The sequence below is a fragment of the Thunnus maccoyii genome, chromosome 21, assembly GCF_910596095.1.
Source record: "Thunnus maccoyii chromosome 21, fThuMac1.1, whole genome shotgun sequence".
Taxonomy (NCBI): Eukaryota; Metazoa; Chordata; class Actinopteri; order Scombriformes; family Scombridae; genus Thunnus; species Thunnus maccoyii.
In genome coordinates this window covers 6364552-6925644 of record NC_056553.1, presented here as the reverse complement: position 1 = coordinate 6925644, position 561093 = coordinate 6364552, and the positions used below count along the sequence as shown (strand labels likewise).

The following is a 561093-nucleotide window of genomic DNA, read 5'->3' as shown; positions in this document are numbered from 1 at the left end:
CCCTCGTGTTAACCAACCCGACAGGTTTACTTTACAGGCTTGTTGAAGGGGAAGTGAATTCAAGGAAACACTAATGACAGTGTTCTTTCCTGCAGCTTGAAATAGTCCTCAATGCTCAATGAGAGCATTATTGAATATTAACCACACCGGCTGGGAAATAACCTTCAGTGTGCATTCTTTCAATTCCTAAATCACCTTCACCCGTGTGTGTGTACGTGTTGTTGCACCACTGGATGTTTGTGATTATTAGACATTAATGGCAGACCATGTCTTTTGCAGAAAAGTGGTCTCACACCAGGAATTCAGTTAAACAATCCTTTATTCAACATACAAGGAAATTTTTGCTGCAGTTCGTAACAAAGAACGGCTCAAAATATTAGGAAAATTCAAACAAAATGAAATCGTTTGACCTGTACTTTAGCAATGAGCAACAGAAGTAGCAGGAGAAGGTGTCAGGGCAGGACACCCACAGGACCGCACCACCATACCTGCAGCCATGGCCCTCAACATCCACACTCGGACTCTGGATTTTCCGGTTTGACAAAAAAAGCACAAAAAACATTGTCATGGGAAGTCCCCCAGCAGTCTAGGCCTATAACTAGCATAACTAGGGGCTCGTTCAGGCAAGCCTGGTCGGCCTTTACTATAAGCTCCATCAAAAAGGAAAGTTTATGTATGGTAATCATATTCAAACACTGTATTTGCACTTTTTCCACGAACAAAGCCCACACCATTGGGATGCTTAATGTTTGGTTTATTAAAAATAAGGAACAGGGAAAAGCTTGCAAAACCCAGGGAGTTGAGACTCAGGGTGCAGGGTGAGGGTGCTGTCTCACTGCAGGGAGTCATCAGGGTAAATTGAATGCCTCTGTGGTTCTTGTGCTGAAAGAGAGAGTGGGAGTGAGAGAGGGAGAAAGGATTAGACACACCTGTATAGGTATGGATGGGAAATTGCCTTGGGAGATGAGGTGTGGACTTTGTTCCCCAACTTAAGTTATGCAACTTCATTAATTGTGATCATCAACAGCTTTTGCTGCAGATGTTTGAGAAAGTACAGTATGACAAGTGGCATCAGTTATTGATGTGATATGAATTCGTATAAAGTTGTGTCATGTTCTTGGCTGTCTTTTAGATATGTAATGAGTGTATACATGTGCAATAAGTATAAAGTGTTCCCTAATAAGTTATCCTTTTAACCACTATGGGATATGTATGTGGGTGGACAAAACTGAGTCGTTGTGTGTGGGAAGTAAATTCACGTCACTCTGCAGGCACATTTTGAGGCAGACTAGTTTGTCAAGACCAAAAAGGGCAAGACCAGACTGAAAGCAGATGATATTCCCACCGTCTTCTCCATCATCTCCTCCACCTGCCAGCACCCAGCCAACGTCACTATTCCTCCAACCGCCAGCACCCAGCCAACGTCACTGCTCCTCCACCTGCCAGCACCCAGCCAACGTCACTATTCCTCCAACCGCCAGCACCCAGCCAACATCCCTGCTCCTCCACCTGCCAGCACCCAGCCAACATCCCTGCTCCTCCACCTGCCAGCACCCAGCCAACATCCCTGCTCTTCCACCTGCCAGCGCCCAGCCAACATCCCTGCTCCTCCACCTGCCAGCACCCAGCCAACATCCCTGCTCCTCCACCTGCCAACACCCAGCCAACGTCACTACTCCTCCACCTGCCTCACCCAGCCAACACATCCCTGCTCCTCCACCTGCCAGCACCCAGCCAACACCCCTGCTCCTCCACCTGCCAGCACCCAGCCAACACCCCTGCTCCTCCACCTGCAAGCACCCAGCCAACACCCCTGCTCCTCCACCTGCCAGCACCCAGCCAACGTCACTGCTCCTCCACCTGCCAGCACCCAGCCAACATCCCTGCTCCTCCACCTGCCAGCACCCAGCCAACACCCCTGCTCCTCCACCTGCCAGCACCCAGCCAACACTCCTGCTCCTCCACCTGCCAGCACCCAGCCAACACCCCTGCTCCTCCACCTGCCAGCACCCAGCCAACACATCCCTGCTCCTCCACCTGCCAGCACCCAGCCAACGTCACTGCTCCTCCACCTGCCAGCACCCAGCCAACATCCCTGCTCCTCCACCTGCCAGCACCCAGCCAACATCACTGCTCCTCCACCTGCCAGCACCCAGCCAACATCCCTGCTCCTCCACCTGCCAGCACCCAGCCAACGTCACTACTCCTCCACCTGCCTCACCCAGCCAACACATCCCTGCTCCTCCACCTGCCAGCACCCAGCCAACACCCCTGCTCCTCCACCTGCCAGCACCCAGCCAACACCCCTGCTCCTCCACCTGCCAGCACCCAGCCAACACCCCTGCTCCTACACCTGCCAGCACCCAGCCAACGTCACTGCTCCTCCACCTGCCAGCACCCAGCCAACGTCACTGCTCCTCCACCTGCCAGCACCCAGCCAACACATCCCTGCTCCTCTACCTGCCAGCACCCAGCCAACATCCCTGCTCCTCTTGACCTTGACCTCATTGGTCCTCACCCTGCAGCACTCCTGTCATGCAGCATCACTGCAGTATGATTCCTTAAAATGATTACTTGTAATATATATCACATGTTCGGTATGATTATTTATATAATTAATATAAAGTGTTTAGTACAACTCCTTATATAATATGGCAGTATAATACACATTTAGTATGATTCCTTATTGCTGGCTTATTTGAAACATACTTTGTTGGGTTCAACCTCACCATGGTCCACTCTGCACTCCTGACCTGCAGCATCACTGATGCTCCATCACATATATATATAATACAGTTGTATAATACTTTTATTATTTAGTATGATTCCCCATTTAGCCATGAAATGGGTCAAAGTCAGCTGAACTGCAACATAATGTAGACAGGTAATAGTCAACAGAATCACAAAGCCTAAAAAAACACTCAACCCATGAGTTATGTTTTTGTTTACTGTTTATAAGTCTCAAATATGCACTCTAAATCCATATAAATGGCGATGTATCACACAAATAGCTCTCTTCGGTATAACATTAACTTTATTATAGTAGCTCCTAAGTTACCCCAAAATGGATGACCTTATTTCACCACCTCCACCCACCACTCTACAATCACCTTCCCCAGTGTTATATTTAAATAATATTTAACTCCCCCCCCCCCACCAAGCAAAATATCACATTTAGAAATCTTTTTCTCTAATTCCACAACGTTGGATGAAATGGCATTAAGAGAACAGAATTTTTTTCTCATTAAGAGAACTGTTTGTGGTTAACATTATGTCTTGCTAACTTTATCCTAGCCTGATCTGTTATTTGTTAACGTTCCCTAAATCTATTGATTTAGTGAGTGATAATCCACTAATATGCTTTAATGCACATGTTAATTTGATTCAGATGTGCTGACATTACATAATCTAATTCTTTACAGTCTATCCTGCCGTGACACTACTGCGCTGCTAGTATTAGCTGCTAACTTCTGGGATGTCTGGTCCACACACACTTGGCACTTGGTTTCCACCTTAGTAACGTTGACAAGAAACAGAGAAAACCAGACGTTGACAACCTCATCCACAAAGTATGATATTGATGTTACCAGGAGAGAAGGATATGACACTGTTGGATGGGAGTGGTAAGAGTGATTAACACCTGGAAAAATATAATAGCAAGCTTCATTGGAAATGAAGGAAATGAATTAACCTCAGTGCCCGTCATATCAGTCTGGAAACAGTATGACGATAAAGTGTAAAAAAGATAAGAAAATGGGAAATTCGACATAATGAACTAGGGACTGGGTCATTATGAAAGGAAGTTCAACTTGAGCTTAGTCATCCTGTGTATGACATAGACAAAGAAAAGAACAAAGCTGGAAACATAATCCAGAAAAGTAACCCGATGTTCAAATCAATCCATCTTTTGGTGGGCAACTCCCACTTCTTACGAAAACATTTTGAAGGCTTCTGGCTCACCTTTGGTGTGTTTACGTTGGCAACAGAATTGTTTTATGGTCTGCTCTTGACCCTTTGTGTGTTTTGGTTAGACATCCTAACAAGTTGTTTGTTGGCTGCTGATATCAATCGGTCAATCAGAAAAATAATATCAGTACACCACTAACCACCTTACACAAGTTAAGTACTGTGTGACCTCTAGTAATATATTTTACAGTCGCAAAGCCTGTCAAGCTCAGTTTTCTCTGTAAAATGCAAGTCTCTAAAACATGCACTGAGAATCCAGCACATAAAGCGTGTGTTGGATCAATTAGTGAACCCAGACCTCACCTGAACAATTAAACAATTAAAACAAGGTGATATTCATATAAAATGAGAGATGAGTCTGCTTGTGCATGGCCTATTTGTCATGGAAACTGATTTTTATGAAAATATAGAAAGTTGATGTTTCCAGAAGAGCTGCTGTATTTTAAACTTGCACTAATTCACTAATTGAATTTCAAGCCACCTGGAGACACCGCAACAACATACGCATAACACTGGTATATATAAAGCTGATACGGCAAAGATGTTAACCCTAACAGTTGCTTATTTACACATCCAACAGAGCAACATTAGCATTTGGAGTCGTGTTTCTGTCCACCTGATTGTCCAATAGTTATTCAGCTGCCAAATGTTCTACTATGTTCACCGGCTAGTAGTTAGCATTTCCTGTCAGCAGTTCGGTGCGGGGGAAGTAGCGTACACTGGGTTTATTAGAGTTAGTTTGCTGAAAGCAGCTGAAAACAATTTGCAGGCCAGAAAACCAAAACAAGAAGTTTAAAAACCCCTAAAAACTCTACAGAGGATTACTGAAAAGTTGAGCAGGAATTCTCTGTGGGTTTGTCACTTGAGCAACTACTTTCACTTTGCACATAGTTATTTAACCCATGTAAAGGTAAAAACAACATTTGTCCAGTCAAGGGTAGAAAGGGGATGATGAATCATTCTAATCATCCGTTTCACAGTTAAAATGACGTCCAAAGCAAATAGCTATTGAGCCAGTCAGGCAGTTGGTGGAGAAATTGGGGGTTTTTGGTTAATTGTGTGGATGAGCAACCCTGTTAAAGCTTTTTTGTCTCTTTTAGACAAAGATATATTTGTAAGACAACAAAAAAAGCAGGTAGTTCGGCTAGGTATTGTGTTCATAATAAAGAATAATGAATCAGGTATGTATTTTACAATACAGTTGTGTTTCTCTTATTTTTCTAGCCAAGACAAGTCATCTGTAATCATTTTAAACTTTATCATTCTGCAAACAATGACTTACCTGCTGCCTGACCCACAGTATGTATGCCTGAACCCATGACAGCCAGTCAAAGAAGAGCAAATGTTAGAAATAGAAGGCCTCATTTGACCAGAGACAAAAAGCTGTTGATTTTGCTCAAGGAGAACAGGAAATAGCAACAGGATTCAATGCTAGGAAGAGGGATCTTTGAGGGGAGGGCTAACCGGTACCTCTTGAATGTGAGTGTGTCTGTGTTTATTATTCAGTTAGCTTACAACAGCTGCTTTCTGCAAATTTGACAGCATTGTTCTAACAGCACAGAAATATTGACTTTTTTTGTGTTTGTGTGGATCAAACAGGTCGATTTTTTTCGATCGCTGACAATTTGTTGCCAAATAAACCCTGACAAACATTACCCTGAAGAATGCATTTTATCTTGTTTGTCATTTGACTTATTTCCCTGTCTGCCAAGAAAAGATGATTGGGATCAAAGATCATTTTTCCAGCTTTGAAACTTGTTGTGCTTCAAAGCTACTGTAAGTAAACTTGTAACTGTTGATTATAGCTCTTACGTCAAAGTGTCCCCTTATCAGTGTTAAACTGCAGTAGACGCTGAGATCAAAATGAGATATCTGATTTCTTGATGCAATCTTGTACTTGACTCTAACTTCAACCCTAGCTCTTTATTTCTGTTTGCATTCAGTGAAAAACTTTGGGTATCTTCACTAATATATCATGCAAATCCTCAGTTTGTAATAACTCATCCCGCTGGCAGGTAGGTGAAGTTTGAAGTTGTATCAGCAAAAAAATAGCTTATTAACACATCTAGCATACAGAAAACAACATAAGCATTGATTTGGAGTCGTATTTTGTGACCAACATTTCCTGTTAACCCTCTTTTGGTCTCTACCGACTCTCGAGAAAAATATTTTTTCTTTAGCCGCTAAATGCTCCCCTACATTCATCAGCTAGTTGCTAACTTGATGAGTGAGTGAGTTTATCAGAGCTTTATCACTGCTGCTAAATGATCCATAACGTTTTTTGTTTTTTTTTTAGTATAGTGTTATGTGTAACATGACCCATGGGACCAGCACACAATGACGAACTTACCTGGCTGATAAACCTGATTACAATTACAAAGGCCATTGGACTTATCAACACAAGATAAAGTAACTACCTGTGTCCAATGAAAGCCTGGAGAGTGTGACCTTGTTTTCAGAAGGAAGTTTATTTAATTTACTAAGATAAAAAACCCATAGAAGAATATGTGTACCTTCATATTATATAAAATCTTAAGCAAACCTGAATCCTGCAGTAAGTCAACTGAAAGCATGTTAGTCACCTGCTGCATTACATTATGTTTATTCCTGTTTTTTTTTTGTTTTTTTTCTGCTGTTGCGTCACCGGGTCATCAACAAGGAAGTGGCAGCTCACACCCTGCCCATTGTAAACACATACCTGGACAATCCAACTTTGATAACCTGTTGCTATTTTAAGCACCTTTGCTATTTTTAGCTCATCAAGGCCTACAAATAGATTTCAGTCTGAGTTTTAATCTTATACAAGATAAGTTACAGAGAGGTAGATCAGATCAGAGTGTTCCCAGGATTTTTTTTCACATTGTTTCACGTGAATTCTGCATCAATCTGATTGTATCAGTTGTGGGAAGGAATGACATGATGCCTGTAGTTCAATGGAAACATTTAAACATATCAGATTCATTTATGGGAATTCAGTTATTATAAGGAATTGATACTTAGGGAATAGAATGAAAAGAATGGTACAGAGACTTTGGCTCACACAAAGCACAAACTGTTTGCGAATGTGATATCTCAGGAACGCCTTAAGGGAATTTCATGAAATTTAGCACAAACGTCTATTTGGACTCAAGGATTAACAATTTAGATTTTGGTGGTGAAAAGTCATTGTGACCTCACAAACCATAACTTAAGATTTCATGCGCTCATTATGACAAAGTTTCACAAAAATGTCTAATAGGATAAAATGATGAAGTGTTGACATTTTATATCCAAAAAGTTCAAACGTCACTGTGACATCATAATGTTCTGCAAAAACACTTTTCTGGCCATTATTCAACGCCATAAGGGGAGATTGTGAACATATTTCACGTTTGGTCAGATATTGAACCAGTGACACTAATCTTGGTTCCCACCTTGAAACTGTGGTGATTGTTTGGATCTTCTGTGCCGCCGGGTTGAAGATACATGTGAAGCGTCCACCTTTTTAGAATTTGTAGCTTCTTTGCATTTTGCTTTCTCAAGGTGATTGTATGAATCCACCCTCTTCACTTCTTCTCCCTGGATGAAAAACCAAGACAGGGGGCCTCCTGTTCCTCTTGTAGTCCACCACAAGCTCATTGGTTTTGCTGATACTGAGTTTCAGGTGATTATCGTTGCACCATGTGATGAAGCTTTCTATCAGTCCTCTGTAAAAATAGTCTCTAAGTGAAGACAGCACTGGGATCATCTTTTATTAATTCCTTTAAAGTCTTCACTACAAATATTATGAGTCTGGGCAGACATGGATATAAACTGCAGCTTGACTGGTTGGTGGAAGCATACAACCACGAGGCGGCATTTTTAGTTTTATACTGAACTGATAACATCCAATGACTTTAATGGTTGGGTAATTCCAGTTCAGACCCGTAAAACACAGTTTGGCCTAGATGAAGCCATAAACTATTACAGAGTCTTTTAATGGGTTATACTAATTCAGATAGTATAGTATAAGCTTTTTTGCATGTGTGTGCATTTGTATATGCACTGTGTGTTTGCATGCATCTACAGTAACTATATGTACATGCAAGATAATTTATATATGCATGTACATTTACATTATTATTATTACTCATTGACATTCGCCTCCCATCACAAATCCAGCCTTGTTCACTTAGTGAGTTGATTCTAATTGAACTTAAAAAACTGCAAAATATCCAGACTCACAATTGCCCAACCACTTTGAAGTAGATCAAGAGATTGCTCAATCAATCAGGAAGCAGTTGTGTTTATATCCTTGTTATAACATACTGTATGGGTGTGTGCACAAACACTTAGAGAGGTGAATAGAAAGAGTGATTCATAAAAAGCTGTGTTGTTGTAATTAGTGTAAGAGTTGTTCTTAAGCTTACCATATTTCCATGTAACTACTTATTATTATTATAACAGTGCACGCATTTAGTCATGGTGTGAGTACATTTTGCCCTGACAATTCTGGTTTGGCTAGAGATGCCGGAGAATAAGCTAAACCTAAAACCTTACATGAGGAGAGAGACTTTGATGCATGAGAATAATTTAGTTTACATTCATGGCTTTCTGTTTCCCTGACAACTCTATACTGGCTTCCTATTTGACCCATAAACTGCATTCCAAGCATCAAACGGCACTCGAAGAAACGTGAGTCAGTCCAGCTGTTGTCGATACGATCTGCAGATAAGCTCCTTCATTTGTTATTTTATTATTTAGGACTTACTACATCTTATTCACAGTCCACCTGCAGTAAAACTCTGAAAGTGCTGTTACATTTAATATTTCACTACTTCACAATGGTTTTACTAGTCGCCGTTACTATGCAATCGCTCTTTGACTGAAAAACAAACAATGAGAGTACGTCCGCTCTTTAGTAATATGATTATGACGACCAAGCTGATTTCACAACAGGGTGAAACTGGGTAAGTATCCAATAAACATGTATTTATTGTGGGAATCAAAGACAGGCAAATTTTTACTGTTGGTCCCTACTGGCCCCCTCTCTGTTTACTGTATACGTGTCCACACAAGTTGAAAAATGTTCATATATCCCTTTCATGAATCTGATCCAATACATACAGAGACAAGAAGAAAAAGGGGAGAGACTGGAAGAAAATAACAGAAAGACCTTGAGTTTCTGGTGAGTTCAGTCAGAGGCCGAGCCGCCACACAAACACACACATAGCCCATGTATCCTTTGCTAGCTAGCTTAGCTTACAGCTAACATCTGCACGGTCGGTATATTGGCTGTTTGGGGCCAATTAACACGGCGTGCACAAAATGTCCAGAGGTAAAATACACGTGAGTGATGCAAGACTATGGATTGCAGCAATCCCCTCCACCTGATGCATGTGACCTGGGCTGATGTGTGAGGTGTGAAGTTTGAGTTGCCCCAAGGAGTGGTCCAAGTAATCGAGAGTGTGCCATGACTCAGTGATGAAAGGTACAGTAAAGATAAAAAAAGGAACAGGTCTTAAATGGTTAGAACATCTTTCTGAGTGTCACAAATGACTCATTTTATTATCTGAATTTGATCCTTTTGGTCCAATAGCATTTAGAAACTCTGAAAGAACCATTTGATTAAGTCGGAAGTCTTAGATGCACATTCTCTGAACCATCACAGCTGGAGTCTCTGATGTGCACGCTCCATGGGCCCAAAAATGCGGAAGAGTGAGGATGCCCGCAGAAATACAGTGGACTATTTTTTGGCTTCACACACCACTGAGCAACTGTCATAGAAAAGAATGGGGGCTATCTTTGAACGCAGTACAAGGTGTAATGGTGATAAGGTTATCATAATTTACTGAGTGGGCTACTTTGGAGACAAAGTTATGGTGTCTTGAGTGGAAATGCTGAAAATTAAAAAAAAAAAAAAAAATCACAAAATATCACAAAACTGGCTTACTTGGCTGAGATGGAAGAGTTGGGAAAAAAGAAAAAAAAAGTGAAACAATGGACAAAAGATTAGACTGACAGACATAACTGACATATTTCCACCATGAATGGCAACACTTAACTTCACACGAACTCCCAAAGTAGCGAGCGGCATGACACACACAAAGCACACACAAAAAGAAAGCGATGATGGAGGGAGATAGATTAACTACTCGGTGGATTAATGTAGCTGATGTGGTGTGCTGGGGACTTTCTGCTGCGCTCAACTGGAACTTTTAATCTCTACTCGGGGAGTAGAGTTTTATCTAAGATAAACAAACAAACTCTCTCACTTGTTAAACAATCACAACTTTTCTCATGCTCTTCACTCATGGAGAGGTAGTTTTTGCAGTATTGATTTTTTTTTTTGCTGCTCTTGGTATCATAATACACATTTCCCAATAGAAAGTCATTGCTGTCATGCTGAGATTATTTGACCGCAGATATCATTTTGTCTCTTTTGGACGGTTCACACCTTGAAAAATAATTTGTACATGCCAACCCGCCTACTACCTGTCACACAGACACACAGGCACAAAATGATGAAATGACACATGCTTCGCTGCAAGGGAAGTGCGTAGAGGTAAAAAAAAAAATCCCCTTTCAACTGCATGAAAAAACTCAAGAACACACCTTTGATTACTTCTTGGGATCATTTCATCATCATTCAAATCCTTGCAATGATATTCGGTCTTGAGAAAATGTAAAATATACACTTTTTAAATGTTAAATAAACCCCTTTAAAGCTGCATTAAGTGAATTTTGGCAGCAATAAAACATGAACACAAGCTGTTTGGTGTTTGTGTGTTTAGTTCCACTTGATGGATGGGAGTGGGTTTATCAGAGTTTTTTTTGGGCTTGGAGTGGTTTACGGTCAATGAGAATGGTAAGTGTGTGGGCTCTGAAAGCAAAACATTGAACTAAAAAAACTAAAAGAGATGCATAGTTTGGCGATTACACTGCAACTATAGTGGCCTGTTTCACATTACAGAGGCATTATAGATTCTTAACAGCTATTTTTATTGGGTCGGAGCAAGTTTAAGTTAAGAAGTTGTGTCAAAGGATGTCTGAGACGAGTCATATGACTCAGGTCATGTAATATGGATCATTGAAATGACAAAATTCGAATGAAAATGAAATCTTTTACTTTAAATGCTTAGGTCAAATAAAGGTCAAGTCCTCATATTCATGACTTATATCTGACTCATGCCTCAAGTACCAAGTGTAAAGCTCTTATTATAAACTTTACACCGTTTATTTTCTAATACTCACCCCACCTGGAGGGGGGTGTGGTCTGTTTTTGTTTTTACACACACAGCATCCGGGAAAATTCCAGAGCCTGCCACATAAAAGAGCAGGTACATCGCTTTCTCTGTCACACTCTCACTGAAAGCCTTCAGGCACTTCAAACCACTCGAGCTACAACAACCTCACATCGACGCAAACCGGCACAGCAAGGGCACCGACTGCGGAACAATGGCAAGCGGCAAAACGTATCTCGTGGCAGCTCTCTGCTCCTTCATCATCATCAGCAGCACCTTCGTCGGCAGCACGCAGTCAGGTCAGTGATTTGAAAACTACCGCTCATACATGAGCAATACCCTGATTTTATATAATAGTGAAGGATTTCTATCGTACCTGTCAAATGTTTAATACTGTTAGGAAAGGAAATCTTTCACCTTCTTCTTCTTCTTTTTTTTTTACTGTCTTATATCTGCAAATTTTTAAAGCTCTAACAAACTGGCTATAGATTCACATAGTGAAGTTAGAGAGCATGGAAACAAACTTTTAATGTTTAAAAAATGTGGACTATCTTGTGTAGATGTTGTGTTTTCAGCATCAAAATGAAAAAAAAAAAAGTTGTTCATACTGGGGTTTTTTGTGTTTTTATAGCAAGCTGCTGTCTGAGGTACTACAGACGCCCGTTGCCATGCAAACGGCTGTTGGGCTACACTATCCAGACCATCAACACATCCTGCGACATCAACGCTATTATGTGAGTTAACGGTCCGATCTCATGTCAGTGTATAAATGCTGCGAGTCAGGATAGAAATAATGATACAAATCCAGTTGTTACACAGGGAACAGGTAGATCAGGTTGAACCAAAACATCACATTGAAAACCTGTTAGCTGTCTGATATGTTTACGTTAGTGTCAAATAGATGTTTCAATAAAGTTATACACTATAGAGGATGTAGGGAAGTTGTGCATTAAATAAAATGTTGACTTTAAGTTATAGTAATATAGAAAATAAATCTCAGTCCTAATTCTGTGAGGCCAAACATTATTAAAAAAGGCACTAGATATGACTTGTCATGAGTGTATGAATGAGTTCAAGTTTTTGCTAAAACCAGTGACATGCTTCAGGACGTTTTTTAAGAGCAGGTACTTTGGACAGGGTGTGTGTGTGTCTGGTAAATATTATTAGAGACACTCTGAAGTTAATACAAAAGCCGACACACTGCTATGAGACCGCAGGGGAGGAAAACTGTTCCTGCAGTGTAATTAATGTATAATCTTTTTCCTTTCTTGGATTCCACAGCTTTCACCTTCCCGGCAAGTTCGTGTGTGCCGATCCTTCCATGACCTGGACCCAGATGAGGATGAAGTGTGTGGAGTGAGTAGAACCCATGTCCCTCTTTATCGAGTTATTTCAGTGTGTGTTAATGGCTTATTGAACCAAACTAATGTTTTGCTTTTATTTTTCTTTGTAGTGAAAAGAGGAAGACGACCACTCAGGTCATCAGAGAGAAAACTACTACCAGAACCCCATCAGCATAAACTCTATAGTGTCATATCTGCAGAATATAACTCTTGTTTTTATGCCTTCCTGCACCCAAAACCCTTATTTCACAGTGGAAAAATTTGTGATTCACTTTAAACTACACTTACATTTACACTTACATTTTCTTATTATAATTGTTCTGTTTTATAAACAGGGAAGAGTAGTATTCTAAATACATAGTATACTGTAAACTATAGCGGCAGTGTCATCAACAAAAAAGTATTGCAATTTTTTATTTATATTTGTTTTAAAAAATTTTTTATATATAGTGTTCCCAAAAGAGGAACATTGATATTGTAATTGATCATTGTTCAAAGAATTTATTAAAAACAAAGACATTTAATAATACATGTGTCTGTCAGTATGGTTTTCACTACATTCAGAGTGTCCACACAAGTAATTTCATACCTTCAATACAGATTTTTCTTCACAAAGATATATACAATATATACTAATTTCATCATATTCTATAGACTAGACTAAACTGTGGAAGCTAACCGGCTAACGTGGGGCCACAGAAAGTGCTGCAGCTACTTGCTAACAAAAATATACAGTAGAAATGTTTTTCAGCTTTCAGCTCAGTAGCTTATCGGTTATTAAATTGATCATTTTCTACTGCTGCTGTATCACACTGTACATATTCTACATCAGCTTGTTCCAGCTCTTCATTAAAGCTATATGATGTACTCTGAGTGAAATAAGGCTCCATGTTGTTAAAGCCTATTTTTTATCTTTGGGATTGCTGTCAGAAATCAATAAATCAATGTCAAATAAATCACAACGCTTGTTATTTCATCTTTTGGGATTAAATATTTTTTTAAGAAAATCATGTAAATCCAGTGGTTACGCAATAATACAGTACAATAATGTCTGTTTTTTCCCTGTAAATAATGTTGAGCATTTCAAAATATAGAGTAAGTTCTTAAATTGGTTAGTTAGGAGTTGTTTGAGTACACAGTCCTATAGACAGGCTTCTGAGCCTTAAACTGCACAAACTTCAAGAGTAATGGATGAAAAACCTTTAATATTCCTATGAGGCAATTACCTCTCTGTTACCTAAAAGTGCATAATTAGCTATTAGCATCTAGCAATCAGATCAGGGTCAGAACGCTGGATATTAATAAGGTGGTGGAGAGGAAATGCCAGTTTTAAGGTATGACACCTGACACTGTTACTGTGTGTTTATGGCTGTTTGATGGAAACCTTTCAGGCTCTGTGATCAATGATTCTTTGATGTGTGATTTGGTGACAGCTGATGGAGGTGGACTGATGCTTTGGATGGAAAATGTACTTCTCACTAATGACTTTGTAGAGGCTTGTTTCCCCCCTGTTGCGTTTGCATCCTCTATTGTTTGTAATTGGAAAACTAATCTACAGGAGTGTCTATGTCTATGAATCTATCAATTTATAGTTGACTGTTTGAAAAAAAAAACAATTCTGAAAGTCATCTATGACTTTTGTCAAATCTATCTAGGTAAGTTGTGAGATCTGTCAAAAACAGGGTGAGGCAAAGTATTTCATAATGACACCAATTTGTTGTCAGTCATTCTTTTTCCACACAGCATTGTTTTTTACTTTATTTTGTCCAGGAACTAGTCATCATCTGTCACCTTTTTATTATCCGTCCAACTGACTTCATTAAATTAATTACACACAAAAGGAAAAGTCAAAGGAAGAGGTCACGTGTTGTCTTGGCTTTTGAAATGGAAAAACAAATAATTATTTTTCCTAATTGCTCATAACTTGGTCTTCCGGTTTGCTTGTATGGAAACTGTTCACCTTGTGGCTCCTGGTTTTCCATTTCAGTTGACTAGTGACGGAGCACCAAAAATGTCTTAACCTGTTTTGACGTTTGGAATCAAAAAAGCACCGACATTACATATATATACAACCAAACAATTAAAAAAAACAACAACAAACATCCAACTGAAGAACTCTCCTGGCCGTATACCTCCTCATTTCTTTTCATCAAAACCTGTTCACCACTCTGAGGAGGAACCTGTCCTCACCAGGATCTTCACTGGTCTCCAGAGCCCGGCGGACTTTCTCCCAGAACACTGCGGTGTGATCCTTGGCTTGGGGCCAGCTCAGGTAGGTCCGCTTCTTCAGCAGTTTCCTCATGCGGTAGTAGGGAGAGAGATGAGAGGCGGGAATCTCCTCCAGAAACACCAGGATCAGCACATCCTTCTTCTCTTCGAACAGACGGTAGCTAAACAGAGGAGGAGGTGAAGATGGATGAGGACAAAACGTCATCGCCCTTTAACTCAACTACGTACTGTATATTATTGGTTAATCTGTTATTGTTTTTGATTAAACATTATGTCTACAAAATATCAGAAAACAATGAAAAATGCCCATCAGATGTTCTTAGATCCTAAGGTGACGCCATGCTTTGTAGTTTGACCAACAGTCCAAAACCCAAAGATATGCAATTTACACTGATTAAATAAAACACAAAAAACCCAGTAAATAAAATTCACCAGTTGTGAATTGTTTCAGCACTAAATTAATTAAAGGATATATCTTTTTAATGTCAACAAATGTCATGCAGAGCCAAACCAACCATCACTAAGTGACATGTTCCTTCACCATGAAGATTATAGTCACGTCAGTTTAATCAGAAAGACATCGATCAGCGACCACATTTTGAGTGTCCGGTGAGTAGTTCTGTATAAGGCAGATGCTGCTGTTGTTGTGCTATGTATCACAACCTCTTGACTTTGTACTACATTGTAAATTAACTAAATAATTTTAGTACAAAGTCAAGAGGTTGTGGTTTATGATTTAGCATAAAAACAAGCTAGCGCATGCACAATGGTGTCTGCCTTACACACAACTACTCTAAAGACTGAAAACGTGATCGCTGTTAGTTTTTGAAACTGTTTCTAAACAAACTAACGTATCCAAAACTCTTTGTGGCGAAGGAACATGTCACCCAGAGCAGCAGTGTGGCTCACTGATGTATTTTTAATAGTTTTTGGACAACAACAGACGTCTACGGCACAGATGAATATGATATATCAGGCTTTGAATACACACACAATACTTTTAAGTAGATCAATTCATTGATGATAATTAAAAAGACAATTACATCTGATTGACAAGAGCCGTGACACTGTTTACATAAAAGTTGGTAAACTCTTCAAGTAAAGGCGTGGACTGCCCGTCCACCTCAAGGTGCAATTATCAGTCTTTACAGCTTGAGCACCTGGTGTGGAAGTTAGTATGCACACAGACTATCTCAGTGGGCTTTTCAGTGCAGTACAGTGCATGTGTCAACCTGTCCTTTTATTTCATGACGCAATATACCAAAATAATAAAGGAAAAGGAGGGAATGACACCACACGAGCACTTTGAATATAAAGGGAGGAAGAGGACTAAGTGCTGAGTGTAAGGGATTGATGGATCCTCCCAATGGAGTCGGCCTCGGATCTGGACATGGCCTTGTCGCACTTTGTCCGGGTTTTTATGCCTTGGCGTGATTTTGGAGATATTTCTAAGCTGACAGAAATATAAGTGTATAGTTGTTCTTGGCATGAAAACACCTTACTCACTTTAATTTTGGTTTAGTTTCTGCAGACTGGCTCTGACTGGCTTCACTGGTCTCTTATAATACAGACCATATAAGAGCAGTAAGCAGTACTCATTTCCTGCTTAGGGCACAAGGCAACTTTGTTCACAGGTATCTTGTCTTTCTCAGCACATTAAAGTGTAAAAAAATACTCATTTCCTACTTCCGTGTTCAAAAAACTGGAATAGACTTTGTCCTATTGTTTTCAGGAATTTTGGCAACAAAGCAGTATTGATTTTATCACATCATAAGTTAATGTGAATAGCATACTGTTACTATGAGTGTGGTGAATATATGAGCACAGCCAGTGATGGATTGTATCAATGCATCAATGAGAGATGCCTCTTACAAGCTTAGTGAGGTGTTTTACTGATATGCATCTCAGCTCAGACACATTTATAGTGAGCTGACACTTTACCTGGCTGTCTGGATCTCTCTGGAGCACCACTCACTCTCAAGGTATCTCTGACTGATCACACAGATAGTCTTTCTGCATGCATAGATGGCATCTGCGATGTTTTCTATAATGGGCTTCCCTGAGAAAGACAAAAGGAAAAGGTAAAAGAACAAAGCTGATGAACTGTGTTCTTCTCTGTAGTCCCTCTGGTAGTGCAAAAAAAAGTACTGTGGTGACACCCTCTGGAGTACAAATGAAACTACAAAATGAGAACATCAACTGTGATGAGTAAAAAGCATCTGTGTATATTTATTACCAGACTAAATGTGCATGTCTAGGGCACACACTGAAATCAGATGGCTTCTGTGAAAACCCACTGGAGAGAAATGCCATTTTTTTTCCTACTGCCAATGGACTCAAGTGAACATGAGAGAAAATTGTGAAAATGTATTTAACACATTTGTTGGACTGCATTTTGAACTCAGACTTAAATTTTTTTCCCTTTAAAGCTCAGCTGGAGCACAGAACAGTGTTCTTTTAATGCCAGGTGTAAAAAGCATCCTACCTGGCTGGAAGTCTCGATGGTGCAGACACAGTCTCCAGCCCTGCTCTCCCTCCAGTTTTGGCAACATCTCTTTGATGACCCAGGGCTCATCATTGACGTTGTAGGAGATGAAGGCGTCGTACTGATATGGAGTGTTCTTGCTCTTTTGTTTTGAGTCAAAGAGCAAAGCCAAGAAGAGGTAGTAGGCGTAAACCACCTGCCATCTCAGAAAATGGTAAATGAAGGACGCCAGCATAAACAGGAGGATTGTACATGTGGTGGAGATAAAGTAGAAGAAGCCAATGTCCACTGAGCAGGATCGGATGTCGAGGTCTTTCAGTTTCATACCTTTAAAATTTGGAGGATAGTTGCACAAAAAATCGTAAGCGCCAAAAACTTGCGTTTGGTTGTTGTTTTCCGCCCACTGGAGGAACCAGGCATTGTCGCAGTCACAGGTGAAACCGTTGAATTCGAGATCCAAATATCGGAGAGCTGGTACAGACTTCATTATATCTTCACGGATAACTGAGAATCCATTCTTTCTTGCCTGTAGGAACTCTAGCTTGGTAAGGTTGGCTTTTATCAGAAAATCTAGAGACAGAAGATTTGTTTGAGATATGTACAGGCTTTTCAGGTTTCGAATTGGGGAAAATAATTCAGGGGAGACATCTATAAAGTCGTTTGCAGTGATGTCAAGTTGTTCCAGTTTAGGCGTGTGCTTAAACATGTCTACATGCAAGGATAGAAGTTGACTGTTTCTGGTATTGAAAACCAATAAATTGGTCAAACCTTCCAAGATATTGGAAGGCAGCCCCCTAGACTTGCCCCTGTGGTGTTGTGAAAGAAGAAACAATGTCTCCAGACGAGAGAGCTGAGAAAATGGTGGATAAGGCAAAGCTGTGGTGAATTTATATTGAATGTGATTGTTCCTCAAATCTAATCTCCTTAGATTGATCAGGTGATTGAAACTATCTTTGAATAAATCATTTTGTGTAATCTCATTATTTTGTAGTTGAATATCAGTAAGATATGTTAATCCAATAAAACTATTATTGTGAAGCATTTTTATTTTATTATCATGTAATGTCAAGTTCTGGAGGGATGGCAAGCCTTTAAATTGCCCATATTTAATGTCAGTAAGTTTATTTCCATTCAAACGCAATTGTTTCAGATTTGGTAAGTAAGTTTTATTGAAAGCCTGGCCTAGTTTAGTAATTTGGTTTGTCTGTAGCTTTAAGACCTCCAATCTTATTAAATCCTTGAAAACACAGTCTTTTAGAGCTGAGATTGAGTTCTGATGAAGGCTGAGCTCCCAGAGCTTTGTAAGATTGGCAAAATCCTCACAACGAAGTGAGCTGATTTTGTTAGTACTGAGATCCAGTTCTGCAAGAGTTGGTATATTCCTTATGACAGATGGAACAGATGACAGCATGTTGCGGCTCAGACTCAAGATCCTCAGACCTCGAAGAGTTTTGAAGGAGGTGGTGGAGACGTTTTCTATCCGATTCAGTGCTAAGTCTAACTCGGTTACACTGACGCACGCCTGAAACAAATCCGTAGACTTGATGTTGTTGTGTTGGAGTGTCAGTGTGGACAATGTTGGGATGGTACAGGAAATATTGATTAGTGATGCAAGGTTACGTTTCATTGTATTCATCCTCAGAATAGTCAGTGAGGAGTTGAAGCTCTCAAAGAATGATTTCATGTCATTTAAAGCCAAATGAAGCCCACCAATATCAAGAGTTTTTACTTGGCTGAGAAAAGTTTTGTTACGCACGTCCCATATTATAGGTTTCTTTCCATTAGTGGCGCCAATGTTAAACCAGTTGAGATTAGGAAAAACATCTGCGTGGATCCTAAAGACTGAAATTTGATTTTGAGACAAATCGAGGGAAGCAAGTTTTATTGGGGTGTTTGTCAGCTCCCATGACAGAAAAGTTTTTAAACCGATTTTTCTCATTACTAGTTCTCGTAGACTTGGCAGCTGCTGTATTATAGAATTAACTTTTTTTAATTCTTTCAGGTTGTTGAAAGAAATGTCCAAAAACCTCAAGTTTGTCAAAGGCTTAAAGGTGGTGGATGCCACAGTTTCGATGCGATTGCTAACCATTCTTAGCTCTGTGAGATTGCTTAAACCATCAAAAATATTCTCTCCTAGGTTACCAAATCTATTATTATTTAGACTTAACTTCATGAGGGAGTGCAGATTGGCAAAGGCACCTTTAGCTATCTGCGTTATTTTGTTACGTTTTAGGTCTAACTCTATCAAATTTGGTACATTTTTGAAATCTAATTCTTTTATTTTTAAAATTTTATTTTCAGCCAAGTCAAAAACTTTAACTGTTGATGGAATATCTTGAGGGACAGCGCTGAGATTACACCTGGCACAAATGGCAGCATCTCTACTGACCCGACATGTATTCTTCAGTGAAAATCCTGTGACTGGGACCACAAAACTGCTGATACTCAGAAAGAGGAAAATAATGCTTAATTTAAACCATTTGGATCCTCCTTTTGGCATTGTACCATCTTCTTTCACTCCAGCAGCCATTTTTAAAATCTTCCTTACAAAAGAAGAAGTGAAGTCCACCCAACAAGGGAATTTGTCAGATTTCTCAAGATATAGTCCACCTTGTGAATAAAACTATGAAACTGCAGAATGTTATCCTGGAAATACAATAAAACAGAAAAATATAGACCATCATCAGGAGTGACAAATACTCAAAATTAGAAAATATCAATCATAAATTGTGCAATGTGCCATTATGGAAAGTGAAAAAGCATAACATCTGAGTTTAGGCACCACACTAAAAATCACTGTGTTAAAGTTTTACCCAGTTTGGACAAATATAACACAAATATATCACTAAGTTAACTTTACCCAGTAGAAATCTGTTAATTTGACCCAATGTTACACAAGGTTTAGCTTAAAAACTGTCACAAATGTATTGTTTCTTGTACAAAATGATATGCAAATGATATTCCAAAGATACACAAATAAATTGTTAACAATCAATAACAAACTGTGACATGTAAGTTTAAAAAGAGTAGATTATAACAAGCTTAAATTTGGGTAAAAACCCTCCAGTAAAATAAAAATAACACTAAAATTAGGTCAAAACAATCCCTTGTCTTGAGTGGCTTTCTGGGTGACATTAACCCAGTATTGTGTTGGTGCTATATTGACACCAATTAGGTAAATTGGTGTCAATATTAGGTATTAGGTACACCAATTAGGTAAATTGGTGTCAATATAGCCCAGTAATTTTTAATGTGCAGTTTCTTTAACCTTATTAGAAAAGGTTGAAGCTATAAATAATAACAACAACAACAACAACAACGATAATAATAATAATCATAATCATAATCATAATCATAATCATAATAAGTCATCAATACTATATTAACATGTGACAAATGCTGGTGTCTGTTACTCACTGTGTCACGCATGAAGAGCTGATTAATCACTGATCTGGTGAAAGCTTGCACTTGCTTTATTTGCTTGACTCATGGCGGACTTCACCATTAGGAAAGGTAAGCCACTGCATGAGGCCCCTAACTGCTATAGATTTATTAAGATGTTTAGATATGAAACATATAAAATGGTTTTACTATTCTAACTCATTATACCCTGAAATTAATTACAAAAAGTCCCCAAAGCACATTTTACAAAATTGTTGTCAATGTGCGACCCTCTGCGCTACAGATTAATGGACTATCCCATCAACTCTCCACTCACATGCTGCTGAGCGGAAACTCCTCAAGTCCACGTGCAAATCAAAAGTTATAACAGAGTGCATATTTAAAGGAAAAGGAAGTAAAAGTGAAGCTGCTCCCCATTAAACAACTAGCAGGATCACAGTTACTAGTGTGTTCTTGTTGCAATGACTCACTTGCAGTGGTGGAAGAAGTACTCAGATCTTTTACTTAAGTAAAAGTACCAGTACAGCAATGTTAAAATACTCCATTACAAGTAAAAGTCCTGCATGAAAAATTAATTACATCAAGTGACTTATTTACTTGAAGTCTTGCAGTGAAAGCAGTGGTTTGTTTTCAGTTTTTGGATTTTTTATTTATTTTTATTTATTGAAATGAAACCATGTGAGAAGTTTAGAGGGAAAATCACTCTTTGATGGAGCTGTTAACAACTCATAGACATCTGAAATGTGACCCCGACTACACACTGCTTTTTGTAAGAAGTCAAAAGCCAAAAGGGTTGGAAACCACTGGTTTCATCTTTGTGTTGTACTTTAAAAGCTTGTTATATTATCCATTGTGTCAAATCTTCATCTGAAAAGTAACTAAAGCTGTCGAAGAAATGTAGTGGAGTAGAAAGTACAATAATTCCCACTGAAATGTAGTGTAAGAGTGGAAGTATAAAGCAGCATAAAACAGAAATACTCAAGTAAAGTACAAGTACCTCAAAACTGTTCTTAAGTACAGTACTTGAGTGAATGTACAAGGTAGAGATGTGCAGACAATGTGCAGCAACATGCTGCTCCCAGTGACGGAAGAAGTATTCATGTCCTTAAAGTAACAGTACTGCAGTATAGAAATATTCCATTACAAGTCAAAGTCCTGCATTTAAAGTTGTACTTGTGTTATATTATATTACATGTTACTTGTGTTATTATTATTATCGATGCATTACCTTATATGCAACATTTGAATGTTAATTTTAACAGAATGTTCACTACCTTATATACTGCTGGGTAGTTTATTATATAATGATACGTCATATTTTATCAGTTCATATATTTTGTATCAAATTCTTAACCTGAAAATGTAGTGGAGTAGAAATATTAAGTAGCATAAAGTGAAAATAATCAAGTACAGTACAGCTGTCTCACTTGAGAAAATAAATTTTGTTTATTTCACTGGCTGCTTCAGTGAGCAGTTTGTATCAGATAAGAACAGGAAACACCTGGTAAATGACCACAGTTATGGAAATCATCAACCTCCTTAATACAATATATACTGAAAAGTAGGGGTGCAACGGATCATAAAAGTCACGGTTCGGATCGTATCACGGATTTGAGTCACGGATTGGATCATTTTTTGGACACTTACAGCATGGAACTTTTGCTCATGGTCTTAAATGAAATCATTGAAGATGTCCAATAGTTAAATAAAACCTTAAAATATATAAAATATTCAAAGCTCAATTGTTAAATTAAATTGCAATATGATGCATGATACCTTCCTCCTTTAAACATGGTAGTGAATGAAACAACAGCCTGTGTCCACATCATCAAAACTTGATGATAACTTACAAACATAAACACACATCTTGTCCTGCAGCTTAGTTTGTTGAATGGGCCACCAAACAAACATTCACTGGGGAAAAGTGCACCGCTAAAGTCGGTTAGCAGCTATGTAGCTAATTAGCTGCTCAGCTGCAGCACATTAAACAGCAGGTAAACATACCTGCAGATGTCACCACGGACCCGTTAGATGCTGGTTTGGTCGTTGCTCTTCAAAATCCCTGTTAGCGATGCGCTGTCTGTCCATGAATTGTATTTACAGCTGTTTGTTTATTTTGTCTTAAATGAGACATTAAATTTTGCAATTAATCTGCAGCTCACATGCGTGCTGAACCCTGGGGGGCGATCTGTATGGATCACGGATTAACTATGATCCGTTGCACCACTACTGAAAAGCAACCAAGTACATTTATTCAAGTATTATGCTTACAGTTATGAGTACATTAATATTTCCCTTTTTTTGCAACTGTATACTTCTACTTCACTTCTACTGGGAGGGATTCACTTCCGTCTATATCAGGGGGAACACTGTAGTTGTTCTACTACATTTATCTGACAGTTTGTTACTGGTTACTTTACAGATTAAGATTTTACACACAAAATATATGATCAACAAATAAAACATGATGCATTATTATAGATTAAAACTATCCAGCAGTATGTAAAGCAGCTAAAATGAGCTCTGCCTAAGTACATTGTGCTAATAATACAAATGAGTAGTATTATTAAATTAAATACATTTTTTTATGCAGGACTTTTAGTTTTGACAGATTATGTTTAGTGTGGTATTAATAATTTAAAGTTTCGAGTACTTCTTCTACCACTGTCAATACCAACATACCCAATCAGACAAAGGGTGAAAACAAGACACGAAGAAGGCCCCGTGACCGAGTTTGCCTACAGCCCTTCAAACCATTAAATCTGTCCCTGGTTGGGACAAAATGTTCTTCTTAGTTCAAAAAAGTGTTTGTCTTGATGTATGGCTAAACACCTTTACTCTGTCCATCGGGTGCCATGCCATTGGTCCGACGGCCCATTATTACGAAACCCCAATAGTTCGTTAAACTTCCCACTGGACTGAAAGCCCATTAGTCCAATGGCCTGTTGTCCCGAAAACAAAAGCCCACTGCTCTGAAGGCCGAGTGCTCCAAAAATACACACGTTCCCTTGACCCCTAACCCTAATCCTAACCATAACCCTAACTCCCTAACCCTAACCCTAACCATAACCCTAATCATTTTAACCAAAATGATGATCTTTCCTTAAACCTAACCAAGTGGTTTCTGTGCCTAAACCTAACCAGACCTTAACCACAGCATTGTCACACCATAAAACATATTATCTTTTAACAAGTATGTCAAAATACACTAAGATATTAAGGGCAAAAGATGACAGAGGTAGCCTAATCGGAATGCCTAACCATAAATAATGGCAGTGCGTCACTATTGATTACCTGATTAAACAGACTTTCTATATAGTATTGAGGTCTTCTGCTAAATTTGGCATTATGTTTCACTCAGTAGAACTCTGACTTAATAAATCAGTAGTTATAAAAATGTGTAAACTTTGTCGTTAAGGCAGACGTGTATTATCTGGGAAACATCAAGTTTATTCACTTTATGGAGCTACAATGAATACCAAGTTATATCAAATGTTTGCTGAATGAGTTATTGTCTGTTTATGTGTCGAAAGAAACCATAAATTATCTTTTAGGAGTAGATGTTTACCGGTAAGCTCAGCTACGTTAAATTTACCAATATGTTAAAGGAGGTTTTCCTCCGACAGTAGGAAACAGTTAAAGACTTTATTTGCCTCGTTGTCAATCATTTAAAATGTAAATTAACTTATCAAACAGACTTTTCACAATTAACTCAGTTCTTCTGATAAATTCAGCGTCATGTTTCACAAAGCAGAACTCAAACATTAACGTTACACATCTTTAACTTAGTTCACAGAAGAGCTGTTATCAGCCGAAATGAAAAGTCTTTCTTTAGGAGTCATACAAAAGTCATATGCTATGATTTATTTTTATGATTTATACGTTATCTGTTAAATTAAGCAATATGTTAACTGAGTCTGTAAAGTAGTGAGGCTGGCAGTCACTGAACTCCGACTCCAGAGTGTGTATTTTCAGAGCAATGGTCCTTTGGAGCAGTTAACTTTTGTTTTTGGGATAACAATGGGCTTTCAGTCCAATGTGACATTTTTAGAACTATTTGGGTTTCAGAATGATGGGAGCCTCCGTCTTTTGTCTCTGTTCTCTTTTTCGCGGAGCAAGGAAGTGAGAGTAACTGGCAGGTTCGTTTTTTTTTGTCAGTAGCTGTAACTTAGCTGTAAAATGTATGATTTACTCAAGCTTCTCAGTGTTCAAGGAAATAATAATTCAAGGAAATGTTCTCCACTTCAAATAATTCAGATTCAATGCTGTTTTTGTGTTTACATACATTAAAATATATCTGAGAAAATTACAAGTAGTAGTACAGTGTGGTCTAGAAGATTCTCTTTATGCAAATATGTTGTCTAACTTTGACACGCTTCTTTTTTTATCAAGTCATAGACTACAATTGGTGGCGGTCTAGCTCACTTCCTCTTAAAAAGTCGAAGTATGCGTAGTGCATATTAAGCCAACTGTCTGACAACACTTCCTCTTCTCTGCTGGTTGAGACAGTACTTTCAACTGGAAGACTGAGAACGAGAAAATAAGGGTTGTTAAGGGAGTGCACTTCACAAATTCACTGAAGCAACATGAAACAGATACATGGCGAATTAATAAACACATTCAGAAGGAGTCATATAGATATACATATATACATACATGCACATACATTTGGGCATGCTGGTTAGGGTAATATACTGTGTATAACTCTCTGATTTCAATCTTTTTTTGCTAAATTGCCCTCCTCGTATCACTTAAAACTGATCTTATGCATACTCATGCTCAGAGAGTACATTTACTCAGGTGCTGTACTTTCGGAGGTACTAGTACTTCTTTTCATTTTCAGCTACTTAAGGTAAATATTGAACTTTTTACTCCACTAAATCTAATCGACAGCAATAGTTTTCTAGTTACTTTGCAGACTGAGAACAAAAATACTGTATGACGGCTTCCTAAAATATGGTGCATTGGTACCAATCAAACAATCAAATTTTGATCAGATTTTGTTAGTTCTTTTGTATTTAAACAGTATGAGCTGGAAAAACTTTTAAAAACACTGACTAGCATTTGAAGTCTTTGCTGATTTCCCATTCATTTACAGTAATATATAAGTACAGTATTTCAAAATTATATAATAATGTATGATCATATTCATAAATCGTGTTCTACAGTTACATGTGTAGTAATATAAGGCTCTTTTGTAAAGACAAGCCATCAGTTCAGGCAGATCGCTAAGTGATGGACAAAAGACACGTTAGTGTGATTTACTCAGACAACTAAACCGCCCACTTCCCCATCACAGCGGATATCTACTTTGTCTAGGTGTGAGAAAATGCTTTATGAAAGCTCATATTTTCTCAGAACCTTTTTTTCACTTCCTATTTATATTAATCATAAGTTCCTCCGTTGAGTAGAATATTAAGCTGTTTGATATCATTGTTGTCCATTCATGAACAGTGAAAACATGTCTTGACCCACAGCAGTTTCAAAGACCGGTTAAAGATTGTGAACAATGAGAGTAAACAGAACAGAAGAGCTAGTTCTCATGAAATACAAAATTATTTTGTGAAGTTTAGGAGCAAGTTTTTTAATATGAGTCTTCAAACTACCATAAGCAAACTTAAAGAGCTCCATCTGGCCAAATTAGTTGCCTCAAACGGCATCAAAAATCATTCATCAATCTTAATCTTAAAAATCATGTCCCAAATTGTCAACGAAGTAGAACAGAGGTTGAGGTGATTTCATCACATTGTCTTCCCCTGTATTTCACAAGTCCAGTATAGATTGATGAGGATATGCTGTAATGTAGGTGATGAAATCTGGATTTTTGCATTTGATTCACTCACTCTCTCTTCGGTGTGTTCTTCATGCTAAGCTATGCTAACTAGCTGCTGACTATAGCCTCATATTTAACGAACAGATATGGAAGTGACATCAATGATCTCATCTAACTCTTGGAAGACAGTCAATCAGCATATCGATGGCTGACGAACAAAACCTCCCATCTGAAAAATCCACTTTTTTGAGAAAACTAAAAAAAAACTTGTTTTTTGCAGAATGCTATTTGTTTAGGATACCCAATACATATTACACTGTTTTTGGACTATATTATTATATTATGCGTTAACAATACCGACTAGATATTAATGCCTCGCAAAGTGCAGATAGGAGCTTTTGCACTTGGTGCAAGTTGGAAGAGATTCTACAGAACGATGCTCTGAATTAAGTTAAATATTAAAATTAAATTAAAAGTATTGTATTATATTATAAAATTAAGTTTGTTTTCAGGTAAAAAGATGTAGTAAATGTAATAGTTACTACTTCATAGTATACTAGGGTCAGAATTACTTAAGGGGGAAATTCCTTAATTTCAGTGTATTTGCCTCTTTGTCCACTGGAAATGACTGTTCAGGGATTGCGTAACTCACGACTTTTCTGTGACAACGAAGGGCGGGATTATCTTGCAGACAGACTGAATATGAGCAGCTTTCCTTTTCTCATCATCCAAAGTGAAATCCGCCAATCAGAAAATTCTGCAGACAGGAGGTTTTGCGCTTTGGCCATCGATATATCCCAATCCTTATCCCCATGACTAAGCACTCAATCTCAGTGTAATCACAGAGCGAAAACTTTATAGCCACATTAAAGCAATAAAAAAGTTTGCATATGCCACTCATCTTTACAAGGAGAGTCTACAGCCATGCTCATTGACCAGATGATGGTGCTATAAAAAATTAAGGGATCACTGTTATGGAATTTTCCATCTTTAGGGGTTACAAATTGGGTTCCACTGGGTCAAGTCTGGGCCTTGAGGTCACAGAGTAAGTCTTGCAGAGCAAGACACTGCCTCTGCTTGGATTTACAGCTGTCTGTGATGTTTGGGGAAACAGAAGCCTCTCTGATAAAGGGTAAATCAGTATTGCCATGGTTACCAAGGTTCCTAGACAACACAGATTGGTGAATGATTCTATTGACATGATCAGATATTCAAACCAGAATGTGCTCATGGTGATCTGAAGTTCCATGCAACGTGACCTGAACTGACACAAGTAAAATTAAGTTCCTTGTTTAGAAACTAGTGAACCTATTAGACTAATTTTTTCATATTGTAGGCTGATCTGCTGAGGTTAAAGACTAAGAGTCAGACCTTCAGTGGGCAGAACGGAAAGAGACAGCATGGGAGCAGAACGCTCTGGTGTTTACTGTGGTTTCCAAGGTTACCAAGTGCTTTCAATAAACAGTCTCAGCATTAAGACATCAAAGACTCATGTGCAATTTCTCCACTGAGGTGCTGACCATCCCTTAATATTCTCCACAGCAACCACCAAAGTTATTATTATTGATCCTACGCAAGACATGAATGTCTGTACCAAATTTAATGATAAATAGCTGTTGAGACATGTCACTGAAAACCACAACCTCATGGAGGCGCTAGAGGAAAAGTCAAGGGATCAACAAAGTCATTGGGATCCATGAATATCTGTACAGAATTGACCACAAATTGATTTTGTCAATATTGAGATATTTCAGTTGATAAGTAAAAATTTTGACCTGTTGGTGGCCCTTGAGGAAAAAGTGATTGGGATTCATCTACTAGGGACCAGCTGCTAGCATAGCCACAAATATACAGTATAAAGAATCAAAGTAAAAGGCTAAATATGACTTAAAAACACTGATCCATGCAAGTTAGACTCATGTTTTTTCTCAGGTCTCGCCCCAAAACCTCTGAGGTAACATCAAAGATAACTGAACACATCACACATATTCACTTGTCTTTGCACTGCCCTCCAGTGTGTCATACAATAGAGCCAAGTCCTGCTGCTGTATCTCACCATATGACCAACATCAACACTTGTCACCAGCAGAGGTCTCAGTTGGAAAAGGAAACTCTTACTGTCCTTGCTCTGTTCTCTGGATTACTGCCTCTCCTCTATAGTGTATGTGTATACATCTACAGAGCAGATGACGCAGCAATGAATTGAATCAAAGGAATATAAATCTGATTTGATCTTCATTACATGTTCTTCCCTCCTTCATTAAAACTAAACTATATGTGCAATTTACTTGCTTACCTGCGTCCCTGTGTGTATGTATGGTATGTGTGCGTGTGTGAAATGTTTTAAAGGTGAGTAGTTTAGTTCAACATCCCACTGGTAAGCGTGAGACTGAATGAAATGCTTTAAACACCCAAACAGGAAACATATACAGTGTACAATACCGCAGCACCGGACATACAGCAAAGATGCAAAGGAGAATACGCTACCACATGTTAGTTTAAGGGAGAATCCTTATAAATTCACCTCACGAGAGTGGACAGTGACTGAATTTTAGACAAAGGAAGTGAGATTAAATTGAGGAAGGAGTCAGTAGGAACCTTTTTTTCCCCATTTAAAAAGACCTTAAAGGATCAATTTAACAGAATGACAAAAAAACAGACTTACCTTCAGTAGAATAGCCACACAGATAGTTTGTTAGTTTTATTTATTTATGCTCAGGTGTTGGGGTCTGAAAATTTTTTTGTTGCCACCCCAACATAATGACACCATTCTTGGAAAAAAAATGTTACTGTTACATAATTACATCCATTGTATTGCTGGAAGCAGGAATCTCACATGAGGGTTTCTCAAAACTTGACTTGGATAAATAAAACCAAGATGGAAACCACACACATAATAATAGAGGTTCATAGATGGTTCTTCAAAAGGCTTTGTAGTTCTACAAAGAACCAAATAAAGAACCTCTTTATTCAGTGGATGGTTCTTCAGGTGTTTTATATGGTTCTTTGCAGTATGAGGAGGTTTTTTATTCTTGTTTGAGTCATTTGTTGGTGGGTGATTTCATGAAAAAAGTCAATTTTAGCTACTGACTGACTTTGGAATAGTTAATTAGCCAATGCTCAGGCAATTACAGAAATAACAAAACAAACATTGCATTACATTGATGATTTCAAAGAAGTCCTTTGTCAAAAATAATACATCAATCACAATTATAGTTTTAATTTCTGATTAAATATTCAAAATAAGAATGTTTTTTGGTAAATTGGGTGCATTGATGCTTTGACACTGTATATTTCCCACGACAGCCATATTTCCTTATCCAAATAGTAGCCTAACAGAGCTCCATCCTCTCCTGCACATAGTTTTGGATTTGATTAATTGCACTTCCACTTCCTTTGGAGTTGCATTGTAGATTATATAACACAGATCTTGTAGCTCTTTACTGTCAGATTTCTCTAAACTGTGTCTTGCATCACGAAGGAGCTCTGTTTCACATACATAACACATAACAAAAAAATAAATAAAAAAGATTAAAGAAAGCAACACGTCATTACAAGAAAAAACTGCTCGAGTATATTTAGGGTAAAAATATTTAAAATTATGATAAAAATGTAAATATATGGGGTCATCCCGGTGGTCTAGTGATCTAAGATGCATGTGACCTTAACATCCCAGATTTGAATTTGGCCCAACTTGCCCCCAAAAATACTCTAAAATGTCAACTCGTATCAAGGTATAACAGTAAAAAGTAGACTTTATGGGAATTAACTGCCTTGCATGCTGTCTGACTCAGTGACTTGCTCAAGGGCACTTAACCATGGGTAGATGTTTTCTTGTGTTGTATTGGATTATACCTCAAAATTTGTATGTCATTTTGGACCAAAACATATTTTAAATGAATACATGTCAATTTAAAACAGATACGCCATCATATCTAAATGAATTTTGGCACAACTGTTAATGGACCAAATTAGGGTATTACAGCATGAAAGAAAAGAAAGAAAGAAAGAAAAGCAATAGCTTGAGGGTACAGAGAAATGATCTGAGGTTGGCTGAGGATTCATTAAGTGTCCTCACGGAGACAGCTGAAGCAGGAAGTGTGTAGGTACCCCATGTTGTCTGTCCCCAGAGGTTCTCTCTCTCTCACACACGTACACACACACACACATACACACACACACACACACACACACATATACACACACACACACACACTTATACACACACACACACACACACACACATACACATGTATGGCCTGATTAAATATCTTAGGAGAATATCTTTCCTCCATCATATCTGCATCATTCTATTGCTCGCAAAGGAAAATACAGTGATAGGTGCGCGTGGAGCCACCCACGGGGCGCGTGCACAGTTTAATCATATCTGGGGAGAGAGAGAGAGAGAGAGAGAGAGAGAGAGAGAGAGAGAGAGAGAGAGAGAGAGAGAGAGAGAGAGAGAGAGAGAGAGAGAGTCCGGTGTGACTTATCTATCCTACACTGCTGCTGTCGGTAACGGAGCGGCTGCGCACACACCTACACACACTCCTCTCTATCACCCTTTGTCGCGCGCACACACACACACACACACACACACACATACGCGCGCGCGCGCGCGCGGAGACACGCACACACCAGGAGTGCAGGACCGGGCTGGCTCACTGGGAAGAAGGGAGGGAAGACAGAGATAGAGACTGGCGACACATGTCAGACCGGATCGAGCAGGGGAATGTACCGGATTCCGCTGCACACACGCCCGGGCTGTCCCGCACTGAGGGCTGCGCTGCGTTAACGGGACGCGACACCGGGCTCCAGGGGCAGGCGGACAGGACCGAGAGAGTGTGAAGGAGTCACCTGGCTGCGGAGGGAGGGAGCAAGGGAGGGAGGAGGGCGGGAGGGTCGGGGGGGAGGTGTGCCGGCTGACAGAGCTTTGTTTTGGGTTAACACCGCTTGCGCGCAACGGAGAGTCAGCGCAAAGTTTCCTCGATGGCGCTGGTGATGGAGCCGGTGAGCAAATGGAGCACGAGCCAGGTGGTGGACTGGATGAAAGGTAGGTTACGCACAAATACACACACACACACACACACACACACACACACACACACACACACACACACACACACACACACACACAGATACTGCGTGATCATGACTGATGCATATTAATGCAGGGGAGACAGAGGCTGGCAAAATGTGATGTTGCGTGGGAGGTGTGTACTGTTTGTGTGTGTGTGTGTGTGTGTGTGTGTGTGTATGTGTGTGAGTCCATGCATCATCCTGGCACCTGATGATCAGTGGGTGATGATGTAATGTGTGCCAGCCAAACTTCACGGCTGAGAGAAGAGAGTTTTAACAGAGAAGGATTGATGGGCTCAGCTGACAGTAGTCCTAAAGATATAAATTCACAACATCTATACTGCTGTCAAACTGTAAAAAAAAAAAAAAAAAACTAAAAATGTAATTGAGTTTTGTTTATATGAGCGCTTGCAGTGATCAGACCACAGATTATAGTCATGCATAATTCAGCAGCCAGGCTGATTAGGTCTGTACCCAGAGGCCTGTGAACATTGTAAAACTCTTTTACACATTAAAAAAAGAAATAGCTATTGCTGCTGATACATTGTGCTTTCCAGCTTCCACACTGCTGTTCGGCAGAGCATTTATTACTGTGGAGAGAACGGGGCTAATGTAGACAATGTGACATATTCTGCATTTTCTCTGCAGGCACGCTGGAGTTTGATATCAGAGAATGGTAAACATCTGGTCTTGGTGACAGAAACAAATATCCTCTTGGACTCCGGGTTTTATATCAGTTATAGTTACTTATTTTCATTAAAACACATTAAGTACAAGTTCTTAATAACATTGCCATAATATATGTTGGTGATAGTGCATATTGGCTCATATATACAGTATAAACAGTTGGTGCCAGTCCCCTCCATAACCCAGGCCTCCCCAAAACCATATAAAAAACAGTGACTTGCCTCAGTAAAGTACAATACACTGGTCAGATTTATCATCATTATATAGCCCTTATTTCTATTGTTAGATACCCTTCATTATAAGCCCCTTTGAACAAAAAAGTATGTTACAACCAGGTTGTAGTCCTTATTTATTTTTACAGAAGTAATACATATCCAGTTTGGCAAAAAATAACAATGTGAAGGTCATTCAGAACTTTCTTAATGAATCTATTGAGTTAATAAAAACAAAACTGATATCCTGAATTTTCCTCCAGATGCCAGATCAACACAGTTTGCAGTTGAGTTGGGGGCAAATTTATAGGATCTGGGGTTGTTATTGGGTGATAAAACGACACTGGGGATTGTATTTTTAAAGTTATACTCCACCCAAACTCTATATTTTTAGTATCATTCCCTACGAGTCGAAAAGGTTGCTGTAAAATGTTTGTCTCTTGCTCCTCTGAGGATGGAGGTTGTGGTCAGTTTGGATTCACAACAAATACAATAGACTCCAGTGATGACAAGGGAGCATATTCCCTTATTCCCAAGGCTGTAACTCAGTCAAATCTAAATGCACAGAAGTCATAACAATAGTAAAAAAAAAAAAAAGATGCTCCTTATAACTAGAGATCTTTGCTTGCGTGGTTACAGTGCAAACAGAAACTGCTAGTAGCTAATGCAGCACAATTTTTTTATGGTGCAGTTTCAGCACATTGTAAATCAGTATAGGCTAAAAACCAAGGCGTGGGTGTAAAACGGAGCTAACTCACTGACTGCATGGTAGCACTAAGCTATAGCTCCTGCTAGCACCCCCTAAAGCATGATGAGACTGTAATGAGAGTTCGCCCTAGGGCATCCGAACCTCCAGACCACCACTGGTCTAATTTAACACCACATTTCTAGCCTGTGCTGTACTTTAAAGGTTACCGCAAATTATTATCAATGTGGAAAAGAGTATTGAAATAGTATATATAAAAAAAAAAACTTCAAGAGAAAATGTCACTTTTGAAAATATGTATATTTCATAATGAGATAGAATGAAAGTTATTTGAACTGATAAAAGTGATTCTGCACTTGAAATATTAATATGGCATAAAAAGAAGGATAATTAAGTACAAGTTGCAGCAAAATCTGGCCGTTCATATGAAAGCTTAAGGACGGGTTCACAATTTTTCAAGTCTGTCTTGAAACAGTAGTCAGGTGCCTAAATGAACATTGATGCATGTTTTTCTCGTCTCAATCATTCCTCCTGTTCATACCGATCATACTGACAAGATCCCTTCATGATGCACTTACAATGTCGGTGATGGGGTCCTTCTGTGCAAAAATATATTAAAAAGTTTATGTGAAGCTAATATGAAACTTCAGCCATCTGAAAGAGTCAAATCAAGTAGATATTTTTCAAAGTTACAGTCTTTTTAATGCCAAAGTCCCAAAGCTCAACAGGGAAACTCTGCCCAAGGAAACACAAAGAGAGAATTTGAAGGGTGATGATTTAATAGCCGGTATGAACAGGAGGAATGATCACAGTGAGGAAAACCTCTTTCACTGCTCATATCGACATCTGACTGTTGTTTTAAGTCAGACTTGGAAAAACTGTGAACCTGCCCTTTAAGGCATTTTAAAAAGTTCAACCCGCCACCTACCGTTTGATCAATTTTTCACCTTAAAATGTGACCTTTTAGCCTTTATTAACACCCTCTTTAGGTCAATCACTGCCACTTTTCTCTCGCTGGAAGGCGACGCCAAGATTCATCATCGCACCATGTCTCATCAGGCTCTGATCACAAACACAGCTTGATCCAAAGTCCCACCCTCCACATGAACTGAGAAAAATGACTAATATCGACTAATGTTAGCAATAATTGTTATTCATCATGTCTGTTGCATAAAAAGCGGGTCAGGGAATCTATTGACACACAGGCTTCAATAAAAATGAAAATGGAAATCGTGACAAAAGATTTATTTACATGATGTACTGTTTCTCGGAGCCTCATCGTGGATGGGTTATCGGTTGGTCGTGTGCATATGGCATGTGTTTATATGTGCCTCTGTATGTGTGTGTATGTGCGTGTGCGTGTGTGTGTGTGTGTGCAGTCAGTGTGTGGGTGGATAGTGAGCTGTTCATCTCAGACCGTCTGTGCAGAACAGCTGACAGACACACACACAGGCTCTGAACAGAAGGCTCCACCCGGGTCCTCGGACATTTGCGCACATACACACACACACACACACACACACACACACACACACACACACACACGTGGCATGCCTTAGTGTGGTATTCGGTTCATGCTGGGTCTCTTGGGTGTGTCTATGGCGACAGAGGGAAACATGATATACTGTATTTGTGTGTGTGTGTACAATAACATGTACAGATCACATATGCCACAAGCGTTTGGGGCCAAAAGGTCTGAGCGCTGTTCACTTGGCACGGCTGTGGCTAAAACAGTATGGGAGTGGTACAGTTCAATGGTAATATGAGAACTGACATTGCTGAGAATGCTGGGAGTTTTTGTCCCATGTTCACCGTCCTGTTATCATCTGTTCACACAGGATGCCGGGCTGAATTTCTCCTCATTTCCCTCGCACATATATATTGAACGCTGGACAAACACATTTGATGACACCACTGTCATAAGAAAAGGCTGCCAGAATGATAACCACAGCCTTTGATCTTTTTTAGACTTAAAGTGAGACATGATTAGACATATGAGGATGTAGATTACCTAAAAATGTTCTTCAGTTTGCATCAGAAAAGCCAGTTCCTGCGTTTGTTGTGTGCACTGAGCAAACATGTGATGCACGGGGGAATTTTGGTTTCAAGTGTTTCGGTCACTGAGAGGCCAGAGTCACTCCAGTATGACGCTGCTCTGGCATGTTGCATTACTGTTGCAGGCTCAGTGATCAAGCTCAGTTGTTTTGTTGAGTTAAATAATTTTCATATTTTAAACATTTAAAATACAGCATGTTAAAGGTACATTTTTAAAAAGTCCTAATCGAGAGAAATCTAAGCAGATTGATAAAAATGCACTTTTAAGATGAATCGACAATTCAAACAAGAGCATGAAAGTTCCTTCTTTATTAAGTTTGACAAACTTAATCTAAACATTCACTCTCTAGCTTTCTGACTCTTTCAACACATCTCACTGACTTAATCAGCAAATGGAAATGGCACAGCTTTGAGCACACAACATTGATATACTATCACCTTATAAAGTTGATACAAGTAATGCGTTGGCAAATAGTTGCCTATTTACACATCCAGCAGATCCGGTGCAATAATCCCATTTATCAACAGTCATGCTTCTGGCTACCTGTTGAATGTAAGTCCAAAATTCATTCTCTTATTGACATCCTGTTAGCTCTGTTTTGGTCTGTACCAATTCCTGAGGGAAATATTTGTCTCTTTAGATGCTAAATGCTCCACTATGTTCACCAGCTAGCTGCTAACTTTGTCTGTCTGTTGTTTGGTGCTGGGTTGGGTAGTGTACAGTGGGTTTATCAGAGCTTTTTCCACTGAAAACAGCTGCAAGTGGAAACAAGGTGGATTTGATCGGTGAGAGTGAACTAAAACAGTAAAGTTGTGAGTCACAAAATCAAAACAATGAGCTGAAAGATGCTAAAACGCTGTAGAAAACTGCTACATACATTTTTTTGTCACTATGAGTCATTTGACCCACTATTTGAGGTCAGTAAAGAAAGAAAAATCAGTGTTTGTTTTATTGCCCAATGGAACTAACATACAGTTTCGACATTGCTGAGCTAAAAATCATGCTATAGCAATCTGTTTTGTGCAGTTTTAAAATTAATTGCTCCATTATTATAAACACTATATACATAATATTTTAAAAATCAACATATTTTACCATCATAAGTTGTTTTTTTCTCATGACTTTAATTACTGAACATTTTTCCAGCTGTAAATACCTGATTGGAACAAAACATTTACTGTCACTTGTATAGTATATGTGTTCTGTTTATTGAGAAATGCAAATTTCCAAGTAGAAAATGTCTAACTCAAGTGAGCATTTCTTTGCTGTAGCGTTGCCTTGAGCAAAGTTGCATTTTCCTTGCTTCGGTGGCCTCTTTCCACTGACTTTTCATTCATGCATGAGGCCTGTGCTTTTTTAAGCCTTCCTAATTGTATTGGCACAAGACTGATGTGATAGTGAGAGGAAAGTAATACAGACAGTCTTTCAGTTGAGCCAGAAAAGTCTACAAACAACAAAGGGAAGAGCTGCAAAAAAAAAAAAAAAAATACACACAAAAGGCACAAAAAAAACAGTAACTAATGCAGTAATAGAGTTTGCCTGGTTTATATCCCCGATGCAAGATCATCTCAGACGACGTTGGGATTCAAACTGGCAACTTTCCGGTCGTAAACTCACTTCTAATAACTGCAGGGCTTCCAACATCCTGCATTTACGAATCCCAGGGACGACGTGAACGCTCGTCTAACTTTTATTGTTACCGAAGCTTCAGAGTGCTTGGAACAGATGACACACAGCCCGACTGGGAGGGCCAGATCTTTTATAGGCCTCTCAAACATCCTAGAAGTCACCGCAAAATCTAGTTTTATTAGACGTGTGTGTGTGTGTGTGTGTGTGTGTGACAGAGAGATAGAGGGGTGTTTGTAGGAGTTTGGCTCGCCTGCTGTTGTGAAAAGTGTGCCTCTGTGGGAGTTTAAGGGTGTGAGTCAGCTATGAATCACACTTTTTCTGTACCAGTCGAACACATGCGCACACATGAACGCGATTGTACACCTAAATTGTACATGCAGACACATGAGTGCACGGTTGCATAGATTAGACACCATTATACAACAAACCCACATACACTCAGCTGGTCACTGTCACTTTATAGAACGTGAGAGGGAGATTTAAGTGTTTTTCATTTGATATACAGTACAATAATTATCCTATACAGCAGCCATACATGTTGAACTGTATGCATATGTTACCTGTATAACACTGTTTAGTTTCTGTTTCATTCTGTGTGGGTGTGTGTGGGTGTGTGGGTGTGCGCAGTCGCTGCTGATGTCACTCATAATTTAACTCATTAGCATTCAGGGCACTCACGCTCTCCCTCTCTGCCAGCGATAAGCGATGCTGATTATCAATGAACTTTTGCTACACAGTGTATCTCTCCCCTTCTGCTTCTCAGCGGTAGTAACACTTTGCCTGCGAGAGCCAACATTGTTTTAATCAGCTTCACGTCTATTAGGGACCGTGCGCTATTAACACTCATTAAAACACAAGTCTCGCAGTCGAGTGGAGAAAGTGCTAGGATGACTTGAGTAAAAAAAATAACATTACCACAATTCAAAAGTATGCAACTCGGCCGAAAGTATGTGGACACCCAGACTTAACACCTCTGTGATTGCTGGGTATATTATTCTGAAACTAAAATTTGCTCCCATTCAGCCACAAAAGTGTGAGGTCGGCCAGTGATGATGATGATGATAATGATGGCGATAAGGTCTGGCTCACAGGCAGGCCAGTCAACTTCTGAAAGAAGCTTTAAAGCTTTTGTGAGGGGAATTGCAGAGTCAGTATGGAATATTATATCTTTCAGAAAGCTGTGCTTGGAAACAGGGTTTTGTATCTGTAACTGTAGTTTTGTCAACTTTTATGTGTATGTGCTGCAAGCTTGCACATACTTGAACATTTGGGTGTCTGCCTGCAAACTCTGTTTTGCAAGTTTGTGCATTTAGTTACAGGCCTTTGACATGGTGGCCAAAGTGTGGACTTACAACTTCAGGGTCCGCTTTGGGCCCTTAAAGCATTTTTCCCACACCCAGTGATGGGAAAAGGAGCGGCTGTAACATTGGATAAATTCTTTTGAGTGTTACAAACCCCCGCAACATGACTCATTTCAGAATTTGATCCATTCAGTCTGATAACATTTGGGATGTCTAGAGGACAATTTAATTATTTTATCTCCTTTCAAGTTAGCAGAAGGCTAACTATAAGTTAGAAGTCTCTGGTGCGCACGATGTATGGGCCCAACAATCAAGAAGCGTCAGCAACATCCAGGTAATTTGTTTACAGCTGACAGTGGCTTTTTTGTCTTCATTCGCCACTGACTTTGGCTTTTTACATGACTGACCAATTGGATTCGCTGTAGCGGGACCAACAAAGCTGATTGGTCAAAAGTTGAAGGTCCTTCTTGCAAAGCTCAGTGTACAGAACTGCAACACGTGCAACACGCAGTAAACAAAGTCTGTGCACAAGTGAACAGCATCTCCTGCATCTTGGTCCACTTTTTGTCATCTATTTATCTAACCATCTACCCAACCCGCCTCCTGCTAATATAGAAATTTGCCACCTTATATAGACGTCATCGGTCTCATGGCATCTATTTCAGACGTCGTTGGAGGCCTTATTTTTTTTTCCATCCTACTTTGCCTCTGATTGGCTAGTACCGGTTGCCTTCGATGGTTATGTTGGTTAGGTTTAGTCATGAGGAGTAAGGTTTAGGTTGAGAATATCAGGGTCAGAGCCAATCAGCGGCAGAGTACGGGCAGGTCTTCGTAGAATGCGGGTGGGGGAAAAAAAAACACTTCAAAAATTATGCTAAAGGGTTACCCAGTGTGATAAAAAGTGACGCCAAGGGCTCCTGATCAAGCGTCCGTATGTGACGAGTTGGGAGTGAGAGCGTTGGGAGCGTGTGTGAAATACATGCAATTTAATTTAAAGATTTTTCTCTTTTCCTCTCCTCCTCCTTCCTTTTTTTTTGCTGCTTCTCTTCCTCCGCTCTCTTCCCACCCTGTTTTTTTTTTTCCTTCCGTCTTTGTTAGCGTGGTTATGATAGATGAGTGTATTATAAAGCGGGGACCATACTGTATTATAAAGCGGGGGGAAATCAATGCTCATTCCTCAGAGGTGTGTGTATGTGTGTACTACTGTGTGTTTGCCAGTTGGCTGTTTGTTAAGAGGTTAGAAGCTGGATACATTCATTGTTTTGGGAGCCAGGGGCTGCCGCTGAGCCGCTCTGTCTTGATCTGCTTTCCTTTGACTCAGCAAACCCGCTCTGGCCAGCTGATACACACACACACACACACACACACACACACACACACACACACACACACACACACATACACATACGCACACACATGAACAATGCTCACACCCACTTGCTCACTCGCAGATCTAAAGAGAATGTCCCACACGTACTCACAACACAGACGTTACACAATCCAACAGAGAATAAAGCCTTACCTGGATGACTGCCTAATTGCCCATCCATTACCTCTTCTGTTCCAGTCTCTCGACTCTTGTTTCAGGTATAGAGTTTGTTTTAGGTCCTTCGGAGACTCTTAGCTGGACACGAACTCACAGATAGTGCTGATCTGAGGCCCTTTTGTTTCTGAAATCAATAAAACTTCATATGACTCCTCTGTCTCTGCTGTAGTTTCAGCTCTACAAGTGTACAAAAAGTGCTCGTTTTTGGCACAGGAGGATGCAAAAGCAGTTATTTTTTTAAGATGTACTTACTGTACATCCATAAATTACTGGATAACACTTACAAACCATGCTGCTGTGTGGAAGTAGTGCGATGTTATTAGTGCTGCAAAACAGATAAACAGATTGTAAAATTGATAAATGGACCAGGCCAATATGTCAGCTGATATTAGCTCATTGCAGATGCTGTATATTGATATTGGCGTATATGTCAGCCAATGCGAAAGATTTGTTTTAAAACAGTATCACCTCTCTAAAGTTCAATAAGGAGAGATCAATCCTTGGTGCTTAATTATTGAGGATAGCAACGGAGAAAGATATTTGGCAATTTGACTCCATTGATGTGAAGCATCTTCATTAAGGGCCGGATGAAGATAGGAGACAAGACAGGATCCCCCCGGAGACTAGACGCTGGTGGTGGTGGTGGTGAAGTGGAGCCAGCAGGTGGTTGATGGAAATCTTTGGATGAGTCTCCTTGGATATGAAGGAGGGTCATGGTGCTGATGGGGAGGAGGTGGTTTGCGCAATGGCAGGTCTGAAAGAAAGAATAGCAGATGATCATTAAAGAACAGCATGTAGGGATGGATTGGCTCGAGGAACGAGGTAGAAATATCATTAAGATCCTTATCAGTTATGGTGATGTTAGAATTGTGAATAGAGGGATTTTGACTTGATTAAACTTTCATTAAAGCTTCATTTAGTGGTATAGAATCATATAGTTTGTCCACCAGAGTAGTGACAATTGTATTTTCCAACTGTCCAGTACAATTATTGGAAAAACAAATCTAAGGGAGCCATATAAAAATGTTTATTTGTGTCAGGGTTGTGTGTCATTCTCAGGTTTTTAAAAAAAAATGGTATCAGCCTCAAAAATCCTGCATTGGTCAGACTGTAATACTGTCACCTCCCATAGTGAATGTAACATGTCTGTGAGTAAAAACACAAGCAGTGGTGCAAATGTCCAAGTTGAATTTGAGTCAGAATATCAAAAAAAACAAAAAAAAACCGCACACAAAATTGTCCAGCTAAAGGGAAACTCCATCAACCGTTCAAAGATCTTACTTGCTGCTGTGCAAATTAAACCGAGGCTACATGTGTTCTCCATGGATCCACTTTTGTGACCTGCAATTATCTCTGAATCAGTCCCAGAGCTGTCCTTACACCTTTCATGTAACATGACCAGCACCTGTATTTAAATCAGCTCAGGATAAATCTTAACCTGTGAAGCATGATGCATTGGGAAAAACAGTCAGAAAAAAATCCTAAGTGAACATGATTTGACGTTTATGAGATAAGATTTTCAAAATAACTGTTACGGTCCTTTGAAGCGATGTTCAGCTTTGGTAGAATTGGGAGAATAGAAGTCTAAATCCTGTTGATTATCTGTATCAGTCCGTTCTGCGCTGTGGGAGATGGAAGAAAAGGGAGTCTCTTTATTTCTCTTCTCTCTCCATTTATTCTCCTTTTAATGGAGAAACAGGCCTCAGTCACACATTTAGCTCGTAAATGGACAGGAACTAAATGTTTTCTCCCTTTTGAATAAAAAAAAAGACAGAAAAATAAACAAACTAAGACCTAAAACGCCTCCTGTCGCTCTCAGCTGTCTCTGAAAACATACTGTATTTTATACTTTTACTTCATGCTATTCTGGCTATGAAATAGTGTCGGGCTGAAATCTACAAAAGTGCAAACAAGCTAAAATGTCTCAAAAACATGACACAGCAGCTGTTGTATTATCTGAAACAAACTGCTACAAGCAGAAGCAAAAATCTGTCTTGCATTTTCTTGCGCAGACTTTAAGAAATCTGTCCTCTCTGTAGGCAGACTTTGAAGGAGGAAAGCCATCGGTGAAAAGTGTTGTAATGAAAGCTGATTAGTGCTTCTGGAGTGCAGCCTGAAGCCTATAATTTCAACTAGTGTCTGATTATCGATCAGGGAATGAATGTGTGGAAGAGTGTCTGAGCAGTGAGCAGGTCATGAAGAGTGATGGTGTTGTGGGGATGAGCCTTGGGCCCATTTTTCCCCAGTAATCTCATTAATTGCCATAAATACGTATGTGATTACAGGAAGTTTAGTCGCTATAAGCACCTTCAACCAGCAATCGATCTTCATTTGACCTTACTTGCTTATTGTTCTTCTCTCTTATTTGTCACTTTACTTTTTTTTAAAGTAAACTTAAACAGTAAAAGTTAACTTTCTGTAATTGAATGCTTAAAGTCTTTCTTTCTAAAAATGTGCAAGTGCGGTAAGATTATTTCAACCCTGTTCCGACACAAATCAGTTGTTTTCATCTTTTTTGTCTGATAATGACAATAATTTCTAGAAATGTCTTGAAACAAGTTGACTTCTGTTTGAAACAATTTAAAATATTCTTACTTTTGTTTTATAACAAGGCTAATAAGTCAACAGCCACATTAGGCTACTTTGGAACAGAGCTAACATCGGCATGCTAACATGCTAACAATGACAATGCTAACATGCTAATACTAAACCGTACTAAACAGGTATGATGTTTACCTGTTTACATCTTTAAGGTTGATGGGAATATCATTAGTTTTGCAGGTATTTGGTTATAAACTTATTGCAGCAACTTATTGCTGCCTTAAGACAAAAAAACATATTTGCTCAGTATTACATTATAACAAAAAGGTTTTCTTATGAAAGAGTTATAATGATTATTTTTTCTATTTTTCTCACAATAAAAACAACTCAATAAAACAAGATGTTTATTCACATTAAAACAAGTGCATTTTCTTGTTATAATAAAATATAAATACTTGCTATAACAAGAAATATTAGAGTGTATCTGTATCTCATAAAAACAGCAGTGTTGCTGCTGTTGAAATGGAAGCGTAAATTGATAAAGTCTTACCTTCTTTTCGGGTCAACACATAATGAAATTCTTCTCTTACTTGCCAACCTAGATGGGGTTGTTATCAGCATGCGGACACTGTTCGTCTCATATTGGACAAAAAAGCCAAAGTGACATTGTAGATGGGTTTGTGAAAGCACCTTGGATGTGTTTGTCACAACAAAAGCAAATACTATTATGAGAAAACTTTATCATTATAATGAAAAAAAAGGTATTTTGGAATAATGAAATACATTTTCTTGCTATGTGAGGCATATGCATTACTAAGGCAGTTCTGCACTGCTGTATAAACAAAAGTCTCAACAAATTAAAAATTTGACCTGATGACAGCGCTAGATGAAATGTTAAGGGATCGCCAAGGTTATTACAATTCATCCTGAAGGGGATATGAGTGTGTGAACCACATTTAATGTCAATCCATCAAATAGTTGTTGAGAAATTTGACTTAAAGGTGCAGTGTGTAGAATTTAGTTGTATCTACTGGAATAAACTTGGCAGAAATGGAATATAATATACATAAGTATGTTTTAATTAATGTATAATCACCTGAAAATAAGGAACATTGTGTTTTCGTTTCCTTAGAATGAGCCCTTTATATCTACATAGGGAGCGAGTCCTTTTCCATGGAGCCCACCATGTTGCACCGCCATGTTGCTACAGTAGCCCAGAACAGACAAACCAAACACTGGCTCTAGAGAGGGCCTTTCGTGTTTTTCACGAGTTTTACAGCCACTGCAGGTTCATCTGGTTGCAATCTTAAACCTCACCTCTAGATGCCACTAAATCCTACACACTGGTCCTTTAAAATCTCAAACGTGAACCTGCTGGCATCAGAGGAAAAGTCAGAGGGTCACCAAAGTCATTAGATTTCATCCTTTGGGGATCATTAATATCTGTACAAAATTTCATAGCAATTTCTTGTGTAGATGTTGAGATATTGTTGTTTGGACCAACGTGCTGCTAGCTTAGCTAAAAATATGAATTTGTTTCAGATATAGACAGAAATGTCTTGATAAGTTGTTGCTTTTTCATTGTGAATTCATTATAGAGACACTGTGGTGAAATATAGACACTATCTCAAACCTGGTTATTTACAGCTTATTGTTCATTGGAGTTTGATAGAAGAAACATTTTCATCAACAACAAATACTGTCACGAATCTGGTTTTGTTCCCACTCACTCAGAAGAAGAAGAAGAAAAAGATTGATTTTTTTTTTGTTCTTGTGGTTGTGATCTCATTTTGGAACAAATACGAGTGTACGGTTTGTAACCTTAATACTATGTGTGTTTGTTATAGGTCTGGACGACTGCTTGCAGCAGTATGTGTGTGTGTTTGAGCGTGGAGGTGTTTGCGGGGAGCGGCTGCTGAGGATTAGCCACGCCGAGCTGGAGGAGCTGGGAGTTTCTCGCATCGGACACCAGGAGCTCATTCTGGAGGCAGTCGACTTGCTCTGTGCTCTGGTGAGTTTCTGTATTTATGTTGTACTTCAAATGCAGTGCTGGATTCTCATTAGCATCTTTACAGCTGCTGCTGTAGTGTTTGCCGTTCTGCTTGAGTGCACATCGCGATGGACTGCAGGGAGTAAATTGTGAATGTCGAGTGTTAAACCCTTGCATCTCCCAAATGACACAAACTAAGAAACAGACTCATTGAGTTTTGGGTTATGAAATAGATCCCATTTAAACTATAGAGTGAGCAGTGTGAAATGTGACATTTGTATTGAAAAAGTTACACATAAATTCCTGAAGCTTACCTTTGAGGTTAAAATGAATCATATGGCATTTGGGGAGAGATAATAAAAACACTAAACCCGGTGGGATAATGCATAATTATTGGTTTAATTTGTTTGTTTCTTAATATATTCCGCCAAAAATGTGACAGCATTAATTGGTTGAAACTGATCATTGAGCAGAAGTTGGAAGATCAGTTTATACAAAAGTAATTTAACGAGTGTGTCATTGTGTATCTAATTTAAATAGGGGTTGGAAATAGGAGTGGAAAAATTACTTATAGCATGAAAACAGAAATCACAGACAAGCTAGTTGTAACTTTAGGATCATCAATACCAGACGAGCAACTGGAAGATATAAAGGTCTGGATGGGTAAAAGTGCCATGTTTTGTTCATGTAACTGGAAAAGTAACATTTAAGCAGTTTAACAAGTAAACAAGTTGGTTTTGTTACATTCTGATAACAGGAAAGCGAAATGTAAACTAGGTGTTTCGTTTTTTTACTGTATTTGTTGTTTGCAGCAGGTTCCAGGTGGTCTTGAATATATCCGGCTCAAAATCTCAAGATTCCTTCATACTTCAAACTTGAACATAAATAATAATAAATGTGTTGCACTTCAAAGGAAAACAAATCTGAAGCACCAACTGTTACTCGGTGGCTAAAAACTGACGTATGTATGCTGCAAAAGGCCAATGACAAACATTTCAAACTCTGGAGTCCAAGTTACCCCACCGGCTTTGTATTTTCTGATGAAGTGATGAACTAATTAACTATATATATGTACAATTTTCCTGTTTCCTGTCTGTTTGTTTGTTTTTCTTAATGTTCTTTGTTCTGTTTTAATTTCAATGTCCTTACTTTATGTGATAAAAATGTGAAAATCAGTAAATAGTTTCAAGCAAAAACATAAATAAGCAAGAGTTTTGATATTTTTTGAATCTATTGAGTGTCTTTCTGTTGGAGTCAGTATGATTATTTTCTCTCTACTGAAAATGTCATAAAATCATTAATATGCAGCAGACTCCTTAAGAAAAGCTGGTAAACATGTTGACAAATGAGATTCTAATTTGTATTCATGATGGTTCATTGTCTGATGGTCCAGCTAATCTGTATGTGTGTATGTGTGTGTGTGTGTGTGTGTGTGTGTGTGTGTGTGTGTGTGTGTGTGTGTGTGTAGAACTCAGGTCTGGAGACGGAGAGTGTGAGGACTCTGGCTCACAAACTCGGCGCCTCGGCCAAAAACCTGCAGAACTTCATTTCCGGCCGCCGCCGCAGCAGCCAATCAGAGAGCAGAAGCTCGCGGCGGCTCCCCAACGATCTGCTTACTTCCGTGGTCGACCTCATCACCGCCGCCAAGAGCCTGCTAGCCTGGCTGGACAGGTAAGGCCCCTTCATCACTGTGTTTGTCCTGTACACAGATTCAGTGTGTTTATCCAAAGACGGTAACAGAGATTAGAGTTTGTGTTATAATTTTTTTTTCTAAACTCAATGTCTACACCTGTTAAAGACTCCTGTGTATACACTTATTCAAATGTTCATGTCTCTGGACGACTCAAGACAGTTGTAGGATTGCAGAGTCAGCTTTTTGTGATTTTCTGTCATTTATATAAGGTGATAATATTGGATGTCTACATTAAAAATGGTCAAAATTCCAAAATTTGAGGTGAATATATGTAATAATGCCACCTTCAAGTCAAAAACCAGGGCTTCAGACTGCTCTGAATGCAATATTACCTCTACTTCCTCATCGAACCGACGTCAGATTGTTTGCACATGCCCGCCAACAGCTGTCCGTTTCATAGTCTTTGTTGCTAAGGTTACTGCTAAGGTTGTTCCATGTGTTGTTTGCGTTATCCGATCGGATTCCGGCTCGAACACGTACAGATGTAACTGAGAAGTTTCCATTTCAAGTAAAGAACAAGAAAAACAAGTGAAATCCTACTACCACTGTATGTTTGTGTGGCCTCTGAAGCCGACCAATCAGAACAGAGTGGGCTCATCGGGGAGGGGGGTCTTAAAGCGACAGGCGCTAAAACAGCCTGTTTCAGACGGAGGCTGAACCGAGGGGCTGCATAAAGAGCCAGTATAAGATGAATAAGGAGTGTTTTAAGCTGTATATCATGCAAAGATGTTCCAGTAGAGCCCCAGAATATAAATATAGACCTGGAAATGTGCATGATATGTCCCCTTTAAAATTACTGTGCATTAATAATATAGCACCACATCCATTCAATTTGGGTTTAATTACCTTGACGTTTCCCAGTCGTAATTATGACTTGGATGGTGACTTGAACCAGTATTTACCAGTCAGAAACTGATAATTACAGTAACTCCCATATGACACGAACATGAAATCACGCTGTATCCTCTCTCCTCTTGCTCTTTGAGAGAGTGATAGATGGTGAGAGGGGTTATATCAGGTGCTGGACGAGGTCCATTAGTTTAATGTCTTTCATCTGGGGCATGAGAGAGAGGCCGCAGTAGTTTTGTTTGGCAGCAGGGCACTTAGATTTGGAACATATTTTTATGTTAGGACATTAGCAACAGAATGATTAATTTATATTTGTCCTTTTGTTAACTGCAATGAATCCTAAGTTCATAATTTTCCAAGTCAATCAATCAGTTAGTCTTCTTTTAGTGTCCCCGAGGGGAAAATACATCGCAGCCAGGTGACATCAGTCATTTATCAGTTAAAAAACGGTACCAAGAGATTAGCTGAACCTCCAGACAGTGAACCACTATGAATACAGATTATGAGTTCCATTTATTGCCAAAACCATCCTTTAGCAAAAATAAAAAAGGATAAAAGAAGAATCCCGCAGTAGATCCAACTTACACAGATTCTGTGACATCTAAACTCTAAAGCTCTAAAACCTTCACCTGCTATCAACTAGCAAAACTATTATTATTATTTTTTACACTAAAGAAACTTTGTATAACTAAAGCTGTGAAAAAACCAAACAGACCCAATTGAAAGTTCCCAATAAATTGAATAAAGAAACATTTTAATCTCACAGAGATTGTCATTAAATAGATTCAGTAGAATCTACTGTACATGATATCTTTAGGGGAATGTCCATAGTTAAAAGATTATAATATTCAATATAGAAACTAGAATTATAAATCTTCCCTCCATTCAAGTCTTTTACCCAGCACCTATAAAAGTATTTTTTATTCTCTGTTTTTCTTTTTGTAATACAAAGGCTTTAATCTGCAAAACAAAAGACTCTCCTGCACGTTTTTCCTGCAGATGTCGGTTGTTGACATCTTTTGAGAACTCTGTTTTTTCTCAAGAAATAATGTCAGACCTCTTTCTCGCCATGTTTCTATGTCTCTCCCTCGCTCTCTTCTTCTCTCTGTCACTTCATTTATTCATGACTCGACACGATCTCCTGAACACAGCACACACACACGCATGCGCACGCTCGCACACACACACACACACACACACATCAGATACAGAACTAAAGGTCTTTGACATCGGTTCTTGAAATGCCAGGCACCCACATCTGTCCTTGGGCCATCTAGACACACATAGAGAGCCACGTCCACAAAACGCGCACAGACCCCCGTAGAAACACCCACACAGGCTCGCAGACAAACACACCCACACCCGCGCTACACTGACACACGCTTATGCAAGCGCGCGCACGAACGCCCACGCACGTGATGCAACTGTAAATGGCAAAAGCGACATAGAGAAAGGGATAGACTCAGCAGAGCCGGCACTTGATGCTCTCTATTCATCATTCCTGAGACATATCTATGTGTTTGACTGCTTTTATGTTTTTATCCTCTACGCTATACTTACCGAACGTGACTAAAAGACCGATTTCCAGCTGTGCGAGGGCACGCCGATATATTTAAAACACATAAACGTTTGTTTCAATAAAATCTCATCTTCTGAAATTGATTTCGGCTGCCTTGAAATAACAAATGAGCGAGTAAAACCAGCGGATTTTTTTAAAAATTGAAATAAGAGCTGCATGTTGAACTAAGGATTTCCACACATCGTTACGCTTTCCCCGCTAGGATCTGCCTCGCGTTAAAACCCGCAATACGACTCCTTTCTTAAAATGTTTACGACAGATGCAAATGAGCATGAAGCGTAACAGTATAGACGCTGAACTTTCATCTCTCTCTGATTGCTATTTATTAGAGCTCTCAGGGACGGAGGAGAAGTGCAACAGCAGGTCGGCGCCCAGCCAGCGAATCTACAGCCTTTTCTTGTTTCTCTCTAATTGACTTGAGAGGGCATTTTACAACCTTTTCATGTTTAAAGTAACACTTGTCTGCACAGTACACATCTTTTTCCTTCTGCCTCTGATACCCTGATCTCTCCTTATATATATATATATATATATACAGTATACGCTCATCTCTCTTCCTCTGTGGAAACGAATATGATTTCCATCTCCGTTCCTCTACGCAGACATCAAATCAACAACCTTCCTCTTTAGATCTGCCAGGGAGAAAAGTGAATTCATCTTTCCACGATGACTGAAATTTGCAGATGCGTTTCTGTCTCTTTGAACTCCTCATTTCCTTTTTATATGCACATTTGAAAGCACCCACCTACCGTATGAATTAATAACACAGCCACAGAGACTACAGGTTATGTGTGATGTATTTTGCTGATAACTTGGAAATACAGTAGTTTAAGGAGCGTTCTGGGTCTAATTGGTACTTCTATTTTTAACCAGTATTGTGAATGAGCACTTTAACCTTTATTCATTCAGGGGAATTTCACTTTTCCAGGAAAGCCTCGATCACATTCACACAGTTAGCTGCCCAGTATAACCACAGCCTGCCACTTAGCAGCTCTGCTGGAGCAGTCGGGGTTAAGGGTCTCGCTCAAGGGCACCTCAGTGGTGGTAATGAAGGAGGGGCAAGTGCTGCTTCTTCACTCTTCCCACCCAGATTTATCCTGCTGGTCTGGGGGGTTGAACCAGCATTCCTCCGGTAACAAGCTTGCTTCTCTAACCTTTAGGCCACGACTGCCCTAAATGTGAAATTCTGATCAAGATATAGCAAAAAAATCAATTTATTGTAATGTAGCCTTTTAAGACCAGATAAGATAACGTTTAATGTATCTCATCATGTCAAGATACAGCGATATGTTGCCAAGATTTAGTGCAAGAATTTGAAAATTTAGAAGAACAAAAGAATGATGGTGGAAATAGGAAATCTAATGTGATTTTGTCTGAGACAAAAGTTGACAATCATAAGAGAAACGTGGTGAAATCCTCGGTTGTCAATCCAAAATAGTGTCCTAGATCTCACTGTGAGACTCGTCCACCAATGACTGATTTGTGACCAAAGACTAATATATTGTTATGTTTAACTAGGGTTTAAGTTGCATGATTTGAATCCCCATAAATGTGATGTACTTATTATGAAATGCCAAAAAAAAAAACAGGGTAGTATAGTAAAATTAACAGATTTTTTTTAAAATGTAATGCTTTCAAACAAACACTAAAACATTTTCAAGTTAACTGATCACAATAACTTATCATTTCTATGCTGAATGTTTTGCATGTTGTCATATTTTTGAGTCTTTACATCTGAATGTGATCATTCAGGGTATCATCTGTTGTCTGCTGGTCTGCACTGAAATGTCAAATGCACCTTCCTCTCCTGCTCGCTCCTGCTGTGATTGGCTGCTGTCTGATTCATTCAAAGTCTATCTGTTGTCAGGAAACAGAGTTGATTCACCGCACACTTTTTTTCTACAACTCAGGAAGGATATTAAGTCAAATGGAGTCCGAGTGAAGTCAGGAGTCATTTGTGTTCAGGTCAAAGTTGAGTTTTTGCTTTTGATTTAAAGTCTAAAGTAATCAAATTAATGACTCGAGTCCACATCCCTGAGCCTTGAAGCCTCTCTGAAAGTTTTCTGTTTAAAGTAGATGAGAGTTGATGCCAGAAAAACTGAGCATCATATTGTGGAAAAAGACAAATAGCTTGAATACTGAATTAAAAAAAACAAACAGATCATTGACTTTATGTTTAATGTGTCATAAAAACCAATTAGAAACCAGTATTCTCTGTGGTCTTGGTATAATGAAGAACAAAAGCCCTCGGTACTGTAGAAATATTAATGATATCAAAAATAACCAAAAAAGAAATGGAAAACTTCAAAACTAGAACTACAACAAGTGTGAAACGGACACAAACGGAGTCTTTCTCTGCCGGCTGTTTAACGTCATCCGAGCTGGAAAACAAAATGTTGTTCGAGCGTTGTTCGAGGGTCGGTGCATGATGGTTTGCAAACAGTCTGTGTAGCCTTAGGTCCTGCATATATATAGCACACAGCCTCAATACTGATGACCCAAATCACACACACACACCACAGATACACCATACACTAGAGGCTGTGGCCGAATTTTAATCTGGGTCTTTAGAACAAATGAAGTAAAGTAATGTGTTTCTGTTGTATATATATATATATGTATATGTTCTGTATATCAGTAATACTGTTGGGTTTTGATGTCATTGTGTCTGAATGCAGTCATTAGCACCCCATTAGCTGCAGTACATTCCTTATCATTAACACCATGTTCACACCTGAATAGTGTGTTATGTCCAAATCAGCCGGGGCCTCATTTATAAACATTGTGTTTGCACAAAAACGGCTCTAAAGACACCTCTTCTCGCAGGAAAATTGGTTTTTATAAAAGCAGACATGACAACACTTCGGTGGAAACTCTGAGCGTGCATACAAACATTTAGGAGACATTGGGAATTCGATGGTGCCAATGGCAAAGCGAAGCATAATAAATCCACAAAGGCCTAATAACTCCATTCAGACTAGTCTATTTCACACAAGAACATCCAGGTCTTAACAGTGCATTTGTTTGTTTCTAAAGGATTGAAATGACACGTAATCAATGTGAGGCGTGTAAATAGGTGCGCTTTTGTGATAAATAACCGAATGTCTTGTTTACCTGCTTCATTAGAGGCTTCATCATTCAGCCTGAGCCGTTGTCCTCCGTCTCTCGGTGGAGGAATATAACTGTCAAGGCAGACTCCACTTAAAGGATAATTCTGTTAAATTACAACTCGATCATCTGAATGGTCTTTTAAAGAAGTCTGCTGTCAGAGAGCAGAGATGCTGTGCTGTTCCCTGAACCCTTAAATTAGATAAATTATACGTTTTCTTTAATTGGTCACACCAGAGCTATGACACTGAGCAGTGTGGGTCAACCTTTGACCTCTCTGGGGTTTTTTACATACTACTGAATGACAAGCGTTATTTGCATTGATTTACATTGTATGCATTTATTCACAATGGACATTTTGATTAATGGTAGTGTATAATGGCACACAGTATGAGGCTTGTGCATAAGTTCATTGAAGGAAAAATGTACAAATTGTACAAACATCATGGCGGCACAGCTAAAACCTGAAATCCAAGATTTACACTAAACATAAAGTTAGGTTGCATTTATGACTTTATTCTCAAGCTGTTTATAGTTTTCTGAACGGTGTTTAAATAGTTGATCCTCAGCAAATTACAACAATTAATCCATTATCCATTAATCAGTTGAGTCATTTGTTCAGCACAGATGCCAACCATTCTCTTTTTCCAGCTTCTCAGATGATTTTTTTAAAAGCTTTTCTTTATTTTACATCACTGTAAATTGAATATCTTTGTTTTTGACTGTTTGTCAGAAAAACAATAGTATAAAAATTCAATGAATCTAAAAAAATAATCAATATATTAAGTGATAATGAAAGTAAACACAGTTACATGTATTTCTATATAACATATTTCAAAGGAGAAACATCAAACTCTTCATTAGAAATTTACATTCAGAAAGAAAATCAGTTCTGATATTTTTTTGAGTTTTACATCATTTCATGAGGTCACCTGTTCACAGTATGATAATCTCTTATATTGATATGTAAGAAATAATATATCTTCCAAAATGATTTTAAAATGTTTTTGCAACCAATAAAAAACAACAAACAAAACATACAAAAAAAATTCAAGTGAAATGTCCGTCACACTACATATGCAACTTTATATTTCTTGATTTATGATGCAGGTTGAGTGTCACAGATTCACTCAAGAATGAATCACTCGCTGAATTTCTATGTATGTGTCCACACGATGCCTGTCGCGTGTCACCTCCCCCTCACCCCTCCACCCTCACCCCTCCACCCCCCTCTTCCTCCTTTAATAATGGCCCTGTCCATCTCTTTACATTATCGAATGCAGCAGAAACATTATAAGACATACTGGTGTGTTATCTGTTCCTCCCAGGTCTCCTTTTGCTGCAGTGGCAGACTACTCAGTAACCCGAAATAATGTCATTCAGCTCTGCCTGGAGCTCACCACCATTGTACAGCAGGTGTGTGGAATTGTTTGTGTGTGTGTGTGTGTGTGTTTTGAAGGCTGATAGCTCTTATTCTCCTCCACTTGAAGTGTGAGGCAGAGGGGAGCTGCCGTGGGTTGTCATATCCCCCGAAGAACGGTGTGTGTGTGGGTGTGATGCAGCAGTCTAAGACTCTGCTCTTTGCATCTCTGAGCGAGACTTGATTCTTTTTTGCTATTTACGTCTTAACAGTCTGTCTTTTTTGTATGACTGATGTGTGTATAAATAAAAGATAAATGTGTCTGTTTGTGTGGGCGTATTTTTATCCGCGAGGGCATAGAGTGTGCAGGTGTAGGGTTCAGTAATGTGAGGCCCAGACAGTATACAGTGTGAGCGGTGAGATGGTTTGTTTTTGAGTGTTTTTTTTTGTTTTTTTTGAGCGAGACAGGATGTTCTGCTCGCGCCACATTAAATTTTGCTTGTCCCCCAGGACTGTACGGTGTTTGAGACGGAGAACAAAATCCTTCATGTGGTGAGTTTCCCTTCCTCAGCCAGCTGTCGCTTATTTACTCTGTGTTGATGGGTAGCGTTCTGTTTTTGTAAGACCTCACATTCCCTCGTATCCATTCAGATATTGAAGTGTCTAAATAAATCTCAGCGACGCCTCCTGTAGAAGTTTGACATTTCAGAAAAAAAATGTACTTTCTAGCCTGTGCGTTAAAGGATAGGTTCAGGTTTTTTCAAGTCTGTCTTAATACAATACCAACGTGCCAATACGTACATAGAAATGGGTCTTAGAAGCTGTAAAAAATGACTACTCTCCGTATTGACCTTGAAGTTATTCCCCCGTAACGAGACAACGCTGTAAGAGATGAGCTCCACAGCTCTCGCTCTGAGCAAATATGCATTGCAAAGTTCAGCTGAAGTTAATGTGATGCTTCAGGAGTCTCGGTTATCTAAATTGAGTCGGTATCTGCTGAAGTTACAGTCTTTTTGTTTCGTTCCTTGCCGAGCTGCGGCGGAGGGGTACGTGCTAGTAGTCGCATGTAGATCCTCGCCAGAACCGGCAGGGTGAACGGACCACATGCTACGTCTTTGTTTCCTCTTACCCCCCTCGTCAGCTGTCGTCAGCTTAGGCGGTATGATGTGACCGTGTTCTTCAGATGTTTTCTCACAGCTCTTCTTCTACTGAGCCCTACAAACGATGTCTTTATGTCCATTTTGACAGCTTTTAGCCACAAGTCCTCTGGAATACGTTTCTCTCATTATTTGTTTCTTTCAGACCACAACAGATAAACACAGTAACATATTCCGTGTCTTATTAAGCACAGAGGCAGGAGCGAGTGGAGGTCTGAAAGACGAGGATGACAGCTGGAGACCTGCTCTGAGATGTCACACACGCACCGCAACACTCAAAATTCAAAAATATTCCAGCTGTCAAATCTGCAAAGAAAAAAAAAAAACACTCAAGTTTTTTCTCTGAGCACGTCTTGAGTAGAAAAAGCTGCATAACATACTTACTACCAGACTACCAGAATGTTCTGTATCCCTCTGCCACAGCTCAGACTGGAACATCATTCCATGGAAAAGAGGGAATTTCGTACAGTGCAGACTGTAACTTTGGAAGATACTGACTTGTGTTAGCTGACTCAGACTGCTGAAGCCTCATTTTAGCGTCAGCTGAATGTATTTTTGCACAGAATGAGGGCTGTGGCTTTTGGCTCCCATTTCTTTCAGTAGTACAATACAAAAAGTACAAAGTAGTAGTGATAAAGTAAAGAACAGTAGTAGTAATTTGTACCAAATTGCACCACTCTCTCTGTAAAACCTCCTAAAAATTAACCATTGCATACCTGCAAATTACACCTAAAAACTTCCAGGATATCAGTATAAAGCTAAAGCACCTGTAAAATAAAGTATTAGCAAACGAGAGCACTCTGATGCTAGCAAGACTCAGAGGATTTACTCAGCAAAATGACATTTTAAAGTACAAGATAGTACGTCGAGCAAAAAAATCTAAAATATGAAGAAGCTTATCATACTCCTTAGCTTATCGAGCTGCCAGTACAGCTTTCAAAAAGAAGAAGCATGACAGAAAAAAAAGTTTTGGGAGCCACTGCTGTGGATTATCCAGAAAATACGCCGTCAACACTTTTCATTCGAACTAAATTTCTGCCAGGGAAATGATCCCTAAATCAGTCGTCAGCATGTTCTGTGGATTATCCAGAGTCTTCAGTTGTTTCTGGAGAGAAATATATTGCTGATGAATTTTTCAATACAGTGAGTCTCACAAATGAAAACTTTATTCATCTCCGTTGTTTTAGGGGGGGGAAAAAAAAACAAGGCAAATAAACTGACGCTAAGTGAGAAAATTGGTTGAAATGATGCTTTAAAATGCTACAGGAAGCAGCAGAGAACAATAATAAACCATAGCGATGTTAAGACTGGGAGCTTAGATTTAGATTTGAACTGAAATCTGGAGCAAGAGACGCTGCTTCATTAGACAAAAGGCCAAATATGTTTACTGTCCTCTGCAAACACAAAGCCAGAACCTTTGGTTAAGAAGCTGAAACTTTCTCTGAGGGGAAACACAAGGATTTATCAGAGCTAGAGTCATAATTTTGATAAATGCGAGGTGAAGGTTGTTCCTTTTTTTTGCTCTTATTTTCATCTCTGTCTTCTTAATGAAGCACAGCCGGTGAACCTGTTTGTTATAAAAGCTCCGTGTGCTGCTACTTGTCATCTCTTCTTCTCTCCTCTGTAGTGTAAGACTCTGTCGGAGGTGTGCGAGCACATTGTGTGTGTGTCATCGGACCCGCTGGTTTCTCAGTCGGCCCACCTCGAGCTGGTTCACCTCACTAACATCAAAACCTCTGAAGGACTGGTAATGACTGTGTGCATGTGTGTGTGTGTGTGTGTGTTGAAGGGGATTGTTTCATTCGGTGGCTGAGAGCTCAATGAAATCCGAGCAAATTCAGAAACACTTCAAGTTGCACTAAACAACACAATATATGTTTCTGTGGGAAAACTAATAAAAACACTAGTGATTAGTAAAAGGTTGTGTATAGTCAATATCACCAATGATCATTCAGGAAAACAATAGTGAGCCTGTTTACAAGTATCATCGAGTGGTTGACGTATTCATTAGTGTTTGTTTTGTTGTGTGGGCGGTGTATGCAAATTGGCAGATGTGTTCATTAATTTGCTTGTGTTTTCTTTTTTATTCATGTGCATGTGTATGTGAAAAACTATAACTAATACTTCACCTGCAGCTACACAATCTCCTCTTTTCTTTTTATTTCCTTCCGTCTGTCAGGGGATGTACATTAAGTCGACCTACGACGGCCTCCACGTGATCACAGGAACTACTGAAGGGGTAAGAGTCTCACAATCCCCATGTTTTACACAAGCACTTAGCTTTATCTGAGACATAAATAAACCCCAATGTAGCTTATTTCCCTCCACGAGCCCAGAGGTCGAAGGGTATCGAAAACCAATCCTTACTCAGAATATCTGCAAAACTGACAACATTTGGATCCATAACAGCGTATCAGATTCCATAGAGATTCCTCCGCAAGGCTTTTCTCTCTTATAGATATTTAAATACAGTTTGTTAGGAAACTTCCACTCTACTATGCAGGGATCAATAAGCTCAGATCAATTCATAGTCGTCTGTCTTCTCTGGCTTTGTAGTCTCCAGCTGACCGCTGTAAGAAGATCCATGCGGGAGATGAAGTCATTCAAGTCAATCATCAGACTGTGGTGGGTTTCCTACTGTGTGTGTGTGTGTGTGTGTGTGTGTGTGCCTATATTTTCTAAACATACACAAAAATATATATTCATAAGTCTTGTGTGCATGTGTGTGAATGTAGGTATTACATCTTCCTGAAATGAACAAAAAATATACAAAAAAATATCTTTACTAGATAGGAAAAAATGCATGTTTTTCAATCATTTACCGTAAATCTATATATATTTACTTTTCAGTCAGCCAACTCACACAGGGTAGATTATTATCTACATACAGTAATAGTGTTTGGCGTCTAGGCTCTGACCTAGTTGCTCCCCACAAGGAAACATTGATCAGACACAGCACGGAGTGGGGAGCGACGATACTGATTTCCCCTCCCAGGGGAAGACAGACTCAGAGCCTACAGGTGGATGCTGAGATGGAGATGGTGGTTTTGAAACGCTGTATGAAAGGCAGCGGCAGCGAGCAGGCATGGCTCATGTGAGCAGTGTGGCAGCAGGCATGCAGCAGAGTGTGGGCAGAGCACTCAAGACTTAAGTACGCCGCCATGATAATAAGGGTGCGTTGGATATATGTTACAGCGAGGAGAGTGTTGCAGTATATGAGCGCGTTGGGCTGCCTGAACTAGATCACAGGTGTTGCTTCATGATTTGAGCAATTTGTATGTTTCTCAACTGATCATAATTGACAATATAGGCCTGTTTTCTTAAAGGTAACAATCCTTAAAGTCCTCGTCCACTCAAAAATCTGTTTTTTTTCTTGTTCTTCCAGTTAGATGTTTGAGCTTCACTGAGCAGAATAATATATGTGCAGAGTTTGTTTTCACTTTCATCTGCTGATACCTACGAGCATGATTTGTGACATCACAACTGGTTTGGAAGCCAATCGTGGTCCAGTATGCATGTGGAAACTTGAAGCCTCCAGTGCACAAACACTGAGAACAGACTTTTCAGACATCTTGTGTCCAGCCGTTAAACCTTTGAAATGAAAAATATTTGCATATTCATAGATTCTGGGGTTTTCAGTGAGGGAGACGGAGGAGATTTTAAGGATTTTTAACAGGGTGTTTGAACTTTTTTTTGTGGGAAAACCAAGTCAGACACAATTTATTATCACTGACTTTGATCTCACTTATTTTATGTCTTAAAACATGACTGGATGGGATCTTTAACATCATCAGAAAAGATTCCTATAAACAGTAACTCCTACAGTAATATTTAAGCAGTATGAATTAGTCAGTAGTTAGTGTTATATAGTCATTGTGTTATAAAACCTGTCAATCAAATTGGGAGTTAAAGCCAACTTCTGTTTACGTCTATAGTGCAGATTGTAGTTTTACAAGCTGCAAATGCACACAGCAAGTATTGCAATGAGTGTAATCAGATCTTCGACACCTTCTCTGCACCTCCTCTTACATTATAATCAGATCTCAGGTCATTTCAGTAAATACAATTAAGATGCCTTTATGAGAGAGAATCTCCCCAAACGGAGCAGACGACTAAAAAGTCAGATAGTAGACATTTTTACTTTTTGTTTACAGTAGGTTTTTCTGCACAAACAAAGAGTATTGGCATGGATTTGTGACTGAATATGAAAGATGTATGATGAGATACATTTGTTTTCACATTGAGGGCAGGTTACATCACATGAAAGCTCTATAGATAGACTTCCCACCTCCACACTCACTTGCCTTGCACAGAAGGCTCAACAAGCAAGATCCAATCACGACGTGGATGGAATTCAAACTACGGGGCTGCAGCGTATACAGTAAATGCTAGATACGAATCAGGTCGTGTTTGTACTGTTCATTATCCAGATGATGATAGCTTGCCAGCAGGTCAGCATGTACTTTGACCCGCTGTCCTCTCATGTCTACAGGTGGGCTGGCAGTTACGTAACCTGGTCGGCTCGCTGAGGGCCGATAAAGGCGTCGTGTCCCTGACCCTGAAGAAGCGTCCGCAGAGCACGCTCAGCTCCGCCCCTGCGCTGCTGAAGAACATGCGCTGGAAACCCCTGGCTCTGCAGGTGGGACCAGCTCTACCTTTTATAGACTTTATTAAAGCACTGCACTGGCCCACATAATTCCCCACAGTATTCCCTTTCCCAGTACGGCTTCAGCTAAAGCGTGTAATTAGGTCAGGGTACTGTGGCTCAGCATGGTTTTGTTTGCAGGCTGAAACACACTGGGATGAGTTTGAAGGGAAAACTGATGGCACCCTCCACCCACATTCCCAGAGCTGCTGCGAATTATGAAATGTATATCCCCAATTAGCGCTAATTATCTACACAATCAGGAGGAAACACAAAGGAAAACAGCAGTACTCTTCTACCCTGCATCACTGTTTCTGTGTGATTGCATTAGCTGAGTCTCAAAGAGGGTAATTCGGGTTTATTACGGCTTGGTGTTTATTTTTTTTTGTAGTTTTGGCCATCATTTTTGTTGGTTACTGTAAGATAAGGTCTGAAGTCACCAAAGTAATTACTGAGATGATGGGAACAGAGCGATATCAATATCATAAGAGCAGTCAGACAGTTAGATGGGTTGTAAAAACGCTTGCCAGATTGCGACTGTGTGCAGCTACGACTCTCAGTACTGTAGGCCAAAGCAGTATAACGTAAATTCATGGGCCACCCTGCAGCCAATCTTGGATGGGTCCCCTCTGCACCAACACTCGACTTCTGCATCCAGAAATCAATGAAGTTCATCTGTAAATTCTGCTGATCTTACTTTATCGTATTGTTTCGGGACATCACTCTAGTATTTTTGTTTCACCTTAGTCGTCTTTGCCGTTAAAAGTTTAAAACCTGTCTGATCATCTGACTGTTTCTTGCTATGTCCCTTTTTTTTTTGGTGTTAGCGACATCGCCAGTGTTCCAAAGCAATTAACTTGTTGACTACAGTGTTATTACTACCCATAAAAATGATGGCCATAACCCAATAAACCCAAATTATCTTTTAAAGCCTCTAAAAACTAGGTTCCAGAGTTTAAGTATTTCTCTATAACGTTAAATAAAGTTAAAGTTCATAAAAAAAAGACATTAATATTGAGTTAAAGACTTCAATTTTTCCAATTTCAGTGACAGTGGCCCGGCAACAGAAGTAAACAACCCAACAACCGTCATCAGATTTTGATTCCAATGTCGCTGAATGTTAATAAGTGCACTGACGAATGTGATGTCACCTTTTTCACCCAATTCAAACTATACACAGATAAAAACACAAATACAGACAACTAAAACTGTTTTAACCTTGGCAGGCACGTGTGTGTGTTCATGTAGCGCCCGTTTTAAAGAGGCTGATTGAGAAAATATGTTTTAGCAGCCTTTAAGCTACTAATCAATGCAAGATGTTCAAGATTCTAGAAACCTGAAAAAGAAAGATCAATTGTCACTTTCGCCTCCTGCAGCCAACCAGAAGCCCAGGCAGCAGTTCGGCCACACCCTCAGGCACACCCACCAAGAGCTCCGCCCTCCAGGATCTTTACATCCCGCCTCCGCCCGCTGAGCCATACACACCCAGGTAGCGTGTTTTTGTGTGTGTGTGAACTTTTCACTCTTAAGGAAAACGTTTTAACAAAATGGAATAGGAGCTTTGACTTTGATGTACGCTTGTTTGCCGGTAAATCTGCCTCTGCTGTTGCCATAGAGATGAGACAGGAGCCTTGTCTGGGGATGAGGCATCCCGTAACCATGGTGGCGTCAGTGTTGCTAAGCGCTCTGAGTCACCGAATTCCTTCCTGGATCAAGAGTCTCGCCGGCGAGATGAGGAGGAGCCTGTTTACTGCACCACGCCTACATATGGTACGCTCTTATGATGAGAGTGTGGTGTGTGTGTGAGAGAGAGAGAGGGAGAAAAAGAGGAGAGGGGGGGGATTGAGTTCGATCTCATTCTGCTGAATTGAGCCACTTGAGCCAAAAAACCAATCATGAGCCTGTGAATCCACCTGCCAGCCCAAGGTGGTTAATAATAAGTTTTAAAAGTGTTGGAGCTCTGAGAATAAAACTTTAAAAAGCCTGAAATCTTTGCAAGAATTTTAAATATCACACATCAGCATATAAAAAGGGAGAGTCAGGATGATAAGTTTTGTAATTGTGTGTGTGTGTGTGTGTGTGTGTGTGTACTTGTAGGCAGGCTGAGGCCCATCTCCATGCCTGTGGAGTGTAACTGGGTGGGCGACTATGAAGACCCAGCCAAGCTCAACAGAGAAAGCCGCAGAGGTGAGTGCCAGCGTGTGGAGTGCATATGCATGTGTGCGCACCTCCTCGGGAGCCTGTTAGATTCTGTTAAACGTCCCCGACTCTCCGTATTATGAAGAGATCAGTGTGCGGAGATCAATGCGCCTCCATCCTTTTCTCTAATTCTCTCTGTGATTAGCATCACAGAGAAACGAAATAAGAGGGGATGAGAAGGGGGAGGGAGAGGGGGGGAAAAAGGTAGACAGTCGGCACAAAGGCAGAGAAAATGAAAGGCAGTAAGAATAAAAGAGATACAAAGAGAGGAAAAGAGACGGGAGGGGAGGAGGGGGGGAGAAAAAGGAGGAGGCAGAAAAGGAGGGATGAGAGGAGGCAGCAACAGAAAAAAAAAAAAAGACGATTCTCCCTGACCTCCACCTGAATCACTCACACAGTTGCCATGGTGACGCTGACAGCAGCTCTTCTCGGTGTCTCATTTTCCACTGGCCGCTGCCTAGCAACCAGGGGAGGACCGGGTGGGAATCGTGGAGAGAGGTAGTGAAACCTGAGTTTCCTCCCCTGTGGCGCGGTGAAGTTTGGTTCGAAAAAGATGGAAGAGTGTGTCTTCTGAACAAAATATATCAATAAACACAAACACAGATCAGCTCATACATGCATGGACATGTTCTCCCTTTCACACACGCTCACTAAAAAAAACAGTATTATTGTGCACTATAGAATATGATGGAGGACATGGATCCAATAGTGTCTCAGAAACTACAAAAACTAGTGGTTTTATTTTAGGAAGTGACTACTGGTACGGATTCCTTCGTGTCAATAGTCAGTTTCTTGTTGGAATTATTATGCGTGCACATTGGTATTGATTTTGCAAGATCACATGATCAAATGCAGGTGATACGCCAATACGTCCCATGATTTGGGTTAGAATGGTTAAGTTTACGCCAAAAAAACACTTGGTTAGGGTTAGAGAAAGATCATGGTTTGGGTTAAAACAGTGTGTATGTGGTAATGTGGTAAAAATGTCCCATTTAATGGCACTAAAATGCCTGATGTAATGGTAAAAAATGTCTGGTTAGTGGTCTACAAGAGGTCGGCCAATAAATTTTGGAAAACCACTCCATTCCATGCAGCAGTTCTGTAGCCAGTGCTGTAAAAATAACAGAAAATCACAAAAATCATGATATGTCCCTTTTAAAACAACATATTATTATGCTGTTCTGAGAAGAACGGCTGTTCTCCCTTAGAGCGAAGGCAAAAATGGTGTTCAGACTTGATGTGAAGCAAATGTTTAGTATGAACACACCTTTAATGTTACCTTGCGAGGCACCTGGATTTACGAGATCACAACATCGCAAAGTCACGCACGAATCCATCTCGTCAGTCTTCAAGTTATTCGCTTGTGTCCGAACAATCAGCGTCCTACGAGGATTCTCACTCGAATCCAGCTGCCTCACGAGGTAAGACGGTGATAGACAGATGGTTCATCCAATCACCTGTCAAGCATTTTTTGAAAGTCCGTGCTCTTTCTTTTCCAAATAGTTTCCAAGCACGACTTCTCAGATGGTTCAGTGTAACAAACCGTCGTCAGGTTACCTTTAACGAGGTGGAAAAGTTGGGTTTGTGAAGTGTTTGACTTTGACGCTGGTTATTCTCATTTCTTTTCATTTAACTGTTACTATGATCTTTTCTTAATGATCATGGCAATAGTTCAAGTACTTACAGAGGACGGACGGCTTGACGGAGAGATAGAAACCAGAGCCCATTATTCTCAAAATAAATGATCAGCCTAATAATGATGCTATGATTAAAGGTCAAAATCTGAAACTCAAATGTATTATTTATTATACTCAAACATCACACGTTTCTAATTTTGATGGAACTTTTTTTTTTTTTTTAGATTTAATCTTTAATTAACCCCCAAAAAACTTAATTGGGATTAAAAAATCTCTTGATAGGCAGCGATGTCACTGCAGAAAAACATGCATATGACACTGAAAATGAACATTTTGAAGAAAAAACATCCAGAAGATACTGCAAACCTGACACCTCAGACTATCCTTGATGCAATTTGCATCAAGGATATTTGTGACATAACTTGACACATTTTTTAAAATGTATTTGATATAAAGATATTTTACTTAAATGTGTTCTGTGTTTGGTTCATTTCACAGAAGCGTCACTCATGCGTTATGTGGGACTGAGCGGCGGGGAGGAGAGGACCAGCTCTGAGGATTACTCCTCCCACACAGCTCGTCCGGGCAAACGGTCCAATGACACGGCCAAACGTGCCAAAAGGCGGAGCCACCACAGCCAAAGCCCCTCCCACTATGTCCTCCAGGCAAATCAGAGAGATTCTCCACCGAGAGACCCAGCCTCCATTTATCACGTGAGTCGCTTATTTTGTTTTTTTTTTCATATTTATTATAGTTTTACATCAGCAAGTCCAAAGACTGTTTTTACTAAGAAACAACATTTATGATGTAAATATTTTAAAAATCTTTCACCCCTTCAGTTGATGCCTTCTTGAACTTCCCTAAAATTATTCAGTTTTTTTTAAAGAGGTCCAGTTTTTGTATGGATTAAATAAACAGCATGTACAAGTGTTGATTAGTGAACTTTAGAGGTGATGGTAGGAGGGTTTTGTTTCCTTTAGATGGAGCCACGCTAGCTGTTTCCCCGTTTCCAGTCTTTATGTTAAGCTAAACTAAGCTAAGCTAAGCTAAGCTAAATGTTTGCATATTTACAGTACAGATGTGAAAGTCTTGTTGATCTTCTCATCTCAACTCTTGACAAGAAAATATATTTGCATATTTATCAAAATGTTGAACCACTCTTTTAACAGAAAGCCTGATGAAAAAACATCACAGTAGCAGCCAAATTTAGTGATTGACAGCACAACAATGCCACTGTTGTCAAATTCTTTCAATGGAAAGGAGCTAAAGCCTGCTTGAAAAGTTGCTCAATGTCACCAGATGATGTCATGTACTAATTAGCATATTTGTGATGTCATTGTGTCTTATTTGCATTCTGCCTAGTGTGAGATGGTGTCAACCCTTTACATCTGGTTGCTTCTCTCCTACTCTCATTTACACATTTTTCTATTTCAGACAACGGGACGAGTATGAAATAGTGACTGAAACGCGGCCCGTTAATACTACATGTTTACCAGCAGTCACTTCCAAACCATTTCCAAGCTGCTGCTCTGCTAAAATTCAGATTTTATAACCAAAATGTCATCTGACAAAATCACAACTACACATAATTTAAAGACAACAGCTGTGCTGTGATATCGGCTATATTTACATGTAAAATAATCACTCAGAGAGAAAGTTAGAAGCAACAAAATATCTTTCTTATCTTTTCTCTCACACAGAGCACAGCCTCCTGATATGAAACCAGGAAGTTCAGAAACAGGAATGAACTGTGTGATAGTGAGTGATAAGACAGTGATAAAGGTCAAAACCATCACATTAAATTGTTTAAAGTGAAACAAAGGAGGAGTAAACAATACAGATTAGTGATTAGTCCTTGGCAACACTTTGCACATGTGCATCTCATTCACGTCGATGTCAGCTGCTGTGAGGACTGAGTGTGCTGCTCCGCCTCTCTGCCACTCACTGAACAGAGTAGACGCAGAGAGAGGTGTGCCTCTCACTGGCGGGGCAATACTGGAAAGTAGTTAAGGTTTGTCCAAAAACACTGCTCTTAGCAATAAAGACGTTTCTATCTGCAACTTCTACCTCAAGTTGCAGGCAGTAGCTTTCAGATTGCACTATGTTTACACTGTAGATACAAAACTAGACATACAAACAAGGTTATGTAATTCCTCTGACTTTCCCCTCAGTCGCATCCTCACAGTTAAAGTCTTGTAAAAAGTTTGATAATGCATACCGGATGTAACAGGCGGAGAAAAGACGAAAACATTTGAGCTTTTTCCCCTGATGAAAAGGTGCAAAAGTGAAGTGTGATCCGAGCGAATGCTGACTCGTTATTACCCCCTGTCACTTCCATGACATCTGTCCGCCCTGCCTGTCCGTCTGAGCGCGACGCTCTTCAGTCCAGACAGTCACATTGACCGGCGGTGACCTTATATATCTTGACAGTATCTCTTTGGAAATTAATAGTGTTTGCGTTTCTGTGTTTGAGCGTGTGTGTGTGTGTGTGTGTGTTTACAGTGTGCGCGGATGCTGCGATGGCAGATGGCGTGTCAGTGGGTGTGGGCGGGCCCATGTCATCTGTCCTGCTGAGCGTGGGGCCGCGAATGGCCGAGCTCCAGCCTCTTGACGCGTAGTATCGTGACATCAGAGCTGTTCTGTTGCCCCATCTGACCTGTCGAAAGAGGTCAAATCACAAAAACGCGCTGGCGAGAGCTGAACGTTGTCCCTCATGTTTTGCTTACTGAGGTTTTTATTTAATCCCAGAGGCCCCTGACCTCTGTGTTCTCACATTTCCTCCAACTCCTGGACGTCCTATTGTGCCACCGTTCCTCCCTTCCTCTCCCTGTTCTATGTTTAGAAGGTGTGAGAGCCGCTAAAGTCCTCCATGAGGTTGACTTTTCCATCCGTACCCCACGTTTGTGTGTGTGTGTGTGTGTGTGTGTGTGTGTGAGAAAGAGAGAGATAATGAGAGAAAGAGTTTCCCTTTATGTCAGTTTGTCTTCTGCCTCCTCTCCCCGTCTCCTCGGCTCCCTAAGATCTGTCATCTTTTATATCCCAGGATTCTTTGCAGTAAAGAAAGGCCACTGATTCATCCTGACAACCTGCTCTCCCTTCCTTCCTCCCTCTCTTCTTTCTTCTTTCCAAACTCTCTCAGACATACCAACAGTCCTCCTCTCTGCAGTCAAAGAACAGGAAGAAGAATAAAGGTAAGCGGTGAAAGCCACCTGTTCGGTTTCCCTTTTTTTTTTTTTTCCCACCACAGTGCGAGCAGGAATTTCTCCCCTCACAGCCCAACATTCACCAGTTGCGGTCACTCACTCATTTGCTCGCTCGCTAATGGATGTTGTGCAAAAAAAATAAGAAAGCAGCTGCTGCTTTAGTCGAACCAATTCTCTTAGGAACATTTTATTTTATGGGTCTGTAATTTTCTAAGGATTTCCTAGAACGTTTCATGGAAATAACATATTTTGGTACTAATTATAGGGAAAATAGAGACAAAACTCTGGTGTTGAACTGTGTGCTGACCTGTAGACAGATTTAACATACAGTGTTTGCATATTCAGTTGACCTGCTGTGCACTGATTATAAAACTCTCTTAAGCTAGGAACTAATTGTAAATAATTACTTTGAAGTGTACCGGGGCCAATGCCAGTTTGTCTTTTGTGGATATTTTCATTTTTATCACTAAACACAGACATGCTTTACAAACATCACCCTCCTCATATAACCTCCTTTTGTCAGAGCCCTCAAAATATTAAATTTACAATCATATAAAACAGAGAAATGCCTTAAATCATCACATTTGACAGCTGGAACCAGCAAGTATTTGCTTGATAAATTACATAAATGATTAATAAATTATCAAAATTGTTTTTTTATCCATTTTCTTTTTATCACCTAATTGATTAATCGGCTGATTATTTCAATAATCCTCAGTATCAAAGTCATTTTAATGCTGTTTGCACATTTATTTGCTCATATGCTGCGTTTATTTTTATACATATGTGAAAGGACACTTCTCATTTCTCCATTTTAATAGAGATTAGGCAATCAGAATTCCATTATGTCATGTGGTGAAATAAAAATAAAACCTAAACTGACAGCAGCCAATCAGGAATTGATTATTGTCCGCATTTTCCACCATTAAATCATTTTACAGTCAGGAAATACCCTTTTCTCACATTTTGACAGATTTCGACAGACTTGACTGCAGGAGAAGCAGCTTTTTGTCTGTACATTTCCTGTAGTCCACATGAACAATCACGTATGACAATCCAGTGATTCAGCATTTCTTTACACTGTGAAGACAGAAACTACCAGTGAAATTTCTATGTATAGCAATGAAGTGTAATACGCAGCATTTTTAGACTTTTTTTTATCATTTCTGTTTCGTTTCCTCAAACCAGTGACAATAACTAAATTGAGATAAAAGCAACATCCGAACCAGATGGTTTCACTTCCTCCTATTAAGTCGATTTCGCTTAACTGTCCGTTCTTTAACTTCCTGATATCCGTTTCTTTGCCTCTTTGACCAAAGCGTTTTTTTTTCCGTTCACCACCCTGACAAGGATAAACATGTTGGAAGAGATGTTTTTTTTTTTTTTCCACAGGCCTTTCCCTTGTTTCACCATCTGCCATTGTGAGAAACTCAAAAAGCTTAGCTCCATCTGTACATTTCGGCAATGGATTTGTTTGTTTACAGCAATTAAACCAAAGTTTTGAAATGACTATGATGATGGCTTATTGATGCTTAAAGCGGCTATAATCAATATTTTGTATGGTAACAATGTGTCAAATGATGATGTCAGAGGCGTGGCTCGTAGTGATGAACCTACAGAGAATCATCAGCGACTCTGCTGCTTTATAGCGAGTTTCAGCTCATTGTTCAGCTGTCTGGCTGCAGCTTTACTGTTCTGGTTCACTCTCAGTGCTTTCACAGTGTTGTTTTCAGCTGCTGTTTTCAGAGAAGAAGCTCTAAAAAGCCACTGTGCACTACCTGTTCAGCACCAAATGGCAAACTGACACAGTTAGCTGTAGAGCAGCTGGTGAACATAGCGGAGCATTTAGCAGCTAAAGAGCCAGATATTTCCCTCAGGAGATGGTAGAGAGCAAAAACAGAGCTAAAAGAGAGTGAATATTGGACTTACATTCACCAGGTAGAAAGAAACACAACTCCAGATGAGTAGTAGCAAGCCTATCAAACAGGTAATGAAATATTACTCATTGCTTTGATCCTGGCTGAGCTAATCTTCATTTTTTGGAAAAGTGAATATGTCACTTCAAAAGCAAGAAAACTCAAATTGGTGATGGTATCAGTCTTCATCTGGAGCTGCTGCAAAGAAAATGACTTCTGAGGCCACTTTTGTACACGTTCTGGTTCAGGGTGTATAGTTTCCTCTATATATCAGACTATACAACCTTTTAATTATCCGCAAAGCAACTCCAGACTAAAATGCGTTTCACGTTGCATGTTTGAACCTTAATTTCTTGTGTCTAGCACTGAGGGAGAAAAAAAAAAAGTTGTTTCTTTTTGAGATAAAGTTCACTATACGCTGAACTTTCCGTCGCCACAGAAATAAATGGATATTGAGTTGCGTTCCCTCTTGTAAAGCCGTGAGACTTTTGATAAAGCACAATAAAAGTTTCTTCGTTGTCCCCGACTGGCAGCCAAGTTTCCCCGGTAATCTCTAATGAGGAGCCTGCTATGAAAAATGTTACAGGGCTTTTATGCCAGGCAATTTTTTTTTTTTTTTTTTACTGCAGTGCAGCAGTGTTCTGTCAAACCCAGAGACTGAACTCCTGCCAAGAATTATTACAACATTAGAATATGGCATTTTCTGAAAGCTTTTATTCACACTACAATGAAAGACTGAGAGAGTGAGCACTTACAAGCAGCATTAGTACAGCGCTCTGCCTTTTAAATGACAAATTGTCTTTCTTGCAACTCATGCTTTATTATTTAGTCTCTGTGTTTGTCACCTTTATGTTTTCCCAACCCGTGTTTTTCTAGGACGAAGTTTGGCCTCCCTGAGTCGGAGGCGTGTTTCCTGCAAAGCGCTGGGCAGAGGAGACTGCGAGGGCTGGTTGTGGAGAAAGAGAGATGCCAAGGGTTACTTTTCTCAGAAGTGGAAGAAGTACTGGTTTGTTCTGAAGGACAATTGCCTCTACTGGTACATCAATGAGGAGGTAAGTCTACGCTTTTATCTCTGTCCTCTCATTTCCAGGCTGTCTGAATTTTTAGTTTTGGTTGTAAAACATTTAAAATTACAAGTGTCAGTTTTCCAAATGTAGCAAAATATAACATGTTACACAGTGTTAAGGAAGCAGTGATGACATTTCTTACAAAATCTGTGCTTGCTGTAACTTAGTAGGAGCTGTGCAAGTTATTGAAACAGAGAAAATATTGCATACAAGTTACCCTGAAGTCACAACTTATGTTCAAATATAACAATTTCAGGATGAGCCCTGAAAACTTTGCAGCAGGTTTTGAACAATGAAGTAAAAAAAAGGATTCAGTCAGGATAACTTTTAATGAAGTATTTGACCTATTTAAAACTGCTAGGAGCACTTCATGGTCTTTAAAGAGGACGTAGAATGCTTTTTGTGATTTTCTGTTATTTTTTATGCTGTTATAATTATGTATGTTAAACATGGTCAGTGTTCCAAAACTTGAATGTACTATATGTTAATGTTTATGTTAAAATGCTCTCTGCAAGTCTAAAGCCCAGGGCGTCAGCCTGCTCTGAATGCTACATTTGCAATGTTACCTCTACTTCCTTCTCATGATGTTTGTGCATTCCCACATGCAGCCGTCCGTTCTGTAGCTTTTGTCGCTAAGGTTGTTCCGTGGTTTGGTCATGTCCGTTCGCATATTTCGGATTGGATTCGGGCTCAAACATGCACAAATATACTTGAGAAGTTTCCTTTTTGTAGCTTTAAAAACCGCTAACCAATCAGACCAGAGTGGGCTCATCAGAAGCCTGAAACGACCATGACCAGAAGTTTCCATTTCAAGTAAAGAACGAGAAAAACAAGTGAAATCCTACTACTACTGTATGTTTGCGTGGCCTCTGAAACCGACCAATCAGAACAGAGTGGGCTCTTAAAGCGACAGGAGCTAAAACAGTCTGTTTCAGACAGAGGCTGAACTGAGGAGCTGCATAAAGGGCCAGTATAAGATAAATAAGGAGTTTTTTTAACTGTAAATCACGCAAAGATATTCCATTAGAACCCAAGAATATAAATATAGACCTGGAAATGTGCATGATATGTCGCCTTTAAACTCTTCTACTAATCACTTTGTCATTGTCACTTCCCATAATCTCATTATTTATCCTTTTCTTGCTGTTTTTCATCTCTTTTTCTGTTCAGGATGAGAAGGCAGAGGGTTTTGTCAGTCTTCCAGAGTTTAAGATCGACCGGGCCAGCGAATGTCGCAAGAAGTAGTAAGTGCATGATGAAAACAGGCCTATTGCATATTTATGCGTATGTACCTTCGCCTGAGACTGTGTGTGTAAATGCGTGCCAGCAAAAAATAAACTCCCTCTGTTTCCCCATGTCTCTCTAGTGCTTTCAAAGCATGTCACCCCAAGGTCAAGAGTTTCTACTTTGCAGCAGATGGAGTGGATGACATGAACAGGTAAATGCAGATGAAGGTTATGCGGTAGGGAGCGAACTTCCTGCTGGGTGGCAAGAGTGCAGCTTCCTATTTACTGTCCCCAAAACACTAAACAAATATGTTTTTTGTGCGGTACTAAAAAAGAGGCCTGTCATGTTGGGAAGTGAGCCGCACAGTGTACAGAACATTATTTGCAAGATATTTACATGGCGGTTTTCAGTTTCAACCTGGGCAAAGACTCTTCCTACTGCTTTTTTAATTTGCATAATCGTTTACAAAAAAATATGTTATAAGTTATTTCTCTCAACAGCAACACAGTGAAACACACAACCGTCTTCTTTTCAGAAAGATGTAACGAAAATGCAGAAATAAATTGATTTTTAGTGGAAGCCTACAGTTACTTCGCTCCACTTTATTGCTTTTTTTATTATTTTGTGAGAAAAAAATTATATTTTGTGATACAAATGTGCTTCACCAGAGCTAAAAACATAATAAACTTCCATTGCGTCTACTTTTTTCTCCATTTAAGTGATGTATACTTGCTATTTGCTTCCACTAAGCTATCATTATTTAAAAATATTATATTTTCACCTCTTGGTTGTATACAGCGTTGTGTGGTTTCAGTCTCCAGTTCCCTTTGGTCTTTATATTTAGAGGGTGAAACAACATCTTTTATATGCTCTTTGTGGTTTATATAGTGTGTGATACTTCCAATTATGCGTGTGGCTATTCTCTTTATGATCTGTTAGATGGCTGAGTCGTCTCAACATGGCAGCTGTGGGCTACGCCGAGCGAGAGAGGATACGCCAGGAGCAGGGTGAGGGTTCACTCAGTAATGATGGATAGATAGATAAGAGATGCTGCAGTATCTAACGGTATCTAACAGTACGCGTGTGTGTGGGTTTCCTGCAGATTACTGGAGTGAGAGTGAACACGAGGATGACGCCACCTCCAGCCCCAAACAGGACAGTCCCCCACCTCCATATGATACCTACCCACGGCCTCCATCAGTGAGTCACACACACATGACTGTATTACATACACACTGACACACACACTTACTTACCCGCTCGTATAAAGACCGTACTGCACTCAAAAAAGGCAAAAATCATGCTCGGTGCTCCTCCGCAGTCCATTTGAACACTTAAAGTTATTGCCAATTTAGCCTGCAGGGAGTGGCAGGGCTAAATTTGGCATAATTGGTGCTATATATGGCCCTGGAACTGGTTGCTCTACATTAAGCATCTTTGTCTTTGGGCTTGTATTTTTTTTTTAGCCTAGAATAAAATGAAAGGCAAATACAGCAACAGTTATTACAGCACCTTTTTAGTCCAAAGCTGCAGCCTGCCAAGGGATACGTATCTTAGATTTGTTTTTTTTGAGGAATAAAATAATCAGGGTCAGCAAAAGACAGGCAGGTTTTCAAAGTAATAATATTTGAAAATCCTTATCATAGTGTCTTTGCCTTTTCTACACACATAGGGGCACACACATATACTCAAGTCCACTCGTGTCCAAACACTCCCAGCTGTGTCTTCCTGTCTCTTACTTTCATTCTCATTCAGTTCAGTCATCACCCTCCGCCTTTGGCAGTCGTCCGGCTCCCTCGCTGGATTGATTCCATTTCTGAAGTGTTTCATTACAACTGAAATGAGAAAAGGCCAGCAATTGACATCTGCCACTCTCTCTTCCTCTCTGTAAGATGAGTGCCTACTTGGAAGGCCGGACCACTCGACTGTCTTCCACGGAGACATCTCGTTCCCGCTCCTCCCAGGAGGACTTCCTCTGCGGCGAGCCTCCCGCGGCGGCCGCCGAGCCGCAGTACCACCCCGGTCCTCTAGGGGGAGGGACCACACACAGCGGCAGGAAGCCCGGGGGCAGCAACAGCAGCGATGTGCAGTATCGATGTGATCCTGTAGAGGTGTGTATGATGATGTTCAAACATAAATTAATAAAAATTTACCCAATAAGTTATGAGAATAAGACGATACATGTAATGAGCAGCTCCAAAGCTAATTGGTAAGTAATGATTGTGTAAGAAATATGGTTCATTGGTCCATATATCTGTGCACAAGTCTTTCAGTCTTTCACAGAGTAAGATACCTCAACTACATGAAATTATCAGTCAGTGTTTTTCATCCCCACACAATAAATCTCGATGTCTTTCCTGTGGCGCCACCATCAGGACAATTTAACAGCCGTTGACATGAAATATCAAAACCCAATGGGCTGCTTGCCACGTTCTTGTTCTCCAGCTTTCCATTTTGTACATTCGGTGGCTTTTGCTCCTGGGATGCCTTCAGGCTAAAATGTCAAATTTGCACACAATATAATGGCAAAATATAACTGGCACAAAATGTGCTGATTATACCAATTCCGCTGGTGGGATGATTACATTCATACATAAACTAACCGGTAGGGACTCTTTTGATTTTAATTACCTTAGAAACTATTTTTCCAGCAGGACCCTCAGGAGAAAATTAAAATTCTTAGACCCACTGCTGGTAAGTCTCTGGCAAAGTAGCAAATTGGCAATGTTGTCAGTATGCTTCTCCAATACTTGTATTGTGGTGTGTAATGAACAATTCAGCCTCTAGGGGCAACTTGCATTTTTCAAACTCTGGGACTTTAGTGAAGGAGCTTGAAAAACACACATGAATAAAACAAAAATACACTCTTTACTGCTAAAAGGCTCTTAACTTTACCTGTTTTATATGGAAACTGTAGTAAATCTAATTAAAATGTTGCTAATTAGATTAAAAAAAGTTTAAAATAATAAACCTTTCTGCATCCATCTCCATGTGGAAATCACTGATCTTTGAGGTCGTGACTTGTGAAAAATTAGGACATTATATCGATGGAAGGACTCATCTTTTTCTGCAGAAATGGAGGAAACTGTTGGAATCTCTGGGAGTTCAATATAATTTGTATTTAAGTGGACAACAGCTGTGGACAAGTGACTGAACTGGGAACACTGGGCATGAATTGAATCCATGTAGCAATAAATATAATTTAAATTCACCATATTGTTTCTCTTGCTATGTAAATACTGTGCATATTCTTTTTTCTCTTATGGACCAGTCCTGCAACATTAAGTTTTGTATGTTTGCTTTTTGAGAAAAATTTAATAAACCCTCCCAGCAACAGAATTTTATGTTAAAATAAATGTTTATTTTGAATTTTCGTATTTAATCAAACTACAAACAAGCTTTTTTTCCCTAACATATCAGACCTCTTTGGATAATGCTACTTTCACTCAACATCTTGAATGTTTGAGAAACAGCTTAGATCACAAGAGGTGTTTAAATTCTCTCCACTCGTCAAGCAGTCAACTCATTCACAGTGATTGATAATATTGCTGAAGAACATTAAAGTCACACGGTTCGTCTTTTTCCGTTCCCTGTAGTACCGTTCCAGTCCGGCGGGGGGCAGCAGTGAGACAGGGTCTCCGGGCCGCTCTTCCTCGTCTCAGAGACGTTCCTGGCAGGACCTGATCGAGACTCCGCTGACTGAGGCTGGACTGCACTACCTACAAACAGGACCACTAGGTAACACATAGATGAAACGGAGACTTCATGAATCCACGGTTTTCTCGTGACCGTCTCACTTTTGTGTTTAATACTTAAATTCAGATATCTGTGGAATATGATGATATTTTACACTGACCAGTCTGTACAGATTTGTTGTCAGACTTCAATTCTAGAGGTTAATTGTTTTTTTTCCCCCTCTTTTGGTGAGATGCCTTTATAAGCCCCTTTGTCTTTACAATCATTTTTTCACTCCTTTCATGCATTATTGGATTTTTTAGTGTCGTGTTATTCATGCAAATAAATTCAAACTAAACTAAAAGACTTGCTGCAGTACTTTTGCAGACTCTTGCAAAGTTGTCGTTTTTCTTTCTTCTTTGGGGGGACATCACTCTACTGTATGGATAGTTTAAGTGGCATACTGTAAGATAAAGTATGTTAAATGTTGATGAATACAAACTTACCAAATATATCCACAAACTTATGTTTTTGAGAGGTTTAGCTTGAATATAAAGTAGAATAGTCTTTATTTTTTATGTTTAATTTATAAACCCTGGCAGAATAAGTTTGTTTGTACATACTGTATGTTGCATGTTTGTACAGTACTTTATGCTCTGTAAGAAAATGAGTGATAATTAGAGTCAACAGCTGATTATTTTGACAGAGTATGGCGAAGAAAATATAAGTCTTATATCATTGTTTACATTACAGAGGACGCCGTCTTTGCCGAGCCCGGCCCGGGTGGTGGGACTATGATGGCCGGAGCTGTTTACACTCTTCCTGCACAGAGGAATGTCCCGTTGCCCGTGGCGATGCAGAGGCTCATTCCTATGGCAACCCAGGGAGGGAAACCCCGCAGCTTCACACTGCCACGAGACAGCAACCTACACACACTCCTCACGCCCCCTGCAAAAGAAGAACAGCAAACACACAACGGTGAGTTTAGTCCATGTATGTGACAGAGAGAGAAAGAGAGAGAGAGAGAGAGAGAGTCAAGGACATGCATGTAAATGTAGCGTGAAACACACAGACGCATAAAAAGAGTAGAGAGAAAAGAGCACCGAGCTAATACATGTGCATTTTTTTTTTTTCATGTGTGGGTGGATGGATGTCAGGTGAAAGCAGAAAAGAAAAAAAAAAATCTGTCTCTGACTGAATGACAACCAGCAGAGACGGGGGAAAAAAAAAAAGAGCTGAGATTTTTTAAGGTGAAGATGTGACGTCAGTACATGTGCCAGAAATAAAATCGCTCTCAGGCAGACACATTTCCATTTAAATCATCATCAGTATCTAGTAGGGTAACAGCCACTCCAGTCATGTACTGATCTAATGAGGCTAATGAGACAATGGTGGACTGGTTGCCAAGGTGAAGCCAGCGGCGTACAGGAAAGAAAGTGCCAGACTATAATAGTAAACAAGAATGATTTATGTAATCAGAGGATTTTCTAGGGTGATGATAGATTTGCTTGAGAATAAGAAATTAAATGTTTAGCAAAGACTCTCTAAATACAGTGAAATATATGTGAATTCTCGTGCGGTTAGTGAAGAACAGGAAACAAAACTGCCAGAATGGAGAGGACATTACTCAGAGATTTTTCAATGACTAATACGAGTCATTATACTGTATAATACAAGTGATGTGTGCTGCTGTCCTCCAGTGGTTGATCTGAGATATAACCCAACCAAATCAGACTTTCAACAGTTCTTTCTCCTGTAACTTCCTATCTCGTGACACCTGTGAATAGTGGAAGATTATTACATAAACATCGTTAAACGTGTGTGTCTCTGTCTTTCTCTCTGTCTGCGTGAAGGCGGCAGCGAGGGGGCGTCCCTGGGCGACCTGTTTCGTGCGTGCGAGCAGGGCGGAGTGTGCCCTCTAGGCCGCGGGTCGGAGGCCAGGGGTCAGTCGGAGTTCAGGCAGTCCTTCCTCAGACGGGCCGCTGACCCTCAGCTCAACGAACGTCTGCACCGCCTCCGCATACTGAGCTCCACGCTGAAGGTTTGTTTATACGCTCACACACACACACACACACACAAATGTGCAGGAAATATATAAATGTGCACATGAATATCATTTAGACAAAAGCACGTATACCACGGTGAGATTTAAATGTTTTTTAAAGATATTTCAAGACGTTTCAGTTCTTTATTGAGGCAACTGACCATTCACTAAACCCCTCCCCCCAAACTAGAACTGTCCAATCATAGCTTAGCAACCGTAACTAGGCACAAAAGGCCTGTAAAGCTTTGGATTTCTCCACATTGAAAAGGATTTTGCATTGAGCTCATACCGAGTATATGAAAACGTCTTTATTTTAGCCTTTCAGAGACCAAAAACTCAAGAGCAGATATGAAGGATTAATCAGTGTGTTTGACTGTTCTACATAAACTGTGATTACAGCAGAAACTGAGCTCTACTTCCAAGGACTATTTCATTAGCTACATTTGGAAATTATGTTAAAAAAAACCTTCATGACTTAGCAGGAATAGCATTTTCCTTATTATACTAGTTATACTGAGAGTAAATAGCTCTAAACCGTAGCGAAAGGCAAACACTGTTCATCTACAGGGATCATCAGCTGTTGAGGGTGATGACTTTTATGTATGCAGCTTTTCTAATACAGCTTTAGCCTCAGTGTTTTAGCACAATATCATGTCTGTCGCCATCATTATCGTTTAAAAACACCAGAAACATGAACAAGTCAGCTGGAGACGGTGTTTTCCACCCACTCACGGTGCTAATATTTGATTAATTAGCTGCAGATGATGTCATGTTAGCCAGTAAAATGGATGCTCATCAGCTAGAAGCCCGCTCTGTGCAAAGTCTGGGATCCATTGATTAATAAGATTACTCAGAATTACAACATACGTCATCAGTGTAAACTGCATATGTGATGTGGGAGAACAGGAAGAATGACGGACATAGTAACGGTATCTAAAGGGGCCGGGCTTTGTGAATGGTCAGGTTGTTTTTTTTTTAAACTATATTGCACATTTGTTTTTTCATTAAGTTGCCACATATCATATCTCACTGATCTGCACAATGTTCACAAAGAAGACTGCAATTTTTCACTTATATTTCACTCACATGCCCATCGTTCACCTTTTAATTTATGAAGTTTTTTTAAGAATTAAGAATGCATTGATTTAGCAGTTTGTATTTTCTGGCATTTTCTGATACAACTTGCTTCATGGTTTTAATATTTCCTACTTCGTAAAAATGATATCTTGTTTTTTTCTGTTCAAAATCTACTTTTTTGTCTTATCCAGAGTGTACTGAAAAAAAAAGAGTACTTTAAGATATAAATCCACCTCAGCAGCATATGCACATGCGTTTCTAATTTTAATTTCTTGCCGTGACATACACATAAACACATATGCACACATGTACACACACACACACACATGCTGTAAAATGTCTCTGTCTTGTTAGTTTTGGTGCAGTCATCTGTCCCAGTCTGTCTCCTCGGTTTGGTTTCTATCAAGCTTTGTAAAGCAGCCATCTGTGGCTTCATTCTATATGAGCAGTGGTTATGTTACTGGGCTGGTTGCCTGTGAATGGCTCTTCTGCTGTGGCTGTTTTGTTGTTGTTGTTTTATTTTTTATTTTTTGTGTCTCTAGAGTTTTGTATCTTTGTTGCTTCCTCTGTGTACATTGGGCGGGGATGGTTGGCGAGGGCGTTGAGGGGGCTTTGTCGCTTGTGCGTGTAGCTGCAGTAGCTTTTGTGAGGATCTGTGGCTTTGGCTGCCCCTGTGTGCTGGTACAGGTCGGGCGGAGGAGCTTACATGTTTATTCCCTGTCTGGCGTCTATAATACACCAAGTTTGGGGAGTTTGGATGATTAATTTCTCTCTGTCAAATAATGAAAGCGTACAGTAGACATCAAAGTCATCCCTGGTGGAGCTTTTTCTCCATGACAACAGGCAAATCTTCAAACGAAAAATGCCTCAAATCTGCCTCGGATGGACTGTTCACATTGTTATTTACAAGTGATCAGGTCCTATTTGTGTGTTGAGGCAGCATCAGCTTATCTGCATTGGTTGCTGTGGAAACAACAAAGGCATGCATATTTTATATCTATCTTTTTTCAAAATTGATACAAAGCCGCACAAGTTCACAAGTGCACAACCTGATAAAGGAGGTTCATATATACTTTGTCTAACGTTGCCATCACAGCTGGCTAACGGTGCTCTGGATGTGACGTCAACAATACTGTATTGTAAAGGATAGTTTGCAGTTTTATTTTAGCAGAAAGATTAAGACACATCTCTAGAAATCTGTGATTTTGCTTCAGTCTGAATCGCAAATATCAGCTGTGCTTTGTGTTGTCCTCGTTGGATGAAAACAATCATAATATGGATGTACAGTATGTCAAAATTCTGTTTCTGTTGAGTCTGAACATGCTGAGTTATAGCAACTTACGTCAATTTACAATGTAGGAAAAAACTTACCTTTTACTAACCCAAGGTCATTGGTTCTTTCACAGATTTAAAAATTGAAATTATAATATGGTTAATCCACCTTTTTATTGTTATTCATTTGTATCAGATATGGTAGTTTTTAGCTCTACACAATCACCAACATTCGCTCCTTATGCAAACAAGAAAAGTAGCACTTGGTACAGTAGTTACTATTTTCACTATTTCATCTCAACTTCCTTATAACTCACCCTTTACAGAGGGTATATAAGTAATAACTAGTAATTAATTATGAACAATTATTTAGTCACTTACTACTGGTTTATACTGTGTGTCAGTTACAGGCCCTCAATGGGAACACTTAAGGCCATAAAGTCTGCAGTTAAATGTTACTAAGTCTTTTGTAATAGGTCTATACTTTCTAATATGTCATCAAGCTTGCAGCTATAAATATTAGCAAGTTGTCAATAAAGAGTCATGAGTTTCTTACTCTCTCTAATAAAGCATTGATTCTGCTGTTAAAAATGTTGATCTGTGATCAGTCATCAGTCAATAATTAAGGGTAAAAGTCTCTTTCAAATGAACCAAAAGCAAAACCAGTCATCTATAATTAAAAATGTAAATAAAGCATTGATAAAAGATTATAACGATATTCTATCACATCTGCAGTTATAGATGTTAATATGTGCTGGACGGGGTTAAGGGGTAAGTTCTTAGTAACTACTAGGTAGTTTCAAACCAGTGATTTACTAAATCAAGTTGCACCATTAACACTTAAGAAATGCCTTATTTAGTGAAGAACACTTTAATTGGTTGCTAGGAAACATCTGTGTCACCGTCCAATAAGAAGCACCCAATTATGTAAACAAGAAGTCAGTGTAGCATCAGAAACTGTAACATAACTTCCAAAAATAAAAGTTTAAGGGGGCCAAAAAAATCCTTAGTGAATGTAGGTACGACCTTGTGTTATTTATATCTGCGTACCTGGAGAGATATGTGTGTTTTAGAATCAGTAGCACTCATGCAGTTTGATTATGGTAAACTAACCATATGAAGTTATTTGGTCATTAATTAGTCTAATGTTATTGACATAATGTTTTGTAATTTGAGGTATATTGTTTTTTTGTGAAATATAAAGTGTGAGGTCAGATATGTCGACCACATTCCTCATCACTCTTCAGTGTAAACCAGTCAGATATTAGCAAGCTAACGTTAGCTTTGTCAGTTGGTTAACTCAGCTTGCTTATGCAACAGTTGCACCTGGCAGTTAGTGTGATGTCTAGGGAGTCTAGGGCCATCTTCCTGACCTTGGTTACCAGGACAACGCCAGTTAAGTCTTTATCAGAATGGCTCCAGTTTTCCCAAAGACCCGGATAGCTGCATATCCAAGGAGAGGCAACGTCTCTCTCTGTAAGACTTGATGTTGCTTACTCTGTGACCCCGAGGCCCATGCTTGACCTAGTGTAACACCTAAAGATGGAAAACTCCATAACAGTTAGTATATGTAAATATTTACTAATGACTAAACTCTATGTAAAACTAGTATGTGTGGTGCAACCGGTTTTGAATTTAGTGACGTGTGAATTTCCACTCAGTAAACACTTGAGTTATAACTAGGCTAAGTTTGAGTTTATGAACAGCTGGTGCAACCGGCTCCAGATGCTCTGTCACTTTTTTCCAGATTGTAACTGATCTAACAGTTCATTAATCATATTCCTGATGAATTAACAAGCTAAAAAGACAAAATAAGCATTATGCTGGAGAAGTTTAAACACCAGGCAACCAAAAGTTGTTCTTATAACCTTTAATTGACCCATTAGTCGCTACTTACAAACCCTATATAAAGGGTGTCTTATTAGAAAATGATATCTTACTTATCATATGGCATTAGAGCAGCTACAAGTTCAAATTTTATAACTTTTCACATGATATCTTAAGTCAATTTTATTTCGACATTTGCCTCAGGGGGCTTTACAATCTGTACAGCAATACCTCCCTATCAGGACAAATCATCTACACATTTCAAATCTCCCAAAAACTTTGTGTATCCCCTTAAGTGTGTGTCTTGCTTTTCGTTTGTCTCCGTTTTAAGGCATAGAAGTTTAAAAAAAGAAAAAAAAAAAAAGAAAAGTGACCCGCCCTCCTGTGTTTCTGCATCCTCATAGGACAGGGAGGGGGAGCTAGCGCTGATTGACAGGCTGTTGGCCAATCCCCAGCTGTCGTCGGCAGAGTTCCAGGAGTGGAAGAGAGCCTATCAGGAGCTGTTCTCTCAGGAGCCAAACGCGACCGCCGCCGCCGAATCCGACCCCGGCCCGCCCCTGACCCCCTCGCTCTCTCACACTCACTCCTACATCGAGACCCATGTCTGACGTGCACATACACGCACACGCATACTCTTAAAACACACTCCTCACGCACACACACACACACACACACACACACACACACACCTACGCCTCTTCTCCTGATCCTAGAGAGAGTTGAACAAACCGCAGGTGACGTTTGGATGCATCCCCGGGAGGGGGGGAGGGGGGGGGGGGGGGGGGGGGGGGGGTTTGCGAGAGTGAAAGTTTCGCATCGGTGCAGATAGTGATGGACTGTGTCGAGAGAGGAGAGTAGAAACAACTCGACTTCACATCCTGAATCCGCTTTCAGCTGCCACAGTGTACACGTGCTAACATGACAGCTTTCTAAGGAGACGCAGACGCTTCTGGGTTTATCCGGGGCCCTCATGACACATCAATCTACGAGCTTATTGGTTATGCCACTCCAGCTGGCTCGGGGGCGGACGATAAACTGTTAAGTATTACGTGTAATCTTTTGTGCTCTATACCTTAAATACTCTCCAAGGAAACACCTTATAAGGAATCAACGAGACTTTTCTTTTGGACATTTTTCATCACGTCAACACTTCTTCTCTCATCCGTTGGAATTATACAATAATATCTGTATGAGCTGCCATTCATCCCGCTTCTTGTGCCATGTTTATACTGACTGCACAGTGTCTCATAGACAGTCTCATAGCCACTGAGTGACACACATTGTATTCTATCAAGCCTTATACTTGATGTCTATGATGATATTTACTGTACAGTGAGTGTTACAGCAGAGAACAATAAGCACAGGTCTTTTTTTTTTTTTTTTTAAATGAAGTAGTCTCAGTTTCTATCTAGTTTTAGAGACTTTTGTTTTGTGCTGGTTTTGGTAGGATTATGTACTGTGCTGGGCTGGACCTGAAGCATGCACATTCCTTCTGGAATTAAAGGAAAAGTTCACCTTTAAAAATACTTTTACACTGTTTTCAAACAGCTGGTTACAGCGTGTCTTGCATTTAGGAGCCTATGTTGTGCTTTTTTTTTTGTTACTCTTGCATATAACTGATATGATGCAAGTTTCTGTAGTTATAGTAGAGCCGAGAGAGCAATACACCTGCAAGACATGTTGCTTTTTGAGTCATGGATCAACTGGGAAAACCGTCTCACTGATCCGACTGCCACTTTTACTCTAACATTATTCCACCTACAGCAGTGCTGAACTGAAATATATTTAACTGTACATTCCCTTGATGGTAACACTAAAATTATTTTGTCAAATATTATAACACACTACATGTCCTCATTGTTTTTTTATGTTTTATTTTACTCTTACATAAAAGTTTTTAGTACATCTCCCTGAAAGCAAAGCCTTGAAAAGACCTGCAGTAAGACATTGTAATAACTTAAAAAAGATCCTGCAATGCCATGTTTTTTTTTTCCCGCTCAGACTCTGCTGATCTAAAATAAACCAAATATTGCAGAATAAGAGATAAGAATAGAAAATAAAGATAAGAATCATGGATTTTTGACTATAGACTCAAACCCTTTACAGAGATCCAGTCTACCTTCCTTTTGGCTCATAACTAAGATATGAATAAATGTTAAAAATAAACAAAGTTCATGAGATATCATTACTTTTTGTTAAAAAGCAGATCATAAATATATTAGATACCTTTAAATAGGAGACTGGATTCTTGTTGTTTTCTTTTTTTTTCTTTGATTTTTCAACCCCGTCCTCATTATAACACCTGAGATATGGTCACCGTGGTGACTACAAGTATGAGTCAACAAGCATTAGGAAACATTAAAAAAACAACCTCAAATTATAAGTATAAAGCAAGGTTAAGGGAAGGTTTGTACACAAGAAAACAAGATCCTTTATCAGAAAATAAATATATATGATATTTCTGAACATCACAGCTTGAAAATACTTTACTTAACTAACAGGGTAGAAGTTTTTAATGGTGGATTTTTCCTCGGAGAGCTTTTGGCTTCTCCGCATCCTGCATGCCACATAGAGAATATGAGGAAACATCTGCATAGGAACTATGGATCTAATAAAAATATACTAGTTTTGTTATTCGTACGCTGCTGCCAAATGACTTAATACTCAGAGACACTGCACAAAGCTATGAAAGCAATCATACACACATGCACAAAGACATGAACAGGCACACACACACACACACACACACACACACACACACCAATAAGCACACAGAGACACACTCAGTTTGAATGCTCTTTCTATGCTGCTGCCCGTGGCTGGTCGTAGTAGCATGTCTTTGTTGTAGATAAACACAATATTCCTTTTCTGTTTTTGTGTTTTAAATCTCTAGATACAGCAGATCTCTGCAAACTAAGTGTCTTGGATGATGTTCTCTAATTCTATCAGTTTCTTTTCGGACCGACTGTCGTTGAGTAAAGATTGTTTAATGTTTAAGCTATAAATTATGGTAAAAAAAAACAAACAGTATTTATATACGTGATCATTCTATATGTTCTGTCGGAAGAAGAGTGGGGATCAATAAAGTTTGGTTCGTTTGGATGAAGATGTATTTGTGGTTTTGTTTTGATTTGGCAGCCGGGAGGAGACGGTGTGAGAAGGATGTGGGAAAAGATGACGAGCGCTGGCGACAGCTGCTGTACCGTCTCTGTCAGCAAGCGAGAAAGAGAGAGAGAGAGAGAGAGAGAGAGAGAGAGAGAGTCCATGTCAAAGCAACAGAGATGCTCTGTTTTAGAAACTCAGCTCTGCTCCTCCTCCTCCTGCCGCTTTACTTACAGTTTAACTGACATTTTTACATCCACTGTTTTGTCCGAGAGGGTCCAACTGTGGACTCCAGATCACATCTGAGCAAATGGGAAGCGAGTAGGGTCACTTCCTTTTCTGCCACAAAAGTATATAAGCAAGTAGTCTTCTTCTTTTGCAGTGAATTTAATCCCTTTTCACTCAGAATGAGTCGCACAGAGAGTGAAATGTTCAGGTATTACTGGGCGGATAGAAATGTATCTTAACATAAATTTGACAATTAAATTAGAAGAAGTTACCAAATGATGAGAAAAAGGCAAGAACATATATTAATATATAAATATAATTTTATATATAAATAGCTTGCCTCTACTTTTTTTTGGCAACAACAACAACATAATATCTCCCCATGCACACAGCGAGGCCCATAAAGAAATGGTTTTCCATGTTTGGTGTGGAAGAACTTTATGGGATGAACTGGAACGCCGACTGGGAGCCAGGCCTACTGACCCAATATCAACGGCTGACCTCTCTAATACAGCAGTGGATGAATGGGAACAAATCCCTGCAGCCACGCTCCAAACTTGTGGCCTTTCATTTTGCAATAAGATGTCAAACAATCACATGAATGTAATGCGTCTACATTCTTTATCGTGTCTACATGCTTTGGCCGTGTAGCGAGCATGTACAGCTAACAATAGTGACACGTTCGACACCGATCATATGAACTTCACGGTTATTGTACGTCCCTTTTAAACGGAAAAGGATTAAAAGAAATATGGAGAGACCGCAGAACTCGATGTCAGCTGAGATTGACATGTCGAAACAAAACACATATTTACGTAAGTCATCAAATAAATATTTAGAGGATTTAAATTCACGGCAGTGTGCTTCAGGGTAGCTAAGCTTAGATGGTAGATTTAGCAACAGCTGTCCTCTCCCTGGTTTTAAACCGACCTGTAAAAGGAAAGACGAGTTATTTAGGGAGAAAATCTTTGCTTAGATATAAAGATAAGATGCTACTTTGTTAGTAAACAGACACACCAGATCCAGTCATTTGCAATCCAGTTTTATTGGTTCTTAATAGTAATTGAATGACTGTAAAATTTATTCAGATTTTTTTTTTTTTCCAGTTGTTTACAGTCATATCCTGCAGGTCTGATCACTCTGAGTTTATCTTTCGAATTAATATCACATAATCATTACTTCATGATAATTACCAATTGGAATGTGTACAAAAATCTGCATTAAATACAAACATTTTGACAATAATAGGCAATGAAAAATTCTGCACACTGTGAGTTGTGTATAAAACATCATAAGGTGCCTGTATTTTGAAGCTTTAGTACCTGAGTTGAGCACATATTCTCACTGACAATGAATCGCTCCAGGATATGAAGACACCCAATTAATTTTGAATCCAGTATTACCTGCAAACATTATTAAATATGTTAAATAAGTAATGTTTATGCAGACGGCATATGTGTGTATTCAGGATTAATTGGAAGTAGACACAAGCACAAAAGTCCATGAATAATGAACTCCAGCTATTAGAAACAAATCATGCATATGATATGATGCTTTTCCTACTCTGCAGCTTTTAACCTACTTTGTCTAATTTGGTTGTCAGTGCAGACGGAGTAAAGCTCGATATCCTCGGTTTGCTTCCATTCCTATATCTAACTTATAGAAAACTTAAATTATTCATCGCTAGTAAATAAATAGGAATGTCACATGCATCTACAACCTCTATAAAATATTCAGCTTAGCTTTGCTGTTGTTTTTATTTTCAAGATGTCCTCCCCCACTTTCATAACCTCCATAACTGTAACCTGTTCTGACTTTCTTTCTTTTTCCCCGTGTCACCTGCTGTGCGATATCCTCCTCTGCAGCTGGGCTCAGGCTCCTTCCTGAAAACTCATCTATACACGAATTGCCAACTTCCCACTAAATCTCTCCTCCATTTGTTCTCAAAAATCCCCCCCCCCTCCCCCCTCCCCTTATCTCTCTACTTAGCTCCTGTTTTTATTTCTCTTCTGAGAGCATTGTCACATTGCCAAAACACCATGTATCTTATTTCTTGCTATTTGGTTGCTTGTCATTTTTGATCCAGGGGTTTAAGCCTATTCTGCTGTCACAGTCATAGTCATTTTCTCTTTCAATAACATTATCAGCTAAATGTTTGAAAGTACAGAGACAGCCGCAGAGTGGAGTTGCATCCTTTTCCTTTCGTCTTCAATTTCATTCGACATTCAGTCAGCTCAGCCTCAGTGACCTGACATTTACACGCAAAAAAATAAAAGACAAATAAAGTAAAACGTCCCCTTTAGCCTGTTTGATTTTATTAGATTTTATTAGCTTATTTGCTTTTTTGCCAAGGGTTAGATGAGAAGATATCTGTCTGTTAAACATGAAGCTACAGTCAGGAGATGGTTAGCTTAGCTTAGCATAAAGACTGGGAGTAGGGGGAGACTCACTTACTCACAAATTAAATTTAATTTGTTTAATCTGTTTGAAAAACACAGTGTAAAAACAACAATTTGTGGTTTTATGAGAGTTTATGTGCTTTATGCTAAGCTAGGCTAAACATCTCCTGGAATATTTAACAGACATGTGAAAGTGGTATCGATCTTATTTAACTCTTGGCAAGAAAGCAGATGAGCAAATTTCCCAAAATGTCAAACTACTCCTTTAAGAAGTAGTACAATAAATTGTAAAGAAAGTTTTACTTGATTAACATTTACTTGTTTGAAATATTTTCTGAAATTTGCTAGGATCATTTGTACTCCACTATGACAGAAGACAGTACAGGAAACAGCTTACTTATTATTAATAGTGAGGTGGAAAGTGAAGCCATAGAGGCCAAAGTGGTGGTAAACATTTTATCTCTGACAACCCGGTTTCATTTCCCACCGCAGACCACAAAGCTTTCTGCTGTGAGCGATAGGTTTTACTTTGTGGTTTTTTTTTTCTTAAACCCACTAGTTTTACTTCCCCAAACCTAACTGTTTGATAACCTTTTCATTTGACAAACACATCAAAATTGAGAGTCCAATTTATGATATTGTCACATAACCATCTCAAGCAATTCTGCTCAGCATTTTGAGGCCATGTTGCTCCTACTTAAAAGTGAAATCGTCTCACTTTCTTGTCAAAAAGTTTCTCACTATGTGTGCAATTCATTCTGGCAGGGCCAGTAATGTGCACTCAGTGCCAGTGAGAGGTCTGGGAAGCTGACAGATCTCCCTCCAGCGATCTTTCTTAGTATCATATTCCAGCACACTTTTCACTATCACCTCCTGTCCTTCCCTCCATCTTCTCCCTCCGAATACCAGAAGGCTTCCAGAGGGCATTGACACCATACCGTAGCTGAAGGAGCCGGTGAGAAGTGGTTTGAGCCGTGTCCAGTGATCTGATTGTGAATCATAACGTTCGATATCGCAGAAGGGCTCATACATCCCTAACAGGGCGTAGATGTAGCCGTGTGCCGTTGCCAGGCGGTGACCGAACCTGGCGATGGACATGGACGCACGCTTCTCCCAGACTTTACCTTTGAGGTCCCAGGACAGGACTTCTTTGCTGCTTTCTCTGTTTGCATCCTGGTTATCACCTTGGTTACTGCTACGGATGCTGCCACGGTTGCCAGGGGCACCACCTGACACATAGATGCTGTTGTCAAGCACAGCGCAAGCGTGGCCGTGAAGAGGTTGAGCCATCGGCGCTCCTTTCCTCCACGCTCCTGTGGCCATGTCATAAAACTCAACAGAAGCCACAGAGTTGTATATGTCAGTGTCTGCTTGTGTGCGTCGTCCCCCGATGGCGTAAATAACATCCTCCACCACGCAGCAGGTGAACTGCGCCCGCTTCTCCAGCATGGACTTCACCTGCTGCCAGCAGTCGAAGCGAGGATCGTACCTCCACACCTGGTTGGATGTTTCCACGAAGACAGACTTCTTCCCATCCTCATCTCCCTCTTTCACCTCATCTCCTCCAATCACGAAGAGGAAGCCTCCCACCGAGCACACGCAGTGATTTCTCAGTCGCAGCGGGATGGTGGAACTCAGAGATGAAAATTTTCGACTTCTAAGGTCAAACATCAGCATCTGCTGCTCTGGCCTATCCAGACTGGACTCTCCGCCCACAAGCAGCACACAGCTGGGCGACGCTCTGAGTGTGGATTGTCTGCTTTGTCTGATTGGCTGAGTTGAGCCCATTTTGTGGTACTCCAACGCTCGATTCAGCTGGCATCTTATCAGAGGTGTGGCCATGGCTCTGTGGGCGTGGCTGAGGCTGTTGAGGTCAGATGGGGCGACCAATCCAAAGCGCAGATGACTTAGTAGAAGGTTTGATTTCAACAGTGGGATGGGGCCGTTCTCCTCCAGCCAATCCAGAGCCAGCTTTATGAGCTCCACCTCCTTGACGCCAGGTATTTCGTCGGCATCGAGCACCGCCATCAGTGACTGGATGTTCAGCCCGAGAAGATCGTCCCTGCTTTCCTGCAGCAATGTCCCCATTTCCATGGTGATGGTATGATTGGCAGAGTCAAGTGCATCTAAAAGTGCATGGCGCTCAGCCAGGTTAGCATAGCAGCAGCAATTCTCAGCACATAACCCATCAGTAATGAAGCGCTCACATATTGACACAGCTTTCTCCACTTGCAAGTACCTGGCGGCCTCCAAGGCGTCAGGAAGCGTGGCCGGTGATACGCTGAGCCAGCCGGAATACAGGAAGTCCAGAATGACGTCTAAACCCTCAGGTGTTAACGCCGGGAGGCTAATGGAGCCCGCTAATCTCTCCGCTGTAGTATCTCCAAACAGAGCCCAGAAATACTCGCTGGAGCTGGCCAAAAGGGCGCGATGACAGGGGAAAGACACGCCATCGGTCTCCAGGACGACATCACACATCTTCCTGTCAGAGCGCAGGCGCTGGAAGCCCGAGAGAAGCCCCGTTCTGTGGGAGGAACTGTAGAGGAGGGAGTAGCTATCCATCCAAAATATAGGAGACAAAAAGAGAAAGAAGGAAGGAAGGAGGGAAGGAGAAGAGGTGGGAAGATGAGAGCTTATTAGAAAGAGGCAAAAAGAGGATGAGTTAAAGAATAAGTTTAGTTAGAAAAGGAGCAGGGAAGAAGCAGTGAGAGGGAAATGACATGGAGGAAGTAAGTAGAAAGCACAGGAAAAGCTGGGATTGTAGTGAAAAACGATGTAGCCGACAAGCTACACAAAAGAGAGCTTGGCATAAAGAGAATCAGACGTTAGTAGGAGAGCGTGATAATGGGCTGCTGAAAGCAAGAAGCAGGAAACGAGTGCAAAAAGTAAAGAGAGCTGGGAGGAAAAAAGAGGAGAGTGCTTCTCCTTAGTCGAGGTCTCTCCATCTGTGTTTTTGTCCTGCTCTGTCTGCAGCGGTGGGCATATGACACCGTGATAGGAAGGTTAACCAACTGCCCCCTACACACACACACACACACACACACAAACACACACTTTGTACCGCCCCCTGGCCCTTAAAAGTGGACCATCTCAAAGCCTCCTGTCTGTCTGTGTCCGGCTCTGTTGGCTTTGTGTTTGTCCACTGCCCTTTTCTCTGCGCCCGGGAGGGAGTATCACCCAAATACATGAATACACACAAGCAGATGCATGTATACATACACACACACACACACACACAGAGACACACACACACACACAGACAGAGGCAGCCTGGCAGGGGTTTAGTGTCTATCCCAGAAAGATGAACTCATTGGTAAATACAGCTGCTCGTAGCACTAAGATTCCAGGGCACGGTTGCCACGGCACCTATCAGTGCCCTCATCGCCATGGCGACAGGAATAGAAACACAGACACAGCTTGGCGGATTCAGCGCGAGGTACATATCAAACCCGCGGAAGTTTTGCCAAGCTCTCAAAGATTTTACAAGTATCGCATAGCTTTTGTATTTGGGTAAGCTGTGACCTTTGGGGAAGCATTTAACCTTATTATGACCTACACTGTGTCAAAACCACACAGATAGATGTCATCCTATTATTTTTATGCAGAGACAGGAGGGTAAGAGTGTGAGGGAAGAAGGAGGGGGACATCATGAAGGAAGGAGTAGATGTACTTGCAGTATCAGGCTTCAAGTTGTAAAGTGTGTTTACAGTCGTCTGATTAATGTTGAGCTGCTGTGTGTGCTACTGCTATGTCTGATGCACTCACGCTTACACAAAAACACACGCGCATCAGTATGCAAACGCATTGTTTTACCGTGCACTTAAAAGTTGTTGCAGTATTCTCTGCAGCGTACATTTCGCAGTGAGTTATGATCATCGTCTCTGAATAGATGCTGGCTCACACTCAGAGAGATGAGTGTGTAGTTGTGTGTGTGCGAGTGTTTGGTTTATGGAAAGGTTACACTAGTTCAAAATCCAGCGTGCAGGCTACTCGCAAAAAGAAAAAAAACAAACTCACACCTTTTTGAAACTGCAGAGTGTTTTTAATCTTTCCCACACAATGTCAAATCCTCCCATATGGTTTGTTAAAACACCAGCAGCGAATATTCCACCATGACCTGATGGAGGCTAAACTTAGCTACAGCTGCTCCGTGTGTGTGTGTGTGTGTGTTTGTCTGTGTGCATGAGGACATGTGATGTGTTGATGGATACGTGCTGTAATGGGGTCGGGATGTGGGGGGTATCAGGGCTTATGGTGTGTATCATGGCATGTGTGTAATGTTGCATTCCTTCCTGAAACAGATGGATTTGGAGGTTTAGGTCGGGATCAAAGTGATTCCATGCACACAGACACCCCTGACTCCTAACTAAAACCCTATAACATATGGCATATAATACAAGAATATTACACTTACAGATATCAGGGCTCTTTCTTTGCTCTTCAGGGTTTACCAGTAATATGAAAATGAACTCCAAGCTCTATTATCCATCACAGTGAATATGAAGTTGTAATTTGTTTTTGTCAGAGTTTCAGGTTATTTAATTTTCCCTGAATGGAGTCATTCTCATGTATTACAGCACATTCTGTTTACTGTCAGTCTCCTGACACCCACAGGAAAAGAATATAATCCCCTTTAAACATGTCACTTTAAAAAATGTGTGCTGTCTCATCCTGTCTTCTTATGTGGGGTCTTTGTTATCTCATACACCCCGATGATGATGTTTCCTTTCTTTCAAAATGACAAAAACCAGGAAATCTTATTACATAAAGCAAGTGTTCTAAAATTGAGCAGGACAAATACAAAAAAAGCAAAGATATTCAGTGTTTGTCGACCAAAAGACCAAAACCAACAATGCGTTGGTCCATCTCTTTGTACTTTCTGACTTCCATATTCTGTCTGTGGCTGTCAGCTCCAAGCCCATTCACTGCTGCAGTCTTACAAATACAGTATATACTTTCTTAAAATAAAAGCTCAGTAATTTCCTAAAACAACTTGTCACTGTAGTTTTTAGCAAACATTACTAAAACAGAAGTAAGTAGGGCTTTCGTTGGGGACTATTTTCAGCTCTAGTGAGTATTTCTGGCAGCAGGGTGGTTGATGCAGGATCGAGTCAAAATAGACTTCAGTGCCAGTGTTTATTGTAATGAAAGAACATGTCACTCAGTGCAACAGTGACTCATTGATGTATTTTTGATTGGACAACAAGTTTCAACCACCACAGACGGCTGCTAGAAGCTGGCTCCAAACGACCTCTGGCTCCAGTAGACTCCTGTTCAAAAATCAACTTTTCGCTAGAAATACTAAGTCAATCATTTTTTTCAACGAGTCATTATTAGCTTTGATGTCTGCCGCGTTGGCGTTGATTGACATCTTTGATTGACAGTTGCCTCATCTGCTGCTCTCCCCGGCTATGGGACTCGCACTGAGTCGGACTATTGTCACAATATTTTGGTAAGTTTAATGTTACTTGATAACGATACCTTACCTGTTAGCACAATTTAACTAAAGTGGCTGACGTTAGCCCAAGTGTGCGCCGCTTGGTTGGTTTGCCAACTTCCTGAAATGGAAATACAGAACGGCGGTGGGGGGTGGGGGTGCGAGTATATGACGTTAGACTGAGGAGCTCCAACCACTGTGGACCTTTAACAGATATTTGATTACTGAATAATGCTCATTTTGTCCCAAATGATGGGTCTTGCACCTGCATTACCCTTCAATAGTGTTATATCTTCAGATATAACATAAAAATGCCCACATACTTGGTTGTGAGAAGTCCTATCCATATCATACACAATCACTGCAATGGCTTCAACCACTTACCACAACAATTCTGGCTCTACAATGAGTAGTCACATTAGCGAACAATAGGCAAATGAAATGACAGCCCTGCACCTCAAACAATTATCAATTATTTTTAGATACTCAACACATCATATGCAATTGGCCACATATTTAACTATGGGATTCATAGGTTCACACTCCAAATAATTTCTGTATTGCAATCATCTATGCAAATATTTATTCAGATCTACTTATCCCAGCAGAGACATACTATAGAATTACAGAGTATGCTGACACTTTTACAAACGAAACTCATACTTACCTTGTCTAATTTCCAAAATAGTCCCCACAACGGCCATGTCCTCCTGGCTATCCTCCCTCATGTTTTACTCCGTTTGTCTATGACGGTTCTGTCCTTTGGCACTCCAGCGATTAGCCTGCAACTGGTTATTCTCTGCTTGAAGTACCACCCTAACGTTAGCTTGTTTAATGTCATTTTCACCACCTTGTTGGTTTTCTGGAGGTTTAAATTTGAAATTTACCATAACATACTCAACTTTACCGAGCAGTTAACTGGGTGAGTGATGTGTTTACTATGCTCTTGCCATCATCAGGGAAATGGGACGCCATATTGGTTTGACGCAAACGACACCAATTGGCTGAGCATGTTCCTTAACCAGACTCCTACCAATGATGTAGTGACGTTGCCTTCTGAGAATTATGGGAAGTAGCCGAAAGTAGAAAGTAAAAATGGCTTCATTCGTGTAAATGAGAGAGAGCGCACATGTTTCCATCGACCTGCACTAAACTAATTCTCAGAAATATGGAATAAAGCACGTCCCGCATCAGTTCAATATGGAACACGTCTTTTAGATTCCAAATACGGGACAATTCCGTATTTAACGGTGTTCCCAGTAAGCTAGCGTTCACTTCTGCACTCCTTATCTGGCTCCAAATGGAAAAAAATCTCTGAGCTTCAAACAAGCTCCAATGCAAACCAAAGGGTGACGTCACACCAACTATGTCCATCTTTTTATACAGTCACTGTTGGACAACAATGGGACCTCTATTGGACAGACAATAACGGACAATAAATTATATCAGGATCAGTGTTGGTTTTGGTCTTTTTATGGGATTTGTTGATAATAGCGAAAAATATAGAATATCATCAGACTTATCCTTTAACTCTAAAAGACATCGCTGTTCTCCTTTACTTTAATAGCAGATGCAACCAGTAATAAATTGAAGAGTTTGGTGATTATTTGAACCATCTTGATTTATTGCAGTATTTTCCTGAAGATAGCAGTTTCTGGGAATCATAACAATGAAACAACAAAAATATTATAATTTCAAAACCAAAAAAGAAGTACAGTTGAACTTATATCCTGTCACCTGTTGTGAACAACATTTAGAAATGAATAATTTAATAGAAAGCATCAGTATAAATCAGTGCTGAATAGTTTGAAAGTACGGAAAAGAAGTGTCTTCATGTTGTTCATCACAGAGTTAGAAGGGGAATCACAGTTTTTGCTTTTGTCAAGGTGGATTCCTTGAATTCATGTCGATTGTCAACAAATGTCCATCGGATTTAAGATATTGCTTTTGTTAAAACAACCTCTAAAGCAAAAGTAGCAAAGAATATCCCTTTATTGCAATCCAACTTGCTTACTTCTAAAAGTCCAAGTAAAGTGGAGGCTCACCTGCAGTAGGAAGAAGTCAGATTATCTTGCTTTATCTCTACAGTACTTTTTATTTAAATTATGATTTAAATTTGGATTTAGAGACAAAACAACATCAACTGACATGGTAAGATAAACTGTATTTAGTGTTTCAACCTGTTAGAGTACTGATTGAAAGAGAGTTTGTGGATGTCTGCTTCCCGGTAGTTTTATAGGCTGAATCTTGAACACTTCCTGCAGACGTTGGCTTCACAGAGAGCTGTTGCCGAACATGTTGGGATTGGACTGTAGTTTGCTATTCTTCGGTGGCAGTGGGCAAGTCTGTGTCTATGAAGATTATCTGCCTTCCTCTCTCCGCCTGGCTGGGGCTCCTAGAAGAAAAAAAGACAGACAAAGACACTGTGAGGGCTTTTCACCATCTGTGTTCAGCTTTTTTGGACCCGAGAGACACAGCAGGACTGGGACAAGGAGAGGGCCGGGTCACTGATGCAGACCTTCTGTTAAGAAATATAAGATCTGGTTCTCTCTGTTCTTATCTCTCTCTTGACCCTTTTCCTCCCCCTCTGTCTGCCACGTTTTCTGTTTATTTCTATCTCAAAGACTCAAGTTTTAGTCATACAAACACTTGTGCGAGGCATGCCTCCAGGCTTCAAGTTAAACATCAGTGCATGAGGCCAGCTATTGATATTACACTGAAGCCCAGTGGAAAAGACAAGAGGTTAACAGAGAAGCTAATAAAATGAGGCATAGGGTGCTCATTGGTTGCTGAGAAATCAATCATATTCCCATGCTAAATGATGTGTTAGTTAACTTAGCTGACCCTCCTAATTTGAAGCAGTTAAGCTAGCCTGCAGCTAAGTAGGTCCTCTGTATAATCAATATATATGGATTACATTGCCCTTTGTCTTAAATATTTCAGTTTTTTAGCTAATGATGGTTCAAAAATCTGCTTTTTAGCTCAAACATTAGCTTTGTACTACTGTATACTACCAGTATAATACTAATTTTCATGGTAAACTCTTGTTGCAGTTAGTGTACTTTTTTGTTTTGTACTAACAGGAAGTGATACTCTATGATCAAAAGCATGTGGACACCCTTGCTCACATACTTTTGTGTACTTTTGGTTTGGGGTTGGGTTTTCAGTTAAGGGAGAATTTTAATACTACGGTATAAAAACAAAATTTTAGACAGTGATGTGCCTCCAACTTTGTGGCAACAGTTTGAAGAAGGCTCTTTCCTGTTTCAACGTGACAAAGCCAGGTCCATAAAGAAAAAAAATTTCCCAATTTGGTGAGGAAGAACTTTACTGGCCTGTACAGAACAACACCGACTGCGAGCCAGGCCCTCAACAACAGTTCCCAGAGTGCAGATCCCTGCAACCAGGTTCCATAGTCTTATGGAAAGCCCCCACAGAGGAGTGATCGGGGCTCTTGATTAATGCTTATGGTTTTGGAATATGTTCAACAACAACATATGGGTGTATTAATGTAGTGTCTGCATAGTTTTGGCTATGTAGTGAAGAAAATAAGAGCTGATGGACAGAATAGCTATGCCAGTTAAACTCCCCTAAAAGAAAACAAAATGTTTTTCCAATTTTTAATGTTTTCTAAGATCTTCCTCAAGCTTTTTTTATTGTATTTTTTACAGCTGCTGCTTTTCCTTTGTGCACTGGATTGTGGGAAAAGCAGTATCCATTAAAAGCACACTCAAAAATCCAGCGCTTTAGTCTTCATACTCATTTTTTGTATTAAATTTCTAATTTTGTCACTTGTCTGGTGTGAACACACTCTTAACCTGCTTAAAATGAGTATGAACAGTTGTGTTATTTCTCTTTCCAGAGCAGCTCAGCCTGAGAGAAATGTGTCCATAACTAAAACTTCAATCATCAGCGTCTTCTTTTCTTTTTCCATCTCTGTCTCTCTCTCATTTATCTCCTACACAGCACTCCCACGTGGTTTGAGCAGGGCAGAACAACCACAGTGTTTGGATATTGTGGTTTTCGTGTCCCGCTGAGAAAGTCACAGCACAGACCTGCCCTTCAATGCACACACACACACACACACGTTTTTACTAAAACACACACACTCCTATAAAGTATAAATAGAGCCTGACTCAACCCCCTCCTGCCCACACACAGCGGCATCAACACACTCTGCTTGACCTAAACAAAGAAGCGCAGCCCACACTGACTCCCTGTGGCGAACTCCGACCACTGCATGTTATTATTGTAGAGATGAGACACTGATACCATCCAGTATCTGAAAGCATCATACTGCAACACAGATATAATGACACCGACATTGGCGTCTCATGGTTTGGTGTCTTTTATCTCATAAAATTTCAAACAGCTGTAATTCACCTAATATGCAGAGTTAAAAACATTTCTCTTTTTCATAAGTATCCCATCCCAAAGACATATAACTACAGATTTTAGTCAAGACAATAGGATTGGTGAAAGTGAACAAATATATGTCTCTTTTCACTCACTCACTGTGAACTTTGACCCTATGAAAAGTGTTAACACGGCTTAATTAGTAACAGCTCCTATTTAAATGGTTTATAACACACTATAATGTAGTTGTGAACAGATGTAAGTATTTAATAATGTATTTTACAACAACTCCTCCTGTGGGCACCCATAAGTGGAGGCTGGTGTTTAAACAGATGACTAATGACAATATAGTAAAACACAGTTGTAATGATATAAAACATATCTTCATTGGAGAAGTTCTAAGTGCAGACAAATACTGTACATTACTAAACACTTTCACAACTGTTTATAGTGTCTTATAAATCATTTATGAAATATTTGTATAATGCATATGAATGTTAAATAGGAAAATGACTTATGGCTTATTTTGGCCCCGTACTGTGAGTACAGTAGGTCCCGGCTTTAAACATGACCTGGACAGCTGGGGTTTTTCTAGTTTGCATGTCGTCCCAATGTCTGAGTGGTTTCCTCCCACAATCTAATGACATGCAGGTTGGGTGGATTTGAAACTCTGAAATGCTTGTAGACAACTTCATCTCCTAGAAGTTACATTTATACGCTACTAATTTGCAACAAATTAGCATATTTTAAAAGAAAACACATAATACCGCCCAGATGTGTGTTTACAACCTTTCTATTCTTAACTTTTATCAGTAACTCTGAACAAAAGCTACTCTCTGTGTACTGTGTACATGTGGACCCGTGTTTGTAGAGTACTGTTTTAATATACATGGATTTGCATCATTCACAAAGAACCAGTGACTCAAATTGTAAACTGAGCTCTGTGCCTCTGTAGTTTGGTTCTGATTTGCATTTTTCTCTTTGGACTCTTTAAGCCCGAGGTGTCAGCACTGGACAACACTCAACAGAGTCGTGGCTCAAAATTCCAATTAAGCTGTTATCATCGATGGATCAGCGGTGTGTCCAGATACCGACGATGATAAATACACAAATTACCTTAGGATTAGTTTGCACCTGTACAATCTAATGCAATCCAAACAGTGGTGGAAAAAATCCTACCTTTGTAAAGGTTATGATGTTCACTTTTCTAACAAGTTAAATGTGTCAATTTTTTTTAAAAAAAGGACAAACAAAAGATCATCAAACTCTTTGCAGTTTGTTTTTCCTGAATGGATCCTCATTAAAACCACAAAAAATACTTTTTTAATTGTTTTATCACCTTGATTCTTCTTGACTTTGCCTAATTTTTATGAGAATTGCTTATAAACATGATCAAAACAATGCATTTCTTCTGTTTAGGGACTCCATTGTGGTTAAATACAATGGATTTTCACATTATGTAAAGTATGTGATTGGTGTTGACAGAACTTTCTATGCAGGAATCCCAATTCCCAAATAAGTCTATTTGAAATTCTGTTATTAGAGCTTTATAACAGCTGTCGATAACTCATTGACCCCCAAAGAAAAAAAAAAACCCAAATGATGTGGAAAACGAGATTCATGACCACCGACCTGTTAATCCTTGGTGACCCATCGTAGTTCGCTCTTGACGTTCTGCAGCTCTGATAGGTTAACGGCAGGCCCAGGCAGTTTCACCGCACCCGGCAACGCCTTCTTTTCCTCCGGCGTCTGGGGAGCATCCCTCTGCTGCTCTGGCGAATGAGCCTGAGGAAAAAATAAATAAAATAAAATCAGAATACAAATAGAGGTAGATACTGTCATGGAGCTGCATGTGTCACCAAATATGTCTTTAGAATACAATGTGTACAATGTGCATCATGGTTCTTTAAATTATCTCTCTACACTAAATATTATACATCGAGGAGGGTATTTAGTGTATGTGTGTGTGCTTTTTAGCTGCTTGAAAACATTACTTGCAATTACAAGTTACTCCATTAAAACTTATGAATATTAACAAAGTAAAATAGTGCAAAGTAAATGAGTTTGCATACAAATAATGTATATTTTATAAATCTATAGAAACTGTATAAGTGTGTGTGTCTGCTGTGTTTTCTCACCTCCTCTGTGTCTACTGTCTCCTCTCTCCTCTTGACAGGATGTCCCGCCCCTGGACGCAGAGCTCCCATCGGGATGTTCAAATTAGCCTGACGGACAGCAAGACTAGCCAATGAGATACTTTCAACACTTACACAAATAAAGTTTCCTGTCTCTGCGTCTGTGCATGTGCGTGTGTCTGTGCGTGTGTATACTCATGCTATTTCTTAAAAACCTCTTGTTTTGATTATCACCATTACTTCCCGGTATCATCGTATCCCTAAAAGGGACTTGTGTCTTTATGAAAATAGGGACACACACACACACACCCACACACCCACACACACACACACACACACACACACACGCAAATAAATACACTCACAGAGCTCAGAGATCTGCCTGCTAACTTGATGTTCTAATGCTGCCTGCCCTGAAGCCCTGTCACTTGGATTTGATTTGTGTTTTGTATTGTACTGTACTGTAATGTATTGTATATATGCTCATATTGTACAGCTGTACAGAGAGGGAGTGTGGTGTGTGTGTTACTGAGGATTCTGGCTGTTGTTTCATGAGAGAGTTTTATTTTTTTTTCCCCCAGAAGATTAAAGTTAGAAGGTTAGAAGGAAAGTTCTGGAAAAAAAAAAAAAATCACCTCATTCACAGCATGTTTGCTAAGATTTGTATCACTGTAACGTTGCTTTGGCTGGGATTGTTTACTGTCTTACGCTTAGTGTGCTCACACTCATCCTCTGACATTTCAACAGGCGCAACCAAAGATTATTGTAAAGGAATATTTCATCCTAAATTGAAAATTCAATCATTATACTCACCCGTATGTCTGTTCAAATCCAATTAACACACCAAAAAAAGCCCCTGAACTCTTAAGTCCATCTCAGTCTCCCCCCACATTATTAAAGGGTTATTACAACTTGTGTTGCCATTGGTTTTACTGGTTATCACAAGCAGTCAGAAAGCCACAAAGGTTAATCAAATTTATTTCCATAAGGATAATCAAATGTATTTCCATAAGAAAATTAAAAAGATGTAATTAAAACTATCGTAAACATTCAGGTCAACTGACAGCCCAACCTCTCAACTCCTGGGTTTATTAGGAGCATTGTGGCTGCACTCACTTGTAGTTTTATCTCCAAATAAAGTGGTTTAGATGATCTGAATAAACTGGTCACTGGTTTACAACCTGTGTCATCTTCTGACCGCTTGTGTTTGTTGCCCCGTTTGACAGATTTTTAGCAGCGTTGCCACAATCTCAGCAGTTACTTTGGTGATTTTATAAACAGTTGAACTGATTGCCAGAGCTACAAAAATGAGGCTCAAGTTGTAATAAGCATTCCTTCAAAGGATCATGCCAGTGTATTTGCGAGTTTTAGTTCTTTAAAGGGGCATTCCAGCGATTTAGTAGTGCACTTACACACCATAAAGTTAGGAGACTCACAAGAGAGAGGGGGTTAAAGCTTCCCTAACCCTACATTTCCCATAATGCAAGTGGATTTTCAAGATTCTGATATGACTGAAAAGCAATAGATGCCTGGCTGAAACAATAAAAGATGTACATTCAAATTCCTCACATCACCATGGTTTAGCTGCTATGTAAAGTATATGTGATTTGCATTCTTCTAAAAAATATTTCCAAACAGCGCACAGTGTTTTATAGCCAAACAAACTGCATCGAGGGCCTAAATATCTGGTATTATTTATCATATTCATCTTCACTCCTCTCACCAGTAATGCACACGCCCGGTTAGACTCTCTTGTTGTGTGTATATTTTACTGCCAGAGCAATGTCAGTGAAAAGTAGGTGTTAGAGTGGTAAATATTGGACTTTGGCACCCGTACTGGAAACACTGGTTACAAAATGTCTCAGTGGTGCTTCTCAAACTGTTTGGATGAATTGAATGGGCTCTTTATGCTTGCTTTTTGGGGGCTATAAAAAGATGACTATTAATCTGGTGGAGGCTGAGATGGAACAGAAGAGTCTAACTGGTCAGCCAGTCCTACCAGAGGTTTTGAGTGACATGAGGGTTGAGAAAAAAAAAGTTTATTTGGAAGGTGAACTAATCCTTTAAGCTCGCCTCTTGAGTAAACTTGCTTTAAGTGTTGTGTGAACATGTGGGGAAAGGCTAGATAAGGGGGGGAGGCTCCAGACATTTAGGAGCAACAGGGCGTGAAAAAAAAACAACCAAACCTTTCAATCAGGCTTTTATCCAAGATTCAAGTGTTGAAAAGCGTTTCCTCTGCCGCAGTGTCCTTGAGCAAGACACTTAATCCCTACGTGTATTTAGTTAAGCAAGCAGATGATTTATTCTGCTTACTCGTTGGCCTAGATGTGATATTACCAACTCATGGCCAAACAGCTTTAATGTACTTGTGCAGTACATTTGCCAATTCTAACAGCCACTCTGGCTGCGACTCAACAATGTCAGTCTGGCACCTGTTTCCTATTTTATAGCGATGTCTAATTTAAAAGGGGATCTATAGGAGCCATAAGCCTCTGTGGCCAACAGTGGAATCAATTTTTTTTGTTCTGCACAGGCCAACGATAGAGGACCATACTGGTGTTTGTGCAAGTTTTAGTCCAAATTAGATATATTTGTTTTGGCTAATTTCCTGCTTTCCAGCCAACAATTGCACTAGTTTCCATTTATTTAAGTAAACTATGAGAAGCAAACTGCAAAGACGTAATTCTAAATCAGAAAAGGTAATGCACTAATGCACTTTTGTTGCTTCTTTAAGGGTCTTAGTTGTACTATCGCTGCATGTCAGTGTGATCATAATGAAAATCCTCACTCATGGTGTGTTCAAGAAGGCTCCAACACCCAATAATTGAGAATTGGCTGCCAAATCTTTAAATTAATCCTTATGTTTGTGCTACTGTATGTTGTAAGAAAATCAAACCCATGATACAAACAATAAGGAAACACGGACATTGTGAATTGTATCATGTAAATTCGGTCAATTTTCGGCTGAAATTCAGCAGCCGACTCTCTAGTTTTGGGATTTTCCGGGCTGTTGTAAATACAACACTGACAAAAAAAAGATCCCGTTTGAAACTGCATTACCACACTACAATAACATACTGATTTTCATGGTGTAGTGATTAAAAGAAAACTAATACCTGTCTGGAAAAACAATCCCTTCTTAAAAAGATATGGTACATTTTTAAAAATGTTAAAGGATAGAAGTCATTTTTTAATTATTGTAATAATAGTTTGTAATGACATTCGATGTGCAAAGCCACTGGCATGGTGATTTAAAGAAAGCTTTTTTTTTTTCTTTTTGTTGAAAATGTTTTTACTGTGAAGCTGTTCTGCTGGTCTTTGCGATTAACTTAAATGTACGACAGAGTGCCGAGACTGATTCTTTGACTATCTGCCGCAAGTGTCGGAACTAAAAAACCTCATGTTTGTTTTGTACCGGTAATTTCAAAATCCGCTGTCCTGATGCCTAACTCATGGTTAGACAAGAAAATGAGCACAAGGTGAAGAGAGACGACGGACAAAACCCTCTCTGACATGCACACGCAAAGCCATTAACACACACACACACACACACACACACGACACACACACATTTACAAATACAGACGGCTCCTGCATCCTTTGCCTCGCTAAAAACTCTGCACTAATAAAGCCTTGATACTGTATATGCACAGTCTGAACTGTAAAGTAAAGAACTGTATTTGCCTTTGCCAATAAATACTTAAATGTGCCATGTGGAGTCTTTATTTTAAAGAGGAGGGAAGGTTGTTATGCCGTTTATAAGATGCTTTTATCCGATTTTATCCATGCAGAGAAGAAATCAAACCCATGCAGTGTTATTGCCTAGTTGTGCCCACAGCAAGATCATGGACAAGATGTTTTGAAAGTAGTAAAGGGTTTTACAGAATTCTGCCTTCAACAAAGTTACACACACACACATTCACACTCTGCACAACTACACCCACCAATGCAAACACTTTATTGTGCACACACAGAGGAAATTCTTTTACCTGAAGGGCCTTAACGTTGGACGATGGTTTGGACATAATCGCCCCGGTAAGTCCACTGACCTGGAGGAAGCACAGATCACAGACATTCAGCTGTGTGTGTGAGAGAGAGTGTGTGTGTGTGTGTGTGTGTATGTGTGCACGTTGGGGGACACTGCCACTCTGTTTCTGTGGGTTTTCAAGGCCCGGGATAGCATTTCAGTTGCTTAGCGACTCTTACAGAGAGAGGCAGGTAGAGGAACTGTTCTCTGAATCATTCATGAGAGGGACACAGAGGGACAGCAGGGAAATGACAAAATAAAAGTGTAACAGCAATTGTGTGTGTGTGTGTGTGCGAGAGAGAGAAAACACTTGAATTAAATATGGTGATGTATAGGTGTACGGCAGGATAAGTGGGAAATGTGACTCTAAATGCTTTCCACCTTCCTTTATTGACATTCGTTCCCTCTGAGCAGGAACAGCAGCAACAGGATCTAAATTGGCTTATCGATCACACCGACTGGCCTCAGTTCAAATCTCGACAAATGAGCTTGTCCTTCCAAAAAAAACATCACTGCAGGTCATAAATTCAGCTGCCAAAAACGACCTATAGTTACGGCTAGATAGTTGGTTAGATGGAAAAAAGTAGCAAAAGCTGCAGGAAACCGCTGTTCATTTCCTGTTTTCAACCGTGAGTGTCAGTTATTTTTTAACAGTGACTTGTAATGATTTTGGAAAGCGGCGTATTACGCTCAAATGGATCATTCTGGAGTGCAGGTACAAACGATTTATGTGCTGGTTTAATTTGGAGGACTTGTTGGAACAAATCCTCCAAAAATCTGCTATTATAAGATCATTTCAAGTTAAACATTGTTAGACAGAGCAAAAATTTACAGTTATTTATCATTATAAATACTGTATTTAGTGCTATATTTTTATGATTTATGATGTCAACAAATCCAATGAAGACCAAAACCGACAATGTGTTAGTCCATCTCTTCCCTAACTTGTCTGCAGCATCCATTCATGAAGCCAACTCATTCCTACTGAATATGTAAATCTTTAAAAATGGGTCACAAATATATAGTTTCATCTCTATAAAAGGCTCACTAATTTGCTTAACCAGCTAGCTTTTAGCAAATGTTAAAGGTATACTATGCAGGATTTGTCAGTCGGTGTTTGTAAACATGCAGCATTCAAAGTTGGCCCCTCCTCCCTGGCTCAACTAGCAAAAGAGAGAGAGCAGTGTGGGTCGAGTGAGCTAGAGAGTGACTGAAGAGAGGGAGTGGCAGTAACAAGAACAAAGCCGTGAATCAGATAAATAAAACGTTATTTTCTGATTGTTGCACAAATAAACACGCCCACACCTCTGCACAACCCTGCAGGACGGTGTCGCATTGCTGGATTTTGTGTGAATGAAGCTTCATCCTGTCCGCTGCGGCCTCTCTGCTCTGCATGTGTGTAACTCAGCCCCGCCCTCGGTCAACAGACACACAGACCTGCAGCTCCTTATATATCCATGACACAGAGAGCAAAGACGGAGACAGCGATGTAATCTGGTCGCTACACTACCAGTCCTGACCTCACACCCTGCACGTTGTTATTGGCTGCTGGCTACATGCCCAGAAGCTTCCTGAACACAGCAAAATAATAAGAAAATACAGGCAGAGGGCAGAGTCTGCAGATAAATACACCAGCACACACTTCTAGTGGGTCATAAGTGATGATTGAGAGGCATCACTTTTGTAATTTTGTTGTGAATCTATTCCTTGTTTTTTTTAGGAAAATCTTGCATAGTATACCTTTAACCAAACAGGAGTAAATAATGCCTTTTTCTGTGGCATTATACCATGTGCTAGTGATAAAATTTGGTTTTGGTCAAGTCATGGGATTTGTTTACAATAAGAAAGATATACTCATGTCTGAAATCACTTCCTCGTTCACTAATGCTCGTTATATCATTTACAATCAATGGTTTACTGTATAATGAGCAGCTGTAATTTAACAGGTGAGGACACTAACTTTTTAGCACAATATGTAGCCATCAGCTGCTATTAAGCTAACGGTATTCGGTGCTACCGTTAGCTTAATATTGGCTAGTTAGCCACAGTTGATAAAATCTTAAAGCAACAGTTGTCATTTCAGCTGGTTAGAAATGTGAAGCCTGTTTTTGTTTTTGAAATCAAGAACCCATTCTTTCAAAAAAAATTTTAAAATGTTTAGTGGTAAATGTTAAATCTGCCACCATTATCATTGTAAACGACATACTGTTGCACAAAAATGGAAATCTAAACAGCTGTGGTTAAGGGAACAATCAATTGAGAAGGTTTCTGATAAAATAAAATAAAAGATTTCCTAATTTCCTGTAAATCCCTCACTGTGTGCCCACCCTTCCTCATTTCCTCTCTGTCTCTTTTCAGTTATTCTCTACTCTATCTTCTGCCACTTCACAGATCAACACTGACCCAAGTGGCTTCTAATCGTAGAAGTTTCCATGGCCTATTTAGCTTATCTACCACTCGCTCAGAGCGAGTGAGTGGAGGACCAGAGAAACAGAGTGTGCCTCCCTAAGGCTCTGCGGCTGCTGCATTCAGTGGCAGCGCTTAGATACTGTTTCCAAGGTGCTGTTTGTGCAACAACATACAGTAAGGGCTTTGCTGTCCTTGACATGAAAGCAAAAGCCTGGACACCACACTGCACAACCACAGACATGCACACACAGGCTCATGCATACGCACAACGTGATGATATTTATGTTGGCCATGAGTAGCAGCTGCCCCCCCCCTGACGCCACACTGCAAAGCCTGACAAGCCCTTTCACTTTCACACACACACACACTCTGTCACACACACACAAACACACACACACACAGACGCTACGGAAGCCAAGAACGGCCGTGCTTGCATTTTTTTTTTTTTTAATATCAATATCTGTCACGAGATCAAAAGTTAATTATTTCGTTATCTCGAGAAAACGAGCTTTGTTATCGCGAGATAGCAAGATAATCAACACCTTATCATGAGAAAACAAAAGGTCGTTTCCTCTTATTACTTATAATGTTTATCAGAGATCAGGAGCGCCATGCCAGCGTGTGTAGATGGCATCTTGACAACAGTAGCAACCAATTTAAGCTGAAAATGTCAGATCATTACGTACCCATTGTTATTGACACCACTTTTATCATCTGTGTCATGGCTAAAAGGCAGGTTGATTATAATATGATGGGATGTTTCGAGCAGGAGAAGTAGCAAACAAAACCTTTCAAGCATTTTCATTCTATCAGACTTAATAAGAGAAAGGAAAGTGGGTTGGCGATAGGGAATAAGAACAAACATTATTTGAACCCATGTCATTAAGAGCCACCTGTAGGTTTCTTGAGCTTTATCTAAATAGTTGAGCTCTCCATGTGCGGGAGCTCCACCCGTGATAAATCTTGTGATGAATTATCTCGAGAAATCCGCCTTTTGTTTTCTCAAGATAACGAGATCATCAACCCATTATCACCAGAAAACAAAAGGTCATTTCCTCTTATTACTTATAATGTTTATCAGAGATCAGGAGTGCTATGCCAGCATGCAAAGATGGCGTCTTGACAACAGTAGCAACTGATTTAAACAGAAAATGTCAGATCATTAAAAGCCACCTGTAACATTCACGTGCTTGTTCTAAATAGTAGAGCTATCCATGTGAGGGAAACAACTCGAGATAATGAGATAAACTAACTTGTGATCTCAAGATAACGACATTCAAAACAACAATTGCAAGCATGGCCGTTCTCGGCTTCCGTACAAACACAACTATTCCACTTATTCCACTATACTTTCAACTATTCAAATTTCCAAATGTTGAAACCTTTTAAATCTCTGTGCAGATGACCTTACAAAAATGCTCTTTGACGTGCATTGTGTCTGTGGGTGTGTGAACGAGTGTGTGCAGGCATCAGTGCGTGAAGTTATTACTGTACTTCAGGAACATCAACAAGAGGACATGTTTAGAGAGCTGAAGCTGCATGTACAGTATGGAAAAAAATGCATGAGTAAAAAAAAAAGATATTTGCTCCTTTGTTGATCAATTAGCTTAAAGGATAATAAGATTGGGAATATTTTATATTCTTTTTAGCAAATCAGCAAATCTCAATCACACTAACACGTACTTTCTATTATGCTAAAGTCTGATATAGCCTAGCTTATTTCTCTGTGCCATCGACCTCCATTGTCGTCCATTGTTGTCAACTGTTCCACTGTTCAGTTATTACCATTAACATGACACAACACAGCACAACAAAACTCTATGATTGTCGACCTCTTTTTAAAGCAATATTCTGATGTTTAGGGGAGAATGTTTATCCACTTTGTTGCCAAGAGAAACTAGAGCCAGCAGCCGATTAGCTTAGCTTAGCATAAAGACTGGAAACAAAGATAAACAGCTAGCCTAGCTCTGTACAAAGGTTAAAATAAATTTTAAAAAACAGCACCGCTAAAGTTCACCATGTTATATTTTGGTTGTTTAATTTGTGCAAAAACTTAAATTTAAAAATAAGACGTTATGGTTTTAAAGGGGATCATGTGCAGAAATATAGCTAGTTTTTATGCTAAGCTAAGCTAACTGTTTCCTGGATTTGGCTTTATGTTCAGTGTACAAGTCAATCTTCTCATCTAAGAAAGGGAATAAGCACACAGGGAAGCTTTAAAATACTGCTGAGATGGGCTGACACATTTTTGATTTGTTGACAAACAGTAAAAATTACAGAATAATGCCAACTTCACAAGTTATTATATTATATATTATATTATTATATTTGTTGAAAAAGGACTAAATCGGTGTTTTATGGTATAAATTTGTAAAAATATGGACACAAATAGTTTTCAGCTAAACATTGCATGGTCCTGCAATTTATCTTATATTTAACTTCCACACTGCTCCATTAAAAAACTACAAAATGCTGAATGGATATTACATTAAAGGTCTAAATCTACCTGCCAATCAAACACACAGCACCTTGAAAACACATAAGCAAAGCAAATGTAACTTACCTGTTGATGGCACAGTACTGTATCGTCTAATGGTCGATTCTATACTCTTGGACCTCTCTGGTTTGTTCACTTAAACTTTCGATCTATCTCTCATACATTCGTTTCCTCTCGACTCTCCATCTCTTTCTTTTTTCTTTCTCTTTTCTTCTTCTCCCCACCCTCTCTCTCTCTCTCTTTCTCCCTGCCTCTAAGTGGTAGAAGGATTCCTCTCATATCTGGGATTTGTTCTCACTATATATAGAAGAGTGATACACAGAAGGGACCTGCTTTCTATCCACACACACGCACACACACACACACACACACACACATACACACACTTTCAGGCACACATGGACACACACAGAGACGGACCAAAACATAGCCAAACAGGAGCACAGGGCACTTGAATCTCCCTAACTTCAACATCTTTTTTAAGGTTTTTGAGCTATAATTAACGTAAAAATGTTCTGATGACTGAAATAATTTAACAATAAAACCAAACTTCATTCAAAAAAATGGAAAAGTTATGTAAGTAAACTCTTAGCTAAAGATACTTACAAATGTTAGTGATATTCACATGCACATATCTGACATATATAGTAATTTTTTTGCTTGCAGTCCTGAAAAAAACCCTTCCTAATTTAAGTGACTAAAATGGCACTGCCCTATTTCTGATCTGACACTCATTCAAACATGCTCACACGCTCATACGCAGTGAAGTAGTTATGCTGGTATATCTACATTTATACGCAGATGCACAAGCACAAGCCCAGACGGGAACTGTGATCTCACAGAGTTAAAGGTGTGTGTGTGTGTGTGTGTGTGAATGTGTGTGTGTGTGTGTGTGTGTGTCTGCTCTCTTACCTCCTGGCGTGTGTGTCTGCTCTGCCCTGCCTGCGCTCTCTCTGAGGTCCTCTTCAGCTACCTGACCTGTTTCCGCTCGTCCTGATTGGCTCGGAGAGACACGAAACTCCCTGAGTGGAACCCGACCCAGCGTTAAAAAAGTAGAATGAGTTTTAAGCCTATGTGTGTGTGTGTGTGTGTGTGTGTGTGTGTGTGTGTACCTTTCTACGCATGTGTTCATCTGTTCATCATCTCATCTGTTTTTATATATTTGAAGTCCTTCAGGAGTGTGTGTGTGTGTGTGTGTGTGTAGATTCCACCTACCTTTCTCTCAGGATTTTACTGAACTTTTCCTCAAATTAAGCTTTCCACCTTCATTGCATCCAAACACAGTGAACCCTTTTCTGTCTCTACTTCTAGTTGACTGTGTGCCCAGGTAGTAAAATAAAGCAACTCAGACTGTAGGCTTGTTATATATTTCAGACTATGCAAATACAACCCACGCATACACTGGTCTTACCTGTTGGCGAGGACAACCCTGGCCTATTACAGATAAACACCTTCATCTCTGAATGTGTTTATTGTATTTCTTTTACATCATGTACCTGTATGTCATGGAACAGTTTCTTCAATGGGTAGTTGAAGTTTTGTAATAAGCCTGGTCCGGAAATAACAACATGTGAAGGTTGAAACTGCACTACTGTGTAGCTGCTCTGCAGGTCTGTGGGTGTTCTAGCATGAGATAATATGCCTGATTGTTTTGCACACTTCCTCAGGATATGCAGATGTGGATGAAGTTTTGACATCTCTTGGCTCTATGGGCATGGCTGGATTACCAATCTGGGAAAGGAGCGACTGCCTCTTGGCCCCAAATCCCCAGCAGCCCTAAAGGTCCCAGGATGGCTGTGTAACATTTAGTGTGTGGACATTTGAGTAAATGCAAATTTCTTTGGTAATACACACCACTAAAGCCAAAATATGTACTAAAATGTCAAAGGGCTTGAGGTGGCTTGTGCATTTTTACCAAATTTTGGGGCGCTGTGTTGAAAACTTAAAAAAACTATATTATTTCAGTTAACGTTGTGCTTAAGTGGTGCAAATTTACGTTTAATTAAATCACCACAAATCACCTGATCCACAGCAAACCTGCAGTTTGTGTAATCTGCTGTGTACACTGTACCGTACATGATGAGCATTTAAAGATTGTTGGATACACACACACTATATGCTGAGACTGGGAAGGGGCCCACTGCTGCGGGCCCCCCCAGATGGATTTACCCGGCCCTGCCATAGGAAAAGACAGACTTATGACCTCAGTGAGGACAATGAGACCATTTTAGCCTGATTGCACTTCTTCAAAGAGCTTTTTAGGACTAGAAGTTTAAGTTTGGGACAGCTCAGGTAGGTGTGCGTTAGCCGTAGGTTTGGGGCAAGGACCGAGATAGTAATTTAAATGAGGTAATAATGACTAATGCATGATGAGGCTAGTCAAATGAGTGATGAGTCCACCCTCTGATGTTTTCATCAGAGGTCAGATAATAGTTTTCACTGTCTGACAGTTTGTCTCTCTTGTCCGCAGGCAGCTGTTGAGTTGGCAGGAAATGAGAGGTTGGAGGCCACACGTACGCGAGGGCATCTGTCCTCTGTTTGTCTGTGCAGGCTGCTCGTGTTGTTACACCACCTCGGCGGATAGCTGACATTTTTCACTTTTATTGTGGACATTTGCCCAACTGACTGTGAGCAAACAGATCAGGTTTTTGGTGTCTCCTCGCCGTATTTACAGCATACGAGGCTCTTGACGATCATGTTTGTCGCACAGAATGACTGATTAAATTCAAATTTCTGTCACCAGCGCTGACTGTCCACAGCAATATTGTGAATAAATAAAGAAGCAGATCAAAAGAAAAGAAAGAAAGAAGTGAGTTCCAGATATTTGTAACATGAGTCATCACATTTCTTCTATAAAACATTTATATGCTGGCAGGCTTGAGGCTCTGTGGACGGTGAATTGTGTCGATATTCATTTGCATAAACACACAAGGCTTTATTCACAAGCAGTTTTATGTTCCCTTGGCCACATTTATGGCCAAATGAGTCAGACTAGGTGCTTGTCTCCCTGTTGTCTCTGAATCAGGGCCATCAACATTTATTGGAGTCCTTTTGACCTCCTGGCCTTTTGGCAGGATGAAATCCAATATCCAGACACTCACTTTCATTTATATTGCTGCAGCTCGGCCAAAGTATCTCTCCAAACCCTGTGATCCTGATCGATCATTCTGTGCTCCATTTAAGGGCTGGTGCTGCCTTAAGGTGCTTTTGGTAAACTCATGCTTCAAACATATGGAGTTTTATTTCTTTTTAAATATATTTTTCCCCCTTTGAAGTCATTAAAAATGAAAAGTGAAAAGTAGCAAATGTGCATCACTTATCCACTATATAAATGTATTGTACAATACAATTGATTTAATGTATAGGAAACAGTAACATGATAATAGAACACATAATCTACCACTACCAGTTAAAGTGTACACAGCTTGCAGGTTGAAGCATATTGAAAAACAATCTGATGCACATATTCACAACTTCACACAATGACTTATTTTAATGTTGACAGACAAAAGTGCCTTTCAAATGAATGTAAACTGATCGCAGTCACAACCAGGATGATTTCTCTCTGCACAAGGACACAACGGTTGTCTCGCCTCCCTGGGTTTAATATTGGAATTACACGTTGACAGTTATAAATCACATTAAACGCATCACTGAAAACATAATAATGCAATAACTTTGAATTTGCTTGATTTACCACCTTGATAAGTCATTTATGAGCATTCAAATGAGCTATCAAATGAGAAGTGCAAAGTCCAAGTGCAAACTGTGATAGATAGATAGATAGAGAGATAGAGAGATAGATAGATAGATAGATAGATAGATAGATAGATAGATGGATAGATGGATAGATAGATAGATAGATGGATAGATGGATAGATAGATAGATAGATGGATGGATGGATAGATAGATAGATAGATAGATAGATAGATAGATAGATAGATAGATAGATAGATAGATAGATAGATTAAAGGAAAAATTATATACAAGAACTTTATAGACTCATTTAAAATAGAATAAATACAATTAGAATAGAGACTTGAATGTACTATTTGCAGAAAATACACCCTTTGATGATATAAATGTATGATAATACACTGTACATTTAGAATAAAATATTTATACAATATTTGTGTAATCTAATGCAACAGCTCTTCCATAAATTCTACTTTTATGAAGCTTATACATTTTCAGTTTTTGTTGTCAGAAAGGTGATAATTCTAGTTTGTTATTGAGGTCGTAGTGGCAGGTGGTTGTGGTTTACTGGAGTGAATTATATTGAAAAGTGTTCCTAATATTTTGCTACCCTCGTGTATCTTAGTGTGGTGGACAAAATATTAGGAACATCTTTCAGTATAATGCACTCCAGTTCACCACCACAACTCACTATGACCTCAATAACAAAGGTAAAGTAGAATTATCACTTTTCTGACAACTTAAACAAAAACTGAAAAACGTATAATTGCTTCATTAACCTAGAATGTATAGCAGAGCTGTTGAATTGTATTAATGTTCCTAATAAAGTGCTTGTTGTGAGTGTATGGGGATTATACTAGTAACAAATTATTAACTGACTGAACAAACAGGTTTTAAAATCTTCTAAAAGAGCTCAGAAGATGCAATTTTCACAAATATTTTCCTTTTCTTTAAAGGGAATGAACAACAAGGAATGTTCTGTTGTTCAACACTTGGTGGCGTTAGTGCTCCTTTTGGCTGCACTTTGTCATAAGAACACAAAGAAGTATAAGACGAGCCACCAGAAATGGGTGGAGGAAAACAATCAAAATAATGCATTAATTACTTCTGATAGTTTGTCAGCACTCACAAGCATCAGGCTCAGGAAATCATGCAGATAAGATATTCTGTTTGAAGTACATCATATAATACACTGATTACACAATAAGGGTTTGACAGTTTGCTTCATTTGGGATCCTTTAGGTGTGGAAGGAAACGAGGGTGTGGATATAATGGCTAAACAATCACTTAAATTACAGTCAGTCAGTATGAAGGTTCCTTTGAGTAAAACTGAGGTCAAAACTATCATTAAGAGTCAAATGCAAAAGGTGTGGCAAGAATACTGGGACATCAATGACACAAGAAAACATCTCTATAATATACAGAAACATGTTGGTACTGGGAGGAAGCTGGGCAGGAACCAAAGTGAAGACACAATTGTTTCCGATCTAAGGATAGGGCACACAGGACTTAATCAGACACTTCATAAAATAGGTAGATACCCAACTGGATCATGCACGCATTGTAATCAGCCTGAATCTGTTCAACATGTGGAGGAAAGAAAGTATCAGCATTAAAAGAAGCAAAGCATAACATCACATTAGAATCAGAAGAATCAGATTTGATATCGCCAAGAACAAGGAATTCAATGTGGTTCAGATGTCAACAGAAAAAGCAATAAACATCAATATTAAACAGTAAACATAAACACAAACATAACAGTGTAAGAAAGGGGACAGTAATCTACATTTCTGTGCAAGTGTACTTTTGTGCTTGCATATTGACATGATAAAAACTAGGTGTGTGCAAAAAAGGAGAATATAAATAGAAGTATGGATACAGATGTAGATATAAATATAAAATTGAGTGTAAATATATTAAAGTCCCCCTTCAATCAAAAATGTGTTTTTCTTCTTGTTCCTACAGATGGATGTTTGAGCTTCTCTGTGCAGAATGATGTACAATATGTGCAGAGTTTGACACTAGAAAGCTGTTTTCACATTTGTCTGCTGAAGAGGGAAAGTTTTTCTGTGCTCACTGAAAATCTGACTTTAAGAGGCGGGCCTACAAGCATGATTTGTGACATCACAACTAGTTTGGTAGCCAATACTGGTCCAATATTCAACTTACACAAGTGTGACATGGAAACTTGAAGCCTCCAGTGCACAAACACTGAGAATGCATTTTACAGTTAAGTATTAGAAATCTTGTATCCAGCAGTTAAACTTCTAAAATAAAATATAGAGTCTAGATTAAGGATTTTAACATGGTAATTATACTTTTTTTTAATGGAAAAACAATATCAGACACACATTATTGTTCCAATAAGAATATTTTTTAGATGTCTTAATACATGTCTGGAGGGGATCTGTAAGGAAACAGGTGTAATAGAGAGAATTTAATCTTGTTTTATTTGTTTGTTGTTGTTGTCTGCCAGTCTGTTGTTCCAGCCAGTCCAGCAGGTGGCGGTAATGCGCCTTTAAACTCGTAGAAGAAGAAGAACAACCAGGAAGTGTGTGTACTGACAACGCTAACGGGTCTTTCCATCTTCCATTCACGGCATCTCTGTAAACAAACCCTGTATCTTATTACCTCACATTTAGTGTAAAACAATATTTACACTGTAATGAAGTGTTAAACATGTGTACCGGCGGTTAACTGCGGGACAAACAGCGGGCGGACGGGGCGATGGAGACGGCGCAGTTTTGGTTTCATCGTCTCCGCGGAGTGACTGTTGATGCACCATGATCCCTGTGCCTCTGCTGGTGTGTGTGGTGGCAGCCTGGTGTGCAGTGTATCTCGCCGACACACTGCTGAGGGTGAATACATGTTTATGGTCTTAAATAAGCTGCAAGCAGCCCTACATGGGGGGAGTGTAACTTTAAAGAGATACAGAGGCTGCCTCAAGTAGCCCTAGCTAACGCAGTGATGCAACAAGATGTGCTACGTTGTCATAGGGGGATGTAACAGGTTTAATCACCTGTATATATAAATTAGTACAATTTTGAAGGTAATTGAATATTTATGCTACTTTATACTTCCACTCCACTTCATTTCAGAGGGAAATATTGTACTTTCTACTCCACCACATTTATTTGACAGCTTTAGTTACTTCTCAGATGAAGATTTGACACAATGGATAATATAACAAGCTTTTAAAATACAACACATTGTTAAAGATGAAACCAGTGGTATCCTACCTTTTTGGCTTTTGACGTCTTACAAAAAGCAGTGTGTAGTCGGGGTCACATTTCAGATGTTTATGAGTTGTTAACAGCTCCACCAAATAGTGATTTTTCCTTCTCATCTCACATGCTTTCATTTCAATAAATGTTCAAATGATCCAATATTTCACCAGAAATCAAACATTAGAGAAAAAGTCCAAAAACTGAAAACAGATTTATGTATCAGAACTTTGTTTTTTTCTTCTTTTCTCTCCCATTAATCATCTCACGACCCCTCAGATTTATCTGCTGACCCTTTGGAGGGGCCCGACCCCTAGGTTGGGAACCACTGGCCTAAACTAGCTAACTGTATATAAAGTAGTTGAAACTAGCTCCACCTCCAGCAGCTACAACAGTAACATGCTGCTCTAACACTGATGCTTCACTATTAATAATCTAATGATGTCATATATAATAATATATCAATCAGAGGGACCAAACCACTACTTTTATTTTTACATTGCTTTATTGGTTCTTTTACTTAAGTAAAGCATAAAAGGCATTAAAACAGAATATAAAAGCAACGCAAGTAAAAAGACATTTAAAAAAAAATTAAAAAGTGTTTAATTTGGAAATAAAAAAGAAGCTAAAAAGGGAATAAGACAGATAAAAATTTTTTTAGGGAGACCCGTGAAGACAGCGTTACAGTAGTCAAGTCTACTGAAGATAAACTCATGGACAAGTTTTTCCAAATCCTGCTGAGAAATAAGTCCTTTAATTCTTGATATATTCTTCAGGTGATAGCAGGCTGACTTTGTAATTGTCTTAATGTTGAAATTCAGGTCTGAGTCCATGACTACACCAAGATTTCTGGCTCGGTTTGTGGTTTTTAACATCACTGATTGAAGCTGACTTTTAAACATTCTTCCTTGGCTCCAAAAAACAATTACTTCAGTTTTGTCTTTGTTTAACCGAAGAAAATTCTGGCACATCCAATCATTGATATGTTCAATGCGCTTACTCAGCGCTTGTATTGGACCATAGTCCCCTGGTGATACGGTCATGTAAATTTGTGTGTCATCTGCATAACTGTGGTAACATATTTTATTGTTTCCCGTAATCTGAGCTAGTGGGAGCATGTAGATGTTGAACAGAAAACCAACAGTCCACAACCCAAAAAATACCCAGTCAACTATCATAGAGGACTAAATAAACCAGGAAATAGACCAGAATATTAATTGATTTTCAAAATAGTTGATGATTAATTTAAACAGTCAGTTTTTACATCTTTAAATTTCTTATTTTGTCCAAACAACAGTCCAAAACCCAAATATATTATGTTTACTATCATGTATGACAAAGAAAAGCATAAGATTATCACATTTTAGAAGCCAAAACCAGCACATTTCTTAGCATATTTGCTTCAAAAATCATCAGTATTGCAGATTAATTTTCTGTCTATTGACTAATTGATTAATAGACCAATTGTTACCGCTCTAATAAAAAATACGTTCTAGTTTTATGTGTATATGTTAAAAAAAAGAACATCAGCTATACATTATTAACAGGAATTTTAAACTCTTAAATAGAAATCCAGTATTGATGGGGCTTTAATCACAACACTGACCTCCAGGAATGCATTGACTCAGAGAGTGTGCTTTTCGATAACATTTTCCACTTTTCCATTGACTCCCGCAGTCGTCATCGACACACCGGATCAGCTACGAGTCATGGCTGGCGAGTCGAGGGCTGATGCTGTCCCCTTTCCACGTGAGATGGCAGACCACCATGTTCAACCGGCTGTTCGCGTACTGCGCACGCATCAACCCCCGAGCCCTCTACCTGTGGTGAGGATCGCTCTGTAACGACTCCTTAACTCCCAACTGTTTTTGCTTTTTTACTGCACCTTCACTGAGGTTTTTATGCTCCTTTAGAGAGAAGTTTTAGATATTTTTAACCCTTTTTCACAGCAGACATTTCGACTTATCCTACACAGGAGATGCGGCAGTATAACCAGAACGTTGTAAGGATTGAACCCATTCAACTTTTATATTGTCATCTATTTTTATGTTGTATTTATTGCTGGTTTACATGTCTGTATTTATTTACTGAGTGTTGGTAATCAGCAGCGGTTGATAAGGACATGGAGGCGCTGTTACTTCCATCCTTTTATGGTTGAATAAATTGAACCTTTGAACCTTTGTAATAATCGACAAGACTGCCCTGAAGATGGCAAATTTAAAAAGATTCAAGATTTTATCAGAAAGCAAAACAACATGTCAAGTGTAAGAATGACAGATTTCTGACAGGAAAGACAATAGTTAGACTGTATTAGAATAAAAAGTTATTGAAACATTATCATTGAGGAATCAGTCGTCAAAGTGCCGAGTATGGAAAACATTTTAAATGGTAGCCAGTCCAGTATAAAAGTCAAAACTGCCAAGTATCACACAGAGTTGCTTCCAATTTAGTCGTAGAGCTGCTGGAAACTTTTCTCACCTATGAAGTAACTCTAACGGCCGACTTATCTTCTCCAGACCCCTCTTCCTTTAATATCTCACCACTATTTGATTGTCTTTTATTGTAGAGTTTTATGGAAAAAAAAGCCTTTATAACCTTTGTGTTGTGGATTCCATGTCTGCGTCTTTTCCGCACTTGCACTTAATTTTGTTTTTCAGATGATTATATCACATTTATAGCCTAATAAAGTTCTGCTAGATTACACCTCTCAGGATAATTGCTCTGTTACATCAATTCTATCTCTCCTCCAGGTTCAGCAGCGGTCTGGTGTTCGGTATAGTTGCCATGCTGGGGTCAGTGGTGCTGCTGATAAAGACGCTGCAGCAGACGCTGGCTCAGATGACCACAGACAACCCTCGCATGGGAGGTCAGCAGACCCTGCAGGTGGTGGTACGTACACACGGTTACGCGCATTTGTGAGCATATTTTAAGTGTGTAGATTTACATGAAACATCCAACAAATCGAGCAAATATTCAGTTAAAATGGTATTATAAGGGTTTTGCGGTTGTTTTCAGTGCGTAGGGTCAGAGACTAACAGCAGCTCAGAGCAGAAATGCCTTTCAAAGTTCAAACCTATTCAATTCAAACAAGGGGGGGGGGGGGGCGAAAAATGCCCCCAGTTATGAGTAGGGCTCTTATTTAGCATTTCCCTCCTGTTCACTTTTTATTCATTGAGGTGTCAAATAGCCGCACATTAACATGAGCACTATCCCCATCGGACCACTGCAGGTGATTCATGGGAAGCTATTACGAGGCCATTTATAACTAAGTATTCATCCTGCAGCACACAGCCAGCAGCGGAGGAAAAACCACACAGAAACCACAGCTTCAGCAAAACATGAAACAATTAATATGGAAGAGGAGACAAAAAAAAGGGTGGAAAGGAAAGATTTAGATACAGATTAGTCATACAAACGGAGTGTTTATTTGCCAAATCTGCAGGGCAGATAAATTACGTCATAGTATGATAAAAGGAAAAGATAAAATCACATCAAGAAGGTTAAAAAAAATCTCTGAAATAAGCAAAAATGTCCTCTTGAAGACGGTGATGAAGGATGTTTGTCTTGTCGTCTCGATGTTTCTCCTCTTTAGGTCCCAGGTGTCAATCTGCCAACCAGTCAGCTGGCCTACTTCTTCATCGCCCTGCTGCTCAGCGGAGTTATACATGAGCTGGGCCACGCGGTGGCAGCATTGAGGTAAAACACACACACACACACACACACACGTCATAACACAATCTGTTGCCTTGTCAACAAGCAGGGTGAAGAGCCTCCACCGTCCATTAAGACAGAAAAATAGGACAGAGGTGACCGATGCCAGTGCATGTAAATAAAGAAGGGGATTAAAGGGTTTTAGCTATTTTGTGAGCTTTTTTAGGTGACTATCGGGAGCAGCTACAGCAGGGAACAACTCTAAAGCTGATCTCATCCCTCATAGCTCTGTGTGTTTATTTCTCAAAACAGTCTAATTAATTAAAACACTATGACTACTACTAGTGCACAACTGCTACTAATATTGCAAAAATGTCATGAAATGTAATTAAAAATAGCAGCTACAGCACAAACACTCTGTAGTTTATGTGTTTATTGCTTTTGTAGTCAGACAGAACATAACTGTGGGATCTGGGAAGTAGTAAATTTCATTTTTCACTGTTTTCTGACATTGTTAGTCATGAGTTGCGTGACCAGCAGCTTTTATGTGTTTTCTCTCCATTTTTCTTTTCATTATTATATATTATTATATCCTGTCATCACACAGGAGCTTCTTAACTTTGAACTGTAGTGATCAGTGTCCACTTATAGCAGGAAACATAACAACTGAAAACAAGTCTTAAAAGAGATGTTCCTTGCCTTTTCTTTTAATAATAATATAGATAGGTAATTAGTCTGTTCAGGCTGACAGCTCCCATCCTCTACATATACATCCAGAGTTTCAGATCTTACCTTCTGCTTCTCTTTTTAGAGTCTAATTAGCAAAAACTAACAGAAACTAAAACTCTTTCATCCTCTCGGCCGTCTCTCAGCTCTGTGAGGAGAAGAAACCTCCTCAGGACCCAAATCTTTTGTTATTATGTCTATATTTATATTGTTTTAATGTGTTTTAATGTGTGTACTCTGCTTTCTTTTGTATTCCGATATTTTTATATTCATATGTTGAGTTAATGTGCTTTGTCTTGTTATCTTGTGTTACACTGTCGCACGACCGATTGCCCCTCAGGGACAAATAAAGTGATTAATTGATTGATTAAAAGCAGTAAAATATAATTACACTAAAAGCTGTACTAGCACTGATTTGTCATTTGGTTCATTTAAACTGGGAACAAGGCTCATTAGCTGCACACTCAAGTGTTTTGCAGATGTGTCACTGGTGTGTAAATAATAGTGCTGTCAAAATTAACGCGTTCATTTTGGAAATATTTAACACGTAAAAAAAAATAAATGCGATTAACACATTACTGCTTTTCAAAGGCTGTAGCGGGCTCATTTATATTAGCGCATGTAAGAAATTATTGCCTTGTAAGCTAATATCTAATTTTTAATGGCCTTGATGGTTTTGAAATTCAGAAATTAAGAAGAAAAAACGTAATTAATCGCTATTAATCACAGCAAATTGTGCGATGAATCAGTTTTTTTAGTAAATAAACACATCCTCATCCTTTACACTTGTGCTTAACGTCCTCTCATGTTCCTCCAGGGAGCAGGTGCGTGTGAATGGCTTCGGGATGTTTGTGTTCGTGGTGTATCCCGGTGCGTTCGTGGACCTCTTCACCACACATCTCAACCTTATATCACCCACTCAGCAGCTGCGCATCTTCTGTGCCGGTGAGTTGTTTCTATGCAGATCCCTCCTGATAACTCCTCACAGCACAGACCATAATCCTGATTGTTTCGCAAGCAAATGTGATCACAACTATTAATCACAATTATTATGAGCATTTTGTTAAATACTTACTGTTTTGCCCGTGAAGGTCACTCCAAGGTCTTTTATTTCTGACAGCTGCTTCACATCAAATCATTTCAGTCTGCAATTAAGAAAATTTGATTTTGATGAATTGATCGGTAGAGATGGCAGTTATTCATGCATGAATGTGACTTATGTCCCCTACAGGCCAACGTAGGTAACTGGCCAGTAATGGTTGATTACTTCCAGTGGTGTCTGTAAAAGAAAACTGCTGCAGTTTTTCATCAGAAAGCTTTCAAGTAGGCAGCTTGAAGAAGCAGCAGGAAAAAAATCACATCATATAAACATCCTTGAGGACCAGTATTGTTAAAACTCAGCAGTCAATTTAGTGAAAGATCAAAGAGGAAAACACCAGTACTGTCTTCTTGTGACAGTTTCCAGAAGTGGAAAAGAAATTAAAAACCTTAGTGCTGCAAACTGAGTGTTGATTTGTCAATATTGAGTTAAAAGTTGAGTAAAATCACCTGAAAAGTGAGAAAAAGCTGCCTGAAAGAGGCAAAAAGTACCCTCTGTGAAAAGTGAATTTCTTACCATTGATGGTAAACAGTTTGCTCGTTATGTGTTATGCATATTGTGGACATGTGTTCTGTTAACTGTCAACACATTTTTGTATTTTTTTTTCTCCCTCATTAAAAATTCCATAATCTATAAATGCACAAATATTTTTCATTTCAAAAGTTTAACCGCTGGATACAACATGTCTCTCTACTGAACTGGAAAGTTCATTCTCAGTGTTTGTTTACTGGAAGCTTCAAGTTTCCACATCACACTCATGTAAGTCGAACGTCGGACCAGAATCAAACGAGCTGTGATGTCACCAATCACGCTCGTAGGCGCCTTAAACGCCTCAAACTCAGATTTTCAGTGAACACAGAGAAACTTTCCAGTTTCAACAGATAAATGTGAAAACAAACATCCAACTGAAGTAACAATAAGCAAAAAACACATTTTTGAGTGGAGAGAGACTTTAAAGGTGCAGTGTGTAGAATTTAGTGGCATCTAGTGGAACGGACTCGGCAGAAATGGAATATAATATTCATAAGTGTGTTTTAATTAGTGTATAATCACCTGAAAATAACAATCATTATGTTTTCGTTACCTTAGAATGATCTCTTTGTATCACTGCCATGTTTCTACAGTAGCCCAGAATGGACAAACCAGCTCTAGAGAGGGTCTTTTGCGTGTTTTGTGAGTTTCATAGCCACTGTAGGTTCTTCTACCCACTTTGAAGGGGAGGGAGGTGGGGATATTTAGTTGGTTGCAATCTATAACCTCACTGCTAGATGCCATAAATCTTACACACTGCACCTATAATTAAAAAGCAATACAATTGAAGTTCCCCTTTGCGGTCAGAAGCCTTCAGAGGGCAGTGAAGGGCTGCTGTGAAAAGCATCTGTATCTTTAGTCAGAGACTTTACTTTCCTCCAGGCTTTTCCTTTCCTTAATACAACAAGAAAATAACTCTGCTGGTGACTGCAGGCATAAAACCGAGACGTCCTATCAAGTCATATGACAAACGAGAGAGAGACAGATAGAGAGAGAGAAAGAGAGAGAGAGAGAGAGATGCTGTTCCCATGGGGGAGTGGTGACATAACAGCATGCTGTGTTTATTTATCAGTCTCTGTCTCCGTCCTCCTCTCTCCACAGCGGAGATCGTGCCATACGCAGGGGGGTTCTCTCACATAACATGTTTATTATTTCTTCTGGTAGAGACGGATGACGCAACTTTTAATAGTTTTGTTTACCTTATAAAGTAAATATCACACATACACATTATGTTTTATGCTGCCCTTTATGCCCTAAAATTAAAAAAACCTTTAAATCATTCTTTTTTTTTTTTCCACTGTAATTTGTATGTAGTAACCAGCAGACTGAAAAAAGTACAGTCTTTCCCAAGAGGAAAGAGTTTCCTCAAGATATCTTCAACTATTCATTTTCTTCTTACCAGATATTCTCGTCCAGCCCGGCGCCCGATGCTGCTGTCACCGTGTTTGTATGGCGGATTTGCACCAAATCCTGTAGAAATAAGAACTAAAAGTTGTGCCTTGACTTCAGCAGGCAATTAGATTTTCCCCCTCATGGTTTTTTGGAGAGCGACTGTGTCGTCCTGTATAATTGAGATGGTATATACAGTTATTTTTAGTGAGCAGTGAGCAGTTTTTTCCATAACATCCTACTGTCCAGATATGTGGAGAACACACATAATGGTTGTTACAACAGTATTCATGGACTCTATCATACAATCCTGGTGTGTTTGGCTTTTGAAGTGGTAACTTTACAGGTTATAATTCTTAACAGATGTTTTAAAAGGTCAGAAATGTCAACCCAATCAAAGAATTTAATTAAACTTAAAGCAAAAATGTGAAGATTTTACAGAAGTTTTCTTTCCTCTCTCTCTCTGCAGGAGTGTGGCACAACTTCGTTCTGTGTGTGGCAGCGTTAGCCGTCCTCTTCCTGTTGCCTCTCTTTCTGTTCCCCATGTACTCCACCGGTGCCGGGGCGCTGGTCACTGAAGTTGTGCAGGTCAGTGTAACTGTTTTTTTCTTATTGTCACGTGCAGAGTCAAACCAACAATGAATACTTACAAGTATTGTGTGTGTGTGTGTGTGCATATCTAAAGCCCGATCCTCTGTGCTGTAGACCTCCGTCGTTGTTCAAAAAGTATTAAAAACACATCAACGAGCCACACGGTTACACTGGTTAACATGTTCCTTCACCTCAAAAGGCTTTTGGGGACGCTAGTTTGTTTAGAAACGGCTCCAAAGATAAATACCGGTAATCACATCTTCAGTCCTTGTAAGGCAGACGCCGGTGAACATGTGCTGGAATGCGGTTCAGTTTACAGAGCTTCATTAGCTTGTCGCGCTACTTATTGCAACCTCTCGACTTTGTACTGAAGTTCTTTGAGAAATGTAGCACAAAAACAAATATTTAGATAATTGTCGGTTTTGCTCTGCACATGAGATTTGTTGACAATAAGAAAAATATAGAAAACCACCATCCTTTAACCCAGTGAGTCACACTGTGAGGAACATTTTATTTTCAGGTTGACATTGTGTCAAAATGTCATTTTCAGCTCCTGTGTGAGTATTACATTCCACTGCTTCACTGTTTTCTCATGTTTTTTTTTTCCTCCCAGTGTTGCAGTGATATATTATTTATTTTCTAACCTTGATCCTGGCTAGGTTTAGCAGGCACGAATGCGCATTTTCATCTTTGCACAAGCATGCACTCAGTAATTCACACAGCCACACAGAAGTAGTCCGATGTTGCTCAAGGACTCTTTGGCAGCAGTTGGCGAGGGGGAAAAGCGTGTTTGTCAGTTCCCCGTCTACAACAGAATTTTTTTCCCCAGCGTTGCAAGATTGCAGGATTCAAACCATAAAAACAATGCTTTTTTTTTTTTTGTGACCTTTTTTGACATTTTTCTGTTCGTGTGGGTCGGACCAGGGCTCTGCGGCTGACGGTCCCAGGGGCCTATCAGTCGGGGACATAGTGACGGGGCTGGAGGACTGTCCGGTCAAAGGAGTGGAGGACTGGAGCAGTTGCCTGTCTCACCTCTCCCACACCCCGCAGACCGGATACTGTGTCCCCGTCGCCAGCCTGCAGCCCAGCTGGGCTCACGGACGAGGTGGGTGTACTGTTTGTACAGCACAAAGGTCTGGAGTGTATATATAGACTATGCAGAGACTATGTAAACCTTAATAAAAATGAAAACATCTGCATATTAATAGTATACAATCAGCAAAGTCAGTTTGTGTGACTTCCTGTAACGCCTGAGGTCATATCAGAAGTCAGCAGAATAATCTGAGTAATGTCATAACGTGTGTGATTCTCTGTTCTTCTCTAATCATCAGCTGCGACTATATTTACCTAAAAAAAGAAAGAAACATCATCAGTGACATTTATCTTTTCGTGTCTGATATTTGTTTTCCAGCCCGACACACAAATCTAATCAATCCGCTACCCTCTCTCTCTCTCTCCTCCATCCATCTTTTTTTTTTTTTTCTCTTGCTCTCTTTCTCTCTGTAGCTTTCAAGCGATTGGATGGAACGATGGACTGCTGCAGCAACAACAGCCTGACAGACCTCTGCTTCTCTTACATCAAACCACAGAGCAGGAACAACAGAGAGAGAGAGGTGACACACACACAAACACACACACACACACACAGACTGACTGGGGCTTTTTTTGTGACTGACTTATCATATGAGCAGGTTTCCAACCCCGTTTAGACAAAAGTATATTTATATTACTTCCTTTATTCAGTGCACTTTGTGCCACTTTGTATGCAACTATGTGGATTTAATGCACAGAAAAAAAACAATTACGAACACAGACAAAATCAAATTTCAACAACACAAAGTCTTAATACTAGAAGAAAGTAAAACAAATGTCCTTCCATTGACTTTGATTTATTTATGCTTTCCTGTATGTTGGCTGCAAAATATCCCACATGTTTGTGTGACAGTGTTGCAAATGTGCTTTAAAAACATGTCAGGGTCATTGAAAAAGATAACCACAGTCATAGTCATGAAAACATAAATTAGTGTGACATTAAAACAATGGACTATTATGGATGTAGATAATGTAAAAAAAAGAAAACAAGATAGCAAACATCATGAGACACAAGTACAAGAAACCAGAAAACAAGAAAGTTAACAACAGGAACAATAATTTAAAATAATAGCTTTTTTATACAAAGTGCTTTACATACAATTTAACAAAAGACAATAAGCAAACCAAATCCAAATCAATAAAAAGCAATTATAAAATAGTGGGGTTTTAACGTTAAAATGACTTAAAAGAGGACCATGTTTTAGCTTCCCTCCACAGCTGAGGCCGAACAGAAAAGGCCCGGTCACCTGTAGTTTTAAGGTTTGACTGACCAGGATCGACCTACCAGAGGATCTCAGATTGCATTGAGGCCAGTAGGGGGTCAGGTCAGCTATACATTCTGGAGCTGACCCCCCCATGAGCCTTTAACGCTATCATTAAAAATTTAAAATCCATTCTAAAACTGACTGGGAGCCAATGAAGTGATTCTAAAACCAGCGTGATGTGTCCCCCCCTGTTAGACCTGGTTATGAGTCTGGCTGCTACATTTTGAATTTATTGAGTTTATTGAGGTTTTGTTGTCTGAGGCATGAGAAGAGTGCATTTCAGTTATCTAACTGGGATGAAATGAATGCATGAGTTACTGTTTCTAAGTTCTGCAGATAAAATAACCTGATTTCTATCCATTTTTTTTTTAGTTGGGGGGGAAAAAACATTATTGGACAACTGAATTTATATGTTGGTTATCAAAGTCTCCCACTGAACTGATTGGTTCAATTTACCTTCTTTCTGTAATCCTGTGGCTGCAGTACGCCTGTATGCCGGTGCGTAAGATGGTGACGGGGACGCGAGTGTGCCGTACCGACAGCGAGTGCGCCGCACACTCCCACGCCGCCAGCGTTTGCGTCACCCCCTCTCTGGAGAACCAGACTCGCTTCATCCGTGTCACACACCTCCCCAACACACAAATGCTGTTTGTGGGGTATCCGCCGCACCTTCAGTACGCAGGTAAGTGTATATATGTGGTAAGAAATGATTGTTATCGTTATATTGGAATCACAAAATAAGATCTAAAACACACCGATCAGCCACAACATGAAAACCTCCTGCCTGATATTGTGTTGGTCCCCCTTGTGCTGCTAAAACAGCTCAGACCTGTTGAGGCATGGACTCTGAAGGTGTCCTCTGGTATCTGGCACCGACATTAGCAACAGATCCTTTAAGTCCTGTAGGTTGCCAGGAGGGGCCTCTGTGGATTGGACTTGTTTTTCCAGCACATCCCACAGATCTGAGGAATTTAGAGGCCAAGGCAACACCTTGAACTCTTTGTCATGATTCTCAAACCATTTCTAAACAATTTTTGCAGTGTGGCAGGGCGCATTATCCTGCTGAAAGAAGCCGCTGCTATCAGGGAATACCGTTGCCATGACAGGGTGTACTTGGTCTTCTGTTTAGGTAAGGTGGTACGTGTCAAAGTAACATCCACATGGATGCCAGGACACAAGGTTTCCCAGCAGAACATCACCCAGAGCATCACACCGCCTCTGCTGGCCTGCGTTATTCATCAGAACAGGCCACCTTCTTCCATCGCTCCATGGTCTCCAGTTATGATGCTCATGGGCTCATTCTAGGTGCTTTTGGCATCCCCCCCAAGAAAAAAAAATACACACCACCCAGCCTCTTGGATTAAGTCAAGAAACAGCCACCTGCATTAGTCTAGATTAGTTAGATTGAAAACCAAGAATTCATCAAGAACAGTGTATAATTGGGTGGATCAGGACAGGAAATGATTATTAGAAGAATGACTGTTTCATATTTGAAATTATATTCATAAAAACATTATGTAGCCTAAAATGTTAGTAGGTTGCAGGCTCTTTAAGGTTAAACGAGGACAAACAATCTATATAAATGACATATTTGTGTAATTAAACCTGGTTAAACAATGTTAAACCTGAGGGCTGCTATTCTCAATATTGCTACTACTACTCAATACAATAAGTCAACAAACAAACACTCTGGATGAATGAAATGGCCCCACAACAACTATCTAATAACAAACTAACTATCTAATTCTAATCCCACACACTGGTTCTACTGGGAGCTATTAGCACCACCAGCTGATGTAGCTGTAATGTTATACAGGAATGAATAATCATAACTTTTAACCTACATTTTCTCAAATCAAGGACTATTTTAATGCACAACTCAGAAGGTGATTTTTGCTCCTTAAGACTTAAAGTGGCTGTTTTAGTTGAGGACTGGACCTTACTTCTCCTCAGAGTAAACTTGTATGAGGAAGTCAGAGAATAATCATAATGAAAGCACAGCAGCCAGATGACAGATCATTACACGAAGTGATGCATCATCATATTTAAAAATAATTCCACCCTAAATCTGACTTAAACTGAAACTAACGCCGAGTATTCTGCAGAAGTCTAAACGAGTTACTTTCCACCGCTGAGCATTTAACTGTTTGTTAATTCCGACAGTTTGGCGCTGTGAGGAAAAGCTGTGCTCTCTCTCTCTCTCACGACGGTTTGGACTGAACCAACTCAAAGGCTGGTCTGAAAACATCAGATTACTGAAAATAGTAAAATGATCATTGATATAGGCCGCTTAAATACAATCACCTGATCGCGGTGGACTGTATGATGAGAAGTTTATTCTTAAAAAGACAAAAAGTGAGCAAAACCATAACTTTGCTCCCCCTCGTTGAATCATGCGGATGCATTTGCTCCACTTGCTTCATCGCTCAGGCGCCTCTGCATCATTGTACCAGAGGCAGTGCAACCTTGTGGGCTTCTTTTTTTTTTACATTGCACATCAAAATAAATCAATCAAATCAACATGTATCATGATCCTGTAGTTAAAACGATCTAGTTCATTCATTCAGTACCATTTCATATAGCCTACACTTCCAAACCCTGCAAAACTAAATGCATCATCACTTGGCTAAACTCAATGGCTGGTACGCAACCGCACGCTACAAAGACCCCGCTCTGCCCCATCCTACATGACACATGGTGTCCGTGCCTGCTGTGTTTCGGCTGTTAGGCTTACGCTTTTTTCAGTGTTGTGGCTGATAGGTGTATGATTAAGTATCTGAGGTCTGAATTTTTTTTGGGGAGCTAAAAATAAAATAAAACAGCTTTTATTTTCAGCGTCAAAGTTGCAACTAGATGCTTTTTTTTCTGACAGTCCCACCCTTGAAGGAGGCACGAGCATGTACATGTGTAATATTCATGTAATTACTGTTTACAGTGTAGCTGTTGAGCTGACTCACCGTTCATGAACAGTGAGCGAGCAGGAAGAGGCTTGTTGTCTTGTTTGCCGACAGTCTCATGAACTGATGAACGGATTAAAACGCTGTTTATATAAACTCCTCCTCTGTTTTTTTTCGTTCCCAGTGAGTCTGACAAACTTCGTCCCCCGCTTCGGTTTCCTCCACCTGGATCTGCCCGTCTTCTTGGAGACCTTCTGCAAGTATCCTTTCATGTTTAAAGGATTTGGCCTCGGTCGTAATCAGATGATGGACGATGACGAGGTGGTTTTTCGAAAAAGCGAACACGACTCTTCAAAGTCACTCACCCAAAATTTAAACAAATGATGTTACTTTTTAAAGGAGAGAAGGATAATATAATCTATGTCCTTGGCTACTGTCTGTTGAATGCAAACGGCTTACTTCAAAAATGGATACATTTGTTGAATACATAATTTTGAAGGGCCTTTGAACATTATTATTTTTGAATGTCAGGCTCCTGTTTCCCATCTAATCATCTTGCTTCAGTCGAGGAACCAGATGTACTTCAAGGCTGATGATGGCTCATCAGAGCCTGAATGGCTGGATGTAACCCTTAATTGCTAGCTGTGGACATTTCTGATTGCAGCCGTGCTGCAGCACTTAAAACACTTTTTTGAACCATTTTTCTGTGTCAGTTACTACAGTTACTGTTTAGATATGTTTTGCACTTCTTCTCCTTTATGCACCTAATAGGGTACACACATTCACACATGTGTCCTGTGAGCTGCTGGCTGGAGCTCACTGTTAAGGTTATATTTAGTTTGATGGCAAGATTTTTGTGAGTTAAGGTGATGAGTTCAGTTTAAACATGTTAGAAAGATGTGTTGTATAAATACAAGTCACTGTGAGGTGAATGTTAAGTTTATAGAAAGGGTTGTAATATGGCAGAAACAAAGGCATGGGTTATATAAAGAATATTCTGTGTCAGCATGATTAGCAATTATAATGAGAGACAAAATATAAAGGGAGACGATGCAGTACCGCAGGTTTGTATAATCTCATGTAGAGTCTGTAGCATAAATACATCAAGACTTTAGAGGAATACATACATGTAACAAGTACGACTCCCAGTATAGAGGCCTAATCTTTCTCCCAGTTCACTGATGATGTCATGAAAGGCACTGCAGTTTAGAGCTGACTTTGTAATCAGTGCATAAGCATGGTGACTTCATGGTGACTCTGGTTTAAAATATGTTGAGTGATGAATGACGAGCAACCACTCCTACATCTGCTGATCTGATGTTAAGTTGTACACAATCTCTCAATTCACAACCAAACTCACTGTCTATGTAAAGAGCATGTAAGACCTTGTTCTTCTAAATAGGCTGGTTTTTATTGTTTGTTTTTGTTAGTTTTACTAATTAGCACAAAACTAATCAAATTATCTATGCTAGTTGCCTCCTGTGACTCAGCAAAGTGTATTCAGAGGTCAGTAAGAGGTCAAACTCCTAAGATGTGAATAATGAATAATCCGTCCTTATTGTCCTTAGCCCTGCTGTCTCTCAGATACGTGGTTTCCCTCTCCGGCGCTCTAGCCGTAGTCAACTCCGTACCGTGCTTCGCCCTCGACGGTCAGTGGATGCTCAACGCCTTGCTGGAGGCCACGCTGGTTACTGTGGTAACGGACCGTCAAAAGCGGGAGCTGATTGGTTTCTTCCTGCTGCTGGCGGGCAGCGCCCTGCTGGCAGCCAACGTGGCACTGGGCCTGTGGATGGTCACGGCACGGTAGCCGCAGCGGTTAGCTAAAGTAAATGAATGGAAAAAAAAAAAAAAACCCCATGTGGACCGACAGTTGTTCTCTCAGGATGTGTCTGAGACGTGCGGACCATTAAACTGTGAACATACAGCGAGCAGACTGCGTTACCCAAAAGTGCTGCCCAATTTCCGGGGACTGTTGAGCAGAACATTAATCTGCCTTTAAGCCGTTAACTGGACCACAAGGAAAACAATAAACAACTTTTTTTTCTTCTTCTTCTTCTTAATACCGCCATATACACACAAAAGCACATATAGAAATAAAAATGCACTTGCTGTTAAGCCCTGTCACATGTGACTGTTTACAAAGACTGCACAATCTTTCCAAAATTTGAACAGTATAATGTGTTTGAAGTTTGAAGGGGGAAAAAAAAAAAATGTTCCAAAACGCCATATTGTCTGGCTCCAGTGTGTTGAAGAGAAGTTAGGCTATTCTGAACTCAAGAGAATAATCCGAGACATCTGTGGAAACTGGGGGTGGGGCGGGGGAGGGATGGGGAGTTTTTAAAAAAAAGCCCTTCATTTTATTGGCGAACGCATGGCAATACCTCACTCTTTTTACTCCATATCACTGTTGAAAGAACACCGCTACCTAATATTCATGTCTCAAAAGAACTGCCTCCTCCAAAGTAAATATGTTAATTAGTCAATTAAACAGACTCCTGTTCATTTCAACTTTTTTTAAACGGTCGGCATCCTATTTAGAAAACAGATGTATTCAAGTCAAGTGTCTTTCTCTTCCTCGGGCATTACAGTGGGGAAATTTACTTTCTCTGTGCTCATGTTGTAAAAGTTGATTTGTCTAACTTGTTGAATAAAAGACTGATTTTATTTAAGTGCTGTCTTTCAAGCAGTTTAATAAGTTTCCTGTTTCATTGGATCAGAAGGTCCTATTGTGTGGTGTTAAAATAATTTGCTTATTGTAGGAAATGAAAGGTCACTATCCCATCTATCGATCCATTTTTCTATCTGCTGTTCTGCCTGTGGTCACAGTAGGTTGGAGTCGATCCCAGAATGCATTGGGCAAGAGGCTGAGTGTTCACCCCGAATGGGTCACCAGACTGAAGAGGTCACTATATTGACACATAACGATCAAAAGTTGCACTTTACCATCCCTTTAAATGAGGAAGTGTGTCCAAACTTTTGACTGCTGCTGAAGACAAATGAACAAAAACATTCACATCTGCAGGACATTTGCTGAGGAGTTCCAGTTGTCTTTGGCCTTTATTAGGTAGTTTTTTGTTCAAATCCTCAGTAGGTCACATTGACACTCTGTGAGGAAAGTTGATGTGCTGTTTTTTTTTTTCTGTAGATTTTGGATTACATTCAGTTTTATTGTCATTGTTCCTTCGTCAGAGTAAGCAGCAGTAAAAATGCATCCGACAAGAAAGTGAAAACATTAGCAAAGTGCGTGTAGATAAGTTATAAATGGACAGAGTGATTATAATGATATGTATTATATAAATGATGAGCTATTATGTTAGTGTAAAAGAAGCCTTTGTGCACAGTTAAATACAGATCAGAGGTAAATACAATATTTCTTTTGGTCACCATGCAATTAAAGCCCACTCACTGACACAGAGGAGGGTTAGTAGAACAAAACCATATGTTCCTCCTTCCTTTCCTGGTAATTTTTCTAATATCGCACACTCCCATTTTCTAGTATTTAGCCTTGAAGACTGTGAAACTCTGTGAAACATCCTGGTACCCTGACGTTCCTCTGGGGAAACTCGCAGAGCAGAGCACCTTTCTAATTTTATACCCGGCGCACCGGCACATCGTCTTCCTCAAGACTACACTTTTAGTAACAGCTCCAGACCACAGTGTTACTTTAGTGTTTTCAATGAGTTGTGCACTGATTACGCTTCCTGAGTGTGTGAGCGAGAGAAACGACACGTTGTAATTTGGAAGGGTGTTTCCCACAGACGTATAAATATTGAATGGCCTTAAGCTCAGCCGCAGAGGTGTGTATGTGTGTGTGTTTACCATCAGAGATGAGTAGACACCTCTGTCAGCAGGTTCAAAATTGTTGCCGTTTCGGAGACTTCGTCATCGAGTAAGTATGCACGGGGGGTCGAACCCTGCTGCGTTCAGGCGTTGGCCTCTTTTGACGTGTGTGGTTTCGCTCATGCATCCTTGCATGTTGTGTGTTTCGGTTGCTTATCTTGCACTAATGACAGCCTGGAGGCATGTTTGTGTAAACAGACATGGGAGGATGATGAAGAGGAGGAGGAGAGGGCATGTCATGACTGTTTCCTACTGAGATATGGGCCCAAAATCAAATGAATCAACTCCCCCCTCTGTGTGAGGAATTAGAGTCTAAAAGAGGAGCGGAGACGGTTAAAACTTGAGCAAAGTGTCCCAGTTAAGATTTAAAAGAATAAAAATAACGACAGGACACGAGTGATTGTGAGTCAAAAACGGTGAACAATAGCATCGTGGTTGACGTGTCTGAGTGATGAATGGGTGTTTTAAGCAGCACAGGAAGTCAGGTCTATATAAGGACTTTGTGGCTGACGCCCCAAACCCTAATGAGCACCTGCAGAAAGAGTTTTCACCACAGTAGGGGGGAGGTTGAAGACCAATCAGGAGCCTCGGTGTCATTTTCATCACCACCTCTGTCTCCAGTTCTCCTCAAAGAAACTATTGATGCATTCTGACAAAAAACACTGATGTGTTTTTACAGGCAGGCGACATCATCATCATCATCATCAGATTAATCGATTGTAATCAGTGTCCTGTGTGTGTGTGTGTGAGTCTAATTTTGTTCTGGTCTACTGACTGTCTGATCTGATAAATGTTTCGAGCAGAGCACCCTGCTGTTTTGTACATGAGATTACACACACACACACATTTCACATGTATGCCACTAACAAGGTCCGCAGGCTTTAATGTCACACGGATCAGGTTCTGGTTTTAGTCAATGATTTTAATAAATGATCTCTGTTTGGGTCATCACCGGGACGCCTGGTCCCTTCTTTCCTAATGGTGGAGAGGAGAGGAGAGAGGAGAGGAGAGGAGGAGTGTTGGAGCAGAGGAGGAGTGATGAGGGAGGGAGGAAGGGAGGGAGGAACAGTTTGAAGAGTCAGGGTGAAGTTAGAGTAGCTACAGACAGACAGATAGCAGCAGAGAAAGATAGATTAGGAAAGAAGTTTGTGCTGTTAAATTGGGAAAGAAGCAGAGGATAGAGTGGCAGTGCGTAAAAGAGGAAGTAGAGCTTTTTTTTTTTAATTTCAGGGAGATGTTACTGTAACTTTTTGGATTACATTTTGTAATCCACAATGATTTTTTGTTAGAATTCTTCTACTGTAGATATTTGTGTTTTGCTCGGTGTGTTTAACCCACCTGAGAGTTAGACTTTAGATTGTGTGATTGAGTGTGTGTGTGTGTTGTAATAAGTCATGGAACTGGAGCGTTTAGGTGGCAGCGGGGTTAAACCTGAGCGGGGCAACAGTCGTCTCTACAGGATAGCGCTGGCCATGTGTGTGTGTGTCTGTGCCGCTCTGCTGCTCGCACTCATACTGGGTAAGTCCACACACACACACACACACACACACACACACACACACAGACATTCACAGAGATCCACACTTTTCTCCTTCAGTCATGCTGCATTATAATTTGTAAGGAATTCTGTGGAAACGTATCACACAGTACGCACACTGCCTCAGATTATAGTACACGCAGACTGTAAATAACACACAGAAGCGTGCTGGTGGGAGCAAAGGTCTTTGTGGAGGACTCACGGGTAACTTGTGTCAAACTATTTTTGGTTCATATAAGGTTTCATACACACCCACGTGCACATGCATAGTATTTGCTCTCCATAGCTCCATAGTGCACTGCGGGTGTCAAATTGAACTCTAGGAAAATAGGAAAGAATGTTTGTGTTGTCACTTTTGTGGGCTCATGTCCTGCAGGATGTGAAATTAATTAGCAGTGAATTGTGTGGCAGAGTCATGGGGTGAATAATAATTAACAGTGACATTAAAAAAAAAAAAAAAAAAAAAATAGATGTGCCAGGGTAAAATAAACCAGTAATTTGCATTCATAATCTGAACAATAAACAACAACAAAAATATGTAAAACAGAGATAGATATTACACATTTAATGATAAAAGAGTGAAAATGAAAGTTTTACAATGCTATGTCCTGGTGTACTGAATTAAAAAATGTTGAAAGAATCAAATTTTACAGGTTTTAACCATATATTATACAGTTTTATAGTGCGTGCTGTGTCCAATGTGTAATATTTGAAATGCTGTCAAAAAGAAGGATGATTGTTTAATCCTACTGTGTCTGATTGGAACAATGCAGTCACTTCTGGTAACTTTCTTATTTTTTCCTGGAATTACTGTCCATGAGCTTCAACAGACTGGTGTCAGAAAGGAGGAGAAAAATCAGATAAGAGACACAAGTATATACAAATGCTTGTGTAAACAGACAGATGGCGTAGCCTAGCATACAGACTGGAAAGAGCTAGCTTAATTCTGTCCAAAGGTTAAAAAAGAATCTGCATATGAGCGGCTCAAAAGGTCGCTGATTAACACATTATATCTTTTGTTTGTTTAATCCATACAAAAACCAAAGTGTTACAGTAACAAGGTGTGGTTTGTGCTGATTTTTCTTGGCTGGGCGCAGTAACTTCCTCGATAATTAACACGTACAACTGTGCTGTTGGATTAACCAGGCTAGCTGTTTCCCCGTGCTAGCTAACCATCTCCTGGCTCTAGCTTCATATTTAACAGACAGATATGAGAGTGGCATCAATTTTCCCCATCTAACTCTTTGTAAGGTGTGAATATATGCATTTCCCAAAATGTTGAACTATTCCTTTAAAAGTCCTTTTTGCAGACAGTTTTAATGATTCAGTAGTTTCAGTTGTGCATGATTGTGAGGACGGTCATGGCCGGGAGGGCTGTATGTGTGCCTCGAGTGGGATAAGTATTGTTGTTTTGTTATTGAGGGAAGGCAGCATTCTTGTGGTGGCATTGAAGTGTAATTATGTTATGTGCCTATGTATGCATTACATTTCACCCACACACCCACTCTAATGGAAACTCTCTAGTCTCTAGCCATGTGAATGACCAGACATAGGAATGTCAAGTGGTTGCTTTGATTTTTTTTGACTTTTTCATGAGCTGAGAGAGTTCTTAAATGTTTTTTAAATGTGTGTCTGTGTACATGAATGTTTATATCAGTGGCCTGTTTGGTATCTCAGTAATGAACGTGATATCTGTATTAGCAGTGACACTTGAACCTCAAACATCAGTGTGTGTTAAACTCTTGTTTATGTGTTTCTGAAGGAGCAGTCGGGGTGGGGTTGATGAGGTTGTTCCAGGCCAAGTAGGTCGTGCAGGGTTGAAATTGTGAGTGTGTGCATTTCTACTAAAAGTGGACACAACATTAAGCAACCCTGACAAGCTGCTCTAACTAGACAACAAGACCAGTCAACCTCAGAGGTCAGACATTGCGGCGCAACTCCGTAACGCTCCAATCACCCGTGCACAATAGGGATTTGGTTTCTAAATCTGTCAGCTCACTTCATGGGCTTCTGTTCTCCACAGAGCCACATAACTGTGGTTTCTGCCATGAAGTTAGAGAAGCAGGCTTGTAAACCGGACTTTCGTTCACCTTCTAGGAACGGAAGTGAACGGGTAAACCTGTGGTCGCACTGAGTAAACAGTGGGTCGCTCTATTCTATCATCTTGTCACGTTCTGGTCGCCTCTTTCAGAAGTGTGTACTCAAGTAATTACAGCAGAAGTTAAAGTCAAAAATCTGATGAGGTTTGCTTGTGATTCAATAAATTATTGCTCTCAAGTGGTATCACAAAGCTGTGGGGCAATAGTAGGCGGTGACAATGTGAGTTTCCTCAGTGCAGGCAGTCATATGGTTAAAAAATGAAACCACTTACTGTTTGCTCTGTATGAGTGCTCTCCAGCTGTATCAACTGCACTTTGATCTGTACTTGTCCCATTTTGATAGCTAGTAGATTGTGAGAACGTACCTTATTACACCTCCGTTTGATAACCAGTATAACCTGAAGCCTGATGGAAATATGATTGCCATGACACTTTCAGTTGTCTGATCTCTGCTTATTGATTGTGTGTATTTTAAACAATTAATAGAGAATTACTCGTGTTGCAGCCTCAGGGTCACAATGTAAAAATACAGTTTTCTAAAAGCAAGACTGGTGACTAAATGGATTGTTGCGGATTTAAGATGTCAGTTAGGTCTTCTAGGCATGGTAGTTCCTTGTACATTGTAAATAGTTGCACCAATTTGGGTAGCGGTCATAGTTAGTAGGAGTGAGAAGCCCTTTTTCTCCTGTTTTTCTTGATTAGGAGTTAGGTTATACTGTGTCTTTTGTTTCTATTTTATTTTTCGTTAGGGAAGTTTAGGATGGGGGTTTAGTTTACTTTTGTTTGTTGTTTTGGGCATTGCTCAACCGCGAAGTCTGTAAAATAAATTGCTACAGTGAACTTTGATGGTTGTTGGGCTGACCATTGGAAGAGTGGACTGGGGACGTAACAGTACTCGTAAACATGTTCCTGTCTTTTGATCTCCCTCCAGAAAATTAAGTTTATGTCCATTCTGCACTTTTCACTTTTCGTGTTTTGTGACAAAATATTCTCAATTTGAGGTCCACTTACTAGCCTTTCCTTGACCTTTTTAGGCTGTATTTCATAGTCTTCAGTACTGGATGCTCAGCTTGTAAATGAGATCACTTTGCTGGGAAATAAGAAGCAAGACAATCTGACTACCTTTAGGTGGATCACCTTATTTCACCAATGTTTCTTGGGCGGTTTGTTGGTCTACTGTACACATCAAGTTTCACTTTCACACAAGAATGGCGGCAGCACCGACAACTGTTTACTGTCTCAAAGCACCTTTAATGTGCTACAAAGAATAAAAAAACGGCCGTTTCAGTCAAACTGTAATGTTGCATCATCAGCTCTTTTCATCTTCTTCAGTTGCTCAAAGAACCAAGCAGGAGGAGTTCTGCCTGACCCCAGAATGCATTGAAGCAGGTGAGGGCAACTTTTCCATTCAACTGTAGGTTTATGCATTGTAGCTCTGAGCTTCCACTATTGTTTGCACGGTAGCTGGTTTGAGATATTTCTATTGTAACTTGATATTTCAGTTGTAAAAATACGTGTTGCTCAACAGTTATTATTTGGACTCACTGTTTTTATTTGTTCTGTCTCTTTCTCCTGACTGTAGCGGGGTCTATTCTGAGTAAAATTGACCGGTCCGTTAACCCCTGCGAGGACTTTTATAGTTTCTCCTGTGGGGGTTGGCTAAAGGAGAACCCGATCCCTGAGGATTCCTCCTCATATGGCATCTACCCCTGGCTGCGACAGCATGTTGACATCAGACTCAAAGGTATGTTTGCCCTTAAATTTCCCATCAGCACCTGACTTACTATCAACATTGATGAGGGCTGAGGTAACTCAAAGTACATTTATAAAGACTCTAAAAAGAGCCCTACTTTGATAGCCACAAGAAAGAGCTAAGGCCTGAGTTATTTTGCAATTGAATTTTCAATAGAGGCTATAAACGACAAGGTCGAAGGCATTTTTTATTTTCAAACTCAAGTGGTTTGGTTTATTGAACACTTTGACTGTAGCTTGGTAGAATATTATTACTGTATGTCAGTGCTACTGAAGCAAAAAGTAATATCACATATTTTTGTCTTAACAAAAGATGTGTGCAGATCAATTTCAATGTGAGGACACAAATGTTTTTTTCTCCTTTAGAGTTACTCGAAGCTCCTTCAGACCCTGATGAACTGACGGCAGTGTCCAAGGCTAAGATCCTCTACCGCTCCTGTTTGAATGAGAGTAAGTCTGACACACAGGCACACACATTTGGTTTTGTCACTAGGAGGACATTGCATTGACAAACCTTGACCATAGCAACTACGTGCTTAACCTTAACCCCAGCTGTAGCCCTAACCCCAACTCTTACTCTAACCTGAACCCTAAAGCAAAATCTTGACCCTCAAACAATCCTTTGAGTGCCACCAACCAAAATGTCCCCACAATCCAAAAATGTCCTCACTCTGCAGGTCTAAAAATTAGTCCTCACAAGGACAGATGTGCAAGAGCACACACACACACACACACACACACACACAATGATAGGATAAACAGGACATGATGAGATTTTATTGATCCCTATGACAGATTTAGGCCATTGCAGAAGCCGAAGCTAAAAAAAAGGAAAAAGGTATCTAATCACAAAGGTAGAGGAAATAAAACAAAAAAAGAAAAATAATACTATTCTTAATTGTTGCATGTCTATTTAAATAGGCACACTGGAGCGGTTGGACTCCAAACCGATGCTGAAAACACTTAAACAGCCGGAGTTTCGGTGGCCCGTTGTGGGGGAAGGGCTCGGCGGGGAGTACGAGTGGTCTGAGGGTCAATGGAACCTGCTGAAGACGGTGGCAGAGATGAGGAACCAGCACAGTAAGAGCGTCCTGATTCGCCTGTACGTCTCCCCAGATGACAAAAACTCCTCCCACTACATCATCAAGGTCAGACTTCCAAAATTATTGACAATTATTGTTGTTTCATGGAATACTTTGCATTACTGCCGATCAACGTCGTAAACTGTTCATCGCAGAATTTTTTTATTTGATTTTCTACCTTCCAGGCATTGGTTTTAGTTGATGCCTGTACAGTACAAAAACTTTCAGAGACCTGACACATTGTGAACTATAGTATGTAATCCATCACAGTAGTCATCTGCTGTAGTCACCTTTTATTTTTGTTAGTTACACTGTCATTAGTTCCTAGCGGGGGCGGGAACCTTTTCCTGTCGGTGTTTTCAAGATAGCTGCAACATTTTGAAACTCGGAATATCTTAGTGTACTTGAACTTATCATCAAGGACACTTCTCAGAATGGTCCTCACGAAAATAAAATTATCCTTGACTCAACATAAAAATAATGTAATGAGTCACATCAGTTTGATTAATCTAACTGAAACATTTATTTTAAGACAAACCATTTTAATAGAATTGGGTAAATTACTAATTTAAAATGTAAAAGGTCATCTCTTTATTTTAGACCACGTACCACCAACTGTTTGATGGATGGCCTATATACTCTTGACCCTGAATTACTCTACTACATGCACTCACATTCAGCGTTTGTGAATATTTGTGTTGCAACCACATTTACTCTCAACAACTACAACAACATTGCAATTGTGGAAATCGTGGAAACATTATAGAGCACAATGTAGAACACAATCACTCCAGGGACAACACAGCAACACACGTAAAATTTGATTTATGTTCATGAGTCTGTTGCCCTGGTGCATGATGGGAGGTTTCCTCGGGATGCTATACAATATACTGCACACGTTAACTCATACAGAGTATTAATTTGAGGTTGACTCCAATAAAGCAATACTACCAGTATCCACTATCACTACTGGCCAGTTATAGAAAGTATTGTTCATTCTCCACAAGAAGAGTTGGACTTACAAATGACCAACAGTATTGTTTTTCACCGCCGATTACCTACTTTAAACTCCCAATCCTGTATTAGTGTTTGGTGCCATTTCTGGCCACCATTGGTCCACATGGTCCACATTCTGATTTTGGTTCATGTAGTTGAGGTTACGCAACCAGTATTCAACTGGGAACTGACCACGTGGGCTCATACACATGAGCCGAAATGGCAACTGACAAATCTGGGTTGTTAGAGCCTCATTTGACACACAAGGAAAAGGTTTTCAAAACAAGTTTTTGTCTTTGCATGTTGATTTTTATCTGCAGTGAAAAGAATAGAAGGCAGGAAACCAATTCACAAAACTTCCATGTTTGGAAAATTAGGTGCTAACGGGGGCTAAAAGATGCAAAACCACTGGTATGGACAGATTCAGTGGCTCGGTCATTTTTCAAATTTTTATAGCTGCAGCAAAAGTAACAAGATTAACAAGCATAAAAAGCAGCAGACACTAACCTATACTCTCTTTGTGTCCATGTAGCTGGATCAGGCATCCTTGTCTCTGCCCTCCAGGGAGGACTACATCACCAACACTTCCTCTGCCCAGGCGGTGAGTCTCTGCTTCATCTTTCACCTCTCTTACCTGTCATCTAAAAAGTCCTCTTCCTACAGCAGCAGCTGTTTCCTTCCTGTTTGAGTGATAAATTATAGTAAAAAAAAATGTGGCCACTTGACATATTAACAGTAATTTTCATTTTTTTGTATCAACATCTTAGAATCAGAACAAGAGCTTCCCTCCAGACTGAAAAAGCACAAATACTCAACAATCATAATGCAAACATTAATTTAATAGGAGGCAGCAGACATCGATCGCTCCGCTAATAGCTGCCTCATTAGACCAGCGAGAAAAAAGTGCAGTGAGTTTGCAGTGACTATTTTTTCTCAGCTGGAGAAACTATTGTCTCACTGTTGATGCAATATGAATAGCAGTTGTGGGGGAGACAGATATGCCTAATCAGTTATGTTAGTAACTGTGCAAAAATAACATTTATGTCAGCAAGAGACAGTTCCCAAAGGAATTTGGGAGGGGATGATCAGTAATGTCACAATTTTGATTTTCTGTGTGCAATAAGTGAAGGTCGCTAGGCCATGTGTGTTGTGAGAAATGTGGAAATTTGCCAGGTACAATTGATACATGTTAGAGAAGTTTGAGACACCATTTTTTTCTGAGATGAGTCATGTCTGGATTATTAGTGTCAAGGTCAAGCAAGGTGGCGTTCAGAAAATAAGCTCCACATTAGGAGAGGTTATGAGAGGTATATAATTTAATGTTTTATGATTTTTCATTAGGTTATTTGTCCCGGGTCAAAGCCTCGGTTTGCTCTGTATTTCACTTTAATGCACAGTAAACCAATTCACTTTGAACCCTTTCAGCTTCCAGTGTATCCTTTCAAGTCTTTTTCAACACAGTGTTGCTCCCTTCACCCTAAAGAGAATACTGTATCTAAAGCCCAAATATAAAAGGGCTTACATTTAGTTCTTTGGAAAATGTACACCATCTTAGTTTAGTGTGTTAGCATGCTAACATTTGTTAATTAGCATTGAACACAAAGTACGGCTGATGTTTTTTTTTTAATGTATTTGGTCAATAAAGCATTGGACAAACTGACATTTTTACCTGATAAAGAGTTAAGGGAAATTTATTGCGATTCATCCTAAAAGGAGTATAAATGTCTATACCTTCATGGAACACCTCCCAATAGTAGTCAAGATATTTCACTTAAAACCAAGTGACCAATCACCAAAATCAGTAGGAGTCGTCCTCTGGGGACCATGAATCCGTACAAACTATCATAGCGATCCATTCAATAGTTGCTGAAATATTTTAGTCTGGACCAAAGTGGTGGACAGACTGACTTGATTATGATGCCTAGATCCATGCTGCTAGCATGGCTAAAACATATATTAACATATAAACACATTAACATATAGTAACTGTATCTGTAAACCTGTTTTATGCTTTAGTTTTACATGTATTTTTCTATTGGATTTACCTTTGTGTATCTTCATTTTGACACAAGCATTTGACCAAAGGTTAGGCTAGAAAATATTAAATAAATATTATTTGCTGTGTATCTGTCCTATACAAATTATATTCCAATAAAATCATACATATAATACATAAATAACTCATACTGATATAACTGTACAAGAGTGTCTGTGTGTGGATCTAAGTCCTTGTATAATGCCTGCTGATGTTTGGTAGTGATAGTCGACAGTAGCTTAAAGCAATGAAAGAGTAAGTGACATTGGTCTTTTTCTGCCTCTCTCTCTCTCTCTCTCTCTCTCTCAAATTCAAAGCTCATAAGCTGAAAATGATGAGTAATGAATGTATAATTATCAACAATCATATTAAACACAATCAGGCATTTTTTTAACAGATGTAATCACTCAGAAACATTTACTACAGAGCTTGTTTCTCTTAGTGTATGACAACATTTCACATATTTTGCAGCTATTAGCACACTCTGACTTTTCTCCCCACATTGATACAACAGTTTCTGAGGATCAAGGAGATGAATAAACCCAGCATATATATTTATTTTTTCAAAAAAAATCTCTCTTAAATCCTTATATTTCTCACAGTATAATAGGAAGTGAGATTCTGTCTCAACCTCTCTTTTATGACAAAATGAACACACCCCGGCCTCTCTGGGTCGCCTGTTCCGCCTGTGACGACCTGTTTCTGTGGCCAGGCTGTGTGTCCACTCAGTCTCTACAATGTCAACGTTTTCCTTAGTTTTCTATCAGTCACGGTGGTCAGGTACTCTGCAGCCATGTACTCTCTGTTTAGGGTCAAACAGAATTCTAATTTACTTTGTGATTTGGTGGTTTTGTTCCAATATTTGATATAATTTTCTCTTTCTCTCTCTCTCTCTGTCTCTCTCTCTCCAGTATCGTGCAGCCTTGCTGAGTTTGATGGTGGATACAGCCGTCATGCTGGGCGCTCCAGAGAAAGCAGCACTGACCCAGATGGAAAAGGCTCTTGCCTTCGAGACCAAACTGGCTCATGTAAAGATGTCATGTCAGATAAATATAATCCCACTCAATGTATGGAAACGGCTTCACAGGCCTCCGTGTTTCTGGAGCTAATTACAACAAGGGATTATTATCAACCATGAAATATGAAATTAATTAGTCAACTTCACCAACAGTTGAAATGGAAACATTGCTTTCTCATCGTGCCTGCAGATCCTGATTCCCTATGAAAACCGCACCAGTGAAAACATGTACAACAAATACACACTCTCCCGCCTGCAGCGCCACATACCACAGGTACTTCAAACAGGAACTGTAAAGAAAAATCATATTACTAAAAAAATGTATAGACAATCACCTTGTTCTTGCCCCTTCTTTTCAGAAGTCTTAACATGTGTCAGTCCAGTTATGGGTGTGTACACGTTTAAAGCAAAAAAATACCACAAAACGGAGACATTAGTTCCAAAAAACAATCTGAGGAAGTGACATTCACACTCATTAAATGACTGACAGTACAGAAATGAAAGCAAATTATATACTAGGCTGATTTGGGCATTTAATTACAAAGAATATTTATGATTGATTTGATTGTTATGATGCTGTCTGTTAGATTTAATAGACAATTTTGCTGCCACATGCTTTGAATATGATTTCAGATGCTTCTCTACCCTGAGAACGAGATGATAAAGGAGGCGACTTGTGTCATTCTTGTATTTTTTTGGCAGCAGAATGATCAAACTTAGATGACGAGAGCCCAAAATGTATAAAAATAGTTGGAGATTTAAATCCCTTCAAAAAAAACATGTGGATTCTGTTGAAAGAAATTGCAAACTAATGATTATAATCTTTATTTATTGAGCAGTTTTCAAAAGTTCCTCCCAAGGGCAGCAAAATAAAATCATAAAATCATTAGATATTAAAAAACAAATAAATCCAATTGAGTGTAAGATATAATAAGAGAGAATTTAAAAGAATAAAACAGATAAAAACAGAAGGCAATAGGGGTTTGATTTAAGAAGAGATTATAGAGAGGTCACTGACTTCTGAAAATGTTTTATATGTTAAACCTTCACATGTCTCTTCCTCCATCTGTCTGTAGTTTGACTGGTTGGGTTTTGTGAGGACTGTGGTGGAGTCTAAAGGCGACCCGGCTCGGTCCATCTCCTCCTCCGAGCCCATCATCGTCCGAGCTCCGCAGTACTTCAAGGAACTTTTCAAACTCATTAATGCCACAGAGCCCAGGTACACACACATACACACACATACACACACATGCACACACACATGCACACACACATGCACACACATGCACACACACATGCACGGCCAGAAAGAGAACACACACAGACAGATGAGCGCACACTGGGGCTTGAGGGCTTCTGTCTCTCATTATAAGTATATTATAGTGTATAATGAGATTACATGTAGGCATTTAATTAATGTTCCTCCTCTCTCTCTCTCTCTTTATCTTTATCCAGGACTGTTGCTAACTACGTACAATGGAGGACAGTTTTCTCCAGGATCACCACTCTGAGCCGCCGTTTCCTCTACAGATACCTCGACTACGCTCGGGTCGGTACAGAAAGCATCTTGCAAAATCTATGTCCATAATTGGTGATTTTTTAATGTTTTTGGATGAACTGAAGGATTAAAAACTCCTTTATGGGGTTGAGAATTCTCCTATTTCATGTAAAGATGACATTTTGTTCCACTATAACTTTCTTTCTGTCATTTCTTAAATTCTTCAATGAGCTGTTTCCTAAATCCATAATTCACTCTACAGTATGCAGTACTGTATGTACACTAATTTACTACCGCTGAGGACGCAGAGGCCATGTCCTCTGTGCTGCTTTTAAGAATTTGTGGTTTAACAATGTGAGGGAGTTTAGTGGATATTTTATAGGCTGATGATATTTTAGACTCAGTATAATTAAATTTGATTACTTTTAGGGCCAACAGATAAATAAATCAATGAAGAATTTAGTACTTTCCCACCAGATTCCTTTTCATTCCTGGCATCTACTATTCAGGCCTCAGTGCTGGTATAAAATGTATATACATTTGAATAAATAATAGAGTATTAAAATCCAAATAGTAATTTAAAAAATGTGTTTTTTATTCTGTAGGTGGGGAAAGTGAGGGAGGATTCTTGGATATATGACCTCAGTTGTTTGACAATCTTGGCTACAGCACTGCTTGTACTGTTTTATACAACTAGAAAATAATACAAGAGTGATGCTGCCAATTTAATGTCACAAAGAGAAACCAAAATGTTTTGTTTTTTTCCCAGAGATATAATATTTAAGCTTTTAATTTTCTGGGACTGCTCCGGAGCTTTTGTCAGTTTTGTAGTCATAATTATCTTTGTGTATTTCAAGGTCCTTCATCCACACACTCAAGAATCTAACAGACTTAGTATGCATATATATATTCTTACTGTTCCTGTTTGAACATATTTTGAATTAGTATTAGTAGACACAGCTTGAGCCTCATACATACATAGATACATACTTTTTTTTATCTGAGCCCTAATCCACATTGTAAATGAGGTTAAAGGTTAAAAGTTCTCAAAATGTAACAGTGACACACTCTCAAATCCTGTTTATATGTCCCAAAACTCTCATTACAGTAATAAGAAAGCAGGAAAAATTAGGTTATTTTGAATACTATGGCATCCTATTTTTAAAACCATCAGATGAGCTTCAGATAAATTATACAGTATACCTTAGATACAAATAATGATTTCAAACAATTTGTTATAATTTAAAATATGTCAAATATCAGTATAACAGTCTCAATATCTCCCTTCACAAGTGACCCTTAGAGGCATCTTGACCATACGGTTTAGAACCTGGCGCTCTGTGGAGGAAGACACAATGTCACCTTGCATCTCCGTCTCTCACACCCCCACCAGGTAACCACGGGAACCACCTCTCTGACCCCGCGCTGGGATAAGTGTGTTAATTATGTCGAGAACTCGCTGGTTTATGCCACCGGGCGCCTTTTTGTCAACACACACTTCCAGGAGGACAAGAAACATATGGTGCGTGTGTTTTGATGTGTGTGTGTTCTAGAAATGATATCAAGCAGTAAATCTGAAATAAAATTAAAAGTGTTTAATTAATGATTTTGGTATATATTTAGTTGTATTTTTTAATATTTCCTCCTGAAGTCACATTTAACTCTCTGACGGTTTCTGTGTCTTTCGTTTGTTTGTGACTCAGATGGAGGAGCTGATTCAGGGCGTTCGCTGGGCGTTCATCGACATGCTGAAGAAAGAGAACGACTGGATGGATGAACCAACGAAGAAGAGAGCCATAGAAAAGGCAAGAACGGCTGACTGCTTCGTCACCACTCATCAGTTCCTCTGTCCCATCTCACTCTGGACAATAACTCTGCTCTGCTGCTGTGACAATCTCCAAAACTACTTTCTTCCCTCGTCTTTACTCTCAGCTCTACAATCAACACATTTTGCTTTAAACTTAAAGCTGCATTCATGTTTTTTTCTTTTGGCCACTTGGGGGCAGCACTGTTTTGGTTTTCACCACCTGAGGGAAAATATCTTTCTTTAGCTGCTTGACTAGATGTTCGACTTTCTTCACCAGCTAGCTGCTAACTGTATTTGTCTGCCATTAGGTGTTAGGCAGGCTGAAACCAAAACAATGAACTTAATGAGGCTAAAAAGCTCAGTAGAGATGTTGAGTTAGATGACAAATCACCTAAAAGTGTCATTAATTTATTCTTAAAAGAAAACTATTGATTATTGCAGCTTTAAACCAGAATATTGACCAGTTTGTAAGTAAAATATGCTTTTGATATCTTTGGGATTCTGATTGATCCTATTTTATCATGTGGGCTCACACATTTGTACCTTTTTTCTGTCTTCAGTACAGCAATGCCACGCTGTCCTTCACTTCACTGTTTTTGTAACCGGAGAACCATTGATCTTTAAAATGTTCCTCATCATCATCATCTCTCACAGAGTAGTTTTCTCCTTGAACCAAACTATTCCTCATTGGGCAGCCTTCCAATAACGACAATCACATTTAGATGCTAACTCTTTATTGTCCCCAGTGTCTCTTTATTTCTTATGTAACATTTCAGTCCCATTTTAAGGACTTGGGAGCATTTTTTTTTTTTTTTGTCAGAGTACTGTAGCTGTGACTCTCACGGCCCTCGCTCCTTATTGCTTATATTATATTCTATCTTGGATGGCTGATAAATATATTTATGATTATGTAAAAGTCTGTTTAAACTCTCTTTAACACTCACTCTGTCGTCTCTCCAGGCTCACGCAGTGCTGGCTAAGGTCGGCTACCCTGAGTTTATTCTGAATGACACCTACCTCAATGAAGATTTAAAGCAGGTTAGTGCAACAGCGAACCGCTGTAGGCTAGTTCTATAGCATCACTTGGGTAAAACAGAGGTTAATGGGGGAAAATAACTTTAAAACAAACAAAAAAAGAGAATAAACGAGCAAAAAAACATCTCTGCTGGTTTATTTATTCATGTGACTGTCTAACACATTGTCCTCTGTGAACCACTCTGCATTTAACTGCACATACTGTATGAGCATGTGACAAATGAAACATATCTATCTTGAATCTGTAAGTAATTTATAGGCCCAAAGCATCGAAAGAACCTCACCATCAAAACTGACAGTCAGCCACCGCATACCAGCATAATGAAGCAGAGCAGTACGTTCAGTGGCAGGTCGCTGTCACACAGCCATTAGGCTCTTTAACTCTTCCCTACGGGGGCGGGCAGGGCGGGGGCGCTGGCGGGGGCGAGGGGGGGGGGAGTTGAGAGTTGAGTGCTAGGCCCGATGCTCTGCTCTGCTCCTCTGCTTACTATGATAGTCACTTTAATTACCGTCATAGTCTCTTCATGCACTGTCGGACACTTTATCACTTTATTTGCTGTCAGTCACTCTGTTTACGGTTTAGGCTTACTCTGAGAAGTACTTTTAAATAAGAGCGTGTGTGTGTGTATTTGTGTGTGTGTGTGTGTTACAGCTAGAGTTCAGTGAGACAGACTACTACGGGAATGTGATGCAGACGTTGAAGTTTATCGCCCAATCTGACATCGGCTGGCTCCGAAAGAGCGTCCCACGCACGGAGTGAGTGGTCGGACCGATCTGTACCGCGTTTTACTTCCTGTGATTCCTCGTTGTCACGCCAACAATGTGTGTGTGTGTGTGTGTTTGTTCCAGGTGGTTCACAAACCCCACGACGGTGAACGCCTTCTACAGTTCCTCCACCAATCAAATCAGTAAGATTGATCTCTGAGACGGATTCATTACATGAGTTGATTTTTTTTTTTATCATCCGGGTATTAATGACTTATAAAGTTATGTCCAGAGAGGATGAAGCTCCACTGCACTTCAGTGATTTCAATTAAGGATCTGCCTGGGATACATTTTTTTTGGGATTATTGCTCCCCTTAAAATCGCTGAGTAGGCATTTCAGTTTCAAAAGTAATTGGAAATTTGCATGAAACACGAGCTAAAACTGCTAGCGGAGGATGGAGGAGTTCTTTTTTTTTTTTTTTTTAAATAGGTCAAATGTGATCTGTTTCTACTTCCCTAAGAAAACACACTTTTTAATCACAAATATCTTTGCCTCACACAGGAAATAGAAAAACCTTCTGCAGTAAATGAATTCTGTCTGGACAGAGCTGTAGACACGCAAACAAAACAACAAAAAAAAAACTATTTCATTCTTCTCATTCAGGATTCCCTGCCGGTGAGCTTCAGAAACCTTTCTTTTGGGGGAAGGAGTATCCGAGGTGAGATTAAAGAAATGTGACATGCTCTACTAACAGACCATGAAAATGCCACCTCACGCTTTGCTCAGCAGAACTGTGAAGCTCTGAAATAATTACAGGATTTTTCTGACATGAACCTCTGGATAGAAAAGCACAGAGAGGAGTCTAGTGGTAAGGCCTGTGGAAAAACGGCGTGATTTAATACCTCACGCTCCACAGATCATGAAATTACAAGAGGTCATTAGTGATACGTTTTTTGAATAATAAGTTTCGTTGGCTTCATTTCATCAATTTTACAATAAAGTCCATAGTTTATGTTGTAAAACCTTCACAACTGTAGAAATAATCCTCAGTTTTTTAATACATAATGAAAGATATGTCTTCGAGTTTGATTGATTTGTAAAGTACAAACATTTTGCCAAACAAATAATAAAATTATTCACCATCGTTGAAGTAATTTCTAAAATTGTTTCTTTTAAATGGAGGTTCAAGCAAATCCCTTACTGGCACCATACTGTGCTTTTATTAATACAATAAATTTAAATGACATTCCTAAATAATAGAGCTTAGATTTGAAAGAAGCTGCCTTTTCTATCAGTCACATGACCAAACCTCATTCCCTCGTTTCCAGGTCTTTGAGTTACGGCGCCATCGGGGTGATAGTCGGACACGAGTTGACACACGGCTTCGACAATAATGGTAAATACTGACCTCAGAAAACGGCCACGATGATGAGGTGAGAGATTTCTATTTTTTCATGTGTGTGTGCGTTCTGTTTTTTTTCTGCACAGGTCGAAAGTACGACAAGAACGGCAACCTTGACCAGTGGTGGAGCAACTCGTCCGTAACAGCCTTCAATGAGAAGACTCAGTGTATGATCGACCAGTATAATGGCTACCACTGGGAGGAGGCGAGGTTGAACGTAAGACCTAGAGTTTGAATCCACAGATTGATCCACAGCATCAAAACTGCCCATTCAGATAATGATCAAGTCAAAAATAGTCTATAGTAATATTGTATATATTGCTTGTATGTATTCTAAATGTGTTTCAATAGTAAGGGGTACATGTTTTAGAACCAGGGTGGCCTGATTTAGAATTACCTGGCATCATATGAACCTTTGTGAAAGAAGAAGAGATGAGGATATATGTGAATTGTAATTGTTTTCTCTCTTGTAGGTGCGGGGTAAGAGGACGCTGGCAGAGAACATAGCAGACAACGGAGGAATAAGAGAAGCTTTTAGGGTACGATGTCTCTCTCACTCTGTGTCTACTACATCTTTTGGCAAAAAAAAGGCCTTTCTCGTGGCAGAAAAATACAGATGTGACTAATAACATCAATGACGGTTATATTGCATTTAGGTGTGCCTGAAAACCACTGCAGTGAGCCAGCGTGAACAATACCAGCGCCCCCGGCACTGTTTATTATTAGTTACACCTGCGTCTCACATCTCAAAATGTACTCAGTGAGAAAAGTTTACTTTCAAAACTTTCAAGATGTTGTGTTAAGAAGTCTGTTTCTGTGCAGGCGTACAGGCGGTGGATAGATGAGACCAGAGGAGGCGTGGAGGAGCCTCTGCTGCCTGGAGTCGGACTGAACAACAATCAACTGTTCTTCCTCAGCTACGCACATGTAAGGACAAAGGTGGCAGCTGTTTCTGCTGCGCTGCTGATGTTTTTCTTTAGATAATTAGAGCTTTTAAGGCTTCATGTGGTTATAGGTTTAAGTAAGAACAGGTACAAACGTCTAGACTGAGGTGTTATTAATTATAATGCTTATTAGGAGTTTCATGTTTTGTTTTATGATGCAAAACTTTGCATCTCACCTGTAAACTACAGTAAAAATCTAACGCAGTATGACATTAGATTTGTCCTTAATTGTCTTTTGAGTTAAATGTAGCTGAACTTATTTTAGGATTTAGTACAAAAATTGGAAATGTTCTGTGGGAGCCAGTGGCGAAATAAACCATAATGTAGCCATTATCACTGCTGCAATCTATTACCTAACTAATTGTACTCCATTTGGGTCTTGAACTGTTAATGAAGAAAATGCTGCAGGGTAGTTTAAGCAGATCTGCTTCTTGGTACTGCAGCACAGTTTTGGTTACACATTTATAAAAGTCTTTCTTACTAGACAGTATATACTTATATATACATACTGCATTTATATATTTACCATTCTGCTGATGCTGAGCACCACTACCCTCCAGTAATATGAGTGTTGTATTGCTTGGTAAGGCGGCGAAGGGTAAAAACACACATGTACACATATTTTTATGACACTCACTGTAAAAGCATCTGTTTAATGGGCTTGTAATGTGCTGATCTGCAGGTGAGATGTAACTCATACAGACCAGAGGCAGCCAGGGACCAGATACAGAGTGGAGCCCACAGTCCACCAAAATACAGGTGAGCACATACACACACACACACACACACACTCACACACACACACACACACACACAACCCTTACAACCTGACCTTGACCATCACTGTTTTCTCCCGCAGAGTCATCGGAGCGATGAGTAACTTCGAAGAGTTCCGCAAAACGTTCAGCTGTTCCGAGTCGTCGGTCATGAACAGAGGCGCACACTCCTGCCGGGTGTGGTGACCTTTGACCTCAGCTTGACTCTGAACCAGGCCGGAGCTGTCGGCAGGGCGTCTGTCGAAAAAAAGGCTGATAGCGCTCGACTTAGCCGACACAGTTTACATGATACGGGAGCAAACGAAGCAAACGAGTTGTGCTCACAGAAATATAAACCCTAACATATAGACATGTTAGAGTAAGAGTGGAAACATTTAGAGACTGAACCCATTTTTAATGGGTTATTGTATATTGTTTCAACAAATTAGTGACTTTTTTTTACTGGTACATTTACTGCAGATATTGCAGCTAATGCGTAAATTATGACTGAAGCCATTTGTGAAGGACCAGAGGTTATGGATGATGGAAATATTGGGAAAAAAAGTATTTGTTACAAGCTGTTTTTGTAAAAACTGACCCTTTTTACAACAACACACCAGTATGTACTATAAGTGTCACTAGAGAAAGCTAAAGCCTTTCTTATGGGAATAAAGAGTTTTTATATCACAGTAAAGCTGCAAAGACCAGAACTTTTTTTCTTTTTTTTTTTAAGAGGAACATATATTCCAGATGTTACGGTAACTGTGGGAAGCACAAAATATCACAGGATAAGATCCACATATATTCATTAGCATCTTTGTTGATGAATTTCCAACACCGTAAACCAAAGATGAATTCATATTTGTGCATAAATATGACCAAAAAAAAAGCAAAATAGAATACAAACAATAAAGTTAGATATTTACCTTCAAATTCTATCTGATAATAAGTCTCGAATCCTTATTTTCCTTGAGATAATTGTGAAAGTCAGTCTTGTATCTTGTACTGCAGTTCAACAAGTAAAATGATATCAATTTGGCTCCTCTACTACTTGTTAAGATGTGTATGTTTCGTACTGTGTGTGTGTGTTTGTGTGTGTGTGGAGGCTCTCCTTCCATAAGTCTGGGTCCTGTCTTAGTTCCTGTCCCACTTTGTTTCAATCTGGTTTTCGTGTCAGACATTTATATTCATTCTGCCTCGGTTCAGCCCGAGGCAAATAAGCTCACGGAATTACAAGCACTCAAACTACAAGATGCACTCTGTCCATTTGTCTTTCTGTCTGTGTTACTCGGCCGCGCTGCCCAGATGCACTCACGCATCAGTCCGTGGTAGTATTTGAGATCGCTGCGGGATAAAAGGGAGTATTATACAAGGCAGGATTAACAAGTAAAAGTGTGAACAGCTTTAGGGAACATCCGCCGACATGTTGTTTATTGTTGTACAGTTATCGTGGTGAAAGACATATCTGAATCATGAACCTAAATCCGATATTCAGGTTGTGTTTTATAGGTTTTAAATGAAATTTCATCACCCTTTTTACACATTTAACTTTTTTTTATTGTGCTTTTTGAAATACCCTGATAGTTTTGACACGTACTGTATAAAAGCAATCTGCAATCTGAAGATCCACCAAAGCACATAAATGTCAAAACTAGCATTATAGCATCATTTTAAAACCATCTTTGGATTATTATTTACTGGTTCCAAGTTATATTTCATGTTTTATTTACAAGATATCAACCCTTCCTCATCCCCAAAGTTAATTTTTAAAAGCCGAATAATAAATATACAGAGTATAAAACCTTCAAGGTGCAAATGATTAAACTGATTTTATTTTATTATTTGCAAATGTTTTCGCTTGATATACATTTTTAACTTAATGAGATGATTTATCATTTTTACATGCTGTGATGGTGTTTCACTGTGTCACTGTTGTTTTGGCTGTGCTTCTCTCTGTCCAATTCTAATAAAACTATGAGGCTGTTCCTCCCCCCCCCCCCCCCGTGTAACTTTGCTGTAATTGATAAGGTGAGTTGGAAGATGTGTGTGTGTGAGAGAGTGAGTGAGAGAGAGAGAGAGAGAGAGAGGTGGCAGACAGTGGATGGAGGGTGCTGATGGATGGAGGACAAAGGACAAAGAGAGATATAAAGAGATTGGGATTGCATCTGAAAGCATGTCCATTTATCAATTTTTTCTTTGGACCTGCTATTACACACACACACATATCATATCTCATTCATTGATGTCAGCAGTTCCCATGGCAACTTATTCTGTGTTCCAACAGGAGGCTCTTGAACCTGACACTGTATGTGCGTGTGTGTGTGTGTGTGTCTTTTAGCTTGTCTTACATTACCAGGCAGGGGGTAACATTAATGACTTGTATCTGTGGCAACACCAGTGGCAGTCTCATCAATACACACCAATTAGACAAACAGTCCAGTGCCTGAGTCTATCATAGTGTATGTGTGTGTGTGTGTGTGTGTGAGAGAGAGAGAGATGGATGATAATGAGTTAAGATCTTTTACAAGATGTGTAAGCAGCATCATACAGAAGGCCCCCTGGCAACCATTCTTTCACTCAGACATTTATTATCAATAGCAGGTTCGACCACTGATAAGACAAAGACGAAACAACTGTTGTTTACTTCCTGCTTCTTGTTTGTTTTAAAAAATTACACTTAATTGTACTTAATTATAGTATAATTATATTTCCATATGCACTCATGATTAATGTACTTAAAGTGTGATGTGCCAACATTGTGCATAATGTATTAACTATATAATCAGTACATCTTAACATATGCTAAACTGCACTTACTGTGAGTGCACTTGACAATGCAATTTTGAGTTGTAATTAAGTGTAATTAAGTATTTTTTGTAGACTTGGTTTACCACATACCAAGTACAAAATCAGTATGTCAGAAATAGCACACTTTAAGTACAATCAAAATACATTTTTTTACATTATTTAAGGATATTTAAATAACATATTTGACATGAATTTGAGTAGATTCAAGCTTTACTTCCAGTATGTGTACATCTGATGTTTGGAGACCCTGCAGGCAGCCGTATGAGAATCAGTTCCTGCAGCTATCTCGATGCTCCGCGTTGTTACAGCAGTTAATAATGAGCTACTGCCTGACTTTGTGCCATTACATCATTGAATTGTGATAATTTTGCTTTAGTGGCCTGTGTAAAAATGACAACTAAGGCGATTAAACCCCTGATTTGTCTCCCGGATCTAGTCTCTGTTTAACATGGCCACACCAATCTGCACACAACTGATAAATCAAGTCACACAGAGGGGCAAATATTGACCCCGAAAATCGCTTAACAAAGAGTCGGAAGCGATTTGTGGCGCCGGGGAACTGGGATAATTTAGGTGTTCTTCTTTGAACTTAGATTTGTATCTTACCCTGCTTTAAAGAGTCCATGAAGTCAAAAAATTGTATGTCAAAATGTATTTTTTAAAATATTTTTCATTTATGATTACTTAAAAGATCTGAATAATGATATTTATACCATATACCACTTATCACTTTAAAGCTGTATTAACTGATTTTTTTTCCGGCTGCTTGGGGGTTTTAGAACAAGCTGTAAACATAACATTGACAAATTATCACTTTATAAAATTGTTACAGTGAACTTGTCAGCAAACAGTTGCCTATTTACTCCTGCATGCTTCAGGAGTAAATAGGCGCAAGGAGGAGCAACAGGAGCAAGATTAGTCTTTGTGGAAACCTGACAAATTCACTCTCCTTTCAGCTCTGTTTAACTGACAATATTATCTGGTTCCTTACTTGCTAACTACGTCTGCAGTTGGCAGTTTGGTGCTGAGCAGGTAGCACATAAAAAACTAAAAACAGCTACGAATGGAAATTGTTGATGAGAGCTGTGAGAGTGAATCAAAACAGTAAATTTCGGTCTATAAAACCAAAACAATGAGCTCAAAGATGCCAAAAAGGTGACCGTGTTGGTTTGGTGTTGGTTTGTCACTATGAACAATTATTTTCCAATCCATTGATAATATAAAAATATGGACTAGTGCAGCTTTAAGTTCTCATACAGCTTCTTCTTTTTTTTTAGCAAGAGAAATTAAAAAGATACACACATTTGGCTGGATTTTGATATGAACCTCATACTACAGGTTGAGTTTACTGAGGTATTTGAGAGTTTAAGAACCCACACTTTATGACTGCTTTCCTGATGTTTGTGCAATATTTCCACATCATTTTATCACTTCAGACTACGATGTCCTGCTCGGCCTCTGGTGTTGATTTATCTTCAGCTTCTGAGTTATTGAATTTGCAGAGTTTCTTATGTATTTTGGACTTTAGGATCTTGGGAGCTGCAGTTGTGAACTGCATGACAAAGCACAGGTGTTCTCTGTTTGATGTCATTATGAGCTCTGGGACTCCCGTTTGTCAAACGTTTGCCCTGATGAAGGTCTGCTGACTGCTCGGATTTAATTATAAATATTTATAAATCTAATCTTTATCTCCATATCAATGTCAACATGAATTCTAACATAAAGCGTCAGCGTTTTGTCGACTCACCCTGCACTCATGGATGGGATGTAAAAAAATAATATAACCTGATTGTAGCCAATTGTTCTCATACTGTATAAAATGATGAGAGAGTTGTAGATACTTTGATACACCATAACCATCCTTAAGTATCTCTGCTTGTATTTGACCATTATGAATTATGAGGACTACTTTATGGTTATATTGAATTTATAGGCTTGCAGCATTAATGTGGTGTATTAACCTGAGTATTTATTTCACTGGAGTAGCCAAAAACAGACATTCAAATCTATGAAAATGTACTATATCACAATATTGTGTACAGTACAGCATATATCACTACTGTAATATATAATTGCATTGACTTGCCCACCCCTCACATTACGTAACCCCCACAGATCCACCAAACCAAGCGCCAAAAGGCCAGACAGTGTATTTGGATGCAGCAACATCAGCTCACAACACTGTATTTATTTCTGTTGTCAAAGGCTAAAACGCAGTCTGATGCCCAGACTTGTCTGTGGTGTCCTGCAAATTTTCCCTAAGTGGAGGTGACAGCAAAGGTGAAGGATCCTCAGCGGAAACATACTGAATCATTGTGGCTTTACGAATTGCTGTCAAAGAAAATCCCCAGCATACACAAACACTCACAGTCTCGCTTGGGGTTTAGAAAGTCATGTAGTTCTGTTTCTGTCCAATAGAGGGCAGGAAAAACATGCCTGGGGGGCCTTTTCTGTGGTGGTGTACAGATTACAGATGGGCCCGGTAATCACAAAGATTAAATTTAGCTTTCTGAGAGGTGAAAATGGCTCTTCTCAGATATCACACTCTGACCTTTTAGCAAATCTGGTTTTCCTCAGGCACTGCTGAAGTCATTTGGCCTCTCCCAGTTTTTTTTTATCAAGCTTTGGGTTTTATCTTTTTCTCTGACTCCTTCTCCTGCGATTGTGTATGTGAAAGACAGTGTGTGTGATACGCTTTTTATCTGCATCAGTCTGCATTTGTCTTCTCTGTCTCTGGCGTGTAACTAATCAAATCTTTGAGTCTCTAAGAGGCCATGAAGATGACTTTACTGTATTCCTCCTCCCCTGCCCCTCCCAATGACCCACCTCTTACGTCACCGCCCCACCCCCCCCCCCCCACCACCCCCCACTTACAGCATCCTTCCTGGCCTCATGAGCTAATGTCCAAATGACATTTAGAAATTATGAACGCTGCTGACCACCGTGAAGATGCAGAAGATAGATGGGCATAAATAGCAGAAGGAAATAAAGATGGATAAATGAATAGATAGAAGTAGATGGCGATACAAAGGGTGGGAAGGGTGGAGCTGTGGACACTCAGACTATATATGAGTAAGGAGAGTCTGATGCCTTGAAATTCAGGAAAGCAACTTACAAAAACGTGCATAGAATAGGCACGAATAGGTATAATTGTTTTGGTAGATGTTCAGTCTCCTTTAAAGGACGGGTTTGTAATTTTTCAAGTAGGTCTTAAAACAATAGTCTGGAGCCCAAATGAAGATTGAAATAGGTTTTTCTTGCCATAATCGTCCCACCTGTTCATACTGACCATTAGAGGATCCCTTCATAATGCACTTACAATGTAAGTGATGGGGGACAAAATCCACAGTCCTCCTTCTGTGCAAAAATGTATTGAAAGTTTATCTGAAGCTAACATGAAGACATCAAATGAGTCAAATCAAGTAGATATCTTTCAACGTTACAGTCTTTTTAGTGCCAAAGTCCCTCTTTTTGTTACTTTACTTCCACCGCAGCTCAACAGGGAAACACTGTCTGAGGAAACACAAAGAGGGAATTTGATTCTAAAAAGACTGTAAATGTGGCAGATATCCACTTGATATGACTAACTCAGACTGCTGAAATCCTCATATAAGCTTCAGATTATCAGCGTTTTTGCACAAAATGACTGTGTGGACACATGGTGGATTTTGGCTCCCATTACTTACATTGAAAGCATATTTGAAGGGGATCTTTTAATAGTCAGTATGTAAAGGTGGAATGATTACAGAGAGGAAAACCTCTTTCACCGTTTAAATGGGCACCTGACTGTTGTTTAAGGTAGATTTGGAAAGCTGTGAACCTCCTTTAACTCCAACCACTTTGGTCCAAGTCATACTAAACCCTTTTTGACAATGTCTTCTACTGTAACACTGTACTAAACACTAAGTAAACTTTTCAAGTTTAGTGAGTCTTTAGTACAGCCTGAGAAAAAAAACAGTTCAGACACTATCATAATTAAATATTTTCTTAAGCAGTAACCAAAGATGTTTCTGTTGCTTTCTTAAAACTGCTCTAAAAAATATTTTATATTAACAAGGGTGGAAATTACCATGTGGAAGGGGTTGCTCAAAGAGAGAATTCTTATGCAAATCTGCACATTTTACGCATTTTTCAGCTCGTTTTGATCTTATGACCCACTACATTATTGTTTTGGTTAACTCTCAACACTGTAATCAAGGTTGTTTTCAGCTGCAGCAGGCAGCTGTTTTCAACAAACATGCTCTAAAAACCAACTTTACACAGAACTATTGAACATTTAGCAGCTAAAGAAGCAGATATTTCCTTCAACAGTTGGTGGAGACCAAAACAGAGCTAAAAGAAGCGTTAATATTGGACTTACGTTCATCTCAACTCTTAGCTAACAACGAGTTGACAACGTGATAGCAACTCTTTGCTAACATGTTTACCACATCTACTTTATAAGGTGATAATATGTCAATGTTGTGTTACAGTTTGTTCTGCTGTTCTGCCCACAAGTGGCCAAAAAAAGCAATCAATTAATGGATGTTTGGCTATAATCTCAACCAACACAAAAAACAAGACAAAAAGTGGAAAACCTGGAATCCATCCTACAATTAGACTGCTAATGCATTCATTTATATTATCTATCATTTAAACCTGTTTATAAAAGTCGTATACACCTACTAAACTAAGACTGGAAAAAGGGAACCATTGATATTGTAGGATGTAAAAAAAAGCACATAAATCAATTATATTTGGACCTTTTTTGAGAGACGATATTTGGGTTAAATGCTTCTGTCTGAGAAATGATTGGCTTCTTAAATGAGCTCTATTGTAGCATTTACTCAAACTTTTGTAAAGATATTTAAGGGGGAGACAGTTTTAATGTGAGTAGTTAATTACTGTTATTGGCATCTTTAAAAACAACAACAAAAAAAACCTTTTACCATCTTTTTTCTGACTAACTCCATCCAGCATATTATGACTCTTCTAGGCTGGAGTGTAAAACTTCCTCTAATCAGGCAGGTTTGCTGCATTTGAACCGTCTCAGCCCGTGTAACACCTGCCCTCAGCAAATTTACGTCATTTAAATTACTGGAGTTGCCAATCAGCATCTCTTCTGGATGTTACTGAGGCAATTTAAAAGGTTTAAATCAGACATATTCAATTATAAACATCTGTGGATTATTTTTTTCCCCCAACATCTGGAGTAGAACCCGAAGAAGTTGGCATGAAATTAAGTTTTAATTTCTCATCCTGGATGAGGTTCCTTAGGATTTTTCTCAGTTTTCATATGCTGCATCCCAATCGGGCAACCATGGCTGCTCACCATAACTGGGGATAGATGGGTAAATAAATAATACAGAAGGAAGGGAAATAGAAATGAAAGGACAGACTCTTTATTAATGGATGGCCTCCACCAAAACAGATGGATTGGGGGATGGGAGGGGCGGAGTGGAAAAGGAGGGTGGGCAGGTTCGGAGGAGCCTTATTCACAAATATCTGCCCTCGACCATCACTGCGTCCATATAGCTGTCTTTAATAATGGAGGGAAGATGTCACGCAGATGGACAAACAGGAAAGCGAATGAAATGTGAATGGAAATATGGATTCACAGACTGACAGCCTGTTAAGTCATAAAAAGTGCTCTACTGCACATCGCCTATACTATTCCCCTCGTCTGTCCATTCTTATATGTGTGTGTGTGTGTGTGAATGTTAAAGTGTGTGTGTCTATTTGTTGGCCGCAGTTTTTAACCCCTGGAGTATTTTCCCTCGTCTCGCCCTCTTTCGACTGTGTAGGTGCAGAAAATAGCTCGGCAAAAATGGGCAAGCTTTCAAAGGACTCCATTTCTCATTCATTTTCTGCACCTTCTTCTGTCTTCCACATACACATACATGCACACACACACACACACACACACACTATTCTTATTTCTATAAATCATTTAGCGACACTAATTAGTACTTTTGTTATCAGAAACTGCCCCGAGCCCCCTATATCTTTGCAGTCTTTCATTTTGTATTCTGCTCTTCCTTCCTCCCCGGGGAGACACTTACTCATTCATTTCTTCAACGCTCTTCCCTCACTGGACTGGTAATGGGGATTAAAGGCTAATTGAGGTATAATTGAATAATGAATTAGAACATGCATACACACGACCATAAGCACATGCATGCGGATGTTGTTTTTTTTTCAGTTTTTATGTTTTTTTTTTTCTAGGAAATGTTGATCATCTGCATGTCGTTTATCTCACCACATTGATTCACCTACAGCTGCTTGTGTATGTTCACACCTCGTGGGTTGGGGTTGTTACTCCAGACCTTTCAAACAGTTATTATTAGAGCCGTATTTACTGTATTAGAGAGCAAGCAAGTATTAGCTTTACTTGTTTCCTTTCCAGGTTTTGAGATCCTTGAATTGAATGGATTTGTTGATTCATTGAATTTCTTCTCTTACATTCTTCAGTCTTCATGATTGCTCTGTCAAATATACAACAGTTTCAGCTATAAATAATACTCTTTATATTTTTCCTGTTTATTTTTAGTTAACGCTTACTGTATCTGTTGAACTGACTTGTACCAGAAAACCAAACCTTCTCTGCAGACCTTGGAGGGAAACAGAGACACGAGGATGTCTTGCTGTTTGACAGGATAATTAGATTATCTTTATTAAATTAATGTAATATACTAGCTAATTACCAATGGATAATAAAGATGTATGTGTGCACTGACTGAAACAAAATCAGATTTTGTCATATTTATAACAATTATGCTTATTGCTGCATGATAATTCCAATATTACTACAATAAAATGATTTTAGTAATTTAGCTGATAATATATGGATGGATGAAAAACAAATAATGGATGTTTGAAAATACAAATACAAAAGCCTAAAAATCATAATGACCAAGCGTCTACAGCCATGCTAGCAGGTCTGTGAGGCTATACTTAGGTACAGAAGTGCTTAGAACTAAATGTATGCTAAAATGCTCAATGATAATGCTAACACGCTGATGCTAAGCAGGTATAATGTTTACCATGATCACATTCGTAGTTTAGCTTTTTAGCATGCTAAACACAAAAAACAAAATTATCAAATGCACAATTTGTTTGGACAAATGAATAATTTGACCAGATGACGGTACTAGAAGAAAAGTTTAAGACATTTCACTTAAAACCACAAACGTCAACTTCATGGTGGCACTGGAAGAAAAGTCAGGTGATCACTGAAGTCATTAGGATTTATGCTTAACAGTGAATGTTTGTGGCAATCTAACAATGTTGAGATATTTGACAATATTACAAAATGTAAACTTTGACCCGTCGATGGTGCTACATAAAAAAATCAGTGGTTCACCAAAGTTTTTAAGATATTTCAGTCCGGACCAAAGTGTTGGACTGATGGACGGATCGGCAGCAGACTGATTTTGCGTCCCCTAGAGCCATAGCGTGTCTGAAACTACAAAAGTTTTTCTTTTCCATAAATCCAAACATATTGTCATTTGAAGGGAGCAAAAAAAAAAAGTAATTTTGTTCCTGTTTTTGATCCAAACAGCCTTGATTTATGATATCAGGGGAGAGGAGAGCCATTAGTGGTCTCATGCAAACAGAACAAAGGCTTTTTGGCTATTTGATTTCATGGATCTGGATAAAAAGACAGACAGAAAGGAAGAGTGTGATGTTCATCTGTCTGCACTCAATATTATCTCCACATCTCTTCCACTCCCTGTTCAGTGTGTGTGTCTCTTTTGCTTTTAATGCCACTGCATCAGACACCTCCACACCATAAGCAGATTGGGAGACAGCAGGTGTGTGTTTTGTGTGTGTGTGTGTGTGAAAGAGAGAGAGAGAGAGAGAGGGAGTGTGTGTAGTGTGGGTGCACCACTGTGTACGTGTGTGTGTTTATGTGTGTTTTGGGGGATGGGTGGCATCACCATCACCATGGGAACCAGAGCTTGTAAAAAAGAAAGTAATTTGTCTGGTTTCTGTGGCAACGTGCTACACAACAGTAAAACCCAAGAGCTGCTTCATGCATCTGCAAGGATACTTATATACACTGTATGTATATAATTAATGTGAGGAAAATCAAAAAGTTGCATTGGTCACATGACGTCACAGAATAAGACGTGGATTTTTATATGGCAAGAGGGAAACAGCTGGTCATAATAATCCTGACAACAGATTTTCATGTATCCACTCCCACTGGATATTATGAAAAATATTTATAATAATTCTAAAATCACTTTTCAGGTTTTTAAAGCATAAGGATGGTGATTTTATATATTTTTTTCTTATTGTCAACAAATCTTATGTGCAGAACTATGAATGAATTGATGAATGAATTGATGAAACAATGAATTGATCTACTTACAAGAAATGTGTGTGTATCCAAAGCTTGATAGGATCTTATTCCTCTGTGCCGTAGACCTCCGTTCTTGTCCAAAAACTGTTAAAGACATCTCAGTGAGCCACACTGTTGCACTGGGGGACATGTTCCTTCACCAAGAAGATTACGGTCACAGTATTTTTTATTTGAAACAGCTCCAAAGACTAATAACAGCGATCACGTTTTCAGTCTTCGGAGAGTAGTTCTGTGTAAGGCAGACATCACTAGAGCTTTACTAGCTTGTTGTGCTACGTATCACAACCTCTTGAGTTTATACTGAAGTTATTTACAATGTACAATAAAGTCAACAGGTTGTGATATGTAGCACAACAAGCTAGCAAAGCTGTAAATGGAACCGCCTTCTGCACGTGCTCACGTGTTTACACAGAACTACTCTCCGGAGACTGAAAATGTGATCACTGTAATTAGTCTTTGGAGCCGTTTCAAATAAAAAAATACTGTGACCGTAATGTTCTTGGTGAAGGAACATGTCCCTCAGTGCAGCAGTGTGGTTCATTGATGGGAATTTAATAGTTTTTGGACAACAACAGAGGTTTACAGCACAGATGAATGAGATATATCTGGCTTTGAATGCACACACACACACACACACACACACACACACAATACTTGTAAGTAGATCAATTCATTGTTGTTTTGGCTCTGCCCATGAGATTTGTTGACATTAAGACAAATACAGAAAATTGCCAGCCTTATTCTTTAAGTCAACCATATATCATAGAAAGGAAAAAAGTGCCATATAATCATTATTATAGGCTACTGTTAAAGGAATATTACAGAGTAACTTAAAAACTCACCATTAATGTCTCTATACAATTTTAGTATATTACATTTCTAAGAATATCATTATCTCTCTCTCTCTCTCTGTCACACACAAGCTGCCACTCACTCGCTGTGGAATGACTGTGTTTGTTTCTCTGCATTGTAGCGGCGCGGAACCGGGAGAGGCGGGGCAGAAAAGGGGGCTCAGTGCGGGTCGTGAGGGCGGTGCAAAAGAGAAAAAAAAAGGCAGAGAAAAGGAGAAAGAGAGAGAGAGAGAGAGAGAGAGAGAGAAACGGTCCCTGTACTGAAAGACTGTAATTAGTGACGTGCCTCCCAACAGGAGAGCAGTCAGTCGCTGAGAGAGCGGCCCGGTGGCAGATGATGAGGGGATCCGCCAAAACACCGGGGCGATGAGGAGAGGAGAGGACGGACGACAGAAAGCCTTCTGCCGCAGAGGAAACCCAGATTAGGCTGATTTGACAAACATCTCTACCGGCATCCCCGGTGCGTGCACACAGCGTCAACTATCCTGCGACTCCCACTTTCCAACCCACCCACCCACCCACCCAACGACCACCGCTCAGGTTGTGTGGTGACTTGGTGATGTAGGGCGGAGCTGGACGCACGGACAACCGGCTGGATCTTGGTGTGAATGCGCTTTTAGATGATCACCGTGATCACCGAGTCGGTCTCCCCCCGTTCCCCTCTTTAGGTATGTACATACAGTTTCAGTTTAGTGCAACTACTGTGTGTCTTCTCTGCAACCTGTCCGAGTGCACAAACAGAACTACTGGCATCATTAGTCAGTTTTAGGGGGATGCTTAACAAGTCTAATGATGACACCACTTTGGTTCTGCGATTTTTCTGTTGCGCACAGAGCCATGCAGCTTGCAGAAGGCACTGAACGCAGCAGGGTTGTGGCTATTAAATGTAAAGTAGGCTATCAATATGCTTTCTAACTGCAGAGCGGAGAAATGCTGCCTCATTTATCAGCTTTCTGTCCTTTGCGCTATTCCAGTGGATGAGAGAACCCCAGGGAAAGGGGCGCCCCTGTGACCGGAGGAGGGTTGGATTCTCCCCCGGCTGGTGACCTCCTGCTCCGGGGGACAAAACCTCCCATCACCCGGCGTCACCTCTCCTCCCCCAAGTCTGAGAACGACGGCGCCCACCGATGCGTCCGGCAGCCCCTGATGCTCGGCAGTGCTCCGGGGCTTTCCGGTCGGTGGGAGAGGCTCGAGCCGCGGCCGCGCGCTAGGATGCTGCGCCAGGTGTTGCACGCGGGCCTGAGGACCTCCTTCCACGCGCTGGGCCGGTTCGTGGCGAGCCACCCGGTGTTCTTCGCCTCGGCGCCTGTGCTCCTCTCCATCCTGCTCGGGGCCAGCTTCAGTCGGTACCGCGTGGAGGAGGACGTGGAGAGCCTGCTCGCGCCCAAGCACAGCCTGGCCAAGATAGAGGGCAACTTGGTGGACAGCCTGTTCCCAGTGAACCGCTCCAAGCACGCGCTCTACTCTGACCTGCAGACGCCGGGTCGCTACGGGCGCGTAATCGTCACCACCCGAAAAGGGAGCGTGCTGGACCCGGTTCATCTGGACACCATACTGAAGGTATGCAAGCCCGGCACGCGCACATACTACATACGGACACATTTCCAAACAATTTCTATAAAGTTAATGAGCCTCTAAGAGCAAATAAAGTAATAAATACAATGAAATACACGAAAAGTGCTCCAAGTGACATCAACAGATGTTTACAGTTAATAAAAAGTAAATTAAAGTAAATGAGTGAGTTAAAAAAATACCTACATAACCTATATGAGAGACACCAGGACAGATAATTATTGACTTGAACATTGTAGAAGACTCTCCTGTAAGCTTTACTTCATTTATGAATGAATGAAGGCCAAATGATGTCATGTACGTGTGATATACATGTTGTGAGCCTATGAGGTGTTTCTAGGTCATAGTTATTGGGATTTACATGAGCCTTGTGTTTATATAGTTACCTACTGTAGATTTATGAGGAGTAATGTAAAAGCTTTGATTTAAACTATATAAGAGAGAACTACAGCTTTCGTTGTGGCGCCAAATATCTGTGTTGAAGGGCCAGATTTGGCTCACGGGCCGCTATTTGCGTACCACTGTCCTATGGGATAACACAGACTAAAAGACTAAAAGACTCTCGTACACTGCAGCTTCAGTGCCCTTTACCTTTGCAATGCATCTTCAGAATCCACCTTTAAAAACAAATCAATTTCCTAGTTTCAGAAACACACACACACATACACACAGAGGTCAATAACTGGAGGCCAGTGCACATACGCAGCCTGTCTTCCTCCCCTTTTCTCAATGATTGATAGTCATTTAGTGGAACAACATAGTCCCATTTCAAATAACCCTCACGACCCCTGTAGTTATGAAGCAGAGCATCTTAATTACAAAGTGGAGTCATCTGGAGCTTGGAGGCCTTTGTCTCTAAGTTGGTTATTCCTAAATGGATTTATAAGTATTAGACACCCCTGGAGCAATTAGCCAAATGATTTCATGAAGTTATGGTTGTAATCATAGCGCGCTGGCCAATAAGCCTAAGATCCCCATCGTGCCGGCTGTGCATGCACATGTTTGTATATGCCCTGTCCACATATGTTTCTGCGTGTGTATTACTATGTCAAAGACGGTTATTGTGACCCATTTTGCTTATACCTAGAACACAGTACTGGTCCGTAGAGGACTGCCACAGTTAGAGACAGGCTAGTTTAGGGCTGCGCATCATTTACTGCTAAAGGGCTGTGAGAGAGAAACAGGTTAGTGCATGCATAAAATATACTGCTGTGAAAGGCACTGTTACATAATGTTACACTGCTAAATATCATCTATAATTTTCCTTTTTTCTTGTGTCTCCACTTGCTCCCAGCTTGTTTTGTTTACCTCTACTTTAGTTTTTGAGGTCCTACATTTCCCACAATGTCTTTCATCAACCCCCTGAAAACGGATGTGAACATGTAGCATGCAGTTGGCTGTGTGTCAATGGAGGAAGTCATATTAGTCATAGCCAGAATAAGAATTAAACACGTTTCAACTTGCAAAAAGAGTAAAATCTGTGAGTCACATCCATTGACTGCATTGCATCCTAGACTATTTATGTTTCTGTTGGTGAAGAAATCAGTAACTCTGCCAGATAAATCGGTGAATATCAGTGCAAAGTAGTTAATTCTACAGATGGTCTTTGATTATATTTGATTATTTTTGAAGTGAAAATACCATCTGAGGTTGGCCTCAGGTGTTTCAAAGAGCTGATGTTCTTGGCCCGATGAGACCCCTTTGCAGTAGCTGGCAATGTCACATTGGAGCCAGTTATCCACAAGAACAGGAAACCGCTGCCAAACAACAACAGGGGCTCAGAAATGCAAGACGTTAAATGTTAAATTAAAAGCTATGACGCACAGATTCAAGTCTTTTAAAACTGAGACGAAAACAGGTTTGTTAACATCAATAATATACAGAAATGAAACAGAAGTGGTCTTTATTTTCAGCTATAATAAGCTGACAAACACCAGAAGGTTTATATATTTAATATAAAGTCAATATGTAATTTATATGGTGAAATAGTTACTGATTATTGGGCCATTAAGTCAAATCAATGATCTGGGGTGCTGTGGTCTAGGGCAGACTAGCCTCCAACTAACAATTACTTTCATCATTGATTAATCTGTTGATTATGTCAGAAAATAGCGCAAAATGTTGATCACCGAGGTGACGTCCTTAAATGTTTTGTTTTGTCCCGTCCAGCAGTCCACAAGCTAAAGATATTCAGTTAACTATCATAGAAACCAGAAAATATTCACATTTGAGAAGCTCGAATCAGACAATTTGGATATTTTTTCTTAAAAAATGACTCAAAATTATTGATTGATTATCAGAATAGCGACAAATAGTGACAAAAAATAATTTTGCAAATGCATTGATCAATCTCACAACCAGCCAGTGCAATGAAGAGACTTTCAAATCCATTTTCAAGAGACACTTACACACACACACACACGCGCACACACACACACACCCTCCCTCTCTTAAGTCAATGCACCACTCTGAGATGGGAGACAGCTCTGCCCATGTACGTTGTGGCAGAGACTGGCATCAGGCCTGTTGCTAAGTAACCGGCTCTGTAGATGCTGGCACTGTTGTCCTCTTGCCATAGAAACGGAGGAGGATTCTGAGACCACTTTTGTCGAGTAAGACATACACACACACACACACGCGCACACTCCCCCACACGCTTCTCTGTCTTATTCACACAAACAAACAGCTATAAAGTGGAGGCACACAAAGTAGCCCAATGAGCCTCACACACTCTGTTTTGCTGTGCGGCACAGCGAGGAACTTTGATGGAACTTTTATTGCTCTTGCCACAGTTTCTTCTGGAAAACTGGGCCACTGGGAAGCTGACTTAATAAACTTCTCTCTTTGTGTGTGTGTGTGTGTGTGTTTTGTCTGCACGTAGCTCCACAGGCGGATCTACCAGATGCAGGTGACAGTCCCGGCGACAGGCTTTAACAGCTTCAACTACTCCTTCTCCTACCTCTGTCTCCCCGATGACAAGAACGTCTGCATCATTGATGACATCATCCGTGCCATGGAGGAGATCCAGTTGGCTCGCACCTCCAACCGCTCCGTCCCAGTCCTGCGGTACCCGATCACGCAACTGGCAGATGGGCGGCAGGCGTACATCGGCCACCAGCTGGGCGGCGTGCAGGGCTGGGGTCCCAGTGGGGCGGTGCGTGGTCCGGGGACAGGAGCCAGGGGAGAAGGTGTACGTTCTGCCAGGGCGTTGCAGCTCACCTACTACCTCCAAGCCCGTGGTAGCCTGATGGACCGGGTGGCCAGCCAATGGGAAAAGGCCTTTTGTGCTGAGTTACAACACTTTGCAGCGTTGCACCCTAAGCTGGGGCTGTACCCCTCCGCGTCCTCTTCTTTGAGGACGGACTTCCAGTTCTCGTCAGTTCTGGCACGCCGCCCACTGTTGGCCAGCTTGGGGCTGTGTGGTGTGCTGGCTGTCCTCTGCTGCTCTATGAGGGACTGTGTGAGGTCTAAGCCATGGTTGGGACTGCTGGCTTTGCTGTCAATCACACTGTCGGGTCTCACTGCTGCTGGGATCCTCAACCTGACCGGAGCCACCTACAACTCCACATACCTGGGCATCCCTTTCGTCATGCTTGGTAGGTTTATTTTACCAGTCTGTTTATGCTCATGCCTTCGTCCTCATATTTGTCTGGAACTGGTGTTTTCAGAAAAGTTTGGAACATTTTTGGAAGTACACTTTTTGAGTAAGTTATACTGTAGTGTTGTCAAGCACAGTGCAGCCTTGGAAACAACAGTGATGGGTAAAAGCAGAGAAATCAAAGACGAGTGAAGCTAATGCACTGCAGGAGGGAGCCACGGTGAACACTGCCATTGCTTTTATATTGCAGAATGCTCGTGTTCACCGTCTGCTTTTTCACTACTTGTGATGGGTTTTGCAGTTGCCAGCCTCAGGCTGAATGCCATTTCAAAGTAGACGGATCACCAAAACGACTGACAAGTGCTGGGGCGTGAACTTAGCTTACTGAGGGGTAGGATGAAGGCTTAAACAACACATTTTCTGGCTGGGGGCAAGAATTAAAACTAAAGCCTCTGATAAAGTAAGTTGGGCGTAGTGTTAGGATTCTTGAAATGGAGTCTGGAACAAATCAGAGCTGGTGCCCAAGGATTTCATATGATTTTAGAATGATAAGTATCCAAACTGAGTTCTTGACCATTTAAATAAAAGGATACTCTCAAGGGGTCAGCTTGCTTCGAAATGATTGGGGGGGGCCTGCGTCAGACATTTTTTGTAACTCTCTAAAACCGACAATCACAAAGCAATTGGCCAGGTGTGGAGGTGAGAAAATATTCAGGGTCTCAACTTCATGCTTTTTGCATAAATGAGTGCAACACCATGAATGCCTTCTAGAAAAAACTGTCCCAAAGCGTGAACCAGTATTCACCCATTGTCATGATTATTGCGTTGCCTTTAGACGTGATTGTATGATATGTTGTATGAACTAGTTAGTTTCAAGCATACCCCAGCCTTTACATGATTTCCTAAAATGACAAAAAACAAACCCAAAAAACAACAATAAGATATTTGTTGACAACTTCAATACTTAAACCATCCGTCCATCCACTTTTCAAACGACTTATACCATAAAGGGTTGTAATCTATGGCTGAGTCCTGGATTTCTCCATCATTGCAGACTTTATGGGCGCTTTTCTGAGAAGTCTGCAGTACAAGCTCCTGTCAAAATCCACTATTCATCACAGCCCCAGTGCATTTTCAGCAGATTTCCAGAGAGTCCGTACCTGGGGCAGACTTCACCAGACTTTGTTTAGAAGAAGAATTTGTAGCAACATCGCAGACGTGACTTGATGAACACAACAAAATATATGACTGAAGTCCATGAGGGCTCAGTCCCAGTTGGGAATAAACTTTGTTTCTTGAGGAATTTCAGTCAAGTCTTCTTACACGTCTTTTTGTTTATATAGTTATATGTTGATGAGGGAAAAATCTATCAGCAGCTTAACAAACCATCTCTGCTGTTGAAGCTACAGTGACAGTTTCAGCAGTTTAATGCGATTGCCTCATTATGCAGCAGCTTGCATGTAGAATAGGGATGATAAAAATCAGTGTCAGAGCATTTGTGTGTTTTATTCAGTACTAAGATGAAGACCACAAAGATAAAATGTACAGTAAGATACACCAAATGAAAAATGAACAAACTAGGAACAAAATGAAAATGCACAGCGTATGTGTGAAGGCGTACAGGTAGTTTATCTTGTCTGCGTGCGCGCTGGATACTGCGGGGTGTACTGTACGTAACCAGTCATGCACGCATATATAGCCTATACCATACTCTGTAATGTGGAGGAGGAAAGGCTGCTGTTAGGCTTAAAATAACAGCTGAGAGAATAGAAGAGACGGGGGAATAGAGACAGAGAGGGGGTTCTAAGAAATATCACTCCAAATGGGGGTTGAGATAAGGATTCTCTTAGCAGAAAATGAAGTTAAACTGTAGTTAGAAGGAAGGAAGGCAGGAGGTTTTGTCAGGATATAAGTGGGCAGATTAAAAAAAAAAAAAAAAAAAAAAGGTGGGAGGACGTGTGAGGAGAGAAAAAATTATGTGGCTACACAGTACGGAGGGAGATAGCATGGGTGTGTGTGTGTGTGTTGGAGGGGGAAGCATATTTCTATCAGAGCTAAGAAGCTGTGTAACATTCAGCTTCACTAAAGACAAGTGATGTATTGATGGTGGAAATTGTCGCCTGATGGGGGGTGTTTTTTTTGTACAAAAGGAGTAAATTAATACTGAAAATATTTTAGTTTGTTTTCTGGGTTATGGGACGAAATTTAAATATATTTCAGTCATCTGTGAATTAATTTACTTACAACAATGACCATTTTAAAAACATTTAAATCGATAAGATCCAAGAGTTTTTAAGACTGTGATGCTTTTTAAGAATTGATCAAAATGTGTCAGTAGCATTGAGTATGAAGTACAGAAGCTTAGTCTGGTCGACTCATTTAAATAATATTTTTACTCATTTTAGCCATTTTTTGAGATCAAGTTTCTTTATTTTTTGTTTTTATTTTTATTTTATTAATAACTAGCCCGGAGCTGAAACAATTCATCACTCAGTCGATTGTAATGAAATTAACTGGCAACTATTAAATAGCTGAATAATCGTTTTAGTCAAATTTCCAGTGAAAATGCCAAAATTTCACTGTCAAATGTGACTATTTGATGCTTTTGTTCGTAATATATGAGAATAAATGGAATATTTTGGGTTTTGGCCTTTTGGGAGAATAAAACAACACTTTGGTTTTTGGAAAATTGTGACGGCATTTTTCACTTTTTACTGACATTTTATACAGTAAAAGATTAATTGATTAATCAACAAATCGCCCTAAACTAGAACTAGTGTTTACATGTCTGGATGTGTGCGTGAATCCGAGCACAGTATGATTAAACTGAGAATTTTCAATATGTGAAATCCACTTTATGACACAACAGTAAAATCGAGGGACTGTGATGATCCTGGCTAAGGACACATCCATACCTCATGTATATTTCCTCATATCTTAGTGCCCGAATGTGTGTGTTTGTGTGTCCGTGAGTGCACATTCAGGCTCCGGTTAATGTCTAAATCCTTGGGCAAGTGCTGTGTCCTGCCTCTCTTTCTACTCTCATCTTCTCTCTCTGCAGCATTAACCTCTCCACCTCTTTCCCTGTCATTCACTCTCTAATTCTCTCTCTGTCAAATATGCACACACACACACACACACACACACATGCACACGCTACAGATCAACAGACTTTCTCAGTAGCACCCACGCCTGGAGTGTCGGTGCGTTATGCCTTTGCTGAGGTGTTAAGTGTTTCGCCATGCTGAGGTCACTGGAGAGAGAGGGCGGTGGGGTGCTGGTGGGGTGAGGAGGAAATTCTTGTGTCACTGGTGACTCACTGGTGCCATGGCAACCACGGAAGAGAAAACCATTAAAAACCATCTGCTGCATGTACATAAACATGTAGGTGCATGCATACTGTATGAGACTGGACATGCACATGAAGGTGGTGCACTCAGTCACCTCAAATGGACATAGATGTGTATTATTGAATACATGCACATCAACAAAAAATGCATTGTAACCTTATTTTTTACATGTTATACCTGCTTTGAAGCTATAAATCTATTTAGTTCAGATGCTTTATTGCTGGATTATTCTTACTAACTTCTTCTATTCTCAGTTTTTTTTTAAATAAGTTTTAATTAGTTATTTTCTGTCTTGAGATCTGTATAAGTTGTACTCTCTCTGGATGCAGTGCAATCCAGTTTCTCAACTAGAATTGTTATAGTTAAAAGAAAACGGTATGTCCATGGTGTCTTAAATCTGTCATCTCACATATTTCATGTTCACTCAGGACTGAGATGGAACATTATGCAGAGACGGACTGTTCAACAGCAGGCAGGCTGAATTATTACATTTCTTTGTGCAACATGCTGATTCCTCAAAACGAATAAAGTGAAGCCTCCAGGGTACAATCAAAGAATCCTAAGAAAAAGGAAACAGTGGGGGGGGGGGGGGGGGGGGGGGGGGCTGAAAACTTGAAAGTTTTATGGTACAGTGACTTTAAAGGAATTTTGTTTTAGAGGAACCACTTGGATAAGCCAATGGATGACTTCTGGAGTCTCTGTGTGCCGTTTGGATACGTTGAGCAATGAGATTAGCCTAATTTAGCTAGAGCAGCCACTCTAACAAAACTTAATTTTGTGATTTAAGCATTTATAATTTCGCTTAAGTCACTGCTAAAATAAAATTATCTGCACCATGTGGTTTCTATTTATATGCACCCACAAGCACACTGAACAGCCATTCAGCCTTAGACATAAAAAAAAGTTATTCCTGAGTTTGTCTGATAGCACAAATCTCTTACAATCAGTCTAGATCTTCAAGGTTTCATTTACAATCTACTGTAAAATAAACCTTCCTTTTCTATTTCTGTCTACCAGGTCACGGGCTCTTCGGCTCGTTTGAGATGCTGTCGTCATGGAGGCGAACACGGGAGGACCAGCACGTGAAGGAGCGAGTGGCGAGCGTTTTTGAGGACGTCATGCTGAGATTCTCCGGTTCCACCATGCTCCACCTGATGACCCTGGGCCTGGCCGCCTCGCCGCTCACAAACATGGAGGCTGTCCGACTCTTCTGTCGCACCGCCGCTTTGGCGGTCACCATCAGCTATGTTTACATGCTGTCCTTCTACAGTTCCTGTCTGGTGTTCACCGGATACTTAGAGACTGGATACAGACACGGCTGCTTTTGCCGGCGAGTTCCCAAACCGGACCGGCTGGACTCTAAACCGGCCTGGTACAGGTGTCTCATGTACACTCGTTACCAGGACGAGACACAAACAACCAACACGTCGCACGCGGTTGGTCACAGTCACGCTCACACGCCGAACCCTAGCCTAACTCACACGCATACGCACACGCACCCACATACAGCAAACAACCCTGCAGCGCATGCGCACGCACATGTGGCTAACTCCACGCACTCACATCCACACCCTCTTCCGCATCCGACGCCTACCACGGACCCTCATCCTCAGGACTCTCACCTGCTGCTGGGGTGTGTGAGACGTTGCTATGGAGACTGGATCACTAACACCTATGTCAAACCCTTTGTGGTTCTGCTGTATCTGGTTTACATCTCCTTTGGATTGATGGGATTCCTGCAGGTGAGGCACACACACATCATTAACTATATATAAATATGGACGTCATGACAGCTTCTCAAAAGTGAAGCCAAAACATCTTGATCGCCCCCTAGTGGCTGGCTGCAATATAGGTCATAAATCCCGCCCCCTCCGTGTTAGCGGATGGGACATGAGCCAAACTAAAAAATCATTTCACTAAAAAGTTATTTTAGGTAGTTCTTATCATGCTTTTGTTTGTTCAAGTGCTCATTTTTCTAAAAAATTTTAATGATTTATTAGACAATATAAAAAGGGGGTGTGATGTCATGATTGACAGCTGTGACAGCCGCTCTCAAACTTCTGTCAGGTGGCGGGACAGCTGAGAGGGTGTGTTACACAAGCAAGATGGGAGCAGCTCCAAGGAAGGAGATATTAAGGCTTCACTTTTGCATAGCTGCAAGGAAGTGGAGACATGTCATCCATATTTATATACAGACATTTACACACACACACACACACACACACCACAACAATGATGACTAGAGGGTATGCATGCAATGTCACGTGGTCAGCATCTGTCATCACGCATTCACATGAAGAACAAAAACAAAAAAAAAAAGTAAAACACTGTTGAAATGTTAAAAGTCGTTATGCAATCACTGCAATTACACACACTGCCGACGGCTAAACAGAAGAGAAGCTACATGAAGCGATACTTTCTGAAGCCTCTGGGAATATCCGCTTCATCTCTCTCATGTTCTGCAGCCGAAACTCATGTGACTGTTTAATTAAATGACGTGTGTGTTTGCATGATCAGTCAATAGAAACAATGATTTATGTAGTGTTTTTTTAAAAAAAAAGTAATTATTCTGGCATTTATTATTATTCTAATGCCACTGCCTCCACCTTGTTTAGTACAGTATTATGCTTCCAGATGACAAACTGCAGCATTGCTTCATTGTGAATTGTTTATTAGTGCTATACTCAATATTTAATTATTACCCACTTTGGAACTGTAACATCATATCCTTTTTTGAGGCTATTTGGTTGGACAAAAGGCTATTGTGACCATATTTTAAGGGGCTGTGTAACATTAACTAATAAATCCCACAATTTATCTGAATGAAACATGTATGAATCTGCAAGAATCCATCAGATTAAAGCTGCATGTCCATGAATATAAACTATATAAGACACTTATATTTTACACAAAAACTGCATTAATTGTAGCATTTGGAAATATAATTTTTGAAATAACGATTAAACTATATGTAATTTAGATGCAGAGTCACTGATTGACAGATGATTATGTGTATAGTAAGTCCTGCAGTTAAAAAGGGTGAATAAGTATATATTATATATTGTCCCTATTTTCTTTTACTGCTGTCTTTCACTTCAATTTTTTTATTTTAGCTACATATTTGTGTCATGAAACTCAATTTCTGTCCACATTTCCACTGAGAAGACCACTGAATATCTGGTACATCGTACAGATTGTTGTTGATTCTGATATTTTCCAATAGTTTTTAAGATATTTCTTTGTTTTCCTTTCAGTAATGCAGTTGTTCTTATTCATAGCTGTACAGGGGCAAGTTTACTTGGTCACTAAGTGATGTGTGGGCTGGTATTATTTGTAAAAGAGATGCAAGTGCACAGCCTCTATATCATTCAGTTGTCTTTACATTACAGACATACACACAAATGCACAGTTTAATCTTTAACAAATATCATTCTTTTGTTGACAGGTGACCCAGGGTTCTGACCCCAGTGCACTGGTTGCCATGGATACAGCGACAGTATTATACACCCGTGCCCAGCAGCGTTACTTCAGCTCATACTCTCCTGTCATTGGATTCTACATCTATGAAAGTGCCCCCTACTGGAATGCCTCAGTACAGCGGGACCTGCTGGAATACGCCAAAGGCTTCCAGCGAATCAGCTGGCTGGAAGCCTACCTGAACTACCTATCAGAACACAACCAGTCCACCAGCCAGCCGCGGGAAAACTTCACCCGCACGCTCCGTCACTCCTTCCTCCGCGAGCCGCAGTTTGCCCACTTCGCGGATGACATCATATTTGCAGAACGTGGCCAGGGTGAGGAGCCCGACGTGGCGGCGTCCCGCATCTTCCTGGTCGCCAAGACGACAGAGAACAAGCGTGAGGAGATGTCAGTGCTGCTGGACACGCTGCGACGCCTGTCGCTGACTTCACGAGTCCGCTTCTTAATCTTCAACCCCTCTTTTGTCTACCTGGACCGCTACGCTGCAGCGGTCAGCTCCCCGCTCAGACACTCACTGCTGGCGGTGCTCTTCCTGTTGGGTCTGTCCTCTCTGGCCGTCGTGGAGCCGCTGGTCTCTGTGTGGCTGGGCCTCACCCTGCTGTCTGTCCAGTTCGGGGTGCTGGGTTTCATGACTTTATGGGGCGTGGAGCTGGACTGCATGTCTGTTTTATGTCTTATCTCGGCCCTGGGACACTCCGCGGACTGCAGCGGCCCCCTCCTCTGCGGCTTCGCGTCAGGCCGGGGTGAAAGCAGGACTCGCTGGGTGAGAGTGGCGCTGGAGAGACACGGGGTGCCCTCTCTACAGACGCTCATCTGCTACAGCGCCGCTCTGGTGCCTGTGGGCTCTGTACGCTCCAACCTCACACGCACACTCTTTCGCTGCCTCACCCTCACGGCCGGCTGCTCGGCCCTGCACACGCTGGCGTTCCTGCCCACCCTCCTCACCTTCCTGCCCCCCTCGAAGAGCCGGGGCCATCGGCCTGGAGGAGAGGGGCAGAGGCAGGAGGTGGAGTGCGTGGAGATGAATGACAGCACTCGGGTGGTTGACCAGATCACTACTGTCTGAGTATGGGGTGATGTTGTTTGTTCGGCCCTTTGGTTACCATGGTGACCACCGGCTAGGAATTGGCTCATTGTAGTCTGAGCAGCCACTGTGCATGCTGCAGACAAGGATGCTGATACTTGCGAAGAGAGGGGAAAAAAAGAGAGTGTAACAGAGAGAAGAATAGCAAGAAAAATAGAGGGGGAAGGTCAAGAGAAAACATTTAAACAAGTAAACATAGAGTGGGAAGCTAGTAAAGACAAGGAGAAAGAAAGATGGATATCCAGTGTAGTGTATCCATGGTTACCTGCTTGTTGCTAGTGCTGTGTGGCATGTGAATGAGCTCTTTACCAAACAGCCAACTAGGAGTGGAGGATCAGCTGAGGTCAGGCCTGACTGTGACGTTATTAGAGAGGAGCGCCACACTTTTCACATCTCCAAAATTTGCTTTAGATCTGATCACATTGTTTGGCTACTGCTATCTGTTTGCCATATCAAGTTGCACAACTACAGCTACAATGACATGAGGCAATCATCTGTATGACTCAAGTATTTCTACTTTAATGCTGGACAAATAAAGTCAAATTAAGAAAACATGGTCTTAAGTGGTTTTGGCTTTGATGCAGATCATACATTTTTTATATAGTAATGGGGGAAATGATTATTTTCTCTATTATTTGATCGATTGTTTCATCTGTAAAATGTCTGAAAATAGTGAAAAACATCCATAATAATCGAAAGATAATTGGTGTACTATCCTGCACGGTAAAGAAAAGCATTACATCCTCACATTGGAGAAGTCAAAGCTAGCAATTGTTTAGCATTTTTGCTTAAAAAATGACTAAAACAGATTATTTTAATATTAAAATAGTTGGCAGTACATTTTCTGTGGAACAACTAATTGAGTAATTGACTAATGTAGCTCTACTTGTGTCTGTAACTCAAATATCATCAAGTCAAAACTGTCAAAATTGCACAAAAAATGCATTTTAACCATTCAAACACACAAAGCTCAAAGGTGTCAAATGGATTTTTAATGTGTTGAAAGATCTGAAGGGAAACATGATGTTCGAGGTCAACCTTTCCAGAATACTCCGTCTACAAGGTGGAAGCTTATTGACACTAAAAGTACGAGTGCAGCTAGTTTGATTCAAACTGTGATATTAGGGTCATCTGTATGTTTTGAGTGCAAAGTGGAAGAAAACATCACAAGTCTATTTTATTTATTTCTTACAGTTGGTTTTGAGCCTGAATTCTTGCTGTAAAGATTAGAAGTTCACATAAATTTCAAACCTGTTTGCTGTATCTGCTGAGGTCATGTCTCCAAGACTTCTTTTCCACTCCAATTCAGTGGAAACGAATGGATTTCTTTTTTTTCACAGCATTGAAAATATTCTCTTTCCAGAAATAGTTTTACATGGCACATGGTGTCAACAGCTTCCTACAGAAGATGTACTCCCCATGAAAACTCTTGACAGGGAGTTCTGGGCTATTTGTACTCACTGCTTTAACCATAATGCTACCAAACACAGGATGAATCTTTAAGCTCTGTTTTCTCAGTTGTGTTTCCCGACACTGACGGTGCTCATGTGGTTTTTCTCCCTCCCTTCTTGGACCAGAAAGGTGGCTGAGCATCGTATGAAATTTTGACACTAGTCTTATCAGGTTTGAGTCATTCTAGCTGAACTCGACCCAAGCCAGACAGTTGTGTACAATAATGCAATGAAAACATGATCAGCTGGTTAACAGATAGCATCGATGAGCCAACATCAGCTGTCCTACAACAGAAATATGTGAAATTAGAACTGAATTGAGAGTTTTTGATATATAGAAGAAGTAGTATGTAATCATGTGGACAGAGAACTTTACAGAATAACATGAAAACTAGTCAAATACATAACTTTCATACCTAAACTGCATTTTTACAGTGTATTTGCCAGATATGGATATAGCGCAAGATAACTTCAAGGGAGACACAGCTCTAAAACCACAATTACAACAACTAAAATTAGTAGTGGCTAAAACAAGCATAATACAGTACATTACAAAGAAATTATTTAGTAAAACAAAGTAAAATCTGTCCAAGAATGTGAATATTCAGACACTCACCCTGACAAAAAACTTATAATAAAGCCCTCCCAGTAAAAGATGATTTAAAATAATTGCATCTACTAACAGGAAGCAACTGCTTCATCAATGAAAACTGAAACTACTTGATGTGACATAATATAATAATAAGCAGCACACTCAAAAAACAACATAATTCTGCTCACTGGAAGATGAATTTTCAATCAGTGCTAAAAGCATCACTATTATAATGGCTTTGAGAGCAGTTTCTTTGGGAAATGATGTCAGCACCTAAACTGGTGTTTCCTCTGTCTTTCTGATCCATAAATCAGTTTGATTGAAAGTATTGTTCTCTTTCAACCTTCTGTGATTCTCTCTCCTGAAGGGAAAGCGCTTGCTGCCTTTCCTCTTTTCTTCTTCAATTCATCTCTATGGTTGAAGGTCTGTGTGTGGGAGGGCTCGCTATTGTTAATCCACGCTCCTCTCTGACACTCGCCTGAATGAAAGTATTGTTCAGCCTCTGTTCGCACGCCGAAACCATCAGTGAGATCAGTAAGGATACGTTCTCTCACTTCCCACCACGAAAACAGCCAATTGGTTTTTCTTTTGAACACACGACCGAGCTGGAGGTACAACTAACGAGAAATTGTACTCACACAATTACAGCGCTGAATACAGATCTTCCTAAATATGAGCCGAGTATACTGCTCTGCTGCACGTAGACATGGTAGATTGTGGGAAATTTATAAAACTTGAACTTCCTGGAAAACAGGAAACAGCTACTTCAATTCTTCAGTGGTGTTCTCATACAACACCAGTGGGTGTAACTAAAAAGTTCAACTGGAGGTGATCAATCCAGCCTTTCTGCCAGCATCTGTCCTATAAAACAGTTTTTCTTTTCATAACTGATAGCCCATTGGTGCCCACTTATTGTAAGATCAATCCCTCATTGTAGAAGCACACAGCACACAATGTGGCTGTCAAGAACCATAAACACCTTTCACACTTTGTCACCTGTGGGCAGATCAACTGTGCTTTCAATCCAAATGCGATTTATTACGGCTTCAGCTGTTGCTGCCGTTTAGGTTCACAGGTAAAATAGTTCAGTGTAGCTTTATGTCATATTATGTTGATATTAATGGACTGCAGGTAGTTCATTCATTTAGACTTTGCCCTTTGCAATGCCTGCATTCCCAGCCAGTTTGTCACGTTGGGTGTGTTTCTACTCTGAATGTCTAATGTCCCAAGAAGCCTGTTTCAAAAGGAAATGTATTACTTGAAGGATGTAATGATTCCAGTTTTATGGGACCTTTAAAAAAAGAACTACTGTCTCCTCTGTGGTCTTTTAGGTGTACTCAATTGAGTGTTAAATTATTGTACTCTGAAACAAGAATCTACCACAGTGGTGCTTTGAGCTAAAGGTATTAGCATGCTCACATGCTCACAATAACGATTTTAACATGCTGATGGTTAGAAAATATAATGTTTACCATGGTTACCATCTTAGTTAATAGCGTGCTAACATTCCTTAATTAGCACTAAACATAAAGTACAGCAGAGACCGCAGGGAATGTCATTAGTTTTGCAGGTATAAACCAAAATACTGGACAAATTAAAATTTTGATCTGATGATGGTGCAAGATGACTGTATATACTGTATAAACTGTATAGAAAGATGGAAGTAGCGAGGTGTGACATCACCCATTGCTTTGCATTGGACCCAGTTTGAATCCCACAGTTGCTGCTTATGGCTCCACCTTTCCCATTTGGAGCTAAATAAGGAGTGCGGGATGTTGCCTTTCACACTCTGGAAATGCGCCTTGCTACCTTGGACCGAAGTGAATGCTAGCTTTTTGCTAACAGGGCAGAGATCATAATCAAGTAACAGTAAACTTACTGAAATATCGCAACAATAGTCCAACTCATTGCGAGTCCTGGAGCAAGGGAGAGCAGCAGGTGAGCCAACTATCAATCAACGCCTACACGGAAGACATCAAAGCTTCTATACGTCTTCAAATCTTATTAACAGAGCAATAATTTCCAAAATGACCACCAGCACATTTATTAGAGAGCAATTAAGACCATAATTATAGTATTTCTAGAAAGAAACTGACGCTTGAGCCAGCATCTAGCGGCCGTGGTAGTTGCCACTTGGGGGTAACCAAAGTTTGCATCCTGTTGAATGTTTGTACCAAATTTCCTGCCAATACTTCCATTAGTCGTCAAGGCATTTAAAACCACAAATGTAAACCACATGGTGGCAACTTAAGATAACATCAGAGTCAAGTCATGTTGTGTTTGTGTAGCCCAGTATCACAAATCACAAATTTGCCTCAGGCGGCTTATCAAGAGGATCAACAAAGTTATTAAGATTCATCCTCTGTGCACCATGGATATCTGTACCAAATGTCATGAAAGCCCCAGACTGTCATTTCCATCCATAGAGCTACACTGCTAGGGTGACAAAAAATGTTGAAAATGTTGCAAATACAAATAGTAAAAGCAACATATAGTACCACATTATATACATCGAACATCAGTTTCTCTATTAGGTTCAATACTGCAATCAGTTACCAGTTCCTGACCTTGTTAACTTCAATTTTCTCCACAATATGTTACTGAGACCTAAAACAATTGCAGATGTCTTACATGTTAAAACCTATTTTTTCCCTGACTTTTCTCTCTCAGCCTTTAGACTTTGTTCAACATGTACTTTTTGGTATCATGACCCTCTGCTACAAGGTAACTTAAAATATTGAGGGTGTAGGTGGTAGGCTTTCTCTCAGGGAGATTTTGGCAGGACATGCAGGTGTTTGTCAGATGCTCCGAATTCCTCCTTTGAGAAGCGAGCGCCGTCTTCGCACCCTATTTTTACCGAGATGTGGTGAATTTTCAGTTCGAATAATTTGTTGTCTCCCGCCGGACCATGTGACAAGCACACATTCATGGTTTTCAACCTCTCTCCCTCTCTCTCATACACACACACACAGGCACAGGTGAGTGAGAAAGAATTATTCAGTGGTTTGATGTAGCTGAAAAAAAAAAGACAAGAGAAGAGAAAGAGGGGCTTGAGCTTGAGTTTGAACTGTCTCTCTTTCTGTCTCTCTCTCTCTCTCTCACACACACACACACATTGGCAAGTAACTCATCCAAAAGTGCTGTGTCACTGAAGAAGAGCAGTAACATGCTGCAGTTCTGCTTTGCTCCACTGATCTGGTCCTGTCTTGTTACCCATAAGTAAAAATGAACAAGGGGGGACACTTGATCCTGAGTGGTAAAAATCGCTCTAGTCTTTATTGCCCCCTTGTGGTCACTGGTTAACCACTAAGATGCCTCACGCACATCCACGCACATACACGGTACCGACAAGTGTAGACACACTGAGACTTGAAGAGCTGTGTCACCCCTGAGGCTGCTCTTGTCTTGTTTGGATTCATTTTATGTCTGACGTCAGATGCCATTCCTCAAATTCACAGCCCTGTGTGTGTGTGTGTGTGTGTGTGTGTGTGTGTGTGTGTGTGTGTGAGTAAGAGAGTGAAAGACAGGGAGTGAGAGAAGATGTCTGACCGGTTTGTCAACCCGAATCCAACATTTCATACATGAGCCTACCGTGTAATTTTTTGCCTGTTTTTGCAATTTGCTGCTCATCCCACATTCTTTAGTGTGGACGCACACACTCGTGCACACACCTAGACACACACTCACCAGATAAAGGCTAATACTCTGTCCAGGAACTGTCTGGCCCTGCATCCTGTAATACCAGCTGCTGCCCTCGAGGCTTACTGAGATAGAAAAAACAGTCATAGATGGACAGATAGACAGATACAGATAGATACATAGATACATATAAACACAGATACAGAGATAGATACATAGATAGATAGATTATGTGTCCAGGTTTGTTTATTATCTCTCACTCTGTCTCTTCCCGCCTCCTCCTCTGTGGGGGTGTGTCATTATTTGGTGTTGTGTCTCCTGCTGGCCGACCTCACATTTCAGGAATTCTGATTTCCTGATTGCACCTCAACACACACACACACACACACACACACACACATACACTCTGGCACCTGAGACGATGCTCTTGTGTAAGAGACAGGAGGATATTAGAGGAGCAAGGGAGAGCAACTGAGAACAGAGAGAGGAGCAGAGAAGAGACAAGAGGAGAAGAGAAACGACGACGAGAGGATACCGTAAGAAGTTTTGAAAGATATTTCAGTTGTGGCGATTTAGGAATTATGAAAGACGGATGAGTGAGAATCCCAGAATGATGGAGAGACACATGCACTGTGTGACCAGAGTGAAGAGGGCAAGTCCTCCTCCATAGGACACACGCTACATATATTCAAACACAAAAAGCACAGGCAGACTCTGCAGATGCTTTTGAAAAGCATCAGGTAAGTCATTTCAAGATTCCTATCAAATAGTTATTACTTTCTACAGTTGTTAATCCCTTTAAATGTATTTCTAATTGAAATAATCTGCTCATTTTGGTCACACGATTTACATAAATGACTTGATTATGATGCTCACATTTTGTCTGTAACATGAATTGTACGAAAGGTTGTGGATGACACACGCAAACAGGTTTTAACACTTGTAACCAAAGTCAAAGTCAAGGCCCTGACAATAAAGGAGTGGGAGAGTGATGAGCGTAACTAAAAATGTCTGGGTGCCCTTTTGTTGTCTGTGGGAACGTAGGAATAACAATAGCAGCACTGCTTCTGTGTAGCCTCGAGGCTTTAACAGGTACTGTTTCCTTCACTGACATGACACAGGACAGTCACATTCAATGAGATAAATGCAAATACAGTATCATGTATGTATGAACAGTTTTGTTAAACTGTACATTACAGTTTAAAGTTTTGACAGAAATTACCCTAGGATGTTATATTTGTATCTAATGGAACAAAGAAAACAGTTTATCTCTATTTTAAGATTTAATCTCCAACGCTGTTATTAGGCTTTAATCCATCTTCTATTTCAGAAAAGTCTGGGAACAAAAATAAATGACACTGTTGTGGTGTGAAGAATGATATGGATTAACACTATTAAACATAGATGAACTTATAAAGAGTTATGATTAGATTTTTATCTGTGCTGTTACTGTGTATACAGTTTCACTCATTATGCTCATGCTACATACTTGTGCCAGCAAACCCTGTGGATCAACATTTTTTTTTATAATCACGTTCCGAGTAATTGCAGACACTCCCTGTATTACAGTACAATCAAGACACAATAATGTGTACGTGTTTGAAGGTACACACCGACACATAATGAGACTGTATTTTGTAATTAATCTGAGGTGGTGGAGTCTAAAAATAGGACTCCACAAAAGCGAAAATTATTCCTTTTCATAAATCACCGCTCGAGCTAACTATTGTTGTAGCTGAAGTGCCGGCAGTAGATAAGTTAATGTTGTGAGAACACATGAGTGGTTTAGCTGACTGGTTTTATCCGAGATGACTTAAAGAAGAGAGATAAGTGACTTGGAAAATGTTTGTCTTTATGTAACAAAAATCCTATAATAATAAGTAATAATCATGTAACCCAGTGATTTGCAAAATGGTTAATAGGATGAAATGTATATAGCAACAAATAACATCTCTAGAATAATAAATAAAGTACAAGAAGGTGCAAACAGCAAGAGAATAATAATAAAGAAACATCCTCTTAATAAAATGAATCCTACATTCACCTCACAGACACACAACTCAAATACAGATATAGACAGAAAAAACACAACTAAACATGAGAACATTTGAATGTGGACACAGTTGTGACAAATCTCTGGGAATCAAACAGTTTGCTCCACAGACTGGGAACCAAAGAAACATTATTTAATTTCTTATTTCATTGATTATTTAACAGGGACAAATCACGGTACATTTATGGCAGCAGATGCAGCTAAAAGCTCATTTTTATCTGTCGTCTCCGGGCCGAGGCCGACAGTGATGTGTTGACTGACGTCGTCAAAGATTTAACAGTAAAAGTCATGGTGAATTAAAACATGTCACCTTGGAAACAAAGACAATACAAAATCACTATGTCAACCAAAATTAAACCATCAGTAATTTATACGTTATTAAAAACAAAGGATGCCCAGCCACTCATTTGATACTCTCTATACTATAAAACAGAGACTGGATAGTAGTTATCAGCAAATTGAGATTTCTGACACTTATCAATGGCAGGTGTGGAGTCGCACAACCGTAATTTTCACTTCTATAAAACGTGGGGCATTGCATTGTGGGATTATTAGCAGAAAGTAGAGTACATTATATTTTTTTCATTCTGTTGTGGGAATTTTTGAGGGCTGGTGGACACCTTTACACACATAAATTAAATAAAATAGTGGACATTAAATATGGTGCACTGTGTAGTAAATAGTGAGAAGTGATTTAGTGCTTTAAAGACTGTTAGTAGACATTTGAAGTTGATTCTATATTGCATTGGGAGCCAATGAGGTGAAAGTACTGGAGTAATATGTCCTGCTTTGCATGTACGAATAAGGATTCATGACTGTTTTCTGGTGACTTATGTATTTCAGTCAGGATACTTGCGTTAAGATTTTAACTCTTTATTGTTACAACGTGCGTTTTAGTTGGGCAGTGTGGCTGAGCTCACAAACTCCCCTCTGGCAGAGCCTGAGATACAAGACATTTTGATGAGCATGAACACATTAAAAAGTTAAGACAAGTCAATTTCATTTACGTGGCGTCGAATCACAACAGAAGTTATCTCAGGCCGCTTTTCACATAGAGCGGGTGTTGACTGTATTCTTTATTTTACAGAGACCTAAAATTCCCCCATGAGTAAGCACTTGGCGACAGCGGCAAGGAAACCAGAAAAATAAAAAAAAAACAACATTCAAAATCACAAACAACTGAATGCTAATATAGTAGTAAGCTGTTGAAGTGGAGGAAGTTAAATTCTGAAGCAGGAAGCGGTGCAGCAGAACTCAGCGTTGTTGCGTGCAGACTGTTGAGTGTTTATATGGACTGCGTGCTGAGAGAAGCAGGTCATGGAAGAACATTATTGGAGGGTGTTTGGGACTTTAAACTGACTTCCATGCCTGCCTGAACTACTGTGAGGCTCCATTGTTTTTATGTACTGAGCATAATCAGTAGACTCTTTCCCCCTTCAAAGATGATGAGACCAAATGCGGCTAATTATGTCATGAGACAGTAAAACCAAAACGACTTTTCCCTCAAAAAGACTGCTGGAACATTTCTGCATAAAACCTGCTAATTTGAGACCATAATGAGTAGATTCAGTGGGAGCGGTTTACAATTACACTGTTATGCATTTTATCAAAAAGCTTAAATACCTAAATCTGGTTTATGACTGATGCCATTAGGGGAAAACCCTATTTCCCTGATATTAAAGCTGATTAATGCTGATATTAAAGCTGCACTAATCAACATTTTACATTAACGATGGATGAAATGACTATGTTTAATATGAAAGGGGTCACTCATCGGAGAATTAGCACCTGATGCAGAATTCTGTGATAATTCGATTTGCTCAATAAAGCTCTGATAAACCCCTGTATGCTACTATACCAACCACCAAACAGCAGACAAACAAAGTTAGCAACTAGGTGATGAATTTGGTGGAGCATTTAGCAGCATAAAAGCCAGTCCTTGCCTTTATTGTTGTATTCTTATGAGCTCATTGAAAGCAACCCCCTGACAACCATATGATGATATGACAAAATAAATATATGGAATCCTGAGATATTTTATTCAGGAGTTAAACAAAAACTTAAAGGAGAATGAAAATTGGGCTTAGATTCAAAAGTTGGCCATAAACACAACTCTAAATAAATGCAAATGTCGTTCTGTGTAAATAGGCAACTCACTGGCCATAACAACTTTATTAGTGTTGTGTTTTCAGCTTGCTGCACTGCTGTCAAGTGGGTGAAATCTAATTATGCTGCTTTAGGAATAAGGGTAACATAAACATAACAGTGTTACATCAGGATTTTCTTACTATGGATGCTTTGAATTTTCCTTTTTGAGCCATTATGTAACAAAGTACTGTATGTAGTTGGTGGTTGTCTAAGTTTGACTAAACTGGGGTGTATCAATAACATAAAAACACAACAAGACGCAACAAAAACCTGGAAGTTAGGAGGGTGTGAATGTGGTGAGGTGTAATCTAGTCTGATGTGACGGCCCTTGCCCTGCAGTCAGTCCGTCAGTGCAGACAAAGCCGCAGATTATATCAGCTCGTTTTAGTTTACAGAAGTTTTAGTATAGCAGAATTTTGGTGTAATCGTATGACTGGAGCAATCAGATGCTATGATCATATGCAAATCTAGAAACACAGACTGCACAGAAGGGGAGAGGATTACAGGAATATGGGAAGAGGAAGCTGGCAAAAAAACCTTTTTGTTCTCTCTAAAAATAATATGAATGAAATTTGAATATTTTGGTTAAGCCATCAGTGAATGATAGAGAAGTAGCCAACACAAATAACAATGTAAAGGCAAATAATCCCAAATTAAACTGAGAGGAGGATGATGTGTCATTTCTTGTGTTTCCAGGAGGATGTATGGCCTTTGCTCTGGAGGCCAGTGGAGATGGGCGCATCATTTCCTTCTAGCCATCTGGCTTTCACTGCTGGCAACCACTCCACCCAGAGGTAATTAGTGACTCACATATCAAGAGAAAAAAATCAAAGTAAGGCAAGGCAAGTCAAGGCGAGGGAAAGCAAATTTATTTTTTGTAGCACATCTTGTACACAGAGGCACACAGAGTTTATAGAGTTTTAAATTATGATTTTACTTCAGGGAAATGGAAATTTTTTGCACCTGTCAGCATGCAAATAAGTTTGTTAACATGCAGAATAGGTCATATTCCATGTACCATGGTCACTGTCTTAGTTTAGCATGCAAACATTAGCTAAATTTAGAGATATAAATTACATCGCTGAGGCAGTCCTTTACGAGTTCAAAGTAAAGGACTGCTGGTGGCACTAGAGGAAGAGTCAGGGGATCACCACAGTCATTAAGATTCTCTGGAACATGAATATCTGTGTCAAATTTCATGGCAGTCAGACCAACATTGTCATCCCTAGAGCCAGGCTGCTAGCATAGCTACAAACTAATAACCTACAATATATTTCATTTTACTCTGGGACTAATAATCCATAATTTAATAAGGGTTTTTTGGAAAAGCTGTGATCCAAAATTCTATGTCAGAAACAAAAGTGTAACAAATGATCAGTTTTTGTCAAAGTGGTCAAATTTATGAAAGTTAAAAAAAGGAATTGATGATGATACTGTAGCTGTGTTGAATCTTTTATGCTAACTAACTAGCATTAATAGTTGTACTGAAGCTTAGCCTTTGTGGATTTACTGTAAGCACTTCCTCTTTTCCCCTTTGTACTTTGCATAGTGCTAAAAGGAGTTTCCAAACAATGAGATTTAACTCAACCATATCTCTCTTCACTTCTTTAACTTCAGCGTTTGGCTATTTCCTGGGAGACACAAAGGCAGTATTAAATGGCTGTAAGGACCACTGGACCCTGCAGGACAGGGCCGCCATGCCACTGCTTTTTCAGATGACTGTGTGTGTGGACATCCGTGTGGTCGTCCCAGGAGCCTGGGTGGCCTTCTCTTACAGCTCGGTCCACGCACCCCGGCCTGAGCTAGGTCTGGAGGGAGACGATGGGGCTCTGTACGGATGGCTGCTAAGGGTCCGACATCGATTCCCTCTCCGGCTGTCCCCAACACACTGGCATAGGGTGTGCCTGAGGAGAGATGTACTGGGCAACTCATTTAGCCTGGAGGTAATACCTGTGGTGTGCTATTGCAGGCTACACAAAAACGAGTACATAAAAATAGATACTGTACTGTTGTGGTACAGCGGTTATGCCCCACTGTACAGTCACTGTTTAGTCAGATTATTAACCACTTTTTTTGAAGGTAAAATGGCAAGTAAGGCAGGTCACAGGTGAATCATGAAGTCGGTTTAAAAAGTATGATGTTTACAACCAAATTTTGGTTAATAATTTTACCATTTGGCTTTGTTTTCTCTTCGAAGTAAGTTTGGCTCATGTGGGGTTTGTTTAAAACCCATCTGATCATGTGAATGCTTGTTTCTTGCCTCTTTGGATTACATTTGAGCAATGTGGCCATATTACCCAGATTTCAGCAAATAACTTGGTGAGTGCAGTCTTACTGGTAGGGATGAAGACCAAAACTACAAAAATAAGACACAAGTTGTAATAAACTGGAATGAGGTAGAGCAGATTTGTTGCCAGTGTGGGCAAATGCAAGAGTGGACGAGTTCAAACTTTAGAGCCTTTATTTACTTTTTTGCTCAACTCTTTCTGTTTCTGCAATAATAGTGATAGGAGCTGTGTGTGATGTTTCAGGTCGATGGGAAAATGGTCGCAGAGAGGACAGTCATCGCTCAGGCCATCCCTCCATCTGGCTCCCTGTGGCTGGGCTGTCGTCCTAGAGACAGACCCCCGGGAGTCGTGCTCGGAGAAGTGGAGGTGTACCTGTTCCGCATATGGCCGGACCTCAGTAATCATGGTCTCTGCGAGGATGGCACTGTGATTGGCTGGAATGCTCAGTTTTGGGGCCTGACCAGCCCAAATGCCAGACAGAGAGACCCCAACCTCATGTGTGGTGAGACAGACGTGTTAAAAACAGCTTGATCCTAATTGTAGATATTTGTTTTAACTTTGATCAAGCTCTTAGTCTTGTGCATATAGCATGGCATGTTTGCAGTAGTTGTTAAAGGACCAGTATGTGGGATTTAGTGGCATCTAACAGTGAGGTTGCAAATTGCAACCAGCTGAATACCCCTCCCCCCCTCTCCCCCCTTCCAAGAGGGTAAACGAACCTACAATGGCTGCAAAGCTCGTGAAAAACACGAAAGCCCTCTCTAGAGCCAGTGTTTGGTTTGTCTGTTCTGGGCTACTGTAGAAACATGGCGTTGCAACATGGCAGCCTCTGTGGAAGAGGACCTGCTCCCTTTGTAGATATAAAGGGCTCATTCTAAGGTAACAAGAACATGATTCTTATTTTCAGGTGATTATACACTAAGTAAAACGTACCTATGAATATTATATTCCATTACTGCCGAGTCCGTCCCACTAGATGCCACTAAATTCTACACACTGCACCTTTAACATAGAAGTCCTCCAGCATTCATCCTGCATTACAGCAGTCTCTACTGCAGCCTGTTCTTTCACAAATGTATCTGACTGTTGGGACATGAATTTCTCACCCGACCCTCTCTTGTAGTGCCAGAGGAACCTAGAAACATTTTTAATTCCTTTTGGGGTTTAAAGGAATGTCAACATTGCATTTCAAATGGGATTTTTGTGTTGTTGTCATCTCTAGTATTTGTTTACACTACACTATTGTAGTTGTGCATGTAGTTAGAGCATGGTGGATGTTGAATGTTGCATGTTTTTATGTGTCTTGTAGACCACAGGCGGTTGAAACGTTCGGCTTCTGGTTACGGAATCAAAAAAGCGGTGTCGTCAGGTGACTTACACATTTACATGCATGTTGTGTATATTAGTCAGAGTGTATATACTTGGGTTAGGGGAACAGATAACAAACAAACAAACTAAAAACCCATACTATAAATGTTTATTTGGTGTTTTATTTGACCTTTATTTAACCAAGTTGGCTTCTCCACATCTAAATCTGCTTTTTAAGAGAGTCATGACTAAAATTGTCTGTACAGTTAATAGTTAGAAAGGGGAAGATTAAGCTGTAAAACTTCCATAAGGCTACTAAAAAATGAGTAGGTTAATTGCTGGGGAAAAATTACCTTCTGAAAGTTTACACAACTGTAATAAAAGTCAGTGAAACAGATAAATGGAGACAACAAGAGTGAAAAAAGAGAACAGAGGTACACCACATGCTTGAAGTGCAGGGATAAAATCTTAATGACCACATTTATTTTTTCAGCAACTACAACTTCATCTGGACGGTTACTCCCACCTTCAACTGGTAAGCATCTCTCTTTTTAGAGAATAATATCTAATAAAACAATATTTCTAATTTTCTGAACAGCAAGGCTTCCTCCTGATTATCACTTAATACTCTTTCTACCTACTTTAACCTTTTTCAGGTTCACCTTCACCCAGTACTACCTCACGTCCTGTCATAGCAACACCTGTTACTGACACTAGAAACCAGACAGAGTTCACAGGTAAGTGATGCTGACAGTGACTTCTTATTTAGGGGGCCATTACATAATGCCACTTTAGTACAAGTGATGGTACAACTATAATGACAACTAACCCAAACAACTGTACATTAATTTATATTACTGCACAAGTTATACTTATATACATTTAAAATAGCCTGTTTTCATGGAATAGTGCCATTTTCCCAATCTGTTAAGGCTTGGCTAATGAACCCAGAGGCAGTGAGTAAGTTAGAAAGATAGTTTATTAGTGGGTTGGTAGCTGGGAGACTGGAGCACACGCTTAGGTGTGGGCTAGACCAAGCAGGGCAGAGGGAATGCTGAGGGGAGCCAGGCAGAAGCTGGAGCCAAGCAAAGCAGGGGAAATACCAAGGAGAGCCAGAGCAGAGTGGTATCCAGGGAGCAGGGAGTGTGCTGAGCTGCTGACAAAGGCAGGCGAGGCAGGATGACTGGAGACAGGGCCGGAGTCAGGCTGAGGTCTTCTACAGGCACGGAGAGACAAGACTTAGGCAAATGCTGTATACTGACAGAACTGTAATGCGTTAGGCTGGAAACGTGACTGACTGTGTGAATAGAGTCTATGATCTAGAGGGTATTGAGGTAGGAATCAGGTATATGAAGCAGAGCAGGATGATGATGACAACCGGCAGCTGGTGACCTGACTCCACTCCCGCAATCAAGCACACACACACAGAGGCAGAGGGGGAAAGGGAGGGGGAGAGAGAGGCTGCCAGCATGTTACTGAGGTGCAGATGTAACATGATCTGAAGTTGTTTTGGATACATTTTGTGCAGATGTTCAGAGAAGAACAAACTGATAATGGTACCTTTTTACTTTTGGTTGGTTCTGCTGATGAGTTTTTGTTCCTAGTGCTTATTTGTTTATCTTTTCAGTCATGGATATCAGAAGCCATTTTGTGCTCCTTTTGGCACTGATACTCCTGTGAATGAGAGCATTTTTCTTTGGAGAGGCGTATCAGACACTGAATTATTAGAACAAAGAATGTCATGTCAGTAAATGATCAAAAAGAAACAGAAATTTAAGGTTAATTTCAGTTTGGGTCTTGTTTTTGTAGTTTTGTCCATAATTTCTGTCAGTTATGATAAAATTATAATCACTGAAATAACTGCTATGATCTGGGAACATAGCGACATCCTATAGCCAATAGTTTAACCAGGTAATATAAAACTTCCTGTAAACTGTGATGGCTGTGAACAGATAGTTTGATTTATAATTTCACTGTTCATGTTTGTTTTCTCTTCCAAATACATTTTGTGAACTTGGGGGTTTCAAAACCTGTATTATCATTTTGTTTTTAGCCTCAAATTTCTTTTAAGTGAGGTCGCCATGTCCCCAGATCCCACATTTATGACACCAATACAAATATTAGTAGTCAAACCAGAATTGTGCTGTTAATTATGTCTTGGATATTTACTTGAAGTATTATACCCAAATACAATTAAAGCCACTGTGTGTACTTCACTTTTAGTATCAACATCTCCTGGTGGCACCACAGTCTACAGCAGTCAGTCAGAGCCTCCGTCAGTCAAACCCTCAACAAATGTCACCTCACCCACCACCACACTGAGCACGCTCAACCCGACCACAGCTTCCATCACAGATTCAACAACAGCCCAAGGCCCTGCCACTGGAGAGAAAACTAACAGTGATCCAGCTCCGGTTTCACCTGTAGCCACTCATCAAACAGCTACTACAGACGCCATGTCTCCAACTGCGAGATCTACTCCGCCCTCTACCGCCAGTCCGCCCAATCAGATCTCAACTAGCACCAAAACTTCTTTAATCAAAACTCTGCTTGACAAGCAAACCACACCTAGAAGATCACTCACAACAGGTTAGTCTGACACATCTGACACATACACATTTGGTACATATTTGTGTGGGTGTATAATTAAAGAGTCAGTATAAGTAGTGTGTTACTAAACTTAAATTTTCTTTTAGGATCCTCACCAGTAAACTGTGACATCAGCAAACTCTGTTCCAATGAGAGTAAGCTATATTCACCTTTTGTTCCATCTGCTTGTTTGATTTGATGCATACTTGTACGCTTACCACCTTCTTACGACATATTCTCTTCTGCAGATGCTTACTTTTGGATGACTATAAGTGTGGAGGCTGAAAGAGGCACTAAGACTGAGATAGATGTCCAAAACCTGGTGAGAGTGAAAATTTCTTAGGTTTCTCATAAACCTTTAAGCCTCGACCTCTACACCGTGTCGTTCATCTAATGGCTTTAAATGTCACCTTGTCATAAACAAGTCTTGCTGGCAGAGGATTAGTTTGTTAGAGCAGCAACAAATTCCTGCCAAAAATTGCTGCACATTCCAACCCCGTGATGCACCTGAAATTTAATTTTGACTTGGATTGTCAACCATCCATCGCTATTTAACACGGTGTAATTAAGAAACCTGGATGACGTGTTGATATAAACTTTTGACCTTTAACGATCTCTCCTTCTTTCCTGGTTCCAACCAGTTCAACTTAGTGTGCGTTAGCATCAAAAATGGTAGTAATGCTGATTTTTCCTTTTCTACCAGAGGTGCATATGCACAGTATATTAAGTTAACTCCATAAAAAGTAGGACACTAACATCCTTTCATTGTTTTTCACTTACAACTCCAGCACAACAGTTTTGAAATTAAACAATTGCTTTGAGGTTTAAGTGCTGACTTTCAGCCTTTTAGGTATTTAGGGTGTTTATATATACATATATATATGTATATAGGAATTATAGCCCTTTTACATATACTTTAAAACAATATAATGCAGTAGGACTAGGGTATTTTTAGGGTCAAACTGGAGGACAAAATTATAAATTCCTTTGCTGATTCAAATCATTTTATCTAGATCAAAGATTCATTTCAAAAATTCATAACCACTGTGGTGTTCATTTTCTAAAGTTACACAATCACATTTTAGTTCAAATGTACATCAGTAAGTGATTTTTCTGATTACATCAAGTGCTGCCTCTGTCCTCAGTTCGGCTTTTTGCTTCAGTTCAACACAAATCTACGCCTACATAAGCATGTTTTTTAAGGTTAAGAGTTGTCAGATTGTGACTTTGTCTTTGGCTTCTCTGACTGTCTTCTTTCGCTTTTAATCAGGAAGTAATGTACTGTATATCATACAGTATCAACAGAACTGACAGTGATTTTCAGTCACCAGTGGGTGGAGCTCCCTTGCTAAAAACTATACTAATTCAGGCAGAGACACTGATATTCAATTGAGGATTTTGTGCTGCACCTCTTGGCAAAAGAATGGAATGTTCCTGATCCACCAAGTCGGTCAAAAGACAAATGTTTCACAAACTGAGGGCAAAAAGGCCTTCAAAACAAATAAAAAGTGAAGATGGCTGCAGTGCAACCTGGCAGTTACTCACCAGGGAAGGTACCAATGATCAGTTGATGCCTGAGGATCACAGACTTTAAACATTTGTTGATTGCAAATTAAATCTATAGTATTAAAACATATTTTGAGTTCTGATGAAAGAGTTTGAAATTTGTTTAGAGACCCTCCTCTTTTTGCATACAAGAGGCAAAAATCTTCAGACTTGAGAAGTCGCACCAAAGTCCATGATAACCCGAGTTCTCCTTGTCATGCACTCATTGCAATAACACAACCCTAATCCCCATTCAGGACAGATCTTTAATGTGCTACTTGTGCCACCGGTGGGGTTGTTTACATGCTGTAATGCCCATGAGGCTTGATGTACAGTATGTGGGGAGGACAAAGTGACAACTGAAAATTCAGATTTCAGAACACAAAGGCACCATTAGGAGACAGGATCCAACTTCTCCTGCAGCAAAACCTTTTTCTGGAACACAGCCACACAATTTATAGTCTGCACTTTCAAGGTAGTTAGAAAGTGAATTGCAAGAAGCAAATTGACTATCTGGATCTAATGTGAAGCGTTTTGGATACATAAATTAAACACACTATCGCATCATGAACTGCAGAGCAAGACTTGAGGTATTTCCTTACAAGCTAAGTTGAACTGTTATTATTTACTTTTTGTGACTATTTGTTGGAAATTATGTTGGAATTTGATTTTTTGTTTGTTCTTTTGGCTGGATTGATTTGATTGAACCACTACTGGTACTACAATGTGTAAAGCAAAGACAGGTAATATAGGTGACACAGATGATTACTGAGCAATGCCTTACGTGATGTTTGAATTGTTCATTGTTCCTGTTTGGCCCCTCATGAAGGCGTAAGCTTAAACTTTCAGCTTTGATTCAGCACACTACTGCATCAGCACAAATCTGATGGGGTTGAGCTGCTTCCTAATTTGTAAAGGATTTACTAACAAGAAAAAAAAAGAAAAACAACAAAAAACAAAAGCAAAACCCCATGGTCCTGACTTAGGGACACTTAGAATAAAGGGCTGAAAGCAAGACAGACAGCACCAATTTTCAATGTGATTTATTTATTTATTATTTTAACAAACAAAAGCTGTCTGAATAATTTAAAAAAAAGACACGATTCAACCCATAATAGTCCATTATATTTTGGTGCCCTATGTATAACAAGGGTGACACTTCCCAAACATCTACAAATTCAAGCTGAAAGTCTGCACTTTAACCTCAGTCACTGTATTTATTTCTGGCGTACAGAGCGAATAAAATGTGTCATTCTTTTCATGCTCAAACTGTATGTATGTCTTTAGCTCTCATCACCTCCCACACAGTAACGGTATCTCTCTGCCTCTGTTTCTCCATCTCTCACTCAGGTGTCAAAAGCGTTTGGTTGCAGCAGTGACAAAAGTGAGGCAACGGAAACAGGCTTTTTAGATCTCTGTCAGGGTAACACAGAAGCTCAGGTGAGTCTGTCCCGGAAATAACTCTTCACTTATTTAGAGTAAAGTTTCTTCTGTAAGGCAGGCAAATGACTACAACTTTCCCCATCTCTCTTTGCAGGTAATAAAGGTGAACTGTGGTGTAAAAAGCACAATCAGGTAACAGCACATTAGTAGCAATTGTGTGTAACTGCTACATACATACTTCAGATTGTACCTCCTCACAGTGGTGTGAATATTTTGTTTCTGTTTCCAGCAAAACAAACTGCTACGTGCTGTTGAAGCTCACAAATGCCGTCTCAGCGTGTGAACTGCAGCAGGCTGGAATCTCTGCACTGCAGCGAGCTGGAGATGAAGAAATAAAAGCAACAATCATGGGAGAGGTGGAGAGAGTCGGTGAGCAGCTATCAATCAGTCATTGTATCTACCTGCCTATATATAGTTATCTTCACCCAAACAACATGCACACTCCATCACTAATACCCAGTTAGTTGAGCATATAAACTGCTTGACATGTAAAAGAACTGCATCAGAAAACATTACAAACTTACAAACGTGTATTTCAAGACCTGCTACTCAATTTGAGGTGAAACCATGTTTCATATCTATACTTTTAATTACATTTGAATTACAAATTGTGGCTTCAAACCCACTCTCAAAGTCACGTGTAATAGTGCAGACTTACAGTAAACACACACAGTTACAGTGTACTGTATGAGCATAAACACACGTAGTATTTTCCAAACATGCAAAATGCACCCACGCTTAAAACACATGCAAAACACTGACAGATCAAAACACATACAAATATTGTAGACATGAACATTCAAAAATTCACGAACAAACACAGTTGTATTGTACCTCAGTACCTGCAAGCATTCCTTAACCTCTAACCTTAACTTTAACCATAACATCTAACCTCTATCCTAACCTTAGACTTACCCTAAACCTAAACATAAATCTGAACCTGAATTTAAAAGTAATAATAACCATTTAATTTTGTCCACATCAGGTCTAGATCTGTGTGGGGATATGGAGTCCTCTAGTGGCAGCTTTATGAGGTGCATGTCCTCATCTTCACTAGATGATATCTGTCAGGAAAAGCAATACTCCGATCTTACATGGTGAGCAGCCCTTTTGTTTTTCTCTATACACTCGGTGTACATGAGCATGTGTGAATCTGTATCTTACCAAAGTTTATTCACTAGCTCCCTCATAGAGCCCAACTCCATTCCAGCTACACAACCTCAGACAGAACCCTGTGGCAGTGAGTACCAAAAACACAGAAACCAATAAAATCACCAGAATTCAGTATTGCATCTGCTGCTGTAATCGTGTTTGTCGTTGCCTCAGGGGAAGCGCCTCGGTTCTGTAACTGCACTGCTTTCTGCAATTCTGCAAGTACGAAATTGTCTACTTGTCTGTCTGCATATGTCTGCTCTGTAATGTCAAGAGAAACATATTTTTGCATATGTTTGTGTTCCTTTCACCCCCACACACTGCTAAATGTTAAATGTGATAAGTGAGTGTGTGCTTTGACTATATGGGATGTTATTACAATTTAAAGTGATATGTACAAGTATGAGATACCTTGTTTTATCTTTCTTATTGTTATTTGTTTTCTCTTCAGGCCAGTTTTTTGCCATAAGAATCAATATTATCAGTGATACTGTTACTGTTGACTCCCTAAATGAAATGGTATGTACAGCCCAGTATGGTTGAACTTTATTCCCTGATGTATGTATGTATATTGACTTTGTGTCCTTATTTGACAGTTGTCAAATCTTGTAAGTCATGTATGCGCCGCAGGGGGAGGGTAAGTCTCTATCTACTTTGAATCACTTACACCATACATGTAGACCATGTTGAAATTCAGTATTTTTGCCAGTATTATTGTACTGTGCTGTAATTGGCTCTTTACAATTTACAAATGGTAAAGAGCCAATGAGCAGTACAAAGCTAACTAAATTAGCCAAACTGTACTCATTAGTAGACTTGTTCACTCTAAATGATCTAAACATCGAATGATACCTCAATACTGAATATAAGAGAGTTTTGGTGGTAATAATTGGACAATTCTTTGTTTCTAGGTCAGAGTGCCAAGAATATTCAGAGATTTCAAAGCGCTACAAGGTAAATCATGCTGCACCATGATAATGACACCATTTTATTTTATCCTCTGCTCAGAAGTAGAACTGTCAATCATGTTTCATAAATCATTTTCTTTATGCAGGTTGCTCATCTGGAATGCCATGGGACACAAGACCGGTAGAACATTATCCACTGTTCTTTGCATTTAAAGGAATTCTGTAGAAAACTGAACTGAAAATGAAAACACTACTGATTTAAAGTAAAGTTCCAGGGCCCACTTTTTGGTGGTGATGTTTTATGTATCATTATTTTATAACTGATGATTGTCAGATGCAACAGGGATTAGGGAAGACATTAGGGAAGTACAAGGGCTCAGATGACAGATATTCGGCACACTATTGAAGAAAATCATTAATCTTGGAATGCACTACAAACAGTAATGTAATGTATTTGATAATGAATATTGATGTAAGATTTTTTAACCCCTCTGCTGCTGGTTGTAGGTTGCACAGCTGTATGGTGATACTGGAGATGTCTGGACCTGTCAATGGTTGCTCCCTTAGTAAACTTCTGCAACAACTCATTGACAGAACGAATGACTTCGAAAATGAAGGGCCACTTACTCGCATGGGTCAGTCTGCATGTTTGAGTTTTTTTTTTACCAATATTACTGCATATTTCTTCCTGTTATGAAACCTGTATCATGTATCATATGTCTGTCCTCAGTGGTATGTGGTCCTCCTGGTTTGTCTGTTCATACTTTGTTGGCGTCCAACCTGACCTGGGTTGCCAGTGACCTGCTGACTTCTGATATCTGCCAACCTGACCGTACTCTGCTTAAATGGTAAGGAAATATTTCTATAATGATGGCTTTAGAAAACTGATATTGTAATATTTTTCTTGGTTTCTGAACCATGCACGTTGTTTGTCCAAAGCTGTATTTAGAGAACAGTCTGCAGTTCTTTTATTGAAGAAGGGCACGTGAAAAACAAAGGGTGCCTCTGAAGATATTTATGATCATTCTGGAAAATTTAGGAACTCACATACTGAACTAAATTTATAGATAAAGCAGGCTAAGGGAGGATGTGAATTACAAAAAAGGACCAGCTGGAATGCATGGAACAACAGATGGATGTCACCTAAGGCTCTAAGAAGGATATTTGAAGGTGGATTTCTCTTTGTGAGACAGTCTGCAGAATGGAAACTGCATACTGGGCTCACAACAAACAAGATGAATACAACTACAAGCTACACCTACTCCACTTATGAAGCACAGAAACATTGACTGACTGTACATAGACAGTAGAAAAGATCATTTTTATTGTTTTCTAATAAATTAATTATCCTAAACTGACTAAACTGACTTGAGAAACATAGTTTGTTCATTCATTATCTATAAATTATATCCAGTAAGTTATCATCGTATCAGCCAAAGAATGTTTGAGAAATACCCATAACCTATAAAAATGTTTTGTCAGTTATTTTTTTCTGTGTTTTTTCCTCCCAAAAATCGTGAATACATGGGTCAAATGGAGACAAGTTTCCTAGTGGGAGTTAATTCATCATAACTTAATACGACTTTTATAATATTTTTCTGTTCTTTCATAGTGAGGCCAGTGAAACTCTTGCTGTGCTTCTGAGTGACAGCTGTCCTCTGAAGCCTCTCACAACCAGGCCAAGCACAATGCATCCTTCCACTCAGACCAAAAGCGACATCACTACAGCTACTAAAGCCACACCACCAACTGTGACTAATACCACCCAACGAACTAACGCAACATCTGAAAATACTCCTGCAACTCAACGGGAAAATGCATCAAAAGGAACAACTCAGCTTAACAAGACAACTCCATTTACAGTGTTTAGTAGTACACAGTCCTCGACAGCACAACCTGTCCTCCAAACCAGCTCTCAGAACACAACTGTGACTGTCTCTGATAACACAACACCACAAAAGACAACTTCATCTGATAACACAACATTGCTGACACCCACTGAAAACACAAAACTTCAAAAAACAACCACAGCACAACAAAACACATCAGAGTCTATCACGTTATCCTCCATGAACTCTAAACTACCAACCACCACAACTTCAGCCAGCAACCTAACATTACAAAACGCTACAACTATTCACATTACGTCAACACTAAACACAACTACACTGTCTCCCAATCACACTATAGAGTACAATGTTACCACAGCTGACACTTTTGCAACTTCTCCAAATGACACAACACTGTACAATGCAACTACAGCTGATTCATTTACACCCTCTCCCAATGACACAATGGTGTACAATGTAACTACAGCCGACACATCAACACTTACTCTCAATGCTACAACAGAGTACACTATAACTACAGCTGATTCATTTACACCCTCTCCCAATGACACAGTGGTGTACAATGTAACTACAGCCGACATATCAACACTTACTCCCAATGCCACAACAGAGTACACTATAACTACAGCTGATTCATTTACACCCTCTCCCAATGACACAATGGTGTACAATGTAACTACAGCCGAAACAACAACACTTACTCCCAATACCACAACAAAGTACAATGTAACTGCAATCAATGCATTTACACTTTCTCCAAATGACACAACACTGTACAATATAACTACAGCTGACAAATTTACACCTACTACCAATCACACTACAGAGTACAATGCAACTACAGCCAACACACTTACACCCTCTCCAAATGACACAACAGTGTACAATGTAACTACAGCTAATTCTTTTACACCTACTCCCAATGACACAACAGAGTACAATGCAACTACAGCTAATTCTTTTACACCTACTCCCAATGACACAACAGTGTACAATATAACTACAACTGACACATTTACACCTTCTCCAAATGGTACAACACTGCACAATGCAACCACAGCTGACACATTTACACCTTCTCCCAGTGCCACAACAGAGTACAATGTAACTACAGCCGGCATATTTACACCTTCTCCAAATCACACCACTACAGCTGACACTTTTACACCTTCTCCAAATGATACAACAGTGTACAATTCGACTACAGCTGATTCATTTACACCCACTCCCAATGTCACAGGGGTGTACAATGTAAGTACAGCCAAAGCATATACACCATCCTACAATCACACAACAGAGTACAACCTAACTACAGCCAACACATTTACTCCGGCTCCCAATAACAAAACTGTGTACAACATGACAACAGCTGATACGTTTACACCTTCCGCAAATCACACAACAATGTATAATGAAACTATAGCCATCAACAATGGAAAAGTGCACAACAGTACAAATTCAACTGGAAATCCAATGGTTAGTGCATTTACAACATCCCCCAATTACACAACAGAGTATAATGTAACCACAGCCTCCAACAATTACACAACAGAGTACAATCTAACCTCAGCCCCCAACAATAACACAACAGAGTACAATGTGACCACAACCTCCAACAATTACACAACAGAGTACAATGTGTCCACAGTCTCCAACAATTACACAACAGAGTACAATGTGTCCACAGCCTCCAACAATTACACAACAGAGTACAATATGACCACAGCCTCCAACAATTACACAACAGAGCACAATATGACCACAGCCCCCAACAATTACACAACAGAGTACAATATGACCACAGCCTCCAACAATTACACAACAGAGTACAATATGACCACAGCCCCCAACAATTACACAACAGAGTATAATGTGACCACAGCCTCCAACAATTACAAAACAGAGTACAATGTGACCACAGCTTCCAACAATTACACAACGGAGTACAATATGATCACAGCCCCCAACAATTACACAACAGAGTACAACATGACCACAGCCTCCAACAATTACACAACAGAGTACAATATGACCACAGCTTCCAACAATTACACAACAGAGTACAATGTGACCACAGCTTCCAACAATTACACGACAGAGCACAATATGACCACAGCCCCCAACAATTACACAACAGAGTACAACATGACCACAGCTTCCAACAATTACACAACAGAGTACAATATGACCACAGCCTCCAACAATTACACAACAGAGCACAATATGACCACAGCCCCCAACAATAACTCAACAGAGTACAATGTGACCACAGCTTCCAACAATTACACAACAGAGTACAATATGACCACAGCCTCCAACAATTACACAACAGAGCACAATATGACCACAGCCCCCAACAATTACACAACAGAGTACAATGTGACCACAGCCTCTAACAATTACACAACAGAGTACAATGTGACCACAGCCCCCAACAATTACACAACAGAGGACAATGTGACCACAGCCTCCAACAATTACACAGCAGGGTACAATGTGACCACAGCTTCCAACAATTATACAACAGGGTACAATGTGACCACAGCCTCCAACAATTACACAACAGGATACAATGTGACCACAGCCTCCAACAATTACACAACAGAGTACAATCTAACCACAGCCCCCAACAATAACACAACAGAGTACAATGTGACCACAGCCTCCAACAATTACACAACAGGATACAATGTGACTACAGCCTCCAACAATTACACAACAGAGTACAATCTAACCACAGCCCTCAACAATTACACAACAGAGTACAATGTGACCACAGCCTCCAATAATTACACAACAGGGTACAATATGACCACAGCCTCCAACAATTACACAACAGAGTACAATCTAACCACAGCCCCCAACAATTACACAACAGAGTATAATGTGACCACAGCCTCCAACAATTACAAAACAGAGTACAATGTGACCACAGCTTCCAACAATTACACAACAGAGTACAATATGACCACAGCCCCCAACAATTACACAACAGGGTACGATGTGACCACAGCTTCCAACAATAACACAACAGAGTACAATCTAACCACAGCCCCCAACAATTACACAACAGAGTACAATGTGACCACAGCCTCCAACAATTACACAACAGAGTACAATCTAACCACAGCCTCCAACAATTACACAACAGAGTACAATATGACCACAGCCTCCAACAATCACACAACAGAGTATAATGTAACCACAGCCTCTAACAATTACACAAAAGAGTATAATGTGACCACAGCTTCCAACAATTACACAACAGAGTACAATATGACCACAGCCTCAAACAATTACACAACAGAGTACAATATGACCACAGCCTCCAACAATTACACAACAGAGTTCAATATGACCACAGCCCCCAACAATTACACAACAGAGTACAATATGACCACAGCCTCCAACAATTACACAACAGAGTACAATATGACCACAGTCTCCAACAATTACACAACAGAGTACAATATGACCACAGCCTCCAACAATTACACAACAGAGTTCAATATGACCACAGCCCCCAACAATTACACAACAGAGTACAATATGACCACAGCCTCCAACAATTACACAACAGAGTACAATATGACCACAGCTTCCAACAATTACACAACAGAGCACAATATGACCACAGCCTCCAACAATTACACAACAGAGTATAATGTAACCACAGCCTCCAACAATTACACAACAGTGGAAAACAAAACTGCAGCCATCGATAAACTACACAACAGTACAAGTACCACAACAATTAGCACTTTCACAACATCTCCCAATTACACAACAGTGTCCAATGTAACTACAGCTGGCGACAACATGAATTTACACAACGTTACGATTACAAGTAACACGACGAGTAGCACAGTAACAACATCCACCAATTACACAATGATGAGCAATGAAACCACAGCCTCTAACAATTACACAACAGCAGAGAATATAACCACTACTTCTATATCACAAAACAATACCACCTCAGACCATGTAACCACCGTACCCATTAGGGGAACACAACAGAACACAACTGTTCCTTATAAAAACATCACTGTGTCTACCACAGCTAGACAAGTTAATGAAACTCTTTACAATGCAACAACATCTACAAAAACCTCAACTGTGGACAATATGACTTCTACTGTCAACAACACCACTAAAACCACAGTAACTCCACTGAACAACCAGACAACACATTACACCACAGTGAGTGTCCCTCACAACAGTATGACAACCAACAGAAAAGACACCAACTCCACTACGGCCGCCAGAGGCTTCAGTCCCATGTCCAATCTCAACACAACTGCAGGAACCAGCTTCAATCTGAGCTCAACTGCAAGCAGTTTAACAATTAATTTCACCGTAACAGCAAAAGCACCGGGAGTCAATTTAACTACAGCAGCAAATACCTTGCTTGAACAAACATCTACAACTTCAACTTCAACCACGACTACCACAGTTACTACTGCACATGGTCCACTTCCAGGTCAGGATAACACCACAACTGCTATGGTTTCCTTGCCTTCTACAACAACTACAACAACTCTCCAAACCACCACCCTCACCAGCACAACCAACACAATAGCTGGTATGTAATGTAAAAAAATCCTCTATTTTTATTACTAATTTGACTGAAGTTGCCGAGGAAGATTTGGTGGATCCAAATGAAATGGCTGGAAAAGCAACTCAGTGTAATTATTTTTAAGGTTTAAAGGTCCAGTGTGTAGAATTTAGTAGCATCTAGTGGAACGGACAAACCAAACATTGGCTCTAAAGAGGGTCTTTCACATTTTTCACAAGTTTTATGGCCACTGTAGATGAGGGGAGGGACATTCATTTTGTTGCAATCTACAACTTCACCACTAGATGCCACTAAATCTTACACACAGGTCCTTCAAAAGACTTCTAACAGCATTCTATGGACTTAAATGTAATCCTGTCTGTTAATGACTTTGTAGGGATGGAGAGTGGAGAGTGTAAAAGCCATTCTTTTAATAACATTTTCTTCTTGTTGTTTATGAAGATGTTGTGTATGTTGCTCTTTAGTTTTTATCATCATGGATGGGACACTTTTCTGTTCAGCAGCTCCTGGATATTTATGCTAATAATACAAGTGAATGTTTTATTACAAGGTTAGACCAATGCAGCGTTGACCTTAGTTTTGATTTGTTAAACCAATAACACAATCCTACACCAAAAACTAAGACATATGACTATTTCCTGTGCTCCTTGTAAGGCACTGGAATTACTTCCAGAACCACAAAGGAGACAACAACCAGTCAATTGGCAAAGGAAGAACAAGTGGACGTGCTGCTGAATGAAACACAGGATGCATCTCAGCTCAACTCCTCACAGGTGAAGCTACTGATCTATTGCATTATGAACTATTAGATGAAGTTAGCATAAAACCATCTCCAATTTTTGGATACTTATTGAAGGTATGAGTGTAAGACTAGTTAGTATTTAGAAACAAATCAAACTGACATGAATTAATCACAGAGTTCTGGATTTCAAGTAACTATTACAGTATTTGGATATGTCTCTATTCTACTCAGTCATTCAGCAAGCTCCAATGTAAGAAAAAAAACCCTTAAACCATCAATTATCAATAGATAAGTCTGTAGTTTAAATAATAGAAATATGAATAAGATTGTAAAAGTATAATTTTGCCAAACTAGAACATCTGTCAAGTACTTAAACTTCACTAGTGAATTCATTTGTTTCCTCTGAAATGTGTGTTGAATACTGTGTTATTGTAGTTACCACTCCTTTTGAATGGCAGATCTGTCATTTTGGAGGTAAACTCTAATCAAACCGATGTTACAGGTAGTGCAAGTGGTGTGGGATTTGGAGAAGCTTGTGGAAGGCCCCACGGTATCTCAGAAAGTAGGAAAGAAAACCATTAACATAGTCAGCAACCTGATGCAGGTTGACTCAGAGGTCCTCTCAGCATCTGCAAACAGGTACAAATCACACAAACCCCACCTACATATAACCATGTAATTCCACATGTTTCAGATTTTTCCAAATCGCTTTGTCTTCTTTCCTACCAACAGGCTAATTCGAGTGGTGGATAACTTGGGTCTTAAACTGGCTCTCACTGGTGACAGAGTGATCCTTTCTTCAGATTCTGTGGTTCTGGCAGTCCAAAGAGTGGATGGGACCAACTTTCCAACAATCTCTGTCAACATTTTCAACACCAATAATGTTCAGGTATCCCAAGCTTAGTTTAGTTCAGGTGCAAATGCATTACATAGATAGAAGTTTCCAAAAAACAATACAAAAACAGATACATCATGAACATAGTGTCTTTAAATGTTGAGGGCACTTTAAAATATTTTAAAATTCACTCAGAAAGTTAGAAAACTGCATTGCCCAACTTTAAATAAGGAGATGACAAAAAACAAGAAACATTTAATTCATTAACCATTTATTAACATTTTGTGTGTCCAGCTCCGTGGCTTAAGCAGGTCCCAGTCCAGGAGCTCAGAGCCTGCCATGGGGTCTGTATTCTTACCCTCCTCCATCACAGAGGGCCTGAGTCCTGAGGAGCAGCAGCAGGCCAACAGGGTCCAGTTCACCTTCTTCACCAAATCTGCATTCTTCAAGGTGCTTCCTCAATGTCACATTTGTAGTAATTTTGTAATGAGTCATCACCTTCAGATTTTTACACAGACTATTTACTCACGTTCATGTGTATACTGATATGCATTATTTCCTCATTTATCCCAACACTCTTGCTTCATTTATACCCTGATATAGTTCCATAGACATTATATAATGTACAAAAATATGATTAATATTAGATCAATTACTGCATTGTAATAAAACGTGAAAACAATATAGCAACTTTGTTGAAAATGATTTCATCTATCTCCTTGCAGGATGCAGCATTAAAAAATGAAACTCTTGTCAGTCCGGTTCTGGGCGCCAGCATAGCCAACATGTCAATAAGCAACCTGAAAGAAAACATTCAGTTTACCATCCGAAACACCAACCCCATACATGTGAGTGTGCACACAAAATTGTTCTTACTTTCATGAGCCTATTTGTCCAGAAAAGAATAACACATTGCTTGAATGCCACAAGTAATCTATTAAATAATTAAATTGCCAACATTTAGATTATCTAGTCTTTATGTCCTCCACTTACTGAATTCATAATGCTGAAAAGTCACAATAAAACTGTAAAACACGAGGGAAAATCTGTCATTTCATTACCTGAAAATCACATGTGAATAAATACAAATACATGCTTTAAAATCAATCAAACTTCCTGTTTGATGCTTCTTGCCTTTACCACGACTTCTGATTTGTTCTTGCATCACAGGCAAACTTCATGGCCTCCTGTGTATTTTGGGACTTCACTCTGAATGGTGAGTACACGTGTGCCTGATTGAGTTGGTTAAGAGCCAGATTTCCACAGGTATGAATATTCCTGTTTGTTGGGGTTCTGTTGTTTAGGTGGTGGAGGAGGCTGGAGCTCTGCCGGCTGCTCTCTTGTCAATGCTACTCCGGAGGATACAACCTGCAGCTGCAACCATCTCACCTCTTTTGCAATACTGCTGGTCAGTGTCTGTTTATGTTGGTGTGAAGCTGTGATCACAACTATAACTCATTATTATCTATATACTGCTTTTCAAATGAAAATTTCAGACTGTTCTACGATGATTTACATAAACAAATGAAACGCACAGCTTATTTTTTGAGGAATTTAAAGGAGAATCCCTACAGCAGCCCACAGCTGTATAATATATGTTCATTATATTTGTGTATTTGTGTGCTCTGTCATAAAACAGGATATGTCCAGAGAAGGAATGACTAACCGTCAGCAGGCACAGGTTCTCACTTTCATCACCTACATCGGCTGTGGAGTCTCGGCTATTTTTCTCGCTGTCACCATATTGACATATCTCTCATTTCAGTAAGACTCAAGATCTCTTTACTAAGCCAAAACTAGCTTCATTCAACAAACTTTATAACCATGATAGCTTTCTAGCATTTTCAAAACTAAAATAAACTGAAAAATAATCTTCCAGAGATACAAATCACAAGATGCAGTGCAAAAAATTAATATTTACCCCAGTTTCTATTCCTTGTAGTTTTTTTTAACAAACTCTTTCCATGCAGAAAACTGCTCAGGGATATTCCTGCCAAGATCCTGGTTCAGCTCTGCATGTCCCTCTTCCTCCTTAACCTGGTCTTCTTGCTGGACGGCTGGCTGGCACTCTACCCAGCCACTGGGCTGTGTATTAGCACCGCCTTTTTCTTGCACTACTTTATGCTGACATCGTTCACCTGGGCAGGGCTTGAGGCCCTGCATATGTACCTGAGCATCGTCCAGGTGTTCACTCCCTACCTCAGCAGATACATGCTCAAGTTCTCACTGATGGGCTGGGGTGGGTATCTGAACACTGACCTCCAAAATGCCACTAAATGTTTAACTGAGAAGGTTACAAATATCAGAACATAAGAACATTATCTTACCATTTATAAACAACACTTTACTTTTAATGTGTGATGAGGTTATAGATAGACAAATGTATGAATCAGTATACTTTTAAACTGGTTTGAAGCAACAATTCCTTCTTCACATTTACTTTTGTTATTTAGTTGTCCTGCTGATAAATATCCTGGTGTTTGCAGGTATTCCTCTTATTGTGGTGATCATTGTAATATCAGTGGACAAAGATAACTATGGTCTGGTATCGTATGGAAAATACAGAGATGGCACTACAGATGACTTGTAAGTAACAGTTAAATCTTTATGGCCCTCTTTAAAATGACTCTTTTTGCATGTTTTGAGCATATCTGCAAATATACCAGCTCTGTTTACAGATCATATTCATGTAGTTCAAAGGGTAGAGCAGTGATACAACTGGGGCCAAGCAAAAATTTCATACTGTACTTAACTGAAAAAAATAAGTAAATTCAAAACTTTTTTTCATTAAGAAGAAACCTAAATTACAAGAACCATATCAACATGACATTCATATTTTATACATCTCTTCCTATGTTGACTATTTAACATGGAAAGTATTTTGCTGGAATAATGGGGCTGACAGACAAGAAATTATCCTTTTTTTCCTGTCATTAAGACATTTGACCACTGGATGATGAAATAATCATCTTCACTGTGAGGGCTCTGTCTTTGGTGCTGAATCAGCAAAACTGAAATGTCTGTTTGTGTCTCTCTCCATGGTGCTGAAACTCAGTCTCCATCTTGTTCTAAATGAGTTTGTGTCTTCCTGTAGCTGTTGGCTGCGAAATGACATAGCCTTCTATGTGGGCGTGGTGGCCTACTTCATCCTGATCTTTGTGCTGTGCCTGCTTGTCTTCATCATCGTTATGGTCCAGCTGGCCCGGATCAAGAAGCAGAACCCCCAAAACCAGTCTCCCAACAGGGGAGTGATGACTGACCTGCGCAGCATCGCTGGCCTCATCCTCCTGCTTGGCCTCACCTGGGGGTTCGCTCTGTTCGCCTGGGGACCCCTCTACTTACCCTTTGTTTACCTTTTCTCCATATTCAACTCTTTGCAAGGTGAGACACATGAGTTTGTGCACCAACATTTTAGAAACATTATTTATTTTGAGAAAATTGACGTGAGTTTACCCATATTATCCGAACCATAATGCATGACTGTGTCCTTACAGCTTATTTATGTCTTATTTATTTTGTCCTCCATAGGTTTCTTCATCTTTGTTTTCCACTGTGCCGTTAAGGAGAATGTCCGCAGGCAGTGGAGGACTTATCTCTGCTGTGGGAAATTGCGACTGGCTGAAAACTCAGGTGGGCACCTAAAGGTCTCCATGTAGTTGTTAAAATTTGATTTGACAGATTAGACCAAATAAAAACAGCAGTATTCAGCACATTAAGAAACTCACACAAGCTCGGTCATTTACACTGTTCTGCAGAATGGAGTCGGACGGCCACCCAGAACAACAGGAATATGTCCGTCACCACAGCAACCACCTCAGCTCTCCCTCTCACCTCTCGAAGCTCCTCCGTCATCAGCGACGGCACCAATAGCAGCGGTACATTCTTAAGTTGCAATCTGCAATTTCTGACATGTTGATGTCAAAATACATACATGCAATTTGTATATAATTTATACCACATCTTATTTCTCTCCCCACAGGCTCTGTGTTTATGGACAGTGGGATATCCGACGGCTCGAACAGCGACGTTGTCCTCAATGAGCTTCACAGGCGAAATCAGTCACCGCAAGGCGAGGCCTGACAGCTGTGTCAAGCATTCGTTTGTGATTACTGTAATTATCTACTCTGAGTGAGCTGAGAGGACGGTCAGAGATGGGTGATGTCTTGCGGCTTGAGGAAAACAAAAAACTAATAACAAGAGTAGATGTTAATGGGGTTCCAGGAAATCCTTGTTGTTAGACAGGATGGAGGAGGCATAAAAGGTGTTATGAAGGACAAAAGACTGAAGAGGTGAAAATGAAGTACCTTTAGTGAGGATGAGAACAGTGTGATCAATTATTGCTTGAATGCAACAATTGATATTTTCTCTACATTGACAGTAGAATGTATGTACACAGTGATAAGAGTTGTACTGTAAGTGTACAGTAGGTGTGTTTTTGACTGAAAAATGCAATTATTTCACTGTTATACCGTGATGTTTGTAGACTGTGTAGCTTATTTCCAAGCTCTGCAAACTGCTAGTCTAAACATTAAATATGATGTTTACATTATCTTCAGTCTGTGAAGAAGGTTGCGGCATGTTGAAGATGCAAAATTGCATTTAATTAGTAGCCTAGAACAGACAGCTGTCTACACTGTATAGACTATTGTGAGGCTATTTTGCTGTCTTTTGGTATATTTTTCTTATTCACTAACATCAATGGAAAACATGAAGATATTCTCAATGTGTTTACAATGCTCCACTGACTGTTACCTTTATATTTTAATAAAGAGTCCAATTCCCAACTTTACAACCCACATCCAGGGGACATGAGAAGGCACTTTGGGAAGGGATTCCCAATGTATAATAGAGACAAGGTGGATTAAAGGAAACTGTATTCACCGCAAAATGAAGGAATTTGTTGATAACAAATTGATCATATATATCTTTATTAGAGTATTTAAAGTGGCATTCCTCCTTTAATGTGGATACAGTTTTATTTCACTAAAGTTCAGTGTTGATATTAGGCTCAGAGTTGTTACATTATGCGTATACATTAGATATTTTTTAAGGGTAAAAGACACGAAGTATGGTCATGCAGCATACTGATGTGAGGATTTATTTCCTGTCCTTTTTAATACGGACAGATATGGCTAATGTCCTTGTGCAAGAACATGCCATGAAAGAGAGGATAATAAAACTTCAACCCATTACCTGTCCAGTTGGTCTTTTTGAAGTCACAGCTTCACATCTGCATGACATCTTTACATCTTTAATCAAACCTATTCAACGGAAACCCACCAATTACCATCCCAGCGCACCCTCCTCTCATCACAGTGTTGTGTAACCTTCACCAGCACCGATTCAATCACAGCCTGTGAAGGTCGGCCCCAGAGGCTGACAGCAGTTAGCTATTAAAAGTTTTACATGAGTTCAAATCCCAGAACAGTGTGACCTCTAACATGAACTAAATAAGAGAGCACACTGTGTGAATAATGGAAAGAGAGAGACACAGATGTTACACTGATGAGCATGAATCGCATGAATTAATGTTATTTCTGAATCCAATGCCAGAGAAATTTCTGCAACCACTAGAATTCCATGTCAATAAATAATCAGTGTGACCTTTATTGATAACCCTGATTTGTTTGGGATCCTGGAGAAAAAAAACAACACTTTATTTTATCACCTTGATACTTCATGACCTTTCATAATTGTCTGAGAATTGCTTATAAACTTGATTTTGAAGTGATGATGTTGCAGAAAATAAGGATTTTCATACAGTATATCTGGGATTTGTGTTGCCACTTCTTTTTTAAGCTGCACTACCCCTCTCAGATTTCTGTTATTGGAATTTTTATTGGTAACATCATATGTAGGATATCATACTGTGTTTTTTTTTTTTTTTTTAATCTGTGAATGAGTTTTTGGCTGAAAAAGGAATATATTTTTCATGCATATGCAAAACAACATATAAAACATGGATTATTGCTTTATTTTGTGTGATAACAGTGCTTAATGGACATTTCCATATTTAGTCACATTCATCAAATGTGCAAGCCAAGTTTATGTCAAAGGGAAGCGTTGCTACTGCAATACTTTACCGCATATTGGGTTTTAATAAGGTCAGAAGAACAGAGAAAGGAAGATGAAAAGAAACATTTCATGTAAAAAAAAAAAAGGGCTAATTTTGCAATTACACATACAGCAGTGGGATCTTTGGAACCCCCTCAAAATGAGGAAGTTAAGCCAATATCAACACAACACAAGGGTTGAATGTGTGGTGTTAAGGCATCTAATATAACTTGTCTTGTGTATGAATAATGACATCAGTGATAGATGGATAATTTGATTGAACTCTGCAAGCCTGAGCATCCTCCACCAGATGTCAGTGTAAGTCCATATTTTAAAATCCATTTACAGGCTCAAATAAGAAAAGCATTCTGGGCTCTTTTGCCTTTATAAGCATTATTCTACTCATAATTCCCACAGTTTAAAAGATTCACATGTGGGATTTGTTCAGCACAACAACGGTCGTCAGGGCACTGAGCAGCTTTTGTTCAGCAATTTGATGTTTGGTTTTCGCTAAGTGAAATAATAGTCATTGAAGAGGGAGAGGAATTTAAATCAGCAAAGCATCCCAGTTACAAGCTTGTTTTCCTAAATTTTCGGTTACTGCCATAAATATTAATAAATAAATATTAAACAATAATATCGCTAAAACAAACACATGCAGATAACTACCTGAAGAAACTGACTTGCATAATCCTTCAATTTCCTGTGCTCCTGTTGGGTTCAGTATCACAGCAGCCACCTCTTGACATGAGTGTGGATGCAGAATAAATGTGTCTTTGTCTGGGTCACTTGCAGATTTTACTAACTAATCACACATCAGTCAAGGAGGGATCTCTTTTTCTTGTCAGAGTTGTAATTAGATTTGAAGTTAAACTTTTAGTGCAGCTAAGTGCTGCAAGAGGGTTTTACATGTTTTTACAACCTCACTAATAATAGGAAAAAACAAACAAACATATGCAGCAGAATCGAATAACATTTCATTTCCAAATGGAGAATTTGAGACCCATCTCAGGCAAGGAAAAAACAAACAGACAAACATAAATACATTTCCTCCTTTAGTTCATTAAGAAGGGATTGACCCCCTCATAACTGTGACTTAGAGCTGAGCCTTCAGCTCAGCCAAAACTTTGTTTTTAACAATGCAATAGCTTCAGAAAGACTAAATAAGAACAACATAAGGTTTCAAAATCAAAGACATTCATTAATCAGAGCACTCACATAAGAACGTAGCACTAGCAGAGTGCTACACATTTTTTTAATTTATGAATGATATTCTGTCAAAATCAGCAGAGGGAGGTGCATAAAAACAGCTGTTTGCAGCTTGGAGCTCTCTCTCTCTCTCAGACAAACAAAACTACAAACAGTCATGCATGTTATTATTCATGTACAAATGGAAGAAAAATACATATTTGACTCCAAATTTGTTTGGCCTGCTGCTTAGAGATTTAAAAATGCACTGCTATTTGCAAATACGTTTCCAGCTGGACTGGCTGACAGGACAGTAATCCTCGCTTAGCATGATGCTAACAGCATATTAAAGGACCAGTGTGTAAGATTTAGTGGCATCTAGTGGTGAGGTTGCAGATTGCAACCAAATGAATAGGCCTCCCCCTCCCTTTCCAAGCATGTAGGATAATCTATGATGGCCGCGAAACTCACAAAAGGCCCTCTCTAGAGCCAATGTTTGGTTTGTCCATTCTGGGCTACTGTAGAAACATGGCAGTGCAACATGGCGAGCTCTGTGGAAGAGGACCTGCTCCCTATGTAGATATAAAGGGCTCATTCTAAAGTAACAAAAACTTTTCATATTTTCATCGGATTATACACTAATTAAAACATACTTATGAATATTACATTCAATTTCTGCCAAGTCCATTGTGCTAGATGCCACTAAATTCTGTAACAGGAGCATTACCAAATAAACAATATGACAAAAGGAGCCTTGAATTAAGACCTGACGAACATAACTACAGCATGTGTGGTGAGTTCAGCTACAAGCAACATAGCTCTGGCCTGTTTTTTTTGGGATGATTTTTGATCCCACCCACTATAAATCAAAATGTGATTGGAAGACACGCAGCTATGGGGGCTATGGCCTTCTGTCATGGTTGTGAAGTCCTAACCAACGAGTGAGCCACCCAACCTTTTCTCTGCTTAGAGACAAAAAAAGAAAGAAAAAAATCTGATTGGATAACTATTTTCATGGTTTAAGGACAATAACTCTTTCATTTCTGAGCTGACTAAAATTAGAATTATTAAAGAATAATTATTAAATGAAAGAGATTAAATATAACATTTAAAATGCTGATATGTTTGGCCTTCTCTTAGGGTATAAAAGTCCCTAAGGGTTCCCCTCTGCCTATCTTCTATTATCGCAAGCCATCAATATTTAATCCAGGTCAGATGAAAGGTCTGTCTCTCCCTGGGGGTTGGTTGCTCAGCTTAACACCTGACCTTCATTTTCATGCAAGTCATAGCAGCACTCTTTCATTTTATTTGAAGAAAAGTGTGTAAAACTTAAAGTTCATAGATGTAAGGAATCTGATGTGATTTTTCCACTTTTTTTTTTTTTTGTTTTACTTAGTTTTAAAGTTTAAGGGTAATGGTTGAAGTGTATTGCAGCTGTTTATTGTTGAGCACGAGCAGAGATCTTCTACCTCAACTCTGATTTCTGAGCTGGTCTGAAGTTCACTCCTCATATTACAATGTAGTCCACCACAGCCGTTTAAGTCATGCTGGATGTCCTTTTAAGGTAAATATTCCAAAATAAAGAGCCAAGCCCGGCCTCAGACACACAGTAACATGTCCTTTAAATGGATGTGAGGTGTACTGTTGGATAGATTGTAACTTCAGACGGTGGAGAGTGTGCTATTAGATCTGTTTTCAGTAACTTACCTATAACATTCATAACCTCTATAACCTGAGCTCACATTATTAAGTCTGAGTTATTGCAAGCTGAGGGCCGAAGATTGCATTATTTCATCTTACGTCACTTAGCTCACTTGACACACTGAGTTATGGAGTTTTTCAAGTAAAATAAGAGATCACTGGTACTCTGCATTCATAAGATACATTTAGATTGCTTCCTGATATTGCCAGACTATGGAAGCTGTAGTGGGAGTCTTAAGATTCATTTTTGACTGTCTGATTGTGTTTCTAATGTATATATTCATCATATATATATAGTATTGTATATATAGTATTATACTATTGTAGCTGTCAGGTTAGCTGCATTGTCCTTCATGGCAGAGATCATCACCAGAGGAAGAATAACATTACGTCTCCACAGGAAGACAGTAATTAATCTAATAAACATACATAGAGTCCACAAGAGTAACAGTAAAATTAGGATTGCAACTAACGATATTTTTCATTATCGATTAATCTACAGATTATATTGTTAATTAATCGATTTATTGTTGTCTGTAAAATATCAGAAAATAGTAAAGAATACCCGTTATAATGTCCCAGAGTCAAAGGCGTCTTGTTTTGTTTGACTAACAGTCAAAAATCCCAACGAAAATCAGATTACTATCATGTTTAACAAGGAAAAACATGAAATCATCACATGTGAGAAGCTGAAACCAGCAAAAATTTGGCATTTTTGCAACAATAACAAAAAGTTTTAGTAACATTAGCTTCAGCCAGTTAGTAGACTCACTAGCTTGGTTAGAAGAAACTGATCTTTAAAAAACTAAATTAACAAATCAACAATAACAATAATAAAAGAACCACACAGCCTCTCTTTTTTGAGGTGGTTTACAATTTGTAAGAATTGTATTAAATTGATCATGTGACATCATTATGGACCTCATCCCAGGGTGAAAAAGTGAGAATAGAATAGTGACATATGTGGGTTTTCCGTTTTCCCAATAATTAGTCACTTGTCCCTAATTTTGGTTCATCTAATACACAAAAACATTTTCATTAAAGGGGACTTATCATGCACATTTCCAGGTCTATGTTTATATTCTGGGGCTCCACTGGAATATCTTACTTTTGTAACATGTACTGGCCCTTTATGCAGCCCCTCAGTTCAGTCTCTGTCTGAAACAGGCCGTTTTAGCTCCTCCCGATGAGCCCACTCTGTTCTGAGTGGCCAGCTGCACCTCGGCAGACTTCCAGTGGTTTGGGAGGCTATGTAAACAAGCAATAGTGACAGGATTTCACTATTTTATTTCGTTCTTTACTTGAAATGGAAATTTCTCAAATACACCTGTAGGCCTACGTGTTCGAGCTTGAATCTGAACCGATCTGACATATGCAACATGAACAACATGGAACAACCTTGGCAACAAAGCTACCAATGGACTGGTGTTTGTGGAAACATGTGTACAATCTGATGTCATCACGAGGAGGAAGTAGAGGTAACATTGCTAACGAAGCAGCTTTTGACTTTCATGGAGCATTTTCATATACAGTCACCTCAAGCTTTAGACCTTTGACTTTTTTTAACATCCAACATCATGACATCATGAGTATAAAAATGCTATACTTATGATATTGCTAATATATGATGTATTATTGTAATACACTTCTTTGTAACTGACACAGACACAATCTTAAAAGATCTCTAGCTGGTGAAGAATAATAAGTGACCCTATACTGTTTTTATGTGAATCTCCCAAGCATGGCTTATTTTCATTGATGCGGAGGCTGTATAATAAAGGAAATGTGTCTGAGTTACTGGCTGAGGAACAATCTGTACAAAATTATGTGGCAATGGAGGGCAGTAAAACACAAGAAACTGGAACTCAGGCAACAGAAGCTTTGATTTTTGGTGTGTCATGTTTTTTGTGGGTGTGAGCTGTGTGTGTACATCCAAAAATATATATATTTTATTTCACATCGCTTTTCTAAAGATGTCAGAGACCTCAATACCAGAACACTTTGTACCTTCCTCGATAAAGCTGGAGGTACACTTTGATATTTTAATCAGCGTTGTCCCATCTCTACCAACTTTTAGCATAAAAGCTGTAAACTGTTATCCAACCAGCATAAATAGCAGTGTCTTATTTGAAACCAAACAGAATGGCTAATAACCTCTGCACTCCCTGGCATCAGCAGAAATAAAAGTCTCCTCCGGGAACCATCAGATCAATGAGGCAAACCTTTCAATCAGATGTTGATTGAAGGGAGTCACTGAATCAGCAGGATCTTTATTGTGGAGCAAATTGGGAATTTTAAGTTGTGTTTATGAGCTTATTGTCCTCCATCTATTACAGGCCTTTTTAAATTCATTGAGATGTAGCATGTGCGTTCAAGTGTGTTAAGTTGCCCTCAAGGTTATTTAGTTTCACACAGCTCAATTTGACAAGAAAATGAGAGCTTGTAAACATACGTCAAATGGATTCCTCAAATAGCTAATTTAGAGATTTGGCAATCTGTATTTCCATGTTATCAGACATTTTGGCAGCTAAAAAGTCAGGAAAGGAAAGTCTAAACAAATTGCATTTCTTTAGCTGAGTATGATGCTTATCATATCTTTTCACAAGCCATAAAAATAAAGCTGAACAAGAGCTGAAACGCTCTTGTTCTATTTCCTATGAGTAACAGCATACTCACACAGCTGAATGTTCTGTCAACCTCTCTGGACAGATGTAGACTAGACAGTGCGGTGAAAAGATAAGAACTAAAAAGAGACAGACAGGATAGGGGTGGAAACACGGTTACACAATACATTAAGAAACAAGAAAAGTGTTGCCTAGACCCAGGGGAAGTCTTATTCAATACCTATTTGTCCGGCTTGCACCAGCAGAAGGGAGGCTGTTCATCATCAGGGCAAGAGAAAATACTCAAGAAGATACTGTAGTACCTAGTCTCAGTTATGGGTTCTATTCAGAGATGGTGTTCTTGCTTTTTCGATGTCACTTCATGAGATACGTATTGTTAATAACCAGATGAGACCAAAGCAAAAAGGACAGACATGAATAGTGTCTCAAGGAGGAGGAAATGTGAATGGTCACATACATGCAGACAAATGGAAGTGCCTCCTGTTGCAGAAAACCATGTATCTCCAAAATGCCAATTTTTAATGAGATGAGAAAACTCTCCTGTTTTTAGCCCTGTGACAGTGCATTTTTTGGTAATCTAATGGGTTTTTTAACAGTTGTAAAATAAGAGAAGAAGAGACGTTTCTCAGCATGAAAACATTAAAAATCACCGAATTTGTAGATGCATGATATGCACTATGATCTTTAGTTCAAACTGTTCACTGTGTAAGGGATTTCATAAGGGACAATCATTAACATTTCTAATCATTAATTAATATTCTGCAATTGTAACAGTTTCCTAATAAAACCTTAAAGTTGCAACAGACAGCAGACTACAAACCTTTTTAAAGTCTGACAAATAACCAATCAAAGTCCAAAACAAAGGCCTCAGCAGGGGAGCTAAAGGAAATATTCAGACAGCTACATTAGCATTCCTCCTGTACAGTACTTCATGTTGTAAATAAACATGTTTTCCTCAGTCATAACAGCTACTGTGGCTACGCATCTCTGAGAAAAGCTGTTGAATTTTTTATCACACGCTTGGAAGCACCTCATGTTTAGTCAGAAAGTAAAAGATCAGCTATGTTTTCTCCAAAAATGTGACAGTAAAACTTCAAGTTACTCAAGCCAAGCCACTACAAATAATCCAATAACGGTGAGGGTGCTGCTAGATTGGCACTCTCTCCCTGTGAGAACACACACACACACACACACACGCACTTATAATCAGAGGTTGACATTCAAATCAAGCAAAATACACTCAGCAGGAGATATGATGAACGAGCTTATAAGGAATCCATGGCTCATAAGCGGAAACTTTGGCACTAAATTGAGAAAATAATACTTGGATAAGAACTCCTACTTCCAGCGACGGCTCTGTTAGTTCTAATCTGTACTTTTAATGAGCCGAATCTGAATGGAGAGTCACTTGATGTCAAGCAGCACTGTGGTCAGAAGCTGTTTCTGTGAGCGAGCCACTTAGGCTACTGCAAAAATGGTAAAATAATTAATTAGCAGTAAGAAAAAAACCCCATAATAAATAAACCATTGTCCATTATTTTATTTTTTTTCTTAGTCAAAAAAGCTGTTTTGTTGGTGCTGCCTGTTAAAATTTGGCTCAGCAAATGAAATATAATGATGAATATAACAAAAATTCTAGTTTATGATGAAGACAGCTCACATGATATACTGGAAAGTTTATCAATTTCAATTCTAAGGTCAATGGCAACGTCTCCTGATACAAGAAATGCTTCCAAATCCAGCACAAAAATAATAAAAAAGCCATAATCTGGGGCTCAGAAATGTATAGGAGCAGAATCAGCCTCAAAACTAACCTCTTAAGATTAGAATCATCCGTCACAACAATAACTTGATTATGAATTAGGTGTAAACCTCATCAAACATCTCTTATAGAACAAATTGTTCATTTTATGTTGTTACTTTTCCAGGTAAATCTACAAAATACTCAAAACACAACTCAAATTACTGTACAGCTTTTAACAAGGACCCAGATTTGTTTTGGTTGTACTCTTGTCAGCTCTTTTCATCACTTAAGTGATTTATTCTCTTTTTACTAAATATTGTATCTGCAGAAAAAAGTATAATTTGGAATAATAAAACTACCGACTCCTTAAGCTCTACTTAATAGTTAACTTTGACATTTCAGAGAAGTCAAAACACGTTTTCTTTAAAGGACAAATTATGAAAAGAGTCTGGTTCTCTGACAAGCTGGCTCATTTAAAGTTGAGTCGGAGACGAGGGAAATTGCATCCCTCTTAGTGCTAGCTGTCAGCCGTCCTGGGGAGGGGATGTGCCGTATACTGTTGTGGCAGGATGATAAAGAGACATTTGAAATGCAGATATTAAAACGACATCAATTGTGTGTGAAAACGCAATCTGACTGCGTGTTTGTGTATTGATCAGCCTTCAAGATCTGTGGCGTGGTAGCGTCCACTGACACTGCCATTTTAACACAGTGGGATGTGCTTTGCCAGTACAATGCAGACTAAATGGTGCTCTGTAAACAGAACCAGTGGGGTTCCATGAGGACAAAATTAAGTTATTAGGCAAATAAGCAACAGAAATTGTTGTTTAACTTGGTCACATTAAATGTCCAATAGCTGTAAAATTCTGGCACAGTAATCCCTGACAAAACTATGGTATTGATTTGGTGTTGAGTAAATATTAATGAAACCTTAAAAGGAGCCTCTTTCTCTTTAGAATGCATCAGATGAATTGCATGATCATGTGTTCGTGATCATAAAAAACACTCAACATATATATATTGCACCAGATATTGAAAGACAGCACTTCAGAGGCACAAATATTTATGGATGTGATGGTGATCTGTCACTGGTCCTTTTTCCAGCATAATTTACATTCCCACTTAGATGAAAGAGAGCCTCTCTCTGTCATCACACTGACATCTCAGCCCTGCAGTGAGGGCTTATGAATGTCTGACCTCTTCCTTCAGACACCCAATATGCTCTTTTAGAGAAAGCAGAAGGTCATATCAGGGACAACATTGAAAAAAGGGGGTTGAAACTTTCACCGCAGAAGAAAATGTGGAAAAAACGTGACTTGAAATCTATCAGACAACGATTCTGTCAAACTATCAAAAAAGAGTTTTTCCATTTGCGAATGTCTCAAAGTGACCCCAAACTTCAGTGGTAACACATGATGTGCTTAAAGGAGATGTATTGTGCACATTTCTTGGTCTATATTTTTATACTGGGGCTCCACTGGAATATCTTTGCATGATTTCCAGTTTGATTACTCCTTATTTATCTTATACTGGCCCTTTATACAGCCCCTCAGTTTAGCTCCCGTCTTTTTAAGGCCCCTCTACCAATGAGCCCACTTTGTTCTGATTGGTTAGTTTCCAGGAAGCCTCCCCTCAGCAGACTATGTAAACAAACTTTAATAGAAATACACACTTCACAAATACATCCATACATGTTCAAGACCGATTTTGATCCAAAATAAGCCCTGGCTTTTGACTTGAAGTTGGCATTTTTACATATGTTCACCCCCAGTTTTGGAACTTTGACTATGTTTGACATTCTAACAGTATATAAATGACAGAAAATTACAAAAAGCATGATATGTCCCCATGAAGTTTCATGCTAGCAGTAAATCTAGGAGAGTATATGGATAACATGTTTCCATTTAAGTTCAGTAAGGAAACACATTGTACCAAGGGGCAATGGAAAATGAACCCATTTATATAAAGAAATAATTACCTACTTTTCAAATCTACTCCATACTGAAATAGATTGTAAAGCAAATCAACTTAACAGCATGCAATCATTTTACAGTGTCCAATGATTTAATTGTGTGAGTGTTGCACAGTGTGTGAAACTGAAGAAACTGTAGACCAGTTTTGAAATATAAAAATATATATATACAAAGACGTGTATGTTTGAAAAGTAAAATCAATATAAAACAGCTTGAAAACATACACATGGGCTAACCAGTGGCTTGGAAGACCAGCTATATTGACAATAAAGAACTGCAGGCAGCTATGCATTTCTGTGTTGACTTCTAAGCCTAATTGAGTCCAAGTTCAACTCAGACAAAATAAAGAAAACAAATAACTAAAACTGCTTAAATCTCTTCTATAGAAAACAGTTGCATTGTCTGTCCCGTGAAAGCCTTACCTTCAGGCGAGGCTTTTATAAATGGACTTTGTCCCCTCCCTTGCGCTTTGCTTTTGGGATAAAAATAGCCCATCAATTTGACATGCTTACCATGTCAGTTAGCAGCAGATGTCTTACTTTTTAATGCGGAGAGAAGGAGCGACAGACGAGAAACAGAGAGAGAGACAGGCAAGAGAAGGGAGGGAGAGGTTAATGTGGAAGTCGATTTGGATTGTGGGGCTGAAGCAGCGTCTGCTTATGTAAACTTGACTTACTCTGGCATTGGTTTTAGAACAAATTTTGGCCTCAACATGCTTGCTTCAGTATCTTGGTAGAGACACTAAAATATTTCTACAGTTTTGAGTTGAGATTTTAGAGATCCATGTACTCATTATTTCCCAAAGAAGACAGGATAATATGACATACAAAACTCCTGTGTCAGGATGATGCAAGTGTTTCATTCTCTCTCCACTGCCTCTTACGGCACATTGTGAGCTAGTTGGTCGCCCCTGACAACTGTGTGTGTGTGAGTGCTGCCGTCATGAAAATCACTCTGAGACATATTGATTTATTCTGTTCAATCAGCCATATCTGTGCCAAAATAATGGGGAGCCGTGTCTTTATGGGTTTATAACATTTCTAATTAAGAAGAGAATCAATATGTTAACAGTTGCATTCATAATTATAACTAATGGCATTTACAGAACATAGAAAAGGGCACCAATCCAGGCAGGTGTCGCCTCGATAGAATCCACACCTGACAGTCTGCAAGAAACTTTTAATCAATGTTGAGTGAATATATAATTAGCTGGCGCTCTATTGATTAAGAGCAATTTCTCTACAGCCTCAAGCTGATTAAAGCAATTAATTTAATTAAATCGTGTGGTACATTTACTGTAGGTGCTGAACTGAAGCTGTCATTATATGGCATAGAGAGCAATAGGAAGTCATAATCTTTTGTTCTCTTGCAACATTAGCAGGATATTGTGATAGTGCAGACATGTCACAGCCTCACTGTCTCATCTAGATAAGCACTTTCACTCAGCACTTCAGTTTTGATGACTAATCTTTATGCAGATGACAGTTTCGTTTACGTTCTTTACTGCATATCTTTCCTTTCGACCGTCACACCCTTCCATCCAACCTTGCAATATCAAATGGCATATTTCTGATGAATCAAATGGCGAGCTGAAGTGTGCATAATATTGCGTGCATAAAGCAGAGCCCCTGTGTGGGGCACAGTGCCAAAAAAGAAAGGGCGAGATAAATTTGACTCTTCAACACCATTAAATCAAATAGCTTATTGGAAAAAATAAAACCTAAACATGTTCTAAAATGAGATTGTTACATGTGCTGCCACAAGGCAACAGCAGTGTTAGGACAATACCATGCTCAATGATGGAGATAATGTAAAATGATGACCTTGGCCAATGTTTTTTGTTATGATACTCATTATGATCTGTGCAATAATGGACACATATGCATTTTATGGTAGAGTGACCTTGAGGACAGCGACAGCAAGTGAGAATGGATTCCACAATTAGGTTTGAGAGACAGATCTATGGGTTTCAGCACAGAAACCACACATTCTCTGCATTTATAGAATTAGATATTTATTTAGAAAAAAAATTATCCCTATTTGCCAATTATGATAGCACGAACAGCATTTTACAAAGGGTGAAATAGGATGGAAGTAAGCAAAAGGAGAGAATGACAAGTAGTCACACAAATATATTAAATTTGTTAGGCTTTATATTTCTTATGCAAAGGTGGATTACAGAAAATGTGATACCCACCTCAAAAAGCAACTGTTTCCTGAGGTTCCACACAGAATAAGAAAACAGAAAATGATGGCTGTGGTTAATAAAATGTATTTTAAAATATGCTGAAAGTGTTACACAAAGAAAACAAGGGGCCATAGGTATGTTATGTGTGTATGCATATGTATGTTCCATTATCGATTGCATACGTACATACTTGATTTCACCTAATAATGGTTCCATCACTGAGTAGCTTTAATATTCAGCCTTAACAATCATTGCCTAATTTTTATGGGGGTTTTTTTCTATGCGTGTATGATGAGAACAATAGGTTTTTTCAGTTAAATTCAAAGGTTCAAGTATAAATTTATAGTATATATATATATATATATATATATATATATAGTAAAAGTCTACATTTGTAACAATATTAACTTTTTCTTTAACTTCTTGCTTTTTCTGCCTGACTCACTGTTGCTGACCACTTGCACTTTGCAGTGAGTGAAAGTCAAATAGACAGAACAAGTGGAGTGTTACTACGGTGAGACTATCCATTAATGTCTGTTCGTGTTTCAGCTTGTCTTCACAAGAAAACCAAGATCAGCACATTGCCAAGTTCAACACTGACCCGTCTTTTAGTTCTCCTTCATTCGCCTCGCCAGCTTTTACTTTTGGGCTGTCACACTTATTATGCAATCAGTTCAGTCTTGATTTCCCAAGGCCAGAAATACTGTTGATAAAAGGTGTAAGATAGGGACACATGTGCTTTGTGATAAGAGGCTCATCAGTTACACAACATGAAACATATCACAACTCCTGATCTGATATAAGAAAACAGTGTTGCAGAGATGCTCTGGATGTGTGTGATGATTTTCCCAAGACAGTTAATTAGGTCAAGTAACTGTTCATTAAAAGGAAGTAATTATGCCATCACTGGTTGATTATGGCACATCGTATTTGTTGTTTTGCTGTCACAAGGTTCATTAGCAACTCATTATCTGTCTTTGGGTATGTCCTCAACTACTCAAAAGAACTATACATATTTAAGTGTGACATCTGCTCAAGAAGATAGTGTTGAATTAAAAAAAAAGATATGTATATCGTGTTGTCATCATGTATGTCATGTTGCTGAGCAGATTTCTGTGTCAGATCAAGCATTAACTGAAAACATGTCACTTTAAATTTCCACTGCAGATAGTTACTAATTGTAATGCTAATTATATGAAGAGAGAGTATACACTATATGTTGTAATTGTTGAATTAATCAAAAGAAGATTTGGTGAGTGGACTCTTTAAAGCCACTTCTGAATCTACAGTAGTACACATTCCAACCCAGTATATAGCCTACTTCTAATTTGTATTAATAATTAATGTTTGTTTTTAAGGAAATTTAATGCTGCCCAGATTAGTGTGTTTTTAATGAATGCCTCTGGAAAGTTGCAAAACATTCATGCTGAACGTAGCTATTATTCGAAGTATTTCATTTATTTTCCCTACAATATCCAATTGTAGTAACTAAAGGATAATTTGAACTTTTATGGTTATGTTAGGAGCTCTTGGTTGGTTATTGTATCATTGTCTGAGTAAATACTGAAAAGGTCAACAGTGACTTGAGGATGGACACTGGATGTGTTTACAGTTTTTTAACATTTAACTGAAAATATAATCTCTTCCTAACCTGAACCAAAGTGCTATTGTTGCCTAAACCTAACCACTCGCAGGAGTCAGGATGCAAACTTTGATTTCCGTTGTCCTGTGTGTGCCCACCACCCACCGATGACGTCTGCGGTCCAAGATGTAACATTTCATTGGGGGAAACCCCCCCCATCTTATCAGGGAACATAATCCATGCAGCAAATGGGTTTCCTTCTAAAGGTATTTGGCAAATTAATTAGTAGTATATCCAGTAAATGTATTTTCTATGAGACAGGGTACCTATTCTAATGTCCACCTATGATCCACCAAACTTCTAACACCATTAAAAGTAAAAATCCAGAGTGATCTGGAGCACACATTATACTTTACTCACTGCTGCATCTCCTGGCTCAATTGTCCTTTCTGTGCTCCTAGTGGGCTGATGCACTCATCCACCATTAAAAGTAAATTTATACAAGTGCGAAAAAAGGTTAGAATATATACCATCAAAACAACATAACAACCATGTATATTAAGCAAAAGCTACATGCAGAAGCCAAATATGATTAGTTGCATAAATAAGAACTGATATTCTTATTCTGGCTATAGAGGTTGGCAGACTCAATCACATTGCATGATCTACTCATTTGAAAATGTATGCACTGCCTACATAACCCTGACCCTAAAGGCATCTCTGTACACACAGTGCACATCCACCTCACAAACACATCTCATATATCCTTTATCGGTAGCCTCAAATCCTTTTATAGATTTGCCAAATCGCTGTCGGCTCTACCTTTTTAATCTGCAGTAACGAATCATTGTGACCTATGGCAAAGAAAGGAGAAACAGGTAAAGGCTAGCCATTGATTAGACTACAAACAGTCATTGTCTGTGCTATCTCTGTCGCATGTTCAATAACAATGGAGCATTTCAAATGTGAACCCAAGGTCATCTGGATGGCTCTATGTGAAGTTCAAAGTCTGTCTCATGTTGCTTTGATTTGGTGTGAGGTTACAACCTAGGATCTATATGACCCAGATTGGCTCTCATTCCTAATCTGATCACTGCTATCTGAAATATTTAAAAGCATGTTCAAAGGGTCTGACCAACTTTGTTCTCTGAATCCTCCACCAAAGCTGTCCTTTCAGTGGAGGGCATATGCAAGCCATGTGGTCAATTAAACAATATACTTAAATACATGGAAGAGTGGTTAATATTTTAAACATTACATTATAACATAACAGACGTCCTCAATGGGAATTAAAGGTTATTGTAAGAGAGCAGATTTGATTCTGGTCAGGTTTGAACCAAATTAGCTTTGTTTTTGATTCACTCTGATCCTTCTCCATCACAGTGTTTGACTTTTGATGTTTTCTGTGTGTAGATTCTCCTTGCATTGGTTCTTTTAGATGGCACAGGAAAGAATCGAACATTTGTTGTTGGTCAGTTTCAAATTAAATAAATAATGATTATCAGAAACTTAGGATGAAGTTGGACATAAGGCTTTCAAGGATTTATGACATTGTTTGTCTGCCAGACTGCTTGGAAGGTGGGGAGACACCATATTATTAAAGAGGACATAATATGCTTATTTCCAGGTGTATATTTTTATTCTGGGACTCTACTGGAATATCTTTGCATGATTGACAGTTCAAAAAACTCCTTATTTATTTTATACTGGTCCTTTTGAAAGCCTCTCAATTCAGCCTCTCTCTGAAACAGGCTGTTTTAGCTACTGTCTCCTTAAGGCCCCTCTCCGGATGAGCTCACTCTGTTTTGATTGGTTAGCTGCCCCTCAGCAGACATCCAGTGGCTCTAGAGGCTAAGTCAACAAACGATAGTAGTCAGATTTTGTTTCTTTTTCAAATTCTTTACCTGAAAAACAAAACAAAAACTTCTCAAATACCTCTATACATGTTTGAGCTCAAATCTGATCCGAAATATGCAGGTGGAAAATGAACAACCCGTGGAACATCCTTAGCAACAAAGGCTACCCAACAGACGGCTGTTTGTGTGCACTTGCAAATGTTTTGATGTCAGTGCAATGTGGATGCAGAGGTAACTTTGCAATCCAAGAGCAGGCTGAAGCCCTGGCTTTTGACTCGAGGGCAGCATTTTTACATACATGTATTGGTACTTTGACCATGTTTAACACAGACATATGACATAATAACAGTATATAAATAACAGAAAATCACAAAAAGCACAATACATCCCCTTTAAAGTTGCAGTTGTATATTTTGCTGTGTATCGTTCCCGGATTATTATTATTAACAGGACCTTCTTTTTGAAAATGACAACAATGGCCAAAAAGACTAAAGTTTAATCTATCAATTCACATACAGTTACATCTGCATATCATATAATATCTTGGCATTAGCAGTAGGCCGTCTTGGGGGGCCCCAGATCAAAATGTGAGCTGTGGAATCATATTTACCTTATTTGGATAAAAGTTTACTAAATACAGTTTTTTAAAGAATATATGTTGCTGTTATGCTTACATACTGTAGTATGTAAGCATAACAGCAACTGAAATATTAACGGTATTAAAAGATTTTGACACAGGGCCCCTACAAGACAGTGCCCTAAACATTTAGTACAAATGCAGGAGTCACCTTAAAGCTGTTTTTTTTTCAAAAAAAACAAATGAATCAAATTACCACAAATTAATTGCCAAACAGTGAACAGGACGCCTGAAGGACTCCTGGGTGTTCGTATCCTGCTCTGTCCAGTTGATAATCCAGCTTTGGATATTGTGCTTTACTGGTGCATAACCCCAAACAAATTTTTAATTATATTACCACAATCACAACATTACCAAAATTACCAAATGTTTTTGAAAAACCTGGAGCTTTTAGAGCCCCTGGAGTTCTGGGGCCCCAAGGCAATTGTCTGCTTTGCCTGGTTGGTTATCCAGCCTTGGCTAGCACTCTGTGAAAGATCTGTAGTGCAAGCACCTGCGGAGGGAACAGTGGCTGGTCAAAGATAATTAATCATCATACACAGTTTGTGAAATCAAAGACCATTATTTTCCAACAGATAAAAACTAGTAGCTACTACTGTCCAACATATCGATTAATTTCTAATATGCTTTTCATTGTTTGATTCCTGACATTTTCATGACATGCAGCTAAGTTTAAAGCAGATTGTTGCTGCAGCCACTTCTTCTACTGAGTATTTATGCTGAGGAAAAACTAAAAGTCTAAAACAATCATGGCGGGAGAAGTTTAGCATTCGTAGAGTGCACATAGGCTGACTGCATTCTTAATGTACATGAATAGACAGATGTTCGGTGGACTGAATACATACTCAAACTGTCAGATTGATAACGTTGTACATGTCAGCCTCCATCAACTCACTCCTCAAAGGATGAAACAAGTTGATTCTATACCTGCAGCATGACATACTGTTCACAGCTCCCACTGACGGCAATGGTTCCTCTCCTCTAAGGAAGGTACAGTATATTACTGAAAGTGGTTGTGTTTCTTCTAGTGATTCAACAAAATTTGTAGTTGCTCTTGGTTGCAAACTGTATAGGAGTAAAAACTATTGTCGCACTTCTACACTGAAGGTTTGTAGTTTGCAGTGGAAGTAAAAAACTTCAGGATGCTTTCACATAGACATATTGTGGGTTTCTTTTATTTGTATGTCTAACTTCAGCAGGAAAAGATCCCCTTTCTCTTGATCAAAGAGTCTTGCACAAAGTTAATTGTGGTAATGTGAAATGAAGGGCAAATATTTCACAATAATCATATCAACTTGAGTATCTCCAAAGGCACATTTTAGGTTAATTACAGTTTAATGAAGCCAGAATGTACTAATCATATAGACCTTGCCATTGGCTGCAATTTCATTTTGCGTGCGCAAACAGCCAAATTATTTATTGTTTCCTCATTGCTTTCATTCAATATGACCTGGAGGTTAGATATCAAAACTTTCCCCAAAATTGCTGTGTTTGCCTGTGTTTTGGACTGCTTCTTGTATAATACATTATTTTCAATGGATTCAGCTCCTAGGGGAGCACTTGACCTGCAATTTGAAGAGGAATCATCTTTTAGACAAGAAAATGTACAGGTTCTCCTTCTTGACTGGTTGATTCTGGGCGCCTGTCTTCAAATGCAAATTGCTTAGTAAACAGGTTTTTCATACTGAATAAAAAATATGTTTATATGAAAACATAATTGAAGGAACTTTTGTGTATTTTTAGACCTAAAAGGGCACAGGCTGCTTGGTTACCTTTAATCAGTTTTGGGTGCTCTCAACTCCTGAGTTGGCTGTCTGTCTGACTAAGTTCAGCAATTCACTTGATTATTTTAGACAAAACTTTTCTATTTATTTAAAGCTTTGAGAAGTAATGAAGCTGTAGAATTGAATAAGTTTGGTCACAGTGTCCCCATGAAAATATATCAGGTTTTGATGATCAAGGGTATATAACTTCAGCTCGCCCAGAGAGGTGATTTCATATTCGTAGCCATGCACCCACCATGCACTCATCTGTATTCTAGCTTTTATCACCTGGCTTCATAAGAGTTATTCCACTCTTTGAAAAGACTGCTTTTATAAGTTTCTCGATATTGAGCAGACATCTTTTCAGCTTTTTTCATCCTTTCCATCCATCTATGACTGTTTTTATCATTCTGTCTATGCATACCCGTTCAATTCTTTCTCTGTCTGTGGTCTATAAACCGTTGATGACTGGGGAAGGATGTGTGGACAGAATTGACGAGTAAGAGCATGATGGACTGCGTACGTATCTTGTGTGAGATCTGCTGGAGATCATTTGAAGGTAAAGCTTCATCTCATCAGGTATCATCAGTCCCTGAGAGAGAGACTGCAAGTGAAGGCCAGCAGACTGAGGGGACAGACATGGACAAGGACAGTGAGAGATAAAAGCAGAATTCAGTTTCAAACCATGCATCTGTGAACTCAGTATCTACCATGGCTCAATAATCAGCAGTCAAAAAACAATAGAACAAAGTGAAGATAGAGGTTGTATTAACAGATTCAGAAATTCTGATAACATATTTTATCAGCACTCTCCTCTAAGCACCCTGCCAATATATAGCACTTTGTTTGCCAACTTCAGATTTCACTGCCATCCCTCTCAGTGTGGGATTTTGTTTTGAGTGTCCCTGCTACAGTACAATATTTGTTTAACTAGCAGAGTCAGATAGAAAGTCAAAAGTGTTTTAAAATGTTATATCACATTTGACTTTGTCAAGTAATGACAAAACTCCAGGAAGTCAACAAGAACCCCCATAAAATCATAACATTTTTATACTTTTTTGTGTAGATTAAACAAACAAGATATAATGTAAAGCTCACTTTAATGTATAAAGTGGGGAGCATATAAGCATATTTTCCAAAACGTCTAACCATTCCTTCCAGGAAAAAGGGAAAGCAGTGTCTGCCTTTGTTAAGCCTCAAGAGACAAAGTGTGTTGTAGTGCGTTATGCTTGAAAAAGCAAAAGAAACACCTTCCTGAAAAAGGTCTCACCACCACACACATACTTACACACACACATTTTCTTGATTCATGTTTTCCTCATGAATCCACCATCACGGTTGACTTGCCTCATATTGTCGACTCAGCAAGCCTGAAATCCAATGACTGACAACAAGATTCCTTGAGACGGCTTGCCACTGGCATCTTTTATCACAAGAGGGAAGCCAAAGTATTTTGTTCATGAATAAAGAAAGGTGTAATTCCTTGTATAATTGCTTCAAGTCTGATGAAACAGTGGCCATTTTATTCTCCAAAGTGTAGCCCTCTTGTAGGGGAAAGGTTCTCCTTGAAGTATCCCTTTGACTGGCATTTTAACCTCTCCAATTTGCAGTGATGCGTAATGGCATGCAAATGAAAAAAAACGGTTTCTAATCTGGCATTGGGGAAAACGCTGTCAGGTGGAATTGTAGGAAGATTGATGATGGAGGATGTGACTGCAGTCAGCCATTAACATCCATTTGAGGCTGCAGCAGTTAGTTTTCGTACTAAAGCAGCCTGGGCCTATATAACTTTTAATATGACAATCAAGCATTCTCAGACTATATTTGCTTAAAATTATGGCAGTTTTGATTGGCTTGAAGATTTTCCAGAGGCTTTATTACAGTTATTAACAATGGAGATGTTCATCTTCTGAGGAGTGAGAACAAATGCTGGTTGGGATTGTTAGAATGTGTGTGATCTTGCATCCACAATATCAAATTCAGGGAGACGCTAAAAGTAAGCCAACATAAACAGATAAATCTATAGGAGCTATAGTTCATCTATTATTCATGGCCTTTCCATAGGTCTCAGACCAAAGGCCAAACCATACATATTTTAGCATCCTCTTCCTGATCTGTCAGACTACATACCTCAGCACGGACAAAATCCCTCGTTTGTCAGCGTGTTCTTTTTCACCTTGAGACATCATCAACTGGAGTATATTTGCTGGAAATCAAAGGATTTCTTCAAGAAATCTTTCACTCTGTGTGTTTCTCAGAATTGTTGTTTCATTTTTACCACAATACTCTGTGGTCAGTCTGCTTCCAGGAATCTATAAATCTGTCCTCAGAGAGGTAAAATAGGTTTAATGGCCATTGTTTGGATGTAGGGTCATTGACCCCTAGATTTTGACTATTCCTGGTTCATGTAGGCCCCCAGTGGAAATGAAATGATATGGACCCAATGCTGTGGTCGGCATTTTTCCCACTATTTGTTACAACATATTGTTCTGGAAGTAAAGGTTTAAAACAGGCTCACACCTTTGAGTCTCCTAGTACATCATAGAAAGGCTGATTGTAGCCCTAATTTCACCATGATGGTTGATTTTTAAGATTGAGGACGTGTTGGTTGGTAGAAAGTAGGGCAGGACACCATGGACAGTAAACACGCGTTGGTTTTTAGGGTGCTGGGGTTTCAGCTAAAAACACAAGACTAGTTTCAAACTACAGAGACTAAACAAACCGCACCAACATACACAGATCGTTTTAGTTTTTACAAGTGGAAATAATTACATGTGGGATGACTGAACCACTAAAAACAGCAGACAACAGAGCATGATTATGGTCATAGTTGTGTCTCTAGGCAACACCCCAAATCCCAAGATAACATGCTCATTTATGGTACAATTTGCACAGAAAAGGCAAAGAAAAATCAAAATTTGGGTGAAATGGTTGATGAAGGTGTGGGACTTGGGCAGGACAGACTACAAAATCTACAGAGCGAGTTGGAGATGAAAAGGTCAACTTCAAATGAGCTGGATCAACTGAATTATAAAACAAAAATCATGTCATACAGTACTATTTTTACAGCGATCTTATTATTGTTGTTTCTCCAATGTTATGTCTCCCTTGTTATGTCTACTGTCCTGCGTTCAGCCATTAAAGTGACTAATTCTTGAGGTGAGAACAACCATTAGTGGCTGTCCATGTAGGATTAAATTGTACTGGGTACAAGTTAGCACTGTGCATGTAGTTTTTCCTAATTTTGTGCAGATTATTGTCACCCAGCACCTGCAAAAATTTATTGATGGCAAGTAACTCCTGTTGATTGCCTTTTAACATGATAAAACCATAACAGATTGCACTCCAAAGCCACCTTTACTGCTTTGTACTGCATTTTGTATCACAACTCAAAAAGATAAATTTTCTTCAGTGTACTGTACCACCTTAATTTGGTAAAGTGCCCAGTCTACATCATTATCACACAAATCTGGAGTCCTTGCTTTGAAGTCTCTTTTAATTTTGCTCCAGGAGACTTTTTATTACTTTAGGCTGTCAGTTGAAAAGGTTGACCCACAAGTGGCCTAATTATCAGATCACCGTAATTTGGAGCATCCAAATTGGTTCTGTGAGACGCTTTGTAGGTATTCAATAAAATATCTATCTATCTATCTATCTATCTATCTATCTATCTATCTATCTATCTATCTATCTATCTATCTATCTATCTATCTATCTATCCACCTATCTATCCATCTATCTATCCATCTATCTATATAATAACAATAGACAATATCACTGTTGTTCCATAACTGCCCATTTTAAGTCATTAGGAGCCCTCATATGGATCTCAAATATACTCTGTATTGGGGTTTAGAAGATAAACCACACACATGATGGGTCACTTCTGGGTTCACCACTCTCCAATTCACTTAATTAGCAAACATGAGAATCAATGCAGCCTCAACAGAGTCAAATTGATTGGTCAACACAAACGCAATAACTGACTTTTAAAAAATTTAAACCTATTTTGGTCAAAGGGGTTTTTGTTGGGTATTTTTGCTAGTTCAATAAATATTCACATCAGTAAATATATTTTTGCCTTGCTCTTTCGTGACTATACTAACAAGAATTTAAAAAATTCAAGTCCTTTGATAGAGTAAGAACAAAGTAGAAGCTTTAAGTTAACATGCTTATCACACTGTCAGAAGCTGATCAATTATATTCTGTCCTGAAGGTGTTTGAAATTTCTTCACAAAGCTTGTCGGAACAGAAACTGCAGACAAACAGAAGACATCTCTATCATTATTCTGGTTTAATGTCTGTTCAATGATTCAACTTATTTTGGACACAATTTCCCCCCTGCTGCAGTTAGTAATGGGAACTGTCAGATGTGTTCTTTGAAAACAGAGCTTATCTGTATCAGACGAGATACAAATACACTAGTAGACCACATGTTAAGCCTTTTAAACATATAGAACGCAGATGTAACTGTAATAATATAACATATGATGACATGAAGGTGACATTCAACCAATGTCTTTGTGGTTCTAGGGATGCAATGTTAGCCGGTCAGTCCATGAGGGAATATCTCAACACATATTTGATGGATTGCCATGAAATTTTGTACAGACATGTTCCCCACAGGATGAATTCTTTTGGTCACCCTAATTTTGTGGATTTGGGAAAAATGTCTTGACAACTATTGGATAGATTATCATGAAATCTGAGATATTCAAATTCAGATATTCAAGGTACCCAGAGGATGAATGATGCCCTGATTTTTTTCTCAAGCACCACCAGAATGTCAGACTTTTCACACATCCAGTGAATTATCTCAACATCTACAAGATGGATTAGCACAGACATTCATGGTCCCCAGAGGATGTATCATACATAATGACAATGGGTATCCCATGAATTTTCATCTAGCGCCACCAGCACGTTGGAATTTATGATTCAAAGTGAAATATCTTTACTACTAATGGACAGATTAGCATTAGCATTAGATTAGCATTGGTACAGGCATTCATGTTCCCCACAGGATGAATTGTGATAACTTTGGTAATGATATCATACCATCTCATGATGGACATAAAATTTCAGCCTTTCTGCTTGCACCAAAAACTATGGTTCATTTTTACAGTTATACATTTCACCATGACTGCTAAGGAAAACAAATTGCAAACCTAAACCTTTATCCATCTCGTAATAATGTTTTCCTACAGTATCACAGAACTGCGAGAAAAGCTGTAGTCCTATTTTTTTTAGTAAAGTTAAAGTAGTGTAACAAAGCGCAAATTCATAAAATTATGATGCCACTGCAACTATTGATTCAAATCATCAATAATTGATACACCTTACAGAGAATCAATTCATTAAAAAACAGAATCACCACAAAGTCTCACATTATTTTTTGGTACAAAAGTTGAATGTAGTGAAAAGCGTACAGTAGTATATATTATATAGTATTCCCTATACAACAAGCACTCATCCTCATCCTAAAAGTAGCATCGGTTGGATATAGTTTATTGAAAATATTGTTTATGTGTATGTGAGGGGGTTGCATTTTTAATCTGCTGCAGGACTTTATTTGGAGTTTCACAAGAAAATATGAGGGAAAATACAATCCAGCTGCTACTGTATCTGATTCCATGAAATGCTCTTGTTTTCCACCATATCTTGCTAATTTTATTTCTTGTGCATAATCCATCTCTAAAGTGGGCTAATTGAATTTTCATGAGATTATAGCTCCCTTCCCAAGTGTGCTTAATTCCTTGATACTCCATTCTCTGTGTACTGTTTGCAAACGTGCTTTGTGCCATCACTCATTTCTTATTAATGCCTATTAAGATGGTAATCTCAGGCCTCATTATCTGTGAAAAAACAGCACTGGGCTCCAAAGTGGCTCAGCAGAGGCTGCTAGTAAACAAAAGATTGCAGTTTGAACCAATATTTGACCAATCAAAGCAGTTTCACTTACACTGAAAGATAAAAGGGTCAAAATTGTTAGATATAAATTTACATAATAGCTTCTGAAAAAAAAAAGACAAGGTCTTTTGAATGGCAGTTTCAGTTGTAATGTGTAATTCATGAGGAAACAGTTTGGTTGAGGGATAGGTGTAAGCCCACTAGCTAATATCACCAGAGGACAAAAATACAATGTGCTTTTATACTGTTAGTGGCACAAATAATGATTACTGATCTCCTCTGGGCTGCTTTCTGTGACATTTCCAGAATTAATGAAGCAAAATGTGAAGCGTATTGAAATTACCGCACCTGCAATGACTGTAGTCCTTTCTGATGATAATAATTTTAGGAAGCAGTTGGGTTGGTGTATGTGTGTGCTGTATCGCACACACTGTAGTTTAGTACAGAACACAGCAATCCAATATGATCTTGGAAAAAACTACAATTATGCCAGTTTATATACTTTTTATGAGAAATTCTGAATAGTCTTGTTGAAAAGCATGTTTTGAGCTTAAAAATAGAATGTGTTGTCAAAGTACGGACTACCTCATCCTTACCTCATTGTTCATAGTTCCCTGCTGTTTCTAGGATGATAGCTGAATTGGTTTGCACTAGAGAGTACTTTTGGATTACCTATGTCCTATGCTTTTAAAGATTTATTTCTCAACTATTTTTCAAACCAGCATGTACACTTTCTCCTGCTTGCATCTGGCAGTGGTTGAGCACAGCAGGGGACTGTAGATGAACGGTCCAAACTCTGAGATCACAATACATCTGAGTCTTGGAGATATACCAACAACATTTCCAGTTTCAATTGGAAATTTTACAATGACTGTAATAATGATGCACTAGTAAGGAGTTTTCAATACTTTTTCTTCAACCTATTTAACACATCTACAGGAAATGAATGTATGTGCATAAAAAACGATTTATCATGCAATTTATTATATGATTATTTAGCTAAATTGATCTCAGATAATTATGAGGAAATCTACATGGGCGGGAACCTGAGCAATGGAGCAAGTGGAGCAAATGCAGCCCCATTATTCAATAATGTCTTTTTAAAAATAAACTTATCATCATACAGTCCCTGCAATCAGGTAATTATATTTAAGCAGCCTATATCAATGATCATTTTACTATTTTCAGCAACTGACAAAAACAAGTAATAAAAAAATCACACATTATTGGACCACCCTTTGAGTTGGTTCACTCCAACTCGTCACTCATTGTTTGCCACAGCAAGTCTGACTGTTTACAAAGGTGAGAAACAAGCCATTTAACTTAACTTCGATCAATGACTGAAAATAGAATATAGGAAAAGAAAGGCTAGCGTATGTTGAATGAACTTTCTTGACACACTGACTCCCGCCGAACATTAAATTAGCTATAAGTGGGATTGTACTGTCACCGAAATGCCGAACTGATTTGTGAGTCATCATTAGCTAACTTTGCCAGCCCGTCCACCTAAAGTTAGCTCGCTGATTGGACAGGATTCAGCTGTGGAGATGGGATGTTCGTGAAGGAGCTGAATCCAAGTCGGCTCTTTTAAGTGCTGTTTGGTCGGTTGTTTGACATTGCCTTCCAAAATGACACGTGATCACTTTCTGATCTGGCTCTCCTATCAGCAGAAAGATGTTCTTTGTCAGTGTTCTCCTAAACCATTATAAATGACAGTTACAAATATGATAAGTGTGACTGTTTCCATTCTGCCACCTTTGTTATTTAGGTTTTGTTATGTTTAGCAAATAACACTACTTGGTTAGGGTTCGGAAACTGTGATGAGAAAACCCTGCAGTTGTAGAGAGAGGCAATAATCATTCAAGAGGGTGCACACTTTCACACAGTATCTCCTTGAAGGAATTCACTGTGTTTGTGTCACACAAAAATTGACAAAGTACATAAGAGTGAGAACTTTAAAGAAAATTTAACAGTCCTGCAATTCCAACATGGAAAATTTGAACAAACAACCAATGCTTGTGTTTTTCTGGGTGTCAGACTTTCCCAAATGAAATAATACTTATACATATAAACATATTCAGGCAATACGTATGATACAAGGGGGAAAAGACATAAATAATCATGAATGTAGTTTATTGTCAAGTAAAGAATTGGCAGACATGACTTTTAAAGTCTGCAGTATGCCCTTAAAATCACCTCAGAGAATTTAGTCCTTCAGCTAAATTTCTATAGCCTCTATTGAAGGGTGAGAGTGAAGGAAAGCACAAAGCTTTAAGTGGTAAGTGTTCCAACTGAAAAGGCATTATAAATAGCCTGGGAGAGTCCTTTAATGTCTTTATAAATAAGGATGTGCCAATGAAGCCATCTCTGGTATCATAAAGAAGCCAGACCTGCCTACAGAAAAGCAGTTGTAGCTGAAATAGATCCAGCAGCCAGAGTTCCTTTTCAGGGAAGTGAAAATGAAACACATTTAATTGAACTCTGAAAATTCAGTCTGCTCCCCTGCTGACCTCCCCTCCTTCATTTTTTTTTTCTTCACACATGATCAGTTTACAATAATGTGAATAATGTAATTACTGCTTTCCTGGCTAAGGTTTCCACCGCAGTGTTCAATTCTCCACTGTAGCAGTGAGACAGGAAACGACATTTGCATTTCCTGTGGTATGGATTAGTAAACGAGCAGGGCTTGGTGGTATAAAAGCTGAGCATTTTCCGATACATCAAGCTAAAGCCATCTAATTACTGGGACCACAATTATCTTTGGCGTCTATGGGTTTCCTCTTTTGTTTTAAATAAAGTATACTGCCTCAGGCTCAGAGCTGGGGGTTTAGAAGCAGCATTAACAGCAAGTTAGTTACAGATACAGTTCATCAGGAGATTTACGCAGCTTTGGAGTAATACGCTCATGTAAAAACTCATCCTGATGAGTATGTAATGCATTCATGTGTTCTACGTGTTGACACATGTAGTATATGTACAGTAAGAGCATGTATTGCATGCTAACTTTTGTGACTTATATCTTGTGTGATGAACAGGCTTATTGTATGAACTATTCAAGTTCCTCATACAACAACCAGCACAGACTGCAGCAATTCTCATTATTAGGTCACAGCCTGTATATTGTTACAACCCAGAGGTTAACTGGGTAACATTGTTTGTATGTTTGTGTATTTGTTTGTGTAGTTTGTGCCTTAACCCCCTCTGTGTGTGTACTTGTGGATCTCTCTCTCACTCTCTTTGGTCAACCTGCTGTGGTGGCTCGTCATGTATAATGGGCTGCAGATGATTAGCTGTGTGAGTGATCGTCTGATTGAGTGTGTTGGTTGTTCTGGGAAGCTGATTGTTTCCAGCCTCGAGGCTTGAGGTTTAAATGCCGGCTTCCTCAAACTCCTGTGGGCTCTCTTCTCTCCTCTCCCAACCAGCCAGCAAAGGTGTTATGAACTACTCCCTAGTAAAATATAGTAAATAGTATCCTGCAAGTATCTATAGCAGTCCTAGGATCCATAACGGTAGGTAGCTCCTGTTAGTTAATTAAGTTTGTAGTTTTAGTAAGAGATTTGTATTTTTGTTTTCGTTTGCTTTTAGGTTGATTCATTTAGCTTTTGTTTTTCTTTTGTTTTTGTTTTTTTTTTTGCTGTTAACCCACCCCGAAGCTAAAGTGTTCCCAAATAGTTGTCTGACATAAATACTTTTGAGAGCTGTAATCTGTGTCGCTGGTGGTTCTTGGGCGCCGGGAAGAGTGGGAGGTTTCAGTTTCATGTTGCACCAGGGCTTCCCCAAGGCCAGATAACATAACATAACATAACATAACGATGTGACAAGTAAAACAACTTCCAAATGTTTAGTTACTCTTGTCCCCCATTGCAGCACAGTACTTTAGCTGTATTTTTAATTTCTGTAATTTATATTTACTTCTGAAATGCATGTTTGCCTATTGGTATGGAGTGTAAATAAAGAAATAAATATATATAAACTTGTTTCAATGTCAAATAAAGTTGATGATGGTGTTAGATGAAAAGTCAGAGATCCCCAAATTTTTTGGTGACATGAATGCCAAATGACATGAAGACATTTCACCCCCCTTTTTTGTCACTAAAGGAAAAGTCAGGGGGTCACCAAAGTCAGTAGGACAAATCATACATCATATAGGATCTGTGAATGTCTGTACAAAATTTCATGGCAATCCATCCAATAATTGTTGAGATATTTCAGATTGACAAAAGTGGTGGACTGACCAGATGACCGACTGACCAATAACCTGATGTTGCCGTCCCTAGAGCCAACGCTGCTACAGTGGCTGAAAAGGACAAGGGATGAAGATCCCTCTACTTACCGTGTTGCTGTATAATGAATAGATCACATAAACTGAGATTTCCAGGCATCCACATATTGTACAGTGAGGGCAATATGGTCACTTTGTTAACTTGTCATTTATGTTGTAAAGAACTTCCTTTTTATGGGTATCAGACGTCAACACTGCACTGATATATGTACATCCTTTACCATCACTATCCCAAGAGTTTCATCTTGGCGGTGAGGAAAGATTCAATTTGTCTGAGTAAAATAAACCTCAGTAGAGAGCTGTAAACTCTGGCTCTCTTAAATAAAAGTGAAAAAGGCATCTGCTTCGCCAGAATCACTAAATAGGATGATGCCACCAGCTGTCACACATCTGTGTGAGGTTTTACAATCCATTGTGCAATATTATGGGAGAGAGTGTCTACACAGCCCCAAGCAATGAATTAAATATTAATCCGAGGAATGTGAAGTGTAACAAAAAATCTGTCCAAAACCAAAAAGCAGGGTGCAACAAGCAGTATTTCATTAACCAAGTCCAGTATTCAGCGATAATGATAATTTTCATACACCGCCTGTTTTCATATTCTACGTCTTGTACCTCAGTGGAAAGAGTTGTTTATCGATAGCAGATTAAGATATGTTAATGTCATAAACTGAATTTCTGTGAAACGACTTAATCTATCCAGAAAACACTGTTTACTCTTTTAGACTGATAGTAATGATCTGAGCATTTCTCCTACAGTGTGTAAACTTAATATCAGTTTCTGAAATTTCAATCAAGGCCTGTCATGTCTGTTTGGATAAATATAAACTGGCACAAACCAGAAGCTGCAGTTTTCAAACATTTTCTCTCAAATGTAAATTCAGCTTCCTTCAAGCTGCGCTGAAGATACCACAAACTGCTGTTGTATGAAGTACGAGTTCAGTATCTGCTAATTCACCACACGCCATGCTGGGAATGTTCTTACCATAAGATTACTGTTCTGTGATAATGCTTCCAAAGCATCCTTGATGTCCTTGCTGCATCAATTTTGTATATACAGATAGGAGATGTCTCTAGAATTGAGAGGATTTGATGAATTTTAGCTGCACAAGCAATGTAGCTTCTGTTACTCGCAATTTTGACTCTATTATGTCTACTTCTAAAAAACTGTCATAGATTCCCAAACAACCCAAGGCAATACACTGCTATTGGAGCTTGAAACACACTGAAGAAGATCATTGTATGATTGTTTCCATACAGTGTTTCCATTTTGTGTGAGTATTAACAATGTAAGTTTACTATTATTTTGATTTGTGTTTTATTCGACTGGGCTAGTATTTATTGGCTGGTTTAAAAGAAACTTCAGACAGTTTTTCTGACAAGCGTCTTCCATTACCAAGCTTGTCAGAGTTGTTACAGTAAACATACTGTAATCCAGCCTTAGTCAGAATATTTTCTGACAGACGTTTCTTACAGCAGACAGTTTGACTTCAAAAAGCAGAAGTGTAACGAATAACAATGATTGCTGTGCTCCATTTATGTCCCAGTAAACACATACACTTCTTTCTCACGGCAAACATTTTGACTTGTCAGACACAGGTGTGACTAATAACATTAATGACGAGTCTGTTCTATTTGTGTGTCTGAGTATGTCTTGACAGTGTGCAGCATGTACATCTTTACATGTTAGACATGTTGACTTGTCATAGCATAAAATGCACAGGTGTAACTACTAACATTCATCATGGTTCTATCCCATGTACTTTAAGTTTCCAAGTAAGTCATACCAGTAAGCAAGTACTGAGTCCTTGATCTGAAACGCTTAATGGAATGTAGTTACTATCAATGCTATTAATTACACCTGTGTTTGACGAGTCAAAATGTCTGTTATGAGAAAGGTGTAAGGATAACATCACTGTTGAATGGATCATTTGTATCTCAAGATGCCAATTCTGTAAGAAAAATATAATTTTTTATGAACAAAAACATATATTGCATCAGATTACAAATGCTTTTGTCTAAAGTGATTTCCAATCCATACATGCTGGGGTTCAATGTCTTACTGAAGGTCAGTTTGACACAAACCTATATCGCCAGACAAGGACATCAATATTGGACGATTCTGCAAAACCCTGGATTCAGTTATACCTTTTTCTTCTCCTTCTTTTTTTTTTTTTTTTTACATGCAATACATAATGCAAAGTCCAATTAAAGTTAGGAAATGATTGTGATTATGGGAAATGAACTGTGCTCAAGGTATGGTTAGGGTCTGGCAACTACAAGACTTGATAAAGTTCAGGGAGGGATAATAATTATGGTTAAAAAAAAACACTGCAAATATGAATTACAGGTCTGTGATGGAATGCAAACTCCACACCCTTTCTTTCCACCTCACTACACACTGTATAGGCCACACTATTTCCTGTACTGGTACTTAAACCTGCAGGGTGGAACTATAAATAAACGTCTGTTACTTTCAAGCCCTTGCCAAATGTGTTCACACAATGCTGATTAAGCCTATCACCGCCAGATAAATCTCTCTGTATTTCACAGTATACTGGAGTTTTTAATCTGGTGTCGGGTTTGACATTACCACGCTGGCTGGATGAATGCATGAATGCAGACTTCAGCTAACTTCCAGTTAGCTCTCTGCTAACTTGAAGGGAGATAAAATCTCCTAGACTTTCCAAATGTTATCAGACTGAATGGGTCAATTTTTGATAGTGAAACGAGTAATTTCAAAGGGGTCGTGTGACGCTCAAAACAATTTATCCACCGTTTTACAGCTGCAACAGCAGCCACGGAGTAGGCTACGGAGCCTTTGACATAAGGACGTGTTGACAGTGTTTTTCTAATTACTCTCACTGCCAGAAGGGGGAGACAAAAGTTACACACTCCAGCTTTAACACTGGCATTAGACATAAATCATGATGTGTAAAATCAACCACTATGAATGCAATTCCTTGGGATGGGATAGTATTGACTTTTTCTCCAAATACAAATAGCCTATGCAAAGTGCTAGTAGGTAATTTAATTCATTATTTTATGCCAATGAGATTTTCTTCTTCTTTTATTTTCTTTCATCAATGTACACCATGCTATCCAATCAACTCCCTCCACTTTACATTTGTTGTAATTGAAATACTTCTAAGGTTTGTTCACTTACAGCCAATTGCTGTAAAGTTAATCTAAAGCTCATAAGATTTTATCGGTTGCAGTATTGTTCACTACTAAAGTAATTGTCCATCTTGATAAAGTGTATGGAAATGAACTTTGCTCACAGCACTGCATCTCTGATCACTTAACATCAGCTTTGGCCAGCAATGTGAAGGTTCAGGTGTTTTGCATAGGCTGCCAAAAGTGAAAATAAAGACAGACTATATTGGTTTTTAATTAATTTTGGTGCTTCTCTGCTAATCTCTGCTAATCGATAATAATGCTTTGTTATGCCCACAGGAAAGGTAAGGGGGAAAGCGAGTTAGCTGGTCCATACACCCACAAAGATGCAAAGACAGTCAGTGTTTCCCAGCTTTGGTGAGCACTGAAACATGAGCAGAGTATAGACTAAATCCATGATTATTTGATAAATTATGGTCCTTAGAGGTCTGAGGTCTTACATCTTGAGTGCTCTTCACTGGTAATTTAGGAAGGAGGTGGTTAGATGCGCAATGTATGGCAGAGGGGAGGGGGTAACACATGACCAGTGCATACACCTCAGGGAAATGCCCCGTCCACTCACCCTTCTTCTCAATGTAGGTCACACTTTTATTTTCTTTGGGATGTAAGCTCCATTATGGTGTTTGGCTGAGGGGTTAGAAACAGGAACACTGCCACAAAAGCCCCAAAGAAAATGTTACACACTTAAAACACTATAGCTACTTTTATATGAGGGCAGAAAATATGAGCTGAGGTATAATATAAACCAGGGCATCCTGTGAAAATGAACCAAGAGCACAAAGAGTATTTCTTACTGTAAGCTCTCTGAAACTATTGCTTGGTCTTGCACTCATAATCTCTCTTTTTCTTCTGCTTCATTGTCAGCCTTAAAATGATATTTTCCATTTTGTTACAACTTGTACAATCTTTTTCTTATTTCCAACCTTGCTTCATTGTAGAGATTCAAGAGCCCAGATCACTGCTGGCAATATGTGCACAGGACCAATTCCAAAAAAGTAATTAAACATGTCCTTTCAGCACAATAACACTAACACTGCACCAGACCATCCTACAGTACACCCAATGTATATTGCAGAAATATGTGCAGTTTGTTATATAAACAGAAATTAGACAAGAAGTCAATTACATTTACTGGATGCAGTCTATAATACTGCATAATTGTACTCATAAAGAGTAAGAAATATCTTCTGTAGTTTATTTGGGGTTACTTTTGAATATAGCAATACATAATTTTCAAAGAATGCTCTCAAGCTCAAGCAAAGAAGGTCAATTTTTCTATTTCTGATATAACATGAGGGCTGCAGAAGACTGGCAGATCAAGCAAACAAGCAAAGTGTAGAAGGAGATATTTGAGCAATGAAAATAAGCAAAGTCAAAGAGCTATTATAACTGATTTGTGGTCATATATCTATTGGAAGATATTATTTAATACTGAATGCTTATTAGAAGATATAGAGTGTGTGTTATTGTATTGAATCAGTTGGGTGTCTGATAGGTAAGGCACTGCAGTGAGGACGTTTTTAACAAAATCAGAAGTCATGATGTCAAAAACATGATTTTGCCCCAGATTGAGAATAGATGGATCTATCCTTTAAATATTTACTGTAGCCTCAAACATTTACTTTGGGCCAGCCTCTGACTAATGAGTGTGGTTTAGGCTCAATGGGAGCCCCTCTAATGAATGCTAAATGAGCCATGTCTCCACCGATTGGCTTCACAACAAGTTTCCTGGAATAATGGGATATTTGGCTTAACTGGCTCACTTGAAAGTTTGAAAGGATCATAGAGGATGAGTGTTGATTGGTTTCTTTAGAAGAAACACCATGCACTGAAAGTAGTTAGCCTCTGACCATTTAGTTTAGCCATTTTGCTAATTCAGCATCGTTCCAAAACCCTCATGAAATGCTTAAATTAGATGGTACATTAATGATACAAATCCAGGCAGGGGTTGTTGTTCACTTTGGTCCTGAATCTGTGATGTTTTATTTACACACAGCCTCTGGATCTTCCAGACCTTCTTTCAGACTTCTGTTTACCAAGCAAACCCAGTGCTGACTGCTCTTAATATAGCTTCAAACCGACGCCATAAAAATAAGAAAAATTACTCACATCCACTGCTGGCAGATCCCAAACATTGTCTGCAGTCTGGGAAGAATAAAGCGTGTGAAATAAATCAAAGTTGTTTTGCATGGATAAAAATATGCTGTTATCTGACTCCTCAGTTGCACTCTTTGACCTGTGGGATATTTACACTTCAAACACATCCACCTTCCAACAGCCTTTATTCCAGGTGGGGGTGAGTCCTGTGAGTACAGGTTAGACCCTCGAAGAAAATAAGCCTGAACTGTTTGGATCATCCATACTCCCTCTTGGAGGAATGGATGACTGGTGGGAAATGGGATACACAAAGTGCACAGGTATGTGGAAAGGATAATCATGGAAAAAGCAGCTGACAGGCAACCGGTAAAACACTTTCTACTGCTTTTAATGGGAAAATTTACAAAATTTTCAATTTTATAATGCATGTCATTAGTATTTCTTCTGCGAAGGTTCTGCTCGTATAGAAGATCTCTGTGCAGGGCCTAAAATGTCACTCCCGTTTCCATAAGTAACAAAGAGATGAGAGTATTAGCAGTCGACTGCCCATCTCAGTTGCCATTGTGGCTCTCAGAGGAGCCATTACGGGATGGAGAGAGAAACAGCAACGGAGGGGAAGATTGCCATTACTCACCTCAAACAGCAGTAAGTGAGGAACATCAATTACACTGACAGAGGTTCAGTCGTCTCAATGTAATTCAAATAGATGGCTAACAGGGACGAATTGTTAGCCTATTTGAGACTATTAATGATATTCACCTTACAAGTGGCTAAATATAAAGAAGCACATTTCAATCTATTCTCCGGAGCCGCTTGTTTTCTATGTATTCCAGCTCCATGTGGAAAGCCATTAGCTATTAAGGCTTTTTTTTTTTTTTTTTGCATTATTCATTCATAAAGCAGTTCTCAGTTTCATTGGGGACAGTAACATAGAAATATGAAGTATGAGAGTGCTTGTAATGGAAAGTTTGGCAGTTAGAATCCCTAACCACCTTTTTTAATTTGAATAAAAAGCACTCTGACTATCTTTAAAATGCACTGTAAAACTCATTTTTTAATCATTAATTCAGTGAATGTGTGTCTCAGAAAGAAAAAAAAGTTTCTACAGTTTAGTTATAGTTTTCTACTTCATTTTGAGTTCATGGCAATCCATCTAAAAGCATGTCAAGATATTTCACAAACAGACTGACCCACAGTGCGATCCCTTAAGCCACATTGCCGATAGAGAAGAGAAAAAAAGAAGACAGAAAAAAATGGAAGAATGTTTTAAGATTTCACTGAACTGTTCAGATACTGTAACACGTTTGCAGACCTCCCAGCATGCATATTTGCAGGTCACTCTCCAGAAACCTTTCCTTCATCACTTTAGATTCCTCGCCTCACAGAGCCGCTAGCGGGGGTGCAGACTCTCAGTATGTCCACACTAAGCTGGTTAAATTTGTAACTGCATCTTTTTCTCTCGATGTCAGTCCTCCATCCAAGCTAAAATTTTTCTCCCCTCAAAACGGAGCTTTTCAAAACTGCCTCGAGTGTGTAATTCTTAAAAAATCGGCTTCGGGGTGTCCGGGCTAAATGAAGCTTCTGTTAAACAATCATGTAAGCTGCTCAGTGTAGGTCGTGGCTGTGTGAGAACAGAACTTGGCTGTATTAACAGACAGTAAAAGTGATCACAGAGAGCGGCAGGAGGTTGAACAGAGGTTGAACAGGCTGGCACTCAAGAGAGTAACCGGCTGTGTCTGTAACTGCTCAGCCACAGGCGGGAGCTGTAGGGCAGCACACTTAAGAAGATAGTTTTTCTATATTCACACATTTTAAACATCAATACAGCCAAACACACAGCATAGCTGTTGTCATCAACATGTACTTATGTTGATTTTGTCAGACTTACAGGCTTACTGTCTGTCCCACTCTTTACCGGATGTTGGCTGTGATGCAGTGTTATTGTTTGCCAACTGAAAATAGGACAAAGAAAATGAGATTTAGCCATGTTAATGTTGTATTGTGGGTCTTCAAAAATGACCTTGAAATGCTAGTGTGGATGCAAATCGTTTTCACACCGCTGCTGATTCCTGCCTGACTGATTCTCGGAAGCGCAGGATACATACAGTGATTTACTCCCCATGTCAAGCTGCTTTTAGTCTAATGTGGCTTCATGGTGCTTAGTTTTGGATATCCTTAAGCCACCAGGTTCTTTTTCTGCATAACACTCTAGGGACTACTTCTAACTCTAATGGAAGTAGCTGCAAAAAAAGACTACAGCAGATCTACTGTGGTTACAGTCAATGTTTGGATCCCTGTCTGGAGCACAGTAGCCTACAGCAGGTGCATAATTCCCTCATCAATAATACACCCCAAGACAAATTGGGCATGAAGGAGCCATGTTTTTATTTTTAAAATCTGCCCTCTCAATGCACTGGTGGTAAGTACAAAAGGTTGGCTTTGGGTAGATTTTTGTCTGGGGAGTTCCTTTGGGAATAACAGCAAAAGCTTTCATCCATACACCAGGGAGCGCCTTCAGAGTATCCAGAGAGGGGAAAGCTCTCAGGGGAAATAAGAAATAAAGGAAGGGGAATCTTAAAATTGTAGTCAGCACCGTGTAGTCCGAATTCAAGAGGTTATAGAGAATGAACTACCGCCTCTTCGGGTTTTCAAATCAAAGGATGGGGTACCTTTGCCAGCTGTATGTCTTTATGTGTGTTCATGGCAGTGTTTGTGCGTCTCTGTCGGGAAATGTATGCATGTGGGAGGTGAATCCTCTTTGATACTGAATGGATCTGAAAGCACGAACCTTGAATGCCACTCTTCTGTCATCCACGGAGCAGAACATCCTTGACATTATAACATCACTCACATTAAAGTTATCATCATCAGAACGAAATGTCAAATTGGGAAGAGCAACAATCCCTGTAAAACGTGTAACCTTTTTGCTGCGCGCGCCGAGTGTTCTTGCTGAGTCCCCCGTGAGCCTTTTCTCTGTAGTTGTTTGGTCACATAGGCCCCTCTCTTGCAAATTTTCCTGACATTTATGGAATGCGATTAGGTGGGATTTTTGCCATCCATGCCAAACATACCTCTAAATCACATTATGTATGAAAGAGTAAACAAGCCTCCACGTTAGACCTGAAGATCAGCAGCGGAAAAGAACATCGATGCATTTTGATGTCCACATCTTGCCCCATTTTTTTTTGCAGGTAGAGTGATAATAAAAGGATGTCGAGATTGAGTCCCCTTTTTCTGACACTACAGTGGCGTATGGTAAACAAATCTCTATCTAAAATCTGAAGTTCACACCTTACACTCCTGCTGATCTGAGAGTCAAAGAGACACAATATCAAAGGCCCACAAGAACTGGGGTGCACCACGGCTTTAAAAAAAAAGACTTGAAAAGAATTTGTAGGCAAAAATTCAAAGGCGAATGTTCCCTCCCTTTTTTTTTCTGAAAACTGTTCTGTGGGAACCCAACTTTACCCTGCTATAGTTGAGATTTCTATATTTAGATTGCTCCTGCCATTACTAATCAAGGGATATGTTGAACCCAGCTTTTTTTGTTTTGCCAATTTAAACCAAATCAAAAAATAGATGATCGAGGAGTCCAATAAGCACACAATCCATTAGGAGCAAGGCGAGGGCAGCTTCATCCCTCCACAAATAGGATCACTAATGACAGATAAATAGATGAATTTATAATTAAATGGGAAAAAAAGGTGGTGATGATGACAGCTTTCCCTTTGTGTTTTATATTCAACACCAACAGAGCATCTTGTGAGGAGACAAAAGCTTAATTGGCATCCAGATGTGTATTGGCATTGTTTCCTCTGTGATCCATTTTATTGATAAAAGACAGCACGTAAGCCTCTGATGCACAGATCAATGGGCTCCCAGATGGACTAATTAGGAGTGGCTTGTTATTCACATGTATACTTGTGTAGATACCAGATTAATCCCACATCATTGTAGAATGGGACAAAAGTGTAGTGTACTCCATTTGTCATATATATCATATGTGTATAAGTCTTAGAGAGATATGTGGAAAAGAAAACCCTGTACACCTTTATTTGTTCTCTAGAGTCCTAAAATACTATAAAATACTAATCATTTTATCTTCCATGTACAGTAAACAGAGAGAGTTTATTTACTGTTGACTTTGGTGCAGAGTATTTCTCCATCTTAGTAATTAAGCCATTTAAAAAAATCCAAACAAGGATGATAATTTTCCATGTTGCCATTACAAATTCACTTTTTGGTGATTGGTCTAATGAAAAACAAAGTGTGCGATCCAGCAGTTTTGGAACTTGACCCATATAGGGTCTAAAAATAAGGATATCTCAGCCTCTGCTGCATCAGTTTTGATCCTTCTTTTATTTGTCTCCTGTGAGTCCCCCCTACTTTATAGAAGTTTAATACTACATCTCTGGAGTACCTCTTTCACCAAACCTTAACCATAAAGGAAGTAGATCAGGAAATGCTCATGTGAGTGGTTTTGGAGTACAAACAACAAATCACTGATGATCTCACAACCCCACGTTCAAGGTTTGGTTATATTTAGGCACAAAAACAACTTTGATTTAGGGGAAGATTGTGGTTTAGGTTATTGCTGCTTCGTTAAGGTTTGGGGACCTTTGTCATTATGGTTGGAGTACTAAACACTTGGTTAAGGTCATGGTTAAAAGAAACCAATGTTGACCGTCAGTAGGGAAGCAAACAGCAGTCTCCCGTATTAAAAGTCCAGCATTTGTTGACCCCAACCTCCTCCCTTTGTCGACTTTGTGGCTCTATAACATCACACTACTTCCTCCTTTGAGTTTACCTATTTTGTCATTTAGCTATGAAGACTTCATAGCTAAATGACATCATGTAACTTTTCTTTGTGTTATGTATAATGACATGCATGAAATGACTTTAAATCAGTGGCTCATGTGCTTTATGAAAAATAAAACTTATTTTTTTCTTTTTGATACGATTACAGACTTCCTTAAGTTTACATAATTATAGTCAATAACTTTCCAACAGACTAAAATACAACAATACAACATTTTTGAAACATATCTGTCAAATTTTATCCACTTATATACATCCTACTAATCCTTTTTATATACAATTTAAGTGCAAATTATATACTATACACTGTAAATACTGTATATGCATGCTTGGTTGGACAATAAAGATAATATTTGATTTTCAGAGACAATAATTTTGTTCATCATTTAAATACTTCCAAATCCTCATGGCTAAAGTGATTACAAAACATCAAGTGATGATCCTTTATTTTCCACTTGAATATAAAACCATGATCTGCCAGACTCCGGGGTATGCAGTCTTTCTCTCTCACACACACACAACGCAGCAGGTGATGACACACTTAAGTATGCTGGTTGTTTGCTTTTAGAACATAACAGTAATAGCCTCCAAGCAGTGTTAATGTGTTTCCTATATATAAAATATGCTTGACTTTTTTCTCTCTCTCTCTCTCTCTCTCTCTTTTTCTCTTTTTTTTTTTTTGTCTGCCACAGAGAGAACCCACACAGCCCCATGAATATATTCTATTTGATATTCTCTAGGCTGCTTGATCTTGATCCTCTGCCTGTTTTCCTGTGCTATGAATATATTACAAGGACACAAAAGAAAATAATTTTATTTGGGGGGAAAAACACATGGCTGGATAGTGAGGGAGGAGAGGATAAGAATGGCTGAGGAAGGCCATGGTATTATCAAACAGTACTTTCCATAAGTAGTTTTTCGAAGAGAGAGAGAGAGAGAAAAAAAAGTGAAAGTAGGACATAGTTTTATTATTTTGTCCCAAAGCTGGCAGCTGTGACAGTGGTTGCCGGCAGTTATCAAGCCGCTACCAACTAAATATACTGTACATAACATTCTGGCGTCGTCTCAGTGCTGTTTTTATTCCACCAACTCCCAGACGAAGAAGGTCTCGTCTTTGATCACGTGTGTCCACGAGGAGGTGTATGAGGTATTTGTGTAAACATTTCATTTAAGCTCCCACATGTCAATTCAGAAACATCTCACACGCAGAAAAAAAACATTATGTAAAATAGAGTTTTCCACATTCCTGCCCACAGCTGTACGCTAATCCTATCAAAGTGAGTGTGACAGAGGATGTTTCCACGGTGATTGAGGCCATGAACACAGAAACAGTGTACTACAGCTCAGGGGGACAGTATGAAACCCATGACGTATTTGGATCATAGTATTGAGCCTAAACTCGCCAGGCAAGGGACAAAATATCAACGTTACATAAGCAGAATTTAATCTAGTACTGAATATTTATATATAATTAATTGATGAAAATGACGTGAGATACGTGAGGTACACTGTATGACGTGAGGTAGGAATGACACTCCTACTACTGGTAGTAATCAATTGAAGGTAATATTTCAAGTAAAACATTAACATGTTTTTTTGGGATTTTACTTATAATCCAAGTTGCATGACTATAAAATCTGTCTGGTGTTTTATGAAATTCTTACAAAAATAAATCAAAATATGTTGCGATGCCCCAATAAAACAAATGTTAAGCAGAAATATAAATGTGTTAATGAAGTTATACATTAATTAGTTTATTAGTCAGTAGCCACGCTTAGCTAGAATAAGTACAGTCAAATACAAAAACAAAAACAAAAACCCTGCAACCCTTAAGATTCATATGTTTCAGAGAGCTCGTGATTCAACTTTATGGCAATTTCAGAGTATTGGCTTAAGATCTGATTATCTTTCCTCTGTGTGCATATAAAGTCATCAAGAGATAATGACATGTTGATGAGGTAATGATCCCATATTATCTTGGTATGGACCACTGGATATGTTTTACATGCCTGTAGAATGTTGTTTTTAACACGGGGACTCATATATCCTACTTTTTGTCGATGCATGTGAACATCGTAACCCAGCTGATCCCCTGATATGAGAAACCTTATTGAAATGACTGTTTTTTCCCATAATAAGCAGGTCACTGTGACATTCAAATCTCCTCTCAGCTGCCACCTGCGTGCACTCGTAGTCACACAGTGTTGTAGTGAAGTACATTTCAGTTCCAACAGAAACTATTGCACAAATTATTGCATCGTCATCATTCAGTGAAAATTCCCTCAATTAGGACAGATTTTGTGTCACTTGTTTTAAGAGAGAGTAATTACTCGCTTCACATTCAGGGATCAACCGGAAATCTACAATTTATAGATTGGCTTGCAAAACAACACTTCAAAAGCTTGACACAATTTGTTATTCTGCTATTTGATTTTCTACAAACGCTCCATTTAAAACACACCACTGTCTTCTGTATTCTCTGGTTAAATGGCTCTCTCTATATAAAACTCTTCTTGGATACTCAGCCCCCTATTTAGGTCATTTATTGCAGCCAATATTTGTGGCCAAGTACAATACGCGGTCTTCCTCTTACATCAGAGTAAGTGCCTCTAAATCCAACACATCCTTTGGCCTGTTGTCATTCCAGTCAGCTGCTGTTAATGATTCAAATTTGTTACAAAAAAACACTAAAACTGGATAAGTTTATCTCAGTCTTTGCTTTTAAGGGCCTACTTATGGATATTTTTAATGATACTTGTAAATGTGTTTCTTCCATTTGATTAGTCATGTATATGTTTTACTTGTAATTGTGTACTTGTGTACTACAAATTGTGTGTAATTGTGTTTGATTAGTTGTTCTTCTTTTTGTTGTTGTTGTTGTCTCCTTTCAAGTGTCTTCTGGCACTCGTGCCAGGCCGTCATTGTAAATGAGAAACTGTTCTTAATGCCTTGCCTAGTCAAATAAAGGTTAGTTTAAAAAAAAAATCTAATTTGGGAGAGAAGGGAGTGTAATGAATAACGAGATACACACACAAATAAAAAAAAACCCAAACAAAAAGAAAAAGCAGACAAAGTTAGGAGGTATTTACTAAAGATCAACAGCTAACATTAGCTTAGCCTGGGTGACTGACAGCACACCAGAGAAGTTCTTTTCTCTAGCTATCAAAGCTACTGGTGGCCATCTGGCAGCTAAAAGGATACAACATATAAATAGGACAACTTTTGAGTTGCCGGGAGGTACTTGTCTCCTCTTTTGATAGAGGCTAACCGATTGCCCACACCTCCAGTCCATGCACCATGCTGATGCTTCCCACAGTAGTCCTCTGAACACATAGAGAACATATTGATATACTCTCATTTAAACTCCAGCTAACAGTGAAGACCCACTGGAACCGAACAAATCACATAACAGTGCCTCCGCCACTTATCACTGGTCGCTATGGGTGTGTCAACGGCTGACAAGGATGCAGACATATTTGTGTCACAATCTCAACAAGAAAGGACCAATGAATGTTTCCTGCTAATATTTGAATTTTAGTAGATTCGAAACAGATTATATACAGTACTGTGCAAAAGTTTTAGGCACCCTAGATGTTTAGATTCTTATCCGTTATGCAATACCATCAGGGAGGTGTCTGATCGGTCCCAAATTTATTCATGACATGACAATGACCCCAAGCATAAAGCTAGAGTCATAAAGAACTATTTTCAGCATGAAGAAGAATGATGAGTCCTGTAACAGATGGTATGGTTTGGCCCCCACAGAGCCCTGATCTCAACATCATGGAGTCAATCTGGGAAGACATGAAGAAGCACCAGAGACGGCCTAAATAAATCCACAGAAGAACGAACATCTTTCTCCAGGATGGTGACAACAACCTACCTGCAAGTTAAGTTTTAAGCCGTAAGCTGTTTTAAAGGCAAAGCTGCTCACAGCAAATATTGATTTCATTTAGGTTTCTGCTGTTTACTCAACTTTGTGAGAAGTTAATTGATATATTAAAACAGTTTATAGCAATATTTTTGTAAGCATTCTCACTTTACTTTTAGTGCCTAAAACTTTTGCACAGTACTGTGTGTTTGGAATCAGTCGTGTTTGACTCCACCAGGAGAAGATCTTTGCTGTTGCTCTGTTGTAGCTTTGTCATTTTGTTTGTCTTTGTCCCTGAGGTCTGGAAGGGAAGGGTCATATAACAGTGATTATGTCCACCAGGAACATCTTCCCAGATCATCCCGGTACTAAAATTGACAAAGTCGCTTGGTGGTTGACCAGGAAGCTATGGGAATATGTTTGTGGAACTGAAAATAACTTTTTCGGAAATTCCACTTTTATACAACCGTTCCCTACCAGATTACAAGGACAAGGACAAAATAAATGCACATGTAGATTGTCGGAGAAAGCGGTGAGTTGTTTATTTATACAATGCCTGCTCAGAAATGGCTAAAAACATAGTTTACACATATGCAGTGGCCCTTCCTTGTTGACATTGTGACATAAATATCTCTGCACCCTTGTCAGCCAATGTCGACACATCCATAGCAATGAGGGAGAAGGAGCAGAGGCGATGTTCCTCGCCTCCGGTGTTTCTTCACTGTTACAGGGATTAGTAACTGTAATTACTGACTTTCACATTGTAATCCCTTATACTACTTGTTACCGCAAAAAGTAATTGCATTACTGTAACTGTTACTAGATAATGCTTTATGGCCTAATACTGATTATTTTACAGAAGAATTATACTGCAGAGACTGAAATGAGATGAATTTCCAAGTGGGTCATGAGAAGTTCCCATGTGGGTGGATGGAAAAGCAATAAAACAACTTCCGCACACTCAGACATATTCTGCTGAGAGAATAATTTCTGGATTTGATGGTATCACTTGGCATAATTTCACTTCACTGCACAGACAGACAAGTGCTGGAAAAAAAACAACATTCTCCCCTACTTGAAATCTGTTGTATCTCTTGCATTAAAACAGACTAGATGAAAATTGACTCTAGTTCTTCAACAGGAAATCTTTTTGAAAACATCCGTTCAGAATTACACAGAGAAATGTGTCTGATTGCCAGTCTTTGACGTTTCTCTTCCTGTTTTTCTGCAAGATTTATGAATGTTTCCCCAGGGTTTCATTCCCGCACTGCCTTCACATTAGCATGTGTGCACAGAGATGCATATTCAGGTTCATCATTATGATTTGCCAATAAAGTGGTCACCCTGGTAACAACTCTGCAGCAGCCAGTGGCTATTCATCTTGCTGGCAAGGCTGTTTAATTTAACCCCTCGTCTAGTAGAGAGCTCTCTGAGTGCAATCCATCACTGTTACAGTACAGATGACATTGTGACGTGATTTCTCATCAGTATCATACATGAGAACTGCTGAGCCATTTAAACGCCATGATAGGAGATATCACAGCTGAAGGGATGGGGAGAGAGAGGCTGCAAGGAGTTTAGAGGAAGAGCCCTTCTGTCTTTATCTTGAAAAACTCTTTTCAGGCACTGATAACATAATGTTTCAATTTCAGAAATGGGAGCCATTAAGTCTTGCAAGGGTCTACTTGTTAAAAAAAAAACTCACAAAAGTGCAATTTGCTTTTTCCAACTCTGACAGTTTAATAAGGAACACACTGGCAATCTATAAATGTGTAGAATGGGGCTAAAAATGTATGCCTTGTTTACATTTTTACCACAATAAAGTCACTAAAAGCACACTTTCCAAGATGCTGGAATGATTTTTATCCTTCAGGCAATGTGGGATAAGTCAGACACACTTTTATCTCCTTTCACACTGTCTTTCTATCAGCCATCAAAAGCCCCTCTGTCACATCTCTGCTAATGCAAACGGCAGGAAAAAGGCATCATATGCTCCTCATTTCAGTGTCAGTACATCTGTTGTCACTTACATTGAAAGCTGATTTTTGGACTGTAAGGTCACATATTTTTAATGTACTGAGGTTTATGAGCAAAGTTGCAGCAACACATTTAAGCTTAATTTTTATAAGCATTTCTTTAAACATACATAACATTGTTTTTTTTAAATGTAGACTACCTTTTTCTGATCTTAGGCTGATTATTCTTGACTTGTGGTTGTAGAAACAAACACTTCCATTGCTAGACACTGGAGGATTTTCAGTCAAGGGTTGCACTACATTACACTACTGGTAGAATGGACAAAATCCAGTTATGATGCCTAAAAAGGTACAATTTCCAGAGACTATTTCAGTGAAACCTTTAAGAGCAATCACACTGACTGACAGTACTATTTTCTCCATCCTTTACAGTTGACTTAAATTCCCCCATAGTCATCAGCTCTGACAACTTCAGGTCCATCTGTTCATTATTCCAGAAAGAAGGGGAGGCACATTTAAACGTTTTTTCGCCTAATTAGGTTCTTACTGTGGGGACCAACATCTGAAGAATATCGTGAGAGTGTTAGCCATATTGATTTTTGTTTTTACACATGTATGTACACAGATAAGGAGGAACCAGCCCCAGGGGAGATTTATATATAAAAGCAAACCAATGCAAAGAGTTTGACACATCTAGTAATAAAACATAAAGCACAGTGGTGTAAAGTATCCAGCTTCTTTGGGCACTGGTCAGATGCATTCATAAAGACCAGATCACTGTAGTCCAATAAAGGTAAAAAAAAGTCACCAAAATCAAGTGTTTCCTTGTCTGGAGGGAGAAACAGGATTCATTCCTAAACAAGAAATCTAATTTAAGTTTCAGCTTGGAGACAAGGTTTTCAATATGTGATGTGAATGGCAAGTTTTGATCAATAATAATACCTAAATACTTATACCCAAAACTGTGTTTTGAGTCTATATTGTATATTAAGTTATAAATATAAATAAACTAATTACCTAATAAGTTAACCCAATAGTTATTTTACCTAATAAAATTGTGTTAAACATATTTTTCATGATAAGTTTGGTAAACATCCATTATAGAAAGAAGCTAATGTTCTATGTTTCTAACAAACTAATCTGATATTTCACCTTGATGCTTTCCATGCCTGAAACATTTTCTGGTGTTAAACTCAATTGTAGCTGTGAAGGAAATGTGAATTTGTCTAAATATGATCAACTCCTCTTGGGGAAAAGAGAAACCAGAAATGCAGGGTGCATTGTTTATCTCTCTCACGCTCTCTTTATTTTTTGTGCTATAATCGTATGCTGTTTGATACCTTTGTTTCTCACGAGAAAGAGGTGTTAAAGAGAAAACCTGAAAGCCAAAAGCTCTCTCTCCCTGTGAAAAGAATTCCCACCCACAACACATGTAACACATGCACGTACCTCCAAAGCACACAATTCCCACACACACACACAATCCAGTTACCCCTCAACAAAACAGATGCTTCCTCCACACTGACAACTGTCAGTGACAGCAAATTAGGAGGTGTTCTTTTGAATGTTTTTTGCTCCAAAGAGATGATCTGAAGACCTGCTGGACACTGAGCTACATATGAAGACAAACAGTGGACACATGTAACTACAAACCAGTCCCCCTACCCCCCTGATAGTGACTGATACATTAAATTAGCACCCATGGCAAACATGAACTCAATAAACAGCTCCATCTATTAAAACTGCATAGATGGAATTGGGTGCTTTTGTCTGGAATCCCTCAGGACCCGAATACATTGGTGTTTTTTATAAAAAGCACTAATCAAAGCAGAAACATTTTATTTTTATACTGTTGTGATATTGGATATCTATGTTAAACATGGCCAAAGGTCCAAAACTTGAGGTGAATGTATATAAAAATGCTCCCTGAAATTCAAAAGCCCAGGCTTCAGCATGCTCTCAACACTTTGTTTGCACCTGTACTTCCTCCTTGTGAGGACATCAGATTGTTCTCGTATGCCCACAAACGATTCATCCATTACCTTTGTTACTAAGGTTGTTCCATGAGCTGTTCGCGTTGTCCACTCGCATATTTCAGATCGGATTCAGGCTCTAACATGTATTACGGATGTATTTGAGGAGTTTCCATTTTAAGTAAAGAATGAGAAAAAGAAGTGAAACCCTACTTCTACTGTTTGTTTGCATAGCCTCCTGAACCGATGGAAGTCTGCTAAGAGGCAGCTTGTGGAAGCTAACCAATCAGAACCGAGTGGGCTCATCAGGAGGGGGGTCTTAAAGAGACAGGAGCTAAAACTGCCTATTTCAGGCATAAAGAGCCAGTATATTATAAATAAGGAGTTTTTTGAATTGTAAATGATGCAACGATATTCCAGTAGAGCCCCAGGATGTAAATATAGACCTGGAAATGTGCATGTTATGACCCCTTTAATAGTCAAATTCACATGAGCCTCAGGTTGGATTTAAAGCAAAATGGATCGAAAAGGGCAAAGTTTAAAAAATCCAGAATGCAGAATGCAGCTCAGTGCACAAAACAATGAGGATGTCTCATGTATAAAAAAATCTGCTATCAGAGACAGTAATGATAAACATAATACTGCTGATAACGATGATGAAGATGATGATAGATTGAGAGGTTGGAACAAAACTGAGATATATTGTAAGTTAGGCTGTTTTTTTTGCTGTTAAATAATTTGTCTGAAAGAGCAGTGTTTCCCATTTTCAACAGTAAAATTGTTACCATATGGTACAATAACTGACTCAACAGTGCATTGACTTTGCAAAGCTGTTAATGATCTGTATCATGGCACTCTGCAATTCTCATATGTTTTTTTTTTTTCTCCCCCTTTTCTTTCAGTTTGCCAGCTGGCAAAGTCACTGATGAAGCAGAGACAGAGGAAGCCTGACAGCTCAGCTGGTAACAGTGTCTTAGAGTGCAACACAAGTGCAATGCAAACTGCAGAAAGACGTATCATCAGAGCTGCTGCCGCCTCTGCTGGGGTATCAAGTCATCATGTTGACATCTGTATTTCTCTATTTCTTGACATATTCTTGTGAATAACTCATGAACACGTGATAGAAGTGCCATATTTGCACCTGCAGGTTCCCCCTACAGAGCAGATGATCTGAATTCCAAAGTTTTATTGAAATCTCAGATTGTCAACAAATCTTGTGCTTTGGCAGCATATATGAAGGTCTTTTTTGCACCCTAACTTCGATATAAATAAAAATCTATCATCAAACAGTTGTTGTCCTGAGTCCTGAAAGTGCTAAGGGCAAATATTCACACCACATACTTATAAAATACATCACGCTGCTCTAATCTATCGATGCCAAACACATGCTATTGTCGATGTAAAGACTGCTTTGAATAAACTTACTTTTCCCCATACTACTGATAAACCAAGTGACCTGATTCCTAGCTGGAGCTTTATCTGCGCAAACTGAGGCTTTCATTGTTCCCGTGTTGTGTCACACATTCCCTGTTTCTGTCACACAGAATCGAGAAAATAAATGTGACCTCAAAAAGAAACTTTTGAATCATTTTTATGCAAATTATGCAAACAAAATTGGATTAGCTCTCAGTGAAATCTGTGCATGTCTGAAGATCTTAACACAGATTTAACACATCTTCCGGCAGCATAAAAAATAAATAACATCAATTTAATGCTTTTGGAAACACTGCTATCTCATGTTGAGTGATTGTTTTATCGTAGGTGTAACTGTGAAAGTATAAAATATTAAACAGTATGTTTATTGCTGCCTGATACTATTTATAAAAGTCTTCATTATTTGCTAGATCCAGAAGGGGATTTCTAGACTCCCTAGCACAGAAAAAGGCTTACTAACAATATTCTGCCATTGAAGTTTCCATTTAAAACCTTAACTGTGAGCTAATAGGCTGCAAAGTGAAATCTTTAGCACCTCTTCCATTGAATTAGAAATCACTGTATCTCCTTGTCCAGGGCTGTTATTTCATTTCCTCTCTCAAGTCAATCAATACACTGTATTTTAAAGCTTAATCTCTTAATCTTGATTTAATCTTAAACTGCAGTGCAGCATATCTTCCCTTTGAGTAGAACTAATTCTGGGCATTTTCAATAGCTCTCCATTGTTGGATGTCATTGAGGACTGATGTGAAAGCTCGATTATCCTCAATCATATCTTTCCAGGATTTCTCTTTGCTCAGTCACCACTCTCTTATCTCATGCTTTTGGATCTCAGATATCAAGAATCTGTCTTACCCTTATTGTATTGTCTGCACATTAGTGCTAAATGTATTTAAGGGAATAGAAAAGCAGCAAGAGATGCCATTTCTGCCTGTTAACAGAAGCAAAAGGAGGGGAACTTTTCAAATCAATCAATTTTCTTGACATATAGATGTTGGTGAGTACTATTAGTTGCATAAAGTCTTCTGTGGCTTTGGAAGGAGCTATCTAAGCTCTTTTTTTTAACAGAAAGCTTCTGTTACAAACGGGGAGCATGGTGATCAAAAGACATGCATGTTTAAGAGGCAGGGAGGGTCTGACAAAAAGACACCACCCAGTTGCATTATGGAAAATGTACAGGATCCAGTGTTTTTGTACCTTGACCCATATAAGGGACTAAAAGTCAGGACATTGCAGGCCTCTATTTTGATCTGTCTCTGGGAAGTCCTCCAACTTTAGACATACTAGACATCACTCGAGTACCTTTTTAAGTCTCTTTATATCTGTTACATCCTACCAAATATATCTCACCTCCAATTACAGTGAAAACTCACACACTGACAAGCACAAGTCTGGCCACCAGCTAATGCTAAATGCCAAAATCATCTGTACCCTAGAAACTAGTAGTATAATTTCAGTCAAATTACATAATGCTGCTACTACTCATGGTCAAAGTTGATAGAAGCCTTTATTTACAAGTATAAATTACGGTACGCAATTACCATCATTAGCTTCCCTTTTTAGCAATAGCTGACTGACAGGTTCCACAATAAAAACGTACCTGCAATAAGATTTGGCAGACAGTGGCAGCTTTGGCGTCACATCAGGCCATGAAGCTTAAATGGAGCTCCCTTGCAAAAGTTTTCTGGATGAAATTGTAAAACCTCTATTGTCCAAAACATGTGCTGTAGTTGCTAGTTTTGTTGTGAACAGTTGTGAACTCACCAACATTTTTTTTCATCTTTTTATCTTTAGTATGTAAGTGGAAAAAACAAGTATGATGTAAACAAATGAGCAAAGAAGGAAAGGTGGAAGGAAAAGAAAGGGTTCACCAAACTAAATAACTGTCGTAATATTGTAGTAATATTAAAAAAAGCCCATTTCAAATACCAGCGCACAGGTCGGTTACATCACTATCTCAGTCTCTCTCCTCTGCTCCGCTGTTCCGTAAATCAGCAGGTCTCAATGAGGGGAGTCACATCCACCCGCTACATGACGCACATTTCCTAATTTGGACATCACTCTCGGAGTTGGTTGTGTTCCCCAGAGATAAAGCTGAGCTACTGACACAAGCGAAGTGCTCTCAAGAGACTCTCCATAACCTGTTGTTCCTCTTCTCTTTTCCACAAAGAAGAGGAGAGAGACTGAGATAGCGATGTAACCGACTTGCACGCTGGTATTTGACTTTTTTTTCTTACTTCCGGAAAACAAATAATTTTAAAAATATTTGTATGATATAAATATTTGAAAAAAAAAACAAAAAAACCTATTATTTGTTCTTTGCCAAACAACATATTTTCATTCAGGCACACACCTGCTAGGACCCCACAGTTTACAGTAAGAACTTGATTGAAAATATATGTTTTTGGGGCCTTTAAATACCCACACCAAGCATAGTATACAATATAATATGCAAATGCAGAGACAGATAAAGATTGCAGCCCATCCATCCTGATGTCATTTCGCTCTGTCAACCACTCATGTGTGAAGGTAGTTATCACCAATAATGTGTGTTGACAATTCACGAGATGTTCCATCAATGGAATTGAAAAGGCTGACTGATCTGAAGTAATAACTAGCCTTCTGCAGGAACGCCGCAGATTGATGGTGCTGATAACAGTGTGTCATGGAGTGGAAAAGCAAATTATGACTCTCAGCATATTGGGTGAAATTGGCGAATCTGCACCTGGATGTGAGTGCCGTATGATAATGACGAGACTGCAGTCTGAGATGAGATAGAGTTGTTAGCATTCCTGTTAACAACATCTTCACACATGCACAGGTTTATTCTTATGCGCTTTTGAAAACATGCCTCCTGTTATCAGTGGCATGCATCTAATTATGCTACAACAGGTTTTCTCCTCGTTTTCAATCCTGTTACACTGACGTGTCTTGGATTAATGATAGAAGAACACAGATGTGATTGTCTCTGCACTTGGAAATAAAAGACAGCTCAGGTAGTATCTGCTGTTTGTCTGAACTACAGGGCCACTGAATTATTTCCTTCCCTGCCAGAGAACAATGTTAGACTCAGATCTAAAAACGGCAGCATGCAGACTAAAATAATACAATTATTGTGAAGTGATAATGTAGAAAATCAGACATGTTTGTTATCATGATTCTGATGTGCATGTTTTCATCCTAACATATGCATTTGCTCTGGGTGAGAGCTGATATAGCTCAGAAATCACTGATAGCACAGATGACAAAGAAGCAAGCTTAGAAAAATAGAGATTGTGGGTTTTAATCCCATCTGGACCTTTAAATGTGTATTAGAAAAAAGATATTTTACACATTCAGATCCAACTTTAATCTAGTCTCTGTTCAGCGTCATATTTACATCCAGTTTATGCAGTGTATAGTGTATGCACATGCATAGTATACCATTACAAACATGACAATCTCATTAGGGAAGACTATAGAATAAACAGTAGTTAAATTAAAGTGAATTAGATGCACATGTTGCTGCTATATTTGTTCCCTCCAAATAACCATTAGCCAGTATTTTCATTGCACCCATAATGACAAGTAATGACCCACAAACTGAATTGTTTTGGACTCGGTTTAGCTGCAAACAAATATCCCCTCATTGTAAATAGCAGTCAAATAGCTTTTCCACCTGAGAGAATGGGATTGTCCCCTTCCAGCATACCGGGGCCAAGATCAAAATAAGATCAAATAGCTCATTTCCATATATTATGGTAGAGGGACCTTGGGCTCCAAATCACTCACTTTTCTGCCAATCTTCCACAGACACGGCTTCCAATTCTCATTTATGACAATTTGATAGTGACATAGATTACATTTCCTGCAACTATGGAAATATATCCAGCAAAGATGGAGGGTTTCTTGCTTAGACATTATTGCAATTCTCAGGAGTCATCTATTATAAAACTGTTATACTCTACAATGACATAGACCAGGGAGCAGGGAGGAGATTGAATTTCCTCTATTGTTGCAAACCGTATTCACTGCTTAATGTTTTTAATTAGTGCTTTTCTTTTTTAAACAATGTAAACAGCATGTAAAATACAACATCTACTCTCATGAACTGGCTGATTATACAAAATCTACCAATTCGCTACCCACATAACTTAGTGAGGTACTTCCTAAAATTTTGTTTGTCTACTGTTACTGAATTTTCAAGAACGTCGTCATATTAAAATGCAATTTTGAAGCTCTTCTCTCACGGGGAAGTTGCAAAATTTCTTCAAGTTTGGCAGGGATCCAGCATATGAATTTTCCACCCCACTATTATCTCCAGTCATGGTGTAGATGAAAACAAATCATGATAACTTAATTATATGCCGTCTTCAAGTCCTTGTTTTGTAACTGACAAGCCATCCCAGTCACTGATTCAGGTTCAATAAGTGATTTAACACAGTGGTTCCCAACCTTTTTTGGCTTGTGTCCCCTTTCAATCAAATAATGTCTATTGTCTCGTCACATGTTAAATACCATATGTCTATGAGCAGCAGTGGTAGTTCAACCAAAGTGTTTTTGCTTTTGAATTAATTTAGAGGTCAGGAAGGCTCAAACTATTCAGTATTTCACAAGAAAAAAACACAAAGCCAAGCAAAGACGATATGATATCATGATATAAAGACGATGTCATAGGAACACCCTTTCATGAAACCACCACCAAGTGGAATATAAATCTGCTGTCCATAAACTGGTTCAGAATTAATTGGCATCCGATGCGTTGCCGAGCAGCCAGAGGAGTGTTAGCGGGCAGGAAGGCAGGAAGCAGATGTGTACTGGGAGTCGCCCAGCAGCTGCTCTAATCCCTAAATCTATGGGACGACATTTTCCTCCTCTGCATTCATTTCAAAGTCATACACTCAAAATTTAATACTTTTTCTAGTGAGTTTCACTTCATCTTTCATTAATACAGTTGACCTATTTTCATTGGATGAATGCTTTACATTATCTACTTGTTTTTAACTTATTTTAAAGGGGTAATTTGTGTTTTTTTGTTGATGTCACACTGTCTCTGGCTGTTGCTCTTTGCCTGATCAGTGATGGTGGCTTTTCATATTCATGGGAGCTAATTTAATGAATTTCAACAAATTAAAAAAAAAAAAAAAAGAATCCTGCACACTGTCCATCACTTGTACTCAGATACATTTCATGAATTCAAAACAAGCTACTGTGTCAAAAAATCATTACTTACTTTTTTTTTTTTAAGAAACGACCCTCTCAAAACCTGGTAAATGCAAATTCTTTCAGGAACTGGGCACCGGCTTAATCACTGTTCTGTTGCGTCCATCATTCACAGCAAGAAGCAAAAAAAATTGATTTACTTTGCATGAAATTATTCTGATTATTGATTTAAAACTGAACTGTGCTGAATAACCTTCAGAAAATCACCTTGTTATTTGTAAACAGGATTAATATCCTCAATATTTTAAATTATTTATTATTCGCTTAAGTGAAGGAATTACACACTGAAGTGGCACAGAATAACCTTAATTTGCTCTACTAAAGCAATTTTATGCTAACTTAAAAGTAGGAAGCTGCTTTCTAGAACAATGACTCTGACAGTCAGTTTAAACATCTAATAACACTCTACAATGTACAGTATATCACATTAATGTATGACTTTTGAACAGGTAATTATGGGTTTCAGCTTTGAAGTTAAAGTTTGTAACCTCAAATGATTACCAATCATTAGAAGTATTTACAAAAATAAATTATTGCTTTTTGCAACAATCAATGCCGCAGTCTCAGAAACAGGTAGCCCCGTTCTTCTGCTCATATTTAAGCTAAATGGATGTAATCCATCCAAACAATGCAAGGACATGCAGTGCAGTCATACTGTTGTTTTGGGAGATATTGACACATAACTTAGCCAAAAAGTTAAAATTGGGCTAAAACATTGTGCAACAAACACATTTCTATTTTAGATATATTTAATTATTTCCTGTGCTTTTGTGTGTGTGTGTGTGTGTGTGTGTGTGTGTGTGTGTGTGTGTGTGTGTGTAGGCACCCGCTGTGGAGTTCCCACTACATGTGCAGTCATTCTCTAATTTCTCCAGCCTGAAAAATTGAGCACTAGCATATAGGATATCTGTCAGTTTATTGTCTAGCATGTAAACTGAATAATAATAAGTAATGCAAGTGATTTAAATTTAAAGAATGGGTGTTAAGTTGAAGGAGATTTCACAAACACAACTTAAAATAAAATAAAACCAGAAATAGCAAGTACATTAACTTGGATATTTTGGTCTTAATTTATGCAAGGAAGAGTTCCAAAACTCTGGAACATGATTTTCTGATTTTCTCTTCACTTGTTAGTACAACCTGAAAATATTGGAATGAAAATAACTTAAAAGTGGAAAAAAAATGGACAAACCATTTGCACAAATTAAACCCAGAAATAATATTTAAACAAAACAAAACAAAAAAACCCTACATAATCTGAAAATATCAGTATTGTAGTCTGAAATGCCGGTTTATGGCATCTACATCAGTTCAAATTAAACTCGTTTGATCTTCGTCTCTGAAGAATCCGCAAAGCTTTTATTGCACAGAGTTTGGAGGAGCAGAAGAAAAGCATCTTTAATAACAAGGATGCTATCAGGGAAAAAAAAAAAAAGAGCAGCCTCCAAAATGAGATTATCCCCACTGAACATTATTATGCACAAGTCCATTATCTGGTTACAGCAACACAGAAAGTAGCACCCCGGCATTAACATTCACAATATACAGTAGGAATGAGGAGCGTAGACATAAATCTCTGAGGACCTGCATACCAAAAGTTTAACAAATCAAGATAATCTCTGCCATGTTGATGCAGAGGCTTTGGAGAAAAAAAAGGATTCCTGTATGAAAGCCACCCACCCATTTCATTAAAGCCACACACGGAATTTTACCTCTTGACATTTAAAACTTTAATGAGAGTTAATATTTACCACTCAATATCTTTTTTGATGGGTTTTGGGATATGGATTGCTTTTTTTCAGATACACATGCATCAGGGTGAATACAGCATCCCAATGAATTAAAGATACTGAAGAGGCAGCTCTCGATTGATGTCAAATGTGTTGTTTATTCCTAAAGACAGTCTTGTTTTCCCCCATCACTGCTCAGGCTTGTGATTTAGATTTTGAGTCGATTCAACTGCTGCCAGGCTGTTTAAGATGTGAAAACTGCTGTAGCTTCTCCAGTGCCTAAAGGATATTTTGTGATAAGTTTTCATAAGTTTTTTGAATATGAACGATTGTTTCTCAGCCCTAAAAAACCTTTGCAAGTAAATGAAGCAAAACAATGAACGTATGTTTGATACACCTACAGAGGAAAAAGGGGCTTTTAATCTTTCTGGCTGGAAGTTGGATGGAAGCACACTAGCTGAGACTGAAAGGGAAGTTAATTTTCACATTTCTTAATCTGTGCAAATTTGAATGCTGCAGTGTTTTTGCAGTCTGTCTTTATTTGCCAACAACATCAAATAAAGGGATTACATCCATATCGGAGGATTCTGCAATGTGCAATTTAAGTCTAATGCCACCCATTCGTTTCCAAATCAGGAAGTAGTGCGCCCTTTATGTAGCTAAGAGGAAAGTGTGGGAAGTCAAGATGGTAGATGGATGTTTATTTGTATTTGCATGATCTTTACCATACCATATATGCCATGCAAATATATTGTAGGAAGAAGTGTTTTTTTTCATGTGGGCAGTGAGGGGTTTTACTGATTCTGCCAATGTCAAAGTTCTGTTTGGCAATAGGGTTGAGATGTTGGCCCAAGCAAGCTAATGATAACTGTGTATACATCTGTGTGACAACAGAGCCTCAGACAGATAGTAAAACTTACCAGGAATATAATTTATTTCTGTTATTTTCTCCCAGTTTTTCTCATTTTTCGTTTTGCCTCTGGTCATTCTTAAAGTAGAGTCCCACAGATTTGGGACTCTTGTCAAATTGTTGTTAGTTAAAACACTGTCAACTTGCACAAATGCACTTTCATTAGTTTATGCAGCCAAGAGAAAAGTTGTGCCCCCTCTAACATTCAATTCAGGTTCAGTCTGAAAACACCTTAAACACTGACTCTAATGAACACTTTCACAGATCCAAACCCAGCAGCAACTACCACGGCTTGATGTGGAAGTACTTTAATGTGCGATGCCACTGATGGCCGCTAGATACTGGCTCCAAAACATCTCTGGCTCCAATAGATTCCCATTCAAAAAGATTCAATTTCTCTCTAGAAATACTAATTTCAATGAGTCATTTTGGTCTCAATCTCTAAATATAGGCCCTCTAATAAGTGTGCTAGTGGTCATTTTGGAAATTATTGCTCTGTTAATAAGATTTGAAGACTTATAGTAGCTTTGATGTCTGTCATGTGACCGTTGATTGACAGCTGTGATTGACAGTTGCCTCACCTGCTGTTCTTCCTGGCTCCGAGACTCACACTGAGTCAGACAATTGTCACAACATTTCAGTAAGTTGAATGTTACTTGATAATGATACATGCCCTGTTAGTACAATTTAGCTAAAGTAGCTAACATTTGCCCAAGTACGCACCACTTGGGGATCCCAGTAAGCTGGCATTCGCTTCAGTCCAAGGTAGCGGAGAGTGTTACCAGAGCGTGAAAGGCAACACCCTGCACTCCTTCTTAGGAAGGTCCCGGCTCCAAATGGAAAAAATGCTACAACTTTGGGCTTGACACCAGCTCCAATGCACACCGATGGGTGACGTCACACCTTGCTACGTCCATCTATATATATATATAGTCTCCAAGCTGATCAATAAGTTTATCTTATGAAAAAGCATTTTACCACTCGGCATCGTTCCTTCTCCTACTTGAGTGCCTAAAGTTTGCTTCCACATACCAAACACTTCTCTAAGAGCCAGGGAGTTGAATGTTTGAGCACACTGCTGCTTTGTTGACTCTTTACATTTAGTTGGCCTGTTGTTGCATTCATCATTTTTATCATTTGAGCACAATCTATTCTATGGGGTTCATTTAAAATCTCTTCATATGCTGTGAGGTAGGAATACAGTCGAATGCACACAAGTTTCTGTGAACAGACTGGAGTTTAATTAAATCCAGTGGCTTCACACGGCACCTGCTGATTTCACACTAAAATCTGCACACAAACATTATAAGCTATGCAATCAATAAGGCTGTAATGGAGGTTCCCATTCACTACCATGAATAGGAATACCAAGCAGGCAAACTATTGTGAGTCAGTAGTTGTGCCGAATGAAGCATAAACACAACACAACAAAAGTGCAGCTCTTCAATGTGACCTCAAGTTGAGCTTTGACACAAATGTTTTGATTTAGAAATAATTTACTTAATATTTAAAGTTGCAATACATGACGTTCAGCCACTAGATGTCACACTATAGCACCAGCATCTCAGACCAAAACAAACGTGTCATTTACTTAATAAAGTTAGGATGAAATTCAGATCAAACTGTCTAGGAAGTACTGATCAAATAGTGCATTTCCTGTTTTCTTTTAGTGTACTGTTCAGCTGTAATTTGAGAAACTTTGTGACGCAGCTTCCATCTTAGAAACAGATGTGAAGGACACAGAAGGACTCATGCACTAACATGCACGCTCACATGCACTAACATGCACGCGTGGGCATGCGGCTACCAAAACAAACAAACAGAGAAGCACAGACAACAACACACACAGAAGGAGCGTGACTTCACTGCTCAGGTCGCCATTACTCCACTATATCCTTACGTAGCAGATAGTTGTTTGCTGACATCCAGTGAGGCTCAATGTCATTTATCATTTATTGCACCTTTAACATTTAGTTTGTATCTCTCTGTCTGAGCCCCTGTGGGAAAAAAACTGGTGGTGAAATTAATTAATGTAAAACTAAGACCTCCCTCTGAGACCATCTATAAGGCTCAAGTGTAGAGGTGAACCTAAGTCCTTACCTGTCACCATGGGTCAGCACTATCCGCATACTGACAACTGGACTTCCAGGCTAACTGATGGTCCCGAGATAGATTATGTCAACAGGGTGATTTAAAGGGGAGAAAGATGTTCTGTAACCAGGACGATAGAGGTCTGAGATCCCTGACACAGTCAAGGTCAAGGTCTGACTATCAACAGTCAGGTATTCTATTAACGTGTCCTTGAGCAAGAGAGTGAAAGCTATCTATCTATCTATCTATCTATCTATCTATCTATCTATCTATCTATCTATCTATCTATCTATACTGCATATATTGTATATATTACAATAACACAAACAGCATGTTTTTGATAAAAACTCACCTGCATTTTATAATAATGGTTATTATGATCTTACTGTGTTTTGATATTTATATTCAAAATGTTCTGATTGGTACAATCAAATGTATTTTCAAAAAGTATAGTATGACTCGGATCATTTTAGAAAAATACCATTTTAACAGTTAAAAGAGCAGCTTTTAAAGTTTTTTAAATGTATTTTTATTGTAATTTTGTATTGTATGTATTATTGAGTTGTATTTTGTAAAAAAGCACATTTGGATCTTATAAATGCAGTTGTATATGACACTGGTTCATGCTATAGTATGTACTATAGTATGTCCTAAAACAAACATTAATAAATAATTGATCATAATTGTAATTAATTAAATATGAAATACACAAATTAAGACACATTTCCAGCTCACAGGACATAACTGAGAGATGACGCATATTGGCATAAGTGAAAAAAAAACAAAAACCCCCACACTTCACATCCAGCTACCTTTACAGATTACACTGAAGGTGGTACAGTTAATCAATTCACACTTCACACAGAATAATGAAAGGCAGCAATGCAGTTTTGATGCAAATTGTAGGGGTGATGCAGTTTGTGTGGTGTTTGCTCCTTTAAATACACCAATTACTGTATAATAGGCTGCTGGTGTTAAAAGTCCTTTCTTTAAAAGGCATGACTAAACCCACTTTTATTAAATCTAACAACAGACCCTTATACCTAAACAACAGATTAGACTGTTTAGCAGTGAATTTTGAAAACTCCCATATGAACATTTTGATGATCTGGTAACCCCATTGACAGGAGGAGAACACACCAGTCCAGCAGTAGTTTTTTTTCACATTCTGACAGCTCTAATTATTCAGTGAAGCTTAGGGAAATACACCCATCCATCTACCTTTACTGCATACATAAGACATTTTGCAGTGGTGCTACAACATCAAGCCTAATGAAACAACCAGTGCTGTCATTTTTTTCTAGTGAGGACGGTCTAAAATCTAGAGCATTAATATATGTTGCTATTGTTTGTTTGGAGGATTGTCTACATCATTCATTTTCTATGATATTCTATGTTGAATTACAGTGTTAGACTTATGATCATTTGTTAATGTGTTGGACATTTTCTTTGTATCGATAGATATGTCATAAATTGAAGAACAAACATAACCAATGATGCTTTCATACAGCGCAGGGGAGGTGTTGGGAGTCACTGACTGGTTTGATGAATATGATCATGTGCTACGGCCTTCACAGTCACCACATCCCAACACAAATGGACACCTATGAGAGATTCTGAGAGACTGAATTGTTAAACAATGCATTATCAAAAACATCAAATAATAGAATATCTTTTTGAGACATTCATGTCCGTTGACTTTTAAACCGCTTTGATGGAACAACTTCTGTCTAAAACATATTTTTGTCATTTCAACGCGTAAACAAAGTAATCAGCTATCTCTAATTGTTGAATCCTCTCAACACTGCAAAACCCTTTACAAAGTGAGTGACAGCAACTTTGCCACAGCTCATCACCACCCTGTCCATCTAATTGTCACACCTCAGTGGAAGCATGCCCCTGGAACACTCATTTATTATGCTATAATTGAAGCTAAACAAACTCACTTCCTCGTGTTGAGATAATGATTGTAATTGTCACAAATAATTTGTCACTTCTAATTGTCGGAGTCAGTTGATAGATGCGACTCTGTGTTGGCGTTTGTCTACTTTGAGGAGAGTGGGACACATTTATTTGATCAGAAAAAAAAAGCTTTTAATATGAAAATGACAGTTGAGACACTTTACAGAAACATACAGTATCAGTGGAAACATGATGACAAGCTTTTGTTGTTTTCAATAAACACATCTGCACAGTCTAGTATTATGTTTTTCCTCATGAAGCATGATTATGGTGTACCTTGCAGTCCCTACTGCTGTTTCTGCACTGGAGTGGGCGAGCAATGTTGACAGACTCTTTCTACAAACCCCATGTAGTCAAGCTGTCAGAAGGGGGATGCGCTTGCGCAATTGCTGCGCTCTCTCTCACACTCACACACACACTCACACACACACAAACATACGGCTCCGTCAGTCTGCGCAGGTTATGTTCAAAATCAACGTGGAACTGCTTGTATACAAAGGGATTCATGTCCTTAAATACAGTAAGTGGATTTTAATCAACCAGTTTTACCAGTTGATTTGATGGAAGAAAAAAAAAAAGTTCTCAGCGGATTTACATTTGACTTAGTGACAATCAGCAGCACTTTCTGGAACAACAAACAGGAGATCTCGTTAAAACCTCTGGACTACATCTAGGGAAACATTTAGTCAATTAAATGCATCTCTGAATACCAAACAAGCTCTTTCCCAAAAGCCGATAACGAGGAGCGACAGCGAGGACGATCCGGCGCACCAGGTAAAGCAAACACTCATCAGCAGCTCGCCTGTGCAACCTATTTGACTCCAACTTTGAGCCCGTCAGAAAGAAAAAAAAAAGCTTTATCACTTTATGTCTTTTTACAGAAGTTTTCACCATGAACCAAACCGCAGGAGCCACGAACGCGTACCGCAGATGCTCCAAGGGAGGAAAGGTAATAAAGAGTTATTCGGGGGTTGAAGTTGTGATTTGGAAACAGTGTCGCCTGAGCACGGTGCAGCACTGGAGGCAGCATGGCTGAAATGTTGGATGTGTGAAAGATTTGTAGAGCTGTTTTTTTTTTTTTTTTTTTTTTAAGCATTTTTAGTTATTGTGTGTCTGTGAGCGGTTGTAAAATCTTTTAATTGGCTGGAATAATCAGCTTAATTAAAGTGAGGCTTTGGGGCTAGAATTAGTTTTGTCCACACTGCTAAGAAATAATTCATTTTTGCAAGATTTTTTTTTTTTTTTCTTCAAGCAACTGAGAAATGATGCAGGACAAGTGGGTTGATGCTCACTTGCAGTTTTTCCCTCCCCACCCCTGATATAATTTCCTGCTCTAACCACTTCATCAGTGACTTGATTGTCATCTGCTGCTCTCAGCTTCAACATGATGACACTGTGCCACACCAAGCCTGTGACCCACATTACGAGGCTGCTGCTGCTGCTGCTGTGTGGATGTAGTGTAGTCAAAAGGGAAGAGAGGAGAGGAGAAGAGGGGAGGGGGGGCTTGAGGATGAGAGTGGGAGAGTGGAGGTGGAGAGAGAGAGAGGATGAAAGCGAGGCTGGGGGGGGGGGGAGCTGGAGAAGGAAAAGGGGACTGCATGATAGTCTTTCCAGTGAAACTATAGAGGGTGGGGGGGGGCTGCTCTCATTCCCAACACATCTGGATCTGTCAACATGAACAATCATTTGAGATGAAGTATGCAAGCTTATTTATCACCAGCAGCTATGGAACATGGAATATCCACAGCAGATTTCCCAGCGTTTGCAAATATTGATTTTTTTTTTTTCAGCTGCAAATATTTCAAATTGATGTGTATTGATTGATGAAGCGCTTGTTCTCTCATAGAGGTGTTTGGAATGATCCTGTAAATGAGCTCTGATGGGTGTGAATGGGAATTAACACACTCTGTTGTACTGTGTTTGTTTACACTCTTAGTTTAACCGACACTGACAGCTTCTGTTTTTCTTCTTTTGTAGTGTTAATCTGTGCTTGTGTGAGTGTTAATCGAGGTAATGTCGCTGCCCATACTTTAGTATTTATGCTGTCCTTTCACTCACTGCTTGGTCTAATTTGGGGTTGTTTCATCTATACTTACGCATCAACTTTGAGAGAGAAAATAGATTCTGACTAAACACCTCTACAGACACTTTTGTCTCCAGACGGCAGTGTGTCCGTTTCATTATCCGTCCCGTAGCCGCTTTTAGCCAATCGTCTGCAATTTCAAACTGTTTGGGTTTGTGTTTGTGCCCATTTAAAGCTCAGCGCGGGGCAGGATTTCTCTTTGATGAGTCTGTCTCTCGCTCTCTCGGCGGACTTTCTATTTCCAGTCATGTTGACAGTCGGCCACAGAGACGTTTCAGCGTGGATTAATGACACTCTGATTAGGTCTGCATGTGTTCTCCAGGCCTCCCTACAGAATAAGCCCCACATGGTCATGGTCATCAGCTTGTGACAAGCTCTGACAGGTTTATAAACACCTGAAATGAGAAGAGAGCAAGTGCGCTGTGTTTTGAGATTATTTTTAGGATCCTTGAGAATTCCATCTAATCCAATTTCTGTAGTTTTCATTTCCTGTTTTTAAAAGGAAAAATCTACCCTAAAACATTTAATTGAAGCTGTTGGCCATGTATCCTGCGCTCACGTTGTGTTGTATTCTTGTCATTCCCTCATCAGCTGACTGACTAAATGGAGACAATGGAAGGAACGCTGCAGTGAGATATTTCAAGTGCAGCTTTAAGGGGCTTTGATAGCAAAAAAAAAAAATCTGCTCTTATCTGAAATACCAACAGTATTTTTTTGTCCTTATCACAGATCAACAGCTTTTCACAAAGCTCAGGGAGAATCACAGAGGCAGACAGACCAGTTTCTCTATTGACAGTAGTCTCTATTGACCATCATGCAGTGCAGCAGCGTCTGTGAGCTCCTCCTGTACCTCAGCTGCTCCTTCCAGTAGCTTTTTTAGTAAGTTGCACTGTTCCGTTTGTACTCACTTTTCACATTTATCGCTCTCATCTACCTGCACTCGTATAGCACACAGGAACTCCCTTCTCATGGGATTGTCCAAAGCCCTTCTGGGAAATGTAGGAAGTCATTAGAAGTAGTGGAGACGAGTGAGGCTGGGTACATAAAAAGAAAGAAGCTTAATCTCAAACTAATTCTTCAAAAATAACAAATTGATGATATTTAAGAATATCTAAGGGTGGAGTTTCTCTTAAGTCTGTGATGCATTCAGCTGTTGACTTTTCCTTTTTATGCATAAATCCCTTAGAAAGACAACATTTTGCCTGTGATGGTCAATTAATATTCAGAGCTTCTATTTTGGATTATTCTGATTACATAGAAGTTTATAAAAAGCATTTATGGTAGTTCATAGTCATATTTAGAAAGAAAGAAGAAATCAAGGAAACTTCTATGTAAATTAATCTGCATATCATACTTCAATGATGCACAGTTACTTCTTATTTTGATCTTTTGGCACTGACACTTTTCGGGAAATCTGACTGAGGAGGATGAATCTTTATAACTCTTTTACCATGATGAAAATAGTGTCTGGACATGGCTCACCCACTAGAGGGCAGTGTGGTACTGTAATACACCTATATGTAAAGGAGTCTTACTGTGATTTAGTAGAATATATTTTAAAAAGTGTATCATTTGGAAACAGTTCATTATTTTATTTTCTAAAATCTTGCTTGATTGGCTTGGAAAAATATCAGTCTAATAAAATCAGTGTTTTCCAGCCAAGAGCCGTTTGACTCCATGATTTATTTTGCACTGTTGTTCCACTGCCTTAATCCTTTACTGTCTCTTCTTTGGCTGAGCTTGATCAACCATTTATAACACTTTTTAGTAATAATATGCAATAGTTACATATTGGTTCTGTAAAGATTTGCGCTCTAGTTCTGTAACATTGAATATATTTTGGATTTTCTCAGTTTATAGGATTCATAGTGCTTTGAGATCAATTCAGGGCTTAACTCCCCCCCCCCCCCCCCTCTCTCTCTCTCTACAGTTCCTGCTGCTCTTTTCTTTTTGTCTTGTCTCGGTCACAGCAGGCTAGTTTGATTATCTTGGCCCTTGACAGCCCCGCAGTCCTGCGTGTGCACACCACACTAAATCCCAATTAGCTTGCCCAGTTTCAGAGCCATTTGGAACTTTGCTAATCTCTGCATCTGCAAAGCCCAGAAAATCCCCAAATTCTTCTGATTACAGTTCCATAATGAGAATATGAATGTTTAATTTGTGTGACTCAGTTGAGACACGGGGGGAAAAAAAACTAAACTAAATTGATGGTCCCATGCGATGAATATGTATTAACTGCTGCTGCCCAAATATAAATTGATCACTTCACAGAATCTGTGACTTGAAAGTATTGGGAGTTTTGTCCTGTCAAATAATTGGAAATACCCTGAAGTATATTTGTACATCTCATTATTTTGTGTGTGTGTGTGTGTGTGTTAACAAAAACCCATTTGTTTTTGCAATCATGGAGCTCACATCAGAATACAAATAACCAAGTCATCCAGTTATTGCAGAGAGCAAATGTGCTAAACGGGTATTTCAAGGAGCACAGGAGCTAAGCTGAAAGGTATTTGGATTGAGGGTAGACTTCTTAATTACTGTGGCTTTGTTGGCCAACAGCGGGGCAAACACCAGTAGAAATGTGCCAAGTATTGATCCTTGCTCTCATTACACTGTGGACCCATTGTAATGCACGTTTATCACCCCAACTCCCTCACTGGAGTCTATGGAAATGATCATTGATTTTTTTTTTCTCTTCTTTTTTTTGCACTCTTGGTAAAATGGCAGGAGAACGCCTGTCTCAATCATCTTTGCACTTTGAATTTCTGTACTCGAGGCCCTCTCCCACTCTTTTTTTTTTTTTTTTCTCATCCTGATGACTCTCGAAAACGGGGCCACGCCATTGGTCAATCTCAGTTTATCCCTGCTATACAGTAGTGGCTTTGCAAGGCTGCATCTTTGCTTTTGAAGTCGCTCTTTCATGCTGGTTCTCAACACATAAAAGCTGCTGTCGAGCACCGGTGTGATCAAGACTGTCTTAACTCTGTCTGGAAAAAAACAACAACACACCTTGTGCCTTTCTCTGTATTTGTTTGGGAACTTCAGCTGCTTGTTTAGAGCGTACACAATGAAATTACATTTGGAGCCACATCAGAAAGCTCTACCCGTGTGAAATGAATAATGCAATAAGAAGATGGAATACATTTTCTCAGTTTTAGCACCAGTAGGTGAAGTGTTTTTTTTTTCCATAGACCATACAGTCTATGGGTTTTCCTACAGTAAAATGTGTTACAGATTGCTCTTTCTGCTGTAGTGGCATTTCTGTTTGTAATAGCCTACTGGTGTGTGTGCACTTATTCATCAGATGCTGCAGCCGTGCTCCCCTTCCTGAGCTCCTTCTACACCCCTGAAGAAACTGTAGCTTTATAACTGTGTGTCAGCACAGGGAAAAAACATGCAAACACAATATGATGCTTACACGCATGCATATCTGAGCCAAGTCGAGCACTGTGTTGGTGTCACTCGGCTGCAGCGACTCGGCTGTGGCTCTGTGCTTCCTGGGGATGATTGACACCGCAGGGAGTGTAATTGCATGAGTCACCGAGACCTTCTTGGCCCTTTTGAGTGAGCGGTTGGCTCGGCAAAATGCTTGGGTCATGACAGCCCATCTGGTGGCATATGACAAGCAAGTCAACAAGCCCCAACGAGACAAATGGCGCCACAACAGTAAACAGACGCCCGTGGTTGGGAGATAGACACTTGAGCCATATCTAAAATCACAAGCATATCCACTATGTGCCCCCAGAGGCCTCAGTACCCATCAAACTAGACTGCACTCACTGCATCCAAAGTATGGTGGTGTCTGAGCCTGCTGCAATAGCTTGAAAACACTTTCATTTCCTTTGTGTACATCTGTCACGGTCATGTAATGCAAATGAGTCTCTTTTAACAGAGGAGTCTCAGTAGGATGTTGCAATGTGCTGACATGCAGGAGTTGAGGGGCTGCAGGTCAAGTTTAAGTTTGCCCTCTGCTGGATGAAAGAGTTCATGATCTTCAGTGTGAGAGTCCCACGTCTTACTCAGCAAAGTGAGCTGGTGCATAATGAGGCAAATGAAATGGTGAAACCATTAAATTAATAGTCTGTTAATGGTGTGACTTAAAAGAAGTGGTTTGCAGAGGCTGTTTTTTTTTTTTTTTTTTAGAAAGATTGCAAAAATAAAATGACTGTAGCAGGAAAGATAACTGTTTATAGGCTTCAAAGTGTTTCATAAAGTGACAGTCTAGCATCATTCTGCTGTCTAAGAGACACACAGCGAGACTCCCCATCTCATCATGTAAGACAGCAGGACCTCAGTTACTCTAAATAAACAATCATTTTATTCATGCTGTCCCTGTGTTGTTCTTCCTTGTACTTGAAAGGGAATATAAAAATAAAAAGAACAAAGATCCTTCGTGTTGGTGTGTTTGATTCTGCTGTTTAACTTATGTATGTACTCGAGATCCTGATGAAAAAGAAAAGGCCATTTTCTGCTTTCTCCAGTGGCGCTGTTTATCCTTATATATCCTAAACCCACGCACCAGTGCTCAGGGCTAACTTATGTGTTCAGTGGCCTTGGTCAGATATCCAGAGAGATGTATACAAATAGCTGTATCTCTTCATGGGTTTATTCTGCCTTTGTTCTCATGCTGAAGTTACCAATATTCTTTTGTTTTATAATAGACTCGCACATTGTAAAAGGTTTTACTATACTGCCAACATAATTCATCTTAAGTCTTTATTGAGTCTTAAAACCTAGTGATGTAAATTGTATCATTTAATGTTATGTATCTAGAATGACCTGCTTCATATCGGAGCTTTGTGAATATTTTCTGTTATCAGTGATACCAACATTGGAAAAGAATGAAAATTTCCACCAGTGACTTGATTTTTCATTTGCATTTTTGCATGGTGACAGACTTCTAAGACAATTAATTCCACAGTCTGTCACATTTTCAACACGTCAACATGTTAGTCTATAGATATTCAATGAGTATGAGCGCTAATAGTTTTATTCCAGGATACTCGTTCTTTCAGCCATTCAATCTTGATTGATTTGTCTGTGTGCATCATAAGCAGATATTGAATCAAACTGGATCATTTTGCAGGGGACAGCAGGTTTTCTTTCCAAAATGTTTTTAGTATTTTGAGATGTTATTCTTCCACTCTGTCAAGACTCTGTCCAGTCCAGAGTTTGCCTCTGTCACCACTAAGCTCAAGACTCTGCACCTGAAACATACAGATGGCTGACAAATTCAAGAAAAACTAAGCTTTGGTGCTTCTCATCATAGATTCTCCAAGTCTCTGGAACTCTACTACTACTCCTCTAAATATATTCTTTCATTTGGTGTTTTAGGGCGCTGTCTAACACATCCCACCAAAGTGTCCCAATGGTCTTCAGCTGGGTTAAGATTTGGTGACTGCAAAAACCATAGCAAACCATTTAGTAGTTCCCTGTATGGAAGCATCTGCTTATGTTATGTTTCTCCACTAATTTTTTCAGGTTTTTCCTTTAAAGGGGACATATTATGCTTTTTTGTTGATGTATGATGTTGGATGCTAATGTTAAACATGGTCAAAGGTCCAAAACTCGAGGTGAACATATGTAAAAAGTCTTCCTAAAAGGGCTTCAGTCTGCTCTGAACGCTCTGTTTGCAAAGTTACCTCTACTTCCTCCTCGTGATGATGTCAGATCGTTCCCGCATGCCCACAAACGGCTGTCCGTTAGTCTTTGTAGCTAAAGGTTGTGCACGTTGTCCACTTGCATATTTCGGATCAAGTTCAGGCTCAAACACATATGGATGTATTTGAAAAGTTTCCATTTTGTGTAAAGAACAAGAAGTGAAATTCTACTACTACCTGTTTTTTTTTCTTAAAATTGTAAATCATGCAAATATATTCCACTAGAGCCCCAGAATAAAAATAAAGACCTGGAAATGCGCATGATACTTTAATTTATCATCTGTCTGTCTTATAGGAATTCAAACCTAAAACTACCTCCTAAAAAATCCAATATATTTGCTGTCTTGCTTGGGGACTACGCTGTTCTATTACTAAATATATGATATTTACAACAGTTTCTTTTTAAAATTTTTTTATTTATATTCCTTAAGAAACATTCATTGGGGTGATTGTAGGTTATACTTTGTGTTTTTTTACAACAAAAATAAGTCGTAAAAAAGTAAGACATTCTAGGGTGGCAATCAGTATTGTAACTAAGTACATGTATATGTCACAGAAAGGGTGGCAGATATATCTTTATTGCAATGCCAATATGGGTCTGGAATGTATCACATTAATGGAAACTGATACCAGGATATGTTTGTATTTACTGTTATTGTGATTATTTCCACCTTACAGTACCATAGCTACTATATATGTGCTTGTAGATATACATTTATCATCTGAAATAACTGGTTAGAGAATAATGTAAATTCTTTGTGTGGGTGGATTCTCCTTTTATAACCTTCAGATTTGGCAGTCGAATCATAGCACTTCTGCCCATCGTCCCTGCGGGATCCATAATCTAGCCTGTAACTTATTAAACACATGCACAATGAGCCTTTCCAGACCACAATGACTGAAGTGAAATGTGTGGGCTGGCATTTTAAAGCTACAGACGGATACTTCAGTAAATACATTCGTCTAGATAGTTGATCAAGGACTTCCTCTGAAACAAAATGCCTTTCATGCTGCTTGTGTGCTTTTGCAAACATTAGCCAGCCTAGTATTATAGAAGAAAAAAATCCATATAGCCAATTTATCCTCCATGGCATTTCAAGATGAGTCTGTTATTTAATATTGTTATTAGCTGATTTATTGTTATTGATCATAGGAAATTTGGCCCATAAATCATACAAGCATGCGGGCAGTGACTTTTACAGGCTTCTGATGTTGTTTTAGTCAGGGCAGAGGAAATGGATTCATTTGATTTATTTCTAATACAACTACTTTTCCACTTCTCTTTGATTTAAAGTTGTTATGAGGGCACTGAGTGTCCTCTTTAAGAACTGCAAGGACTCGTTACAAAGCTGCAAAAACTTTTTTCACATAGACCTGTTATATGGAACCTTTTTTTGGTGATGCCATAATTCCTCCTCTTCTTCATTATAGTCCTAAGGGTGTTTCAGGGAATATCTAGTTTCTTTTTTTTTTTATATCCTTTTATATCCCTCTCCTAAGCTGAGCCTTTAGGCAGTAAGCTTTTCAAGACCTTATGTTAGCTCCTGGTTGCCCATGCGTGTCTCTGCACACTGACATACACTGAGCAACAAAGAAACCTTTGGGTCAAACCCTTTAATTAGAATCACTTCACTTGATTTCAGGTGAAAGCATATTAGCTTCGTACATGCTCTGAATGTGATCTGTTAAACCCCCTGCACACTTGCAACGCTCCAATTTCCAAGGGTGTTGCACAATCAAGCAATTTAAGTTTCCCAGTATTAATACAAAGGAGCAGCCTTTTGTTTGTGTCTTGATCTCGTTCTTTTCTAGAATTAAATGACTCTCCATTTTTATGCGAGCGTGTATTTTTAAAATTTGAAACATTTTGAAATGGTTGAGATATATTTTTGGTCCTTTTGTAAAATACACTTTGAATGTGTCTCATGATGTTGTGCCACTATATGGGTTTGAACTGTAATTTTTTGTAGTGCAGGGAATTCCATTACCACCTTTAGATGTGGGTTTAAACCCTGCTGTATTCGCTGCACATAGTCATTTGAACCAAGGCAGTCATTTACCCCTATTTGGCCTGATTGCTTGGCAGCCTGTTGGCTTGGCCATGACTTTACGTATTGTTTTCCGAGCTCTGTCCTTGTCTCACTGCACTTCCAGTGTGCAGCCTTTATTGAAATGTATAGCATGGCCCTGCCATGGCCCATTTTCATATAACTGGTGGAGGCAATTTTATTGACTTATTGCAAAAAGCTGGTGCATAACCGATCACACAAGCTTCATCTGTCCCTGTGTCCCTGGCAGTTAAAAAGAGATGATTTGTCGTGTTAACTCGCATTGCCCTAAAACAAGATGCTGTTCCCCTTGACAATGAACACTCGCCGCCTGAACATAAACAACAGTTTTATTGTGCTCCAGTCTGTGAGCCTCCAAATCAATGCTTTGTAAATCATCCTCGGGAGGCATGCAAACACAGATCCATTCTGTGTAGCCAAAACATCTATGGACACACTGGTACATTAATACAGATGGATGAAGAGCAAAGGGCCACTGCCATGTACTGTCAGCCAATAATAATGAGTTGTTTTTGTGGCAAAATGGCAGGGAATCAGAGAGATGAGAGGATCAGTAAAGCCATCAACCGTCTTTTCAACTCAATCCAAACCTTGAGCCATCATTAAAGTTAAACAAAAGCATAATACTTTCTGATATTTCACTACTGCTGAACCTCACCTTGCTGCCTGTTTGTATTAGTTTCACTTAATGGGTTTTGTGCCTCCAGAGAGTATGCGATCTAAAATGAGCAGCAAGCTGTAGACAACAGAAAGTGGGACAGATATGCAGGTGCAATGTTGGGGAAAAAGCCTACTCAGCCCTGTCCTTTAGGCTAACCCAATTTGGGTGTGTAGATATGAACCTGCAGTACATGCAGTGTGTTGCATGATATTCCTCATAAAGCTGATGGTCCAGGGATCATTAACTCTTCTCTTAATGATAAAGATAAATATATCTCTTAATGGGTGCAGTGTGGTGCCAGAACTGTGGAGTTTAAAGTTATATTCCTTAAGATTTCCACCATATGAAAACCCATTTTTGTTCATAAGTATGGCTGGTATGTTATTTTACACAATAGTCATTCAGTGTAATTTGAATTCTGCAGCTGCCTTTCTGCAAGTTACACCTTATTACCTGGTTTCACAGGAAACTAAGCACTGGAGTACTGGAGGTGATGCAGACCTCCATTATTAAAACACATTATTGCTACAAGCGGGACTGCAATCTTAAGGATTACAAATTAGTGCACTTTAAGGTACTTCTACATTGGTTTCAGTCTCAAGCCATGGTAGTTTCTGCTTATATGAATGTCTGACCATGCTGATGCTTGTGTCAAGGAAACTTGTCCAATTTGTGCCCTGCCACATTTTCTTTGGTCTGTAATGTGCCTTCACTTTTATTCCTTTTAACGATAGATCCAGTTTTACACTTTTATTTACCAGACATTTTCCAATTTATCTGTAATGTACACAGAGGCAGTGTGTGAAATGTGACACTAATTTGCATGCTGACAACGATTTCTAGTGAGATTACACCCAGCTGATTGATGGCCGCACTGTTGCCCCAGAAACCACCTTGGGCGATGTGATATGACTCTCCCGTTATCAGACACTAAAGCATATTCCTGTAGTTAATCTTCCCAAATGGGCGTTCACAGAAGATATCCAGCATCCACAGGCCTTGACTGGTAATGAAAGACAGCCTTTTCCAGCAGCACGTCTGAATGCAGCTCTTTTCACAGCAGTAAAAATTATAAAGAGGACGACAGGAAGGAAGCTTTACTGGCATGTTTCATTATTCACTGATGTACCATAGAAAAAACCTTGTAAGATCCAGGTATGGCTGTATATGATGGAGGAAATTAGTGTTGCTGTTTAAGTGAATTAAATCCATTGATAAATCATAGTGTCAGGCAGGAATGCTGCAGATTTAATCTGGTGCAAAGGCATCATGAGAGGACAGAATGACTACAGACAAAGGTATTGTTTGACAATGACAATGATTTTATTCTATAACAACCTCTCAAGGAGGTAAATGGATACATAAAAAAGTTACATATGACAGAATAAAAACAACATACTCGTTAGGGGTTTGCCCACGTACGAATACATTATTCGGCAAAGCACAAATAGTGTTTTTTTTTTTTTTTTTTTTTTTTTTTTTTTACGAATATTTGTTTCATACAAATATTTTAAAAATTATTTGTTTTAAGGAAGAAAAAAAAGTCAAATATCAGTGCGCAGGTTGGTTACATCACTATCTCAGTCTCTCTCCTCTGCTTCGCTGTCATGTCTATCAACAGGTCTTAACAAGGGGAGTCACATCCACCTGCTACATGATGCACATTTCCTAATATAGACATCACTCCCGGAGTTGGGGGTGTTCCCCAGAGATAAAGCTGAGCTACTGACACACAAAGTACTGCCACTGGAGACTCCATAACCTGTTGTTCCTCTTCTCCTTTCCACAAAGTTACGTTGTAAAAAATAGGCAGTATATGAAAAGTGCAAAGCAAGAATCGCCTTTGAAGTTCTTCCCTACACGTTGCACAGTGTGCTGTCTCTGTGTTATGGGTGTATAAATAGGTAGAGGTCTGTCTGCAATGAGGCGATGAGTAAAGTTTCATTTTCAGCTCAGTCGTCTGTGATCTGGGAGACTCGTGTTCGGTCCCCAGTGTAGGGACCTCCTTCATAAGGTAGTTTATTCATGAACACTTATTGTAACACTTTTTTTAAATTTTCTAAAATTAAAAGCATAATAAAAACAAAAACAGGATTTTTAAGCCTCTTTCCACTTTTATTCAAATACAAATACTGCCTCAACAAATACAGATAAAAATACAAATACTAGGCCCTCTGCACATCCCTAGTTCTCGTGTATATTTTCTTTTTGTGACTCATTTAAGGCTCTTTGCTGTTTCAACATGACACTGCCCCCCTGTGCACAAAGCTGGGTCAATTAAAAAAAAAAAGAAAACAAAAGAGGTTTCTTGACCTTGACTGGCCTGCACAGAGCCCTGACCTCACCCCTATCTGACACCTTTTGGATGAATTGGCACAAATCCCTGCAGCCAGGTTCCAAAATGTTGTGGAAAGCCTCACCAGACAAATGGAGGCTGGTGGTGTATTTGTGTCCTCAACAGCAATGAGGACAAACAAGAATATATTGACACTCATCTCCTTGATCAGCTGTCAAACATACGTAAATACAGTCTTGGCACCTAATCACGCATATGTCGAAGACAAAATCCATCTTCGGCATGGATTTTGGTTGCATCCTTCTGCTTCAGATCAGTGAATCCACCATGTCTGAAGGCATGAAAGGAAAAGAAAAGTAGAGGTGCTGTGAAAATCTGCGGGCTATATGATTCCCTGATGGATAAACATGAGCCACCCAGGCATGTGCAGGGTACAGCCAACTCCACAGTGCCATCAGTCAACCTTAATGGTTGTTAGCATTACAGAGAAACCAGGTTTAATCGTTTTACAGTCTGTTGACAGTGGAGTTGGACATATATGTAAATGTTGATGAAGCTGAGATTCTAACAGGCCAACAGGGACTGTGTTTACTCTCTGTGAGAAGTGTGTCTTTTTTCCACGTTTCCACTCAGCGTGTGTAATGTACCTGAAGGGAGATAGTGAACAGGAACTGCTGAGAAACCATGAATATGAATCATTTGCTGATTCTGTTGATCCATACTGTAATGTATCATCGTCTTCATTAAGAAGGCACCTATTGACTGCAGTCACATGACCAGTTTTCAGTGAACATTTCTTACTTGTCAACATGATACAAGGTTTTAATAACCAGTAACCCTCTCAAAGCAAAGTTCACATGTGTCAAAACAACAACTACTGTTTCTGCTAGAAATGTTTTATTGCTAAGAAGATTCTTCTGGGAAAGGTCCCACCAGACCTCCTTAAAAAAAACAAACACATTTTGTTTCATGGACAAGATTTCAGTTGAATCATTGGACAGAGAGTAAAAAAATGGCTGAAAAATAGAGAAGCAAGCCTCTACTAATATATATATATATATATATTAAAAAAATTTGGAATAATTTATGCATGCATTTATTGATTTTCTTTTCCCGTACTTTCACTATACACTCACTACACACATCCTTTTGAACTGCTGGAGTGCGAGGTTGTGAAGCTGAAGCCAGCTGCTGTGCTGTGGGAACTCATCATCCATCCCTGAGCGGAGCAGAGCAGGTTAAAGTGATGAATCTGATCCAAGTTCCTGACAAACGCCTGCTGTTCAAGGCAACTGTTCCATTAATATTCAGATGTGCTTACTGGCTCTGTCACGGGGTGGAGGGAAGCAAAAGTCCCCTTAAGTTGGAAAATAATTACAGTAACTTTTTCCATCTTGTACTGCCAACCACTACTAAGAGGGAATTATGTCTACAGTTTACAATTTAGTGTATATCATATTTTATTAGGATGTGTTCAAGTCAGACAGAGTTTACAGAACTGCAGGATTCTGAATTTAAGCCATCGTAGTGCTTTTCACCAAAAAAGGGATCCAATAAGTATCGACCAAGGTTTCAGTATCTGCTTAAAAGCTCAAATAAAAAAGTAAAAACTGTTTTTTTTTTAAGGTAAAAACAGTGAAAAATTGTGGCATTTTTCAAACCAAACCCCACGTTAGTTCACGGTCTTTCTAGCTCTGTATGTGGCAGTGATACCGCTAATAGACCTCCTGCATCGAGGCTGCAAGATTAATGTACGCTTTACATGCCATGTGTGCCATTTTTTTCCCCTGCTCCTGAATTCATTAGAGATGGTAATGATCTGTCGTCTTGACAGTCCGGGGTGGGGAAGGTCAGCACAAACCTCTTATCTAGATTATGGAGCTCCCCACCAGCGGAGAAGTGTGCTGAGCGTTTTTTTTGAGAGAAATTCACAGAAAGATGTTTGAGATGCAAATCAGCTGATAGCATACATACTGAGATCGTCGCTTCCCGCTGCTCAGTAATGGTCACATTTTCAAATGCAGCTGTTTCTGGTTTGCTTATCGTTTATTACTCTTAACCTGTAGCTGAAACCTTGAGCCGCAATTGAACAAAAAAAAAACACATTTAGCACTTTTTACAATTAATCTGGGATAAGAAACTAGAGCACCTGTTCTTACTATTTTCTTGAAATGATAGAATTTACTTAAACACAATCCAGTTATATCAGGAAAGGATTTAGTGGCATGCTTTCCTAGATTCAGTTCAGCCTGGCGGTGATGTTGCTTACAGTAATTTTATTCCTATTTGAAACGAGTCCAGTACCTCTCAGGCTGTCATTAAAACAGCAAAACACAACAGTGACAGAGGTGTTGAGGATATCATGGTATCAAGTAATTAAGTTGATAATGAAACCATCGATTTGTCCTCCGAAGGTCTCGGTTGAGTTTATTGTGCTGGATGATTGCCATCACAAGAATGAAGCTTGTTCTCTGGACTCACTCCACTGGGGATCCGGGCCAATCAATCCTGGATTTGGGTGAGTTTTAATCACTTTTGTCTGAAAGGCTCACCGGCTCGTCAGAGAGTCTTGGCTTGGAAGACGCCCAGTAGTCCTAGAGACACCGAGACAAATCCTTACAAACATGCAGAGTTGTACTGTAGACACACAGCACACACTATGGGATAAAGAGATGGCATGTATACGGTGTCTTACTTATCCAGTCTAGTGTTCGTGCTTAAAACAAGACTTATTTCCAGGACATAATTTAGAAGATAATATCAATAATATTGAGCTAATTTACCGCAAGTGTTGGATTTTCTCTTCATGCAGAAAGTTGCCAGTAGCAGCTTGGTGACCTCTTAATGGCTAAATTAACTGGATGGACTAATAAATGTATCAAGGTCCTATCTAACAACACAACTCAACATATATGGATATGTTGAGTTGTGGTGCTCCAAACAATTTCAGTTTACTTTTATTTAGTCATTTGACGATGCTAATGTTCACATCAGTCATATACAAGTAAAACAGCAACACATTCTTTCATACATCATTCTGACTGTATTATGTACACAGTATATAAATAAATATAAGCTGAGCTCTTCTTGGCTGCCTTAGTTTCTGTCCTGTCTGGTTACCTGTTGTCCTGACAGCATTCTTTCAGCAAATACAAAGCCTGGTCACTGACTTACTTATATACTAAAAGCGGGGTAATATTTCAGATTCATCGCTCAAATAAGCCTTATTTATCCAATATGAGTTCACAAAACAAAACATTATTGTGCGTTAATCTGAGAAGCTAGCAGCTAATGCTAATGTTATCTCTTTTGTGTTCATTGTCTGGCTAGAAAGGAATAAATACTTCCCCTTTTGACTCTTGTCAGTCATCTCGTTGTGCGTAGTGTTCGTGTCTGCAGCTTCATTTCTGCTTTACATTTATATAAGACTAGAAAGAGTTATGTGCTTTGTCCTGTTAACTGTTAAATGTGTCCAGACTTATTGTATGTGCAGGTACACAATTAGGAAAACACAAAAAATAATGCAGCTTACCAGGAAGAAGAACAGTGGGATTTACAGATTCTTATTGTGGGTATTAATTTATTTGTGCACGCACTTGTTTGCAGTTTTTGTTAAAGAAATAATGCAACATTTTGAGAGTTAGGCCCGTTGCTTCTCTGGACACCACAAATATGTACATGGCTGAAAACCTCCAAAACCAATTACGTGGAGTTGGCACACAGGCAATGCTCAATACCAATCTAATGTCTGTACGGCAGCGGCCAGTTAGCTTAGCGGTGTCTTGAGACGCCGGGAAGTTAGTGCTCCTGGCCAAGAAATAGTGCAGCACATAAACTCCTGTAAAAACACAACATGCTTTTTTTACACTTCGATTTTTGTACGGAATAAACAGATTAGTGAGCTCTAGAGATGGATAGACTTTATTGTCCCCAAAGATATTTGTTTTCACACAGCGTGAATTAGGTTGTGCTGGTACTGTAGCAGTAACAGTCCCCCCCGCCCCACCCCCCCTGTTTCCAGTCTTTCTGCTAAGCTAACCGTGTCCGCAGCAGTTCACTTATTCCAGCCTTTTATTGTGGTTTTATATATTGGAGTCGGGCAGCAGCCGTCCACACTCCAGCAGATTTTCACTCCCCAGCAGAGCTCCCATGCAGCTCCATAGCTTTGGCTGCTGTCTGCTCTGTGACACTTAACTGCCTTTTTTTTTTCTTCCAGAGCTTTGAAGCACTTAACCATCCCTGGCCAGCCATTTTCTCTCTGAGTCTTACCATCAGGCAGCTGCTGTCTGCTTCTGCCTGGCCAACATTGTTGTTACAGATGTCCTTGGCCGCCACACCTGTACATGATGAATTTCAACTTGGCCCGTTTTGTCTGGTAGGGGAATAAACAACATGGTGAATCCAATATTGCGTGTAGTACAGGCCAGCTTGTGGGGTCGAGAGGAGTTTATACGCCATGTTTGATACATGAACCCTGATTAAATGTGGCGCTATTAGCAAAGCCTAAAGCTATCATTTACGGGAGTTACGTACCATGAGTTTAAATTATGTGTGTCCTTTAAGCATGCTTTTGACAGTACAACTCGGAGTGTTTATGAAGAGAATCGGAGAAAAAATGCCGACACTGTAAAGAAGCAGTGCAGCCAGCTACCTTTCTTTGCAACTCCTATGTTCTCCCTCTGTCAGCAGTCCAACTGGAGTCTAGGGAGCCCAATGCCCCCATTAGGTTGTTTTGACAGCCTTATCCATGGTAATTAATACCAGAGACTTTTAAATGAGATTTATGTGAGACATGCTGTTTGCACTTCCCAGTTGGGCTAACCTGCTCTCTGTGCTGTGAGTTTAGGACACTCTGGTTGCCTGGATGCATCATCAGTGTACAGTTTTTTTTTTTAATCGCTTTGAGTCTAAATTCAGAAGGTACACTTTCCGAGTGATATTGATTTATGAAGCTTGTGAGAGAGAGAGAGAGGGAGCTAAGGGAGCTTCCATTCCCAAAGTTGGTAAGTAATTCAAAGAACTCGGTGTATTTCAGCTAAAAATTTACTTACACTTCTGGATGTACAAAATATTAGGAACACCTGATGATGTAGAGCTGCAGGCCCTTTTGCACAATCCACCTCTCAATGGTCTAAATGCATGAACATCTGCAAAATATTTCCTTCTGTCTACAGTCCCTTGAAAACGCCCATCCACTTTGCAAATTTGCAACAACTACAAGCTTTTTTCCCCCTTCTTTCCTTCTTGATTAGAAGGTTTAATTCACTTATGCCACTCTTCTAAAAAAAAAAAAAAGACAGTAGGACAGACACTGCAAGCTGTAGACTGGAGCAGTTTGATCATCTCAGGGTGATATTTTAGTGCTATAAATCCCTTTTGAATATAATCAGAAGTAAAGCTGACAGTGAAAAGTTTTTTTTGGAGAGTTGGCTGTAGACACTGAGTTACTAAAAGGACAAAAATTTGCACTCAGTAATGTGACAAGTATTCAGGAAGCTCACCACAGATCCTCACTTGCTCTCGGGATATAATTCTCCTCCAACATGACCTTTTAAGGTTTTATATTTATTACGAATTCAAATCCACCATTCATGATGTAATTTACATTCTTGGGGGGGGGGGGAAACCCTCCATATCTGAGGTTATCTTTGATCAATCCATTGCATGATCGGATTTTTCCATGACTATGTTAAATGTGCAGCTGATTACAGCTGAACTGGCGTCAGTTATTCTGCATGTTATCCAGCCACACCGTCAGTTTACGCGCTGTCCATCACAGTTCAAATGATTACTTGCAGCAGCTTGGACAACACGCACCGACTCTCAATTACCCACTGACGAACGTAGGAAAAAGGGAGATATTCTGTCACTTTTTCTTTTTTTTTTTTAACAGAAATAAAAACATCTACTGCGCACCAGGAAAAAGCCTTCATCTGGGGTGTTCAAACTCATCTCCCTCCTCGCTTCACGTATCGTTTTATTCTGTTGGATTTGCTGTTTTGTATGCAAGGAGGGAGAGCCCGTCCGATACACATTTTCAACACCACATCGAGGAGAGCCCCCGTTGTTTTCCCTTTTTTTTTTTTTTTAATCAATCCGTTAGGTTGTAAGCCCACCCACTTATGAACTGGCTCACTACCCAAGGGTCTGGCTGGGAGCTGACAGAAGCTGTCCAAAAGTCTACAAATTGAACCTTTCCAGAGCAGATCTGAGCCGCGGAGCGAGAGAAAAAATGAAGGAAAAGAGTCTGATTGAGACAGCAAAAATGCAAGGCAACGTTTTGGTAAGCTGGCTTTTGATTTGCTCATATTGCATGACGCCGATTAAATGATTTTGTTCCTTATTAAAAAAAATCTTTAGGAAGTATCCCGTTTCCGTTATCAACTTGCGCTTTGACGCACGTCAGGAGCTTTTGGAAATAAGCGTATTTACCTTTTGGATTCTGCATCTGTAACGTTAATTATCTGCAACCCGGTGAGGGGATTTCTGATAGTTCACGCCCTTTTTGATTTCACGTGTCCTTCCCTCTTTGCAAGTGCAGCCGATCTAAAAGACTCAGGAAGGATGTGAATCAAAGGAGTTGGAAAGTTTTGTCCTGTTTTTATGGGGCCGATTATAATGTCTGCTGAGTTTTGGCTTTGTCTCCTTTTACCTCGTGAAGCTTCTGAGGGCAGAGGTAACCTTTTGCCCAAGGAGGGTCCCATTAATATTTTACTGCATCTCAACCTGTGAGGTGCAGGATATATTACCCTGTCCGTCCTTCTGCTGGGAGCTGCAGGCAGCTATATGGATGTATGTATGAGGGGAGTTAATACCAAATGTCCTTTGGGACCCTTTCAGATATTGAAGGCCAGAATCATGACTCTTTCAGATTCTTTAAATTTTTGATTTAGGGAATATTATAGTTTATTATGCATTTCCACTTTTATTTCATGCCTTAAGACCTTCCGCTGATGTTACCCTAACATGGACGTCTCACTGATTTTCTGATCAGCCCAACTTTGTTCCTGGGCAATTTAGTTTGATGTTAATTTTCGATTTTCCCCATGATTGCTTTATTTATAGCTGAATAAGCCATGCTCTGCACACACTCAAGGCCATTTTGGAAGATATGGGACACAGCTGTGTGGAGTCAGGCTTTTCTAAAAGACAGTCTTTTCCTCCCCATGGCCTTATTTTGTGCGGAGATGTGCAGAGTTTGTTTATCTCTTTTATCCCTGCATAATGAAAAGTAAAGACGGATGTTTATCGTGAGGATTTTGTTCAATTTCCATATAAGAAAGGGGCTTGTGCTAAGTGAGATATAAAACGAATACTTTCGTTTTCGTTGGCAATTGTGCTGCACTTCTGTTTTGCAAAGTTTTGAATATGGCGGAGAATCTGAAGCCTGAAGCAGGAAGTGAAACCAAATCTGAAGATTCATCAGAAAGGCAGAGAAATTGTGGTGCTGGTAGATTCAGGCTCTTGAAAGTTACCACTCTTTCATTTTAATCCTCAGAATGTACCAGGAGCTCAATTATAGTTTAGTAATTTTCTTATATAATGTTTTTCTCACAGTTGAGGGTGAGCGTGATGGCGTGTTGGCCTGCAGTAGCTAACACGCCTCATTCCTAAAAGAATAGTTTGACATTTTAGAAAACTTCCTGCCGACAGTTATGAGATGATCGATACCGCTCTTATATCTGTCTGTTAAATATTAAACTACAGCCAGCAGTAGATTAGCTGAGCTTAGCACAAAGACTGGAGGCACAGAGGAAACAGCTAGCCAACCTCTGCCCAAAGGTAAGAAAATCCACCTACTAGCACCTCTGAAGCTCACTAATTAGCAAAAATGTTTGTTTAATCTGTGCAAATTGTAGTTTTACAGGAGAATATGTGCAGGAGCCTTTCTTCTTCTTTGATTTATTGTTTGTTCTTTTGACTGGAATGATTTATTTTGATTTAATTACAAGATGGTGCCATAATGTGTAAAGCAAATACAGGTAACAATACAGGTGATGGCTTGATGAAACGATGTAAATATCCTATAGGATGCCTTGTGAGATGTTTGAAAATGTATAAAAAGTGGTTTTCAACCCGTTGTTCCTGATGAAGGCGTAAGCTGAAACGTTGGACTTTGATTCAGCACAATGCTGTTTGAATAAAGAAGAAGTTGATGAAATGAGCGAGTCTGTGTGCGCTCCTCCTCCTTCGAGCGTTTAAGAGTTCCCAAGGTTACCAGCACCAGCATACATTTGATAGGGTTGCTTCTTCAAACAGGACTATTTCCTGACTAGCTCCTCTGCAGCTGAAAACAAAATTTTCCGAGATGGAACAACAACACAGCAGAAATACAGTGAGCCTGCAGTGATAATGCACCTGCTGAAAATAATTGCTTTATCTCTGAAAAGGGTCTGCCTCTCAGACTCTTGACATTTGTTGTTCCATTTTGACCTCCTCAGTGTGCTCTTCAACCTGTCAGTTCAGTTTACTGACTAAATTCTGCAGGAAGACATGTCAGAAGTACACGTATTTAGCCCAGAGCCTAAGCCCAAGCCTTTCTGTAGCACTCTAATAGCTTGTGTTGCCCCTGGATAAAACGATTCACACACATCTTTCATTTTCTGACTTTGGATATTGATTGATTGTTTCCATCGCTTTATTGATGTATTCATATCTGACATGCAGTATATGTGTCTCTAAATGCGTTGTTTGATTTACTGACTCAATCAGCTGTAAAATTATTTGACCTCTAGAGTCGGATTTAGCAGGTGGCGACATGGAAAGTACCTGACAGCAAAGCAGACAGTGTAGTCTGGCTTCAACATGACAGGTTTATTGCACCAAGTGATTGCTTCCTGCACAATAAGCGCGCACTCATGGGACAGAGACCAACTGTTGTGTCTCAGTGGGAAGTCATCTCAATAACAGGGAGAAATCTGCACAGCGTGATTTCTGACCACCTAACATGCCAGTCGGACAACGTCGTCGCCCGTTGGGGATCCTGTCTGCGATTGAAACAGGTAGTGCTTGAAAACGGGTGCCAAAACATCCCCGAGGCGTTGCGACTGTACAGGAAATTGCACCTAATCAAGTCTGCATTCAGACGCCTGAGGGGTAATGACAGCAAAGACGCTATCATGGGATACGCAGGCTATTATATTAGCCGTTAACTTGCAGTAGAGCGTGGTGTCGGTACCTCGTTATATTTGATGCCTGTAAATGTATGAGTTTCTGACACAAGTGCGAAACCATTCTAAACCGCTCAGACGCTCGCCGTCCTTTATGATATTACGAGGCCTGTAAATCTTTTTAGGGTTGCTACTGTGAAGGTTTTCTACCACATGACATGTGGTGACATCATTAGTTCAATTTCTGCAAAGTTCATTTCAGGTCTGTGTCACCAGATGTTTAAGAAACTAGGGCTTGGAGATATGTTACAAATCAATATCATTCATAACAATATGGTTCCGATATCGATAGGGGTTTTTTCAATATAATAACAGAGTTTCCCTGCAGATAGCATAAACAATAACACCCCTCTTATACCTTAGTGCAGTGGATTGTGGAGATGCATCTGATGGGTTGTGAGATGATTGAAAGGATGGGAACTAGGAGAAACATATTTCTGAAACACAACATTAGGTTTATTTTCAGACTTTCCCCTAATGTTCCCAGTTTTCCAGTGAACTACTTAGTTCTTCAGGCGGCTAAAAATAATAATAGACAAAGATCGCTTTTTGGTTGAAGTGGTTACAACCGAAATTCACACATATGCAACCCAGTTATGATGGTTTTCAAGTAGACAATGTTTGTTTTTTTTGCAAAATAAAACCTTTCATTGCATCAGGGTTGAATAATAAATAACTTTGCCTACATAGAATATAGTTATAAAACATTCCTGATTTATTTTAGGAATCATCTAATAAAAGAATAAGTGAACAAACCTCAGCAAACTATTAATACTTGACATCTTTGGATTGATATCATCAAATATATAGATAATATGTATCACAATATGGTAATTGTGTGCAAAATTATATATAAAATAATCAAAGTAATGTTGAATATGATGAATCTTGTTCTACTGCTATGGATTATGTCAGACAAAACTCTTCCGACAAAACCTTAATAAATCATTTTGTCAGTTTTCAACTGTAATTTACTTGAAGAATTTTTAAAAATAACACTTTTCAAGCTGTTACATAATCATATTGTCACAATACGACTCCAGTATAAGTCAATATAAATGACAATACGGTGTTATTGCATAGTCCCATAGGAAAACTTCTAAAAACTCACAGAAGTCCAAAAAGCCTAAACCAAGACTATCCTTCATACTTGTTGAACAGCTGACATCATAAAGATAAGATTATTTCCTTCAGACTACAGCGATAAGCTCAGTGTACAAACTGTCACCTTTATTGAAGATCAACCTAATTTGCTGCCTGTTATCTTTTCCCCAGAGCTCAGACTGGAAGCAGATGTGTTCCTGTTTACATACCGAAGAATGCTTATGTTTTGCACCTGAAGCAGCTGTTTGGCAGGTTACAACTGCTTGCTTCAGGCTGATGAATGCATTTTGATAGAGGACCATCCTGCATGATTTGGTGCTCCGCTACACAGTTAATGTGTTTTCAATACAAACTTCATGGCTGCGGGCCATCTTGTAGGTGGTATGTCAATAGCTCACTTCACTTGTTTTCATGCCTTGCCGTTTTAAAACCACGTGAAGAAGAAGTGAAATCACAGCGCTGTTTGTCCACCTCCGCATGCACGCTGCTTTATTGATTGCTGTGCAATGCCTGCTGCACCCTGCACCATGATTTTCCAGACATCTGGTATCTGTGCACCTGTTACCCACTGTCTTGTAGTGAGTGAGTCAGCATTACCGTCGTAGCTCTTTTGACACTGTTGTTGCTGCATTCTGAGGCTTTCAGATATATCAAACAGGGTCTGAAATAAGGAGTGAGACGTGTAGTAAAGACATTCTGGATAGCACTGGGATGAAAGAAAAGCGCATACTGTTGCAGATCATATTTATTATCACTTAATCCACTGTCTAGTTTTTCAATTAATGGATTAAGTGTTTAATTTGTGTGAAAAATGTCCATCACCAGTTGTCCGAGCCCACAATGATGTCTTTAGATTTCTTGTTTTATCTGACAAACAGTTTAAAACCTTTAGATATCCAATTGACAGTGATATAAAACTGAGAAAAGCACCAAAATCTCAATATTAAAAAACTACTGTAAGTAGTGTAATGTAAATATAATGTAAAAACAATCAATGAAATGTCCTGTCAGTTGACTAATGGTTTAATTTTTTTGTGCCGTCTTTGCATATAACTCAAAAGTATAATGATGCAGAGTCATACTTTTGTAAAGCATTAAGTAGAAAGATATTCAACAGGTAATAAGTATAAAGCTGATAAGGAAACTTTGGTGCAAACTGAGGTGTTGTGGGATGTTTATGTACTTGATTGGGGTCAGCTTTTTTTTGCAAAATCAGAAATGTGTGGGATGCTCTGATGAAGGGGGTTGATTTATAGTGACCTTTATGCAGACCACAGTTTTTCAGCGGTGCCAGTGCACATTTCAGGCGGCATTTCATTAGGGCGCGCTGGAATCCATCATACTGAGTGTTTCCCCCTTCGGCTACATTTGTTTGTCGAGCAATCAAGCGCGACTGGCAGATGGCTAGAGTTATCAGCGTTTGCAGCAGAGGAGTCTTATGACAGGGCTAGTTAGTTAGTTGATTTTATTTTGTCTCATGTGAAGCTGTCTCGTGTGAAACAGGCTCTTTACCTGTTCGTCTTTTTGCGAGGCGATGCGTCGCAGAGGACAATTGAGGAAACAAAATGATTGCACGTTGCGTTCAAGGATCACTTTTTTTTTTGGCGTTGAAATTTCTTAACTTTCAAAACTCATTTTTGTGCATATACTCATGAAAATACAGCAGTCAGGAGCTTTGTAGAAAGCAACCAGCTTTCCAACACATTTATTTCTCAAACCAAGAAAAGCAATGACAGAATAAGTTTTGTAATTACACCTCAGTACTATAAATCACACTCTTCTTGAGACATTTTTGTCAGATCTCTGCTTGAATGAGCCAGCTTAAACATTTCTAATTTGGAAAATGGGACTCATGGACAAGGCTTATAGACGAGACAAATCATTGATTGCCAATACAGGTTAATAAATGTAAACTCAATAGCACTTTTATTGTATCCTTGGCCTTCTGTATAATTGAAATCACCTCTAAGGAGTTCACAAAGGTTGATCACTATCTCCCAGAGATTTCTTTATGTACGTCTAGTCCTTGCAGTGGTATTCAGTTCAAGGTATTCATTTTCCTAATGCACCAAGTAGTTGTAGAAGGTGGTGTTCTTTTTTTGCTTGTACCTTTTTGTAAAATATTGGATAACAGAAGATGAGAACTGCCCACTGCTGATTTAATGAAAGTTCCTCCTTGACCACAGCTACATAAAACCTCCCTACAGTGAAATCTGATTTAATTCCCACATTTCATAAATTCACTTAAAATTCAAAAAATATGTTTTTCTTCTTGTTCCCTCACTTGGGTGTTTGAGCTCCGGCGTGCAGAATGAAGTATGTGCAGAGTTTGACACTAGAAGGCTGTTTTCACATTCATCTGCTGAAAGTGGGAAGTTTCTCTGCACGCTCACTGAAAATCTGATTTTTAAGGGGATATGAGTAGGGTTTTTGACACCACAACTAGTGTGGAAGCCAATGGTGGTCCAATATACAACTTACACAAATGTGATGTGGAGACTTGAAGCCTGCAGTGTGCATATACGCAGAGAATGGACTTTACAGTGAAGTGGGAGACATGTTGTGTGCAGCAGTTAAACTTGAAACTGAAGTGAAAAAATATTTGCATATTCATATATTCTGGAATTTTTAATGAGGGAGAAGAGGGAGATGCCATTTTAAGGATTTTAACATGCTAATTATGCTTTTTTTTGTTGGAAAAACCTTATCAGACACACATTATTGTTCAAAGCAGGGTATTTTTATAAGTCTTAATACATGTCTGGGGGGGAGGGGTTTTTTTTTGTGTGAACATTTATTATTTCAATTAAAATGTGTTCAAAGTGTTGTTCTTTCATCCTGGCTTAAAGAGCTGATAACAATTAATTGATTTTTGTTAGTTTGGGTTTTAAGTCTGACATGATGGTCTGTTTCAGTTGCTTTTACACCCTGCCAATAGTAGGATTCCAGAGAAAACAATGAGTGTTTGTATTATTTTGGCATGGAAAGGCAGCCATTCAATGCCATTTGAAGATTTGTTCACAATAACTGGCAATCAAACCCATGTTGTAGAAGCCCAGTATACTGTACTGGCTTTTATTGTCGCTCTACTTCTTTTATTCACACCACAAAGATAATTGAATTTCTTAAACCAGTGCTAGTGTCTTGTTTTCACTGCCTCTTGCATGGAAATGTCCCACATAAAATCCTGGAGATATTCAGAAGCGTTTTCCCCTCTTTGTGCATACAGTGTCTGCTGCCTCTGTCTGTTTTCCCCTCTCCCTGGCCCTGAGCAATCAATCACCACTTAGCCAGGCTACACCATGCTGAGTGCTCCAGCGAAATAATGAGTATACTGTAGCTGAATATTTCATACAGCCCGCCCCATCCATCCCTACATTGTTTGCATCTTGAGATTAAGGACCCGTGCTAGTTAAGGTCTGATTGCTACAATGTTCGTCTTTTATGAGGAGACGTAGTAATTGGGCTTGTTCAAGTAGCCGTGTTGATTTCTTTCTCCTCTGTTTTTATGTGTGGTTATTCATCATAGTGAAACTGAGATAGTCCCAGTCTGCTCAGTGTACACTGAATATGCAATATACTATATGAGTGACACATACTCTTTTTTTTTTTTATGAAGTATACTAATGAGGTAAATCCAGGTAAAAGCCATTATCTCTTACTGATTTCCATAATTAGTTAGATAAGTGTTTTGAAGTTCCATACTAGCAGTTTGCATGCTTCCAATTTATATCACTACTGACAATTTTCCCAAGAATACCACAGGATTTTAGATATATACAGTATGTACTGTATGCAGTAAAGTGAGGAAGCTTTCGAAAATAATGCCATGAACAGCTTACTCTTTGTCTTGAAAACAGCACCAATTCTCCTCTTGCCAGTTATTCTGTGGATTTAGGCGTCTCAGTTGCTTCTGTCTCTTCATGTTAATCCCAGACTGACTCCATGATGTTGAGATCAGGGCTCTGTGGAGGCCAAACCATCTGTTGCAGGACTCCTTGTTCTTCTTGTTCTTTATGACTAGTTGTACTTTATGACTAGACTTCTTTATGTTCTACTCCTTTATGACTCTGGCTGTATGTTTTGGGGTCATTGTCATGCTGCTGACCCAGTGGTATTGTGTGATAGATAAGAATCTAAACATCAAAAGTGCCTGAAAGCTTTGCACAGTACTGTAGATCCAAAAAAAAAGCCAAATCAATTATCAGTGGAATGTGTGGAAATCAATTATCCTCACAATGCCAGCCCAAGATAAAGGTAAATGTCAAGTAGTCTGTCTAATTGGATGATTGAATTTACACATAATTTGTGCAGTTTATTGGACAAATGTACCACCAGCTGGGCTGCCATTGGTCTTTCAAACTAGAAAAACATGACAGACCAAGCCTATAAAATGTAAAACAATAATCAATTGTTCTACTGACAATATTTGGCAATTTGGCACCTTTACTACTGTTGAGAGTGACTTTATTTTCTTGTTGTAATGTGAGCAATAACTGTTTAAAAGTACATGTTTGTATGGTGGCATCTTTGTTAATTTTTAAAGTTTCCCAGTGAGCTCATAAATCCAAACTTTCTTCATAAATCTAAGATGTCAGGTGTCCGAGCTTTCTTAAATGCACCACTAAGGACCGTTCACAAAATAGTGGTAATGAGATAACTACAGCAATATAGGAAGGGAAGGAAGGTAGACAGGTAGAAGGTCCATGCTTGCATTTAAAGCTGCCTGGGTCTAGACCTTTGAATCCGCCCGCTCCGCCGAGTTAACAGAGTGTAACGAGTTGACGATTCTGTCTGATATCAGCAAAGTAGAGACGGCTTTGAAAACTGTACATGTAGGTACATTCAAAAATGCTTCAAGAGATTTGAGTCAGCAAGCAAACACCTTCACATTCATGCAGCATGTTGTCAGAAACATAAACCCAGACAAAATTCTCAGCAAACAAGAACGTTGTGCGAAAAAGCAAAATGTAAATTTTCCGTTTCTCACATTATTATACGTGCTGGTATCAGAATGTGCTGCTACATGTCAGTGTAAATGTTCCAAACAAACGCATTACTACATAACCTTGACAAAAAATAAAGGTGAATAAACATTCAGTGTGATGGATTACCCATCTCCAGCAAGTTTAAAATCTTTGCAAGTTGATTTTCACATAGTGCACTAAATTACTGGAAACTGCCTGCAAGGAAAGAAATTAATCTAAAAGCATTTGGTATAATTTGGAAGGTGGACAGCAATAACTGTATATGCAATTTGTATCTAATGGGCTAAATAACCCAAAGTACAGTATGGTCCCTTAAGCTTGAGACAATCAGCTGAGATGTGGATTATGCAAAAGTTGCTGCAACTTAACATCAGGACGATGAATATTTTGTACTTTAAGGCTGGTATAGTGAGTTCAGGCTGTGTTTCTGGGGAGGAAATGTTCTGATAGTGGTCTGGACAAGCAGACTTCATATAAAAAATAGACAGCATTGTAATTGGAGGCAAATCTGGCAGTCTGTTTTGGTGATGTAGGCTAGGTTATAAGGGTCAAGACTGAAGCAAAAAAGTGTGCAGAGATGGATACACACGTACAGGGGACGTGAGAGGTGAAGCTCTGTTTCTCTAACTGTAATTATCCCAACCTGTGACGAGAAGGAAGGTCTCAGGATAATGAAAACAAAAGAGAACTGGTTTGTTTCATGAAGGCCTGTTTCCTGCCTTGCAGAGGATCTCTGTCTTTGTGCTCAACGTTAATGATGATTTCCCTCAGTAACACTCGTTAGGACTCTGACATGATAAGCTGGTTTCCACCACTTACTCATGGCGCATGAGTGTAATTGCATTTTACAGGCAGACTGTGCACGCGGAATGAGCAAGCGGACAACTCGATGACTCAATTTTTCTGAAATAACTACATCTCATTACACTGTTTACCTTCTCATGCATACAGTATGTACAGTAGGTGCAGCCTCTATTTATATACCGTATATAGGTATATAAAGAGAGTGGGTGAAGTGTCCTGATGCAATAATAGTTTAAACATGAGGAGAATGTATGTGAGTGATAGAGACAGGCAGAAAGAGTGAAGCGAACTGACAGACAGAGGGGCAGACGGAGAGAGAGAGCGAAAAAATATGCAATGCCAAGTTTGTGACTTTCAGATTGGACCACACAGTCCAACATGAGGAGGAAGTGTGGAAACCTATTAAAAACTAAGCTGTAGAAAACAATGTGGCTAAAGTTGTGCCAAGATTAGCTGCATGCTGTTAGACCGGGCAAATAAACATCTTTCCGGCCCGGACCCTGACTTGAATCCACAACAGCGAAAGGTAGCGGAATCAGGCACGCCATGCTTACAACGGTGTATACACAGGCGCAGGCAAAACAGAGCAGGGATGAAAAATCATCCTGTCATGAATTTGCACATGGAAATCTTCCAGCTGGAACGTGTTTGGGATATTAACCTTCAAATGACATTCAAATTTCATAGTTATCATTTCCTGAATGTCCTCAAACTAGACTGTTTTATTTTGTGCATTAGTGGATGCAAACACATTATTTCTCTTTTTCTTGCATTCTTAAATGAGCCAATACAGTATCTATTATTAATGACGTTGTGAAATAAGTAAATGTGTATCATCTTAAGAATCTTTTTCGTAATTTACAATGATGAGGTTGGATATAAACATATAGCACTCCGTAAAAAAACAACCTTTCTGTGCATTTACCTGCAAAAGAAGATTCAAAGCTTTGCTCTGAAGTGAAGGTTGTGTTATGTGCTTTTCTGCTGTGGGGGAGTCTGTTGTAGAAGCTGTATGATCAGCCCATAGGACCATTTTCCTCTCCTCCTTTCACTATCAGGCAACCTATGATTAATCTGTGCCATTTGATTCCTGGCAGAGGATGTTGGAGGGGGGGGAAACTGCCGGCTAGAATTCTGGGTAATGATGTACAACTCAGTCTAACAGGGTTCTTAGCTTGCCACTCTAGTCTCTGTGCAGCAGGGAGGGCTTTGTGCACGACCGTACACAGGGAATTCAATTAGCCTTTCTAGTACGCTCTCACAGTCTTGTCCATCTTGTAAGTAAGCAGCTTCTGTTACAGCTGTGACATCAGACAGATGCCCGGCCTCCCTGTTCTGCACTGTTGTTGTACTCCCTGTCGTGTGGCAAAGATGCCATAGGCAGTTCCCCGGTTAGAGTGGCTGTCTAATGAGATCATTAAAGCTAGCCAGACAGAAAATGAAAAAGCACCTGTTGTAGAGGGGAATGTTGTGTATTCCCTAAACATTAGAAGAATATTACCTCACGGTGCATTGGGAGAACGCTCCGCACTGCTAAATTAACTTTTGTGCATGGTAGCTGATGTTATGATATGGATGTTAGGGATTCGTTTGAATTAATTGGAGGCCTCTTGAATGCCTCACGGACCGCCTTATTCTCTACACAGATGTAACACTAAAGGCACAATCATGCAATTCGTATTTGAAGTTTTTTAAACTCCGGAGAATTTGCTGCTTTAGTTTTGTTTTTTTCTTCAGAACAACTAAAAAAGATGCCTGAGATTCACTCATCTTACAAGTGAGCATCATTAGAATAGAAATAAAGAATCCCAAAATGACAAGAGTAAAATGTTTCGTAGGTATAAAACAGATGCATCTGATAGCCAGCAGTGTCTCACGGTTTCAAAGGCTGTACTACCGGAACGAATCGAGGGGGAACGTGGAGTCAAAATGAGGTGAAATGCCTCCTCATTGTAGGCAGATACATCTCTTTCAGGATTTATTATGACTCCCCCCCCCGCTGCCAGAGTCTGCAACTTTGCAAGGCTGAGGTTATCAAAACTCTGGCACATAAAACAGCTACAGCGAGTCTGTGCAACTTTAAGGTCTGCTTGATTTACAGTATTTCAGAAAGTTGTACAGTCAATACTAATAAAACACGGGGAAATGAAGTGAATTTGTGAGCTTATTTAACAGCAATTATCTTAACTGATGAAATTTGGAGTTATTTGGAGAGTGCTCCGACAGTCGCTACACACCCACGTACAGCAGCTGAAATGTTATGTTTCTGCTCAGCTACTGTTGTCTGTGTCTGACTGTATATTACGCACAGATCCAGTCAGCATCATCCACACACACACACACATACACACACTGTGTTGTAGTGTTTCATGCAGGCAGCTCAGTGAAGCTGAAATAATGGATTACAGTAGCATCCCAGGCTCATTTGCCAGTCCCTACTGATTGGGCAGATGCTCACTGGCAGGTACCCACACCAGCAGTACAATGCAGGTGGTGCATCTTGCACTCACACACATACCTATTTACACAGGTCCAATAGAACAAGATGAAAGATTTACAGTAGCTGCATTAGGCCGGGATGTTAAAATGTTTTCAATACTAATGCCAAGAATCTCTTAACTGTTCCTCTTTGGCTTCTGGCAACATGTTTTGTAAAAGCTTCCTCGTGTAAAATCAAGCTTCGCACATGCCCGGTGAGTGATTTTTTTTTTCCAGGATGATGCAGAGCCAAGAGGGGTGATCATTGTTCTCATGAGTGCACCCTTAAGGATGTTGCTTTGAAAAACCACTCCCCTTCACCTGAACAATTGGATCCGTCATGCTGCTCAGTGTGCAAACATCAACGTCAGAGTTCGACATTGTGTTTTTACATTGTTGGTAATACATAGAGAGAAGTTTGACTGCATTATTGCTATATTAAAAAACATTTTGGCCACTTTTGGGCAGCAGAAACAAGCTGTAAGCACATATTATCACCTTTTAGATTGATATGGCAAACTTATTTGTGTACATGTCCAGCAGACATGGAGGAATATTATCATCCATTTGGATATGTGTATCTGTAGACATGGTGAATGTAATTATATAATATTCACCCATCTTTTAGCTCTGTTTTTAGTCCCAACCAACTATCAAGGGAAATATCTGGTTCTTTAGTGGCTTAATTCTTCACTATGTTCACCAGTTGGTCGCTTACTTTGCCTGTCTGCTGTTTGCTGCTGAGCAGGTAGTGTACAGTTGGTTAATCAGAGCTTTTGGGCTGAAAACAGCTGACAGCTGCACCTGGAAATGTGTCTGATGAAAGCGGTGAGCCTGAGCCAAAACAGTAAAGTTGTAGGGTGTGAAAACCAAAAGTTGGGTGATAATTTGCAGTGTTTCACATACAAGTACATATCGATTAAAGCAGCTTTTAAATTTAATTTCAGCAGATCACGTCATGTTGACTTCTAGTTGTCAAGGAGATGTGATTGCAGTAGAAATCATTATGATGCTCTAGTCCGCATTTATAGTGTAAAAAAAAGGTCTTCGATGACTTTTGTTTGTGTTACTGTCCATCTTTTCTCTGTGATTATAAACTATAACTGGACTCAGCAGCATTCGTGTCAGTACGTATTGATTGTAAAGGAAATAGTCTGACATGGCCAATTTGTCATGAACAGTAGAGGCACACACCCAATGCCACTATACAGGTTCAATTCATCACACCGTATTGACTCGCCTCGGCTTCTTCCTGGCCATCAATTATAATCTTAGGTAAAGGGATCAGCACTGTGCTCAGAGGATTCTTTTACGTTTATCATAGAAGCTATGAAAGTAGTTTGAGCTTCTAGTTATCGACTGATCTGTGTTTTAGAGCTGGTCAGTCAGTCTCAGGATATATTTCACAATAATAGCGTTGAGAGGCTGTAGCAGTAGTAATGGGTTACTGCAGAAACGCACTACATCTCACCCTGTATCATCTCCTCCTCTCATCCTGTCTCCTTTTTTTTCCTCCCTCGCTTACAGAGTTAACCTCATAACATACCTTCCAATATTCTGCATTTACCCCTAGACACTTTCCTTTCAATGACAACTTCCTCAAAGCGTACTTTTCATGGCATTGGCATTTAATTTTTTTCTTTTTCCCGGAGAACAAGACAGAAAATCTCCAGAGTAGATTGATAGATTTGGGCCATAATGAGAAGGCTCTGACTCGCAGGCTGTCAGGTGAGAGCGTATCTCAGCGCCCCCTGGAGCCTCGGAAAGGTCAACGTGCCTCTTAATCAAACATCAGGCAGGCCAGCTCCACTGTCAGCTGGACGTTGCTGCTCGCTCCCCGCTGAGTTTAAAGTTCACTCCCATCTGCTCCCTGAAACTTACCCCGAGCTACAAAATGGCGGCGGTTATGCTCTCATAAAGCTGTCGTTGAGGTAGATTTGATAGCCGTTTATGGTTGGAGCCCGGTGATGAAGAGGCTTTATGCTTTTAAAATGAGCCCATCTCGGCTAAACGGGATAGTGCATGTCAGTGATGCTCAAGGAGGTTTTTTTCTCTTTACTTACTTTCATAAGCTATGCTTTATTTGCAGGGTGTCATTGCACATTATGATTTGAATATTATGAAAGCTTGAAGCACATGAGACGTACGGGGGAGGGAGGTGGATGCAGTCTATCAGCTCATCCTTTTGTTCTGAAATCTTGAGAGGAATTTTTCTACCATTTCTCTCGGATAAACAAACATCAGGTTGCTTTTCTTTTTCTCAGCCAGGCATCAAAAGGTTTTTATAAAGAATTGTTACCTTTTTTTTCAATATTTGTAACAACCAGAGTTTTTTACTCGTGATAACGTGATGTGCCGTCTCAAACCAAACAGCCGCAGCCTCAGGACTGCCTCTTTTCGAAACTCAAACTTTAAACGCCTTCCTGAGGAGTGTCTCAATAGCCTTGACTGGGCACGTGGAACTCATTACTCATTTATCTTTTGACACATTATTCTCTGCCAGAGCGAGCCTCCTCAAAGAGATTTTTTTTGAAAATGAGTCCACTCCAGTCTCTAGCCCTTCCCAGATAGAGCGTTTAATATGAAGACAAGTCGTTCATCTACAAAGCCTGGCCAGGAGGAATGATACATTACTATGAGGCCTAATCAAGTTTGGTGTGGCTCATTGGTCCTCTGTGGGCTGCGGCACACTCAAGCACTACTATTTTCCGAAGGCAAATTGGTCGTGGGGATGATGTCCCTCTAATGATTGTTTCTAATGTAAAGCTAATGTACTGGTGATCAAAGCTTGCCTCTGGAATTTAAATAGTGTGTGTCTGTGTGTGTGTGTGTGTGTGTGTGAGGTGGAGAGAAGAAGAAGATAATTGCCTCTCAAAGTTTACGGGAAAGTAATTAGGAGGAAAAGTTAAAAATGTGTAGATGTTTTGAATATTAGCTGTGGTTGGTGACAATGAATGCATAGAGAGGAAAAAATGTCATGAAGGTAGCTGAAGGAAATACAGAAATATGTGCTTTCAGATCGTGCTTTATTTTAATGAGATAACTTTTGTGTGTTTTGGGTGTGTCTTTTCATGTCAAAGTCGAAGTGACCACTGCCAGGGACGGCAGCCACATTTCTCAGCTGGCACTCTGGCTGCAGTGAAATGAGTTAATGCCAAGTCTCTCTCTCTCTCTCTCTCTTTCTCTGTCTGTCTCTCTCTTGTCCTCCATCATATCCTCTCTCTCTATCTCTCCAGTGTTCCCCAAACCCATCCCCCTCTATGTAAATAGCTCCTTTTATTTCTCCTTGCTTCCTTGGTCTGCTTAAAGGAGCATATCATGCTTTTTGTGATTTTCTGTCATGTATATACAGTGATAATGTCAGATGTCTATGTTAAACATGGTGAAAGTTTTAAAACCTGACATGAATGTATGTAAAAATGCTCCCTGAAAGTCAAAAGCCAGGGCTTCGTTTGCAAACTTACCTCTACTTCCTCCTCATGATGGCATCAGATTGTTCATGAATGCCCACACACGGTTGTCCATACCATACACATCTGCTAAGGCTGTCCCACAGGCTGTTCACATTGTCCACTTGCATGTTTCAGATCAGATTCAGGCTTATATTTTGAGTAAAGAATGAAAAAAGAAGTGAAATCCAACTACTATTGTTTGTTTTCCGAGCCTTCAGACAGAGGCTGAACTGAGGGGCTGCATAAAGAGCCAGTAGTAAGAAAAATTAGGAGTTTTTTGAACTTTAAATCAAGCAAAGATATTCCAGCAGAGCCCCAGAATACAAATATAGACCTGGAAATGTGCACGATACGCCCCTTTTAAAGTTGCAGCATGGACAGTTAGCACACTCGACCATGTGTAATCATATAATCACAGTTGTAGCGGCCAAAATAATATGTAAATGCAACCTTTAGACATCTTTGTGTCCTTATATACACTACATGGCCAAAAGTATGTGGCAAACCCTGTCCACACACATTTATGCATCTTTTCCTTGAACTGTTTTTCATCATTTGGTTAAGACCCCTTAGCTAAGTTAAAGGGAAATCTTAATGCTACAACATAAAATTATATTTCATTGATGTTACGACTTTGTGGCAACATTTTGGCCATTTTATGTTTCAAGAAAGCAGTGCCCCCGTGCATAAAGTGAGGTCCATATGTTTTTCCCAGTTTGGTGTGGAAGTACTTGACTGGCCTGCACCAGAGCCATGACCTCAACCCCATCCAACACCTTTAGGATGAACTGGGATGCTGACTATGAGCCAAACATCACAAATGCTCTTGTAACTGACTGTTTTGTCCATGTGATTTATCATCTGTCTGGTAACCTGTCTTCATGGTTTGTGTTTTGTTCAATTCCCCCAAATCATAATAAGAATAAAGTGGAACAGAAAGGTATAACAACAGGCAACAGCAAGAGAGCTGTTTGTCTGTTTAAGCCAAAAGTTAGTGGCGCCCTCTGAAGCAGGGCGCCGCTGAGAGAGACATTGTTTACACAGCTGGTTCTTCATAGATAAGCAGACATTAAGAGGAACTCATAAAGATGAGGTTTATGAGTCATATAATCACAATATCTTGCAAAATATTCAGGATTTTTTTTTTTTTTTGCATAATTGTGCAGCCAATTTGTTCAGCCCTGGTAACATCAAAAGATAATATAGGAAGAGAAATTGATTAATTTGCACCAGCATCCTGCACGTAAGTAAATAAAAAGGGAAACAAAGGCATTTACTGTTGAACAATAATAATTGCTTATAATTAATTTAATCACTTAATTGAGGTTTGATGGATGTTTGTTCAGAACGTGTGTGTCAGGTCCCAAAAGAGGATGTGTGAAGTGAAGTTTGCCTCTGCTGTGGGCGGCTGTACCTCTTCCAGGCCAATCAGCTGCACTGTAATTATTGGAAACGCCAGGTTCTGCAACACAACAACTTCCCTGAAAACTGCTGACATCTCAGAGGACAGACCAAAGCAAAAGGAAAAAAAAAATAATTCCCTCCTCTCAGAAAAGAAAAAAAAAACAAAGTTTACCTCACTGAACACAAACTCAATGGAAAGTTGTTTTGGCATAATGGGCTTACTGTAGATGTGTTTTTTTTTAATTAGGTTATGCAAATGCTTATTTCTGTCAGTGTTTGTTTTGTTTTCATCCGCTAAATAGCTCAATGCTTAACAGTTGTACTTGTCAAAATGCTTTCTTAATTGTGATTAAATCTAAACTTAGTATTTTCCCTTGTTTTAATTCATTCATACTGTAAAATTAAAATAATTTAAGTTCAAGAAAGTAGTCAAACTAATAAGCAGAATCCAAATTTTCTACCTAGAACTTTGTTAATTGGGACTTGTTTTAAGCATTTTATGAAACTATGGACCTTAATGAAGCGAAACATCTGTCCATACAGGAAGTGAGACATTTATAGTGAAATCTTCACTTTTGTGTATAGCCTACTAATTAGCCTCCAGTTTAGACTGAAACATAACTTCAGAATTGGCTCTTATTTCCATGTAACTTAGGCACTCATTGAAATTCACAGACTGGGAAGTGAATTTTGGCACTGTGCTACTTCATCGTTAAATTGAGTAAAATGTGTTCTCTGAAAGGATCTATGCAGTAAAGAAAGCCACCCTGTCCCCAGGGAAATATATCAACATGACTGTGGTGTTCCTGCTAAAATGTAGCTATGGGCTCCCATACTCCGCCTCACTATGGCTCTGTGGTGGAATTCAGACCGAGATAATGGCGTCTAGACAAATTTGTCATTGACATTTTGCATGTCCCTCTCACACAGAAAGGAATACAAATGAATATGGCCGCCGTGTGAAGGCGATGTTTGCGCAGCGGTGACTGGTGTCTGAGGAGTTTGTCAACTGCGCCAGCTCTCAGTTATCATTAAGAAGGTGCTGTATGCCTTCGGTTTATTGTGTGTATTTATAACTGAGATATATAGTGACACCTGGAGTGAGGGATGGTGTTGAAACTCTGGAGTATCATTTCTGCGGCATGTTTATTCAGTTCCTTATCAAAAGAGAGAGAAGGCTGCGGGTTGAAAGGGGTGGAATAGTTAATCAGATGTATTGAAGTATTACAGACTGCTTTAATAAAATTCAGGATGAGGAATCTTTTATATGGGACTTGGCAAATATTTGCCTTGTTTATATTGTTTATTTAAGATATTAACTTTCACAAAATACCAAACATCTAAGGCCTGTCATGCAAATCTCCAGGGAGAGAGGAGAGTGATTTCAAACTGTCAAGTTTATCTCATGCATAATCGCTTGCACAGATAATGAATGATAAGACGAGAGCACCGACAGGGCTTCATATCTGCAAATGAAATGCTTGCCTCTGCGGTACTGTGAAAGAAAATAGATGGAGGAAAACCACAGTAACCTCTACAGGGACAAACTTTGTTAGAGCTTCATAAACAATAGCAAATAAGCATGTGTCTTTATGGCCTGGTAGAGCCACAAATAGCTTGTCAGAAGTGTGAACAGAGCAGTTGCCTTTTATTGCCTTCGGTGGTGTTACGGTGCCTTTGAGTCTCTCTCTCTCGCTCCACAATAAACGAGGAGCTGCTTGCTAACTCAGACCACGTTTACCTTTGGGGCCTGTGTGACTGAAATGCCCCTTTCATCTAGGAGGGATATGTCTGTCTCAATATCCCCATGGTGCTTATGGCGCTGTGCACACAGAGGAAGGGGTAGAGGAAGAGGAGAGATAGAGGGATGTGCTATTTCTTTGTCCACTATAGCGTATCCCCATTTGTGTACCTTCTCCCACCCTCCCTCTAATCTCTGGGGAAAAAGTCTGTAGAATGCAATCAGGACAGGGGGGGACATCTGGACCTGTCTACAAGGAAACAAGGGGATGGTTGACTGGCAGCGCCTCCAACCCTCCTCCACTACCTTCTGTTGAGCGTCACCCCCCCCTCCCCTTCCTCCACTTGTACCTGTCAACGGTGCAGTGGTTGAGATCTCCGAGGTTCGCTTGTGCCATCCGCTCGCTGCTCGCACAATATCTCTTTATCCTACGCCCCAGTGGCCCTAAAGATCGAGCTCACAGAGCGGAGCCACATTTGATATGCTACGTCAACACTTTCTGTATTCTCAAAGGCTCAACTCTGAAGTTTTGACATTGTTTAACTTGCAGCCAATTTTCTAAAACACACCCAATCAGTTTAGAAGTGCATCTGATCCATTTTAAAAGGAAAGTTCCACCTAAAAAACACTACACAGTAATACAGCTTTTAGTGAAATCCTTTGTGATCAAAAGGCCATGTTGTTGTTTATCCTAAAAGCCAAATCTAAAAGATGAGTCATGACATCGAGATACTTCCAAGAGAGCTAATATAGTTGGATAACAGAACAGATCAGATTGTGGTGTCAGTCCTACAGATTTAAAGAGCAATGCTTCTTTATGTGTCTAGTCTCTCCAGTATTCACAAATCTGTGATTAAAGTGGTCTTTAGTATGATGAAAGGGAAATCATAGAAATTCATCCTGCAACAGCCTCAACAGATCATAATTATTACAACCACAAGTTGCGAGATGCATTTCAAGTTGTCTGAATGATCTTTTCATTTACTGGAAAAGCTGCATCTCACATTACTTAGCGACATTTTACAGTAATGTGATATCCTTTTTCCAGAATGAGTAGTGCCAGTCAGTAATGCTCTGTTACTTTGACATTTGGGGTTTGGCTTGCAGTCTTACTGGGAGTTTGGAGGGTTGGGAGGCTGGAGGTGTGTGGAGGTAGGTAACCTCTACCAAAAGAGCAGAAACACGATTCCTGGTAACTCCAAGGTTGTCTAATTTACATGTTGTGTGTTAACTACTATTAAACCTAGATTCAGACACCTGGTTTTGTTCAGAGTTGGAGGGTATGTCAATCCTGCAGCTCCATTGTGAGGAATGCTGCAAGCTAATTGTTGAACTTAACGTTCTAGATGGTCAGTGAATCCCTTTAAATTTAGGTTGGCTGCTTGAACCAAAATGTCTCATTTTCTTTTTGTACTATACATGTTAAATACAGAATACGCAACATATGGTTGTCAAGGCTTTGGTGTCATCAAGTATCTTGCCCACAGCTGCTTATAACAAACGTATAAAGACACCAGCTGCAATAGTATAAGATGAGACTGGTTGAGGGAAAGTGGGAGGAAAATCCATCATTATGCCTGGTGTGAGAGGTATCTGAGGGTGGAAAATTCCCTTCACTTATTTTTCATCCCCAGGATTTGTAGCTCTCCATCCTGGATAGATGACTATTGTGCAGCTGGTGGCCAGAAGGTAGCCCTGAAAGGCTGAGGGTTTATGACACGAAGGTCATGGTCACAGGGCGACAGAAACAAAATTAAATTATAGCTGCAAGCAGTAATATGAAGACCGGGCTCCAGTCTGGAAATTAAAGGTAAAAAAAGAATGTTTAATGTAAGAATTATTAGATAGATATGAAACAATTAATCATCTCATAAAGGGTTTTAAAAAAGGTTGCCATAGCTGTCTGCATCAGTTTCACTAATATCAGACCCTTCGCCCTTGCATTTTAAGTCATAGGGAGAAGAAAATAATAGTAGAGATGGTTTAGTGAGAGGAAATAAAACAATAAAAATACAAAAAGAAATAAAAAAAACAAAACAAAACAGCATAAACCGTAAGCTGTTGGTCCTACAAACCAGTATACAGTAGCACAAGCAGCTGTTCTTGGATAATGTTGTATTTTCCAGCTAAAAGTTGCCTCATGAACTTTTGCTGATGTCCTCATCACTATTCTGCTGTACAAACTAAACTTTTTCCTCTGCCATTGTTTTTAATCCTCTGGAAAGTTGGACACAGTCCATTTATCTGCCCAGCATGCAGCTGATCTGATGGTGAAGCAGAACAAATGCAGGAAACGGCATCAGCAGGTAGTGTCTGACGTTATTGTAGGAAATTACATTCCGCCTCCTGGTCCTCCTGTCATTTACCTTGAGTCACTATATGACGAGCCTTTACATTATTAACACAGTGCACATGCTCCTCCATCTGTCACCATATTGGCTTCTCCTGCCTGTACTAGCTGATTGGCTGAGGTTGTCATCAATCATATGCCGCTGAATTGGCCTTATGTTCAGATCAATGGCCAGACCGAGTGGTTCTGACCTTGGACTCATCCCTCCCACACAAACCAAACTCCATGGTGGAAGGAGGAATTCAATTCCAAAACTGAGTATTTATGAGTGCTGTAAAGTCCTCGACCTAAAGCGTTTACTCTCTGCCCATCCCTGTCTCTCTTCAGCATGGCATGAAATTAACTATATGCCAGTGAGTGGGCTTTTCTCGCTCCAATTTCACTTCTGACAAGCTGGGGCTAATGGAGGAGGTGCCTTGGATTAATGTCTCTGTGTTTTGGTTAAAACACCCTCTCAGCTGAGTGAATGGTTGAGTTGTTTGTTGATGTCAGTGAATTACTTTGCCCTTTTGCGTCAGGCAGAAGTCAGCTTAAAAGGCAATTAGTCAAAAGGGGGCATTGTCCCTCATCTATTCTGTCCAAGACAGATTTTTGTCTTGAACACAGTATTTGGTAAGTTAATCTCTCTCTGCAGACTTCTCTCGAAATGAATATTTTGTAACCGCTGAGCTTTTTTGTTGTTTAACTGGAGCATAATCTTCCACTAAAGATTTACTTTGACAAATTGAGGTTCATTTTACCTGTGAGAAATCAAAGAGAAATTGTAGTTTTCCGCAGTATAAAGCAGTTTGTTCAGTCACATTGTCTACCGCTGATATAACAGAGATATCTCTCTAAAGCTACACACACATGCTATTTACCAAATCCACACTGACATTTTACATTCGTACCACATTTGACTTATCGTTTTCTAATGTGTTTTTGTTAGTTAATGTTTTATTTCGAGGCATGACGAGACTCAATTTTTGGCTCTACGTAGGTTTAAAATATTGGTATTGACTGTGTCTTTTAAAATTCCCAACCCCATAGGAGTAGAACATGCAAGGTAACCCTGTTTAAAATGTCAAACACCCCCTCTTCTCTTACACTTGGTTCTTGGGGTCATTAATTTTTTCCTGAGTATGAAATTGGGAGGGGAAAAAACGTAAATAATACAAACATTTGGTAATAAGTTGGACTCTGAGCACAGTCTGCAAAGTATAACTGTATTATGAAACATATTCAGAAATGCCAACAACCTTGTGTGAACACATAAATCAGTGTGAAAATCAATTTAAACCAACATCCTCCAGGTATTTTTAAGCAGCTCTGTGGGGCTGTACTTACCCCATGTCTACACAGAAAGCATAGCATGAGCAGCACTTTTAGCAGAGGAGCAGCAGCGGCGAGTGCATCTGTGTGTCTATACAGGAGGCGTTCAGGTGCAGTGTACTAAGCGTACCATGTTTATCATCTTAGTTAAGTGTGTAAGCATGATAACAATATTAGTGCTAATCAGCACCAAACATATTACAGCTGAAGGTGACTGGAATGTCAATACTTTTGCACATATTTGATCATCAAACAAATTAAAATTTGACCAGATGACGGTGCTCGATGTAAAGTTAAGGGATCTCCAATCAAGGGTGAAATCCTCAGTCATACACTGGAGGGGACCAAGTGGGTATGGGGTGGTGAATGGTGGGGGTGCATTAGGTTATTCATTGTAACCATATTTTGCTTAGAAAATCAACCAAGTTAACAATTAAGTTTGTTGTTGTTGTTAACTTTCTGAATGGAGAGATGCTACTGGAGGTTTGGGAGAAAAAAGGGGTGAACTGACCCTTTAAATGGACCTGTAGGAAAGAGGCACAGGTTTATCCGAGCAGCTAAAAAGTTCACCTCTGCAACTCCAGTCCCACAACACAATTAAAACTCCATTTCATGCGTAATGATAGGCTTATCTTGGACGTTTGTCTACTTTAAAAAAAAGTCCTGACAGCTCTGATGGAGGTCAGGATTCATCCAGACCTCCGTTGTTTTCTTACAAACAATTCCACTGTATAAACCTTGAATCTGTGTTTAACAGCGAATGTATCGGACGTATAGAAAGACACAGAACATTAATTACCGTTATATCCTGACTGATCCTGTTGGCGTGTTAATGAAGTTGGCGCTGCTGTGCCACATGCATAAATGCACACATCACTCTCTCAATTTGGAGACGCACTTATCGTTTCAGCTGCTGTGTGGTGCTGCAGGTATTTAATAAGCTCAAAGGAAAGAATCTGACACACAGCTAGATGTGTGCAACAAGCAGAACATCAGCGGGTCTATTTTTCCATTAAACTAACACATTTCAGACCCGCCTGAGTCACATTAATAGCTGACGGGCATTTCAATAATTTATGTTATAGATGCGATACGTGAGACAAGAAACAAAATACCTGAATTTTGATTTGTGTTCAACAGAATTATGTGTGCGCGCCTCTGCAAACTAAAGCCACTCAAACTGTGGCGTTTGCTTTCAGCAATTATCATTATGGACCAATCTCTGTGCTAAGATGTGGAGAAAAGACTGAAACGCTAGAAACTGCTCGGCTCGCTGTATAAAGGAACTTTACTGCCTGTGATACATCCAAAGCCTCTATGCACCTTGTTCAGCACCATATTTTTCCCCCTCACTCGGACGCTCCACAGTGAGTTCTGCTCTGTTATATTAAACTACCAGTTTTGAGGCCCAAAAACATTCAGGGCTGAAGCAGTGGCGGCCCTCAGGACCTACAGAATGGACCCGAAGCTTTGGCGTGCACGCTCATGAACCGTGCTCACAGCTGTTATGTTCACTGTTGTTGGTTGACGTGAACACAAACGAGATGCAGGAGGTTTTCTGTGAATGATACACATCCAGTAAGTTCTGAAGTGAGTTTAACATTGAATATTTAGGGGAACAAATAAGATTTCTTTTACAAATTAACAGCTTTTGGGGGAGACTGATGTCCTGTCAATTACAAATACTGGGGGGGGGGATCTCCATGTTTCATATATTGGGGGGACATGACCCCCCACCCCCATGGAAGTCTGCAATTGATCCTATATGAAGAACATAAATGTCTGTACCAAATTTAATAGCAATCCATCTAATAGTAGGACCTCATGGTGGCGCTAGAGAAAAGGTCACTGGGATACATCATCTGGGCAACACATATGTCTGTACCTACTGTCATGTTAATCCATACAATAGTTAAGATATTTCAGTCTGGACCCAAGTAGTCACTGGACCAACAGACTGTCACCACTAAACCAACAGACTGTCACTACCACTAGAGCTTTGCCGCTAGCATGGCTAAAAAATATAGGAAATTAAGGCGGTGCAGTTTTAATTTTAAAAATGGGGAGAAATAATAAATAAAACAAATCTATGGAGGAAAAGGAGACTAAAAGTATGAGTAAGCACCATTAAGTGCTTACTTTAATAATTTCTTTTTTCTCCTCTCATCTTTTTCTAAATTATCTGTGAACAGAAGCGTAGTCTGAACTTTACTCATAGCAAATGGGTCTCATTAGTGTAAACTGCAGCGAATTGTGTCTTACAACAGAAAACACTAATACTTTGTATAATATACAGTACACTACAAACACACACTGTACAATCGATATAAAAGTAAGTTTAATCCGTACTCCTCCTTTCAAAAACTTTAGGCATTTTTTTTTTCTGTGAAAAATAATTAAAACAAAAAAATGTTCAGCTATAAGATTTGCCCTGGAACCAAAGTGGTCACAAGAATGAAGGACAGAATCGTTTCTTTCTCCTCTTAAACATGAGAGCATACAGAGTTTTATCTGCTGTGAGGCTATTGCTCTCCAGCCGTGATTGATTGAAGTGCTTCGTGACATTGGAGCACTTTTTTTTTTTTTTTTTTTTAACACTCGGCACAGTGGAAAATGTAGGTTGAGCCTCTCTCCATATTGTGATGTTATATTGTGTTTAGGGATCTTTGTCTCTTTCTGAAGTGTCAGTCATTGTCATCCATGTATTCGAAATGAGAAATTTCCTTGAGCGTTCCACTTCGTCTCCTCTTTAGAATGTGCTTACTGACTCTGTTCTCCTCCAAGCCGCCTCTATAGTAATTGAGATGAGCCACAAGAGAGAAGAAACTTGGAGCCAAGTCAAAACTTTCATCTTTTATTCACAAGCCGTGGCATGAATGCCATTTCAGGATTCCTTCATCTCCTCAAATCCCCCCCAAAGATTCGTCTTGGAATCTCTACATTCGGACCCAGCATTATATTCTGATAGTCCTATTAATAACAATTCCAATAAAATATAACAGCAGCGAGTCTTTCAGACACAGGTTTTATTATGAGCAATGGGGCAATTTGGCATAGAAGCATGTGGGTGTTCAAAGTAGGCCCATCACTTATCTAAATAGCACAGAGTCATATGCTGAATGTCAAGTTATTAACTATGGCTGTAATACAAATTCAATTCAGAGGCCAGATTAAATTAGCAAAATGCTGAACCGCTTCCTAATCAAAAAAATGGAAAGCTATTTTGAAATGGATTTGTGGTACATCATAGTCATTTTTCATCGAGATGACTCCGAGCAATATGTTTTGCTTCCTGTTTTTCACCAAATGATGCTCGGATTAAATTTGCCAGTTGCCCTATTAAAAGCATTCACAGCGGCCTACTGCACATGTTTTTTCTCACCCGAGTTTAACCGTTGTTTCACCGTTTTGATTCTTGATTATGATTTTTTATTTTATTTCAGGCCTTTCCTCACTACAGAGGGTAGCAATGAGTCTTACCTGGCTGCTCCAGCTCCATCCAACCTCATCCTAGTAGACAATATGTTGGAATTGCCTCCAGACCTGAGGGACTTTTTTTTTTTTTTTTTTCTTTTTTTCATTTTGTCTCCTCGCTCCTTTCTTGTGATCTGGTGGAATTGAAAAGTCAGTGCTCAATAATGGAATAAATGTCTGTAAAGGGTTGAGGTGGAGAACCGTGTCCTTATCGAGATAACAGCCCAGACACAATATCAGGCTCCGTGTTTGATACTGGATCCTTCGCCAACTGCATATTTGTCACTCCATTGCACGTTTCCTATTATTTTTCATCTTTAAACAAGTCTTGGTACATGTTCAACTATTTCTGTTGTATTTAATGTTAATTACTTTGTCACATAAGTTTGCACAGACAAAAAAAAAGTATCCTGTATTAGTTAACTAATCATCTAAAATATAACCAATTAAGCTAAAAAAAATAAATTAAAAAAAGTGCAATAATTAATGTGCTCTGATTAAACTCCAACACAAAGACATAAAGGAAGTTCACATGTTTGTATCGATCAAATGTTATCTCATCCTCATCAAAAGTCTGAAAGGCTTTGGACAGCATTTGATGCACAGTCGACACATTTAATTACCTCTTTTGTTTATTCCTCAATGTAATTCAATACACAAACACATAACCCGACTAGAGAATCAATCCAGCGAATTCATTTTGTTGCTTTAGCTTTCATGATTGGAACGCAACTAATCACATGGTCTGTTGAGTCTGTGAATCACAGAATCTAAGAAATTTAAATCAAAGTAGGACTTGATGCCTTTTTTTCTGTGTTGCGGCAACAGTAACCGGCAGTGTGGAGTAAAACATCTGACGTCAAGGTGAAAAATGCTCAGCCAGCACCTGAGCCAGGTTTCACAATGGACCAGATGGACCTGCTGAGTTTTTACACATGATTTCCTGAAATGTCTCTCAGATATTGCTGATCTTACAGTAGGTTTTATAACTGAATATAAACTCTACAATCGTGCCCTGGGCTTTTGTTTATCTCAACTGAGTAGAGAGTCGAGATTTTACTGGAGGCTTTTATTTCAAATTTTCTGTTTTCTGTTTATTTGGTCATATTTTAGTAAGAGACCTGCCACTTTTTGTGCCAGATTTGTTCCTGTTAGCAGTTGCTGTTGCTGCTTTTGTTTTTAATGCATACTCAACCCTTTTTTTCCCCTTAATTTGTTTCACATTAATAGCCTTTGAGTGGTTAAGAGTGCATCATTTCTTCAATTTAGTAGAAGACTTTTATTGTAAAACATCTGCTGGAAGCGTTCAGTTTCTTCAACAGCGACTTAAAACAAGAAAATGCAAAGTTGAATGATCTTAATTAATTAATCAGTGCATAAGAAAAACAATTCTGTAGTGTAAAGTAGGCTAAATTTAATGCTATTTCAGTGCTACTGTTTCCTTTATTTATTTTATTCTTATTGTGAAATGCCTTGAAATTGGACCAGCTTTTAGGGCTCTAAAGGCAAAAGAGTGTATATCACTTTCAATGGCTACACTTGAAGGTGGGGCCATTCCCTGACTGCATCACACCGCCTTCCTGATTTCCTCTCCTTGAGTTCTCTTTTTTTTGCATATCTTTGTAGTTCTGACACAGTGAATCATTCAGATTGTAGTGTAGTTGTGTGAAGAATGAAAAAAGGCAGCAGAGAAGTTCAAAACCTGCCTTCTCTTTCACCTCTGCACACCTGACATTGCTGTGTGAAGTGGGTGTGATTGTCAGACTGTCTGTTTCAGAGAATTGCAAAAATTGACTGAAAAAGCCCCAACTCTGACAACAGAGAGGGGATTTTGGATAGGTAGCTATGCACCGATCGGCATCAGTGCTGATACTGAGCCATCATGTGATGGCTATTACCAGATCTTTGTATTTGAACAGTTTATGTGTCTCTGCTATCAGCTAAATTCATTCAATCAACTTTTGGTGCCACAGAAATCCCTGGCCTTATATTAACTTAGATAAAAGTGATGAAAGGTTGGGTGGATGGCTAGATAAATAGAATTCCCATCTCCAACCACAGTCACATTTCCAACTCTGAGTCAAGACAGTTTTTAAAAAAGTCTAACTATTATTGTTGTGGTGTTTACTGTTGACCATGAAGGTTGCCTAACCTCAAGGAAGTACTGTAACTGTAACACACACCACAATCAAATGATCATTTTAACCCAAACCATGATATTTCTCTAACCCTAACCAAGTGCCTAAACCTAACCAGACATTAACCACAGCGCTGTCACACCATAAAATTATTTTCGCTCCTAACATGGTGCAAAGATACTCGTGTACTTTTCACGCCTACACGAGGCAAAACGTGACACTGACATGGTGGACCAGTGTGTGTTTTACACGGTTTGGCATATACCTGATTGCAATAGCAGCCAGTTTGTTGTTCCCTCTCTTTTCTAGACCAAATAAAGTCACCTTCGAAAGTTTGCAGCGTGGGACCAATATTGACCAAGCAAATTAAACTTGATAGAAAACTTCCAGAACTTTCTTAACACAAAAGTTTGTTTTGCTCGGAGTTAAACCATTCAATCATTTTCAGTCCCGGGCCAGTGCCACTGTTGTAGTCGTTCACTGTTTCTCATTTACTAGCCGCTGCCCTGACCAGTGTTGGCCTAGTGTACAACTGGTCGTTCCACTTTGGGACTTTGGCTCACCGCGCTGTAGCTGTAAACGCTACATAAATTTAGATTGGTCCTGGGCAAGACGCAGGACCAATCTTCCAGAGAGGTGGGGGTGATTTACGAGGTGAAATTCGTGGCACGTATATACCACCGCTTTATTACAGCCCATCACAGGACTGATTAAATTGATCTGCAGATTGGTGGACAGCGACAGAGACCTCATTCAACTGGGGACCTGCAGAATCACCAACTCTAGTATAAGCCACACAGAAAACATGTTCAATATCCAATAACTTACACTGTAACAATTTTTATACATGTAGTTTTTTTATGTTACAGGCATTTCTGCCGTTTATTTTATCAGCAGACATTTTTGTTGCATGTCTGTTATTCCGTTTCCCTCGCTTTCCCTTCCTCTGTCTGTCTGTCTCTTTGCCCACCTGCCAACTCCAAGCACACACACACACACAAACCTTTGCCTTACAAAACCTGTGATGGAGATGTAAAGAACGCTTCTTGGCTGTATTTACTGGCAGATGCCTCTCCCATAGCCAACCTGACAGATTACGCTTAAACCTCCAATTTAGTTCAGGTGCTGAACCCGCCAAAAAAGAAAACAAAAAAAAAACAACCACCCAGCCTCTTGTGAGGAAGAGCTTAGCAAGGAGGGGAGCAAGGTAGGGATAAGGCTGAGAATGAATCAGGGGAGAGAGAAAGAGAGAGAGAGAGAGAGAGAGAGTAGCCAAACACAGACTGTCTGCAGCTACTACAAGTGAGAGTTGGAGAAGATGACTTGTCTTGGAGAGTCAAAGACTGATAAACCCTAAAAGGGAGCCGAGTCAATGAGAAAGATCGAGAGGCTGCGAAAAGTCAAAGAGGGATAGGCAGAGCGTTGGGGAGTGAAGAGGGGAGTAGGGGGGGGAGAGAGACAGCCAGAGCGAGTGAAGCTGGGGAGCACACATTTCTAAAGAACCCATCCTGGCGAATGGATCACCGCGCATCAGACCGAAACCTTGTCGCTATGTGATTGATTGGCTAACGTGGAAGTGGGCTCGGAGTGTACTAGTCAGATGATGGGGGGGGCTTCACTAATCCTCCCACTTTAGGTGAAGACTCCCACTCATTCTGCACTTGTCCAGAGGACTTTTCACGTATTGAGGGAAAAGGAGAGAAGAAGAGTATTTGAGGAGCTTTCGCTGTCACTTCAGCCATGTCAATGCTAATTGCCACCCATCAGATCGATACCACCACCTCCAAAATGGTAAGGATGAAGCTGTACTCACTATAGTTTGCATATTGAAGAACTGTTGAAGCGGATCTTTGGCTGTGACTGGAGCTTAGCGCTTGTGAGCCATGTCTCCTCTTAATTAGTGCTGTTAAGCCCATGTGGTTTGCATGATACTAATTTACTCTTAACAAGCTATGCATCCCTGCTCTTCTGTCATATTTTTGCTGAATTGTTTTGTCAGTTTACTTCATAAAAGACATTTCTAAGTATTCTCTGGCATGACTCTCATTAATTGCAATCTGCAATCTTAAGTGTGTATTTGGATCATCCTGTCAGCTTGCATGAGTAGCCAGACTGGACTGTGAGCGTTATATTGTCCTGGAAAATGACAGAGGGGCTGCTTTGTTGATGGGCTAGCGCTGCCCCCGGGGCTCTCCTTCATAACTCACTCACCGTCTCTCAAGGCTCCTGGGCTAAGGTGCGAGTTAAATCAGACTCTCCACCTGTCTCGTTAAATCTGCCTCCCTCCGCTTGTGATTTTCTCTTCTTTATTTGCTTATTCGACCCCCTCATTTGAACCCTTGGAAATCCATCAAAGTTTTGTCACATCAGCAGTTCTGATATAATGTTGCTTGGGCCAAAAGTGACTGTTTTATTGCTTTCATTTACTTGTTTGGGGGTGAAATGTAACACACTACTGCAACACACTTGTCAAGTGGCCTTGGCTGCAGTGACTTGTTTTTGGACTTACATGAGTTTCAGATAACAGAGAATGTATGAGTATAATGACAAAGTTTTTCACTACAAACCTGGAGTTTCAGGGTTGTGAAGTGGTTCACTACACTCCGCAAAAAGAAATTCAACAGTTTGATCCCTTTACAAACTAAATGCCTACAGGCACTGTATATTAAAATGTGACTCCAATGCATTTAAGACATCAGTGCATCAAAGCGAAGTAGCTATATTAACATGTGCTGCACTCACAAAATACATTTGCATTTTTAAAACTTAATAAAGTCACCTCTTGGTGCCGTTTGTTGAACTGTTCTTGAAGTGTAGTCTGTAATGAGCTAGAACAACATTTCAGGTGATAGGAGCTGGCACTGTGGGAGCACTAAAGAGACAGTTTACTGTCACATCATATCATATTGGCCATATCATGTCGGTTCACATCAGCCCAAACACTAATAGCTGCTTTTTTAGATGAGTCACAGGAAAGGAAATGTGAAGAAGGTGCTTATGTCAGAACAACTGTAAAAGTTATGTAGTTATTGTTAAATCGTTGTAGGCTACAAACCAACAACACTGTGGTTTGATAAAAAATAATACAGGAATATATTAATGTTGGAGGTGGTCCCCCACTGGTCTGGTTGCACTTGTCCTGACTGCCTGATGATACCGGTAAAGTCACTTTAAACCGAATCTTCACACTGTAATTGATGCATTTCATACTTTATTTTTACCTTTACGTTTTACCTTTTTACCTTTAAATAAACCAAGTTACACTTCACTATCTGGTGCATTTTCCTTGTCTTGCAATGGCCCTCCAGCCTTATACAACAAACAACAATTGCATATTTGCTGTAGACCTCATGCCTCGTGACAAGTTACAGATTTTAGCTTTAATGTTGAGAACATGAACTTGTTTGTTTGTTCATTTTGGCAATAAAATCTCTTTTAATCAGCATACTATGTAAACAGGACTGTTATGGGGAATTGTCACATCATGGAAAGAAGATAATTGAACTTTTGCATTATTAACATGGTAATAGGTAAATTATGTTAAGTTTGTCCATCAGCCGAATGTAAAACCATAAAATTTAAATATCAGCTTTTTAAAATAGGACCCAATTTCACTTAACTCATTTCTTTCCGTCACCTTCTTTCCCTTGTTTTAACTTGGTGCCTCTCACCATACTTTTCTTGTCATCTAAGCCATCGCTTACTGGCTTGGCTTGAACCTCAGTCTATAAATAACTATAGCTACTATCTTAACTCAGACATCAACAACAGACAGGTTAGAAAAGAACAATGTACATTTTACAGTGGGCAATGTGGTTACTACTGGTCAAAAACATTTTTTTTTTTGCTTCATTGACATTTTGTGATATCATAAACTAAAAAATAATGGACGTAGGCACCGGGATGTGACCCACTAGTTTGTGGATTCCTGTGTTGAAGTCATCAAGTTTGCATTTTGATTGTCGCTATCTTGGATTTTTGGAGCCAGAAGTGACCATATTTGGATGAGAGGGTGGAGCTGACCCTAACACTAGCTGTTAGCTTAGTTACCATGGTGCATTTACAGTCCATGGTCAACTGTGATAATGCTAATGCTAATTTTTTCTAGCGAAAAAACAGGCTTAAAACCATTAAAATACATTACATTACCACTGCAAAATGTACCTACCAAAAAAAAACTGAACAACCGACTCCTTAAAGGGTCTTTTAGTACAACCAAATGCTGAACAAGACTTTTTTAGGCCACCAAAATGTTACAGTCACTCAAAGCGGACGCGCCCTTAATTATGCATAACTTTAAGCCTTACTAAAATTTAAACAGGTGGGTTATATAAAAATTCACTCCCCGTACAGTTGTCATGAAAGGGGAAATTAGCTATAGAGACCAAAACTGTTTTGTTTTTTTGTTTTTTACTATTTCTGCTGTAAAGCTGGGCATTTTAATATGGGGGTCTATGAGGATGGACTCGCTTTTGGAGCCAGCCTCATGTGGACATTTGAGGAACTACAGTTTTTGGCCTCATTTTTCAGCCCTGGAGGTTGCATCTTGGATAATACATGGTCAGTATTTTATCATTTGAAGGAAAAAAAAAAATCTTGCCTGTGAGCTTCATGCTTTATATCTTTACTGGTCCCAACCCTTCCAGCTTTTCTTTCTGTCTTTCAGCTTGAATCCATCTGTATCTGTACATACTGTTTCATTAAGCAGTCACCACCAATGCACTTTAACAATGATGTACTGGATCCAGTGGTCTCCTCCCTCGTGTCCCGGAGCCCAGGGTCAGGCCTTTCATGCTTGCAGATCACATGGTTTCCAGTCCAGTAACTGCAGCCAGGCCTTTCTGGGGTTTTTGATGTGGCAGATTTAATACAAAGCTCCCACAGTTCCCTTCATACCTCCCCAGGCAGACAGCACACATCACTACTCTATGTTAAGATGTCTCATTTCCCAGCTAATGTGTCTAATTCCAATCACTCTGTTACATTAAAATGGTTTCCACCTCATGAACTATTATCCCTGATGTCAATTCCTCACTTTAAACACTAGTAGTGCTTTACTTGCTAAGTAAGGAATGGAGACTGAGTGTGTAGAGGAGTGTAGGAATGTATTTTAAGGGCATTTTGACACGAATGTTATCGGAAAAACACTTGAATTGGTTTATGTTACAAATTCTACTCAGGTTTCATCCCAGCGTGAAGAAATATCTGTGTGCTATGTGGCAGATTAGTTCTGTAAAAATGGGGGATATATTATAGGAAAAAAAAGCTAGATTCAATATTGATTCTTTTTGAAATGACAGATGATTGACTGCAACACACAGCAAAGGCTGAAATATGAATAAGTGATTTTCTCTGTGGACATTTGTCTTTGGCGCAACTCCTCTATGACATTTAAGTCCTACTTTTCTTCAAATAAATCAATAATTACTTTAAATCCACAGTTTTCCATTTTTTTTTTCGTCATTCACACAACCTTTTCACTTTTCAAACCAGAATACCAAACCAAAAAAAAAAAGGTGAGTGGAGAAATGACTAATGTGGGATAGAATGTATTGATTCTTGTTTTTTGTGCTAATTAAAACCCTGGCTAACGCGTTCTGGCCAGTTCACTTGGCCTTGAGTCAAAATTGTGACTGAAATCCTCTAGTAAAACAAATTAAAAAGCCATCAGATAATGACAGCAGGTTCTTGTAATAACAACGCATTTTCACAGTCATGGGTTTGAAGTTTGTGTGTGTACTGTACATGAGTGGGAAGTTTAAATGCCAACAGTCCAGGTGAGGCAAGTTTTTTCCTCTTTAAATTCTGTCCTTTTATTCCTAGGGATTTATTCATTTCCTGTCCTCTCTGCTCTTCCTTCACCTTTTTTTTTTTCCTCCACCCCGACCTTGCCTTCTGTAAACCTCTCAGTTATAATTTGAGGACATCTGGTGGTACAAATAAACAGAGGGCTCGGGGTGTGTGTCGTGCTGCAGTCAGCAGTGCTTGCAGCAAAACACAATTTAGAAGATTGAGTAATAAGCGAAGGAGCCGCAGCCAGACACCTGAATTCTTACTGTTTTTTTTTAATGCTTCTCACCTGGTCCAGATAACTCTTCTTCTCTTCTTATAAAGTGGTTGGTATAGTAGAAACTCCTTAACAAACAGCAGCAAACTCATACTGCACAGCCTAACATTCTGCAACCCTGCAAAACTTTATTTAAAATTCTAGTTAAGCACTTAAATGTTCCAAAGACATCAAATATAGTGGACCGAATTTCGAACAACAGTCCAAGGCCATGCTAGCACAACAGTGGCACAACAGTGCTTTGAGCTTAGGGCTAATTTCAGCATGCTAATATCCTCGCAATGACAATGCTTTAATGTTGATAGTTAGCAAGAATAATATTTACCATGTTCATCATTGTAGTTTAACATGTTAGTATGCTAACATTTGCTAATTACAGTAGCACTAAACACAAAGTACAGCTGTGACTGATGGGAATGTGATTAGTATTCAATCATAAACTAAAGTATTGGGCAAATTGGAATTTTTATCCAATGATGGTGCCAAATAAGAGGTGAAGGGGTCAACAAATTTATTATCCTGAGGGGGATATGAATATCAAATTGTATTGTGATGCCTCCAATAGTTGGTGAGACATTTCACTCAAAACCACCTATGTCAACCTGAAAAAATCAGCCAAAATCATTGGTATACATCATCTTAAAACCATAAATGTCTTTATGAAATTTTGTGACAATCCATCAGGTATAGTTGATGTTGAGATATTTCACTGGATAAGAGAAAACCTTGACCTGCTAGAGGCATGAGAGGAAAAGTCAGACAATTACTAGACAAGTACAAGTCAGCCTCTTCAATAAATGTCATCGCAGTTTCATAGCAATCCATCCAACAGTTGTTGAGATAGTTCAGTCTGGACCAAAATAGTGCACTAATTGACCAAACATCAGACCAATATTGCCATCCTTAGAGGTACTAGCATGGTTTGAAAAATGTGTCTTGAATATTGCACTCATATACTTTCAAAGAAGGAACTGGAACAAGCTTATACAGAATATATGTCAAACCATGTAAATAAGATGATTTTAACACTGTTAAGATAAAGAAAACGAGACGCTGAATGTTAAGTTTAAAAAAATATGCAGTTTTATGTTAATTACACACATTGTGTAGAATAATGGTGTGATTCATGGCATTTGCTTTAAAAAGCAGTAACAGATTCAACACCCAGGCTATTTATCAACCTTGAACAGTAGCAACTCACCTCAGGATCTCACTTGCTTTTTCAGTCCACGCTACTGGATTTGTTGGGTTATTGCTGAGCCACCAGAATGACAAATCAACCCACAGCAAACAGACTTTTTCTACTTGGACCACCATCTCCACCATACGTGAAATTATTCTGCTGTCCCTGTCTGGGAAATGGGATCCAAGTCAACAGAGAAGCATGAGATAACTGAAATGCATTTTTTTTTCCTCCCCAGTTCTCTCCCAGCCTTGTATCTGCAAATTACCTTTGTGCCTCTTACACTTTATATGTGCTCGATGTTTCACCCACCGTTACAGCTCACGCCCGCTCACAACTCCTGGCTCTTTTCTGTTTCTCCCCTTCAACCCTCCTCCTTGCTCATTCTGTCCCTCTAAATTTCCAGGGGACTTTATCTCACCCATTTCAAATAGGATTGGGACTCAATTTGCCATGCTTCATGTCACTTTGCTGGAGAATTCCACAGTCGATATGGACACATCATAAAACTGCAGAATGAGCAAAATATGGTTTGTCAAAACTTTCCCCCACCTCTTACTATTTGTCATTTCTAAGATTTGTTTCTCCTTCATAACGCTTTGATTCATCATGAGAGATTGGCACCGTGGCATTGGACAGATGGAGGTGTCGATCAAAAAATAGGTGCCGTCGTCAGATTGGTGTTGAGGCGAGTAGGTGGTTTCACAGCAGCAAGTGACAGCACCTATTAATTTGGCCATTTAATTTTAAGTCCAACAGCGTCAGGCTCCAGCACCTTCAATCTCCCCCTGTCATTCAAAACAAGCCTCTAGCCAGCGGCCACAAACACACGCACACACTCTCACACAAGCAAAAAGCTTTTAATCTAAAGCTGAAACTTAGCCCGGTCCTTTCCAAAGAATGCAAGAAGCCTTTAAATCAATCAGACTTATATTCTACCACATTTTAAATTGCAGCAGCGACATCTGGGCGACACTTAGGGACAGATGTAAGGGTGTGTAAAACGACTGCAGTTGCAAATTGGGTTCTCTTGTCATAAAGTAGGGGTCCAACAGACCCAAATATCTCGGGTAATGGCCAAATTGATCCTCCCTCTGAGAAGCTCGGGTATGAAGGTAGAGGTTTATGACAGTATTCTCAGTGAGAAATGGACTGCAACAGAGAAATGTGACACCACAGTATAAATTCATGAGTTCTTGCTCTCTCTCTCTCTCTCTCCTGAAAGTCCAAAACTTTTCCCTTGCTGCAAACGCCCACTCTCATCACAGCTTCAATAGTAGGATTTTATTTGCTTCTGACAAGGTCAAACTTCTCTTTTTACCTCACATATACGTATATCTTTCAGGTTAATCAGGTGAATTAATTGAACAAGTCTCCAGTGTGCACATGCAGTCAGAGAAGCGACACCATATGACTTCCCTCGATTTAAATTTTTTCATTTTTTTATTAATGTTTTATTCAATTTAAACAGCCTGTTTTACAAAATTACAAACAATACTTATTTATATTTAATGGTATGTAGCAATGCAAATAGTTTTGGTTGAATTTGGCCAGATATTGTTTTCAATGGAACTACCTGACACTGATAAATACATTTCTGTGTATTTTTGAGATGTAATTTTTCAATGCTGTGAGCATAAAAAATGGAATTCCATTTCCCTCCATTGTGTTGAGGTCGAACCAGAAATCCGAGACAGTAAAACCAAAACTATCTGCATGGCGAGAGCAAAACCCTTAACAAGTAGCAACCTGCAGGTGAATTTATCATCTGTCATGCTGTGCAGTGGATTTTTGGGTTTGTGTAAACACCATATGGCTTCGAAAAGTCGGGACAAGTGGTTCTAAATATTGTATATGAAAGTGTCTGACTGTAGGACAAGATTATTTTTCCCCAACTTTAACCTACATAGAGTGTAATAATAGGAAGAAACTGCAAAAAAAAAAAAATGCTTAGGGAAAAAAATACATAGTTTTGTTTTCATTTGGGTGAAACAGCCCTTTAAATCTGTTTAAAATTTTAGCTTTTTTTTTATTGTTCATAACCTTTATTTAATCTCAAGAGTCAAGTTAACAATAGCACAATAAATAACAGTAAGATAGCAATACATACACACACAAATATGTAAATAGTTGATAAAAGACATCAATCAATTAAAACAAGTACAACTTGAAATACAGTGATTCAGGATCATGGTTTCAAATCGCCCAGTAGATACATGTGTATCAAGCCTCAGGGTGTGCTGAAATTTATTCCAGGTGCTTGAGGCACAAGAATTAACAGCTAACTTTCCCATTTCAGAATAGACACGTGAAACCTTGAGCATAAGCTGATGATTAGAACGTGCATGATAAGCACCGAGGTTCCAGTCCAGCTGTAATGTAATGTAGGGTGGTAGCTTCCCAAGAAGTACCTCACAGATACACAGATATGCTACCTAGTATCAAAGATAGTGATCATCTTGTTTAATTCATGTTACTTAATGGATGTCAGGATGATTGATCACATCCCTATAACCCACATGATTTGCTTTCTGGCAGCCCCGCACTAAAAAATGTATTGGCAATGACACAGCTTTTTGGAGATACTTTGACCTGACAACTCCCTCTGCAACCTTGCTGTGGCAGCTGCTTCTACGCTACCTTCATTTTTATGATGGAGGAAAGGATTTAGAGACTGGAGCCCTCCAGAGTAGTTCCAGTCCGGGGAGAGACATGCGGTTTGATAAGCACAGCTCTCGCACAGTGGCATGAAATGAGAAACTATCCATCATAAATCATGTTGGTCGGCTGACAGAATGGGATGCGCCGGTAAATGTGAAGTTTATTACATGAAAGCATATTTGCCTAAATGTTTAGGGGGGGTTTCCCTCACAAGCAAAACAATAAGAACTTATTCTGAAATAAATACACATAAATGACGCTATCCACTAGATGCCAGTGTTGATTCTGTTTCAGAGAATTTCATGTCCACTGTTTCCACATTAGCCGTATTGAAGATCTGTGTATGGAGTTGTACAGTAGTTTGTGTGTTTGTGGTGTTTGATGTTTGGCTTTGGCCTGAAACGGCTTTGATATGAGTGAAATATATTTGTGCATAACAGGGGAAATAAGGTAAAATACAGACACAGTTCCCTTTCACTGGCTTTCAGGAATCCCCTACAGTGGCCCATTGAGAGAAAGTTGCATCATGCATGATTACATGACAATTCAACGATAATTGCGAGTCAAATAAAACATAAGTGAAGTTAAGTAAAAATTATCAAGAGCAAATTTTACTAAAAACTTTTCCGACGTTTTCAGTAAACTGACTTTTTTTCTCCTCTTTCATCCTCTGGAAGTTTGTAATGTTCCACATGAGCGATATCAGGCAATCCTTTCCAGCAGACAGAAGCTTCTGCCTGGGATTAAACCACACAGCTCTGCCCTCTGCTGCCCAGCTGCAGGGCTGATCTGTTGCGGATTCCACACAGTCTGTCGTATTTAACTCTTCATCTAACTATAAGGGAGCCTCCACAAATAATCATATTTAATGTTTTCTATTCTATCTTAATCGTTATGATGGGGTACTCTAATAAGGGTGAGATGGCAAGACAGACCTCACAGCAGGCCGGGGAAATGTGTTGCCTTTCTTCTTTTTTTTTTAACCAAATAAATAATCAAGTTGAGGATGTTCCACATATTCAGTCCACCTTAAATTGTACCACATCAGTCCCCTCAGGATTTCCTGCAGTTTGACAAATCTTGCTACCCAGCCTTTTTTTTCTTCTTAATCACATCACTACAGTGCCTGAAAATTGAATTGCATTTCTGGGTGCTGTGCCAGAGTCTAAGATGAATATGATGTGCAGAAACACACATGGAAGCGTTTTTTTTTTTTTTTTTTCTTTATAAAACCTTTCCTGAAAATCAATGGTAAAATGTTTTGCAGAGCCACGGCAGAGCAAGGAGTCTGTACTATCTGTATATGTGGGTTTGCAGCTGAGTAATCAAGTTATGCAGTGGTGGGGTGTGCTTTAATCTTTTTAGGAAGTCATCTTAATTGAAAGGTAAATCTGAACAGATGTGAGTTGTTTTCTGTTGAGCTGTTGGTAGGCTGTGAATATATAGGAGGAGGATGTTTGCATTTCATGAGGCTTTAAGCTTATCCTCAGAGTAGTTGCACCTGTTCCTGGAAACTTGTCTGTTATGTGGGCTGTGATGAGTGGATGAGTTATTCTGTGTTTTTTTTACCTCTGTGAGGCTAAAATCCCAGCATGCTCAGCTCGTTAGGTACACAGAGGGAGGTGCTCTGTATCTTGTGAGGTTACACAAGATCAGATTATAGATTTGGGATCTGTTGTGTGGAAAATTACTTTTCCCTTTGCTGGATTACAAATAAAGCCGAGTGATGTAATATGAGTTCCTAGGTCAGTCATCAGTTTGATTGTCTTTTTGTGTTTTATTTTGTTGCTCGTGGACATACAGTGTTTAGTGAAAGAGGACGGATTCAGATCCTTAACTAAAGTACCACTATGTAAAAATACTTAATTATAAGTAAAAATCCTCCATTCAAAATCTTTACCACTTAGGTAAAAGTACAGTAGTGTAATCAGTACTCATTATGCAGAAAAATTGCGCCTGTGAGTGATATATTATTATTTATATTATTATATATTACATAACTTGATTGTAATCAGATGCATCAATGTATATTTACTGCACATGTACTGTTTTAATTCAATCTATATCAATTAATTGTATTTTATAAGCTTAACATGTTTTTTTTACTCAAATATAATACATTACACTACTATAAGGTACCTCGAATCTGTGCTTAAATACATAACTTGAGTAAATGTACTTTTACCAATGATACATTTATTATTTATGGTAACTCTGATTTAACTTTAGTTTTGCATTACTCATCTCCAAAACATGCTGTGTTTGGCTTCAGTTTAGTTAATTTTATTGTAAAGATGGTAAAAAAAAAGTCTCATGCATGTTGCAACACTATAACTGTATGTGCTAAACATTTTTGTGATTGAATTTATAAAGTACGGTATGGGTGGAATTACTGGAAGAAAACAACCAATTTCGTTTAATTAAAACACAAATGACTTGTCACCTGTCACATAAAACCTGAAAAGAAAGAATAAATTATGGAAAGTCTTAGTGTGGGATGCCAGACAAATTAATCTTCTTATAATAGGATCTATAAAAATCTGTCCCCCTGAAAATGTGCCATGCTTGTCAACTTTTCTCTGTGGTTTTTCTCCACATGGAGGCACTCTTGTTCTCTGCATGACACCTCCATAGACTCAAACGAGGGGGGAAAAAAAAGATAGGTAACTAATAGAAAGACTTGAGCCCATTACATCTGCAAAGTCACGATAAGTTTCGACCGCAAGCCTCTGATATCTAATCTGTTAATGTTGCGTTGTGTCGTTTGTGGCTGTTTGGTACAACAGCAGGTCTCTGAGCTCACTTGTAAGGCAAAGACCTATTAGTCTGTGAACGTTTGTCAGCGGTCACTTTCTTTCCTACCACGAGGGAGGGAAAGAGAGACACGGGATATCGCTGAGGCTGGTGTCTCCGTCTTTCGGGTCCGGATTATGATCGCTCTATTCAGTCTCTTTTGACTTGTTTTTACATCAAGTTGGGAAAGTGTGGAAACTGCGTCGCTGCAGCATCGTTGAGACCCGGATCAGTGAGCCTGAAAGTACGTGCTGTGAATCCTGACCACAGCTTGGAGTGATTTTTTTTTTTTTTTTTTTTTTTTTTTTGAACTGAACTAGAGCATCGTCTAATCGAATTACTTCAGCCATTACTCATTTACCTCCTCTAACTTGAAGCCAGTTTGGGTGTTTTTTGCATTTATTGATTGAGAACAGAATAGACTCGCCAAGTTATTTATTTATTTACTTTTTTTTTTTTTTTTGGACAAATAGTCGAAATGGCGTCACTGTATCAGAGATTCACCGGCAAGATCAACACAAACAAATCCTTCCCTAACCCTCCAGAGGCGAGCCATCTCCTCGGGCAAGGTGTCGAGGGGGAGAGGGCGGTGGAGAACCAGCGACCCCGGCTTCAGCATCAGTACCGTCGGCACTCCGAGGACGAGGATGTAAGAAACTTACCCTGTCATCACATTTGCTTGTCCGATTAGTTAACGCCGAACCAATGTGCTTTAATACACAGTCACTGACTTTGAAATGACAAGATATATTAATCGCAGAGCCAATAAAAGAATGACTGTACTTAATGCCCTTTGCAGTTAATTACAACTCCCCCTTTTAAAGGTAAAGTTGTCAAACTTGTGCGTCATTGTCTCAATTGGCTGGCTTGTCTGTCAATGAATGACGCGTCGGTTACGTCTATCTCTAAAGGAATATACGCTCAGTGGCGCTGTCTGGTCACTTAATAAATCTAACAAATGTTAGGTCACGTCAGCATTTTAACTACATACTGCTGTTACTTTATAATCGTCTGCTAGTTAAGCATTTTGCTGTTTTAATCCGAGTCTGCCTTGAAATTAGATTCGTCAGTGGAATTAATGCTGTCATACAAAATTCTCACGAGGATCTATTAATCATATTCATCCTTTGTGGGGGTTTTTTCCCACCAAACATGCTCAATACGTGTTCGCTGTCAGTAGAAATCCCCATCTTGCATGTTTACCCTCGATGTTGTGTTACCAAATTGCAACGTAAACTGTACAGCACAAGTGAATATGACTCAGACACTGCGTTTGTTTACCCCAGATGATCTATTTTTGGAGGGATTTTAGTACATTTCAACGGGGTCACCTTGGCTCTTTATAGTGGCGGTGTTACAGTCCTTGTTTGGCTGTTGGAAGCATCTGCCTGAGCCTGAAACGTTGCCAAATGCTCAGGTGGAACGAGATGACTCACGGCGCTGTCCGTGGTGCTGAAACACAGACTGACTGGCGTTACCCGCTGTTGTTTCTGTCCATGGTGCTGAAACACTAACTCAGGAAAGTAGCTTTCAGTACGGGGCTGTGTTTATTTGTCTGTTTACTTCAGCCATATAAAATACTATAAAATACTATATATGTTGTTTTTATTGAGATTGCATTTGCATCATTTGGTGTCTTATTTGTCAACTGCTGTAATTGACCTTGAAATAAGTTTCTATCTTCAAACTGAGTGGTTTTTGAGAAATTGTGTTTCAAAGCTTTCACATTCTAGATAGCAAAACTGATATAGGCTACAGGAAAGTTCTTTTATTAAGGTTTCATAGATCAGGTGGATAGATGCTACTGTACCTCTGTCTGCTGTTGTCAGCACTCTCCTGGTGTGTTTTCTGCTCCCAAATAAGCTTCTCTTTTTCCTTGATCAGCTTGTGTCATCACTGTTAGTATCTGAGTATATGGTCATTGTGTCTCCTGCAGTATACTGATTATAAACAGAAATAAACCCAGTTAGGAGTGCAGTAAGTTCTCAGATTCCTGCGATATGTTTTGGCTTCATTGCTTTCATCTTTGAGGTAGCCACAGTAACTTTTAGTTATTACTAATAACTATTATAATAACTATTAACACTCACAGTAGTATGAGCTGTGAGATTGTCATTAGCAAACTAGCTGCATGGTAGCTATTGCACTGATTGGTGCAATTGGCTTCCATGCCAGGTTGGTAGAACCTGAAATAGAAGGATATACACCCTTCTTTTTTTGTAAATTTGACCATTAATTCGTAAAAGTCTAAATAAACTGAACATTTGACAAAAAAGTCAGAGAGCACCTCAGAACCTCAGAATTCAGAATGCTTTCATGTTTAAAGTGCTTTCTTCCCAAATATCTTTGTGTCTGAAGTAGCTGGTGCAGTACAGTAAGGTGCAGGAGGTAAAACAGTGGTTGAGGTTTGCATGAATATAACATGAAGTTGATTTATTGACCGTTGGTCCTGTCTTTGTGTTTGTTGGTGCAGTGAACTCCAACATGATCTGAAATCAATACCAACAGTGATGTATGGTCCCTATTCATCAACCTGAGTGCGTGACGGGAGATACTGCATACAGGAAGAGCTTTATCAGATACAAAGAGTTTTTGTGCAGTGATTATGTTTGCAGAATGAAAGCTCTGCTCCATTGTTCCACTGGTGTTTGTTACATACTCTATCTGTTTAATATACAGTATATACACTTAAATATGTGCAGGGCAGACAGGTGAAGGATCCAAGTGCAGACTCAAGAGGCAGATAAGTTTAATGAGGGGTTTTAATACTCAAACTCAGCCTTACAGGTCTCATCAGGAATAGAAACAGACAAGGTTGACTAGAACGCAAATGTCCATGGAAGCAACAACGACGAACTGGCAGAGAACAAAGGAAATGTACCGTTATAAGTAGTGTGTCCGATGGGGGAAGGAGTTGTAGGTGAGGAGTGTGCCAGGTATCTGAAGGGCTGATGAGAAGTGGGAACAGGTGTGTAGATGGGGAAAGGAGGGAAAGTCCGAGGGCATCTGGTGCTTAAGGATGGCAGGTCTGTGGAGTAAGAGGAAAGAACATGGCCTGGGAAAATGAGCAGGGACTGGAAACAGAGACATAGAGCAATGCAGAGGGCTGGGGATGAGAGAGTGTGCCTGCAGAGAGGGACTGAGGAGCAGATTATATAATAATAATATAATAATATACTGTATTTATATAGCACCCTTATCCTATCCTGTACTAGTACTGGCAAGGGCTCTGTTTTTAATGTCAATCCAAGCTTTGGAGTCTATCCAGCTGTGTGGCCTTAATGAGTGTGTCTGGTGGAGGTGACATTTACATCATGCTGTGTGGATGAGAACTGGAGCCCACTGGGATGAAGAGCTCATCCATGACACAGCCTCCCCACAGGGCCACCACACAGGCGTGCTCTGCCACTTCAAAACTTTATCCACCCTTTTTTCCTCAGCTGCTACTCCCTCCTTACACAGCACTTCTCTGTCTCACATGACAATTTTATGCCAAAACTATATTCCCTAAGAATGGCATTGTTTTATCTAATTTTGGAACAAAAGCCGCATTTCACTGGAACATGTTTTCTGTTATCATACTGTGTCACTGATTGATGCTTGCTTGTGAAGTTCATCACACCTTTTGTACTCACTGTAAGTCTCTCTGGAAGTGTCAGTTAAACCCCTTAATTGTTACCTCCATGGTCTCAACACCTCCTTTTGTTTCTAACATCCCCTCCCCACCCCCCACCCCCCATCCCCCCATCGCCCTGCTGCCTTTCACTCTCTGCTGTGTTAGTTTCCCTCCAGTCATATTTTCAACTTTTACATTTAGCTTAAGGTTGAATCCAGGAGCAGATAGAGTGTGGGGAGCAGCTGGGGGTTTACTGTCCGGCTAAAGGATACGTTCTTATTGATGGACACCTTCACTGTGCCAGGGATCGAATGAGTGACCTTTTTAGTTGCAAAACTACTCGGATAGCCCAAAGCCAAGTTCTTCATGCCAAAATCGGCTATTCCCATACTGAGCCAGTGGTGGAGGAAGTATTCACATCCATTACTTAAGCAACAGTACAAACACATCAATGTTAAAATACTCTATTATAGGTACAAGTAATGTATTCAAAGTCTTACTTAACTGATAGTCCTATTAGCAACATGCACTTAAAGTATCAAAAGTTGAAGTAGTTCAGCATAGAAATGTCCCCTGTCTTACTGATATACAGTATTGTTAATATAATAATAAATTTAAAATATACTTATTAATTTATTTATTTGACATTTATTTATATTTACATGACTATTAGATTGGAAATACAGATGCATCAATGCATAAGCATATTTTTGCTGTTGTAGCTGCTTGAGGTGGATCTTAGCTCTTTTATATACAGTTGGTTAGTTTAATCCAGTTTTTGGGCCCTTTCCAAAGGGTCAGAAGATACATCTTGGGGGTCATGAGACAGGGTACTGGGCTTAGAAAGAAGAAACTTCTGCTACACAAGTTTGTATTCATTTTTGACAGTTTTTTTCTCCTTTTTTTTACAACATTGGATAATGCTACATCTTTGAGCCTCAAACAGTGATTTAAATGAAACCATTTCAGAAGTCGAGAGGTGATATCACTATTAGAAGAAACTACTAACAACTCAGACATCTGAAATGTGACAAGGGGTCCCAGTTAGACACTGCTTTTTTGTAAGGGATCACTAATCAAAAAGGTTGGAGACTACTGGTCAAATCTTTGACAATATATTGTATTTTACAAAAGTATTACATGATTTTTATGTAAAATCTTAATCTAAAAAGTAACTTGTAACTATATCTGTTAGATAAAGGAAGTATAAAAAGTACAATATTTCCCTCTGAAATCTATAAGAGTAGAAGCATCAAGTGAAGTACAAGGACCTCAGGGCTGCACTTAAGTACTTATATAAATGTAATTAGTTACTTAGCCACTGTGCATAGATATACATATATACATACAAAATGTTAGCTTATACCCTCTAGGACATAGTTTTATCCCTCCTTTACCTGTTGCATGCTACAGGCTCCAGCCCTTCCATTAGTCTTGATAAGAATACATGGGAGTAAAAGATTAAAGGGGAGATGGATTGAAATATATATATGGTCAGTATATAACACATATAAGTATGGATTAATTACAGAAATCAAACTCTGTCATGCTTCTATTGTGATAAAGGCAACCGAAGTGATGCTGCAGCAATGAATTAACACCATCAGAGGCACTGAACTACAATATTATGATATTAGATTAGTTTAAACTCTCAGTCATATGATAGGTTACTGCTCAGTGTTTGTTCTAAGAATGAGGAATCCAGACAGAGGAATTAGTCTCCCTCAAACAGACAATGCATTTAAAACAACCCATTATCGCTTTTGTTTGGCATGAGCTTGACTTATTCTCCATTGCGGGCTAAATCCTTCTCTGTCAATACATTTGATAGTGATCTTAGTCTGAAATCCTCTCTGATGATGATTCCCCGGCTGGTGAAACAACTCATTACAATCTAATCAAACATGTTTTTTTGTCAAAGCTTTCACTCTGAAAGTCTATGTTATCTGCATCTTCTCTGGGTGTTCAATTATGATTGTTGGAGTTAGTTCCACTGACATCTTATCTGTTGACTTTCACAGTTCAGTAGGAATTTGAGGAGTTTAGCATCCGATATTGTGTAGCTTTTCACCCTCCTTTGGTCCAGTCCAAATCTATCTAGATAGTGATATTATGTAAAGCCTTTTGGTTCCTACTTGAGCCTTTGCTTTCCCCGGCAGCTTAATTTTAAAGCGTAAAGTCCGTGCAGTCTCACATTTCAGCCTCATTAGTTTGATATCCTCTCCAATGGCATTTACACCAGTGAGAAGATGGTGAAAAAGCAGAAATGGCTCTTTACTTCCACTATCAAAGGTTTGTCCCTGTGGTGTAATTTTGTTTTTCTCTGCAGACGCTATTACAAGAGTAAACATCTCTTTTTCTTCTGTCTCTGTCTAGTATGATCAGCACAATTGTAATGAGACTCAGGAGATATCTGGCTAGAAATACTAAGATTCAGACAGAGAGGTGAAAGTGTTTGTGTGATTGTGTGTGTGTGTGGTTTGAGTCACGTATTCCCATAGTTCTCCTCTTTACACTTTCCCAACTCATCTCACTTATTCTGCTGTCTAATGGCTTTACGCCTCCACTTTGCATTAAGAAGGATGAGGGGGGAAAAAAAGATAAATCCACAGCCACACATTAATACACACTCCCTTTCTCCTTTTTTGCTTTATCTCTCTGTCAAACACACACACACAGATGCACACACAGACAAAAAGATATTTTTTCTGTGTATGGATTATGAGACAATGGAGCCCTGAAATGCCCTTTTAATAAGCTGGCCAATATCAGATTTGGGTTTTATGATAACACAAATGATAATGATGAAGAGCGATGAAAATAAAACAGTAAAAATACAATATATAGTCGAATATTATGCTTTTATATCCTTTTTCACTGCGTCAGCAGATATAGAGGTTATTTTGGGGTATAATAGGGCTCTGAATAAGTCATGGGAATCTTTTTTTTTTTCCCCTCACTCAGCAGATAAAATTCATTGTTTCTTATATTATACTGTCCTGTTTTTAATTTGTATGTGTGTCTTTATTATTCTAAAAAGCTAGCACAGTGATGGCTCTGTTTTATTGGCACTGTCATTAACACAATGCTAACCCCCCCCCCCCCCCCCCCCCCCCCCCGAGGCCATTACTTTCATTCAGAGATTATGGTCCCTTTTTATCACCACACACACACTAGTATGTGTGTAGTACTAGTACTGGAGTTAATGTATATTTAACTTATTTTGTTCTGTTTCGGTTGCCAACACTAATATACTCGAATACTTATGTCTTTTAAATGTTGTTGATAATCACAAACCCTATTATACTGAGTAGCATTAATTGAATCTACTCGCCTGTATATATTTGTTGTCTGTTAGTTTGTTTGGTTTCGTTTAGTTTAACATGTAAGATGCTCTATTTATTTTTTCATTCTGTTTCAGTTGTTTTACATTAACCTTAAGCCCTCTGCAACATATCCTCTCTCACTGTTTACTGTCAGATCTAATCATTTTAGTTTACATTGGCTCCAGTGCACCATTGGCTATGAGAGCATTGCAACATAACAATATTACAGAGTAGTTGTGTGAGTAAACATACTGTCCAGTGATGCACACAACTGTCATGGTACTGTATACAACTGACAACAGCACAAATCACTAATATATCAATATTGAGATGAGTACTTAGTGTTGTATCATCCACTTAATAAAGTCACCGTTGATCTTAAGTACACAATTTGAAGTTATCATGCTTCTGACCCTTTGGAAAGGGCTTGCTCATGCCCTGATCACCATCTTACTCTGGTTTTGAGAGACCCTGATCAGAGTATCTCCCAGGAGCAGCCCAGATTCTGACACATAGAAAGTAAATATTATATTTCATAAAAGTGTATAAATATTTAATACAGAGATATTAGCAGAGGTTGTCTTAGTTATAGACAAAGTGGCCCACCTCTTCTATAAACACCAGGAAACCCTGCAGTTTCCACAACATTGTGAGTACATTTGGAAACACAGGGAGGTCATGTATTTGTAGTACCAGAGAGAGCAAACATTGTCATAGATTTGAACACCTTCTATGCGTGGACTTTTCTGCCTGTAGTTGTGACACAAGAGGCAGACGGCGGTGTTCTTCAATGTGTTAACTAGATTAAGTTAATACTTCATGTAAGCAGCTTAATTTATATGAGGTTAACAGCCAGGTGAATGCATGCATACTATGGTAACCACTGACTGTCTTCTATTCCCAGTAAACTTGTCTTAATTAGTTTGTAATAATAAACTGCTACTTGTCTAATTCTGCTGTGATTACAGAAACCATCTTTGCCAAGTTTTGCTTTTTTTGTGTGTCGATTAGTGAATAGTAAGTGAGTGATCAATATAGGCACTTGAAGGATAGAGTTATCACTCTACACACTCGATTCAGGGTGGCATCTGGAGCCCTGTTTGATGATGTGAGTCAGTATCTTGCAGTATCTCCTTACAAAGAAAGAAAGAAGACTGGATGAGAGCCAAGGGAATCACTGGCAATAGAGACTTGTCCAATCAGAAAACAGCAAATTGAACTGTTTCCTCTCGTTTAACAACAATAACAGAATTCATCCCTCACCTGGTTACTGTCATACTGTAAATCTTCAGTGACAAGCCCTTTTGACCCCCAGCTCTGTTTCCTCATCCAGCTAATTTCCCCTACATCAACAAATCCTCAAACACTTCATGTTGATCAAACATGACAGGCTCATATGTGCACCATTTTCCCCAGTGATTAATTATGCAGCCAGCGGGGCGTAAAACAGCGGTATGGTTTATTTATCATCAGGAAGCTCTTACTAACCAAATCAGGTACACATTAAGGAGGGGTGAAACTGTACATCGCTAAGCTGGCATACTCACGCTGGGACCAATCACAGCTGGCAGACGGAGGTCACGTGATTAGATGGAGCATAGTTTGGAGTTGATTTTAATGTGTTTCGTGTCAAAGTTGTTCTATATATATATGTATGCACATTTACAGGCATGTGTCTGGAAATATCTATAATGTATAGCAAAGTACAGAAATAGTTTTGTGATGATTGCAGCAGCGTTTGGAGAACATTACACAGACAGATGAAAAGTAATGAAATGTAGAGAATTTGCCAAAATATCCCTCGTATTCTCTCTGCTTTCTCTTTAAATCTGTCCAGCAGCGATTAAACATGCACAGAGGGAGGGTTAGCAACATGAGATAATCCTGTGCCGCTCACTGAAGGGATTTACTAAATAATGGCAGTTCAGAATCAATTTTGTCCTTTCCAAAGGCTATCAAAAATAAGAAATTGCTGAATCAGAGCAACATTTCTCCTGTCTTCCCTATCTCTGTTAGACTTTTGTCATGTCTCTTGCAACTCGTGTTTTGCAGAAATGGGGAAACAAATGCTCAGTAAATAGAAGATAGGCTATAGATAACTCCAGAAAAAGGCTATTCATCAATACCAAGGTGGCATCATGTGTCTGACTGTTGACGTCTGCAACTCTCCAACTGGTGTTGTATTCCTCTTTGTGTTGCCGCTGCTTGTCTGGCAGCTCACTGACGATAACAGATGGTGGGCATTAATAACTTCATCTCAGCGTAAAATGAATTCATATCCGGCCTCTTCACAGGGCATTTTCACCGTAGGGAGAGGCAGGCTACAGAGGAGGAGGAGGACGGGGAGGCAGTCACCAAAAATGCTCCTCCACTGGGTTTTAAGCAAAGCTCTTCCTCCTCTTCCTATCCATCTCTCTGACACATGCACATAGCTGTACACTAATGCACACAAAAACACACAAGCACAGGCTTTAAGAGCTGCGCGCTGCGTTTTATGGGTCAGAAAACCAGAGTGCTGATTTAGTCATTATTTATGACCGGACGCAGTATTTCTAAGATTAGGGAGGAAACAGCAGAGAGGCAAATAACTCTGAAACATTCCTACTGGTAAACAACAAGCATGTGATTTACATGCAACTCTGTGAATCGCTGATCAAACTCATCTCAATGTATAGATTACAGTTATCAGATGTGTCTTGGTATGACTTATTGTGGTATTTGCTAAAAATCCTCCTATGGGGAGTCAAGTCAGCTTCTTTATGAGTTTGCAAAATTGGGCCAAAATTTAATTCTGCAGGCGTGTTTACCTCTGCAGGTGTGGTTTGGTCTTTAGATGTGTATTGATGTATTTTTCTTTGAGAACTTATATTGATATAGAAATCTGTTTCATGTGATTTGACACAAAGTTAGAGCGTATTGCAGGGAATCAAAGGTGATTTTTCAAAGCATACTGAGAAACCAAAATAGACTTCTTACAGCCCTCTAAATGTTGAAAACACCCTTTGGATTGAATCTTAATGGCTCACTTGCATATGAAATGTAACATTTTCTAATGGGTTTGTTTGCATCTGTCATTATCTCTGTTACAGTTGAGCATTATGCATCCCAGTAGGTTTGAGGACAAAAAAAAAAGCATCACTTGAAGTTTCCCCAGTGCACCACTAGAGGCTGTCCTGTTCCTGTCTCAGAGTTTGGCGTATCGTTTTTAAGGTGCAAGTGAGAAGGCTGAAACACATTGTACTAAAAGGAGGCAGGGTGTGCGGGGACTGAAGGCCAGTCATACAAAGTGAGGTTAAATCAATGATACAGGGATGAGGGATGATGAAAGGAAAGTACAGAGACAGTGGGACAAAGGTAGGAAGGGACAGCGGTAGACGAAATAAAGCATTTTGCCTTGAAGGCACAGGGGCCACCGGAGAAAGACGCTTGATCAAAACCAGAGGGAGATAATTGAATAGTATATTATATAATAAAGGATGAACAGTGTATCTAAAGGACAATAAAGGGAGGATGTGACCCAGCCTGCTCAGACTGGAGGATCACAGCAGAGGCCTGATCTTTGCAACTGGATGAAGGGAACTACGTCACCTGATTCTCTGCCTCATGGTGCCTCAGTCAATTGGAAGAAGCAGTATAATAACACCAGCAGGGTTTCACACTGGGGTCACCCCCTCCTAATAATGTAACTATACTGCAGTAGTTATCTATAGGTGCTTAGTAGTCTTTTTTACTCTGCATTCAATCATGGGATGTATTTATGTACAGGATTTGAGTGTGTCCTTCAACATTATAGTGTCTGTTGAATCTTGCACTGTTTGTGTAGTTTTTTGGGAAATAGTTTAGTCAGAAATAGTTGTTTAGTTCAGTAGCTACAGTTATTAATTTTGTCAAGTCAAAGTCCTACTTGCAGCGAGAGTATCATCTGTAAAATACCAGCATTTGTTTATCAGCGCCTTGAGAGAAGCTTATATCTCCCCAACTTTTAGCAGAAACAGACACCCAGAAATCGATCATTGAAGTAGCAGAGATGATTTCTCTTTCTAGTTTCAACAGGCTAAAATGTACATCAAATATCTAATAGTGTCAACCTGAGAGTTATTTTAACACCGTGAGATTGATTTAAACACCTGTTCCAGAGCCATATCCGCTGTATGTGTCTAAAAACAACACTCTATTTAACACATATTGACTGAAAATAACATCAAAAACATGAAAACATACCAGCGGTAGACAATGTACTTTGTGTATTTGAAGCCTGAACTTTAATAGTGAAATTATATTATCCCAACAATGTCACTTGTCCCCTTGTAATTTTACCGTGTATATGTTAATCCGGGTGGCTAGGTGGTGCAGTGGTTAAGTCGCCTCACAGCAAGAGAGTTTGAACCCACCAGCCAGCTGGGGCCTTTCTGTGTGGAGTTCTCTTCGGCTTCCTCTGATAGACCAAAAACATGCATGTTAGGTTAACTGGTGACTGTAATTTGCAATATTGCGGCAAGCTAAAGCTTCTACGGCTGACTGGTATTTAGGTGAGTAGATCATGTAATAGATACACCTCCTTACATGTAAGTTACCAATGAATGTGAGTGTGAATGGTTGTCTGTATACTGTATGTCAACCCTGTGATTGACGGGTGACCTGCCCAGGGTGTATCCCCGCCTCCCACCCAATGTCAGCTGAAATTGGTTCCAGCACCTACATGACCCTCTAGAGGATAAACGGTAAAGAAAATGGATGGATGGAGAGGTAACTTACATGTAAGGAGGCGTATCACTATTAAAATAGCTACTCACCTAAATACCTGTCAGTAGCAGAAGCTTTAGCTTGCTGCAATATTGCAGATTTGATATAGTGTGTTGTGTCCTGGTTGCACAACCTATTGAGATGCCTCACAGAAATGAATATTTCCAGATACTGTATCTACACTACAGCTTCTGAAACAAATATTAATAGTTGCAAAATTTGCTAATGTACTCTGCAGTTTCACCTGTTAAACTAATTGCTTTTGCCGTGCCATCATTGCTCTCATGTTGCGCCCTCTACCCACACGTTCTGTACAACTAACAGCTAATAACAAAAGCTTTTGTGGGAGTTGTTTAAACTTATTCTGCAAAATGTAGAAAACTTATTGGCGTTTGAGGAAGATGAAGCAAGTAGGTGGACAGTGATCACAGTAAAAAAGTTCATTCCAACACTAATATATGAATAACCTTTGCAATGCATTTTAGATTCACTTACAGTTTTCATCAGACCACTTATCTTTCTGGACATCCTCCTGCAACATGATTCCATAACAGCTGCAGATCTAGTGTACCGTCCTTCCTCGAGTCTAGACGGTATCTGTGGAGATGGAGATGATAAAATATTTGCAGAATATGATGTACAGGCTTTAAATATGTGGGATGGTAATAGGATTGTTATTGATTTTTATCATTAATAATGTTCATAGTCGTCAATGCATTCTGTTGAGCACTGAAGCAAACTGATCAGAATTCCACAAGACACACTGTAGAGGGCAGAGTTTCCTTGCAGGTAATGACTGGTGACAGGTACAGAGGTTTACACAACAGCACACAACAATCCACAACTGAACAAAGCATGTCTCGATGCTGTTATTTCTGCTCTTTTCAGAGAACAAAAAACACTTTTCTGTTGTCTCTTCCAAACTTTGCTTTTTCAGGTGGATCCAGTCTGCCAGGCGTTGGCTGAAACGCTTTCAACCACCCCGCCTTCAAAAATCTCATGGTGGGGGGGGGGAGGGTTGGCTTTGACACGTTCTTTGATGTTGAAATGGAGAAGGGCTGCAGTTTACCTCTCAGTTCAGAGGTAGGTTAGGAATAGGAAATAGCGTGTCTCTGATTGTCAGGCTGCTCTGAGTCGACGAACATGGCAGTTCTGTATTCATCTGTGATGGAGAGGAGTGCGATTGTGCATTATTAATGCAGGGCGTCTGAAGAAACAAAATGTTGAGGATCGTATACAGACAGCGAAGGATTTTGATTGTCACTGATGAGGCCACATGCTTGTGGTGCATGTGTGAGGGAAAATACAGCTGATATTTTTCCCCCTCATGATCTGAAGTTAATTCAATTTCAGTCATGTATTTTGCCTTTCTTGCTTTAAATCGATCTGTTCATTATCTTTTCCTCTATAGCTACTTGTTCACCAATAGAGATGTTGCTTTCAGCCTCCACATACAGTAACCCTCCCCCAGTTTGCATTGCTATTTTAAGAGCATAATCATTCCTCCCCACCTTTCACTTCTCTTTTATCTATATGTTAGTAATTACACATCATAAACATCACAATTAGACTCATCTGCTCCTCCTAGTTTGTTACCCTTGGTGCTGTTGACCAGCAGAGCTTCAAATGTTTCTGATTTTTCCAACCAACAATAACCAATAAACCAACACCCTGGAGGTAAGTGTCCACTTGAGTTGAGAAATAATAACACAAAAACAGCATCTCTCCATGTTTTCTTGTTACAGTGGTACACAAATAAAGCTGTACTAACATACAGTGATAGTTAACAGGCCCCATTTTGTTTCCTAACAGATCCTTTCAATATTTGTCCTTTGATCCATCACTGATTTAGAGTTTTTTCTGGAGTTCTTCACAAACTCGAATTGCTTTCTTTTCCTTTTCAATGACCTTTTGAGAGCTTCTGAATAGAACCGAGCCCCTGGCCACCACCACCGCCGCCGCCCCTTCCTTCCTCTTCTGATCTATTTCCTTTTTTTTCTCCCCCTTCTCATTGCTCGCCATTTTGACCTGGTGTCCTGTTGAATGGCGTCGGCCCACCGAAGCGTAACATTACATCAGCAACCTTGTCTCCTGTCTCCGACACATTGCTTGGGTCGCGGCTGTGTTGTCCGCGCTTACACATCTTTGTCTTTTCGGCTGAAATGAGTTGCAATGACGTGAATGTCTATGTTTAAACCTTGTTATGCTGGGTGAGGTGAGGCTGGGCAGCTACGTTTCTTCCAGTTAGTGGACACCCAACCATCATCCGGAGGTCTTATTTTGTTTAGTTTGAAAATTAGCAGTACAGTTTCTCTTTTGGACCAATCAGCACACTTTTTTTTAATTTTAGTCATGTGTATCAAGGTAAACAGTAAGTCTCTGGAGGTCTAAGTGGTAGATGGACACGTTAAGTCTGATTTTCACACCCGCAGTTAATATTGGCTTTATTTGAATCATAACCTTAACTTAGCCCAACCCCAACCCTACTTTAACCATTACTTTAATCTATTTACTTTATCTTAACTATATCATAACCACGCTTTTAGTTCAGTTACCTAACCTTAAACCAAATACTTGTAATATATGTTGCCTAACTCTAACTGTACCTAAACAATACTGTAGTTGCTGTATGCATTTATTGTTAATGAATGAAAAGCCACTGGAATTTAATATTTAAAAAAAAAAATGATATGGAACTTTGTAGAATTAGTCTGGGAAGAGGATTGGACAGCATCATCCCTCCAGATTGTGTAAAAATCATTCTGGTAGTTGGCAAGATATATTTAACAGATGATACAACCAAATCCTAATCCCATCTGGCACGGCATACAGCAAGAAGGAAGCACACTCAGTTCTCAGCTGTTTGGGTGGAGTTTGCATGCTTTCTCTTTGTTCGCTGTCCAAAATTTAGACAGTCCATTGGAATGGAGACACCGCATACACTTCACTATCTCATGTAAAATAGCTAAATTTTATTGCCAGACATTTATATACAAATGGGACACAAATAGTGGATTCCCTAAGGCTGGTTTCAAATCTGATTTCTCCAAACACCCTGCTTAGTTACAAACTGGGATGGTTTGAGAAAACATTTTTATGACAAAGCATTGGGTGGATGCAGTTGGATTTCTGTCTGGCTAACAAAGACACATTCATCATGCCAAGTATAATGTACACTGAATAAAATGTAATCGAATTTGGTCTGACATAATGTGATTTAAGCTGAAATTTCCCATGGGTATAAATGTGATATTAGTCAGTCAATCAATCAATCAATCAAAGACTCTATTGCAACACAAAGTGCTTAACACAATAAAAAATAAAACAATCAATAACACCACTACCACCCCATCCCATCCACGCACATGTTATAAATAAAGAAAGAATAAATAAAGGACTCAATAAAACCACGTACTATCATAGCTCTCATGAATTTGTAATGAGGAAACACCAGAGGTAGGATAAAAAATTAAAATTTAGAATAGCCATGTAAAAAAATGAATAAATAAATAAATTTGAAGTGTGAGAAAAGATAATAAAATACTAAAAGAAAGTGATGTATCAAAGTGAGTCAAGCCAGGGATGTACAGAAGGGTATTAACAAATATAAAGATAAAATAGAGATAAAGTAATATATAATAATAATAAAATACTAAAAGATAGGAAATGTGTTGAAATAAAACCAGAAATAAAAAGTAGGTTATGAAAAGGGGAACAATCATAAAAAATAAAATAAAATAAATAAATTAAATAAAATAAAAGGATATACCAAGTAGTAAAAGAGGCTAAAACATATAAATAAAAGATGAAATAAAGTTCAATTAAAAGGCAGACTGAAAAGATTGTTCTTAAGTTTGCTTTTAAAGATTCATTAAGTCATTTCAGTTTTATCAGCAGTGCCTGTTCCTGCCTCTACAGCTAAACAATGATGTTGTATTATTTTCACATTTGCACCAGTCATAGATCAAGATCGTATATGGCCTCTAATCAAAAATTGATTTTTTTTTTCTTCCCCCCATAAACATCATCTCTCTGGATGTTCACCGCCTTTGAATCAGCTTTTAATACAACAACTTCATGACTGCCTCTCTGCTTCTCTCAGATAGTTCTCACATTTAGACAACATCTGCTCCTCACTGTACCCCTCACCTACTGCAGAGATCGTCCACAACTCAACTGCGCGCAGACACACATGGCATGCAGAGAGCAAGGACACGCGTTGTGAGTCACAGTCCGTAACAAATGACCTCAGCTCTTTTTATTTGTTTCAAATCCATACAGCCATTACAGGACATTGTGGGGCCGCGACTGGGCCTCACGATAAATGCACCTCCCTCGATGTGTGTGAAGAATTACTTTCAGATATGAACTGAGGGGAATGGAAAAAATGTTCGTTTTTATTTTCAACCAACTATATTGGTTTTCTGTGGCTGTAGAGATGTATGTGCTTAGAGTGGAACTGCCGAGAAAACGACTTTATTTGAACAATAGAAATGGAGAATAATTTGATAGAGTGGTAGACAGTATTGTGATATGAGTTCATTTTCGAAGAGGTTCTACTGGATGCTGTTTGTGAAAAGAATGAAAGGCAGAAGAAAGCTTATGATGTAAGTTCATGGACTGTTCATAGACTGTCTGGCGTATGTGAAAAGCAATAAAAGGATTGCAATATTTCAAAAGTGGCTCACAATAACAAATGTACATCTATGTCGGATGTCCTGTCACAGGAAGTTCATTCAGTTTTCTAGTCCAACATAATGGTATGAAAGGTTTTCTTTCCTGCAAAGAACTCATTGTCATGTTTGTATACCATTGAATCCTAAATATCTTTGTTTGTCTGTGCCACAAAAAGGTAATATTAACTGGTTTCTAGTATCAACATGTTTCAAGATTTCTTCTGGAAATGAGTTTTGGTATCTTGGATGCCAATGGCTTGAAGAGCAAGATAGCAGCATGTGTAAACACAGCGGTCCCTACGGGTCCGACTATATATATGTTTGACTTACACTGGAACCTGTAGAGACAACGTTTCATTCAACTATATGTGTGAATTCATGTGTGGTTGAGTGACAAATAAACCTGAACTTAAAACAAGACAGGATGAGGCAAACCCCTGCATTAGAATAGAAAACAAAAATTGGTAACATGATTTTAATAGTTTTTTAAGACTTCATAAGCTGTCAGTATGCTTTTTCAGAAGTGGTTGGTCGAGTAGCTTCAGAAACCACCTCCCATCACATATTTCTGACACCAGATTAGGGGGACTGTGTCCAACCATTTCTGTTACTTTCTGAAACTGACAATCAGACATTCACACCCACTTTCATGCCGTGGTTGTCCAGGTGTGCAGAGCTTAGAAAGGAACCAGGGTTTGAACTTCTTTCTAACTCTTTTTTTCCCATCTTTGCACAACTATTTCTGCCATTTTTCACATCAACAACAACAGAATAACAGAGTGCAACAATATGAATGCCCTCCAGGAGAGACTGTCTGAAAATGTGCCATTATCCCCATATCATGCCCCCCCAAACTCCCCTCTATAATGGCCTGCTTTTCACTCTGCCTTCAAATGTAGCCATTTGGAACAACCACCAACACTTCTACTTTCTGACATGGTTGGACAACACTAGCTGTTGTATGAGCTAGCTCTGATTAAGCATAACTCGACCTGTTATCCCACCAATTAACTACTTAACATTAACTCCTGACCACTGGCCAAACCCTAATAGATAATGTTCTTAGACTTACAATTATTTTCTACTGTATCTTCAAGGGAGATTAGGCTGCCAAACTGTAACCTTTTTAATGCTTAAAATAACTCCCAGTATACTTTTCACAATGTCCTTGTTTGCTTTTGGTTCATGGTCCGGATTTCATTTTCCACCAACATAGTTCACAATAACAATGCTAGTAAGCAGCCCAACCCTCAAATATTGTATGTTGGAGTGTCCTTGAATGCACCACCAAGGACAGTTAGCAGAATGATCCCTTCCGGCAACTGCATTACCACACAACAACAATAACACAATCATGACAATACAGAGGACCAAATTAAATTTTCTTTTTTAATAGTTTTTATTAAAGTATTTCAAAAGTCATTCCGTTATTACACCATAGGCCTTTTCTCATCATTACTCTTTCATATATTTTATGATATATTGAAAAAATATTATAATGTAATATTAAAAAAGAAAAAGTAAAGCAAAGAGAAAAAACAAACAAGCAGACAATTCAAAAGAAACAGACCAAATAATAAATAAACAGGTAAGGCGAGGGACCGAACTGGAATAATGACAAGTTGTTTACAGCACAAAAAAACATCACATTTTTTTGATTTCCTTTAGATGATAGTGGTAGGGGAATTATTTAGACCCTTGTTTACACCCTAAAAATATAAAACAAAACAGCCAGGTTTAATGGTACAGTAGTATTGTATCCATTTAACCTAATTTGACTGAAATCTTGCAGCTTTAAAGGTCAATTTCTCTCATTCATTTCTTTTCTCTTGCATAAGTATCCTTCATAATTTCAATATAGTCTTGTAGTATAGTAGTAGAGGTCAGGCTGTAACCATTTTCTTGTTAATTTTTTTCTTACTTGCAGCCAAAATTATTTTAAACAAGTACGTATGTCTTACTAAAGTATAGTACATCAAACCTAAATGGAATTTTAATATCATGTACCCTCTATAACCTTATGTACTGTACATCCTGCCCAAAGGAATTAATTACATTGCAGGCCCAGAAAATCATTATCAAAATCATTAATGATTCACTAAACCACATCTGAAACATGTTTTTTTTTTTCCTGAGTTGGTGTGATAAAAAAAGCATATCACAGACCCCCATGCTTCCTCTGACAGTGTTAAAGTACATATAATTTTTCTTTCACATGTGCCATAGAGATCGTTTTCTGGCTCAAAAATCCATTATAGAGTCTAGAAATAATTTTTATTGGGCTTTGTGATCCATATGCTGAGTAAAATACATTCATTATGCTTTTCATTATTCTTTTGTGTTTCTTATGCATATCCACCTTTGATTACTAGATAGAAATTATGTCTCATTTGTAAATATCAATAAAAATCCTTCTTTCCAGTTGGAAGTTATCTTTTAAGGTTTGAAAATCTTGAAGTTCCCCATTAGTCATAATTGCACAGTAGGCTGAGAGCCCCCCCTTTTGTCCCAATTTTTAAATCTACTGTGTAAAGTATTAGGGGGAACATCAGTGTCATAGAGACACCATCACAGATATTTTCCCACAGTTATTAAATGAATATTTTCACCACATCATCTCCATATTTTCGATGTCCTTATCTGTTAGGTGTGCATGTAACCCTTTATTTGGTATCATAGCTTGAATTGGGGTATTGTCTGTTAGAGCAGTCTCAATATCTTTCCATCGTGAAATATACTTGGGATGACACCAACAAATAAGTTCTCTTATTTGGGCAGCCCCGATAGTCCCTCAGGCATGGCAGTGCTTGACCCCCCCTTATTTCTTGGCAGTTGGAGTGTGCTGCAGCTCCTCTTTGGTTTTTTTGGCCTGCTGCAGGTACTTTGAGATAAGTCTTTTTGAGTTCAGGGAATCAGTTGATGGGTCTGAATCTGTCCAAACTTTTAGGCAAATCCACCCCAAGATATTTCATTGATTCTGCCTGCCAATCAAGGTTATAATCAGACTTTGTTACCTGGAGGGCCAGATTTACAGGCTAGCACCTGGGTCTTCTGTATATTCATTTTATACCCTGACAAAGGTCTAAATACTAGAAGTGAATTCATTAAATTGGGAGAGAGGAAGAGGGGTTGTTCAAATAAACCAGGACATCATCAGCAAAAAGGCAAAAAAGGCCAATTTTATGTGAAGAGGAGTGGAGAACAGCCCTGAGGGCAACCCCCCTCAAGACTGAAACTTTTTGTTAAATTCCCTTTAATTTTAATTCTAGCAGATGGCTTATTGTATACATTATTGATTATATTAATTACATCATCATGAAATCCAAATTTTCCTTAAAACCTTGTATAGGTATGACCAGTTCACCAAATCAAAAACCTTTTCGGCATCCAACCCAAAAATAACTGCACTAATTTTATGTTTTTGGATGTGTCTTATAATATGTAAGGTCCTCAGTACATTTTCCTGAGTCTGCCTTTCCCTAATGAAACTGGTTTGGTCATGTGAAATAAGATCTGGCAATAGAGACTCTATTCTCCTTGTTATTATAGATGCATACCGTTTATAGTCCACATTGAGGACAGAAATTGTCTATAATTGGCACATTCAAGTTTGTCCTTGCCCTGTTTTACGATCACTGATATTATAACTTCTCTCCAAGAGGAGAAGATTTTACCCAATTACATGCTGAAAGCAAGCCGATGTAAGTTGTTCTTTAAATATTTGATACCATTCTGAGTTAAATCCATCCGTGCCACTAGATTTGTCTAGCAATGCCCTCATGTAGCTCCTCTACTGTTATTTTTGACTTAAGCATTTAATTTTGACCTGCAGTGATTGAGGGAAGATTTATTGAATATAAAAAAGAATCTATATACCTTTCTCATTGCTCATGTAGTTTAGCATAAAGTTGATTGTAATAAGATTCAAATATAATTTTGAATTTCCTGTAACTTGTAATGATTTGTTTTAGTTATTGGATCACATATTTTATAGATATAGATCCTTGCCAACAGCTGCGTAGAGTGATGACGAACTTCATAGTGTCTATATTTCAAAAGAATGATCTTCTTTTCTACATATTGGGTATGTAAATTAGCAGTCTCATTTCTAACTCTTTTGATATCTTAAAGAACATCCTGGTTCATTTTCTGTTGTTGTTCTTTTTCTAGACATTTTAGTTGAGACTGCAAATTACACAACTTCTGCTGTCTTTGTTTCTTCAGAAAATAAGAGAATAATCTTCCCTCTCAGCACTACCTTACCAGCATGCCATAGCACAGATGGATTCACCATCATTCACCTCCCCATTATCATTTTGTTCCATATACAGCTTAATCTCTTTTTTAATTTTTTTATTTAATTTGTGGATTGTTTAATATACTTGACTTGAGTCTCCAAAGAGTAGATTGGTTACCTAAACAGAGAGTGACTGACAGTGGCACATGATCTGGAATGTCTGAAATTTCACGATCAGTTATCCTGTGCCTATTTCTCCCAAAAAATAAAGAAATAGTCAATTCTGGAGTAAACTGCAAGGGGATGAGAGTAATATAGTCCTGATTTGTGGGGAAGAAGTGCCTCCATACAGCTACAGTATAATCCCTGTATCTTGCATCAGGTAATTTATTCTAACAATTGATAGTGTCTGGTGAATACATAATTTAGAAGAATGTAATTAAGGGTTCAGACGGACCTTCAGATCACCTCCAGAAATTAATATACCTTTGGTTTCAGAGGCCATAATGTTGGAAATATTTTGGCAAAAACTAAAATCGCAACCAGGTGGGGCATAAGCATTAAATAATGTCAGTAGGGTCCCCTCTATTTGCCTTCTTATCAAAATAAACCTTCCCTCCTTGTCTTTAATTTCTGAGGCATGTTCATAGTTTATCCTATCAGAAATGAATATAAGCACTGCTCTTCTGCAGCCAGAGTTATATGCTGAGGAAAAAATAAACATGAAGCCCACCCTATTCAGTTTATGTTCTACTTGGGAGAGGTGGGTTTCCTGTAAATACACTGTGTCTGATTTGTCTCTCTTTAATCTGGTCAGAATTTTAGCCCATTTAATAGCATTTGGGATTCCATTGACCTTAAAGGAAGTTACTCTAATTTGCTTTATTCTATTCCCTTGAAGCATAAACTGTAATAGCCATACTGCAAACAAAGACCCAAAAGTTGCCCGACATCACCCTCGTCACTTGTATAGACCATAAAACATAAGTAAATAAACCAAAAGAACAAATGAAAAGTCTTCCAAACAAAAACATAGTAGTGACTCCCACAGTGGTCCTTCCAAAGCGGACCTTGATAGAGCTTGAGGAAGGGTAGTTCTCTTTCACTGGTGCAGAGACAGCCTTCGAAGATGCCATCCAAAACAGTGAGATTTCTTCAATATGAAAAAGAAAATGCTAGGAAGTAAGTACATCAGACCCATCTTATATGTTGCTCCTCTTGTCTCATATTCAATCCACCTCCCGTCGTGTTTCAAATCTCGGCTGAGGATGGTGAGTGTCTGAAAGGCTGGAGCCTCTCCCTGTAGCTTGGAGCCATAAACTGTTTTTCCACGTCCAGTTTTCCCCGTCGCTGCATGCCAGGTTAGTTGTTGTATCTGCTACCACAGTGATCCAGGTGGATTAGTCACGGCAAGCCTGTATTTTCTTGCTGCCATATCTTTTTTCGCTTCCTCTGCAGCGTTGTATACTTTCATTCCATCTTGATAATTGACTCGCAGCCTCATGAGAAACAGTGTTCTAAAATGAACGTTGTTGTCTTTTAACAATCTCTTCGCCTCGGAGTACTTCTTGCGTTCCATTAAAACTCCATTAAAAATCATATTCAATATTTATTCTGTTACCTTGCCAGGTAAAGCCCTTCTTAGCCCAGGATAGCCTCACAATTCCCTCTTTGACTCTAAAGCTTGCAAACCAAGCTACAATAGATCAGGGTTTAGCCGCATCCATAGATCTCTTGGTGAGCGCTGTGTGAGCCCTCTCAATTCGCAGGTCAGGAGAGGTATTGAAATCCAAATTCGATTTCAGGAGGTTCTCCAAAATGTTGTCATCGTAGCGCCATCTTCTGGGCCTTCTGGTACTCAGTAAACTCTGATATTCTTGCATCTGGCTCACCCTTCCTGGTCAGTTAGCTTAGCACTAACACTCCTCTTGCACCAGGAGCATTTCTGTGATCACCTCCTCCATAGTCTGAATACATGCCTCCTTACATGCCCCTTTGATGCATGTTTCAGCTTCATCAAGTCTCTTGTTGAATTTATCTATTTCTTACTTTATGTCATTCAGTTGATGTTGATCAGCTTCTGTAAAGCTTTTGAGTTCCCCCAAAATTGTCTCAAGGCTAACCCTGGCTTGTTCTGGATCTGCCCCGCCATTAGAGTTGATGCCAGGTGAGCTGGGGTTATGTCCGTTGTTTTCCCCTCATTCAGGTTGATGGGACTTTTTCTTTTGCTTTCCCCCCCTTGTCATCGTTTCCCTCTTTTTTTCCAACATGTAACAGATATAGCTTATTAATCAGTTTTGGTGCTTCTTTTAAACGGTCGTGGAGAAAGCGTGTTCTATGCCGCCATATTTTTGCTCGGTTCAAACCAGAAGCCCACAAAATTAAATTTTCATAGCATATTAAATTGACTGTCTGAAATGTTGAGATTGACTAGGCTATAAAAATGGTATGGTATGCTCTTGATAATGGTCAGCTTTAATGCAAAGCATATCCAGAAATTGATCTTGGCAAATGAGTAGAGGGGAAGGGATGCTGTTCCCTCGTGCTTCTAGGAGCAAACACTGAAAGGGTCAAATTAGTAGAGAGATATTTCATTTAAATCCTTTGCCGTGGAGGATTTGAGGCCTACAAATGAGTCAGTTATTAACTGGTTATAGCATCCTGTCTGTGTGGTACCAGGGATACCAGGGGATGAGGATTTGTAAATGAGCTTTGTGCAACTTGGGTCTGCAGGAGTTCAGATCATTACACTGCTGACACTCCCATGTGATGGGCGTTTGGCTTGTGTCAGCACAATCAACAAAGCAACTCAGCATGAAACGCACAGGGACTCAGAGGCACATATGTGTGTGTATACAAAAGCCGTACGAATACACACACATTCACACACTCTTGCTTACAAGTGCTTTCCACATACAAGTTTTGAATTGCTGTATGGCCTTAAGGAAGCAGTTCTCTCATCACCTCTGAACTGACAAGAAATGAATAAGCAGAGACAAGACATTAATGGCTCTTTTCGAGCGCTGGAGTTTTGTGCTTACAGTGATGGTAATACTTCAGAAGCATCAATGTGCTGCCGTCTGTCATCTCTGGCAGGGCGGAGGAAAATACACACTTCCTCTATGCTTTGTCCCAGCAGATATTTCTCCCTGAGGGCTACCAACCCGTGCATTCACTGGACCGTTCCTCAAAATTGCCTTTGAGTTTTACAAAAGTGTCACTTTCTCATGGCTTCCTATTCATTTTCTCCTCCTCTTCCCGTCTCTGTTGCTCTCCTCTCTCATTCTGTCCCTCCCCGGCTCTCACCGTGCCCTCTTTCCTCTCTCTCTCACTAAGGCCCTATCTTTATTTCGCCTCTCTCTCCTTCTCTCTCTCGTCAAACAGACAGGTAGCAGCCTCCCCAGCGTCCCCCCCCCCCCCCTCCCCTCCTCCACCTCCCTCTTGCGGTAGTTTGTCTTTTTTGCTCCATCTGATCCATTAGTAATCCATTTCAGGGGCTGTCAGCCATATAGCAGTCTCAGAATGTAGCCTGCACAGTTTATCTGCACTGACTGGTGAAGACCTTGAATGGGTCTGCAACAGTGGTTGGACACAGCCTAAATTATACACACTGCTGATAAATACTGTAATGTCGTGTATGTCAAAGAGAAGGAGATAGACAAGGCTTCTTCGGGGGTTTGGTGTGAGGTACGATGTTCTGAAAGTGTACTTTTGTTTCGGTGCTTGGAACCCGAGATAGTGTTGAAACAAGAAAGAAACAAAAACTTTTGACTTTTCCAAACAACATTGCAATGCCTTCAATGTATTTCAAGGTAATTTGATCGTGACTCTAAAAGCTTTTTGCTGTGTTTCAGACATTCTGTTGTCTCTCTTCCATTTAACTCACTTTGAAAAGGACTTGGTGTACTCATTTCAGCCAAGAGACTGTACATTGAATAAATTAAGCTACAATGCCAGATTAAGCTAAACTAAAATGCACTACAACAAGTAAGCAACACCTACACTGTCTGCTGCAATTTGTACCTCGCCTTTCGCTTGCTGTAATCATGCTGGCTTTTGTTTTGTAAGTTTTGGTTCTTGTGTTTTGTCTTATTTCTTTTTATTGGTTTCCCTTTTTTCTCTAGTACTTGTGTTCAGTTCCAAAACAACCTTTTTAAGAAATGCAGAAGCCATATTGCTCCATCAGTTTCACATGCAGTAAATCCACACAATCTATAGTACTAGCACTTACTAATAAAGTACTCTAGTAAAGTACTCTAGTACTTTAGTATGTCACAGATAAATGACTGTGTCTTCAAAGCAGCTGACTCAAGTGGCGGCTGTTCAACAAAAGTTTACATGGTCTCACTTTAATGTGCTTTTATAGATAAAACAATTGGTCTTTATTATTTCAGCCCTGATAAAGACCCTATGAGGCCTAAAACCAGTTGCATTTGTAGCCATGAATATGTCCCGACTAAATAAATGCTTTTTATATGCATTACATGTTTTTCCTTTAAAAAAACAACCTTACTGCTCATGACAGTATGTGAGCTTTAATCCTGGTTGCTGTAACAGTTTAGCTTGGTTGGTAAACAGGTTTGTGAAGCCTCAGATTCCAGGTTGTAATCCCGACTGAGCCCATTTAGCACACTGCTTATTATGAATTACAGGCTCTTTTTTTTGTTGTGGATTTTTTTTTTCCTTTTGCCTGTTTTGCATTTATTGCACATCCCAAAATAATTATTGCTAATCTGTAAAGAACACATTTTACACACTGTTAAGTTGTTTAATGGCAGAGTTTCAAGTGACTCCCAGAAAAAAAAAAGAATGCTTTGTTTGTAACAGTGCATAAGTCAAAAAGTATATCTTTATACTTCTAGACTGTTTTTGCATTACAGGCGAGTATGCATAAATGTGTTTACTGTTGTTAGAAGCTTTATTTAATAATTATTGCAAACTGATTAAATGTGTCTTATTGTTATCAGGAGTAGCCTCTCAGCTAGAAGAGTCCCTAATGAAATATGCAAACTTCAAATCAAATCAGCAGTGTTAACACATCAACAAGGTTGCATTAGATTCATGTTATCTAGGCTCCACCAATATTAGCAGCTCAAGCTTTGATCATAAAAGATATTGTTTTAAACATCTATTCATGTGTGGGAAGCCGACGCAAATCAGACTACTTCGAATAAATGTGTGGGGTTTCATTAACTGTGATCAAGTATTCCCCGAGTGGGCAAATATTGTACTAGTGCACACACCCACGCATTAGTGCACACACATAGACACACATGTACACATAAGTTAACACAGATGTGCAGCACATGCAGGAGTCCAGCTGGATCAAGTGCCCTCCAAGCTCATAGAACATGTGAAGAGCCTCACCTCTTACTCATGTGGGCAATTTAAGGATGATTGCAGTGGACATCAAAAGAAGATTTGTCATATTTTATTTGGCTATGTCAATGTCAGAGATCAGATCCCGACAAGGATGAAATTGTTATTATTAGGCTTCTGTTGAGATCAATCATGTGTGCTTTAATTGATTTAATTGTATATTATATGTAATATTGATTTTCTATTTATTCTGTCCATTATTTTTGGTGATGTTTTGGTTAAAGAACCAGTGCATAAGATTTAGTGGCATCTAGCAGTGAGGTTGCAGATTGCAAAAAACTGAATACCCCTCCCCTCCTGGTCCCCTTCCAAGCATGTAGGAGAACCTACAGTAGTAACAAAACTCACAAAAAATGCGAAAGGCCCTCTTTAGAGCCAGTGTTTGGTTTGTCCATTCTGGACTACTGTAGAAACATGGAGGGGCTCTTTATATCTACATGGTGGCCTCTGTGGAAGAGGCCACCATGTAGATATAAAGGGCTGATTCTAAGCTAATGAAAAAAGAACAATTCTTTTTTTCAGGTGATTATACACTAATTAAAACATACTTAGAATATCATATTCCATTTCTGCCAAGTCTGTTCCGCTAAATGCCACTAAATCTTAAACACCGGTCTTTTAAGTGTCAAAGTCTTAAGTGCTTATTTATCTTTAATGTGTCTTTAAATTAGCCCTTAATTATTCAGTTTGCCTTTGACTATTATGAATACTTTAATGTTCCGTGTGGATGCCAGAAAGACAAGCTGGTACATCAGTTGTACCCAACAGGAGTCCTGAAAACTAAACTAGAAATTTTGGACTGTTTCTCACTCTGGTACAGCTTGCACTCTGCAAACGCCTCCGCTCCCAACCGCAGACTTATGATCTCAAATCAGCCACTTACCTGTTGGTACACCCCATCATGCTGTGGCTCTAATGGCTGAATAAACAGTTTAGCACTGATTGTTCCCTCAGTGGCATCTCATATGGAGGTGTTGAATTACCTCTGCTCACCCTCCATCACCCTTCTACACTCCCTCTGCATCCATATCTCCAAATTCTTCTTGCTCATTAGCTTAAGCCCTCTAATCGTATTGTTACACTGATAAGGGTAAGCATCATGCAATTTAAATAAGTGAAGTTGCTGTTTATAAGGACTCTCTTGGCAGAGGTTGTCTGAGCATAAAGTGAGAGCTAATCTTGGCCGTGACTGTCTCCGGCCTCCATTAGGGCCGGTTAATGTGCGGACCGTGCAGCAGGGTTTGGAGACAGAGGGACTGGGGGTTGTTTTGTTTACATGCAGTTGCTGGGAAATGCAGTGTAATGGCTCTGGGTGTGGCAGCTGCTTCGTAATGGGAAAGGCTGGTGGGCTGTCAAAGCAGACAGTGGCTTGTTGGCAGAGCAGCTGTAGCATCCCCAGGACAGTAAGTGGCGAGCTTAGCGGGTAGCGAGAAGCTAACTAGCTGCCACGGGCTCTTTCAAAATGATGTTCGAACATCCACTGGTGACACCGCTGGGCCTTCACAGGAAGCCCTCCAGGGTGGAAACGGCCAAGAGATTCTTGAGGGTGAGTTGTGGATTAAGTCCGATTTTGATTGATTGAAAGGAGCTTCTGCCAGTGTGTGTGTGTGTGTGTGTGTGTGTGTGTGTTCGTGCGGCTGCATGTGTGTTTGGAAGTATCGAGTGAGAACGCTGAGATATTTTGTATGCAGTGTGAAGAGCATGTAGCCTGTTAGAGAATATAAAGTGCATCACCGTTAAAGAGCTTTGTGTGATCGATTGTAGACTCACAACTCCACTAGAAGCTTTCAGAACAATTGGTGAAACACATATGTAGCATATCGAAAGAAAGAAAGGTTAAGCGTGATGGAGCTTCAAATGCATTTAAATGAAGATTAAAGTAAAGATATGGTGCTCGCGTTTGGTTTTTATCTTCATCTCTTATACATGATTTGAGAAGGAAAGGATTGCTATTAGGGCAGGTTTCTGGTGTTTTAAAAGAAAGATCACTGTGGTACATGTTCTTTAAATGTCTTTCAAGTCCCGTTAAAATCTTTACTGTCGTATAGAGAGCCGTTCTATCTTGCTGATAAAGACTTGTCCTTATCGCACCCAGCAAATCAGTCTAATGAGCCTGTAAAAGACCAACTTCTGGTTCCTTTGAAAAGCTGTCCTCAGAAAAAGAAAAGTATCCCTCAGATCAGACTCGCCTCGGAGAGAAGCCAGACTCAAAGTTTGTCCATTTCTTTAAAAGTTATCCCAGGAGAGGAGAGAACCTAATGAAACTCTGCGCTGTCTGGAGGTAGGACCAAAATGCTACAGAGGGTGTTTGGAGCACCTGCTGGAGCCAGTCAATATTGCGTTCCCCCAGGATGATGGTTTTAAAAGGGTAAAGGCAGACTCTTTTTGCTCGAGGCGGGCACTGAATACAGATGCTTGCGGTTTAGGCGACTCGGCCCGGTGGCTCCTCGGAATGAAATCTAGAGTTGAATCAGGAGTATGTCTTGATCCCCGTTGTCTCACTTGCTTTGTTTTCTTTTCTTCTAGCCTACATCAATCTTGCCGTCTTCCAATACCCAGGAGCTTTCCCTTCTCTTTAATCTCTTTCACTCATCATGTGTGCGCAGGCTAAACTCTCCCCATCTCATACTGTCGACCTTTACTCTCCACTATTTGATCTGCACTATGTAGTGCTCCACCCCACTTGACTCCACTCTGTTGAGTGTCAATCAGGACAGGTCTGCACGGACACCTGGCTTAGCCCGCTAGCTCAGACCTCCTTCCCACGTGTTAGACGTGCACATTTCACATTTCTGTAAATCTGAAGAGGTGGATTTTTATTTTATAAAAAAGGAATTTATTATTTATTTATTTATTCTCACAAAAAACGCTGTGCTGGAAATCCTTGGTTTACAACACAGATTTGTGTTTGGGAAACTTTCTCCTTTCACTTGAACAAAATTGGATCCTTTTGACTCTCAAACTTTTTCAAGGGCTGAAAAAAATGTACAAAATACAACCTGTGTTCACGGATGGTGTTAAGACCCGGCTCAAGTGGCCACCACAAAAGGGAAACACACCATGTCAATGTTCAACAAAAGATAATTTATTAAAACAAATTAAACAAATTAACGATATATGTACAGTATGGGGTGTGGATGTCAGTATCATCAGTAGTGTAGTGTGCATGAGTGGAAGATGTGTGTGGAAGTGTTGTGCAGTGCATATAAGCAAAGACAAAGAACTAAAGCAATACAACCAAATCGAAAAGGTGTCTGTGGGGAAAAAGGGAGAGCTGGAGCAGCAGCCAAGTGCCAGAGGGTCAGCCAGAGAGAGAGCTGTGCTGCAGCCCAGAATTAAATAACCTGGGAATACCCTCAGGTGTTCCCAGTTGTGCTAAAGATCACCTGCAAATACAAAGTGGACAACAACCAGGTAAATTGCACAGCAAACACAGCACACAACAGGTGACACCGCAGGGGTCATCACAATGGTGAGCTCTGTATTAAAAAGAAGAATTAATATCATGCATTCTTGATTTTTTAGTTTCTGTCTCATTCGCAAAGAGCACATATGTGGTTTCTTGCAGTAAGCTTCAACTCAAGGCTAGCTGGCTACTTGGGGAAACCCAAGGCTGTTGATCGGCACATTTTTCCATGTTGTAGAGTGACGGATTATGCAGTTCATCTGCATTTTATTGTGCAGTTGGCCTTTATATTGTTGGCAACAGCTGCAACTTAAAGGTCCAGTGTGCAGAATTTAGTGGCATCTAGTGGAACAGACTTGGCAGAAATGGAATATAATATTCATAAGTATGTTTTGATTAGTGTATAATCACCTGAAAATAAGAATTGTTGTGTTTTCATTACCTTAGAATGAGTCCTTTATATCTACATAGGGAGCAGGTCCTCTTCCACATATCCTGCCATGTTGCACCGCCATGTTTCTACAGTAGCCCAGAGCGGACAAACCAAACAATGGCTCTAGAGAGGGCCTGCTGTGTTTTTCGCGAGTTTCGCAGCCACCGTACGTTCTTCTACACGCTTGGAAGGGGAGGATGAAGGGATGTGTATTCAGTTGGTTGCAATCTGCTAGATGCCACTAAATCCTACACACTGGACTTTTAATATCTTATCTTGTACCTTGTTTTCTTCCTCAGTTTCCCTATAAATGTTCATAGATGTAAGCTTTTCAATTTGAGCATTTCCATTTAAACCTTTCCAGGTTTTTAAAATTTTACCTTTCATTTTCCATTTCTTTTATCTCTTTTTAACATTAAAATTTGCCCTGATTATCCTAACAAATATCAAATAATCATCAAGCATTTCCTGTTTGAAGTTCCAATTTTCTTTTAAAATGTTATTTCTGGGTAAAACTACTGTCCATATTGCAGTACTCTTCATGCCACATTTCCGATTGATTATGCAAGCCAAATCCATCATGATGATGATTACAGTCACTCTAGGCTCTTGACAGGAAAATTACCGAGTACTGTGAAAATCCATACTTGTAACAAAGATGACTCTCAAAGTCTGGGAGAAAAACAGTTGAGACTTCAAACTTCCTTGTGTGCTCATACACCCTCCATTGTCCTCGGTTCTTTAAAGCAGCAACTTCTCCACCCATCTCAGTCAATCCACCACAACATCTTTCTCTTATCATAACAGATTAACCTCCCGCTGTCATCTTCTTCAGAATGAGAGGCTGTATTAGTCAGTGATTAGCAGAGTCCTTTCTTCTGTTACCAAATCTCCCAAGGTGTAATTCCGAGGTTTTTGATATGCCTGTATGAATTTAGACAGGGATATCGCATCTTGCTGATCCAGTAAGTCTCTTTGTTTCCTTTGGCAGTTCATAAAGTCAGCGAGGTAGAATACAAGTCATTTCAGGGTCAGTCGAGTTCTCCCAACTTCATCCCTCAGAGTTGTTGTTGTTCTCCCCCAAACTGCTTCCTCTGTTACCAGTCAAAGGCAATTTTGCACATATCCTACCGACAATCTGTTGTTACTTTTGATTATATTTAATGTTGACGAGGCAACAAGCAAAGTCATTCAAGGGTCATCCAAGTTTTCTTGTGTATTGAAGTTAGTGCTTGAAGCAGGCTTTCCCCATCATTACGTTGAACCAGTCAGCAGCAATTTTTGTTATGTGCACAGTTTGCAATAATTCTCTTGTGGTTTCATGAAAAAAAATAAATAAATAAAATAAACCATTTTTTTTCCTCCAATGCATCCCATTTCAGGGTCTTTTATCATCATTTCTGTAGCCTTGAAGATGTCAGCTCACTACAGGGGAAAACAGTGCTGATACAGTATCTGTGTAGAGCAGTGGGGTGGCTGTGTGATGCACTGTCGCAGAACAGAAAGGTTACAAGTTCAGTCCTCACAGCAGCCAATCTGTGTCAATCAACAGCTGGATACAACCTGCTACTTTTTCATTTGTTGTAAGAAGTACAGTTATGGATTTCTTATGTGTAGCTTGTCGCCTTCTGAAGCTGATTCACTCATGTATTGAACAGTGCTGGTTGCCTGTCATTACGACTGCAGTTTTATTTTGTTAGTAGGCTCCAATGAACTTTGCATAATCTGAAAGTTTGTCCTTGGTGTATTTTGCTTTGCTAGACTTTCCAGTCAAGTCCAATGCTGCATATCAAAATTTTTCCCACTCCAAGGGAACTGTGGTTACCTTGGAAGAGAAACAAGAGCTGAATTTGAGGTCGAATAGAGTTCAACAGGTATAGTTCTTACCTGAACCAGAGTAGTAAAAGCTCTCCAGAGTTCAAAAAGTCCAGTCTGAAGTTTCTGAATGATATACAATTTGTCTGAGTTTTGGCAGGTTGATAGAGAAACCAGAATAATTGTACCCAGTCAACATGTAAGGCAGGTAAGTGTGTTATCCGAGCTTGAACCCGCCCTTCCACTCTCCATCTCCTTACAGGAGACTGGTTAGCTCACCTTTAAAGACAGTTTTTCCCTAGGACAGTGAGGGTAAGACACATTTGAAATCATAGCATGACTTGGGGTCAAAATATTGGGGCGGAAAATTACCAGTCTACCAAAGCCCCACCTTTTTTCTCAGCAAAAACAGAAATAGCATACTCTGAGATTTACTGTAGCTTTAGTATTTTTAGAGCTACTTCTTATCTGAGCAAAGAGACCAATATTACCTTAGATGCGTATTGTATTCAGTGGATGATCCGAGATATACTGATTTGCAATTCCAACTTGTTTTTCACCATTTTTCTCCCCAGTTGTATGCATTTTATGCATGACTGCGCTCGGTAATTTGACTGTAGCTGAGAGTGGTGCAGTCTGCCTTGTACCTTGTCTTGTCTTTTTTCATCAGCTCATGAAACAGGAACAATACATTTCTCCTCATTTATCAATGCCTCCCCATACCCTCCACTCTCATTCTCCCTCTCTGGCTCCCTTTCTTCATAACTCTCCTTTTCTTTTGTCAGAGCTGGGGACGTGACAGGAAGGTTTTTTGTGTCTGATTGCAAGGAAATCTGGCAAATGTCATTTCAGTATGTCTTTGGGTTTTTTTGTTGTTTTTTTTCCTGTGCTAGACTCTGTGCTAATTGTTGAACAAATGGAAACCTGATGAAAATAATGAAAAATAAATAATAGCGCTGAAATAATTAGTCAGTTAATCGAGTTGTTGATCTGTAGAAAATTAACAGCAGTTTTGGTAATTGACTAATCAGTGAAGCAATTTTTCTAGCAAAAATGCCCAAAGAACAGTATCTGTTTCCAGATTCTAGACTGAGGGGATTTGCTGCCTTTTCACCTTAAATATCATAATAAATTATAAATCAGCAATTGACATTTTTTTAAATCGATAAACAATAATATTGAATTCACCCAGCCTTAATCGATAGATTAATTAATAATGAAAATAATCCTTAGTTGCTGCCATCATGAATAAATACTATAACCCGTTACACATAGCTACTATACCTTATAATATTCAACATTATCTTCACCAAGCTGTTGTTTTACAATAACTACAAGACTGCTTTTCCAGTGGTTATCCATCATGTTTTAGCTGTAAGGATTGTAGGCTGTTGTCCTTCCTCCAGTTTTGAATTAGAGGCCATAACTCAGCTGATATGGGTCTGAGAATTAATGTGTACAGGTAATTTATGACCCACTTAGACAAGGTGCTTTATAGCCTCATACAGTATTTAGATACACTGTATATTCAACCTCACTTTAAGGATATGGTCAGATAGGGGAACCCATATGACAGCGTGTGTGAGTACTGATGGCGCTATAACGAGGAGGCAGACCTTTTTAAGAATTCACCTTTGGCTGAATCTGTCTTTGTTTTTTTCGAAGGGGTTTGGATCAAACTGTACTCGTGCTCCATCTGACGCCACATAGCCGGGCTGTGGTACTGTAGATATTGAGCAAAATGTACATTTCCACTACACAACAACAAAGTCTCCCTATTGGAAAATTTTCCAATTGCTTCTACTTTGCCGTTCTTCCATCCAGTGTTAAGTTACTGTGAATTAAAATCAACGTTTCCTGCAAAGATTTCACATTAAAAACCAACCAGGAAAAGAAGGAATCATGCTCATTAAGCTTAATATGAAAGAAGTGTGTGGGAAGTGTTGAGTTTCATTGGCTGTAGCTTAAAATAGAATGAAAAAACAGCTAATTAGAATTAACTGCAATTAATTTGTGACTGACAACAGTGTTTTATGTAAAAAAAAACCCCAAAAAAAACAAAGTCAGAGCAGCAGAATGGTGACTGTGGCGAGACTGTTGTTGCACTGATGGAAATAGTGATATGGAAACTGATATTATTGTGATTGTATCAAGACAACAGGTAAACATAGAATATATGGAAGAAGTTAGACCACTATATGAGAATTGAGAGTACTTTGAAAGATTTAGGTGACTGTCTTAAGTTCACTTTTATGTGGATCACAATGCTCTCTTATTTTATTCCAACAACCATGTCTCTACAAACCAGACAGACAAGTAGACTATGTGAAAGTAAATTAATTTACTATCACTTTGCCTGGTAGGTGACACCACAAAGAAAAACTTAGTTTAATGTGACTCCATTTGTGCCGTGTGCGAGTCTGAAACGCAGGTTCTGGTGGTGCGCTCTGTCGAGAGTAATATTGCAGTGTCAAATGTTAGATGAGATGGACGTCTGAGTGAAGAATGGGATCAGAGCAACTCCTTTATTATTCATGAGCGGGAGACTCTGGTCACTGCAGAGAAATTTATTAGAGGGCAACCTTTAAACAGAGAGCACGAGCCATTCAGGCTGTGCATCATGTCTAGTCATTCCACCAGCCAGATGTGAGCCTGGCTCTGTGTGTTAATGCAAAATGCAGGTGATGGGAGGGCATTAACACCAAACCAATATGAATGTCTTTTAGTACTTGTGGCATGTTTCTGACTGTGTGCTTTCCTTGCAAAATTACAATTTTTCACAATCTGAGTGTTCTTTTTTTGCAGTGGTGTGGATATCATTCCTATCTAATCTGAAGATAATTACCTATGTTGTTGCTGAGATCTGAGAAAAGACAGCAATTAGCACAGCTTTAGGGCTGTACTGTTTGATTACTGTAACTCAGTACTTAATCTGTTGGTTATTTTTTCATGAACTGATTAATCTCTTAGATGTTAAACAAGTGAAAAAATGTCCATCACATGTTATAAGGAGCCTAAGGTGTGCCTAAATGTCTTTTTTTGTCCAACTAACCATCCAAAACCCAAAGGTATTCAGTTCACTCCGATATAGAGGAAAAACAAGCAGAAATCTCTGATATTTAAAAAGCTTGGAACAGAATCCGTTAGTCAACTACAGGTTTCTGTACTAGTTGGTGGTTGTTGTTTTGTAACAGTAATGGAAATGTAAAGGATTGGCTTTGTTATCGTTGAGAGGCTCCACTGGCCTTCTCCATCCTGTTTCATGCCCAAGAAGGTCATATTCTGAGTCCTGGAGTAAACATGACATGTTAAGGGGTCAAAGGCCACATATAGCTTGGAGCTCTTCCCTGATTTGTGTCTTTAGGCGATGTAGCTCTTATCTAACATACATGTGCATGTAAATGTATATCTTGTGGCTGTTTGCCATTGGCTGTAATCCATAAGTTTGTATGATTTGACCAATCACAGATCATTTCTATGTTCCTTATGTAACTATAAAAGATACGGGTTGCTTTTTGCTCGGTGAGATGACCTGATGCAAATCTTTGTGTATTCTGTCTCCTTATTGTACAATAATAATTCTTAATCTTCAACCCAGCAGTGTTTTGTGTATTATTTCATACGTGTTTAGTGTTTTCAAACAATGTCCATGACAGTTTATATTGTTATTATGACATATTCTTCCAATTTTTAGTTTACATCACTGATCTGTGGAAAGAGGTCCCTTCATGTCCTTCTCAAGGTGTTTTCCATTGTTATTCCCATGCTCAGTCCTTGACCTGACTCTGTTTGAGAAAAAAAAGTGGTAAAAATGATTGTTGTTATTAATATCAGCATCTATTTGTATCAGATTTCAGTATAGGTCAAAGTTGAACCAGCAAGTACTGTATGTTTTCAAGATGTGTTTATTTATAATGGACATTTTGGGTAGATCTTTAATCATTACCTTCATTTTCACCTCCAAATAAGGTGCTCAGATACCGTTTTGTAAGAGTTGCTGTGTCCCAGTGATGGTGATGTGTTGAATATTATCATAACAAGCAGGCATGATGGACAAAGCATCTGCATTTCTGCGTGTGTTTTTTTTTTTTTTCCCTCCTTTTTGATAAGGCGCTAATGAGATTCTTTGTGAACACGCCATGATAATGATGAGTGTGAGTTTCACCGCCTTTGAATGCTGCATGTTGATCGTTGCGTGGTTCATTTAAAAAAAAAAAAAAGAAATTTGCTTCACTGGCTGTACTTCTGAGATGCATGATGTTCGTGTGAGTGTGTATCGTGTTTCATTTTGTATTCATAACATACACAGCAAAAGCAGCACAAGATGTGGACATCAGAAATTGATGAATACTCCCAATTCTGCTGTTACGCTCTCATTAGGCATTGTGCGCTAGCACAGATTTTAAGGCTCTACACTGCAGTAATCAGTGTAGATTATAAGGTTTAGGAACAGCATTTTTAATATTTAATGAGCACCAAAGAACACATTGATTTCATGCTGATCTAAAATTGTTTGACCCACTGTGGTGTACAGACATACTAAGACTTAAATCCCCTCTTTGTATGCATGGCCAGGCTAACTTACAAGAGAGACCTTTTATGTTGTGATCAAATATTTATGTTATAATGGTTTAGATGACAAGGCCTCTTTCTTTCTGCAGTGTTAATGGCACATTTGTCTGTTCCCCAGCCTCTGTTATATGAAAATTAGACAAGCTATATAAAAGTTAGAGAACATATTGTGAGATAGGGGAATGACACTCTAAAATGTCTGGTTTACAATGGCAACACTGCAGCGTGATGGGAACAATATTATAAAAGGGACTTAAGCAGAGCTTGTAAACAACACTGTTTACAAAATCGCAAAGTGTTTGGTGTAGATTGCTGTAGTTTTGCTGAAAGCTCCACCGGCTCCCCGTGTCTGAGCTCTGTCATCAAATGTCAGCGTCCTCCGGAGCGGAAGGGGTCTTTGGCACAAATCGAAGCTCTGTAGGGGTTTGTTTTGTACTAATTTTAGCTAACTCTGAGAGGTGCTGCTGAGTGCATCTGGCTCTGACTGGAAAGTGTTTGTACATCTGTGCATGTGTTGGAATAAATTAAAGGAATATTACATTTATCTCATGTCATCTGATCTTCATATTATCAAACATGCATAGAAACATATCTACTCACTCTCCATCACCAACTTCCCCATATGTTCCAGACAGTTATCATCTTCCATAAAAAAAATCTTTAAATAGATATCTTTTGGCAGAACATTGGAGTTGGAGCAGGAGGCGATTGCATGATCCCGAATAGTGCACAAATGTGGTGGAGAAACTTCAATGATTGGAAAAATTCAGCAGTGGAAGAAGAAGTTTATATAGATGTTTTAAAAGCCCATGACACCTTTTTTTGTTTCTGTTTGAATCTGTTTTAACTCCTGTAAATCCCCTTAGCATTGGTTCTGGAAGATTTTACAGATAACTACAACTATTAACTGTTAAAGTTGCTCATCGTCGACGTTGCCAGTTTCCAGAGTTCCATGCAGATACAAAGGATCTTAGTAGTACAGTATTCTGTGCCTCCTGCAGGTTTGTGCTCTGAGCAGGGTGGAAAAAATAGATTTTTAAAGCCTCAAAAACTTGGTTTCAGATCTGCTGATTGGAAAAATATATATAGGCCTATATATATTTATATATATAATTCAGGGCCTTTAATAGAACTTAACCCACGTTACCTTTCTAATACTAGAAAGACTTTTTGATTGAACCTTTTAATGAAAGACAACAAATAAAAACCACAAAAACATTTCAACAGTTCTAAATGAGTTTTCTAGACTGTTTTGATGTTGCTAAGGTCTTGCAACCTCCATCATCCACTACTTTTTTTTTTTTTTTTTTTTTTTATAAAGCCCATTATCAGCCTGAAATGTTGGCAAACAGATACAGCACTGTAACCCACTGTGTGAGTATGTGTGTGCATGTGCAGGTGTTAGGTCCTGGCTGCTGACTGTGCTGTAGCAGATAACAGCAGAATTACTGAAGGCCGACAGCTGTAAAGGCCTGTTGATGAAACCGCTGAGAGGTGATAAGACAGTGACCTCAGATGGGCGGTTGGGAATCAAACAGATAGAATGCAGGGGGAGGGCTCCCTTGATGATAACAGGATGCCGTGGTTCATTGTTGAATGCTGCTGCGCCTAATGGAAAGATGAGTCAAATTGGACAGATTTGTTGTTCTCTTTCATGCTGTCTCAGAATTGAAGGCCATACAGGATGGAAAGGTTTTCTATTGGATTTCCCTTTTTTTATTTCGATTTTATCTGTTGCTTTAGGCTTAAATCCATATGTGTGCACAACATTGCACTAGCAGAAAGAAAGGTATTCATACCTCCTCTCTATACTGTGAGAACTGTGTACACGAAGACTCAGTTGTCATCTAAGAGCTAATCCACTACCTTTGTTTACTCTGGGAATCTATTTCCCCTCTGATCCTCTAGCACAGCTGCAGCCTGTGCGTCTAGGGTATGATATGTACAATTGGCCCAACGCCTCCCAATAACTCCATTATGCACTCTGTCTTTGGCACCAATGGCCACTAATTATTAGTCTCCCGCTGTTGCTGTGCATCCATTTGATGGAAAAGGGGAGCAAGGGAGTGGGATGTGGACTTCCTGCCTCGGTGGTGCCACTGAATCAATCCGTAAACTCTGGTAGATTATTCCTCCTCAAACTTACTCTCGGCTTCAATTTGGAAGAGGATTTTTTTTTTTTTTTGTCTTGATTACAGTATCACAGCTGTCTAATGGCATTTTCATAATTACATCAATGATAAGTCGTCGTTGTCAGGGCAATCAAGGCAGAAGTCTTTTCAGCCAGGCTCAGGGAGAGCAGTTTGTCTAGCTTGCATGTCAGAACACGAAATTATTTTTGTCTCAGTGATGTAAATGGGTGCCATATTTCACTACGTCAGGCCAGGTGCTCCTGTTAGTTCTTGCCTCTCTGTGGCACAAAAATCAGCTTATCTCTCCCTACACCAAACTAACCGAGGATCTGTGAGACGGGGTATCAGGTGAGGCGTTAAATCAGGATTTATTTGAATGTTAATTGCAGCGCAGGAACCAATACTAAAACCGGATACTCACAGAATCTTCCATAAAGTTCATATTTCACGCATTGTGTGGAGTCCAAATCATTTTGCTGTAGACAGGAGGCAATAGCTACGCAGCGTACGAGTACGATTTAATGAAAACACAGCAGCACAATCACAACAGCATCGAATCTGAACCCTTCATGTGATAAATAATAAACAAGAACAGCATAATCTTTTCCATCTCCTCCCTAGCCATTATTCTGTATTGTTGCTGGAAAACATTTACTGTCTGTCCTCCCTAGATGCCTGCGTCTTCTATCAAACAGCTTGTATTTCTGCTCAGCAGGAAGCGGCAGAGTCTCAGAGGTCCTCATTGACACTTTGATCAGCCGACCATGCACTGTTTTGATTTCCCTTTGATTTGACAGTCTGAGTGCACCGTCCCCCCCCCCCTTCTCCCCCCACCTCACCCTCCCCAGAAGCACACCTTGCTCACTCACACTGTGCACTGGTATTTCCAAACTGTCATTCACAGCAGATGGTGGGCAAAGCTGTCCAAATGCAACAGAAGTTGTCATTTTAGTTTCAAATACTGGTTTCTGATTTATGACCATCATTTTTTTTCTCTCTTGAAAGCTCAGACCTGCCAGACTGTGATGTGTGAACCGTACTGTGTCATTCTGTCAGCAGCCCAGACACACACAGCGAGAGCTGGTAGAAAAAATAAAATGTTTCAAACTAATTGTTGGTCTCTGGTGTTAATCTACTGATGGGCAGATATTCACTCTTTTTGATCAATATTTACTTAAAAAATATGTTAACTTGGCCCTCCTTTACTTATTTTGTATTTCATCTGTATTCATCGGTATTTACATTATCAACTAACACTGCCGTGGATGCAAAATTTCACTTTTGTCTCTGGTTCTCTGACAAACAGTTGCTCACTAGTTCCTGTTGCACAAAGAGCTGTTTTGGGGGCTTTGTTTTGTATGCCTAAAAGTGAGAGGAGAATGATACAGTGGAATACAGTGCAAAGGAAACAAAAAATTGTAATCTAATCCTTGCTAGCAGCGCTAGCGTTGTTTTCAGTTACCTTTTTACTTTGCTTTTTTTTGCTTTGCTTTCCTTTTTATGTCCCTTCAGATAACCTTGTCCTTTTGTCCAGTGCACAAAGCGAGGTCCATAAAGAAATGCTTTTTTTTCCAGTTTGTTGTGAAAGAAATTGCCTGGCTTCAAACCCGCCCGATACCTTTTCAGATGAACTGGAACACCGCCTGCGAGCCAGGCCTTATCCCCAACATCAGTGCCCGACCTCACTAGTGCTCTTGTAGTTGAATGTGAGCAAATCCCTGCAGCCAGGTTCCAAAAATCTAGTGGAAAGCCTTCCTGGAAGAGCGATGGCTCTTACAGCAGCATGTTAATGTCTATGATTTTGTCTATGAGATGGTCAGCAATCACATATGGGGTTAGCTGTCCAGATAGTTTTTACCCTGTAGTATATTTCCCCTTAATGTGTTATTTATTGCACAGTGTCTTCCTGAAATACTTCAGACACTCATTTGTATTCACGCCATAAAAATCATGCCATTCATACATGCTATAAAAATCACTCACATTTTATGGGCCTTTTGTGGGACCATAAACTACCTTTAGCCTAATTGAAAAGTCTGCCCATGAATTCAAGACCCCGGTAACAGTACATTAGCTACAGTAAGCTTTCTTTCTTTTTTCCTCTCTTGTTATCTGTCTTTCATTCCTTCTCCTGAGCCACCTCCTGATGTCAGACTTTGTTCCCATCCCTAACAGCCTGCCAGACTTGATATTTGTCGCAGAATGCATTTGCTCACAAATCCGTTTCAAGTAAATTAGTTAGGCAGGTTTTGCCCCGGCCAATCGGAAATCCTTCTGCAGCTCGTGTCCCTTGTCGGGGAACAGTAGAAGGTCAATTCATCCACCCCGGGCAATTGAGCAGCTGGCCTGTTGCTTGATAGGAGGACGAGTACTGCCAGAGAGAGAGAGCATGAGAGAGCTGGCTTCTGGCAGTCAGATTTCCACTCTCCTTTACCACCTCCCCTGTGTTCTCTCCTGCTGCAAACAAAGCAGGTCGTTATGTTCAATTATATTGGGCAACCATACAGCAATTAACCATCAGATCAAACGTACCTTCACCCAGATCTTATCCAGCGATCTTAAGCACTAGCTGGAAGTGTGTGAAGTCGTACGTTTGACGGGCGGCTGTGGCTCAGGAGGTAGAGCGGGTCATCCGCTAATCGGAAGATCAGTGGTTCGATCCCCGGCTCCGCCAGTCCGTATGTCGAAGTGTCCTTGGGCAAGATACCGAACCCGCAAATTGCTCCCAATGGCTTCACCACCTGTGTGTGAGTATGTGTGTGACTGTGCATTAGATTAGATCCTGATGAGCAGGTTGGCACCTTGCATGGCAGCCTCTGTCATCAGTGTATGAATGTATGTGTGAATGGATGAATGTTGTTGGTGGGAAGATTAGAAAGGCGTTATAGAAATGAAGTCCATTTACCATTTAAAGGCTGTAAATAATATGTTAAAACTAGTCTGTGTGACACTGCAGGGTGCTTTGTTTCCGCTTATTTGAAAAATAATACAGATGATATCGGAGCTCATTTTCTTGCCTTCAGAGAGGTTATTTGCTGCCATTCAATTTTGTTCACAATGGAAAACAACTTCTATTGACAAAGATAACTCATCCCAGACATGTTTTTTTTAATAAATTATTGTCATATAAATGTCTTTTTCTCAGGATGTTGGAACCAAAGTGTTTGTGTAGCCAACAAACTCTATTTAAATGTTTCCAACCCGCAGTAATCTGTTGATTTTACTGACAATTTAACATTGACAGAGATGCTGACTTTGGATTTCCTTTGGTTGGCAATGATATTTGTCACAAAAACTATTTTAAATCCAAACATCAATGCATACATACATTATTTAGGATTAATTAGTTAACCTCTCAACCACTAAAGCTATAGATATGCAATAAATCTACATTTTCCAGTAAATAATAGTGACTCAAGATCCTGAAGTCATTCATTTCAACAGGGTCAAAGATTCAGGTGAAACTGTTTCTTTTTTGTTGCAGTGATTTATTTGCACCACTTTTCTTTCTTTTTTTTCTCTCTAGAAAGAGGTTTGAAGTTGTAAACATTTGTGTAAAGTCGTAACGCAGTCTTTGTTAGAAATTGTATTTAGAGTAGTTTGCAAGAGGCCACACATTCTTTGGAATGGACATCTTAGTTTGACATCTAACCAAACATCAGTCTCCTTAAGTTCACAGAATACTCAAGACAAAATCTTAAAAAACAAACAAACAAACAAACAAACTATAAGACCCTTGAAATCCTCGGGCAATCATTTTCTGCTTCAACTTTGAAAATATCTCCTGAAACAGCACCTCTGGTAGGGCAGTTTTGTTGTTATGTATAACAACAGCCCATCATGTCTCTGCTTTTTTGTGCTTGAAATTTTCTAGACCTCTTTGAGTTTGACAAGACTGAAGTCTGGCTATAAGTCAAAAATGAAACACACACACACCTGGAGACCTACCCTAACCCTAACCTTAACCACTGACCCAAAAATCATCTTTTCCCCAATTGGGGACATGGCTTTTGTCCCCAATTGGACAAGCTGTCCCCGGTTAGCTGGTCCTAAGACTGAAATTTGTCCCCAAAAGTAGCCTATGACAGACCACAGATGCATGTCAACTAATTTAACGATTGTAAATGGATGTCACGCTGTCATGGTTACATCATATATTATCCTTACCGAACCTAAAATTGGTTTTCATTGGTATTAATTGTCCCTGTCTACATTGGCCTTTGCTGCTATGCAGTTCAGGGTCAATACTTCATGTAAGAGGGCTTTTCAATTTCCAGTGCTCAACATTTACAGAGTGCTGCGTAGAAAATGTTGTTTCGAATATGTAGCCTCTGCACACACTTTCGTTATCATCCGCACTTCATAATCAACTCCATTCAGGCAAAATCCTTGTTATTAAAAATCCATGTCATTACTGATATGCATTGGGCTTTGACATTGAATCAGAAAAGCTCGATAAAAGGGGTGATTTTGATAACGAATCTCTGCCGTTGAGGTTATTTGGTTTGTCTTTGTCAGAATCCACCCTCTCTACCCAGTTGCTTATCTTCTGTCTTAGGAGACGAGAAGTTTTAATGAGTTATTTTATTGCCTGCTTCGAGGAAGTATCCCCCTGCTTGCAATCTCACCTTTAATATTTCGAATCATCCTCACCTCATCCTCATACAAAAGAATACTCCACGGGTATAAGCCACGTATCTGAAATACTTTTACTTCTATAATTAGCTCTTAAATCAGCTTGAGATCTAGGCTGATTTTTCTCATCTTCAAAGCTCCAGACAAAGTCATTGACTTTTAAATGTAACAGTATGGATCTGTTTTGACTTTTGCCTTTGGGATGCAGACAGAAACCAGTTTGCCAGTTTTACTTCAAAACCTCACTTCCTTCATGATGCTTTGTTACTCCGTTGCATTATTTTGAAGTGAAATAACAAGACACATATAGTATATCACATCAAGGGCAGTTTTTGTTAGTTGCGGTACTCGGAGGGATGTGTCAAGTAAAATATACCAGAGCCTATAAAAGAAGATCCAATTACAGCATTTCCCTCCTTGGGCCTCACTAAGTCTTCCTCGTCTTCAGCGCCCATTGTACACTTTTTATTCATCTCTCTACAGCACTCATTACACATACTGTATGTCAAGCACCATTTCAATGTGGCGTGTGTCCGTAAAGTCACTGTATTCAAATTTTTCCCTGTGGCAGCCGTGTCCTACCTGTCAGAAACCTCGCCGCATAACCGTCTATTCTTCATCTGGCTGGGTTAGCGAGCACCCCACCGAGCTCCACTTCTATCTCAGAGCCACCATGCGCTGCTGGCCCTATTAGAAACCCAAGGGCATGGCTAACACAGAGGCTCAGGCAGTGACAAATTCACAACAAAGCTTTTCTGTGAGGAATGAAACTACCATGGAGGTTGAAGGAATGAGAGGCGAGTGGGAGAGTGAGAACGAGTGAGGGGAGGGGGGAAAGAGAGAGAGACCTGGTGTGATGAAAGGACATGTGGCCCACTGTGACAAATGTTCTCCCGACTTGTGATTTATCATGGTCTAGAGACTGAGAGAGCAAGACACACGGCAGCTCCAGCTCAACCATTGCAGTTGTGGATAATACAGATGACTTCTCATAGAAAAAAAGTATTGTTTTTTTGGTTTTTGTGTGTGCTGTATAAGTTTATTTATTTGAGTCCACAACTTCACAAACTGCTTTAAAGGTCATAAGGAGGTAAAACATGATTGCAGTTAAACACCAATCACCCTCCGTAATTTGGGGGACACTGGGTACTATCTTAATGCTCAGTGCCGTTACACCATTTGGAGTCACAGTTTCCATTTCTCATTCAGGCAGAAGAACAAAACTGCTGAACCGCACATTTGGTGGCTCACTGTTATTAAATAAGCTTTAATGGAGCACACTGCCATAACGCTGGACCAGTTGCATATAATTAAGAGGCAGCTTGTGTTTTTTCTTTGTTTATGCTTTCTCTGAACCACATTATGTTAAAAAATGTTATGAAAAAAAAAAACAAAGCAAAATGGACCGGTTGGCTTGTGACCCCTTCTGTGCTTATACTTCCAACCCCTCGTCACTGGTTGCCTATGTCTGTGTTATGAGTTAAACGAAAGAAAGTATAAAAACATAAACATAACTTGGTGCTGCAGAAATATGTTTTTTTTCTCCTTCCCCACCCATTTAATCATCTCGTGACCCTTTAGATTAGCATTGCGACCTGTTCTTGGGGTTCTGACCCTGAACCGCTGCCTTAGACAGTGAATGTCAGACTCTGTAACCTCCTTATGATTGGTTTTGGGAGGGTTGTTGGGTATTTGTGGAGGGAATTTTTTTTTTTAATTTAAAAAAAAAAGTTGATTTAATTGTGGTAGTAATAATTTTTTAGCAGAATTAAAAGCTACCACTTTGCTATCAAATGTATTTTAATTAACTTTTCTGAAAGGAACTCAGAAAAAAATTGTTTCTTTTTCTGCCAAGAGAGAAAGAAAACACATTATCATGCCATTAATATCTGAGTCAGGACAGCATGCTCATTCAGGAGGGTCATGTTGTCCCCTCTATTCACTCTCTTCAGCTTCTCGACTTGCCTTTCTTTTACCTCCTCAATCACTGCGCCATTAGGAATGAGATGTTCCCTTTTGACAATATAGGAAATTATGGGACATATTCAAATTGTTGCTCATCACTGTCACTTCTCGGCAACTCTAAACACATTTACAGTCACTCCATATAAGGAATGTAGGCTGAAGTGATGTAATAAAGTAACTAAGTACTGTAGGAACAATTTGTAGGTACTTTGTGCTTCTTTACACTTATATCCACTACATTTAATGGGGAAATATTGTACTTTTTACTCCACCACATTTATTTAGCAGCTAGTTAATGGTTATTTTACTGACAAAACATATGATACAAGCCCTGCATACCGACACAGGTCTTTGCAGTTACTGTGCCTAATTAGACCTGCCTTGCTGGAGTTGTGCAAAGTTATGCTGGGTTTTTACACAGGGTCAAGAAACTCCATGTACTAATGAGAATGATAAAATGAACGCTGAAGTTGTAAGTTGTAATTCTGCAATAAAACTAACAGGGGTGAAAGTGATGTTTCTCAAACCTGAAATATTAAATATCATCTTGTGCAGCTGAGATCTAAAAGATCATCTTTTGGAATTTTTGGGGCATTTTGCTGATGATATTTCTGTATAATAACACAGTTTGTGAATTTTTCCTTTTGCTGATCTTTGGATCCAATTTTGAACATTTCACACTCACCTTGGACTTGTTTTGGGAATTTAGCCAAATCTTTCTGTGCAGAACTATTTATTTATTAGTTTTGGCAGATACTTAAATATTAATTGGCACTGACTTCCAGTATATATAAGAACTGTAAGTTGCAACCTTTTCATAACATATACTCTGCTATATATTGTCTCAATCCTCAAATATGTTGCTGTCAACTTGGCGTTTGCCCAGAATATTACAGCAGCTTTGGGATGTGAAGTAAACTATAGAGAATATATAAGCTTTAGATATATATAAAAACACATATTTTACTCTAATAACTACCTTCTTCTCCTTTTAGTAAAACTGTCAGCCTGTAGTAATCACTGCAATTAAGAATAATGAGGTGTTATTATTAAGAAACTGTCATATGAATGAATCTTTTTTCCAGACATATCAATTTATTATAATGATAGGACCCTAATGACATTTGATTCCTATTGAAGATCATTTCTCTGTGGCTTCAGCACTCACCATCTTCTGTAAAGGGGGAAAAAGCCCATTGTGCTGGTATTTTTCTCTTCAGGTTTCCTTTTCTCAGTGAAAGGAGTCCTGGATGTGGCAGTGAAATGCTCCGCTGGAGCTGTCCATTACGTGGTGCTGAAATCTATTTCAGCACAGTGAGGCTTTTGATGGTGTCTGGATCAGTATTGGGAGCTGTCTTTTTTCCTGGTGCTGAAATGTGTTATAGAAGGCCTATGCTGGCCTTTTAGCAGGGTCCTAAATGTGTTAGCAGGTGCGGTTTGGAGGTGTGCTGTTATTCTAGGTGCAGCGGGAAGTGTTAGTCCTTGAAGGAGTGATAGTGCGCTGAATCAGCCGTTTGTAATCTCCTCAAAGAGCAGGTGATTGGTTTGATTTTTTTTTTTTGTGTGTGCTGCACTCTTAAGTCAAGTCATATTCCATCAATAATATTTTCTGTTGATTTTCTTTTCCAAATGGGCTTGAAGATGACTTAAAAAAAAAAGCCATCCACAGTCAGCTCAGTTTTAAAACATTATGTGATGTAAAACACAAAAGAACTGACTTAAAGCAATCCTATGATGAAGTTATATTTTAACACACAAAAAAGTTTAAGTGAGGAATGTGTTGCTGATTGTTCTTCTTTTGTGATCTTATTCTCAGGGTCTGAGCAGTTTGGATGGGTTAACAAGCCATCCACAGTCAGCTCAGTTTTAAAACATTATGCGATGCAAAACACAAAAGAACTGACTTAAAGCAATCCTGAATAAACCCCATTTAATGCATGAAGCAACCGCTGTTGTCATGACAACGGAGCCTTTTCAAAAACAAGATGATGATGTCCATGCGACACCTGTTAAGAATATGTCATTAGTTCAGGGAGAAAAACAGGATTGTAAAGTGAAACAGAGAGTAAAAGTTTAACAATGAAATAAAAAAACCCACATAAAATTCACATTTTTGGCTTTTCACTGTACAACACAAACCTGCACGGTGTTCCTACCACAAAATGCCACATGTGTATCTAAATATGAGCAGTTTTTAAAGCATCACCAGACAAGATGGCACAATTTGAAGAACCGGATTGGCTTCTGCTTCTGTCTTTGTCAGCAGGGAGGACATACTGTACACAGACAGTATGCTAATAAGGACAAGGCTGAAAACTCATTCACCACTATAGACGTGCTCATCAGCCCAGCACTGGAAATGCAGGCATGCTTGTGGAATCTGGCTCTGTTGACATTTCACGGCTGAGTGGTGTGAAGGCTGATGAGTCACACCTGGCATAAAGTGCTGTATGCCGGCAAGAGGAGAAACTGCATCCTGATGCGTCCCGCCTCTGTCAGGATGATGGGTCCGATCTGTATTTATGTAAGGACCTCACATAGAGTATTCGGAGGGAGTGGGAGCAGGAGGGAGAGATGGAAAAGCAATTACTTTTTTTTTTTCCAATATCCCAATGCTTGCCATCATGTGTCAGACAAATAAGAACGGAAAAATTGAGGCACACAGTCCTACATCCCACCATCTGTTGGGAAGCAGAGTCTCAGAGTGTGAATCCCAGACCTTTGGTCTTGCTCCGTGTCAACACCAGAGTAATCACTTACCCATCCTCGACCTCTCTCTAAGGCGATATCGGTCTTATTTTATGTGCAAGCTTCCTCCATCATATACTATATAAGATTTGTCCGTATCAAAATTTACGTCCCAGGAAATAACACTGCAGCCCACAAGGGAAGGGATACCTCCATAAAGTATTTAATCAAAACAAGTCATGGGGTGTTACAGCACTGAACAACTTTTGTTTTCGAAACATACCATTACACTTGTTCCCCTGGCTATTCTACGCACTGGGGGCTTGCTGCATTGAAGGGTTTGATATAGGAATTAATGTAACACTGATAGATGACTTTGGCCATATGCAATGACAGAATATGTTCTGGGAGAGTGGAGCTGACTATAACTCAGGAAATACGTTTTTTTTTTTTTTTTTTTTTAGATTCCATTTTCTCCACAAATGGTTGTGTTGGGACACATTTTATGGACGTGGATGTGTGCGTGCATAAGCTTAAAACCGAAGAAGTTGTGCCGATTTTATGCATGCGTGTGCAGATACTGAAGAAAAAACAAACATAGCATAATTGGTTCATATATTTAATAAGTCAAAGTCTTATCTTATTTGAACTTAAGGTTTTGTTTTGTCAGAACGTACTGCTCCGTTCTGTCTGGGTATGATTTTTATGAGTTTCAGCAAGAGACTTAATCACAAACACACCAGATTTCCATGTAATGTGCATGATCCCCCTCGCACCCGATGGTGTTAACGGGGATTTTACGCTTTAGCTCTCCAAATATCTCAATTAAAAAGCTGCACAGCCCAAGAACTCGAGGAAACAACTGTTTGCTTTAAGCAAACTAAAACTCTTGGACATACTTTGCTTTTGGTTTCTACTTCTAAAATTAAACTGAGCAAAGATTCCATTTGTATGACAATTCTGTTTGCTATTAGAGGAATGTCAGAGGAATGTCGGCTCATTTTAATTAATTAATTAATGGAAGATATGATGGAAGACTCAAAATTTGCAGGGCTAATTGGAGACAGCTCTTTAACTGTAGCAATTATTTTTTATCTACATAATCATCACCCAGTAGCCAGGATTTTGTTTCCAGTAATTACACAGCTAAAATCACTGCCAAAATAATGCATCAGTGTATAGTATTTTAAAATTACAGCATTTATTGATTTTGTTGAAGTTTTAATTGGGCAAAAGTACTTCCACTTCATTATGTTGGCTTCTAGCTTGGCGTTGGCAGTGGGATGTTTGGGCAGGAGTGAGCGGATGGCTCCATTAGTTTTGGCAGGTTGGCACTGTCAGTCAGTTAATTCCTGACTTCCCAGGAATGTGTATTTAAACAGAGCCACTCCCAGGAGCATTCATCACTGCCGTCTCCTGTCCATTTGTCAACATCATGAGACATGAGGTTTGTACACTCACTCTGTAACACAGCCACAGTAAGGTAGTTATTGTGTTCTCGGCTGCCGCGGTCCGACCACATACAGTAGCATCCGTCAACAGCCAATAGGGCTTTGGCCCGGAGTAGCCGTCATTCGTTTGGAGCTGATTGATTGGCTGTTGAGGAGTCATTTCAGTTTCATACATCATTCTTTTGATGGTAAACACAGTCTGAGTTGGTGGAGGAGACTTCTAATGTAGTTTTGAGTCACAAGTGGATGGTGTTGCGAACACCGGGTGGGCTTTCATTTCATTTTTCACGAACAGGTTGGCTTTGTTTGGTGAGAAAATTTGTCAAAAATTACACATTTTTCATTTTTAACATTTTGAAGAATCAGGAATGTCCTAGGGGTCTTAAGGGTATCCAACTGTGGATTTTTTTTCACTGAGGCTACTTTATTGAAGGACAGGCCTTTCTCTGCCTGTTGCGCTCTGCTGGTCACATGAACAACACTGCAGACTTCATTTGGGATTCCAGGTTAATTGACTTCATCAAGCTGCCACCTGATTTTAATTAACAGCGCAGCACATTCGGTTGCAAACTGAGAATATAAAGAGTCAAACTGGGAACTAAGGTATTAATTAACAATAAATACATCTCTGAGCAAATCAAAGTAAGTCATGTCCTTGCTGTGTTTAATAGGGACAGTACAACACTCATGTGGATGTAATTAATTGAACAAGTCCATGAAAGGAAATGTGGTTCTTATTGTTAAATGTAGATGACATGAGAGGTCCATCTCAGTACTGCTGCAATAAACTGAATATGCCCTTTCCCTGCTAATTATATATATACTTTTTTAGATTTAGTTAAAATCTCAGAACCCCTCTCTGAACCTTTTGCCTCAGTCTTAACAAGTTCCAGTTTATTGCAGCTATTTCATCCCTGGATCATATTTTTTTAGAACCACTCATGTCTTAAACATAATAACGTTCTCACTATTGACTCTCTGTGTTATTACTTCTGCAGCTCCTGTATGAATACAAGATTTAAGCCTGTTACATTACATTCAGCCCACTTAGTGTTTCAGTACCATCACTAATGCATGAATGCAGCAGAGCATCAATGTTTTGTTTCTAATTACAGCAAGAAAGTTATGTAAAGCAAAAATTGTTATATTCACTACAGGAATTCACCGCCGGTGGATGGAAATTCAGTTTCACTTAAGTAAAAGTACTAATATATTACTTAGAATAGCTAGACTGTCTCGCCAAAATCTGCGTTCCTGCGATCATTGGTAGTGATGTGATAACGTGCGCGTGTCACACGATTGGCTACTTCAGATGGTTTTCTGTGTATTGGATCCTCTTTAAATTTCCCATTATTTATTTATTTATTTTGGTGCTGTCCCTCCTCGATTCTTTTAATATTGTTTTACTGCCGTAAAGTGTATTGAGACACCCTGGTATGATTTTGCACTTTAAATGAGTAAACTTTGAATTTGACTTTATTTAAGAAAAAGATACCTTACTTGGGTAAAAGTACTAATGCATCAATGTATTACATTAATGTAAAAACACTCCATCACAGGTAAAGTACTGTGTTCAATCATACTTAACTAAAATCATTTTAATTTTGAAGCTTGTTGACATTGAGCTGGTCTTAACCATATACAGTATATATATATATATATATATATATATATATATATATATATATATATATATATGTATATGTACATATATATAGTCCATAAAGTCCTGCTGCAAAAAAAAGTGTTAATTCTTTGGACACAGTCTGTGCTTTTTCTGTGGAATCATGAATAATTTAAACTAATTCTTTGGCCACTGAGTGATTATTAAAATGAAACCAAATGAGAAGTTTAGAGGAGAAATCACTCTTTGTTCAAACTCTCAGCATCTCGTCATGATGAAGAGCTTTTCTTTCTGGAATGGGTCACAATCCAAATAGACTGGAAACCAATGGTTTAATCTTAAATGACGTTGTTTGAGTTGCTTATTATATGGTTTCATGTTCAACCTTAATCTGAACACGTAACTACAGCTGTCAAACAAAGGAAGTGATGTAAAAAGAACAAAATCAAATCGTACAGTGCTTGAGTAAATTTACTTTCCAACACTGCTGCTCGCCCAGTTTACCAGCAGCTTTACCACAGCATTACTGAAAACCAAAGTGGGAAGGGACTTGTCTTAACAAGATAGGCCTTTATGCTGCAATAAATATGAATAAACATTGTAAAGCCTGGATATCTGATACTGTTATGATTGAAATCGGACTGTTAGAATGTCTTTCTGCTTGCAGATGCATATTTTATGAGCTTATATTCCTCATGAATTCAGCATTAAAGTTTCAGTACTTAATTTCAATGCGCATTTTTAATTGATATCCACTCACTCTGCAACGCATACCCACCCTGCGCTGAAATGCAAGCCAAGCAAGTGCCTTTGGAATATTGAATGGCTCACGCGGAGTCCCGCAATCAAGAGATGCGATGCTTCTCTCTCCCTCTCCCTCTCTCACATGTCTCCTCCTCCTCCTCCTCTTCTCTTTCGCTTCCACTGAAAAATCTTCTGCCTTTTCTCATCCTGAGCAGCGCGTCCTTCCACCACTTGTTATTTCACACCTTGGCCGCTGCAAACGCAGCCTGTAGGCGCTGTGAATAGACCTTTTTTTTTTCTTCTTCTTGTGCCCACCGGTTATCTGCTGCACCGGTATACATTTCTGCATTTTTTTTTTCTCTCCTGCCGGGGAAACAACAGTTTCTCCCAGCTGTAGAGAATCATGACCACGGCGAAGGAAGGCAATGCACCGTCGAAAGCGGCTCAACAAGACCAGGTACAGCTTTTCTCTCACCCCTCTCTGCCCTGGCATATTAATATAGAGCATTAACCTGTGTGTCGCCCTGCTTTGGTTGGCCAACACTGATTAATATTTGCATGCAGCGCTGCGGTGAGTTTTCTTTTGACCGCGCATGTTGGTGTTGGAGGGGAGAAAATAATTTGTCCGTGATAGAGGTTTGCACTCGGAGTCAATTGTAATTGTGAAAGTGATAGCCGGTGCCGTGCAGCCAGTTCATCACGACTGGAGGATTTTTTTTTTTTTTTTTTTTTTTTTTTTTTTTTAAAGACAGCCTCGTGCTCCGTTGTGTGATCATCATCATTATTATGCAGTGATCAATATTCAAGTGACTTTACGCACAGGAGACAACGAGCAGTTTGTGTTTTCCATTACATCCAGTAGCGCTTCACCTTGCAGTAGGACACGCAAATCAGCTCAATTAGCCCACCGGGCAACTTGAATCAGATTGTGCACGACGAAAGGCCTGCAAAAAGTGCCTCTGATATTCATACCAACACTTTTAAACGCATTCAAATCATCATATCACGGCCACGCTTTATCTCAGATGGGGATTGAACAAAAAAACAAAAACAAAACCCTTCAAAGGCTCTGACCTCTCCTGAAATGCGTGAGTTTAACTGTCTCTCCAGACTGGAGGCTGAGAGAACACTGTTGCATTTTAGTGTGGTGAAAGGTGGCTCTGCTGTGTTTCTTTGTCAACCTCCATCAGTCTCTCAGTGATGATGAAGCATCTGCTGACCCGTCTCCGTAGAGGTACAAGAGCCCAGACTGGAGGATACAGTTTTTATTTTGGAGTATCAATATTTCATGATTTGACTATTTATTTTCCGTTGTGCTGTGTTAATGTCAGGGTTGTCAAAATGATACAGCAGCTCCTCAGTCTACCTCCTATATGAGAGTAACAGTAAATCTGAGCAAGAATACAATCCTGCACTGAGTGTCACTGTTTACATTGGGGGCATTAGACATCTGTGAGGGTTTGTGGATAAGAAGAAACACAAATTTAACTTTTAAAACTCTTGAAAATCTTTATTCTTCTTTCTTGTATGTTAAAAGATAGTTATATTGAACAATATACAACAGTATTCTCTTTTCATAGCATCACTACTTAACATTTTGAGGAGAAACGCTCCTCAGCAGCAGCTTTTTGTTGTGTCATTCAATTTCATTTTGACATCTTTGCATTAAATAACAATAATTAAGAAAAGTCATCTCCTTTTGGCCACTATCATGTTTCCCCCAAGGGTGATCACATTTTCAGAACTTCCTCTAAACCAGACAAGACCTTGAATGTCTGGGAAAGTAAGAATGAGCCACTTAAGGTCACATGCAATAATACGGTTTTAGTTTGTCAAGTTTGTAAGTCATACCGCTGTTTTTTTTTTTTTCTCCACGCTTCAAGCGGCTCTATCAACACAATCTGAAACTTTAGACGGCATCTGTCACTGGCAGCCTCCACCTGTGCGCTGCACCTGTCTAAAGATGACAGAAAAGGTGAGAGGGACACTTGGCTTTATCCTGCCAAGCAGACAATCTTCCCCTGCTGTGATTTAGCTGCAGACTGTCAGTCTCACCCTTGGAGACGGGCAAAGGTCCGACAGTCCCACCCTGCTTATTCTGAACATAGAGTGCAGGCTACGTTTGAACAAACATCAACATAAGCAACTGATGGACTTTAAAGTGATATTACATGGCGTTGAAAGGATTTATAGATTAATAAATGACTGAAATTTGATATTCTTTTGAATTTTAGACCAAAAACAAGTTAATTTATAATAGGCATTTGTTGCTGTAGAACCTTTTTGGAATAAATCTTCCTTATTAGCAACATTTATACTTTGATGAATACTTAGTTACCAGTATTGGCTTCACTATGTAATGTAATCTTAATTGAATCACTTGATTTCATTGAGAATTTCATGCAACAGATGTATTTATTTTTAAACCTTTGCATATATTTTTTTTTTCCCCATTTCATTTGAAAGGTGTTTGTAATTACTGATGAGATTAGAGACCTGGTAATGCTGGAATACCAGTAAATAGTAGATGGCGGCTGTCAGTGGATATTCCTGAGGCGTGACGCTCCAGCAAAGTGAAAAATTGCTTCAAGCATATTAGGTTGTAAAATCAGCAGTGTAACATAGACATGCATGCTTGCACACGTAAGCACACATCTGGTGTATTCTCACACACACACACACACAAACATACACACTAGCTGTGATTACGTGAGGTCCTGTTGTGGCCTTCTGATTGATGGTCTGCTAGCAGGGCTTATGGTCCAGGGACAGAGGACGGAGATAGAGGGCAACTCACCAGAGATAGCAACAGCAGCAACAGCTCTCCAGTAATCAGTTAGCCACAAAACAGAAAGAGAGAGAGAGAGAGAGAGTCACATCACTAACCCTCATTACTGCAACAGGGTGGAGGTTGTGAAGGTGTGAAAGGTCGTGTTTGGGCTGGGGCAGTAATGCACTCACACAAGGGAGACACTTTTGGACTAATTTAAAGCTACAGTAGCACTTCTTCGTTGTCAAAATACATTAATCTTTGGATAATCGCAAAGATGGTGCTGCAACAGACAGTCCAAATGTTTGAAACCCTACAAATCTGGCACTTGAGAGAGAGAGAGCACTCGCCCATATTGGATTCTGGTACTTGAAATAAACGCTATAAGACAGTCCTGTGTCCAGAGAAAACCGTCCTCGTCCTTTTGTATCCTTCATTTCATAGACGACCTGGGTTGGTAAACATGAGTGTGCTGTGTTGAATGGGTAATTGGCATTCTCTAAGTTCAGATTCCTCAGTTACTCCTCACAGCCATTTGCAGCCCGGTGCAGCGTTCAAGCAGGATCACAGCACCCAACATTTAATGGGGAAAACTTCAGCGGAGACGTCTACCGCCATCCAGCTCCCAATAATCAGCCTTTTACCGCTTTTTTCGCATTCTGTGTGACTTGCAAACCCGGGAAGCCTTAGTGGGTAATGCATGCTAAAGGGGGGAAGACTTACATTACTGTCAGAGCTAAAGCTGAAAAGCGAGGTCTGCCCTGTTAAAGTTGAATCTGTAGCTTCTCATACTAGCAAAGCAGTAAAGGACTTTGTGGTGGAGGGGAAGGGGGAGGGTGGGAGGGTGGGAGGGGGTCAAAGTCAAAGTCAAAACCTTAGATCAGGGGCCATGGAGGAAGCTTGAGAAACAGATGATTGGAGCAGCCTGTGGGTGTTCCTTAAGAAAATAGGCAACCAAGGGCCAAAAGAGGAAATAAATTACAGACAAGCCATAGCACTGGTAGCATGATAGTGCTTAGTTCTTACTCACTTTGCAGCCTTTTGCTGGTTCCAAATCTTTTTTTTCAAAATTGCTCTTAGTATTTGTGATACATGAATGTGCCTGAAAGAATTGTAGCTGTTTTTGCCCTTTTGAGCTCTTTGCTGGGAGATGATGGTGGCTGGTGTCATTATATGTAGCCTACTGGAGGAAGCAGGTGGCTGTCACATCCTCCAAAAAAGTGCAGGGCTACTTAGCTGCATGTTGTTCAGTGCTTAGTTATTTATATACTTATCTTCCCTATAAGATACTCTGACCCCAGCTTAGTAATATGAATGTACTCAGTGTCATATACATCTCAAGTTATGAGCTCTGGTCAAATATTGATAAAATGCTATTTATTCGAAAAGGTGTCCGTCTTCTGTGAGCTGATAAATTCGAGCATAAAATGTGAAGACGCTCTCCTGAAAGTCAAACCAAAATATCGACCAAAAAGTCAGACAGGAACGAGCTCTTTTAAGACGGTGAAAGCTTTAAATATTGTAGAATTGATAATATTTGACAAGTGTGGTTTTAATCAGCCATGTTTTTGTTTCATCCACCTCGCTGTGGTAGAGCTGCCGCTTCACTGGCCTGCTGATGAATAGCTCGAGTGATAAGTGCTTTAACAGATGTTAATTAAACCAGCAACTTGCACACAAAACACTGGGGTACGAGGAGGAATCATCTGCACGGCACCTGCTACAGCTTTGGTGTTTTTTAGCAGGAGAACTCGACTGCAGAACTGTATGAATGTGCTATATACAGCATTGCTGCAGTGATGTGTCTCAGTGCCCTGTAGGTCTGTCTTTTCAAAATCAGTGCCTCTGTATAAACACTTGCCTAATGTTGTTAACATGAATCAATCTCTATTCTAATATCCATTTCACGGTTAACACGATGAGCTTTTAATGGTGAAAGCGACCTAAACATATCGCCAAGGTGACCTGTTGATCAGGCAGAAGCCCTCATATCTGGATGGTCACAGATTACATCACACTGAATGCAAATTTGCTCAGCCTGTCATCGCGTGTGGGAGGAAAAGACCGGCTCGCCTTTTGCTCCCTCGGTGTGAGAAATTCTGCAAAAAACAAGTGTAAGCAAAATGCTTAAAATGTAAAGTACAAAAAATAACCACCTCCCAAAAGACAGTATCTCACATGAATGAGGTTATACTAAACTCCTCCCTGTATATTCTCCTTATAATTAGATTTGTCCTCCTCCTGTCATGTCCTATAACAGTCATATTAAAGTATATTCTCTTCAGGCAGATTTTATTTGAAACCACACGATGCATCTTACACACCACACTCATTGCACTTTCTTTCTTTCGTGCACATCTCCTGTTGTGAATCGGTGGCTCGGGTGGTATTAGGTCATCCGCTGTTGTCACGCACACTTAAGCTCTTTTGCTTATTTTCCATCTGACTGTGTTGTACCTCTTTCCAGCTCAGCCACTTCTTAATGAGACAGATAAGCAGTAAGGCCAAAATAGGTTTTTAGAAAAGCAAAGAGTGACGAGATGATTCACTTTCGGAATGCAAATAGATAATAGGCCTAACTTCTCCTGTTTGCTGAGTGCTCTTGACTGACAAGAGGGGAATGGAAGATGGATTTAGAGGAGAATTGGATGCCCCTAATGTTTGTGCCATAGTTCATCTTAAGGGCAATTATGAACAATTGAGCCGTGATGTTGGGGTCTGAAGTGGAGATTAGAGGCGAGATTGCCAGGCATCCACAACAGCGATTCATCATGATTGTTGTCATGATTTAAATGTTCTTTGCCGAAATGGCTTATAACGCCGGGGAGGGGAAGGGAGAGGAGGGAGGGGGGGTTGCGCTTTAATACGGCAATAAATATTCAGTGTTTGGAACAACGGTCAACTAAATGTCATGACAATCCTCTATCTCACTAATAGTGGGTGTAGACATCAGTTGTGTGCATCTGTTTGTGTGTGTGTGTGTGTGTGTGTGTGTGTGTGTGTGAGGCTGCGTTAAAAAAAACCTCAGGAGGAGATTCCAAACCGTGTGTAAAACCGGATCATTTAGGAAAAGGTCAGCATTTCTTTCCGTCAGGTGTTAAAAAAGAAAAGAAAAAAAAAAAGGTTTTCTTGCTTTGTTATATTCTAATTGTGTCTCTAAGCTACGGGAGTCAGCACAGTCTATGCATACAGATCCCATTAAACACTGTTGAGCTTTTTCTATATCACCCTGAATGGTCATATTTCCATAAATGAAGCATCTCGCTAAGGATTTTAAACTATTTCTTTCTCTCCTTGTTGCCTTGCGTTCTGGGTGAAAAGCATGGTTTTTACAAGAAGGTAAATAAGCTGAATGCATTTCGAATAACTTATGTCAGACTATATATTTTTTAGATGAACTACATGAGGTTTTTAAACCAGGAATTTCCTGTTTCTATGGTTGCAGATACATTTTGTATGCATAACAAAAACAGTGAGCATTCCTTGTATTTTTAAGTCAGATAAGCTGTCGGAGGTGTATCAGTCTGTATCTGTGTGTGTGTGTGCAAATATATAGCATGAGTGGATTAGTGTGTAAGTTAATATGTCTTTGAATTCTTGTCTTTGTTTGCGTGTGTTTATCTGTGCCTCGCCTCAGTCCGTTCGAGCTGTGTTTTCTGGCCTTATCGACCTGCTGTAATTAGGGGCTCAGAGCTGTAGAGCAGGAAGGCGATCAGAAGCCGCCATGTTCTGCCGAGCCTCTAATTGAAACGTTGAGCGTTGCCAGGTTCACCGTCGGCCCCCCTCGGGTCCCGCTGTCGTCTCTATGCCACCTCCACATCGGTGACAAACATTCTAAAGAGCGAGTGCTAGTCACGAACGATAAGCAGGTAATTGCCTGTAGGCTCAGATGCGAATTAGGAGAAGCTGGTGCTCTAGCTTCATTGGACATGCTGCCAGGGGTTGTTTGTGCCAGTGTCGGGGAAGTGTGACAGCTCAAAGTGATACACACAGCTGAGGTGAGCTCGGAATGTCATTAGCTTTGTCTTATTTAAGCTCCGGTTTCAGACTTTGTCCTTAACATCTGGTATAGGTTGTTAAAGTCCTTGTTTCTCAGAGTTGTAATTTTTCCTTTTAAAAATAGACACAAATGAACGACAAATTCCTCCTTCCTTCCTCCTCCTCACTTCCTTTAGTAACAGCAAATTGCCCTATGAAGCAGCACATAGAGACACCCGGTAGCCTGCAGGGGGCTAAAGGCTGTGCCCAAATCTTGGCATCTGGCTGCTCAGCCTGGCACAGGCCTAGAGGAATGAGCTTGCTTTTCAAAGCCTGGCCCTGTCTTCCAACCAGTGTTCCTGCTGACATTTATCGCCTCGAACCTTTAGTGTTATTGTTATGGCTGCAATAATTCTCGCCACAGGGGAATACTGATGGCGCTCCAAATTGACCAACTCGAGGATTTTAATGTGACAGCTCATCACATTATGGTGATGGGAGCGTGAAAGTAGGCAGCCTGCTGCAATATCATCTTTCTCTACTTGAAAAGCACGCATCCCTGTCATCTGTCTGACAGTCATGTTGTCAGCTCTGTCCTGGACTGCCTATCTGCTGGCATGCATCCTACTCCTGTTTCCTCTAGCTATATAAAAAAAAAATAAGTCTGGGTGGGAGGGAATCGGTCAGTGGCGACAATGTCAACCCCCTGCTGATTTTTCCACGTTCAAAATATTGGCAGCCGTTACATGTTTCCTCAGTGGTGTTTAGTGCCCATCCCTGAAACACTGACTTTCATCATGACATTTGCTGGGTACACTCCAAACGCCCAGTGGCAGCCTAGTTTCTATGGAGATGCTGTAGCTCAATGCGGCTTTGTACAAAGAAATCACGCACAGATTAAAACAGACAAAGTGAGTGGGGGAAAAAAATAATATTGGTCATTAATTGTGTTGCCATCTTGTTTATGCTTTTCCTTTGTTAACCGGCTACTGAAATGGAATCAAATGCTCAGCTAATGTGCGTCTCATTCTGGCAAATGAGCATGCAGTCCTAATTTCAGAGTGTTCCAGTAAATGAGGGTCCGACTTTGTTCCAACATCAAACACCGCAGGAGGCTTGATTGGGGCTTTTGATTCTGCTATTGTTCTGCTGATATGAAAATGTGGTACATTGGCACTTTGCTGGAATTGGCATTCAATGCAGGGTGCTAATTACTACAGAAAGTCTGTCCCACACACATTTTAAAGTGTTTTCATAATCTATTCATTCCCTGGGAATGCTGCAATTCATAGCCCTATGGAATATACATGTTGATGTTTTTTTGTGCTATTCCATAGAGTTTGCTTGTTTTATAATCAAAAGTATTCGAAGATAGCCTACTTAAGTAATCACCCTGACGAAATTTATCATTTATTTGCACCATACAACCAAGCAGAGATACTAAAAGACCTTAAGTGGCAGTTACACAGCATGATTGAATCTTCCTTCTTTACCATTTGAGAGATTAGAAGTTCACACAGTCCCTGGGTTTGCACTCTGGAGTTTATTATCTCATTTCAGTGATCCTCAGGGTGCTGTCAATTGTCACTGAGTTATATGCTCTACCCCTACTTATAACGGTGAAATACAGGTTCTACCCCACTCAGTCATTTGCAGTCTTTTCAGAGAAGAAGAAAAAAATGACACTCCTGGGTAATCTCTGGGTCTGAATGAAGCCTTGGAAGCTATTGAGTGGTTTTTTATCACTTATTTATATCAGTTGTCACTGACCCTTGAGTCCTGGCCAATAAGATATCAAAATTAACAGTAATTTTTTCGCTTGAGTGATTCCAATATGAGTTGGGAACACTTGCTTCAAGAAGTTATTGGTCTTTCAGACCTAAAGGTGCTCATTCTACTACCTTTTACATTTTATCTACATTTCAAAGATAAATTTCTTTCATGTTCAATTATGGCATGTACTGAAAGTGAAAATTATGTGTATCTTTAACATTTTACGAAGGACTTAAGCTCTTAAGTAACAAATAAAATACTCATACAGTGAATCTATACCAAACACAGACTTAACAAACCAAGAAAACGGAACAAAAATTTAAATTAACCAACAGAAACTTACAGTACTGGTCTCCCTAACCCCTAACGCCAGAGATCTGTCAAGCAAAAGTCCATTAATGCTCCTTGGGACCCAAGGTTAGCTAAATTGGTGATTATAGCTGTTCCAAGTTTGGATTAAACACCATTTTAAGGTTAAGTTTGGGTGAATTTTAGTTTAAGGGCAAGATTGCATCAACTTTAACGTCAATTCAGGATTAAGTTAAATTTGAGGTTTAGTTTTGCGATTAGTTTATAATCCCAATGGCAATTAGGAATTTAGTTGGCTGTAGTGGGGTTCTTTGTTAGTTGTTTTGTTGTGGAGCAAACACGGGTACATGTTTTTAAGGTTGTGGTATAAGATTTGGATGGGGGGGCACACTCTTATAAGAGCGAACAATTGGCTTCAATAAGAAAACAGCATCTTAGAGCCTCTCTGATGGGTTTTTGCCAATAGAGTACAAAGAACATGTTAGAAATCAATTTCATCACACTGAGAAAGTGTATGCCAACGTCTGCTTTGTGCTAACAGAATGCATTAGAGAGCATTAATGCATTAAGACCATTGAACAGAGGCTTTATTCATGTGTTCACATTGACTTGATGCACAAAGACAATTTTCAATGGAGCTTATAAAAAAAGGTATTCTCTCAATCTGTGTTTCTTCTGGTCCTGCAGTTTTTGTTTATATGTTTTAGCTAGAGCTAGCTAGTAGAGTAAGTGTGTGAAAATGCTTTCCATAGCTGTGTGCTCTAAAGAAAGCAAGCAAGAGTGATGGCATGACAAAAAAACAGCAGAGTGTGAGTCATAACTGTTTATGCCAAGACATAATGATATCGTTCCGTTTCAGTGCTAGAGGGGAACATGGAGCATGATGCTTTTGCAGCACAGGAAAGCGTGACGTCTAGACCACAGTGACGAACACTCACCTTCCTGTTCATTAGTCTTTTCCCTCTGGCCTCTGCTAGCATGGCTGCAAAGCTACGCTATCTGTGGCAACCAGGTCCTAAGTTTAATTTGGAACATGATATCCGAATGAGAAAGCTTTTATCTCCCTTTTTATGATACAGTGTGCATGCCTTCTGTCTTCATGTTTTAAGGCAAAGAGATTAATAATATGATAGGCCGATGCAAGCTTGGCTTTTCATCACACCTACACTCAGAACAAATAAAGAAGTTGAAATGATCGCAGGCATATTGAAAGCCTTATCGTTTTTTCCTCAATAATGCTCAACTGAAAATTCCACCTAAAGTTTGAAAGAGTAAATTTGATCCCTTTTTCACATCTAAACATATTAAGTCTAATTTAATTGGTGAAAAATGCATTTAAATTATTACATACAACCAAGACATTATAATTTCCAGATACACCTTTGTAGTCATGCTCTTATTTATTTGTTGTATTGGTACAAAATATCCTGAGGTTTTGGCAAGGACATGTTTTATTGAACAGCACACCTTTTCAGGTGTCAAAGGGACAGCGTGTCATACATTTTATAATTTCTGCATTTTCACATTTTTCGACATTTGCCTATTGGCACAAGCTAAGAGTATAAATAAAGGATAGATCTGTTGAGAGAAACATTAACATTTTTTGGCTCTATTTTTAATTATTGATTTCCCCTTGGCTCTCATACGTCTGTCGAGGTCGAAGTGGGCCAGTGTGCTTAAGCCAAAAACCACCCAAATGTTCCTGCCTGAGAAAGTTTCCTCAGTAAACTTTTCTTACTCTCGGTTGACTCTGTACTGATCACACTTGGGATGAACTCGCAGAACACCTGAGCTACATTTTAATGGGGCTGCACATATTTCAGTAGTGGTAGAGAGGCAATGAAAACACAAATAAGACTCTCTTTATATTCAGAGTTGTTGAGCACCAGGCCAGTGCTTGTTTTATGACCCTGTACCCAGCATTATTTCCTAAAACGCATTACATGGACATTTGATAATAACAAATCAGTTATTTCTCATGTGCTTGTGTGGACAAAAATTTAATTCTATGATACTTTGTGCTGAACGGTGCAGCAAATGATTGTTGCTGCTTCTCTGAAATGAAACAATGCAGCGAAAGTAATATAACCTCATGAAATTTTCCACCTTATGTTAACCCGCGAATGCACCGAACCAGCCCTGTGCTCTCATGTGATGATAAGCCCCTGCAGTGCAGAAAGTCAAACTCTCTCCATCCACCCCACATATCAGAACAGGGTCACTGCTTTACTGCCTGGGGATTCTTATTGGACAATAATAGTGTCTGAGATACCCAGCAGGTGCCTGAATAAACCCTCTAATAGAGCAATTATTCTCAAACAAAAGGTCACCTCAGGCGTGACGACAGGCCCGGAAATCAATAAAGCTCCCAATTACGACTGAAGCACCGGGCCTATATTTGGTCTCCAGCCGCCAGCCATTCAGGAGAAGATCAGATTTCAAGGCAGCCTCATTCCCTCAGTACGTCTTTGAGATTAAGTTACCAAATTTTATTTCAGGAGTCTTTGCCTCACCCCCTTTAAAAATGCATAAATGATTCGGGCCCTACTGAAGTGGTCCCCTTGGCAGCAGACGCCCTGGGAGTCATGTGGCCTCTCTTTTCTTAGCTCACATGAAAGATTACAATTCCTTGTCCTTAGTTGGAAATATTTAAGCTTTGTGAGCAGTGATATGAGCAATTAAAACTCATAAAATAGTTTTGAATCCTGCAACGCCTGAAACATTTTAGTTGCTGTCAGAAAAGATGCTCAAATTCACGCTTGAATTAAGGTTGAAAAGCGGATGATGAGTTCTTTGATGGTGCTTTTGGAGGACATCGGGCATCACGCAGCAACATTCTCTGAAATTTCTCTTAATTTCTGATCAGAGATAAATAAAAGAATACAACCTCAGATGCAACAAATATTCTTAACCATCCAAATCTGCTCTTACCCAGGTGTGCTGAAAGATGAATCCCACTCGATCATAAATTGGAGGCTTGTGGCCGTTTGTTTGTTATTAGCATAAGTAACACCCCCTAAACACTACATAATGGCAGGTGTTGTGCTGTGTGCAAATACTCTGGCACATGCCCAAGAATTGGAGAGATGCCACCAAAGAAAGGCTGTAAGAAGAAGAACTTCAGCAGTGGTGAAATCGACATACGGTTAAATAAACTTAAACAATAAACAAAGTAAACGTGTGATTTTCCAGAGTGTCAGTACTGGTGTTACTGGAAAATCAAGAACCCTGCAATGGCAAAACATATACCGTGTCAGCAGAGGGGTGCACAGTAACTGACGTGAAAATAGAAGCAAAAAAAACACAGAAGCAAAGCGCTCCATGATGACAACTGGAGGCGGACAGGAGGAGGTGGTGTTCTCGCAAGTAGACCTAAGAATTAAAGAAGGAGGTGGCACTGACAGGTGTCCAGTTAGACGCTCCACTTGACAGCAATGCCGCTCCAGGTGCATCGGTTTTCTGAGGCCTCCCGACACAGACAATGATCCACTGCCAGGGACTCAGACCCCCACCAGCATGCATTTACAGACACACCAGCTGCTGAAGGTACATTTTGCATGTTCATGTTGGAGATCTACTGTACAAACGCCTTAAAATTAATTTATACATATAACTTTTTTTTCTACCTGTGGTATTTTATAGGCTTTTTTGCTGTTATTTCAATGATGACTCAAACGTTCCTCAAATTTAAAACTTGTGTTTCCTTGAGTTGGACAAACAATCTGTTGACTGTGAAAATTAGATGTTTTTTTTCTTGTCTTCTTAAGAGACCACTTGACCACTCGTAATTTTTTCTCTTACCTGAGAGAAGATTAAAAATAAGAAAACACTGGTGAATCGTGGAAACCAATGGGTACTAACAAAATAAGAGCAAATTAAAAATAAGAGGACATTTGTCGTAAATCGCTTCCCACATGAGGCCCATTGTTACTGAATGTGCATAAATGTTCTGAAACAAAACAATGTTCTCTCATTGCCATTTTGAGGCTGATGACGACAGTCTCCCACTTTATTACCTATAATTTCACTGTTAGTGTTTTCTCAATATAGACATCAACCTGACAGTAAAACAAGGTGTATTGTCTACACAGACCTGAAACTGGATGCATCTCCTTGACTGCCTGAGCACATCACAGTGTGTGTGATTCTGAACCGTTGGACGTAATGTACACTCCCCCCTATTGCTGGGGCAACATTGATTTTGAGAGAATGGTTTGTGGGCTGGCTGGTTGAACAAGCTATTAGAGTTTAGTGCAAACCTTTTCATTCAAGGTCATGGCCAGACTAAATTTGTACCGGACTAAATCAGAGGAATTGCTGCACTTACTCCAAGGATATGTCAGAAGGCTACATAATCATTAAATTGGCAACCAAAGTCCATGCTTGGTTCATAATTCAGTGCAGGACTTCTCTGCATGCTCTAATTCTAAAGACCTTCTCTGAACAAAAATAATGCATATTTCAGTTTTAAGGCATATCTCAGTATCAATACCCACCCTTGTATACTCTTCAGTGTGTAGCTTCTCATTTCCAACAGTTTTAAAATCCAGCCGACAGCTGTCTTGAAGAGGAGTAATCCATCTTTATGAGATCAATGGTGTCTTTTGTGTTTGGAGAAATAGTTATCTTGTTCCTCTCAGACAGCGAGCTTGACAACTGGTTGACAACTTTCCAATTAGTAGTTTGCATGTCTGTGTGCCTCACAAAGAAAAGTAGAATGTATGTAAAAGTTCATATTCTGTCATTTCACTAATAACAGTGTATATTATTTTCTGACGGTGCTGTCACACCACTGCTTAAACGTGTCAAAAGCTTCATTACTTTTTAAGTACCTGCTAACAAACTTCATCATGGTTGACAACATGCAACAAGTTCACAATTATGAACCACATCTTATTGTTACATCGTTGTATACATTGTACATTACAATATATATTCAATTTCATATATAATTACCTGCATTTAGAACTGGGGATGTTGCAGTTATGTAGCATGTGTAGTAACCATTTGGGTATTTTGGGCACTCCCAAAATGTTTTCAACTATTTTATCTAATACTGAAATAACCAAAAACTAATACATTTGAGGACTGCCAGTTAAAAATATAATTAACAAAATTAAGTCTTTTTTTTTTCTTTAATCCCAACAAGTCAACATAACTCTGTTTAATTATGACTTGGCTGTAAGTTTGAACAGTGCATTGGAGTCTTGGCATAATTAGATGACAAATTGACAAAGCAACATCGATAGTTTCACCCTCTAGTAATTGACATACACTATTGACTCCGGTGCAAGAGGCATTCTGCATGAGCAAAATCCTTGTTAGCCATTTTTTTTTTTTTTTTTTGTCTGTGCATATTGACATCAGCGTGTGCATGAGTGCGTAAATCGCTACCGGCTTCAATGTAATTGAAGGCCATGCGCAAAACTCAGTGTCACACTCTTCACTTCACTTCAGCTATATGTTTTCTCCTTTACCTCCCCCTCCGCCCCAACACCTGCAATTCACTACCTACCCTGCAATTCTCCTCTCACCTCTACCACTCTTTTTATTGTAGTAAAACAGGGGTGGAGGAGGAGAGTCAACACACCCCAACTCAATGACAAGCAACTCTTAGATTTCTGAAAATACATTACTGAGGCTACAGTATAGTAGTTGCCTTCTCAGTCTGTGCAAGAGAGTAAGAAATCCCATCTTCATTCTACAAATGCCAGTAACCTATGTTTGAGAAATTAATACACATGTAATAGATTATGTTCTCTAGATATCTAATTCTAGTAGTGGACGAATGAGTGTAGCATATAGCAGAAAGTTACTGTCTTTCTATACAGCTTCTATACTGTAGCACACAAGGCTACACACTTATCAATGTCCTCACACCTATACAGTGCCTATAGTTAAGTGTGGCTAAGTTTAGGTTTCTAAAACTTCTTGGTTGAGGTGAGAGAAGGATCGTGGTCATGTTTAAGGTTAGAGAAAGACTGCCCTCATGGTTAAAAGAAACCAACAGTGACTCTCCATAACTCCTCCCCAAGATTTTTTGTGGTAGCTATGTCATGGAAATATGCTTCTTTGCATGAGAATATCCCTACTACTCTCAACTATGTGCTATAAGTACAGAGCTGAAGCCAGGAGGTGACTATTTTAGCTCTGCATGGAGCTTAATTGCAGGGTGGAAACAGCTACTCTCTCAAACGTTAAACAATAGGCCTTCCAACACCTTTAAAGCTCGCTAATGAACTCATTTTATCTTTTTTTTGGTATAATATTAATACAAATATACATGTAAAAATGACTAGTTGTGGTTTAAGGGACAATTACATGTTTTAAGTGTTTCTTGATGAACAACAGCAGGGCGCAGTAATTTTCTGGAGTCTCGTTGTCACAGTGACGTTGCCAGGGAACCGGAGCCGTAGCCAGAGATGCTCTACACAGAAGCACTAAGCAGATGGATAAACTCTTTATCAAGAGTTACTTACAGAATGCAACTCCAACGGCTAGCCTAGGCTAATCGCCTGCAAGCTCAAACTCACTGAGTGGTGTCTGTCTCCTTACCTCAGATTATTACCCAAAACATCGAACCGTTTATTTAAGCGTTTAAAAAAATGCTTTTGTTTTCCTGGTGAGAACAGTTTCATGTTAAGGCATCCTCAGAGCCCCCATGACAGTGTGTGCTTACCTTTTATTTACTTTATTGACGGACACATTATCTTCATTATAAAGAGACTGACGACCACTCCCGTCTCTCGGTTCAGATTTGATGCACTCACAGAGGCTAATGCACACATTTCTTTGCTACCTGACAGTCTCGCAGGAGACACACCATCGACCTTTCTCTCCACTGTAGCTTGACAGGAGAGCAAACTGCTCACTGCTTGTCAGAGAAGAGAGCACTTTCTCTGGGCTATTTTCAGGTGGAGGCAGCAGAAAGGTAGAGGGAGGAGGGAACAAGGCGGGTAGCAAAGCAAGGACGCTAGAGAATGCATGTTTTTCTTCATTGAAAAATCCATTTGGCTTCTCAGTAATATAACAGTAAATAATAAAAGGTTGCTGCGTCAGAACTGTAAAGCACTTTAGTTTTTGAGCTTCATTTATACTTTGTTGTGTGACTGCAGTTGTGTACCTTCAGTCTTGCAAGCAATACATGTCCACTTGTGGCAAATTACACGAATAAAGCTTCTCTTCGACTGCCAGGCGGTGAGTGCAGTTTTCCAAGTGAAGCCGAATGTCATTCTTGCACGATTATGCGTGAATGTGTTACTCATCCATCTGCAACAGGTCAACTCTACAGCTTCACTTGCAATCCCCCAAGCCTCGGCATCAGGGCTCATTAGCTGTGGCCCACTAAGCGTGTCCGTTAGAAACGACTGCCACCTCCGTCTCCTCGATCACAGCGACTGTTTTTTTTTGTGCACCTGAGGATTCGTTCAGGATCACCGATTGTTTCATTTAATGTTGTTTTTTAGAGAATTGTCCTTATTTCAGTGCGTTCTCTTTGCCAGTATTTGTCTCCTCTGCAGCTGAGGTGCCAGCCTTGAATTGAAATGTCAAGCTTTTTATCCAGGAAGATGTTATGAAAAGACTCTATGGGGGAGCGTTATGCTGTATTGATGAGAGTGGTTGAAAGCTTTTGAAACCATTTGATTGAAACCATGATTAATATAACCGGATGTAAGTATCATTGTAGACTGAAGGATGCATCAAGCAAAGTAAATGGCCTTCTGATTGTCTGTACCATGAGACGTTTACCACTATCTAAACACAGTGTGCTTCTGTAAACACATTATAGAGATATCAATCAGAATACAACGCCTTGTACTCTGTAGAGAAACTTTCCGGCACATTTCATGCCTCCTCTACTTGCATAATTTTCTTTTAATGAATGTACTGTTTCTCAACGCATGCCACCCTTCATCTCATGCATGGAGTAAAGCAGCTCGCAACAAGGTGTCCAGTAACACGGCCCTGTTGTTTAGCTAATTGATAGGAAAATATGAATTTAAATCATGAATAGCTGACATGCAGAGAATCTCATCTGATAGGTTGATTACATTAAACGAGTATATGGATTCTGAATATGGTCCATTTTCTTAAAAACACATTTGATTTCACATTTTCAGAAGCTAAATATGTTGGAAGAATCTCATGATTTTCATTTCATTCTAAGTATGAAGGGCAAATTTTTCTACTGGACTGTAACTTGAAGCCAAAACTGCATTTTTCTTCACCAGATCCTCACCTGATAGGAAGATTACAAAATTCCAACCTTGTCTTCTTTCATATAGAGTCCAACAGCCTTGTATATTCAAAAGTTATGAAATAAAAAGGCAAAAGGTTTGTTAATATGTCACAGAAAGTCACAGTTTAATTTTCTTTAAGTATTCTTCTTTGTTGCTGTAAAAACCACTGAAATTCCATGTTAAATCAGATCTAATCAAAATGAGTTTTGCAGCCAGTGGTTTCCTACTGTATATATGTGGTTGGATACTTGTCTTTAATCTTTATTGAACCACAGCAGAGGGTTGACATTGACAGTATAACTCCTGCTCTTCAGCCCGGCTGTGATTCGCATTCACACCATTTGAACACTCTTTACTCATGGGAGTTGCCTAGTATACTGTGCACTTCTACAGACTGAGGCTGTACTACAGTCAGCAGGAGCTGTCGGGGGTTAAGTGCCTTGCCCTTCGCTGTCTTGGCCGCAGTTCTTGATGGTGAGGAGGTCATTTTGATATTACTGTCTCTACCCTGATTTCTCAGCCGGTCTGGACTTTGATACGGCAAATTGTTAGTTATGATCCATCCATCCGTTTTCTTTACCGCTTATCCTCTAGAGGGTCGCAGGGGAACTGGTGGGGTACACCCTGGACAGGTCACCAGTCAATCACAGGGCTAACGTACAGTATAGAGACAGACAACCATTCACACTCACATTAAGACCTACGGGCAATTTTAGAGTCACCAATTAACCTATTCTGTGTGTTTTTGGTCTGTGGGGGGAAGCTAGGTTACCCCGAGAGAACCCATGCAGGCACGGGGAGAACATCGGGTGGGTTCAAACTTGACGATTGGTGATCTGTGGATGTTTTTTTTCCCTCAGTGAAAACTTTCAATTATTGGAGTATACAGCCTCTGTTCTCTGTCAAGAAGCAAACTAGAAAAGAGCGACCTTTTAAGTCCACAGGGGGCGAGTGCTTCATACTCACAACGGCCAGATCTTAAAAAAAATAGCTATTTCATTATTTGTGTAATGTTCCAAACATTTTAAAGAAAGCTTATCAGGAAAAAACAGCTTTAGAGGAATTCTGTTATGAGCGAGAAAAACAAAAAAACCCCACTTTTGTAGATTTAAAGTTAACCTTTACAACTTTACCCCTTGTGGCAACAGTCAGTGTATTGGTAGTCCTGCTCTCCTCCCCCTCAGTTGGTCAAGTTCATGCCCCGAAAACTTGATGAGCTATCCACCTTCAAACAGCATATATCCTGAGACTACAGGAACCAGCATCTATAAAACCTCCACAGGCACCGAAACAACAGACACACCCTGCTTTTGTTACTGCATTCCCTCCACTGTCCGCCATTACCACCTTGTTGTTGCTCTGACTTGTTTGGTTAATACAAACATACCATACCTAAAGCAAATGGCACATGCCTGTAAACACCCCTAATGTCAATGAAAATGTAAAGACGTACAGATAATGTGTATTTTACCAAAACGGACATGCTATAGCTTTAAAAGCAGACAGTTGAGGGGAGAGAGAAATGGGGAATAACATGCAAGAAATGCATGCAACAGACGCATTTAAACGCCTAGGTCACCAGGGCAACCAAAGGAATATTTTTCATGCATCTCAAATTGTGTCTAGCCATCAATATAGTTCATCTGTCGCTGAGATTTCTGCTTCCATCCTAATACTGTGTTCTATCATTTCATTTGTGGTGCTTACAGCATAAAACAGACAGACCGACTTCTCTTTTAACTGTCATACTGGCTATTTGTTCCAAAGAAAGTAGTTCCAATGAAAACTTTTCAGAGAAATCTACTTGTAGCTTATGTAAAGTAATGGGCTTTATCATACAGGCTGTGCAAAATCAAAGCAGAACGATTTGAAAATACGTTTTGGAGGTCAATTGTAATGTCCATGATCTGAAAGCTTATTACTAGTTATGGAAGTCCCTTCCTGAAACCACAATGACACGCAAGCTTTCAGGTGACTGTGGAGTTTCTCTGTGAACAGCTGATTTTTTTTTTTTTTGTTATTGCACAATGTTTCTCTTACAAAAGAACTAAACTGACCTTGTATTGTTATTGTTTGTCCAACACTAATTGTTCACCAGACCATTATGGCACTCAGTGTGGTTGCTAGGCGATCGGTGATGCTACTGCAGAGCCTGTACAGTTTTAAGCAAACATACAGGTATTTTCCTTGGTGACGTTCTTACAGGAAGACTCATGGGTAAATGAATTCCATACAAGGGCACAATTTAGACAGTCTGTATATACAAAAAGCACTTTACACAATATGTGCATACATGCTGTACTGAGTGCAGAAGGCTGTAATCATAGGTAAGAGTTCTGCAATAGCCTATAATGGAACAAAAAAACAAAGCCTCTTTTCCAGATGGAGTTCATTTCGGTCACACATGTACTACACACGTGCCTCAGCAAGCATTTTAAACTGTATTGAATAAGTGCTCATGTAATATGCAGCTATATGGTATATTGAAAGTGGAGCACAAAAGCCTTAACCACCAATTATTCAATATAATACTTACAAACCTGTTAAATCATTCAGCGGCCACTCTGACATGCAAAGCACGCTCTCTCTCCCATTTTCAGCTGAATAGCATGAACAGTTGGGTTGTGGCAGTAACAACAGGTGGCCAGATGAGGGTAAGCGGTGAATTATTATTTTTTTTTTGCGCCTTTGACAGGGTTGCCATGGAGACCCAACAAGAGGCCACACAAACAAAGTGGATGGATGGGTGGAAATACCTCATGTACATAATAGCGGTACACATATTTTGATTTATTATTCCGAATGAATTATTTTTTGAGTCCACTGTGCCTTTATGGAGAACTCACTGAGTTTATTTGAGCGTCCACTGGGCAGAGACTGGGGTGCTATTGTGTTCATAATACATGAAAGCACCCATCAATGTCCTGCTTCTTCTGTCTCACACAGCGACAGTGGCTGTGTTTGCAAGTGAAGTAGCTGCCCCAAGCAGTTGATTTTTTTTCTTTCCCTTGGAGAGAGTTGAAATTAGGTGATTCTACTTTCTTTTTTTCTTCTGAAAAAGAAAAGATTGCTCTTAACTATCAGACATTTTTCATTGTGAGAGCACTTCAGCCAAACATTATGCCAATTATAAGAGGCTGGGAGTCTATTCTTTCAACATGAATGTTCATATTTTGTCTGCGACAGCGATAAAAAACAGCAGGCCAGAATACATTAGCCTGGGCAAACATCAACAGGAGCAGCAGCCTCTTTTTATTAGACCCCTGCGCCTGGAAGCAGTGGGTTGTGGGGCATTTCATTTCCAGGAAGCGTGTGCGTCTGCCGGTGCATATTGTTTCCATGACGGCAATTTATTTTGCTGGAGTGGCGCGACAAGTGTGCGTTATGGAATGAAGGCTGATAGATAAGAACAATAGGAAATATACTTTTCAATTCTTAATGTTCCTGAGAGATGCAGCACACACTGGCACTGCCGCCTGGCCACAGTGAATACCAATCGCTCTGGGTGTGGGCTGAGGGGACATGCTGCTCTGCAGTGAAATCTTCCTGCCTGACTTTCTCTCTGCTTCCCTTTTCTTCTGGCTTTCTGTATTCTCCCCAACTCTCCTCACCACAGCGGCTCAGATGACTTACTAGTTAGTTTTCTAGCTGCAAAGATTCCATGCAAAACACGCTATGGGCTTTTTGACAATGCTAAGTAAGACTGAGCAGCAAACATGCATCTCATAAAACTCAAGTAAGTCAGGCAGGTGCTATTTCTGTAACACACAGCAGCACACAGCTTAATAATGTAACATGAAATTGAAACTTTGCTGGTTTATTAGGTCTTAAATATTGAGACTTCCTGACAAGAGACTACTTGAGGTCACACAAACAGTGACAGTCTCCTCTCAGAAGCAAAAGCAGAAGTAACATGACATTTTTATATCACCACAAAACCTCTTAGAGAGAAAGATGCTCGGGATGAAAGTGTCTTTAACAGTGTAGATTGCGGTTTGCATACCATCTCCCAGCAGCACAGGTTAAGTCTTACAATGACCACAATCTTTCCCTTATTTTAACCAAGCAGTTTTAGTCACCTAAACTTAAAGCAGCTATAATCAATATTTTCATAGCAACAATGGATAACAACAGGGAATTGTGTGACTCTGCAGTTCCCCTCAGCTCTATAGAGCTTCTTTCAGCTCATTGTTTTGGTTGGTCAGAAGTGCAACTGTTTGCCATATTCACTTAAAGGTGCAGTGTGTAGAATTTAGTGGCATCTAGCGGAACAGAGTTGGCAGAAATGGAATATAATATTCATAAGTATGTTTTAATGAGTGTGTAATCCAATGAAAATAAGAATCCTTATGTTTTCATCACCTTAGAGGGAGCCTTTTAAATCTACGTTGGGAGCTGGTCCCCTTCCACGGAGCCCGCCATGTTGCACTGCCATGTTTCTACAGTAACCTAGAGTGGACAAACCAAATACTGGCTCTAGAGAGCATTTCTCACAAGTTTCGCAGCCAATGTAGGTTCTCCTACACGCTTGTAAAGGGAGGGGGAGGGGAGGTGTTGTCACTTGGTTGCAATCTGTAACCTCACTATTAGATGCCACTAAATCTTACACACTAGTCCCTTAAAAGGTAATAATACGTCAATGTTATGTTCCCAATTTTTTGCCACTGCCCCCATGTGGCCAGAAAAATAAATTGCAGGTTTAACAAACTTTAATGGAGACGGCAGATGGAAAACCCTCATATGAATCAATTTTGTAAAACTATATTGTCAAGGGCACACGCAAACTACCTTTTTTTGTTGTTTAGATATAAGGACTTTTTTCTCTCATTCTGTTTTTTCTGTGACTGTTTTTGTGGTTATTTTTACGATTGATGTGTAGTTTGATTTTTTGGCATTTCGTCCTTACATAACAGAAGTAACAGACTGGAAACACTGGAAGAGAGTGAAGGGGAAGACATGTAACAAAGGTCCCCAACCAGGGATGTTGCAGTTACATGGTTTACGTCTTTGACCACTAGGCCACAGGGACAACCATGTCCTTTGTTTTTGAAAGGAGATACAGAATCTAAGAGACTGGCCATTTATGTTTTTACTTCTCTGCTGGATGAGGCTATCTTTTGGTGTATAGAAATAGGCTTTGCGTTTACCCATTCTGTAATCTCACTGATAAAGTTTAGTTATTGATGATTAGTTATTTTTCACATTCAGTTCTTTTGTTAGTTGAGCACCTACTTGCCTCAAGAAGTAGTGACAGCACACTCTTTCCGCAACTTAGCCGAAGTTGACACTGGAATTAGCCACTAATTTCATACAGAACATTAAAATGTGTGTATATTCGGTGTGAACAGGGATCAATGTGTACGTGACTTCTAGGAGGTCGTCCAGTCAAACAGAAATAAAGGATAATGAACTGATCTGACTGTGAGGCAGGTTTCTGAAAGTGTTAAATTAACTCTTCAGAGCGGTGACATGTACCAACGATCACCTACCGTTGATTTCTACACACATTCACAGCAAACGAACGCTTTAGTTTTGCTTCCTAAAGTGAATTCAGACTGAAAAGATTGTGAAGGCAATGCTACACGGCGCATTTGCAGAGTTTGTCACTGAAATTCTACACAGATCCAATTTAAGTCAGAGGTCTGGAACTTGCTTTTGCTTCACAGAGTCAGCACATCACACATTTGCACACAAGAGTAAAGCTTGAGATCCTCGGCTAATTATACGCTGGAACATTTCCCGGTGCCGCCTTTGAACAGACATCTGTCGTTAAAGCAGCAGTAACATACAACAGACAAAAGGATGACCACACAACTCATTTTCTACCTGCACAATACTCCGAACAGATCTCTGCCTCCACTAGAAGTCATTTTTACATTTGTGTGCACTTGTATCACCGCTGAAGTTAAAAGATGAAGGTAAATCTCTGATTCTGCGGAGCCGTGGCAACATTTGTGGATACATTTCGCCTCCCTTGACAGATGTGTAGGCACACACTGCCACAGCAAAAGTGATGAAATGGGGAGAAACTCTGGCTCTATTCTGTATTGTTCTCATTTCCTAAAGAAGACTTATGTGACTGACTGGCAAAAAAGCAAAGAAATATATTTGCCCTCATGCATTACACATGAGAGTCAGGTAGGAAATGCTTTTTCCCTCATGTGAGTGCCTCATCACATGTTTATCCACATCATAATGCATGTTTAAGAAGCAGAAGAGCTATAGCTAAAGGGGACTCTTGTTTCCATAGTGGCGAAACAGGAAAATGATATAGAATAGATAGGATTAATTGCCTATGCAGAATGTGCACTTGCATATAAATGGGCGTTTTCTCTATCGCTGCATCAGAAATATATAAAGTACATATATATTATCAAGTATGGGATTAATGAAGAGCCCCAGGGTTTTGTTGGTTATTACTTTCATCCTATGCAAATCATGTCAAAGTGTACTCTGTATCCTAAGGACCATTCCCATAAGTTTATTTCCACTATGTTTTAGCAGCTCCGTGCCACACACACACACACACACACACACACACACACTGTTTCATCCTCTGGCTATGTGTATTCTATATGGCATTTTATAGAGATGTGATTTAGTGCAAACTCTGTAGAGAGAGGTCAGCTGGGGGTGGCGCCCTCCCAGTATCTCTCTAATGGACTGGAAGAGATTCACTCGCAAATCAAACAAACCAGGCGGAAGAAGCTCAAGAACAACACGCGTGCACACATACGCGCACACACACATACACGCACACACATACACGCACAATGGCCAGTTGGAAATTAGTTCTCCCGCTGTGAGTAACAAACAAGCCCGCTTGTTTATGTACAGCCCTATCTTTGCACCTCGTTGTATGACAGCAACAACATTGTCCAAACGGGTGTAGATTGCGTTGACGTTCTTTGACCAGTGAAGCACAGAGCTGGAAGAGGCGTTTTGGAATCTTTTATTCAAAGATTAAAATTCTAATCGAGAAAGATATAAAGGAAAATCCATCTGTACTAAAAACCACTTAAACAATAGGAGAGGATTTGGATTTTGAGATTAATCCAGTCATATTTTTGTAACAATGAAGTTGGTTTGAGGAGGATGAAAGAAGCAGAGACTCCAAATCACTATATTTAAGGATTAAACTCACATTTCTGCACTGTAAAAAGGAGCTGAAATGATACCTTTACTTTCTTGTCTTGTTACAGCAGTAATTAAAACTAAAACTGATAAGGATATTTATCAAGCATCATTACCAAAACCAGTACCATTAGCATTCTTTATCAGTTTCATCTTTTTTTTTTTTAAACAAACAAAACTTTTCGTGCAGAGAGACAAGGGTATAATTGTTTTGTTATTTGCATTTTTAAAATGTTTATTATTTTCTTGTTTTAGTCTCCATTTAACTTCATTCTTAAAGGGGACATATCATTTATACTGTATTCTTTTAATGTCGGATGTCTATGTTAAACATGGTTAAAGTTACAAAACATGAGGTGAACGTATGTAAAGTCAGCCTGCTCTGAACGCTCCTTTTGCAAAGTTACTTCTACTTCCCCTTCAAACTGACGTCAGGTCGTTTGCACATGCACACAAACGGCTGTCCGTTACGTAGCCTTTGTTTCTAAGGTTGTTCCACGAGCTGTTCGCGTTGTCCACCCACTTATATTTCATATTGGATGTGGGCTCGAGCATGCACAGATGTATTTAAGAAGTTCATATTTTGAGTGAATAAATGGGGTAAAAAGAAGGTAAAATCAGAGTACTACTGTTTGTTTACATAGCCTCGGGAGCTGGCAGAAGCTGGCCAATCAGAGCAGAGTGTGCTCATCGGGAGGGGGGCCTTAAAGAGACAGGAGCTAAAACTGCCTGTTTCAGATAGAGGCTGAACTGAGGGGCTGCATAAAGAACCAGTATAAGATAGATGTAAATCATGCAAAGATATTCCAGTAGAGCCCCAGAATATAAATATAGACCTAGAAATGTCTTTGTTTCACCTGTTGAAACAGAGCTGCATTTTTCATCTTTTCATCATTTTTTTTCTCTTCAGGTGTTTATTTTTGTCAGTTTAAGTTAATTTTATCATATATGTTTCTCATTTAATGTACAGTAATCTACACATAATTCTGTTGTGTTACAACTGTTGATATTGCAAAGTTTTTGTTGAGCAAGAGCAAAACAGTCTCAAAATATCTTAAAGTGTCAACTAAATTCTCAATGACGAATGTGTCTCGGTGGTTGCTGTTAATAACTTCTGTTGCCACCTGCTGCATCAAACATGATAATAATGAAACCTCGTCATACTGAGAGACGTCACTCTCATTATTTCATGATTTGCATCTGTTGTTGGAGAGTCTGTACCCGACCTGAGGTTACAGGTTTGATCCACTTAGTTGCCGACTTTGTTCCTGTGAACAGCTTGTGCCATATTGAGTCTGTCAAGGTGTCAGTGAACAAGCCACTGAACCTCCGGCTGCTTGTCTGGGTCTCTCTCTGGATAAGTGCATGAATTAAAAGCATATTATCAGCTAAATGCTGACTTACTCAATACTGACTGACTCATTACATTCTGTTACTGTGATCAGTTTGATTTTAGCACAAAAAAAAAAAAATACATTTCTTCTCTTGCTGCAGTCTGTCAGTATTCCTCCTCTGCTTCTTCATGATGCATTCAGCTTCTTCAGCTCCTTCCTCCTATATTTCCAATAGCACTGTGCTATCAGTGAATAGAGATCCATGCCTATTAAACAATGTGGTATTTTTGGCAACACTATTCATTTTCCATATTGTATAATTAAACAGATGGAATAATGCATGAAAGTACAGAAAATATGCACATGCATGCACTAGCATACGGGCCCTTAAATAACAGATACCCTGCTATAGCTTTAGCGTGTTCATTGAGAGTCTGAATTAATGACCTACACCATTGCTAATGCTGGAGGCCTAAGACATTATCATTTTGTCCTCAGGGAGAATATATGTAGCTTACACACGCATAAGACATTTTAGTTTGGGCTATTAAAGCACCAAAGGGAGATGGGCCTAGCCTTCATCTCCACTTCAGCATCCAATAAAGCTAGCACGAATGGAACAGTTACTCATGCTATAGAGCTTTATTCATAACTAGTTTCTTGCCATTATGCTCATAAATTTAGATCAAATAGCTCAGTTTCATAAAAAAAGAAGTGCAAAGTGCTTTACAGGGTGATTAAAACTTAGATACAGACAGATATGTGAGCTAAACTCAACAGAAATGTATTGAGAAGATAGTGTTGGTGCTAACTTCAAATCAGCAGGCTGCCTGTGCTTTCGTTGCTGAATGCTCTATCATCAGATATAAAAATGAGTTCTGGAAATGTGAAGTAAACAACTGTTGGGTTGATGAACTGGAAGCATGTCAGATAATCAAAGACCAGAGTTTCACAAACCAGGAGCTGGATCTTAAAATCAATGCTGTAATGAACAGGTACGGTAGCCAGAGGAGGTGTTTGAGAGTGGAGAGATGGTACTGTAGGCGTCTGCATTTTGAATCAGCCGACGCTTTATATACACACAAGGCTTTCACAGTAATCTAGCCCGATGATGACAAAGGCTTGGACAAGTGTGTCTGAATCAGCCCGGCACAGAAAGCGTTGCGTTTTTTGAGAGACTCCTGAGAAGATGGAAGGCTACCTTGGACTCGTTCTTGTGAATAAAAATTAAAGGTGACCATCAGTAACAACTCCTGTGTTCCTGACCTGGTGAGCGTCCTTGAAGGAAAAATACCCAAATTGATTTATTTTGCCATTTCAGTGTTTTTTTTTGTTGTTTTTTTTTCTGTGGAATGAAAAAACTTAACTTTGGTTGTTGTTTACTTTGCGAGACACTGGCAGAGTGTTGAGTTTTACACTCTCAGGGAGATATCAACACTGATGATTTCTGTGCATGCTCTGCAGATTTCAACATGACAGCTACTGAAAGCTAGAAAACTACCAGGATCTTGTTTTTATTCCGGTTTGGACCTGAATCTATCTATAGTGTCCCATCCTTTTTTTTTTCTCCCTGTCTGTCATGTTTCGGTCACGCTTCAAGCTTTCCTGTCAGTGGATTTTCCTGCAAGCCTCCCAACGCGTTATTTATTTACTGTTCCTGCAAACTCTGATGCCTGCCTCCTCTTATACCTCATCTCTCTTCTGCCATAGTCACTTGTAATCACCCCGTCATTACTTCAGCACATAAGGTCTAGCTAATTAGTCCAATCATTATCATAATTACAGATCACAGAGGCATGATCAAGAAGGTTAGGCAAGGATTTTTCAGCTTGTGTCTGCACCCTTATCCGGACTGAATAAGTGACTACCGTTATTCCCCCAGAGCCCGGGGAAACAGGAAAGAGATGTCACAAGTTGGTGTGTTATTGGTGAGGTTTCTGTCCTGTGCTCTTTTTGACTAAATCGTTTGTGGTCCAATTGTCAGTATGCTTCACTCCCAGCAAGATATGGATCCCGCTGCTCATTCTCTCTGTCTGTCTCTCTCTCTCTCTCTCTCTCTCTCTCTCTCAGAGGGAGCTTCGGAGGATTTTTATCTCCACCAGGAGGACGCTCGGTTACAACGCCATTACACTATTCGATGCATCTTAAAGAAATCTGAGACTATACATGCCCCCAGACACACCTGGCTGAGATCTGCACTCCACTGAGGGCACTCTTCTAGTTATATATATATATTTTTTTTTGGATAGCTTCCAATGTCAATATGTTCCCACAGAGATGCTGATCTATATGGAAATGCTGTTTGACATTGACTCTTTAGTCATTGTAACAGTGCAATAGATCTTTCAGCATGCTGGATGTTTCTGTAGCAGGAAGTGGAGAGAAAATAAGAAGTGATTTCTGTTACTGTAGACTTGCAGCCTCTATCCAATGTATGTGTGTGTGTATGTGTGTGTGTGTTGGCTTGTTCTACAGCAGTAGAGTTAAGCATTTACTGTGATTGGACAGCCCCATTAACTTTTCTACTTTTTTTCTTCAACTAGAAGGAAGTACAATTGAGAGCGCAGATGATCTCTGTCTCCGTTGTCTGTCTACCAAAACAGAAAGGTCACTCATTTTTTGATAAAAACTTCCTCCACCGCAGTCGGAAAGGTTGACTGAATTCAAAGAAAAAATTTGCTGGGAAATTGTTGGCCTGGGACACGCTGTGAGATTTGAAGCTTCAATGAGCAGCTGCGTTGATTCTTGTATAACAGATAATGGAACAAAATTGCTTGGACCTTTTTGATGGGCCCTTTACCTTTTAGCAAATCACTTTAGCTACACTCTGGAGCTTAACACACAGTGTGAGACATGCTGTAGCCCAACCAGCAAGACACTGACTGATTGATTTTATGGATATAGAAGACAATGAAACAGAGGGATGTAAATATGAGAACACTTGTTTCCAGCATGGTCCCTAATGGCAGAAAAACAGGACATATCTTCTTTAGTTTAGGTTGCCCTCCAGTATATCTGAATATACACACATACACACGCAGATATGAGTGTTATATTTAAGACGTTGTGATGGGATCATGCTCAGCTTCAGATTGATAGTTATCTATAGTGCAGAAATGTTTGAATAGCACTCATAACAAACAGTCATTACTCAGCATTGTCTTCTCTTTTATTGTGCATTACACAGCTTGAGATTGCCGTCTTGCTCGCTTTACATCCCATTATTGCGTGTAAGACAAGTAGTTTCTCTCTATAGAGCAGTTTTTTTTTCTCCAATTCTGTCACCATTTTTACATTTGTAAATCCCACTCACGCCTCCCTGCAGTCACACACTATATTGACCACAACGATCAGCAGTAGGCTCCATGCCGCTCTCATAAAAATCTCCAGTCGGATTTTCATTTCTTTTAGAAAAAAAATAAAAATAAAGATGGTTCCGGAGCGATGGCTCAGCACAGAATTGGAGAAAATAAATCATATTGTAGACTGTCAGCTCATAACCTAACTCGCTGTGGATCTGTGAAATGATCACAGCTCAACAGAAACAATTGAACTCATGAGTGAGCAAGTTTGTTGTGTAGGTTTATAGATGGTTTCATTTTGCAATAATCTGCCCCGATCACCTCGGTTACATCAAAGACTTTGCTGTTTGTCAGTTTGATTGTGTACCTGTAGGAAAGTTGATTTAATGTTGAGTTTTATGAAGCAGAGCTGAAAGTAATTTTCATTCTCATTCAGCCTTGGTTGCCTTTTTTACTTTCTAAGAGGTTGTTGTAATGTATAAAGTTTCTGATTGAGTTCAAGTTCAAGTTTGTTTTTGGTTTTTTGGGTTTTTTTTTCTGGTATTATTCAAAGTTATTTCTTAAATTTATGCTGTAGATTAGCAAAGTTGAAGTTTGGGTGTAAAAAGTCCTCCGTCTGTCATGAAACTCTGACGGTTAAACCATCAGTACAAAAGGTGAACAACTGTGTTTGAAGAAATCTGCTTCTTTGGTTTAAAAATGTCAACAGTACAAGCCTGTGAATGTAGGACATTAAAATCAAGTGCAACTCCCAAGAAGAATCTTGAGACATCCAATTACCGAGCTTAAAACGCCGTCATATCTCCTTCTATCAGCTTTGTAGAAATCTGACAATATATTAAATCAGCTCACTTCTGGATTCTTGTGCCACTGTCTTCTTGTCCATATCAACGGTGGCTGTCACTCATGGGTATTGCAGTATTTAGAGCCATTCTCTATTCAACTCAGTTCATACTGGTGGCCATAAAGTAAACCTTATATTGTTTTGTTACCCAGAAGACTCCAGTGTTTACTGGCTGATGGAACATTAAGGATATCATTGAAAGTAAAATTTCAAAAGGGGAAACTAGTAAAACACTTTCCACTCTTTCCACTTTGAAGCTCTTTAAATATGTTTACCCTACTCAACCTGTATCATAAGCCCAGTAAATCCCACCTATTGAGAGTAAATCCTCAGCACACCTTAGCTCACTAAACCGAGCGCTGCATCCAAAGCAACATGTGAAAGTTTTCTTAATCTTTTCCGTCTCGTCTCTGCCTGAGGTGTCCTTCCTCGTAGCCGTCACGGCTCTGCAATGTGACCGTACAGCTAACTAACAGGTTTCCTGTTTTAATGAATTTAGGTAATGGGCAGTCTAGTAAATAGCTCCTATTGGTCTTATCTGCAGGCTAATGATGTCTTGGGCTCCTTTCAATTAAGGTGGGATCGAGGTCACTCAAAGGTTTGCTTCATAGCTCATCCATTCGGCTTCATTAAAGCCGTAGTGTGTATTCATTAACGCCCCGGCCACAGGTCCCTGAAGCACATGCTCGGCTTCTCTTTTTATCCCCCATAAACTAATTAAGAACATATAATCCTCCACTAACAGTTTGGGCTTTGGACCCTTTCTGCAGAGTCCCTCTTGGTTAGGGTTTTTTTTTTTTGGCGCTGGGTATCTGTGTGGTAGCCAATCAGGGCTGAGGTGAGAAACTTTCAGGGCTGCTTTGTTTTGAAAGTCATACATTGAACCATTTTTAATCCATCTGAGTGCTTTATTGGCTAAACTGTTTGTGTCTCATTTTCTTTCAGAATTCAAGACAATTTAACAAGATCTAATAGCGGTGTAGATATATGGCCGATCCTGGTTTTAGCATCTCTTGCAGTGTTTGCTACCATAATATATTGTGAAAAATTTGTGCTCATTAATTTGTTTTTCTGAACGCAGCCACCTGCTGCAACTCGCCATGTGATAAATGCGTTTCACCTGCACGTTATTTGATTCAGGAACGAACAAGGAGCCAGAAGCTGCTTTTCACTCCTGTATTGTTCAATTTCATATCCTGCGGTGATACTTTGTCTAGTGCCATATTCATTCTTTAAAATTCAGTTTTCACTTATAACAATATTAAACTGAAATAAGTTCATTTGTTTCTTGCTTTGTCAGTCGGCCCAAAAAAAAAAAAAAAAAATCGCCTCAAGGTTTCTCATAACTCAGACTTGTTTTCCCAACCCCGGAGCCCCTCTCTACGCTATTGTCAAGCATGCAATTCAGCAACGTGTCGTGGGCTCCATTTTTATCTGTCACATTCGTTTGCGGGTGATGGCCGCTGATGCTCGGCTCATTAAGAATTCTCCCCCTCCTCCTCCTCCTCCTCCTCCTCCTCCTCCTCCTCCTCCTCCTGCTGCTGCTGCTGTTGCCGGTGTGTCTCCTTGAGAGCCGAGGGGCTGCGACTCTGACTCACGTTCGTCCTTGACTGACACCCCCCCCCCCCCCCCCCCCCCGCCCAACACACACACATCTTTTCTTTTCTTGAGTTTGCTATTATACTTCCTCTGATTCTTTCCCTTTTCCTCACTTCATTCTTGTTAGATATGGCTTGTCTCTCTTTTTTCTCATTCCCCCACGTTCCCACATATTGTTCTTTTCAATTTTCTTTCATTTGGTCCTCATCTCTTCGTCGTAAATTGTACTCTGATTCACTTCCATGATAGTCTTTTTTTACTATTTCTAACCGTGTCTTTCTTCTCCTCTCTGTCTCTGTCTCTCTCTCTCTCTCTCTCTGTAGGAGCTGGTGGGCAGTAACCCTCCGCAGAGGAACTGGAAGGGAATAGCGATCGCCCTTCTTGTCATTCTGGTCATCTGCTCGCTGATCGTCACCTCCGTCATCCTGTTGACACCAGGTACACGGCGCAGGAAAGAGGAGGGGGGCGGCAGCAGGAGGAGCCGCGACACCGTACACCACACATCGCTCTGTTTACATGGCTATTATTATGCACAGACATGCCCATTAGGTTTTACAATCAATCTCACCACGAACAATGCAAAGAATAATGTGTGTGTGTGTGTGTGTCTCCGTCCTTGTGTGTGGTCTACGCTCTCATGCGATATTTGCAGTGTCACCCACTGTAATGTCACAGTTTACTTCCACATGGACACACTCGGTCTAACGACCACTTCAGTGAAGGTCAGTAAACCTCATTGAAGTCAGCTTGCGCAACATTGCTTTCTTTATAAATGCAGTCCCCATCTGTCTCCTCCACTTAGTCCTCCTTTTCTCTTTTACACACGCAGCGCACACATTCGCCTTAGTTATTTTTTAAGGCATCTGAGTTTCATTTCAGAATGACCTTCAGGTTTTCTGTTTGCGGATTTACATGAAAGTTTAATCAATAGGCCATCTGTTTATATTCAAGCTCGTAAAGCCCTTTGATATGATTTTCTGCTCTGCCAGAGCCAAATCAGTCAATATAACTGCCAATGTACTATAATTCAGTTACAAAGACAGTAATCACTGTGCCCTTGTTTATGATTTCTTGTCACAGAAAATTGCAGGTAATGCTTCCCCTGAAGCCAGGGGCATGGTGGCAAAGCAGGGTCAGAGATTATAAAAAATACAGACTTTTGATGTTTTTGTTTTTCTACATAATCCTCCGAGATCTAGACAGGTGTCTGAGCGAAAATATCGCCTGCGTAGACCTTAGCACAGCAGCAGGTGTCAAAGCAGCAAGGCTTAAAACACCTTGTCACCTCCTGCCTGTGACCTGTTCCTATCCCGGGGTGTTTGTTATGGACTCAGATGAACTTGAGCTGTTTAATGTGCCACTTCTAAACAACGCGGGGCCAGTGGGAGTCGGGCAGAAAGTGAAGACCGGGCAGGTGGTGTCTCCAGCTTGTACCTCGCCCTAATCCGTCCCCTCCCCGCAGCGACTCTGTGTGCTCAAGCAGAACTACTGTTCCGCTCCGAGTCTCAACACGGGCCGGGTCTTTGCAGAAGCTCCGGGGCCTCAAGCAGACTTCCCATAATAAGGCTGTTTGTAGAAGATGTTTGGTATTTTAGAGCCTTTTGGGATATTAAAATATGTTCTGCCCTCATAAAATGCAGGTCTGAAAGTTGGTGCAGATTAATTAGGTATCTCGAGCAACGGAGATGAGCTTCAGGATGATGTAGCTCGATAAATCATTCCTCAAGGACAGAAGTTTGTTTGCACAAAGACAGTTTCTTTTATTCTTTCTTGGGGTTATCGTTGTCTGGATAGACTGTTAATTGAATCCCTGGATTCTTCAAAGTCGATTGTATTTTCTGTACTCGTTGTATGAACTTAAAGGAAACGTTTACCCTTAAATACTCTTGTTCTGTCACAGATCTTCAATCTGGGATGTTCAGCACACAAAATAGAATCATTTCAATATTTCAGACTTTTAAGATTTGATGAGACTTTCAGAGAAATGGGAATTGGTGGAATGTTGATACTCTTGATACAGATTTTACCCAGAACATCCTGTCAACATATTTTTTATATGCTTTTGGTTTGGGGCTGTTTTTCATGGTTTGGTCTTGGCCCCTTAGTTCAAAACAAGGGAAATCTTAATGTCATATTTGACACTGATGTTTTAGACAGTAGTGTGCAACTTTGTGGCAACACTTTAGGCTCTTTTTTTTGTTTCAACATGACAATGCTCCCCATGCTCAAAGCCAAGTCCATAAAGGAACAGTTTGCCTAGTTTGGTGTGAAAAATACTTGACTGGCCTGCACAGAACCCTGACCTCAACCCTATCCAACACCTTTGGGACGATGTAGACATTATGAACCAGGCCTCGTTGCCCAACATTGGTATCCCAATGTCTATCCAGACCACGCCTTTACTTGAAGAGTTTACCAACTTTTATGTAAACAGTGTCACGGCTCTTGTCAATCAGATGTAATTGTCTTTTTAATATTGGTATCCCAATGTTGCTGCCCAACATTGGGATACCAATGTTACCAATGGGAGCAAATCCCTGCAGCCAGGTTCCAAAATCTTGAGAGGAATTGACGTAATGATATAATTATATTCTCAAATATCACATGGGTGCAATGTTAGGGGTTAGGGTTTAGGGGTTAGGTTAGGGGTGGCCATTAGGTGTATTAACGGAACATCTTCCCTTTTTGATCCACAGCACCTTTTGAACACATCTGAGTCATGAATGATACAGATTTAATCATTGAGTGGATACTTAATGTACTTAAAAACTGAGTAAATTTCCATAGTATTTGTACAATGTTTTCACACACACGGAGGCTGCAACATTAACTTTTTCCTGTCAAGAAAAAATGCTCAGAGAGAGAATTCTATAATGTGCTTTAACTGTCTATTCAAATTACAAATAACTATTGAAAAGTGTATTGTATTTCACACACCATTGATGATGGTCTCTGAAGATGCAGGTTGTGGATCTGTTGCACTCTGTGTCATGTTGTCCTGCAGACTATTGAGGCTGCTGTCTGTGGAGAAACTGCTACCTCTTAAGCATCACTTAAGACTCTGAACCAAATAGTGAGTCTAGCGAGAAGGCCTTCATTTTCAGGAACTAATATCAAAACAGATTTTTTTTTTTTTTTTCTGAAAAAATCTCAATTATTAAAACTTCTACTGAAGCTGCTGTGAATCATTTAAAGAATGTTTGGCCACTTATAAGTTAGAATAAGAAAAAATGTACACTGCAAAAAAAAAGAAAACTATGTAAGTCTATGATTTAGTCTCAAATCATGTCATTTTTTCAGAAACCAATCTTTATCTCGAAACAACATAAAGGAAAAAGGACAGGTTGATTTACTGGAATCAAGAGAAATAAAGCTTGATAAATACATGAAACAACAAGCTGATTTTTTTCACTGTGTTTAAGAAAGTAATACTGTAAGGACTTAATTAGAGACAGAAAATGATAGAAAGGAATTTGTTTTGCAGTGCAAATGGGCCCAGGAGTGCAAGATACATCACTAGCATTTTTGCAACACTGTTTAAGTGCTTTAGGGAGGATTTACCTATTAAAATCCAGCAGTAAATCAGAACAACTTATTCTGCTGTAATTACACATCAAGGAGAAACATTTCGGCAACAAAAGCATCCTCCTCTAAGCAACAAACTGTTGCAATGTGAGGAGTTATGAGATAGCATGTTGTTTCCACTCAGTTAGGTGAGTTTGTTGATTGATGTTCCCCTGCCAGACAGGCCAGACAGTTTCTAACTGCTCCTGACAAGCACTTTGTTCTCACACACATGCACACACACACACACACACACACACACACACACACACACACACACACACACACACTCAGAGTTTCGGTCTCATTCTCCTTTTTCCTTCTCTGACAACCTGTGTCTGCTGTAACTGATAGCTCCATATTACTAAGAGGTTGCTCTGTTCTCTACATCAATACAACTAGGTCAGATGTTCACTATTGGCATCTGGATATTCCTCAGACTGAAGGATGTCAGGCTGACTGACAGAGTGACAGCTCTGTGCGAAAGTTAATTCAACCCTGTCTCCTTGAAATTACGGGATTATGTTCACAGGCAACATTTTTTCAAACGAATTAAGCGCTACGTTTACTGTATATATATCGCACTGAGGTCAGGGTGAATGGTGGGTGTACAAGACGCCAGACTCTGACACCAGAGAACATTGTTCACATCCTGAGTCACATGTGGTTGTTTAGGTTTAGGCAACTGAATATCATGGTTTTGCTTACATATTGATATACATGTTATGCTTCAAGTCATTGCGGACCTTTTTCTGTATTAAACCAAGACTATGATCTTTCTCTAACCTTAACCGAGTGCTGCCAGTGCTTAAACATAACCATTAAAAGTGTAATATCACTGTAGTTTCTACTAGCTGATATTGTACAGCAACATCAGATATGTTGTTAGAAAAAGAAAAAAGAACCACGTTGTCTCTGAACATTTCACTCCAACATCAGTATCCACATGTTTGCAACTTATAATATGTTAATTTACTACATTTTCTCATTATGTTGAGAGAAAACATAATTCAGGGAGTGTTACATTTCTAGCAATTACTGTTGCTGATTGATTGATTGATTGAATTGTTTATTGCACTTTTCTGGTGCCCGGCCCATATGGGCTTACAAGACACTAGACAAAAATAACCAAGATGGCCACATGACATATCGTAATGTACAGTTCCACAGAACATTAAGTTTACATGGAGGAAATGTCCCGTTATGATGGATACAATGTTCTCTGTCTTAGCCGCCAAGCGTCTCTTATAAATCTCGCTACGATAAAAATTTCCATATTAGAAAGCCAACTCAACACCTCAGCATCGGATAACCAAAACAAATCAGGGTTTTTCAACTACCCAATTACCAGTGGTAAAGTACCAGTTCTTAACTGAGCACACAAAGACCTCTGCCTTCTCTCTAAGTTTAGCTTTATATATGGTTCTGTATAATAATCGTCTTTAATTTGAATGTAGTTTCTAAGCTTTGTCTTCCTACAAATGTCTTCCTTCCATTGTTCCTTATAAATCTTTAATAATTTTTGTTTAATTTAGTCGTATATGAGCGCAAAAAGCCAACTGATACATCCTGTCAATCTGGTCGCACGTCCCAATGTGGAATGTGACATATGAGATATACTGTACTGTAGGTATTATTTGGATCCCTGTTTACATCATTCTAACATTACTCAGTTTTCAGATCATCAGATCAGCATAGAGTGGTGTCTTTGATTCAGTGGCACCCTCGCCAACACACCCCTTAAAAATCTTTTATAATTAGTTTTTTTCATATTTTTTTCCCATTTAAACACTGCCAAGACTAAAATTCTGGGGGAGAAATTAATTTGTTCATTATTTTGATGGACTTCTAAGTTGTAAAAATTAAACATATTGAGTCTAAAATTGCTGGAATCTTCTCATAAAATAGATAGGATTACCTTTTTTTTTTAAAATATATATTCAGCACTGCAGACTTACAGTATTTGACTTGGTCACATAAAGACACTCAAATTATCTTTCAAATTGCCGGGTTCAATGTTGGATCGAAGCTCCGTCTGCCATTGCATTGTGTTGAAAAGAGGTCGTGCCACATTAGCATATAAACTGCTCATGTGAGCTGACCCTGCTCGGGCTGACAGTTCATTTTTTTATTTTTTTTTTTCCAGACTAATTCAAAGTTTCAGCCTGTGATCACAGTACTCTGTGAGGGAGACATAAAGACATACTTAACTACAGGAAATGGATTTGCCTTTTAAGAGACTGTGCAATGTATAAAAATGTAAATTTAAATGTAAACTCTCACATGTATAACTTCATCTCTTCACTGACTGCCTCTGTGTTCATTCCTTAAAGTATCATAACTAATTAAAATAAGTATTTATTCCTCTTTTAAACCTCACCATCTGATGGGAGGCTACAACTTATGTGCACTATTACATCTCCCTGCAGCCCATACACAGTCTGGTAACTCTGATAATCACACTCAAAACTCACAGAGCAGATGCCTTCAAAGGTGTTTTTGTCCCCCGATGATGAAATTGTGGGAGGAACTGATTATCAGTCGGTGTCAGTCCATCTGTTAGGCACAATATGCCACATACGCAAACATGACGTACGAGTTTGATGCAAGTCATTTGTTGTTTGCTTTAATTAGGGAATCTACTGTATACTTCGCTGTCAGTGTTAGTTTACTTCCTGGATGTTGCTTTTCATTGGGTCACATACAAACCACTGATCCCAGTATGAGAACGTTGGGTGTTGACTGTGACAGGGAAAAACTTTGTCATTCATAGAAGATTGCTTACACTTACTGTCGTCTTCTTTTATGGGGAAACAGATGCATGAAATTAATGCCAGGTAAAGTCTTTAACGCCAGCTGATGCGTTCTGCTTGAGCTAAACCAAGACAGTAAACTTCTACTGTCATAAAAAAATATATATATTTATTATTTAATCGTTTCATTTTTCTTGAGAAATACTTTTTTAGTATGGTTTTTAGTTTTTCTTCCATTTCAGTTTGATTTAATCTTCTATTGTTTTCATTTAAACTCTGTTTATGCGTCTTTTTTATTGCCTTATGTTAATTTTATATCTTGTCATAATACCTTTTTTTTCTTGTTTTATGTTGAGCGCTTTGAATTGTCTTGTTGTTGAAAGGTGCAACACAAATAAACTTCCCTTGCTTCTCTGAATACTATTAAATAAGGTAAAAAAAAACAAAACAACACAAAAACACAACGGATAGACGTGCACCCCGTGATGAGGGGTTGCAAGTGAAGTGCTCAGAATTAAAGCGTCACGACCAAAAAAAGCATTCAGAGGAAATTTAATAACAACAATTATGATAATCTTTTAAGCTTTCTGTCATTTATTAAGCAAAAGTGCAAAACATTCACTGGTTCCAGCGTTTCAGAAGCGAGGGATTTGCTAAGAGATGGTCGACTAAAACAAGCAATTTAAGGACGTTACTTTGGGCTTTGGGACCTTTTTCCCAGACATGTTTCACCATTTTCTGATATTTTAAAGACTAAAGGATTAATGAATTACTTGCTGCTTTAATGCATTTGAGTTGAATGCCTGAAGTGGAAATGTGTATAAGATTTCAAGACTGTGCAAGACACAAACAATCTCTTATAAATATTGCAGATACTCTTGGGACATTTAGCTGTCATTAAAGTGTGAATATTGCTCTTTGGTGTTGTTTTTCTGATGTACAATTTCTTATGATCACATCCAGTTGTGGAGATCTCACGCTGATCCCGAAGGCTGACATTAAACTGTTTTTTTGTTTTTTTCAGCAGTGTGTAATGTGATGTTGTTAACATGACAAGAGGGAGATGTTTAGTGTTCTTCTGTGTCGCCAGCCTCCGTCTGAACCTCCCTTTTCTTTCCGTCCGTCTGCTTTTTAAAGATGATTTCTCCGACAGCTGTGAAACACGGATCAAAGCATGTCTCAGATTAAAAATTAGGGGACGCGGTCACAGTTAAGCTTTGCTGAGGAAACGTTTTTGAGAGCTCTTCCTCCAGTGTTGTAGCCGGCAGGAAGCTTGTCCTATGAAATCCCAGTGTGTCCATCATCGACATGTTTTATTGACGTTGAGACCCGACTGTCTCCACCTCATGTCAGTATAGTTTTCAAATCAATTTTAAAATACTTTAAGATATTTGTTTTATTGTCAGTTGTCCACAGTCGACTTACGACCCTCATGTGAAGAAGACTTTTGGATTAGAGGTGAAGTCTCTTCAAGAATCCAAAGCAAGTCCAGCTTCCCTTGAATTAGATACACCATAACATGAATGAATCTTCACTTGAGAATTAAGATTTGGTTGTCAAATGTCACCCTTTTTAAAGGAATAATCAATAGTCAAGATCAATGTTACTTTCATGTCTACATAGAGAATATGAAGCTAGCTTCAGTTAGCTTGTCTTAGCATTAAAACTGGAACTGGAGGAAACAGCTAGCCTGGTTCTTTCCAAAGGTAACAAAATCTACCAACCAGCACCTCTAAAGCTCACCAATTAACATGTTATAGCTTGTTTGTTTAATCCCTACAAAAACTGAAGAAATGGTTTGCTATTGTACTGGACCATTTCTTGGCTGGGACCACTTCCTTTGTTTAGTTGTTAAGTTTAGTTAGTTGATATTTCGATCAGTTGTCAACTATGAAATTAGTCACCAACCATTTTAATAATCGATCGATTGTTCTGAGGCCTTTTTTAAGACAAAAATCTCCAATATCAGCTTCTCAAACGTGAATATTTTCAGGTTTCTTCAGTATTCTGTGACTGTGAACTGAATTTCTTTGGCTTGTGGACTGTTTGTCAGCACAAAACAAGATAGAAGCATTTGAGGACGTCATCTTAGGCTTTGGGAAACAGTGATCAATATGACACCATTTCCTGACATTTTATGGACCGAACAACTAATCAATTAATCAACTATTTAATCAGATCAATCAGCAATGAAAATAATTGTTAGTTGCAGCCCTATTTTTAATATAACTTCTGACATCAGAACTTAAAATATATATTGTTGTTGGGTAGACAACTCTGAAATGCTTCTAAACGCGTTAACATGAGGAAGTTTTTAAGAAGCCAGATTTTCACCTGGAGGCGATATCACAAGCTTCGTGTTCCAACAACTTGAACATACTGTACAAATAATACATACAAGGTCATACTTGTACGAGGTGAAAAAACCTGGCTGCCTGGGAGGAAGCAAAAAGCATTCACAAATCTGAAGGCCTATAGAGCAGTACAATTTTTAAAAATGGCCAGCTGTGAAGTAAAGTGTTTGCAATTATATTTCACTGCCAGCTAAAACATGCAAAATACCAGTATGGCCTTTTGATTGCTCAGTTCTAGAGTTTCCTCTGCCACCGAACAGGCACAGGCACCTTATGGAGCTTCAAACTCACCTAAAAGCTTTTTCATTATTCTGGGTTTCAATAGACACTTTAAGTGTCACATAATAGTCTGCCCCCTGATACGCTCTCTCTCTTGGAACTTTCTTCTGTGCAAGGTTGAAAAGCTTCTTAGCTCTGGTCACTTTTGGCATGAAAATGGTCACATTTTATCAGGAGATTCAGTTGAAAAAAATAGACTTTCTTTGCTTTTATGTTTTTTTTTTTTTCTTTGAAAACAAAATCAGTTGAACCCTGCAGTGGTTTGAATAGAAGTAAAACATTTTCACTCTGCTTCTTGACTTCTATGTTTTTCAATGCATAATTTTTTATATATGCATTATTTATCAGAACACCTCCTGTATTGAGTATACAGCTCTTTTTATTAATTTATTTTAATATTATGATGTCATTCTAAACATTAAATGTTTTCTTTTTCTATTTAAATAGATAATACCATCTATTACTTATTGCTTTCACTCCTTTTTTTCCTCATTTCAGTACTTTAAAGGGTTTTTGAGCTATGTTCTTTTTATGAAGAGTGCAAGATAATTACCATTATTATTATAATTAATAACAGTACTGCTGTTGTTATTGTAGTAGTAGTAATTGTACTAGTGCCAGAGATATGTGCATGAAACTGGCACGTTACTGTAGTTGCTTAATCCTTGTGTCAAAGCACAAATAATCAAATTTAAACATACAGTTTACATAAACAATAGACACATTAGCTCCATAGGAATAAGAGGCATTTATTGCAAATGAATAAGTTGTTTGCAACTCATTCCATTTGTAAGGAGCATACTTTATAATACTGGAGAAGTTCCAGAAATACTTGTAAACAGATTGGTAAGGCCGATGTGTTTTGTTATATAGTTCATTCCTCTGCTGTCTCAGTTCTCTATACAGCCCACCTCCACTGTCTCCAATCTCCTGTAAAGTACAGGGTTACAGATTTTTTTTTTTTTTTTTAATTCTTTGCTGTCTGTATAGACATCTTGTGAAGGAATGTAATAACCTCAGTAATCACAGAAATATTCCTGCCATTTTCAATTCAGCAGCCGCTGCACTGTATGTTCTTTTTTCTTTTTTTTTAATCTGACTTTACCTTTTGATCTTGTCTTTTTTTTTCTTATACTGTAGGTGTGACTCAAATGAAAAAAATACTTCAGATGTTGTTGCAGCCAAAACTGTTGCCTCACATAGAACATGACAGCTGCAGCACGGACATAGACCAGTTTAGATTAAACATCATACATCCGATAGAGAGTCATGTAGCTAAAACATCACAGCTTTGATTCCCGTAGCAACCCCATTTTCCATCAATTAACATTTTATCAGTCACTTTTAAAGTACATTTGTACTTTTATAAGTGCAAAATATAAGTTGAAGGTGAGAAACAAAGAAGCTCATCATAATGTTGCCTTTTTGCTTTTTATCCTCCCACCACGTGTTATGGGAGTGAAATGAGTCATATTATGAATCAAGAGATGATATGATGAGCATTGATGGATGAAATTAAGCTGAAATGAATTGCACGAGGCATCTGCTGTAAATATGCACGTCTGGTCTGATGATCAGAGGCTGCACTAGCCTTAATCAAAGCCCTGCGGGTGTTAAGACGATGCTTTGCTTTGTTATTTTCATGTTTTTTTTTTTCTGTCTTTTCCCGTCTGTCACAGCTGCGCTTTCTTTGCAAGGTGAACATTTGCAGCCTACAGGAAGACGTTGTTAAGATGCTGTTGGAGATCAAAACGTTTCAAAGGATAATATATATTCTCTCCTATTTTTGTTTGTCTGAAGTAGCAAAAGAAACAAGGTTATCTGTAACTTCTTTTTTTATTGATGGCATCTAGTTTTATTTAACTCTCACGTATTTATTTCACGATATGTGTGATATATTTCTGCCATTACATACTTTAAGCTTACAAAAGACAAAGTTTTATAATATAATGGTGAGTTGGGAAACAGTCACTCTGTTTTTCTTTATATGTCACATATTGATTGATTTATAGATACATTGTGTTACTGCAGCTTAAATGTAGTGCCTACAGTAACTCTCATATAGTCCTGCTGTCATCAGAACAGCCAACCTGTCGTTTTTCATCAAAATCTGAATACTCTACTATACATGTACTATACTATACATTACCATATTGTCTCCTTTAGGCGTCCTCAATCATTGAAAATCATCCACACTTTGCTCAGGTTAAATATGGTCTGGCATGATACTTCTGGTGAAATACTCAAGATATAATTTTGATATACTGCAGTTTCCTGTCAGACAAGCTAACAACAGGTTTGGTGTGACATTATGTAGCAGTGAAACCACAGTGGCAGTGTGTTGATTACCCTCAAAACACCCTTTCAGGTGTTTTTTTTTTTTATTTTGAAGAAAAAGCTTCCATTTGTCCAGAAAGAAAAAGAGCCAATTATGATGGAACAAAACTCAGTAAAAGTTTTAAAAGATACTCTGGAGTCATTGACCTGTAGAAGCACTATGGTGCACTTTTAGTAATTGGTCCTGATTGTTTGCATCTTGTACACGCAAGTGATGCGATACACAGTCCTGCCAATGGTTTCACACAATGTCACTGATCAACAGATGGTATTAATGAGCTAAGAAACACAGTAATGCACCAGCAACGCCAAGGAAAACTTAAGTAAATATGTATAAACAAAGCAGGTTACAAAAAATTGGTTTTGGAAATGTTTCATAAAGAAGAAAATGCATTTATCAGGTTTATTTTTAGACCTCCAGAATACACAGGGTTCATTTTGGTGAGAAACATACAACAAACTGAATATAAACATGAATATAAACATAAAACTCCACAGGGAATCTTCAACTGTTGTTCATAAATGATTGTTGCTCCTTTGGTTATCGCTGTTCTGTTGTGACAAGTTTGTTATAGCGAGCAAACCAGCGCTCCTGTGGATTCTTTGAAATATGGAGGCCATGAACAGCTAAAGGTCCAGACATGAGGTTTGGCCTTGGGAAACAAATTCTAATATGATTTTACAGAAATTACAGTAATTGCTCTGAAGATAACACCAAACACAGAGTTCAACACTTTAGTCTGTTATTCATATTTAGTCTGTAACGGCTTCAACATTAGTGGGATTTTGACTCAAATAATGGGGGCTTGACTAGAAGCATCAGCACAAACATGACCTTCCTGACATGTAATTGCTAAACACAGGTGCCTCTGTTTGCCTCTATTTTTAATTTTTTGTATGTTAATGTGTTTTTTTTTCTCTTTGCAGGTGAGGATGACCGCCTGGCTCTTAAGGGCAAGGTGACTGTTGGAGACCTCTTTAGAAAAGACTTCAAGGTTCATGACCCCAACGCCAAATGGATAAGCAGTAAGTAATCCACTGAAATATACAGGTTGTACACAGTTCAGTGAATCAGATGCTTGTTTATTTTGTTTTGTGATTATGAAATGACTGTTTATCCCACTGAGAATCAACACCAGTCTGTAGCCGTACGCAGCTTTCAGGCTCTTTTAGCTAATTGATTTGGTTTGTTGGTCAATGTAGTTGAGAACCAGCAGCTCACATAAGCAAATTCTACACTATCTAACAAGAGATTAATGGTTGAAAACCAAGATCTGAACATTAAGCGGGACATATATTGTTTCTTAACATTGGTTGACCAAACCAGGGCTTCAGTGGAGCATGAGAAAGATGACTCCAGTAGGACGTCCATGCTGCACTCTTTCTGTTGGATGTATAAACAGTCACTTAGAAACTGCATCAAAAGCTCTGATGAGTTTGTTTCTGCTTATTCTATACAAAAAAGGCATTTTAAAACTAACTTGTTAGGCTTATAAACAACTCTGAAATCCTATTTTGCATTAGGCAGAGAGTTGGAAGATACTTTTATTGGCCAGCTAGAGGCCTCTTCACCATCTGTCGACCAATCATAATCCAGAAGGGCTGCGTCAGTCGGAGTCGGCGTGAGAGGATACTCAGATACAGCGAAACAGTGAGAATAAATTACTCCTGAAAAAGAACTGATGTCAGTGAGACCAGATGTACTGTAGCACAGACAAAGTTAAAAAAAAAAGGTTGTGATGACAACACAAAACTACACAGCCAATCTGTTCCAGCACCTCAGGAAACCATAGAGGGAGTTCAATAGAGAATAAAATACCAATAATCCAGTTCATCTTCAAAACCTGACAACACCTCATAAAACAGCTTCAATCAATAATAATATTAATTAGTGAGAATATTGTGCTTATTAAAGGTATTGATTGGTTATTATACTGAGAATATCACCACTTAATGGTATATTTCTGCTTTATATTTACTAAAATGATCACTGTTGTTTGTTCTTTTTTCTTCTTTTACACCATCTGTCCTTCCTTTGTCTTTGTGAAACTGCATTTCTGCACGTTGTGTATGTGTGTGTGTGTGTGTGTGTGTGTATATTTGTGTTTGTGTGTGTACCTTCTGTCTGGCGTTCCTCCAAAGGATTTATTCTATATGCTTCAATAGCTACTCAATTACCTGTAACCACGACCCTCATTTTTCTTTGATCAATGACAGTGTGTGGATGCTGCTATTGTTAAAATTCATCACCACCAATTTCAAAACGCTTGTTTTTTTTTAAATGGCGGGACGGTGACAGTATAAACACACTCGCGTCGCCGCGGGAGCCAATGAGAGGAAATTATATACTTTATTTGGTATCAAGGTAAAACAGAGACGTGATGCCGCCTCACATGTGTCAGAGCGGCATTGAAGAGAATGATCACAGCTCGGAGATGTGAGGAATCTGTACAGCTGAAGGATTAATGAGGTGGATTTTGTCTTCTCTCGTGCCCGACGAAGCTGTCTCCTCCAATCACAGCATCTAAGATGGCTCCGAGTAACGGTGCAGCTGTGAAATCTTGTCTCAAATCCTGAAATTGCACGCTTTCCCCTCTGTGATTGGCTATAATTAGAAAGCTGAAAGCCCATATTTATTATATTAGCGGCAGGAAGATGCCATTCCTCTGTTATCTCAGATGATACGGGTTGGGTAATCATCTGGCCTGATATGAGTGTTTCTTTTAGCTACAAGTCCCCATATGTGCTTAAGTATGAGGCATCTCTCATGTGGCCGATTTGTCGCCGCGACCCATAAAGGTTGTAAACAAATCGATTGCGCGTGAACGAGCCTCGGTGAACATCACAAACCGCTGTAGTGCTATACACATCTGGAAGCTGACATCTGTTCTGTAGCGTTCTCAGCAATACATCAAACAATGAAAAGAAGCATTTTTTTCCAAAGCGATGAAGAGGATGAATTATATAAGATCATTATGAAAATTAATTTATTTGTTACAAAACATCCCCTTAAACTAAGAGTGTTATAAGATGCACAAAAGCAAAGAGAGGTGCTGTGACAAAGGAACTCTTTAATAATCTATACATACAGCAGCAGCAGCCACCGAGAAACAAGACTCTTGTCATTAGGAAAGCAGCTCGCTCTCTTTCATCTCTTCCTTTTTGTGCTGTTGACAGTACCATCCTTGATCTCGAGGTATTTTTAGTGTATCATTAGATACAGCTGACAAGGAGGAGAGAAAAAAGGGGAGAAAGAGAGAGAGAGAGAGAGAGAGAGAGAGAGAGAGAGAGAGAGATCCATCAGCTGATTATTTAGTCTTCGTCGGTGTGTCATTTTTACTAGACTCAGGGCTCTACCGACGCGCACGCTTTCAGAGCTGTCTATAGGATTTGCAATTACGGTTGGTGGGAGGCTGAAATTGAATTTTTATATATTTTTTTAAAACCTAATTTAGCTTAGCTTTATGTTTTCTGTATCCCTGTCTGTCTCCACCTATCAATCAATTTCCAGGAGACACACTAAATACAACCTCTGGAATCCTTAATGATCATATATTAGGCTATTTTCTCCTGGCAGAATCGCTTCCTCATGCTACTTCCTTCTTGTCCGACAGTATTAGAATAAATATACTTAAGGATCATTAGGTGCTCTTTATCTGCTCTTCACAAAAAAAAAAGTTTCTAGAGATTACAAATGACTGTTTGTGCAGCCAATGGATCATCATTTCGAAGGATCATTTTGGTTGATTACAACGTGGGTCTTATTTTATTAGTTATGGGTATCATTACTAAAAAACATTATACTCATCAAGTCAATACTGAGACGCAGCAGTGACAAGCACGAGCGATCACACAATCAAATACTGGGCGTTCACACTGAATGCCAGAGGCCCGGTGTTATAAAGATGCACAGCGCTGCGTTGGTGGGGATGTGTTGCTTCAAATACAAAATACAAGCTAGGAGAGATTTGTTTGATTAATAGAGCGATGAGTTTGAAGGGTTATCAGACACCAAAAATACTGCAGGGTAGTTTTAAATGATATGAGGAAGACACTCTCGAACGTTATCGCAAAGGCAATTACAGTAATTAACTCTTGTTACAAAGAATATCTCCTGTTCATGTTAAATAGTGATCTACCAGGAATGTGTACTTACATGTATTTGATTGGCCACTAGCCAGGCTCAACAGTTGCTGTCGTCTGTCAGACTTACTTGGAGAGAACAAAGGCGACAGTCGATAATCCATCACAGTTTACTGACTGACTTCCTGGTTTTAACTTTGATCTAACATGCTTAACATAGTGCTGCACACACACACACAGTTTTCCATTGTAATTAGGGATTATTTCTGGCAGTCTGGGTGTTTTAGGCTGCGTTCAGACCAAAGACGGCACACTGCATTAAAACAACACAAGGGGTTGCATCGGTGCGGCGGTGTTTTAGGTACTGGTGAGAATGAAATGTGATCCAGGAAGTTGGAGCTGCAGATTAATTCATTTTAAAGGCTTATCAGACATCAAAAGAGAGCTGAGCTGACAGGATTTTACAGCTCCGGAAAGTTGTCACGGAGGCGACTGTTTTATCTTTCGTCACGAGGATCGCGAGGTAAACATCCAGCGTTCACGTCACACAAAGTGATCCACCGGGGATGTCCGCCTGCGTGTACGCGATTGGCCGGCGCGGCACCTCGCCAGATGACGTCGCAGCGAGTTGCAGTGAGAGTCGAACCAGGTACAGCTTGTTTACAGGACGACCCTGCTCTGTTATGCCAGAGGTCTCTGCGTCGGCAATCCCCACTGCATCACTTCCCTGCTCCCGCTCAAATGAATGTTTCATGAATGCATTGTTGAATCTGAAGTGGTTCAGGTAATCTGGCTGAACTGCTGTCCTGTTTCAGATCATCAGATCAGTCGTTTCTCTCCCTTTTAGACTTTACTGTAGCATGTTGCCCAGTATTTACATCTTAGCGATCGCTATGATGAGTATGAAATTCTCATCATGGTTAGTTAATTGCACCATTAGCAGAAACTGCAGATATCTCACAAACACATTTTTTTTTTTTTTTTAACCACTCTGTCTGAATCAAACAGACACAGCATCAACATCATTCTCACACCAACGAGGTGAAGCCAGCCTTCTGGGACGCAACGCAGGCGCCTCCGAGCAGCTGCTCGCCATTTTAATGGCCGTGTTCCTCTTGTTCGCTGCTCCAGGATGCCTCTCGTCTCGCTGATGTTTGTTAAATATGACGAAGGGGGAGCCATTTGTAAAACGGTCGACCAATTGGGACTCCCTAAAAGTGTTATCGCCGTGACTTTGAGAGGGTCTTGTGACTGTGATTTAGATAAGAGTGAAGCATAGTGAAGTTTTGTTTTGTCAGTATGTGTGTGTGTGTGTGTGTGTGTGTGTCTACACAGAGAATTACCTTGTTTCTGTATGATGCACAACCTCTCATCTCTAATGTGTATGTATAGCAATCACTTTGGAGAAGATTAGCCAGTTGTCTCACTCCCTTATTGACTTTTCATAGCTGCGCTCCCATGACGCAACATGAGTAATGATGTGAATGTCATTTGTTAATGGAGTTCTGCAATGGGTCTTTTTCTCACCAACGAAACGTATCAAATTAGCACGTACACTCACTGTTAGCATCCGGTGTTCATTCAGTGTCACAGACAATCAGCGTTTTTTAAATGGTAACATTATATGAAGCAGTAGGTGCAAATATACCCTTTTGAGATGGCCCAGTTTTTTACTGCGAGCATGATTGATGTTTTATCCAAAAGGACATCTTGGCACAAACCTCCAGAAAGCAGCAAAAAGTGGTGCGACAACTAGTCTTTTGACAGAAACAAGCTGTCACTGATATACTGATGTTGTGCAGTGTTTTAATACCCAGACGAGGGACAGAACTGAGGAGCGGAAGGACACTGTGGAATTACACAGTTGCTTCAGCGCGTCTCATGACAAATTCAGCAGTCTCTTAGCTCCTTAGCTGCTAACGTCGAGGCAACATCTGAAAATTGAGACGTCATCTTTGATCCAAGTTTCAAGCAACAAAAAAATGGAGAAAAAAAAAAAAAACAGCTGTGTTTTAAAACAGTTTTGTCCGACTTTAGAATCTTGCCAGAATTAGATTACTCTGTTCTTTCAGTGACACAAAGACAATCATACATGCTTTCATGATTCTTGTGTTGATCGCCGTATTTTGATGTTTCCTTTTTTATTATTTTCATTTAATCAGAGATCAAGCTGCTCTCATTTTGGCAAACTCGCCTTCGGTTTTTAGAATTTAATTCAAGTTCAGTTTTAAAGATGAACCTTTAAAACCTTTTATGAGCCGGAGCTTAGCCTCAGGAAGTCAGAACAGGTCTCCTTGCAGTTTGCAGGGTCAACAGTTAAATAGAGAACATGACCTTCAGGCTTTCAGTGGCCAGCGCCCAAGGTCTTAAAATGTCCTGTCTGCAGGTCTCAGACTGGCTTTATCACAGTGCAAAACTCACTGACTAGCGATTGACCGCTCATAAAGCCCACAGTTATTGTCGCTAGCTCTGAATTATTGTGTGGAATACGTGGATAGGGCTGAGTATCAAATCTCAATCTGTCCAAAATGTTTCAGTAGTGGTCAGTGTTGACATTGATTGTCTTGTCAGATTTAAAGTCTTGTTTTCTTTTTCTTTTCATTTTTTAATCAGATAGTGATTTAAATGATGCTTTTTCCAGTTTAACACTGTATTCAGAGCATTTAGATTATAGTCTTGTGTTCATCTCAACATGTTCATGATCCTCAAAACAAGATATTGAAAATAAAATGTTGTGTTAATACCAAAAGTCAAATATTATAATACAAGTTTATGGTAGCATATTTGTCATAGAAACTGGTCATAGTTTTTGGAACAATGGCTACTTGGTTTCAGACAGAATCATTATTCTCATTTTAGTCAGTCAACCTCAATTTCGCTATCAGTAGCCTAAAATAATGACTATCGTTGTTGTTTCCAGCTGTCTCTTTTTAATATTATTTTATCTCACGCCATTTATTTCTCTACTCCCACCTAAAATCATTTCCACTATTAATTCTAGTATAGCAGCAGCGCTAGTTGTAGTAGTAGTATTAATAGGATTTTCATGCGTTTAGCAATCTTTTACAGCCTGCCAGTGTAGTCCCACAGCACCACGGTCCCACATAATAGTAGCGAGCAAATGAGCTTGAAAAGCACCAATTGTGCTGTCTGGCTCTGCCTGCAGAGAGGAGAGAAGACAGGAATGGTGTTAATTAACAGCAGAAGTACACCACCCACGCACACTCACACACAGAAAAACAGACATATGCTCCCACATGCACGTTGACATATAAACACACGTGCGGGGGATAGTTGTGTTTTGTCTTCTGCTAACTAGTTTGTCTAGTGTCCGTATGTGATACCCTCATGGATTCACAGCTCTATGCACATGTGTTGTTAAGGCGTAGATGCAGTAAATGCATGATGGTACGTTTCTGCAGAATCCGCCAACTGTGTTGAGAGAGACACGTCTCTACTGCAGTCGAATGTCCAGCAAGCACGTTGACAATCCACATCCCTATTATGCCTACTGCACATGGCATTCACATCTAATCCATGAAATGGACTTACAGTCCTTTGAATTCACTTTAGCTGCCTTATCACTCAGAATTCACAGCTTAACTGTGTTTGTGTAACACAGCAGAAAGGCTGTGAGCATCCCCTCACAACAAGAGCCCCTCTGGATAATTTCCTTTCAGAGATTCTACAAACTCATTTGTTTATTCTTGTATTCTTCTAAAGAATCCACATGCAAATATTGTGCGCTCGTAGACGTTTTTAGATTCAAACGGTTGTATTATTTGGGTTGAGAATTATGAATAATTATTACAAATAATATGGAAGTATGTGTCCGGTGAGGTAACTCCTCAGAGAGTTGTATAATAATCAGCCTTCCGAACAAGAGAGCCCGATCACCGCTGTGATGTTTATTGTTGTTATAATTGCTATTTTATGGGTGCAAGCATCTCTAATGATCTTAATTATTATGAGCGGGTGCAGGTCTTTTCAAGTTTAGTGATTGGTTTATAAGCCCGAGAAGAAACACAGCTGTGCTGCACTAACATACAGAGAGAAAAAGGGGTAAACCGGTGCACCTGAAGGCTGTGGATGTTGCATCAAGAAGCGACAGAGGTTATGGATTTATGAGAAGTATATGAACAACTGGTAGATAAAATGTCACCTAAGAGATAGTGAGTCAAATTGAGGTTACAGATTACATAAAGCATAGTGGTTATAACAAGTTTGTGAGAGTATTTACTTCTTCTGTATTAGTCTTCTTGGAGGGAAGATGGAGTTGGATGAGCAGTGAATGACTCTTCGATGACCTTATTTTACACTTGAAATCTATTTTTTTTGTGTTTTATGCACGTAGTTAGAGCACTGCCAAAGAGCCACACAATACTAAGCCTGAGAGCAACCTGTCCTTAAATGCACCTGTGCTACTCAACAAATCTTGGCGCTTTTTAAAATTGTTAAATCATTACCTTCTGCAGCTCCTTTCGCTGTGTCCTCCAGTTTTGGCACTGACTTGCTGTTTATACCTTATTCAAGTGGTGATCATCTTGGGTTCTGTTGTCCTATATTTGAATTTAAAGGAGGCATACATTCATGTAAGGTTTCATTTGTATGCAAGCTGACCTGTGTGCATGGCTTGATGTCAAAGGAAGGTTTTAACACAGAGTGGGCTTTGCAGTCCACAATAAGGGATAAATTGAATTGTTCTTTGTGGCGAGCTCTTCACTCTACAGGGTTGGAACATCAAAGGTGTTTGAGTCAGTCTCATCTAAATGAAAGAGGTATTCTTATTTTGAAGCTTTCCAAAAATCCAGTGGAGAGTCTGACTTGTATTTTTCCCAGCACATCGGGGGTCTTTGAACATGATTCTGGTCCCGTGGAGATGTCTCAACAGCTTCTCTTGCACCTCTGATGCTATAAAGTATGTAAGGTCCAAGTAATAAACATTACTTGTATATCAGGAGTTAAACAGCATAAACAGCAACAGAAAATAGGAGACATATTTTCAAGTTTGTTTGTTGTTTTTTTTCAACCGTAATGGTGAATTCAGAAACGGAAGAGGCAGTGAGTAATGAAGCCAGCAGGCACCGCTGATTGGCATCCGTGATAAACATAAATGACTTCCACAGTGAAAACTGGCCAGCAGCAGGTTGGCTGTAGCCCTGGGTGATTTCATATTCTCCCAGCAAGTTCATTCTCAAGGCTTTTGCTCATTTATTAGCACTGCCATTCATTTGCTCGCTCGCTCATTTATCAAGTCCGTCAGAAAAAGGATTCAAATTCCACTGTGCTGCCACTATAGCTTTGCAACAGTAGGCTAAAGTAAAGTACGCTAAGCTATTATATGGAATTCCTGTTCAAGAGCCACACACCAATGAAACTAAAATACTAGAAATATAAAAGGGGGGGGGGGGATTTTTAATTAAAACTCCTATTGAATTTTTTATGAGCCCACTGTATATTTTACTGCACATCTAAGCTGATGGGTGGCAAAGATTTAAGACTGTATTACTGCATTGGAGACTTCATTTTATTTAGCCACAGACAGACACCATAATTCTCCCTCAGCAGCTTGTGTTGCTTTTTATCAGACCAGTCATCATCCACAGCCTTGGGCATGGACAAATGACCTGGAACCGACAAGAAAAATCCCATTTCATCCAGAACTTAACATTACAACCCCGGCTCACCTCACAGCTAATAATATAGCCCACAGAAACTATCTATTTCTATTGCCGGAGTGGGTTTTGTAATCACATGATGATGTATTATGTGAAGGTTAGGGTTCCAGGAGAGGACCATTAAAGCAGTATCTACATTGTTGTGTTGGTGCCTACTTTTAATGTAAATGATTTTTATGTGAGACAAAAAAAGAAGAAGTTGAAGAATAGAAAAACATATAAGAGAAGGTATTTTTCTCCTCACTTATCCATCCAATCAACCTGTTATGACTTATTCTACCAGAACATGCCTGTTGAGGACTCTCACAGTGCTCACTTGGAGTGTTTCAATCCTCTCAACTGTGAAAAAAAAACACACTCAAGAGAACATTGAACGCTGTGAACGAAGCAACTTAAGTTGTGCCATAAAGAAAGGGTTGAGTGGGAATAGATATGGAAGATTGAGAAGACTGTGGAATGAGAGACATTTAAAAAAAAAAAAGTCTAAATCTGAACAATTACAGAGCGGGAGAAGGCAATTTAACTTGGTCTAAAGACACTAGAATATCTTCTTCTTGAAGTAGTATTAGTCTTTCTGCACTATTCCTTCTTTTCTAATCAAATGGTGAGCTCAGTTAAAGCTTTAATGAAGCCTGCAGTACAATGAAGCCATTGAAGTACTGGAGAAAAAAAAGGTATTTCCAAGTGAGGAGACAGAGGTAGTGTAAGAACATGTTAAAGGATAATTTAGTACAATGAGAGTCTCATTTTTATCACTGCTGAAAAATCAACTGGCCAAGAAACAGGAACAGTCAGACGATCTGTACAAGTTTTGAATAAACTCAGAAGTTATCCAAACTTAAACAGAACGGTCAAATTATTACCCAAACAGTCATTTGTAAAAAAAAAAAAAATCCATCACAATTTACAGACTTCTATGTTCAGTTTTGACCTGCTGTACTTATTTGTACTTGAGGGATTATAAAGGTTCTTTTCCTAAAACACAGCTCAGGTTTTTAAAGATAATCTCTCCAAAACAACTCATGTTTTCCAAAAAAAAGGGTAGCCCTTACATCATCATATAATGAGCAGCAAAACATGACTTTGTCTTCAATCTCACCTAAATCACCTAACAAACAAACCCTTCTCTCTTCAGGGAGACCATTAAAAGTGCCTGTTTCTGTAGCTAATGGTAACATAACTGTGTGTACACAGAGATCCTTGACTTTTGGCTAAATTCTGCTTCACATAAGGCTCTACACTGTAGTTGTTTTTCATTATAAAATACCACCTTTATAATTGTCAGGTGAGTATATTCTTATTGCAAACAATAGAAATATACTCCAAAAAATGAGACCCAAGTTGCAGAGAAAACTGAACTATGTGGCTGTTTTCTTGGTAAATGACTGCTGAATACCCTTCTATAAGAGGAAGTCCATGTAGCTAAATTATACAAATGGAATATATGCCATCGGTCCTTCTCTCTCACTTCCTCAGCGTGTCGCCTTGTAACTCTGCCTCGTTCTCTCACCCCTTCTCCGGCGCTCCCTGCACCTCCCCGGAGTGAGGCTGGATTAGGGCTGTGCTCAGGGCAGGAGGTTGTATTAATAAGACATACTGCCATGGAAAGGTATAGATCAGAGGAGAAAACAGTGCCCTGGGCTAATGCACAGCAAGTGAAGACAGAGGGGGAAAGAGAAAGAGAGTGAAGGGAAGAGAGGGAGAGAGAGCAAGAAAGAGATAGATTGAAGGGAAGTCATAATGCCTAGGGTACTGTGAAAGAATAGATGGCTCTCAGTCTTTGAAAGAGCAGAAAACAAAGAGTTGGAGAGGTGAAGGAGGGATGATAAGGTCTAAAATGATGAACTCAGCAGGAGGGCTCATAAAAGGGCAGTGATGGGAAGGATTTGAGAGATCTGAGGTGTATCTGAGGTGTCTTGGGGCGTGTGGATAAAGGAGAAGAAGATCAGCGATTCGGTGAGGAATAAAGATGAAAAAGGTGTTTTTGAAGAGATGCAGGTCTAAGTTTTTTTAAATGAAACCCCGCTATGAAAACAGAGTAAGTTGGGTATCAAAATAAAATTGAGTCCATCTCTTCTCTTCACTGATTCATCACCATATCGTCTTCTTCTTTTTACCCATTCAAGCCCCATCATCTGCAATTACCATTTCATGTATAAAAATAGACTGTTTATCAAGATGCCAAACAGAGTCAAACTAAAATAATGGAGCATGGTGGGAAAAAAAAGCTGCACCCTTTTATATAGCACCATGATTTCCATGAAGTAGTCCATTTTTATACCCTTGTTAGTATGCTGATGGTTTTTAACAAGGAGACAAAAGTCTGAAACTGCTCTACCAAGCACATTTTGAATTAAAGCCATTGTAATGGTAATTTTGTCACCTCTAATGGACAATTAGATATGCTAGCAGATAGGGAGCACTCTGCATAACAATCTCTGGGTTCTAATTACCTCGCCAAATGGCGTGGTTGCTTGTGTGCCTATGGATCACTAAAGCAATAAGACAGAGGAGCGTAGATAGATTGAAGGTGAAAGGGGGCAGTTGCTGTATTAAACCTATCCTTCCCTGATAAAAGCCTGATGGATGAGGAGCTGTATGAACTTTCATATATCTGTCAAATAATGGCTCCCTTCAAGGGTTTCCTGTAGTAGTATTAACTTACTGTGTTTGTGCAGGGCACTCTTGTATACAGGCGTGTTGAAAGCTGTGACTTTTCAATGGTATCATTACACACAGTTTAAAAATCCTCCTTCAAAATAACATGTTTATTTGGGGGGAAATGTTGGTCTCCTACTGACATTGTGTAAATGTGTATTAAAGGCCTTGAAAACCTATTTTCTAGATCCTACATGAACACACAGTTTTAGTTATTTCACATTAGAAATGTCTTTATTTGTTTTGGGTTTTTTTGTCTTAGCTCGAAAAAGGTGATACTTCCGTGCACCGATCGGGATTTACCATTTGAATCAAAAATCTGATGACAGTTCTGGAGTCATTTAAGTCTGATCAAACCACGCCCACACATAATGTGGCTTTTTCCAAACTTTAACCTGTATTATTGCTTATTGAGTCATGAATAGTTAATGCGCTTAATACTGCACTTAGGATTAGTAAAATTTTAAGTTTCCAGAGTCTTTAAGTAATTTTTTTACAGTTTGTTATAGCTATAACTTACTGTATATCTGCAGCACAGTTGATAGGGCGGTTGATCAATAGTAGTCAATACTATTTATGTTATTTTGCTTGCTGAAAATTGCACTAAATGGTTTTATTACCCTTGAACAGTTCAAATTTGACATTATACCTCATGAACATATGACTAGGTGGCTTAATCACATCTTAAAATATATCTTTGAGATCCAAAAGAGACTCACCTCATATCAAACTAATATTTTGGGGGGTGTCCCTGTAGCCTTTGATTCTGGCTGGGGACCTTTGTTGCATGTCATCCACTTCTCTCTCCCCATGTTTCTTGTCAAAAACAGGACAAAATGCCAAAAAAAACAAAGAAACAAAACAGTATCTTCTGTAAAGCTAAATATGAAGCAAATTGGGCTTGAATTGTGCTAATAAATATCATCAAACATTCCATCACACTTGACCTGCAGCTGCAACAGTGTTTGGGGGAGCAGGCAGTGTTTAATCACAGTGTGCTTCAAACAAAAGCCTGTTAATGGCCAGACGGTTTATGATTGAGTATGGAGCGCTTGATTTGACGTACCAGAGCAAACGCGTTAAACATAACAAGGCTTCCAATAAAGCTTGATTAATTTTTGAGACTAAAATCGTGAGCACAATCACTGTACAGCTAAATGGGCAGCCCAGACATCAAATTGATAAGTGACCTTTTTGATATGGTTATACTTTTTTTTGGTTGCTGATAAAACTTGAAATGATTTATTATGCTTTTTTATATTAAAAAGGTAATAAATTGTAGCATCTCCGACGATGTAATTATGTTGTCAACAAATGACACAAGACAGCTGCTAACTTCATTGAACATTTTCTTTTTTTTTGTTTCTCATGTCGACAGCTATAAGTCAAGTCAAACTTTATTTATATACCACATTTCATACACAGGGCAACACAATGTGCTTTACATAAAATGGCGATACAATAGCAACACAATCATACAAGTGCAGAAGTGCAGAAGATAAATATGCATCAACAGGTTTTACTGCAGTCATACAAGAACTAGTGCAAATATACAGCACACACACACACACACACACACACACACACATACACACACAAACAGAGCCATAGACTGTTGTGGAAAGTAATGTTTTTAACCTGCTTTTAAAAGTGTTCAGTGTGGGGTCTCTCTCAGGTCCTCAGGCAGGGCGATCCATCTGCTTGGGGCATAAATACCAAAGGCAGCTTAACCTGCCTCAGAGTTAGTACGAGGAATGGTAAAAAAAAGACCACTGCCTGTGGACCTGAGAGTTCTTGCTGGTTTGAATCTAATTAGCATGTCTTTTATATACTGAGGTGCAAGGCCATTTACAGCTTTGTGTACAAGTAGCAGAATTTTAAAATGGGTTCTAGTTTTGACTGGGAGCCAATGCAGAGATTTAAGAACAGGTGTAATGTGTTTGGATTCTTAGTTCCAGGAGAAATCTCTCATTCTGAAGCCAGACATTCACTTTGTACCGCCACTTTATATATGCAGGAAAGCTGACAAGTTGCTGTTTTACTTCTGACATTATTGAGCAGGGTTCAACCTAACGTTTTTTTCCCCACTTGGCCGGTAGATGAGAGTTTTACTGGCCCCTTGTGTGTTTTCATTGGCCCGGCAGCCAAAAAATCAAAATAACTTTTCTCCCATAATTTTGGTGATTTATTCATTGTATACATAATACATACAACAGTGAAGTTCCCTTTATATTTGGTTGTTTTCCTGTAGTTATTGATATGTAATGCTGATATATTACACAAATATGCAAAATATAAAATTAGGCACATATTGGATCTGTGAATGAATGGTGTTTAATTGTAGGTTACTCAATATTTTGTGTAAAACCAGACAGTGTGGAATACACAGGGAGAAGAGAACAGAATTTATAATAATAATGTTTAGACGAGTAACATTTCAACCTTGATTGTATTTATTTATTGGGACAGTGTACAGTTTTTAACATACAAGATGCAATGCACCGGAGTTAGCTCAAAGCTAATTTACGTCCGCAGTCCCCCACAATCAAAACATACAACAGCACAACAACAAAAAGTTGCTGATAATAAAGTCAATTAAATTAACCTTAACAACATCAACATTAACAATGAAATAAATGCTGAGAGATCTGCAGAAATGTACAGCAATCAGTGAACAGTGAGAGAAAGAACATAATGGCATTTGTTTGTGTTCACTCTGGGTTAAACCTCAGGTTAGTTACTTCAGGTTTACATATTAACTGCAGTTAATTAAACCGACAGAGCAACAGCTGTAACATCTGTACTTTAGGAGATTTCTGCAGTAGATGTTGACAAAGCTGGCAGGACCCACAGAGATGAAGGCTACACCTCGATAATGTCATAAAAAACACTCTTGGTGATCAGCAGCAAGCCTTTTAACTAACATTTTAACTAAACTGCATATGTTGTAATTTATAAACCTTGGTGATTAACACTTAAACAGAGAGCAATGCAGAGGCTGCTGCTGTCAAAGTCACACATAACTACACAGTGAGGATGCTAACCGGCTAGCAAGTTAGCCGGTGGCAAACTGTACAAAACATGCCACAGTCGCTGTTGCCACCCAGGAGTATTGTTACTTCCATAAAAGTAGAAAGCCCCTCTTTCTTTTCGTAGCCTCATTGCCTTGCAAAAACTTTAACTGGCCCCGGGCCATGGGGCTATGGATTATATTGAACCCTGGATCCGAAGGCCAAGTTCATAACTTAGTCAGCTAAAATATGCCTCGCTTCCACTGTCTCGTGTCAATGACTTAATTATCGCTCTTGTGTGTTCTGTCTGCAAAAGGGCAACGAGTGCACCTTCCCATTCGTGTGACCCACATACCACATTTTAAGATAGTGGCCTACAGACTCTGTTGTGTATTTCTCCTGGGAGTAATTTGGCTTATTTTTAAGAGATGGGGACTACACAGGGCAATACTGTGTGATCAGCAAGGGGAATCTGTTGTATGTTGGTACGTTTTTGTCATGATTCATTAAAGAATATCCAAAATAAAATCTTTCTTTCCTTCTCTCCCTCTCCTACTTCACAGGTAACGAGTTATTGTACCGCAATCGTGAAGGGGATGTCGTTAAGTTCAATGTCGACACCGATGACAAGACCATATTGGTGCATAACAAGAAGTTTGTAAGTCTTTTGTCATCTCCTCTCTTTATTTCTCTCTCACAATCACAGGACTAAAAGCCTGACCATGGTTGCCCACGAATTAAATTAAAACTTTTCTTATAGTGTCAGCAAATCAAAGAACCCAAAGCTCTTTTTTATTACAAAGTTTAATCAAATGATCCATTATTGCTGTGAAATGTGAACTGCATAGTTAACACTTGGGGCTCGGTTATGCTGGAGACGTCGAAATGGAGATGTAGAGCTGCGGCGGCTTGGGTGACGACACACAACATTATGTCCACCATCAAATCACCAAGCCCTGGTGCAAAGATTAATGCAACTCCCATTTGCTTCAAGAGCCGAGCAATCCGTCAAACGCAGTCATTTAAGGACTAGTTTAATGAAAAAATAGCACGCATGGTTAAAGGTTTCATCTTTTTGTCTGTTTTTTTTTTCTTCTTCTCTTACATCTGCCTGTGCTTCTCAGGAAATGTACAAAGCCAGCAAGTACGAGGTGTCTCCTGACATGAAGCATGTGCTGTTGGCCTACAACGTTGCACCGGTGAGCTTCTCATTTGTTTGCTTGTTTTTTGAATTAGCAAACTGACAGCCAAATATGTCAGCCGCCTCCGTTGGGGTGGGGGGGGGTAGGAGGATATAGGCTCATAGTGCAGCAAAGGCAGAGGAAAGAGAGGGAGGGAGAAAGTAATCATGGCGGGGTGTGAAGGCCTGTCGCACACCGCTGCCTGTCAGCAATGGCGGCGGGGGCCAACACAGCCGAGTGGAACTGTAGCAAGGGAGGCAGAAACACAAACAAACCCCTCGGCTCTGCACAAGCTCGCGGGGAGATGAGATCGACAGTAGAAACAGGAAGTAATGGCCGCCACGCTGTTGGATGTGTTGGGAACTGTGGCACCATGTTCACCTACAGCTATGCTCTTAAACGATTTCTCCGGCAGCTGAGAAGATGCTGGCTATCCACTGGAAACCTCCTCACACACTTACATGTACACAATGGCTAAACACCTTTATTGATGTGATTGTTATAGAGTTCTTAGTGGGAGGTGGGGGATACAATGTTTGCACATATTGTACATCCTCTGTATTATATGTGTATTACTTGTAATTCCCTTGAACTCCTGTAAAAAAAAAAAAACAACCAAACATTTGATCACAAAAAAAGGAAGTATTGACTGAATTTATCATTTCTGTACAATTCTAAAGTGTCCCTTGACTACATCAACTCTGCCAGCACCTTGACATCAGAGCGTTTCAGCTCCTAATGTAGGTAGATCAAATATATTGAATTATTTTGCTAGCTGATATCTGAGTGTTTACTTCATTCTGCTCCACCACTCAGACAGAGCTTGTGCCTATTGTTAGTGTGTGAAGGATGCTGGCAGAGGAATAACCTTGTATTATTGCCTGAGATGAATAGAAAATATTATGACACACTAGAGAAGTCTGGTGTGCTGCGTGCCGCATGTGTTTGAATTTGTTATTCCAACTGAACCTCCATCACGTTGATAGATGACAGTCATTCCTCCTATAGCGCTCGCTGTAGCAGCACACGATTACACACTCGCAGATGGACGTTCACGCACACACACACATCGGCTCCATATGACACTGTATGGAGTGTTCATGATAAATACAGTGTTTTCATGCAAACACATATTATACGAGCTGTTCTACTGTGAATGTTAATGTGTCTCTAGTGGGCAGTGACTTACTACGTTCCTGCACTTAGCAAGGTGCTATGCATACTTTCATTAACATTCACAAGCAGTTTTTCTTTATAGAAAAGCAAGAACACAGAAAACTCTGGTGATTATTCCATATTTATGTATGAATATGTGCTCTGATATCAGCCAATATGTCTTTTGGAGGCCAATACTACACTGATTATTATTCTGAAGATATTTGTTGTCTTGATGCGTGGCAGTACTCAAGATTCTTTCATTATTGACTTCAAAAGATTCATTATAGTCACCATCTGGAAACCTTTTTTTGTATGATTGATTCTTTAAAAACACATTAGCATTATTTAACTGTGATATCTACATTTATTTTAATAAATAATAGAATAATAACTCTGTTTAAAGCCAGATGTCAAGGGTTAGCCATACATTGTTGTGAGTCCTGCCCTGCTGTCTCTTCTTCCAGGTGTACCAGCATTCATACACGGCCTTCTACATCATCTGCAGTCTGGAGACTCCGTAAGTAGGCGACAGAGCTGCAGTGCTCCATTTGCATTGTATTTCATTATCTTATCCTGTAATATCTCACCTGACCTCCACTACCCATAAGAAAGAGACGCATTCCCACATCTTCTCACATCCACCTACAAGAAAGCGTCTCTTATTATGTTAACTTCACAACTTTCGAGCGTAACGCTGCGCCAGGGTATCAAGTAATCTGTGACCTCCAATGGCAGCCAGAGTTACCACAGCATCGGCAGATCTTATCCACTTCTGACTTCTTAGGTAACCCTTTAACAATAGACTTTAAATGAAAATGAAGCCACATTTGCACAATTACATCCAACATTGGCTGATAAGAGGGGGGAGATCTCACAGGGGCTACAATGCACTGCAGATTGATAATAATTATATTGCTTTGTCATTTGATTTGATGTATGAAGCTTTTTGCAACGTCAGTGTGTCTCTTGTAGCTCTCTTGTCCTTCACTGTTGAACAGTTGCCTGGAGAAAGGAACAAGCGTTAGTGAACCGTGACGAGTTGGCAATCACAGCCGCGATTTAATCTCTCTGATGTCGGTTTCTTTGTGTTTAAAAACACACGCGTGGCCAAAAAACCTCCATTATGACTTCTCATTATGGTCTCACTCATGAGAACTCACACCATGTTTGATTAAAATGGAAATCATGACACACATTTTCAAAATAGTACATTTAAAAAGCCAGAAAAATGAGAACCTGGTGAAGTAACAATTAATTAATGAGTACTGACCGGCAGCCAAGACATATTATGGTTATTTTGTTGTAGAAAACCTCATTATTTCCCTTTTAAATTACTTGCACACCAGTATGACAGCACTGTCAGCAGCTCTCCTGATCAAATCTATTTGCGTGCTGCCACCCAGTGGTAACCTCTCAGAAAACCACCACAGTTGATGACCTCATTCATCCACAGCTACAGACAAAGACATAGAGGCAGTGGCACCTCTAATTCAGCAGCCTGCACTGCGCAGCACTTTTCTTAATAAGGAGAGGTGACACTGTTATAGAGCGTGGTATTTATGAATACACTTCAGTCATTCAGTGTATGTGTCTGCACTTCCATCTGATACTATTGTTTCCTCTGTCTGTGCACCCCAGGGAGACGTGGAACCTGAACCCTCCAGAAGTGCGAAATGCTCAGCTGCAATACGCAGGCTGGGGACCTCAGGGTCAGCAACTGGTAAGAGCTACAATACCCATGAATTCCCCTGCCTCATTTCTGCCTGCTGACCAATGATGTTTCAGCTTCTGATTCATACAAACGTTATTGCCCACCACAAAGCCAGTGTCATGATTATGTTAAAAAACTGTGCAAAAAAGTAAAAGTGGACATGCAAGTAACAAACTTCAATGTGTGCAAAGTATTAGCATGCAATGTCATTGAGTGAAAGTGGGAATTAATGAGTTTTTGATGGTGTTGTTGTCCAGGGGGACTTTATATCAACTACCTAATGGGAGGAGTCGGGATGACTGATGGAGGAGGTGTGAAGGGACCTTTCTGTATCCCACGTTTGAGGCTATTTGGTCTTTACACGTGTCAATCACTGTGCAGATACTAAATCTTTCAGAGGATACGGAAGAAAGTGTGTCCTTTAGAGGAAAGAGAGAGAAGGAGGGAGAAAGTAATCATGGCGGGGTGTGAAGGCCTGTCGCACACCGCTGACTGTCAGCAATGGCGGCGGGGGCCAACACAGCCGAGTGGAACTGTAGCAAGGGAGGCAGAAACACAAACAAACCCCTCGGCGCCGCACAAGCTTGTGGGGAGGGAAATGAGATCAACGGTAGAAACGGAAAACACTGTCAGACGTGTTGGGAACTGTAGTACCATGTTCACCTACAGCCACGCTCTTAAATGCACAAAGTTCAGTGTGTGCAAAGTATTAGCATGCAATGTCATTGAGTGAAATTGGGAATTAATGAGTTTTTGATGGTGTTGTTGGCCAGAGGGACTTTATATCAACTACCTAATGGGAGGAGTCGGGATGACTGATGGACGAGGTGTGAAGGGACATTTCTGTATCCCATGTTTGAGGCTATTTGGTCTTTACACGTGTCAATCACTGTGTTGATGCTAATAAATCTTTCAGAGGATGTGGAAGAAGGTATGTCCTTTAGAGGACCTGAAGGCTGGGTTGAACCTGCTCTTCTGCAAATTACAGTCATGCCTTACAGGAAACAAAACTAATGCTGCGTTCAGGTGCTGAAATTGCAAAGTTAAATATTAACAAAATGAAGTTTGGACAAGTTCCATCATAACCAAACTTTAGATTTATTCAGTTCACTTTTTACTTAAACACATGATAGAAAACAAAAATGGCAAATGTATCCATATAACTTCTGTCTGCTAGCAAGAACAAACAGTGGAGTTTATGCTGACTTCCATTACTTAGATCCTGTAGTGGCTTTTTCACTGATTCACATCATTGTGGTAGATTTACAAGTGATTGATGACCAGATGAACACCTGAGAAATATGACACGGTCACATCGCATATCCTGACTATACAAGTTGACCGAGATCGCCTGAACGCTCCATTACATTACCCAATTGACTGTTGCACAATGGATTATGGGGTGCTGAGGGCTGGAAAGGGCGTGCTGGTTGTGTCCTCCAAATCTTTGGCAAAACAAGGCAATTGAAACGGAACAGGCCTTGTTGGCCCGTTATGACAAATTCAGTCTATTGAGAATTGCGAAGCAGATAGTCTTTATCTTCCATACACAGCATTTTCCTCGAGTCAATGGTATCACATTAGTTTCTGTCAAAACAGTGCACGCAAGTCACCCTCAGGGTGTAAGTCATCATAATGATTCACTGTGATTTCCCAGTAAACAAATTTCAAATCAAATACTGTTGTTCCAGTCTCGAGAAGCAATGGTCCTTTGCAACTCTTCCAAGATGAGTCATCCGCCGCCTCCATCATCACACAATCTAACTTGTCAAATCATTAATGAGCTTCAGTCTGTTGGTTTGCAGGGCAGACAGACTATAAGTGATTACATCCTGCAGCACAATGCTATTAATTACCTGTTATCTCGTCAGTGGATTAATTAACACAGTCGCTAGATTGATATAGCCTCAAGTTTCCCACCATTAGTCATGAAGTGGTTTTACTTCCAGCAGGAAAGTTATGTTAGCGTGAAACTGAACAGCAGCTGGCCTCCCTGAAGGTTCAGATGTCCTCCGTTGAAGAGGTAGAGGTTGAAGTGAGAGATGTCCATCCGTTTAAACAAGCACGCACTTCGCAAGCTCAGGCATGCGTCGTCATATTTAGACGTCTAATACACATAAATTAGTCCACCTGTTATCCTTTTCCCAAATCCCTTATGTGCTTGATTAAATCCTTTACTTTCCCGTAGAGACATGTGCAAATGAGCACATAGATGCCCGTATTTACACTCACAAACACAGCTGTCCAGCCACATGTTGAGCCATTTGTTAGGCTAAAAAGTCAATGTAATTTGGCAAGTAAGTGGCATCCCTTTTTTCACAGAGGCATGTTTCTGTACAAAGATGTCCTTTATTGTGGAAAATTAATCCCCCAATGAAAGGAAAAGGCTTATTTTATTCATGCTCCCTGTGGGTGGCTAATCTTTTAACATGTAGCTGACACACATTCAAAGTTTGGACGCTCAGCCCCAGGACGCCTTGAGAAGGACTGTGTATGTATGTGTGTCTGTAAGATTAATGTGTAACCAAGTCCAAATCATTTAGGAGCAGAATTTGTAGTCTTTGCTCCAGAAAATTGTTGAAATATTGCTTTGGAGCTTTCACATTCCTTTGCTAGCATCTTTTGTTAGACCCATCCACCTGCCTGGTAAATGCACATGGCTTTCAAACTTCCACTGTCCATTTGTAACACTGTTTTTCCGTTACAAATTTGTTGCCTCCATGTCGAGATTCCATAAAAGTTGTCCTTCTGACCTCACAAAGCTTCTCCAGAGCTGTAGAAGACATTACAGAACTGTATTCATGGGCAAGGTAGTACACCACATACTGAATAAACTGACTCTGACGTAAAATTGGTGGAGTGCCCCTTTAAGACCAGTTAAGAACACATTAATATATTTCTAAACCCTTACAGTTTCCTTTAGTTTTTCCAGATTCCATACTCATACCTAAACAGCCAGACAAAAGAGCCAAATATTAACAAATAAGAATTTTCTCATTGTGTTGGTGCAGTTTCAGTCGCATTCAGGCATCGTTCTCACCAACCGAAACAAACCAAACTGAGGTAGCAAACTCTGCATAGTTTGTGTAATCTGCTCCACATATTCTGGGTGAGGGTAAATGTGGATACCAGCCATCAGTGGCAGTGTTCAACCTTCCTTCAGAGAACGGGGCCAGGTCTTCTGTCTGTGCTGTGGCCTAGATTAGCTGCTATACAGAGACTCCATTTGCACCGATGTGACATCAAACCACATTGGCCCGCAGCTCACGTCTCCTCAAGAGAAACTAATTGTGGCAGATTCTGTGTTACCTTTTAAAGGGATGCAGGGTTTGCTGGAGGAACTTTAAGATAACTAGTTCTCACTGTGTGTTATAAATGCCACTTTGCTGTCACGTTTTGTATAACAAAAAAATGATAAAAATTGCAAGTTCATGAGGTAGATATGGTAGCTCCCTTGTAGCATTTGATCCTGTTTATACTGTGAAGAGAAGTAAAAAAAATCTACATGCAGCACCAGCATCAGTATTGGATTTCCTACTCTACATCGCCATCATTTTGTCTGCTCAAAAAAGAATATTTTTCAGGAAAATCATGCACAAACTGATACTGCGATACCAGCTTGAGGCCAAGAGTTTCCATAATCCTTGAGATACTGAGCGAACCCTTTTCTGTAATAGCCTAAGATTGATTTCAGCATGGCATTAAGGCTGTAACATTTTAAAAATCCAACCCCAAGAGCCTCCCCGCCCTGCCACGTTCACCGTTGGTGCTGATGATCTATTATTCTCTGTAATGAAAGAGTTGACCTTCAGTTATCTGGAAAGCCCCGCAGGCCTCTCCCAACATAGCACACAATGTGGAGGAGAGCGTCAAAGTCAAAATCTGGTCCCAAGGTTTGCTGTCTTATCAGAAATTGAAAAGACTTCTCCTTTTTTTTTTTCCTCTTAGGCTTTTGTCAAATTCGGACATCTTCAAATAAAAAAAGGTGCTATTGTCAATATGTGCACTGATATCTTGTGCCTGGCAGGTGAAAAAGCATCGTGCTAATGTGTGTTTCGACCCCAAGGTTGATCACGCCTGTGATACGACGACTTCTACCTAACCGAGGTCTCCCACCTTTGATATAATGAGTCAGTATAAATATCTTTAGGTTTCTTCCTGTGCATGCTGATAATAATAGTAAGGTACAGCTTATTTAATGTAAGGAAAATCCCAGTAGGAAGGCAGCAGTCAAGGTCAGCTACAGATATTGTCCTTTAGAGCTGAAAGGAATTCTGTGTCTTGCACAAAGACACCTCAGCAGGTTGAAAAGAGGCTTTCATCCTGGATTTTCCAGTTTAAAGATGGTTAGTCTCCTGCCTTGCTGTTCCCAAACTGGATTAAATTTGTTTCCTTTTTTGTTTTGGTTCCTGTAGATCTTCATTTTTGAGAACAATATCTACTATCGCTCTACGGTGGAGAGCCGCTCCATTCGCCTGGTGTCCACTGGCAAGGAGGGCGTCATCTTCAACGGGCTCAGTGATTGGCTGTATGAAGGTAAGGCAGAAAAAAAAGTGTTGCCATTAAAGGAATAGTTTAGACATTTTGGGAGAAACACTTATTTGTTTTCTTACCAAGAATTAGATGGGAAGACTGATACCTCTCTCATATCTGTAAACATGAAGCTAAAACCAGGAAATGGTTAGCTTAGCTTAGCATAATGACTGAAAGCAGGTGAAACAGCAAGATGGGTTTAAACCAAACACTTAATATCAGAAACTTTTCTTGAATATTTTATTGTGTCTTTTAAATAAAACAGCAGAGGAAAATCACTCTTTGGTGGAACTACTCACAAATCATGACACATGCAACATAGGGTCACAAGAAGACAATGCTTTATTTTAAGGGGTAAAAATGTTGGGAACCACTGACTTGTAGTCATGACGACCAACATGAAACACTACATAAAATGCATCTCTTTCTGCTCTCCATCTCCTCCCATTCCTATAATCTGAATACTCTGCAGGAACACATGTATTAGCAAGTAATGACATGAGACAGTATGACTCCCCAGTGTTTGCAGCCACATTAGTATTTTCGGCGTGTACCACTTTATTTCCTGCAGGTAAATTAAAATGGAAACTCTGTCAATTTGCTTTTGCTTTACACAGCCCCGAAAATGAATGAATGTTCTACATCAGTTGATTTGCATTAATTCAGCGGTGGTGTGCGTCGTACACACTCTGATACAGATGTCATGTTGCTCTCCGAGCGTCAACGCCACCGATCAAAGCTCACTTATGTGCCTTGAAGTAAAAAAAGGGACAGGTACTGTGTTAGCATTCAACTAATGAATTTATATCTGCCGCTCTGGGTGCACTCTCTGCTCCAGTGGAACAGTGTTTTAATAACGGCGCAAGAGGGAGATGGGGAGCGCCAGATATAGAGATAGAAAAAAAAAGAGAGACAGCTTATGATATACAACAAGCTGTTACATATCTGTCTGATAATGTGACTGAATGCCACCTAGGAGGATTTAGTAGCTGTGACACGGAGGTTATCTGAGGTTACCAGAGCACCAGGACAAGAGCCGTGTGGCTGCTTTTCCCTGCAGGACCTGGTCTGTTTTTATTTAGTTGTCTACTTACAGCTCCTCTTATCTGTGCATTAGCCAGGCTGACATTTGAAACCATGTCCATCCTTCAGGAGCAATATTTATTCTCGGCCAGTTAAACATTAATCAGCGCGATATTGCAGCGTCTGACCTCCTGACTCATATTTATGCTCTGCTGAAGGCCTGGTAATTTACACTCATCATTTACTGACCGGATAAATCTTTCACTGAGAGATAAAATATAGAATGTGCTGGTTAATGTTTAGATAAGAGCGTGCTGTGGGACAACTGAATTGTGTTTTGCTTATGCGATGGTGTGATAAACTTTAAGTCCTCCTTTAGTTTGATAACGGAGGAGAAAGTTATTTTATTATCTCAAGATAACACACAATGTTTGATATTACGATTTACTGTACAGCATATCTGGATACTCCTGTGTGGTGTGGGGCTGTTTTTTTTATGGTTTTGGCCACCAGTTTGGTGTGGGAGAAAGCGAGTCCTGACCTCGACCCCATCCGACGCCTTTGGGATGAACTACAATGCCGACTCCAAACCCCTTATCGCCCAACATCTGTGTATGACCTCGCTAATGCTCTTGAGGCTGAATGGGAGCAAATATCTGCAGCCAGGTTCCAAAATCTGGTGGAAAGCCTTCCCAGAAGAGTAGAGGCTGTTATAGCATCATGGTAACGCTAGTGGTTTGGGAATGAAATGTTCAACAATTACATGCTGATGGCATTTTGGGAGTTAAAATGCCAAAATGCATTCCAAGCAGCTGATGATGATGTCTTCATTTATTTTTATCTGGTGTTATTTCTTTATTTTTTGCTAATACACTAAAAGTCTGTTTCATTCATTTTAGATAAATCCCTTTTCAAAAAAAAAAAAAAAAGGTCTATAAGCCAGTAAATAGATTTGGCAACAGCCCAGTGGTGATGCTAGCATCTGCAGGGGAGCTTAGAAGTCGTGCCAGGTTGTGTAATGTTTACATTCATCAGTGAGACTGCAAGGCAGAAGATTTTCCATGCTAATGATTCGGGCTCTGCTCTGGCCAAGGTCAAGCTGAGGCTCAGACTGCCGCTGAGGAGAAATGAGGTCTTAAGCTCTGCCTGTCGCTGCGCGGCAGATTTGATGCCAAAGGGTGAAAGGTTGGCAAATAATCTCCCTGGCTTGAATATCCTCTGGTTTGCATTTCTGTCTTAATCCTTGAATATGTGTGTGTGTGTGCATGTTTGTAGTGTGTGCACGCAGGAAATAAAGAAAGAGACGAGAGAAAAGAAAAAAATTAAAAGCAAAAATTTTTAAAAAGTGGAGACACAGCCAAGAGCCCCATCAGCTGTGTGTAATCGTCCGCAGCGCCTCAGGAGAGTCTCAAGTGTTCTGTCATCTGTCGGCTGTCTGATTATTGAGGCTGTACTGATACTGACACATCCTGCAGTGTGACGCAGCCCGAGGAAACAGCTGTTTATTGGGCTCTGGTGCGCTGAGATAAAAAAAAAAAAAAAAAAAAAAACCCCAGTGTTGCTTTGAGTCATGTTTGCCCCATAGATGTTTGGCTAGATGACTGTTTGCATCAAGAGGCTTGTTCGTAGGGTTGTTTCTGTTTATCACTCTGTTTGTGGCTGAGCCTGCAGGGCATTAAGTAACCACATAATCAACACTTGTGTATGCTGGAAAGGAAAAGATTAATAAAGGGAATACAAATGTTTTAGTTTTGGTGGGAATACAAGTTGAAACTGACGTGAGACACAGCACACAGTTGCAAATTGGTTTGTAGAACTTTTGGAGGACTAGTGTTTCCATGTCGCCGTACTTGTAGCTTGTCAAAGTCAGGCAAGCTACAAGTAAGGATACTGATTTTAAACAATGGGAAAACAGAATCGTCTCCAGTAGCTGTAAGAATATTCATAAGTTCTGCCATATTTTCCGATTTTAGGACTAATGTTTTAAAAAAATGCATTGATAGTTTAATTAACATATATAACATCTTAAAGGCTTCTACTCTTCGTTATCATTTGAAATCATGAAGCAAAAACTAATTTATAGTTTTTTCAACTCTGCACAATGTTTCAGCCTGGACAGGAAGTGATGTGTTGTTGTTCATTTGTGGCATCACCTGAAAAGAGAAAAGCCCTAACCATAACCATAACCATAACCCTAACCCTAACCCTAACCCTAACCATAACCCTAAAAAAAACATTTGGGCAAAAATCTGCCACTGTAAGTACAATTTGTCTGCAGTGCTACTGCAGAATAAATACATACTGTACATGAGAGCTAAATCCTCTCATTTACTTTCTTCTCCTCCTCTGTTTGCTTAATATAGACCTGCAGAAACAAGTTACTGTAATAGCTGTTTTCATCCTTAAACATTTATGAGTGTTCTCTTCAGAGTGAAACTGAGGCGTTGTAGGCGCTCAGCAAAATCTCACCTCGCTTTATCATATGCTTCTCTGTTCTTGCTCAATTATCACTTGCACTGTCACCTCAGTCAGCACAATGGTTACTGTACTGTATTTATAGCGACAGCTGTTTCACTTGCATGTTTTTTTTTTTGGGCATGTTGGCTGTAAATCTACAGTAGATGTCTGATCATCTAAACAATTTAAGTCTGCTTGTCAGTGAGCCAGGCGGAGGGTGTGACTCTGCTGTCAACTTGAGAAAATTAGTGACATACATATTTCACCAGGATGAGCAGATTTAGTAACATTTGATGTGATTTCATATGGTAAATGATGTAAATAAAGCAGTTGCTATAATTAAGTCAAGCCAGATTTTCTTGGATTTAGTTTTGTCTCATCTTCTAGTTGGCAGAGGTAACCACAGAATTGATGCAAGTGTTACTTTGGGATCGGTGAGGTGGACTACAGGCTGTAAATGTCCAGAATGCAAAAAGTTAGACAAAGAAAACACACATCTTAGTGACCTAAAACCTGCATCAGACACTAACAACTCAGAGAAAAAGCAGCATTTCTTCCTGTACTTGTTCTGCTGCTCTGTTTTGTGTTTTTCAACATGTGACACTGCTGCCCTCTGTTGGAAAGACGATGACATAGGAACAGTCATCTTAATCATCTGCTACAGTAATATTGTACCATACGACCAATATCTCCAATATGCATTTTTTTCACATCTTTTTCGCATTTCTACTAATGGCAAGAAATTAAGAAAATACCTACTGGGACTTTTTGATTAACTTTTCTTTTTCTCATTAGTTCAGTCTGCCTGAATCAGTCACCTTGCATTCATTATTTCCCATTAGCCACTTGACTCCATGGTATTTCATGCATTAATAATATCCTTCACTCAGTGAATAATATAGTCTGCACAGCTGGATGGAGAACATGGAGAGAGAGGAGATGAGCCTGCAACAGCTCACCTGGTAATCATCACGATGAGGCGACTGGAAGAAAGAGGGGAGATCGGATCATATGACTTAAGAGAAGGAAAATGAGTCAGCTCATCAAAAGTGGTTCATTTGCACTCCCTTCTCTTACTGTTACTCCCTCTCTCTTTTGTCCATTCAGTTTCTTTTATTACCACATACAGTACATATCCATAAGCTTCTAGGAATTTAACTACTTTGTCCTTGACTAGCGGATCCCACAGCCCAGCTGTTCCACTCCACATGGGAGGCTTTTTAAGCTGCTGGTGGTGAAGTCAGCAGTCAGCAGCCAGCAGCGGAACCAGCCATGCAGGAAATCATTTTCATATTATTTTTTATTTTTTTTCATTATTAGCAAATGCAGCATAATGCTGTGCTGTGTTGCTCTGTTCATCATCAGACAGTGGGATGCAACCATTAGCTCTGTTTCTTTTTATGTCACTTGCATAGAGATGCCTAGCATTATGATTAGTTTAAGGCTGTCATACAGTGGAAAGGTACTGTATGATAAACAGTGCTCTGCTGCCTTTACAGAATTGCATTAGAGAACAAATGTACATAAGTGTATGTACTGAGGGTGTTTGTCAAATGATGCTGCATATCAAGTAATTCCACCAAGCGTGCACAGTTAATGAAAATGCTAATTGGTAGTTGATGTCTGTTAATTCCCTGAAGCCAGCACCCAGTCCTTCAGATAAACAGCATTAATGAAATTTTAATTGCAAAAGTTGATATAAACGTAGCTAATGGCACGCTGTAACAATAAGCCGAACAGTTTCGATGCCGTCTGCGTTGTCGCCACAGACTTAATAATGAAGTAGAATTGTCGTGGCCATGCTTTATGCTGTCAAAAGTTCCCTCAGTGAGCTTTTATTTGCATAATTTCTTAATGACTCTGTGTGTTGACAGAGGCATTTGTGTGTGTTTGTGTGTAGTAGCAGAAATGAAGGGGCCTAGATTGCTCTTGTCCCCCATTATTTTCTCTCTGTCTATTGAACACTAGTGTGTGTGTGTGTGTGTGTGTGTGTGTGTGTGTGTGATGGCTCCATAATTACAAACACACACACCTGTACAGGGTATCTCAAGGGAACCCTCTCGGTTGCAAGTCGTCTGAAATGATTTAAAGTGAGTTTCAGTGTTGTAGCTGAAAATGGTATTTATGCATACACACACACACACACACACAAGCACACAGAGAGAGTTAACAACAACCCAAAAACCACCGTTATCTGGTAAAGTACACTGTGTAGTTGTGAAAAATAGCTGTTTGGTTCATTTCTAGGAAATTTTGCAGAGTTCTTTTTTGGTCGATAGGCTGTACTGAGATTAAAAGCTGTTGTGATTTATGACCTCAACATTTGGTACTTTGTGTGTGTGTGTGTGTGTGTGTGTGTGTGTGTGTGTGTGTGTGTGTGTGTGTGTGTGTGTGTAGGTTTAAGAGTGAGAGAGAGAAAGAGAAAGCGAGTGTCCAAATATAGCAAACAGGTCAGGCAAGAGTAAGTTGAGTGTATTGCTGAAAGGGCAGAGTTTAACTTTTTGCAAGGAAGTTTTACTAATATTCATTTGTAACAATCCTATTTGTTGATGAAATTGTTTGTGAAGAGCTACTTTTAATGCTCGACACTGTGGTGTTTGGCACTTTAAAACATAAAATGTTGGCCAGTTGGAGACAGCATGAACAATTGTATGAGTTTCCTTTGAAAAGATGGTGAGTACGAAACAAAATGTACTTCTAATGATACAGCGTTTAATTCATTTTAGAGGATATTTTTCCCAGAACACCTATTAACCCCGGCAGATAACAGCAGTATGATTGTGTTGGCCTGCAGCCATGTTATTAACTTGCCTCTGCTGTTTGAGTTTTTATTCACTGTCTTTATGATTGATGGCCTTTTTTTTTTTTTTTTGTCTGATTATTTCAGAGGAGATTTTCCAGTCCCATATTGCCCACTGGTGGTCTCCAGATGGTGCCAGGTTGGCATACGCCACGATCAACGACACCCTGGTGCCAAGGATGGAGTTGCCCATGTTCACAGGCACGCCCTACCCGATAGGGAAAGAGTACCACTACCCTAAGGTTGGATTAGTTATTCTCTCTCATTTTTACTTTTTTCTAGAAGTGACTATATGGGTCTAATTTCTCACTAAAAACATTTTCCTCGTCGTGTTCAGGCTGGTGAGGAGAACCCAGTCATCACTCTGTATGTCGTGAACCTCAACGGTCCTCTTCACACCATCGAGATGAGGAGACCTGATGATCCCAGGATAGGGTGAGGAGTACAAACTGGAAAATCTGTCTATCATAAATTCCGATATTTTGTTAATATTCATATGTTTGCTCATGTGTGTAATATCTCTCCATTAAATCGTTTTCTATCGCCATATAAGTTGGCATATTGTTTTAATGTTCTTTCTACGAGTGCATTCAGCTCCTGCCGTTTTGCATATTCTGTATAGATACTGATACATTTTGGCTTAATGTGGTCCCGTGTTTAGTTTCATTAAGTCTAATGTCCCCATTTGCTCTAATTGTATTAATATACTATTTTTCCTCATCCTCCTTCGCAGTGGCTCATTATACTGAACGCTCCAATATCTCAATTTCTCTGCAAGACATTATTAAAGTTTCATCCCTTTTGAAAATTATATCATACTTTACAATTAGTAAATGGAAATATTTTGGCACTTTTTAAAGTCATTTTCTAATATTTCTGTCTCACTAATTTTACCCACTCACAATCCTAATGCTGCTGCAAACATCGCATTGTAAATTAAGTTAATTGTTGAATAATTTCTCTCTGTTTTTCAGTGAGTACTACGTGACCATGGTGAAATGGGCCACCACTACTAAACTGGCCATCAACTGGCTGAACAGAGCCCAGAACATCTCTATACTCACACTGTGTGAGGCCACAACGGGAGTCTGCACGAAGGTACGCCTCAGTCCGGTGTGTGTATGTTGTGTGTGGTGTACTGTATGGATCAGAGACCCTGTTCTTTCTTTCATGTGCAAACTGAAAACTGGCAACTTGTCTTCACAGAAACATGAGGATGAAAGTGAAGGATGGCTCCATAGGCAGGTGAGAGTGATGACACATCCAAATATAAGTTGCAAAAGGTCTGTTTTTTAAAGGGTAACTTTTTATTTGTGGAACAGAATTTACTTTTTGGTGGACAGTTGTTAAGACATGGATTCATTGTGGACATTGTTATTTTTATCAAAATGACAGATTGTAAGATATATAAGGATGTAATCATCACATGTTTTTGTTGTTTTTAATGGAATTTGTTTGGTGAAATTGTTATTTGCTATATGATGCTCCTCAACTACATAACATCCAACTTAGCATGTCATTACTAATTGTAGCTTATGGCATTTTTATGGTCTTTAGTTGGGGGGGGGACTTTTTATGACTTTTATATTATACTAAGTAAATTATTTTAATCACCTTGTCTGTGTCTTTAGAATGAGAGGCCTCTTTTTTCCAAAGATGGACTGAAGCTGTTTTTCACCCGCGCCATTCCTCAAGGAGGCAGGGGCAAGTTCTTCCACATCTCCATGTCCATCTCCCAGGTACGATAATATCCATGTGTCCTGTATTACTTAGAATTAGCAAACAGGGATGAAACTTTATACTTGAACTGATAAAGGAGGAAGGCTAATGTGAAACATCACTGAGTTTGTCATTGAGAAATATAAAGTTATGATGAAACAAGAATATGATTTCAACTTTCACTCCAAAACGCTCTCGATTTATGTTGGATTAGAACATTTTAATATATTTTTTATCACACATTTTTCAAGTAGTCATTACTTTCTTAATAAATATTCTTTATGATAGCCAGTGCCCTGAATGATAATTAATAGCGTGTTTTATGTTCTTGTCAGCAACAACGTTACAAGAATAAATGTCATATTTTTCATTTGAGAAATATTTTTTCAACTTCATTTAATCTTGGAAACGCAAACTTAGTATTGGGCGATAGCCTGTGTATTGACTTTAGAAAATGCAATCTTTTATGGTCTTATGAACTTGTCATTATATGTAAAATTACCACATTATTTTTCTGTTTATCTCTCTGCACACAAAGCCCAACACCAGTACAGACACGCTGCAGTCCATCACGTCTGGAGACTGGGATGTCACCCAAGTCCTGGCCTACAATGAGGACAGCCAGCTGATGTGAGCACCAACACACCACCCAAACTAACACCACCCCACTCACAGCAAAGAGCTGCAGTTAATCACACTTTTATAGTAGTTTTATGCAGGTCCACATTGTTTACTTACAAGCAAACAAAAGTCATATGGATGCAGCATTATCTTGTTGGACATTTATCAGGTTTTCTCAAGCTGTCTTCCTGTTACAGATTTTGCCTGCAGGGGCATCAAAGTTATCCCAGTATCTGTAACTTTAGCTAAACCCTTTTAAGGTAACACATGCAGAAAAAGCTAGCATGAGCAGCACACAGTTTGAACACTAAAGATTATTATTGGAATAATTTTGCATCAGAAAACATCTTGTCAACTTGTTTTTATTGTAAATCCTGTAAAATATGTTTTGGACATTACAAAATATCTGCTTTAACAAAATACTAATCTGCTACATGTGATGAGAAAAATGAAAAAAAAAAGTTAAAACTTAAAAGGAAGATGATGTACATGTGTTTACTGCTTCAGTAAAGCTTTTCTAAAAGAGAGAATGGGTTGGATGTTTCAGCACCATGGACAGAGACAGAGAGGGAGACGCTTCACACTTGAATGCAGAGGTTCTCTTTGTCTCTCTCCATGGTGCTGAAACTTTCATATAGAGTTTCAACACCATGAACAGATCACAGTGAAGCTGACTGTTACTGTCCAGCAGCCAAATGACCACTCATGTTTATCGTCAAGTTGCATAATCCTAATAAACTATGACTTGTGTATATTCTGAGACAGGATTTTGCGACAACTGCTTGTGTATTGTTGCAGGCTTCATGGTGTGTTACCTACCCATACAATCCCACACAATACACCAATCTGAATGTGCTCGGTATAAAAGAGCGCTGCGTCTCTGTTGCACCCATGAGGAATGTGACTCATCCCCATCACTCCCAGATAATTTCACACTCACACATCAGGCCACAAGGCAACTGTGATCAAACTGCGAGCTAACATGTACACACCTGCTCTCACACGCTCAAAGACATGCAGAAACTCTTTGTACCCGGCGCTGAAGTGGCTTCACAAACTCATACCCAAAAACCTCTTCCCTAAGGGTGTAAAATTTGGCCTACTTCTGTTCTAAAAGGATTCATCCCCTTTTTTTTGCTCCATCATTCATTTATGAAACATTTATTCTAGTGAGCAGCTGGGTCAGTGCATGTATGTTCCAGATGCTTTTTTCTATCCTGCAAGCTGAGTGGTGAACACAGCTCTGTTAAACTCATAAATATGACCAAACAAACTACTGTGATTTGTACTTTGCATATATACATTGCTGTTTTAACATTACATCCTTGTTTTTTTGTTTGTTTCATTCGTCATAGATACTTCTTGAGCACTGAAGATGGTCCGAAGCGAAGGCATCTGTACAGGTAATGTTTGTCCCAATGTTTTCTATACTGTATCAGCAGTTGACTTTTTGGGATTGAAATAGGTGTACAGTTTGCTTATTCGGATGAAAAATAAGTTAAATGTCTTTTTTTTGTTTCCATAGTGCGGACACATTTGGTTCATTCAACCGTCGCTGTCTGTCATGTGCCTTGTCTGACAGCTGTGGCTACATCAGCGGCTCTTTCAGCCAAAATATGAGCTACTTCTTGCTCAACTGCCAAGGTAACCACTTTATGTAGACACATGGGGGCTCTATTTCAATAGCACCGTCATAAAGTTCTTGTGTGCAAGGTCAGCAAACAGGGATATGTGCAAAAAAGGTTGGCTAAAGCAGAGCACACAAATCAGAAGGATGTGGTTATCCTCTCATCCAGTCACAATAGTTGTCTCATATCTTTTTAAGAGCCAAGTGAGCAGTTTTCCATTTTCAAGTGGGAAGATATTCAGAATAAACCTCAACACAATAATCACTCAATAATGTTTAGCTCAGAATAAACAGGAGTACTGACAATCTTGCCATGGTTGCATTACACATATATTTGTTATTATATTATTGTCTCAATTAATCAATTTGTTGTTTGGTCTATGAAATGTCAGAAATTAGTGAAAAAGTCCAAGGTGACGTCTTCAAATGTTGTTATGTCCCAACCAACAACACAAAAGATGTTTAGTTTAACAGAAGACTAAAGAAACCAGAAAATATTTACATTTGAGAAGCTGGAATCAGAGAATTTGGATATTTTTTCTCTAAAAATCACTCAAAACTATTAATCGATTATCAGAGTAGTTGGATTAATTTTCTGTTAATCAACTAATCATTGCATCTCTATTTGTTATGTCACTGCTTTTGATGTCTACTGTTTGAAGAGTTAATTTACTCTACTGTACTTAGCATTGTTCTGTAGTAGCTGCACATTTCTGTAAAGTCTGCATTAACTGGAGGAATCAAAGTGACATTGTGCTGAAAACAGCAGTTTCAAAGAGCTGACTTTTACCAGAAAGAAAGGTAAAACTCCCATCTTGCTGTGCCTCTCCATCCACCTCTTATCAATGTGCGGTATCTTGGACTTGAAAATACCAAATGGCCAAGCAAAGTACTTTTAAATATCAGGGAAATATTAAAATGTCATAGCATGGCCCATAGTATCAGAAAATTTCTGCGATTTAAGCCTGACTTGAAGCCCGATATCTTGAATATTTAATCACTGACCCAACAACTGTCTCAATCACCTACGGACCTTACTATGAACTCAATAAACTGAGATCAAACCTAACTGTCACCGCTGCCCCAGACATCACCGCTGTGCACTGATGGTCAGTGATCCTCTACCTCATACTTTTTTAATCCAGCTCTCTCCTCACAGCCTGCCTGCAAGAATTTATTCGATATATCATTACCACAAGAAGTGAGAGTGGGAAGAAGAAATGGGGGGAGTGAGCTGGAGGCTGCTGTATTTCTCAGCATACGCAAACCACATTGTTCCTGTACTGTGTTCCCAATTTGCTAAGTGCATCAATCACTTCATTTGCAGTCCCTCCTCCCCCCCCTTGTTTTGAGGTTTTAGGACTTAGCTTGAGGGACTTGTTTCTGTTTGTGGCCTAGATTTGGAAAAGCTATTCCAGCTATTGCATTACATAAATCGAATAAGCAAAGAATTGCCTCTTTGTCTGCCAGACAAAAGATCTGGGATGTCTCTCTCTGGATTTTACTTTTTTTTTTTTTTCTTATTGTGTGTCATCACTGGAAAACTCTTAGGTGTTAGTCTGCATTTGATGATGAATGCAGACTTTGCTGATGCCTAAACAGTCACAAAATATAGCAGTGCACAGTAGTTTATATAAAAAAAAAAAACCCTTCAACAGAGAAGTTGAAATTGTGCAGAAAGTTTCCCAGTCACTGGTGACTTTGAAATAAAAACAATACCTAATAGAACAGCGACACTTATTTTAAACTTTCTGATGTTTTCCTCAGGCCCGGACATCCCATTTGTATCCATTTACAAGACACAGAGAGACGGAGAAAGTGAGACACAAGACAGAGAGAGTGAGTATTACCACCATCTAATATATGCGCATCTACAAGACTCTAAATTACATTAAAAGATATTACAAGTAACCTTGTACACATAAGCATAATAAATGCACTGAAAATGACCTTGTCAAAATGGGGTAGCAGTGTTTCCACTGTTGCACACAATGACCACCTGACTCACTGTTTGTCTATGAGCCAAGTCCAGCATGATGGCGGTAATCACATTACTCTTCACAAAGGATGTGCTCATTAAATTATGACCTGCCCATTGGCAATATCAGCCTACTGTAATGTGATTACTGCACTGTGTGTGTGCGCCAGTCAGTGTCATCTTTTTACCAATATGACGGCCCCTCCCTGACCACGGCTGCATTAAAACAAGTCTGTAAATGCAGTGTGAGAGACCTCTTGACTTCCTCTCCTCTTTGTCCTCCCCTTGAGCCGGGCTGTGACAGCAGCAATTAAATTTTGTTACTGTGGCTTATGTTGATGTATTTAACCATTTAACAGTGTTATTGTAAGTGCAGTGATGTTTCCCAGATTTTTTTGGCCACCATTTAAAGGGAAACTTTAATTCACTCTTTTGCTGGCAAAAGTCCAATTTGCCTTAGACTAGAAACTACATTTCCTCATTTTCTGTAGTGGTGCTTTCAAGAACTGTCAAATGTGGGTCTCCCAAAACACTCCGCCTACAGTCTTACACCAGCAATAGGGAAAAGCAGACTCTAAAATATCATACGACTAAATACTTTAAAATATCAGCATATTTAGAAGAAAACTATAGTTTCATGATACAAGGCCGAATAACATGCGGTGGAGTCAGATAACAGTGTGGAGATGGAAGCTACCACCACCGGAGCTACGTAACAGCGGCAGCCGAAAGGCGCTGCAACCGGGGTAGCTTTGCAGCATTGACCAGTGACCAGTGGGGATCGTCAGAGAGAATGAAGACAGACTGAAAACTCCATGCTTCAACAAACAGTGACAGTGTTAAGTTAGCTGTAAGTTAAGTTTTGCAGCTGCATCCAGCTTGAGCACAATCAAAATAGATAAAAAATTGTCAAAAATAGGTAAAAGAAACAGTGTTTGGTTGCAGTCTTTCACCCCTTCATCTATCCCAACATCCCAAAACAAGTTCAAATGGAGACAGCAGAGGTGTTATGACAGCTGTGCAGCTCAACTGACTCCAGCGCGCCATTTGTTTTATGATCTTTGCATGCTGGTACGATATATCCAGACTCGATGAGGAAAAATGTTTTGTAAATGAAAATAAGCCTCAGTTAAGAGATATAACACTGCTCAGTCTTTGCTGACGGCTGCTCTGCTGGCTGTAAACACCTCAGTAGAGTCAGTCAGTCTGATTGGACGGGACGCACGCAAAGCATTCTGGTTGTTGTAGGGTTAGATTCCCTGTACCCTTAAGAGCTGTATGGGGAGTCTATAGCCTTTTTCTCAGTTTTCTCTAGTCATACGGCACCAATTTCAAAAATAATTGCACATTTCTACTACATAGGTGACCTAGTTTTATGAAATCATCATATTCACAGCGGTGTTCTTTCTTAGAGGCTTTTTCTACCTTAACAGGGCTAAAAATCCACTGAAATTAGCATGACTGACTCATAATATATATAAAATATGCTAAGTGCCAACATAAAAATTCAACCAGGATGCAATTATCACAAAATGTCTTGTTTAAACTTTTAAAATGACATCAGACTATGACATGAAATAACACTAATAAATTGTTTGCTACACTCACAGCAATAGACCGAGACATGGTCATATCAGAATTAGTCTTTACATTCAAACAGAAATGATTCTTGTGTACGGCTCCTGTCAGTAATCCAGGCAGAGTCCCTCTTCATCTCCTCCCTTTCAGAAGGTTTAATTGAAGTTTTCCTCTGGAAGCCTGACAGGTTTTATCTGAGTTTGTCAGAATGGCCGGTCCTGGTAGCCGTCTGTTGATTTCCCTCCTGGATGCTGCCTTTTGACCGCTTACACAAACCGTTCCCAACATACAATGTTTACTGATTCTTCTTTGACTACAGCAGTCATAGCAGCCAAGGATGATAAGTAAGTGCTGCGCAAACCAGCTATCGCTGTTAAGTACATCTGGTTTGCTTTTTTAGGACAACCTCTCGAGACATGAAGTTTGCCTTAAGAGAATCCAGGTCACAGTATCAGCAGCAGTCATGTCTCTTTTTTTTCATGCTGAAAGTTTGGGAGGATGAAAGGTTCTGATATTCTGTGGAGCTGTTTTATGTATTTTAGTGCACAGCTCCACACATATTCCCAAATGACCTAATTTAAATTAATAGATGAATATAATTTTGAAATATTTATTTTAAATCCAGTAATAATCATATTCAGTGTCAACGCAGTGCAGTCAGGTTTTAATTTCCAGATTTTTCAAGTGAACAGGGGAATATGAGAATGCCAAATTTAATTTTCTTTACACCTGCCAGAAGCTTTTTTTTTGCCATAATTGGGTTGCCAGAGATCACAAGAATAATTTTCACAGATAAATGTTCATACATGAAGACTCTCTAAATGGTAAACTGATCATCGGTCGATCATTTGCTGTCTACAGGTATTGCAGAAGTATATAAACTGGAGAGCAATGAGAACCTGAGGCTGACCCTGGACTCTATGCAGATGCCCATTGTGGAGTACAAGGAGATCAACATGGATGACTACAGTATGTTTCACAGTCACGATAACAGACACACAATGTACAGTAATTGGTTGACAGATGGAGAAATTTGGATCTGGAAATTTCCAAAACCCTAAAATCAAATGCAGTGCTTTACAGTATGCTAAACTATAATGTTTTAATTACAGTATAATATCAATTTAGCTTCCTTTATCACACTTCATCATCATTTTCTACCACTCAAATATGTTCTTTATAGAGCAGCACTTCCATTAAATGAAGTACATACAGTATATAAATTTTTGGTAATGAATAATGACTGTAAATATATTCAGATAAAAATATACATCATAGTTTGTCTGAACCTAAAACAGCATTCATGCCAGTTGTTTGCGTTACAGCCTTATCGATGCAGATCCTCAAACCCGCCGGCTTCATGGACACATCACACTACCCGCTGCTCCTGCTTGTGTATGTATGAGCACACTTTTTCCACACACTCACACAAAGGAAAAAGTTTTGAGTCGGTTAGAAGTGTCAACCTGTATCCACGCTTTCCTTTGAGTAATATGAGGATGAAGTTTTAATCAGACATATTAATCTAACACAGAGACACGCTGCTTTGTCCTCTACTCTAGCTGGGTAATAATTATGCTGCGAATGAGGAAACTTATCCTCTCCACCCCCATCCTTTCATTAGCATTCCCTTTCCTCAAGCCTGTGACTTATCTTTTACTCTAATCTAGGCTTTGCAGAATCTGGCCCATAATGCTCTGCCTGCACATTTTAGGAAAACTAAAAAAAAAAACACAATTTCCTGTATGCACATTTTCCAATCCTACGAAAGTGATCATGACAGCTTATCTATGAACATTATGCCTTTAGTCTTAGTTGGAATACAGTTAATTTTTCAACTTAAGTGTTTTATTCAGAGGCCTGTCCCTCTTTCTCTTTGCTTCTTCCTTATACTGCAGTTTAAGCGCAACAGTAGTTTAAGTCTTAACATTATCAGTAAGATCCATAAAAGCACCAAAGATTTTGAATGACAAGACATTAAACACACTGCAATACTAAAAAAAATGTTAAATTGAACTGTTTTTTAATGATATGTCTGCTGTATGTTCAGATTTCCTTCATCCTCCAAATTAGCCTGCATATTATAGCTCACTGCCAGACATGCCCATAGAAAATTACACACACACACACAAAAACAATCAAAAATATCATTGAAAAGCAATTTTCAGCGAGGGGATGATTTTCTGTGCCCACAGAGTCCCAGACAGACACATTAAACTCATAATATATAGAAATCTATTTCACTGATGTTATGAAAAAGCGTTATATTGAGTTTGGAAGCCTTATTGTTCTGCTGTGGTTGTTGTATGTTTGCAGCGATGGGACACCTGGTGGCCAGATGGTGTCGGAGCAGTTTCACATGGACTGGGCCACGGTGCTGGTCAGCAGCTTCGGCGCCATCGTGGTGCGATGCGATGGACGAGGCAGCGGCTTCCACGGCACCAACCTCCTGCACAGGATCCAGAAGAAGCTGGGCGTGTTCGAGGAACAGGATCAGAAGGATGCAATCAAGTATGTGCAGCGGGACACTCAATGAGAAATTAAAAATATATATATGTAGCTTCTTACTGCAAACCAAAAGTCACTCTTGAGTCCCTTCGATGTGTTTTGAACCCTTTCTCCAAATGCTTTTGGGACATTAAAAGGGTTACTTATCTCTAGACATTTGAACTTTCTGGAAAGCCAATAAAATTAAGTACATTTTTATTTAAATGTTAATAGGATGATAGATTAATCAGACTGTATCCTGGCTTATTAAACAGTATCTGTGTTTACATACTGTACATTCCAACAGAAAAACACTCAATCAGGATGCAAATTAGCAAATATTTTTTAATTCTCGTTCAAACAAGTGGCTTAAGCCTCTCAAAACCCATTCAACAAATGAAAAATATGCCATGCAGACACTCTCATTACTATACAGAATGTCTGTACTCTTCACAAGCAAGCTCACCCACATGGTAATTAGTAGTTTCTGGGTGAATAAATATGGAGGGTCATTGAGGTGGTTCGACGTTTAATAACTGTAGGAGTAATAAAATAGTTTCTTCAGCATTAAAACGATAACAGCGGCATCTGAGCTGTTGTGTGTTTTTACCCCTTCTGTGGAAGTGGTGGTAGTAGTGGGATTTCTTGTAAATACTGCTATAATGTAACAAACACCTTGCTTCAGTCTATACAAAAGTTAAAATGGAAAATATCTACCTAACCGTAAGCAATGTTTATCTTTTGCAGTATGATTCTGAAAGAGCCCTACATTGACAAAACCAGAGTTGGAGCTTTTGGAAAGGTAAGAATAGTCTCAGTCCTTCGCTGAAAGAATCATGTATGTCTTTGTTAACATCCAAACTGGGCTATTTTATTCTAGGAGTGTCTGCTCAGGAACCTGACAGGTCGCAGCGAGTCCAAAAATCACCCTCAATAGACCACTCTATGCTCCTGTGTCAACACCGGATGTTCAGTTACTAAAATAAAACATCATGCTTTTATTGTATCTCAGGTGTACGGCGGCTATGTGACCAGTTTGTTGCTCAGTGGGGAGGAATCTCCTGTAAAATGTGGTGCTGTCCTCTCACCCATCACCGACTTTGAATTATATGGTAAGGCTTGTTTGTGCCTGCAGTAAATTCTTAAATCTGTTTACATGAATATAAAAAAGCTATAGACTCTGCTGTACAGTAGGTAGAAAACAAAGAATAGTCTCTGCATAATCATTAAGGCTCCACCGTGTTGTCAGAAAGTAATAAAATGGGAAAAAAGAAAGAAATCTAGCACCTTTACCTCTATAGCTATTTCAGCGTCTACATATATGTACAATATGTATGTGAGAAAGCGAGATGAGCTTGTTCACGTTATCGGTGCGATGGCGCAGATGCAGCCAGACCCCAATCATAACAGTTCCAGACAAAGTTAACTACACCAGCCTCACCTCGGCTACCGAAGGAATAAAAATGTGTGAAATGTAGGATTGTGTATACCAGGACAGTGAAAGAGAGAGAGGCAGCTGTAGCTGTAGGCGCACTGAGTCAGGAAACTGCAAATTAAGGAGGAGCCGGGCGTCGCGGTGTGACTGATTTCTCATCTGTTTGATTTCTCTCGCTTTGCCAGAGGGGGTGGGAGACACGCCATGACACTGTATAAGTTCAGAATTGCAAATGAAGACGGTGCGCAACAGCTTCGAGACTAAAGCATATGTAGAAGGGTGAATATATTCGAATATGGAGGAAAAAACTTGGAAAGAAATATGGAAAAATCCTCCATGACTCAAAACATCCATACAAGCAGATATAAATTACATATCAGTCTTGTTATTAATATGATTTTATTTTGACGTCGAGACAAGTATGAATTGAAACCCTCTTTCCTCTCCAGCCTCTGCTTTTTCAGAGAGATATCTCGGACTTCCCAAACCTGATCCAAGGGCATACACAGTAAGATCTGATTGCATTTGTTACGTTTCAAATTCCAGCTGTGATAGTTATTGCAGTATCCACTTGATTTATTGTAATTGAATTTCTCCTCAGATGGCAAATTTAGCACACAGAGCGTCTCAGTTCATGGACAAGAAATTTCTTATTATCCATCCAACAGCTGATGGTAGGAAAATCATTTTTGATGCATTACAAATAAAAAAAGTTCTGTTTTTTAAATCTTACATGAAGATAACAGACATCCAATAGCTGATATTTTGGCATCTGTTTCATTCTCTTTTCCCAGAAAAAGTCCATTTCCAACATACAGCGAAATTCATCGCCCAGCTTATCAATGAAAGGGCCAACTACACCTTACAGGTACGTGGTTTTACATTCACTCCTATGTACAACCTGCTGCTGGTGATCCATTTTCACTGCTCGTCTTTCTCTTCCTGGTTCAGTTATTCTCCAACCTTTGGGAGCTCTGTGATCTCAGTGGGATACCACAGCAGGCAGAGGATTAGCCCACACAATGCCTTTATTTCCCATAATGAGATTATCAGACCTTCTTGGGCATCCTGTATTAACACTAGGACTAATCCAATTAACATACAATACACTGCAGCTGAATGTTCATTGTAGTTTATTACTGACCGATAGACAGGTTACTGTGCACACGTGCCTTAACCTGGTTTCTCGAGTAGCCTCTAATACATTTTAGGTCAACACATGTCAACACATGTCCTCATTAAGTTCAAACACTGAAAATTTAAGCCTCACTTACTGCTTAGTTGATCAACAGAAGAAGAAAAAAATGCATTTCCTGTTTTTCAGCACTGAAAATGTCATCTATTTGGTTTTGGACTGCTGGTCAGACAAAACAAGACTTCAACTCAGGCACCTCTGGTGACTTGCAACTCTTTTCTGAGGCAAACAACATATTTTGCATCCAGCTTCTTTATGCTATGACACTGAGAAAACATCTAGAGATCTTGTGTGGAGTGAGACCTCAACAGTGATTTTTCTCACTCGTTGACAGCCTCCTATTAATGAAATCTAGCCATTTCTGCAAGAAATGAACCTGTATCCCCTTCGATTATGGCTAAAGCTGCATCTCACTAATGTTCACACCTTATTTTTCGTGTCTCAGATCTACCCAGATGAAGGCCACTTCATTCACAGCGAAGCAACAAGGCAGCACCTCAGCCAGTCCCTGGTGAACTTCTTCGAGGAATGCTTCAGGCTACCTGAAAGAGTGTTTGAGGAGACACTGGAAGAAGAGAGTGAAGACGAGGGTTAGCTTGGCCTCGTTGGGCCCCCCCAAGTCCTTCCTGCCCATCCATCCGACCAACCGCCACTCCGTCCACATGCCCCAAGCACAACACTGGTGTCCAGTCGTCCACGATATGCAACTGTCATTTGTTCTTGCTCCATTTGTTTTGGTTCGACTCACTGCATTTGGACTCCCCGTGTCCGCATGCTGAACCCTGAGACTGCCTTTCCAGCAGACGACAGATCGACTCCTTTGCCCATCCTCATTCCTCATCTTCTGCTCCGAGTTCCGATCCAAAAGGCCCTCTAGAGAGCCAACAAAGACTGATGACCTGACATGATGTTTTGGAATATACTGATTGATTTAACAGGAAGCTGTCTCCCGTACAGCAGGATGGACCAGCTCCTCAACAGCAGTGGAGAGAAAGCATCAGCTCTCACACAGACTATCAAGCTGTAAGGAGAAGGAACACCTTATAGCACATAACTCGTGGGCTTGTATATTAATGAAAATCAGACGCCTGATGAAAAACACTGGTCGGCAGTGTTCATAAGGGGTGTCTGGAATTGTGTGGATACAGGAAATGTTACTATTTTTAAAGTTGTGAAGAACTTTTCATGTTGGACTGTGGTTGTGTCGATTGTTCTTACAGTATGTAAAATAGCACACAAACATTCACTCGGCTATTACGTATACATTTTTCCTTTGGTACATATGTTCGCCCTGATGTTGGTTTCATCTCGTTGCCTCGTTTTATGTATTTCAGTGATGCTGACAGAATTCTCCAACTGGCAAAATGTTTGGAAGACGTAAGAAAAATTGCCATGGGTTTGTTATTGTCCTTTTGAGACAAGTTTTATCGTGACGCTTCAGTTTTATCACGTCCTTCAAGAAAAAACAAAACAAAAGCATTAACTTGTTTTAGTCACCTTACTGCCTTACTTTGTCAGAAAAAACATCCTGCTGCGGGACTGCATTTATACACTTCAACAAGGCTATCCAACTCTATAAATATCAAGCTGCAGCTAGAAGCTGATTAGTTTAACTTAGCATAAAATCTGTCCAAATTTAAGAAAATCTGCCTTCCACCACCTCTAAAATTATCACGTTATGTGTCGTTTGTTTAATACTTTCAAAAAAAAAGTGGAGAAAAAAAAAGACAAGTGGTGCTTTCACAGAGGGATGTGTGCTGGAATTTCTGGACGTCAGATTTTCTTGCCTTTGAACAGAGCCAGGGTAGCTGTCCCCCCCCCTCCGCTTCTAGTCTGCACACTAAGCTAAGCTAATGGCCAACTCCCAGCAACAAAGCATATAGGCATACTTCCTAAATCTCAAACTATTCCTTAAAATCTATAGCTTGAAACATCTTATACATCTTTCTAGCACAAGTAAAAAAAAATTTAAAAAAAGATATTTTCAAAAGTTAACACTTGATTTGGAAACTGTGAATGGTTTTTAAAAAATTCACTGAAAAAAAACTACTTTGGAAGTTCCAGCCCCTGCCCCCTTGTATAACCAATGACATCATTACACCAAGCTAAAATGTACAGAATCTGCATGCATAATTGTTTAAAAGACATTATTGAATGGTAAGTAAAGAAAATTTATACCCAGAGTCAAGACAGGAGTGTTCGTTGTTAGTGCTGTGTCACTTACTCTCGGCATAAATCAGTAAATATATCGTACAAGGGTGAAGGCAAGAGGCCATTGGGATTAGAGTTGTACCCCGAGAAATTATACGATCGTATATAAAGGGGGGAAAATGATGTTAAGAGTCATATCATACGAAACGAAGAATTCTCGAGGCACAAGTGTAATTTTCCATTTTATTTTTTTTTTTTCTTTTTAATTTGAATGACCATTTGTGTTACGTTTCAGTGCATGTTAAGAGGTTATTTGCAGCACTATCCCTGATAGCTCAGTTCCACATGGTAATTTTGACATCTTGAATGTTTCCTTACTGGATTGCATAAATTACATTTCCAGTAGTATTGTGATTGAGATCCCAGTCTCGTCAGCTTGATGTGTAAATGTTATTCAAATATCATTTTATTCTAAAGAAAAAAAACAAAAAACAAAACAATATTACCTGAGTGTTATTTGTGCATAAAGCATTTTGGAAGTTACATTTGACTACTCATTTCTGTTCTCCTGTTGCTGTCCTTGAATTGAAAGTGGACTTTATAAATGCCAATGGCAACATCAAACTTTCTTGCCGGCGGTTGAGGACTTTTTCCAAGATGCTCAACTTTGTTATCCAAAGCATAGAAAGAGACTGATGGCAGATTGTGGCATGAAGGTAAATGTTAGAATAAAAAAAATAGATATTTTATCAGCCTTCAATGTTTTTGGTCATTTGTTTTATTGCTCTCATACATTTTAAAGCTGTATTGATGGGATTTTTTTTTTTGGCAAGCATACAGACTTACAGTATTATCACAGTAGAAACATATTAAACACTAGCAAACCATTCCCTATAGCACATACAGATAAACATCAGTGTTCGTTAGGAGTCTTTGGAACGTTTCTAGTGAAGTCCAACTCTCTTTTTTTTTTTTGATGTTCTGGCTCTAGTCTGAGCTGCTAAATGCTTCTCTATGTTCACAAGCTAGGTGCCGACTGTTTGAGGTTCGGTGCTGAGCGGGTAGTTGGATTATCAGAGCTTTTTCACTGAAATACATTCACATAAAACCAAACAATGAGCTAAAAAATTACAAAATGCTCCATGCAACTGAGGGGAACTTCTTCTTCTCTGTGGGTTCATCACAACGAGCAACCACTTACATTACACACAGTAATTTGATCCATTGTTGATAAAAAAAAATATTGATTTGCATAGATTTAAGAAATTCTGCAAATTAATGTTGATTATTGTACATTTAATCAAAATGCAGACAATAAATATCCATATAAAACCAGGCGAAATGCCATAAAATATCACTATCTGCAGTGTCTGCAATGGCATTAAATGTATCATCTAAACCAAGCTACAGCATCCATAAAGCATGATCTTTTTTTTTTTTTTTTTAAATCCTGCACTGCATTAAAATGTGTGCTGAATGTTACAATCTATTCTATTTCCAGTTTACTTCTTGTCCGAATGCATTTTCAACAGATGGAGAGAGCAGCAAAATGCAAAATCAAACGAGTCAAATAATCTGCAAACATTCGTAAGTCACGTGACTGAAACAGCCAATCAGCAGTTGAAAAGGAAGAGCACTGTACAAACAGGCTTCAGAAAAAATACATTTGCTCAAAGGCACTCTTGATCCCGGTGTAAACAGGGCTGTAGTTGTATATCAGCGCTTTGCCCTCTCCCTCCTCTGTTTCAAATCTGTGAAAGTTCTTTCTGGCTGTAGGGAGAGAAAACAATGGCAGATTTACAGGTCACAAAGATCTGGACCATGTAGCTACTGACTAGAAATAGAGTTTGCTGTGTTTCTTACCTTCACTGACAAAGAATTCAGCCATATAGAAAGTGGTTTTGATTGCTGATGGGGAGTGTGGAATATAAGGCCTTGTCCATTCAAATGCATTTTTCTCTGGATGCCACTGTGTCCCGTAAATCGGATAATCATACGCTGCCAAGAGATAAGAGAAGAGGAAGCACTCATTAAAACAGATCCCTACAGTATTATATTGCTGTAAACTTTTACCAATACCAAGTGAAGATGATTTATAGCTACCTTCCACTGTTGACACAAACTCTATTTTTCCATCTGTATTTGTGGAGAGAACTTTGTAAAACATCTTCAGTTCCTCATTTGTGTTAAAAGTCTGAAAGAAATAAAAAAAAAATAGTTTCAGTGCACCTTTGCTGTCTATGTTTACATAAACTTATTGTCATTTCTTAATGTATCTTTGCACTTTAGAGTCTGTGGCTCTTACTCTAAACCCTTTGCTACACGATATTGGTTATGTTGGTGGGTGAAACTACAGTATTCTCATCACAGCTTCAGTGAATGACGTACCTCCACTGCCATACTCCACTTATGAGAGTTTTCTGTCAGCGGCTCAGAAGCCAGAGCTTCCATAAGTTCAGCTGGGAAGCCTTTAAACAGCCTGCTTTCTTTGGTTTCTGGAAATGAGTCAAAGCATTATGGTCATTAATAAAAACAAATTAGTTGAGTGGCAATAAGATCTGTAAATCTGTTGTAGATATATTCAGTTTAAATGCATCTGGATATTCTTGCTTGATATTACAAGATGTTTAAAGCAGCTAATGAAAAGGAGGTCCACTGTTTTATGTGCTGCTACAACCTTGACATGAAAACAGATTTTAGGAGACTTGTTATTTTTAAAGATGCAAAAATGTGTCTTTTTTTACTATGCTATTTCCACATCTTCACTACAGTTGCCAATGTATTTGTTATGTTTAGATAACTCTAAGATCATGGATACTGACAGAAAGACTGAAGGAAATTAGGGTTAGCTTATGGTTACTTTTAGGTATCTTAAACAAAAGATTATAAAACTTTTCCCCAACAATGAACACTCCACTCGTTGTAGACAGCTCTTCAAAAGTTGTGACTTGAACCTGAATTGTCAGAGCTCATCCATACATTGCTGTTTAAATGTGATGATTTCCATCAAGATAAGAAAACATGAGTATATTCATTAAGAGGAATGCATACCATTAGTGAAGTTCAGAGGCAATGCAACACTGGTGGTATTGGTACGTGTGAGTAGCGTCTTTCCACTCGTCAAATAGGTCAGCTGTTCAAATCCAAGACAGGTGCCCCACACAGGAAAATAGTCACCTTTCTGGTTTGCCTGAAACACAATATACAGCATGCAGCGTAATCTGTAATCAGCACAGAAAAGCTTGTTTGTGTGGTTTACACTTTTACCTCAATAGCAAGATCATAAAAGATCTTTGCAGCCCTTGCATAACCAGATGAGATAATACTGACACCTCCGCCAGGGTAAAGGATTCTGTTAACAAAACACAAGAATGAAGTCTCCATTAGCAAAGAAACAAAGAGGTCATGACCAAAACACATACAGATTGGACAAAATAACAGGAAACTCTACAACATACTATCAATTTAGGTAGTTAGGTAGAGTCTTGTCCATCTTTAAATAGCCTAATGTTGCCTTAAAAATAGCAGGATACAAAATATGACTGTCATACCACTATTATTGGTGGTGCACATCACAAATTGCAGATTATAACATAATTTATGTTTCACTTGAGATTCACTGGTGATTTACTGTAGTTGCAGCCGGTGCATTAGTCATAAATCACGCCATATTATGTAAGATTGCAATGGTGAAATACATGTCCACTGAGTTGACCTCATGCTCATGCATGAGAATGAACATTGTGGACTTCTTCAAACAACTGCAGTGCTATGACGGCATCTTAAAGTTTCTGTTACTTTGTCCACACCTGTACATGAAACTCGTCATCCACATAATCAATATCATCAGAGGACAGTTATAAATGATCACATTAATATATCACATCATATAAGCTACAGCATACAGAGGCTTACGGCTTAACTGGTTACTTCAGCAGACTATATTGTACCACATTTACCCATTAATGGAGTTGAAGAGTGTCTTATATTCCTCCAGTGTCTGGTTAATCCTGCAGAAACGAGAAAGGGGAAGATTTAGGTTTCAGTTAAACTGTTTTTAAACGGTGTGGGTATTGTAAAAAGTTCTTATCACCTGAAGGAATGACAGTTATGAAGTTGGTTAGACAATAACAACTCACAGAACAGGGACAACCCTCGCTCCTGCTGACTCCAGGTACTTGACATATGAGGCAGCTATATAAGATGTTTGATGCGGTTTAGGTGAATAGACTTCTTGAGTCAGTACGCCTTTTTGGAGAAAAACACAACCAGTTTAAAATGTCTACCGTGATTTTATTGGCTTGACAGTTATGTTCGACTGTCAAGAAAGAACTTTAACATAAAAAAACTAAAACACCTCTTAAATCCTTGAATATAAAGCTAATAAAGACTTCAGGTAAGTTAGCTTAACTTCATGTTGACACACCATGTCAATAATAAACTTACCAATAATAGGTCTGTCGTTTTTCTTGGCTGAAGAATAAAACGGTAGACACGAAAGGGAAACGCAAAACAATAAGAAGAGGATTTTTCTAAAGGCAAAACATACTGTTGTACGGCTGAGTATCGCCATTCTGCCGCCGGCTGTGTTTTTGTGTTGTTGTTCACAACACTTCCGGTCCAACGTCTTCAGAACAACGACGTGTGGCTGGTGTTGTTCGGCTGCTGCCTGTAGACCAGGGGGCGTGGCGCGAGCCTCCTGTTAAACGCTCGGATGTAATTCCCCCTCCGACCACAGCGTGGGTTACAATGGCAGAGTGGCGCTGTTCGCCTTTCTGCTCGTTGACTCAGCGGGAACTGAAGACTGCAGAAGCAGTGATTTAAAGTTTCGCTGAAAACTTTAGCCGAAATATGAGATATTGGTGACTTTTTTATGTTTGTGGTGAATGAGACTCACAAGACCTTTCTTTGCTCGAGCTTTTATTCATTCGCTCGCCTTCAGTAAGCGATGAACGGTGAGAGAGTGTTATTTCCTGTTGCTCTGATTTTTTTTTCATAGTCATCTGTGGTCGTAATATAACGTATAACGTTACGTAACGTATATAACGTAACGTCAAACAATAACAATAACAATAACGTATTTGTGACTGACAGTAAACCACTGTAGCATTATTGTCTCTGCTGTAGTCAGGCAGATAGGCTGACTCAGATAAACAAAGCGACGCCAGGCTTTGTCAGATAAACAGACACGCGTGTGCACGATGTAACTCAGTAACTAAATGATAATGATAACGCAGTAATATTTAACGTGTGAGTTATATAAATGGCTTGTGTGGGAATTCTGCACCTTGTTATCTGAGCTGTCAGAAATTGATATAGAAACTTTCCAGACTGATATTAACACAAAACAGTGTTAGTTTGTTTTTCCTTTTTTTTTTTGGAATAACGTTAGATGTGCACATAGGGCTGGGCAATATATTATATCATATTAGATTTCTCTGCAGGCTCAGTAAATCCAGATTTCTTTAGTTCTGCCTTTCTCTGTCTGAAATCAGTGCAGGTCAGGTCCATTCTATGAGGCAGCATGTGGAGCAGCAGGACTGATAGATGTGTCTGTGAATGTATTAATGTATTGTATATCTGTGATTATATGTTGTCTCGGTAAGGGCAGAGTCACAGACAGCAGGATGAAGTAGCTGCAACTGGAGCAACAGAAACAGACAACATCATCACCTCTGACCCTCAGCAGTGGCCTTCACTCAGGCCTCTAATCCTCCAGGTCTGATGGCTCCAGGATGAGAATGGCACACTGGGTGAGGACATAGTTTCAGTTCAGCATCATGCTTTATTCACAGCTGATCTGTGCTGATGAGTGCCAGTAATCTCACTGGGTTCTGCATATTTTCTTTACAGTCACTAGACACCCAGCCTGATCTGAATTGAAAGGTTCTGTGATCACAACAAATGGATACGCCTATAACCCAGTGACATCATCAGGAGATCTGGATCAATGGACCTGATGCTGCTTGTTAAGTAAATATGTGCTTGTGTTTATTTCATAGTGCAATGTTTGTTTGTTTGTTTTTTTAGCTTGGTAAAAGCTCCTGTGTCTCCATGAACTGGTCTCATTTTCAGGTATATATATACAAATAATTTAAAACATAATTAAAACATCAATTACTTTATTGTTTTGTGAGATAATGCAAATTGTCAACTTATATTCAGGGCTAAAATTTTTCTATGAAAAACATGATCTCACTTGTTTTTAATACTGTATTAAAATCTGCCAAACACCACTTTATCTTACATGTGCATTAAAACAAACACTAATGAGACCATGAGAAGTCACAAAAATCCTCATTATGAGCAGTAAACAGAATGTCCCTAATGATGTTATAATGTTTAACATCAAAACAATAAATGATGACACATGTTGATCCAGTGAATCATTGATTTTGTTGAGCTCCATATCCAACAATAAACAAACAGTATTATGCCATCTCATTGGTGTTTACGCCACAGTTCGAAACAGATAATCAGCATTTTGTTGCCCTTTTCACTTTGCTGACCTTATCTCAGGTCATGATGTCACAGCCGCTCTGGTTGGTGACTGTAAGGCGGTTAATGTTTACACCAGCAGCAGCCAGCTTATCATGTAACTGGATAATTACGGCATCAGTCAGCACGCGAGTGCGAGCCAGGATCCACGCAAAGTCAACGTGAAGAAGGCCAAAATAGTCAGAACAAGAGTAGACCAGAGCGTATGACTGGTAGTCTGTGGAGAGTACCCAGTAGGGAGCATCTGGAACACCTGGATACAGATACATAAAAAAATAAAAAAACATATGCTATATTATATTGTGATAGTAAAGTGTACTAGCTTGATTTTCACACTTTATACTGCTATACACTTCTAATTAACTCCAGAATATAGGAAATTTAAATAGCCTAGTCACTACACCTTTCTAAAGGATGTGTCCAGATTATAATATTACCTTTAAAGAAGCTGACACTCAGAATTGCAGGTTGAGATGAGTCTTTCACTTTGGCAGTTCCCTCAATGGAACTTATCTTCCCATTAGACCTGCATAGAGAAAAGGAGAAAAGGACAACTAATGTAAAAATGGGATTTCACTTGAATAGTAAGAGAAATGCAAATCCATCCATATATTCCTGTGTTTCTGAGTGGCATTCATTGGGGCAGTTAAATCCTTACAGCAGCTCTGCATTGCGGACATTGACCGTCCCATCAGTGAGAAGACTGTATGTAGCTTGGTTACATTTTCCTTTTTCAAACGCAGCTGGGAGCCTCTCTATTTCATACCATGTACCCATATACTAGAGGAAAAGGAGAACAAAGGTTGTTAATGAACCTGTTGGTGCGGCAGCATCTCCTTCAGTAAGAGATTAAACATCTACCTGTCTACCTTGGTAACAGTGCACACATGACCAGTGTCAACAAAATACATGCTACATGCCAAAAAAATCATCAGAATGGACATTCCCTCAATATTTTACCTTTGTGACGTTAAAGTCCTCTTGAACAGATGGCCTGGGGCAAACACCAAGATGGAAAGACTGACCGTCAGCTGCCGCAGCAGCCAGATACAGCACAAACAACACCTTCACACCAAAGTTAGAACAGTTAATGTGGTTAAACTGGGTCCAGTCTTTCGGTTAAAACCAAAATAAGAGCCCAATGCCAGTGGATTGATACACATTATGACCAAGATGATTTTGCAAATTACAAATGTCATTAAATGAAAAATCCTCACAGTACCTGGAATGCCTTCATGTCTCAGTGACCTTATGATTGTGTTCACTCTCACTCTTCACAACTCTGTCATGTACTCTTATCTATTCAGTGCAAACTGAGCACTGATTGGTTTGTTGGATGTTTTTTTTCTTTCAATGCGAGACCTTTGGAAGTAAAATGTGTTTGAAGAGTTATAGTTGGATCCTGTTTACAAAACCTTTAACCTTCAGTACCAAGTTAAGAATACAGTAGAATACATACAATACAATGACTCACAATAGGTGTAGTACAGTACAATTCTACTAGTACTGCTGCTGCTAAGTTGGCTACAGTACTAGTAGAGGTGCAACTATGATTTCTGACAAAGAAGAAGAGTGCATTGTATAAAAGTGATTCTGTGGCTCTGCTGGATAGATTTTCTTACTTTTTTTTAACAGTCCATCATGACTCCGACAATGTTACAGAAGTTCAATGCTTAATCGGTGCAGTATTTTTTCAGGTGAGAGGTATTTCTGTTGTACTGCGCTGAAAATGAAACAAAGACGGGTTATGAAAAGAGAAAACTTTATTCAACAAAGCACCAATATTTATACAAAACATGTGCTCTCACTTTTGCCCTTGGAATTTTTTTTTTTCTACATTTTTTCAACACAAAAATGTATTTCTTGTTTGAATGGCATTTCTCTACTAGATGGAATTTAATTCAGACTGTTGTCAACATTCTCCAGAAATCTCTGAATTTAATAAAAAAAAAAAAACTGTACAAAAAAAGATAGAAAAAGAGGCAAAAAGTGAAAAGAAACAGTCATTTGACAAACAACAAACGATAAATTACATTCTTAAATTTATTCATCTGATTTCATGTTATGTGCTGTGACGGTATAAATAAATCAATGAATTTAAATTAAATAGCCTATTGAGACAAAGAGCTGCTAAGAAGTGAGTTCACCGTCGGAAAAAAAAAATACAACACAAACACCGCGTTCAAGGATGAAAATGTTGAACTAGAAAATATTTTTTTAAAAAATGAAGTACAGTGCATCAAAAATTACTTTGGTGGCAACACTGGTTGTCTGGTGGAGGGAAAATTGTGGAAACAATGTTCTGGCCCTTAAAAGTTTGAGTAAACTTCTGAAATTTTCAAAACTCTTAAAAATAAATCTCCATGACAACCTGTAAACAAAACAGTGAAAGTAGCCCTTTATGCATCACAAATGTCTTTGGAAATTTGTAAAAACTGCCACATTTCCTGTGGCCATTGTGTCCTCGGTCTCTACTTTCAGTCTAATAAACAACAAAGACACATTTAACACATCTGGGTGACAATTTGGGGACGCCGCCATAAATACAACACACGTTATTATGCTTGTTTCTTGTAAAGTGGCACACGTGTGTCACTGCAGTTGCAGTTTAGCCCACTTCTCTCAAATAAAGGTTAAAGGTGCTGCGTATACGTATTTTAACATTGATAAATCATTACCACATTTACTTTGAGACATTAGCATTATTGCCACAAATAAATATGACTATTGCTAAGAACACTGGCAGCCTCCATCAGCCTCCATGCTGCATTTTATATTATGTGCCACCAAGTTGGAATCAATGGGAAACCTTCTTTATTGCTTTACATTGCAAAGGGAAATTCAAAGGGTTGTGAATCTGCTTTGCAAGCAACCCACAACATTATCCCAGTTCCACAGTGTAGCATCGACTTCATGTTAGCTGACCTTAGATATTGGCTGTTGTCAAGAGTTTGTTACTGCCTCTTTACCATCTTCTCACTCTTCAGAAAGAACACAGATCAGAAGAGCGAGGAGGGAGACAAGTAGTAACATCCTCTTTGCGAAAGAAAGCAACAGGGTGTCAAAATGTGGTCTTGTGTTTTTAAAACCACAAAATGCTACACGTAGCACCAATGGAGACGTCCTTTTCTAAAAGCGTGGAATTTCCATATCAAAAGACACTCAATTTTCATCCCCGAGTGTTTAATATTTAAGGTGGCTGGGAGGGGCTCCATGGTAGAGTGGTATTGGGAGGGGGGGGGGGGGATTTAAAGGGTTTTGTGGGTCTCGATGCAAAGGACAATGTACTGGTTGGAACAACTCCTCGTCTGCTGGCCCAGAAGCAGACCTGAGGTCAGGCTCGATGACTGACCCATGACAGACATGTGGTTCGCCCGCCACGTCTCGCAATGTTTGTCCACCACTCTAAGACCCCTGCTGCTGGAGCCATGCCAGATGCTCTTCTGAGGCCTGTCAGATGGAGGATAAAAAAATGTCAACATGGCTAACAGACACAAAGAAACAAACAAGTAGGGAGTAAATCAAGTTGACTAACCAGAAGGGATCAGCTAAAACATCCCGGCCGTCAAAGGAGTAGATGGGTATCCTGGCACCGATTGGCCCCCCGTCGCCGCTGAAAATTGAACGCCAATTCCTAAACATCACGTCTCCCTGAAAGGAGATATCAAGGGTTAGGCACAGTAAGAAATCTTCTGTCTGTGGAGGATTCATGCATGATAAAATAACGTGATTATTTCACAGCAAAAAAAAAAAAAGTAGACTCACCCTAAGGTTTGTAATTGGCAAAGTATCCCTGAAACCAGGAAAGACCACATGGACCAGGTCTTGCCTGTGGGAAGAAACGAAGGCACGGTAGTTTGGAGCCAAGCCCATCGCCTTGGCCTGCTCATAACACATCCGGTCAGCGGTGTCGAGCCCCATCATGTCCCCTGAGTGGGGCTGGTTCAAGGCCACCAGGTTGAGCTGGAGGGAGAGGAGGCAAAAGATCAGTTAGTGGTATCGTCTACTTTGAACATTAAATTTGTCAGAAAGCAATTTATAGACGTGACAACGAAATGCATCATTGAGAGATAACAAATAAACTTCTTTATATATTAAACCTAACTAAACTGAATTTGTTTACTATGGAGTCAAATCATGTACGTCATCTAAAATAATATAATGAATGCTGCTTAGAGTCTGATTATCACTCACCCTTTCTTTAACTGATTGTACTCGTTCCATTGTGTTTCCTCTTATCTGATATGCAACTCGAGGCTAAAAGAATAGTTGAACAGAGGTGTGAATATAATATACCATAACATTTACACATTTAATTACATTAAATAGTTAGTAGTAGTAATAATGGTCATTAAATAAGTCATTAAGTCATAGTCTTAAAGTAATAAAAATAAGAATTACGTACCTCATCTTGTGGTATAATGTTATTGGAGAGGTAGATCAGACTGCCAAGCTGTGGAGACAAATAGAAAAATCAAGACTGTAGATACCACATGTGTTATTTGTGCTCATGTCGTCGTTAAACTACAAAAAACCTGATTTTTATCAGTCAAAATCATTTCATGAAAACCCTTGAAACACTGTTGTACATTGATTGAACAGTCATTATCTTCAGGAACAGAGAGACCGTTTGGCTTTTCGCTAAAATGATTTCAGTGACTGATATTGGAGTGCTGATGCAACGCCAGCGAATAAATCACAAACGTCACACTACATGAACCAGCAGCACTTGTTCCTCAGTGCTTGCTGTTGAAGTACATATTTTTAATGCCAATGTAATTTTTAATTAGAATTGGATTTTGGCAAGTTTAAAAATCAAATCATGAAACTATCTCAATGCTTCGCTGACTATGAAAACTTCCAAGTAACAAACAAAAGCAATTAAACTGCTGTTACACCATTTTATTTGCCACATCTGTAAAGCTTTGACCTACATGTATGAGAGTCTTTTCATATGGGATTTCCCAACCTAAACATACGACACCAGTGTACCTGTATACAGTCTGTACCTGTATCTCTTTCCATCCCTGGGAAACCTTAAGGAAGAGACTTCCTGTCGCTGTGACGTACGTCAGAGTTCCCTCTGCATCCCTGGCGGTCTGCTGCATCATACTCTCACGGGTAGAAAATGTTTTCAGCTGAAAAACAATTACAAGATAATCAAGAAAAACTAAATATCACTGAAAACTTTTGACTTTTCTACAGTTTTGTTTTTACAGAAATGGTGTCTGTTGAAGAATGATTCCCCAAATGCAGTTTGTGTTCTAAAGCTAAATATAATCCTCACCAGTTTATGGCATACTGTTGTAATATGTTCGTGTATAAATCCTATACGGCCAGCAGAATTCAGTGAACTTACAGATGCTGAGCTACCCAAAGTTCCAGGAGGTCCAGGAGGTCCAGGTGGTCCAGGGGGGCCAGCGATGGTCACAGCTGCCATAACAAAATCATCAAACAAAATTCATATCTGTTCATTAAAAGCTGTTGTTTCTGCCTTAATATATTAATATATTTTGAGCCCCTATTATATGAAATTAAGCTGTAAGGATATGACAGAAATACAACTGACGAGTTGTACCTGAGCCATATCTTGGGAGTGACCCTGGGAGTCCTGGAGGCCCTGGTGGCCCAGGAGGGCCAACAGGACCTGGTCTGCCATAACCTGGGATTCCTGGTGAGCCTGGCACTCCAGCGTGGCCTTGAAGGCCAACTACCGACTCTCCTTTGGGTCCCTGAAACATGTCAGAAAGAAGTTGCTGAATCAAGTTTTTGTCACAAAGATGACATGTCCGTGTATCCATGGAACGTTGACTCACCACAGGTCCTGGTCTCCCAGGGATACCTGGTCGCCCGGGTAACCCAGCCTCCCCCTTGTCTCCCTTCTCTCCTTTGATGCCTTGTTCACCTCTCTCCCCCTGAGATTACAATGCACAGGCAAGTCAAACACACAACACACACATAAAACTTGAGTGTCATGGCACATAAAGTCAGCATGTCTCAGAACAAAAGAGAATAAAACAAACAAGAAAAAGCTTTAATTTGAAACTTACCCAGCCTCCTCTGGGCTGAAATGGGTCTAAAATAAAGAAAATAAAGACAATAAGTGCTAAAAAAATACTGAACAAAAAGACTAAAATGAAAAAACATGACCAAAAAAAAACACAAAGTCCTAAGATATTCAAAAAACATGTTTAATATTAGAAGTGAGACCACATCTTTATTATTTATTTATTTATTTATTTATTTATTACAGGGAAACGCTAAGAAATTAAATGAGTATGTAAGCGTGTTCATTTTTCCTCATTATTTTTGCATTAATTTTTCATGTTTTTTGTATTATGTTTCATTGTTTTTATTCTCATTGTTTATACACTGGGAGCACTGTTATGCTCTTCAATCGGATTTGAATGAATTTGAGTCAAAAATTCTGAAGCGTTGACTCACTTGATTGTGCCGGCACCCCAGGAAGTCCTCTCTCTCCCTTTTCTCCCTTTAGTCCCATCTGACAGTTGCCTTGGAGACCAAAAAAAAACACTTGAGTTGATTGCTTTTACTTATATTTGACTTGAAGATACTACCCTGAAAATTCTGTAATGTTTTATATATTGAAACATTTTGATAAACATGGTTAAAACAGACTTCAAGATTTATAATGCATATCAAACAAAAGAGATGACCAAACCTACCAATTGCAATAGTTCCATTGGGATTAAGCTGAAATAACAGAGCACAAACACGTTAACAGCAGTCAGTGATGACTGGGAATTATCCAAGAAAAGAAAAAATGCCAGCTTATATCCCATTATGAAATATTAAATGATCCAATCTGCAATGTTAATATTGTAACATGCAGATATCACATGCAGATATGTGAATATAGTAATACCTCATATCGGTTTTGGCAATATGCCTTCACCTTTCCAGACTGGACATGCAGCATGCAGGAATATTTTAGAGCCATCCTCGAAAAATTCTGAGTGATGAAAGGTTTGGTGGTAACAACATGCACTTTGTACAAAGATGGAAAAGACGGAGGAGACGTGTGAAAGAGTGTTTGTGAGTAGGAGAGGGGTCTGAATGTGATCAACACAAAAACAGCCAGTGAATTAACTTTACTGTAGCTACATAAATTAAGTTTATGTAGGCAACTAAGGTTTAATTAGAACAGACAGATAACTGGGAGCTGCACTCTAAAGACCTGCAGATAATACATCTGAACCTTTATAGAGCCTGCGCCAAAGGAAATGAAACATCCATCATAGCCAATCTGCCAGACTCCTATGTGTTTTTTTTAACCTTTAGGCCATCATGTGTAAACTGAATATATGATTTGGAATATAGACAAAACAGGAGGATGACAGATTGTATGAGATTTCATTTGCCAATAGAAAAAAATGGCAGTTAATAAAAAAAAACAAAAGAATGTGGACTTATACAGGCTGTAATAAATTAATTTTTTAAGACATTGTTTTATCGGCAATATGGTCATAAACTTACAGCCATTTTGCAGTGGGGTCTGGGAGGGATGGGGAACACTGTCTTCAGGAATCAGAGGAAGGGAGAGGATACAGTTAGTACTAAAAACTCAGGTGATGACTGAGAAAAGTTGAGTTAGAACTGCACGTTTGTGAGCGTGTGCTTACTCCTTTGGGACAGTTGAATATTCCTGGGCGGCCCGGTGGCCCAGGAGGGCCAGGAAGTCCCTAAAAAGAGTAGAAAGAAGAAAACATGAATATAAACCCGTAAGAAACAAAGAGAAAAAGATGAGCTATTTAGTCTAAAGAAGGTATACAGTAATTAAAGAAGCAGGTAAACAACTAAAAGCCCAGAGTTTAGATTTGATTTATATAAAGTATGAATTCCTTACATTTAAACGCACTTCCATGTTCCACTTTCATGTTAATGTGTTTAGATGTATGACTCACCGGCATGCCAAAAGAGTCCCCTCTCTCTCCTTTAGGTCCCATCAGGCCTGGACGACCCTACAAAGATATATACTTGTAAAAAATGTCACTATTAAGTTACAACAACAACAAAAGTATGGGAAGTTAGATTGGATTAAACCTTAATGATTCCTCCTGGGAAATTTGGGAAATTGGGTAGTTTGGCGTAAATGTGTGATTCAGTTTATCGTAAAACTAATCAAACAGCAGTTATATTGCACTTAAAAAATGGGTTAAATGCTGTGTTTTTCATGGCAGAAGACAAAAGAATTCTTTCTCCTGATTAAGAAACCAACAGTCAACACAAGGAATTGTTGAGTTTTTCTATGTCCTTTAAATCAATTTGGCAATGTTTGGTGAGTTAATGGTGCTTACAGGTCTTCCAGGAAAGCCATATTCTCCCTTGGGTCCTTGTGGTCCCATAGGCCCCTGTTGGGAACAAAACAGTTTCTTAAACATGCATCTACTGCATTCTTCATCCATAAAACTGGAAACAACTGAAGTTAAAAGTGTTAAAAAAACATCTTAAAATCACAATTTTGTTGCTTGCTTTCAATACTTACTGGAATTCCAGGGGGTCCAGTTATACCGATATCTCCCTGAAAACAAATATATATTTACATTTATTTGTACAGTTCTATTGAAAATGTTTTCGGATCATGGTTAAGCTGTCTTCCCGTCATTCTAATATCCTGAGTAATTTCATGCAAACAAAACTTCCTAAGAAGAGGAATATGAGGAAAATTTATTTGGATCTAGAAAATAAAAACTGTGATGGGAAATATCACCTTCGCTCCTGTGGGTCCCATTGGACCAGGCAGGCCTGACATCGTGGATCCATCTGCTGCGACGACAAATCCTGGCTCACCCTTTTCACCCTGCACATACACACAAGTAAATAAACAGAGGTAGAATACATGAACGTGGGAAACATTATACCTGCTAAGCATCAGCATGTTAGCATTGTCATTTTAAGCACGTTAGCATGCTGACGTTATATGAGTAGGAGATTGGATTGCTAGCCTTCTGTTAGCAAGGCTGTAGATTCTTAGTCTTATTGCTAATATTTCCTATAGTTTGTTTATGCATGAGAATGGAGACAAGTCACTTACCTTCAGCCCTGGTGGCCCTTGAACACCTGGCAACCCAATGTCACCCTTTGGACCCTGTGGTCCCTGCAAGCATTAAAGGAAGTAAAACATTAGGACAAGCAGGACATCACTTAACACACTAACTGGAATAGCAAATCTGACAGCTGAAACACAGGACTGTTTCTCTGATCCAAGTTTTCTGTCTGATACTCACAGCGAGTCCCTGAGCCTCAAAAATCCCTGAGAAGTTGAAGGTACCATCTGTGTCATTAAGAAGAAGCTGAGGAAGAGGCAGAAGGAGAATACTGTCATAATATAATCAAACTGAACAGATCAATCAAAATCACAAGGAATCAAATCTACAAGGGATGTACAGATGATTTGTGTGTCCATGTTCTCATCATTCAACAGGTTGGCAGGAAGTGGCTCACTCCCCTTTAGTCTAAACAAGCCTTGCATTAGGTATAGCTATGGTCAGATGCTACTTACATCCTGGATGTTGACAATGGGTCCTGGGGGTCCAGGTGGCCCTGGAGGACCAGGTAGACTGAACCCATCCAGTCCAGCCTCCCCCTGAAAAACAAGTTTGCTATTTTAGCATTTAATTCGGTAAATACCATCACAGAATGCTCTAAAAAGGTCAGATATGTACAGGTGTGCATGTGTGAGTGTGGTCACATCATACAACATATCCACTCTCTGTTGGTTTTACCTTTTGTCCTGGGTCACCTGTGTCCCCCTTTGGTCCCTGTAGATCACACAAGGTAAAACGCAGATAATCAAAGTTAAACATCCAGTTATTGTTGTGTGTTTCATGGCTGTATACTTTAATCTTGTCCTTTTGTTTTGTCTTCATATGGCTGACAATGTTAAAATAAGCCATGTGTTAAAATGTGTGTTCGTGTGTGTGTGTGTGCTGTTATTCAAACTCTAGTTTTTAAAACAGGCTTGCCAGTTACTTATTTCACAGAAAGACACTGTAGGAGCCAGTTGCAATCGGTGTGAAGCATATGGAGAAGTTAACATTTTAATGAAATCTTTACTTTGTTCATGTATCCACCAAGTCCATCAATTTACTGACCTCTTCCCCTTTTAATCCCTGCAGCCCTGGAAGCCCTGGTGGTCCTGTAACACCTGCTTCCCCCTGCAGAAACCATGAAGGTTAATAATCATGCTTCACACATCGCTTCACACATATTTTCTACACTTTTCTAGTGCTAAAATGTGAGGAAGTAAAAACTGAAACAAATTGACTTGGTTTCTGCCTTCTGCTTGCATAAAGACATTTCTATAAATGAGTTTTGGTGATGTAAAGTCAAATTAGAGATAACATTGGGTGGTCAGGTCAGATTCAGTAAGAGCTACAACCTCCAGATCCTGAACCTGCTGAGTAGACAATGTCTCTGCTCTCTAGAATACCTTGCTGCCAAAAGCTTTCATGCCTTGTGGCCATGTGACCTTTCACTTTACAGCTGTTCACTTTGACCTCAAGGGTCCAGACTTTTAAAAAGTGTGTCTGATTCATGCTAATATAACACCAGCATCTGAAAAAAGCAACCAGAAGGAGCTAAACATGTTAGCAGACTCACCTTTTGCCCTGGCACTCCCGCAGAGCCCTTCAAACCATCTTCACCCTATGAGAGGACAAAAAAAATCATGTTCAACATCAAATCAAAACTATCACTTACCTGAATTGTATAATTGCATATAGAAAATATATAATATACTCAATTTTGGGAGAAATTGTTAAAGTTAAAGTAGGCTTACCAAAACCTCAACCATAACATTGACCCTAACTCCAAACCAAATCTTAACCCTGATTTAAAGCATTAACATTGTGGGCACCAGCCTTAAGTACCAAACACATGAACACACACTCACACATATACACACAAATGTCATACCTTGGATCCTGGAAGTCCAGGTATTCCTGGAGGACCCTGTTGAAAACAGAGAAATTGAATATCTTAGGTGACACAACGGGCTGTTGACAATGTGATGAAATGATAACGTGACTGATATGATAAAAAATAAAAGAAAACAAGAAAATGTTGTTGTGCAGAGCACTCCTCATGTTAACACACTCAGGGCAGTTGTACCTGTGGGCCTCTAGACAGCACAGGTCCAAATCCACTCTGAATACCAGATCCTTCCAGGTCCTAAGAAAAAAGGACATGTAATGATCAAATTGTGAATATCTAACATATAATTGTCTCCACACACTATTCCATAAAATCCAAAAGATCTACAGTCCTCGACGCATATTTACACTGAAAAAGCAGACAACTTCAGATTTGTCCAACGATTATTTAAGACACAGGTTCCATGCTGATACCAAGCAGATGTGGAGTGGGATATCGTGTGGATATCATGCTAAAATAAGTGCCAGGGTCATACTCTGCTTACAGGGACCAAGCAGAGACAGCCAACAACCTCTAATCCCTCAACAACAGTAGCACTGATGTTAGCCAACTTTTATACATTATTTATTCATTCCTTAGGATTACAATCATACTAATATTGTTTAATTGTAAGTCACCCGGTCATGAAGCTGTGAAACAGGATGTACCTCAAAGTCAAAGGCCAAGCCTCTTGTAGGGGGGCCTGGGGGCCCAGGAGGGCCAGGTGGACCCCTAGGACCAGGCTGCCCTTCTGTTCCCTCTGACCCTGGAAGGCCTGGAAACCCTGGAGGACCCTGATCTCCCTGGGTGAGAAATATGATATTGTTTGTATTCAAAAGGATCATAAGATCATCTTCATAACAGAACTGGTAATACAGGTAAAAGACCATAAACAAGAGTAGGTGACAACTTGAAAAGATAAAGAGAAATAATAGTGAGGTAGAGGGAAAAAAGTTAAAAAAAAAAACAAAACATACTTTGGGTATAATAACAATATAAAGGGACAGTGTAATACAGTATGACTATTAATACCATAGTTCATACCGTAGTTCATTATCCAGTTAAGGATGACAAGCAATAAAATAATCAGATTTTACCTTTGTTCCTGGTGGGCCGCTCACACCAGGCTCTCCCTGTTAAACAAATAAAAGACAATAAAATTGCATTAGCTCCAGCAATGACTGAAGAGGGACTGCAGTGTCTGTTTTGCACAGAAAGGCAGAGCAGCTATTGCAACACAGACTTGTTTACACTCGAGCCCCTTAGCTTTATTATTCTGAGGGGTCACCTCATTAAGCGCTTGGCTCTTTGTATTAGGTGGTTATTTGCTTTGTGGTTAATTGTTTTTGCTAACAGAGAACTAAGAGATCTGCTCGAGGGAAATCAGAGTGGGATCATACAAAAGATAACGTGGTAGAAATCACATAAGCAAGAGCCAGGTCAAGGTTGGTGTGTTGTATATTCACATGTGAGGAAAAAAAACACTTATTAAGCCTTTGTATGAATTCAATGTTTTGAAAGAGCAGTGTGATGAGAGCACTTTAGGGTTAACAGGCGACCTCTTAACCTTAGTATTAAGACATTGTGATGATGTACTCTATGCTATGTTGTAAACTAATATCCAGTAGCCTCACCTTGTCTCCCTTTTCCCCAGCAGACCCTGGATCCCCATCTTTTCCATCGACTCCCTGCAAGAGTGACAGGGCTATTTACTGTACATTTCAGATTTTAGATGCCAGATACTTGATAACAGTTGGATTTTTTCTTTGTATATTCATTTCACAGTTTGCAGTGGTTGTTTAAATTTTTTTTATTTTTGAACAGAGGTGGATGCTAAGTGGAAGCTAACAAGGGTGAACTGAGAACAAATTAAGCAAAACTAATGAGCTCTTCTGAACTTTAATGAACTAAAACAGTGCTGCAATAAATATTGGAAATCTGTGAGTAGTCCATTCACACAGTTAGTTAAAGCCTCTGACATTTTTAAGAGAAAAGACACATTTCCCCCAACAAATACCGTAGCTTAGACCATGTTCTGAAGCTCTATCAGTAGTTTCTGCTAAAATGCTGTTAGCTTCCTATGCTATCTGGAATAATGGGAAAAGACTTGATCTATTGTAACTGTTGAAACGTTGGTGCATATAGTTTGTGCTGTGCTGTGGAGCTGTAATGTGAGGCAGAAACATTTACAAATGAACACAGGCACACATATTGATGTACGGTACCAGTAGGGGCACACTTTCTCTTTCAAGGGAATGGGAAGGTGTGTCCAAACTGTACTTCATACATCAATATATTCACACATGTCCAAAATTTCACACACACACCCAATATGATAATGTGATCAATACTGTGCAGCAAGCAATGACAGGAAAGCAGTGAATGAACATGGGGTTTTCAAATAAAGTTGGGGGAAATACTGTCTTTTTGGCCCCTTAGATTTGATGGGACCGATTGTTAATACCTGACCAGACCCTGAACCAGAACCAGACCAAGAATCAGAACCAGAGCCACTAAACCACTCCTCAATCACCTGAAAAAAGAGGCTGGGTCAGCAGTGCAAGGTTTCTGGACACCAGAGAGGCTTAATCTCATTCGGTAAACTTCCAGTTGCTGAAATAAAGCTTTCACATGTCCTCTATACAAATACCTGCTGGGTTTTCATCTCGCAAATTCTGCCTTATATTCATCTGTTCCACTTTGGCTAATTAAGTTCAGGTGTAAACTAAATTTCAAAAACATTTTTCAACCTACTGTATGTCTCCCCTGCTTGACTAAAGGTAAAATGAGCAAATGATAAAATCAGTCATTCAAATACAGTTGACATCATGACGGATATACTGTAGTTTTATTATTGTTGACATATTATTAGCCACAATTAAGAAATGATTTGCATTTATGCACAAATCATTGTTACATCCTCCCTCATTTGCAGTCGGTCCTTAGGAACCACTTAGATGAGAAACATACCATAATTGTTTGAAAAGTTAGGTATGGTCTACATAAACATGTGAAGAATGTACAATTTCTGTGGTATTTTTGAAACATTACATTTAAATTTTGCTTTAATTGATAAACTAGGAAATAAGAAAGAACATTGAACTTACAGGGAGTCCAGGTTCACCATTCTCTCCATCTTTCCCAGGAGCCCCAGGTGGTCCAGGAAAGATCTCCCCAGATGAGGCTCCAGATGAGGCTCCTGAGGACCCCGGCTCCCCTGGGGGGCCAGGAGGCCCGGGAGGCCCTGGAGGCCCCTGATAACACAAGTCAATATATGTCAGTCACGAAGTGTAAATTAGATAACTTCCATGTGTCCAGCTCATGTTGTTAATAAGTGTCCTGCTGGGTCAGCATGCAGTGAGTGTACCTTTATATCAAAAAGGTGAGGCATTGTACAGTCACATGACAATAAAATAATACATATGCATATTTTTAAAATAGTGTAATATCTGTGTACTGTAATATCTTTAAAAAATAACATGATAGCAGTGGAATGATGGTATGAATGTTGAAGCACATTAACAATTAGCCAGAAAGTAAAGAAAGTTGATCCAACATGATGCAAAATATGATCTGATGTCCTTTCTGAAGGTCACTCACCCTAATAATCTCTCTCTCCTCATCGCCGTCAAAGTCTTCAAATCCTGACCCCTCCTGGTGAACACATGACACAACACCAGAAATCAGTTAATAATAAATCAAATAAACCAGCTAATTAATAAACTGACAGATGGCCTCAGATCACTAGAATTGAAGAGTCTCATTACAAAATACATGATTACATGATTTAGCTCTGGAAATGTATAACTAAATATTTCCAAAACATAAATGCTTCAGTCAGCAAAAAAATAAATATAATATCTTCAGCTGTGTTTCATTTTTATGCCAGAAGATATATCATCAAGGCAACTGTCAGTCATTTCAGATGGTGAATATGTAGTTTTTTTTAACAGTTTATATGTTAATTAACCGACTTAAACGACCGCTAAATAAGCTAAACTGAGCAAATAATACAAAAAGGTCAATGAATATAATGAGTTTACCTAAAAATGTCACCTCACCTAAAACCAAAACATAAGGGAATTATCCAGAAGCTCAAACATGACTAAACAGGACTAAAAGCTCAAAGCAGCAATCCACAACTTTCACTTACAATACAAACTCCAGCAAAAATAACTCAGTGTCTACGTTTCAGACATGTTCTAACCAACAAATCAAATCGTCTCAATAGCAGAATAAGTAAAGTATCTATCCAATAAATGTGCTGTTTGTATTGCTAAATCTACACTGATCCTTTGTATTACCAATTTTTAGCTTAAGATTGGACTTAAATATTGATTTCTGGAAGTCAAGTTTTCTGAGAACCTTGTAAAGGTCACAGAACATATTTAATAACCTACCATGAACATGGCAGACTTGCTAGGTCGACCTGGAGGTCCAGGTGGCCCTGGAGGGCCTGGTAATCCAACACCAGGATCACCCTGCAAGAGACAGCATTGGGATATTTATGCATTTATTTGTACATTCAGTGATCTACATAATTACTGATTTATCCATTGGGTCATTTTATTAGTCCATAACAGTCTTTGCAATAGCAATGAGTCTGCCAGCATATTAAATGTAATGAGCCAAATGTACATCCAAGTATCACATTTTTTTTTAAAAACAGTGTGTACCTTGTCTCCTTTAGGTCCAGGCTCTCCCTGAAGCCCTGGAAATCCTGGAATCCCACTCTCTCCCTGAGAACAAGACAATCAAAGCTCAATATCAGAGGTTCAATTTCAGCACACTGACACTTAATCCTGGACAGAGAGTCTCCAGCAGTGAGCAGTGAAAGCAGGAATGTTACAGATACCGAGGCCTAGACTGTAACTTGCTCTGATGTTTCGATGTGACCCCAAGTGGCATAAGTCAACAGTATACTGTTCAGTAAAGGTTAATGGTTGGGTCAGCATTCAGTATCAGCTAGTTCTCTGAATCGGTATATGTTTGTTGACAATAGGTATAATCCAGCAAACCGTTTTCTCCTCTAAAAATTGATTCCTAAAAGAAAGAACTAATATCTGCAAGACAGGAAACACTTTACTTACTGGGACACCAGTTTCACCTTTGCTTCCCTGTAAAGACAAATATGGAAAAACAATCCATTATTTTATCTGTGGGACTGACATAAACAACTGAATGCGCTTTAAATAGTTTATCTGATGTTCTATGATATCTACATGGTTTTTAGAAAGAATTCTATGAATAAAGCAAAACAACTGAGCATATAAATCTTACAGTCTGTCCATCTGTCCCAGGAACTCCAGGTGGGCCTGGATTCCCCTGTGGTCCCTGTGGGCCCCGGGGTCCCGGCTCCCCTCCATCTCCCCCTCCTGAGGATCGTCCTGGAGGGCCGGGGGCTCCTGGAGGACCTGCTGGACCTGGTTCACCTCGCTCCCCTTTCTGTCCCTGAGACACCTGGAGGGACTGAGTGTTGGATGGACTCATTAGTGACTAATTCATTTATTCAATCACTAGAATACAGAAAGGCATCTAACATAGAGGATTTGGGTTCATAGATGAGTGTATTTTTATAGTAAATCTTGGCTAGTGGTACTCTGATTAAACATTAAATGAAGCCATTGTTAATATATCTTCAATATTACTGAGCAGCCATACAAATGCATGTATTAACTGGGTAAAAAGTCAAATATGTACTGTCCATTATGCATCCAAATTATGAAGAAATCACTACTTACAGTGTCAAGTATGGAGGCTGGAGTAGCTGTCTGAGGTGACATTACTGTAGCAAGAGACAAAGTGAGCATATAAAAACATTAGCCGGTTCAGTTTGCAACAAAATAAGATGGTGCTAGTCAGAATGGTAACCTATATTATTAGGATATGTAATCTTAATTTATGGCAGGTCAGAAAAGGTGTTTCTATTAGGGAGACTGCAGCAGCAGCAACATCTGCTGGTGAATTTATGAACTACAACACAGAAGGTGCAGCCTTGGACATGTATAATATACAGATGGGTGAAAAATTAAAGGAAAAACCAACATAAAGTGTCTTAGTAAGGTGGTCCTTTAATTTGTCACCCGTCTGTTGTATATCACCACGCACCTGTCCATGTGTGCGACATAGTGATAGGTGCGCGTTTTGCTAAATTTCTGCAAGGCAAAGGTCAGCAGCCGAATCACTGCAGTCTGCTGGCAACAAAGACAGTTTCCCTAAAATAATGTAGTGATCAACAAACTTTTCTTCACCTGTAACTGTGGTCATCTCCATCCCCTGTCCAGAAATCTCCTCTATATCTTCATCATCATCATCATAACCTATTGGCATCTCAGTGGGCGGAGCTTGGACTGGGGGGCTGTAAATTGGGTCCGACTCAGGGAAGGGCTAAAAAAAAAAAAAGGGAAATAATGTGGGAAAAAAAATAGAAATTTAACATCTGTCCTCTAAAAAAAACTGCTACTTGAAGGCTTGATTTTTTTCTGCATGGCCTTTATTCTATTTATGTATTTATCTTTCAGAAATGTGAATAACAACATTCTGATTCTGACTTGCTTTCTGCTATGCTTTCATGCTTTTTTTTTGGCAAAGACAATTATTATGTAAAACTTTCTGCAACCATTAAATGGGTGGATGTGTAATGGGTGGATTTAGGATGTGTAAATAATAATATTTTAGCTTTTGGCTTTTTGACATATTCATAAACAGCTGCCTAGAATGTAAAAAGAAAAAAAAAGAGGGAGAGAAAGTGAGTGTTTGCCACAGATGGTAGGAAATGTTTTCTCTCAGAGCAGATCCAGCTACAGTGTCAGACTGAGATTGAAAGCAACATTCCACATATTGCACCAAGATGGCTCAGAGCACCACATTATTTCAACATTTTGAAATCTTTTTTTTTTTATTATTATTTTTGAAAGTTCTGCTGTGGTGATAAATGTCTTGACCTTGTGCCCCAGAAAAGCCATGCTGTCCTGTTTATGAATGATCCATGAATATGACTGCCAATGAAAAAGCAATGGATCTTCTCTTTCCTCAGAAAGGTGCTGAATTGGATTTGAATCTGTCATCTTACTGCCCTGATGTGTCTGAGGGAGACATTTTTCAAATAGCACAGAGCTGGCTAAGAGCTGCACACATCTGGATAAGAGCTATCACAAAAAAACACCTCAAGGATCCATATTTTCAAACCTTTGTGACATTAAAAATAAAAATCAGTCAGGTAAAATCAACAAAGTCAGAGCAAAAATATTTCATTTGGACAAATAGTGACCTGATTTAGAGAAAGAAAGTCTTTGGTAAAGAAAAAAGAATCACTCTCCTCTAACAGTTTCTAATCTAATCTATGTGTCCATAAGTGTGTGACCGACTAGGCTCAGATCCTCTCCAGTTTAAATTAATAGTAGAAAAAAAAGTAATTAAAAGTGGGACCTGTAAAGCAGTCAGAGAAATGACAAATTACTTTCACCAAACTTCAATAATAAGAGTAATTATTAGTTAGAAGCCTCTACATAGATGTGACGTAACTATATACAAGCACTCTTGTTACTGTAAATGAGTAGCTTTTTGTTTACAGCCTACAACAACTTTACTACAGTACACCTCTGATTGTATTCGAGCAAGAATACCAGAGTAGCTCCAGCTCAGCTAATAAGTCAGAAAGATAATTCTTTTAAATTTGTTTGTTTAACCTCTGAATCTGTGAAAAAAGAGGTGGACAAATTTGAGGAGGACATTCAGAGAGCAGAGGGATTCTATCTTGGCCATTCTCTTATAATTAAAGTTACCAACATCGTCGTATATTAAGTAATATAATCTGGTCCTCTTTCCACCCCGGCCTCTTTCCTGTCGCCCTGTTGGTTGTTTTTCTCTTCCTTTCAGAGAGCAGCACATATATCACCGCACTCCAGTCTCCTCCAGGCCTGTGAGGATAAGAGCTGTTTTCTTTGGTCCAAGTCCAGCCCAGCTAAACGGGAAGGGCAGAAGGCCACTGTGCCGCGTGTGTGCCATGTGTGTGTGTGTGTGTGTGTGTGTGTGTGTGTGTGTGTGTGTGTGTGTATGTACGCACCATGTTATACTCTCTCTCCTCTACAATCTTCTTTACTTCGTCTTTTCCCTCAACGTCTTCATAAGCATCATCACCGCTTCCGTATCCAGAGGCCTGATAAGAAAATCGGAGCAAGGAAGAAGTGAGTCAGTAGATAAACAGAGATAGGCAGAAATAATTAAACGCTCTTTTACAGTCAAATCCCATCTGAGTTCAAGCTGTGGGAATGAGAAAGTAGAATGAGAAAACAAACCATAAAAATCTGTGTTCTCCTTATTTAAGCAAAAAAACAAAAAAAAACTGCTTGCATGCCCTGATTTTTGGTTCCCAGATGTTGTGTCATGACGCTGGTTGTAATTAGTTTATAATAAAAACTCTCCAAACAATGTTAGAAAAGGAGAGATAGAGAAAAGGGGAGGGGAGAAAGGAGTGCAGGATAGAGAAAGAGAAGTAGAAACCAATGCAACAAAATCAACATTTCTTTCAAGCATATAAAATCGTGTGGAATGATCAGTACTGACTGTGAAATACACACCATTAAAGATGTTTATCCTCGTATCAAAACAACAGCTAATCTATTCTGATTCAAGCCATCGGGAGACACTGTGGTGATTTAGTTTTAAGGACAACAGAGTTGGATAAAATGCATGAAATTTGGATCACAAACAGCAAACAAAAGATGCATGAAATTTGGATACTGGACGCATTCAGCCATAACACTAAACAACAGATGTGAGTAATGCAGAAGAGACTTGTGTAACTTTATCAGACGTATATCTACTGTGGTAAATGATTTACCTTTAAAGCATTGTACATAAGAACTGATAGACTGAGAGGTGAAATGAAGAAATATAGACATAACCATGCATTATATATATTAAGCAGTTCCTTATATGCATAATTACACTATCTTAATGTGGCGAAAATACTCTATATGACCAAAAGTATGTGGACAACCACAGGCATCAATATGCTGCTGTTACAGCCATGACCTTGGAACCTGTAGTGCACTTTTTACACCAGCAGAGGGAGCAATAGTTCCAGGTTTGGACTGCCGAGGCTCTGAAAGATGTTTTGGTTGTACCCAGGCTGCGTTTTTTCATGCTCACTCACATAAGGATCGTCCTCCTCACACTGGTCATCTGGGGCCGTGGGATCGGACTTTAACACCAGCTGCTGAATGGAGCCCTGGAGAAAGAAAGAGAGGAGTGGAGGAAGAGGGGAGTATGTGTTATGTTTCATGGTAATTTAGTTCATTAGTTCTTAGTGTACTTTTCCCACACACCAGCATACAACTTTTGTCTTTCTGTCTCAGTCATTACCCCACACATAATTTGGCTATTAACACAAACGCTCAAATGGACATTCACACACTACAACAAACATCTGGCAGTGAACAGCTGCCTCTTGTTCAAACTGTCTCTGCACCAAAGACTATTTTCACATCAACCTTAAAGCACCAGATTATATTTTATATGTAATAAGATATAATATTATATATATATAGCTTTGAAGAGCAGTACAGTGACTAAAACAATAATAGTTGGACCATCTTTGGGCCTGCTAACAGCTGCTATACATCATGCCAGTGGCTCACCAGGGACATGTAGTAGTGTTAACAATTTCACACTGGTACAGTTTACCAGTGTTTAAGTTGACAGCACAGAAATCTCTGATTCAATTGGCCGTGATTGATGGGTGGATTCTCCCTCAATGCTGCGTTTGAGTTCATCCCATCGGGTTGATAGCAGAGTTTTGTGGTCATCATTATTATCTTTTCCCCTGAATGTTCTTCAAAGTGTCCCTGGATCGCTACAGCGAGCATCGTTCTTGTTCATAAGTGCTCATTCCCAGTGCATTAGAGCTGCAAAGATGAGGTCTTGATCAATGAAAATTAATCGGAAACTACTTTAACAATAAAATAACCATTTCAGTTATTTTTTTAAGTAGAAATGCCAAATTTAATGGTTGCAGCTTCTCAAATGTGAGAATTTGATTGTTTTCTGACAGTAAACTGAATATCTTTGTTTTTTGGACTGTTGGTCATTAAAAAACAAGACATTTGAAGATGTCAGCTTGGGTTTTTTTTCACTATTTTCTGACGTTTTATTGAAGAAATATTCAGCATCAGGAAATCGGAATATATTGATGGTGACAATAGCTGTTGCAGCCCTAGAGTCTATGATGTGTGCAATGAAAAACAGTCACAGCAGGACCTGTTTTGTTGCAATGTCACGGTACATTCTGGCATCAAAGTGTCAATACATGGCTGTTGATGGACCCAATATATGCCAGTTGAATGCCCCCTTAAACCACTTTATCATGCAGAGTTGTAACCCTGCTTATGTTGACCAAAAACTTCTTTGATTAACCATGACAAACATTCTTCCCCTCCACTACATTTTCTGATATCGGGACACCTTGTACATTATTGCCTAGATTACTCTTTAAAGCTCTGGTGCCACACAGAAAATCATACATTATTTGTTACAATTAACATTATATAAATGTTTCTCAATCCACCATTATCAAGCATCAGTCAGCACACATGTTTAAGCCAACTAATCTGTTCCTAAATGTAGAAATATCTGGTCCATGCAGCTGTTTACTCACGCCAATGAACAGGGGGGGGCTCACGTCATCCGCAAAGGCGAGGTGTATTTTTCCAATTATTAAGCGTATGAATGAGCGTGTACGATTGTGAATGATCCTTTAAATCGGAGAGCCAATGAGTGTGTCATCTTGTTAGATCAGTAAAGACTTGCGAAAGGCAACGTCAGCCAAATTTATTGATAGTGAGTCTAGGCCAGAGGAAAACACCTGTTTTTAATGGAACGGAGCACGGTTTATGAAATGTAACGTCGGTGAAGGAGTGAGATATGGAGAGGGAGGGAGAGGAGCTAAATCAGAGACATCTGTTTGTGCAGTAAACAACACGTGTGAAACAAACAAAGATTGCACCACACAAACCTTTTTCTGCTTCTTTTAAACATTTTAGTGTGTGAATTCCCCCTTAAAATAAACCGCAACCTCAGTTTATAAAACTCAATTCAATGATACAAATGTAAACACTTGGACAGCGGAACGATTTGTCAGTGCCAGTTTGTTTGACTGAAACATTTATTCTTCCATGCTAAAAAAGCTTGCTAACACACACACAGAGCTAGGGCCATAACACAAATGACTGTGTGGAGATGTAATGCTACCAGTCTGTCCACTTGCTAAAAATAAAAGTGTCAGGGGACCTACTAAAGTATCTAAGACCTCAACCTCTAAGTGTCTATGTGTGACATATGCTGAATGGTTGCTATGCATGTACTGTAAATCACTTTCTAAAGTTTTTAAGAACAATATGCTTCTTTATCTATGAGAATGTAATTTAAAAACGTTCTCAAGTTGTACAATAGTGATGTTTCCTCATACCTTCCATCTAAGATGCTCCTCATTTACAGTTCGTTAAAACAAATCAGCCTCTGGTTGTCGTCCCACAGCTTGGAAATAAAGACTGTTTGTGTATATTTTGTAAGTCTGACTCATGTCCACAGATTAGTAATCAGGAGTTTTTAGATGCCCGGGACGCCTAAGTAGAAGGTTAAGTACTTCCAAGGCACTGTTCTGTGTTTGCAGTTACTGGCAGTCACCATGTTGGGGAAAATGTTGTTGCCAAAGCAACAGAGAGCAAGTCACTTCAGCTACTGCTGGTCAAATGCTTATGAATGGATGCCATCACCGCTGTGGCTGAGGTCGAGCCACTTTTAATTGATTTTTTTATAGATAATTAAAGAAGCTGTGACACATTCATGTTTATATCAACACAGTAAATGTCTGTATGAGATAATGTGCTGAGAACCTCTTTTTGCCACAAGGTGTCGCCAGTTAATTTGATTGCAAATCAAAAAATGTATCATGACTAATGGACTATGAAAAACACATATATGCAGGGATGTCATTCAGGGTATCTAATCTCACATAATAGTGTTTTTCAGCATCACTGGCACATCCAAATTGAGCATACATACATATATGTTTGATCTGATTTTCCAAAACTAATGACCCAAGACCAATTTGTCCTTCCAACTCTGCCCCTTTAAAAAGGATATCGCCATCTCTTGGGAAATAAACTTGCCATGGTGATGAAAGGAAAGCAAGTTGTGGTTTTAAAGTCTATAGCAAACATTAATTTATCTCAATATCAGCTTGTTTAAATCTGTAGCGAGAGATACTCAAGACAAACTGTGTGATCATAAACATACTTGACAGTGTTTAACATTAAGATTACGGGTAAAGAATACAAATTTAGTTCGTCTGGTAGAATCAAAAGACTCATAAAACTCTTTCTATTTTTTCTCTTTCTCACAAACACACACACATCTACACTCGGTGCCAGCCACACACAAACATTTCCCAACACCGAACATGGGGTGCGTTCAGGGAAACCGAGGAAAGCAAAAAAAAAGACGAGTGAATAAGTCACTGTGGGAGAAGATATTTCGGTAAATTTGTTTGCATGTGTGTGTTCATGTGGAGCCGTGTGTGTAAGTGTACTGCAGCAGAGAGCTACTGCCGCTGCTGCTACTGCTGCTGCTGCTGCTGCTGCTGCTGCGTGGCTGTTATTGCTCTCCCCGGGTTGAGATGCAGGATCTCTGACGGAGCTGCCAGTTCAAACACTGAACAGCTGGAAACAGACGGCCACTACTGGTCCTCTTTCTCTGTGAGAGAGAGGAGGGAAGATGGGTGCGAGAGGGGAAGCGCTGTATGAAGAGAGGGAAGGGAGCAATAAAGGAGATGGAGCTTGTTGGAAGATAAAGTGAAGAGGGAGGAGAGAGAAAGCTCTCGAGAGTTTCTGGTTGATGTCACTCAACCACTTGTAGCCAAATACGATATCTACAATGTTTGAACAATGGTGACTACAGTGTTTGGGTTTTTTTATACTATGAGTAGTATAAGGGGACTAAACTGTTTTCTTGCCAAGAGTTAGATGATAAGATTGTTACCACTCATTTATAGAGTGGAGTTATTCATTTCATCTGTCTTTCTGAAAAGCTAAAGTATGTTGCCGGGGTTTTCTGTCTGTGATCTAAGAAATTGCTATCAGCTCATTTTAACTACTTAGTTCCCACAAGGTTTGAAAGCATGACAATAGATAAGATTCATGAGGTAAAATGATAGTAATTTTATCTTGGTTAAAATGATCCCAAATTGAATTGTAACACTATGCGGAAAAGCAATTTTAAAAGTATTAACCTGCTGAGGTTTTAAAATGAAGTCATCACTTTTGCTCTACAAGGTGGCCACAGAATATTTCTAAGAGTTTAAAAAGGGCTACAGTGAGTTAATTCTGGTCTGAAAAAGAGACTCTTTGTGATGGAAATACCCACGTCATATTTGGTTTTAAACCACAGTAGGTAGACAAACCTATTGGATATATTCTTCCAGCAACAAAATAGACTCCCCTCCGAGACCATGAATTCACGAATAAACACGCGCCCTCCCTCCCTTGGATTTGTTTGAAACTCTACTCAGATTTCTCCAATAAAAGCTTAATGAGAGGGAGGAAAAAAGCTCAGCAATAAGAACTTTCCACTGTCCTGGAAACTAGACATCTTGTAGTTTGTCCGTCATGTGGACTTACATAACAACGAGTCAGTGAAAAAAAGGACAAAAGGTTGCAATGCAGCAGGCCTGGTTCTTGTTTTTAGAGGTCACAGATCTTTTATTTTGTTTGTTTAGCTACCGGTCACAAGCTGATTTATTCAGAAAAAAAATATTTATTGGCATGTTTTATAGTACAGGATGTGCTTAGCTCTTCTCTTATTCAAATTTATTATTCTGTGGTTTCAGATTTAACGTTTTGATGAAACTAAAAACTCATAAAAATTCAGGCTGAGATTAATATCTCTTACTTGCTTATACCGTCCAGATAGCACATTACTTAATGCTTTTGCCTTTACACCGAACTATTTTCCTCTCATCATCCATCCTGTTACACCGGGACAAACACAGCCATTTCTTGCAATTACAAATGAGCAAATCATGGATGATTGGGAGGAAACCGCTGAAGCATTTACCAGTTTATTTTCTTTTACAAGAGCACTGAGAACAGAATATAACATGGCATGTGTTACTACCTCTTCTCCTGGATTTGATTCGTCAGCACTTCTCTATCACACACCCTCATTATAACCACACAGGAATATTTTATTTTATTAACAATTGTGTGAGGTTGGAACCTGAACCCTTGCATACTTGCTGTTGTTTACTGATACTCTTAAATGAAAGATTTGGCAAGTGCACCAACAGTTGCACTCAGATTAAGTCGTTCAAGATGAGAAACTATCAGCCATGTTCCAAAAATGTAAATCATATACAGCTCGTCATTTATGAGCTCTCATGGGACAAGGCAGCGCTCATAAACATATGCGGTCATTCATTCCTTGTCTCCTGTGGAGGTCATGAAGCTGCCAACAAAGACTATTGTGTTCATGTCTCAAAATAGGCAATCACCAAATGCCATGTTTGTTTCTGCCAGTGGATTTGACATCCATCCTCCACTCATTGGTCCAAACCAAATGATAGTAAGAATGGGGAATAATGTATGCTGAAATGCAGCTCCCATATAGGAAAGACTAAGACACAAAGGAGCAAGTAGTGGAGAAATGCTCCAGTGCTGTTCATGCAGGAGATGACCATACACACTCGTGCACACACAACAGTAAATCTAGTACCATCCAGACTCACCACAAACCTCGCCAGGCCTGTACCCCCAGCGTTTCCTACAAAGATCCCTGAGCTGGCCTCGAAGGTCAGAGGCCGACGGCTTCTGATGAAGTCAACTCGGTGGTATTCCTCACAGTCCATGTAGAGACGCACCTGAGGAACAAGCACAAATACACACATATACATCTTCAGTTTGACAGAAAACCATGATCAAATTGATAACAAATGGAAGACTTGCAGAGAATAGAACATAGAAGAAACCTTATCCACTGCATGTATACATGGACAGATTGTATTATATTATCTAAGGTGCATATCTATCTATCTATCTATCTATCTATCTATCTATCTATGTATCCATCTGTCTGTCTTTCTGCCTGTCTGTCTGTCCGTCTATCCATCTATCTATCCAAGCTCTCAGCTTAGTTTCAATTTATGACGAGATCCTCATAAATTATAGAAACATCTGTAAGAGATAAAAGTGCCACATGTAGCCTATTTAAAGCCCCCGTGCGTAAGATCTGAAAAGTTCTGACTTTGGCGTCTCCTTGTTGTAGAGTGAAATTGCCAGACATGTAGGGTAAAAACATGGCTTAAAGCAACACAGATTCAATAAATTTTCACTGGGAATGCACATTTTTTTCTACAAACACAATCTTATTGCATCAGAATAATGTTAAAAAAGCAGGATTTTTTTTTCATACTGCATAAGTAATCCCATGAAATATATATATATATATAGCTCATTCCTCTGTGTCATAGAGCTCCAGTGTTGACCAAGAACTATTAAAAATACATCAATAAGCCACACTATTGCACTGGATGACATGTTCTGTTTTTACAATGAAGACAGGGACTGTAGTGTATTTTGACACTACCATGCTGTTCACTAAACCCGCAGCTGAAAAGCCAAAAAATTAGCTATTTGTTCTATTTGCGAATTCCATGCAAAGTTGTTTAAATGCAGTGCAGGAGTTGGTAGATGCAGCCAATCTTTGTTGAAATGTGACAAATACTGTATCTTCCAGACACTACAGTGCACTACACTACACCCACCTCAGCTCCCTGTACAGTCAGGGTAAACCTCGCCCATCTTCCTGTCAGGTCTCCCATCTTGAAGGAAGCAGCTTCCTGGGTTCCATCTGTCGTTCCTGGGTCAGTGTAGTACAATACGACTCTCTGGGAACCATCCTCCACTTCAGACAACGCTATACCCAAGTGTACAATCTTAACAAAAAACAATAATAATAATCAAGTGATGCAGAGAACTCTCTTTTACTTTCCTTGTGTTTATATGTGGTAGGAAATTCGGTAATGGAATTACAGTGTCTTACTTTTTGGTAAGCATCCGTAATGGCGAACAGCACGCCACCATGTCTCGTGGTGGGTTTAGCCGTGACTGTGATGGCAAAGTCATAGTGGAATGGATCAGGGATGAATGACTTGGTGAGGCGGCCAACATTGGCATCCGGGCCGAAGCTGTAGGCAGGGTAACCCTCGAAGCCCGTAACAAAGGAGACGGAGGGGGGTAGGGGAACACCGATCAACTCTGTCAGGTCCAAGGATCCCTGAGAACCACGGTCTGAAAAACACAGAGGTGGAAAACATGTTAGTGGAAGGGAAAAGAAAATACATTTTTCATCCAACAAGCGTATCACAGTGCATCACTGACCCACTGACACCTTTACTAAACAGTAAACTGACATGAAAAATCAAACAAAAGGGAAAAACACATGGAAACAACAAGAGTTCAATTGAATTTCACTGGTGCAGAATTTGGCCATCATGCATTTCCTGTCTATCGGTGCCTGGAGCCTCCTTTATTTCAATCCCTGCAATTACTGTATTAATGATTTATTGATCTTGTTTGTCTGAGAGAAACTGCAACCTGCAGCTAGATCTCCTCTGTGGCTGTCGTCTCATCTGAAGTGAAAATCAACTGGTTTCAGAGCTCTGAGTGTTAAAATGTCTGTCTGTATGCTCTCTCTCTTTGATGAGTACTTGAAAGTGACAGGGTACATACACAATGTACAGAGCAGGAGGAGTGGGAGGAGGCAGCGGGGGAGGCGTACAGCTAATGTTTCCCTCCAGAGCCCCCTAGTGGGTTAATTGAGCAATGAGTCAGAAGACTGAAACACTTCTCCACAGAGACAGTGTGGGAGTTGCAATCATCTCATAATTCCCCACTGCACTGAAAATAAAAAGAAAGTAACTGATTAAATTTTCACTAGATGGTGAAAACTTCAGGAATCCCCTAAATATTTTTTATACATGCTAATATTGGTTTGAACATGGAGTTTTAGCATACCCTAAAGGCTGTAAATCCCCTCTGATTTTCTACACAGCTTTTCTCAATGAGCGTTCTGGATCCAGTCTGGAAGGTTACAGCATCCCTGCCTGTGTCTTTAGACATTTTGATGTTTGACAGCTTGTCAGATACACCCCATAAAATTTGCCAAGAGGTTGTGAAAGGCCTCCATCTATCTATGTCATCTCACTCTGTAAACTTACTATTACTGTGTGCATGCCTGAATGCACATTTGCTTGCTCTGTCTGTCACGCATGCACAGATAAAAGCACACACAAGTTCTCTCAACAGGCCAGAATGCACGGACATGTCTCTTATTCTCTCTCTCTCTGATAGACATGCAAGCACTTCCTGAATGCCAACCTACCACAACATCTCTTTTCTTCACTTCTTACACTTTGTCTTTCTGTCCGTCACACACACACAGTCATGCACACACACACACACACACACACACACTATCCTCTCCACACCTGGTTCTCCTTAGTGGGAAGACCCCAGGAACAATCGTCTGTTCTTTTAGTGCGTATGGGCAGCGGGGTACAGAGGCTGGGCATCTGGAAGGCATTAGGCTAGACTAATACACACGTGCTGCGCAGTGGCAGCTCCTGTAAATTAGGCTTACCGCGTGGCGTGTGTGTGTGTGTGTGTGTGTGTGTGTGTGTGTGTAGGATCGACAAAAACAAAAAGAGGAAAAGAAAGAGAGAGAGAGAGCGAGATGGAGAGCGCAAACATTCATGAATGCATTGCGAGTGTGTGTGTGGTCAGTAAGGCTTCTCACAGGAAGAGAGGCACACTCCTTCCCCCCCGTGCATTAATTGGATTGAAAGCCCGACAGGCTGCGGCAATTAAAAAATAACAATGAAATGCAACTCACACCATTCTGCTGTATATCCTCCACTGTAGCTGGATTGTAGTTTAGAGCTGCTTCTGTTGAAACGCTGTCTCTGGGGCACTTTTAAAAAAAGTTGGCTGATATTGTTTTAGCTATCGGGGATTTTGGATGTTATAGTCATGTTTTGAGAGCTATCCTTCACCCTCTGGAGTTGTTATCTTAGACTACATCCACAGACAACTAAATCTGAAAACAGCTGCAAAATGGCTACAGTAAATCTCTTCTTCTTTATCTTTCTGGCTACGTAGACACTTAAGATGAGTGATACTGGAGTGCGTTAGAGTCAACAGAAAGCTCGCTAAGCCTTGTGTCTGTGTGGGCGTATATGAGTTTCTAAAAGCTTGGTTTTGATAGCCAAAATCTGAATGTGATTGTGATAAACACAGCTTTCAGTCCCAGTCCCCCCCTCTTTTGGAAGAAGCATTTGTCCACAGTGAATGCGTTCAGTGCAGGTGTTTAGTTTTTGTTTCTATAAGAATTTAACTGAGAGTAGGTCTGAGTTTAGTAAAATAGAGTTGGTAAAAAGTTCAGGTAAACTCTGAATTGTCAAAAAAATTGTTTTCACTTTCAGGCAGTTGCTGTATTGAGCTGATGCAGTGAAATCTAATCACACTAAAACAAGCTCAAAGCAAGCAAGAAATATTTTCCAAACACTCTTTGACCCACTTCTGATTCCAAAGAATCCTGGAATCAGAGATTAGAGATTAGCTCATTGGCGGCCTTGCCTCTAGACGCAGACTTCGCCGTGTTGTCAGTGGTGAACTCCTGCCAAAGTGTATCGGCCAACATTCCCATAGCTCAGCCTGTCACTTCTCTCTGTCTTTGCCTAAAAAGTGACATCACCGCAGATGTGCCTCCAACGGGTCAGAGACTTCACATTAGGACAGATCGCCATGGAAACTAAGACTCTGTCCCCACTCAAGTTCTCATGATGCAGCAGGAACATACAAGAGCGACATCCAATCAGTGTTTGTCCTGTGTCAGGTGTCATCTCATCACTGTGTTTGTAAGCTGATCATGTTGAAGGAAGTTGGCTTTATTGATAAGTTATGCACGTGTTTATCTTAACAAGGCTGTGAATGACGAAATTAGAGCAGCGAAAATGTAAAACATCCCAGCGTAGGAAGAAGTCAGCAGTGTGAAACTTCTGAGTAATTCCGGTCAGGGTGTGACTTCTCAATGTAATCAGTCTTGGCTGAGTCTGAATACCACCTGCACTGAAACAGGGCAAGAAAACAAGAGAGCAGGGAAGAGGAGGAAGGCTCAGGAGATACAGTGCATGTACTAGCTAGCGTTCACACTAATAACTTCAAGGTGTGTAAAAAAAAATATACAAGATGCTGCCATGTGATTAAGTCTTTGAGTGATTGAGATATAACACTGATGTGAAAGGTGAACTCCCCTTTTCCAAGTAAGATGATGATGTATTGGACATCATCACAGGCTATCAGAATACAGAGTTTGACTTGTAATTTAAGTGACACAATAGGGACAATGTAAATTCTCACTGAGTACTCTGAGTACATCCAGACAACACGATAGCATATTCAGTGGAAAGCAAAGGGAAATAAATCACCATATTCAGCATGTGTCACTATGAATCTCCCTGTTCTGGGAGATATATTTCATTTATGGGATTATGATATTTTATTATTTCATTACCACTTCAATAAGAAATTTCCTTCAGCAGAAATAGTAAATCAGTCAGATTATAGTGCGACTTCCTCGGAAAGACAGAGCAAGTGTTTTTATGAAAAAACGCGTTAGATGATAAATAGATATTGACGGTGACATTAGCCTCAATAGACCATGATGCTACTGGGCTCGCCTGCATTATGGGAAAGGACACGGCTATTTGAGGTGGAATCAACCGGAGTGAAGGAAAATCTAAATTACAACACTCCAGGAATAATAAGAATATTTTATTTTATATACAGTAACCATGTACTATAAAACCACAGTACTCCCACATAACAACACTGTCTGTTTATGTCTAATGTTTGAATATCTGCTCTGTGTCCAAACTCCGCTCTCTCTCTCCGCAGGACTGTTTCCTAAACGGGTCACTGGGTTGGAGTGGGTGTCTCTGACTGCAACGTCCAGTTGCGACACGCCGCTATGGCTAAATCCAGACTGTTATGAATAGCAAGAGAAGATGTACCCTGCTCCCACTTAAGCAGCACTTGAGATGCACGAGGACTGCCATTTCAAAATGAAGCTCGTTTGCTGCTTCAAATCAGAAAAAAAATGTTATTTGGAAGATAAATTTAAAGCTCAACTGTACGACAGCGAAACGGCAGTTCGCATCGATTGAAAACAGATGAACTCGACACCACAGCACTCACTGCATGGATGAAAAAAATGAACAAATGTTGTATTTATTATAATATTAGGGCAGACAGCTAAGGGCAAAACTCTTAATGCACCGCAACTGATGCACACACACACACAGCTGCACAAATACACATGTAACTTATGATGGACAGGACGGTGTCTCCTGCACAGACTGTGTACTTTTTCTGACATGCAATAGAATATGATTGTAAATTTAATGTTATTGATTAAAGCTGCTGAACTTTTCTATATTTGGACACATTATGGGAACGAAGGGCCCTTGTTACATTAATAGTGACCACCACTTCAGGCAATATGAATAACTTGTACTGTACTGTAGGTCTGGTTAGGGTGAATACACCATAGTATACAGTATAACAGCACCAGTCAGTTATGAGCTTTAAAAACTTGCAGTTTTCTACTTGTACTTGGCTAAGATCTCAAGATGTTAGGGTCTGACCATAAAGAAAAGGAAGAAAGAAGGGTCTTAATAACGTGGTGATGATGGATAAATTATTTGGACAGCTCTAAACGTTGCCGGCCAAAGTCGCTCAGCTGCGAGTCGGTCTACAGCAGTTTGTAATGAAATCAGTCAAATCTAATGAGAGACTGAGTCTGGAATCTGATTAAACTTCAATCCTCTATAACTCTGCATCATCACTGATACTGAGATAGGCACAGACTTGTTCACTTTACAATACCAGTTCACCTCTGTGTTGTATTTACACACACAATGAAGAGGAGGAAGGCTCAGGAGATACAGTGCATGTACTACTAGGTGTGTAAAAAAAAATACAAGATGCCGCCATGTGATTAAGTCTTTGAGTGATTGAGAAATAACACTGATGTCAAAGGTGAACTCCCTTTTCCTAGGAAGATGATGATGTGGGACAATGTGAATTCTCACTAAGTACTCTGAGTACATCCAGACAACACGATAGCATATTCAGTGGAAAGCAAAGGGAAATTAATCACCATACTCAGCATGTGTCACTATGAAACCCTTTGTTCTGGGAGATATATTTCATTTATGGGATTATGATATAATTTTATTATTTCATTACCACTTCAATAAGAAATTTCCTTCAGCAGAAACGGTAAATCAGTCAGATTTTAGTGCGACTTCCTCGGAAAGACAGAGCAAGTGTTTTTATGAAAAAATGCGATAATAAATAGATATTGACGGTGACATTAGCCTCAATAGACCATGATGCTACTGGGCTCGCCTGCATTATGGGAAAGGAAACTGCTATTTGAGGTGGAATCAACCAGAGTGAAGGAAAATCTAAATAACAACACTCCAGGAATAATAAGAATATTTTATTTTATATACAGTAACCATTTACTATAAAACCACAGTACTCCCACATAACAACACTGTCTGTTTATGTCTAATGTTTGCATGTCCGCTCTCTGTCCAAACTCCGCTCTCTCCGCAGGACTGTTCCTAAACGGGTCACTGGGTTGGAGTGGGTGTCTCACACACACACACTGCTATGGCAATAGCAGCGTTTACAATACCAGTTCACCTCTGTATTGTATTTACACACACAAAACCTTGTTTTAGCACAAACAATACAGAGTAAATGGCTGATAAACTTTATCCAAGTGTTTGGAGATGCAAAACCTCACTGTTAGGCTGCATTCACACCAAAGCTGGCAATGCGACACCTTCCCACAGGGTTGTGCGGAGGTGTGGGCAAGTTTATTTGTGCTTTAGAACCGCTGCTCCCTCTCTTCATTCACTCTCTAGCTCGCTCGACCACCGCTGCTCTCTCTCTCTCTCTCTCTCTCTCTTTTTCCCTGGTCTTTTTTAAAATGAGTCAGGAAGCCGACAGCAAAGCTTAACTTCACTTTTAACGTTATCAAATGAAGATAAATGTCCTCTTGCACAGTTTTGCTACTTGGTAAACAAAGTTCTTCTTCCCGTGGGAGCCTTCGGTCTTATCGCCAGTTTACGTGATTGGCCACCACAGTGTGACGTCAGGTTGCGTTTCAGCAAAAGTTGATTCTGGTTCAACTTCTTCCTGCACAGCCGCTGCAGTTATTTGCTGCACCCCATGTGGTCACCACTCCTGCAGACTAAACGCACTACCTCCAATCAAATGAATGGCAGGACTGGCGTTTTTTCCGCATTGCCGGATTTGGTGTGAATGCGACCTTACACAGCAAATCCTCTGAGGCTGTGGTCACATCACATCTTGCAAATACACTGTTCTCTCTCTCCCAGGCTGCATTCACTGGGTAATCACGTCAACCTTCATCTGTTTCCACATATTGTCTAGACTGACTTGAACTCTGAACTTAAAAAAAGGCCCATTTGCCAAAAAATGTTTAATCACTGTAAAATGCGCAATCAAGACAAGAGACAGCTCTGAAAAAAAAAAAAAAGGATATCAGTAATAGAGCTACGGAAAATTACACCCAGACAACAAAGATTACAGAAAAACTGATGTAACAATAATGTGAATTTGTTCATTTATTCCACAAAAATGTTCTTTTTTTGTCAGCCAACTTTGAAATATTAAACGTCTGAATGTCGCTGAATGCAACAGCAGGGAGGACACCTGCTAAGAATTACATTATTAGGCAATAATAAACTAAAAGCTAACAAAAAGCTCATGTGAACGATTGGTTCCAAAAGCTGATTAGAAGGTAGGAATCAAAGACCTGTATCAGTTTTGAAAGTGATTAGTGGTTTTATTCAGCACGTGTAGTCAAAAGGCTAAAACATCATAAAACCACAGACACAGGTCTTTAAGTTATTATGGACCACACCAGTTATTCGACACCTGTTTAACTTGGCAGATAACTACATGTCTTCAGATCTGCGTGATGCCAAATCATTTTAATAATCAGACTAAAAACAAGGATTTCCTCTCTATTCTGTTCCATGCTACAAGTACAGAATGACTCTTTTTCTGCCAGGTGTCGAAAGGGCCTCATGTGCTTTATTCACAAAGACAAAACAATACACTCCACATCCTTTCATTTAAAAAGGCAGCGCTTGATTGACAGAGCAGAAGTGATGTCAGCCATGTGTTTGTCGTGAAAGGCAGGAAGTTCTAGGTAAATCGCTAAGACCACACAGTCTGTATTTAACTTGTGACGCTATACATGCATGTGTGTGACCAGGTGAGGCTACAGGCCTCCCATTTAGCACAAAGCTGGTCTGTTAGTGTTGAGTTAAAGCGTCAAGTCGGCGCAGTCATTAAAAAGAGAAGCAGAGCTAAGTGTTAACGCTCTGACTATGATCAAAGGCTCACATTGCTCAGCTCAGCAATGAATGGAGCTTGTTTAATGTGATGTCAGAAAGTCACTTTTTTTCCCACACGCATGAACATCTGATAGGAGATACTGAACGTGTCTTTGTTAGCATTACGTATGGAGAAACAGACCTAAGGCACTCAAATTAATGATGCTTTTTTATCTTATTTTACTTTGGGGGAGCATATGGATTCAGTTTTGATATGTCACACTCGCTAAAACAATATTATTTGTATGTCTGAGAGAGGCGAAGATTCTAATAAAGATATAAGTAAATCTAATTCTTGGCCTTAAAAAAATATACTTTGACAATCTCTCTGAATAGATTATACAAACTAACAAGCGTAGCACAGTATATTTTCATTATCACTTATGTAAGCAAGAACAGAAGGGAACCCCACAAGTCCATTGACTGTGATGGTCCCAGTAGGTATATGACTAAGAATGAGATAGAAAAGTGATAACTGCATTGTGGGAGTGTGGCTGTCATACATATATCTTAGGAATGAGGTAGCACCTGCGTATGTGACTCTCCTGTATGTTAAGAATGTGATGCTCAGATAGGAATAAGAGGCCTGAATAGTATAATGTGCAAAAAAGAGAGAGAGTCCAATACACAAAGAATTTCTCATAAGTCAACAAGCTACCAGATTTGTTCAATTTGATGCAGCTTTTCAGAGCAGTTTTATCTAAAACAGAGTTTGTGGTTGATAATGCTTGAACTACAAATGACATAATGTTGCAAGCACCTTACTGCAGTAACTGAAACATATGAGCCACACATGGAGACAAATATGGGAAAGATGCACCAAGAATGATTTGTATGGGAAAGTCTTTCCTACTGTTTTAAGGGTCAGCTCACCCTAATTACAAATACAAATCTTCTCATGTCCATTGGTATCTTGCCATGCAGACAGTTTTGTTTTTCAGGTTTCAAGATACACTGTATGGCCTTAAGTTTGTGGACACCCCTGTCCACATACTGACAAACACAGATGCTTTTGATCTGGGGCTGACGGTTTGGGCAAGGCCACTTCCGTCCAATTAAGTGAAATCTTAATGCTAAAGAACACAATAATATTTTTGACATTAGAGAGCTTTCAACTTTGTGTTAGCGTGCTTCCAAATTAGTGGTAATAGTTTGGGGAAGGCCCTTTCCTGTTTCAACATGACAAGGCCGCCATGCACGAAAGAGGTCCATGAAGAAACTCAAGTTCTGTGAAGTTAGAACTGTCCTAGATATTATATGAGGTAAGTGAGAAAACATTTTTACTTTTTTCTTTTTTGATTATTGGGTGGACACACCGAAAACACAAATTAGGGCTGCAACAGAGAACTGTAAAATCACTCTAGATACAACTATTTAGTCCTTAGAACAGTTACAGTGGAGCCCTTTATATGTTTGGAAATGCAAATAGATATCTGGAGCTGCCATGTGGGATTTCCAAAGTGGGAAGTTGTAGTTGAAGTAGTGCCGCTTTAATGTACAGCAGTAGTATAAAGGGGGCTTGTTCTCAGTTTGGTCCAATCCCGAAAATGTCAGAGTGTCCAGTAAGCTTACCTACAGTAGGTTCCTTTGAAGTAAGTTTGTTGTGACCTCCCAAAAATCTTTGCAAGAGTCCAGTGTATATGCACAAGAACATAACTTATATAAAAAATGTATATTATTAAATATGTTTGTTTTTGTCACACCGTGAGTACAAACAGTTGGCTCTAGCAGTTCTTGTTAACTGGAAGAACATTTTCCACATTAAAGCCAACATGAGTTCATGCTCTAATAGCCATCCAACAGGACATCAACACAACACAGCAAAGCTGATTATCCCGTAAAATGGAATCAGCTTTTATAGCCATTTAAATTCGAACTGCTTTTGAGATGAACCAGATGGTTTACGGGAATCTGAATAAGCCATTTCAAACCTCACCATCCTTGCTGCTGGAAGAGAGCCATGCATATTTCCACAGGTATTTTAAGTCATATTTGGGTAAATCCTGCTCTACCTCCCAGTTCTCTTTTCAACAAACATTTGACCATGCTTATCAGGTCAATGGCAGTTAAAAAAACGACAAAAAAAAAACATACAGGACTAATTTGTGGAGCCAATCAGTCTCCACTCATCAAGCCATGAGTGTTTTTGGCCGATTTCCTACTCAAACTTTATGAGATCATAACGTTTGGGAACATTTGAAATGACAGAATTTAGTTAAAAAATAACTTTCACAAGAGCCTGTTTTATTGTTGCATACCACATTTATCAGTGTTGATGCAGAGTAGGTGTGCTCTGCAAATTTATTCCCAATAGTTAGTTTTATAAACAAAGAACTCCTGGTGAGGCTGCTGAGAACAGGAACCACACTGAAATGCGCAATAGTTGGTGACCGGATAAGAAAAGAAATCCTGTCTGCCGTTACCAACAACATCACCACCAATCACATCTAAATTCTAACTGCAGGACCTCATAACCTATTCGTTTTCTATGACACATTATGTTCTTGGCTCACCAACGCTGCTCTACAAAGTCTCAGTGCCAAGTCTGACTCAACCAAAAACTTTATCCATGTCCCCAGTTAGCCCCTGTACAGAGCTGTAGTCTCCACTGAGAAAAAATGGCAACTTCAGCATTGTGTAGGAGTTTGATTATTCAGGCACGAGCAATTAGTTCCCAGAGTGGAGAAATAAATAAATAAAAGAAAATGGAATTAATTTGGTAAAGGGAAACAAATCTTAAACATTCAATGTTTTCTGGGAAATTCCACAGTAGCCAAAACCAGTATAAATAATACATGATCCCGCAGGGAGGTAGCGATAAGCTGAATGGAGAGCTGACATTAAGTGGCTTTGGTCACAGACTGAGCAATCCAAATCTTTGTGGTTAGTATCTTCAAAAGTCAAGTATTCAGGAAATTTCTCAAACAAACAGTTAAAGAGTGGGAACAATGCTCCTTTGAGTATTTCTAATCAGATTTTGAACATGTTTTATTAGCTATCAGTTTATTAACTTGTCTTTTCTTACAGGACCATCAAAATATTTAATTATTGTTACTGTATTATTACTGTAAGAATTATTTGTCTAATGAGTGACTATGCTTTTCTTAAGAGTGCAGCCACACTTTATAAAATCAACCCCTCTGCAAAAGGACTGACCTCTGACGCTTTCAAATTTGTTTCACTTGACTCAATTTGTCAGATGCTGCCTTGAAATTAAGTGGAAACACTACAATGTAATTGTGGCCCAAACAGACACACCTCTTTGTGTTGTTATTGAACTAGTGAAATGTATCTAGCTCCGATCTGCCAATTTCTGCTCCAAGAAATGACTCGCTGTACCCGCCGCAGCAAAATGAGGTAGTACACACTGTCTCATCCTTATTGATGCCAGCTGCAGGATTGAAACCACCAAACACGGCTCGCAGATGTTAAGAGATGGGACTTGTTATTGTAGAGACTGTGGGCTTTGTCAGCAATTCTGTTTGTGATTTCCATGGATGGCATTTAAAGGTGTAGACAAGAAGTGGAAGCGACCAGTTCAGTGACCCCAAGATTGCAGTTCTGGTGAACTTCTATTGGATTCGTCGGACTGTGACATCCAGTGTTCGCTGTACATAAATCAGCTGGGATGAAAGTGGGCATTGTTATCTGCCAGAAAATGGCGCATTGCCACCTTCAGGTTGGAAACAAGTTTCTGCCCCCTTTGAAGGGGTGCAACTATCTTGGGGTAGTGTTTATGACTGAAGGTAAGATACAGTCTGAGATTGACAGACTCTCTTTATCAGTCAGTCTTCCTCAGTCACGGTCAGGGACGGGGCAGGAACCTCAGACATGAGGGACAATGCCTCTTTGCACTAAAAGGAGCCAGTTGAGATTGTTCAGGCATCTGTTCATGATGTCTTCTTCCCCAAGAAGAGCAAAAAGACATCACTAGGGAGAGGGACACCTGGGGTACCTTGATGAACCTGCTGCCACTACAACTGGGCCCAGATAAGTGGCAGAAAATGAATGGTTGGAATTTATAATCAACATACTGTACATGTCGAAGTTCCATCCTTTGTGGATTCTTCTTCTTTTTGGTTCAAGCTTAAGAGGAATACACCAGTTAGATTCCAATGAACAAGAGTCAGTAACTACAGTTTCTACAGTGGCTGTCGTCATGGAAGTTTTGCTGGTATTATAGCAGTGTAGAGGCAGTATGGAGATTGTGACAGTAACTCCCACTGCTGAGTAATCTTATATTTAAACCAGCTGAGCTAAACCACTGTGCTGCAGGATTAAGGAATCATTTATCACCAAGGTCGGTTTATTCTCTTCTTCGTGATATTTAGTGACGGTGGATTTAAACTTCATTCATCATTTTTAGATCCAGTTTTCTCTGGAATGAGTGCTTTGTATTTTGCCATTAAACTTTCAGTTTGTCACTTGTGTGCCAAGAGGATTTTCAGCCTGTGGCCAAACCCTGCACCAAATTTTTATCTGGGGAAATGGGGCGAATGTACAGCAAATTATAGGCAGGATCAATCTTCATTACAAGATTTAAGTCGCGACGACGAATGTTATTACATGAAAATCTCTCTTAATGCAGCTTTGAACGGACTCTCTCTTTCTCGCTCTCTCACACTGAACTACACACAGACACACATGCACACACAACGGGAGCCTTATGTGCAACAGGTAAAGTGAGGTCTGGGCTGGGGTAAAAGGGGCTACGCGGTAAAGCGGAGCGCATTCTTGTGTTTCATCCAACATTCATCTCAGGGAGCAAGGTTGACTGTTTCTCAGTGAGGTGGGACCAGCTTCTTCTCAGCCGGTGGTCTTACAGACTACTGTCCAATTAATATATGATAATGTATGCAGTGGAAAGATCTTAAAGAAATACACTGACTTTTTATGTAAATATGCTCTTTGATCAATTTTCTCTTCTGTGCAAAAAGAGTTAGTTGCAGTTTTGTGTACTTATCACATAGTATGCACCAGAACTAATTAAATACTGGAAATTCAAAGATGAAATATGGAAAGTTTTCTGACTTTGAAGCTCCATCAAAGTTCAAAACTTTTATTGTTTTGGTAACTTGTATTCCCAAAATAGCCACAATGTGATATCACTGACTTCTTCCGTCTTTGCTTCTGAGTTCTGAGTATGTCTTGGGGAAAAAAGTAGAAGTTTGCCAGGAAACCCTGGCTGATGATACATTGCGGTTTAATGGTTGCGCTGTTGTAGGTTTCACAAGAGGTTAAAGGTCTCTGTGTGATTCCAGCAGACCGTGGAGGAGAAGCATATAATGACTTCCTAGTGACAACATTGTAATTGTAGCATCCAAGAGGAGAGAGGTCTCTGCAGGTCAGGGTAGAATAAGCTTGTAGTACCATCAATTATGTCTGTGATGTTTTCCTTTCTTTTTTTTTAAATATCATTGCTAAACATGGTGAGCTGGCTCAACATTTTTGGTGCAAACTGGGTATTTCATGTTACAAATAGCTCATGAATTGCTTAATTTATATCCCACCTGCTGTACTTTCCATACTCTTTTCACGTCACACCCAAAGAACCTTTGAGTGTATTCTTTGTTACACTCAAAGAATAATTTCTTTCTACTAAAATGCCAAATTGGGCAACAACATGGGTAAAAATCAAGTTCAGGAATCTATTTGGCTCTTAGGAATTCAGGCTGTCCCTGCAGATTTATAGTTGCTTTGTTATAAGTCTGGACCAGTGATTCAAAGCTCTGGAGTGTGCCCATATAAGCCAAAACTGGACAGGAGTCGGGTCACTGATAAGGGTCTTTTTTCTCCGTGCCTTTACAAGCTGGCATGTCCAAGGCTGCAGAGAGCCAAAGGCCAAATAGTTTAGTTGGTTAGGTCAGTGGAGCCAAGTACCCCTCCCGTCTGTCTCACCAGAGACACACACACAAACACACATCTATACACACACACACACACACACACACACACACACACACACAGCCGACAGTTCCCTGCTCCTTCTGAATTCTTATCTTCCATCTCAATATGGGGTACCGACTTGGCAGCATCAGCAAGAGAACAGTATCACCTTTGTAAAGCGGAATATTTGCCGTATTTTTCTTAATTTTTCACTTAAAGCCCCTCAGGTCATTTTTCAGCAGAATATAAGAGTTACATGCAGGTTTGAGGTGCATGTTTTTTGCTGTTTGAAAACACAAAAAGAGTTCAAACTTAACAGAAAATGCATACTCCTTTATTCAGGTATACAGGTAAATACAAACATCTATAGCACAGCGGGTCCACCATGTCCCAGTCCTGTATATTAATCATGCTTACTCTCAGAATTCAAAGATTGAATGTTTCCAATGTTTGCTTATTCAAGAGAACCTCAAATATACAAGAAATACTTAATAGTTGGACTGAAATTTTATTAAGCTTAAAGATGCTGGTTCAGACATTTTTATGAAATAAAAACCTATCACAATATTATAAATGACACAAGAGGACCAAACACAACAGAACTTTGTCCTTCTAGACATCCTGTTTTGCACCCTAACAGTCTTCCTCTAGACGTTGAGTTTATTGCAAGAGTAATTCTAGTGACTCTTGAGGAAATAAAAACATCAAAAGGACGCTGAATGACAGTAAAAAGGTATTTAGACTCACAGGTCAAATGGCAAAACATCAGAGTAGCATATAAAGAGTCCACGCAGCAAGACAAAGCCGCATCAAAGAAACCATTGTTAAGTTTGATTCTTTTTACCTCTAATTACCACTGGAAAATCATTCATTGGATCTTTAAATATATTGTTGCCTAATAATGTGGTTAATTTTTTTTAAGGCAGTCTCGCTTACTCTGCCTTCAAGTTAATTAAAGCAGCTAGAGGCTGGTGGTAAAAGCGGATGTCCGCAGGGTTCAGATGTCATGGGGCTCCATGTAAACGGCACATTGTTTAGGCTTACCCCAAGCTGTGTTTAACCAGCTGTAGAAACTGCTCTCTGACCAAAGTGTCAGAGGAATGATGGGCAAGCTAAAAAACCTCAAAAAAAAACACTGCCTGTTATTGGCAGTTTGCCGGCACAATGTCCAGCCTTCAACATAGAGCTTTCGGAGAGAGGGTGCAAAGCCTCCCTCTCCTTCCATCGTGAAAGAGATGGGAAGAAGATCGATTGCTTATTTCTCGATTTAAATTTGACAAATGTGCAAGAGAAGAGAGGAGAGAGAATGGGAGCGAGGAGAGGCAACGGTGTGTATGGGAAGGATAGAAGTGATCAATCAACAATTAACAGAGGTTAACGAGAGGCAGGTGCAAAGCTACTTTCCACTTAATCAACCAAACAATCGGGACCTTTTGACATGTGGTTTATCATGGCTCCTGCCAGAAGAAGAAAAAAACGAAGATGAAGAAAAGGAGTAGAAAAATGCTGACTGCTTGAGTGAGAGAAAGAATGCAAGTGAGACAGGGAAATGAAAAAAAGAAAGTGAAAAAGAGCGAGAAAAACTATAACCATAGAAAATGCACTAAGGTGCAAAGGATCAACATCTGCAACTGAACATTGCCCTGTGACCTTTTCATCGTCATCCATCTCAGTTCCTCAAGCCATAAAGAAATCCCTTAAGATCTCCTTTCCTTCTTTTCCAGTGATGAATGCCAAAGCTTTGCAGTCAGGCGAAGGTTTGGCATGTTTGTATTCATCACATAGGAGATACTCGTGTAGCTTATCCAAACTGTTCTTACGGAGGGAGGGAGGAGAAGGGGGTCTGAGTGATACCATCTGCTTTGGCTCTGCAGCGTGAGTTGTTCCCTACAGTCTGAGGAGCGGGCTCTCGGCCAATCCACTTGCAGTAAGGTGCATTCATTGACTCAAGTGTGGCCGCTTATATGGTGCCAGTCCATTGTCACTGTTTAAAGAGTTTTGACCGGCCTCACTGATCCAGATGACAATGACCTGGATGACCTGAGTGCAATGTGCTCATTTTCTTTCATTCTATTCATAAGAGCTCCCATTAGTCATACAGACAAGGGGAAAAAAACTTTGTCTTTCAAAAGGTCGACAAAATCTGAAATGTAATCATCTTGTATCTTGCAAATATGTGAATGCATCATATGTAGAAAAATACTTTCCTTTGGTGAAGCAGATTATAGACTGTAGGATGCAGATGGCAGGAAGATTAAATAGTTGATTAATTTAGACCTTCTCTATTGTCATTTCCCAGGACTCAGTTACATTGAAATGAAATTTATCCTCTGCATTTGACCCATCCTATACACCAGAAGCAGTGGGCAGCACTCGGGGACCAACTCAAGTTCTTTTTGCCAGTGCCAGTGGTCAGGGGGCACTGACAGGACTATTAACCCTAACATACATGTCTTTGATAGTGGGAGGAAACTGGAGCATCTGGCGGAAACCCACACAAACACAGAGAGAACAGGGAAACTCCACACAGAAAGGCCTTGGGACCTTCTTGCTCTGAGGCAACAGTGCTAACCACTGAGCCACCGTGCAGTGCAGTGCTTGATGCTACCTGACTGTATGAATAGTGCCAACTATAAAGCTTGATGGAGGAGGGAGTATGTGGACAACCCCATCCAAAAAGTTAGAGGTTGTTTAAATTAAGGAAAATCTTAATGCTGCAGCATGCAATAAGATTTTAGACAAAATTGTCTCCAAATTAGTGGCAACAGCTTGGGGAAGTTCCTTTCCTGTTTCAACATGACAATGTACACATGCACAAAGTGAGGTCCATAAAGAAATGGTTTTCTCAGTTTGGTGTGGAGGAACTTTGACAACCTTGACCTCACCACCTTCCAACACTTTTGGGATGAACTGGAGTGCTCACTGCAAAGCAGGCCTTATCAGCCAGCATTGTGCCCTACCTCACTAATGTTCTTGTGGCTGGAAGCCAGCAAATCCCTGCAGCCAGGTTCATGTGCAAAGTCTTTCCAGAAGAGTGGAGGCTGCAGTGGCATTGCAATGCTCATGGTTTGGGAATGAGATGTTTAACAGCCGCAAATGGGTGTAATATATGGGTGGCTACATACATGTATTGTACACTATATTTGCATTTTATAGCCTTGTAATTTGAACCATACCTGGCTCTCCAAGGAGCAGACGTCTCTCTGGATAACATTTTGTTATTCCTTCCTTTCTTGTATTTCCCTCTTTTTTGGTTTTTCTTTGTTTTCTAAGGAACCAAGAACCATGGCTATTATGAACCTGAAAGGCCAGTTCAGAATTTGTAGGTGGTATTGTTGTCTATATACATAATTTGTATTTCTAATTGATACAAATTAAAAGTAATTCAGCCATTTCAGCCCTTTACTGACTGTTGTAAACACAGGTAGGTCTTTCAAGGGAAAGTCCTGGCACAGAGGAGGTATTTTACATTTTTTGGCAGCAACAGCAATATGTTGGAATAGAGGAAGAACTGTCAGCCACTGCTACCCAGGTGAAACTTTCTCTACCATTTCTTTCTGTTAGTGCACTGTTCTAATGATTTCTGCTCGACTGCCAAGTGATCTCTTGAGAAGTACGGTGAAATAACACCACTGCAATTACTCCTCATCACCAAATACATTGCCAAGATGGTGTAGATTACCACTGTAGGCAAAAGTGCTGCTTCAGAAAACCTCTCAGCAAATCAAGTAGCAGTCTTCTTGTAACCCAACTGTCTCAAAATGCACTGGTCAATTAGCTGCTAAATTGGGTCAAAATGCAGTCTGGGTTCACCCTGGGGAGGAAATGACCCCAATCCTTGACCCTAGTGTCCTACAACAACTCAGAACATTCAGCAGCTGTTAGCATCATTTATCAGGTCAGAAACAGGTCAAGCTCATCGGCTTGTTATTTTAAACTTGAAATTCCTCTTGTCTCCCAAGCAATTCGAGTGTTGTGGCCAAAACAAAGGCCGAGCCTTTTAAAGACTCCTTTGGAGGTGGACAGGCATTTATTAAATAAGTTTACAGAGTGGCTCTTTTTTTTTTCTTTTTGGGGGAGCAGGATACGGGGTGGTTCTCATTTCCATTTGTCTGGGCAAACTCAGAAGAATAAGTGAAATGGTCTAATCTGCGGGATTTAGACAGCACAGTGTGTGTTGAACTTGGCCTGCATTTGACATGCAAGAAGAAGAGGACTGAAGAAGAAGTAAGAGAGGTAGAAATCAAGGAGACTGGATTGAAAGCAAGACAAATGAAAGAGAAATAAATGAAGTACATGAGCATGAAAGACAGAGGAGGTGCAAAAGATTCCTAACCTTCACTGAGGGCAATAAAAATACTGTCGGGTAAACACTCCGATCTGCCAGTTCTTATTCACCTTTTAATCAGATATTGAAACAGAACTCAAACAGTTACGCTGTTTATATCACATGTTCCTCTTTGCCTCTGGTCTTGACTTAGTGAAGAAAACACACATTTCAATTCAGAGAGGAGCCGAAAGGGTATTGGTTTTAAAACACACAAAGATAACAAACAGCTACATGTCTCTCAGCTTCATAACCAAGATCCCAACAGTGCAGTTACTTATAATATGCACTGTAACGGTCCAGCTCCTCGGAGCCCTGAAGCCTGTGATGTCTGGTGGAAACCTTCAACCTTGTTTTTACAGTCAAGGCTAGTAGCTTGAAACATGTTTCTACTTGCCATATTCACTGTGTATCCATATTACTCCACAGAGAATATCTAGTGTATCTCTATAATGTCAGCTTGTCAATGTAAAATTCGCTTTGTCTAAAGCCTAAGCTTGATGACAGTTTTTGGTCTAATGCCACGGGTGTTGGCCCAACAAATCGAAAAACTGGAGAGAAAATCAAAGCTATGAGGTCTTCACTTCAACTGTTTGATACATTTACAGAGGAGATGAAACAAATAGAGTAAAAGCTATTATTCTGTTATTACTGGCCCTATAACCTGGCACTTCACACCGTTAAGCTAACATTGTGAAATAAGTTTCAGAAATGGAAAGAAGCCAGTGAGGTCTGCTTCGTGAGGGCTGTTTTTATACTTTATTTGATGTTACAAAGAAAAGACAGATGATAAAGAAGGGGATGAGAGGGGGGCCATAAAGGGAACATCAATGTGAAACATCAGAAGTGAGTATTGCATCCTTCCCGTTTCTCCTTCTACGCACAAATTGTATTGGCATACCTTTGACCAAAGCACCAATAGCCCCAAGTGCAGAAGACTGATTGTAGTTAGTCAGGCAACCACAAGTGTCAAAGTCTTAAGTTCTTAATGTGAAACAGATCCATGCTAAAAAAAGCAAAAGTACTGAACATGAAAATCAGCTTCTTCAGTTGCGCCTGGACTCGATTTCTTGGTTTGATTTATCGTCAATAAAATGTAAGGACAAAGGCCAACAGCAAGTTCCCAGAGCGTGAGGTGCCATCTTCAGTTGTGTGTTTTATCTGATCAACAGTGGAATCCATAAACAGTTGACATTTTCATTTGATAAATGGAGATGGCAACTCTTTGATGGCATTACTTGGTGACAAGAGAAAATATTGTATCGTAGCAGGGGGTTTCATACTCATCCAAGGTCTCTACTGAACAAACTCTATCCAGTGTATGATCTGCATCTCTTTTTCTTAAATAAACTGACTATAAGTGGTTAATCCAAACTAAAATTTGTCACTGTAATAATAGTTTTATAACCATGAACCCTGCTGTATATGCACACAACGCACAATCATGAAACTAGAGATGAAGCTGCTATTCTGAACTACTGAAACACACACACACATACACGCACACGGGCACACACACACACACACTGAGAGAGAGCTGCAACCTTTTTTTCCTTTTTCTGTAATAATGAATAGACTCAGCTCTTTCCAAAATGAGCACTTTGATTTACAGAGCCATTGTTGAGGTAACTTAATCCAGAAGCAAATGTTGCAACTCAACCGCAGTTCAGCACGTCTGAAGCTCTGTGTGTGTGTGTTTGTGTGTGTCCATGAGCATGACTGTGTGAGTGTGTGTGTGTGTAGGGAGGGGGGTAGTTTTTGCATGGGTGTAAAGCTTTCCAGATTTAGAAGCTGGCTTCTCTCTTTGCTAACAGTCATCCTATAACAGGGGAGATTGCACATAGCTGTTAGCCTCCATAAAAATCCTCAACAAGTACCTGCTGGCACCTTGACAGGCTCTTTGATCCTCAACATCTGACCATTTCCTCATTCAAGAGATAAACTGACAGCGTGAAAATCTTGTCCTCTGCACGCATAAAATCTCTCAAAAAGTAATAATCAGGATTTCAAGCTCTCTGATGTCATTTACAGCTCATGATGAATCACATCGGCTAGTGTTTTAGTTTTGGAGGAATTAGAAATTGTCAATTTTGTTTTGTTTTATTATTAACCATTGCTCTAAAATAATCACAGATGCATTTCTGCTCTCCCTCAGACTGTTTCCAAACTTTTTCCTCAAACAGTTTACTACATGTACTGTATATAAATATAATTTTTCAAAGTAAATCCGTTCCAGCTGCTCTGCCTTGTACTGACATTACATACAAATTGTTAACAAATGCTGGAAAAAGCAAAACACCTGTCAGGACAGTTTGGGATCGATTGGCCACACGTCCTGAACGGTGAGAAATGATCAAGATGCTTCTCCTTTCTGCTTATATACAGTTCTTATTCCGAGACGCTCTAATGTAAATGTGTTTATGGTTCCGTGTGTTTCTTTGCCAAAGTCGTGCTCATCTCTCAACAGTCTCACCTGACCTGATGAGGCAAGAAAAAAAAGTAACTGGATGTCTGTCTGTAAAGATTTGGGTCAGTTTAGTGACTATTTTATCACCAGTGAAACTTCATTATCGATTCTACCTTTACAATTTTCATTATTGAAGAAAACTACTTATTCTTTCCTCGCTACTGTCTTTCTCTGTACATTAGACTTTCTTGACCCTGTTTCTTCAAAATCACCTTATTCTGGGATGACATTACACATTATTAGCTCAAAAATGGCCCAATCCAACAGATGGGAGGTCGGGGAAAGACGACTCATTCTACATCTAAGATGCCTCACTAACATGTCAGAATGTTTTTGCTTTCTCTCACTTAATTTGACTTTGTCTTCAACACTTGAACATGCTGTCATGCTTCAAACGCCCTTGTTGTTGACATTCCTGATCTTGAAAGTCTCTTTTTGGCCCCTATTATCACTTTTGCTAATCATGCAGGTAATGAAAGACTAAGAGATATATTGGTCAGGATTCATCGTGTAGCCTGAAATCTTTTGGCCAAGTTAGGGTGGGACCATGATCACCTCATCCGATGCAATAACCTTTTCCAAAGACAGATGTTTTGCAGTCAGATCCCAGCATCACTATTATGAAATATAAGTCTTTTTTACATTTCTCATCAGTTTTTTTCTTCTATGGCAGGTAGTGATGGAAAGGGAATAAATTTGTCTCTGTCGACACTCTTATGGTTCCATCAAGATTCCATGATTCAGTATTTAAAGACCATTTTATCGCTGGAGGGTTCAGTTCTTTGGTTCAAACCTGCACACCAGATACCGAACTACCAAACTGCCTGAAAAGCAGATTCTGATATTGAGTCGGGCTGCAACTAACGATCATTTTCATTGTCAATTCATCTATAGATTATTTTCTCGATTTATCAATTATTCGTGCGGTTTGTAAAATGTCAATAAATTGTTAAAATGTCCATCCAATGTTCCCAGAGCCCATGATTAATTCTGAAAATGTCTTGTTTTGTCTGACCATAGTCCAAAACCCAAAAATAAAATCGGTTTATAATCATAGAGTACAAAACCCAGAAAATATTCACATTTGGGAAGCTGGAACCAGTGAATATTCGTAATTTTTGCTCAAAAAACAGCATGGACACATTATTCGATTATCAAATTCATTGCAGATAAATTTTCTGTTGATTCAGTAATGGCTGCAGCAAGAATGTTATCCAAACAAACTGCTGGAAACATTGTCAAAATGGAGATTTTATGAAAATCGGAGGATGTATTCTTGGATTTGCTTGGATTTCAAGCAAACCAAACAACCCAAAACTAGCCAGGTGTGGACACCAGAAAAGGTCATCTGTTCAGAATGATCACACTTTAATTGAGCTTCAAGTCCACATCGTTTTTTTAAGTGAATAATAAATCCACTTTATTTTTTCCCAGACAGCCTCTAAGTTACGGTTGACCACAGCAGCTGAACGAACATGGAAGAAACATGTATTTGAAGCCACAATCTATTGCCATCATAAACTAGAGGAAAGACCTCATTCATAACCCTGAGGAACACCATGTTACCCTCCACTTCCACGACGTGGGGTTACAAGACGAGCTGTTCTGTAAGCCAAGGCTGTAATAATAATAATAACGATGCTGCCTGTCCGCCTCTTCTTGTTCCAGATCATTACACATATGTTGCATCATCTATTGGCAACTTCACAGGAAGACCTTGAAGCCACTCAGCAGACTTCATCTTGCACGAAACAACACGGCCGATAGGGGCAGGGGGCTAATTGTCAGGTTTAAAATCTTGCCATCTAAAACATGGCTTTAGGAGTGAGATGAAGAAAAAAGGAGGATGAAAGGAAACTAATACAGAGTTTGCAACTATAGCAACAAATTCATTTGAAATTAATGATAGTCTGCAAAAAACATGTGGAGTCAATAATTTCTACATCTGTAATTCACTCCTATTTAATTTTCTTCAAGGACACTGCTTTTTTTGTTTGTTTGTTATGTTTCTTTTTTTAGTTTTTGCCTTTATTAATAGCGGGCAGTGAAGACGCAGACAGGAAACAAAGGGAGAGAGAGATGGGGATGACATGTAACAAAGGTCCCTGGTTGGAATCAAACCAGTGACGTTGGGGTTATGTGGTACGCGCAGTAACCTTTCAGCTACTGGGGTACTCCAGTGGCCTGTATTTTTAAACCACATATCCTATGTTTTCTTAATGCATTTCTTACTTCAAAATGCCTGACCACGAAATCCTGAAGGAAAACTGACAAACGTCTGAGGTTTCCTCTTGGTAGCCCACAACCAAAAAGGGGAGGACTGCTTCTTCTTAGTGGCTGTGATTGACAAAAGTTGACTTTTACGGCTCTGATCTCTGGCAAAGATTCTCACACTCCACAGATACTGGGTTCATTAGCTTACAAGTTTTGCTTGGTTGTGTTCAGCTAAGCCACAAGGAAGAAAAGGAAAATATCAAAACAAAAGACAGAACTTATGCCAAAAGTGGAATTCTTGCCACGAGTGTTTTGCAGTCAGGTTATACACAATAATGCATCAAAAGCAAAAAGTGATTTCCCAGTTGGTGTTATTTGCTGAGAGGAAATTGGGGTAGAGTTCATGTTTCATATCTGCTGGCAATGGAGGAGTTATCAAAAGTCGTCTCCGGCAACCACAACATCACATTAAATTGCTTCTCTTCCCCTTGGCCACATTGCCAGGTTTGACTCAGCTGTTTAAGTTTGATGATGAGGGGATAAAAAGAGCATTGTTCAAATGGAATGAGACAAGACTTTTTTATTCGGAGAGGGGAGCGGATTGAGTAGCAGATTTGTGAGCAGGGACTTCGGAAAATTGTGTTTTTTTGCCGCCGATTTTATCAGAACTAGACTGTACATCTATAAAAACAGTTATTAAAGTAATAGAAAATAGATCCATTTCCAAATTTCAACTTTTTGCCATGACAATATATCAATGAAAGACGCATTTTACAGCTGACAACATCTATGAGAGGAAATGAGAGATTAGAACAGAAAATTATTGCGTTAAAAAAACCAAGGACGCCAAAGAGCAAATTGTTGACAGCTGTAATAGATTAAAAAATACAGCATAATAGAATAGACTAGTTAAAAACTGTGCAACTCTCTACCAAATAGACCGCTAGATTTGCCAGACAAACCATCATTTCACTGTTTTACCTCAATTAATTTCAGGCCCTGCTTTCCAGATACATCCTGCTAACCACCATGATTTTCCATTAAACCTACTGCCTTCAGCTCCCCTACGGTACCTTGCCAGGTTTTATTCAGTTTTAATGGATAAGATGTCACTGAACCATGAGGGAAGTAGCTGTGTTTGGGAAGGCAAATTACTTCATACCATGACCACTTATGCAAAATAAACAGAAAAAGTCTGCTGATTATTTAATTCCAATGGAAGCAGCTCAATGATTGCAAAAAAAAGAAAAAGCAGCAAAACAGGGCTGATGTCAAATCTAAAAAAAAAAAAAAAAAAAAGAATTGCCCTTTGTTCTAAATCCAACAGTTTGCGTTGCCAGATTTGACTCGGGAGATGCTGGGAGCTGCTGAAACAGCAAGGAAACGGAGATTTTTGGAGGATGATGGTTAAATAAGGACTCCCCTTTGCTCTAATTATCTGTTTTTCTCCACACTTTTTTTGGAAGCTGTTGAAAAGTTTATAGCATAAGTCTGAGCGCCACATTGGGACATCCCGTCTCCTGACCGTGACAAAAACACATATCTATCTGGCTCCAAATCGGATATCTAATCTCTTGATGCCAATAAATCGGTTTTGCTCCTTGTTGATCAAAAGCCAGACCTATTATACATATAATAACCAGAGGTCTCCAATGAAGTGTAATGAATACATCAGGACTATTTTAAGCCGCTGAATAGGTGTTGAATTTGTTCAAGTCTGAAAGCTTTTTGGGAAACAGATCTGTTTTTCTCTCCACTCACTGTTCAAAAAAGGCTGCTGAAAGCTTTACGGGCTTGAGCACCAGATTGGGATGTCTGGTTTTGCCTGAGGGACGGAGTGATGACAGCATTGTTCAACCAGGGCTCGAAGGAGAAGAAATGTTCTCTGCACTTGCCAAGTTCACCTACAATAATAATTTGCTTGAGTCGAAGCCAATAGATGTCCAGGCTTTGTTCCTTCATTCTCAAATGCTACGATAGGTTTAGGAAAGTTTTTCCTTTCTTAAGAAAGAAGTCCTCCGTTTACACATAAGATTGGTTGTTTTCAATAATTGCATTGGGTGTTTGTTAAAAATGCTTCATAGCTACATAAATGCATTTTTGAAGCAGATCCCCAAACACTGGCAGGATTAGTACAATGTTCATCCAATTAAACCGCTTACTTGTCAACTTTGGTACATGAATCTGGTTCTCATTTTAAACTGGGCAGCTACCAAATGTGAGTGTGCACAAATATATCTCTTAATGAAGTAAAGGCTCAACAGAACTGGACCAACATATTTTACCTCTAACAGGCAAGTGATAGACTTAGCTTGGATTAGTGCACCTGGTAAGTTTTTCTTATCTCACTCTGTGTTTACTATGATCAATCATATGATGGTTAAGTTTTATGTGTTACATATTAATTGAAAACTGCACCGCACTAGAAGCTGAAGTGAGATCCAACTTTGACAAGAGAGAGCAGAAAAATGGAAATAAAAAAAAAAAAACACCTCACACTTTGTCTATTCCACACTGAAGCAGTTTGCATGGTTACTTAGGAGTCCTTTAAGAAATTCTTGAGAGCTGTTTTGACCATGTCAATAACGTTTTACGAGTATAATTACAGAGACCTCAACTTAAAACACATCATGACTTTCATGATGCTGCATGCCATGAAGACATATTCCAGTATAAAACCATAAAAAAAACAGACTTTTCTGTGACCACACACACTTTGGTCAGTGTTTGCAGCCTTTTTGCCAGCCTGCAAAATGTTGCTAAATTCTGCAACTAGATTCAATTGTATTGATGATACAACTTATTAAATCAGCCACTATGACTCCCACAAGTGGCATTAACTCCTGATTGAATTAAGTCTGATATAATAAAAACAGATTTAAATCATTGGGGTTTTTCCCCCTTTTTTTGATGGAAAGGTGCCACATACTTATGGTTTTGGAGTCTAAGTGTGGCCGTTTACTACATGCACGAACATAATAGCTGGTAGTGCTAATGAGAGGCCAACAGCAGGAACAGCAGCGGCGTTAACCACAAACCAAAATGAGGAATTGAGTTGCCGATTTGTTATTATTTCCTGCATGAATTTCCAGGATAGCAACACAATAAACAGCATTCTGCTAAAGCAAAGAAAGCAAATAAATAAGGGGAAAAGAATATTTATTTATTATATTTGTTTCATGTGATAAGTGAGAAAAACATGAACTGATAACGTGAAAAAAGAAGACATATGTAAGAAACAAAGACATAAGAGGAGGAAGATTTAAAGTGAGTGAAACTGAAAGACAGAGGAGACAAAAAGAGACAGATGTTTGTTGGTGTTTACTAGCCAGCAGTGGGGAAACAATCAGGTAAACTGAGACCAAACTATTAATTAGATCTGTGGTGGGATTTTCTGGAAGTGAGTCGACACTTGTGCACAAAAACAACGCAGCTGCAGACCAGCTGAGCACACGCACACACACACACACACACACACACACCAAAAAACGACCATCAGCACCACCACTAATCCCACTTCCCTCCGTGAGATAATCAAGATCCCACTACAGATAATCTTCGGGGAATATCTTCCAATCTGTCTCTCTCCAGCTATCGTCATATCGATCTCTCCCTTTCTTATACTTGAAGCTGCCAAAGAAAAACAGCTATCCCTCAGGAATTACAAGTAGCTCGCCAGAAAGATTTACATCATACAAGAATCTCCTAATTACAGTAGGAGTCAAGCAGGTGGTCTTCAGATAAGTATTCCCACTATGACAACATGACAAACTGGTTTGAGAAAAAATACAAAGTTCAACTTTCTGTGTTTAAATGTTCAAACTCTAAGAAAAACACGAACTTTCTTTGAACTTTTTTTATCTGGTTTATCTGACTAGAAGTCATCCATTAACTGGACAGGAGACAAAACCAGAGCCATAAGGGTTCATGGTTGCGTTAGCTGAACTGTGACCCGGTGTAACCTTGTGGAAGACTGTCCACTATGAGCACAGACGTTGACATAGTTTTATTATTTTCATATTTACCAATGACCAACATCAAAGACATTCACTTGGTTAATTTGCACGCCTTTATATTATATGACCAAAAGTATGTGGACACCTTTGTCTACATCTTAATCTTACGGCATCAAATTTTATTTCAAACAGTCTTACGTGGCAGAATTCGACTGTTGCGTCCAGAACACTGAACTTAACCTCATCCAACACCTTTGTGATGAATTTTAACACTACCAGACCTTTTCACCCAACATCAGAGGCCCCACATCTGTTTTGCTCCTGTGGCTGAATGGGAACAAATCTCTTCAGCCAGGTTCTAAAATGTTGTAGTAAACCTTCCCAGAAGACTGGAGGCTGTTGAAATGAAGCTGTTCCACCATTTGAAGATGATTAGCTAAACTTCAAATAAAGATAATCTGAGTACAAATAAAGTGTTACCCTCAGTCATGTAGCAATTAGTCTAACCGGGACAAAACATCCTTATCTTCAACACTAACATCCTGGTAGAGGCGACGGACAGATGAAACAGATCAGAGGGTGAAAGAGGGTAAAGGTGATATTTCAGAATGAAAAAGGAAAAAGGAAACCTTCATAAATCTCTTCTCACTGCTGACGGCTCTGTCATTAGTGGAGACCCCCTCCTGTGACGCAAATACAAAACACACATCCACATGCATGAGCATAATTTAGGGGGGCATAAATATAAAATAATCTTTTAATTCTTTTTTTTTTCTACTGAAAAATGTCATTTAAGGATTCTGATGTCTTCATTTCTCACAGGCATGCATGTTCTCAGAGCCACACACGCTGCAGCTCTGCACTCCGTGACCCCATTAGACGCTCAGATGCTCTGTTGTTGTATGACAGGACATGTCCTCTCTCTCTCTGTGGTCTCCACAGCTGCACAGACACCTGCTTGTTTCAACTCTATCTTTCCGTCTGACCGACACTTTCCAGACTGTTAGAAATTCCATGTTTTCACCCAATGGGCAAAAGCCAGGAAGCCGGCCGCTCCCAGAAAAATAAACAATCTAATTCAGACCACTTTACATTATTGCAAATTGCAGATTTGATGCACCTCTAAGCCCTTCTGACGGCAACCTATGAGCGTGCAATTTCGTACAGGAATGCGGGAGGACTCATAAGTTATATCATGTATCACATTTTATTCAGTATAATGCCCTCACAGTATACAGGATGCACTGTTAGTCACTCACAACTCCGCCCTTTACAGCTGTAACCGTGTTTACATGCTGAAATATTCCAACATTCTGCTACAAAGAGAATTCCTCTTTTCATCCTGCTCCACATTTCAAGCTAGACTCACTCAAACCATCCACAGCCAGTCTGACTGTTGACCTTCAAACAGCTCTAAAGGAGCAATTGGGAATTTAGAAGGAGACTTTCTTCAGCTTGTGAGGGGATAGAAAGTGAAGAAATGCTAAAACACTGTAAGAAGTCCAATCACAACTTCCGCTTCCGAACTTAAGTGCAACAAGGGAGCTTGACCTATGACCTACTGTAAGTTTGGATGCTCAGCAAGCTTAAGACTACAGCAGTAACGTGTCAAAAATGATGCATGGAAGTAATTGGATGGATTGCTGGGGTAGATAATACATTTGAAATTTGAAAAACATAGATATAGATGTTTTATGCATTGTTCTACCTAATTAGCATTAGCTCTTGTGCTGTTACATTATGAAAGCATGGACAGATTACATGCCAATAAAGCAGAGGCCCAAAGGTCAAAGGGTCAGTGGGTCCTGGCCTCTGTGTGAAGTAATTGTCCTCATTGCAAAGTGAAAGGGCATAATGTCTGAAAAACTGAAGGCTCAAGGATTTGCTTTGAGGCTGTCACAAGAAAGAATCCATCATGACTCCTTCAAAGTGAGCGTTTATTCCCTCAAGTTTTACAAAGCACATTTAGTTTAGGTTCAGTATTGACGCAGTGCAAATGGGGCCTCAGAATCTGCTGAAAGAAATCATAAAACTCTCCAACTGCATGGCCACTTGACCACCAAAGACGGCAAGTGGGAGTGGGAGTTTTTAAAACACCCATGCCCATGAGCCCATTATTTCATAATTCATCCATGTATGAAAGGCAATACCGAAGCTGGCATTTGCAATTGCTGTTCCATCTGGTCTGCCTGACTTCCAACATTATAATGGCAGCCAAGCAGAGAAAACAGTTGACCTCATCAAACAAAGTGCTCATGTGGTATAAAAGCTCTTTGATGGCTTAAGCTTTGATTTCATTGAGTGACAACTGATGTTCAGATAAAGAGGAATTAATTAGAGGTTAAACAAAGACATGTTATCTCAAATTTGTTAACAACACACTATCAAACTTTCTCACAAAAACTGCTGATTATGATGAAAAGCTGTTGGTATTTAGAAACAGTATTCAGATTATGCCGCTGTATCTGTTAACAAGGTCATTATAAATTAACCTGTGAAGGTTTTTTTCAACAACAAATTATAAAACGCTACAAAAGACGGGGGGTCAAGGTAACATTTGACGTTACCGCCTTCCCACAGAGAGACTTTCCAAAGCTCAACACATCCTGTGTTTGTCTACTGGGTTTCATGCTTTGAAGAGAGTCATCTATCTCATCTAACACCGTCTGTGCTCCCACTGTGTCCATGACTTAAAATAGTGGTTTGTTTTGTCCAGGACAAATTTAGTTATTCCTGTTTACCCTACAGGATAGCGCATATGGTTTTAGTTTAGGGTTTGTTTTGGTTTAGATTATTCACAGATACAAGTGTCGAGGCCCGGAGCCTGTGGAGCAGCTTCTCTCAAACTGTCATGTCTGCAGAATCCTAAGTCATCTATTAAATTTGACAGTGAGCTCTTTACTGCTTTGACATCGTCTTCTGTTTCCTTTTCAAAGTTTTTCCATCGGTTTATCCAAACTCCTCATCAAGTCACAATAACAACAAACTGCATGACAGAGAAATTAAATGGGAGCCAGATGAAGATAATAACAGGTGTCATATTGGACCAAATTTGGCATCTGGTGGATGTCAAGAGGAATAATCTGGAATGCAGAGACATGTGCACCACACACACATACACCCTCCAGTACATCTTGAAGCAGTTTGAGCTTGCTGACACATGAAAGTGTAAATGGCCACAAGAAGTACTTGTGTCACTGTAACAAACAAACAAACAAATCCATAAATATGGATGCAGTGAAATGATGAATTAAAAATCATTTCAGCAGTCTCCAATGGCAGGACTTTTTTTCCCTGAAGGTTTAATAACCTCATGATAGACATGTCAACTGCATGCTCCTAGAACATTATGGCATTTTTTGCTGTTTGGTGGCAATGGAAATGATGGGACATTTGTAGAAGTTAATAGCAGATAAATGGGCATATTTTTTACACCTAACGTTTGCTCAGTTCTGCATTTGTTGACTTATTTTTTTATTTTATTTGTCCAACTGGTTAAAGAGACTAAGAATCCTGATGTGTCTTGCCAAAAGTGTACTTGAGCCAAAACAGATTTGTTATGGTTTTTGCATTCAACAGTAAATTACTTATGCATCCAAACATCTGCTTAATGTCTGAAATGTAAACTCATACTCATACAACCCACTTGTGCATTTGACTCAGGAAACGTAAACACATCTGCATGGTTAAAGAAAACATCTGGCCACTCTTAGCATTATGTGTAATAGCATAGTGATATCCCTTTTTTTATTGGTTGGGTTTTTTTTAATGTGGTGACAGCTTTGGTGCTCAGAGCTCATTGGAAAGACCTGCATAACTTCATGCGTCTCAAGCACAAAAAAAAAAGAAAACTGTTCATGAACTGGATATAAGTTGATGCACTTTTGTGTTACATGATGTGGTGGATGGAAATAAAGTGTCACAGAATAGCCAGAACTTTATATGTTTTTTTTTCTTGCTCATTCATGAAATCATTGTTGGATGTGACTGAGAATCTTACTGTACTGGAGTTGAAATGACACTTTATTTAAAAGATGACATATTAACTCTGTGCAGGGCTGTGGTCCCGATGACCTACATCAAACTGAAACCAAACCAAGGTCTTGTTAAGTTGAAATAGATGCGGTAAGTATTGTGCTTTGGAGAGATTTACACTGGACTATTTCCTTAAACCCAAAGTCTTCTCATTTCAAGTGGTGGACAGATGATGAATCTACACGTATTATTGATAATTAATGCAAGTAGCTTATGGATTTTCACAGACAACGGTGAATCCATAGATTAGCCACGTTCAGCTGGACTTACAATCAATTTTGGATGAATTTGACGTTAGATAAAAAGTTTATATTTTTGATTTTAAAAAAGGTTTCTGTCTATTTTATAACCATTGCCTGTAAGTTTTCTCCACATCTTTTGTTTGGACACAGCATCTTCTTGTTCATTTAGAAATGAGCACTCTTTCTCTCTCCCTAATGCTTTCCAGAATTTGGAAAAAGACATTGTTTCAACTTTCAAAAACACAGAACAGTCACTACAGCAGCCAAGCCCACAACTCAGAATTTCAGTCCAATACACCAAATGACAAAGACTTTCTATAATATGATATATAAAAACTGTTTAATGACAGTTTGCAGCAATATTTAATCAGTCAATACCTACTTTTAGAAGATGCTTCATATTAACTTGAGCTAATGGTTTATGACTAACTCTTGCCATAGCTATTCTTGATGTTGACCAGAGTGAGTCACAGGGTTTTGAGTGTAAGAGATTCCCCATTCATAAATCAACAAAACATGCTTAGTCATCCAACTGTGAGCCAATAATTAACAATCACACCCAAATCTTCCTCTTTAGACCAAAGCATTCATTTATAAAACTGACTGGTTTCATTCCAAAGTAGAAACATTTTGGGAAAGTTGTGGTATTAAATTAATCTTTCTTCGCTTAAAAAAAGAAGCTGTAGCCAGTATAAACCACCAGTTCTGTTGTATAAAAATTGTTGTGTGGAGAAGGACCAAACAAGCCAGTTGGCTTGTTTGTGACATGAGGATCCTGTAGTGGCTTGACCCTCACAACAGCAGGAAAATGGAAAAAAATGAGGGGTGGAGAATTGAAAGAAAAGAGCAAATGTACTCAGTTGACCTTCCCTGAACAAACAAAAGATAAAAAGAAGAAAATAATGAGTCCTGCCTTGATAGTAGACCAGATTGCGTTTAACTTTAAAGTCAATTAAAACTGTGTGCATCAGTGTTTATTTTCCAAATGGTATCCATTTAGTTTAGGGATGAATTTATTCAAATGTACTTGAAGTCCATCTATGACTCAAGTGATTCGAAACAGCATCGACATGTATGAAGTCAGTCCAGCATGTTTACGACATCTGTGTTGGTAATGTAAACCATTTAACAAGTTTTCAGCAACACCCTATATAGACTTATACTGATCGCCAAGGACTTGCATCATATCGTCTTTGTCTTTCTCATCATCATCATATACATTATCCTCATCACCACTCCCAATGTAATCATCATAACCACATTCTCTGAGACTCACATCATCATCATCCACATCATCTTATCATTATGCTTAATAGCACAACTGCGTTCTGGTTATTCATGTTGTTCCATCGAGCTAATTAAGAGCATTATTATTTGTGAATAATTCCCATGTGTATAGCAGATGGAGCAACAGGAATGAGCTGCATGTTTGTATTTGTGTATTCTTTGTGTAGGTGTGGTATAGAGGCGTATGCAAGCGTGTGAGTTTGCACAGTACAACGCACAATGAGTGTGTGAGTGTTAAATTCATTATAAATTAACTGCTGATCCACCTGTGCACACCAGGCTGGTGATGTTGATTTGTATACTATGTTTGTTTACATGTTGCTCATTAGTAAAGCTTCAAAGCAGCTAATTCCCAGAAGGAATGCTTTTATGATCACTCTGTTGAATGAAGACCATAACTATAGCACAAAGGGGTATACTTAAGCTTAATCACATCTGGATCCTTCACAACTGGATTCAAAGCCAATTTATTGCTTTTTGTGGGTTTGTTTACTTGTTTATGTAGTTTATAGACTTGTTTATTCATTCATTTACTCATTTATGTGCCCATTCACTCATTCAACCCCTTTTCTGTCAAATAACATTCGCTCACTCATTTACTCCCTGATCTAACCATTAATCCATCCATCTGATTATTCATTAATTCATTCACCCATACTTTTGCTTAGTCAGGAACCTTCTGAAAACTTCACCCACACATGTGTTAATTAACTCATCCATGCATGACTTTACTAGTTTATTAGACAATTAACTTTCTCATTAATTTGTCCAGTCATTGTTTCACTTTTTGTCATCATCTCTGAATCATCAGAAAATGTGCGTTACTAAGTTTGTAATAAATCTGTTCCTTATTTACAAATGTGTTCGTGGACCTAAAATCTAGCCTGCATAGTCATAAGACTCATGAATAGAATTCATTATTCCTGTTAAATTGAAAGTATGAGTCGACAAGAGAGATCCCATGAATGGAAGATGAGTGTCCTGCCAGCTCACTTCTGCTGCATCCACCTAACGACATCAGGATACACTCGTAAAAGACACAGTCGAAGGAAACAGTGTGCACTACTTCACACTGAGGAGAAGAATTATATCAGCGTCATTTCAACAAAACGTGCACAGAAATGTGAATGTTGCCACAGCGACAGCTCTGTTTTCAAGAATATTTACAGCCTGGAAATATTTGTCCCTGGTGCTCTTTCAGGCAAGCCAGCCAATGTGCGCGTGCACACTCACACACACACACACACACAAAGCTCTTTTTTTCCCCTTCTTGAAAAAAATGAATCATGGCAGATTATGAATATGGCAAAAGCACAAACAGAGAGAGTGAGAGAGAGAGAGAGACAGCCTCTGTAGGATCTACAGTAGAGGAGCATTAAATCAGACTTTAAAAAAAAAACTTTTATTTAGAAACACTGACATCAACCCAACTCCACCCACATCTTCACACAGATTCATTGTCAAGTTCTGCGGAGTTGCAAACATTAATTTCACACATTTAAAACTTATTCTGAATCAAATCTCATTCCTACAAGATCGTATTTTAACCCTAACCTAACCCTACACCTTATCTTGAAACTAGGGACAGTGTTTTATTGCAGAGTGGTTACACTTTTTAGCCACCAGCAGCCAGAGTGGTGTTTAATTGAAAATGTCAGACTTTGACAATTAAGCTCCGTAAAGCCACACTAGCTAGAGAGACCCCCTAATTATTTGACTGGGTCCAGACAATGCTGCTTTTGTGACATGGAGGTCCTTGAGGAGATCATAGGTCATGATATCCACACAGACACACACACACACACACACGCACATACGGCTACAAATGCCAATCTGGATTCCAGCACACTGACGGAGGCGGTGATGGCATATTAGCCTGTCTGTCTGAGGAGCAGCATGAAAACTAATAAAATGAAGCCCGCTGACATAATTGACATCGACCTTCATCTCTGACGAGCACCTTCCAAGACACACACTCAAAAGTCAGTAGCTACGGCATTACATCACCTTAATTATGTGGTGCTACTGATTGCAAAGCCTGTCTGTCAATGTGCACATTGTTTCCAACTGCAATGGAAAAAGAAAAAGTCTGCAGTTCTTTCAGCGCTAATTGGTAACATGTTTAAATGCCTGATTGATCCATTAATCATGGAAAAAAAAGTCTAGGTTTGAGCTGTGAAAACAGTCTGCAGAGACAGAAAAGCACTACACAGGGACGCAGAGAAACGTATCAGTCGAGAGGATAATTGAAATCATCATACAGCCCAGAAGCCGACAGGTATCTCCTCTCATGCACTGTGATGTCATGTAGCAGTGGTTCCAAAAGTGGAGGTTGGGGACTTCCATGTTTTCCTCATTGCATTGTTACCACCCTACTTGCAGTATAAACAGTGTACAATGACTCTGGACCCAGGGCAGTCCGACATGAAGCATCCCATGGGATTTACTGATCTTATCAGATGTGGGTCTAATGCAAATAAGCCGTCAAAACTCAGACTGAAAACCCCTCAAGACTTTCTCAGGGTCTTTAATATATAGACACTTTAGTAGAGAGCCAAGATGATGAGCAGTGAATGCAGGAAAAAAAAACCCTGGAATTGCTTTGATGTTACTGTCGTATTATATCATAGGGACTTCAAATGTTGATTTAAAATGTGCAACTCAATATTGACTTTACAGACTTTATTTTGTCTCTCTGAATAATATATCACTATTTCCATATGACTAACTTAATTAAATATGTTCATAATGTCCTAAAGTAATAGTATAGTATTCATATTATCTTCCAAAAAGAGCACACTGGCCTTGCTGTAATATTTAAGCACTTTTATCAGTGTAACTCTTATTACATTCCTGGACAAGAGTGCAACAGTTTCACCATTCATATTCAGCAGATGAAAACTCCTGAGCCAGCAGAAAGTTCACCAACAGCAAAAAGAAACACTTGCTCCAGCAACATGCAATCAACAGACAGGAGAGGGCACATACCGTCCAGTAGCTGATAGGCAGAGGAACGTCGGCAGCAGAGCCGGAGGACTAGTAGAAATAATCCAACAAACCAGGGAGGAATGCTGCATAAAAGACAGAACTGAAGAGTGAGAAAACAGTCTAAAAAGTTGACTTAAAATCAACTTGTTCATTCATAAACACAGTGCCTTTCATTTACCGTGAAGTCATCTTCAGTGACGGTGAGCTTAGATCCAAACTAAAGTCGTCCTGTTCATGTGTGATAGTGATAGTAAAAGAGGGAGAGAGAGATGGAGCCCACTCTGCCTCCCTCTCACACACGCTCCAAACTAAAAGCCTCTGACTCTCCTCCTCCTCTCTTGCTCTCTCTCTCTCTCTCTCTCTCTCTCTCTCTCTCTCTCTGGTTCCCAGTCAAACAAAGGCAGCTCAGTACGTCGGGACTCAAGGGGCCCCCGCAAAGCTGAAACCCGACTCCTCGCGTCTCCCTCTACGGACCACCGCTTACTAATCCAGTCCTCCCCTCAGACATCACCACCCCAGATACAAATTAACACACTCCAGTTAAGTCGCCCCCCTCCCCCCCGTCCTTTGCTCCTCCTGCTCCTCCTCACTGGTGTGGTTTCTCTCACTTTGCCTGAGCTTTAAAGCACTACTCTTGTTTGACCTTGACCTGTTGGGGGAGATGCTTCAAGAGCTGCAGCATCAAGTTCAAAACTTCCTTTTAAGTATAGTGAAGACAAGGAGTTATCATTGGATCAAAGAAAATATTTGAAAGAGCTAAACCCAAACCTCACACTATCAAAGCCATTACCTTCTTTGTCATTCTGTTAAAGTTATAATCTTTAAGACATTGATTTCATGAAATCCAACATTTATGGTAGTCATTTTTTTCTGAAATACCCATCCAATGTATTTGCATTCAATAGTTATGCCTCTATATAATAGTTTTTATTGGTAGTAGTGGAGTCCGCTATTCTCGCGGTGGATCAAACTCGCCTACCAAAAGCACAAGGGATTCACATCCGGCACAATTTTATCTCATTAAAAAAAGAGCCTCACGGTTTACCATTTGCTCTTTTTACACCATGTCAGAGTAGTAATAAGTTACTTCCTTTCAATGCGCCAAGCTCTTCATCCTGTCCCTAAGGGCTGAGGCCAGCCACCCTGCAAGGAAACTAATTTCAGCCGCTTGTATCCCCAATCAAATATTTTCTCTCACTAACCAGAGTGTATGACCATGCGTGAAGGTTCTCCTTCACTTCCCTCTTCAACAGGACTATACAAGTAAAATACTCACATCACTGTCAATAACTCACCAATCCATCTATTGATCTCAAACTCCATTTCAACCATCCCATCTTGAGACTTTGAGGTACTTGAACTACTACAATTGTAATTCACTCCCAACCCATAAAAAGTGCTCAGAGCCGTGGACCTTTGTTGCATGTCATACCCTCACTGTCGAAAAAAGGCAAAAAGACAAAAAAAGAGAGATTTCCATTTCTTCTTAGATTATAAAGTAGGTCTAGGTGTTATATAAATACTGTGAAAGTATCAAAATGCTCAGTCCATGGAGATTCAGAAACCGTATTCAGAAACTGCATTTAAACAAGCCATTTGGACTTCCATAAGGTTGTGATGCCACAACTATACCCTTAATGTTTCCCCCAATCATTCCCTTGGAGGGTCCGCCCCTCCTGAAAGAATCATGCTGTTTACCTAATTTATGTGCGCTGGTTTCATTTCAGCACAGAGTCTCTACTGCATTTTGCTGTCATTTTTGATCTCACTAGTTTCTCTCCTCTGCTCTCTATGTGCTATAATCCATTACCTGTGGTTGGCCTGGATATGTCTCACTCAGGAAACAGTCAGCCAATCAGAAGAGAGGAGCACTGAGCAGACTCAAAACAGCCCGTTTCAGGCTGAGTGAGACAGAGGGGCTGAATCCATAGCTTGTACAGCTGTAACTAGTTGCTTTTTGGCCATAAAAACATGCAAATATTTGTCAATAGACCACAAAAATTAAAATACTTAACTGGGAAAGGGGTATAATATGACCTCCTTGAAGAAAAAAAAAAAAACATGTAGCTGCTGACTCTCAAACTGCCCCTTAGTGTGCGCTGGGGGTCACAATCTGATGTAACCAACAGAACTACATCATCAGCAAAGAAAAGTACTCCTGAGATCTCCAAACTAAACTTTTCAGCTGCTCATAGACATTCAGTCCATGAATATTACAAACGGAGTTGATGGCAAATGATAATGATAATGTTGGCACACACCACAAATGTATTTACTCAATTAGAAACGTAGTTTTGAAGAATTAAGGGAATATCGTTCAACTGTTGCTTGATGCACATGGGACTTTTTCTCTCAAATTCACCTCTGCTGGTGATGATGTCATCGGTGGTGTTTCATCTGCCACAATGTCTGGACTCAAGAGCATTCGGCGGCGGTGCCAAATGGAATCTGCCTAGAACAAACAGAAACACACAGCACTCTAGCTGCAGGAGCCAGTAGAGGGGAGGACAGATAAAGATGTGTTCAGACCTTGAATCTGACAGCTAAAACAGATAAGAACCATCACGGCCTGTCAGTGATGCTGTTAAAGGCGGCATCAGTGATAAGCCGTCCTCACTTCACCAACCTTGTGCAAACTGACCAATGGTGCTGGCAGGAAAAATTCCTCCAAACATTGTTTTGTTGCAAGTCTGTAAAATGCTGATATTAACTAAATCTTTATTCATATCGCCTTCTTTGTAGTCAGTCATACTAGGTCAGGCCCAGACTGTCGTCTTAAATCAAACCAACGTCTTTTGGCCTCTTCATGTCTTTTTTATTATGTTCAGTTTCTAAGAAGGTACGTTTTGGGGAAAACGAAGTGCAAATCTGAGCTTAATCTTGCAGGAACAATACATATTGTACACAAGGAATTTAAAAACCACAAATCGCAAAAAACCATGTCCTGTTAAATGGTGCAGAGACATACCTGTCTCAATAGCATATAAAGATTTACAATGGGAAACATACTTACACGCACATTCTGCAATATTCATCTTAAACTAGAACATTTCGCCATCACCTCAAAATGCCTGACAGATGTATTTTTTTCTCTTTTTGTGAGTGCCTTGTCTGCTGTATGTCAGGTTTTCATACCGGATAATCATTTTCAGGGGCTCCTCTTCTGAAGCAAAGGGTTGTAGTGTTGAAGTGGAGTTCATATGTCATGTTTTATTTTGACTTGTTTAGATACTGCAGCTCCAGCAATAAGCTATTCTGGGAAAGTTACGTTTAGTTTAGTTAGAAGAACATTTTCAGAAAATGCACCCGGGTGGTCACTTTGCCGCACAAGTGTCCAGTTCAGTCAGTGTATCTCAGAGCAGATGGTGATGGTCTGTTCTGGTAAAGACAAGCTTTCAACTAAGAAGTTTACATGTTAGAGGAGACAGTGTTTGTTTTAGTTAATTGACCCTTAACGCAGAACGTCCGTTCAGTTCTTGGAAGCTGCACGTTGGGAGACTTTCGCAGGCTCCAGAGACCAACTCAACAAACCATGAAATAAACTATAGTAGTAGGATTTCACTACTTTTTCTCGTTTTTTATTCAAAACATCAACTTCTATAATACATCCGTACATGTTTGAGCCAGAATCCAATCCAAAATATGAGCTTGGATAAGGCAAATGACACATGGAAAAACCTTAGCAACAACCTTAGCAACAAAGGCTATGGACTATGGACATGTGCGACGAGCTGACGTCAACATAGCGGTAAGCTAGAAAAAACCATCACAAACGAAGCGTTCAGAGCAGGTTGAAGCCCTGGCTTTTGACTTGCAGGGAGCATTTCTACATACGTTAATCTCAAGTTTTGAAACTTTGACCATGTTTAGCATAGATATCTGACATCATAACAGTACATAAATAACAGAAAATCACCAAAAGCATAATATTTCTGGTTTAAGTTTCTTATTTAGGTTTTGGTGCTTCATTGGCCCAAGCCTAACCATCCCAAGACATGGGATGTGAATCCATCTCTGGTGTCAAAGTGATGTGCTGTGTACACTCAACCATCAAGGGCTTGGCTGCAGTATACGAACATCATGATGCCAGTTAAACATAATACAGGCGGCAGTTGTTTTCACAAGACAACAGCAACAGAAACTAATGAATCATCAATCCATAAATATGTGAAGGCAATTTCTTTAATGGATGTTTGTTTTTGGCAAAATCTTAAGTGAACAAAAAACATTTTGTGGTTGCCAAGATTACTGTACGCCTACTTTACACCCACACTAAGATTTTTGAGTGTCCTGAGATCACCATAGTAGTCTGTGTATTTGGAGGTAAACAAAGTCCACTCTTTTGTGATGAGAGACAAGGAGACAAAGAGCAACAGGCTTGTGTTTCTATGCAAAGAAAACACAGTAACACAGAGAAGAGGGGGAGAGAAGATATTTCAGCCTGTGGGTGGCTGCAGATTAGAAAGGGGTCCATTCCTGTGTCTTACTGGTATGAGTCAGTGAGATACCAGATCGTCATCGCTCTTTAGCTGACGGCTGGGAGAAACCAGGCTGAGCTGCCCCAGCTGACATCAAAAAGCGCCAGAGAACAAAAAGAAAACACATCTGCTAGCAGTGCATGGCTTTGAATCTGAAACGGGGGCATTTTTTTAAGGGAATTTCCATGTTGTGAACCTAAGCTACTTGTGGCTGTAAGAGATTGCACTGCTGCCGAAAGACACTCAGAGATGTAGGGTAGAACAAACACCAAGAATAAATTTTATTAATTTGTATTTTTCTCTGACTGAAAATCATTTGGGTTCTCTTAACCCTGGCATTGTGGTCTCAGTTGATGTAGAGGGGAGATTAAGGCCAAGTTTTGTCAAATGGAGCAGAAAAAGAGTAGAGGAAGTTGGACTGGGGCCCCAAAAAGTCTACCGCACTACAGATAAGCAGGATTTTGTGCAGCTCATACTTTGAATATTTCTTATCATGGAGGCCAGGATTCCTCGCAGCACCTCTGACCCAGCGTAGGGTATCTATTAACCTTCAGCCAGCAATGAAAGGAAGAGTGATAAATGCTGTGTGAAGTGAATGAACACAGGGATGTTGAGTAGAAGTGTGTTTATATGTACATCAATCTACAGCTTGTTCAAGTAGTCTCATTATTATCTGTTAACTCGTGCAAACATCACGTTCTGGTCACCATCACACTTTGTCATCCTCACCTTCCTACTGCTGTCATGCAGCCTCACAGTAAAAGTTGCATGAAAGTCAACGAAATGGTTCCTAATTAATTCTTATTTCATTCATTCATCTGTTTCTTGTTAAAGATCAATTGCACTCGCAATAAATTTGCCTTGAGATGATGATGTGCCTTAAGATGACAGAGTGAAGATTCATTCATTTCACAGCTGGAACTCATTTAGTGACTAACTCCCTTGTGTTTCCCATTAGGTTAGATTTACAGCTTTGATGCCAACACTGCCAGGTGCCACAAACCAGATAACTGGACAAAGACTCTAGATTTATGATGTTTCAGGGCAAACTATTATACATTTAAATCCACGCTGCTACATATCTATAACTGACTTTATATGAATCTGTGCCACAGTTCACATCAAGTTGATGCAATGGACTCTGACTACAGGACATTATGTAGGTGACAGGACAAACTATGCATCATTATATGTAAGAAAATACTGTAGATTACAGTATTTTTGTACAATATTCCATACCAAACAAAACTTAAGTCAGGCAGACTCTGTGCGTTTTTTTTTATTAATCGTGTACATTGTGTTAACGTTTTAATTGGGTGTTAATCCTACGACTTCTGTACTCACTGTGCTCAAACGATACGTTTGGTCAACCAGTCGTGATGTGAGTGCTCACACTGAACATTTACACGGAACCCTAAACAGGTTATTCTTCTTCTTTGTATGGATTTCCGCAAACTAGATGCTTTGTGCCACATTGCTGCCTCTCACAGGGGGACCAAACAGGTTTGTCCGCTGACACTTCCTTGATCTATTCAAACAAGATGGACGCATCCTCAAAGTTGTTGTCATCAAAGAGAAAGGCAGCTTTACTTTTAGCCATTTTACTCTGTATGGAAACCACCCCAGAGCTTGAATAACCATGTCTCCATAGATTCTGTCCACACAACATGCTCTCATGTTTGTAATTGGTTATTTCTATCTACTCTCTAGAATCTACTTCTATTCACACAAGCACATTGAGTAACTGTATGCTGAAATATGGGAAACTGGACGATGGAACTGTTCAAACTGCAAGACAGCCGACCAAAATTCCTGACATGCCAGAAATCCAACCGATCGTCCGAGAGCCAGATTGTTGATTGTTCGGGTAATTAATCCGGCGTCATGACCCTCCGCAAACTGCACGCGAAATGACAACCGATCTGGCAGAAATTTGGCCTACTTCACTCGGGGGTGACCAGTTCAGTGATACAATTGGCCTAAAATCTGTCCAGTGTCCGTCTGGATTGAAGGATAACCATTCCAGATGAACATCTGACATTTAAACAATACCAAATGAAAGTTGTGAAATACAATCACAAAGAGGCTGTTAGTAGCAATGTGGACTGTCTAACAGGAACTAAGCAAAGATGTGACATAATCATCTATGGCAGATCGGGGGTCTGTTTGCACTAATTCAATTTACGATGCATAACAACACTGGTTCCAAATCAGCTCCATACTATTTCTAAAAAATAAAAAACTGACATGTTGTAATTATCAAACTTTTCTAACACATGTTCCAATTTTGTGAAACACGCAGAAATAAGGTAACTTCTTTGTGTTTTTCGCCATTCTTCTACCCCTCCTTTTTTGTTTTTTCCCCTTCACTTTCACTCCCTTCAATCTCTCCTATGACTGACATGGACTCCCAGCCCTCAGGGTTGGAGAGTAGGGATCTGCAGCCTTATGAAGCCTCTTCACAAAGCCGGGGGGCGTGTTGTGAGTTCAAAGGTCGTACTACGTCTCTGAGGGTGGGATGGCGGTAGGTCTGCAGTATGCTGCCGTGCAAATAACAAGTGCTTCTGGTGTTTTTTTAAGCTGAAATCCAAACACAATGTTAACAAAAGGAAGCCCCACTACTGAAAACAAGTGAGGGGTTCACTATTCAGCCTCAGAGTGATTGACAGGGACGTGAGCCTCGAGGTCAAACTGCTTTTTAAAAGTGAAAGATGAGCTTCAAATGGATTTAGGCCCTGAATAGTCTAGATCCAGACCACAAATGCACACATGAATAAAATGGGCTGTACATGGACATCAAAAACCACTATAAGACATTTGTCAATCTAGCCTTTTTAAGTGTTTATCTAATAAAAATAGACGTCACAGAGTTTTCTCTACTTCCAGATTTCATGCCACGCTCTAATTTATCTAAATTTTATAAACTAATTTTATTTCCAAAGTTGGAGTTACGCTGTTTTCCTCCAAGACATAGAGAGCACCGGTTTAACTCAAATGAAAGGACACTTGCCACAGCTCTGATGGTTGCACATGCAGCTAATGCCTTTTGATTATTAAATGAGAGAACGTTCTCATGGAATTATGGAAGCTGACACTTTATGAAATAATGTAAAAGGCTTTACTGTACATAAACCTTCCACAGTGAAAATACAGCCAATAGTGCATCCTAAAAAGGTACAAAAAAAATCCTAGTTTTGGCTCAAAAATACAAATTTACTCCGATTTAAGATTTCCTTTCCGTTCTCGTTATTTATAGGAATGTGGTTATACTTACAGATGTTTAAGCTGCTGGATCAGAGAGCATGCCAAGCAGTAAGAGATGCCAGTGTTGTCAAGTTGCATTTTAAATCCCATTTATCTTTAGATTTACGGCTCCAGTTTGAAGGCAATTATTGTACCCAGGTGTAATCATCCTTACAGGTGTTCTGTAAGGATAATTACTGCCAAACTCCAGCAGATTTACTGTGAAGTGCCAAAAGTTTGACCTCTGAGCTGGCTGTCCTTGAAACGAGAAATATACACATTGCTTACTTACTGTATGTAAACCTGGCTGATGATCGGATCCATTGCATGTTTAAGAGAGACTGGGCTGCAGTCTGCATGGTAATTATGATGTTAAATTGTCATACCGTGTTAACGTTTTGTTTGGAATTTAAAGAGTAAATGTAAGCAGTCTGAATGTAATGGAACCATCCGTCAGGGGAGGATTCAGTAGCAGCAGCAGCCAGATATTGTTCATTCATCCTGCACTCGGCTGCAGCTGCAGCTAGGAGGGAAAAAACCAAGTGGAAAAAATATGGGTGGAAATTGCAGCATACACAGTATATATACCTACAGTACAGGACTGCAGTTGACATGAAGGGAGAAACAGCAATTAGTTGATGTGAAATATTCAAGAGGGTCTTGTCCAAGGATGTCAGTTACTTATGTTGTCACTTATTCATCACTTTTTGTTTTAAAGTGGATGTTACTTAGAAAGAAAATCCTAAAATGTAGTTACATTACCTACCATATGACTCATTTCTGTCCTGATGTTTTTGTGGATACTACCTGGCATTAAATCCCTGTTTTAGCTCCCATTTATTTCTGCTCACTTACTACTGGAACACATGATGCCTGGTTCATCCAAAAAACCCCAACCTTACTGTTGCAAATGTTACTTTCTGTGCACTAATCATACTAAAGTGATGGACACTGTCCTCTTCTCCACTGGTGTACTAGTGTAGAAGTTGGGAAAAAGGAAGGCCATGGTGTTTTTGAGGACCCTGCGGAACAGTTATTCAGGTGCTTCTGGGCACCAAGAGTTAATATTGGACTTCGGGAGAAGTCAAGATCCTATTTTGCTATTTTATTTAACGCATGTGATTGTGAGTGTGATGTGAGTGGCTTGCAATGAGCATGAGACAGGATAGATAGTTAAATTACAATATGTTATCTGACATTTGAGAGAAACATGTCAGGTAAAATTCAAGGAGGAATGTAGGGAGTCTTTCACCTTAAGCATTGGATACAGATACAGTGCAGGTAATCTTGGGTGAGCAACAGCTGGTTTCAATGAGCAGCGAAGGATTAGGTGCATTCCAGCGCTGCCCGCCCACCTGATCCACTAAAAGTGTCTTTTTTTTTTTTTTTTTTTACACAATTTTAAGTGTGTAAAATGAATTGTCACAGAGGAGATGTTTAGCATTATGCTTGGAGGTCATACTTAATGGAAATTACCATATTAATGAGAGACTGGCTCAGACTGGTTCTAATCTGATTACGTGAGGAAAATATTGTAGATCAGCACTCATGGTGCACAATTTGTCATTTTTGACTCTACAAAGAGTTGTCTTAGCTGACATTAGTATAGTGTATTATTCTTGAGCAGAAATATGTTCATGACCTCACACAGGATTATCTGGTTATGGAAAATAGATGGATGGATGTGATAAAATATAACCATGTAAAAACATATCTGCAAAAATCATTCAGTAATCTTAAAGAGGGACTTCACTGCTGCAAATATGATGATTTGTTAAAATTAGTTCACTTATGTAGTAGAAATTTGCAATTATTTTTTAAATTGGTGCCCAATGACCAGAGAAAACTAAGAAAAAGGCTGTAAATTCCCCTTTCGTGCTAATGCATTGCGTGCAGTCCTGTCCAATACAACTGATGGTGTGTTTACGAAATGCAGGCAGTGAATGAACGTTTCCCAGCAGAGCGGCCAGTTAGCAGAGACAAAGTTCATAGTGATCAGCATTATCTATATTTACTGAGGCTGATTATCATTTGCAATGAAATGTGCAAGAATCATAAAACAAACAGTGCATTGGGGATAGTTATGTGGATCATTGCAAACTTACCAGGAGCTGCACACAAGCCAGAATGCTGCCAGAGCACATCAGTGCCGGTGGACATTCAAATAACCCTCTGAGTCTGCAGGCTCCATTTCAGCTTGGTTTGGGATACAATCGAGGACGAAGAGGTGAAAACCACAACCGAGCGCTGTTTCTTTTACCGTTATGGACGACGAGGAACTGGGAGATGATTGTGCTCAAGCTGGATGTAGCCAAAAGTTACAGGTAACACACAGTCACTGTTGTGCTGTTCTGTATTCAGAGTTGGCAAAGTCCGATATAATATTCGGTGAGAAAACAAAGTCAGGTTTACCAAAGTGCTGCAAAGTTTGCAGCTCTGTCTTCATTCTCTCTGATGATCTTTACCGAGCACCGATCGACGCTGCAAAAGCCTCTTTTTCAGCTGCGACTGTATCGTAGCTCTAGTGTTGCTTCCTCCTCTGTACTCTGTTGTGTCTGTTTCCACAATATGATATTTGGCCTTTTAACAAGCGCTGTTGTCAATATATGACTCCAACATTATATTGTAAAATCAAAATACATTTTTAGATTAAGCTTTTCTGTCCACCTGAGGCTCAAAATTCTCTGGGTCGCTTTCAGCAGAATCGCAGAGTTTATCCAAAAGAAACTAAGCAGCTGAAGTTTGTGTGTGAGGCTGTAGCTGATGCTTCCTCCTCCATACTCTGTTGTTTCTGATTCCACAGCCTGATATTTGGCCTCATAACAGTAGCGCCACATCTCTGATATTTTCGTGTCTGCTTTTCCCTATTGCTTGTGAGGAAAAACAACATGGCAGATGGAGTGTTTTGGAAGATGTCTCTTTGACAGTCCTTGAAGGCATCACTACAAAAAAATGGAAAAACGTAGTTTGTAGTCCAAGGCAGAACTCCAACACCTTTTGCAGCTGGATGGAAGAAGAATATTTTATTACAGGGAAGACAGAGGAACATTTAATATCATTCATATTCATATATAACTCTACCCACATAGGAATCAACTAAAATGGAAATGTTGTTCATCCTGTACTACAAAACACGCTGATTGTTCTTGCTCAGGTTATCTGACTAAACTGAGTGTAAAGGTGTTTTCAAATCGATTTGTTTGCTCTGGTCCGAATCAGTGCATGAGTTGGTAAACTTGGTGCATTTTCCCCTTGGTTCAGTTTCTTTTCATAGAGAAATCCAAGCGAACCAAAATGCATGTAAACACAGGAAGAAGGTTCTGAAGAAAGTCCTTCCAAACGTACTTCGTTGTGCTAGTCCAGGTTGACCTCGACCTCGATTCACTCTCCAGCTAACAGCTAGCATCTCATCCGCATTCCAGTATGCAAAGCGCACCTGGCTACAGGCGCCGTTTAGCTTAAACTTGCAGACTATGCCTTGTATGTTTGCCCAAATTAATCGCACAAAGGGGCAAAAAAAGAACCAGTCTGATTCAACCGGACTCAACAGCACAAGTTTGAAACGCCCTTACTGTATGTTTTGGCTAGCTTATTAGCCAGAGAGCTATTTTATAAAAGCAGTGCATGTGAACCCTACTGCTTACCACTAACACTTGCTCTGCTAGATAAATGCTATCCAAACACAAAACTTGATCCTATGTAAAATAATCAGTTCCTGCTCAAACAGCTACAGCACAAATTCATCATGTGCATCGCGTGGAAATTCAGAAGACCTCCAATATGGCTGCCAGATGATGTGTATCACTATATGAAGGCTCTCCAGACAGAGGAACACTAATTAGTCAAATCCGGTATGAAAACCATTAGAGAATGGCAGTTTGTATGTTATTTAAATTTTGGAGTACATGTATGTGCATGTGCATATTCATGAGTGTGTATGCACAGGTGTTGCTGACATTGACATTCCTCTGATGTTAAAGAAAACACGGCTGGTAAACACAGAGACGTGGTCAGGCTTTAAGCCATAAGTCTACCTCTGCAATATTTCACTCCCTGGACAGGAGGATATATTCACTGGGTTTTCTCACATACTGTCATCTGTCTGCCAAGAAGCTCTACATATCCTCAATGATTTTTTTTTTTTTTTTCATAAAAGAAAAGACTGTTCAAACATTTTTGTACATCATCACCTTCCTGGGTCCTGTGATGTGAGAAACAGGGTCAAGAAGTTTGCTGAAAACCACTTTGTTGAATTAAACTATACTTATATTTCATTTCTCTGCAGGTTTCTCTCTTTTTTTTTTATCATGTTCTCTACAAGATGATTTACAAATGAAACATATCTTGCATATATCTACAGCTGTACCTCGCCCTTTTTGGTTTGAGTTTATTTCTACATCTGCACAAGTAAACATCCTCATTAACAAGTTTGGGCTGCTGGGATTTCTGTCACTCATGAACATGTACACACTGCAATCAAAGAGTTTACTCTGAATTGCAGTACATGTTCTAACGCCCAAAACATTCCCTATTTTCAAAACAAAACAAGAGTCCATAATTACAACTAGTGCATCAAGAGAAATGAGCTATAAAAGTTTATATTTTAGAAAGGTTTAGAGGAAAATCCCTCAGTATGTTTTCTCCTCTGCTTAGAATCAAAATGCTCAGTGACATACATACATGTATCTGAAGGGAGACACGAGGAATCAATTATCTACAGAACAATGTTGAGATTACAACAACAACTGTCTTGAGAGAAAAGCTGTCCTTATGTGTACGGTTTGGAGGAAAGGTTTAGGAGAAAATATGTTTTGCGAAAATTTGAGACAATTATTCATTGCTTGTCAATCAGGGTTGGCAAATGTCTCACGCATGTCGCTCGTACACAAATTTAAAAGACAAAATGCTCTCAAGAGGAGGAATTGTCATCAGGGAGCTTTTTTTTTTTTTTTTTTACTTGCGAGCGTGCAAGTGTGAGTACTGGGTGGCGTCTCATCCAAAAGTCTGGTATTAACATCTGATTTAGGACAATCCAGTCTCTTCTCCTCCATGTTTGTGGCCCCAACGAAAGCCCTTCGGACCATAAATAATCTCCATCACTCCATCCAGTATTTCCATTCTGACTTCGGACAACAGACGTCTCAGTTGTGGGTGGATCGCATTTTTGAGTATCGATCAAAAGTCACTTTTCCAGATGGGGAGGTAAATTTCAACAAAAAAAATTCCTACACGCCTGCTTTTCACTGAATTCCGTATATGTTCTCTCCTATCATGTTGCAGAAAGCACGCATGGAGAAAAGCTTTGTTTGGGCCAAATTCAGAGTTCAACTTCAACACCATGCAGTCATGTGTGAGAAGAAGCTATGTGTTGAATGACAGAGGGGGCAGACCACAGACACAAGCCTATACAGAGTGTTCATGAGAGTTTCAGTCTACTGTGTCCAATGCAATTGTTATCTATGAGAACTAGATATTAGGGTTACAACTAACAGTTAACAGTGAAAAATGTCCGTCAGTTTCCTAAAATCCAAGGTGACTCCTTCAAAATGCCTAGTTTGCTAAAACAGTCCAAAACCCAAACATATTCAATTTCAGCCAAGTCGCCAGAAAATGTTGGCATTGTACGTTTCTGCAAACCATGGATAAGTTGAATCTCTGTGTTTCAATACGTTTAATACCCGTAGCATATCAACATTTCTACAATACATATTATAGGAATAATGACGTAGTTCAGATGACATTTATATGAGCTCACTTCCATGTTAGGAGGAGATGGGCTGGGTGGTTGGCTAGACAGTTAGTTCCATGGCACAAAGTTGCAAAAGCATCAAAGCAGACCGCTGTTCGAGACCACTGCTCGTTTCCCGTTTCAACTGACAAAACCCAAACCATAATCCTTTCCTAACCCTAACCAAGTGGTTTTTGTGCCTAAACCTAACCAGACCTTAACCACAGTGCTGTCACACCATAAAACATCATTATTCAACTGATAACAGCAATTTAACATGGCGTTAAATGATGCATGAAAAGCTTAAAATGCGATCAGCATCGAAACGTAGAGATTCAATGAATCCATGGTTTGCAGAAATGTACAATTCCAACGTTTCATTCTGGCGATGCGGTTTTCAATTTACTATCACAGAAGACTAAGAAAAGCAGCAAATCCTCACAAATGACTGGATGGAAGAATGTTTGACATTTTGGCTCTCAAAATGACAAACTATTCATTGATTATCAAAATACTTGCTGATTATTTTTCTGTTGATATGCTAATCATTGCAGCTCCACTGGATATTGTGTGAATTTGTGACATATCAAAAAAAAATCTTATCTAATGTCTTTTGTGTTCATTGCCCTTTAAATGAAAACTTCAATTGAAATGCATAAAAACATTTTTTTTGTTTCAAAGTTTCACAGATGTTGGTTATTGCTCTTCTGGTATTACTTCTTGTAACATTACATGACATTGTGCTAATATTGTTAAGCTAGCAAGCAAATGTCTTCAGAGATTGACATTGAGCCCAGCAATGGATGCAACCAATCTTTATGCTTTCTTTAAGAAATGTCAATCACTTTGGTCTTTCAAAGTTCTAGTTAGCTGGTATAATTTATATTACTACAATTACTTCCATGTCAATTCTGCATTAAGAAAGAGTCAAGGATATGTATAAACTAACTACTTCACTCTTGGGCACCTATCAGTGCACTGGCATATTTCTGGGATCTTTCCGAAGTGATGTAAGGGACTGCTTTAGCTCAATTCAGTACAAACCAACACCCTTTACCTCATGGAAGACTTCGATGTTTATGCAGAATTTAGACTGGAAAGAATATTTAAATAACACTCCGTCTCTCCTCATACAATTGTGTAAGATTTGTTGTTACTGATTTTATCATAACTTATTTAAACTCTGAAAACTTTTACTCTTAAATGGGGTCAGAGTTTCTTTTTCTGCCAAGCATTAAGGTCCTTGTAGACATGATCACCAGCAGCAACGCCAGCTGAGGTCATTCATAAAGTCTGTCCCAGATATCCTCACCGCATCTACGTCTTTCTGGTTGGTTTTCACTGCTGGAAAGGCGTTATGTGGTGATACATAAATCTTGGTGAGAAAGGAACTACATTTCCAAGTAAAAAGGCGTGATGTTAACTGAGGGTGGATGAATATGATTTTTTTTATTGAACAAATTCTTGGCCTAATCAGTTCCAGAGGTGCCATACATGATACATTTTCTAAACTGCTGTCATAAAGTGTTTTTGCAGATCTGATGGGACTTTCATGACAATTTCTGTGGAATGTTTTAATTGAGGATAATTTTTTTTGACAATCTGGAAATGTGTGATGACCCAGATATGACTTAAGATGCTGAGAAACAGAGAAACCAAAAAACTGTTAAAAAAAAATTGGAGAAGAGAAGAGAAGCTCATGGTTGGATAGTGGTTAGACATTAATGTCTGACAAAGGCTTGCCTAAGCATGCAGACACATGTACAGAACCACACACACACCTGGTCACCCAATGATGACACTGGCAAATACCCAAAAACAAAGAGCTCTCTTCTCTTAACCGCCCCGACTGATGGATTCTTTGTTCTTTGTGTGTTGAGTAACTCTACAATCCTTGACCACCATTCAGCTTACTGTCACCACTATATTGCACCCTATTATCTCTACAGCCCTCTTCAAGGACATGCCTGAGTACATATGGTGGTGTGTTATTGTATAAGCTGTGAGGTAAGGCGTGACGAATCTAACTCTGAACTCGCCAAACACACTCAGCTTTCAGCGAGGATCTCCGACTCAGTCAAGGCTGCAGATTGACTCACGTCTATCTCCTAAAAACAGCAGGTGAAGACGTTTCCAGCTTTCAACTTTGGCAGCCAATAAAAGCTGGATGTCTGATTACAAGAAGATTAGACAAAGGTTTCTTTCTTAACAAAGGTCACTACTAGGTCATAGTTTTCATCAGTGCAGCTGACTTGGTTCATAAGCACAGAACAACAGATATTCAATTTGATTATTTAAAGCAAATATACTTCCATTAGGGCTGGTATTCACAGTAACTCACAGTATAATGCTATAGCAACGGGAGATTATCTTGCAAGGAAATCATTTTCAATATACCCGCATATCTGTACCTGAAGAGCAAAGCAGAGCACTTTCACTAGCAAGAATCACGCCACAATAATATGTCATTTAAAGGTTTGATGGAATTCAGGAGGTATTGAATGTTGAGGATAGATGAATGGATGTGGGTGAAGGTAGAAGGTAGATGTCATCTGTCAGGCTGGTCTGGGAGGATGTACTGAAGACCTGGAGGAGGGAGAGTCAGTGTGGGGGTTCAGTCTCAGGCATATTTCAGCCCGAGCCGATCACTGGCCCCCCAGACAGTGCCTAGAATGAGATGTGGGAGAGGTGTACACCGGATTGAATTGGAAAGGATGGGGGAAGAGGGAGGAGAGGATGAAGGGATGAGGTAGGAAGATGAAAGGATGAAGGGAAGGGAAAGGGAGGGTGGGTCGAGAAATCTGAGACAAACTGGGTAGGATGGGTTGACCAGGTATAAGTAGGCTTGATAGGTGATTAGAGGTTTGGTTGAGGCGTGGTTCTGCTCCCGAACCCAAGTTTGCAACATATAAAAGGAGAACTTATTTTGACAGAGCAAACTTCTACTGGATTTTTTCACTCCATTGTAAAAAAAAAAAAAAAAAAAAAAAAAAAAAAAAAGTTTCACATTGTTATAAAAGACAGCAAGACTGAAACAGCTTGTAACAAAGTGGAAAGAATCTGAGCCTTTTTAATATCCACAGCAACATGTACCATCACTTCAATGTCAAACAGCTGGTAGGGTTCAAATGTCTGCAGGGAGAGAGAGATATCTCTGCCTCAGAAAGACAGCCGTTTCCAACTCCATGAATACCATTAGTGTGTTCTTAAAGCATGCCCATTAAAGCACACAAAAACTATTACATTACCAATCACAGTCTATTTTAATGAATACAGTAGTATTCCTCAGTACAGTAAGAATGAGTTAACCCTAACTTATATCAAGAAGGCATCACCAAGACTTTGCACTGCAAGATACCACTATCCTCCCTCTGCACATGATGAATCACTTTCATTTATTTATATAAGTCTGTTCAAAGTTATCAATACAGCACAATCAACACACACACTTGCACATATTTACATAGTGAAACTCTTTTGCCTTGTTTGTCTTTTAAAAGTTGATGTCCTGAACAGATCATCAGCATTAATTGTTGATTAAAGTTGTTTGTCTAATAAGGAGAACTATGCAATTTCAAAGGAAATGATTCTCTGCAGAGAAAATCACTCTTACTCCCACTAACTTCAGCTTTGTGGGAGGTCTGATAAGTTGGACTGGAACTTCCAAAAATAAAAAAAAACACAAAACCGCAGACTTGACCAAGACTTTCAGAGCAGGAAATGTGGAATGAAACTATTGTTGAAATAATAGATTTCACAGCATGCCTGTGAATTGTTTATTCACTTTCATCCTGATCTAAAGATAAAAGAACACTGCATTTGGGCTCCATCTCCATTCAAGGAAACCTTTTTGAAACTAGTCAATATCTAGCAGAGAAGTGTCTGCAGCACCAGAGACTAGACTTATGGGATAATGTGTCCTATGAAGTGATGTCGTATTTGTGTTCTTTAACTCCCTGTTCTTTCCCACAGTAGAGAGCTAATTTTCTTTTATGTTACAGTGTGACCAATATAGTAACATATTAGTCATCTACTTCATCCTGTGGTGGTGGGAGGGATGGGGTACAGGGTCAACTAGAAGAGTTTTTTTTTTAAAAATGTTTTCTTGCACATTTAATGAATTTTGCTTTGAATTTTTATTTATGTTTTGAATTTATTTGTATTATCACTGGGTGTTAATAGGAAGGTAGGGAGGGAGGGAGGATGTATCATCAGTGTGGTCATGTACTGTAATGGACCAAAAAGAGATACATTACACTCTGGAAAGCGTTTTCACAATTTATTATGACTTTAGGCCATTTTTATATGGAAAAATCAAATAGTAACAACTAACTGACACATTTATAAATCACTTTTCAACATTGTTTCTATTCACAGCAGCCCTAAACATCACATCTTGGCAACCTACAGTATGCATCATAACATTTTCCACTTTGTTAGGTTGTTAATTTACTCACTTGCACTTTTCTGACAGCACTTGAAGGCAGCATCAGACTACTTTGTTCTCAAAGGAATCTCTATAAACCTCTGAGTTACACTGCAGGTCATCATTCTCCATCAGGAGTTCTCCTTTGGCCTGCTGCTTTCAGATTAAGCCCTTTTCCAGAGGAGCTCAGTCTCTGACTGGCCTCTTTGCACCAACATGTGTCCTGTGTTGCCTGTGTTGGGTTTGGGATTAAACTTGGCGTATTTTTCCAAACAATCACAATCAATCCACGCTACTGTTTTTCCAGGTATTATGCTTCTGCCAGGTATTATGTAAATCTATTTCCACTAAATCTCTGGGTTGCTCGGATTTGGATCTAGCTGAGTGTTTTCTCTGGGGATGAAAGGTTGTGCGCCTCTGTGCTGGCAGATACGTCTGCTTTTGGCGAAGTCATTTCCACCAAACGTCTTTGGATTTTGAGATCATTTTTCAGGTTGTAACAAGAGGAGCCCCCGGATTGCCAGGTCTAAAGCTGCGGACTCTTTCAGCAGGAACCCCTGATGCTTTTTTCTGTGTTGATCAAACGACATGCCTGTGGCTGCCGTTGTTTGACATGGAACACACATGGGCCCACTTAGTGAGCAGCAATTCACACAGACCCATAGAAAAATAACAATCAATGAGTTCTGGGTTTCTTTTTTTTTCCTTTTCATTTTCCTCTACTTCTTAGAGTAACAGTGAATGTTAACTGGTGCAAAGACGACTTTTCACCAACTGTGCTCCGCTGTTAAATTATCTGTTTCCACCTGCAGACCTTGAAAATTTTTGGGTTTTTTGCTGGAAATCTTTTCTTCTTTCCCCTTGAAGTGATGCAATTGCACAGTAACTTTCTGATTTTGGTCAATCAAAGCTCAAAGTGAACACTGAGTAAAAATCTACTTTCACCTTCCAAAACAGCCTTGTGTTCATTATATAAACTGTGACTTTGATTGTATAATCCTCTATAAGTGGAAAGAGATTTAAAACTTAATTAATTCAATTTGAAGGAGGGCATTAGTTGAGTCATGGATACAGATGGTTATTCAGTACAGTACAGTAATTGTTGCTGGTGTGACCCAGACTTTCCGCTGCTTTAACAACAACAGAGTCATTAATCTCCTGTATCCCATCTTATCTCTCGCACCAGAGGCATGAAGCTAATACCTCAGTGGATGTGTCACTGTCCACATCCTGGTCTGTGTGTGTGTGAAGGGAAAGATGGGGTAGAGGGGCTCTCTGCTGTTGTAACTGCAGGCTATTTATCTACATTAGCCAGGAACTATATCATCAGTCAGTGTTATCTTCATATTGAGACAGATGTTTAACATGTCCTTCTGATCACATAATCTACTGTGTGTATTAGGACATAAACTGATGCCACTGACTTGTGTGCTTGTCCAGTAAGTAAAAAAAAATAGTGTAAATATCCTTTATTTAACTAGGTTAAAGTCTCATTGTGATTAAAATCTCTTTTCCAAGAGTGACCTGGCCAAGAGAGCAGCATAAACACTGTTACAACAATAAATACAAATACAAACACCAAAATACAACTGTTACACATTACAAACAAGTGAACACAATATCCAGTTAATATGTAATATAAGGTCAAGGACAGAAATCCAGTTATGATGCATGAAAAGGTACAATTTTCTAAAATGATTTCAGTGAAAATTTAGGAGCAATCACATTTACCTGGAGCACTATTTTCTCACTCCTTTAAAATTGACTTAAATTCCCCCACAGTAATCAGCTCTGACAATTTCAGGCCCTTTTGTAAATTTTTCCAGGAAGAAGGGGCAGCACATTTAAAAGTTTTTTCCGCCTAATTAGGTTCTAACTGTGGGGACCAACATCTGTAGAATATCGTGAGAGTGCAGGCCATATTGATTTCGGTTTTTACGCATGCATGTACACAGATAAGGAGGAACCAGCCCCAGGACAGTTTATATATAAAAGCCAACCAATGCAAAAGTCTGCGAACATACAGATGGCCACTTAGCAGCAACATACAGAGTACAGGGCTGTACAAGATTGCCACAGCCAGTAATAAAATCTAAATCACAGTGGTATAAAGTATCCAACTTGTTTAGGCACTAGTCAGGTGCATTCATAAAGAACAGATCACTGTAGTCCAATAAAAAGGTAAAAAAAAAAGCTGCTGAAATCAAGTTTTTTCTTGCCTGGAGGGAGAAACAGGATTTATCCTAAAAAAGACACTTAATTTAATGGTTCTATATGTAGAATTGTGAAGAATTTACATGTATTAAATCGTTTTTTTATTGCCAATGAGTGAACAGGTAGTAATGTAACATAAAAAAAATGAGACCTTCAACTTTCTGTTTGTTGCCTTAAACAGCCTGTGGACTGATTTCTTTGCGAAGGCCCCAGGCCGGATTTTCTAACGACCAGCATAACAACACAACAAAAACTGTGCTATCTGACTAGAAACACCCTGCAGATATTAGCTCTCCAGCTAATGAAATAGTTAGCTGCCTCTGTCGACCACTACACACTTCACAACAAAACACAGCTGCAATTACAAGTCGCCCACTCCCAAGCACACTCAAAACAAGCTCCACAGCAATAGCAGAACATAGCTTACCCCTTTTGGTTTTCCTGTTGGCAGTCCAAAGGTCATAATAAGCACTAATTTTACAACAAAACCACAGCCTTTTGCTCCCTGATCATGGTTCATTGCTGCCCGGCCAGAACGCGCTGTTCCCCTACCATAGCTCGTTGCTCCCTGGCCATGGCTTGTTGCTGCTCGACCACAGCACGCTTCTCCCCAATCACAGCTCATTGCTCCCTGGCCACAGCCTGTTGCTCCCTGACTATGGCTTGTTGCTGCTCGACCACAGCACGCTTCTACCCAACTACAGCTCATTGCTTCCTGGCCACAGCCTGTTGCTCCCTGAGCACAGCTTGTTGCTGCCCAGCCACAGCACGCTGCTCCCCGATCACAGCTCATTGCTTCCTGGCCACAGCCTGTTGTTCCCCAACCACAGCTCATTACTGCGACCACAGCTTGTTGCTGCCCGACAACAGCGCATTGCTCCCTGGCCACTGCTCACTGAGCCTGCTGGTGTTTAAACATGGTTGGCAGTGTGTGGGATCAGGTAAGGTTCAGGTTGATTAACGTATATTTGTGCGAGTTGGGTGGTGTGGATTGGCTGGGGGGCTAAGTTACTGGGAGTGAGAGATGCTTTGCTGAAACATGGTGCAAAACTCACGAGCATGCGAGCGCAAGCATCAGGATGTTGACTACAGCTTATTTAACAGCCACAGGTGTCACTAATGAGAAGGAATTTCTGATTCCTACATACAAAACCTTTAACTTTCAGCTTGGAAACAAGGTTTTCAATGTGTGATTTGAATGACAAGTTCTGATCAATAATAATAACTAAATACTTATATGTTATCATTTCAATTTCATCCCCTTGAGCAGTTGAGATCTTAAGATTTGATGGTAACTCTGCCATTTGAAAAATAGCATGAATTTGCCTGCATTTAACACCAACTTAAGTTAAGTCGTTGTTAAATGAAGACAAATCCAAATTCACACTGTAGTATCAGTACAAAGTATTTCCTGAGGGAAATTCAGTGTGATTGCAGGCAGCTGCTGCTCAAAGCATGAATGTTGACCAAAAGACATGTGTTGAAGAAGTATGAACAGATGAAGCATTTTAAAACTATTACCATTGGTGTGGTCATGTACTGTAATAGACCAAAAAGAGATACCTTACAATCTGGAAAACATTTTCACAATTTATTATGACCTTAGGCCATTTTTACATGGAAAATCAAATAGTAACAACTAACTGTCAAATCAGTTTAACATTTTTTCTATTCACAGCAGCACTAAACATCACATCTTGGCAACCTACAGTATACATCGTAACATTTTCCACTTTGTTGAGTTGTTAATTTAACCACTTGCAGTTTTCTGACAGCACTTGAAAGTAGCATCAGACTACTTGGTTATCAGAGGAATCAGCACAGGGATACTCTAATAAACCTCTGGGTTACACTGCAGGTCATCAGTCTCCATCAGGAGTTCTCCTTTGGCCTGCTGCTTTCTTATTAAGCCCTTTTCCAGAGAAGCTCAGTCATTGACTGGGCTCTTTGTACGAACATATGTCCTGTGTTGCCTGTGTTGGGTTTGGGATTCAACTTGGCACATTTTTCCAAACAATCACAATCAACCCACACTACTGTTTTTCCAGGTATTATGCTTCAGCCAGGCATTATGGAAATCTATTTCCACTAAACTTCTGAAGTGTTTTCTCGGAGGATGAGAGGTTGTGCGCCTCCGTGCTGGCAGATACATCAGCTTTTGGTGACTTCATTTCCACCAAACTTCTTCAGAATTTGAGATCATTCAATAGGTTGTAACAAGAGGAGTACCTGATGCTTTTTTCTGTGTTGATCAAACAACATGCCTTTCACTGCTGTTATTTGACGTGGAACACACATGGGCCCATTTAATGAACAGCAATTCACACTAGAGGTGTGCAATATGGCAAAAATATATCAACATTTTTTTCCGACAGGATCACAATTCACGATCTGATCATGATTCATTTTCATGATGGTTTTTAAGACTATTTGCAAGTTACTGTACAGTACAATCAAACTAATAAGAAAACAGAATAACAGACCATCTAGGCCAAAGTTTGCACAAGTCATGTGCTTCCACATAACGATACACTGTTGTTTCTGGAACAGTCTGAGAAGTCTGAAAATCAGCACTGAACTCATAGCAACGTACCATAAACACTGGCGGGACACAAATAGTTCTAGGTCTGCATGAACATAGTTAAGAGTAAAGAGAGACCAAAACAAGGCTTTAATAAATGGAAATGCCCATTTATGGCTAGTTAACACTAGCTAACTAGCTGCTACTAGTTGGTAAGCTGTCTTGTTTGGTAAGGTTGACTCAGCCTGTGTTGGCAAAGACAGCTCATATACCTAGCATGCCCCCCTGCCAGCTAATGTTAGATGTCAAATAAATAATACTTCAAGGGGCTAGCTAACTGGCTAGCTAACTGGCTAGCTCGCTGGCGTTGGCCTTTCCACCAGTTGCTAAAATCCCGTGTCCTCCAAGTGTTGACACTTCCTGTGAGCCCACATACACACTTCTGGAACGCCGGAGTAGCAACCCTACAGCGTGCCCAACGTTAGCCAGTCCAGGAGCAGCCAATTCAACACTTATACTACCTTATATTTATTCAAATGTCCGACTAAACTACCCCTTTTTGTTTTCACACATCTTTCCATTTACTGTTCTGTAAGAGGGTTTTATAAAAATAAGTAATAAAAATTTACTTCTAATCAATGCCGAGGCCGGACGAGTGTATAAGCCATAGAGCTGCAACTGATAAAATGTGCATTGTGGCACGATACTAACAATCTCTCTGTAAAGGCAGATCATGGAGACATTTTAATAGTTCAGGATCTGATATCATCACATCTCACACCCTTAATTCACACAGATTCATAAAAAAAAGAACAATCAATGAGTTCTGGATCTCTTTTTTTTTCTTTTCAATTTCTTGTCCTTCCTAGAGTAACACCAGAGAGGATGTTAACTGGTGCAAAGGTGACTTCTCACCACCAGCTTTGTTAAATTATCTGTTTCCACCTGCAGACCTTGAATTGATTTTTTTTAAGTGGAAATCTTTTCTTCTTTCCCCTCCAAGTGATGTAATTGTGCAGTAACTTTCTTATTGTTGCCAATTTAAGCTCAAAGTGAACATCAAGTAGTAGTAGTTTCACCTTCCAAATCAGCCTTGTGTTCATTATATAAAATGTGACTTTGATTATATAATCCTCTATATGAGGAGAGAGATTTAAAACTTAACTAATTCGATTTGAAGGAGGGCATTAGTTGAGTTAGGGATAAAGATGATTATTCAGTACAGTAGAGTACTTGCTCCCGGTATGACCCAGACTTTACACCGCTTTAACAATACCAGAGTCATGAATCTCCTGTATCCCTTCTTATCTCTTGCACCAGAGACTAGAAGCTAATACCTCAGTGGATCTGTCACTGTCCACATCCTGGTCTGTGTGTGTGTGAAGGGAAAAATGGGGTAGTGGGGCTGTCTGCTATTGTAACTGCAGGCTATTTATCTACATTAGCCAGGAATGTTATCTTCATATTGAGACAGATGTTTAACATGTCCTTCTGTTCACATAGCCTACTGTGTGTATTAGGACCTAAACTGCTGCCACTGACTGGTGTGCTCCTCAGATGTGTAAAAAAATTAATATTGGTAAAAAGTATTTCCTGAAGGAAATGCAGTGTGATTGCAGGCAGTTGCTGCTCAAAGCATGAATATTAACCTAAAGACCTGTGATGAAGAAGTATCAACACATGAATCTTTTTAAAACTATTACTTAACCAAATTATGGCGAGACATGCCATTGTTTCTGAGCATAACTGCAATGCCATCCGTTGGCTGATGTCTTCCAAATTTTTCACAGTATTTCAAGATCCACACTTTAGAAAGACAAAAACATAACACTTAAAGTGTCAGAGTTGTGGCCGGTTGAAGTTATGATGCTGCCACAATGACAGATATCGACAAAATAGCAGAGAAAATGGCAAGAAGGCTCATAGTTCATACAAGGTTCGTTGCAAAACAGAGTGGCCGCAATAAACCAAATTAAAAATGGCTGAAAATCTAGCAAGATGCAAATAGTCATGATCTAAACAGAGACAGGAAGACCACATGGTAGCATTAGTGATGTCACTTTTAAATAATAGAAGTGGCGGCCAGTTATGTAGACACTTGCCAAATATGTTTGCTGTTAGTCATTGAGATTTTGTGAGTTTTTAACGCAAATCCCCACTGAGAACCATTGCAATTTATTGTGACATCTTTCACAAACCAGTACAGATACCAGAACAAATAGCAATAACAGGATGTCCCTTAAGATTCTGCACATTTGATTTACTTGCTCAAACTGTTTGTCTGCCATTAAGTTCCACAAAATGCATGAAAGGCAAAATAATAAAGAGCTAAAAGAACATAAGGACAAAGGAGAGACAAATAGAAGAATAGAAGAAAATGGGAGGAAAGCTGTAGAAAACAAGCAACAAAGATCATATGTGTGTTCCCACGACTTCGTATTTTACAGTCAATTACAGTTCATCCCACACTGAGGGCTACATTTGCTCCTTTAATGGCAAGATTACCCATAATTCTCGACCTCCCCGGTGTATGATCCATTCCTCCAGGGTTCCTACCTACTGTACTGCAAGGCAACTGTTTACGGTTTAATATTTAAAGAAGAGACCCCAAATCCACTCCTTGGAGACTTTTACCTACTCTGTGCTGCATTTCAAATCCTCCTGGGTTTATTAAAGTTGAGAGCCAAAGACATCAAATCAATGTCAACGTACAGTAAGTTTATCATTGCTTTATAGCTCAAATTTAGGGTAACAGGCACTATAATATACTAACACAAAGTATATATGAAAGCTGCATTATATATGGCATGTTCTCAAGATGAATCATTTCCAGATGATCCGACATTAAAAAAAATAAATTAAAAAGACTACAGTAAAAACCAGAGTTAGACTAAAATCAGGTCAATAGTTCAATCTGAGAAACTCTAAGGAATCATGAGGAGATTTTGAGTTGGAGCCTAATCAAATATATGAGATGTTATCACTTGGTGTTCATCATGGAGTCACTCCTCCTACATCTGTAGCAAGACACCTCATCACGTCAGGAGGCACCTCAGGTTCATCTCCCCCTTATGAATCTTCCTTTCCAAAAGACACTCTTTCCTTGGAAAACAAAACATGTTCCATCTTTTCAATTATTTATTTCCCTGCACTTCTTTGTTGCATGGTCATCCCTCAAAAGGCTCAAAGGAATATTGTTAGGTCAAGTGATGACCACTT

At 39.5% G+C, this 561093-nt stretch overlaps 13 protein-coding genes and 3 long non-coding RNA genes across 34 annotated transcripts; 9 read left to right on the top strand and 7 right to left on the bottom strand.

Moving 5' to 3' along the window:
- The first annotated feature begins 11219 nt into the window (after positions 1 to 11219).
- On the top strand, positions 11220 to 13467 carry ccl20b (chemokine (C-C motif) ligand 20b). The gene is made up of 4 exons (XM_042399968.1): positions 11220 to 11467; positions 11800 to 11902; positions 12450 to 12524; positions 12622 to 13467. The coding sequence occupies exons 1-4, from the start codon at positions 11383 to 11385 to the stop codon at positions 12686 to 12688; spliced, it is 330 nt and encodes a 109-aa protein (XP_042255902.1). The 5' UTR covers positions 11220 to 11382; the 3' UTR covers positions 12689 to 13467.
- Positions 13468 to 13556: 89 nt separating this feature from the next.
- Positions 13557 to 21068, bottom strand: LOC121888460 (toll-like receptor 13). Of its 3 annotated transcripts, none has more exons than XM_042399967.1 (5): positions 20643 to 21068; positions 17226 to 19871; positions 16682 to 16799; positions 14644 to 14901; positions 13557 to 14532 (listed from the first exon to the last, which is right to left on the bottom strand). In XM_042399967.1, the coding sequence occupies exons 2-4, from the start codon at positions 19753 to 19755 to the stop codon at positions 14661 to 14663; spliced, it is 2889 nt and encodes a 962-aa protein (XP_042255901.1). In that variant the 5' UTR covers positions 19756 to 19871; positions 20643 to 21068; the 3' UTR covers positions 13557 to 14532; positions 14644 to 14660. The 3 variants fall into 3 exon arrangements, with proteins under 3 accessions (XP_042255901.1, XP_042255900.1, XP_042255899.1); XM_042399966.1 differs by having other exon boundaries at positions 13557 to 14901; positions 20643 to 20766; positions 20944 to 21068; XM_042399965.1 differs by having other exon boundaries at positions 13557 to 14901.
- A 10270-nt stretch (positions 21069 to 31338) lies between these two features.
- Positions 31339 to 101303, top strand: cnksr2a (connector enhancer of kinase suppressor of Ras 2a). 2 transcript variants are annotated; one of them, XM_042399245.1, is made up of 24 exons: positions 31339 to 31450; positions 44002 to 44165; positions 45613 to 45815; positions 52702 to 52789; positions 53244 to 53285; positions 55518 to 55637; positions 56070 to 56129; positions 56447 to 56515; positions 58383 to 58529; positions 59912 to 60024; positions 60151 to 60305; positions 60633 to 60722; positions 62870 to 63084; positions 65511 to 65562; positions 68367 to 68542; positions 69728 to 69801; positions 69924 to 69995; positions 70724 to 70791; positions 70887 to 70984; positions 71677 to 71895; positions 73381 to 73522; positions 74213 to 74437; positions 75313 to 75500; positions 97378 to 101303. In XM_042399245.1, exons 1-24 carry the CDS (start codon positions 31387 to 31389, stop codon positions 97423 to 97425), a joined length of 2892 nt encoding a protein of 963 aa, XP_042255179.1. In that variant the 5' UTR covers positions 31339 to 31386; the 3' UTR covers positions 97426 to 101303. The 2 variants fall into 2 exon arrangements, with proteins under 2 accessions (XP_042255179.1, XP_042255177.1); XM_042399243.1 differs by lacking the exon at positions 97378 to 101303 and adding an exon at positions 80084 to 80425.
- Positions 85378 to 88134, bottom strand: LOC121888002 (kelch-like protein 34). Its single transcript, XM_042399246.1, has one exon. The coding sequence runs from the start codon at positions 87968 to 87970 to the stop codon at positions 86162 to 86164; it is 1809 nt and encodes a 602-aa protein (XP_042255180.1). The 5' UTR covers positions 87971 to 88134; the 3' UTR covers positions 85378 to 86161.
- Positions 92449 to 107271, bottom strand: smpx (small muscle protein X-linked). Of its 4 annotated transcripts, none has more exons than XM_042399249.1 (5): positions 107182 to 107271; positions 101326 to 101385; positions 97340 to 97426; positions 96834 to 96986; positions 92449 to 93240 (listed from the first exon to the last, which is right to left on the bottom strand). In XM_042399249.1, exons 2-4 carry the CDS (start codon positions 101359 to 101361, stop codon positions 96837 to 96839), a joined length of 273 nt encoding a protein of 90 aa, XP_042255183.1. In that variant the 5' UTR covers positions 101362 to 101385; positions 107182 to 107271; the 3' UTR covers positions 92449 to 93240; positions 96834 to 96836. The 4 variants fall into 4 exon arrangements, with proteins under 4 accessions (XP_042255183.1, XP_042255182.1, XP_042255184.1 ...); XM_042399248.1 differs by lacking the exon at positions 107182 to 107271 and adding an exon at positions 106336 to 106587; XM_042399250.1 differs by lacking the exon at positions 107182 to 107271 and adding an exon at positions 102801 to 102825.
- A 5216-nt stretch (positions 107272 to 112487) lies between these two features.
- mbtps2 (membrane-bound transcription factor peptidase, site 2) lies at positions 112488 to 129100 on the top strand. The gene is made up of 11 exons (XM_042398947.1): positions 112488 to 112824; positions 114868 to 115016; positions 115941 to 116079; positions 116783 to 116886; positions 118385 to 118512; positions 121056 to 121174; positions 122102 to 122282; positions 122684 to 122790; positions 124018 to 124216; positions 126616 to 126691; positions 128016 to 129100. Exons 1-11 carry the CDS (start codon positions 112750 to 112752, stop codon positions 128236 to 128238), a joined length of 1500 nt encoding a protein of 499 aa, XP_042254881.1. The 5' UTR covers positions 112488 to 112749; the 3' UTR covers positions 128239 to 129100.
- A 2244-nt stretch (positions 129101 to 131344) lies between these two features.
- On the top strand, positions 131345 to 150934 carry phex (phosphate regulating endopeptidase homolog, X-linked). Its single transcript, XM_042398946.1, has 22 exons — positions 131345 to 131789; positions 135240 to 135296; positions 135490 to 135651; positions 136026 to 136109; positions 136581 to 136807; positions 138270 to 138338; positions 140684 to 140800; positions 140981 to 141064; positions 141867 to 142009; positions 142246 to 142339; positions 143682 to 143810; positions 143992 to 144093; positions 145056 to 145133; positions 145783 to 145886; positions 145980 to 146038; positions 146500 to 146554; positions 147165 to 147232; positions 147325 to 147455; positions 147712 to 147777; positions 148061 to 148165; positions 148865 to 148941; positions 149042 to 150934. Exons 1-22 carry the CDS (start codon positions 131666 to 131668, stop codon positions 149142 to 149144), a joined length of 2238 nt encoding a protein of 745 aa, XP_042254880.1. The 5' UTR covers positions 131345 to 131665; the 3' UTR covers positions 149145 to 150934.
- A 10238-nt stretch (positions 150935 to 161172) lies between these two features.
- Positions 161173 to 174567, top strand: ptchd1 (patched domain containing 1). Its single transcript, XM_042399396.1, has 5 exons — positions 161173 to 161611; positions 161918 to 162503; positions 165397 to 166111; positions 170481 to 171205; positions 172909 to 174567. The coding sequence occupies exons 2-5, from the start codon at positions 162090 to 162092 to the stop codon at positions 174007 to 174009; spliced, it is 2955 nt and encodes a 984-aa protein (XP_042255330.1). The 5' UTR covers positions 161173 to 161611; positions 161918 to 162089; the 3' UTR covers positions 174010 to 174567.
- Positions 174568 to 177984: 3417 nt separating this feature from the next.
- adgrg2a (adhesion G protein-coupled receptor G2a) lies at positions 177985 to 208312 on the top strand. The gene is made up of 37 exons (XM_042398615.1): positions 177985 to 178008; positions 184607 to 184704; positions 185528 to 185853; positions 186442 to 186700; positions 187508 to 187567; positions 188000 to 188041; positions 188163 to 188243; positions 189730 to 190095; positions 190203 to 190250; positions 190344 to 190417; positions 192991 to 193080; positions 193178 to 193215; positions 193313 to 193452; positions 194069 to 194180; positions 194265 to 194323; positions 194410 to 194457; positions 194687 to 194754; positions 194832 to 194872; positions 195147 to 195189; positions 195290 to 195324; positions 195651 to 195778; positions 195874 to 195991; positions 196756 to 201578; positions 202227 to 202345; positions 202817 to 202953; positions 203047 to 203203; positions 203444 to 203599; positions 203875 to 203997; positions 204320 to 204365; positions 204454 to 204557; positions 204789 to 204913; positions 205120 to 205388; positions 205636 to 205735; positions 206244 to 206530; positions 206678 to 206779; positions 206905 to 207024; positions 207129 to 208312. The coding sequence occupies exons 2-37, from the start codon at positions 184611 to 184613 to the stop codon at positions 207227 to 207229; spliced, it is 9039 nt and encodes a 3012-aa protein (XP_042254549.1). The 5' UTR covers positions 177985 to 178008; positions 184607 to 184610; the 3' UTR covers positions 207230 to 208312.
- A 59975-nt stretch (positions 208313 to 268287) lies between these two features.
- Positions 268288 to 466901, top strand: LOC121888433 (dipeptidyl aminopeptidase-like protein 6). 8 transcript variants are annotated; one of them, XM_042399931.1, is made up of 28 exons: positions 268288 to 268412; positions 268625 to 268666; positions 268774 to 268841; positions 410828 to 410942; positions 422719 to 422817; positions 437785 to 437879; positions 438346 to 438420; positions 440025 to 440077; positions 441199 to 441280; positions 445687 to 445807; positions 452172 to 452326; positions 452422 to 452519; positions 453059 to 453182; positions 453291 to 453329; positions 453716 to 453823; positions 454342 to 454433; positions 455780 to 455827; positions 455950 to 456068; positions 457819 to 457890; positions 460469 to 460576; positions 460933 to 461002; positions 461924 to 462118; positions 462842 to 462896; positions 463107 to 463206; positions 463979 to 464037; positions 464131 to 464203; positions 464324 to 464397; positions 465170 to 466901. In XM_042399931.1, the coding sequence occupies exons 1-28, from the start codon at positions 268355 to 268357 to the stop codon at positions 465317 to 465319; spliced, it is 2547 nt and encodes an 848-aa protein (XP_042255865.1). In that variant the 5' UTR covers positions 268288 to 268354; the 3' UTR covers positions 465320 to 466901. The 8 variants fall into 8 exon arrangements, with proteins under 8 accessions (XP_042255865.1, XP_042255866.1, XP_042255867.1 ...); XM_042399932.1 differs by having other exon boundaries at positions 268321 to 268412; positions 268499 to 268666; XM_042399933.1 differs by having other exon boundaries at positions 268333 to 268412; positions 268534 to 268666.
- On the bottom strand, positions 283076 to 287370 carry LOC121888437. Its single transcript, XR_006093240.1, has 3 exons — positions 287094 to 287370; positions 284931 to 285033; positions 283076 to 283255 (listed from the first exon to the last, which is right to left on the bottom strand). It is a non-coding gene; the product is annotated as an uncharacterized LOC121888437 (long non-coding RNA).
- On the top strand, positions 319513 to 320509 carry LOC121888438. Its single transcript, XR_006093241.1, has 2 exons — positions 319513 to 319635; positions 319742 to 320509. It is a non-coding gene; the product is annotated as an uncharacterized LOC121888438 (long non-coding RNA).
- Positions 466902 to 467635: 734 nt separating the features above from the next.
- ggh (gamma-glutamyl hydrolase (conjugase, folylpolygammaglutamyl hydrolase)) lies at positions 467636 to 471549 on the bottom strand. The gene is made up of 9 exons (XM_042399937.1): positions 471322 to 471549; positions 471015 to 471123; positions 470835 to 470885; positions 470143 to 470227; positions 469927 to 470065; positions 469264 to 469370; positions 468979 to 469069; positions 468739 to 468873; positions 467636 to 468645 (listed from the first exon to the last, which is right to left on the bottom strand). Exons 1-9 carry the CDS (start codon positions 471446 to 471448, stop codon positions 468527 to 468529), a joined length of 963 nt encoding a protein of 320 aa, XP_042255871.1. The 5' UTR covers positions 471449 to 471549; the 3' UTR covers positions 467636 to 468526.
- Positions 471550 to 471618: 69 nt separating this feature from the next.
- On the top strand, positions 471619 to 473319 carry LOC121888436. 2 transcript variants are annotated; one of them, XR_006093239.1, is made up of 3 exons: positions 471619 to 471830; positions 472487 to 472628; positions 472729 to 473319. It is a non-coding gene; the product is annotated as an uncharacterized LOC121888436 (long non-coding RNA). The 2 variants fall into 2 exon arrangements; XR_006093238.1 differs by having other exon boundaries at positions 472482 to 472628.
- Positions 473320 to 473387: 68 nt separating this feature from the next.
- On the bottom strand, positions 473388 to 475078 carry LOC121888435 (apolipoprotein D-like). Its single transcript, XM_042399938.1, has 6 exons — positions 474996 to 475078; positions 474596 to 474735; positions 474334 to 474438; positions 474032 to 474153; positions 473811 to 473899; positions 473388 to 473626 (listed from the first exon to the last, which is right to left on the bottom strand). Exons 2-6 carry the CDS (start codon positions 474608 to 474610, stop codon positions 473391 to 473393), a joined length of 567 nt encoding a protein of 188 aa, XP_042255872.1. The 5' UTR covers positions 474611 to 474735; positions 474996 to 475078; the 3' UTR covers positions 473388 to 473390.
- Positions 475079 to 475118: 40 nt separating this feature from the next.
- Positions 475119 to 545310, bottom strand: LOC121888432 (collagen alpha-1(XVIII) chain-like). 5 transcript variants are annotated; one of them, XM_042399924.1, is made up of 45 exons: positions 535443 to 535766; positions 535265 to 535347; positions 500404 to 500651; positions 500126 to 500296; positions 499091 to 499222; positions 493466 to 493540; positions 492374 to 492466; positions 490560 to 490695; positions 490050 to 490093; positions 489589 to 489777; positions 489399 to 489425; positions 488985 to 489047; positions 488709 to 488789; positions 487909 to 487962; positions 487416 to 487562; positions 485943 to 485996; positions 485406 to 485441; positions 484977 to 485111; positions 484507 to 484566; positions 484312 to 484347; positions 483997 to 484041; positions 483489 to 483551; positions 483120 to 483155; positions 482897 to 482980; positions 482622 to 482687; positions 482429 to 482491; positions 482105 to 482194; positions 481880 to 481915; positions 481692 to 481745; positions 481299 to 481355; positions 481017 to 481076; positions 480871 to 480912; positions 480260 to 480346; positions 480060 to 480087; positions 479818 to 479886; positions 479424 to 479449; positions 479190 to 479288; positions 478952 to 479105; positions 478733 to 478806; positions 478383 to 478511; positions 477779 to 477826; positions 477568 to 477630; positions 477139 to 477336; positions 476909 to 477024; positions 475119 to 476823 (listed from the first exon to the last, which is right to left on the bottom strand). In XM_042399924.1, exons 1-45 carry the CDS (start codon positions 535451 to 535453, stop codon positions 476622 to 476624), a joined length of 3864 nt encoding a protein of 1287 aa, XP_042255858.1. In that variant the 5' UTR covers positions 535454 to 535766; the 3' UTR covers positions 475119 to 476621. The 5 variants fall into 5 exon arrangements, with proteins under 5 accessions (XP_042255858.1, XP_042255859.1, XP_042255860.1 ...); XM_042399925.1 differs by lacking the exons at positions 535265 to 535347; positions 535443 to 535766 and adding an exon at positions 545091 to 545310; XM_042399926.1 differs by lacking the exon at positions 480871 to 480912.
- Positions 545311 to 561093: the final 15783 nt, after the last annotated feature.

Bases quoted from the DNA above. Each gene is read 5' to 3' on its own strand.
- mbtps2 (XM_042398947.1), top strand. From the start codon at position 112,750: ATGATCCCTGTGCCTCTGCTGGTGTGTGTGGTGGCAGCCTGGTGTGCA. The intron at 115,017-115,940 runs GTGAGGATCGCT...TCTCTCCTCCAG, and splicing joins CCCCGAGCCCTCTACCTGTG to GTTCAGCAGCGGTCTGGTGT. The intron at 124,217-126,615 runs GTAAGTGTATAT...TTTCGTTCCCAG, and splicing joins GCCGCACCTTCAGTACGCAG to TGAGTCTGACAAACTTCGTC.
- adgrg2a (XM_042398615.1), top strand. From the start codon at position 184,611: ATGTATGGCCTTTGCTCTGGAGGCCAGTGGAGATGGGCGCATCATTTC. The intron at 193,081-193,177 runs GTGAGTCTGTCC...CTCTCTTTGCAG, and splicing joins AGGGTAACACAGAAGCTCAG to GTAATAAAGGTGAACTGTGG. The intron at 202,346-202,816 runs GTGAAGCTACTG...CCGATGTTACAG, and splicing joins CTCAGCTCAACTCCTCACAG to GTAGTGCAAGTGGTGTGGGA.
- LOC121888435 (XM_042399938.1), bottom strand. The intron at 474,154-474,333 runs GTAAAATATTGA...CTTTTCCTCTAG, and splicing joins AGGACTTTAACGTCACAAAG to TATATGGGTACATGGTATGA. The intron at 473,627-473,810 runs GTAATATTATAA...ATCTGTATCCAG, and splicing joins GAGTGTCAGCTTCTTTAAAG to GTGTTCCAGATGCTCCCTAC.
- LOC121888460 (XM_042399965.1), bottom strand. From the start codon at position 19,755: ATGGCTGCTGGAGTGAAAGAAGATGGTACAATGCCAAAAGGAGGATCC. The intron at 16,800-17,225 runs GTAGGATGCTTT...TGTCTTTCTCAG, and splicing joins CCATCGAGACTTCCAGCCAG to GGAAGCCCATTATAGAAAAC. The intron at 14,902-16,681 runs GTAAAGTGTCAG...TCCTCTGTTTAG, and splicing joins AGAGAGATCCAGACAGCCAG to CTACCGTCTGTTCGAAGAGA.
- smpx (XM_042399247.1), bottom strand. The intron at 97,427-101,325 runs GTAAAAGAATTT...GCTGTCCGTCAG, and splicing joins CCAACGTTAAGGCCCTTCAG to GCTAATTTGAACATCCCGAT. The intron at 96,987-97,339 runs GTGAGAAAACAC...TTTTTTCCTCAG, and splicing joins AGACAGTAGACACAGAGGAG to GCTCATTCGCCAGAGCAGCA.
- ccl20b (XM_042399968.1), top strand. From the start codon at position 11,383: ATGGCAAGCGGCAAAACGTATCTCGTGGCAGCTCTCTGCTCCTTCATC. The intron at 11,468-11,799 runs GTCAGTGATTTG...GTGTTTTTATAG, and splicing joins CGTCGGCAGCACGCAGTCAG to CAAGCTGCTGTCTGAGGTAC. The intron at 12,525-12,621 runs GTGAGTAGAACC...TTTTCTTTGTAG, and splicing joins ATGAGGATGAAGTGTGTGGA to TGAAAAGAGGAAGACGACCA.
- ggh (XM_042399937.1), bottom strand. From the start codon at position 471,448: ATGGCGATACTCAGCCGTACAACAGTATGTTTTGCCTTTAGAAAAATC. The intron at 469,371-469,926 runs GTATGCATTCCT...ACTCATTTCCAG, and splicing joins GCCTCTGAACTTCACTAATG to AAACCAAAGAAAGCAGGCTG. The intron at 468,646-468,738 runs GTAAGAAACACA...CTCTCCCTACAG, and splicing joins TGAATTCTTTGTCAGTGAAG to CCAGAAAGAACTTTCACAGA.
- LOC121888433 (XM_042399930.1), top strand. From the start codon at position 328,258: ATGGCGTCACTGTATCAGAGATTCACCGGCAAGATCAACACAAACAAA. The intron at 455,828-455,949 runs GTAATGTTTGTC...TTGTTTCCATAG, and splicing joins AAGCGAAGGCATCTGTACAG to TGCGGACACATTTGGTTCAT. The intron at 464,204-464,323 runs GTAGGAAAATCA...CTCTTTTCCCAG, and splicing joins TATCCATCCAACAGCTGATG to AAAAAGTCCATTTCCAACAT.
- ptchd1 (XM_042399396.1), top strand. From the start codon at position 162,090: ATGCTCGGCAGTGCTCCGGGGCTTTCCGGTCGGTGGGAGAGGCTCGAG. The intron at 162,504-165,396 runs GTATGCAAGCCC...GTCTGCACGTAG, and splicing joins ATCTGGACACCATACTGAAG to CTCCACAGGCGGATCTACCA. The intron at 171,206-172,908 runs GTGAGGCACACA...TTTTGTTGACAG, and splicing joins GATTGATGGGATTCCTGCAG to GTGACCCAGGGTTCTGACCC.
- phex (XM_042398946.1), top strand. From the start codon at position 131,666: ATGGAACTGGAGCGTTTAGGTGGCAGCGGGGTTAAACCTGAGCGGGGC. The intron at 135,297-135,489 runs GTGAGGGCAACT...TCCTGACTGTAG, and splicing joins CCCAGAATGCATTGAAGCAG to CGGGGTCTATTCTGAGTAAA. The intron at 148,942-149,041 runs GTGAGCACATAC...TTTCTCCCGCAG, and splicing joins CACAGTCCACCAAAATACAG to AGTCATCGGAGCGATGAGTA.
- LOC121888432 (XM_042399924.1), bottom strand. The intron at 482,688-482,896 runs GTAAGTAGCATC...CCTCTTCCTCAG, and splicing joins CCATTGTCAACATCCAGGAT to CTTCTTCTTAATGACACAGA. The intron at 477,025-477,138 runs GTGAGTCTACTT...ATCTCCTTTCAG, and splicing joins TGCCAATTACAAACCTTAGG to GGAGACGTGATGTTTAGGAA.
- LOC121888002 (XM_042399246.1), bottom strand. From the start codon at position 87,970: ATGGATAGCTACTCCCTCCTCTACAGTTCCTCCCACAGAACGGGGCTT.
- cnksr2a (XM_042399243.1), top strand. From the start codon at position 31,387: ATGGCGCTGGTGATGGAGCCGGTGAGCAAATGGAGCACGAGCCAGGTG. The intron at 68,543-69,727 runs GTAAGTCTACGC...TTTTCTGTTCAG, and splicing joins ACTGGTACATCAATGAGGAG to GATGAGAAGGCAGAGGGTTT. The intron at 71,896-73,380 runs GTGTGTATGATG...CGTTCCCTGTAG, and splicing joins ATCGATGTGATCCTGTAGAG to TACCGTTCCAGTCCGGCGGG.